The 570,646-nt window shown below is 42.3% G+C and overlaps 6 protein-coding genes and 1 long non-coding RNA gene across 22 annotated transcripts; 1 reads left to right on the top strand and 6 right to left on the bottom strand.

Annotated features, from left to right (window-relative positions):
• Positions 1-342: 342 nt before the first annotated feature.
• Positions 343-93,921, bottom strand: LOC144696660 (ADP-ribosylation factor GTPase-activating protein 3-like). 2 transcript variants are annotated; one of them, XM_078568217.1, is made up of 17 exons: positions 93,800-93,921; positions 70,149-70,267; positions 68,478-68,550; positions 67,153-67,284; positions 64,263-64,340; positions 50,547-50,637; positions 49,834-49,893; positions 48,527-48,571; positions 47,206-47,258; positions 40,659-40,804; positions 27,031-27,162; positions 24,158-24,283; positions 11,513-11,644; positions 10,973-11,093; positions 9,736-9,826; positions 6,217-6,338; positions 343-1,791 (listed from the first exon to the last, which is right to left on the bottom strand). In XM_078568217.1, exons 1-17 carry the CDS (start codon positions 93,866-93,868, stop codon positions 1,774-1,776), a joined length of 1,608 nt encoding a protein of 535 aa, XP_078424343.1. In that variant the 5' UTR covers positions 93,869-93,921; the 3' UTR covers positions 343-1,773. The 2 variants fall into 2 exon arrangements, with proteins under 2 accessions (XP_078424343.1, XP_078424345.1); XM_078568219.1 differs by lacking the exon at positions 48,527-48,571.
• Positions 93,922-112,246: 18,325 nt separating this feature from the next.
• On the bottom strand, positions 112,247-114,038 carry LOC144696661 (uncharacterized). Its single transcript, XR_013580219.1, has 2 exons — positions 113,923-114,038; positions 112,247-113,843 (listed from the first exon to the last, which is right to left on the bottom strand). It is a non-coding gene; the product is annotated as an uncharacterized LOC144696661 (long non-coding RNA).
• A 1,065-nt stretch (positions 114,039-115,103) lies between these two features.
• LOC144696662 (protein kinase C and casein kinase substrate in neurons protein 2-like) lies at positions 115,104-238,596 on the bottom strand. Of its 9 annotated transcripts, none has more exons than XM_078568228.1 (11): positions 238,502-238,596; positions 180,438-180,539; positions 163,052-163,208; positions 158,446-158,681; positions 157,408-157,563; positions 150,468-150,640; positions 141,979-142,099; positions 129,117-129,244; positions 127,430-127,537; positions 124,985-125,169; positions 115,104-116,682 (listed from the first exon to the last, which is right to left on the bottom strand). In XM_078568228.1, exons 2-11 carry the CDS (start codon positions 180,489-180,491, stop codon positions 116,570-116,572), a joined length of 1,431 nt encoding a protein of 476 aa, XP_078424354.1. In that variant the 5' UTR covers positions 180,492-180,539; positions 238,502-238,596; the 3' UTR covers positions 115,104-116,569. The 9 variants fall into 9 exon arrangements, with proteins under 9 accessions (XP_078424354.1, XP_078424353.1, XP_078424352.1 ...); XM_078568227.1 differs by having other exon boundaries at positions 124,985-125,166; positions 238,502-238,595; XM_078568226.1 differs by lacking the exon at positions 238,502-238,596 and adding an exon at positions 238,193-238,318.
• Positions 238,597-246,344: 7,748 nt separating this feature from the next.
• On the bottom strand, positions 246,345-275,559 carry snrpb2 (small nuclear ribonucleoprotein polypeptide B2). 2 transcript variants are annotated; one of them, XM_078568229.1, is made up of 7 exons: positions 275,425-275,559; positions 272,099-272,186; positions 267,027-267,199; positions 256,053-256,187; positions 255,085-255,141; positions 249,517-249,605; positions 246,345-246,762 (listed from the first exon to the last, which is right to left on the bottom strand). In XM_078568229.1, the coding sequence occupies exons 2-7, from the start codon at positions 272,160-272,162 to the stop codon at positions 246,603-246,605; spliced, it is 678 nt and encodes a 225-aa protein (XP_078424355.1). In that variant the 5' UTR covers positions 272,163-272,186; positions 275,425-275,559; the 3' UTR covers positions 246,345-246,602. The 2 variants fall into 2 exon arrangements, with proteins under 2 accessions (XP_078424355.1, XP_078424356.1); XM_078568230.1 differs by lacking the exon at positions 275,425-275,559 and adding an exon at positions 274,119-274,835.
• Positions 275,560-284,787: 9,228 nt separating this feature from the next.
• On the bottom strand, positions 284,788-350,471 carry LOC144696373 (polyglutamylase complex subunit TTLL1-like). The gene is given in 10 exon segments (XM_078567583.1): positions 284,788-284,982; positions 287,486-287,649; positions 304,943-305,029; positions 309,888-310,031; positions 312,447-312,555; positions 313,208-313,342; positions 314,776-314,956; positions 335,702-335,910; positions 350,321-350,372; positions 350,375-350,471. Coding segments are annotated over 10 exon segments (1,269 nt in total). The 5' UTR covers positions 350,433-350,471; the 3' UTR covers positions 284,788-284,852.
• A 24,492-nt stretch (positions 350,472-374,963) lies between these two features.
• Positions 374,964-420,277, top strand: LOC144696666 (bcl-2 homologous antagonist/killer-like). 2 transcript variants are annotated; one of them, XM_078568231.1, is made up of 8 exons: positions 374,964-374,996; positions 375,094-375,123; positions 388,066-388,150; positions 415,371-415,408; positions 415,500-415,639; positions 416,301-416,444; positions 417,853-418,033; positions 419,930-420,277. In XM_078568231.1, the coding sequence occupies exons 3-8, from the start codon at positions 388,078-388,080 to the stop codon at positions 420,032-420,034; spliced, it is 681 nt and encodes a 226-aa protein (XP_078424357.1). In that variant the 5' UTR covers positions 374,964-374,996; positions 375,094-375,123; positions 388,066-388,077; the 3' UTR covers positions 420,035-420,277. The 2 variants fall into 2 exon arrangements, with proteins under 2 accessions (XP_078424357.1, XP_078424359.1); XM_078568233.1 differs by lacking the exon at positions 419,930-420,277 and adding an exon at positions 418,890-419,005.
• A 14,918-nt stretch (positions 420,278-435,195) lies between these two features.
• Positions 435,196-567,866, bottom strand: LOC144696668 (uncharacterized). 5 transcript variants are annotated; one of them, XM_078568239.1, is made up of 20 exons: positions 567,741-567,866; positions 552,292-552,392; positions 550,960-551,074; positions 543,709-543,883; positions 539,341-539,452; positions 535,444-535,550; positions 534,719-534,845; positions 533,470-533,590; positions 531,867-531,952; positions 529,569-529,699; positions 527,905-527,964; positions 512,552-512,618; positions 500,933-501,027; positions 494,015-494,143; positions 493,424-493,538; positions 492,838-492,975; positions 490,841-491,007; positions 482,595-482,683; positions 436,230-436,356; positions 435,196-435,607 (listed from the first exon to the last, which is right to left on the bottom strand). In XM_078568239.1, exons 2-20 carry the CDS (start codon positions 552,371-552,373, stop codon positions 435,518-435,520), a joined length of 2,133 nt encoding a protein of 710 aa, XP_078424365.1. In that variant the 5' UTR covers positions 552,374-552,392; positions 567,741-567,866; the 3' UTR covers positions 435,196-435,517. The 5 variants fall into 5 exon arrangements, with proteins under 5 accessions (XP_078424365.1, XP_078424363.1, XP_078424362.1 ...); XM_078568237.1 differs by lacking the exons at positions 435,196-435,607; positions 436,230-436,356 and adding exons at positions 462,085-463,647; positions 554,243-554,380 and having other exon boundaries at positions 567,741-567,859; XM_078568236.1 differs by lacking the exons at positions 435,196-435,607; positions 436,230-436,356 and adding an exon at positions 462,085-463,647.
• Positions 567,867-570,646: the final 2,780 nt, after the last annotated feature.

A 570,646-nucleotide genomic window follows, 5' to 3' on the forward strand; every position in this document is an offset into this window, starting at 1 on the left:
CACAAGTCTCAATGTTCAACTTCTGGTGGAGTCATAAATCAGTAAACTGAAGAGTCATACGGACTCGAAACGTTAACTGTATTCCTCTTCGCAGATGCTGTCAGACCTGCTGAGTTTTTCCAGCTATTTTTGTTTTTGTTTCAGATTTCCAGCATTCGCAGCATTTTGCTTTTATCGGTAAACTCCAGTCACTCTTCCCCACAGTGATCAAAAAGTTCACCTCAGGGTCAATAAATGCATAATTTTCTACAGTTTTAAAACATCATTGAATACAACATCAGGAAATGCTGCATGTTAGATTCCAGAGATATGTAAAGGAAGAATCAAGTCTGGACTAGAAGATAAGGACGAACAAAATACTTTATTCTTCAGTTGATAGTCCAGAATCAGCACGATTCTGACCTCAATGCTATGATGCAACTGTTGATCTGCAGATAATAACATTTTATTGGCAAAAAGGCTACTTCTTAATGTTTTGATTCCTCCCCCAGCCCCCGATTACAGCCTTCTAACTAAAGTTAATATTTTTAACAATTTTGTTTTAACAATGGAAAACGTTTTCTCCCTTATTTTCGACAAGCAATATCCTGTTTTATAAAGTCAGCATTTTGTAACGTATCTATCGTACTGTTCAAAGATCTGGGCTCTAATCTTTGATGACGTATGCTACCTCCCCAAACAATGGACTTTAGTATAATACATATACAAGAGTCAATTTGTTGAAATCTTACCATAATCATTCATTTATTGCTTACGTTTCCTACTTAGCTCAATTTCAGCATTGACCCACTTCTGTGAAGCAAATGTGTCTTTTTTTTATTAGAAATACATATGTTTACATATCCCAGTCCAGCTTTTTGCCGCCAGAAAGTGCGCAATTTAAACATAATGATTCAAAAATTAAGATTCATTACAATATACAGCTACTGAATATTACCATTTACATTTATTTACTTGGTCCCATGAGTAGAAATAATTGGTTTCCAAAAAGCACACCTTACAGGTTTCTGCTATAAACAGAAATGATTGATGATCACCTTCCAACTGCCTGTAATTCCCAATATGGTACCTTGCAAACTTCATATTGTTTAATATCCATATTTCAATTTCCTACAGACTATATACTTCTAAATGTTAAGTGTTTTGGCATATAATCATCTGTTCAAAGTACCAATAAACAGTTCTATCTTACAATTGTTTAAGACCCAAAACGGTGATCTGTTCCAGTAAACAAACAATCCATATAATAAACTGCACACTCACCATTAAGAGTTCAGTGTAGTGTTTTAATTATACAAACACTGTTTCATTAAACAGGAAACAAAACCCAATTTATAAGAGCACTTCTTTAAAGCTGCGGATTTACCCATATTGTAATGTATATCTGTATAGCATTTTTAAAAAATTGAATATTGCACCCTTTTCCCAAACTAACTAAAGTTCTAGATATTTAATACCTTTCTGCCTGGTTTAAACGAGAATAAAAATCGCACTCTAAATGACTGAAAAATAATTTCCTTCTCCTAGATGAGTTTTTTCCCTCGTTATTTAAAGCACAGTATTACCTGAGACAGACTGACACTGGGAAAACTCAAGTAGGAACGCAGATAGATGTCAGCGGATGCAATTCAAGCACCGCACTGTGGCAAAAGACTTTCATCTTAACTGAACAATCCTTCAAAATATTTTGGTAATCAATGATGAGTCAGGCACCCAAATGTAAATCACTTCTGAAAGGTTTCACATTCATTTCGTTATAATGTTTGTATCCAGTTAGGAGCCATATCGATCCTGCAAAAGACAAGTAAATGGTCTGTTGAAGAGAGGGGTTTCTGTAACCATTATAAATTTATTGCTATCAAATATTAGAATATTTAGAAAGTTATTTCTCATGCCAAAATAGCTAGCTATGCGAAAGAATCTGTGGACAAGACACAACTTTAGCACCCAATTTCTCCCTACCATGACAGCTTGAATCCAAAATAGATTTCTCAAACTGAATGGATAAAGTGGTGATGCAGAGATCAAAGTTCACAGGAGCTAGATTTCCTGTTTTACCAAAACATCAACCGAGTAACATAACTGAACCAAAACAGAATTACCTGGAAAAACTCAGCAGGTCTGGCAGCATCGGCGGAGAAGAAAAGAGTTGACGTTTCGAGTCCTCATGACCCTTCAGCAGAACTGAGTTCTGAGTAAAGTTAGGAGAGGGGTGAAATATAAAGCTGGTTGGTGGTGGTTGTAGGGACAAGCAAGCAGTGATAGGAGCAGATAATCAAAAGATGTCACAGACAAAGGAACAAAGACGTGTAAAAGGTGGTGATATTATCTAAGATAATGTGCTAATTAAGAAAGACTGACAGGGCATTACAGTTATAGATTTAAAAATAATGGAAATAGGTGGGAAAAGAAAAATATATACAAATCATTGCAAAAAACAAAAAGCGAGGGGGAAGAAACGGAAAGGGGGTGGGGATGGGGGAGGGAGTTCAAGATCTAAAGTTGTTGAATTCAATATTCAGTCCGGAAGGCTGTAAAGTGCCTAGTCGGAAGATGAGGTGCTGTTCCTCCAGTTTGCGTTGGGCTTCACTGGAACAATGCAGCAAGCCAATGACAGACATGTGGGCAAGAGAGCAGGGTGGAGTGTTAAAATGGCAAGCGACAGGGAGGTTTGGGTCTTTCTTGCGGACAGACCGCAGGTGTTCTGCAAAGCGGTCGCCCAGTTTGCGTTTGGTCTCTCCAATGTAGAGGAGACCGCATTGGGAGCAACGAATGCAGTAGACTAAGTTAGGGGAAATGCAAGTGAAATGCTGCTTCACTTGAAAGGAGTGTTTGGGCCCTTGGACGGTGAGGAGAGAGGAAGTGAAGGGGCAGGTGTTGCATCTTCTGTGTGGGCATGGGGAGGTGCCATAGGTGGGGGTTGAGGAGTAGGGAGTGATGGAGGAGTGGACCAGGGTGTCCTGGAGGGAACAATCTACTATATGCTTTGATATACAGTATAAACAAAAAAAAAGCCATGGTAGGTTTTGCAGCACTAACAACAGCAATATTGTCAGCATTCACCCTCACTCTGTGAAACTGACAACATCTGGTGTCTGCACATACACAGTTAAATGTAGAAATCCAAACGCTGTTGCCAATGATTCCCTGCTCCTTCATGGGGTGTGCTGTTGAAGTCCTTGCAGATGGAAATTAACTAGAAATCACTGATTTTACATGAGCTCCCACTTTTTAATGCCATTATTCTCACTGTTAGGACCTTTGAAAAAGTCAAGCCTTGCTGAATGAGGTCTAACTGTGTTTGCAATGCCATACTAAGTCATAATCAATGTTCTTTCCACGACTGCATTGCCTCCAGCTTCAAAGTCACATCAGGAAAAAATAGATAAAAGATATAGCTGAGGGCATTATATCTGAATCCATGAAGCATTCGCAACAAAATAGATGAAATAAGAGCTTAGTTGCGCATTGACTATGGTTGGGAATCATATATTCCAGGTTACGTGACTTATAGAAGAGAGGAGCAAAATGAAAAAGGACTCGGGGAGTAGTCGAGATAACATAGGATGGGATAAAATACAGTAGAGAGAAAGGATCCTTGCATAGAAAATCAAGATGTAGAATCAGTTTGAGTGCAGCTAAGAAACAACAAGGGATAGAAAACGTGGGTGGGAGTAGCTGCATTGTCAACCAGAGTATAAATCAGGAAATTAGAGGTGCATGTAACAAAGTAATCTTTAATTTTTATATGGAGAAATCTGCAGTGACAATGTAAGGGACAAGTTCATGGAATGTATAAACAATGGTTTTCAAAATCAGTATGTCAAGGAACCAACAAGGGAACAGTTTATTTTAGATCTAGCTTTGGGCAATGAGAAAGGGCTCATTAATAATCATGCAGTAAAGGAGCCTCTAGGGAATAATGATTTAGTGAAGTCTAAAACTAGGGTCAGCAATCTGAATAAAGCAAACTAGTTGGTTAAGGTAAATTGGAAACTACATTAAAAGATGTGATGGTATATAACAATGACAGACATTTAAAGAATTAATTCATAATTTGCAATAAATGTACATTCCCTAAAAGAATAAACCCCACCCCCCCTTGGAAAACTGGGCAAACATAGCTCACAAGCGAATTTAATTATAGTATAAGATTAAAGGAAGAGGCTTATAATGTTGCTAAAAATAGTAAACCTGAGGAATAGGAGGATTTTAGAATACAGCAAAGGATGACCAAGAAACTAATAAAGAAACAGAATACATGAGCGGGCTAGCAAGAAATATAAGAACAGATTGCAAAAGTTACCATAGGTATGCAAGGAGGAGGAGATTTATGAACGTAGACATGGGTCCTTTACATGCAGAGACAGAATAAATTATATTGGGGAATAAGGAAATGGCAGAGGTATTGCACAAATGCTTTGTATTATCTTCACAGTAGACTCAAAAACATTCTGGAAATAGTGGGAAATTAAAGGTCTAGTAGAAGTGAGGAACTTGGGGATATTATTAATTTCTTTAGACTTCTTCACTCAAAGGGTTGCAAACCATTGGAATTTTCTAACCCAGAGGATTGTGGATGCTCATTCACTAAATATTCAAGACAGAGATCGATAAATCTTTTGGATACTAAGGGAATTATGGGATTCAGAGATAGTGTGGGAAGGTAGAGTTGAGGCAGAATATCATCCATGGCTATACTGAATGGCAGAGGAGGTCCGAAAGCCAAATTGTGTACTCCTAGTACCCTTTTGTCTTATGTTCTTAGAGTTACTTTGAAACAAACTCTCTGGCCCTGAAAAACTAATTTTATATTTATGGAATGTCAAATTTCTCCATTTCATACTAAAAAATTCCATAGATTTTTATAGTAATTTTTTAAAAAGTTTATAATGTTCAACTTCTATCTTGAACCCATGTGTATGTCCCAATCTTTATTTCGCTTTCTGTAAAGTTATAACAAATGAATAATAAAACCAGCTTGTTATTTCTTGGCTTGCTGTCTGTGAGAATTCTTCAATGTGATTAGCTGCTAAGCCAGCTTGATGACATCACTATTCCTGGACACTAGAGATTCCTATAGTTGGAGCCAGAATGAAATCAACATTGCAAAAACAAAACTAAATTTAAAATGAAACAAGATTAGATTTTTGTGGGCAGTTTTCTTCAAGGTCAGTGACATGTGCTGTGACTTTCCTGCTGACCTCAAAGTCTGGGCCACTGAATTTATATCCCACTCAGGCTGCTGGCCATGATAGTCTTACATGGAAGATTTGCTAACCTCAAAAGTCCACCTATGTGTAACTGAGAAACAGCATGTGGAGCTTGAAAGACAAATTGTACGTTCACCAGTGCCTCAAGATGTTCTGGTCATCATTGTAAAATTTACAGGAATCGTTATTTTACAAGTTATTCAAACACCTGGATAAGACTTTTAGACTTAGAGGCTCAACCATTTCCAGAAAGGGAGTGGAAAAAAGTTGGAGAAAGAGACAGAGATTGCAATTGTGTTCTAATGTGCATCAAATTATGGACATTTTGTCGTCATAGTAAACCCATGACACAACTAATTATGTTCAAACCACCCAAATTAATTTTACCCTTACCATTCACTAGTACAGATGAATAATAACACAGGTAAGATGATATGCTAAACTACAGGTTCACCGAGTCTCTCCACCATTTTTACTTTAAAGGTAATTTTAAATGTATAGCATTTCATTCAATATAATTCTTCAGCAAAATTAGTTCTCACTTTAGAGACTTAACTGAACATTTTTACAAACTCTGATATTACAAAGGAGGATTAAAAATGTTGTTCACTTTCAGTGATCGATGTTAAAGTTTGAATCATTTTGATTAAAAAATAAACCTTGATTAATACTGGTAGATCTCTTGATGACATGGGGTCTGCTTAACCTGACCTATCCCTTTGAGCACTTCCTGTTGAAGTGTGGGTATTTGTAACTGCTTGTATTTGCAGCTGAACTCATGTTGCTTGTAAACCTAAAACTCCAGAACAATGGTCTTCTGATTGAGATGTAATTGTAATGACGTACAACATTTTGTATGATGGATACATGCCTAATGCAAAACTTATCTATCTATATATACATACATACACACACATATATACATATATAAATGCGGTTTGGTCACAAGAATTTATATGATAAAAGGCACCAAAAGATTATTTGTTATATAAATTATACCAACCTGAATGGAAGTCATCACTCCATTGGCCAAAACAGATAGCTTCCCGGCCACAGATCTAACACCTTGCTTAAACTGTGCCATGTCAGGAGCTGATGGCAACACGTTGGTCAGAGACACGTTTGCTTAAGAGAACAAATCAAATCATGAACATACAATTTTGATCAGCTTTATAAATCACTTCTAAGCAAAATGCAACCCATTATAAAAGAAATTGAGGAAAATAAAACTGAACACAAAAAACACGAATTTCTTGGTCCGATCCTCAGTGTGCTTATTATGAATTTGTATAACTGGAAGTACACATGAAAGTCAAACTTTTCTTTGAAAAAAATCAGATTCAAATGTTAGCAATGCTAAGTTCAAAGCCAGTTTAATCCAGCAAGATATGAACATTATATCAAGTGCTATTCTCAGGATGATTCCTTAGCTGAAAATCTCCTCTTGTTCGTGTTCTCTGTGCCAGCTAGAGCCCAGGACAGTTTGGTGGTCTCTAACTATGCCACCAAAAGAACACAATAGTAATGTGGGAATTACATTTCATAGCTTATGTTTTTCCAATTAAAAGGACTTAAGAATTATATTCACAAATATTGTTATATGCAGTGATTAAGATGGAATTTTTATTGGGGGTTTTTAGTATCCCTCAAGTCTCTTGCAGTCATTCACACTTCCTGTGCAGAATTAGCATTGGCTGTGAGCTGCAAACCGAATGTGGCAACCAGAGGAAAAAATTAATGAACAAATTAAAATAATGCAGAGGAACATTACTTTTAAGTTGCTGTTTTTATTATAGAATTGCATCAAAAGAAACCAGGGTGACATTCAAGCCAAAGGGTTGTGACACTAAATCAAAAGAAAACACTAGGAAAAACTTTAGCTTTTCAACTTTGAATGAAAACAACTAAGAAGGGGTCTCTTGCAAGCATACAATAGTACATCAAACAGTAAAAAGTAAACCCAGAACATTAAAGTTGTGATAGTAATATGGGAAGGATCAGGTTTAAAGGAAAAAGAAAATTTAAGACACGATGATAGGAAATTCTTCATGCAAAGGGATCAACATTCGGAATGCATTTCCAGGAAAGGTAGTGAATGCAAAATTCTTAGACTCACATAAGGAACACTTAAGTGTTGTGATGTGGATATGTGGCGTAGATATGTGAAGAATAATCAAATATGTCTTCCTCAAATGTGTCACTCTCCTGTGATCGTGAAGCATCATGAGAATTAATGCTATGGAATCTGCCTCATTTACATTATAGGGTGGATCTGATTGACAAACCATTCATATACAAGCTTGCACCATTTATCAAGTCCTGAAGTGTGACTATTTATGGCCACTGGAGCTTCAAACATAAAGAGAAAGAGAACCCTTGTTTCTTAAAAAAGTAGTATTTTGAAATCCCTTAACTGCAAATGGCAGATTCTACTCCCTATGTTGGTATCTGTAGACTTTGCCATTGTGGGATTTTCTTACTAGGATCAGGAGTAGGCCATTCAGTTGCTCGAGATTGCTCCGCCATTCAATTAGATCATGGCTAATCTGCACCCCAAATCCCTTTATCCATCTTTGAACCACATCCTTTCTGAATAAAAAAATCTGTTGAACTAAGTTTTGAAAATTTTAGTTGATCCAGCATTCACAGCCTTTTGGGACAGCTAGATTTCCACTGCACTTTGTAAAAGCGTTTCAAAAATAGCTTCTTTATATCTACCCTATTGAATCCTTTTCTCATTTAAAAAAACTCAATTAGCAAGCTCAAGGGAATACAAGCACAGTTTATGCAGCTTGTCCTTAATAATGGAATTCTTGAAGCCTGTATAATTTTGGTGGATTTGTAATGTTCCCACTCTAACTACAATATATCCATTCTGATGAAGGTCATTGACCTGAAATGTTAACTCAGTTTCTCTTTCCAAAGATGCTGCCTGACCTGCTGAGCATTTTCTGTTTTTATTTTGCTTTTGTACAATAAATGCATTTTAGGATGCAATGCCCAAACCGAATTCAGTACTCCAGATGTGTGACCAAAGTTCTTGTACAACTGAGACAACAATTCTTTCCCTTTGTATAACAGTCAACTTTTAATTAGCCTTTCTGGTCACCTTTTGTACCTGTTTATTTAGAATTGTTCATTATTTTATGGGGATACCAGATTATAAATGCTAATTTTACTGCTACATTTTTCAGTTGGGAGATACGTTCAAGATGGTGACTCAAACTAATTAATTGCTGGACCAACTGAATTATTATTTCTTGCTCCTTGGCAGTTTTCAAAAGGAAAATCAAGAAATTGGTACATTTGGTTTTTTTCAGCTTATTCTATTCTATTTGTACACAGTAACTGAATTGAATATTTTAGATTAATTGACATTTAAACAACTGGATATTTGTTTGGTGATTTAATAAATGAGGCCTCTTTTGTTAGCCAATCAGTAATTTTTGCAACATCCATATATGATTTTCTTAAAAATTGTGCTGCCAAATTGTGGTGGAAGTCATGCAAGAAAGTGCAAAGCTTAGATAGATTTGTGGAACTCCTCTGGTGTTATAGTAAATTGGTTGATATGCTGCTTTATAATGGACAAAGTGTTGTAAAAATAATGATTTGTGTGGTTGTAGCAAGTGCTGTTAAGTGGGCTGCAGTGAGGTGTAGCATGTAATGGCAATGTAGTGCGAGTTCTTGTATTCAATCTGTTTGTGACTGCCAGAGACACAAAAACAATTTTTTGTGGACTTGGAGTCTTTGTTGGGCAGCATGTTTCTCTATTGTGGCCCTGCAACGCGGGGGTGCTCTAGAACGTGGATGTAGTTATGCTGGGACGTTTACATCAAATCTAGTGACAATAATAGTGTAAGTAGTTATAATGTAAATATATTGGTACATGAGCCAGTCAATTGCAAGAAATTTGCTTAGACTTTACACCTTATCAGGACATGAAATATGACTGAAGTAGTGTCACAGGAATCTGTGATCACACATACCACCTTCATATTACTACTAGCATGTCTCCCATCTTGTTGCTTCACAGTAAACAAATGGCGTGCATGTAACTCTGCTGCAAAAAAGTTAGCAAGAAGAAATTTGCCCAGAATTGAGAGATGTATGATTTGAAACAGTAAACGTGGGCACATGTAACATTTTTAATATAATGATGTTAAGACAGATAGATATGTCATTCCTTTAGTTTAAGGAGTGTCTGAAGTTGAGAGAAGCAGCAGCAATTCGGGAACTAGATGGAAGAAAATAGAAGTGTTAGTTATCAGGGACACGGAGGCAGCACATCAGGATCTCTGGTTATGAGCTGAAAAGCCATTTCCCAGCATTCTGGATCACTTTAACCACTGGTTTACAAAAAAATAAAGTGAAACTAAACAAACTTTTCATAAGAGGAGAGGAGGTCTGTAGCAGGAGAGATAGAAAATAATCACAACACATACTGTGCTCAGTTTACATGCGTACTCTGTTTTTTAAGAGGTAGTTTCTCTCTAATATTCATACATTGCTGGCCTCTTACCTGATGCTTGTTTCTTTTCACTCTCAAATAGATCAGTGGAGCTGATAGATGAACTTCCTGCAAATCGCTCCAGTCGAGTTTTGGCTTCATACTGTAGATAAAGCATCCCAAAATTTAAAAAAGGATGTTTTTGGGGCATTGAACACAATTAATTGTTAAAAAAGGGTTTAATACCTACCAGTTCTGGCCTTAAAATTGAATTGTAAAATTACAGATTATTTTGTAAATACATAATCCTAATCAAAATCTTGTGAAATATGTTATTTATTAAAATAATCGCCGTTTCTCCAAAGAAAGTCTTCTAGACAGAGTAGTATAAGAGTTTGTTTGCAACAATAAACTAACTATAAATAAAAGGTTAGGTATACACAACCCCCAACCTTGGAACGAAGACTAATGAGGGGATGGATCCACTACATAAATATTTGACAGTTTTAGTGTCAAGTATTTTCAGCACAAGACATCTGACTAGACACAAATATAAGCTCTTTTAATAAACTAGCCAAAACCTCAACCTCTGAAGAATATCTCAACTTGCTACATCAGTTCTCCTTATGGTTTCTGAGTGAGATTGACAAATTCAGTGCCAGTGAATAATGAATCAAGTGCAGTTTTTCACTATGGGGCCACACTATGAGCTCAGGCTGTTGCAGCTCATTTTCCTCAGCAGCTTTGCATATGGCACAGAGAAAATCCCAGGCTCTTCATACGAAAGGTAATGACTGTGACAATGAATTTCCAAAGATGGTGTAATTTTCTTCTCATAAGACAAATGAGAACCTATGTGGCTATACATTTACATATATATTACACATCTTGTAAATAATTGGCAAGCACAGTTTTGTTTATTAATGTTTCTACAAGCACCAATAACAATCCTCATTCGAGGTAGAGCAACCAATCACGTATTCTATTTGGTGCTAAGGTGCACCTGAAAGCTCCAGCATTTCAACAAGAATGGCTTGTATGTATACTCACTAATTGTTCATGCCAGTATATTTCCTAAAACAGTACCATGCACAGTTCACAACAGGCCTTACAACTCAATTTCATTTCTGAGAAAGTAGTTAATATTTGTTCTGCACTGCTGAAATCTGTTTTGGCAGAGCATGCATTCAGCAGAGAAATGTTACATTTTCATACTGCCGGTATTAAAGGCTGCATGCATCTGAACAGAGAGTACCCAGTTAATTCAACACACTGATCACATATATTCAGAAAATGGTGAAACACCCACCTCTGCAGAATCCTGTTTTCCGAAATACATATCTGAAGAAATGGCTTTGACATTGCCAAATTTTCTCTGTGCATCCTCAGAGACCACTACATAATCTAATTCTGGTTTACGACGTGCAGGCCTGGAAAGTTAACACCAACATTAAAACTAGTATCAATCTCATTACAGTTGCTTTTGTGCAAGTGTTTCTAGAGTTCACTTTAGCATTGAAAATGGAATGTGCATGAACTAAAATGGATTGTGTGGGGGATGGAGTGGAGAGGTGCTGAAGTTGGAAGGGGGAAGCAGAATTACAATCAAACTTTAAAGTAGCAAATAATTTACTAGCAAATGTGTTGGTCAAAATAACACAAATGTAATAAATGTAGAGGCTAAAACAAGAGTTAAAATTTAAGCCACGGCTAACATACATTTGGGTGCTAATCTTAATTTTTGCTTTACTTAAATACGTTTAAGTATTTATTTCATCTATTGAAAGCAAGCAGTTATATTCAGCAATGAGGCATAACAACAAATTGGATATTTTCATAGAAGTCATACCCATCATTTAATGATATCTTTGAAGTAAATATGTCCTTCTCTCTACTGCTGCTTTCCGTTTTCCAAAAGGAATCACTATTATCATTCCATTTTGAAAATGTACCTCCCATATCCAGTGGATCATCAAAATACCTAAAGAGTTGGAGAAGGAGGAAATAGGAGAAAGTTATAATCTCTCAAGGTATTAAATCTTCCATTGTAGACTTGAACAGAATGGGTTTTGGATGCATTAACAGATATTTCTGTTTGTGCCACCCCTATCCAACCCCCAATTATTCCTCCATGTCTGAATTTAATGTAGTCACCATCAGCAACTGCTGTAAATTAAAGACAGTCAACAAAATGACAACAAACTATCACTTTTCAAAAAATGCACTAAGGTACAAATGAAGCTAAATTTAAGAAACAGTGCCTAGCTGAAAGGTAACGTTTGTTTGCCCAGAGATTGAGTAAATTAATAATTGAAAACATATTAAACTAAGCCCACATCAATGCCAGTAATTATCAGGATTCAATATGTATAAAAGCTATGCCCTGAATTTTCTGATATGGGGAGCAGCAACTTAGTCAACTTAAACCTTTGACATGCAAGGACCCTGAGGAAGCCCCGACAAGCACATGTACATGAGAAGTTTAAACTTCTGATTGCCAATTTTGCCCTGCCCAGACGGCTGCACGATTCCCTATGAGACTGGAGCGAGTTGCCATTTCCACGCAGATTTGGGCTGTTTGCCCTATACTTACTTAAGAGCTTTTACTAGCGGGTGTAAAGCCTGCTCAGGAACGCAGCTCTCAGTAAATCAGCTGGAGCGTCAAAGCACTCCAGCACAATTGCAACTCCAACACAAGTCGGCACCCCCTCCTTATAGAGTTCAATAACCCCAAGATAACTCAATGCCTCTATCCCAAAACAGCTCAGCACCCCCCGACAATCCATACCCCAACCCCCCACCCAACTATGCTCATCCCCACCTACCAACAATACTCATCTTACTCCAAGTATGTTGCCTCCCTGGTGCCAGGGTCAAGGGTGTCACAGAGCGGCTGCAGGACATTCTTTTGGGGGAAGGGTGAACAGCCAGAGGTCGTGGGCCAAATTGGAACCGATGACATTGGTAGGAAAAGGGATGAGGCCCTGAAGGCAGGTTTTAGGGAGTTAGGAAGGGAATTAAAAAGCAGGACTTCAAGAGTAGTAATCTCAGGATTACTCCCAGTGCCATGTGCTAGTAAACATAAGAATAGATAGATTGAGCAGTTCAACACGTGGCTGGAGAAATGGAGTAGGAGGGAGAGCTTTAGATTTCTGAGGCATTGGGATCAATTCTGGCCTGTAACAGAAGGGCGGGTTATACCTTAACAAGACTGGGACTAGTGTCCTTGCGGGGAGGCTTGCTAGTGCTGCTGGGGGGTGATGGCAGCGGGATGGGAGCCTGGGGTGAAATTCAGAGTGCAGAGGAGAAAAACTGGCAGTGGGAAGTGGAGAAGTGTCAAATGATAACGAGGATATATTGGAGGGTAGTATCATGGTAGACAGAATAGTTGGAGAGTTTGATAGAATTAGAGAAAGCAACAGTAAGTTGGGGTCAGAATAAGCAGGATAGTGAAAAAAATAAAGCTTAAATCAGGACTAGTGTGCACATATGTGAATGCACAGAGTGTGGTTAATAAGATTGGTGAACTGCAGGCACAGGTTGACAAATGGAATTATGATATTATTGCTGTAACAGAGACCTGGCTCAAAGAAGGGCAGGAGTGGATGTTAAATATTCCTGGGTACATGATGTTTAGGAGAGAAAGGAAAGGCGGTGGTGGGGGGGGGTGGGGAGAGAAAGAGTGGCAATATTGGTTAAAGATTTAAAGATGGCATTATAAGACTGGAGAGAGAGGATGTTCCAGAGGGGTCAAGAACAGAATCTCTCTGGCTAGAGGTAAGGAATGGGAAAGGCGCAATAACATTGATCAGTATAGTATATAGACCACCAACTAGTGGAAAGGATGTGGAGAAACAAATTTGCAAAGAAATTATGGAGAGGTGCAAGAGTTAAAGCGTAATCATAATGAGGGACTTCAATTATCCAAATGTAGACTGGGATAGGAAATAGTACAAAAGGATAAGAGGGGCAAGAGTTCCTGGAATGTGTTCAAGATAATTTTCTACAGCAGTACATTTCCGGTCCAACGGAAGGACATGCACTTTTGGACCTGCTTCTGGGGAATGAGCTGGCCCAAGTGGATCAAATGTCAATGGGATAGCCTCGATGCGACAATGGCCATTGTATCATACAGTTTAGGTTAATCATGGAAAAGGTCAAGGAACAATCCAGAGCGGGGATTATTAATTGGGGGAAGGGAAAGCCAACTTCAATGGGATGAGAATGCACCTGAGTCAAGTGAGTTGGAATCAAATGTTGGCAGAAAGGACGGTGGCTGAACAATGGGCCACCTTCAAAGAAAAAATATTGCAGGCAATGTCAAGGTACATTCCCTTGAAGGGGAAAGGTAGGACAAATAAATCCAGAGCGCCCTGGATGGCAAGAGAGATAGAGGTAAAGATAAAAAGGAAGAAGTGTGCATATGACAGATGTCAGATAGAAAATACAATGGAGAATCAGATTGAATATAGAAGGATCAGAGGGGAAGTGAATATACTAATAAGGGGTGGAGCTGATGGCGTAGTGGTATTGTCACTGGATGAGTAATCCAGAGACCCAGGGTAATGCTCTGGGGACCCGGGTCAAATCCCGCCACGGCAGATGGTGGCATTTGAATTCAATAAAAATCTGGATGAGCATGAAACCATTGTCGATTGTTGTAAAAAAACAACCCGGTTCACTAATGTCCTTTAGGAAAAGAAATCTGTTGTCCTTACCTGGTCTGGCCTACATGTGACGCCAGACCCATGCAATGTGGTTCACTCTTAAATGTAACAAACAGCTACAAAGACACAAAAAAGGAATGAAACCGGACGGACTACCAGGCATCGACCGAGGCACCAGAAACGAGAACGGCAATCGCAGCACTGTCGACCCTGCAAAGTCCTCCTTACTAACATCTGGGGGCGAGTGCCAAAATTGGGAGAGCTGTCTCACAGACTAGTCAAGCAACAGCCTGACACAGTCATCCTCACAGAATCATACCTTACAGATAACGTCCCAGGCTCCACCAACACCCACTGGCACGACAGACCCAGCAGAGGTGGTATACAGTCCTCATCATTGACTCCGGACCCGTTTAAGTCTTATGGTATCAGGTCAAACATGGGCAAGGAAACCTCCTGCTGATTACCACCTACCGCCCTCCCTCAGCTGATGAATCAGTGCTCTTCCATGTTGAACATCACTTGGAGGAAGCACTGAGGGTGGCAAGAGCGCAGAATGTACCCTGGGTGAAGGGCTTCAATGTCCTATTCACCAAGAATGGCTCGATAGCACCACTACTGACCGAGCCGGCTGAGTCCTAAATGACATAGCTGCTAGACTGGATCTGCAGCAGGTGGTGAGGGAACCAAAAGGGAAAAACATACTTCACCTCATCCTCACCAGACTGCCTGCCGCAGATGCATCTGTTCATGACAGTATCGGTAGGAGTGACCACCGCACAGTCACTGTGGAGATGAAGTTCCGCCTTCACATTGAGGATACCCCCCCATCATGCTCTGTGGCACTATCACCGCACTAAATGGGATAGATTTCGAACAGATCTAGCAACAAGACTGGGCATCCATGAGGCGCTGTGGGCCATCAGCAGCAGAATTGTACTCAAACACAATCTGTAACCTCATGACCTGGCATATTCCCCACTCGACCATTACCATCAAGCCATGGGATCAACCCTGGTTCAAAGAAGAGTGCAGGAGGGCATGCCAGGAGCAGCACCAGACATACCTAAAATGAGGTGTCAACCTGGTGAAGCTACAACACGGGATTACTTGCATGCCAAACAGCATAAGCAGCAAGTGATAGACAGAGCTAAGCGATCCCACAACTAACGGATAAGATCTAAGCTCTGCAGTCCTGCCACATCCAGTCATGAATGGTGATGGACAACTAAACATCTCACTGGAGGAGGAGGCTCCACAAATATCTCCATCCTCAAAGATGGAGGAGCCCAGCACAGTAGTGCAAAAGATAAGGCTGAAGCATCCGCAACAACCTTCAGTCAGAAGTGCCGAGTGGATGATCCATCTCGACCTCCTCCGGAGGTTCCCAGCATCACAGATGCCAGTCTTCAGCTAATTCAATTCACTCCACATGATATCAAGAAATGGCTGAAAGCATTGATACAGCAAAGACTATGGGCCCCGACAATATTCTGGCAAGAGTACTGAAGACTTGTGCTCCAGAACTTGCCACGCCCCTAGCCAAGCTGTTCCAGTACAGCTGCAACACTGACATCTGCCCAGCTATGTGGAAAATTGCCCAGGTACGTCTTGTACACCAAAAGCAGGACAAATCCAACCCGGCCAATTACCGCCCCATCAGTCTACTCTCCATCATCAGTAAAGTAATGGAAGGGGTCACCAACAGTGCTGTCAAGCAGCACTTGCTTAGCAATAACCTGCTCACTGATGCTCAGTTTGGATTCCGCCAGGGTCACTCAGCTCTTGACCTCGTTACAGCCTTGGTTCAAATACGGACAAAAGAGCTGAACTCCCGAGGTGAGGTGAGAGTGACTGCCCTTGACATCAAGGCAACATTTGACCAAATGTGGCATCAAGGAGCCCTAGCAAAACTAGAGTCAATGGAAATCAGGGGGGGAACTCACTGTTGGTTTGAGTCATACCTAGCACAAAGGAAGATGGTTGTGATTGTTGGAGGTCAGTCATCTCAGCTCCAGGACATCACTGCAGGAGTTCCACAGGGTAGTGTCCAAGGCCCAACCATCTTCAGCTGCTTCATCAATGACTTTCCTTCCATCAAAAGGTCAGAAGTGGGGACGTTTGCTGATGATTACACAATGTTCAGCACCATTCACGGCTCCTCAGATACTGAAGCAGTCCATGTCCAAATGCAGCAAGACCTGGACAATATCCAGGCTTGGGCTGACAAGTGGCAAGTAACATTCTCGCCACACAAATTTCAGGCAATGACCATCGCCTCTTAATATTCAATGGCATTACCATCATTGAATCCCCGACCATCAACATCCTTGGGGTTACCATTGATCAGAAACTGAACTGGGCTAGCCATATAAATACTGTGGTCAGAGGCTAGGAATTGTGCGTCGAGTAACTCGCCTCCTGACTCCCCAAAGCTTGTCCACCATCTACAAGACACAAGTCAGGAGTGTGGTGGAATACTCCCCACTTGCCTGGATGAGTGCAGCTCCTACGACACTGAAGAAGCTGGACACCGTCTAGGACAAAGCAGTCCGCTTGATTGGCACCACATCCACACCCTCTACCAGTGACGCACAGTAGCAGTAATGTGTACCATCTACAAGATGCAATGCAGGAATTCACCAAGACTCCTTAGACAGCACCTTCCAAACCCACCTAGAAGGACAAGGGCAGCAGATAGATGGGAACACCACCATCTGGAAGTTCCCTTCTAAGTCACTCACCATCCTGACTTGGAAATATATTGCCGTTCCTTCACGGTCGCTGGGTCAAAATCCTGGAACTCCCTTCCTAACAGCACTGTGCGTGTACCTACACCACATGGACTGCAGCGGTTCAAGAAGGCAGCTCACCACCACCTTCTCAAGGGCAATTAGAGCTGGGCAATAAACGCTGGCCCAGCCAGCAAAGCCCATATCCTGTGAATGAATAAAAAAAACTAATAAGAAAAGCAAGGAGAAAGCATGAAAAGAGGCCGGCAGCAAACATGAAAGGAAACCCCAAGGTCTTCTATAAGCATGTAAATAATAAAAGGGTGGTAAAAGCAATAGTAGGGCCGATTAGGGACAAAAAAAAAGGGGACTTGCATGTGATGACTGGAGAAATAGAAGAGGTGTTGAACGAGTACTTTGCTCTGTCTTTACAAAGGAAGGGGATCCTACCCAGGCCGAGATGGGAGAGCAGGTAACTGGTACACTAGAAGAACTTACAATCAAGGGGAAGGCGGTGTTTCTTAAAATGGATAAGGTACCAGGACCGGATGAGGTTCATCCAAGGGTACTGAGGGAAGCGAGAGTGGAAATTGCAGAGGCGCTAGTGATAGTCTTCCAGTCTCCCTTAGACACAGGGGAGGTGCCAGAGGACTGGAGAATGTGAATGTTACATCCTTGTACAAAAAGGAGTGCAAAGATAAAGCTAGCAACCACAGGCCAGTCAGTTTGATCTCAGTGGTAGGGAAACTTCTGGAAACTATCGTACGGGATAAAATCAATAATCACTTAGACAAGCGCAGGATAATTAAGGAAAGCTAACATGGGCTCAGCAGGGGAAAATTATGTTTAACTAATTTTCTAGAGTTTTTGAGGAGGTAACAGAGAACGTTGATAAAGGAAACGTTGTTGATGTGATGTCTATAGATTTTCAAAAGGCATTTGACACAGTGCCACACAAGACTTGAGAGCAAAATTCTAGGTCATGGAATAAAAGGGAAAGTAGGCACTTGGATAAGAACAAAAACAGAATTACCTGGAAAAACTCAGCAGGTCTGGCAGCATCGGCGGAGAAGAAATCAGTCAACGTTTCGAGCCTTCATGGCCCTTCGGCAGAACTTGGATAAGAAATTGACTGAGTGACAGGAAATAGAGAGTAGTGATAAATAGATATTTTTCAGATTAGAGGAAGGTTTGTAGTGGAGTTCCCCAGGGGTCAGTGTTGGGACCCTTGCTCTTCCTGATATATATTAATGACCTAGACTGTGGTGTGCAGGGCATAATTTCAAAATTTGCAGATGATACAAAGCTTGGAAATGTTGTCAACTGTGATGGGGATAGACTTGAACTTCAAAAGGGCATAGACATGTTGGTGGATTGGGCAAACAAGTGGCAGATGAAGTTCAATGCAGAGAAGTGTGAGGTGATTTGTTTTGGCAGGAAAAATATGGTGAGACAGTGTAAAATAAAGTAAGAGCCTCTGAAGGAGGTGCAGGAACAGAGGGACCTCAGTGTATATGTACATTGGTCATTGAGGATCGCAGGTCATGTTGAGAGAGCAGTTAATAAAGCATATAGTATCTTAGGCTTTATTAATAGGGGCATTGAGTACAAGAGTAAGGAGGTCATGTTGAGCTTGTATAAGACAGTTAGGCCTCATCTGGAGTACCGTGTCCAGTTCTGGGCACCATACTTGAGAAAGGATGTGAAGGCATTGGAGAGAGTACAGAGGACACTCAGACGAATGATTCCTGGGATGAAGAACTGTTGGAGCATAGATTTGAGAGGTTGGGACTGTTTTCTTTGGAGAAAAGGCAGCTGAGAGGAGACTTGATAGAGATATTCAAGATCCTATGGGGTATGGACAGGGTAAATAGTGAGAAACTGCTCCCACTCAAGAGAACATCAAGAACTAGAGGGTAAAGATTCAAAATAATTAGCAAAAGGATGCAGGTAAAAAAATTTTCACCCATAAGGTGGTTGGAGTTTGAAACAAACTTCCTGAAAAGGGTAGCGGAGGCAGGATCGATCGAGGTATTCAAAAGGGAATTGGATTGCTACCTGAAAAAAGAGAATGTGCAAGGTTACGGGGATAAGGAAGGGGAGCAGAACTAAGTAGAGTGCAGATTTGATGGGCCGAATGATGACCTTCTGCGCTGTAAAGACACTGTGATACCCACTTAACAATTCTCACACCACCTCCAAACAATGCTCACCCACATCCCCTGACAATGCTCACCCCCACATCAACAGTACTCACCACCCACTTCAACAATGATCACCCCCGCCCCAACAAGGGGGTATTAAGCAATGTTTGGGGTGAAGATGGAGTTGTGGGGGTGGCATGGGGGGTGGGTGAGGGAGAGCTGTGTGAGCATTCTGAGAGGATATGGGGAGAGTGAATATTGTTGGGTGAGGCAGATGGGGTGCTGAGGGAGGGGCTGAACATTTTCAGCAGGGGGAGGTTGGGCAATGTCAGGGTTTGACAGGGACCTTTAAAAACTCTGCAAGTCAATGAACTGAAGATAAGCCTTAAGGGGTGTGCCTCAAGTTCATTTTTAAAAAGGGGTGTGGCTCCTCTGTAGTTATGCTTCGCTGCCTGGCCTTCCCAACCTGTTTGTCCCTGGAGCTGGGACTGGAAAATCCAAAGGCTCCAGTGCAAAAAGATAAATGGGCAATTAAATCACATTCCCTGTCTCTTTAATCTCCTGCTGCCCTTCAATCTCCTGAGTTATCGCACCCTTTGAATTCTGTCCCCGTGCGCATCCCTGATTTTAAAATCATTCATTAGTGGATGTGGTTTTGGCTGCCTCAGCCTTAAGCTCTGGAATTCCTTCCCTAAGCTCTCTGCCTCTCCACCTCGCTTTCTTCCTTTACCACAATCTTTAAACCCTAAAATGCTGGAAAAACTCAGGTCTGACAGCATCTATGGAGAGAAAGACAGAATTAACGTTTCGAGTTCGTATGACTCTTCATCCTATGGACTTGAAACATTAACCGTCTTTCTCTCCACAGATGCTTTTAGACCTGCTGAGTTTTTGCAGCATTTTCTGTTCTTGTTTCAGATTTCCAGCATCTGCAGTATTTTGCTTTTATCTTTAAAACCTACCTCTTTGACCAAGCTTTTGGTCATCTGTCCTAATATTCCACAACCAATAGGTTAGATCTAGGTTCTGCAGTCCCTGCCACAGAGTCATGAATGGTGGTGGCAATTAAACAACTAACTGGAGTAGAGCACCACAAATAACCCCGTCCTCAATGAAGGGGGAGCCCAGTACATTAGTGCAAAAGACAAGGCTGGAGCAGTTGCAGCCATCTTCAGCCAGAAGTGCTGAGTGATCCATCTCAGCCTCCTCCTGAGGTCCCCAGCATCACAGATGCCAGTCTTCAGCCAATTCAATTCATTCCACTTGATATCAAGAAATAGCTGAAGGCACTGGATGCTGCAAAGGCTATGGGCCCTGACAATATTCTGGCAATGGTACTGAAGACTTGTGCTCTAGAACTAGCTATGCCCCTAGCCAAGCTGTTCCAGTACAGCTACAACAGTGCCATCTACCTGGCAATGTGGAAAATTGTCCAGAGGCAGGACAAACCAACCCGGCCAATTACCGCCCCATCATCAGCAAAGTTGATGGAAAGTGTATTCGATAGTGCTATCAAGCAGTGCTTACTCAGCAATAACTGGCTCACTGACGCTCAGTTTCCATTCCGCCAGGGCCACTCAGTTCCTGACCTCATTACAGCCTTGGTCCAAACATGAACAAAAGAGCTGAACTCTAGAGGGGAGGTGAGTCACTGCCCTTGACATCAAGGCACCAAATGTGGCATCAAGTAATCCTAGCAAAACTGAAGTCAATGGAAATCAGGGGGAAAGCTCTCCACCAGTTGGAGTCACGCTTAGCACAAAGGATGATGGCTGTGGTGTTGGAGGTCAATCATCTCAGTCTCTCTGCAGGAGTTCCTCAGGGTAGTATCTGAGGCCTAATCATCTTCAACTGTTTCATCAATGACCTTCTCCTTCATAAGGTCAGTAGTGGGGTTGTTCGCAGATGACTGAACAATGTTCAGCACCATTCGCGACTCAGACTGCTTCAGTATCGAGGAGTCACGTGTCCATATGCAGCAAGGCCTGGGCAACGTTCAGCCTTAGGCTGGTAAGTGGCAAGTAACATTCGCGCCACAAGCGTCAGGCAGTGACCATCTCCAAGAAGGGAGAATCCAACCATCGCCCCATGACATTCATTACCATCGCTGAATCCCACACTATCAACATCCTGAGGGTTACCATTGACCAGAAACTTAACCGGACCAGCCATACAAATAGTGTGGCTACAACAACACGTCAGGAGCTTGGAATTCTGCAGAGTAACTCACCTCCTGACTCCCCAAAGCCAGTTCACCATCTGCAAGGCACAAGTCAGGAGTGTGATGGAAAGCTTTACACTTGACTGGATGAAGGTAAGTCCAACAATACTCAAGGAGCTCGAGAACATCCAAGACAAAGCAGCCCGTTTGATTGGCACCTCATCAGCCACCTTCAACATTCACTCCCTGCACTATCGACACACAGTGACAGCAGTGTGCACCATCTACACGATGCACTTGCAGCAACTCACTAAGGCTCCTTTGACAGCACCTTCCAAACCTGTGACCTCTACCACCTAGAATGACAAGGGCAACAAATGGATGGGAATACCACCATCTGCATGTTCTCCTCCAAGTCACATACCATCTTGACTTCGAATGACAATATAGTTCCTTCACTGTCACTGGGTCAAAACCCTGGAACTCCCTAACAACACTGTGTGTGTTCCTACAACACATGAGTTGCAGTGGTTCAAAAAAGCAGCTCACCACCACCTTCTCAAGGGCAATCAGGGATGGGCAATAAATGCTGGCCTAGCCAGAGACACCCACATCCCATGAACAAGTTCTTAAAAGTCTTGTGTGGCTTGGTGTCATATTTTGTTTTATAATGTTTCTGTGAAGTACCTTAGGGTGTTTTATTATGATGTAGGTGCTATATAAAAAGTTGCTGTCATAGAATTATATTTGGGCAGAATGCTAGTATATTTGTAAGTAAATTCACTTGATGTAGATTCACTCAAGTTATAGAAAACTAATGTTATATTTTCTATTCTAATATAAATTATACAACTAAGATAACCACAACTATGGAGATTACCTCTGTTCATTAACTGTATTGACATTGTCAATGAGAATATAAATAATATATTCTTGATTTCATTATTTCCCCAAGCTGTTTGCATAGTACTGATTAAGCAAATGATTTCACTCAGGTACCTTAAAATACTCTGTGCAATATTATTTCTATTGATAGTGGAGGCAATGGTGAAAACAAGGCTTACTCAGCTGGATTTCAGATCGGCAAGTCCAAGGTGGCTGACCAAAAGTATAACTTACAGAAATAACCATTAAAAAAAAAATCAAAACTTGGAAAAAAATATCAGTTCCATGCAAGGCAAGGATCAGAAAAAATTCCACTCTCCCCAAACCAAGCTCCCCTGCTATTGTAGGCAGTTAGTATGGAAGTCTACTGCAGTCTCAACACTTGGCATGCATCACTAGAAGTCTTATTATGTTAGGTTAGGAGTAATCCACCAAATTCAAAAGTCACGTTTTATTATGCACTTTACAAATTCTGCTTGTGTCCTGCTCTGTAATAACGTGGAGGGACTTGGATTTACATCAACAAGTTATACAAAATGTCATCTCACTTACACATAAAGATGCAAATTCACAATCACTGTGCACTTCTAGAATTCCCCAAGCCCAAGAGTGTGCCACTGAAGCCAATCAGGTCAAACGCATTTGGATTGTTAGAATAGAGTAGCTGCTTCTGCCGTAAATGCCACGATATGTCACAAAAACAAAAGACGACAATTTTGTTTTTCTTTACAGGTTTTGGTTTTACTCTCATGTTGCTCGTTCTTGCTTTCAGTTGGCAGGTGTTCATTCTTCTGCCATTCACACCTCCTTGACCCACCTTTTGTTTATTTGTCCCGTTACCACTCTCTTTGGCCTTGCACCATCAAATCTTGTCGTTTAATCTCTTCTGTCTTCCATCCTATCACAGGCCTTTCTTTTGGTCCTTTTCCCCACTCTTTTCCACTTGCTTAAAATGTATTCCATTTCTTACTGTTTCCAGTTCTGATAAAAGGTCATTGACATGAAACAAACTCTGATGCTCCCTGACCTGCTGGGTATTTCCAGCATTTTCTGTTTTTATTTCATTTTGTTGTTATTTTGCTTTTCAAAAGTAATTAGGGTAGTGCATCAACTGTAACCAAAATCCAGCGATAAATGATATAGCTCCAACTACCATACCAAACAGCTGTCATACCAACTTCAACAAAAGAGAAAGCAGGTAGGGGAGTTATAAGAGGGTGCAGGCTACCAGAATTGCATGAAAATAAACCCAACTGGCCAGCTGATTGAAGATAGTGTTCATGTCTTTCAATCCTTGTTTCCTGCTTGTTTCCTGAACAGCAAGGCTCTCAAGTTTTTATTTCATCCCCCTTCTCAAGTGTCCGTGCATCACAAACTACAAAGACAAGGCATGCAGACAGGCCACCTGTTTCCTAGTTTGTATCAATGCCGCTTTGAAATTGTATACTACTGAGTTAGGCAACTGAGAAATTCTCACCAGAGGGAGAACTGATCAGTGTTGAAAGGTCTCTCTCAGAATAGCATTAGCAAACATGGCACAAGGTCACTTCCCTATGTTCTCTCAACCAAATTCAATTCTGTAACACACAGAGACAATTGAGTTTTGTTGTTTATTCTGTGACTGAAATGTTCCAATGCTCAAAAGGAACAAAGTTTACAAAACTATGAATTATTCAGGAAAACCTTTTGCACCCATTCAATGATTTACATTGCTAATAGAGCTGATTAGTGCTCCTGGTTCTTGCATCCTTCAGTGTTCTTCTGAGGAAATAACCAGTAGCACTGGCAGCCCTAATACATTTTTTAAATTTAATCTTTCTGGTCACCACATGTATTTTTCCCCCCACACAATACATTGTGACACACTTTTCTTCAGGGTCAAGCATAGGAAGACACTTCAATCACCTGGAATGGGAAGTAGTAAATGTAGGTTCTTCATCTTCATCATATTTTTTCCTGGAAGATTTTGCAATAGTGGGTGTCTCTTGTTCTATAGTTTGCATATCTGATAATACAGAATGGGAAACTCCACTACAAGGAATAAAAGTGAGAAAAAGCAGAACATTATAAGATGGCACAACACAAAGCTCTATTTTATTGCATTTAGCACCTTACTGACAAGAACAGATGGGCAATTTCAAAATGTTAAGAAAAAATTAACACCTAGATTCAGGCACAAAACCTTTTGCAAACATAATTGAAATACATTGCAAAAAAAAACTCTCCCCATCATCATGTTTAATTTAGAGTATAGGATATTGGCAAAATTGCAACATTACTCAATCGCCACATAGAAAGCCAAAAACAAAGGAAGTCTTCAGCCAATCTCAGACTCTTACCTCTTCCCTTCCCTCCCTGAACTGGGTTCCTCTTGTCCTCATTTTCACCTCACTAGCTTCCACAAAGGATCATCCTCCGTCATTTCTGCCACCACCAAACACAACTTCCCCTCTCTTCCCCTGTCAGCATTCCAAAGGGACTGTTCCCTCCATGACACCCCAGTCCATTCCTATATCACTCCCAACATCTTCCCAAATAATCGCAGGCAGCGTAACATCTCTCTTCACTGCCCCAAGGCCCCAAACACTTCCAGGTGAAGCAGCAATTTACTTGTACTTTTTCCAATTTAATATACTGTATACACTGCTCATAATGCGGTTTCCTCTACATTGGAGACACCAAAGGCAGACTGGGAGACCAAAGGCAGACTGGAAACACCTCCACTCAGTCCCCAAGCATGACCCTGAGCTTCTGGATTGCTTGCCATTTTAATTCACCACCTTGCTCTCATGCTCACATTTCTGTGCTCAACTTGCTACACAGTTCCAGTGAAGCTCAACACAAGTTTGAGGAACAGCCCCTCAACTTCCACTTAGGCTTCTGTACTCAACACTGATTTCAGCAACTTCAGACCATGAACTCTATCCTTCATTTTGATTCTCTCTCACTAAATGCCAGTTTGCATCTTGTTTTCATGTTTTTGCTTTCAGACAGAGCTGTTCATTATTCTGCCATTAACACTCACTATGGACCAATGTTTTGTTTCTTTACTACATCCATTACCACTCCTTTTGCCTTTGTTCCATGACATCTTTATTGAATCTCTCCCGCCCTCTAACCATCCCAGATAACCTATCCCAGACCTTGCCTTTTGCCCCCTCCCTCTCAACAGCCTCAAACCCATCATATTTCTACCTCCCTTCAGTTTCAAAGAAGTCATATGCGGCTCAAAACGTTAACTCGGTTTCTCTCTGCACAGATGCTGCCAAGACTGCTGAGATTTTCCAGTCCTCGGTTTTAATCTTGAATGAGGGGGCCGGGGCGACTGGAGCAGAACGGCCAGATGTAATTTAGTTCTTCCTTAAAAGTCATATGTTCTGCCCTTGTTATTTCATATTTGATACTTACAGTTAAATATCAAAACTGATGGTACATTCGGGAAACAGAGAAATAAAGTTGGTTCGAGAATAGGATTTTCCCAGCACTGCAGGCCGAGGAACTTAGAGGAACAAAAGTGAGGTGCCACAAATCTCCAATAGCTGGAGAGTGTAATTACAGCATGACACATTTACATTGGCAGCTTTCACTTTTTAAAAAAAAATACTCTTTCATGGGGCGTGGGCGTTGCTGGCAAGGCCAGCATTTGTTGCCCATCCTGAATTGTCCTTAAACTGAGTGGCATGCTAGGCCATTTCAGAGGACAGTTAAAGAGTCAACCACATTGTTGTGGGTCTGGGGTCACATGTAGGTCAGGCCAAGTAAGGATGGCAGATTTCCTTCCCTAAAAGGACATTAGTGAAGGAGATGGGTTTTTACGACAAATCGATGACTCAAAACTGTGCTTCAGAAGTCCAAGTAACGAAACAATTTTATATTTAGTTTAAACTAGTAATGTAGTTATTAATATGCTATTAACCCAGTATGCCTTAGTGAAAATGGGTGCAATGTAAAAGGACATTTGAACTATATTACTAGAACTACCTGAAAAAATGAATTGTTAATTTGGAGCACCGCTGGGTAAAATAAAGCAACAATGCTGCTTTGTAAATAGACCAAATATTTCACAGGTTAGGCCTTCGATCATGTCTGAAGAAAAGTACCACACAAGTGTTTCATGTCAGTTAATAAGAATACAAGAACATAAGAAATAGAAGGAGTAGGCCATGTGGCCCCTTGAGCCTGCTCTGCCATTCAGTAAGGTCATGGCCAATTGTTGTTTTAAATCAAAACATGGTAGTGGCTTGCTTTATTTGAAATCAAATAGAAGGCATCGACTGAAGCTTAGATTTTAATAGAAACTCTGACCACAGTTTTCTTCTTTATACTTGTTATTGTGGGTATAAAGAAAACCTTCTTGTGCAAGGCCAAACAAACACTCCTTGGAAGCAAGGCAATAATTAGTTTTTCTTATTTACAAATTCTCATTGCTCCCCATTTTGTTCTTGCCCATCTCAAGCACCATTCCTACTGGCTAGGGGTAGACAAGTGATGCCATTAGGTGTCTAATGCTCTTGGATCTCACACTGCAAGATACATGCGAGTAACCCATTGTGGTGCACCTTTCAATTTCTCTTGCCCTATGACTGTCCGTCCCCATGAGAAAAGCTCTTCTCTTAGCTGAATAGCAGAAGTTCTGGGTTTTCCACGCAAGTTCACATTTTATTGTTCAGTAATTCAGTTCAAACTTACTATGTCATCTAATTTAAATGTTCTTTCCACTTTGCTACCCTTTACCTCCTTCCTCCCCAATAAGCAATGTTGTAATATAAGTTGCTTACGCTCTGCTGCTGAAGCCCATGCCCAGTCGCTCTGCTTGCTCCTTCTTTTTGCCTTCCATTTTTCTCAATTTCTCATCTTCCTTTTTTCTTTGTATTTCCAGGTCTTGGTATGCAAGCCGAAGAGATGAAACTCTGTAATAGAAAATTTGCTTACGTTTTCTACTTTGAAAACACATTTAACCAGCTCAACACTTGAGAATCAATTTCAATGCAACAAAGAAAATCCACATTACGCGAAATTCTAGAATGAGAAAATGAACACAATTAATTATACAATATATGTAAGCTAGTTAGCTTAAAAAACCCACGCAATATTCAAAATTATAATTGAACTAAGAGATGGCCTTGTTATCTCACTTCTTCAGAACAATTAACAAAATTGTCTTAGGAGGTCTCAGTCAGACACAACCTCTGATATAACACAATACTGTAAATGACAAACTCCTTGTCTGGAGACATGTTGGTCTCTTGAAGCTTTGTGGGGTTGTTTCTTTATTCATATCCCAACACCAAAGACAAATGGCCTGCAGACAGTGTGAGGATATCCAATGCTGCTTGCTGACAATCTCAATCCAATGATATGTCAAGTTTAACAGATTACTGCACAGTTTACTTTCACAATACATTAAGCTTCCCCGTTTTAAGTCGTTCTGATTCCATGTTGTATTGTTAAATGGGGCCAATATTCATGTTTTTCATTGTGGATTTGCATTCCTGTCGTTCTGTGCCAAGTTCAATGTAGGGTTGCTTGATCAGAATGGCACCATTTTGGAGTGGCTTCTTTCACTCCCCAAATCTCCTGCTCACTCTCGGCCCTTCCACTACTGGCCCATCTGTTTAGTGTTTCTCCAGCTTGCAAGTTACCACCATGACCCTGCATTTCAAAGCTGCTGTTACTCCGTGGGTTTCTTCGTGTCTCTTACTGCTCATCTGCCGAGTCCTCGCTCACAGTGAGGGTTCGGGAGAGAGAAGTGACAAGTGGGAGGGTCGGTGGTCTGCAAGAGCAGGCGAGGTGGCGGCAAGCCTCTCTCCTAAATACAAATAGTGAGAATAACTTTTATATTTTAAAATTTATTTAAAGTTATTTCGTTTACAAATATAGTAATTTAGCAATGCACAGTATTTAAACTTACAGGGTTTTAATGTTTTAATGGCCCAAATCTTCCAAGCAGTGACAATAAGAAGATTGCTGCTGAGCTCTTAAATTCCCCCAACTTGAAGCAGTTGTGCATTTCTTCTGGGGTCTTCCGATCCTAGCTGTCAAAGAATTGGGCAATGCAGTGACCCTTGGGGAACTCTGTCAGATTATAGTAGAGTCGGGGGAAGTCAGGACATGCCCCCTTTTTATGGCACTACCTGCCATATGGCAAGTTTGAAGGTCCCGTCTTTGAATATTGAATGGGCGAGTGGGTGGGTGAGTGTGTGAATGGGTAGCTGGCTGAGGTGCAGTGGATAAGTGAGTAAGTAAAATGGGTATTCGGGTCAGGAGGAAGTAGTCAGGTTGGGTCAAGTCACCATAATTTTATTACATCAATAATTATATACACCTCAATTAATTATCCCTCAGCCTCCTTTGATGCAAAGAAAACCACCACAGCCTATCCAATCTCTCCTCATAGCTAAAATTCTCCATTCATGGCAACATCCATTGTCAATCTCCTTTCTATCCTCTCTAATATGATCACACAGACTTTGGTACCCCGTGGTAACACTATAGAACCATAGAAAAGTTACAGCACAGGAGGCCATTCGGCCCATCTTGTCCATGCCAGCCCGAGGACACCCAGGTGCCCTTTCTAATCCCACCTTCCTGCACCCGGCCCATAGCCCTGCAGCTTACAGTACTTAAGGTGCAGATCCAGGTACTTTTTAAAAGAGTTTAAAGTTTCTGCCTCTACCACGAACTTGGGCAGCGAATTCCAGACACACACTATCCTCTGCGTAAAAAAGCTGTACCTCATGTCCCCCCTACACCTTCTGCCACTTAACTTGAATCTATGTCCCCTGGTTCTAGAATTCTCCATCAAGAGAAACAATTTTATCCTGCCCACTCTATCTATTCCCCTCATAATTTTGTACACCTCAATCAAGTCACCTCTCAGCCTTCTTTGTTCTAAGGAAAATAACCACAACCTATCCAATCTCTCCTCGTAGCTACATTTTTCTAACCCTGGCAACATTCTTGTAAACCTCCTCTGCACTCTCTCCAGAGCTATTACGTCCTTCCTGTAATGTTGTGACCAGAACTGCACACAATGAGTTGTGGCCTCCCCAGTGTTTTATACAATTCCAACATTATGTCCATACTTTTATATTCTATACCTCTGCCAATGAAGGAGAGCATTCCATTTGCCTTCTTTACCACCTTGCCTACTTGAACTGCTGCCTTCAGGGACCTGTGTATTTGTACGCCAAGATCTCTCACTTCATCTGCCCCTCTTTGTATATTCCCATTTATTTTGTAATCCCTGTAACTGTTTGACCTCCCTAAATGTATGACCTCACACTTCTCTATGTTAAAATCCATCTGCCACTTTATCGCCCACTCCACCAATCCATCTATATCGTTTTGCAGATTATGGCTATCCTCTACACTATCCACTACTCAGCCAATCTTTGTCATCTGCAAATTTCCCAATCGTGCCCACCACGTTCATGTCCAATTCGTTAATGTATAACACAAACAGTAAGGGTCCCAACACCGAGCCCTGTGGGACACCACTTAAGACAACTTTCCATTTGCAAGGGCATCCATCGACCATTACCCTTTGTTTCCTGTTACAAAGTCAACCTTTTATCCAGTTTGCCATATTACCCTGAATCCCATGGGCTTTTACTTTCCTGACCAATCTCTCATGTGGGACCTTGTCAAATGCCTTGCTAAAATCCATGTACACAACATCCACTGCACTACCTTCATTAACCCTTCTTGTCACTTCCTCAAAGAAATCAATCAAATTTGTGAGGCAAGACCTTCCTTTAACAAATCCATGTTGACCGTCCCTGACTAGTCCATGCCTTTCCACATGACAGTTAATCCTGTCTCTCAGGATTGATTCTACTAATTTGCTCAACACTGATGTAAGACGAAGTGGCCTATAATTGTTTGGCATTTCCTTTGATCCTTTTTAAACAATGGAACCACGTTTGCATTTCTCCAGTCCTCCGGTACCTCCCCTGTATCTAGTGAAGACTGGAAAATCATCCTCAGAGCATCTGCTATCTCCTCCCTGACTTCCTTCAGCAGCCTCGGAAACAATCCATCTGGCCCTGGTGACTTATCAACTTTCAAGGATTTCAACCCTTCGAGTACTTCCTCTTTCTTTAGGACTATCCTGTCCAATATCTCGCAGTGTTCCTCCTAGACTACTATATCTACATCCTCCCTTTCCTTTGTAAACACGGAGACAAAATATTCATTCAAAACCCTTCCCACAGCCTCTGCATCTACACACAAGTTTCCATCTTCATCTCTGATAGGTCCCACTTTTTCCTTAACTAAGTTTTTAGCATTACTGTTTTGGTAAAACATCTTTGGGTTATCTTTAACTTTACTTGCTAATCTTTTTTCATGCCCTCTCTTTGATTTCCTTATTTCCTTTTTTATTTCGTCCCGGCAATTCCTATATTCATCTAGGCTATCTGCAGTTCTTTGTGCCTATCGTGCACTTTCTTTTTCTGTTTGATCTTCCCCTGCATTCCTCTAGACAACCAGAGAGGTCTAGATTTGGCAGTACCACTCTTATTTTTGTAGGGGACATGTCTACTTTGTACAATTAGGATCTCGCTTTTTAGTGCTTCCCACTGGTTTTCCATTGTTTTATCCTCCAGCAGTGCTGTCCAGTCCACCTCAACTAAGTCCCTTCTCATTTCTGCAAAATTTGTCTTCCCTCAGTTCAAGGCTTTTACTCCTGCCTTATCTCTGTCTTTTTCCATGGTAATGCTAAATCTAACTGATTTGTGATCACTGTCCCCGATATGGTCGCCAACTGTCACTTCACCTATTTGTCCTTCTTCGTTCCCCAAGTCTAGGTCTAGAATTGCATCTCCTTTCGTTGGATTTGTCACTAATTGGTTGAAAAAATTTTCCTGGACACACTGCATGAATTTTTCTCCCTCAGTGCCCCTTGTATTGTTTGAATCCCAGTTGATATTAGGATAGTTGAAGTCTCCTACTATTATTGCCCTCTTGTTCTTACAAGCAGAAATTCGCCTACATATTTGATCTTCTATCTCCCTTTCACTATTTGGGGTTCTGTAGTATACTGCCGGTTGATGGACCTGGATGACATCACCTTGCTGAAAATCACATGCACTCCAATACATGGCCATTAGTCTTGAGAGTAGCAGTGCCAAGGTTGGTCTATGCATCAGCTGTCAGAAGACCAAGACAATGATGACTGGCCGGCAATAAAGCCCCCACATCACCATCGGGCAACAGAACATCAAGAACATTGACCACTTTCCCTATCTAGGAAGCAACATCTCCAGGGAGGATGATGCGGAGATCGATATCCACACAAGAATCAGCAAAGAAGCATCGGTCTTCCAGCATCTCCAGGTGGTCTGAGCAGCCAACACCGTCAACATCAGTAACCTACCATTTATTGTGCATTCCCTTGCCTTGTTTCCCCTCCCCAAATGCATTACCTCACACTTCTCCCTCCCCAAATGCATTACCTCACTCTTCTCCAGATTGAAGTCCATTTGCCACTTTTCTGCCCGCCTGACCAGTCCACTGATCGCTTCCTCCAATCCACAGCTTTCTTCCTTTCAACCATGTAACCTGCTTACTATAGTTTTACTTATTATAAAGCGTTTCAACATGGGGGATAAAGAAGGGCATAACCTGTGATTGCAGTGTTAGCGTAAGGGACTACTGAATGAAAATGTTTAGATAATAGCAAGGATTGAGTTCCGGGAAACTTCTTAAAGAGTGGTAGGAGCGTGGAATCTTTTGCTATATATTTTAAGGGAAAATAAATAAATCTTTGATGCTAAAAGTAGTTACAGAGCTCCAGGGAAAGAAGTCAGTGGGATTAATTTTGGGCTGTTAAAAGCCACTTCCACAGTATTCCCTTTTCTTATGATGGCTCAAATGCCACTATACACAAGAAATACCAAACTGATAAAAGCAGTGTGAAACACCACACTGCTCTGACATAAAACTAAAATACAACTGAGATAAGACATACTAGAGTGGAAGAATATTTCTTTGGAAAACTATCAGCAAATTACATTAGGACCCCTAAGTCATGTCCCCATTTCAAAAATGTCTGACTAAACTACTTCAGTTTGCTGACTTTACTGTCCTATCACACCATTCTTTCACCTATAATACAATGCAATACTGCTGCTTTTGTAAAATAGACCTTCAGTTATTTTAAGAATGTAAATACTAATAAAATAGGACTTTTTTCAGCAATTGGATATCTAAACAAGTTGTAGCACAAAGGAGTAAGATATTGACAAGAATTCTGTAATTGAATTGAGAATTCAGAATGTGAACAATGGCAAGTTCACAGACTCGAATGCTTTTTTAAATTAAAGGACTTAAATTTCCATTTAGACCTATTCACTTATTGTAAGTTCAGCCTGTTTTAAGTATATTTTACTCCATTATCAATTTTGATCATGGCCCATCTCTAACTCTTCCCTGTCCTTCCTCAACTTCTCTGTCTCCATTTGCATTCATTATAGGCTCACCATCTCCCACAGCTACCTTGACTACATTCCATTACACCCTGTGCCCTGGAAACATTCCACTCTATTCTCCCAGTTTCTCTGTCTCTGTGCATTTGTTCAACCTTTCATACCAGCGCCTCTGATATTTCTTCCTTTTCCCTCAACCAAGGATCCCAACACCCACCCACCCGACCCCCGTGGCTGACAGGGCCCTCGGCCTTGTCTGCCCTATTTCCTGCACTTCTCTCACTCCCTGCTCCTCCCACGTTCTTCTTGTTCTCACTTTCCATCCCACCAACCTCTGTATTCAATGGATCATTCTCTGCAATTCCCAACCAGGTCCAGAGTGATGCCACCACCACACATCTTCCCTTCCCCTCACCTTTAAGATGCATGCTTCAGAATCGCTGGTTCTATGTTGAACTAGGTAGGAAGCGCAGCAGGTGGCGTATTTAAAAGAATGGCCTTCCTCAGGGAAGCGTGCTTGCAGCGCTGCTGTACAACATCTACACGAATGACCAACCTATAGACGGTGTCACACGCCGTTTTATACATGCTGATGACTTGTGTGTCACTGCCCAAAGCACTGATTTTAACACTGTGGAGAAAACGCTTTCTGAGGCCTTGGAGGGACTAACATCCTACTATGAAGAAAACTACCTTCGCGCAAACCCATCAAAGATACAAGTTTGTGCATTCCACCTCAGAAACCGTGAAGCCAAACGCCAGCTTAAAGTAACCTGGTGTGGAGCAACACTGACGCATTGCGAGCAACCCTATCTACTTAGGAGTCACCCTTGACAGATGCTTCACCTTCAAGAACCACATCGAAAAGACAAAGGCAAAAGTGAGCGCACGAAACAACATCCTGAATAAGCTCACTAACACAAAATGGGGAGCAAGCTCGAAAACACTGCGAACCAGTGCACTTGCTCTTTGCTATTCCACTGCCGAATACGCCTGCCCTGCATGGGAAAGATCTACTCATGCTAAGAAGATGGATGCTGTTCTGAATGCAAGCTGCCGATTTATCACAGGTTGCTTAAAACCAACAAACACCAACAGCCTATATATCCTGGCGGGTATCGCTCCCCCTGATATAAGAAGAACAGTAGCCAGCAAGAAAGAGCAACTCCGTCAAACATCAGATGAGAGGCACCCTCTACATGGTCATACACCTACACCCAGCTGCTTAAAGTCAAGGAAGAGCTTCATGAACAGTGTTGTTCCATTACAATCAACCCCATCTGAAGCCCGCATCGCCTTGTGGAAAGACCGGCTCGCCAGTCTCGAACAACCCCCAGCGATGGAAATTCTACCGGATGAAAGCCTTCCCCCAGGAGCTAATTGCAACTGGGTAACCTGGAAGTGCCTTAACAGACTTAGGACTGGTGTAGGTCATTCAAAGGTGTCACTAAGCAAATGGGGATATACAACCAGCCCGACAACTTGTGAATGTGGAACTGAGCCACAGACTATGCAACATCTCCTGCAAAATGCCTACCGCTAGGGGAACCCTGCACTGTCGCAGATCTTGCCGAATTCAACAAGGCGCAAAAACGTGTCCAGTTCTGGCTGGGCCATGTATAGACTGTCCATGGACACGACAAGACGACCTTTAAGTATTTGAAAGGGACTATTCACTCTGCAACACCTTAGTCTATTTCTTTATCACCCCCAACACCCTGTCTCCTTCCCAAGGCAACTTTTCATTTAAGCGCAGGAGATGTAGCACCTACTCCTTTACCTCCTCTCTCCTCACCATTCAAGGTCACTCCTTCCAGGTGATCTACATATACCTCTTTTAATTCAGTCTACTGTATTTGTTGCTCACAATATCTCTACATTGGGGAGACCAACACAGATTGGGTGATCACTTTGTGGAACGCTGTTCAGTCACATGGCCCCGTGCTGCCGGTCGTTTGTCGGTTTAATTCTCCACCGTGCTCTCATACTGACGTCTCTGTCCTTGGCTTACTACACTGTTCCAATGAAGCTCAATGCAAGCTCAAGGAACAGCAGCTCATCTTTCGATTAGGCACTTTACAGCCTTCTGGAATCAAAGAGTTCAATAATTTTAGATCACAATCTCTGCCTGCACCAACCACCCCTCCCCTGCTAATTTTCTCCCCTTTTCTTTGCACGTATCTGTATTAACCTTGATTTTCTCATATTAGTTTTGGTAGCTATTCATTATTTTACCATTTACATCTACTCTGGGCCTATCTTTTGTTTCTTTACTTCTTAAGATCATTTGAAATAGGAGTAGGCCATTCAGCCCCTCAAGTCTGCTCTGCCATTTAATAAGATCATGGACAATTGGATTGTGGCCTTAACTCCACTTTCCTGCTGGCACCCATAATCCTTTACTCCCTTGTAGATCAAAAATCTGTCCAGTTTAGCCTTGAATATATTCATTGATCCAGCCTTCACTGCTCTCTGGGGAAGAGAATTCCAAAGATTAGCAGCCCTCAAAAGGTGAAATTCCTCCTGATTTCAGTCTTAGATGGGAGACCCTTATTTTTAAGCTGTTCTAGATTCTCCCACAAGGGGAAACATCCTCTCAGCATTTACCCTGTCAAGCCCCCGTCAGAATCTTATATGTTTTAATAAAGTCACCTTTCATTCTTCTAAACTCCAATGAGTATAGAACCAACCTGCTCAACCTTTCCTGATAAGACAACCCTTCATCCCAGGAACCATGAACCTTCTCAGAACGGCTTCCAATGCAAGTATATCCCTCCTTCAATAAGGAGACCAAAACTGTACACAATACTGTAGGTGCGGTCTCACCATTGCCGTACAGTTGTAGCAAGATTTCGCCACTTCCCCCTTTCAATAAAAGGCAATATTCCATTTACCTTCCTAATTTTGCCTACATGCTAACTTTTTGTGATTCGTGCACAAGGACACCTAGGTCCCTCTGTGCCACAGCATTCTACAGTCTCTCTCTATTTAAATAATATTCCGTTTTTCTATGCTTCCCACCAAAGTGGACAACGTCATTTTCCCACATTATATACCACCTAAACCTTTGCCCACTCAATTAACCTGTCTCTATCCCGTCACAGAATCTATGTGTCCTCCTCACAACTTGCTTTCATGCCTATCTTTATAAGCAAATTTGGCTACAATACACTAGGTCCCTTCACCCAAGTCATTAATATAGATTGTAAATAGCTGAGACGGCACCACTGATCCCCGCAGTACTTTACTAGTTATAGTTTGCCAACCTGAAAATGGCACATTTATCGCAACTGTTTCCTGTTAGTTAGCCAATCCTCTTTCCATGCTAATATATTACCCCAACACCACAAGTTCTTATCTTGTGCAGTAACTTTTTATGCGGCATCTTAAAAAATGGCTTTTGGAAATCCAAATATACATCTACTGGCTTCCCCTTTATCCATCTTGTGTGTTACATCCTCAAAGGACTCTAATATATTTGTCAAACACATAAAGCCATGTTGACTCTGTCTGATTATACAGGGTATTCTATTTTTCTAAATGTCCTGCTATTAGTTCCGTAATAATGGATTCTAGCATTTTCCCAATGACAGATGTTAGGTTAACTGGACCATAGCTGTCAGCTTTCTGTCTCCCTCCTTTCTTGAATAGAGGTGTTACATTTGTGGTTTTCCAATCTGCTGGGACTTTTCCAGAATAAGAGTTTTGGAAGATTACAACCAATGCATCCACTATGGTACATGAATCACGAAAAGTTAGAATGCAGGTACAGCAAGTGATTAGGAAGGCAAATGGAACGTTGGTATTTACTGCAAGGGGAATGGAATATAAAAGTAGGGAAGTTTTACTGCAGTTGTACAGGCCCTTGGTGAGACTACATCTGGAATTTCAGTCTCCAACTGAGAAAGATGATATAATTGCGTTAGCAGTTCAGAGGAGGTTCGCTCAACTCATTCCTAAGATGAAGTGCTTACCTTATGAAGGAAAGTTGAACAGGTTTGCCTATATCCATTGGAGTTAAGTATGAGAGGTGATCTTATTGAAATATAAAAGATCCTGAGGAGATTTGATAGGCTGGCTACCAGGAAGATGTTTCCTCTTGTGGGAAAGACTAGAACTAGGTATCTAGCATAAGGATCCTCCCTTTTAAGTGAAAGGAGGAATTTTTTCTCTGAGGGTTGTTAGTATGTGGAATTCTCTTCCCTAGAAAGCAGTGGAGGCTGTGTCATTAAATTTATTCAAGGCGGAGTTAAATTTTTATGGACGAAGGAGTCAATGGTTATAGTGGGAAGCAGGCAGAAAAGTAGAGTTGAGACCAATTATAGAGTTGATCTTCAGACAACTTTTCTTGGTGGAAACATTTAACTTTAATTACAAGACAGCAGCAGCAACTACACATGTACATCAAACTCCATAACTAAAGAAGAACGCCACCCTGTTGAGGTTCCCTGCTGCTAATACATTGGTTTACACAGATCATGTGATCTTACATCACAGGATCATTCTTAAAGCTACAGTCCAACATTTCCCAAAACTATAATTACTACATTCGTCCCCCTTTAAATTTTCTGTACATTTTGTATTTACAAGGATATTTATTTCATGACATTACAATATTTATAAAGGTCATGAAATTACAAGTTCAGTCTTTCATGTGGTTTCCTGATTCATATGGAATGTCACAGCTCTACTACTTCAGATTCTTCTGAAGTAAACACATTCTCTGGAATTACATTATCAGGTACCTCATTAGACACATGCAGTTCAGTGTCTTTGACTCTGACAGAGACATCGGCCATGTCTGTCCTTGGTTGAGCAACCTGGACCACTGGTTCAGCAATGGTTACAGATGGAACAATATCTTGTTGGGGTCTCCCTCTTTTTCCTGAATGATCCTCATGCTTACAGGTGATCCAGCCCTCCACTTCCACGTGGTATGACAATGGTCCAGTCACTGAATTTACTTTACCAGGTAACCACTTCAGTCCTCCACCAAAATTCTTTACATATACTGCATCTCCAACAGTGAATTGTCTCTAACAACACAAAAACAAAAATTGTTGGAAAAACGCAGCAGGTCTGTCAGCATCTGTGGAGAGAAAGACAGAGTTAACATAACACGGACTTGAAATGTTAACTCTGTCTTTCTCTCCACGGATGCTGTCAGACCTGCTGAGTTTTTCCAGCAATTTTTGTTTTTGCTTCCGATTTCCAGCATCCGCAGTATTGTGCTTTTATCTTATTGCGAATTGTCTCTCACGACTATGCAAATCATGAGTCACTTTTTGACTCCCTTGACTTCTCTCCAACTTCCCTTCCAAATTGGGAAGTATTAGGGTCAGTCTTGTCTGAAGACGGTGCCTCATCAGTAATTCTGCATCTTCTTTCTAGGCATCTTCTTCTTTTCATCCACAGAACTTAGTCTCTGCCTTTTTTTTGACTTCACCGTTGGCCAGGCGTGTCTCAGATGCAATCTCAACTTGTTTTAGTTCATTAGCTGAGCTACCCAAGACTTCATTATCTGCTCACATTTTGGAAAGTTCTACGACCTTTGCTTTCAAAGCCTCTTTAGCTTCATTCAGCTGATTCTTCAGCTCTTCTATCTCCTTCTTACATCTGTTGGCTTCCTCCTGGAAACCTGAACATTGCTGCGTCTTCTCTGCCAAATGGTTCTTCAGTTTGTTGTTTGGAAGCCTGTTTAAATCTCACTTTGCACTGTCCCATTATGTGTCCACTTATGACAAAAATAACATTATACATTTTTTAAATTGCCAATCGTTAGAAGATTGATTGTTGCCATGTCGCTGAAAGTTATTTTTCAATTTAGCTCCTAAGCGGTTTCCTCTCATTTTTCAGTTAGCGGATGCTGTTTCCTGCTTCGTGGCAGAGTCCTAGTTTTTCGTGCCACTTTTGGCTGACTGCTCCTGCCCGACTGGGTGAATGGCACCATTTTGTGCCCCTTGAATTGTTTGTGAATCCCTTACAGCGCTTTTCATCGCCAGCGCTATTTCTAACACTTTCTTAAAATTAAGATTCACTTCAGCCAGAAACCTTCGCTGAATAGTGTCTTCCTACACACCACATACTAAACAATCTCTGAGCCTGTCATTCAGGGTTTCACCAAAATCATAATATTCCGTTAGTTGTTTTAATTTTGCCACGTAGGTAGCGATTGTCTCACCCGGGGCTCTATTTCGTGAATTGAACCTGAACCACTGCATTGTGACTGAGGGCTTGAGTTGACAATATCCCTTAATGAGGTCTACTAATTCACTGAAAGTCTTTGAACCTGGGGCTTTTCTTGGTGGAAACATTTAACTTTAACTACAAGACAGCAGCAGCAACTACACGTGTACATCAAACTCCATAACTAAAGAAGAACGCCACCCTGTAGAGTGAACCTAGGGCACTGGGGGCCATCAAGCTTCGAATTAAACTGTAGGTTTTGCTCCCACAAGTACTCAGGAGGATTGCTCTCCTCGTTTCTTTCATGTGCTTGAAAGAAGAACGCAAGATGTTCTATATACTGAGACCAATCTGTGGCTGGCTCAAAGGGATCGATTCTGACGAACTGTGGCATTTTGGATGAGTATATCTTTGTTTTTTTTTAAACGAATTTAGATACTCACAATCACTGGGCAAGGTACAGCACCGAATCTGATATATCTCGTCACCAGTTTGATATAGAGTTGATCTTCAGACAACTTTTCTTAGTGGAAACATTTAACTTTATTTACCAGGCAGCAGCAGCAACTACACGCGTACATCAATCTCCATAACTCAAGAAGAACTCTCCTCTGTAGAGGTTCCCCCTATCACATTGGTTTAGAGATCGTGCGATCTTACAACGCAAGATTATTCTTAAAGCTACAGTCCAACATTTCCTAAAACTATAATTACTACAATACCACAACCAGATAGCCATGATTTTACTGATTGGTGGAACAGGCTCGAAAGACCGAGTAACCTACTCCTGCTCCTAAGTCCTATGTCCCCATGTCTGCAGCCACTTCCTTTAAAACCCTAGGATGCAGGCCATCAGGTCCAGGACACTTGTCAGTCTTAGTCCCATTAGTTTTCTAATACTTTTTCTCCAGTGATAGTGATTGTTTTAAGTTCCTTCATCCCCTTTGCCCCTTCATTTTCTATTCTTGGGATGCTTTTTGTGCCTTCTACAGTGAAGACAGATACAAAATACTTGTTCAAAGTTTCTGTCATTTCCTTGTTTCCCATTATTAATCCCCAGTCTTATCCTCTAAGAGGCCAATGCTTACATTAGCAATTACTTTTTTATATATTTGGAAACGATTTTACTGCCTATTTTGGTATTTCTTTCTAGTTTACTCTCAGTCTAATTTCTCTGCTTTATTTTTTAATCATCCTTTGTTGGTTTCCAAAATATCCGAAACTTCTGGCCTGCAGCTAATCTTTGCTGTATTGGACATCTTTTCTTTCAATTTGATACTATCCTTAACTTCTGTAGATTGCCACAGGTGTTGCATCCTTCTCACAGTCTTTCTATCTCTATGGAATATGTCTTTGTTTAGAGTTCCGAAATATCTCCTTAAACATCTGCCACTGCCTCTCTACCATCTTACCTTTTAACCTATTTTCCCAGTCCACAGGGTATTGAAGGAATGTTGCACTTTGGAGGTGCTGTCTTTTAGATAAGACATTATACCAAGGCCCCATCCACCCTCTTCGGTGGACATAAAAGATCCTATGGCACTGCTTCGAAGATGCAGGGGAACTACTCCTTGTGTCCTGGCTAATATTTGTGTCTCAATCAAAATCACTTAAAACAGATTATCTAATCATTACCACATTTGTTTTGGGAGTCTACTGTGCACAAATTAGCTATTGTGTTTCCTAAACACTTTCAGACGGCCTGTGGCCATGAGAGGCACTACATAAATGCATATTTTTAAAGCCTGTCGTGTTGTAATCACATTGATATAGAAAGAAAATTTACATACATTGATTCGTCCTTCTCAAACTTCTTCCTGTTGTTCAAATCTTCTTGTTCTTTCATCCGATCAGCAGCCTGAGCCTGTTTATCAATTTCATTGAAGCTGCGGCTAGTCACTTTCTGCGCCCCTAAACCAGCCTTCTTAGCACCTAACTGTTTAACAATGGGGAAAAAAGTACAATAAACTTATTTTACTAATTCTTTTAACAGCAGCATCTCTTAAAACTAACAGTCACAATTAACTTTTTCTTTCTTTTGGTCGAGTTGACTCACATAAAAGGTTTGAATTAGGAGTATTACGGAGAGAACAATGGGCTTATTTCACACAAGCACCATCCAAGAAATGAAAGACTCAACCACAAAGGATCGTGTCTTAACTAATTCAGCTACACTCATGGCTGCAGGCACCCAATGTAAAAATTAAAACATGCATTTAAGTTAGTAGCACCACCACAGAAAAATTATCAGAAAGCACATATATAGCTGTATATAGATCTCCCAAGATATTACTCAATGGTGTATTAAACGGTAAACTATTTATAGGAGTGTACACCATGTAATGAATTATTTTGCTATGTAGGTGCAGTTAACCAGAGTCTAATTCCTGTACATAGGCATCCTAAGGTCAATGAAAAATTCAACACTGTTTCAAGCTTTTGGTGGCTTTTGCTCTCAAGTCCAAGGATGGCATCAGAGGTCACATGGCTATGACAAGCCTATGGCCACATTGCACAAAGGCATTTCTTCAAACACCTCCCCTTTCATAAAATGAAAAAAAAACCTGTATACACTATCATTTGCAGTTGCAAGTCAGACATACGTGGTCTACAATGAAAATAGTCATGTACAGAAAACAGCTAATTTTAGTCCGACCTACTTTTGTTTGTCCTTACGCATGCATCGCACACACAATCTTTCAAGCATTCCGGTCTTCTAATGGTACACATGTGGTTTGTTATTGGCTGGTCGTCTGGTGTCTGCTCATTTTTGTGATGATGTTACCTCTCCGGGGAATTTCGCTGCTTTGGTAATTGTTGCTGCTGATCCCTTGCCTTTGTTGGGGAATGGCTGACCTCTGGGACTTATGGTAGTTCAGTTCCCTGTGCAGTTGGTGAACCTACATCTTCCTCATCAGCTGTCTGCTTTGAAAGAGCAGCTTCTCCAGTGCATGTATATGTCTGCAGTTACAACTATATCTGGTTATTCATTTTCACTGACTGAGGTGACAACTTCTCTACACAGGTTTGAAGTTGCTAAGTGGGCTGACTTTTGTTGAGTGCGCTAAATATTTGCACTCTGACCGGCTCTCCAATTCTCAGTTCTGGCAATGATTTGGCAGCTTTAACAAAGTGAAATTTCGCTGACTACCGTTTCACGTCACTCACTCATATTACTACTTCCAGCTTTCATAGTATTTTAGCTATTGGAAGAGTAGTTTGAATGTAGCATGACATTGATCACTCAGCTTGACTACTTTCCATGGTTTGTGTTTCCACTCTAGGACTGCCTTGTACACATCTGTGCTGGATCTACTTGATTTATCATTGATCCCTTTGGCAATTTTCACTGCTGCCTCAGCCTTTCCATTTGACTGAGAATAGTGCACAGATGATATGTAGTGTTGAATCACCTCGATTCATTTATGAAATGCCTGAATTCTTCACTCGTGAACTAAGGGCCATTGTCGCTCATCACAATGTCAGGAATGCCACAACGACTAAAGTGTGCTTTCAAGAATTCTATGATCTCACTGGTAGCTGTTGATGTCAGCTTGTCTGACTACTAGTCCAAATAGTATTTGATGGTGACGAGATAGTCAGTTCTAAAAGAGAGAAGAGGTCTATTCCAAGCATCATACACAGTCTGTCTGGGATGTCATGAATCATGAGCAGTTCTTTTGCTTGCTTAGCTTAATGTTCACTACAAACATTGCACTAACTGATATGTTCCTCTTATCTCATTGCCCATGTTTGGCCACTAGAACACTTCCTCAGACTAGACTCGATTGCTTGATGGCTTCAGCATCTCTTTCCTCATCTCCTTAGGGATGTTGACACCTTTGTACGAGATGCCATCTTGGGCAATCACTTCATCCCTGTATGCTCAATACTCTCATTGTAATAAGTATGTCCTTGATGGTTTCTGGCTATCTTTTCATCACGACTTCCTGCAGCACTTGGAGAGGTGCATCTGGTTGTGTAGTTTGTTTGATCTGAGCAAGACGCTGGTCTGTCAGATTCAATGTTTCTGCTGGGCTGATGGCTTCCACAGCATGTGCTGCTGTTGCTTTTCATTGAATCTGGAAGATTTCACACTCAGTGCTAGCAGCAGCAACTTTCTTCAAACGGAATGCAACTCTTGACAGCATGTCGGCGATATACATCTACTTCCCCTGCTTGCGCTTCACTTCCAAATGATATCACTGCAAACGAAGTAACATCTTTTGCACATGCTTTGGAGCAGAAAGAAGTGTTTTGAGAAAGATGTTTTGAAGTGACTTGTGATCAGACTCTACCATCACTTTGTCTCTCCCAAACAGGTACTGATTAAAATACTCAAGCAAAGACAATAGCCTGGCACTCTTTCCCAATCTGTGCGTAGCACCATTCAGTTTGCGATAACACTCTGGATGCAAACACAGCTGGTTGTCCTTGCTGCATGAGGGTTGCTCCAAGTCTGACCTCGTTGGCATCTCACTGCAGGGTGACCTCATTATTAATATCACAGTACCTCAGCACTGGCATTGCTGTCACTAAATGTTTGTTGCAAGTGAAAGCTGCCTGTTCTGTGCCCCAATACCATCAGACATCCTTTGCATTGAGCTTGCGTAGAGATTGACATTCTGATGACAAATTGGGCAAGAACCTTGCTAGGTAGTTCACAAATCCAACAAATCATTGCACCACCTTCACATCTGTTGGTTCCTGCATCTCTACTACAGCTCTCACCTTATGAGGATCAGGGCAAACTCCTTTCACCGTCAGTACATGACCTATGTACTTGACTTAGTTGTCTTCAGTTGCACTTTCTTCTAATCAGCTTCAGGTTTGCCTATCGAGCTCTCTCTAGCAGTCTCACTAGATTATGATCATGGTTTGCTACGGCTTCTTCCGTCATATTGTCATATCCACAGACTAGCAGATCATCCACAATCGTTTCCACTCCTGCAAGATCGTTGACTATCCCATGCCATCAGTGTAGATACTCTTTCCTGAGCAGTAGAAATGCCAAGCAGCACGTACAATCATCTGTACCTCCCAAATGGCATCTAAAATGTAGTCAGGAAACTGCCGCTTTCATCAAACTCACTTGCCAGTATCTATCCTTAGCATCTAGGGTTGTAAATATCTTTGCCTTGTTGAGTTGTGGCAAAATTTCTTCGATGGTTGACATGGAGCAGTGAACTCTCTTTAAAGCTTTTTGAGGTCCTTTGGATCAATGCACACACTCGCTTTACAGGTTGTTTCACTGCTATCATGCTGCTAATCCAGTCTGTAGGAGTTGTCACTTTCTTGATTAGTCCCATTTTTTCAAGCTCCTCTATCTTGTCTTTCAGGCTGAACTTGAGAGCTGCTGGAACGCTCTTCGAAAGACACCGAGCTGGTGTCACACTTTCATCTACTTCAAGATGGTATTCACCAGGAAGACACCCAAGACCAATGAAGACATTTTTATACATTTTTAGAATTCGTTCAGCGGTCAATGGTTTTGTTCCATGCAAAACGGTGCAAACCTCTTCTGGCATGTGGAGGGTTACCAGTCCAATCTTTTGATTTGTTTCAGCTAGGATGAGTGGATTTTGCTTAGTGTCTACTATTTGGAACTGCAAATCTTCTTTCTTCCAACTGCATTGGCTTCTCAGCTTAGTTTCCCCTCTAAGGGTGAGCATTGTTCAATCATGTAGCCTCAACTATATCACCAATGGCTTCATTTTTTGGTCACCATCTTGAGCAATCTTCACACAGGTCTGCAAAGCTCATAGATGTTGCACTAGCACTGGTGTCTATCTGACAGTTCATATTTACATGATGCTCTTCTTCTGCAGTTATCATTCTAATAGTCACAAATCATTTTTTCCTTGAGACTTGAAGGTGCCAATGTGTTCTAGGGTGCAGTGATTCACCAGGTTCACCGTCTGACACCTTGCCAAAACCATCTTTATAGGCTTGTTTTTCTTCTTTCCAGAGTGCAAAGTGATTCAGCTTCTTGCAGCTAGAGCACTGCTTTCACCACACTGGATATGCTTCCTTTTCTTTTGTGTGGAGTCCTCCACAATATTTACATCCAGTACTCTGGCCTTGATCTTTCTACTGGGCCTCCTGCAAATAGTTCTTCTTTCCCTCCATTATTTTGTGCTTGGAAGGTCTGAACTGCCTCTCAGCAGAGTGTAAAGCCTTGTCAGTTCTCTCATCAATGTTCTGCAACTGATGGTTGACCATTTCAGAGCTTCTGCACGTCAATAGCTCTTAAGAATAAGCTTTGCTTCTCAGCAGACGAGCTCTCATGGCCGAATCTCTTGGTTCCTAAGACAATCCTTTCTCTCTAATCAGATCTTCCTTAAGCTGCTCAAACTCAAGATTCAGCTAGGCATCTCAATGCAGTCACATACTAATCCCCTCTTCCTGAGCTCTGGTGTTGACCACGTAGCATTCATAAGTAACGTTAGTGGAGAGCTCAAAATGGGTCCTTAAGGCATTCAACATTTCATAAAACTGGCTTTTCTGCTCTTGAGGTCTAGAGTGCAATATAACTTGTAGCATTCTTTCCCCAGCGCTGATAACAAGATTGCTACTCTGTTCACAGGTTTCTTATGTAACTCTGTGGCAATTTCATAGTTTTGCCACTGAAATCAGAAGAATTTCCAATTGCTTTTCAAATGCAGATTTCATTGCCAGAAGGGCAGGTACTGGAATATTCAAAGCCTTACTGACTTACCCAGTGACCAATGTCCTGTACAAAGCTGCAGACTGAAGTATTAGTTACTCTCTGCTGTTTCTTACACAGCTATCAAAAACAGAGTAGAAATCAATGGGTTATTTTCAGGTTGGCAGGCTGTGACTGGTGGGGTGCTGCACAGATCAATGCTTGGGCCCCCAATGTGGGGATTAAAGGTAATATTTCCAAGTTTGCACACGACACAGAACTAGGTGGAAGTGAGGGTTGAGGAGGATGCAAAGGCGCTTCAAGGGGATTTGGAGGGGCTAGGTGAGTGGGCAAAAGTTTGGCAGTTGGAATACAATGTGGAGAAATGTGAGGTTAGGTAGGAAGAATAGAAAGGCAGAGTATTTCTTAAATGAGAGGCTGGGAAGTATTGAACTTCAAAGGGACTTGGGTGCCCTTGTTCACGAGTCACTGAAAGCTAACATGCAGGTGCAGCAAGCAATTAAGGCAGCAAATGTTATGTTGGCCTTTATTGCAAAAGGAGTTGAGTACAGGACTAAAGATGTCTTACTGCAATTATATAAGAGCTAGGCAAGACCTAACCATGGTGTGCAATTTTGGTCTCGTTACCCAAGGAAAGATATACTTGCCATACAAGGCTCGCTAAATTAATTCCTGGGATGGAGGGATTGTCCTGTGAGGAACAATTAGATAGGCTGGGCCTTTATTCTCTGGAGTTTACAAGAACGAGAGATGATCTTACTCAAACATACAAAATTCTTAACAGGGCTCGACAGGGTAGATGCGAGAAGGGTGTTTCCCCTGGTTGGGATGTCCAGAACCAGGTGACACAGTCTCAGAAAAAAGGGCAGGTTATTTAGGACTGAAGTGAGGAGGAATTTCTTCACTCGGAGGGTGATGGATCTTTGGAATTCTCTGTCCCAGAGGGTTGTGGAAGATCAGTCATTGAGCATGTTCAGAATGGAGATCAATAGGTTTCTACATATCAAAGCATCAACGGATATAGGGATAGTGTAGGAAAATTCTTCAAGTAGAAGATCAGCCATGATCTCATTGAATGGTAGAGCGAGCTTGAAGGGTTGAATGGCCTACGCCTGCTCCTATTTCTTATGTTCTAAAATCCATTAAATTTCAGCTGCACACTCCTGACACCATGTTCCAAGTTGTGGACAAAATGACTTCTGCTCTCAAGCCTTTATACAGCAAGGATGACATCAGAGATCACATGACTATGACAAGCCCATGGCCACATTGCACAAAGGCACTTCTCCAAACACTGTTGGCGAGAGAAACGTGAAGATTGGCAGATGGGTATAGATTATTAGATCCAAGTCAGAAGAATGCAACATAAAATGAATGAATTTCTTATTTTGTGTTATACTTTTTGACATGTCCGAAGTGTGACATTTAAATCCCAAACTGATAAGAGGGATACAGAAAATAAACCAGGGTTCTCAGTTTGTGATTTTTGTGCTTTTTGCTGTAAAGTGCATATGTGATGGGTAGTTTTACCATGTGGCTGTGAAGGAGAAAGAAAGCACAGAATTCTAAGACAGATATAATAAAGTCGCTCTATCAATCAAAGTTCCTCAAATCTAAATGAGGTTCCTAAAACCTCAAATTGTACAACAGAAATAACTCAAAATACACACCATTTTCTTTGCTGCAGTAGGCTTCTTTTTTGTTATGATAGAGGACTTGACATCTGTCAACGAATCCAAATCAGGAGTTAATATATTTCTCTACTCAGGCATTACCTCGAGTAAATAATGTATTTCGCAGGAAACAGGTTATGCCAAATGTTCTGAAATTGATGTTTGAGCTTAAGTTACACAATTCCAAAATACATTTCCATGCAATAGCAACTTTACCATATTATACATAATGCTAAAGGAGCAGCATCTGAATTATGGATTCACAGGCCTGTTTTACCACTAAATTATACTATAAAATTGACTTTACAGTAATATTTTATTTTCTGTACAAGCTTCTTGCACAAGCAATAGCAGCACAGTGTAAAAGGAACAGTACTCATAAGCCATGAAAATTAAGAGATGCAAATTACTACAGATAAAAATTAAAAGAGAAAGCATTTCGCCGGTTAGTTTTGTGGGAAAACAGAATAGACAAAGATACAAATGAATTAAATTAACTCTTTCCAGCCTCTTTGAGAAAGTAAGTTTGTAATAGGAGCAGAGATCACGTTAATATGCTATCCTGGACCTTTACTCATTATGCTATGCAAACGAATGATGCTTTGCTTCAGTAATGATCCAGAGAAGTTAATTACAAACATTAAAACATATATTGAAATGGCTATTTGAAAGTTGAGGAAACACAGGCAAACAGAGAAAAGAGTACAATTATTGTTAGTGATATCTGCAGATAAATATTACATGTTTCTGCTATTCTAGTGAGGGCATCAGCTTAAATAATACATTACATGTCAAGGAATGGTAAATGAAAGCATTTACTAATCTTGCCAAATAATTTTCCATCTTAGACAGAAAGACACAGCAAGGTGAGTGGAGGAGAAAGAGAGAGAGATTGAGCAAGATGAAGAAAGAGAGAAGAGGAAAGAAAAATAAAGGGAAGAGATGAAGAGTGAAGAAAAATGAAAGTTAATGTGAGAAAGAGAAAAAAAGAGATTCATTCACCTGAATAAATAAACTCTACAAGTGGTGGCTGAAATGATTAGGCCAAGAACAAAATACAAGCTGGAAAGTGGAAATGATTAGGACAAGAACAAAATACAAGCTGGAAAGTGTTAAAATAACCAGTTGACCCAAAAGATTTTTTTTGAAAAAATAGAACTAGTAAACACACTAAATAAATTAATTTAATGCATTAAATCTTTGTGGTGTTAAATAGTAGTTCCTCCCAATTCGTGGAATTGTGCCCAAGTCCATCTGTACACTTTGGCTCAGAAAATCGAAGCAGCCAATGGTAGATCACAAACACCTTAACAGTCACCTTTGTTAGGTGTGATTCCTGCAGAAACTAAACTCATTGAGTCAGCTAAAATAGGGAAAAACAAATGAGAATTTCTGAGTAACAGCCAAAACATTTCTTTACCTCATGTACTATGATCCATATTTTCTACATTACAGCATTTTCATAATTTTAAGTCTTTAAATTCTACATTAAAATTCAAAATGAAACAACCTGAAAAGATTCACAATAAAATTCAACATAATTAAGCATTGTCTTTAAACATGCTTTCCCAAAACCTCTAATATTCTGATGCAAAAATATTGATTGTAAACAGCCTGTCTTTTATTAGCTTCAATCCATGAGTGATGCAAAGATTTTCAGCCGTATTCAATTTTCATTAAATCCAAAGTTGTTACCTTAGTTCTGGAAGCTATCTTGGTTTTAATCCATCTTGAAATCATCTCCTGATTTTGAAATATTCTAAGAAATTTAGTCCCAATTATTGCCTAGTGATTTGTGCCATATTAGGGTAAATTTTAATCTTTAGCATATATAGCACAAAGCTTTGGACGTCCGACTGGAAAGCAAGAATTCAGCATGTGCTATCCATCATTTTCAGTCCATGGAAATGGATAGCCAAAATGTTGTGGGCAGTGCCCACTCAATTTTGTGGTGTGAAGCTCTGGTCCACATATGAAATATGGAAGCTTCTTTTGCAGTCAGAAATTTAGTCGTTTTTTCATATTTTTATTCATGCTTTCCTGGGAACCTTGCCTTCCCCCAAAATATTTTGTTAATTAATGATCTATTGAGAAGAATATAAAATGGTGGCTGAATATCAATTTCTAACAGCTGTCACAAAAATCATACTAGTCACGACTAGCATTATTGTACTTCCTGAAATAATTTTAGTTTTAGTTTTGGGCAAGGGTGCTGAAGCAGAGCCAAATTTGAGGCATGCACACAAACACACCATTCTCCAGCCCACACTAACTCAGCACATATATCTTAAGAGGCCTGGCTTATATGGAGAAAGAATTCTACGAAATCCTACAAATTGTAGAGGAATATCCTAGGTAAAGACCCTGTCATGGCACTGATGTCATTAAGGAACCTTCTCCTTTTAGTGTAATAAATAATCTATGGATATCTTTTATACGTGTACATTTTAGAATATTACACACGCTGATTTCCCATAAAAATATTTTTAAGGACTTCAAACGCATATTTAATATCAATCGTTCTGTTACTTGACAAAATACTGGTATATTGATCTATGAACCTACACAAGTTATGTACAAAAATGCACTCTTACAGTAAAACAATGTAAAGGCTAAACAACATACCTAATGCTTCCTTAGGAGAGACACTGAGGCAATCGACATTTGGCCCATGTTCAGGCTCGCCTAAAAAGGAAACATATATTCAAAAGCACAAAGCAGTTATGAATTACAATTCATAAGCCGGATAGGTGACAAGCTTTAAATGGCCATAAAACAACTTTCAGGTTAGTTGCAAATCCTGGCACACCTTCACAATGTGAAATGTAAAAAGATGAGGATAGATAATCCAGCAATTCATAAATAAATATATTAGAAGTGCAGTTCTTGCTGGGTGACACTTTGATTACCATTCCATGGTGTTGACATCCTGATCTAAAGCCATAATCTCCCAGGCAGCAAGCTCAATGTTGGTTGATTATAAGGAGAGTGAACAATCAGAGGCCAAGGAAAAAGGGGATGAAGGAGTTTTGTGTTGCAAAAATGGGTCAGTTTGAGTGCATGTGATTGGGATACATTGCGCTGCAGTGTTGGAAAAAATGACTTTCTGTACACTTGAGATTTACAACTATTGGGTGGACACATCTAAATTATTCATAATATGCAAATGTGGCTGCTGTCAATGAGTTAATGAACTGTTTTAACATATAAACGAATGCCTTTGAAATACCTCCTTGTACATCATGAGCCTTGATGACAATTTCACACTGATTCAGTACTTTCAATGAACTACAAATAATTGATTTCAATCTATAATGACAGACATCTCCAAAGCTTACCATCATTTTCTTCTTGCTGCATTTTTTCAGATGAGGACAGCTCTGGAATGGCAGAATCAAAGGTTTGATCTGCTGACTTCACATTGGCTGACTGGAATTAGACACGAAACTCTCATGACAATCCATAGCAGAAGTGCAACATGAATTCATTTTTAATGGCACATTGAAGCAATTTTGACTGCTTTGAGTAAAGAGCTTCACTTTTAACAAAATTATTAAATAGCATAAGAGTGATTTACGTTTATATAACTTGGACATACAAAAACAAACCAAGGTGCACAGAGGCATGACCAATAAAATGGATACAGAGCCAAAGTACGTGGTTTTAGGAGGAGTGGCCAGAAGCTTTGTCAAAGAGATGGGTTTTAAGGAGGGCATTAAAGAATGAGAGCATGCCAGCAGGGTTTAAGGAGGAAATTCCAGAGCATGGGGCCTAAGCAGCTGAAGGCACAACTGCCTATAGTATGGGAAGTGGGCGTGGAGGGGCGGTGGTGGTGGTGGCGAGGTGCGAGAACCCGGAAAGAAAGCAGAGTTTAAGTAGTGTTATAGGGCTGGAGGAGGTTACAGCCATAGTGAGGCGTGAGGCCATGAAGAGATTTAAACACAAGGGCGAGAAATTTATTTTTTTTAAAAAGTGTTGAGGGGCTATCATGAGCCATATAATAAACCTCGGTGAGATCTCTCCTTAAATCACCATCTTTCAAAACTGTATCTAATCTTGCCGTACAGCTCATTAAATTTACACATGGAAACAGTTTTCTTTTTTCCGACAGCCTTTCTAATGCAATTAAGCCTTTTGACTATTATCCTAACAAACAACAGTACTATTACAGGACAGACAGGCCGTATCAAAATTAAATAGGGCAGAGAGAGACTTGTAACAACATTGAGGCAGCGGTTGAGAATCATTTCAAATAGATATGGGGGAGGGGGGGGTGCAGGGTCCCAGGTGAGCAGCTGGGTGTGCATACAAAGGGCCTGAATTAAACTCTTGTGTGAGCAAATGAGTTTTGAGTGAATTAGATTCATGCCCTAAGACTCAGATGCAACCCAAAGATCAGAAAAAGGTGAACATCTGGGAAAATGGAATGAGGTAACTACATTACAGTGTATGTAGTTGAATACTAAAAGAATTAGAAATAATATGCAATGCTGGAGGCTATAGTAGCAGCAGGGATCCACAACAGGTAGGAATATTAGAACATTTGTTATTTCCAAATAATGAGATTGACCATAACCTTCAAGATTTAGAGCTTTTACAACAATAACAATTTATATTATATAATGTCTTTGAAATTGCAGTAAAACATTCCAAGGCATTTCACAGGAGCATTAAGTTAGGGCGGGGGTAGGCGGGGCGGGGGGTTGGGGGGGGGGGGGGTTTGGGATCAAAGCGGGAGGTGTTAACGAAGGAAAGAGAAAAGAACGCAGAGAGGTTTAGGGAGGGAATTTCAGAGCTTAGGGCTTCAGCAGCTGAAGCCACAGCTACCAATGGTGTAATAATTAAAATCAGGAATGCACAAGAGACTAGAATTGGAGCAGCACAGATATCTGAGAGCATTGTGGGGCTAGAGGTCGTAACAGAAATGGATAGCTTTAGAGAAAAAAATAGCGTGAACAGAAAAGGTGGCGGTGTGCACAAACGTGCGTGTTAAATGGTGTGCTTTCTAAAGTGATAGAAAGCCAAAAAATTAGCTATTCTGGTTAGACATCACAGATGAGAAGAAAGCCAAGCTAATATTAGTGGTATGCTAAAGCTTTCCAGATACGCAAAAAACGACAGTTCACTCTAAGATGAAACAGGCAGGGGTTGTGGGAATCATAAAATGGTTAAAGCACAGGAGGAGGCCATTCAGCCTGTCAAGCCCATACCAGCTCTCCGCAAGAGCAACTCACCTCATCCCATTCCCACACCTTTTCCTCATTGCCCTGCAATTCTCTTTTCCCCTCAGCTTATTATTCAATTCTCTTCCGAAGACCTTGACTGAACCTGCCTCCATCACACTCTCAGGCAGTACATTCCAAATCCTAACCATTTGCTGCATAAAAACGTTTCTAATTGGCCCTACCCCTTCTTTTACCACCTGTTCACTATTCATATGCCTATAGAAAACTTTTGTATTTTCTTTATGTTGGCTACTATCTAGAACTACAGGGCAGAAATTTCATGTGGCGGGCAGGCTCGGGCGCAAGGCCGATCACTGCCTGCAATTGGCTCCACGCCGCCATTTTACTCCCACCCAGTGTAAGACGTGACTGGTAGCGCTCAACACCACCTGTGCGGATGGAGGGAGGAGTGAGAGTCGGGGCCAACGCTCTTTCGCACGCATGTGCGCGAAAGAGCTCTTCAATCTCCAAGGCATGGAGCTGCCTCAGGGAGATTGAGTTGATATTAAAATTAAAGATTTAAAAATGTATTTAAACATGTCACATGAATTGGGATGTTTTTATATTTATGAAAATTTTAAAATGTATTCAATAAAGGCTTTAGGAGAAATCATCCAGCTCGCAGATGAGGCTTCCTAAAAAACGAAGGCCCTTGGGCTTTTCACCTGCCCGCCAACCTTAAGGCTGGACGTGCAGCGTTTGCAATAACCTTAATTAGATCCTTAATGGCTTCAACAGGCAGTTTACATTTCGGCAGGCACGCAGCCGACTCCCATGCACACCCGCCGAACAAAACATCTCAACTTGGCGTGATGTCATCGGAACACAAGCCCAACATCATCGCGCGTCATTTTGTGTGTCCGGGTGTCGGGCCCGCCCCCACACACTGACTGAAAAATTCTTCCCATAGGAAAGTTAAGAACACAGAAAGAGGCCATTGAGCCCATCGTGTTTGCACCGGCCAAAAAAGAATAAATAAAAAAACTAGCTACCTATTCTAATCCCACCTTCCAGCACCCGGTCCGTGGCCTTGCAGGTTACAGCACTTGAGGTGCAGATCCAGGTATCTTTTAAATGAGTTTCTGCATCTACCATCAAACCAGGCAGCAAATTCCAAACACCCACCACCCTCTGGGTGAAGAGGTTTTTCTTCATGCCCCCTCTAATCCTTTCACCAATCACGTTAAACCTGTGTCCCCCGGTAATTGATCTCTCTGCTAAGGGAAATAGGGCATCCTTGTCCACTCTATCTAGGCCCCTCATTAGCCTATACACCTCAATCAGGTCACCCCAGTGCCTCCTCAGTACCAAGGAAAACAACCCCAGCTGATTCAATATTTCCTCATAGCTGCAATTTTCCAGCCCCGGCAACATCCTTGTAAATCTCCCCTGTACACTCTCCAGGGCAATTATGTCCTCCATGTAATGCGGTAACCAGAATTGTACACAAAATTGCAGCTGTGGCCTAACCAATGTTTTATACATTTCCATCATTACATACCTCATGATATTCTAATGCCATCTCTTTCGTTCTCTTATTTCTTTTTTCACTCCCCTCTGAACCTTCTATATTCAGCCTGGTTCTCAATTATATTATCCACCTGACATCTCATATGCACTTTTTTCTACTTCATGTTACTCTGTATTTCTTTCAACATCTAGGGGGATCTGGCTTTATTTGCCCTACTTTTACCCTTCATGGAAAAACCTTGGCTGTACCCAAATTCTCCTCTTTGAAGTAGCCCATTGTTCAGTTATTGCTTTGTCTGTCAATCTTTGGCTGGGATTTTCTGGTCCCACCAGTGACGGGTCCCACCATGGGCAGGAAGGAAAATTCAGAGAGGCAGCCAAACGTCTATTGACTTTGGGTAGGAATTTGCAGTCCAGCCATGGGCAGGGCTGGAAAATCCTGGCCTTTGATTCCAATTTACCTGGGACAGATCCGTTCTCAACTCTTTTTTTAAAATTCATCCATGGGATGTGGGCATCACTAGCTAGGCCAGCATTTATTGCCCATCCCTAATTGCCCTTGAGAAGGCAGTGATGAGCTGCCTTCTTGAACCGCTGCAGTCCATGTGGTGTAGGTACACCCACAGTGCTACTAAGGAGGGAGCTCCAAGATTTTGACCCAGCGACAGTGAAGGAACAGCGATATATTTCCAAGTCAGGATAGTGTGTGGCTTGGAGGGGAACTGCCAGATGGTGGTGTTCCCATATGTCTGCTGCCCTTGTAATTCTAGATGGTAGTGGTCGTGGGTTTGAAAGGTGCTGTCTAAGGAGCCTTGGTGATTTCCTGCAGTGCATTTTGTAGATGGTACACACTACTGCCACTGTGTGTCAGTGGTGGAGGGAGTGAACATTTGTGGAGAGGGTGTCAATTAGATTCACTCTTGCTGGAGATGTTCACTGCATGGCACGTATGGCATGAATGTTACTTGCCACTTGTCAGCCCAAGCCTGGATATTGTCCAGGTCTTGCTGCATTTGGGCCTGGACTGTTTCAGTGTTTGGTCCTCCCCCAATTAATTATTTTTACACTGGATTGCTCCTTATCCTTATCCATAGCTAACCTAAACGTTATGATACCATAGGTCATTGTCCACTAAATGTTCCCCTATGGACACTGGATTAATTTGACCCATCTCATTCCCCAGAAGCAGATCCAGCAATGCCTCCTACTTCCTTAGACTGGAAACATACTCTAGAAACTCATGTCCCTCTGTCATTTACACTATGACTATCCCAGTCTATATTCGGATAACAAAAGTCCCCCATTATAACTACTCTATGATTCTTGCAACTTTTATAATTTTCTTGCAGATTTGTTCCTCTATATCTTTCCCACTAGTAGTGTAATGGTATCGCTATTTTGTTTTAGCTCTAACCAAATAAATTTTGTCCTTGACCCCTTTAGAACATCCTTTCTCTTGCACCTTAATGTTCTCCTTAATCAATGCTGCAGCCCCTCCTCCATTTTTTCCTTCTCTATATTTCCTGAACATCTTGTACCTAGGAATATTTAGTACTCAGTCCTGCCCTTTATTGAGATAGATCCCCATTATCACCACAACATATTTCCATGTAGACATATGCACCTTCAACTCAACTACCTTTTGGAAATCAGAAGATAAATGGTGAACTCTAATCAACTTAATATAAAATCAGGAAAATTCAACTGGTTTAGAGTCAGAGCTTGTAAATAAATGAATACCTATCTCTAGACCCAGTAGTGCTGGAGGTAATGGTCATTTGACTTTGTATTCTTAAATGACCCAGACAATACCATCGGGAAACAGCAGTCATGAATGATCTGGGTCCCAAAAAAAAATTCCAGGAGCCAGTTATCTAAAAGAGCCAATTTAAAGAAAAACTACACCTAATACTTTTGATGTAGTTCAGCTACTGAAACACCTTTAAAGGTTTAGTGTCCAGTTTCAGGATATAAGTATATATCCAAAACCAGTAGGCTCAAACTAGGCAGTTGTGAACCTCAAGTGTGGAGTACAGATTCTGCAAGGAGAAGGGGTTCACTGAGAAAAATATAAAGAGGAACCAAAACTTGTTTGGAGAGATTTCATACTAAAGCACATCAGTTTCCACAGGTACTCCGACAACATCCAGTACATCGACCTCGCTACCACCTCAATTTTCACCTCCAGCGCCCCTAAACTGTCAGATTGCTTGTCAGGCATCCAGTAGTGTTACAATCCCCGTAGAGACTGATAACTTTTTAAAAGAAATTCAAACCTCCAGTGAGTGGCTGAAAGGATCACATGATGAGATTTCAAGTTTTAAGACTTTTACTGTAACACACAAACAAAAAGCAACATTCACTAAACACTATTTCAATAGGCAAATTATACTCTACCTTAGAGAAAAGATTACTCCATTTAACATTTAAAACAACCAAAAATCTCCATCTATGGTTATACCTCACTCTGTACCTTAAATAGACAGTTCATTCTCCAAGAATCAGTCCAAAGTGATTCTCAGCTCTTTTTCACTTTTCCAGCTGATAACTTTGAATCTCCAAACTAACTGTCACAGTCTGGGCTACCCTGGAGACCCCTACCTCTAGCCAAAGCTAAGTGAATCTTACAACTTCACAATCTTGGTCCCTTCAGTCCAAGTGTGACCTCCCACCCACATTTCGCATGGTGATCAATACAGACTTGCTGCCTCTCTCTTTCTGCTCCGTCTCTCTTGGGTTCTTGCAGATTGACCACGTCTGCGAAGTTCAATGATATTTTAGCAAAACCATAATCTGATTCCTCACCTCTCAAAGCTAATCTCCATGGCAACATGAATTACATGGGCCTTGCATCCAGGTGGAAATGCTAATTAGCTATTCTCTAGACACCCAACCCCATTCTATCTTGGAATTAAATAGAGACAAATTAAATTATAACAATTTCAAAACATGGCCTTTCTAACATCTTCCTGGGACTTGGAGACTAACTCGCCACTGTTTACAAGGATGAATATTTTGCACCCTCTTCCCATTAAGAGGACCTGCCCCCCTCCCTTTTTAATCTTTAACAACCAAGCCACCCAAGCTTTTTGGCATTCCTCCATTTTATCCCAAATTAAAGACACAGTTCCAGAAACCTCATATTTGTATGTGGATGAGCAGAAATTGAGGAGACGACTGTGGCATATTGGTAATGTCACTGGGCTAGTAATCCAGAGGCCCAGGCTAACTCTCTGCGGACATGGGTACAAATCCCATCATGACAGCTGGTGGAATTTAAATTCAATTAATAAAATCTGGAATTGAAAGCTAGTCTCTGTAGTGGTGAGCATGTTGTAAAAACCCATTTGGCTCACTAATGTCCTTTGGAGAAGGAAATCTGCCATCCTTACCTGGTCTGACTTACATGCAATTCCAGGCCCACAATAATGTGGTTGACTCTTAACTGCCCTCTGCAATGGCCTAGCAAACCATTCAGTTCAAGGGCAAGTAGAGATGGGCAACAAATGCTGGCTTTCCCAGCGACACCCACATCCCATGAAAGAATAAAAGGAGAAAAAAAAATACATTTCCTCAAACTAAATATTGGGAAGACCAAAGCCATTATCTTTGGTCCCTGCAACAAATTCCATTCCCTAGCCACTGATTCAAACCTTCACCCTGGCAACATCTGAGGCTGAACCAGACTGCTACAACTGCCTAGTTTGAGCCGACTGGTTTTAGTTATATACTACCCACTGATATTTTGAGGTCCTCCAAAATTCTGTTGCCCATATCCTAACTTGCACCAAGTCTCATTCACCCATCATCCCTGTACCATGCTCGCTGAATCTACATTGGCTCCCAGTTAAGCAACCCTTCAATTTTATCCTCTAAGATAAAAGCAAAATACTGCGGATGCTGGAAATCTGAAACAAAAACAAAAATAGCTGGAAAAACTCAGCAGGTCTGACAGCATCTGCAGAGAGGAATACAGTTAACATTTCGAGTCCGTATGACTCTTCATCAGAACTAAGGAAAAATTTAAAAAAAAAATTTTTATATATATTTTTTTAAATATATATTTTTCTTTTCCCACCTATTTCTATTATTTTTAAATTTTATTTCCATCCATTGTTTTATCTCCATCTTTTAGCCTATTTTGATCCCTTCCCCCCCAACCCACACCCACTAGGGCTATCTGTACCTTGCTCGTCCTGCTTTCTACCCTTAATGTCACCTATTAGCACATTTCTTCGATAATATCACCACCGTCAACACCCCTTTGTCCTTTTGTCTATGACATCTTTGGCAATCTCTTCTTTACCTCCAGTGGCCCTCTATCCAGCTCTACCTCTCCCACCTCCCTCAACCAGTTTATATTTCACCTCATTTCTACTTTTCTTTAGTTCTGATGAAGAGTCATACGGACTTGAAACGTTAACTGTATTCCTCTCTGCAGATGCTGTCTTTGTCGTAGCTGATGTCAAGCTTCTTGAGTGCTGTTGGAGCTGCACTCACCCAGGCAAGTAGGGAGTATTCCATCACACTCCTGACTTATGCCTTGTAGATGGTGGACAGGACTTGAGGAATCGGCAGGTGAATTACTTGCCTCAAAATTCCTAGTCTCTGAGCTGTTCTTGTAACCACGATGTTTATATGGCTGGTTCAGCTCAGTTTTTGGTCAATGGTAACCCCACCAGGGTGTTGATAGCTGGGGAATCAGCGATGGTAATGCCAATAAGGGAAGATGGTTAGATTCTCTCTTGTTGGAAATAGAAGTAGTTTGCACTTGTGTGGCTTGAATGTTACATGCCACTTATCAGCCCAGGCCTGAGTGTTGTGCACATCTTGCTACAGTTGGACACAGGCTGCTTCAGTATCTCAGGAGTTGCATTGTGGAATCATTAACAAATATCCCCACTTCTGACCTTATGATGGTTATCGATGAAGCAGCTGAAGATGGTTGGGTCTAGGACGCTAACCTGAGGAGCACCTGTGGCGATGCCCTGACGATTGGTCTCCAACAAATTTTTCAAATAAATGTTCCAGTAATGTGCGTGAAAGGTCTAATGGCAGTGATTGAAGAATTAGGGTTCTCTGGACATCCCGGCCAACATTTGATTAACAGCAATATCAAAAACAGATGATTCATCCCATTATGGCTGTGGGAACATTGTGTGTACTGAAGTGGCTGCAGCATTATGTTACATAACTACAGTGATTGGCATACATCATGCAAAGCATTTTGTAACATTTCAGAAGTGTGACTGCACTATAAAAATGCAAATCATTTAATGACATGGAAATTTGTGCTTTCAGTAAATTCGACCAATTTACATTGCATCAAATCGTTTGGATCATTTATGTAGATTAGAAATTAAAGCGGTTCAAAACTAACCCTTGTTACACCATTGAACAATTCCCTTCAGTCTGACTTTACACGCCCCACTAGTACTCCCTCTGCTACAGGCTGGCTGGTTGAACAATGCTGAAAACAATTTGGTGGAGGAGAGGAGCCAGCAAACTTCGTTGTAGTTCTAATTAATATTCTTCTCAATTTGAAATGCTTGTGCAACAACTTTTATTTAAAGACTGGATCCAATTCAGTAATTGAAACAATGTGCTATGTTCCCCATTTTACCTGGTTAAAATCATGAACATACCAGTACAGCAGTGCTACACAAAAAAAGAAAATCATTCTCCAATTATGAGCATTTCCTGAACTTCAGATTCATTTGAATTAATTGTATTTGCAGAATCTTCAGGCCATGAATGTGAACTGAATTGGACTCCATACTGTACCAAAAAAATGGTCACCTCAAGGCCTAATGCCCCTTTGTGCCAAACTGATAATAATACTTTTAATTGTAAACAATATTCTGTAGAAAATTCCTGAACCTGTGCGGTATACTACAATGAACATGGGAACACTTCATGTAGGCAATGAGGCACACAAACCTACCTCTTACAATACAAAAACACCTGGAAAAACTCAGCAGGTCTGGCAGCATCTGTGGAGAGGAGCACAATTAACGTTTCGAGTCCGAATGACCCTTCAACAGAACTAAGTAAAAATAGAAGAGAGGTGAATTATAAGCTGGTTTTGGGCCGGTGGGGGGGGAGAAACACCAAGAACAGCTGGATAGAGGGCCAGTGATAGGTGGAGATAACCAAAAGATGTCACAGACAAAACGACAAAGAGGTGTTGAAGATAGTGATATTATCTGAAGGAATGTACTAATTAAGGGTAGAAAGCAGGACGAGCAAGGTACAGATAGCCCTAGTTGGGGTGGGGTGGGGGGAAGGGATCGAAATAGGCTAAAAGGTAGAGATAAAACAATGGATGGAAATACACTTAAAAATAATGGAAGTAGATGGGAAAAGATAAATCTGTATAAATTATTGGAAAAAACAAAAAGGAGGGGGAAAATCGGAAAGGGGGTGGGGATGGAAGAGAGAGTTCATGATCTAAAATTGTTGAACTCAATATTCAGTCTGGAAGGCTGTAAAGTGCCTAGTCGGAAGATGAGGTGCTGTTCCTCCAGTTTGCATTGAGCTTCACTGGAACAATGCAGCAAGCCAAGGTCGGACATGTGGGCATGAGACCAGGGTGGAGTGTTGAAATGGCAAGTGACAGGGAGGTCTGGGTAATGCTTGCGGACAGACCGAAGGTGTTCTGCAAAGCGGTCACCCAGTCTGCATTTGGTCTCTCCAACGTAGAGGAAACTGCATTGGGAGCAACGAATGCAGTAGACTAAGTTGAAGGAAGTGCAAGTGAAATGCTGCTTCACTTGAAAGGAGTGTTTGGGCTCTTGGACGGTGAGGAGAGGGGAAGTGAAGGGGCAGGTGTTGCACCTTCTGCGGTTGCATGGGAAGGTGCCGTGGGAGGGGGTTGAGGTGTAGGGGGTGATGGAGGAGTGGACCAGGGTGTCCCGGAGGGAATGATCCCTGCGGAATGCTGCCAGGGGGGGTGAAGGGAAGATGTGTTTGGTGGTGGCATCATGCTGGAGTTGGCGGAAATGGCGGAGGATGATCCTTTGAATGCGGAGGCTGGTGGGGTGATAAGTGAGGACAAGGGGGACCCTATCATGTTTCTGTGAGGGAGAAGAAGGTATGACGGCGGATGCGCGGGAGATGGGCCGGACACGGTTGAGGGTCCTGTCAACCACCGTGGGTGGAAAGCCTCGGTTATGGAAGGAGGATATGTCAGAGGAACTGTTTTTGAAAGTGGCATCATCAGAACAGATGCGACCGAGGCGAAGGAATTGAGAGAATGGGATGCAGTCCTTACAGGAAGCGGGGTGTGAGGAGCTGTAGTCGAGGTAGCTGTGGGAGTCGGTAGGCTTGTAATGGATATTGGTGGACAGTCTATCACCAGAAATTGATGGGTACCCGCATGGGCCCCAGCTATGCCTGTCTCTTTATGGGGTATGTGGAACATTCCTTGTTCCAGTCCTACTCCGGCCCCCTCCCACAACTCTTTCTCCGGTACATCGATGGTTACTTTGGTGCTGCTTCATGCTCTCGTCTGGACCTGGAAAAGTTAATTAATTTTGCTTCTAATTTCCACCCCTCCATCATTTTCACATGGTCCATCTCTGACACTTCCCTTCCCTTCCTTGACCTCTCTGTCTCAATTTCTGGTGATAGACTGTCCACCAATATCCATTACAAACCTACCGACTCCCACAGCTACCTCGACTACAGCTCCTCACACCCCGCTTCCTGTAAGGACTCCATCCCATTCTCTCAGTTCCTTCGTCTCAGTCGCATCTGTTCTGATGATGCCACTTTCAAAAACAGTTCTTCTGGCATGTCTTCCTTCTTCCCTAACCGAGGTTTTCCACCCACGGTGGTTGACAGGGCCCTCAACCGTGTCCGGCCCATCACCCGCACATCCGCCCTCACACCTTCTTCTCCCTCCCAGAAACATGATAGGGTCCCCCTTGTCCTCACTTATCACCCCACCAGCCTCCGCATTCAAAGGATCATCCTCCACCATTTCCGCCAACTCCAGCATGATGCCACCACCAAACACATCTTCCCTTCACCCCGCCCCCGGCGGTATTCCGCAGGGATCGTTCCCTCCGGGACACCCTGGTCCACTCCTCCATCACCCACTACACCTCAACCCCCTCCCACGGCACCTTCCCATGCAACCGCAGAAGGTGCAACACCTGCCCCTTCACTTCCCCTCTCCTCACCGTCCAAGGGCCCAAACACTCCTTTCAAGTGAAGCAGCATTTCACTTGCTCTTCCCTCAACTTAGTCAACTGCATTCGTTGCTCCCAATGCAGTTTCCTCTACATTGGAGAGACCAAACGCAGACTTGGTGACCGCTTTGCAGAACACCATCAGTCTGTCCGCAAGCATTACCCAGACCTCCCTGTCACTTGCCATTTCAACACTCCACCCTGGTCTCATGCCCACATGCCCGTCCTTGGCTTGCTGCATTGTTCCAGTGAAGCTCAACGCAAACTGGAGGAACAGCACCTCATCTTCCGACTAGGCACTTTACAGCCTTCCAGACTGTATATTGAGTTCAACAATTTTAGATCATGAACTTTCTCCTCCATCCCCACCCCCTTTCTGATTTTCCCCCTCCTTTTTGTTTTTTCCAATAATTTATATAGGTTTTTCTTTTCCCATCTACTTCCATTATTTTTAAGTGTATTTCCATCCATTGTTTTATCTCTACCTTTTAGCCTATTTCGATCCCTTCCCCCCACCCCACCCCCCTAGGGCTATCTGTACCTTGCTCGTCCTGCTTTCTACCCTTAATTAGCACATTCCTTTAGATAATATCACCACCTTCAACACCTCTTTGTCCTTTTGTCTGTGACATCTTTTGGTTATCTCCACCTATCACTGGCCCTCTATCCAGCTGTTCTTGTCTCACCCCCACCCCCCCTTAAACCAGCTTATATTTCACCTCACTTCTGTTTTTACTTAGTTCTGTTGAAGGGTCATTCACACTCGAAACGTTAACTGTGCTCCTCTCCGCAGATGCTGCCAGACCTGCTGAGTTTTTCCAGGTATTTTTATTTTTGTTTTGGATTTCCAGCATCCGCAGTTTTTTGCTTTTACCTCTTACAATAGTTTGGAACAGTACCCTGGCATTGCATTTGAATATACCATTTTAAATTCTACAAAGACTTTCCAAATTTTTTAAGCTGAAAGGAAGAGCACAGATACAATTTTTTTTGAAGTTTTTAACATAAAACTAAAACTTTCAATATTCAACTTAAATTAACAAAACATTTAGAAAAAAAAAATTGTATTTAATGGTGTCAATACTAAAAGTTGTTATAGGGATTCACCACTTAAAATGTGTTGGATGGTTTCAGTTAGTTGAATATATAAATTTGCCTTTCACTAATATGAACCTAAGGGGCTGGTTAGCCCAGTTGACTGGACGGCTAGCGTGTGGTTCAGAATAACATCAACAGCATGGGTTCAATTCAAGCTCTGCTGAGGTAGGCTTGGGACCTCATGAATGAATTAGTATGAACTTGTGTCCTAGAAAATTATTGTCCTATTTAGTTTGAAGTACTTTCCAGATTTACCCTCCATCATCTTGCAGACTTCTGCATGGCTATCTCCTTGCAAGGCTGAAAAGTTCAAGTCTGTGCCTTTAACACTAGGAATCAGAGTTGTAATTCTTCTCTGCACTCAACTCTCATACTTTAAATGTTTCCTGGGTGCCTCAGATACCAGAACTTGACAGAAAACTGAAGGTATGGTCTGACAGAGTACTGTGTTAAAAAAAGACTTTCTTGGACTCTACTGTTTTGGCTATGTAGTTCACTACTCTATCTGCCTTATTGACTGCTCAACATATTCAATCAGCAAGGAGTCTCCCAAGCTCTTCCTTATGCAATCAAACAGTGCATGTGTCCTCTGCATTTTTTTGTCCATTGTACACTAATGCATTTATTATCTTTTGCATATTTCGCCTGGCTCCTTTTGTAGATCCCAGGCTGATCCTTAGGTTTGGTTTACCCCTTCTTGTCATCTGAATTTGATCAATTGCATTACATTTTTGGACCCAAGTAATTAAATGTGAGTTAGACACCGTAGTAGTCTCATACAAATCCTAGGACACTCCACTCAACACTTTCTTCCATCCCAACATAATTCCACGAACAAATGCTTACTGCTTGCAGCACTTGAATCAACCTCTTACCCATTTCCAGGGTCGGCTAGTCAAATCCACTAAAATTCTTTTCATCAGCTGGCTTCTAGCTTTGTAGTAGCATCAGTGTTCATCTACTCTTGGATGCAATATTCAGCCTGAAGAATTGTAAAGATATTCTTTCCCGGGCTACCTCCACCAAAAATCGTACTGATACATTGTGAAACTAATTAAACACTTACAGTAGTATGTGAGGCAAAGAAGTCTTCATCTTTACTCTGAGGCGATAAAGGCGGATTTCCTGCATCATCGATCCACAGCTGAACCATATAAATAAGAGAGAAAAATGTAACTCATCGAATTTTGCTGCTATGTTGAAGGCAAACATTTTCCTTTAATTCATGTTTGGGGTTTCTCTTCCATTCCAGTTTCAATTGCTTAAACAATGAATCCTATCTCTTTAGAACTCTAAAATAAAAACAGAAAATGCTGGAAAAATTCAGCAGTCTGGCAGTATCTGTGGAGACAGAAACAGAGTTTAACGTTTTGAGTCTGCACTGGAGTGTCGCTCTGGGCTGCAGTAGAGTGCTTAAGTTGGAGCTTGGTGACTGAGGGAATCTGAGAGTAATTTGGGAGACCTGGCAGTAATTTGGGAGACACAGCAAAAATTCATCCCTAGGAAGAAGAAGCATACTAAAGGGAGGACGAGGCAACCATGGCTGACAAGGGAAGTCAGGGACAGCATAAAAGCTAAAGAGAAAGCATACAATGCGGCGAAGAGCAGTGGGAAACCAGGGGATTGGGAAGCCTACAAAGACCAACAGAGGACAACTAAAAAAGAAATGAGGGAGAAGATTAAATATGAGGGCAAACTAGGCAGTAATATAAAAGAAGATTGCAAGAGTTTTTTTAGATATATAAAGGGTAAGAGAGAGGCAAAAGTGGACTTTGGGCCGCTGGAAAATGACGCTGGAGAAGTAGTAGTGGGGAACAAAGAAATGGCGGAGGAACTGAATAGGTACTTTGCGTCAGTCTTCATGGTGGAAGATACGAGTAACATCCCCAAATTTCAAGAGAGTCGGGGGGCAGAGGTGAGTTTGGTGGCCATTACCAAGGAGAAGGTGCTAGGAAAACTGAAAGGTCTGAAGGTGGATAAATCACCTGGACCAGATGGATTACACCCCAGAGTTCTGAAGGAGACAGCTGAAGAGATAGTGGAGACGTTAGTGGTGATCTTTCAGGAATCACTGGAGTCAGGGAGGGTCCTGGAGGATTGGAAAATCGCTAATGTAACCTCCCTGTTTAAGAAGGGAGTGAGGCAAAAGACGGGAAATTACAGGCCGATTAGCCTGACATCGGTCGTTGGTAAGATTTTAGAGTCCATTATTAAAGATGAGATTTCAGAATACTTGGAAGTGCATGGTAAAATAGGGTAAAGTCAGCATGGTTTCATCAAGGGGAGGTCATGCCTGACAAATCTGTTAGAATTCTTTGAGGAGGTAACGAGTAGGTTAGACAAAGGAGAGCCAATGGATGTTATCTACTTGGACTTCCAGAAGGCCTTTGACAAGGTGCCGCACAGGAGGCTGCTCAGTAAGATAAGAGCCCATGGGGTTAGAGGCAAGGTACTAGCATGGATAGAAGATTGGCTGTCTGGCAGGAGGCAGAGAGTGGGTATAAGGGGGTCCTTCTCAGGACGGCGGCCGGTGACTAGTGGAGTTCCGCAGGGGTCAGTGTTGGGACCACAACTTTTCACTTTATACATTAATGATCTAGATGAAAGAACTGAGGGCATCCTGGCTAAGTTTGCAGATGATACAAAGATAGGTGGAGGGACAGGTAGTATTGAGGAGGCGGGGAGGCTGCAGAAGGATTTGGACAGGTTAGGAGAATGGGCAAGAAGTGGCCGATGGAATACAACGTGGGCAAGTGTAAGGTCATGCACTTTGGTAGGAAGAACAGAGGCATAGACTATTTTCTAAATGGGGAGAGAATTCAGAAATCTGGAGTGCAAAGGGACTTGGAAGTCCTAGTCCAAGATTCTCTTATGGTTAACTTGCAGGTTGACGCGGTAGTTAGGAAGGCAAATGCAATGTTGGCATTTATTTCGAGAGGACTAGAATATAAAAGCAGGGATGTGCTCCTGAGGCTTTATAAGGCTCTGGTCAGACCACATTTAGAATATTGTGAGCAATTTCGGGCCCCTTTTCTCAGGAAGGATGCGCTGGCCATGGAGAGGGTCCAGAGAAGGTTCAAGTGAATGATCCCAGGAATGAAAGGCTTAACATATGAGGAACGTTTGAGGACTCTGGGTCTATACTTGATGGAGTTTAGAAGGATATGGGGGGATGTGATTGAAACTTACAGAATACTGAAAGGCCTAGATAGAGTGGACATGGGGAAGATGTTTCCATTAGTAGGAGAGACTAGGACCCGAGGGCACAGCCTCAGAGTAAAGGGAAGACCTTTTAGAACAGAGATGAGGAGAAACTTCTTTAGCCAGAGAGTGGTGAACCTATGGAATTAATTGCCACAGAAGGCTTTGGAGGCCAGGTCATTGAGTGTACTTAAGACCGAGATAGATAGGTTCTTGATTGGCAAGAGGATCAAAGGTTACGGGGAGAAGGCGGGAGAATGGGGTTGAGAAACTTATCAGCCATGATTGAATGGCGGAGCAGACTCGATGGGCCGAATAGCCTAATTTCTGCTCCTATGTCTTATGATCTTAAGGGTTAATTTCTATCTAAATTCGAGTTGTTCTTTAATTTAGTAATTAACTAAAAGTTGCTGTTTGGACTGGAAGCAGCTGAGTATTAGGCCAGCTTTAAAACAGGGTTTATACAGGCTCTGCTTGCAGCTACAACTAGTTAATTAGATTACTGCGGAAGCGAGGGAGGGGGCGGGGGCGGCGAGGGAGGGGGCGGCGAGGGAGGGGGCGGCGAGGGAGAGGGCATCCTTTGAGTACTGTGAGTACGGTCGGCTAAGTTTATTTTCCAATGCATTTCGTGCTGTTCTGAAAATATTTCCAAGCTATGTACATCACCGTTGTTTGGAATTATTACCAAGGACCACATGGAAGGTTTGATAACAAAAGTGAGGTTCATGGTCACTTACACAATAGATTATGCTTACCTCAGTCCCATATTTTCTAGTTGCAGCAACTGCCAGTGATCTGAGCTTCTCTCTATAAAGCTGGGCAGCACGGCTGTTGTATTTTGCATTAGTGTCACTGGTGTTGCAGCCATGTTGACGGAAGAAAGCATTCTATTGAAAATCAAAATAAAGTTACTTTGCTACATCTTTATCTATAGTTCAAGAGCAGACAAAGTAAAGAAAAATATGGACTTTATTTTCCAGTGCATTTGGCAGATATATCACAGTTTTTCTTGCTGGACAATGGTAAAGTGCCAAGCTTGTAGAGACACAAATGGCATCAAGCTAACTAGGGGCTTACTGCATTTAGCATTGCCTGGTGGGCTTGTCAGTGACTGGTATGATTAGAATGCTCACAGATGAAAAACTATTCCATTATAAGAACTGATCATTGATAAGGTACAACACAATATTTTAACACCATAACATTGACTTTTCCATTGATTTTGCCATTTATTTGTTCATGCAACAGTCACAATTGCAGAATACACAGTGCTATCATCTGCATTTCAGTGGAGTATAATGAAGGATGGATATGCAATCTGCACACTCAAGTGTGAAAACACTTTGTAGAATAACCAAGGTTTTGTTATTTCTTATTTGTTATATCTTGGGTTGTGCCTAGAGATTATTTCCAGCTAAAGAACACTCGCGGCAAGTGCTGGTTAGAGCTCTGTTATGGGCAATAGTCGAAAGAACAGTTTCAAGTAATGAATTAGGAATATCACACAAGAACCATACAATACTAAAGCACATTGTCTGTATAATTTTATCCCTTTCTTACAGCATCCTGTATCAATAACTAAGTACAACGACAACAATGTTACTTCAGAAAGCAACTATTGGATGCAAGGAGATTGTGACTGGTTTATCTTTTTACCTTCCATATTATAATGTTTCAGCAGAAAATCTTTAGTAACCCTCACTTGCGGTGTTTTAGTTTACTTCGGTCACACTATGATCAAAGAAGCATAATTTAAGATATCTGCCATCTTCTCTATCTGGATTTAATGTCTCCAACATGATTCAGGGACTTGAGCTGATTTAATTTTAGTGACATGTAATGTTGTCGCAAGGATACCTCAGATACCTTATTTCACACAAGCTTGCTAAATATTCCTGTGCTGCTGTTACAGCCTCGCAACAGTGGAAAAATAACTAAGCTTTTTGGTGTTGCTGCTAATTTTTGTAAAACACAATCCTCCTAAAGCACAGAATACAAACATTCACAAAACAGACACCAACTGCCAGTTAACTAATTATAGCACAAGCTTTTAAAAGTGTTGACAGAAATCTTTACTTACAGCATTTGCATTTCCACCAAGTTGCATACATCTCAGCTGAAACCAGGACCAATTAGAATCCAGTTCTGTAGATCTGGAAGATCAATTAATCCAAAGGAAATAAAATAAAAATACATTAAGAAAAGCAGCCAACATTGCTGAGAAGAGGCTTTCCCATTATGGTTTGTTAAAATCAACAACCATAGTCATTGCATTTTGATATTTAGACAATGGATTGTAAACATTCTATTTGCAAGTGTATGATTATTTATCATAAAGACATCAGCACAAATGTCACTTAAAAATTATATTGGATTCAACATCCATATATAAGTCAAAACGTTACATATGAGAGAAATCAAATAAAACAGAAAATGCTGGAGACATACAGCATCTATGGGCTATGGGAAATTAATGCTTCAGGTATAATGCTTCATTCATGCAGAGTACTGGGCAGGGGGAGTTTCTGTCGTTGCTTTTTTCCTCTCTAGATCAGCAGAACCCATCTAATTTTGCCAGCTCTTCTGTTTCAATTTTGGATCCGATTTACTTCCTACTACCTCAACTATCGACACATTCTCAGTTTCTTTATTTTCTCCTACACTTCTTCACGTCATAATGTAAAGACCACCATCTCCTGCTTTTCAATTAAGCAGATTATAGACCATTGCACCAATACTTCATGTGATTCTCTTCTTAACCTTTGTTCTCATTCTATTTCAATGCTTCTTCATTTTAAACAAAATATAAAATTAATGCACATTTTAAAACACACAAGTTTATGATCTTAATGGCTTAACCTGCTTCTTAAAAAAAAAAAATCAAATTTAAATACAGACTTAATCTAGAGGTCCAGGAACCTTGGCTCATTGCTAGCCCACAAACTCTGCTTGTTCCACCACATCTGATCTGACTCCAGGACACTTTTACCTCAATATCATCCTCCTCTACCAAAACTCGAATCTACTCTGCTGCCAGCTAGTGGCTGAAGCTCTCCAGTGATCCCCATCATACACTGAGTAAAGCATGGGTTTGCAAACTTTTTGGGTTGAAGTGCCCCCTTTCACATGGATTACTAATCACTGAGCCCATCTGAACTATAATGCTATATAATACACCTTATATGAAAGTGTTGCATGTGATGTGTTTTAATAATGTCTTTAAAAAAACTGTTATTTGCTTACAGATATTACTAAGATAGATGTTTCTGCTTCTCACTGCAGAGTCTATCTTACCCTTGACAAAAGCTGGGGAGAGTGCAGAGCACACCTCCAGTTACCACTTTCTCGCTTACACTTAACCACACCATCCACCTGTGGACCAGCCCCACGTTCCAGAACCCCTGGATGGTCTCTGCAGACCCACAGGGTCCATGGACACCAGCTTGAGAACCATTGGGTAGAGTAACGAGAGCTTTACTCCAATGTATCTCCATCCCAAAATCAAAAAGGTACCTATGACTGCATAAGTATTTCCATTTTTGATAGCAGTCATCCTGGTCTCTGACTGAGAATGCCAACTTAATGCTAACTGAACATCTTCTAAAATGCATTTTTGTTTAATACCTGGTCAAGTAATTAAAATACTCATGTGAATGCAGAAAATCATCAACTTGAAGATTTCTAAAAAGGTTAAGCACATTCTTTGTATTTCAAGCAGCCTGCACAAAACTTGTCCTAGAAGGTACAGTACCTGATAAAACTTAAGTGAACACCCAGCGATCGATGTGTCCCTGAACAGTCAATACAGAGAAAGACGCCATAGGTTATACTGGCCCAGCTCGGGTTCTTGGCTGAACAGTCAAAGCAGGCCTGCAAAATTAAATTTTAAACAGTCAATAACAGTCACTGCTCATCAGATTAGTATGTGCTTTAATCCACCCTAGTAAACATTCCAATAAAACCTCAAACCAAGATTCCCATAAACAAGAACCAGGAACCAGCTCAACAGCAATCCTGGCAGAAGTCTTGAGGGCTATCTGCTACCTCCCAGATAAGGAATACCATGTGTGTGCACATAGAAGAAAATATGTTTTCTTTTGTTAGAGAGAGCATCAAAGTTATATTTGAATTTATTACCTCAAAAGAGTTTGATTGTAGCCCAATTACAACAATTGACATTTTGTGTCAATGTACATCAATTCATGGACAATTCTTGTGTACTCAAAAGCATTACAGTCATAGGAGTTTTACAGCACAGAGAGAGGCTTTTCAGCCCATTGTGTCCATACCAGCCATCAAGCCCCTGTACTTCCTAGAGTCCTACCATTCATCGTATACTCCCTTACCTTATTAGCCCTCCCAAAATGCATCTCCCCACGCTTTTCAGGATTAAATTCCATTTGCCACTGCTCTGCCCCCCTGACCAGCTCATCTATATCGTCCTATAACAGCATTGCGGTGAAACAGTCTGGGAAGAGTGTCCTGCAGTCAGCATCGCGGTGAAGCAGTCTGGGAAGAGTGTCCTGCAGTTAGCATCGCGGTGAAGCAGTCTGGGAAGAGTGTCCTGCAGTCAGCATCGTGGTGAAGCAGTCTGGGAAGAGTGTCCTGCAGTCAGTTCTTGTTGAAAATAACAAGACTAACATCACAAGACAGCGCAAGAGAGCGGCGGAGAGATCAGAACCAGCGTGAGTGCGGGAAAGCTTCAAAAAGTGGCATCAGCACAAAGGTGAGAGCTGATTGGTGAGTAGTGCGTGTGTTTTTCTCCAGTTTTTTTTCCAATTTAAAATAGATTACGCTAAGGAAAGGTAAGAGTTCTAGATTTTATTTGAAGTACATAAATAATTTAACTTTTTTTTACTCAGTTTAACTTAAAGTAAGGTGTTTTTCTTTCAACTAGAGGCTTGTCAGGGCAGCTCATTCCCGTGTTATGTACCACCTGCAACATGTGGGAAGTCCTAGCTGCTCCTTGCGCTCTGACCAACCACGTGTGCAGGAAGTGCCACCAGCTGCAGCTACATGAGCTCTGAGTTTCGGAGCTTGAGCAGCAGCTAGAGGGACTGAGGTGCATTCGCGAGGGCTGAGAGTTTTGTGGATAGTACATTTTTAGACATGGTCACCCCCACAGCTTACAGAAGTGCAGACAGAGAGGGAATGGATGACCATCAGTCAGAAGAAAGGTGTCAGGCAGGTAGTCAGGAAATCCCCAGGGTGCATCTTGCTCGAGTGTTGGAAAACAGTGAGAGTGACGGTTAATCTGAGAAGTGCAGCCACACTCACGGCACTGTGAGTGGCTCAGCTGTGCGGGGGGTGGGGGATGAAAAAGGGGAGAAGAATAATAGTGGTAGGAGACTTAATAGTAAGGAGAGCAGACATGCATTTCTGTGGCCATAGACATGACTCCAGGATGGTATGTTGTCTCCCTGGTGCCAGGGTCAAGGGTGTCACTGAATGGCTGCAGGGCATTCTAAAGGGGGAGGGCAAACAGACAGAGATCATGATACATATTGGTGCCAACAACATAGGTAGAAAGAGGAATGAGGTCCTGCAAGCAGAATTTAGGGAGCTAGGAAGCAATTAAAAAAACAGGACCTCAAAGGTAAGTAGTCTCTAGATTACTTCCGGTGCCACGCGCTAGTGAATATAGAAATAGGAGGTTAGTCCAGGTGAATCCGTGACTGCAGAGATGGTGCAGGAGGGAGGGCTTTAGATTTCTGGGACATTGGGGCTGTTTCTGGGGCGGGTGGGTCCTGTACAAGGCGGACAGGTTGCACTGGAACCGGAATGGGACCAACATCCTTGCGGGGAGGTTTGCTAGTGCTGTTGGGGAGGGTTTAAACTAACTTGGCAGGGGGATGGGATCCTGAGAGGAGGTTCAGCAGGGGAGATGCACAGCCAGAATTAGAAAAGAGAGAAAGTGAGTATGGAAGGCATAGAACTTATAGACCAGTTAAGGCATAAGGGAGTTTGGCACGGTTGGATGGTATTTATTTTAATGCAAGGAATCTGATGAATAAGGCAGATGAGTTGAGGGCACGTTACCACATGGAAGTACGATGTCATTGCTGTCACAGAGACATGGTTGAGAGAGGAGCAAAATTGGCTGCTCAATGTTCCAGGATATAGAGTCTTCAGGCAAGACAGGGAAGGAGGTAAAAGAGGACGGGGTATCACAATATTGATCAAGGAATCCATTACAGCAGTAAGGAGGGATGACATCTTAGAAGGCTCCTCAAATGAAGCCATATGGGTAGAATTTAAAAACAAAGAAGGAGCATTCACGTTGCTGGGAGTGCACTATAGGCCCACAAACAGTCAGAGAAATAGAAGAGCAGATATGTAGGCAAATTTCAGAGAAGTGTAAAAATAATGGGGTAGTAATAGTGGGGGATTTCAACTTCCCCCAACATTAACTGGATTAGTCATAGTGTGATAGGCTTAGAGGGAGCGGAATTCTTAAAATGTATCCAGGAGAGTTTTTTAAGTCAGTACGTAGACGGTCCTACAAGAGAGGGGGCGGACCTGGACTTAATTTTAGGGAATGAAGCCAGGCAAGTGGTAGAGATATCAGTGGGGGAACATTTTGCAGATGGTGACCATAACTCCATTAGATTCAAGGTTGTTATGGAAAAGGACAAGAATAGGTCAGAAATCAGAGTTCTAAATTGGGGGAAGGCCAATTTTAATAAGATCAGATATGATTTGGCCAGAGTGGACTGGGAGCAGCTACTTTTAGGTACGTCTGCGTCAGAGCAGTGGAACTCATTCAAGAAGGAAATAGGGAGAATATAGGACCAACATATTCCAGTAGAGACAGGATGGGACCAATAAATCCAGGGAACCTGAAAAAGGGAGGCTTATGGCAGATACCGAGGGCTCAAAACAGCAGAAGCCCTAGAGGAGCATAGAATGTGTAGGGGAGGACTTAAAAAGGAAATTAGGAGAGCAAAAAGGAGGCATGAAAAAGCATTGGCAGGTAAAATAAAGTTATTTTACAAGTTCATTAAGAGTAAGAGAATAACTAGGGAAAGAGTAGGACCCATTAAGGACCATAGTGGTAATTTGTACGTGGAACCAGAAGATTTGGTAGGGTTCTAAATGAATACCTTGTGTCAGTGTTCACAAGTGAGAGGGATGATGTGGGCTTGGAAATCAGGCAGGAGGACTGTGATATAATTAACGAAATTCGCATAGAAAGGGAGGAGGTTCTATGTGGTCTGGCAGGCTTAAAAGTAGATAAGTCTCCACGCCCGGATGAAATGTATCCCAGGCTGTTGAGTGAGGCAAGGGAGGAGATAGCAGGGGCGCTGGCAATCATTTTCAATACCTCTGTGGCCACAGGAGAGGTGCCAGGGGACTGGAGGACAGCCAATGTGGTACTGTTATGCAAGAAGGGAGGAAGGGATAAAGCAGGGAACTACAGGCCAGTCAGTCTAACCTCAGTGGTGGGGAAACTATTGAAAGCAATTCTGAAGGACAGAATTAATCTACAGTTGGAGAGATGAGGATTAATCAAGGACAGTCAGCATGGTTTTGTTAAGGGGAGGTCATGTCTGACCAATTTGATTGAATTTTTCAAAGAGGTGACCAGGTGTGTAGATGAGGGCAATGCATTTGACGTAGTCTACTCGGACTTTAGCAAGGCTTTTGATAAGGTCCCGCAAGTCAATTTGGCAAATTGGATCCAGAATTGGCTGAGTGGCAGGAAGCAGAGGGTGATGGTCGTGGGGTGTTTTTGTGACTGGATGCCCGTGTCCAGTGGGGTTCCATAGCGATCAGTGTTGGGTCCCTTGCTGTTTGTGGTATAAATAAAAGATTTAGACTTGAATGTAGGAGGGTTGATCAGAAAATTTGCGGATGACATGAAAATTGGTGGGGTGGTAGTGAGGAGGATAGCCTTAGATTACAGGAGGATATAGACGGGCTGGTCAGATGGGCTGATCAGTGGCAAATGGAATTTAATCCGGACAAGTGTGAGGCGATGCACTTGGGCAGGACAAACAAGGCATAGGAATACACGATGAACAGTAGGACCCTGGGAAGTACCGAGGATCAGAGGGACCTTGGTGTGCATGTGCATCAGTCCCTTAAGGTCACAGGACAGATAGATAAGGTGGCATATGGGATACTTGCCTTTATTAGCCGAGGCATAGAATATAAGAGCAGGGAGGTTATGTTGGAGCATAATCTCCCTGCTCCTTGAATAAAATGCTGGTTAAGACACAGCTAGAGTATTGCGTGCAGTTCTAGAATCTGCATTGTAGGAACAGCGTGATTGCACTAGAGAGAGTGCAGAGGAGATTTACCAGGATGTTGCCTGGGCTGGAGAGTTTTAGTTATGAGGAGAGATTGGATAGACTGGGGTTATTTTCCCATGAGCAGAGGAGATTGAGGGGGGACATGATTGAGGTATATAAAATTATGAGGGGCATACAGTAGACAGGAAGGAACTCTTCCCCTCAGTGGAGGGACCAATAGCCAGATGCATAGGTTTAAGTTAAGGGACAGGAGGTTTAGAGGAGATGTGGAGAATATTTTCACCCAGAGGGTGGTGGGAATCTGGAACACACTGCTTGAAAGGGTGGTAGAGGCAGAAACCCTCACAACATTTAAGAAGTATTTGGATGTGCCATGGCATACAAGGCTATGGATCTAGTGCTGGAAAATGGGATTAGAATAGTTAGGTACTTGTTTGACCGGCGCAGACTCAAAGGGCCGAAGGGCCTTTTTCTGTGCTGTAGACCTCTATGACTTTATAGTCTAAGGCTTTCCTTCTCGCTATTTACCACACCACCAATTTTCGTATCATCTGCGAACTTACTGATCATTACATTCTTACTCCTACATTCATGTCTAGATCATTAATGTACACTACAAACAGCAAGGGACCCATCACCAAGCCCTGCAGTATGCTTCCACAGGCTTCCAGTCACAAAAATCATCTTTGGCCAACACCCTCTGCCTCCTGCTACTAAGCCAATTTTGGATCCAATTTGCAAAATTGCCCTGGATCCCATGGACTCTTATCTTCTTGGCCAGTCTCCCATGCGAGACCTCGTCAAAAGCTTTACTGAAGTCCATGAAGACTACATAACTGCACTACCCTCATCTACACACCTAGTCATCTCAAAAAATTCAATCAAATATGTTAGACATGATCTCCCCCTGACAAAGCCATGTTGACTGTCCTTCATTAATTCTTACCTCTCCAAGTGGAGATTAATTCTGTCCCTCAGAATTTTTTCCACAAGTTTCCCTACCACTGATGTTAGACTCACTGGCCTATAGTTCCCTGGTTTATCCCTACCACCCTTCTTGAATAATGGTACCACATTAGCTGTCCTCCTGTCCTCTGGCATCTCTCCTGTCAGAGAGGATTTGAAAATTTATGTCAGGGCCTCTGCAATCTCCTCCCTTGCCTCCCGCAGCAGCTTGGCATACATCTCATTTGGGCCTGGAGATTTATCTACTTTTAAGCCTGCTAAAACAGCTAATACCACCTCCCTCTCAGCTAATTTGTTCAAGTATGTCATAGGCCCCCTCCCTGATTTTTATACTTACATCATCCTTTGCTAAAGTGAATACAGAAGCAAAGTACTCATTTAAAACTTCACCTACGTCTTCCAGCTCCTCATGCAGATTGCCACTTTGGTCCCTTATGGGCCCTACTCCTTCCCTGGTCATCTGCTTGCCCCTAATATACTTATAATACCCCTTTGGATTTTCCTTTATTTTGCCCCCGTGTTTTTTTATGCCCCCTCTTCATTCTCCTAATTTATTTTTTAATTAACTCCCTCCGGTTTCTATACTCTAGGGCTTCCGCTGTTTTGAGCCCTCCGTATCTACCATAAGCTTCCCTTTTATTCCTTATCCAATCCTGTACATTCCTTGACATCCAGGGTTCTCTGGGTTTGTTGGTCCCACCCATCACTTTTAGGGGAACATGTTGGCCCTGCACTCTTACTATTTTCTTTTTGAATGACTCTCACTGCTCTGGTGTAGATTCTCCTACAAGTAGCTGCTCCCAGTCCACTTTGGCCAGATCCTGTCTCCTCATTAAAATCAGCCTTCCCCCAATTCAGAACCTTTGTTTCCGGTCCATCTTTGTCCTTTTCCATAACTACCTTAAATCTTATTGAGTTATGGTCACTATCACCGAAATTCTCTCCCATTGACACTTCTACCGCTCGTCCTGCTTCATTCCCTAAAATTAGGTTAGCACCACCACCTTTCTTGTAGGACTTTCTACGTGCTGGCTTTAAAAGCTCTCCTGGATACATTATAAGAATTCCGCCCCCTCTAGGCCTCTAAAACTTTTTTAAAAAACCTATCCCAGTTAATATTGGGGAAGTTGAAATTCCCTATTATTACCCTATTATTTTTACACTTCTGAGGTTTGCCTATATATCTGCCCTATCTCTCCCTGACTGTTTGGGGGTCTATAGTGCACTCCCCACAATGTGATTGCCCCCTTTTTGTTTTTAAGTTCTACCCATATGGCCTCATTTGAGGAACCTTCTAAAATATCATCCCTCCTTATTGCAGTAATTGACGAATTGGCTCCTTGAGCAATATTGCAACACCACCTCCTCTTTTACACCACCCATCATCCCCCACCCCCTGTCTCACCTGAAGATTCTATACCCCGGAATATTGAGCTGTCAGTCATGCCCCTCCCTCAACCATGTCTCCGTGATAGCAATGATATCATATCCCCATGTGTTAATCAACACCCTCAACTCATCTAAAACAAAAACAGAATTACCTGGAAAAACTCAGCAGGTCTGGCAGCATCGGCGGAGAAGAAATCAGTTAACGTTTCGAGCCTTCATGGCCCTTCGGCTCAACTCATCTGCCTTACTCACAAGGCTCCTTGCATTAAAATAAATGCCATACAGCCTTGCCATGTTCCCTTGTGCCTTAGCTTGACTATATATGCTCTGCCTTCCAGACTGACTTGGTTTTTCTTCTATACTTGTCTGTAAATCGCCACCTACTACACCTCCACTCCGTATCCCATCCCCCTGCAAATTAGTTTAAACCCCAAACAACAGCACTAGCAAAACCCCCCCCAAGTTGGTCCCATTCCGGTTCAGCTGCAACCTGTCGGACTTGTACAGGTCCCACCTTCCCCAGAATTGGGCCCAGTGATCCAGTAAACTAAAGCCCTCCCTCCTGCACCAACTCTTCAGCCACACATTCCTCTGCTCTATCTGCCTATTCCTATACTTGAATGTGGCACTGGGAGTAATCCAGAGATTACAACCTTTAAGGTGCTGCTTTTCAATCTGCTACCTAGCTCCATAAATTCTTGTTGCAGGACGTCATCCCTCTTTCTACTTATGTCACTGGTACCAATGTAAACCACGATCTGACTGTTCGCCCTCCCCCTTCAGAATGCCCTGCAGCCATTCAGTGACATCCTTGTCCCTGGCCCCCGGAAGGCAATGCACCATCCTGGAGTCATGCCTGCAGCCACAGATATGCCTGTCTGAACCCCTCACTTTCATTTACATAGTACTTTTCATGATCAGATGTCTCAGAGCACTTTACAGCCAATTAAGTACTTAATTATAGCCACTATTGTTATGTAGGGAATACAGCAGCTAATTTGCATTCAGCAAACTCCCAATAGACAGCATTGTGACAACAACCAGATAATCTGTTTCATAACGCTGATTGAGGGATAAATATTGGCCAGGTTACCGGGGATAACTCCCCTGATCTTCTTCAAGATAGTGCCATTGGACCTTTTACATCCACCCAAACAGGCAGATGGAGCCTCAGTTTAACATCCATTCAAAAGACGGCACCTTCCTCAGTATTGCACTGAAGCGTCAACCTCGATTTTTGTGCTCAAGGCCTGGAATGGGGCTTCAGCCTTGAACCTTGTTTGGAGTCATTTTAAAGTTAGTTGCTCAAGTTTTGCTTTCACGATTGGCGCATAATATGAAGCCCTTGATGAGATGACTGTTTTGAAATCGCTTCTGAACTGATTATTCTGTAACCTTTACACTACAATTGGTATTTTCCTTAATTTTATTAGGAGATCCTTCACCAAATACTGACAGCAGAGCACTGTCGCACTTGCAGACTTCAGAGTCTGCTCAAATTTTAAACCTAATTCTAGTTTAAAAAGTGGAATTTACATAGGATCAGATGGGAGACACAGGCCATTTAGCCCAACCCCAATCAGTCCGCTCAAGCCTCCTCCCATCTTACCTTGTCTGAATCTATCACCATAACCCTCTATTCCCTTCTCCCTCATGTTGTCTAGCTTCTCCTCAAACACATCTATGCTATTGAGTCCAACCACTCTATGGTAGGAAGTCTCACATTTCTTTACCCAAAGACTGGTGAGAATTTCTTCTGAATTTTGTATTAGGACAGGTAGGCAAAAGGAGTCAAGTTTTAAGGAATGTCTTGAAGGACATGGTAAGAGATGAAGGCAGAGGCATTTAGGGAGTTCCAGAGCCTGGAATCTAGACAGCTGACGGCATGGCCATCAATGGTGGAGTAATGGCAGAGATGCACAAGAGCCTAGAATTGCAGAAACACAGATTGGAGGGCTGTTGGGCTCGAGGAGGTAAAAGAAATAGAAGATCTTGTAGAGATCTGAATACAAGGATGAGAATTTTAAATTTGAGGCACTGCTGGACTGGGAGGCAATGTAGGTCAGAAAGCAAAGGGTGGTGGGTGAACAGGGCTTGTGTGAGTTAGGATATGGGCAGTGGAATTTTGGATGAATTTTAGAGGGTGGAAGATGGGAGACCAGCCAGGAGAGTACCGAAACAGTGAAGGCTGGAGGTACAAAACATGGATGAATGTTTCAGCAGCAGATGTGCTGCGGCAGGGTTGAGGACAAGTGGAAGTAGGCAGCACTGGCGAACATGATGATATGGGTTTGGAAGCATAGCTCAGGTTCAAATAGAATGCCAAGTTATGGTCAGTCTGATTCAGCATCAGACAGTGGGGGGAGGGGGTGTGAAATTGGTCATGAGGGAATGGAGTTGTAGAAGAGCTGTAAACAATGGTTTTATTCTTCCCAATAATTAATTGGAGGGAGTTTCTGTCCATTCAGTAATTTACGCTGGACAAGCAGCTTAACAAACCAGAGGCAGTGAGTGGAATTACTCCAGTTTGTCAGGATTTTCATTTCCCAGTTATTGAAAACATTAACTTTAGCCACTACCTTTGACATGATTTTCTCTCACACTACAAGAGAAGGATGTTTCAAAGAAAATAGCAGTAGATATCACGTGACCAGGAACAGACCTACTATACACATCCTGTTTTACCAAGACATTCATTATTTTGTATACATAGTATTATAGAGGTTACTGAATGTTTCTAAGGGAACCAGATTATAGGATTTGAAGATACAGAGTTCTGACTGAATGTGAGTGTTTCATATCAAACCAGAGAATCCAATCATAAATCAACCCAAATTGGAATGGAGAAGGTAACTGGAGAGTGAACTGGTTAATACCCTTATTACCTCATCGCTACCTCTCTCAACTCCTCCATTGTTGCTAAATAATCAGACTGCTTATCTGACATCCAGTACTGGATGAACAGAAGTTTCCTTCAATTAAATATTGGGATTTCTTTGTTGCCTGCTCCAAACTTTGTTCCATAGCTACCAACTCTGTCCCTTTGCCTGGCAACAATGAAACTAAATCAATCTGTTCACAACCTTGGTGTCATACGGGATCTCGAGATGAGCTTCCGACCACATATTCACTAAGACCACCTATTACCACCTCCATAACATTGCCCAACTTTATCCGCCTCAGATCATCTGCTGCCGAAACCCTCATTCATGCCTGTTACCTCTAGACTTGATTATTCCAATGCACTCCTGGATCTTTAAACTGCCTCCCTAACAACAGTCTTCTCTCCTTTATACATATTTTCCTCTTTGAACACAAATTCCCATTGTTTCACTATGCCTTTTGAACTTTACCGCTCTACTAATAAAAACCTCTCATAGCACTAAGTTTTACCAGTAATCTTTGGGAAAAGTAAACACTTTCTGAACTTCTGAATCTCATATGGGTCTTACAGTAATAATTACAAATCCCACTCAATTACCTTTTCTCAACCGGTCTTCTGTACCTGTCTATTCCCATAACATATGTATCAATGGGGGTCCAAAGGGCCAGGATAGTGAAGAAAGTAAAGATCCTCTTCATCCACATAAAGTCTGATATGGTCTGCATTTCAAATAGCCTCTCCTAATCAACGTCCTACTGCCCAGCTTCACGTGCTGATCCCTGTTTAGAATTGTGGGCAGAGATATGAAGGCAAGTGTTTGGCTCCTCTAAACCAGACAGCTCCGGGTTGGTAAGGCCTGTCAGCCTTAATTGGCAGTCTACCTAGGAGAAGGTAATTGACTTCAAAAACCCCCAGCTACGGGTTAACTAGTAAGGTATCCATCAGCTGACGGTGCAGAAGATCACAAACAGTGCCAACGGCTTGGGCAGCCATGACAAGGGTGGACGTGGCTCTTCAGCCTGCTCAGCAGCTCATTTAGGAGAACAACTACTCCAAAATCAAACCTGCATCCTTTCAGCTGCTTTGCTTATGGCACCGCATTACATCAACATAGTATCAGCTGCTTTGGATGAGGAAGTGAGAGGCTCTGCACAAAACCCACCCACTTAAATATACTCAACATGCAGGTTGTTCAGCAAGTAATCAACCAAAATATCATACATACCAAGCCCTGTGGTGATAGGGGAATGACGACAGCGACAGGGAGAGGGTGCTACTGGCAGTCTTCAGCCATAAATCTGCACACAGCCAGCTTCAAGGTGACAGTCACTCTCCACATATCAGGGCAAATGTGGAGTTTGCATTTCTCCTAAGGTGGCAGAACAGATCTTTTCAGGTACAGCACTGCTCTCCCCAATCCAGGGGAGGAGAGAAAAGGAACTCTAAACACAGTCTGCTTTCCCTGCACCTGCCAGGTTACTACACCTGGCTGGTCATCATTTACCACAGATGAAATGTAAAGGAGACTACTAGTAAATCGTATAAAGCTCAGTTCATGGAATGTCAGAACACTTCTAGACAACAATACGAGACCAGAGTGCATTACAGCCCTCACAGCCAGAATGCTGGGCAGGTACAACATTGACATAGCCACTCTAAGCAAAACAAGGCTCGTTGAGGAGTCTCAGCTTGAGGAGGTTGGTGCAGACTACAAGTTCTATTGGACTTACAAGTCCAAGGGACAAGCCCCAACAGTCAGGCATGGACTTTGCCATTCAATCTGAACAGGCGCACAAGCTTGACTCACTTCCTACAGGGATCAGTGATTAACTCATGGTTCTTCGTTTAAGTCTTGCCAGTAACCAGCATGCAACACTCATTAGCACCTATGCTCCAACAATGACATATACAAATAAGGTCAAAGAAGCAATCCATAGTGAAAAAGAGGCATGCTGTCTAAGCTTTTTGTCTTGCGCTCATCAGGACAGATCACAAGATTACCATAAGCAAAGGGAACAACAATTTATACTGCATGCGAAGAGAGTGATGATTGGTTGGCAAGTGGTAAAGGTGTTGCCATGGGGAGTGCAACAAGGAACAGTTAACTGCCAAGTTTTTGTTTAAATTCAAACCAGGCAGGTCAACTCTGATTAGTCAAGGCATTGCCATGAGGAATGAACCAGGGAATGGCTGTTCCCCCAAGCTTTTGTTTAGTTGAAAAAGGTGCAATGCATGGACAAGTTCCTTCTGTCTGCAAAGGACATGGTCCTATGTGTGAATATATGTGGCTTTTAGCATGCGTAAGTACGCCATGCTGCGAGTCCCACTGATAATCTTAAATTGTGCGAAGAATTACACTGAAAACCAATTAGGATTATTTAGCAAGTGCTGTCCAATCGCGGAATCACATCTAATGTTGGACATTATGTTTGGAGTTTCGCAAGCATGGGCTGTTTGGGTACCATCAGTACTTTGCCTATTGTGAACAGCCGAAGAAGGTACATGCCGTTTGATACGATCCGCCAGTCACTGAGACATATGGCCTACAAACCTGGCATCACACCAGCACTGAAATTCACATACCACATTAGTCATTTGTGTGATAGGCAGAACATCATTTTGGCTTGATGGAAGCATCTTGTTAGAGGAGAATACCAACCTGAGGTAGGCTGGGCAGTTTTCAGGACTAAAAGTGATGACCTTAGGCCCATTCATGAGTTTGCGCTATATACGGTAAGCAATGATCTGATCAGGGCAGCCATTATCCCACAAGATGGCTTGGATATTTCAGCATCAAGTTTACATCTTGGCAGTTAACTGTTCCCTGTTGCATTCTTCATGGCAATGCCCCTATCAATCAGAGTCCACTTGCCAAAAAATCAGTGCACTCTTCCCATGCAGTATAAATTGTTGTTCCCTTTACTGTTGGTAATCTTGCGATCTATCCTGATGAGTGCAAGACGAAAAGCTTAAACAGCGTGTCTCTTTTTTCAGCAATACTCAAGCTGTGTACTGCCAAACAACTACTCCATGGTGACCACAAAGATAATCAGAGAATACCCACCAAGACAAACTCATTATTCTTGGTGCTTTCAATGCCTGAGTGCGTACAGACTGCAATACTTGGAGGAGTACCAGAGCACCACACTGTATTGGCAGAGCAAACTCCAATGGCCAGCTCCTTCTCTTTAGTTCGACCTAATCATCACAAACATAGTCTTTCAGCAAGCAAGCAAACTGAAAAGAACATGGATGCGCCCCAGATCTAAACACTGGCACATGCTGAATTGTTATTTTACGACAGAGATCTCAAGGACGTGCACTCTACCAGTTCCCTTAGAGGTAGCAGAATGCTGATCTGACCATCGGCTTGTCAGGAGTATTGTGCCTTTGAAGATACAATCTAAGGCACTTCAGCACAGAGTCAAGCCACAAAGGAAGCTTGGTGTAACTGTTATTAGAGACATGGCCAAGAGACAAAAACTGGAACACAAATTAGCCACAAGAATTGATGCCAATTGAGGACACTACTGCCATTGACGATCCTTGGAAAAAGTTACAGGATGTTACTTACAGCACAGTTTCATTAAACGGAAGCACCAAGCACAACGATCAAGACATAAGCAAGCTTCTAGACAAAGTGCACAACGCTCACAGATCTTGCATATCTGACAAGAAATCACCAGCAAGGAAAGCCAGATACTATCACGCAAAACACATGCTGCAGGCCAAACTAAGAGAGATGAAGGACCGATGGTGGGAAAGCAAGGCTGATGAGCTTCATGCAACTGATCAAAATTACCTGAAAGCTCGACATGAAGATCTGCAATCAGTCTATGGCCCCAAAACCCAACAGTGTGACACCCATCCTCTCAGCAGATGGCAATCAGCTCCCAACAAATAGACATGAGGTTCTCTCACTGGAAGGGCACTTCAGTAATCTTCTAAACCAACTATCCAATGTGCAATGATACCATGGAGTCATTTCCACAACACCACACTCTAGAACAGCTTGCTCTCAATCCTTCTCAAGCAGGAGTCATTAAGGTCATAAAGCAGCTTTCTATGAGCAAATCTTCAGGAGCTGAAGGCATCCCACCTGACGTTTTGAAGAACAAAGGGAGTCACCTGGCTAGAAACTCACTAGTCTCTTCTGCTTAGTCTGGAGCAACGCACTGTGCCCCAAGACTACACAGGTGCCTCCGTAACTCATCTCTACTAATGGAAAGGGAGCAAGTCCATCAGTGACAATCAATGCGGAGGATCACTTCTTTCAACAGCAAGAAAAATTATTACAAGGGTTATTCTTAATCGGATTGTCACTCACTTCATTGATTCTGTGTACCCAGAATCACAGTGTGGCTTCCGTGCAGGATGAAGATCTTTACAGCATGTCAAATTCAAGAAAAGTCCCAGGAACAGAATAAGGACCTCTATATGGTGCTCACTAGCCTGGCCAAGGCTTTTAATAGAGTAAATCAGGGAGGCCAGTGGAAGATTCTCTACAAATATGGCTTGCCTGAAAAGACGATCAGTGTCATTCACGCGTTTCATGATGACATGATGGCCAGCATGATGCATAGTGCTAGGTCATCAGGTGCCTTTCCTGTTACCAACGGCACCAAGCAAGGCTGTGTATTGGCTCCAGCTCTGTTTGCCATATACTTCTCAGCTATGCTCCATACTCAAAGATCTTTACACAGGAGCACACATTCAAATCAGGACAGACAGCAGCCTCCAACTTGCAAAGACTCGAGGCTTGCACAAATGTTACTGAACAGTTACTGAGTAAACTCTTGTTTATGGACGACTGTGCTCTCATTGCAAATACTTCACAGGATATTCAGCTGCTTGTTGATTGCTTCGCCCTAGCCTCAGAACACTATGGCCTGACAATAAGTCTGAAGACGACAGATCCTGTATCAACCCACCCTGGCCATGTACTCCAAGACCCCACATTCACCATCAGTAACACACCCCTCCATTCATAAGAACATAAGAAATAGGAACAGGAGTATACCATTCAGCCCCTCAGGCCTGCTCCACCATTCAATAAGATCAAGGCTAATCATCTTGTGTTTTGATGCCAACTAACCCCGATAGTCTTATTAGGCAAGAGAATCAAAAGCTTTGTACCTCTGCCTTAAAAATATTCAATGATCCTCCCCCACTTCCACCACCTTCTGCAGCAGAGAATTCCAAAGTCGCACAACCCTCAAAACACCAGTGCATCGACTACCTCATTAGCCACCTCTTTTAAGACCCTAGGGTGTAATCCACCGGGACCCGGAGATTTGCCTGCCTGCAGCAATTTGCTCTATTTCCCTAGTGATTTCAATTTCACCAAGTTCCTCTCTCCCTTTCACCTCCTGATTTGCAGCTATTACTGGAATGATTTTTGTATCCTCTATAGTGAACACAGAAGCAAAATATTTGTTCATTTCTTCCGCCATTTCCTTATTATCTACTATTTTAACTCCCCACTGACACTCTCTAGAGCACCAACACTCACTTCACTTCAGTACATAAGGTTTGCTATCTTGGGAGTATCCTCTGCAATAACACTACGCTGGGTGATTAAATCAACCATCACTTGGCAAAAGCAAACTGTGTGTTTGGCAGGTTCACTCAGACTTTGGAAAGATCATGCAGCTTGTCTCAGAACAAGGAACAAAGTCTACCCAGCAGTGGTTCTTACATCACTTCTTTATGGGTGCAAGATTTGGACAACCTACTGGCATCATGTAAAGCAACTAGAAGCATTCTGTCTTTGCTGTCTGAGATCTATTTGCAACATCAGGTGGTGGCACAAAATCCTCAACGCCAAGGTTCTTGCAAAGTACTGCATACCTTACACTAAGAACATGCTCAGTTTCACTGGGTTGGTCATGTAGTTCACATGGAGGACTCCCACAGGCCAAAGGCAGTACTCCACAGCCAGCTGAGCACAGGAACCCGCACCACAGAGCATCCCAAACTAAGATATAAAGACAATTTGAAAGGCAGCCTAAAGAGCTTGCCAGCTAGATCCCAATACAGGGAGGAAAAAATAACCTTAGACAGACCTAAATGGAGAAGTCTCTGTCATCAAGCGATTTCGACATTTGAGAAGAACAGAGTCAAGTGCCTTCAGGACAAGCGAGCCCGGTGCAAAGTCAATGTTTCCATCCACCCCTCTAACAATGACCTCAAAATGTTGTATTTGCATTCAGTTATGCAAGTCAAGACTTTTTTTTTGGCTGAACACTCATCCGTCAAGCGACGGATGAATCCACCGGAATACATCAATGCTATCAGCTGAAACTATTGTGCAAGTGGTAATAAATTTCACTCCGAAGTTATATATTTAACCTGCTTTTTTCTTATGCCCCCCTTGCCTGGACTCACCCACAAGAGGAAACAGTCCTTCAAGTTTCCCATTTTCATCCTATTGCTTAGTTTAATATATGTTAGTATCTAATAGATTCTGTTGATGGATGTTAAATACCCAGTAGTTTAAGGTAATAAGGTGAACAGGTGTTGGGTATTGATTAGTTAATTATACTCAGAGGTGTATATAAAGAAGAGTCAGCCAGCACTGGGGATCTGAAGTTAGAGTGAGAAGTAAGCTCTGTGACAAGCAATAAACAGTCTCTACTCAAAGTATCCTAGTGGGTTCACTTCTACAGTTAAACACAGAACACGATCCTGGACAATCAGTACAAGGTTTCAGAGAGACTAGTCACCTCTCAAAACAGGGTTTTTTTTTAAAAATCCAAAAAAAAATGTTGAAAATGAAGATAAACTGAAAAGTATCGTTAGCTGATATATTGCAGATGTGACTCCAATAATGCCACCAAAAATATGCCTTTTACAAAAACAAAAGCTCTAACTATTCAATATGGATTTTCAAGTTTCACTTGTTCTATGTAAAAACATTGAGATGAATGATCTTTGCGTGATGTACTCCAAGACAACGAAAAGCTTATCAATACTCATTATCAGACCCCCCCCAGAGTGGGTGAGGTATGGATTGGGCAGCAGAAAATTGTTTGGGGGGGGCCCTTATTTTCCACACTTCATTATTTATAGGAAAAATGGAAGCTGTTTGCTATTTATAAATGGCAATCATTCATTCAGGATGAACTTGGTTAGAAGATTGGGCAGATTGATATTAGATAAAATTTAATGTGGAGAAATACGAGATAGTACATTTGGGGAACAACAAAAGGACAGATAAACTACTTGATAACATTTTAAAAGGAGTAACGAAGCCAAGAGACTTAGAGGTTCAGATAGACAAACCTTTAAAAAATAAAAAATTTAAAAAGCTGTTCAAAGTGAGTGTTTGGGATCCTAGGCTTTATTAACAGGGGCAAAGGATCCAAAAGAAGGATTAGTCCTAAACCTATTCAAGCGATTGGTTACATCAGAGTTAGAATTTCCATCCACTACCATATCAGAACGAGATGAGCTTCGGAGCACATTTCTGCCAACACTAAAACCACGTATTCCCACCCTTGTAATATTGTCCGACCTCAGAGGCTGAAACCCTCATCCATTCTTTGTTATCTTTAGACTTTACCATTTTAATGCTCTCCTGGCCAGTGTTCCACATTCTACCCTCTGTAAACTTAAGGTCAAAGCTCTGGGGCCTATTACCTTACTTGCACCAAATTCCATTCACCCATCATCTCTGTTCATTGACCTACAGAGGCTTCCACTGTAAGCAACGCCTCAACTTTAAAATTTGTGTCTTGTTTTCAAATCCCTCCATGGCCTCATTCCTCCTCATCTCCTCCAGCCTCACAGCCCCCTGAGACACCTAGACTCATCAAATTCTGGCCATCCACAGTTTTAATTGTTCTACCATTCATGGCCATACCTTTGGCTGCCCAAGCCCTAAGCTCTGGAATTCCATCCTAAACCTCTCTTTCTCCCTTTAAGACTCTCCTTAAAATCTACCTCTTTGATCAAGTTTTTGTCCATCTGCCCTAGTGTAGCCTTATGTGGCTTGGTGTGAAACGTTGCTTTATAACGCTCCTGTGAAGTGTTTATTATGTTATAGGTACTATATAAATGCAAGGTGCTTTGTTAGGTGTCTTACATTGGAAAAGATACCAACTCCAAAGAGAGAACAATGAGGTACAGGGTCACTAAAATAATACCAGAGCTAAAAGATTTTAGTTACCAGGAGTGACTAGGGAAGCTGGATAAAGAGATGGGATAGAGGTGTTCAAAATTAGTTAGACTTTGGTAGCGAAAAATAGGGAAAAATTATTTCCATTGGTCAGTACATCAAGAACTGATTAGGGTTAAGATCATCACCAAAGAAAGAAAGGAAGAAGTTATGATTTTTTTTTGTGCAAAGCTTGCTAGTGTATGGAATGCCCTATTAGAAAACTTAGTGAAAGCAGAATAGCTTTTGAGAAGATAGTGGATAAATATTTGAAAAAGAAAATTGTTAACAGATATAGGGAAAAGGCAGGGAAATTGGACAGCTCTTTCAGAGAGCTGGCATGACAAGATGGGCTGAACAGTCTCCTTCTGCTGTTGTAACATTCTGTTTTAATGGCAACCATTACATATCACAAACGTGGCTGCCCGGTGTGGTTTTCAGCAGCTGCTGGTCTCTATTTCGAGCAACCGTCTTGCTGGTGTCTAAATAACATTCATCATGGTACCTTACAAAACATCACATGTAACACATGATACCTGAGAAGTGATGGCCAGTTGAGTCTAAGCTTTGACATTGTTTTATTCCCCCATGGTATTTTCTCCTTTCCATTTCTTGAATTGCCTTGTGACATGTGCCATCTCTGGCTAAGGAAGTAGTCTCTATCATTGCTCCTGTGGGACAGCACAAGGCAATACTGACCCACACCCGCTGGGCAGCACATGGTCTGATCGCTATGTGGCTACTTCAGAACATGAACGTCGTCTTTGACTCATCAGTATCCAGTTTTAAAAGAAGTTGGTCACGAAAATAAGGAGGTTGTATAATAGATGTAATAATTTTTTTAGAAACGTTATCAAATCTATGATATAACTGGTTTAGCCAGAAAGTTCTTTAAATCTGACTCAATTTGTTTGGGGAGCTAAGTCAACTCTCAGCAAAAGGCAGTTGGCTGCCATATGTATAGGCCCTGAGGTGGGAACAAGTCCAATCATAGATTATTATGGTTATTCCAAAATGAATATAGAATCCTAGCTCATTTAGTTAAATATATTGCACTGTGAATGAAGAAAAGACAAAGCTGAAAAATTATTAGTACAGTAATGCTGATCACTCTATACATTTAACACCTCAAGGAAATTGCTAGCCACATAACTAATAAGATCAGGAACTTCATCTTTCATGATGACAGAATGAATTATGGAGTTAAAGATCATCTTCCACCAATTGAAGTATACCAAATATAGAAATTTGTCTTCTCGCTAATTCTCGTGTTGTACTCCTGGCCACTTATTCTCTTGCAATGTTGATTTCTAGTTAACCTCCAATTAAGTATTGGGAAGATTGAAGCCATTGTTGATGCCTACTCCAAATTCCATTCCCTCGCCACTGACCCCATCCCTCTTCCTGCAACAATCTGAGGTTAAGACAATTTGTTCTCAACCTTGATGTCACATCTGACCCTGAGATGAGCTTCTGACCTCATATCTGTGCCATCATTAAGATCACCTATTTCCACCTCCGTAACATCACTTGACTTCACCCTGTCTCAGCTCATTTGCTGCTGAAATCCTCAAACATGCCTTTGATACTCCTAGACTTGACTATTCCAACACACTCCTGGCTGTCCCCCACATTCTACCCTGTAAAGTTGAGATCATCCAGAACTCTGCTGCCTGTGTCTTAACTTGCATCAAGTCTCATTCCCCTATCACCCCTGTGCTCACTGACCTAAATTGGCACCTGGTCAAGCAATGTCTTCATTTTGAAATTCTCATCCTGTTTTCAAATCCCTCCATGGCCTCACACCTCCCTATCTCAGTCATCTCTCCCAGTAGCACAACCCTCTGAGATATGTATACTCCTTTAATTCTAGCCTCATGAGAATCTCTGATTTTAATTGCTCCACCATTGGTGGCTGCACCTACAGCTGCCCAGGCCTCAACTTTTGAAATGCCCTCCCTACACCTCCCTGCCTCTCTACCTTGTTTACTTCCCTTAAAGCACACCTTAAAACCTAACTCTTTGACCAAGCTTTTGGTTACCTCAAGTAATGTCTTCTATGTAGCTGGGTGTCCTACTTTGCTTTAAGTGCTCCTGTGAAGTGCCTTGAGCTATTTTATACGTTAAAGGCACGACATACGTCTGAGTTGTTGCTGTTGTTGGAACCTTTAGGAGTGTGTGTGTGGAATCAATGCAATCATCAGGCTTCCTCATCTCTAACTCTGAGCAAATATAGCATAAAATACAATATATAACCAGTTAACTGCATACACCAGTGAAAACTGAATTTTATATATGAATAGAGTTTATTGCTTATGATTTAGAAATCAAGGTAATACACATGGTTTCTGTTTGGAAGGGAGAAAAATATTTAGGGTGGCATGAGACCATGGGGCAGTCCGACGTACAGCAGTGAGTGGGCAGGAGGCACCCATTCTTTCTTTCCATGTGACCTCCATCAAAATCTGGAGCTCTCACTCAAACACCCTACCACTCATAACACAGTACACTAACACACCAATTCAACCTTGATTATCTCAATAAATCAAATCTAATCCAAATTTTGTAACTGATATTCTGAGGGGTTTTAAGCAGAGGAAAACGAGGCTTGACCAATGTTAAGAAACTATATTGCAATAGTCCTCCGCTCTGTATGTGATTTTCAGTTAGGATGTCAAAACTGTAAAATGCATGAAACATATTTCAACAGTTTACATTAAATATGTGATAAATATATACCTGGTAATCAACTTCTGATTATTTCTCAATGTACTTAATAAACTCACAATCCTATAGCTGGTTCAGCGCAAAATTAAAAAGAGCATACATTGTCAACATCACCACCTTTGTTGCTCTTTCACCTAAGCCAGTTCACCTTTATCATTTTCAGCAAGATAACAGTCAAAGTTTGAAATGCATTCATTGGCATCCCAGTGACACAAGACTAAAGTGGTCAAATTCCAACTGCATACTTCTGCTGACATCTTCATTTATTAAGCCAATTGTAGCATCAAACTACCAACATAGGTACATAAAAATATGCAATATATATCCACAAAACCATCATGTACATACACAGCCTAACAGTCACATAAAAATATACACTATACACCATCCTGTACCTTGCACAGGAATTCACAGTAATAGATTTCAATTGTTATTTTAGAACAGATGCTCAAAAATGCTCCAAGTCAACAAGCATCTCTCCTTCAAAAGGAATTAAGGAATTAAGTACTTTTTTTATGATTGTCCAAACTACTTCGGCAAAATTATTCCCATGAAATTATGTTATACAAACCTCAAGCTCATTACTCTATTGGAAGAGACTATGGAATAAATCTAAATTAGTGACCAAACTGAATCCTTTCAATTTGTATTCATCTGAATAATAAAGTTTCTCTTTTTCTTCTCTCCAAGTCACATGCAATCAAGAGCCAAGCGCTCACCAGGTTGTGCCAGTACTGTTCCAAGCCTGTGGTTATAGCCCAATGACTCTCCCTCCAAATCTCCCTTCCTTCCTCAGGGAACAACTTAGCTTCTGCTCAGCAACTGGAAAAGCATTGCGCCTAAAACAAAAGCAAAATCCTGGAAATTTGAAATCAGAAAATGCTGGAAATACTCAGCAGATTGGCAGTATCTGTGGAGAGACTACACCCAAGATCATTGCACCCAAAATTCAAAAAGTGGAGAAATCAAACCTGTAGTCCCCCAAAATAAAAGCAAAATATTGTGGATGCTGAAGTATAAACAGAAAGTGCTGGAAAACCTCAGCAGGACTGGCAGCATCCGTGGAGAGAAACAGAGTTAACGTAGTCGAATATGGCTTCTTCTGAAGTATTCCCCCAACCCTGGCTCACAGCATCAAATATGGGAATGGAAATTGACTTAATTCTCACAATATGCTGATTAAATTGCAACGTGAGACTATCTTTTGGCAGGTTAAACTGTTACAGGCTACTGATTTTTTAAACAATGTTACTTTAAAACCCAGGTTGAACAAGACATAAATTTTTACTTCAGATCCAACATTCGCCGCCCCATTTCCCGAACGCTGGATTCTGAAGGAAATAACTTGCTTTCAAGCTCCTCTTGATTTCAAACCCAGGGTTGCCCTCAAAAAATTGATAATATTGTCATGTTTACACTTTGAAACATGAAAGGAGCTCAGAATTCTTTATGCTCAACAAATCATTTTTCAAACCTTATTCTCTCCACTAATTAAGAGGGGTGCCCAGCCCAAGCAGTACTTTTTGCACCTGACCTAATGCATTCAGCTGTGAATCTTCCCCTCTGTTATCTAAGTCTGTGTTTCATATGATTAATTTCCACTGGTTAAAGTTCAAGGAACACTCATTTGGCTTAAATTATAATTTAGGGAAATTTGCAATTTACTGTTGCTGAGGGGCAACTAGCTTATTATTTTAGTAATTTGTTCAATTAAATACATTAGAACATTATAGCTGATACAAGTGCATATTCACATCAATCCAATATTCACAGATTTAATTAGACTTCTTCAACCCACCCACCCCGACCCATTTCCTCTCTCATCAAGACACTGGCACATTGGCAAATGACTCCAAAGGGCTGGTAGTCTTCTATTTTGTCCAAATAAGCTATTCTTTATGTTTGTTAGTTTAGACAGTGAGTGTGTTTGCAGATATTGAATAGTGGAACGCATCACGGCCAAGCACAAGTTTATTTGTACCTATTGTCCACACTTTCCATCAGAAATCAGTGAACTGGGAGATGAACTGTGACTGCTTTTTCCCTTCCCTAACCAGTGGCCTCAGGGGTTGCCCCAACTGGGAGGGAAACTTGGTTCTCCACAGTCTTCATGGCTTTTTGGTTATACAATGGGAAACGTGCATTTTTTCAGTCCAATTCAGTTGTACCAAAAAGATGAGGAACAGGTGACCCAGCACGTAATAGAATTGTCAATGTTGCTACTACAACACACAAAATTTTTTAAAACACTTTCATCAACAGGTTTTACCACATTCACTATTCAGTTGTCCATATGGGGCCTCTCACTGCAAGAAGCATATTACTTTATCATCATTACAGCACTTGAATTAAGAACACGACAATTTTTCAGCCAAGTATTCCAATACCAGACAGCTGCTTACTATAGAGCACCAAATATATTTAAAGGATAAAATGTCAACACAGTAGAAGCAGTTCAGAAAGCATTTGCTGGGGTGTCTGCAACACATTAAACTAACGCATTTGGATGATACCTTTATAATATTTTAGATTATTTTCTAACCAATAACATACACAAGGCAAATTTTAATCCAACCGACTAGCCTTCATACACACACATTGCAACAGCAAAAACAGACGGAGTTTAGGAATAATCAGTAATGTTTATCACGGTAACTCGTGCAAGTTTTTCCTTCAATTTCACCCCCCCCCCCCCCCACCCCCATTCACAACAGCTGGGACAGCAAAGAGCATCCGACACGAAACCTTCCCGCATCCTGGATGGAAATGCCCGCGAGAGCAACCACTGCTCACTTATTGCTTCTCATTTCAGTTGATCCCAGCCACCGCCAACGTCTAACAGTGGCTGCGGCCCCCTCAGGGCCCAGGGCCCAGGGCCCAGGCCAGCCCCACTGTGCGACGTGTCACTCGGGCCCCGGTCCGGAGCCGCACAACACCCCGCAAATAGCCGCTCTCCGGCCGGGCGCCACAGCACGGCCACACGGCTCCCGTCAGCGCTTCGGCCCGCCGCTCTCGGGTCTCACCTTGTTGCTGGCGACGGATCGCAGCCGCTTGAAGATTGAGCTGATCTCCGGTTTCCCTGGTTCCGACATCTTGTAAAGAGAACAAGTGGCAGCAGCTGGAGCCGTCAGCACTTCCGGGGCAGAGGCAGCAGTGGGAGGAGCAGAGTCTCGATTACACTGAGGGACAAGCACTAAAAATAATAAATACTGCACCAGACTGAGTACTAGGGACTAAGAATAATTAATACTGAACCACACTGAGTAATAGGCACTAAAAATAATTAATACTGAACCACACAGTAATAGGCACTAAAAATAATTAATACTGAACCACACAGTAATAAGCACTAAAAATAATAAATAACGAACAACACTGAGTATTCGGCAGTAAAGATAACAAGTACTGAACTACACAGAGTAATAGGCACTAAAATAATAAATACTGAACCATACGGGGTAATAGGCACCAAATCTAATAAACACTGAACCACGCAGCCTTACCCACTAAAATAATAAATACTGAACCACACTGAGGAATAGGTACTAAAAATAATAAATACTGAACCACACTGAGGAATAGGTACTAAAAATAATAAATACTGAACCACACTGAGGAATAGATACTAAAAATAATAAACACTGAACCACACTGAATAATAAACACAAAAAATAATAAATATTGAACCACAATGAGTAATAGGCACTAAAATAATAAATAATTAACCATATTGAGTAATAAACACTAAAAATAATAAATACTGAACCGCAATGGGCACTAAATCTAATAAATATTGAACCACACAGAAATAGGCTCTAACATAATAAATACTGAACCACACTAAGCAATAGGCATAAAAATAATAAATATTAAGCCACACTGGGTAATAGGCACTAAATCTAATAAATTCTGAACCAGGCAGTAATAGGCACTGAAATAATAAATACTGAACCACACTGAGTAATAGGCACTAAAAATAATAAGCACTGAACCACACAGTAGTAGACGCTAAAAATGATAAATCTTGAATCACACTGAGTAATAGGCATTAAAAATGTTATATACTGAACCACACTGAGTACTAGGCACTAAAAAATAACAAATAAGAACCACGCTGAGAAATAGCCACTAAAAGTAGTAAATAATGACCAACACTGAGTAATGGACACTAAAAATAATAAATACTGAACCACACTACAGGTGGAATTTTCTGTACCCGCTGGTGGCGAGCATGAGTGGACAACATGGCACGATCGGTTTCATGACAGCAGGAAGGCAGGTCGCGATTATCTGCTCAGCCTGCCAACAGCAGGCTGCATTTCCTGCCATCGGTAGTCAGGAACCTCATTGCAATACATCAGCATATCATTATCAGGGCACCCCCACTGCATCGTCTGCGCATGTCGGCAGGAAAGCACGCTGATGTGTTTCACAACAACACAGAGGCAATGTGCACGTGGCGACCTGCACTTCCGGTGAACTAAAGGTGAGTGCACAGCAACATTCTGCAGAGCTCACCAGGGTTGCCTGTTGCTTTGCAGGCTTCAGGGGCGCCGGGGGGGTCGATGTTAAAACCCGCCCTTCCTCGGAGGTGACATTTGAGGGTGAGGGGGAGCAGGTGGCAAGTGCTGCCCTGCCTCAGACTTTCCAGGGTGAGGGGGAGCAGGGGGCAAGTGCAGCCTTGTTGTAGAGGTGACTTGTGCGGGGAGGGGCACAAGTGCAGCCTTGCTGTTGAGGTAACTGGTGGCGGGGCAGGGGGGGTGGGGGGTGGTGGTGGCGAAGGGCAGCCCTGCCTCTAAGGTGACTGGTGGCGGTGGAGGGAGGGAGGTGGGGGGGGTGAATATAGCGCACAAGCATTCAGGGTGGGGGAGTAGGGTGGGCGAGAGAAGTGGCCACGCACTCAGGAAACCTGTAGAAAGTGACCATTCCTCTGCAACTGAGACAGTTCAGGCGCAGTCACATTGATATAATTGGGGTCGGGCTCCTAGCTTATCTGCCCACTCAAGCAACACAGAGGCATCAAAGTGCCACCAAGTTCTCCAGAGCTCCCCCTGCCCCCCGGCACAGACTGTAAATTCATGACCACTTTAGTGAACTGCAGAGCAGTTGGACTGCACACATTGTACAATCTCCTCGCTGAAGCTGGCCTTGTAGCAGAGACCCTGGACTGAGACACCTGCCTTTTTCTTATGCAGAATGGTTTCACATCTGAGTGACAAAGACACTGCTCATCAGAACAAGGAGCTGTGGGCAGGGAGACATTCTTGGGAGTTTATTGACAATAGTGAACAGTATGTACAAGTGATAAACACCCATGCCCAGGCTGTGCGACTAATTCTTCTTAATTGTCCTAACCCTGCCGCTATGTCTTGGTGCCCCCCGGAGATGGAGGCAGCCTGCTGACTGTGATGCCCTGTCTGTGACTTTGGCGGGCATCTCCTGGAGGGCCGAAACATGGAGGCCCCAAGCCTGCTTTCGGGATCCTGCTGCATGGCAGTGGCAGCCTCCTTGGCCTGTGGAGTTAGAGCTGCTGAGCTCACAGGAAGAGGGGATGGGATGGACACTCTCTGAGTCACCTGGACGGATGGACCCAGAGTGTGTAGCTGCTGATCCTCTTCCCTATGAGTGCCCGGGGCCCATGGCTGACTCCTTGAGGAAAAGGGGTAGTTGGAGTGAGATCGAGCTGCCTGCACCCCTCTTGCGTGCACACTGTTGGAGGCCAACTATGCCATCAGCGATAGAGTTGAGCCCACGCAGCAGTGCAGGAGTGACATCCTGGACTAAGGTTTCCACGGCAGCCGCCATCCTACCAGTTGACCTCTGTGCATTGGCATGCCGGCACTATCACCTCAGACTGAAGGTGGATGGACTCCTCCATCGTGCCTTGCAATCTGAGGAGTGCCGCGGACATCTCTTCCTGATGTTCCCGAGCTTGCCTTTTGCAGATCCAGCAACTGTGACATGACCAAGACCAGATGCTCATCATCTGACTCGGACCCAGCAAACTTCTGGCCTCCAGCAGTCCTTAAAGTGCTGGACACCTGGGAAGTCCCTGCCACTGCCGGCAGTGGATCAGACAGTGCAATGTGCTCACCAGATTGTGATCCTGGGGCTACCCTAAAGCTAGGTCCCACTGAGATGTGTGTCTCTGCACTGGTGGAGGGTGTGGGTGAGCGCTGTGACAGGTCTTCAGGGAGAGTGCCTCCAGATTCCTCTTCAGAGGATTTTTCAGGACTTGATTGGAGGCCGTGGGTCATGAACCCTGTCGGCTGTTGGGCAGATGGCAGGGGAGATAATTAGTGCATGGCAGAATCTTGTGAACGAGGACACATCACTCACAGCATGGTTGTCTGATGTATGTTGCACCGCTGGATCCTCACTTGGTAGAGCAGCGCCAACCTCACCGTCAGCACAGGAACAGTCCAGATCCTCACCAATCAGCTGGATGGCTCTGTTTTCAAAGTCCGTAAGGACCTTGATTTCAGGCATTCAGCCATAGATCTGCGACCTCTCTCTCTTGTGCCAGCTTATCTTGCGTGGATAGAAATAGAGAAACAGTAAACAGGATGCCTGCCAGGCCAGATGATAAGTATGCTTGGCCTGTGTGGGTGGTGGGTGGTCCCATGGACGGAATGAGGACAATGACGGTGGGTATGAGAGAGTGAATGGTGATGTCCCTTGAACCGGCAGTGAGTGAGGGCCCTGTGGATGAGTGCTGGGTTTGTGAGTGTGTGAGTTGAGAGTGATGAGAAGCGTGACTTACCCTGGTGGAACGGATCATTCATCCTCTTGCAGCACTGGGTGGCTGTCCTCTTCTGAAGGGCGTTGACGCTGACCACCACTGCCACCGCCTCCAAATCCAGATTGGTCACATTGCTGGCCATCCTGCGGCCAGAGCGGGGGTTACAGGACATCCCGGTGGGCCTCCACGGCATTTAGCACTCGCTTGAAGGACCCATCATTAAACCGGGGGCTGCAATCTTCTTGCCTTTGAGGGCCATGTCTCCCAGGCAGCAGTGGTGAGCTGGGGGCAATGATCACTGTGCTTGCAGCTGGCCTTTAAACATGGCGCCTGGCATGATGCAACAGCAGGGTGATGGCAGGTGGGCGAATGAGAAGCCTGTCTGCCATGGAAACAGCGTGTTTCCCAGGAGTGCATAAATAATGAGGCGGACTCGGGACAATATGCTGTGAAAACCCATTATCGTCTTCACTGGGCAGCACACCGTTTTGCCCGCCTGCTACCACACAGTGCAAATTTGGATAAATTCCACCCATAAGGGAATAAGTGGGGGTTAGGAAAGAGGCATGCATTAAGTACATAGACAGCAGAGGAGTTGATGATAAGAGAGAATAGAAAGACATTAGGAGAGAAGTCAAAAAAATAGGTAGGCAAAGAGGAACTATGAAATTAAATCATCAAGGAACATAAAATAAAAAAAGTCTGTGATGGGAATAGAGTCATTAAGGGACAGACAGGATAATAACACAGGTAATGATAGAAAGATGGCAAAAGTATTAAATAACTATTTCACTTTGGCATTTACCAGGTAGGTAGAACTGGTAGACAGAACAGGCAGACATGACATTGAATGATGACAATAGCAATGAGATAAGAGGCATTGAATAAACTAATCAAACTCAAAGAGCATAAAGCACCTGGTCCAGATGGATTGATTCTACATATTTTAAAACAATCTAGGGAAGAGGCAGGGGCATTCCTTTCATCAATCTTCTTTGTTAGGTTATGGAATATGGCGCTGTAGTGGTAATGTTACTGGACTAGTAATCTAGATGTCCAAGTCAATGCTCTGGATGTTGGTTCAAATTCCACCATAGCAGCTGATAAAAATGAATTTAATAATTAAATTCTAATATAATTAATCTGGAATTGAAAACTAGTCTTAGTAATAGTGACCAATAAACTATCAATTGTCGTAAAAACCTGTCTGGTTCACTAATGTTCCTAAGGGAACAAATGGCCTACTCCTGCTCCTAGTTCCTATGTTCCTATGAAATCTGCTGTCCATACTCAGTCTGGCCTACATGCAATGTGGTTGACTCTTAAATGCCCTCTGAAATGGCCTAGCAAGCCACTAAGTTGTGCCAAACCTCTAAAGAAAAGTTGAAAAGGAACAAAACTAGACAACCACCTGGCATTGACCCAGGCACCGAAAATGACAACAGCACACCCAACCCTGTCAACCCTGCAAAGTCCTCCTTACTACTGAAAAACTGAAAGAGCTATCCCACTGATGGGTCAAGCAACAGCCTGACATAATCATACTCATGGAATCATACCTTACAGCCAATTTCCCAGATACATCCATTACCATCCCTGGTTACATCCAGTCCCACCTGCAAGACAGACCCATCAGATGTGGTGGTGACAAAGTGATATACAGTTAGAAGAGAGCTGCCCTGGGAGTCCTCAACATTGACTCCTAACCCTATGAAGTCTCATAGCATCATGTCAAACATGAGCAAGGAAAGCTCCTGTTGATTACTGTAGTGTTTTTATAAGGTATCAATCACTCATACAAAAAATGTGAGTTCATTTATGAGGTCTAGGCACATGTGAACATATTTACAAAGGTATAAAACTTGAAGGCACATCAGCAGCAGAGCTGTCTGTGCCTGCTCTGCTTAAAAGCAAAAGTGAAACTAAACTGTATCCTATGACACACTTCCTTTCTGGTGATGTAATGCTGCAATCCTTTAAAGGCATATAACAACATCCCCCTTTCTTTTTAAAGCTATTTTCCCCCTTCCAAAGAAGTATAACTATTTATAATACACTTTCATGTATAGTTACCATTATTTAAATTAATAGAACTGATGAATCCATGAGTCTGTAAAGTGTAAAGGCAAACTGCTGGTGTGCCCAGATCTTGTAATGGTAATCTTGTCTGGAGGTGTCTTTAGTTGCTCACAGTGGGATTGTCATACTTTGATGTTGTTCCTGGTTGCATTTTGGATCTTGTCCTCGAAGCAATAGGACTGCATGGTAGTTGAGGAGCTGGAATGGATCTGATTTGTCCGCCATTGTGCATAATGGCTTCATATGGTCTTGGTTCCAAACAAATCCTTATCACCTCGGCTGGTTGCCATGTGCCTTCTGTGGGATACTGGCTGTGAACTTGTTGTCCCAAATGTAAACTTGGCAATTCACTACCCACATTTTTATCGTGCATGTTGGTCATCTTCTCTTCCAGTTTTACAAGTTGTTCTCTAGTTTCTGGGAGAGTAGAATGGGTAAGAGTAGGTAGGTTGGTACACACTGGTTTGCCAAACATAAACTCTGCTGGTGATGGAATAATTGCACTTAAAGGACCGCTCTCAAATGTAATATTACAATATGTAGATCTTGGTCTGTTGAGAATTAGGGATTTCACCGTGTGAATCATTCGTTCAGCTAGGTAATGAGGAGAAATAGTAGTGTGATCAATATTGCACTTCTTACACATATCCTGAAATGGCTTACCAATAAATTGCAGACTGTTATCCGTAATGATCTCTCCAGGCGCACCAAATAAATTGAAAATAGTATGAGCATGACAGCTGTGCACTGTGCATTTGTCGAATAATGGGGTACTTGGTAAAGAAGTTAATGATGATGTTGAAGTCAGTGCCATGGACATGAATGAGGTCAGAACCAAGGATGGGTAGGAAGTCAACGCAGAATCAATGGTTCTTTTTGCTGACTTGACATATACTCTTGACACGCCTCATACTTTTTGACGATGACTTCAATGCAATTGTTCATACCCAACCAATAGACTGTCTCTCTTGTAAGTCTTCTTAGCCAACCTATGCCCATGTGTGAGTGATGAAGCTGAGGAAAGATTCCGGTATGATGACCTGCCTGCCTTTTAAAATGACTCTCTGGGAGATGCCTAGCTCATCCCAGTAAGGCCAAGTTGGTCTCACGTGTTCATGGGCATGCTGAACTGAATCAGGCCATCCATCAATGATGGTTTTCCACAGCTTCTGCTTTTGCTATTCCTTTTTGTAGCTGCTGGCATTTGCATTGCGTGAAATGCACTAGATCAATTGACAGACTTACATTCTTCTGCAAATGTAGTTTTCCAGATCCTTTGAAACTGCCAATTTTGTCAAAACATTCTGAATATTTCAATTTAGGTCATGAACAGAGGTAATAGGAGCAGTTTCTGAGGTTGATCTGCCTTGTGAGGTCTGACTAATTCCATGGATTGTCACTAGTGCACGATCATGGCGTGCCGGTAGACCTACACTCGCTTGGTCTTTAGTCTCTACATGTAGAACATCTGTGACATCCTGGAAGATTGATCGTACTTGCACTCCGAGAATACAGGTCCTGCACATGGAATTAGTGAACCGTTGTACACTGAGAGTTTGACAGCAGCAGGTTTCATCATGGCCTTCCATGTCTGTGGATACATGTCTTTTAGAATTTGCAGAGATAGTAAATTGGTACTTGCCCCTGTGTCAATCTTGGCCAATAACAAGTAGTTACCAAGTTTCTTAGGGCAGATAATTCAAATCTTGGCAAACACTTCGGACAGTGAGATGGCATCTTTGTTTTCCATGAGATTGACGGTATGATATGTGTTCACCGCTCTTTGTCTTGTTGTGCAAAGCATCGTCATTTTTTGGTTTGTCAATCGCTCAAGTTTTGATTTCTGATGGATACCAGATGGTCATTCTTATTGCTTGATGGTACCCATTGTGTACGTCCTGTATGGATCAGTGCACAGCCCTTTGTAGCTGCCTCAGCCTTTACTCCAGTACACTGCAGCTGCCAATGGTCCTTTCTACCACATGCCTTGTAGAATTGCTGGAAAGCTGGGCGTTTCTTTGGTGCATGCAGGAGGCCACACCTTCCACATATTTCTAGGTGTGGATGTCTAGTAAGTGCATCAAAAATTGGGGTTGTACTTAGGACTTGTAAGCTTTGTTGACCAGCTAGGATCACTTCATACTTACACCCATCCTTGAGTAGCTCTTTGATGGTATATGTTTTGGGCTTATCTAGCAGATCTTTCTGGAACACTTCCAGAGGTATGGATGCAATCTCCAGCTCAACAATTCTGTTTGCTAGCTCTGCATTTGAAAAATCACACTACATACTCCTTTCTCTGCATCTTCTGACAAAGTGGTCTATAGATTCTGTTGGCTGTTGTCAAAAATGACACGAATTCTAGTAGATGAATATGGGAGTTTAACCTGATTCTGAACTGGTCCTCCAATGCAGTCCACATCTTTTGGAGATCTTTTAGCTCTTCTTCTGTTAACCCTGACCTGTTCAGCCTGCATAGACCTTCATTCCCAATTGCTAGGCAAATTTTTGATAGCTTGCTTGTTGGGTTCAGACACACCTGAATCAAGAAACCATGGGGAGAACTTTCCCCCCGTCAGGGGGTTGTGCAGGGGCAGACGGGAGCGGGCATGAACCCGCTCGTCACCCCCGATCGGGTCCGCGCTGCCATTTAACGTGGGAGGGCCAATTAAAGCCTGCCCAGCGGTGATGTGCACCCAGAAGCGCTGATCGCTTCCTGTGTGGGTGGGATCGGGGGAGGGGATTCCCTGAGTCGGGGAATGCGCGCAAAAGAGCACAGAAATCTCCGAGGCACCTTTGTGCCTCAGGGAGATTAGTTTAAGTTTTAAACATCTAAATAAAGAAATTAAAAACTTTTAAAACATGTCCCCACATGTGACAGTGTAACATGAGCTGGGACATGTCAGTGAATTTTTAATTAATTTTTAAACACTCTTGGAACCTCATCCCACCCGTGGATGAGGTTCCATGAAAAATGCGAAGGCCGCCTGGACTCTTTGCCTGCCCGCCAACCTTAAGGTTGGACGGGCAGCTCATTTTATTAGTTCAATTAGTTTTTAACAGGCCTTAATAAGCCTTTGACAGCTCGGTGGGTGCGCAGCCAACTTGGCTAAGCACCCGACGAACTGAAACTCTAAATGACACACGGTGACATCAGGACACCTGCCTGATGTCACCACGTGTCATTTTACACGTCGGCAAGTGGGCCCCGCTGGCTGACCCGAAAATTCTTCCCCATAGCTCTGTATGCTGTTGAAACATTTTGAATTCAGACGGTAGGTCTGCTGCATCCCAATTCAAACTGGGAAATTTTGTGGACATTCTGACAATATCCCTTTGACCTTCCTCCTCCTATAGTACCTAGGATGAGTGTTGTTGTAGCCGCTTTCACATGCTTTTCCAAAACTCTGCCCATTATAATCGCAACCTTCTCTGGCCCAATTTTTATGATTTTTTAATTGTTGTTTTTGTTTTGTTGGCATTTGCCATCGCTTGCTATCAATCCAGCCCCCACCCTGGACACTCGCCTTTCTCGACTGAGCTAACCTGGCGCTGGTCCTCTAATGCACTGTCCTATCCACCACAAGGGATTTGTCTGCTTACCAGTTCTTTATCAGAGCACGATGTCTTCAAAGCTTTTCTGCGCAGTCAGAACACTGTGTTCTCAATATACTCCACAACTGTGGCTTCGCTGCAGGGAACTATGGGCTCCTCACGATCCTCACAATTCAAAAAAGGCAAAGGCTTGAACAAAATGGCGTGAGACCCTTGGCACTTGCCAAGTCAAATAGACATTAATGACAGAGATTAGTTTTAAATAGCCTCATTGTATTTTATGGTTGTAAGTAGTAGAAGTTGAAAAAAGCAATGCTAGCGAGATGAGTAAGCTATAGAGCCAGGCAGCCCTCATACAACATTTGCCACAAATCATAGGTGCAGGCTTTGGAACACATGCCTGGAGAAGTCTGAAGACAACTATCTCTAGGTTCTGAATAAGTAGAATCATGATAAGAGCCTGCTCCAAGATGACCTGTAGCCAACTTTCACTACAGGGTCAGCACTACCATTTGAAGTAACGTTCATTATCATCCCTAACTTTTCTGTCTCCACCCCTTACAGGACCAGCATAGGAATCATCTGCAGTATCAGCTAATATGTTGTTCATAGATGAATCAAGCAAATGACTGAATTTTGTCTCTTTTTCTACCTAATGCCAACAGCAATATGGCATGGCTGTTCAATGTCACTGCACTGTTGCAAGATGCAATGGATCTTTAACAGTAACTATCAGGTTCTCGCTCCTCCTCACCTACTGATAGTGAATCACCCAGCGCTACCTTCTCTACCTCATTGGCTTCAACCCCTGAGATGTTTATTGTGCTTAAAACTAATGGAGAGAGATGCAAGGCACTGTCTTATTCTAGGTCACTGGCAGGTTGCTCTACATGATCTACAGTGACAGGAAATAAACAAAGATTAGAATGCTAGCTCCAAGACACACCTCTAAGCAGAGCTTATAGTGTAAGATACTGTGTTATGCCTGTGTATGAGTGAGGGAGAAAAGGAACAAGGCACACGAACAGGACAGTACTGCCCACCAGTACTATTCACTGAATAGAAATGGTGGCATAGTGTACCTGGACGAGTAATCCAGGGGCCTAAACTACTGTTCTGAGACACGGGTTCAAATCCCATCATGGCAGCTGGTTGAATTTAAATTCAACTAATAAAAATCTGGAATATAATGCTAGTATCAGTAATAGTAACCATGAAACTATCAGCATTTGTTGTAAAAATCCATCTGGCTCACTAATCCCTTTTTGGGAAGGAAATCTGCCATCCTTACATGTGGCCTATATGTGGCTCCAGACCCACAACAATGTGGTTGACTCTTGAAATGGCTTAGCAAGTCACTTAGTTCAAGGACAATTAGAGATGGGCAACAATTGCTGACCTTGCCAGCGATGACCACATCATAAAAGAATAAAGGAAAAATTATATTCAAGGCTGAGTTAGACTGATTGATTGATTAATTGATAGATAAGGGAGTCAAAAGTTATGGGGGACAGGCAGGAACTCCACAGACTGTGGAGTTAAGGCCACAGTCAGATTAGCCATGATCTTATTGAATGGCAGAGTAGCCTCAATAACCTACTGTTGCCCCTATTTCTTATCATCAACTAGGGGTAAGTTTGGAGCGTCACTTAGAGTCATAAAGTCATTTATAGTACAGAAGAAGGCCATTCAGTCCATTAAGTACATGCTGGCTCCCCACAGAGCAATCCCATCAGCCCCACTCCCTTGCTCGATCCCTGTAGCCCTGCAAGTTTATTTCCAAGGGCCCATCCAATTTCCTTTTGAAATTATTGATTGCTTCCACTTCCACCACCATTGTGGGCAGCAAGTTCCAGGTCATTACCACTTGCTGAGTGAACAATTTCTTCCTCACATTCCCCCTGAATCTTCTGCCCAAAATCTTCAATCTATGTCCCATGGTCCCTGTACCATCAACTAATGGAAAGAGTCTGCCTTATCCAAGCCTGTCATAATTTTGTATAGCTCTATTAAATCTCCCTTCAATCTCCTTTGCTCCAAGGAAAACAACCCCCTGCCTTTCCAACCTGACCTTTAACTAAGCCTAATCCCCTCCCCGATCCCTGGAACAATTCTAGTAAATCTCCTCTATACCCTCTCAAGGACCTTGACATCTATCCTAAAGTATGGAAACCAAAACTCTAGTTGGAGCCTAACCAGAGCTTGATAAAGGTTCAGCATAACTTCCCTGCTTTTGTACTCAATGCCTCTATTTATGAAGCCCAAGATCCCATGTGCTTTGCTAACCACTCTCTCAATATGTCCTGCTACCTTCAAAGATCAGTGCACATACACCCCCAGGTCCTGCTGTTCCTGCACTCTTTAGAATTGTGTCATTAAGTCTATTTTGCTTCTTCCCATCCATTCTGCCAAAATGCATCACATCACACTTCTCTGTATTAAATTCCATCTGCCACTTGTCTGAAAGAAGAGTAAGACTGATACAATTTTGTCAAGAAAATGGTCTGATAGTGGCAAACACACTTTTTCAGGAACCAAAAAGAAGAATGTACACTTGAAGAAGTCCAAGCGATGTGTATTGAAATCAAATAGATTATATGATGGTGAAACAGTATAAAGAATGGTCGTATGTATCCCTGCATGGATATAAATTCAGATCATTGTCTCCTTGTGGCAAAAATTAAAATGAAACTGAAAATACAAAAAAAATGTGACCATTTAGACCTTGAAATGCTGAAGGATGAGAACATCAGAGGCAATCACTTAAGTTAATAAAACAAGTGTGAATGTCTCAGGATTGAGGAAACAGAACAAATAGAGGTCTCAGACCAAGAAACAGAAAGCCAATGGAAAAATATGAAAGAGAGTATACAACATGCTGCAAAAGGAAATATTACCAACTGGAAAAGAAAAAGAGACAAGGAGTGGATGATAGATGAGATACTGGCAATGATGATAGAAAGGGCAAGAAGAAACATGCCCCGGAGTATGATGAAATTGAAAAGAAAATAAAGAATGCATCTAGGCAGGCCAAAGAGTTATGATATAACTCTTGATATATGATATGATATCTATATGATATAATGAAATGTGTGATAAAGTATTAGAGCTGGAAAGAAATCACAAATGAGAGTTATGCACCAGGAGGTGAAATCTTTGACAGATAGGAAGAAAAGGATAACAGCAGATAGTGGGTGCATAACTGACAAAGATGGTCAAATTTGTTTGAAAGGGATGCAGTAGCAAAAAAATGGACAAAATATACAATGATCCAAACTGTGGGACCACTCAAGATATAGATACAAATGAAAGACCAAACATTAAGATATCAGAGGTAAAGAATGCTTTGAAATTGATGTGTACAGGAAAAACTCCAGGCACAGATGAAGCAAAAAATCTAAACCCTCTGGAGGAACAGAATTAAAAGTGGTAACAATAACTTTTGATCAAATATATACAAAAGGATACATTCCATGTGACTTGAGATATTCATTATTCATTATCTAAGAAATCTAAAACAATGGGGTGCAATCAATTTAGAACTATAAGTTTAATGAGTCATCTTATTAAAGTGATCTTGAAAATCATAATAAAAAGTTAGGATTTAGACCTGGAGTAGGAACAACAGAGAAAATATATAACCTAAGAACAATCTTTCATAAATATCGAGAAGTAAACAAGAATAGTTACATATTCTTCATAGACCATGAAAAAGTATTTGATCATGTTTATCACCAAATGCTAATCATACAGAATCACAGAATTGTTACAGCACAGAAGATAACCATTCGGTCTGTCATGTCTGTGCCAGCTTTCTGAATGAGCAATGTCCCTAGTGCCATCCCCCCACCTTCTCCCCATAACCCTGCACATTCTTCCTTTACTGTGTCGCTGAAAGGTGACATTGACAGTAAAGATATGAGATTTATCTAGAGCCTTTACTGGGACCAAATAGCGAGCATCTGGCTATAAGATCGTCAATTAGATATATTTATAGTGAAGAGAGGAATACATGAAGACTGTGTACTGTTGTCAACATTATTCAATCTGTACACAGAACAAATATTCAGAGAATTAGATTCCAGGGATAAAAATTGGAGGCAAGAACATAACAAACTTGTGGTATGCTAATGACAGTGCTGCTTGCAGAATCAGGAGAGGCCCTACAAAATATTGTATGTCAAGTAAAATCTAGAGGGCTAGGGTATGGATTGAGTATGAACACCAAAAAGACAAAAACAATGGTAGATAGAAGGAATGCATAAGAAGAAACTAGAAAGAAGATTGAAGTGGATGGTGTCACACTGGAACAAGTAAATATAATTTGTCCTGAATAGAGAAACTTAACAGAAGATGGTAGATGCAATGCAAGGTCAGAAAGAAAGAGATAGCCAGAAGTAATTTCATGAAGATGAAGGGTGTGTTAACAAGAAAACTCAAGCTTGTAGCAAGGAAAAAATTCATAAGATTCTACCATTTTTCTGTGTGCTTCAGAAACCTGGGCAATAAGTAAAGGTATGTAGAAGAGGTCTTTGAAATTTGGATGCTAAGATGTATGTTTAACATTTGTTATGGCATGTAGATGTGATATTACAAATTTTAGAAAAAACTTCTGGAGGTCATATCTAAAAACAAAACCTTGGTCTGATTTTAAGGACTGTTCTTAAAATGGCTCCAAGCAGCCAGACAAGAAGTATGGATTTTAGTCATCTTTCTCTTACCTCCCAGGAGACTAGGATGCATCCCTCAGACATATATATTTAAAATTCAATGAGTGTTCCAAAAGGGTAAACAGAAACTCAATGACTTGATGGCTTTTTCTCCAAACACTAAGACTGTTAAGTAACTGTAAAGTTTGAACCACCTTGACCCTTTGATCACTACAGAGGGTAAGGAGACTTTGGATAACTGTAATGTAAGTACCACTTGGAAAGAGACTTGGCATTGTTGTACAGGTCACATGATAATGGTGGCCATCTTGCCTTACCTGCAAAAAGCATTGAGAAGGGCAGGAAAAAGGCAGATCCACAGAGAACCATCGAAAAGAAAAGGCTTCAACCCAGGGAGAGACAAAGGCATCTTAAAAAGCTGCTGGTCTGCTATAAAATAACTATGCAGCTAAGAGTACCGCTCTTGCAGAACAGAAGTAGGGAACCTTCTCTCTTCCCTGTAAACCCCGATTCCATCTACTAAGCTCAACTGTTAAAACAACATCCAGAAATTCAACAGTGGAAGCAAACTCAAGACCTCCACTTCAGACAACACATCTTGACTTCAAAATATATCAGGCTTGCACTGAATATGGACTAATCTGATTCAATTTTTATAAGTATCACTTTATCTTCATTGGTAACTAATCTTTGTGTGTATGTTTTAGTCACTTTATATTTTCTTAGATAACTTCCAGAGGAATAGAGTAAAATATAATAACTTAATATTTTTAAAGTAAAAATGGCTTTGCTGCTGGCTTATTTTTAAATTGAATTACTACTCCAAGGGTAAAATAGACATACATATACAAATACATTGTTCACAGATGACTTTTAAAGGGTCCATGACATATTCCATAAACAGACCATAATTACAAGAGCAAAAAGAACTCTTAAAAAATGGCATACAAAAAAGAAAATGTTGGCATTTTGATCAGAGCTGAAAAGATACAGAGATCTCCTCTACAGCGCAAAGTGGAGGGCAGCAGACAGAGGGACCGACCTGGGTGTAGTTGGATGACGGAGGTCACAGGGCAGTTGCAGACAAGCTACAGTGGATGTGTGAAGATGTCACAATACAGGCCAGCATGACATACCATGACAGCAGATCTCCTGGTGGGAGTAGCTACAAGCAGCAGCAACTATTGAGTTAACTATACTGAGAACCTTAAAATTACTTTAAATTTGAAGACCTAAATTATGATCACTAAACAATTCATTTCAAACTATGAAATGCCACATTAGGGATAATCCATAGTTTTAACGTGAGTGCAAATAAGCACAAGGACACTGAAGTGAAATGGGGGAACATGGAGTTCATGACAATTTGTTCTTTTACCTAGTTACAGGGAAATTTAATTCAACAAGTTGACTGTAAAAAAGCTAATAAAACTTGAGATCTTGTCTCTGGAGACCAAATGAATGAAGAAGCCTGATGCATACAGTAGATTTTGGCAATTGACAATGACAATAAAAAGACTTAACAGCCCTCAAAAACAAAATCTAAGCTTTATTTCATTGATTTTCCCCCACGAGGTTTACCATTTTGCTTCAAATGCAACCCAAAAACAGACAATATCAAAATCCACATAAGCAGGTGCATAAACAATTTACATCTCCCAACTTCCTATTTGTATGGAGTGGAAGAAGATAGATCTGTTTTAGTTAAGCCATAACTCATTAATAACAGAAGGAAGGAAACTTGTCCTATGTAATCCACAATGCTTTTTGTATATGAAAAGTCGTAAGAACAGTGCCGTAAGAGTAGGGGAATAAGGTAACAAAGTCTTTGGGAAAATGATGATGCGCCTGAGGTTAATACAACAAGGACGACACCATATGGCACTCCAGGGTACTTCTCCCATTGGACAGAAATGCAGCATATCTGGAAATAGGAAAAGGCAGATAACTAATGGTGCTGTTAACCTTGACTGTCATTGACAATCTAGCCCCTTTGAACAGTTATCTGTAGATAGCACATCTCAGCACCTTCCTACCCGATCAGGAACTGCAGGAGTCAATTCTCAGTCGCTGAAGAAGGGTAGTTAAGGCAGGCCCTGCAAGTACGTTTCATGGCAGCCTCATAGCATGGCCAATTTGACCAAGTGTATCTTTACCACATAGAAGGACAAGGCCCTACAAGCCTTAAGAGATTTCTGTGCTCCCTCCAATTCTGGCTCTATCTGATTTTAATTGCTCCAACATTGGTGATTTGAGCTGTTTGGCCCTCAGCACTGGAATTTCCTCCCCAAGCCTCTCCAGCTCACTCTCTCTTTGTCTAAGATGTTCCTTAAACATACCTTTGATTAAGCTGTTGGTCAACTGGCCTGGTATTTCCTTCTGTACCTCAGTGTCAAAGATTTCTCCATTGATATCACTCAAGGCATTAAGTTGCTTCACGGCATTAAATGAACTATATAAACTTTAGTATTGTTTTAATTTCCACCGTGTCAATGTAGTGTTCATGTTATAATCTCAAGAGCAGATGATAGGAATGAGCTTTGTCAGCAGTTAACTAGGAGCTAAAAGCAAAGTAGACAAAGTATATTTGTTGACAGCATGAAGGTGCTGTAGAAAGGGCTATTAGTTAAATAAGTGGATGAGGAAATGATCTTGTCAAATGCAAGCCTGGCTGTAGTCAGCAAAGATGCTTTTACAACAGGACCTTCAAGCTTCTTCTCTTTGAACTCTTCTTGTAGTTGGTTGTCTTCCTCCTCTGCTATAATCATGCAGCACGACAGTCCAAGAGTCAAAGTGTTTGAAGTGCTCCTTTAGCATGTTATATTCGATGATTAAGGTAGCTGCTTATACCTAATTGTCCATGTGCTCAACAGGCTATATATAGCTTTCATAAAGGTGCTAACTAGGTAACGCTGCATACCGTAGTCTTTGTCTCTTAGGAATCAACATTATACTTCTGTTGTAAGGCAAATAACGAGATGAGGTGGATTTTTTTTTAAAAAAGTAAAAACATCATGACTTTTGCCAAAGGGCAGTCATTTACCTGCATGATTCTGTGCTGATGGTCAGTTCCTGAATGCAGAGTTGTTGTGTGCGCAAGAATCCAGTGGGGCATATGCTCTAACATTATTCTGAAGTCATACGGACTCGAAACGTTAACTGTCTTTCTCTCCACACATGCTGTCAGACCTGCTTTTTCCAGCACTACTTTTTTGTTTCAGATTTCCAGCACCCACAGTATTTTGCCTTGTTCTAACATTATGCTCGACTTAATCCTGGAATAATTGCACCTTCTGCTGCTGTTTTTAAAGTTGACCATGGGGAAAGCGATTACATGTCAAGCTCTGGCAGGCAAGTCACCTGCTTTTGTGTAGACTGATTAGTGTTATTGGTGCTCCCAGTAGCCTGGAATGAGCTCCACCAACCCCCGTATCCCCAATGAAACATGAAACAATGGGCTTTATTTTTATATCACTTTGAACCACAAGTCAGACTCAACACAGCACCTCGCAACCGGCTGATGTTTTATTAGTGAAATGTAGAAAAAAAATGCAGGAATGGTATAGATGCCCCATAGTGCTTTTGTCAGAAGCTTCATGCACACTTAAGCTCAGTGCATGCTATCCACACCTATAGTCCCAGTCTATTATATCAACTTACATATATCTGGGATGAAGCCATCAGGAAAATCTATATTACATAGGATACACAGCGCAGAAAGTCCATTCAGCTCATACTGGCATTTGTGCTCTACTCGAGCCTCGACTAGTCCCCTTCTTCCTCATATAATTATATAACCTCCGCTTAAGTGCATTGATTCACTTCAACCATTCCCCATGACAGTACGTCCCACATTCTCATTCTCACCATTCCTTGGCTAAAGAAGTTTCTTCTGAATTCCCTATTCGATTTTTTGGTGATTATCTTATCTTGATAACCTCTACCTTTGTTCTTTTCCTCAAGTGGAAACATTCTTTTTGTGTCTATTCTACCAAAACTTTTCATAATTTTAAAGATCTCTGCAAGGTCACCCCACAGCTCCTCTTTTCAAGAGAAAAGAGATACAGGTATATATCACTGTATTTCTGGTATCATCCTTGTAGATTTTTTTTTGCCAACTCTCCAGTGCCTCTATCTTTTTTTATAACATGGCAACCGGAACAGCACACAATACACCAAGTGTGGTCTAAATAACATTCAATACAAGTTTAGCATAACTTACTTTTCAAATCTATCTACCTAGAAATCGACCTGTGTAGTTTTCCTTCTATATGGTCTTGTTAGCCTGTGTCGTTACTTAGTGATTTGTGTCCATTATTGTATCCATGGCACATGTGTGCAATAACACATGTGCTGTGCTGAACAAACTTTGACTAACTTGACATTCACATTTAAAAATATTGACAAATATCATCTCTAATTAACAGCTTTGGAAATCATTGTTTACTCAAACAAGAATAACATTAAGTGTCTTAGCTTTAAACCAGGCATTTTAAAAAAAACTCTTCATTGGATGTGGTTGTTGTTGGCTAGGTCAGCATTTATTGCCCATCCCTAGTTGCTCTTGAGAAGGTAGTGGAGAGCTGCCTTCTTGAACCACTACAGTCCATATGTTGTAGGAATACCCACAGTGTTGTCAGGAAGTGAGTTCCAGGATTTTGACCCAGTGGCAGTGAAGGAACGGCAATATAGTTCTAAGTCAGGATGATGTGCGACTTGGAGGGGAACTTGAAGGTAGTGATATTCTCATGCATCTGCTGTCTTTGTCCTTCTAGGTTGTGGGTTTGTAAGGTGCTGCCGTAGGAGCCTTGGTGAGTTGCTGTAGTGCATCTTGTAGATGATACACACTGCTGCCAATGTGCATCATTGGGGGAGGGAGTGAATGTTTAAGGTGGTAGATGGAATGCCAATCAAGCGGGCTGCTTTGTCCTGGATGGTGTCAAACTTCTTGAGTGTTGTTGGAGTTATACTCATCCGAGCAATTGGAGAGTATTCCATCACACTCTTGACTTGTGCCTTGTAGGTGGTATATAAGATTGAATACTCATCACAAGTGGCTTCACTGTAGGGAACATGAAAGGCAAGACCTGCAATGAATTACAATAAACTCAGCTATTCAATTCAGCAGTATTGTATGAAAATGGATAAATTGAGAAACCAGATATTTCATAGCAACTTGTTTACCAATTTGCTTATCCATTATGAAGCTAAGGTGTTAAATGATAATGCCACGTTATATTCATTTCTCTTTTGCAACAAAGCTTATATTAATTTCAAATTCAAAGCAGAGAACGTAGAGGCTTACAACAGTATTTAATATTTACAGGGTGAAAAATTCAGAACTCAAGCACATCTAAGTGCATGCTGAATCACAGTACCCAATCTGATAAGAACCAGGAGTTAGAGAGAAAAGATGAAAAATATCTTGAGCTTCTAATAATTTTCTGGATTTGCCTTGCACCATGAGGGCATGCAAAGGGACCTAGTTCTAACAAAGAGTCATCAACCTGACAAATTAACCCAACCTTCATCTCTCACAGATGCTGCCTGACCTGCTGTTTTTAGCATTTTCAGCTTTCTCTTTAGTGATTCATGCTAAGGTACAATTTCACAGTCTTGGCAGCTACCAGTATATACAATGAGCGCTGGCAATCAAGCTATTTGTCTACAGCCAGCACCTACGTGCCTCTTGATCTTAGACCATCAAGCTCACCAACTGATGCACAACCTTGATATTCTGTTTGATCCTAAACTGAGTTTTCAATCTCACATTTGTCCCACCACCAAAACAACCACCGTTCACTTCTCCAATATTGCCTATTTTACACTTCTATAACTGCATGTCTTTTTATTATCCCATGATTTCTCCAAGGGGAGAATTTTCTCCCCGTCTGAGGGACTGAGCAGGAACGGGAGGGCTTGCAGCTGATCGCTGCCCGTGATCAGCTGCGTGCCGCCATTTTACGTGGGCGGGCCAATGAAGGCCCGTCCAGCGTGACGCGCACCCGGAAGCGCTGAGTGCTCCCTGTGTGGGTGGGGGTGTTGGGCCTAAATCAGGGCCTGCGCTCTTTCGCACATGCACGTGCAAAAGCGCAGAAACCTCCCTGAGGCACAAAGCTGTTAGTTTCATTATCAATAATTTAAATAAAGAAAAAAACATTTTTTGAGACATGTCCCCTCATGTGACAGTGTCAATGCTGGGACATGTCAATGAACTTCATTGAAAACTTTTATTCAATTTCTAAACCCTTCATGAACATCATCCCGGCAATGCATGAGATTTTATGATAAATCCAAAGGCCGCCTGGGCTCATCACCTGCCCGCCAATCTTAAGGTTGGATGAGCAGCTCTGTTCAGTATTTTAATTGATATTTAAATAGCTTTAATAGGCCTTTGAGAGTTCGGCGGGCGCACAGCCGACTCCGGTGCGTGCTCGCCGAACTGAAAATCAGAATGACACACGGTGACGTCGGGATGCACGTCCGACATCACCGCATGTCATTTTACGCATCGGCGAGCGGGGCCCACCCCCGCACGCCGACCCGAAGATTCTGGCCCAACATTCACCTCATCGGTCTCTCAAATTTGAGTTTAGAATTCATGTCTCTGGGTCATTAGTGCATGCCTTTGGATTATTAGTTCAGTAACATAATCACTATGCTATCATTCCCCATCAGCTATATTCAGTAATATACTGTTAGGTTGTTGCTAAAGAGAACATTTCTATGAACATGTTGCTGTGTCAAAAAAGAGGAAAATATAGCTCAGTTCAGGAGGCATTTTCCTACTAATGCCATGAATGACATGACAAAGAATTTTGACATTTTGGGTACTGTCAATACTGTGAAAATCTGAAAGATGGTATTAAATTTTTAAAAGAAGTTCGGACCTATAAAAAGTATTGAAAAATTGGCATTTAAAAAAGTAAACCAATGTATTGGAAATGTAACATGTTGAAGATAAAAGATGTTTTTACTTTCAAAGATGTTTTGACTCCATTTCTCCAACTTTTCACTGGATTAAATGGGACATATGCCAAGAATCATTTCTAAGATACTTTTTAGCATTTCATAGTCATAATTACAGATAAGGGAGAAGAATAAAACATGAATATGACATGCTTGAGTTACCAATCATTTTTGAATGTGTATGGTTCGAGTTTATTTTGATCATAATCTACTTTAGCCAAATAAAGTGAGCTACTTACCTGGCATTTTACAGTTCAGCTATGGGGATTGTCCAGTTTCGCATTTTAAATCACAAGTCAACATCACTGTTACTACATATAATTTCTAGTTTAATTCTCATTGAAGATTGATTGGAAAGTTTTACAGATCAAAAATTTACCAAAAAAACTATTATTCATTTAAAGCTGGCATACAATTCACCCATGTTTAGAGTGATTACAGCCCACTCTTATGCCCCCTCTCCATATATATATATATATATTATATATTACACAATAATTTGAATCACAGAATATTTTATGATATTGATAAAGCAAAGTATCAACAAAATTTGTCTTATTCACTTTTTTTAAACAGTCCTTAGGTTGAATACGCAAACAATGCAGCTGAAAGCACTCTTTCCCAATTATCTTTGTTCATGTTGATTTTTTAAATGTACAAATGCGTATGTAGTCTTCTCTTTAAAGAAGAATTCCAACTAGTAAATTTAGTGTGGATCTTCAAACCTTTTAAAAGCTCTCCAGTTATTTGAGGAGCTTACAGAAGGGCGTACTAGCAAATGAAATAAATGGAACACGGGTATGTATTCTCTTCAACACTCTTCATTTACAGGCAGTTCCTCTCCAACCATAAACCCCCATTATGAACATTACATCATGTCCAAAAAACATGGAACCTACTTTCTTAGTTTACATTAAAATCCACAAATTTTAGAATACAGAGCGGTTAAGTCTTACCGTTGTACTGGATATTTCAATTCAAAATGAACATTGAAGAAACAGACAACATTGTAGTATTTAACTAAATACACACCCCAGTGTTTCCCTGACATGCTAACTATATTCAGTTGGCTGTACGAAGTTTCGCTAGCACATTAAAGCAGCACACGGTCTTGCATAAAAGTGAGGGATAAGTGATTGAACAAATGTGCACTTTGGGAAGAAATTAAAGCACAGCATGACCTCATATTTCCTTATCTATATCTTATGCCCGTAAAAGAGAGACACATTTCTAATGAGCAGGAACTGCAAGAGAGCTGAATTGCTAAAAAAGCTACCCAATGGGTAAATATTGAGAGTTCCGTCATTAAAAATAAAGTACAAAACTAATCACTATATGTCATTTGTTTTAAAAATGGAAAAATAATCAGGGAAATTATTTAAATAATATACAAAGACAGAAATGAGTCAAAGACAAACATTTAAAATTAGTATTCAGCAGTCACACAAGGCAAGTTATTAAATCAGTTTTTACAATCCTTTTGTCTATGCAGCTGCCATAGCTATGGACTGTAGATAATATTTAAAACTGATGTCACAGTAAATGTGAAGCTTCAGCTAAGAACTTCAAAATACAAGACAGGAGCCTGCTAAAATGCACATTATTCACTCCAATGAAGACTAGATTCATCTCATCAAAGCATTACCAGAAGTAACCATATTGCTCAATGTAATGAATATATACATTCTGTACACCAATTCACCATTTTCATTTTAAGTTGATGTAACTGTATGTTTAAATGTGAAACTGATATAGCATTTTCTTTGGCTCATTCTGCATCACTGGATTACTTCAACATAATTGGCAGGGTACAAGCCAATTTGTCCATTCTCCAGTCGCCCCTTACACCAGCCCTGTTCATCTTCATCTTCTACCTTTGTCAGTTCATCCCCTTTAACAAAAAGACAAGTGTATTAGTCAGGATAAAGCAACACACTTCAAGCAATTTTAAAAGAAAAAAAAGCATCATTCCTAAAGCTAAAATGGTATTCATCAAGAATGCACATGTCACCCATTAAATAATGAATGCAAAGTTCAATTACATGAATAATATACTACCCATTATATTACAAATTGTTTTAAATGTTTAAAAGTAACCTGTTAGAGATACTGCACAGGGAGTTTCTTATTTTGGTAGAAGTACATAACTGTTTGTAACCATTTTAAAATGTCAAAAAAAATTACAAATCAACATTCTTTTGGTTTTCTTACTTATACTTTAATAAACTTAAAATTAGGGTATGCATTAGCCTGGAGACATTAACTAGAGTAAAAGTGGTACAAAAGTATAATAATTTTCATAATATTTTTCTGGTTTGTGGTAAAGTAGGTGTATGGGTGTGAGTGTAGATGGTTCGGTCTGTGAGATTTAATTACTTTTGGAGTCAGGTAGACTGCAAGCTTGAAATTATCAAAAGAAGCTAGGTGTAAAAATGTACTTGAAATGTTAATGAATAAACATGGATGCTGACTTAGCATATAAGGTGCGAAGGGAATTTCCATTTTTAGATAAGTAAAGGGATTGTTTAGATTTCAAAGGGATGTTAGTCTGTTTACAACTATCTAGATAAGCAAGGCTAAGAAGTGCATTTATTTTTCCCCCAAAGATTACTGACAATATTAGCAGCATGAAAGTTTTTATATTATGGGAAAGACATATGGAACAATGGAATTTACATATTAAAGAGAGAGAAACATATATAAAGGAAAATGAAAGGCTATGTTGACGGCCTGATAGGAGTGTGTGCAACAGCCTTGAAGAAGATTCTAGCCATTTGTCCACAAGTCTGTTGTGTCCAGTAACTGAAGTTGGAGAAAGCCATTCGGAATTCCACTGTCAAGTGGGTACTGTGTTAACTTGCTTTTTAAAAAAATCTAAAATCTATTTTTGACCTGTTGCGTTAAAGGGTGTGTATAACTGGGACTCAGGTTAATTAGGAATTTTAGGGGTTGTTATAGTATTATGTAATTGTAGGCTAATATTTGTGCTTGAAATCTTTCATTTTGTTAATAAATATTTTAATTTTAAAAAAATCTCTAAAGGTTATGGTGGACTCATTACTTCTGAATTCAGTGTACACATCCTCTCGTAATAAATACAAATTGCAAAACCGCTGTGACAGCATGGCCAAGGTTCCCTTGTGGATTTGGTTTGCCTGCCACACATCATCTGCCACGTCATAACAAAATCAATACAAACACCAGCCAAGGATGCTTCAGTGTTTCTGTTATTTCAAATTCACACACGCAGCTCCTTCCTATTCAAAGGACTTGGTAAATCTAATCTACTTGATTTTTAACGTAAGTACTGATTGTAAAACAACGTCCACAAAGGTCTATAGCAAATATATTTTGTTACAACAAGAATTCATCAAGGAACTTTAGTCAAAACATTGATAAAATTCAGGCAATCTGCCCTTTTATCAGAAAACAACTTAAGGCTTTTGAAGTTCTGATGAAAATTAATTGACCTGAAACATTAGCTCTGTTTCTTTGCGAAATATTTCCAGTATTTTCTGCTCTTCTTTCATGGTTTTTGTTGTGTGACTATAGTTTTCGAAAAGGATAATTAATTACTGGCTTGTGTGAAGTGGGAGAAGACCTCCTCAGGTCATTATGTATAATGATATTATAAATGCCTTCATGATTATTTCCTCTGGTCAGTACTTCTTGTGAAATCAACTCTTAAATAAAAGGCTGCTTTCTACTCAGCAAACTTAGCAATGCCATGAAGTTAGCAAATGTGATGAATACTTATTTACCTTCACCATGAGTTCACTACACATAGTGACAAAAGCAGTTCTTAAATTTCATTCTTGAATGATAAAAAAAACCTCAGCCCTTGTGAAATTAGTTGGTGGCGTGGGGGGAGGTGGTTGCAGAGAATGGGAAGAGAAGAACAATGTTAGAGGAACCCAGGGATACAACAAGCTTCTGTATGAAGATAATATTCCATTTAGGTGTTATCAAGTTGGAATGTATTTCTTCTGAAAAAGTCTACCATACAGGCAATTGCACAAATGTTGGTATCTTGTAATAAATTAGCATTGTTATAATTAAACTAAGAACAGAAAAACTGCCTGCACCCTTAGTTGCAAAAAGATGTGTCATACAGGAAAAATGTAAAAAAAAATGTGGGAGGAGGAAAGAAGATAATTTACATCAAATATACTGTGTCAGAAATGCTTTCAACTGATGGAGCCATATGTAGAATAAGTAAAGAATGCATGCTGCGGGACCACTCAATAGGGAAGTTATTTCAAAAGTGGACATAGAATGTCTTTTTCTCAAAGGGATAATTCAAGGAATACATTATAGCAAAGTTAACAATATGATAATTTTTTTTCTATCCTTCTTTCCTCCCAGTCTTTGGACCCTCATATCTTTATACATCCTCTTAGGTGTTGACTGCTGCTTTTTGAACAAAACTTGAGATAAATATTCAGCAACATAGTAGTTTTAACAAACAGAATATCTTAACTATTAATTATTCCAAGCTACCAGAAATATGCCTCCAGAGGATGAGAGTTTATTCCTTGATTAGAAAGGATCTTTTCTTTGTTTAATGAATGTGCTTAATTGTTCAAAACATGAGCAAGCATTATTTATATATTCTATTAGCTATCTCTTAAAAGGGAAAAAGGTGTGACCTATACTCTAAACTGTTTTTCTGTAACTATCTGCTTTTTATTAATTCATGAGATGTGGGCATCACTGGCAAGGCCATTATTTATTGTTCATCTTTAATTGCCCTTGAGAAGGTGATGGTGAGCCACCTTATTGAACTGCTTCAGTTTGTGTAGTGTGCATACTCCCACAGTGCTGTTAGGAAGGGAGTTCCAGGATTTTCACCAAGCAACAATGAAGATATAGTGATCTGGTTCTAATACAGAATGACATGTAATTTGCAGGGAAACCTGCAGGTGGTAGTACTTGTACGAGCCTGCTGCCCTTAGTCTCCTAGGTGCGAGAGGTCGCGGGTTTGCAAGTTGCTGTCGATGAAGCCTTAGAGAGTTGTTGCAGGGCATTTTGTGGATGGTATACACTGAAGTCACAGTGTCCCAGCAGTGGAGGGAGTGAAAGTTTAAGGTGGTGGATAGTGTGTCAACCAAACCTGGATGGTGTCGAGGTTCAAGTGTTTTTGCAGCTGCATTTATCCAGACAAGTGGAGAGTATTCTTTTACACTTCTGACACACGTTGTAGTTGGTGAAAAGGCTCTGGGGAGTTAGTTAAGTTACTCACCACAGAATTCCCAACCTCTGACTTGCTCTCGTAGCTACATTTAAGTTTCTGATCAACAGCCACCCCATGATGTTGATGATAGGCTATACAGCAGTGGTAATGCTGCTGAATGTCAAGGGGAGGTGGTCAGACTCTCTTACTGGAGATGGTCATTACCTGGCACTTCCTTGACACAAATGTTACTTGCCACTTCATCAGCCCTACAAATTACATTTTATTGCATTTGTGAATGGACTGCTTCATTATCTGAGGAATTGCAAATGGAACTAATTGCTGTAATCATCCTCATTTCTGACCTAAAATGATGAAGTGATGGTAATTGATGAAGCAGCTGAACACAGTTGAACCTTGAACTCAGCCCTGAGCAACTCGTGCAGTGACAATCTGGGGTTGAGATGATTGGCTTCACACAACCACAAATTCGTGAAGCATTCCATATTTCTTACACTGAATGTGGAGGGTGCAGTTAACGGTGTTTTGTCTTAATTAAATTAAAGATGGCAATTTAAACAAAAAAAAACACAACCGTCTTTCCTTTGTGTTAGATATGACTCCAGCCAGTGGAGTTTACTGTCCCCACAACACCCCCGCCCCCAGGATTCCCTCTGACTTCAATTTCACTAATGCTCTTTAATACCACACTTGGTCCAATTTTATGCCTTGACTTGGAGGGCAGTTTCTCTCACTTCACATTTGAAATTCAGCTCTTTACATGCTTTGATGAAGTCTGTAATGAGGTTTGGAATTGGAATTGAGTGGTCCTGGCAGAACCCAAAATGAGCAGTGATGAGCAGGTCATTGCTGTGTAAATGTCACTGAATGGAACAGTTGATGACAGCTTACATAACTTCACTGATGATTAAGTGCAGGCTGATGGTGTGCTAACTGGCCAAGTGGGAATTGCTCCTGCTTTTTGTGGACAAGACATACTGAGCAATTTTCCATTTTGTTCTAGTGTTTCAGCTGTACTTGAACAGATTGGTTAAGGACACGGCTAGTTCTGGAGCCCAAGTCTTCAGTTCCACAGCCAGATATTGTTGGGCCCACAACCTTTACTGCATCCATTGCCTTCAGCCATTTCTTGATATCATGTGGAGTGAATTAAATTAGCTGAAGTTTAGATTCTGTGATGGTGGAGACCTCAGGGTAAAGCCAAGATAGGTCATACACTTGGCACTTCTGGCTGAAGATGATTCTAAACGCTTCCGTCTTGTATTTTGCACTTGGCATATAAAAGTAGGGAAGTCTTTGTGAAGGGCGGTTCATGCCTGAAGAACATGATACATTTTTCTAAACAGATGACTAATGCGTGGACAGGGAAAGTCTATGGATCTTATTTATATGGGCTTCCAAAAGGCATTTGATAACGTCCCTCATAAGGAACTATTAACTAAAGTTGAAGCTCTTGAAATTGAAGGAAAACTATTTACCGGCTTAGGAAATTAGAGTGGCAGGAGACAGAGAATAGAAAAAATAGGCATGCACTCCAATTGGTAGGATGTAACCAGTGACGTCCAACATGGATCTGTGTTGGGGCCTTAACCATTCACTGTGTTAACAACTTAAATGATGGAAGAGATGACGCAAAAAAGGCAGCATTGTTAGCAGTGTAAATTGAAGCATAACATTACAAAAGGAAAAAAAACTGTGCTAAATGGATTTCATTCATGGAATCCTCGCTTTTATATCCAGAGGGTTAAAATACAAGGGGGTAGAAGTCATGCTTCAGCTATACATTCAATGACATTACCATCACTAAATCCCCCACTATCAACAGCCTGGGATTACCACTGACTAGAAACTGAACTGGACCAGCCACATAAATAATGTGACTACTAGAGCACATCAGAGGCTAGAAATCCTGTGGCAAGTAACTCGCCACCTGACTCCCCAAAGCCTGTCCACCATCTACAAGGTACAAGTCAAGAGTCTGATGGAACACTCTCCACTTGCCTGGATGAGTATAGCTCCAACAACACTCAAGAAGTTTGACACCATCCAGGGCAAAGCAGCCCACTTGATTGACACCCCATCCACCACCATCAACATTCACTTCCTCCATCACCGATGCACAGTGGCAGTGTGCACCATCTACAAGATGCACTGCAGCAATTCATCAAGGAACCTTCCAAACCTGTGACCTCTACCATCTAGAAGAACAAGGGAAACAGATGCATGGGAACACCACCACCTGCAAGTTCCCCTTCAAGCCACAAAACATCCTGACTTGGAAATATATCACCATTCTTTCACTGTTGCTGGGTCAAAATAATGCAATTCTCTTCCTAACAGCACTGTGGGTGTACCTATAACACTTAGACTGCAGCAGTTCAAGGTGGCTCACTACCAGTTTGTCGAGGACAATCGGGGATGTGTAGTAAATGTTGGCCTAGCCAGTGACACCCACATCCTGTGAAAGAATACATTTTTAAAAATGCTTCAGCTATACAAAATTATATATAGCGGGAGAACTGTGGTGTAGTGGTAATATCACTGGACCAGTAACCCAGAGGCCTAGGCCAATGCTCTGGGGACATGGGTTCAAATTGCACCAAGGCAGCTGGTGAAATTTAAATCCAATTAATAAATTTGGAATATAAGGCTAGTGTCATTGATTGAAACCATGATAACTATCATCAATTGTGGTAAAAACCCATGTGGTTCACTAATGCCCTTTAGGGAAAGAAATCTTCCCTCTTTACCTGGTCTGGCCGATCTGTGACTCCAGATACACAGCAATGTGATTGATTTTTAACTGCCTTCTGAAATGGCTTAGCAAGGCACTCAGTTCAAGGGGAAATCAGGGGTGGGTAACAAACATGGGCCTTGCCACGAAGTCCACATCCCACGAGCGAATGAAAAAAAAAAATCAGCCCATCAGGAGTTTAAACTTCCTGGGCAATTACAGCACTTGTCGCATGTCAGGGCTTCTGCAAGGTCCTGCCTTGCATGACAGACTTAAGTACAGATTTCGTCACTATCTCTGCAGATTCAGGCCAGTATACATGACTGAAAGAAAGCTTAGATATCTTGCATATACGAGATTGTGACACGGAGCAACACTATTTAAAAATGCTCGTTTCCATGACAAAAGTTATATATTTTTTGCTGTGTAACAGTGTAAAGTGAAGAAAAAGTAAAATTTTAGATTAAAAAAAACTTGGTTGTCTATTAGGAGTCTTGAACCATGGCCGTACATCAGGGCCTCATTGGAACTGGCTATAATCCATCTCAAGGCCATTCAACATGTTACAAATTTTAACAGTTCACATGAAAGCATCGAAAAACTTAGACGTAGGGAACATAAACTGACAAAATATCTTCAACATCCCAGGAGCAAAAGTAAAAGTGTGAAAACAGAATTGGAACAAATTTAATATTGGATCAAAGTGGAGGAAGAACAGGGTCAGTATGTAAGATCTATAGTCATACTGTTCCCCAGATTCACATAGTGAATACACCATAACTAACATTATGTTGAAATATTGAAAGCTCTAAGATTCCACATAATAAAATTATTGAAATTGCATTCCAGAAGGGCTCATTGAGTCTGCATTGACTCTTTTGAAGAGCAATTCAGTTAATCCCAGTCTCTCGCTCTTCTCCCATATCTCCGCAATTTTTTTTTCTCTTTCAAGCATTTATCCAATTCCCTTTTAAAAGCAACTATTGAATTTATTTCCACTACCCTGTCAGGCAGCACATTCCAAATCCTGACCACTCATTACATAAAAAAGATTTGCTTCATGTCACCTCTGGTTCTTTTGCCAATCACCTTAAAACTGTGCCCTCCAGTTATCAACCCTTCGGTCATTTATAAAGCCCAGGATTTCAACTTCTTTCAAATTGTTCCATTTAGCTTGTATTCTCTCTCCTCATTCTTCCTGCCAAAATATATCACCTCTCATTTTTCTACATTGAATTTCATCTGCCACCTGTCCGCCTATTCCATTTGCCCATGTCTTCTTGAAGTCAAATACCGTCTTCCTTATTGTTTATAGCACTTCCAAATTTAGTGTCTTATGCAAATTTTGAAATTGTGCCTTGTATCTCTAAGCCCAAGTCATTAATGTATATCAAAAACTGCTGTGGTCCTAGTGTTGAACGTCGGGAAACACCTCTTCCAGTCCAAAATACAGCCATTCACACAACTCTCTTTTCTACCCTTTAGCCAATTTTGTATCCCACAGGCTTCAACTTTGCTAGCAAGTGTTTTTATACGGTACTTTATTAAACACCTTTGACATTCTTCATCTTGCATTATCTTCATCCACCTTCTCTGTCACCTCATCAAAAACTCAATCAAGTTAGTCAAACACAATTTGCCCTCAACAAATCCATGCTGGCTCTCCTTTATTAGTCCATACTTCTTCAACTGGTTGTTAATTTTCTCCTAGGTTATTGTTTCTAAAAGCTTATCCACCATCAACATTAAATCTGACTGGCCTATTATGGTCAGGTTTATCCTTCTCTCTTTTTTTGAACAAGGATGTAACATTTGCAGTTCTCCAGTCCGCTGGCACTCCGCCTGCATTGAAGGAAGATTGTGGCCAGCACCTTTGCAATATCTGCTTTTCTTTCCTCAGAAACCTAGGATGCTTCCTATATAGACCAGGTGACTTACTACTTTTAGTACCTCTATTTTTATCTCATTCAATATCCTAACAACTTCCTCATTTACTGTAGCTTTTGCAAAGACATATGATCTGGACCCATTCAGAGACCCACTTGCTAAATAAGATGGGCAGGCCTTTAGATTCAACTAAACATCCCAGGCAGTCAACAAAAAATGGCAACCACCTTTCCAACCACTCATACTGAGCATTCTTCCTACCACAAACCAACTGAAAACAAGAACTACCCTAATAATGCCTGCCCATGACATGCAGTTCTATCTACTATGATCCAGGAATAAAATTAGATCCAAGTTTACAGGTCTCTGGATACTCACCTGCTTTGAAACTAAGCTCATCATGTTCTTGTCCTTCATAATCATACAATGCTCGCACTCGGACTTCTGATCCTGAATGATCCTCATCAAAAGGATTATCACCATTTGTTTCATTGCAGTTGAAGGGGTTGTTTGTTTCTTCATCTGACCATTCTGTGGTGTAGTTTTGGTTCTTTTCATAGCTGCTAACACCAAGTTCCAAAATATAAAAAGTTAGTTACTATACTTGGCAATCAAATTATTAATCATTAAAAGGATGTACACTTCTCGGGCCAACTGAAACTGACTATTTTTTTTAATGTAGTCTGCACATCAAGACACACTGATTACGAGTCAAACTAAACAGAGTATGACCAGAGTATGGGGCAATGTATTGGTGCTCTAACATCAGCAATGGAAGAGTCCAGGATGATCACTGAGCAATTCCCCACACAGTCATCCTTCTAATTTTTTCCATAGTTATGGGAAAGGGAGGTCAGAGATTATCACAGGGAGGTGAGGGGTCGACAAAGAGAAGAGTAAGAAAGTAAGGAAATCACCCTGGTCACTTTCATGTATTCCTGAGCATCTGGTTGTAAGGGCTGGCAGTAGGGTTCCTCTCCTCCCAAGCCTCCCAAGATATTTGCAAAGTGTGCAGCACATACAGAATTGCAGCAGAAAAAAATATAATTTTATAAATGCTAAAAATGAACCTATTTTTGATTTGATGATACTGAAAAAAGCAAGTATAAGTTGGATTTACTGTGAGGCGAAGAGATGAAGTTGGGTAGCACTGTTCAAAAACAGTTAGATCCATCGCTCCTTGTTCAATTTTGCTATTTAATCTAATTTTCTAATCCAGTTAAAAAAAAAGTCAGTTTTTTTAAAAAAAGAACTTTGTTGGTTCAGCAGTACAGGCTCGGGGAAAGTCCAAGATTTAATGTTCAGTCTGTGCTAAGCTAGTTGCTTTCATCCAGGTTGGTGGTGGTGCAGTCACTATATCTTGTCTCATTACTCCGCATTAAGGAAAATTACCTGCATTCCTATTTCAGTGTGCCCATGCTGTAAGTGCTATTGTATATGTTCCTGCTGAAGATAGGATCAGGCTCAATTGTAATGTCCTGCAATTAAACAGCTTGTTCACGCTCATCGTCAGATATAAAAACGAACCAAAAAGGCTAATGGAATGTCAGCCTTTATCCCACAAGGGTTGGAGTTCAAAAATTAGGAAAATATGCTTCATTTGTACAGAGGCTTCATCAGATCCAATTTGCAGTACGGACTTGAAACGTTAACTCTGTCTTCCTTTCCACAGATGCTGTCAGACCTGCTGAGCTTTTCCAGCTATTTTTGTTTTTATTGCAGTACTGCATTCAGTTTTGGGAACTGAGCCATAAGACAGATAATGGGGGGGGGGGGGGGGCGGTGCACCACAAATTCACCAGAACATAGGACATGGCGGATAAATTATGATAGTTGCATGCACTTGGCTTTTAATTCCTTGAGTTTTGAAGGTTAAGGGGTGATCTAATCAAGGCCATTAAAATGAAAAAGGGATCTGATAGAATAGACACAGGAAACTATTTCCTCTGGTGGGGGAATCCAGAACAATGAGGCTAATCTTAAAGTTAAAAACTAGGTCATTCAGGAGTAAAGTCAGGAAGTATTTTTTCACACAAAGGATAGTGGATGCGAGGACCATTTTAGCTCTCAAGCCTGGCTTGAGGGGCTGAACAGTCTACTCCTGATCCTATGTATTCATATGGAGAATAGTATTTGAATAAGGTAGTGGAAGGGTGACTATAATCTAGCTAACCATCAACTATGGAGGGAGGGGGTGAAAAATTGGCAGAAAAGGTAAAAAATAAAGAAATGGACAAAACCACATCTTTAAGTGCTCTCATTTACTCCAATATCAAGCTATGTTGGCAGTTTACTATTTTTAAATCCAAACAGAAAAATCAAGAGAAGCTATTTCTGGTAAAACATGCCAATTATGAGTATTAAAACAACATTATTCATTCTTGCACTCTTCAGCTCCAGTGATGAGCACAAATACAGCTTTAATTCTTCTCCTCTCCTCCCACCAAACTGACTGAAATTTGTAAAGAACTGAAAAATCCAAACTTCTTAAAAAAATTCAGCATGCAAACACACAGCAACTATTTAAATTCAATAACATGGTAGCACTAAATTAGAAGAGCCACAGGAATCAATAAGATAACCATTGTTAAGGTGGCAAGTAGTTCAACAATGTTAGGAAGATAAAAGCAGGTAAGTGTAAAAATGGCAACTCTGTAATTAAAGAAAAGAAGGAAGAGATATATTTAGAGCTTTTTGCAGCATAGGCCACACTGCACAAATCCATGCAATAGTCAGTACACTGACTCTGTGGAACCTAGGATAAGGAAACATTAAGCAGTAGCATGAAAGTGTGAATTTCATCAAAAACAATCTTTCACCAACTTTTTGGTTATTGTGTTCTCCTTTTCGTCGACAGGTTTGCCATTCTCCTCTTCCTCAAATGGGTTACAACTGGAATGTATCGAGTTAGTAGTACTCCGGGTAAAAAGACTGCCATTTGGGAAACAACATCATTAAGAGCAAGCTCTTTTCACCATGAAATTCAAACAATGCATTCCATAAGCTAATGTAAATGAAATTAGTTATGCCACTGACCAGCTTCATAAATTATATTTGTTAAATACCATTATTGTGATTTGTCTAAAGATAAAGAAGTTCACCTGAACAACATAGGGCATTCTATAATAACAGCAAAAAATTCTTACTGATTAATTCAAATCTTCAAATTAGGTTTGTATATACAGCCTTTTTTTTTATTCTAATATAAGCTTTGGCAGCAAAAGTTTGGTATTCTGGGTTCAAAGGTTCCCTCTGCAGCCATATCACAAATTGCAGCCACAGTTCTGCGATTATTTAATCCAGAATTTCTGCACAAAGAAACTAACTCTGATATCACTTAGCAGTGGAGCAATGTAAATTTTCTGAAACCCCACTGCAATCAGCATGGCCTTGTTCACAGCAGGAAACTTATTGGAAGTTTTTGAGTATGCTGCCTGTGATTTTCCTAGCCACATGTGAGAACCCACCGCTGGTGAAGGGTCTCCACGCTGTAAATTTGATTCAGGCACTAATGACAAGCCTGCACAAGTCACCAAAAATGAGCATTATTTGCAAATTGTTCTGATAGTATAGTCAAGCTATAGAGGGTGACTTCTGAAACTGTAGATTCCAGAAAGCCAGTGATTTTAATCATGGACAGATAGGGCAATTTGCTGCAAAATTAAACAGAACAATAAAAAAAAACCCAATTGAAATATTCAGTGCATGTCATGCAGAGGTGAATTTCGAAGTTACAAATAAAATAAACAATTAAGGGCTAAAGCATTAACTTTCTTTGGTTCATTACTAAATGAAGTAATCTGGTTCTGTATATATCTGTTGGGATGGACAGCAATAATTGTTCTAAAATGCATCCAGGCTTCAGTATAAAACTCTCAATTCATAAGCACTGCATAACTTGATACAAGAAAATTATCTGCAAGAAGCAAAAATTCATGTGTGTTTAATTACTACATGGCTGCAAAGTCTGCATTGTCAGCTCCAAGGGCTGAAGCTTCTGTTTGGTGAGCAGGGGAGGAGCGTAAAGTGACATGGGGTGACATCGGGCGTGCGTCCCGACGTCACCCCGCATCATTTAGATTTTCAGATTGGCGATCGTGCAGCCGACTCGGTTGCACACCCGCTGACCTGTCAAAGGCCTATTAAGGCCATTAGAAAACTAATTGAGATCATTAATGGACCTGCCCGTACAACCTTAAGGTTGGCGGGCAGGCCGGGAGCCCTGGCAGGCTTCTGAAAAAGTATGAAACCTCATCCACGGCAGGATGAGGCTCATGAGTGATTTAAAAATCTCAGAATCTCAAAATAAAAGTTATGGACATGTCCCAACTCATGTGACAGTGTCACATGAGGGGACAGGGCAGCAACATTTTATTCTCATCTCTATTTGAAGTTTCAAATCTGAGCCGATCTCCCTGAGGCAGCACTTTGGGGAAAATGTTGCCCCAAGTTCTTTATTATTTCTCTCCTGTGAAACTGGTAGTAAATGTAGAAATTTTGAATCTCTTACCTGCTGTATGTGGGAGGCTGGGATGTTTGATCTCCTGTCTGATTGATACTAGTCAATGTCACTCCATCCCCAGTTTTTTTAGGCTTTTCCCTCCTACTGAGTGTGCGATTGAGGTCGGCACACCATTCCTGTTAATTTACAGACAAGAGCACATGAAAAACAAAGCATTTTCTGGCCACAATGTTGTTGCATTCTGTTAAATAGTGTATACAAACAGTAAGCATTTTCAAAAAGATGAAAATTAAAGGCCATTTTTAACACTTCTATCATATCGCCCTGTAATATAGTCAAACTAGTCATAGTAATCAGAATCTAAAATAGTATACAAATGTTAAACACTATTTTGCAAAGGTATTTCTTCACCTTTAACAGTTGTACACTGACTCGTGGAGTTTTTGAGTCAAAAGTTTAAGTAATAATAAAACACATATCCTCATTGCCATCAAAGTTAAGACAGATTTGTGGTTCCTACATTGCTCACATATGCACGAAGACAAAACTTTTGATACACATTATCTACTACCAGCCCATCTCTAACCTCCTTTTCCTTTAAGGTCCTCAAAAACATTGTTGCCTTTCATTTATCTCTATTCAGAACAATTTTCACCTTGCTCATAGCACTGAGGCTGAAGTCATGAATGACACCCTCTGTGACCTTGGCACTGGTGTGTTATCCCTCCTGTCCTCTTCAACTTCTCTTGCAAATTTCAATATGGTCAATTATGCTATTCCTCTATACCCCATCTTCTCTTGTACAGCCATCATACAGTTTCACTATTACCGGTTTGAATTCAGCCAGCTTATTTCCAGCAATGACTTCTCTTCCTGCCCCTTCATTATCAAAGGTTGAATTTTGGCTCCGTCTTCTTCCTCATCCACAATATTCAGATATTCAGTAATGTCATCAGCAGGCACAGGATTAGCTTTCTGTTCACACTGAGCTCTAGCTTTCCAGCATTTTCCTTGACCCGCAATCCTCTCTGTGCCGTCAGATGTCCTGACTGATGCTATGTCATAAATAAAGATAAATTCCAATTTCAGCTGCTGCCATAAACACCACTCCCTTGCCACTGACTATTCCCTTCCTCAATCACCTGATCAGACTAAATTGTTTCAACTCTAAAGTTTCAAACCCCATATCATATCCATCAACATGACCACTTAAATACATGTCCATCCGTTCTGCTGTTGAAATTCTTATCCACACTTTTATCACGGCTAGATTCAATTTTTCAGTATAATCCTTGCCAGTTTCTCAAACCGCATCCCTCCACAAATTCTAACTCAGTTGACTGTAACCTGACTCACTCAGCCAAATCTCTTGCTTGAGCTGACATATTGGCTTCCTACCCCCTAATAAAATGAATTAATCCAAATTCTGGTCTTCAAATCATCCACAGTCTTGCTCAACCTTTCTTCTGCAACTTCCCCCAACCTTACATTCCTTATTGCACCCTTCAGCTGGTGAATTCCTACTACTATTGGTGACAGAGTCTTCAGTTACATTGGACCGAACCTTTGGAACTCTGTTCCTCAATCTATCGGCCTCTTCCTTCATGTTAAAAAAAATTTCTTAAATCGTATCTTTTCAACTAGGGTTTTGGTCCCAATTCCCAAACCATTTCTTCGTTTTGTTCCTTTTATTTTTGCCCCCTAATGCTAAGTACCTTGGGACATTTTTCTGCATATGGTCCCACCATAAACACTAGCAGGCATCACAGGCAATAATGAGTCTGAAACTCATTAGCAAGTCACCATCAGCTTAAGCAGTCTTTGCATGAACTCTATTACCAATTGCTGAAAGGTTTTCTTACAAATGTGTGCTTTTTAAAAAATAAACACAGATCTTCCCTCTTTGCTCCCCTTTAGGCCTATTGAAAGCCAAATTAGAAGCAGTATCTTCCAAAAAAGCGTACAAAGAGCAGCTAAGATGGAAGCAGGGCAATGGTGCGTTAACTCAGCTCAAATGGTAGCATTCTCACCTCTGGTTCACAAGTTCAAACTACACACTTGAACACAAGTCTCAATACAGCACTGCTGGAGCTTCCATCTTTTGGATGAGAATTAAACTAAGGGCTAATCACCCACCACCTTCTGGGACATTACAAGGTCCTATAAAATTATTGGACGAGCAAGGTGTTCGCCTGGTAACTTGAAGAGCGTTTCTGCTTCATCCCAGTGTCCATTTATTCACATGCTGTTTGCGGGAACCTTGCTGTTCAACAAATTGTCTGCATAACAAGAGTGACGACACTTCAAATTAAGCCATGATTGCAAAGCATGTTAGGATGGAATGGGGAAGTGATAAGCGCTGTATGAATGCATGTTCATTCTTTTTTTAATGGGCTCTTTTGGCTTCCGCCTTATTTTTCTCCTTCCCAGTGAAGAAACTACATCTCGAGAGGAATAGTCTCGTTCAGAGGATGCATCCTGAACACTCAGAACCATTCATTAATGAAGATCTTCCAAGGACCTATGTTGCCTGTATTCAGTAAATCAGTGAAAATGTCAACTGATTAACCACGGAGTTACTTGAAGCATTCTCTCATATTCTCTCATTTATATTATGATGAAATTTACAAACTTAACAGGTGAAAGAAAACTTACTTCATCCTGATAAATGTTAGCCAGAAAAAAAATTGGAAGAAAGGTTAAAAAATATACTATCTAATCTATTGTAAAATAACTCAAAATGTATTCAAAAAGCCAACATATGGTATGCTAAGATGCTAGAATAAAGTTTCCTAAATTAAATTTAGATAATTGCCTTTCAAATAAGATTGAAATACATGACACTTTTGAAAGAATCTAAATCCTTCAACAGCACAAAAGTTTCAAAGATGAGTTAAAATTGTTATCCTGGGTCTTGCAACAGTGACTACACTTCAAAAGTACTTAATTGGCTATAACGCACCTTAGAAAGGTACTATAGAAATGCAATTCATTTGTAGATGTAATTTATCTGGATTTTCAACAGGGTTTGATAAGGTGCCCATAACAAGTGAATGAATTAGGTGACAGAATGTAGAGTCTAGGCAGAATGGATTGCTAGCTGACTTCAAGACAGAAGGCAGAAAGTGGGAGTAAAGGGTAGTTATTCAGAGTGGCAGAAGGTGGGAAGCGGTGTTGCACAAGATAAGTGCTGGTACCACTGCTTTTCACCACTTACATTAACAATTTGGACTTTGGAATCAGAAACATAATTTCTAAATTTGCAGATGACACCAAATTGGACAGGATAGTCAATACTGAGGAAGACTGCAACAAATTACAGGAGAACATTGATAAACTTGCAGAATGGGCAAATAATTGGCAAATGAAGTTCAACGCAAATAAACGTGAGGTAGTATATTTTGCAAAAAAAAAACAGGGAGATCACTTACTAAGTGGAAGGTGCAAGTCTAGGTGGGGTAGAGGAACAAAGGGATTGCGAAGTATACATACAACAATCACTAAAAGTTGAGCCAGAGGTTGGCAAGGCTAGATAAAAACTTACAATTCCACTCAAACATCAAAGATTCCTGGGAGTGGGATAAGCAATTAACCACTCACAAAGCTGTTCTAAACCTTCAAAATCAATCACCCTCTTAAAATTACTGTTATATATTTGCTAATGCTAAAAAATATTAGAGCCTACAGTTTATTCACAGAAAATTACAGCCCCCTGTGAAAGCCCAATTCATTATACCATAAAGACCATAAGGGTTAGGTTGGCTATGGAAAAGGACAAAGAACAATCCAGAGTAAAAGTAGTTAACCGGGGGAAAGCCAACTTCAATAGTGTAAGAACGGATCTGGGCTGAATAAACTGGAGTCAAAAATTGGCAGGAGAAATGGTAGCTGAACAGTAGGCTACCTTCAAGAATGAGATAGTTCAGGCACAGTCAAAGTATACTCCCTCAACAGGGAAAGGTAGGACCAACAAGTCCAGAGTTCCCTGAATGGCAAAAGAGATAGAAATTAAGATTAGGAAGAAAAGGCATGCTTATGACAGATGTCAGGTAGAAAATACAATTGAAAACCAGGCTGAATATAGAAGGTTCAGAGAGGAGGTGAAAAAGTAAAGAAGAAAAGCAAAGGAGTATGGAAAGAGATTGGCAGATAATATAAAATGATATGCCAAAGTCTTCTATAGGCACATAAATAGTAAAAGGGTGATAAAGGAGGAGTAGGGCCGATTAGGGACCAAAAAGTGGATTTACACATTGAGGTAGAGGGCATACCTCAAGTACTAAATGAATACTTTGCATTTGTCTTTACCAAGGAAGAAGATGCTACCCAAGCCATGGTGACATAGGAGGTAACTCGGATGTTATAAGAGTTTAAAATTGATACGGTGGTGGTTTTGGACTGGCTATCTGTACTTAAAGTTGATAAGGCACCTAAACCAGATGATATGTATCTAAGGATACTGAGGAAAGAAAGAGTGAAAATTGTGGAGGCACTGGCCATAATTTTTCAGCCTTCCTTAGACTCAGAAGTGGTGCCAGAGGACAGCAGAATTGCAAACATTACAAAAACGCTGTGTAAAGATGAGCTCAACAACAACAGGCCAGTCAGTTTAACTTAAGTGGTGGGGAAACTTCTAGAAAAAATAATTAGGGACAAAATTAATAGCCACATGGATAAATGCGAGTTAATTAAGGGAAAGCCAGCATGGATTTCTTAAGGGAAAATTGTGTTTAACTAATTTGGAGTTTTTGAAGAAGTAACAGAGAGGATTGATGCTGTTGATGTGGTGTATATGGACTTCCAAAATATATTTGATACAGTGCCACACAACACACTTGTGAGCAAAGTTATAGCTCATGGAATTAAAGGAAAATTAAAAGATACAAAATTGGCTGAGTGACAGGAAACAGTGAGCAGTGGTTAATGGATGTTTTTGGGCTGGAGGAAGGTTTGTAGTAGAGTTCCCCTGTTGGGACACCTGCTTTTTCTGACATGTATTAATGATTTAGACCTTGGTGTACAGGGCACAATTTCAAAATTTTCTGATGATACGAAACTTGCAAGCATTGTGAACTGTGAGTAGCATAGTGCAGAACTTCAAAAGGACATAGACAAATTGGTGGAATGGGCAGACAGGTGGCAGATGAAGTTCAATGAGGAGAAATGTGAAGTGATTCGTTTTGGTCGAGACAATGGAGAGACAATGTAAAATAAAAGGTACAACTCTAAAGGAGGTGCAGGAGCAGAAGGCCCTAGGTGTATATGTGCATAAGTCATAGAAGGTGACAGGACAGATTGAGAATGTGGTTAATAAACCATACAGTATCCGAGACTTCATTAATAGGGGCATAGAGTTCAAGAGGAAGGAGGTTATGTTGAACTTGTATAGGACACTGGTTTGGCCTCAGCTGGAGTATTGCGTCCAGTTCTGGGCACCACTCTTTAGGAAGGATGTGAAGCCATTGGAAAGAGTGCAGAAAAGATTCACGAGTATGGTTCCAGGTGTGAAGAACTTCAGTTATGAAGTTAGATTGGAGAAGTTAGGACTGTTTTCTTTGGAGAAAAGAAGTTTCAGAGGAGATTTGATAGAGGTATTTAAAATCATGAGGGGTCTGGACAGAGTGGATGAGGAGAAACTATTCCCACTCATGAAAGGATCAAGAACGACAGGACACAGGTTCAAAATAATTAGCAAAAGTGGTATGAGAAAACAACTTTTTCACATAGCAAATGGTTAAGGTCTGGATTGCAGGTTCAACCCAGGCATTCAAAAGGGAATTAGACTGTTATTTTAAGTGGAAGAATATGCAGGGTTACGGGGAGAAGACGGGAGAATGGCATAAAGTGAATTGCTCAGAGAGCAATTGGCCTCCTTCTGCACTGGAACGATTTAGTAATTCTGTGAATTTGCAAGTTCTCTGGAAGGAAACAAGTTACATTATATAGTGTCTTTAACAATAGTAAAACATCCCAGGGCACTTCATGGGAGTATTATCAGCAAAATATGACATTGAGCCAAATAAGGAAGTATTAATCAATTGCTTGGTCAAAGAATTAGGTTTTAAGGAGTGTTTTTAAGGAGGAACAGAGAACGAGTAGTGGAATGGTTTAGGAAAGGGGGTCCAGAGGTTAGGGCCTTCTAAGCTGAAGGTGCAGCCACCAATGGTGGGGCAATTAACAGTCAGGATGCTCAAGAGCTCAGAATTAGAGGAGCAATATTTCAAAGGTTTGTGGGACTGGAAGTGGCTACAAAGAGGGAGAGGGGTGGAAAACAGAGGGATTTTAGAATAAAGATGAGAATTTTCAAAATCAAGGCTTTGCTTAACCAGGATGTAGGACAGTGAGATTTGGTGTGGGTTACAACACAAGCAGCAGAGTTTTGGGTGATCTCAAGTTTAGGGTGGATAGAACATGGATGGTCAGGCAGTAGTGGATTGGAATAGTCAAATCTAGAACTAACAAACAGATGTACGGGAGTTTCAGCAGATAAGCTGAGTCAGGGGAAATTACAGAGGTGGAAACAGGCAGTCTTAGTGATGGAGTGGGTATGTGGTCAGAAGTCATCTTGGGCTCAAATATAACACCAAGGATACAAACAGTCTGGTTCTGCCTCAGACAGTTGCCAGGGAAGGGGATAGAGTTGATGGCTAGCGAACGCAGTTTACCGGAGGATGGCAGAAGACAACGGCTTCTCAAAATTTAACTGGAGGAAATCTGGATGTTGGACAAGCAAATCTAGAGATAGTTGATGGGTTGAGAGAGATTGCGATGAGCTAGCACTGAATGTTGTCAGCATACATGTGGAAACATGCTGTGTTTTGGATGATGTTGCTAAGAAAAAGTATGCAGGTGAGAAATAGTAAGGGGCGAGGACTGGTCCTTGGGACAACACCAGAAATATGGGAGCGGGAAGGGAGGACATTGCAAATGATTTGCTAGAACCAGGCAAATACAGACCCACCCAGTGGAACAGCAGTGGAGGAACATTGGAGGACGGAGGGTGTGGTCACCCAGGTCAAAGGTTGCAGACAGGTCAAGAAGGATGAAGAGAGATGGTTTACTTTAGTCATAGTCACTAAGACGAAGTCAAATGGACTGAACAGACATCTTCATCGAAATTAATCTTTCGATCATTAAACAAACAAAAAAAAAACCTGTGCATCTGGAGGTAAACATTTGTTTACTTTGAGTTTTAAAAGGATAAAATAGGAAAGGGGATAAAAGATAGAAAGGGGGAAAGAAATTATTCAGTTATAGCTGACTATGATGGGATCAGCATGGACACATCAATGCTCTACATCATATAATGGGCAGTTCTGGGATGCAGCTTTACATAAAATGTTTGAAAGAAAACAAAATAACTTTTTTGATTTCTCCTCACGATGGTATGCCGATCCTCATTCAATCAAATCAAGTTGATAATTACTGATAGTACTAAGCAGTTTTTGGTCATCTTTCAGACTTTGCCTGTTGGGTTTTTAAGAGGCTGTAATGAGGGATTTTTAGTGTGCGCATAACAATAGGTGCTTTCCATCAAAATACCAAATAAATACAGTAAAAATAAATAGAAATGAGTTGTTTTATCTGCCTGTGCCCAAATGATTTTTGATCAGTGAGAAAAATAAACATATGAAAAGAATGAGATAATTAAAAGGTAATTATTGCACAATTCAATTTCAGAAAACTATTTAAAGTACTATCAAATTTTCCCAAGTAAAGATTTGTTGGTTGGCTAGATTTTAATTTATGAAAGTGATGGTCAGGAACATGATCTTAAACTTCAAGAAACATGTAAGGGCATTAGAAAGGGTATAGAGGTGGTTTCCCGGCTATTACCAGAGATCAGGGATTTCAGTTATGAGGAGTGATTGGAAAAGTTAGACTGTCCATCTTGAAATAGAAATGGTTACACGGAGGCCCAGTAGGGATTTCCAAGATAAGAGGTTTTGATCGAGTAGGGAATTCCTTCTGGTCAGTGGGTCAATAACTAGATGGATTCAAAATCAAACAGAAAACAATCTAGAGCCGAAGAGAATTTTTTTTCATGCAGAGAGTTGCCGACATCTGGAATGTTCTATCAGAAAAGGGTGGTGGAAGCCAATTCCATAAATAATTTTAAAAGGGAGTTAGCCAGGTAATTAAGGGTGAGGAATTTACAGGGTTCTGGACAAAAGTAAGGATGTGGGACTAAGTACGATTGTTCTTTTACAGAACCAGTACAGGCACACGTCCAGGCTGAATGACCTTCTTCTGAGTTGTGAGTTTCTAAGATTCTATGATTCTAAACAGAACGATTTTATCACCAAAAGCCTGGTGATCTTCAATATAAACTGTACAACACAGCATTTTATACAGGCTAGCAATTCAGACTTGAGAAACATGCAATTATATGCACGCATGCTTTCTAATCAGTTTGAACATGCACACCCATAACATTAATCACAGTCTTGGACTTATCAAGGCAGCATGCATTTGCAAAATAAGTTATAAAAATATACAAATCACATCTTAAAAATGCACAGAAAATGTCAAAAAGCACATGGAGCTCTTACATTCATCTCCAGCTTCGGTTGTATTCAAACTTAGCGTGTCTGCTGTACTGTAGTGACTGAGGACAGATTCAAAATTTTGTAGGATTTACATTACTGCAGGGGTCTCAACCTTTTTGCTTCTGAAGTCCCTCTCCTGTGTTACAAAGCTTTCAGAGGCCCTCTGTGACATAAGTATTTCTTCTGTAAAAATATTCTCTCAATGCTGCTTGTACTCACCATATTACAGCTGCTGCTATCCTGACAATGTAAAAAAAAATTGGTCTCTTACTCCCATCCCACTCGCTCTTACTCTTCACCTGACCCTCAGTCTCCCTCTTTCCTCCTCAAACCCCAATTCCTTCACCACCTGTTCGTGGCACATCAGCCAGTCCCAGTTCTTTGGTCAATCATCAGCCAAACAGCTCTTTTCCCCCACATCGCCAACATTTTTATAACTAACAAACAAATAAATTTTTTTAAAATGGAAAATACACTTTAAAGGCCTGTTTGATTTTACACCAAATTGCACATTTCTTCAGATTAATGTTTTATTCCTAGCAGCTCCAGAGAAATCCCGAATGGTTGAAATTCTAGCTGGGGGCCAACATTGGGAATGAACAATCAGGTCTGCTCGTGATGCTTCCCTTGGTAAATCAAGACTGCTAACACATTGAAGTGTTTTAAGCCAGGGGTCCATGGGAAAGTTCACAGGATCCACTGTAAATAACTTGCAGAATTTAAAGAAAAAAATAAAGGTGGGATCAAACAGGTGGTTCTAGTCCCAACTTAGGTCTCCCCCCACTCCAAGTCTGTTGCACGGCAGCAGCAGTTGCTGCTCGGTCCAGCCAGCACCCCCCACCACTTCCTGAGAAGGGAGAGGAATGGCAGTTGATAGTCTGAGTCCAGATCGCAGAAGAAGGAGGAGGAGTGAAGTTAGGCACTGCGGGCCAACCAGCACTCCTGTAACCACTGAATACTTTTAAGGTAGGAGAGAAAATGGGGGGAAAAGTTAGTGCAGAAGTTTTAAAATGAGTGTGCAAACAATTTTGCTGATACCAAGTGTCAATCCTAATAGCTTCCTAATGTTGTCATATTCTGCTCTTTTCCCCCCCAAGACTGCAGCTTGCTGTTTGAACCGATCAGTTCTTTCTCCCCTTGCAGTTACCACCTTGTCCATTCTTCACTGATTGACAGTCATAACTGTATGAAGAAGAATGGGGCAAAAGAGTTCAAATTTGAAACAGATCTGCCATTGACTCACTTCAGTAACTGCAGCCATGATGCTTGAACTGAATGAGTTGCAGTTGCTGCTGGTGATGTATGGCAGCGAGAGCACACAGAGTGAGGGGTGCAAATAGAAGAGCAGCTGTCCTAGTTAGTCCAGGGAAGTGGGAAGCAACTACCCATGCAGCATGGCATTAGGACAAATGTGGAGAGGGACGAAATGTGCAGCGGGACCTGGGAGAAGAGCAGGGTGCAGAGCGTTCAAGTTTGGGGATCTGGACCCAGACTATCAACTGCCATTTCTCTCCCTTCTCAGTGAGCGGCAGGGAGTGGTGGGAGGGTGGCGGGGGGGGGGGGGGGGGGGGATGCCCAGCTGGACACAGCAGCAGCTGCTGCCACCATGAAACAGACTTTTGGGAGTGGGGGAGGTCTGAGTTGGGACTGGAACCATCAGTTTGATGCCGCCTTTACATGCTGGCGTATTTTTCTTTTTTTAAAATAAAATCTGATTTTTTTTTAAAAACTCCTGGGAGGTTATTTATGGTAGATCCCTTGAACTTTCCCATGGACCCTGGCTTAAAATGCTTCAATATTTTTTGAGGCTGTACATGATCAAGTGCTCGCTACATGAAAGCAATTTACAAAGAAATGAAAAATGTGGTCAGTAAGATGAAAATAAATTAATGCAAATGACATGCAAAAGCAAGTGATGATGCACAGGTAGAAATTATACAAGCAAAAACGTCATTTAGGCATAACTGGCAAGCATTTCTAACCTCTCTATTAAAGATGCACAATACTGAAGTTTGGATCGCAATATATCACTGCACTACAAATGATGCATGACAAATCCTTCCCTAACTTCTCAAACATTAGGGAATTCATTCTAAAAAAGTCACCTTGAATTTAACGACTGCAATTTATGATATTTGATTAATCATTTTGTTTTATCCCACTGAACACCATGCAATTTAGTATTCTAATTGAATGTGTAGAGTTTGTTAGTCTATAACATCTACTGATAGAAGTCATATTGTGTATTGTGGGTCGTTTTCACAGAAGTTGTGCACATTTTATTTTGGCTTCCTTCACAGAATTGTCTTGGAAACCTTTAAAAAAAGGTTGCTTCAATTATTCTGGCATTATTCCACTCATTGGCATTGAATTTAACATAACATTCGTTCAAATAAATGTCCATTGACTTTGGAACAGATGCATATCAGAGAATATGTTCAAAGACTCAATAAACATGTCCATCTCCACTATTCTTCCCATGACCTACATTATCCACTGTCACTGATAGTAAATAAAACATACCAGAGACACAAACCTAACCAGTAAAACCTGGTGAAAGCAGAACATAGATCAAACAACAAGACCAAAACATTGGCTTCTTTTTAAATAAAGTTGCAGGCAGCCTGCACAGTATGAAAGTTGCGACAGTCTCAGCGCTTCGGTGATTGACAAAAACTCTACAATATTAACCTGTATGTAGAGAACTGCCAAAATGACTCACTTGCATTCAACAATGCCATTGCCATGCAGGGACATAATATAAATCTAACAGCATTTACTAACAGTCATAAAATAATGAAAAATTAGCCTAAGGAGCAATTTCAGTTGTATGATGCCAGACGTGAATTTGAGGATTCAGGTGAGCAACAATAACTTTGTATTTATAAAGCACCTTTAATGTAGGAATACATTCCAAGGCAATTCATAGGGGTGTAATCAGACACCAAGTTAAAGGAGGAGATTTTAGGATAGGTGATCAAAAACTTGGTTAAAGAGGTACATGTTAAGGAAGGTTTTAAAGGAGGAAGTGGTGGAAAGAATTCCAGAACTTAGGGTCTATGAAGCTGAAGACACAACCACCAAGAATGCTGCAAAGGGAGTGGAAGGTATACAAGTGCCCAAAATTGGAGGAAGGCAGAGTTCTTGGAGAGTCATAGATTGGAGGAGGTTATGGAGATAGGAAGAATTAAGGCCATCATGGGATTGTACAATAGGATGAAAACTTTAAAATCATGATATTGGAAGACCAGGAGCCAGCAATCGAGCAGAGGGGTGATGGAGGAAATGAGACCTAATGCAAGTTGGATGAGATCAAGTTTATGGAGGGTACAAAATGAGAGACAGCCTGGACAGCACTGGTATAGTTGAATCTGAAGCTAACAAAAATCAAGGGTTAGGGTTTCATCAGCCAATATGTTGAGTCAGGGCCAGAGACAAGCAATGTTACCGAGTTGGAAATAGGCAATCTTTGTGATGGAGAGGATATGGAGTTGAAAGCTCAGCTTAGGATCAAATAAGACACCGAAGTTGCAAACAGTCTGGTTCAGCTCGACAAAATGCAAGAAAACAAAGTTGGTGACCAAACACAATGACTCCTGTCTTCCTAATTTTTATTTGGAGTACACCGCAGCTATTCCAGGACTGGATATCGGGCAAGACGTTTGATAACATAGAGGCTGCAGGGGGGTCGAGAGGTGTGAAATAGAATTTGGTGTTGTCAGCATACATGTGGAACCTGATGACATTTTCAGATTGCGTCATTGAAGCAAATTAAGAGTAGAAATAGAAGGGGGCCAAGGATACAAGGAATTCCAGAGGTAATGTCAAAGAAAAATTCAATGAACTCACTAATAATGAATTATTTATTGATTCCATCTATATTTTATTTGTAATTAAGCTTTTCTTAGCACGGTTCATTCATTATTAATGAATTAAATTTTACGTTCGAACAATGACACAATGTTATTGAATTCTGACAAGTGGCCCCCATTATTGAATCATACAGTACAAATACCTTTAGGTTGTACTGAAGTGACAATCATAAGGAAAATCATAAGAAATTAGAATACATGAACAAGCATAACAGATGGAGAAATAAAAAATAAAAGAACTATTTTTTTAAATTAACCATGTTGGGGAAATAATTGCCATTAGAATGAGCATCCCTTTAAGAATGCCAAGTCACTGAAGTAGTCTGATTTCATCCTTCGCTCCAATTAACTTGCAGCAAGAAATGGAAGAAATATAGACAAATATGTACTCCGCATAGAACTATAATTAGCTATGAGATAAAAGCAAAGAAATGGAATGAATCAGATAAATTTCTAATTGTGCTACTGCATTCAATTTAGCTGTCATACCTCAAACTGTGGCCAGTTCATGGGCATTCCTGGACCATATGCACCTCTGAACCATTTAAGATCCTCCTTGGGGTCTGCTGACTTAATAGCACATTCCAGCTCTTGATATACAGCGCTATAACTTTGAAAGTAAAAAACAACAAAGCTGAAATTTGTCAAAGGAATGGACATTTATTGAGCTTAGATCAATTATTAGAAATAAAAGGTTTTATCTCTTTAGTCACACATATACATTGTACAAAAAACTACGACAATAATTGTGTGAATGTGATTCTTCCCCACACCCTGCGTACCCCCCCACCCTGCCCCCAACCCACTGTACTATTTCTAGAGCACATAATTCAAAGTACATTTGTAAAGCTACTTTTATTATCAGGACACTCAAGAATTAGCAAATGAGGGGGAGATGGCAGCGTAGTGGTAATGTCACTAGACATCCAGAGGCTCAGGCTAATGCTCTAGGGGATTGTGGGTTCAAATCCCAACATAGTAGTTGGTGGAATCTGAATCCAATTAATAAATTTGGAATAAAAAGCTAGTCGCAGTAATGGTGACCATGACAACCATTGATTGTTGTAAAAGCCCATATGGTTCACTAATGCCCCTTTAGGGAAGGAAATCTGCCATCCTGACCTGGTCTGGCCTACAATTGAGTCTAGACGCACAGCAATGTGGTTAACTCTCATCTGCCCTCTGAAGTAGCCTAGCAAGCAACTCAGTTCAAGTGCAATTAGAAACGGGCAACAAACGTTGACCTTGCCAGCGATGCCCACACCCCCTGAAAGAATTTTAAAAAAATGATTGTTTCTTTTTTAAAACCACAAGAAAGAATGGTTTCCAGTTGAAAATCATTCCGGCTTCTGCAGCTTCTGACTCCTGGCACAATCACCAAAAAGCAGAAATCATTACAGCTTCTGCAAATCCTGTCTAATGGTCCAAATTGTAAAAGAAAACAAAAGAACAAAACTGTTACAATTGCAATTCTTTTTATAGCTAGAAAGATCTTTTCATGCAGTTAAGCAATCAAAGATTTCTTTCTGCTGTCTGTAAATTTCAGATAAGAAACGAGCTTATGACCAAATCACATCTTTGTCTGGACTTGATCTAGACTCAATTGTTGTAAAGTCTTTTTTTAAAATCATCTCTGTCCCATCACTTCATGATTTTGAGCAGCTCTAGCAAACTGGCTTATTTGAATAATCCTTCATAGTTCATCATACAGCTTTAGCTTTATGCAAGGAGCCAACTTTGTGGGGAATGTGGAAAGTCTAGCTAATAGGTCAAACTTAAAAGGATGTGGACACATAAAAAATGATAAATAGCTGCCCAGTGGAGTAAATATCATTTCCACCATTATAAAGTGCCAAAATTAATCTGATCGATTTGTCAACCCTAGGCAAGGCTGGGAGCAGTGAAAAGTGGTAGACAAAAATGAAGTGAAAGGCATCTCATTGCAGAGGCATGAAGTGAATTATTTGGAAAAGTAACTTCTTAAAAAATTAATTCATTCACGGGATGTGAACTTCACTGGCTGAGCCAGTATTTATTGTCCATCTCTAGCTGCCCTTGAGAAGTTGGTGGTGAGCTGCCTTCTTGAAATGCTGCAGTCCATGTGGCGAAGGTACACTCACAGTGCCGTTAGGAAGGGAGTTCCAGGATTTTGACCCAGCGATAGTAAAGGAACAGCGATATATTTCCAAGTCAGGATGGTGCATGGCTTGGAGGGGAACTTCCAGGTGATGGTGTTCTCATCTATCTACTGCCCTTGTCGTCCTTCTAGATGGTAGTGGTTGTGGGTTTGGAAGGTGCTGTCAAAGGAGCCTTGGTGAATTCCTGCAGTGCATCTTGTAGATGGTACACACTGCTGCTACTGTGCATTGGAGGGAGTGAATGTTTGTGGATGTGGTACCAATCAAGCAGGATGCTTTGCCCTGGATGGTGTCAAGCTTCTCGAGTGTTGTGGGAGCTGCACTAATCCAGGCAAATTGGGAGTATCCCATCGTGCTCCTGATTAGTGCCTTATAGATGGTGGACAGGCTTTGGGGAGTCAAGGGGTGGGTTACCCGTCACACAATTCCTAGCCTCTGATCTGCTCTTGTAGCCACAGCATTTATAATGGCTAGTCCAGTTCAGTTTCTGGTCAATGGTAACTCCAGAGTGTTGACAGTGGGGGATTCTAGTGATGGACAGTGATGGTAATGCCATTGAATGTCAAGGGGCGATGGTTGGATTCTCTCTCGGAGATGGTCATTGCCTGGCACTTGTGTGGCGTGAATGTCAGCCCAAACCTGGATATTGTCCAGGTCTTGCTGCATTCGGACATGGACTGCTTCAGTATCTGAGGACTCGTGAATGGTGCTGAACATCATGCAATCATCAGTGAACATCCCCACTTCTGACCTCATAATGGAAGGAGGAATGAAGCAGCTGAAGATGGTTGGACCGAAGACAACCCAGAAGAATTCCTGCAGTGACGTCCTGGAGCTGAGATGACTGACCTCCAACAACCACAACTATCTTCCTTTGTGCTAGGTATGACTCCAACCAGTGGAGAATTTTCCCCGATTCCCATTCACTCCAGTTTTGTTAGGGCTCTTTGATGTCACACACTGTCAAATGCGGCCATGATGTCAAGGGCAGTCACTCTCACCTCACCTTGGAAGTTCAGCTCTTTTGCCCATGTTTGAACCAAGGCTGTAATAAGTTCAGGAGATGAGTGGCCCTGGCGGAATCCAAACTGGGCATCAGTGAGCAGGTTATTGCTAAGCAAGTACCGCTTGATAGCGCTGTTGATGACCTCTTCCACTACTTTACTGATAATCGAGAGTGGACTGACGGGGTGGTAATTGGTCAGGTTGGATTTGTGTACAGGACATACCTGGGCAATTTTCCACATAGCCAGGTGGATGCCAGTGTTGTAGCTGTACTGGAACAGCTTGGCTAGGGGCGTGGCAAGTTATGGAGCACAAGTCTTCAGTACTATTGCTGGAATATTGTCTGGGCCCACAGCCTTTGCAGTATCCAGTGCCTTCAGTCGTATCTTGATACCATGTGGAGTGAATCGAATTGGCTGAAGACTGGCATCTGTGATGGTGGGGACTTCCGTAGGAAGCAGAGATGGATCATCCACTCAGCGCTTCTGGCTGAAAATTGTGGCAAATGCTTCAGCCTCATCTTTTGCACCGATATGCTGGGCTCCTCTATCATTGAGGATGGGGATATTTGTGGAGCCTCCTCCAGTGAGTTGGTTAATTGTCCACCACCATTCATGACTGGACGTGGCAGAACTGCAGAGCTTAGATCTAATCTGTTGGTTATGGGATCCGTCTACCACTTGCTACTTATGCTGTTTGACACGCAAGTAATCCTGTGTTATAGCTTCATCAGATTGACACCTCATTTTTAGGTATGCCTGGTGCTGCTCTTGGCATGCCCTCCTGCACTCTTCATTGAACCAGGGTTGATCCCATGGCTTGATGGTAATGGTAGATGGGGGATACGCCAGGCCATGAGGTTACAGGTTATGTTCGAGTACAATTCTGCTGCTGTTAATGGCCCACAGTGCCTCATGGATGCCCAGTCTTGAGTTGCTAGATCTGTTCAAAATCTATCCCATTTAGCACGGTGGTAGTGCCACACAACACAATGGAGGGCATCCTCAATGTGAAGGCGGGGCTTCGTCTCCACAATGACTGTGTGGTGGTCACTCCTACTGATATTGTCATTGACAGATGCACCCATCCATGTATGTTTTTCCCTCTTGTTGTTCCCTCACCACCTGCTGCAGACCCAGTCTAGTAGCTATGTCATTTAGGACTCGGCCAGCTCGGTCAGTAGTGCTGCTACCGAACCACTCTTGGTGATGGACATCGAAATCCCCCAACTAGAGTACATTCTGCGCCCTTGCTGCCTCGCCTCATCAGCTGAGGGAGGGTGGTATGTGGTAATCAGCAGGAGGCTTCATAGGGTCCGGAGTTGATGTTGAGGGCTCCCAGAGCAACTCCCTCCCGACTGTATACCACTGTGCCGCCACCTCTGCTGGGTCTGTCCTGCTGCTGGTGACAGTGGTGTCTGGGACATTATCTGTAAGGTATGATTCTGCGAGGATGACTATGTCTGTGAGACAGCTCTCCCAATTTTGGCACTAGCCCCCAGATATTACTAAGGAGGACTTTGCAGGGTTGACAGGGCTGTAATTGCCTTTGTTGTTTTGGGTGCCTAGGTCGATGCTACGTGGGACGTCCGGTTTCATTCCTTTTTTGTGACTTTGTAGCGGCTTGTTACAACAGAGTAGCTTGCTAGGCCATTTCAGAGGGCATTTAAGAATCAACCACATTGCTGTAGTCACATGTAGGCCAGACCAGGTAAGGACAACAGATTTCCTTCCCTAAAGGGCATTCGTGAACCAGATGGGTTTGACAATGTTTCCATGGTCATCATTAGACTTTTAATTCCAGATTTTTTTTTATTGATTTCAAATTCCACCATCTGCTGTGGCAGGATTCAAACCTAGGTCCCCAGAGCATTACCCTGGGTCTCTAGATTACTAGTCCAGCAACAATACCACTGCGACATCGCCTCCCCAAACTTAATGGTATAGCACCTGACCCTGTTTGATGGCTGGCATAATGGATTTGCACTTGCATGTGGTAGGCCCAGTTTAATATGTTAGGGCACCCAAAGATGATAGTAATGCACCATTCCACGGAGCAAACAGTAGCCAAGTTCAACATTTTAAACTACTTGTAACAAATGCACAAGAAAAAGGCATGCTTTAAAGGAATCTGCTGCCTGGCCAATATTTAACTTTTAACCAACATTAAGTTTCAATCAATACTGCTAAAATACATTATCCGGCCATTCATCACTTGCCTTACTGTGGGATCTTGGCACGTGCAAACTGGCTGCCACATCTGCCTACTTGACAACAGTAAAGGACACTTCAAAATATATCAGCTTTGGAATGTTGAGAATGTGAAAAGCTCTACAAAATGATTTTTTTTAAAAAGCTATACAACATTATCTACTATCATGACCAAAATTTGCATTACACAGAATTAATTCTCCCACATTTATTGCTTGCTCATGCCATGCCTCATCAAACTTATATCTCTTTCCCTGCAAACTTATATTTTTTTCACTGCATCTCATGCATGCCAACACCTCAATAGGGCGCATCTCTAAATACAAGGTATAATTAAAAGCCAGTCACAGCATGAAGTCATAGTTAATAAAGTGAGCTGCATGAAACGTAGTCATGTATTGACACCTAGGTGGGAGCAGGTTGTGTACGTCTGTCATTGTAAATGCACTCCTTTAACTTGTACCATTTCTACAAATACAAAGTTTATAAGATTGTAATGTTTTGGGACTGTCTCTTTAACCTAGGGTAAAATGGAGTAGTGAAAGGGGTCATGTGACCTATTCCGAATCCTGGTTGCTATGGGGACAGTGAGGGCTAGAACGATTTACTGGAAGAAGGTTTAAGATGGGGAGGGAGAAGGAGGGAGAGAAAGAAGGGTTAGAGGTAAGAGACCAACTCCGGGAGAATTTAAACGAAGCTGGAAGATTCGCCTAGCTTTGGCTAGAGGGAAGGATGTCCAGGATAACCCTCACTGTGAAAGTCAGTTCCAGGATTATAAGTTCTCCAGCTGTAAAAGGAAAAAGGAAGCAAGCTATCAGAAACTGAGAATAACTTTGGACTGGTTCCTGGAAAATGAAGAGTTCTTAAGGGACAGAGTAAATAAAGTATAACTGTGGGGGGGGATTTTCAGTCTTTTAAAAGTTAAATGGTGAAACTGTTCTGTAGTGGTTAGTCAACGTTGCTTATAGTTTTGTTTGTTTTAATAAAGGTCTTGAAACTTGAAATCTTGTCGTGTGATCCTTTCAGTCAGTCAATGGAAGTTTGAATTTCTTTTAAGTTATCAGTCTCTACAAGGATTGTAACACAAGGTGGTCAATGTACATTTCCTGTGTCATGCCCAAGTGGAGTTAACATTGAACATGTGCAGCCCACTTCAGGTTCAGGTAGGCACCTCTGAAAATTTCTCCACATTTCCTCCTCTAGTTTCTTGAGGCTAAGATGTATTCCCAATGGACAACGTTGAAGCTATCAACAGAGGCTTTTCAATTCATTGCCGACTCATGCCGTACTAATCATGCTGGGCATGGGGGTTCCTGGATGGCTGGAACATCTGGTGCAAATACACCTGCAGAAAGTGAGGCCTGTTTAACTTTTAGCACAAAATGGGTGAAACACCTTCCGCCTGTTGCTGTTGAGGGGCATGGACTTCATTTGCATCGAATTAATAACCTGCAGGAGACAATGCTGGCACTCCAAGACAGCATGTTGGTTGACGAAGCATGGAATTTGGAGCCACTCAATGATCCAGGCCTTTGGATGGGGTGGGTGAGCAATGGGGAGGCAGGGTTGGGAAGGAACACATGCAAGGACACAAAGGTCCGCAGTAGGCTGAAGGAGCTTTCCTGTTCCTACCAGCCCCACAGAAAATAAATGGTCCTATCATGTTTTATGATTGGCCTTCAGAGGTCACTTCAAGTACCGTTGGTTATGCTGTTTAACATCTGTGCAAATGAGGTGATTATGTGTAGTGTATGCTCTGCAATTTTTACCTTAAAACTGCAGTTGGAATTCTACGTTTATCAAATGACACCAATTTATATGGCCTGAAACAGGCAGGCAAGCCAGTTGCCTATCTAAAGGTTCCTACCAAGTTGGTGGCAGTTGTAGCACTAATGTAAGCTGGTGACACAACACCATTTTGGGCTGCTACAACTGGTGATCACACTTAAGATCGATTCTAGTGTCTTGAGCTGCATTCACTCAAGCTGAAAGTCACCATGCTTGATGAACAGTGGGATACACTCTGTTACAAATGGAAAGCTAAGAGATTTCTTTAAGGTTTCCAAGAGGTGGTCACCCAAAGGCAGACACAATGATGGATGAAAAGGTTTCGAAGAGGGTAAGCATCCAATATGAGGAGTAGGAGGAAGAAATCACAGGGGTCTCCTGAAAGTATTGAATATTTGTTCCAAGGACTAGAACTTGGGGTGGAACAGCCTTGAGCAACACCATGGCATTGTGGAAAAAGTGGTTGCCCAAGAAGGAAGAACTGAGTTTATGAATCAGTACTAATGGGGATTCAATAGCAAGAGTTGTGAACCATGATTCTCTTAAGCGTGCATATCAGTCCCAAATGCCTCCCTGGTGTTAGGGTAAAGAACATCATGAAGTAAAAACAGAAAATGCTGGAAATATTCAGTTAGTCATATGGCATCTGTGAAGAAAGAAACAAAGTTAAACTTTTCAGGTTGATGATCTTTCGTCAGAATTGGAGAAAATTAGAGATGTAACAGATTTTAGCATGTACAAAAGCAGGGGGAGAGAGCAAGAGGGAAGATTTGTGATAAGGTGGGAGGCAGGAGAGATTAAATGACAAAAGAGATGATGGTGCATGGTGAAAGCAGATGGCAATGGGACAAGTAAAGAAATAATGGTTGGGTCTACAGGAAGTATAAATGAATAATTGCCAACAGCTTGCATCTGAAAAGCTGGGGACAGAGATTACAATCTAAAATTGTTGATCTCAGCGTTGAGTTTGGAAGACTGTAAAGTACCTGATTGAAAGATGTAGTCCTTTTCCTCAAGCTTACGTTGGATTTCAGTGGAATAACAAAGGAGGCCGAGGACAGAAACACTAGAGTGGGAATGGGGCAGGGAATTAAGGAACAGAATGCACTGGGTGCAGAAGCTCTTGGAAAGGAGGAGAAATCAGGTGAAAGCTATAGTCCATGTCAAACTAACCACAAACTGGATTAATGTCCTAAGAAAAATGTTCCAGGCGTTAGAAAGCAGATTAAGAAATACAACCACAAAGATAATAATGCCAGGATTACAACTTTAGCCACATACCAGACAGTGCCGAGACAGTTGGGTTAGAGAGGCAAATGCATGCATACTTTTTATAGCACATAGCTTAGGCTGACACTCCAGTTCAATTCTGAGACGGTGCTGCACTGTCAGAGATGCTGTCTCTTGAATAAGACATTAAACAAAGTGTTTACCTGTCCTCTCCAGGCAGAGATCAAGGCCCAGGGCACCACCTGAAGATTAACAGGTTGGGTGATGTCCTATTTACAACGTATCCCTCAATCAACATTGCAAAAATGTTTAATTTGTCATTTAACAGATTGGCGTATGTGGAACCTTGCTATAAACAAATTGGCCCTTGCATTTCCTTATGCTGCAACAGTGATGACACTTAGACAGTACTTAATTGGCTGTAAAGTGCTTTGGGACATCCTGGGGTTGTGTAAGACCCTACATAAATGCAAGCATTTCTTCTGTGAATGTTACAAGTCATTTAAAATGCTGAAGGTAATTTTGTTTGTGACTACTTCAAGTGGTGCAAATATTTAATGGTTCAGTTTGACATGCTTCACAATAGGCACATTATATTATTATTTACCTGGTAGTAGAAAGGTCAAGATGTTGTTTCACCTCCAATAGGACCTCTCGAAAGAATTCTAGTCGCTTGTTTTCAAACTGCTGACACTGCTCGAAGACTTGCTCCATGTTTTCGATATATTGTGGTGTGGACTTATTCAGTTCATCTAGATTTTTCTCATATTTTTCCTTCGTCTGAAAGTGAAAAAACCTTTCGTGAAATCCATATCAGAAGATGTGCCATACTCCAATTAGTATGATTCGTGAAACATATAAGCAGGACTCAAAGTGCTAGCTAACCTGCAATATTCTTACAGGCAACAATTCATTTCTATTGTAATAAACAAAACCTTTTCTTTTAAAACAGTATTTGTATGCAGCATTTAACATCGCAGATGAAAGAGAATGGCTGACAATCTTCAATTCCTAAATAGAATCAGGCAATCTTGCAGGTCTGTTTAGCAGTTACTCTTGCCAATGTTATCACAGGCAGGTATGTTTGTAACAGGGAGATTCATAAGGACAGAATTTCTAAGGAGAAAGAAGTACATTATTTCTTTTGCTACCTGATGCAGCCCAGGTTAGGACTGCTGAAACAGTCTTACGAACGTACGAATTAGGAGCAGGAGTAAGCCTGTCCCGCCATTCACAGGATCACGGCTGATCTGATTTCAACCTCAACTCCACATTCTCACCCACCCCCAATAATCTTTCACCCCCTTGCTATTAAGAATCTATCTCTGCCTCAAAAAATATTCAAGGACTCTGCTTCCACTGCCTTTTGAGGAAGAGAGTTCCAAAGACTCACGATCCTCAGAGAAAAAATTTCTCCTCATCTCTGTCCTAAATGGGCGACCCCATATTTCTAAACAGTGAACCCTAGTAAGAGATTCTCCCACAAGAGGAAACATCCTCTCCACGTTGACCCTGTCAAGACCCCTCAGGATCTTACAGGTTTCATTCAAGTCCTCTAAACTCAAGTGGATACAAGCCTAGCCTGTCCAACCTTTCCTCATAAGACAACCTGCCTATTCCAAGCATTAGGTTAGTAAAGCTCTCTGAACTGCTTCCAACGCATTTACATCCTTCCTTAAATGAGACCAATACCGTACACCGTACTCCAGATATGGCCTCATCAATGCCCTGTACAACTGAAGCATAACCTCCCTACTTTTGTATTCAATTCCCCTCGCAATAAATGATAACATTCTATTAACTTTCGTAATTACTTGCTGTACCTGCATACTAGCCTTTTGCGATTCATGCACTAGGACACCCAGATCCCTCTACATCTCAGAGTTCTGCAATCTCTCACCATTTAGATAATATGCTTCTTTTTATTTTTCCTGCCAAAATGGACAACTTCACACGTTCCCACATTATAATCCATTTGCCAGGTCTTTACCCACTCACTTAACCTATCGATATTGCTTTGTAGCCTCCTTGTGTCCTCTTCACATCTTACTATCCTACCTATCTTCCTGTCATTAGCAAATTTAGCAACCATACCTTCGGTCCCTTCATCCAAGTCACATATAAAAATTGTAAAAAGTTGGGGCCCCAGCACTGATCCCTGTGGCACAGCACTCGTTACATCTTGCCAACTAGAATAAGACCAATTTTATGCCTACCCTCTGTTTATTGTTCTATCCATGCCAATATGTTACCGCTCTACAACATGGGCTTTTATTTTTTGCAATAACCTTTGATGTAGCGCCTTATCAAATGCCTTCTGGAAATCTAAACACAGTACATTCACCGGTTCGCCTTTATCCACAGCATATGCTACTTCTTCAAAGAACTCATTAAATTGGTTAAACATGATTTCCCTTTCACAAAATCACATTGACTTTGCCTGATTACCCTGAAATTTTCCATGTGCCCTGCTTTAACATCTTTAATAATAGCTTCTAACATTTGCCCTATGACAGATGTTAAGCTAACTGGCCTGTAGCTTTCTGTCTCCCTCCCCTTTTGAATAAAGGAGTTACATTATCTATTTTCCAATCTAATGGAACCTTCCCCGAATCTAGCGAATTTTGGAAAATTAAAACCAACACATCAACTATTTCACTAGCCACTATTTTCAAAACCCTAGGATGAAGTCCATCTGGACCTGGAGACTTGTCAGCCTGCAGCTCCAACAATTTGTTCAGTACCCACTTCCCTGGTAATTGCAATTTTCCCCCGAGTTCCTCCTTTCCTTCCATTTCCTGATTTACAGCTATTTCTGGGATGTTACTTGTATCGTCTATAGTGAGGACAGATGCAAAATGCTTGTTTAATTCATCTGCCAGCTCCTTATTTTTCATTATTAATTCCCCAGAGTCACTTTCTATAGGACCAATGCTCACTTTGTTAACTATTTTTTAATAAAAAATATTTATAGAAACTCTTACTATCTGCCTTAACGTTTGTAGCTAGCTTTCTCTCTTACTCTAGTTTTTCCTTCCTTATCAATCGTTTGGTCATTCTTTGCTGCTTTTTAAATTCTGCCCAATCTTCTCACTGCCAGCTATTTTCATGCAATTACATGCTTTTTCTTTAAATTTCATACTATCTTTAACTTTAAGTTAACCACGAATGGTGGGTCCTTCCCTTAGAATTTTTCTCTCTCGTTTAAATGTTTATATTCTCTGTATTCTGAAATATCCCCTTAAATGTCCGCCACTGCAACTCTAGTGACCTATTCCATAGCCACCATGCCAGTTCTCTTTAGCCAGGTCTGTTTTCATGCCGTCATAATTGGCCTTATTTAAGTTTAAAATACTAGTCTCAGACACACTCTTCTCTCCCTCAAAATTCAATCATATTATGGTCACTGTTATCTAAAGGCGCCTTCAATATGAGTTAATTAATTAAAATGATCACGTTACACAATACCAGGTCTAGGATAACCTGCTTTTGGTTGGCACCAGAACTTGCTGTTCTAAGAAACTATCCGGAAAACATTCTAGGAATTCCTCATCTAGGCTACTTTAGATTAAAATCCCTTAAGATTATCGCCATACCTTTCTGACAAGCTCCCATTATTTCTTCCTTTATACCCCATCCTATTGTATGGTTACTGTTAGCAGGCCTGTACACCTCTCCCACAAGTGACTTGTCTTTATCATTTCTCATCCCTACCCAAAGGGCCTTTACATCCTGGTTTCCTGAACTTAGGACATCCCTCTCTATTGTGCTAATTAATTCTTTAATTAGCGGATCCAGCCCTCCACCTTTTCCTAGCTTCCTGTCCTTCTGAAATGTCATGTACTCTTCAATATTCAAATCCCATTCTATGTTATCCTGCAGCCATGTCTCTGTAATGGTTATCAGATCATACTTATTTCTATTAGCGTTATTAGTTGTGTTTTATTTCGAATGCTACGTGCATTCAGATATAGAGCCTTTAGTTTTGTCCTTTTATTATTTTTGTATTCTCTTGCCTTATCTGCTAATTTACACTTAAGATTTATACACCCTGTACTCTCTGTCCCCTTCCTGTCGTGGTCTGTTTATCATTTCCCACAGCAACGCCTTTTTCCCTTGCCTTGTCTCTACTCTTTGATTTGCCACATCTTCCAAATTTGATCCCTTGCCCCCATTATTTAGTTTAAAACCCTCTCTACTTCCCTAGTTAGGCGGCTCACTAGAATATCGGCCCCAGCACAGTTGAGGTGTAGACCATCCCAACGGTACAGCCCGCCACTTTCCCCAGTACTGGTGCCTGTACCCCATGAACCAGAACCCACTTCTCCCACACCACTTTGAGCCACGCATTCATCTCTCTAGTTTTATGTACCCTATGCCGATTTGCATGTAGCTCAGGTAATAATCCAGAGATTATTCTTTTCAGACATTCAGCTTTTTAATATAGTGCCTAGCTCCTCATACTCTCTATACAGAACCTCTTTCCTAGTTTTACCTACGTCGTTGGTACCGACATGGACCACGACAACTGGATCTTTCACCTCCTGCTGCAAGTTCCTCTCCAGCCTGAGCAGATGTCCTGAACCCTGGTGCTGGACAGGCAACACAGCCGACTGGGCTCTCACTCTTTTCTGCAGAGAACAGTGTCAATCCCCCTCACTATACTATCCTCTACTACCACTACATTTCCTTTTGTTCCTCCCACTTGAAGGCTTCCTGTACCATGATGCCATGGTCAGTTTGATCATCCAAGCTGCAGCCCCTGCTCTCATCCAAATAAAGTGAAAGAACCCCAAATCTAAAAGACAATTTTGCAAAGGCTGAGGCTCCTGCATTCCTGCCTTCTGGGTCCTCTTACCTGCCTCACATTTGCACCCTTCTGCCCCTGACTACTAACCAAATCAGAAGACCCTCTTCTAAGGGTCCGCTGGGACTGTATGTTTCTCACTGATTCAAAGTTTCTCAATTCTAATTTCTTTGCTTGCATTCATATTTACTCTCTGCACAGGTGTTGGGAGACTCAGAGATGAGAGGGTTCCAATACAGAAAATTAGTGGCCAATTAGTGACTGCCTCTTGGTACAAAGCATCCAGGTAATTTTCCCTCTCCCTGATGTTTCACAGTGTCTGCAGCTAGGCCTCCAGCTCAATGGCTATGAGCCAAAGCTCCTCAAGCCTCAAACACTTAGTGCAGACATGTTTGCTCTGGATCACACTAACATCCAGGAGCTCCCACATACTGCAGCCTTGACACATCACCTGCTCTGCCATCCTTAACATGGTTTAATTAATCACTTAATTATATTATAGATTTTTAAAAAATTAACCTTACCACCAGTTTGCATACTATTTTAAAACTTAGGACTCGAATAGACCTTAACCGCTCAACTGATACTCACCAAACAGTTAGCTTCTTTCCCTGTACTGGAGTAAGAAACTATTCCTACAGTATGAAAAAATTAGAAAAAGCGAAAGGAAAGGAACACCTCCTCACTGAACTCCCCCACTCACCAACTCCCAAGAATGCACTCAGTTCCAAAGCTACATTCATTTGTTATTAGACACTGAAATACCAGAGCCTCAATACACTCTGTACCTTTGCTTTCTCCAATGTGAAGGAGTTATGGTTCATCTGTTGGGTGGGCGGGGGTTATTAGGTAGAATAAGCAGGGGGTTTCTTGGGCCTTGCTTGACCTGAAACCATGAGGCTTCATGGGGTTTAAGATCAAGTTTGAGGATGCTCAGAGCTAAGCCTGCCTGACTGACTATATGGCCAGGGTTTTCCAGCCCAGCCTTCAGCAGGCTTCATCGCGGGCGGAATGGGAAAATATGGAGAGCCATTAAAAGTCAACAGCTGTCCAAATTTTCCCATCCCGCCTGCAACAAAGATTGTTGATGGTGGGACCGGAAATTCTCGGCCTACATTATTGTTCCCCCACTCTAGAACTGTTAGGGATGGTAGCTTTCCTTCCCCGTAGGAAATTATGAACTAGTTGAGTTTGTAAACTCTGATGGTCATTTCTCTTGGTGCTAGCCCATGAACTACTAGATTTAGTGAATTCAATTTCACAACATATGGATTAATGTCTGTGTAAGAAAAATAATGTGCACAGAATGTAGGAAGAGAATGTAAGTTCTTATTACATTCATTTGTGCACTATTTTTCAAAGGACACCAGTGCCTAGATGTTACTGAAGAGAATGTCACTGAGTTGGCTGGAGTGGGACTGTATGTTTCTCAATGATTCAATGTTTCTCAATTCTAATTTATATGCTTGTATTCATACTTACTCTCTTCACAGGTTTTGGGAGACTCGGAGATGAGAGGGCTCCAATACAGAAAGGTCTGATAATTAGTGGCCAAAAACAAAAAGGTCTGAAAATTTTTTGTAACAAGGAATCATATAATTGTAACACATTTTATGATCCGTGGTGGATGCTAATGCTTCAAGGCCACTTCAAATAGAATTACTAGACTTCGCGTGGGTAGAAACATTAGTTTTCCCTTTGTTTACCTTCTATTATCATCAAGACTGTGGACCGATGCATTTGAATCAAATCACCAAAGTGATTTCAGCATTCAATGTAATTAGTGCATGCAATTCAGGTTGAAGTCCATACTAACAACTGAACATAAACTTGCTGGATTATGTACATGTAAAGTGAAACAAAGGGCTACGACAGTGCTTCGCAAACTATTTTCCAATGTGACCCATTTTAACTCAGCAGCACCTTCTGAAGGGTAATTAGTGATGGGCAGCAAATGGGACACCCGCATCCTACGAAAGTCAATATTAAAAAATTCTTGAAAACTAACATGATCCTAGAGACCGGCAAAACAGCTATAAAGCATCTTAGTAACACTCAGTATATAATTAAAGTTTGTGTATTATAGATCAACATATATAATATGAAAATCTGTGTTTTTAAAGTACTTTGTAAAAATATTACCTTTATATACTCAAGTAGATTTCAGCCTAGTTCCTTACATTCCCTGGTGACAGAACATACAATGAACGAGACTCGGGTTCCACTGCTCCTGCCTGCTGAGACCTGGGACCCACCAAGTGGCTAGTAGCAGAGTGCGTCCGCCTGGTGGGATGAGTGGTGACATCCCCAAGCCTGCTCCCTGTCTCGTTACTTATGGTGATTTTCCAGACTTGGAGATTCTCTCCTCCTGGCTCATGTTGGGGGTGCCGGTGGCTTTTAAGGGGTGGGGGGGGGGGGGGGGGGGGGGGGCAGAAAGAAAATCAAAAGGGCAGTATTCCATTAGCCGAAAGTCAAGAATTCTGCCAAATGGTGGAAATTTCTCATCCCTGGAGACTCAGCCCAGCAGGGGTAGCATTCCTGCTTTCCCCTCAGAGGTTTACGCTATCATTTGAGTGTATGTTAAAAGCAAAAAAAATTGTTGTGCAATTCTGCATATCCATCCATTACACGAAAATATGATCTATGAAACCCAAGTGATTGTGCATTCTAATGTGTTAGCCATTTTGTCACCTTGGGATAGTTTCAGAATACATAAAATAGTACAATATAATAAAATTACCTTTTGAACATCCTGCTTAGATTTTTCTACTTTATCTTGCACTTTCTTCAATTGTTCTGGATTTACATTTGAATCAGCTTTGCTGTTTGATTCCCTGGATATTGCTATTTTCTCTTCTTTACAAGCTACATGATAGGCCTTCTTGGCAGCTTCCACCTCAAAAAATCAAAAACAAAAGTTGTTTGGTTAATTATCAATTAAACTTTCCTTTCTTAAAAAAACTGGAAAGATGCAGCTCCTGAATTGCCACGTGTAAAAGATTAGCCATAAAAGGACATATTTGGCAAAAATTAGGTCATAAATTGTAGCAAAAATTTTATGTAGCATAAAATGTCTGGCAACAAATAAAACTGTATGACAATTACTCTTAATTACTCAGATTTGTTTTTATGGAATTCTTGAACAGTTTTCCTTTAATAGCAAGTTATCAGAATTACATAGGATTTGCAGTACAGAAATAAGGGTTTCCCCTCATTCTATTTACTTCATCTCACCCTAAGACAACACATCCTTTTTCGGTTTGTGAAATGTCCCCTTTTTTCCTTCATTTTAGAATGCATCCATACTATAAACTGCAGTTTGATGCAAAGTGGTTTCTCTTTGCACTGATATTGCAGTTAAAGTGTAATTTAAAGTCAGGGCCAAATCTGACATTGGAGGTGCAGCAAGTGTCTTTCTGTTTCCTTTCAGAGTCAGTTTATACCTTGGTGTAAGCGGATTCAACTTTGTGCCAATCTCAATCTTAAACTTATAGAGCATGATTGTACAATACACCTGCACCTCTTCTGGTCAAAAGATTGGACAAAAATCTTGCTAGTAGTTCTCTGCTAGAACGTGTCATCTGGAGGTAAATCACATAATTCTTCCTCATTCTGTGGCCAAATTGGAGAAGATCGATCTTTGGTTTTCCCCTCCTTTTTTTGGCCTTCATTTAGAACCTAGAAATCCACTTCAAATGTGTTGCTCAGAATGTATTTGAAAAGATTTGTGTAATGCTAATCACAGTCTAGACCTGACAGATCATTTGTTACTCCCTACCTCCTTCAATTTCTTGGCCCAGGGTTTCTGTGCTTTACGGAATCCATCCTCTGCCTCCTTTGTTTCTTTGAAGTTTGCCATCATTTGCTTGTGGTAGGCCTCCTTCTGCCAATTCTTGACTTTTTCAAAGTCTTCATTCATCAATGCAGACTTGACCTCTAGGTGCAGCTCACTGACCTTTTCTGCCTCAGTCATTAACGATATCCATGCTTTCTCTAAAGTTCCATACTGTGGTCCTGCAAAGATCACAAGTCAACAGATATAAAAGTTCAAGCGCTTGTATGAATTATATTGGCTATTCTAAGCAATTCCCAAAGTATTACATTTTCCACATTTAGCTTAACTTCAATTTTACTGAATGCAAAACTATATTTCTATTAGTGAATGCAAAGAGTCTGGATGATTTGAACAGAAAGGACAAGAATGTAATATGGGTAAGGGTCAATTGTACTTAGGCCTCTAGTTTATCATAGGGTGACAAAAGAAGAAATGGAGTTCATGACATCGGAAGTGCAGCCCCAACATGTTATTTATTGCAAAGGATTTTTTAATAAACTATGTAAAATTGTATCTGCTTACATGAGCCTACTGGTTTAGGAATCAGGAGCTCTCATTGTATTATGCAGTTCAACCGTTATTCTCTATCCTGAGTACCAATCCTTGGCGTCAACTGTTTTAAAAGTTAGAACTGGGTAAGACTTGACCAAGAAAAGAGACAGACAACTTGCATTGTCATCTCAAGATTTGAGGCTTGGGAGCAAGTCAGATTAATTAGTACATAATTTGAAATGAAAACTGACAAATTATCTCAAATGATACTAATTCAGCTCCACAAAATTTCACCTTGCAAATGGTATCAAAATATCAATTTGACAGCTTTCATTTTTGGAACATAAATACCAATAACTACAACAAGCTATTTTCTTTACCCTCAGCAAAGTTGGTGGTGTTTAAATTACAATGTGATATTTGTCGCAAGTTTTGAGAGGGCTTTAAAAGATCCCTACTTTCATGCACATGACATGCATTGGTGATGATGTAGGTGGCCAAACTCCACAGCTTCTGTCAATGGCACTCTGAACCAGTAGTTGCATGTCAGAGGTCAGAGACAACTTTCCAAGTTTCACTTCCTATTTTAAAGGTTAAAAACTCTAATTCATGAGGAGGAAATCAAACTTACATAATACAATGCTATTGTACAGCATATGTGCTGTATTATACAGCATATGCGCCAGTGCACTGTGATACTCTATTACCCGCTTCAGTATTATATTGCTACTGTAAAAAACAAACAAGCTGTTTATCACAAAACTGATTCTATTTACACCAAACAATTAATGCTTGTGGCTGATTTCACTGAGTGAGATTCCAAGTCAGTAGTGTGGCTGAATTTACCCTAATAATATAAGGTTTCATTCATCTAAATAGTATGTCTTAATAATAGGAAATTAATGCATGTTGCGATGCAACTTTTTAAAAAAAATTGCCTTTTTCCAAGACTTATACACAAAGAAAGCTTTAACCATAACATTTTGTTAGGGACATAATTATTAATATACTTAAACACATACAGCACAGAGGTGTTTTATTGTAGAGAAAGACCACAGTAATATTTCATCATACTGTCATATGTATTAACAACTATATCTTGGTGGACGATGCAATATAACTCCCTCATTCAAACAAATATGTTTATGGTGAAATAATATATAGAAGTACAAATTGGCTTCCTTCATTTACATTTGCTTTTGGTTTAAAAAAAAGCAGTAGCTAACCCATTGGGAACCATATACTGTAATGTTCTATGTCCTAAAGGCAACGAATAGAGTTGGTACATTATCACAGATTCAGTCAGCAGTTGTAATCAATTAGTGCTGGACTGAACTGCTGGATTAATTGATAATGCACTTTACAGAGTTAAAAACTGTGAGCAGAACTCACTCAGACATTTTTAAGCTTGATCCATTTAAAACAAAAACAGAAAATACTAGAAACACCCTGGTCAGGCAGCAACCGTTGAGAGCACACAAATCAGTTGACATTTGATGTAAAATTTTTCCTCAGACACTTTTGAAGAAGGATTTATATCTCAAACATGAACTGACTTATGTTTTGTCATCAGATGCTCCAAGATTTCAGATTCCCAGCTGCAGCATTTTGTCTTTTGTTCATGGTGGCCCACTTAATTTTCCAATGAGTTTAGGTATTAAGCTTTCATTCAGTAAAGTTTTCTGCAAAGCAAAAATGATTAATGGTGAAGGGAAGCATTAATTTTGCTATTTAATTTATATTTTTTTATATTACAATTTAAAGTCTATTTGAAGATTTTTTTTTCAAAAATTTTTTTTTTTGGGATTCTATCAGTGAGAAAATTTTTAGGGCCCTTTAGAAAATTTTAAAATCAGGCTTAAAGGTGGCCAATGCTGCATAAGGGAACAGGATCTGGAAAAAAATCCCACCCCAATAACATCAATAATCACTGATAAATACCTCTAATCAATCCATTAATGACATCAATTATTTGAATATCTGATGTTTGCCATCACTAAGTACCTCAGCAATTCTGAGAAAAAGGTTTGATATTAGGATCCCAGCTCCTAAGATATTGGAAACTACTGAAATTATGGCATATTAAGACTATATTTTAATTCCCCATGGTCCTGAATGTATTCCTTCACATGTTTCTTATACTCTGTTCCAAATCTCTGTGGAAGTGATTTTAATATGAGAGACCCTCCTTCAATGACTTGTGCATGGCATGTCGGGAACTTTTTTTTTTAAAAAAGATAATTCGACAGTAACTTTGCAAGGAATTAAATAAATACTAAAGGGGAAGATTGCAGGGCTATGAGGAAAGAGAAGGGGGAAATGGAACTAACTAGATAGCTCTTTTAAGAGCTGAAAAAGACATGATTGGCCAAACAGCCTCCTTCTGAGCTATAATATTCTAAGATTCGAAGCCAGCATGCATCCTTCTCCTTGTCAAATTAATCAGTTACAGTGTACATGGATTTAAGAGTATTTATTTGCATACCACTTACATTGTGCATTACACCGAAGCATGAAAGCTTAGATTAACTTAAAAATTGGCAAAGCAAGACAACACATGACTGATACTTAATATTAACCAAAACGGAATTATCTTTCATTAAAACTGTCTGAGTTCATCAACTCCAGGCTCATCGCTGTCAACAAAAAGTACTTGGGGTTTTCCTACAAAACTGTGGATGAGAAAGATGTATACAAATGCAAGATCTTTCTTTTTAATAATTGTAAAGATTGTGAATCCTCAAATTTGCTGAAAAGTACCATTCTAACCCACTGTAGGACACTTTTATACAAATCATAGTGTATGATGATCAACAAGCCTTGAAACAGATGTATTGTGTAAAAACAAAGTTGTGATGTTACCATGCATGCAACGAACAGGAGGGGTGGACTGTGGAACATCGCGTTTGGAGAAGGCATTGGGCTAAAGAACTTACAAGAGCTATAGGCGTGGTAACGAGTTGAAACTTGCAATGACTGGGCTGATCGGATCAGTGTTGAGACAAAGATAATGGAAGGTGCAATCAGTAGAGAATGGCCTGCGATGGACAATGGAATGATTGAAAGCCAAACAGATAAGCTGAAATTGACTTTTGGGCGAATATGGTCAGAGACAGCAAGCATGCTGACATCATGGTAGCTGGAATGTAGCCAAGAATTTTAAAGGTCGGAGCAGGATATGATCTGTATTGCAGTCGGGAAGGAGTGACCTGGTCAGTCACTGGAAGATATGCAACTGGTCAGTGGATCGACCACCCAGAGTGAGCCCTAGCAGCAGGGATACCAAGCAAATAATAATTATTGTTTTCTATAACTTGAAAATAAGGTTTAGTAATGGCTCCACCAGATGTAAGTGGAAATAATACTCTCCGTGTCTGTCGTTATTCTAAGAGGTCCAACTCAAAGTATTGATTCCTAAACTATCCTTCACTAAATACTTCCATAAGCTGAGAAAGAGAACTGACAGGGAACTGAATCTGTATTACTTCATTGGGAAATTGCACAGGTTAGGTTAGAGCACAATCAGACAGCGTGATAGAAGGCAATTGTTGCTTTTTCTTCTTTCCATTAAAATAATGCATTTAAGAGTAGTAATCTGATACGGTTCTATTAGTACAGCTGAAAATGGGTTGGATCACTAAAAAAAAGAGTATCTTGAATAAAGATGTCCAGTCCTCCAACTGTGAGAAACCGGATTTTGAAGATCACTGAAAGTGACTCAAAACAATTTGAGAAGCTTTCTGACCTAGTGCAATTGGTGAAATCTGCCAATTTCAACCTTTGGCATAGCCAGTTTGTGGGCAGGATCTGATTCAGGCAAATTGAATCTTGAACCAGTGTAAAAGATTATAGAAAACAGAAAAGTTTAAAAATCTTCAATATTTTGCACTGTTTCGACTGATTCCACATGGATAACACTGAACGCAGTAACATAAGTGAGCTTCAAATAATAAATTTGACAAACCAAGAAATATGTAATATATAGCTTTAATTGACAATAAAGCCTTTTGAGAATCTTTTGATATGGATAATCATAGGGCAAAAACTCAACCTTTACCTTTCTCTATCTGCTGTTTCCACTTTTTGGCCCATTCTGTAAGTTGTTGAGCATAATTCTTCTCTATCCGAGCACGGTCATGGAGGCAAGTCATGAGCTCACTACAGAGTCTGTGGCCATCATCAAAGCGTTTTACTGTGCGCTTATAGTTTCCAACCTATACATACCAAGGAAAGACAGATTAATAGTGCTTAATGAAAATTATGTACTTGTTTGCTAGCTGCAAGGAAACGAAACAGCCAACTCCATCAAGTTAGCACAAAGTGTAAGAAGCTTTGGTTCAGTAGTAATTAGGATCATGCCTACCCCACAGCACCACCACAACACCACACAGTGCAATAAGAGTGAGTGCTGCATTGTTGCATGCACTGTCTGTTGGATGAGACATTAAACTAAGGCCCCAGTTTGCCTTCTCAAGTGGACATTATAGATTCAATGACACTATGTTGAAGAAGTGTAGGGAGGACTTCTCCCGGGTTGTCCAGCCAATATTTAACTCAATCAGCATCATTAAAATAAAACAGATTATCCAATCTTTGTCTCACTGCTGTTTATGGAACTTTGTTGTACTCAAATTAGCTGCTGTTCATTGAATAGTGCCATGGGATCTTTTATGTGAGACGGTAGCCAAGGTTCAACGGCTTATCTGAAAGGCTGATTGCCATGCTGGTTTGATTCTAAATATCTACTTCATTTTAAGATATATGCCAAAAAAGGGTTTTTAAACCAGCCAATAGTGCAATACAGTTAACTACGTGATTAGAAGAAATAAACATGGCAGAAATATTATTTATTACATAAACAATGGTCAAATTCTGCTTTTATCATTCATATTTTATATGAATGCTGTGGATTTGTATTGAACAAATACTATTTTCTAGAGTATTCTGATGCAATTTTTTGGTTTGATGGATGCTTTTAACTTAATTAAGGAGAATATTACAATGATGTACAGAGATGATGTCCTAGAGTGGTTAAAATGTATTTGTTTGGAGTCAAGAGACAGTAGAGGTACCATTACACTGCTGGGCGTATTTTATAGACCACCAACTAATGGGAAGGATATAAAAGAGCACATTTGCAGGGAAATTACAGAGAAGTGCAAAAACTATGTTATAGTGATAATGGGGGATTTATAAACTGGGATAGTAATCATGTAAAGGGCAGAGAGACAGCAGGGTTTCTGAAATGTGTTCAGGAGAATGTTCTAGAATTCTCTGGCCCAATGAGGAAACAGCATTGCTGAATCAAGCGTCTGTCAGAGAACAATAAGGTAACAGTGATCATAGAATCATAAGGTTTAGGTTAGCTGCAGAAAAGCACAAGCAGCAATCTAGAATAAAAGTACATCATTGGAAGAGGGACAATTTCAATGGGGTGAGAACAGATATAAACCAGTTAAACTGGAATCAAAGATAGGCAGGCAAACTGGAATTGAACAATGACTTTCTTTTAAAGAGAAGATAGTTCAGAAAAGACAAGGTGCATTTCTACAGGGGTGGAGGGTGGGGGGTTGGGGAATGGAAGAGTAAGGCAAGCAAAGCCAGAGCTCCCTGGAGGATGAAAGAGATAGAAAAGTAAGATAAAACAGTAAAAGTGTGCATATGACAGATGTCAGGTAGCTAATGCAAGTGAGAACCAGCTTTCATACATAAAGTCCAGAGGGAAAGTGAAATAGGAAATAAGAGAAGCAAAGAGAGTATGAGAAGAGGTTGGCGACTAACATAAAAGGGAATATAAAAGTCTTCTGTTGGCATATAAATAATGAAAAGTTGATGAGGAGTGGAGCTCAATTAGGAACTAAAAAGGGGATTTATGCATGGTGGCAAGCAGCATGGCTGAGGTACTATATGAGTATTTGCATCTGTCTATCAAGGAAGAGGATGCTACTGAAGCCATAGTAAAAAGGTAATTGAGACTCTGGAAGGGCTAAGCATTGATAATGGGAAGGTATTAGAAAGGCTGGCTGTACTTAAAGTTGATAAGTCACCAGGATCAGATGGGATGCAACTGAAGATACTGAGGGAGGTAAGGGAGAAAATTGCTGAGGTACTGGCCATAATCTCCCAAACTTCCTTAGATACAGGAGTGGTGCCAGATGATTGAAGAATTGCAGATGTTACGCCCTTGTTCGAAAAAAGGTGATAGAATTAACCTAGCAACTACAGGCCAGTCACAGTTTAACCTTGGTGGTAGGAAAGCTTTTAGAAAAAATTATCAGAGATAATATTAAGATAATATCACTTGGACAAACATGGATTAATTAAGGAAAGCCAGAATGGATTTGTTAAAGGTAAATTGTATTTAACTAACAAGATTGAATTTTTTGATGAGGTAACAGCAAGGGCTGATTAGAGTATTACGGTTGATGTGGTGCACATGGACTTACAAAAAGCATTTGATAGAGTGCCACATAATAGCCCTGCCAGCAAAGTTGAAACCCATGGAATAAAAGGGACAGTGGCAGCATGGATACAAAGTTGGATGAATAACAAGAAACAAAGATTACTGGTAAACAGTTGTTTTTCACACTGGAGGAAGGTGGGGATCTCCAGGGGTCAATAAATACTAGGACCACTGCTATTCTTGATTTACTTAATGACTAGACTGGTTGTGCAGGGAACAATTTAAAACTTGGATGTATTACGAGCTGAGGAGGATAGCAATAGACTTCAAGAGGACATAGACAGGTTGATGGAATGGGCAGACATGTAGTAGATGAAATTTAATTTTGGTGGGAAGAACGAGGAGAGATAATATAAATAAAGGGAGCAAATCTAAAGTGGAGGGGCAGGAACAGAGACACCTGGGATGTTTGTACATAAATTGTTGAAGGTGGTAGGAGAGGTTTAAAAGACATTTGGAATCCTGGATTTTATGAATAGATGCATAGGGTACAAAAGCAAGTAAGTTATGAAGAACATTTACGAAACACTGTTGGCCTCACCGCAGTACTATGCCCAATTCTGGACATCATGCTTTAAGAAGGACATGAAAGCTTTGACGAGGGTGCATAAAGAGTTACAAGAATGCTTTCAGTGATGAGGGGCTTCAGTTACTTGGGTAGGTTGGAGAAGCTTGGGTTGATCTCCTTAGAGAAGGTGGAGAGGAGATTTGTTAGAGCTAATTAAATTCATGAAGGATCTAGGCAGAGTGAATAGAGAGAAACTGCTTCCACTGACGGAAGGGCCGAGAACCAGAGGACACCAACGTATGGTGAATGGCAAAGAACCAATGGCGACAAGAGGAAACAGGTTTTGTGCAGGAAGTGGTTCGGATATAGAATGCCCTACCTGAGAGGACGGTGGAGGCAAATTCAATCACGGCTTTTAAAAGGGAATTGGATAAGCACCTGAAGTGAAAGAAATTTGTGCAGTGCTATGGGAAAATGGTGGGAGAGTGGGACTAGCTGAATTGCTCTTGCAGAGATGGCAGGCATACGCTGGGCTGAATCGACATCCAGCTTTGTAACTATTCTATGATTCTGTAAAAACGAGCTTTCAAAATATTTTGGTGCATTAAAGGTGATGAGCTATGGCAAATACGACGAACACTACTAATGCAGCCATTTCAACTTACTTTAGTCTTGCTTAACTGTCATCATGGCTGATGAATTGCTTTCTTTGCAGGATGTGAAGGAAGGATAAGATCATTTAACAAAAAATGAAGGATTAAGATGAGCAATTCACCTCAGCCAATGCAACACCTCATTGGCATTGAGTCACACAGGCTATGAGATTCCAGATTTGATCTCCATTCTATGTTGAATTAGCTAGTCCCAGCTAATGCAGCAAAATGCGCATTGCAACTATTCTCCCTATTCCTGGGAAATGAGAGGGGAAGGTAATTAGTTAGAGTAATTATTCTGGATTGCCAACCAGTGACTTGTACCGAGTACCGGCAGGCAAGGTCAGGTTTGTCTGTATTGCCCACTCCCCCCACCCCGCCCCCCCATTGTTGAATAGCACGTCAGGCTCCCAAATGAAAAATGGCCTTTAAGGTGTGGTACTAGATGGGTAGCAATAGTGGAGTTCAGTTCATTTAAAAGAGCATTCGACCATCCACACACAAAATATACAAGAGCAATGCTGGTCAGTCTATGCAATATTTAGTGAAAAAGATCTGAAAATGCTCAAAATGTGCTCCAGCTGGATTAGCATTCAAAACAGCAACAAAGGCGGACATTCTGGGTGTGACCCTTCAAAAGGACAATTCAGAGGAAGGAAATGTTAAACTTCAACAAGTTAAATGGTAAACTTTCTTCCTTTGTCAGATGTTATTTAATTGGCACAGTATTATCAGCAGTAATGACTTCTGTTTTTATCTTGAATATTTCCAATACTTTTTGTTTTGCAATTTCAGCTCTACACAGCCAAAAGCACAAGACAGACTAAAACCTTCATGAACTCATGGTATGGCCCACAAAGGAATTAAGAGCTACTAAGGAAGCAATTTTCAAGTTCCAGCTTACATTGTAAACTTCACCTGACAAGTAACTTTGCTGAAAAAAATTACCTCATTACCTTGGTTTATCGAATTTTGCAGCACAGGTGGTGGTCATTCTGCCCATTGCACCTGTGCTGACTTTCTGAAAATGTTACCTCTTGTTCTTTCCCTGTAGCTTTTAAATTAACATTTCAGTTAGAACTAGTCCTACCAAGTTTCCAAAACATAAACCTGTCTTTTCTTTTGTTTTGATGCAGATGGATTTGTTATGTATTTCTAACATTTTTCTATTCTTGTCTAGGAAGTATAGTTATGGGGGAAGGACCATAATGATCCAAGACTACAAAAAACGCACAAAGTGCAAACATAGTTTCACTTGCTTCATCTTAAATGAGGTCTTTGCTTCTTTTTCAAGGTTAATAATACCCCCCAATTGTTTAAGCTTCCCTGAAGTTGTGCCAAACAGCAATGATTTCTGTTCATTGGTGTACTACTTGCAGATGATACAAGTTGCAAGACAAATTTAGCTCTTCATAATACTGATTAAAACATGCAGGCTATGTTCTGAACCGCCTACAAGATATTTAAAAACACAATATTTTACAGTAATGTGAGTTTTGCAACACTGTTGCAAAATAATTATTGCCATAAGGTTCACTACAGTGCTTTGTACTGAAAGAATGAAGTATTCCAAAATATAATGTTGAAACTGCTCTTAGAAATATCACTGCAGCTAAATGGCACTAAACTTGTTGGTTTTTAATGAGATCCATGAACGCAGAGCAAGAGTTCAGGAAATTATGTTTTCCTGCATCCCCTCTCTACACATGCATATAATCATTTAAATATTGTATTTGATATCAAACTTAGTTGGTGACTGAGACCTTAATCAGACAGCAGTGAATGAAATATGCTCTAGCAGCAGGGATGCAAATTCTGGAAATGCATATGCTACTTAAAAAGGTCTAAGCTGTACCTCTGGCAATATCACATCATTTAAAAATTTCCATGTACCCTTCAGAATATGAACGCGTTGATGTTTTCTCCAACTGAGTGATTTCCGATCTTTTCTTCAACTCAGCCAAAAGCCAACTTTTGGCTTTTTGGCTTAAATGATACTTTCTTTGGTATGTTTCAAATTAACATTATCACGAAAGTATAATTTTCAAAATATTATTTTGATTTATTGTAAAAGTAGGTTAATAGTGGGGTTTGGATAGTTTCTCTGCGCGCACGTGTGTGTGTGTGTGGAGGAGGGGGTAAATGAATTGGAGACAGCTGGCCTGGAGGCTTTGCTTCATCAAAAGAAGCTAGGTTTGAAATGTTAAATACATAAACATGGCTGAGGTTTTAGAATGCGAGGTAAGGAGAATTTACATTTCTAGATAAATCAGGGTAGTTTGAATTTCAAAGAGATGGTAGGATGTTACACCTAGCCAGAGAAGCTAGGCCAAGCAGTGTATTTGTTTTTCCCAAAGGTTACTGATAATATTAGCACCATTAAATGATTTATATTATGAGAAAGGTAAAGTTCCAAAGACATATGGAAACAAATGGGATTTACATTAAAAAGGAGAAACATGTAAAAAGGAGAAGAGGCTGTGTGTCAGGAAGGCATTGTGAGGTCTAACACAAGTGTGAGAAGCCTCCAGTATTTGTGCATTAAGCCAGCTGGCTACAGAAACCGAAGCTGGGAAAAGTCACTTTGAATTCTAAGTATTGTGGTAACTTGTTGGCATCTGTTTAAAATCTTTTTTTTAAATCGTTGCCTTAAGAGGGTGTAACTGAAAGCCAGGTTAATTAGGGGTTTTAGGAATCATTATAGTAGTAATTTGTTGATCTATGTATGTGCTTGAAATTTTTTCTTTTGTTAATAAATATTTAATTTAGTTTTTTTTAAAGAGTCTTGGTGGGCTTATTACTTCTGAATTCAGGGCAGGCATCTCAAAATAAATTACAAATTGCAGAACTGTTGTGACCGCATGATCACGTTTCCCTAGTGGATTTGATCCGCCTGGCACACTTCATCTGCCACATCACAACAAATTGGTGGGTCTTTGTGGGATATTTGAAATTCTTGACTGGTTTGGAGTTAGTAAATCTTAAGGTTACGAGTACGAGAAGCACTTTGAATTCAGGAGATGATGTGAGGGATTATTTTTCAAGTTGTGAGACTGCAAAAATGGTTGTATCCATAGCTAAAACGTTTTTGCAAGAAGAAGATATAACACTGATTGGGTTACAAAAAGTATCTAAGGGTAAGTTAACAGAATTGTCTGATACGTTGCAGTTGAGGTTACCTGTAGGGGCAAAGAAAGCAGACATAGTTGAAGTAATAACACAGCATTTGAAGTTGAAAGTGATACACGACACTAGTGAGTCACAGCTGGAGGTAGTGAAACTTCAGTTAGAAATGAGGAAGCTTGAATTTAAACAAGCAAAGGAACTGAAAATACTTGAATTGAAGGCAAAAGAAAAAGATATTTTCAAAAAGAAATGGAAATGTGAAAACTATCTCCAGATAGAAAAGTTAGCAATGGAGGAGAGAGAGAAGGAAAGAGACAGAGAGTACCAACTTAAAAGGCTGGATTTTAAAAAGAGACATCAGATGCTGAGGAAAGTTCTGATGTGAAAAAGTTGTTAACCTAAAACCCAGTGTGGAGATGTTTAAATTTGTGCAAGCTCTTCCGAAGTTTGAAGAGATGTGGAGGCGTTCTTTATTTCATTTGAGAAGATAACTAAACAGATGAAATGGCCACAAGAAAATTGGACACTGTTGTTACAGTCTAGGTTAATGGGTCGAGCACATGAGGTTTAAATTTCACTGTCAGAAGAAATGTCAGTTTTAAGGATGTGATAAAAAAGGCTATTTTGAGTGCATATGAGTTGGTTCCTGAGGCATACAGGCAGAAATTTAGGAATATAAGAAAATAGCCCGGGGCTTATATTGAGTTTGAGAGAGTAAAACAAAGTAATTTTGAACGGTGGATACTAGCAATAAAGATAGAGGCAACATATGCAGCTCTTAGAGAAGTAATTCTTTTGGAAGAACTTAAAGATGCAATTCCTTCAGTAGTGAGAATTCTTGTGGAGGAACAGAGTTAAAATGCAAGACAAGCAGCAGAAATAGCTGATGATTATGAGTTAGTTCATAGATCTAAACCTTTTTCTCATCACCTTCTTAAATCAGAGAAGGATAGAAAGTGGGAAGTTGAAAGGAAGGTGGGTAGTCAGGGAAGAGGAGTAGGTGGAAATTCCCAGCAAGTTTTTTTCTCAGACTAAAAAGGAAGGTGCTGAGGTGCTAGGAAGTGACGCTCAAAAATTGAGGTGTTTTCATTGTAATAAAGTTGGACACACAAAGTCAGTGTGTTGGAAATTACAGGGAAAATCTGTTGGAATTATTAGGATACAGAAAAGTTCTGGAAGTAAAAATACTGTGGGTTCTAAGGTTCGGGCACAGGAAAAAACAGTGGTTTGTGTACAGGTAAAACGGGAAGAATCAATGATAAGTAAAGAAGTGGGAATGTGTTCACAATTTATCCAAGGGGGTTCTGAGAAGCGGGATGCAGAAATGCTTAAAGCTTTTGTATGTGATGGGGAAGCCTTTCCATGTGTACAGGGTGGAGTAGGTAAAGATATTAAAATTTTAAGAGACAGGGGCTAGTCAATCCTTAATGTTGTGGGACAGTGATATTTATTGTTCAGAGGGAGTATTAGAGGAACAGATGAGGTTCATGGAGTGTAAATGGGGTTCATGGAGATGCTAAACCTATTCCATTGCAGAAGGTAAATTTAAAGAGTAAGTGGGAAACAGGTGAGGTGATTGTTGGAATAGCAGAAAAATTGCCCAATGCAGGGGTTCAATTCATTTAAGGTAATGATATAGCTGGGTCTTAGATGTGGGTGATGCCTAATGTAGTTGAGCAGCCTGTAGAGGTGTTTGCAACAGACGTGTTGCAGAAAGAGCATGCGGGATTGTTTCCAGATTGTGTGGTAACAAGATCACAAGCTCACAGGCCAAAACAGGGAGAAAAAGAACTTAAAAGGCATGGAAAGGTGTTGAAGTTCAATTAGCTGACATTGTCTTTGATAAGATTGTTCAGGAAGAGAGAATGGAGGGGAATGCAGCGGGGGTATTTAACTCAAGGCAGTTGGTAGAGTTACAGAAAAGGGATCTAAAAATAAAACAGTTATATCAGACAGCTTACTCAGAAACGGAGGCAAAATGTATTAACTTAAGGGTAATGTGTTAATGAGAAAGTGGTGTCCATATCAGGTTTCAACAGATGAAAACTGGGGGAAGTACATCAGGTTGCTATGCCATTTGGATGTAGAAATGAGATCCTGAGAACAGCTCATGAAATTTCAATGGGGGAATACTTAGGAATTAGAAAGACACAGGCAAAAATACAAAAACATTTTTATTGGCCTGGATTGCATAGAGATGTAGTCAAATTCTGCAGAACATGTCACACATGTCGGATGATAGGGAAACCACAAGCAGTGATTAAGTCAGCAACTTCAATTCCAATTCCAGCATTTGAAGAACCTTTTACTAGGGTCATGATTGATTGTGTAGGACCCCTCCCTAAGACTAAAAGTGGAAATCAGTGCTTACTGATAATAATGGATGTGTTTACAAGGTTTCCTGAAGCAATACCTTTGAAAAATATTACAGTAAAGAGCGTTGTGGAAGAGTTGACTAAATTTTTTTTACAAGATAAGGCATTAAGCCGGCTGTCTACAGAAACCGAAGCTGGGAAAAGCCACTTTGAATTCTACTGTCTAAGATATTGTGGTAACTTGCTGGCATCTGTTTAAATTTTTTTTTAAACTGTTGCCTTAACTGGGTTGTATCTGAAAGCCAGATTAAATAGGGGTTTTAGGAGTCATTATAGTAGTAATTTGCTGACCTACGTATGTGCTTGAAATCTTTTCCTTTATCAATAAATGTTTAATTTAGTTTTCTAAAAATCTCTAAAGTCTTGGCGGGCTTATTACTTCTGAATTCAGGGCATGCAACACAAAATAAAATACAAATTGCAAAACTATTGAGACTGCATGATCAAGTTTCCCAAATGGATTTGATCCGCCTGGCACATATCATCTGCCACATCATAGCACATACTGAATGGAACCCAAGTAAGGTTATGCAAACATATTTAGTAATAAATTTTATTAATAATGTTAATTAAATTTCCACAAAAAAATGTACCATATATACTTAAGTAATGGTTCATATCGTGTAAAAGTCGACCCCTGATTTCTGTCTGAAAAGATCCAAACTCATTGCACTGGCCACCTGCTCACCGCTGAAGTCAAACTCACCCTGATGCATACCTACTCATTGATAGAATCATTGAACAGCACATTAAAGGCAGCTGTTCAGCTTCTCGTGTCTGTGCACGTCAACACATGATGTCAAGAGTACCATCTCACTGGTGCGCAGTGTTACCACAAATCCCACCCTCTAATATGGCAACATGGTATCAACATGGAACAGCAGACACCCAACCCAGTTCAAACTTAAAGTTGTCGAGACTGCACAGCAGACAAATAATTATGCAGTAGCTACAGAATTCAAGATATCAAAGATGAACGTTAGAGATTAGAGGAAGTTATCTCCACAGCTTAGACAGATGCCCAAGAATAAATGCGCAAACAGAGGAAAGCCTAGCATGTAGCTGCAGTTGGAAAACAAAGTTACAAAGTACATCAATGAAAATCGTCAGAATTGATTCTGTTTCTTTCCAAATCTTTGCCCTAAAACAAGCAAGAACATTAAGTGTTGCAGATTTCAAAGCCAGCCCTGGATGGTGTACCAGGTTTATGAAGAGGAACAATTTTGTATTGTAACAGAAGGTCACTATTTCACAGCGTCTCCCAGTAGAACCTGATGGCAGATTTATCACAATTCAGCAATTTATAATCAAACATCGACAAAAGAATGGATACAGATTGGCCTGTATTGGGAACATGGATGAGACTCTCACGAATATTGATATGCCAGCCAATCAAATGGTGAGATAAGTTAGAGAGAAAACAGTGTTAGTGAAGTCAACTGGCCATGAAAAGAGTAGATTCTGCTGTCATGTATAAGAACGGGACAAAGCTAAAGCCAGTGGTGGTGTTCAAGAGAAAAACCCTCCCAAAACAGCAATATCCAAAAGGAGTAGTCATGCACATTCACAATAAAGGGTGGATGGATGAAGGTAACTTGAAAATATAGCTGAGGAAAGTTTGGAGTTTCCAACCAGGAGGTTATGTGAAAAAAAGTCTTCTCACCTTGGGACACATTCAGTTCACATCTTGTCGATATGTTGTTGCTGAAGTTAGATTACAAAACAGTGATTCCTGGTGGCCTAACTAGCTTTGATCAACCATTGGGTGTCTCTCTAAACAAGCCTTTCAAGAATACCATGAGAAAAAAGTGGAATGACTAGATGATCAGAGGAGAGAAGACATTCACCAAGGGAGGCAGAAATACCAGCTCTGACCTTAGCAACCCTGTGAGAAAGGGTTGTAAAAGCTTGAGATGAAATCAGAATGGAGATTGTCATCAAATCTTGCAAGAAATATAGGATATCCAATTCATCTGACAGCACAGAAGATGATTATTTGGAACGATATGGCTAATGACGACATGATTGCTGATGAAGATGATGTTGATGATCCATATGTTGATGCCATTCAAGAAACAGATTGGGCTGCGTTATTTGGCTCTGAAGACGAGGAGGGGGGTGATTTTTATGAACTTTAATAAACACTCAGTGCATGCTCTGCTGCTAAGTAGTATTCTTTGCTGTGCCATGAAAGAAGCTTAATTAAATTGTATAAATTTGTATATATGGCTTTTGTTTTTCATGAATTTGATAAATGTGATGAATTTACTGTACACAAATTAATGTCTGACTCCATGGAGGTTATTATTTATTCATAAATGAAAATGCTAGAGTCCATTATTAAGGAAGAAATAGCAGGACATTTAGAAAAGCTTAACGCAATCAAACAGAGTCAACATGGTTTTGTAAAAGGGAAATCACATTTGACAAATTTGCTTGAGTTCTTTGAGGATATAACAAGCAGAACAAACAGAGTTGATAAAAGGAACCGGTAGATGTAGTGTATTTGGATTTTCAGAACGCATTCGATAAGGTGCCACATAAAAGGTTACTGCACAAGATAACAGCTCACGGTACTAAGGGTAATGTATTAGCATGGATTGAGGATTGGTTAACACACAGAAGACAGAGTGTCGGGATTAATGGGTCTTTTTCAGGTTGGAAAGACGTAACTAGTGGAGTGCAACAAGGATCAGTCCTAGGACCTCAATTATTTATTATCTATATTAAAGACTTGGAGGAGGGGACAGAGTGTAATGTATCCAAATTTACTAATGATACAAAAACAGGTGGGAGGGCATGTTGCGATGCGGACATAAGGAATCTGCAAGGGGATATAGATAGGTTGAGTGAGTGGGCAAAAACTTGGCAGATGGAGTTTAATGTAGGAAAGTGTGAGGTTATACACCTTGGTAGGAAAAAGCAAAAGGCAGACTATTATTTAAATGGAGAGAATCTCCAAAAAATTGCAGCACAAAGGGATCTGAGTGTTCTTGTACACGAAACACAAAACGTTAGCATGTAGGTACAGCAAGTAATTAAGAAAGCAAATGGAATTTTGGCCTGTATTGGTAGGGGGTTGGAGTTCGAAAATTGGGAAGTCAACTGTATAGGGTGTTGGTGAGGCCGCACCTGGAGTACTATGTACAGTTTTGGTCCCCGCATTTAAGAAAGGATATACTGGCATTGGAGGCAGTTCAAAAGAGATTCACTTGGCTGATTCCTAGGATGAAGGGGTTGACTTATCAAGAACGGCTAAACAGGTTAGACCTTTATTCATTAGAGTTTAGAAGAATGAAGGGCGATCTTATTGAAACGTACAAGATTCTGAGGAGGCCTGACAAGGTAATGTTGAGATGATGTTTCCACTACTGGGGGAATCTTGAACTAGGGGACATAGTTACAGAATAAGGGGCACTCATTTAAAACTGAGATGTGAAGGAATTTCTTCTCTCAGAGGGTAGTGAATGTTTGGAATTCTCTACCTCAGAGTTGTGGGGGCTAGATCACAAAGTATTTAAAGAGGAGGTAGATAGATTTTTGAAATATCAGGGAGTTGAGGGCTATGAGGAGCTGGCATGAAAGAGGAACTGAGGCCTGGGGCAGATGAGCCATGATCTTACTGAATAGTAGGGCAGGCTTGAGGGGCCAAATGGCCTACTATTTCTTATGTTCTTATGAAAATTCAATAATAAAAATACTCTTTGGCTCTTTTTATGTAACATTTGTAGGCGGGGTTGTCAGTAAGCATCTCTGACCTGGCAACTCTGTGATAGCGCAATGATGGGAGAGGGTGGATTTCAACCCGTTGAAACTATTAATCATGTAAAAGTTGATCCCCTACCTTTTGGCTAAAAATTTAGTCTTAGAAACTCGACTTTTATGTGAGTATATATGGTTGTTGTTTTTCAAATTTATTTCAAGTATTAATTACTTGTTTCCCGTCAATCCATCAGGCATTCTAGTTACTTCAAAATTGAGTTGGGGAGTGGAATACAGTGAGTGCATGTTGGAGGCTGGGATATGGCGAGCTTGACTGGTGAAGAGTGATGAAGTCCCAAAATTTATAATGGTGAATTTGTAGAAAGCAATTTCAGTATCTTATCAGAAGGCAGTGTGCTGGCAGGTGTCACTGTAGTGGTGTGCATTGATTGGATGTTACTGCAGTCTGTTCAGAACAGGGTGTGGGTGGTCAAACTGGGAGCATGAGTCTTTGCATCTTCGTGCATGCCACATTCCCATTACCAATTTAACTTCTGGTTTCATGAGGGACTTGACATTTGCACAGGTTGGTCAAGGCCTCAACAACACTCAGGCTCCTATGATGCATAAAAGACTCCAAAACAATTTTAACACATAGCTCTGCAGATTTTGCTGAATGCCAGACTTTCAGAGAAAGGTAGTGATAGTTGGATCCCCCAGGACCAGAAAAGACCCAAAAAGTTACATTTTAAAAAAAATTTATTATGGTTTTCTTGCAGGCTGAGAGGGGCAGGAGCACCAGGATCATAAATCACATCATTAACAGGATTCTTAAGATATGATTTGTCAGCCCTAAATGATAGTGACAATATTTAGTCACATTTATGGTGCAAATCCAACATTTTCATTAACACAAGAATACAACAAATAGGGAGCAGAAGTGGACCATATGGCCTGTTGAGCCTGCTCCGCCATTCAATATGATCACGGCTGATGTTGACCTTCGACTTCATTTTCCTGACTTCTCTCCATATCACTTGGTTCCCCGGGGCCAAAAATCTGACTATCCCAACCTCAAATGTATTCAATGATGAAGCATCAGCAACCCTCTGGGGTAGAGAATTCCAAAGCTTCACCATCCTCTCAGTGAAATAATTATTCCTCAGTTCATTCCTAAATGATCAGCCCCTTATCCTAAGACTCTATCCATGTTTTAGACTCCCCAGCCAGTGGAAACAATCTCTCAGCATCTACCCGATCAAGCCCCTTCAGAATTTTGTATGTTTCAATTAGATCATCTCTCCAGCTTCTAAACTCCAGAGAATATAAACCCAATTTACTCAGCTTCTCATCATGGGACAACTCCCTCATCCCAGGGACCAATTTACTGAATCTTCGCTGTATTGCCTCCAATGCAAGTGTATCCTTTCTTTAATGTGGAGACCAAAACCGCACCCAGTATTCCAGATGTGGTCTCACTAAAACCCTGTACAATTGTAGCAAGACTCCTTTACTCTTGTATTCCAATCCCCCTGCAATAAAGGCCAACATGCCATTTGCCTTCCTAATTGCTTGCTGCACCTCCATGCTAACTTTCTGCACTCCTTGTATGAGCACACCCAAGTCTCTTTTAACATCATCACTTGACAAGTTTCACGCCTTTTAAAAATATATTCTTACTACCAGAATGAATAGCTTCATATTTCCCTACTCTATACTCCACCTGCCACCTTATTGCTCACTTAACTGCCGGGATTTTCCGGCCCCGTCACGGGCAGGACCTGGCACGGGCGAAGCGGCGCCCCAGCCAGAAGTCCATTGACTTGCAGCGGGACGGAAGATCACGGTGGCGGGTGGGTGCAGAAAATCCCGCTGAATAGCTCATCCATCCACCTAGCTTGGTGTCAGCAGCAAACTTAGGTATATTACTCTCTGTCTCTTCCTCTAAGCCATTAGTATAGATTGGAAATAGCTGAGGCTCCAGCACTGATCCATGTAACACTCCACTATTCACCAACTGTAAACTTGAAAAAGCTCCATTTATGCCCACTCTCTGCCTTCTATCTGTTAACCAATCTTCTATCCATGCTATTACCCCAACTCCATGAGCCCTTATCTTGCTTATTAACCTTTTTTGAAGCACCTTATTGAATGCCTTTTGGAAATCCAGGTATACTACATCTGCTGGTTCTTCTTTACTAGTTACATCCTCAAAAATTCTAATAAATTCGTCAAACAGGGTTTCCCCTTCGTAAAACCATGTTGATTTGTTCTAATCATACTAAGTGCATTGTTAAGAATTCCTTAATAATAGATTCCAGCATTTTGCTAACAAGTGATGTCAAGCTAACTGGGCTGTAGTTCCCTGTTTCTCTCTCACTCCTTTCTTGAAAAGTATTGTAACATTTGCCACCTTCCAATCTGATGGGACCATTCCCAAAACTAGGTAATTTTGGAAAATCATAGCTAATCCACTATCTCTGCAACTATTTCTTTTAGAACTCTAGGGTGTAGGCCATTAGGTCCCAGATGTTTGTTGGATTTTAATTCCTCAAATTTCATCAATACTTTTTCTTTCCTGTTATTAATTTCCTCAGTCTTTTTAGCACCTAGGTTACTGTCTATTTCTGGCATGAAACTTGTGTCTTCTACTGGGAAGACAGACAGAAAATATTTGTTCAATGCCTCTGCCATTTCCTTATTCCCCATGATAATTTCCCCCATCTCTGCTTCTAAGGAACCAACATTTACTTTAGCTACTCTCTTCCTTTTTATATTCCAAGAAAAGCACTTACAATTTGTTTTAATATTTCTGATTAGTTTACTCTCATTTTAATTTTTCCTCTTTTAATCAACTTTCTGGTGGCCCTGTGCTGGTTTCTAAAACTTGCTAAGGTGTTTTGCAACATTGCAAGCCCCTTCTTTTAATCTAATACTATCCTTAACTTCCCGAATGAGCTACGGATAGGTTTCTTTTGCTGAGTTTTTCAATGGAATGTATTTTTGTTGAATTTTGAAATGTTTCTTTAAATGTTCCCCACTGTTCATTTTTCCTTTATTTAATCTTTCATGGGATGTGGGCATCACTGTCAAGGCCAGCATTTGTTGCCCACTTCTAACTGCCCTTAAAATGAGTGGCTTGCAGAGCCTTTTAAGAAGGCAGTTAAGAATCAACCACGTTTTTGTGGGTCTGGAGTCACATGTAGGCCAGACCAGATAAGGACATTAGTGAACAATCGATGATAGTTTCATGGAACCATTACAGAGACTTAGCCTTTTATTCCATACTTATTATGAATTGAATTTAAGTTCCCTGAGCTGCTGTAGTGGGATTTGAACCCATGCCCCCAGGGTATCAGCCTGAGCCTCTGAATACTAGTTCAGTGATATTACCATTACAACATCAACTCCAAGTGCCTTTTAGTCTATTTACACAATTAATTTTATTAAGTTCTCCCCTCATACCCATGTAATTGGCTTTAAGTTTAAGATTCTTGTTTATTATTGGAATATGTCACTTTCAACCTTAACATGGAATAAAATGGTATTATGATTAATATTTCTCAGTGGATCTTTTACTATGACAATACTAATTAACCCTGCTTCATTACACAATACTAGATCTAAGATAACTTTACCTCTAGTTATTCCACAACATATTGCTCCAAAAAACTGTAACAAAACATTCTATAAACTCATCTTCTAGACTACTCTTGCTAATTTTATTACAATTATTACATTGCCACTCCTCAGAAGAATCAGCCCACAGTTTAAACTGAGCACATCTTGAATTAAATGGTCAATCAGGGCACACATGCCTCCAAACCTACTCAAAACTGATGAGAAAAATATCAGGGTTTAAAATTACAATATTGAACGTTTGATGCCTACTGAAAAGAAAATGGCCATAAAACGGCCACAATGCTGTTTGGAAGCTCCTCTCTCAACTGTAACTTACAAATACTGCACACCCCATCCTGCTCCCACTACCCAAGAGCGCCAAATTTTATGCTTGAAGCTAAGCTGCAATGTAACAGTACCAAGATTGAACGCGATGGCCTTGTGACCTTTTTTGTCTTTTTAAACAGTGATTGACTGTGCTTTCTGTTCTCCAAACACGAGTAAACTTATGCTATATACTGCTTTACAATATTTTGGCAACAAAAAGCAACCTAATGAACCATGGAGGTGATTTGAGAAAATAATATTATTGAAAAAGGAGTACATTTTGGTTCAGCCACTACATAAATATATGAAGCGCAAAAATTTTGCTAATGTCTTCCTCCATACTAACATCCTCCATACCAATAAACTGCCGTTTGTTTTACACACATGTACCATTCCTTCACAGTTTAAGGGTGGCAATTTTCTCCAAAAAGCGTAAATCGTTTTGATTCAAATATCTTGGCATGAAATCCTTATCCAGGTCAAAGCTGGCAACTAGTAGTGCTTTTTGCTTGTCCTATCCATTATTTTCCTAAATACATTTAACCTAGTACTACAAATTGTGAAAAAAAGTGTGTATGTTTGATGAAAATTTTGAAAATTGAACCAGACTGAACAACACAGAAAAAATTGCAGGATGAAATAATAGGAAGACAGCAGTTCAACCATACCTCCCAAAAGCTATCACTGGGTGCTTCAATCACAATTGAATCATCATATGACATGATGGTGCTTAAAGTGTTCCAGAGCTGGCAGCTGGAGGTCTTCCAAAGCTAAAAAGATAGTGAAAAATAAGTATTAGTGGAAACATAACATAGAATAACACAGTAACTAATTACTTTTCAAGCATATCTAACAGGGATTTCATCATCTCCAAAGCAAAGCTTTAACTACTTGATCAGAAAGTACATTGGAAAGCTGTACCTGGTCTCTCTTCTGTATGCACAAGTGCACTGCTTCCCAGCTCAGCACATTTCTTCTGCTGGAGGGACAGCAAAGATCTATACTGTCTATGCTGGTTGACAGGAAAACTGCTGAGTACCGCAAGAAATATTTTTGATCCCTCTTCCCTTTCTTTACTACTAAACATGATCACAGAACTTACAAGTATATACCCAATGTTTAGGATTTTAAGTCTTATTGCAGGCTTAAAAAGCTGTATTTCAGTCAGCACACAGTGAAACCTATTCTAAGTTGCCCTGTACATCTATTTTTTTCACTCCCTTACCCTAGCCCCTTAACAGGAACTTTCAGTGGATGGCACCATACTTGATACCACTCTTCTTCTGATAAACCTTCCAGTATATGGGTGCAATTTCCCATCTGGGACCAAGTCCCATGGCAGGGGCGGGTGCTGGGACGGGGAGTGTTTCCAGCTGCGGAGGCCGACAGGAAATACCGTGGAATCTTGTATCCCTGGCGTCATTAATTATGTAGTCGGGGGTTTCCCAACGTCTAGTCAGGGGTTTCCCGACATCTAGCGCGTCGGGACGGGCTAGATGACGCGCACCTTGCCATCATATCTGGGCACCATATTTAAGAGGTGCCCAAACATCCAACTTACTGCCAAGACCAAAAGAGATGGCAGGAAGCGGAGAGAGAGGTCCCACACCTAAGTTCAGTGGTACATCCCTGCTCATCCTCCTCGACCAGGTGGACGTCAGGAAGAGTGTTCTTTACCCAGCTGAAGGGAGGAGGCGGCCGAGCCGGGAAACCAACCGTGCATTGGTGCAGGTCACCAATAATGTAAGTGCCCAGGCTGTCCAGCGCAGGTCAGCCATCCAATGCCAGAAAAGGATGAATGACCTCATCTGGTCCGCCAGGCTAATGAAGCTTCAGCTGTTCACACTAACCACAATGAAACTGATATGTCAGGGGACAAGGGCCTCAGTGGTAACAGCATAAGGTCTTGCCTCATAGCCTCACTGCAGTGCATCCACTTTGCGGTGGAGTGACCACTGTGCCCCCTTCCCCCTTTCACATAGAGAGGTCAATCCTGTATGCAAAGGGGTGGGGGGAGAATGGATTCAGGCGCAGAGGGCACCAACAACCTATGCAAGTGTCATGTCTCTCTGAGCCTTATCCTTGCACTGGAGGCAGCTGACCTACAGCCCTTCTGGACAACTTGCAGAGCATTAAGGTCTTGCTACGCAATCAAGTGGGTTATCTCTAAGAGTGGAAATATGAAAAATGAACATGAAAATGCCATGTACAAATGTTTGCAACATACAATTCTTTTCAAATCCATCTTTTCTGTTGTCTTTGAGCAGGCTAATTTGAGGCACAACTGTTGAGAACAGCAGAAGATGGGAGGGGGGCACCCACATCTGCAGTTTCTCACGGGATTCAAGGACAGGGCGGCCCAGCTAGCAGGTGTGGAGTGAGACCGGGCAATTGGAGATGGGGAGACTGGATTTGGGCTTCCACCCAGTAAGGATCCATGGTATAGAAGCCTGAGGCCAAGGGTGCCTCCATGCTGGAGGCAGCTCAGGCTGTCGCTCGCTCTCTCTCACTTACAGGTGCCACCAGGAAGAGGCCAAGGTCTGAGCCAGGAGAATCCCTGTCAGTCCTCAGCAGAAGCCCAAGCCCAGGTAGGAAGCAGGAGAGAAGACGAGAGATGTGCACCTGTAGAGGTATCACAGCAGACACCTGCACCCTCCACCAGCCCAGAGACACACACCTCATGGGTATGAGCTCTAGTGTAGGAAGGGTCTCGCACTCTTGGTGGTCACCGCACAGACACGCCCACAACAGGAGGAGGCAGGATCAGCTGGGGAAGAGGTATCTGTGAGGTCCAAATCCGATAAAGGGCCTCTGGAATCAGCTTTCCAACTAATGGCGGAGAGTCAGCAACAGAAGGGGGAACATCAGGCAGAGGAGTTGGAGGCCCTCAGCAGCAGTATGTCTTCCTGCTGGCTGACGAAGTGCTGTCGACCTGTGCGTGCATCGAGATCTCCACTGGGAGGCTGGCAGACTCCATGGAGATCCTAGTCCAGCAGATCCTGCCGGAAATGTGCACAGGCCTGAGCTCCACCACAGTAGCCATGGGGGAGCTTCTGCAGTTGGCACGTGAGAGGGTGACAGGGCAGCTTGACCTCTCTCCAGGTGCCCTTTCCTCTCTAGAAGTCAGGCCAGGGCTGTTGGACACCCAAAGGGAGGAGGAGTGGCAGCTGGACGCCCCTGGGACATCCACTCACGAATCTCACGAGGTTATCCGGCCCTTCTGAATACCGTCTGCCTTTGACCACTTCAACCTTATTTTCTGCACCGCAGGGGGAGCAGCTGGCTCACAGGAGGACAGTCAAAGGAAGCCGGGGTCCTACCGGCCTTGGTTCTCCAGGGGACGGCTGCCAAAGTCATCCAAGGCAACAGGGCCAGCTAATCAGCAGGCTGCCTCCGCCCCTGCTGTGGATGTCGGGGGAGCAGCTTTCAGCAATAGCGGGCCAAGGAAAATCAAGAAATTCCGATCACAATCGATTGCACGGGCAAACAATTGATTATCACAATTAGGGAACTTATGTAACTATAATCACTATCACTTCAATAATGCCTACAGTCTTGTTTCAGCGTGGTCCTTAAGGCTTACCGAATGCAAACCCACCCCACCCCCGAATGAATCTGCAGAAAGTCAAGCCTATGTGCCAGGGCCCTTGCAAGTCATGTGCAAGCACTCTCCCATGTACACCGAGCCATCATCTATTAAAGTCTCATGTATCCCAGGTCTCTAGCATTGTCAAAACTATGCATGCTGGGGTTCCCTTTCAGCTGTCTAGTTGAGATGACCTGCATCTCCGACCACCCACTGACCCTATTCCCACGCAGCATCTTGGGATCTACATCGCAAGGCTCTGCTTAGTTTTGACTAGACCAGCAATGGTTGTAGTCATATTCTTCAAGAGCTGTGGCACTGTCTCCTCTCCCCCAGTCACCTACACCCTTTCCCCCATACCACTGACACCGCCCCTCCACAGACCAGCATAACTTTCGACCTCCTCACTGTTACCCTTCAACCCTCTCCTTTCTCCTTTGACAATGTTCAAGTCAACATTCACATATAGTTCCTCGCAAAGAATCCCACCTACTGCAACCACTGACCTGCCCACCCTCCTCCTGCTCACCTACCGAGTGCGTGTGTCTCTGCGCTCCCACCAATGACCCTCGGCGCCCATTCACACACCATTGCACCCTCAACCTCCCACCTGACTGGCTCCCTCTGCCCCCTATAATCCTCAACATTTCCTCATACCACGCCTACACTCAGTTTGCTCCCCAGGAGTCTACAATTGGTTCCACTGACCCCTCCCAGATCCCTCCCTGTGAGCCCATTCACACCTGGACACCCTCCCATGCCCCTTCTCTTCTGAGCACCCCCCCACCCATGCCCCTTCACACCTGCACATAATCACCTCCACTGCACCCACCACAGCACTTCCCACCCTCCACCCTCCATTCCATCCCACCACCTTGATACACCCATGTAATACCCTTTTCAGGACCCCCACCCACCCACACCCCACTCTAGGCTTGTACCACCCCCTCCCCCACCACCTCTTCATTCCTCTCCTAACCTTCTTTAACCGCACCCCCCCACCCCCCAAACACCCAACAGACCCTCAGCACCCAACAGTATCGCCTGCTGCCTTCCACCTGCAGCTGGACAATCCATTCCATGGCACAATCCCTGGAAGAAGGTCCGATCCCATGGCAGAGTCCCTAGAAGAAGGTCCGATGCTTAACCGAGGTTAGTGAATGGAGAACTCCCACCTTCAGGAAGCTGTTTTGCGGAGATGATCCACGTGGATCAAGCTCCACCCACCCTGTGCTCCAGGGTACAGTAGCTGGAAATCTCCAACTTCTCCTCGGATCTCCACGAGCTACCCAAGGCCTTCTTAAGATTAAGTCTCGACTTTTGCACTCCATGTTGGTTCAGATGTGTTCTGGACCGGCATGTTTTCCTGCTTGCATCGTGGAGGATCAGGTGTGTGTATGTGTGTGTGGGTTCCAGTCGGGCTTTCACCTGCAGCCATTAGCAGGATGCAAATCGGTTTCACTCTAGCCTCTGGCAGGAATCATGAACCACCATGGCGGGCAGTATCGGAAGATCCCGCCATCATTTCATACCGGCGTGATACCAATTTTTGCACCTTCTGCCGAATTCTCCCCCCACCCACCCACCCGCCACTGAACCTGCTGACGGGGGCATGGGAGAATTCCACCCTATATATTTTGTAGAATAACAATGCCCAATCTACATATTCCAAATTATACTTTTAAACTAATCCTTTATATCTTAAAAATGATGATAGCATTTTATCTCAAACTACAATGAAAATCAATGGAAAAACCTATTTTGGAAATGCCAACATTTATCTGCAGTACCTGTTACGCCTATATGTGATAGTGTGACTGGTATTTACAGCATTAAAGCCTGTTACATACCTTAGAAATACGTGTGCACTTCATATAGGAAAATATATGACTCTGCAGGGGAACTTTTTTTTTAATTTGTTGTTGGAGGTTGGTGTCACTGGCCAGGCCAGCATTTATTACCCATCCCTAGTTGCCCTAGTTCAAAGGACATTTAAGAGTCAACCACATTGCTGTGGGTCTGGAGGACCAGGGAAGATTTCCTTCCCTAAAAGGACAATAGTGAACCAGATGGGGTTTTACAACAATCAATGGTTTCATGGTCATCATTAGATGATGATCTATCATCTAATCTAATCTATCATCTAATCATTATTAGACTTTTAATCCCAGATTTTTATTGAATTCAAATTCCACCATCTGTCATTGGCAGAGCATTACCCTGGGTCTCTGGATTACTAATTCAGTGACAATACCACTACGCCATCGCCTCCCCCAACATGATCTCCCTCTAATTTAGATAATGTTGTAGCATGTCAGGTTCAGGTTTTTAAGAATCTGTATACCAGATACCAAGTATAAATGTACCAAGTATAAAAATAAGTAAACAATACTTCTACATACCATAAATACTTGAACTAAATACTTATTCATAGGCCACATTCATCTTCACTAACCAATTCCTGAACCATACTGCTAATGTTTTTATGGCAAAATGGTTGTTCAATCTCTGTCTTGGTCAGAAATTTTCTGCCATAGATTGCCAAAACTATTCCCCTACCTTGCCTGCCAACAATCAAAAGCAGTACTACCATGTGATAACACCAGACTTATATTGCAGCACTTAATTCCTGACTTTGCAAGACATGTTAATAAATAGATAAACAAAACTTCAATACCAGGAATGATCCAAGTTTATAATCCCTGACAGAATGAATATACTGTTTGATATGGTGTTAATGCAAAATGATTATTTGTTTGGTGCTTTCAAAGGAGTAAACAAACTTGGAAAAAAATGGATTTACCTAATCAAAAACTTATAGAATACATTTACCGTTTGTGTGAGCCATTTTCTTCATCTACAACATTATAGTGTTATACATGAAAGTAATATCAATCTCATTTACACTGAACTATACCCTTTTTATGTATCATAGTTTGGTGACAATGTGTAATAAAATCCAATTTCCTGCCATTTGTGCAAAAAATCTTGCAGAAGTGAAACTCGATAATTTTATCACCAGGGTGCCGGGACCAGAACAATTCCTGTCAATATTTGAAGAGAAGCTGGCTGCATTGAGAAAGGCAGCGGCAAGGCCTTGGAGGGATTTGCAATCAAAGTTGAGAATTTTAAAATCAAGACACTGTTTGACCAGGAACCAAAGAAGGTCAGAAAGCACATGGGTGATAGGTGAATGGGGCATGGTGAATGTTAAGCCACAGACAGAAGAGTTTTGGGTGACCTCATGTTTACAAGGGTAGAATGTGGAAGATCAGCCAAAAGTGCACTGAAATGGTCAAGAGGTAACAAAAGCATGGGGTTACAGCAGATTAAGTTGGGTGATACTGTGGAGGTGGAATTTATGCCCGGAAGCACATTTCAGAATCAAATACGGCACCAAAGTTGTAAACAGGCTGGTTAAGTCCCAGAATGTTGCCAAGGAGAGGAGTAGAATCAGCAGCTAGTGTTACAAATGTGTACATTAAGATTATTTTTTATTTGGAAGTTGTAACTTGTAAATAAATGAAAGAACACCTGGTCTGAGGGGCTGGTAGAAAGACCTGAGGTAATTGCAGATCAAAGGGTGGCCCACGTTATGTTGGTGAAGCCATGATGTGAAGTATTAGAAGATAAACAATGGGAGCCTTATTAACTATCTCGAGCAGACGGTCTGTCTTGTAAGCACTTGAGAGAGGGTTTAAATTATTCATGTAATTTCCCCAGATCAGAGAAGGGTTTGAAGGCAACTGGTAAATAAGGGAAGGTTTGAAGTATCCACATACTTTTCAAATCAAATGAAAAGTTTAGAGTTAAAAATAAGTGATTTGCATTTCTATGTGAAAACAAATCCTATGTGTCACATTGTCAAGGAGATGGGTTGAGAGGGGAAGTTCCCTTTGATTTAATTATCTCTGCTGTTTTCAGTCTGTGAGGCAGTCAGCCTAAGTGAGAGGGCAGTCTGTGTCCTGAGCAGCTTGTGGCTCAGTCCATAGCACCCTCGCCTTTGAATCAGAAGGTTGTGGGTTCATGTCCCACTCCCGGAAACCAAGAACTGTGATTGTACTCAAAAGAGTTGCAATCTGTGACTGTTGATAACTCAAAAGCTTGAAAGAGAGAGAGAGAGAGAGAGAGAGAAAGACAGAGAGAGAGAGAGAGAGAAAGAGAGAGAGTGTGTCAGCCAACAGCCAGTACAAGGAACAGAGATTCCCCCAGGAGCCAGGGGTGCTGCTAATTTGGAACCAGTGTGCAAGGATGTGAGTAAGGCCCATGCTCAAACTGGAGAAATCCAAATTTCTGAGATGTTGAAGTAGGGCTGGAAGATTCGCCTAGCTGGATATTAGAGGGAGAATCCCCAAGAAACCTCTTACCTCAGAATATAATATTGCACCCAAGGGTATTCAGGGTGAATTCCTGGGAACTGTGACAAATCTTGATTTGGTTCCAGGAGAATTAAACAGCCGCTCATGAACCTAACATAAAAAGGGATTCTCGGTTGAAACTAAAAGCAGAACGGGGAGTGTTCTGTTCAGGGTGTTGGTTTAAAGTATAAGTGCTTATGAGATATAGTGTTATGTTAGTAGTGCTTGTTCTGACATTTGTCACATCAAAATTAAAGTTTTTGTTTAAACTGTGGAATCCTGTTACATGGTCTTTTCAGTTAATAACTGAAAATTCAAATTTCTTTTTAAAAGATACCGGCCTCTACCGAGATGGTAACAATAGGGAATGGAGCTTGCAGCGGGGACCGTGAACAATGGTTTCAGTCTTCCCAATATTTCACTGGAGAAAATTTCTGCTCACCCAGTACTGGATATCAGATGAGAAATAGAAAGGGGCCAAAGATAGAAGGTATGCAATACAGAAAAGAAGTTGAATTATCTTTGTATCCCAGGATGAGCTTGGAACAGCAAGCAGCTTTCGTAGACAGGAGCAGGATCCGACAGCGTTTAATCTGGTCCAGCCACGTCTGGCGGTGAATGACTAAACCCAGTTATCCACCATATCCTTTCAAGACTTCACCCTTGGACTTAATGGAGCAGAGATGAGGGCCGTACCAAGGACATTGGCCAGGGTAACAGAGAATAATGATTTCACTGGGGACTAAGGCATCAAAGGTGGAGGTGAGGGTGCAGCTCAGCAAATCAAAATCTGCATAAACGTTGTAGCAATTGGAGGGCCAAAGCTTAGACAGTTTGGATTTTGAAAGTGTAGTTCTAAATGAATTAGGGGTTGAATGTCTCTCAAGAATCAGCCTCACCTCAGTGTTAACATAAGACCATGAGACACAGGAGCAGAAATTAGGCCATTCGGCCCATTGAGTCTGCTCCACCATTCAATCATGGCTGATAAGTTTCTCAACCCCATTCTTCCGCCTTCTCCCCGTAACCTTTGATCCCCTTACCAATCAAGAACCTATCTATCTCGGTCTTAAATACACTCAATCACCTGGCTTCCACAGCCTTCTGTGGCAATGAATTCCATAGATTCACCACTCTCTGGCTAAAGAAGTTTCTCCTCATCTCTGTTCTAAAAGGTCTTCCCTTTACTCTGAGGCTGTGCCCTCAGGTCCTAGTCTCTCCTACTAATGGAAACATCTTTCCCCCCCATCCACTCTATCCAGGCCTTTCAGTATTCTGTATTCAGCACTCTTGCCTTCAAGTCAAAGACATTGATTCAAGCCCCACTCCAGAGACAGGGACACACAATCCTCAGTGCAGTACTGAGGGAATGCTGCAACATTGGGGATTGTTTTTTTCAGGGGCGGATAGAGGGGACAGGGTTGGGGCATGGAATGGAGGTGATACAGGGAAGTGACCTGAGAGCCTTATCCGTGATTGATAAAAATGGGGCTAGTAAGTCCACATAAAATGGCAAGATGAAGGTGGTGACAGTAAATATGGGTTGGAAAGTTTATGGGGAGGAAGAGGCTTAGGGAGGATAACAGGGCAGTGAACTCAACAGAGAATAAGAGGGTAGTGAACTTACAGCATGATGAGTTGAGACAGAGATTGAAATCAGCTGAAATACAGTTGAAATATAGCGCTGCATTCCAAGCTTGCACCTGAAGTGTATGATATACAAATGAAATTCAAGTTTCACAGATGACTACAAACTATAGCATCTTGGACAGATTTACAGAAATAACTTGCATTTATATAGCGCTTTTCTTGGCCTCAAGGCGTCACGAAGCACTTCAAAGCCAATGAGGCACTTCTGGAGTGTGTTTCTGGAGTGTAGTAATGTTTGCCCAGAGCAAGATATTTTGATGGTGTTCATTGAGGAATAAATGTCGGTCAGGACACTGGGAGAATTCCACTGGCTGACTTCAAAAATGCCATGGAATCTTATACATCCACCCAAACTGTCCAACAGGTTTAATGCTTAAACCAAAAAGACAGCGCCTCCAACATTGCAGCATTCCCTCTGTACCACACTGAAAATTGTGCGCTTATGTCCCTGGAGTGGAGCTTGAATTTATGACTTTAACTCAGAGGCAAGAGTGCTAACACGGAGGTGAAGCTGATGCTTAAGAAACATTGGTCACAGTGGAGCATTTTCTTAGATTAGATCAGGAGAATCTAGCTCATGAATAGAAGTGCCATCAAAGCACAATATCAGTGATGTAATAATCTAAGTATAAATTAAATTAATGCATTACATTAACACATTCCTTGGCAGTAAAACAAACATGAAAAACAAACGTAAGCAATGAAATCCAGGCAGGCTGATAAGGAACTTGAAAGGGCATCATTATTCATTGTACTACTGTCAGCTGCAATGTCTTCCCCTTTTTAAGGCAATTATTCAATCAGTTGCAATGTCAAACTCAAGCCGTATCTCAACATCCCTGACTACCAAATAGGCTAACGCTACATGGCCAGTATGTCAGTTATTTTTCACTATGTGCAGGGCTCTTATGCATTTTTTGGAGCTCTTAGCGGTGCAATAGTCATGATCAGCACTGTAAATAAGCAAAAGCGTGATGTTAGCGGGGAGTGAAATTCAATTTTGGCAACTGAAGATGAATCTCACCTCCAGGTGTCACAGGAACTAAAGTTGCATGGCATCACCCATTATTAATGATTCAGTTGAATTTGTGCAAATTGCAGGCATCAGCATACCAGAAGTGCAATGGATTAGCCTCAAACTGGGACAGCCATCGTCTTGATCATGGTCTTTCCCCTGCAATAGTGCTTCACCTTTCCAGCATAGTGCAGAAAATATCTTTGTATCTGTACACAATCTCTACCAAATTTCTCATTTGTAGAAACATCGCTATTTCTACAAATTAATCTCAAGAGGGGAGTGGTGCTTTTAAAGAGATCAATGCAAGAAAAGATATATTTCACTATACTGCCATTCTTCCATAATTTGTTTAAAAGTTACTAAACTCTTTCCATCTCTGCAACGTCATATTGTAAATTCAGTAAATTATTTTGGTATTCTACAGAAGGTCTACCTTTAATTCTCCTTGGACATTTGCTCATTTTAACTAGCCTGATGTGACATTTTCCCTCTCTCCCCTTTAGCTGTCACTGTATTGACCATCCATTCATATTTTCTGAAGCTATGAAAGTTGATGATGTCACAAAGAATTTGGCCCATAACTTCCTAGCTCCAGGGTGTAAAAACTAGGGGGGGGGGGGGGGGGGGAGAACCTCAAAGATGTGCTGCGAAGCAACCCCCCAACCCCTCCCCGAAGTTCCCAGGCAAGGGCTGCGTGGCAATATCCCGAGGAAGTTCAAATTTCCCGAATAGTTACCCAGGAAAAGTTAGAAGAATTAAAACCACTTCTAACCCCTGGTAACTATAGTACTGCCCCCCTCCCAACCCCTCCACTGACCATCCACCTTCAACCAACCAACCTCCACACCCAACACTGACCACCCGACCCCATTCCCCTGACCAACCAACACCCCTTCCCCCAGGCTAACTGATCCCCAACCGCCCGACTGCCCTCCCACCGACCCCCTCGACCAACCAATCCCCACCCGCCCCAACCAATCAAGCACACCCCCCAATCCTACCCACTTACTTTACAAATTTACCTTCTCCCTAGCTTCTGAAAGTGGGTGGACCTTTAAATTTACTTGCTTCAGAGCAGCTAGTGCTGTAAAAAGAGGGTGTGGTTTCCTTACATCCGACTCTCCAGCCTTCGACACAAGGCCTCAGGAACATGCTGCACTGGACAGTTCTCGCCCAGCCTGAGTTGGAAGGCCGGGCAAGAAAGGAGCAGCTGAATTTCCAGGTAAGCAACTAGGAGCAGAGTGGCAATCCGACTCTGATTAGCACTCCATGTAAGTTCAGGCCCTTTGTGTTTATTATTGCCCATGATCAAAGGTTTTTTTTGTGTGAGGTTAGTGTGTGTTCTTAACCTCACAGTGGTTTGTCCCAATTTAAATTATTTCAGCAGCAAGCTTATGTGAATTTAAAATAAAGATGATTATTTATTACACTTTTGCCCTGTAGGTTTTAACACGACTTCTCACGCTTGCTATCACACACACAAAAAATGGATACAGATAAGGAAAAGAACAATAGAATTACAAGTTGAAATGATTTTAGTCTCCTTCATAGCAGGCCTGTTTCTTAGCTGAACTACTTCTGTAGCTGGAGTGGAAGTCAGGTTAAAAATAAGATTTTCAGTAAGCTGTGAGGTTTCTTGTAATTGAGTTGCCAGGAAGTCTGCTTTCAGGTGAAGGTACAGCTGCTTTACCTTGGCTGCGCCATCTTGCAGCTGGTTAGATGGCTTTTCAGATGTCAGTTGGAATCTCTAATGGTGTTTCGCTGCTCAGAATAGCTTCTGCCGTAACTTTTAAAAGCATGCCTTAACCATGCAACCTATGCATGTCCAAAGAACATTCCCAACTAAGGTAGTGAGTTGGGCCAATACACATCATGTGCTGTGGCTTTTTACACTTGAGTGTTTGAGATGTGGGACAGTCACAATACAATGAAAGGCTGACGATACTTATTTCATATTCGTCTAACACCCATTGAGTTTCGATGTCTCAATTGCCAATGTTGAGGCAGGAAGACAAATTTGCTGGTATCATAGTCCTGGTTGTTTACAGTTCATCCTTAAAAGGATTTGTGCATTTCACAAGTGACTGGGATTGTTTATATTTTACTGAGGTATTTGTTTGAGTTTCAGGTCTTATCTGGAGCCCATATTGCTAAAGTCACATGATGTGTTGTCAGCCATATTAAAATCTGTTGTGTCCATTTTATAGAATACAGCTTTAAAATTTTTACTATCTTCATGCCTCTACTGGGCATGACAAAGCTCACTTTTAAAATATCGAACTCCACAGTTCTAACCTAACATAGCTCTTAACTTAAATGATTTTACTATTTATATTACATACCTATCACTGCAATCTTTTTGGCGTTTCAGTAAATCATGTGCAAATGCCCTGGGCTTTCACAAATTTTAACAGGATCTGGCACTATGCAGTTCTAAATAAATTGCTATCATGTGGTCTTCAACCAAAGTTGTATTTATAGATATCTGGCTAACTGCTAAATTATTAGATATGCTGTGGTTGATGGCTTTTTCAACTGATGTAAAGATAAATCTACATTACTTACCAGCAAAATTTAGCCCATGGAAGAAAGGGGAAAGTATTAGTTTCAATACAAAGTTAGCTAATGATAGGAAGCAGAGAGTAGTGGTGAATGATTGTTTTTCAAATTGGAGGAAGGTATACAGTAGAGTTCCCCTATGATCCGTACAAGGGCCACTAGTTTTCTTGATATATATTAATAAGCTAGAATTGGGTATGCAGGACACAATTTCAAAGTTTGTAGATGACACTAAACTTGGAAGTATTGTGAACTGTGAGGATGGTGATAGACTTCGAGAGGACATAGACAAGCTGGTGGAATGAGTGGACACATTACAGATGAAGTTCAATGCAGAGAGGTGTGAAAAACGAGGGGGAGCATCATAAAAGAGGCATAATTTTAAAGGAAGTGCAGGAACAGAGGCACTGGGTGGGAGGGGGGTGTGTATGTGGGTTTGTGTACAAATTGTTGAAGGTGGCAGGACAGGTTGAAAAAGTAGTTAATAACGCATAGAGCACAAAAGCAACAAACATATGATGAGCGGCTTATAAAACACAGCTTCAGCCTCAACTGGATTATAGTGTCCAATTCTGGGCACCACACTTTAGGAAAGATGTGAAGGCTTTAGAAAGGGCGCAAAAAAGATTTATGAAAATCATTTCAAGCTTGAAGGGCTTCAGTTATATGGATAGACTGAAGAAGCTGGGTTGTTCTCTTTAGAGAAAGTTAAGAGTAGATTTGATAGGGGTTCAAAATCATGAAGGGTCTAGACAGAATAGACAGAGACACACTATTCCTATTTGCAGAAGGATCGAGAAAAACAGGGTACCAAATTAAGCTGATTAGCAAAAGAATCAACAGTGACCTAAGAAAAAGCTTTTCTATGCAGACGATGGTTAGGATCTGGAATGCACCACCTGAGAGTGTTGGAGGCAGATTCAATCGGAGCTTTCAAAAGGGAATTGGCTAAGCACCTGAAGATATAACATTTCCAGGGCTATGGGGAAAGGGCAGGGGAGTGAGACTAGCTGGGTTACTCTTGCCAAGAGGCAGCACAGACATGTTGGGCCAAATGGCTTCCCTCTGTGCTGTAACCATTCTATGATTTTATTATCTACAAAAAGAATTCAAGCAATTGCATTATTACAGCACATTTAAGATGTTGCAAAGTACTTTAGGACCAACTAATTACTTCTGAAACTGTCATTTTTATATGGGTGGAAGTGGCAGGCAATTTGCACACATGGTCTCACAAACAGGAATGATATATAAGTAACCAGTTAATCTGTTCTGGTGTTGTTTGGGGGAAAATTAATTAAACACTAAGTGCCTTCAACTTCAAATTGCACCATAAGACCTTTTACCCAAGGCTGGCAGTTCTTCAGTGTAAAGTCTCATCCAAAAGACAGGATCGGTTAATGGTAAGACATGATAGAGCAGTAGAAGGAGATAAGGTTGAAACATTAAGAAAGATAACTGAATAATGTGATCGTTGAATTAACTGATATAGAGTGGTATGAATTATTCCAGGCTTTAAGGGGTTATTTTATGAACAAAGGTACAAACAACTGGACATATTTTCATTGGAGAAATGAAACTGAAGGGAGGAACAAGACAGATTTTCAAAATAATGAAAAGGTATGGATAAGGTGGAAGAAAACAACCACTCTCTTGGCTAAGAAGTTAGAGGACACAAATACAAAATTCACAAGCCATGAGCTAAACTAAGAATTAGGAGAACTCTTTCCTCCTGCTCCCCCTCCTCACCATTAAACTCGATAATGCCCACTGAGAAGTACTAAGGATTGAAAAGATATTATTAAATGCTTGATTTCCCCCTCGTATATGGGGGTGAATTAGAGTTCCTTAAAGTAGCAAATCAACAAGCGGCACATGTGGATAGAAAACCTTTGACTAAATAGTGATATATAATGCATCCAGCAGTCTTGTTGGGTTTAGCGGCCTTTTTTTTAGCTGTGTCTTTTCTTGCATTCTTCTGCAAGTCATGATCTTTTCCACAATGTTCAGGAAACAGAAGTGGGGGAGGTTGGGGGAATGGACAAAAATGTTTCTTTCAATTCTTCAAAGACTCATTTTTCTCGCTATGAAGGCCTTTTACCTTGATCGTTTGACCTCGAGTCATTCTTCATCCAATGACATTATGGTCTCAGTCATCTCTAATCTCCAGCAGAACTCAAGATCTCCTTCGTTGCTGAAGCTGTAGCCAAGAAATTGGCTTTCCTTTTTCATGCTCTGTAGAATGTAGCTCGTAGCCAGTGTTTGTTTAACCAGTGGTAAACCCTAAACTAACTTTCATGCTCATGTTTTCTTTCCTAACATAGAAACAGCAAATAAGAGGAGTAGGCCATTTGGCCCTGCGAGCCTGCTCCACCATTCATTATAATCATGGCTGATCATCCAACTCAATAGCCTGCTCCCGCTTTCTCCCCATATCCTTTGATGCCTTTCGCCCCAAGAGCTATATCTAACTCCATCCTGAAAACATACAATGTTTTGGCCTCAACTACTTTCTGTGGTAGCGAATTCCACAGGCTCACCACTCTCTGGGTGAAGACATTTCTCCTCATCTCAGTCCTAAATGGTCTATCCCGTATCCTCAGACTGTGACCCCTGGTTCTGGACTCCCTCACCATAGGGAACATCCTTCCAGCATCGACCCTGTCTAGTCCTGTTAGAATTTTATAGGTTTCTATAAGATCCCACCTCATTCTTCTGAACTCCAGCGAATATAATCCTAACCGACTCAATCTCTCCTCATATGACAGTCCCGCCATCCCAGGAATCAGTCTGGTAAGCCTTTGCTGCACTCCCTCTATAGCAAGGACACCCTTCCTCAGATAAGGAGACTCAAAACTGCACACAATATTCCAGGTGTGGTCTCACCATGGCCCTTTATAATTGCAGCAAGACATCCCTGTTCCTGTACTCGAATCCTCTCGCTATGAAGGCCAACAAACCATTTGCCTTCTTTACTGTCTGCTGCACCTGCATGCTTACCTTCAACAACTGGTGTACGAGGACACCCAGGTCTCGATGCACATCCCCCTCTCTCAATTTATAGCCATTCAAATAATAATCTTCCTCACTCAGGAACCTTTATAAAGCCCATCTCCATCCAAGTCATGAATCTCCTTCAAGTGAAAAACGAGTCATCCAGCAACCTTCTCTCAATTGCAGACCAGAAAACAAAAATAACTTTTTATCCTACAGGTGATCATTCACTCACCTCTAGCCTTCATTCCTCTCTCCCTCTGTACACCTTTTTTAATCTGTCGTTTAGCATTCCACTACAGTCAGTGCTAATTTGAAGTTTCTTCTTAGCTCTAACTATGCTGTCCTACATAGTGTATCTTCATTTGCTTGCCGCAAGTGCTAATCAAAAGCTAAATTCCATTCCAGTAAATACTTTATCTTTCAAAAACCAAAAACATTAAACACCAGCGTTCCAAACTGATTACAGATTGACTGTTTTTTTTAAAAGGAAACTCCTATTCAATAACATGGTCAAATTTCTTATCTGTCACATCCTGAATTAAGTCAGTTGCCCCCATCTGGCTTTTTCATGACATCACTAGAGAAGAGCTTCTATATTAAAAACACACCGACCAGTGTTTTATATTTCAAAATATAAACAAGTTGATTGACTTGTTACTGCACAGATTGTGCAAACAGATTGCAAAACTGCAATGCAATACTTTTCCAGTTAAGTGATTCTACATTGTTGATGTATAAGTAAGCTTCCTGTCTGTTCACTTTTAAGTTTCCCCTTTTAAAATCATTCAGTTGTTATAGAACACCTGTTGAAAATTATCTTTTTACATCTGTACAGTACTTTTACATCTCTTCTCAAAGTTTAAACTGTTGCAATTAAAATCCAAATACTCTATTGTCTTGCAGCCATTTTGACTATTCTTGTTAATTCACTTCAGGCCAGAAATTAACGTGCATGTTTTTAGAAGTTCTGATTTTTTTCTTTTTCTGATGGTGTTTGTAAAATCACCTGAATATCAACTTACTATAACCCTTCTTTTTATTAATTTGGAAAAAAATGCTATAGACTACTACTCTTGTATATAAAAAATCTCAAAAACATAGAGAAAGTTCAAAGTATTATTTTTCCAGAAGCTTTTTATCCCAGGCAGTATGACAGATGCTACCAAAATTGTGCACTCAAATAAAAATTTAAATTTTGTTTAAATACAATAGATAGAGTATAAACACTTCAAAGTCCCACCACTGTGCTTTAAGGAGTTTGCAGTATAAGTACCTTATTCCATGAGCATAACTATCATCAAACTGATGGTAAGGGCTCTATACTTCCAACTCCTACACATATTTTCATTAGCCTAATGAAAATTTGGGTTTAATATTAAAAACAACCCACAAAATACATTAGTAGGTTCTTTGTTACAGGTAACAAAGGAATGTGAGGGGGAAACAGTGCAGATGCTTATTTTTCAGAGGGTGTTGGGAACTCATCAGACACAGGCCTGGAGCTGTTCTCCCTGTAACTGGCGAAGCCAGCTTGTGGGGAAAAAGAACCTGGCTGGACTAAAACTAAGTAATAAAAGCATCACTTGATCCTTTCCAGCTTAACCTCTTTGAAGTCTTTGAAGGTGCTGGTTATGTGAAATACTACAGGAGATTGCTCAAACCAGATAGGAAATTAAACTTTCCAGCCCTGTGAGGGCTGTTGAAACTAACCCTTTAGTTTGTCATGGAGACAAATCTTCCGACATTCAAACCATCATGAAAATTGCAAACATTCCATTTAAGACGAGGAGAGTAATTTATAAAATTAAGAAGATGGGACTGTGGCTCTGGAATATTGGCATGACTCGGTGTCAAAAGTTGGTTAGGATGTATAAGCAAATCACGGTACAAGCTGCACTACTGGCTTATTGCTGCTCCACTGGCTCTATCATCTTTATCAAGAGTACATTTTACTTCTTTAGATTGACCTGCTTATCCTCAGGTACCTGAAGATATCCATTGTTAACGTGTTTTATATGCATCTTCAATTGGGTGTAACAATCAAGCATTAGGCCCCTTTTTAAAAATCAAACTTGCAAAAGGAATTTGTGTTTGCTCCAACGTACTTGAGTTTTGCTCTGCTATTAAAGCTTGATATTGGTCAAACGGTCAAGAATGGAGAGACACACCCATCCAATAAAGAAAAATGAGCCAAAAGGGTTTGCTTTCTCTTAATGGCAGCTAGCAACAGTATCACAGGAACAGAAAAGTAAATTTAAAAGTGCATCATATCAATTTAAAAGTGCCTCTTATATCTTCAAGATGGCCTTAAGCACTTCACATCTTAGGGTACTTGAAAAAGGGAAAGAGAAAGATTCAACAGAAGTTACAAGAGCAAGGTTGGCGAGGGATCAGATGGAGTAGCTGTTAGAGGGACAGGAGAATAAGAATTGAATGATTATAGACCTTACCAATTGTTTTGACTTGAACAAAGGTGATGAATGACACTCCATTACTGTAGCTTTCCACAATTTCATTTAATCACACATGTAAAAGGCGCATTCAAAGCAGAGTCACAATTTGACCTATAAAAAGCAGTCCTTTTAACATGGTGAGTACAAGTTGACTGCATCACATGAACTATTCTGTTCACACGCAACCATTATATGAACACATGGTTCAATTTTGCTCATGTGGAAAAAATTTTCCGTGTGACTAATGTTCAGCAGTTTTCTTAGGAAAACAAACTGGGTTATTTGTTGGATATGCTGATGTCCCAAATAACAGCAATAGTAGAATCCCCAGTACAACAGCTAAGAAAAGCAAGCACGCCAATATGAACTAAAAGAATGGAATTAAGTGTTATGGACAAGGCAAGGCAGTATTATTTAAAAATAACTCAATCCACAGAAGAGCAGTCACCAAGACAGAAATGTAACAATCTGGACAAGCCAATGTACGAACATAAGAAATAGGCAGAGTAGGGCATTTGGCCCACTGAACCTGCCCTGCCATTCAATCAAACTATGGCTGATTTCCTACCTCAACTCCACTTTCCTGTCCCAGCACAGGCCCCGTGCACAAGTCGGTCACTTTAAATTACCACACATGTGAGCTGCATTAAAAAAAATCTAGCGGAGTTTGACACAAAGAAATTGTTCATGCACTCAAAAAAGAGGGGGAATGTTGCCTGTGAGGCAGCCCAAAATAGGGGTGATAAGGATGGCCACTAACAAATCTAGTAAAGAATTCAGGAGAATCTTCTTTACTCAAGCTGGTTACAATGTTGAAGTTACTACCCACATAGTTGAGGCACATGGCATAAATGCATTTAAGGGAAAGCTAGATAAGTACATGAGGGAGATGGAATAGAAGTATATGTTGATGGGGTTAGCTGAACCAGGATGGGAGGAGGTTTGTATGCAGCATTAACACCAGCATAGACCAATTGGGCCAATGGACTTTTCTGTGCTGTAACTTCTATTTAATTCTATGCAACTTTGGCAAGATTGCAAACAATCCAGATTTACAATCCTGAATAGAATATTGCCTTTAAGGGCTTCAAGTGGAATTTAATAGATAAACCATTTAACCACCCCAGTCGCTGGGGTCAATTTATCAACTGTAGTTCATTTATTTTTAGATTTCCTTGTACCACTGGTATTTTATCCTCTTCTCTGTTGTGAAAATGATGCAAAGTGCTCATTTAAAAGTCAGCAATTTCATTATTGTCCACTGTAGTCTCACCTGCGTCTGTCTTTAATGGGCCCAATATTCCCCTTTACCACTATCTCAATATATTAATAAAACCTTTCTCCTCATATCCCCTCTAATAGTTTAAATCTTTCCTCACTGCTCTCAACTCTCACTGTTTCCTCCATGGATAACCACTCCAAGCAATAATGACCCTCCTCTGTGTCACCCTCACCTGCTGGTTTCCCACCTTGCCTGCTGATAGTCATCTAGTTCCCCCTTGCCAACTTAGAAGCCCTAGTAAAATTAGGAATCAGAGAAAACTCCCCACTGACTGTATTCATGCCTTGCACAAAGGAAGATAATTGTGATTGTTGGAGGCTAATCATCTCAGTCCCAGAACATTGCTGCAAGGGTTCCACAGAGTCGTGTCCTAGGCCCAACCATGTTTAGCTCCTTCAATGGTCTTCCCTCCATAAAAGGTCAGAAGTGGAGATGTTTGCAGTGAGTCCTGAGATACTGAGGCAATCCATGCTCGCATACAGCAAGACCTGGATAACATTCAGGCTTAGATTGATAAGTGGCAGGTAATATTTGTGCCACACAACTGCCAGGCTATGACCATCTCCAACAACAGAGAATCTAACCATCTCCCTTTGACGTTTAATGGGATTACAATTGTTGAATCCCCACCAACAACATCCTGGAGGTTACCATTGACCAGAAACTGAACAGGACCAGCCATATAAATACTGTGACTACAAAAGCAAGTCAGAAACTGGAATTTTTGCAGCAAGTAACTTCCCTTGGCTCCCCAAAGTCTCTCCACCATCTACAAGACACATGTCAAGGGTGTTTGGGTGACTGCAGCTCCAATACTAGTAGTTTAGCAACATCCAGGACAGAGCAGCCTGCTTGATAGGCACCCAGCCACCATCTTAATCATTCACTCCCTCCACCACTGGTGCACAGTAGCACCAGTGTGTACATTTACAAGATACACTGCAGCAACTTGCCAAGGCTCCTTCAACAGCACCTTTGAAACCTGTAACAATACCAGCTACAGCAGGCACATGTTAAGACCACCACCTGCAAGGTCCCCTTCAAGTCACACACCATCCTGACTTGGAAATATATTGTTGTTCCTTCACTGTTGCTGGGTTAAATTCCTGGAACTCCCTCTTCAGCAACATTGTGGGAGTACCTACACCAGATATTCTGCACTGTGCAACACAGCAGCTCACCATCACTTTTTCAAAGGGAACTAAGGATGGGTAATAAACATTGGCCTTACCAGTGACACCTACACCCCATGAACAAATAAAAAAACCTTTCAATTCAAAACATCCTGTAGGGTGACAATCCTTTGGATGTCTGCACCAGAAACTATTTTCACTCCCAAATATTACAGTGCACGCTCAGTTGAATCCCAAGCTGCACAACTTTCTGTTTGAGGAGCATAATCTTCATACACGTCATGCATATGGATTCACCCTGCATGGTATGTGAATACAGGAAAGTCGATATCTTTATAAATTTCTGGTTAGGTCACAAGCTTATTGCATCCAAGTTCTGGTCGCCACACTTTAGGAAGGATGCGAGAGTCCTTGAGACGATGCAGAGGAGATTTGCATCTGCTCATGACCATGTACAGACGGTACTAATGTCTCACAGTAGAGCCTGGCCCTAATCACCTTGGAAACCCCTTGCCATTGGACAAAGGCCCCACTCTTGAGATTGTGTGGTCGTTGGTGTGCAACGACCACACAATGTTAAAAAAAAAAATCACTCAACAGCATCATGCACTTGTCCAAATGAGGTTTGGGACCTGGAATGTCAGGACCCTCATAGACAATCCCAAAGGTACAGCACAGTCTGCAAATCGCTTACTGGACTCATCAGCCATCTCAGAACCTATCAAACCAGGGAAGCAAGTCATCCTCAACACTGAGGAGAGTGCCTAAGAAGAAGCAGAAAAGGGGATTTACCAGAATGGTTCCAAGGATGAGCTACAAGGTTAAGTTGGAGAAGGTGGGGTTCTTCTTGGAGCAAAGGAGATTGAGGGAGATTTGATAGAGGCATACAAGATTATCGTAGGCCTAGACAATGTAGACAAAAAAAAAAGTTGTTCCCATTAGTTGATCACACAAGGACAGAGGACACAAATTTAAGGTTCTGGGCAAGAGATGTGGCGGATGCATGGAAGAACATTTTACATAGCGCAGGTAATGGCCTGGACCTTGGTGCTTACAAGAATGAAGTGCAAATTGGCTAGACACTTAATAGAAATAAATTTGCACGGCTATGTGGTAACAGTGAGGGAATAGGACTGACTGGATTGCTCTACAGAGAGCCAGTATGGATCAATGGACTGAATGGCTTCCTTCTGTGCTGTAATGACTCAATGACCTGCATCTCCTTCAGCCATCAAATGCTGCACTCTCTCATCACTTGGCTACAGGCTCCATTTGTTGCCTCTACATTTACTTTAGTTCTCTCAGATTCCGTCAACTTCTTTTGTTCCATGCAGCTTCTGCAAAACCTGAAACAATTTATTTTCCCCACATACCTGTTACCTTTATGTTTAACTGATTTTTGGCTGCAGTCCTTCAAGGCCTCCTAAACACAAACAATTTGATGTCTTACTCCACTTCGGCAAGATCCTAGGCCTTGTTCAATATGGCCAAGCATGCATCATAAGTGCTATACTTTGTATAAAGTACAATATCGTCTGCATCGTCAAAATTGCTGAATGCTTACAAACCAACATGGTGCTCCAAGATCCAGTCTGTGGATAGCAGAAATGGATCAAGGCTGATGATGTATCCTTGTTGAATTCCACTGTAATAATAGAGAAAGTTGACAATTTTTACTACCCTTGAGAGTTCATTAGACAGCTCAGGTGTCTCTGAAGAGGAGCTGCACCAATAAATAGAGATTGCTAGAAGTGTGTTATCTTGACTTGTGGAAGTCAAGAATCAAACTAACAAGCAAATTGCAGGCATCCCAATCAAAGTTCTCTCCAGACAGGTACATAAGTCAATGATGATCAAGAAGCACTTAGACCCAAAGGACCTAAAAAATCCCAACTTAGGCTCCCACATTGCATGGAACAGCACATAACACAGGTGGCTGGAAACACTGCACATGCACTATTCCGCCCCGTTGGCGAAGTGGACAACAGTTGTACTGGTCATGTCCTCTTCACTTTCAAATCAATTGCTGTATCTCAAATATTGAGCCAATCCATATACAAAATTGCAAACAATGCTAGTTATTGAATTTTATTTGTATGGACCTTTCAATTTATTTGAATATGAGTTAACTGAATATTCTACCTTCCTTGACACACTATCATCCCAAGCCAGTTGGTTGCAAAATCTTATTCGTAAAAATATTTCAAATTACTAGAAGTACTAACATTTCCAGGAAGAATGTTCGGTAACTCTTATCTCCTTTGTGTACAAGCACACAGTAACAAAATAATCTTAGTGAAATGACCATGTCATTTGTGCATAAAATAAAGGTGATGAAAACAACGCATGGTTCTTCTCCTTGATAAACTGGCTGACATATAGCACCTCCTTGAAAAGAAAGAGCAACAGAAAATTGCACAAAAAATGCTTGAAAAGTTAATAGGATTCAGGTTTATATTCCTCATGTTTCTGGTCTATCACCAGCAATAACTGTAAGGAATACCTTATAATATAAGGAATAGTTTGTATGCTATAATACCAAAAATGGAGATGGTATTTTACTGCACTTCAGCTGGCAGTTCTGTTTTATGAAGAACATGGTTCATTTGAAACCTTGAGCAAAACCAAACACATTTACTGTGGTTTGCCTGTATATTAGGAATGCAACCTTGCTAACCCAGAAAATTACCAAATTTCAGTAGCAGTTACATCTCTTTCAGCTCATTTAATGTCATCAAAATCAATGGATAGTGCTAAAAATGATTGAGATCCCAAGATACTTTAAATAGCAAAAAAAAAACATTCAGCGTAAAGAATTTTTCTGCAGGAAACCAAAATAGTCATATCATAAATGGTGCTTGTTTTACAACTTCAGGCTTGGTACTGTCAACATCATTTAATCTCAGGAGAAAAACAGGTCTAAAGTGCTCCAAGTACAAAAAAGGGATTATCTCAGATTACTTTGCAGAATGTTAGGGTACCAATTTGGGCAGGAAAAAAGAATCACGTCCTCATCTTTGGCATTCTTTCCACACAAATGCCCGTTTCCACATCCCTAACCATGTGTTCTGCACAATCCATGACACTAACTTTTCAAGAACCAATACTCTTCCATGGACAATGGAAAGGCAAGCTTACAGAAAATGATGCATCTTTTTCCCTTTCCCATATCTCCATCCAAGGGGGAAAAAATTGAACTGGGCAGTTTTATATAAAGATAAAAAAATTGCTATATGTTTGCTAAAGACATAATTTTCAGTGTTTATTAGAAAGAAATGTTATTTTCCCTGGAGTCATTTTGATCTACCTAACTCCCTCAAGACATTCCAAAACCTTTTTAAAAAACATTCTACTCACCAAGATCAGGTATATGAAAACTGTAGAATAGAACACTTCCAACCTCATGTACCATAAGCATGATTAGATTCTGCATATTGCTTCAAACTTCGTCCCTAGTTTCAACCCTAACTTTATTTCCTTCATTTTCCACTTCAGCCACACTGAGGCTCTCTGAGATCACCAATTTAGTACTGAATGAGGAACAACTTCTGGTTCAAACAAATATCAAAAAAAAACTTCATTGGTAAATGATAATATGCAAAGTTATGTCATTCCAAAAACAACGCCACCACTATAACTTAGATCGTAAACTTTCATTTTCAGGCTAATATACAAATGCCTTCAAATGGTAAATACTCTGAAATATCGACAATGAAATCTGCAAATGGGTGAAGAAATATACTTGGCCTTACAACTGCTTACTCATTTGAATTTCATTATCATTAAAAAAAAAGAAACTTTAAAACAGAAAGACTACAGCAGTAAAAAGATGCTGGTTTTAAACTGTAGTGATGTCTTATGTTTCAGTGCTGCAATATACACATTCCACGCTCTGCAGTGCAGCAATATACACAACAAATTGTAACTTTCCTTTCAAGAGGAAAACTTTTATATCATCCTTACTTTGTAGATGGTATCTGACATGAAGCAACAACCTTTCTTTAAACCAATGCATATTATAAGGCAGTAATGCAATTCAGGAAACAAATCTAATTTGTTTATTCAAGATAATTTAAATAAAATAATTTCAGTATCTTAGGTAAAGGAGGCCTTTGGGCCCCTTGGGGTCCACTTACACTGCGGCTACCCATCTGAGCTCAGAAGCTGTCGTTCTGGTTTCAACCATGGTAATCTCTGTTTATATTGCCTGGCCCTCACCCAGCTGGAACTACCTTGTTTAGGAAACAGCTCGGCAAAGGTCCAAATAAACAAATCAGCTGAACCGCTTCCCTAAAAATTAGAAACTGAAATGTTTACACAGAGGGGGGAACTGGTACCTTTGTAGGAGATCATTTCTCAAAGAATTGACTCTGCTGAGCATTTGTCATATCAAGTTCAACACTGCAATGGATTTATACTCCCTGTAAAACTGAAGCATTGTGGAATTAGAACCAGGAAATCACTTTGTTCTAATGCTAAGCTTTCGGTCTAAATGCATTCTTAATACTACACAAAGTCCTTCAACAGAGATTATTGGTAAAGCAACATTGTACATTAGCAATGTGATTATCTGCACAAATCTTTGCTCAGTTATTTATATAAATAAATAAATCTGGCTAGCACATAAAATACAGTACATACTTCAGTTAATGCTATGGTTGCAAACAATCTGTTTCAGCCTGAGACAGTGGCCAATAGGGTTAGGTACCAAGAAACCTATAATATTCAGTACATTCGGAAAATAACAAAGATATCACAGTGGTGTTTCAAGAGTGATTCCCTGCACTTTGTCATCAACCAAAGACTCTGGATTCTAACTTTTAGAATTATTAACATGACTATAGTTACGTTCTGTAGGTAAAGACCAGCCACACCAGGCCACTGTAATCATGGTTATGTAAATACATTTGCACGTTTTATGCATTATCGGCATGTTTTAAAGGTTTCTTTAAAAAAATTAAAACTGCATTCTAACATATGATCTCAATCAATCCAGGCTGCATAATCTCCTGACAAAATATCTTCAATACAGTCTCATTCTCTTCTTACTGTCTGAAATAGGGATAGGTAGAGAGGGAATGATAAACATAGCAAGATTAAAAATCTCAATATCGATGTCTCTCCTCAGAAAATAAACAACCTTCGTGATTCAGATTTTGAAGGCATTCGATCTAGTTTTACTTCAAACATTAAATATGGGTTCACTGCATAACTATTTAATAATTTGCAAATTGCTGCTGTCACCCTAAGGAGGTGTTGTTACTTATTGTTGTCAGGTTGCTCATTTACTCAAACTGACTTAGAAAGCAAATTCTTGTTTAGTAATGGGCTCTTGCCCTGGTCCCTTTCTGTGAGGAGGTTAGATCTGTTCAACTCTGCACAAAAACTGGCTGGATTCACCTTCCGGCTGCTTTTTTTCCCATCCTGGTTAAAACATTCCTCCTTAAGGTATACCAATAGTCGTATTGTCACTGGACTAGCATTCCAGGACCCAGGGTAATGCTCTGGGGACCTGGGTTTGAACCCCACCATGTCAGATGGTGAAACTTAAATTCAATAAAAATTTGCAATTAAAAATCCGAAGACCACCACAAAACCATTGCCAAATGTCGTAAAAACCCATCTGGTTCACTAATGGGAAGGAAATCTGCCGTCCTTACCTGGTCTGGTCTGTGACTCCAGACCCACAGCAATGTGGTTGACTTTTAAAGGTCCTATGAACAAAGGCAATTAGGATGGGCCTAGTCAGTGAAGCCCACATCTCATGACTGAATAAAAAAATTACTGCATAGGGACCTTGTTCCCCAACTTTAAGCATCGGAGTTCCACAAAATGTATAGGGGTGCAGTATTTAATATGACCAATGTTAATTTTAATTTTTTTTTGTTGTAAAAGTAACCATTTTCAAAATACACTTGGGAAAACATTGCTAATTTAAACCATTGCCAATCATGCAGGAAATAATTTCAGCAAACAAAATGGCTCTGAATAGTGTCTTGTGCAATACTTTGATTAAAGAAAAAACAAACTTGCAATTATATAGTGCATTTTATTTTTTACTTTAAAAGTAAACTCATTGCATGAAAATACAGCAGCCAACTTGCACATAGCAAGGTTCTGCAAACAGCATAATATAACAACCAGATAATCTGTTTGTCTGGTCTGCTGTTCTACATAGTGGTAGAAATGAGGCTGCACCCTCAATTTCTGAGTCACATTTATACAATGAAGCTGGTGAGAAACATAGCAGAGAACTACTGATTGCAAACGTTTACATATAAACACTGTTTCATACCCTGCTTTTTGTCAATTTTGTGGCCCAAAGCAAAATTCTGAAAAAGTGAATCTTTAATTGCCTGTCAAATAATTATTAAAATGTTAGCAAAGCGACAATTTTAGTCAATTTAATTCCAAGTTTTCAGGTCCATTGGTAGAATTTTCCCCATTACTTGCTGTTTATAGTTGAAGAAAAGCTCAACTTATTACTGCTGGTCCACTGCTTTCCTGTTATTAATTTTCCGGCCAAGAAAACAGATTTGTGCAAGGGCAAAAATCTTCAGAAGGTATTGCAAACAGCAAGCCACATAGATAGTGCTATTCTGTACTTCAACCTGTATAAATATGGCACAATGCTTCACATATAGAGCTAAACCATCAAGTAATGTTCTAGGAGTGAATCGAACAACATCTGCCATTTGTTAGCTTCACCCTTGCCCGTTTGATCTCAAAAATATTTTGTGTCACAAGCTGCTGTAGGTAGGAGCTAGAAAACTTGCAACGAGGGATACTGGGCATTTGGAATCTATGTGAACATGGAAAGCAAGTTTCACCAATCAGATTGAAAGATTGCAAAATTAATAGTACAAGAACTGAGAAGGATGTGTAAATTAGAGTGGGTGAATTCAATGTTAATCAAGACAAAAGGAGAAATAAAATAAGCTAACTAAACATTGGATTAAGAAAGAGAGAAAAAAAGTGCAAGAGGTAAAGTCTTAAAAAGTTTATTTTATTTCAACAATTAAAACCTGAAGGAATGCAACAATAATTTTTTGGTGCCAAGGGGTACACTGGCAGTAATTAACATTAATTAAGTCATTAAAAGATCTGACAACTAATCCAGCCTTAATTAAATGGCTTAGAACAGGATGCTTGTGACATTTCAAAGCAGCTCTAACTTTGTGGTGTTTTGTTTGCACTTATCATGCTGTTATGATCCCAGCTGATGTTACTACTGGACAAGCCGGATCCCAGGGTGGAACCCGGTTTGATAGATCCTAACTTTTATATTTTGCTTAGAAAAGTGGGGGGTGGTTACTGAAAAGAATCACAGGAGTCAGCTGATGAACTTCTAAGAATAAAAGATTAACTATATTACAATACTCCTTCACCCACAAATATACCTATACAGATATATATAGATTCATAAGGATAACACAAATTACAAAAGCTACCTTCTACTCTCATGTTCAATAGTAAGTACACAGTCCATGTAAACCAAAAGGGGACCTGTGGTCAGGCACACCACACATTGAAACCAAGTGTCAGACGCTATGGTTCCCTCATCAACCCCCCCACCCCCACAGCCCCAGACACTTGTCACACAGTGAGCCAACTAATCTCACTGAACTTCATCTTTTACACGAGGCTTTCCAATCTCCACTCTCGAAGAACCCGCTTTGGAATCTCATCCCAAACGACGCTTTCTCTCGGACGCCTTCCACCTCCAGGGTTCGAATTCTCCTTCCGACATTCCTCTCCCCTGGATCACCGCGTGCATTCAAGCTTTGCCTTCCATGCACTCTTTCTCAAATACTCAGCCATGCCAACAGGACACCACTGTTTCACATGACCATAGTAAGGAGTCACCAACCTTTGGCTGTCTCCTTGGATCTTCTGGTTTCTCACAAGCCTATTTTTTGCTTTAAGTCTGCATCCTGCAGCTTTTTCCCTTTAAGCTTGGAGCCTTCTTCTCTGCTCCTTACTTTCACTTTCACTGAACAGGATCTTTTTCAGGTTCCTGCTCTTCTCCCTTGACTTCACTTTTTTCCTGGGACCTTTCTCCTGTCCCTCTCCCTGGTTTTGGAACTTTTTTTTTCATTCTTTGGGACCTGTTTCCTGCAGTTCCCTCTCCTGTGTCCAGCTTCTTCTGACACCTGCTTCCAACTGAACTGAAACTACTTTTCTGTTTTTCTCTCTCTGTGGGTCCCTCTCTCTGGGCCCCTGTTGATAGACAACAGCATAGATTTTTCTCCCTTACATTTGTTTTAACTTCCCTTCAAGAGTCATAAAACCTCATTAAAATGCAGACATATTTTAAAGTGAAACTAAAACTCCAGTTCCCCCCTTTCTTAACACACCAATACAGAAACACAAATCAAACTTAAACTTAAAGCTAGAACATTTAGGTGGGGCTTCCAGAGCTTAGGGCTTTGACAGCTGAGGCATAGCTGATTGTGCGGCAAAACGAAATAAGGGATGCACAGGAGGTCAGAATTGGAGGAATGTAGAGCCTTCAAAAAGGTTGTAGGATGTTACAGAGGTAAAGAGGGGAAAGTACAAGGATTTGAATACAAGGATGAGACTTTTAAATACAAGGTGCTGCATGATTGGGAATGTAGGTCAGTGAGCACAGGGGTGATGGGTGAACAGGACTGGATAGAACATGGGCAGAGTTTTGGATGAGCTGAAGTCAATGGAAGGTGGAAGGTGTGAGGCTGCCAGGAGAACATAACAATTGAGTTTGGATGCAACAATATCTTGTACTTGCTGCCATGTGCTCCTACCAGAAGCATCTTCGTGGTTATGCACACCATTCACTAAGTGGAAAAGTCACTAAGGTTGAACATCTACCTGCTTTTCAGAAGTCTCAGTTACACTGAATCACTTTTCAGCAGTGAATAGCACTATTATTTATTGTGTTTGAACTGAGCAAATGCTGAACACTATTAAATAGCAAATGATCTGGCAAACATTGGCAGATGAACATAGCAGAAACTGAAGTCAAATTAAGTCAGGCACATACATTTGAGAGATCTTTGCAGTTTCATGTCCAGATTTTTTTAAATATAAAAGGCACTGGGTAATTTAAAAAGTTGTTCGCAGACTTAGAATGAACTAAGTCCCTGAGCCTTTCAGTAGTGAGGGATGTCAGGACAGAAGGATCGACTATTCAAAAGTACTTGGTTAGTTGGTAGCTGAAAAGTCTTCTGTGGATAACTAAAATCAAATAAAAAAAGTAATAATTTTAGGTTTATGAATTACAAGCCAGAAGCAAGCACCATTAGTACTGATAATTTTATAGCGGTTGATGGCATAAGACAACCCAAAGACTTTACACTGAATACTGATGGAAATGCCAACTACTCAATAAATTGGCTCTATGCAGTAACTTAAGAATTTCTTCACATATCATGGTACAAATTCATACCTAGCAGGATGATCACAAAATCTACTGAATCATTCAAAGAGTATAAAGTTTGGATTAATGGATGAGTGAAAAGAGATGATGATCAGCAGCTGGTTCATTTTTTCATTATATTATAATTTTTCAATGTTCACACAACTTCACACAGGCAAATCCTAAGACAGCAAGTTAGAAACCAAAGTAATAGTCCAATTGCTTTATTGGGTGCTATTGACAATCCAGGTTTGAAGCACAGCTGAAAAATTGCACTCAATGGAGACGCTAACATGGATTGATCCACATCTCTACCTTCATATTCATCAAGATTATCCATCAAAGGCCTGACAACAGCTTCACTGCAGTCCATCAACAACTCTTCTGCTTTGAAAATAGATGATCCAAAACCTTGCCAATTGCAGAAGGCTGAGTGCCTGCTATACATTTTAATCATGTCCACATTTTTTAAAAAGTCCAACGACATAGTGAAACTTCTTGCCTGCGCAGGCTTAACTCAGATTGTGAAGATTGGAAAAAAATATTTCCTGTAAGCAATGGGGTTTCAATACCATCTAAATGCTTTCCGTTCAAGAGACTCTTATCAAAATCAAAAATGGCATCCTATATGACTGTGACAAAGGTAAACTATCGCTCCTCAACCTCGCTACCTGTCTGCAGCATTTGACATGGTTGACCACACTATCTTCCTCCAACATCTCTCCACTGTCTTCCAACTGAGTGGGATCACACTCGCCTGATTCCATTCTTCTCAGTCTGCACTCCAATCCCTGGCTACAGATTCCAGCCCTTGTTTGGCAAAAGTCTGAGACTGAACCGGGCTGTTTGCAACCTTAGTGTCATATTTGACACCAAGAAAAGCTTTCAATCTCATATCCGTGCCATCACTAAGGCCACCTATTACCATGCCCATAACACTGCCTGGTTTCGCCCCGCCTCACCCGCTCATCTGCTGCCGAAACCTTCAATGCCTGTGTTACCTCTAGACTTAACTATTCCAACCCATCCCTCACTTACCTCTCACATTTAACCCTCCATAAACTTGAGGTAATCCAAATCTCTGATGCTTGTGTCCTTACTTTCACCAAATGCCACTGACCTATCACCCCTATGTTCATTGACCTATATTAGTTCCTGGTCAAGCAATCCCTCGATTTTAAAATTCTCATCCTTGTTTTCAAATCCCTTCATCACCCAACTCTATCTCTGCAACAAATAAAAAGAGTGTTGGAAAAACTCAGCAGGTCTGGCAGCATCTATGGAAAGAGAAACAGTTAACGTTTCGAGTCCCTATGATTCTTCTTCTATCTCTACAATCTCCTCCAGCTGCACAATCCTCCAAAATATCTGTGCTCATCTAATTCTGGCCTCATAAAGATTACAGATTTGAATAGTTCTACTATTGGTGGTCATGCCTTCGCCTGCCTAGGCCCCAATCTCTGGAATTTCCTCTCTACATCTCTCCAATTCTCTACCTTTGTTTCTTTCTTTAAAACACTCCATAAACCTACCTCCTTGACCAAGCTTTTGGTTATTTCCACATAGTTAGGTTTCTATTTGTTTGATTATTAATTTCAATTACAAAGAACAAGTTAATAGATCTGCAACCATCAGGTGAATCCATTCTGAACATGTGAACTACATGGGAGCAGGCTATTGAGTTGGATGATCAGCCATGATCATAATGAATGGCAGAGCAGGCTCGAAGGGCCGAATGGCCTACTCCTGCTCCTAGTTTCTATGTTACATTTTACCTGTAATTAGTCCATTGGAACTTCCCCAATGTCATTGACTTGTCAAAATAATTGTTAAATTACTTTCATGGCTTCTAAAATACCTGGGGTATATTTCTTTCACCACAAATAACTTATTAGTTTTCAGCTCGAGTGTACAAGACCCACGTTTGACACTCAATGGAGTGAGTTCCTGTGTGGATTCCCCTGCACGGGCATGGGGGAGAAAAAAAAAAGGCGGCATCTGAAAGAAGCATTTAAAATTTCACATTCCTTGACTGCAGCTCTGTAGGACGGTTAAGTCACTTAATTTCCAGCCTGTAATGAAATATCTTCAGCCAACACAGACCAGCTCGAGTCCTTTAATTTTACCAGGTGGACTTTCTTTCTAGACAGAAAATCATTATAACCAGTGGCTGCACAGACTGCATTTACCAGGCCTGACCACTATCACAATGTTATCGTTGAAAATTCAATTTACATTAAGAGGATACATCCAATATACAGACAGAAAATGACATTAGGAACATTACAATGTGAGAAGATTTAAATACAGGTTTATAAGGATATGGCTGAACCATAAAGATGACCAGGGTGATTAGCAAGCCTTACATACACAAACTCAACAACTAAAATTTACATAACCAAAAGAAAAAAAAATTATCTTGATTTAATTCACTAAATCTATCCTCCAGATCCAACATAGATAGCCAATTTTTCACTGTGGAAATGACACCACACAAGTCCAATATCCAGAGCCAGCAAAAAAAAGCAAACACACTCTTAAATCCTTTGTTTCTCTTCTCAACTCCAACCCAGTCTCACTTCCTGTTTAATCAAAATCTTCCGGTGTTTAATTCTAATTCCCTGTCCTCATGGTGCTTTCTCCAAACAAACACTTCTTGTTTTGAAATAATAAGGCACTGACTCAGTTTGCAAGGATTCTACTCACTGTTCACAAGAAGCGGCCCCCAACTCATCTGACAGTGTGTCAGAAGGAAGGAGGGAGGGAAGCAAGACTGAGGGCCAGCACTTAATGGAGAGCTATGCTTAACTGTTTTTAAGATTACCGGTACAGGACATTAAATGCCTTAGTACTTCTCAGGAAAAATAAGTTATTTTGTGTTCTGGAATTGCGAGTATTTACAATATGTATCCCAACATAACCCAAGATAAGCCTCCCATTTCTGAGTACAAACATCCAGCACAAGTTTGATCGATGACCGTCCCTCTTCATCTCAGGGCTTTCATCCCAACCTCTTGCTTTACTGCCAAGGAAGAGTCTGAAGATTATGTTAAAATCCTTTCATGCTTTTTCACCAAACATTATGAGATAAAACTTCTGTTAGCTTGTGCTAGTATTCGCTCAAAATTGGGTAAACCAGCATAAAAGATCAATGAATTTAAAGTACAAGTAATCTTCGGCATATATCCAGTTTCCAGGATCTTTTGTGCTGATTTAAAAACATCACACAGGAAACCAGCCCCACCCACAAAACCAGCCAGGCCTCCAGATCAAATTAATGAACATGGCATGTGTCTGCCAATTGTGTCTGCTTGCAACTGTTCAAATATGCTCTTCAAATTAAAATGATTCTTTGGTGAAAAGTCACTAGTTTTAAAACTTAAATACTAAGAAAAAAATTACTAAAAAGAAACTGACTACTGTGCACCAGTGAAACTAGAACAATACAGTAAACCGTTTACTAAAGTTATGTTCAGTTATTTAAAATCTGGTTACTCGAACGATTGACTACACAACAACTTATATGTATACTGTACAGACACTTGAGATCCTTATTTTTTGTGATAAACCCATTTCCAGCTGTATAAATAAGACTACACCAAATACATCAAGGAATATTTTTTAATAAAGCGGCGGGGGGGGGGGTCATATTCTAAAACACTGCCCGATTGTACTAGTTCATGGAAGATTTTACATTTGTGCTTACACAAATGAGTGAGCAGAAACTTGAACCACAACTTCACTTCGGAAAACCAACACAATGGAGCACAGTGTGTTCAGATTGACAATTGTGCCCCTAGCACAATTACACCATCCATCCCCAAATACGTTTTATCAAAAAAATTATGGTATAGCATCCTGTGTACAAAAAATTCAAACTCATACACTGTGCGTCACAAAACTTAAGAAATCCAGGTTTAGGATTAAGATAAAGTTATTTTGAAGAGCCAACTATTTTAATGGACAAATTTGGCTAGTGCAGCAGACAGCTGTTTTCTCCCCATGCAACTTTACCCATTGTTGATTTCAACCAAGAAATTGCACAAGCGTAGCTTTCCAAGGCCAGAAGGGACATTTTCAAAGGGAACTGTCATGGTACACAGGATAATAGAATTTTTGCTAAAACAATGCAAAAGTTCCATAACTTTGTATCCATAACTTTGAATTTTTTTGCAGCAAAATTAGCTGCTCATTTGTCTAACTGTCCTATTTATTCTCTACTAAAATATGATTAACAATACAAAAAGCATTAAATTTTCTAAAAAATGTCAATTAATTTATTTAAATAGTTCTTTACCATATTTAAAGATGTATAGGAATAGATTTTATAAATTAACAGTTCTAATGGATAGCTACACATGGTGGAAGCACATATCACAAGGTGCAGAGGTCAATTTATCCTGTAAAATGTTACACCATTCTATTTTAATGCCACATGTTGCAAAACCAAATGCCAAGCTAGGCACCAACAAAGGTTGTTGACAGTAGCAAGATATAAATGTGAATAGATAATTTGTACCTTGATTCCAGTATCTGTATAAACCACTCAAATTTCAACCTCATTAGAACTATTGTGTTATAGCCTTTTGTTACATCATTGCAACATTTACAATTATTTATTTCATATTCTGGAATTTCCAGTATGTTCCACAAAACAAAGCTGTGACGCTTGTATGGCAGACGTATTTTATTGTTAACAGACTTTCAAATGGATGGAGTGAAAAGTATTATAATGCAAAGGTAACATTGCTGCTGTCTGTGTCCTGCACAGAGACTGGAAATAACAGAGCTCTGAACTACGTAGAAATGCCACCTTCCTTGGCTGGTTCCTTTTATTTTAAACTAGGAAAGAGCCATCAGGAATGAGGTCTATCTCCTCGTATTAAAATGGCTCAGAAGTACATTTATAAAATGTTAGCTTTGTAATGGACTGGAATTATATATACTCAATGCAAAAAGAGATCTCACACTTCTTTACTTTAGTGCATTTGGGAGCTATATCCAAGTCCTGAGTTAATCCATTTATTTGTGTCCACATGCTTCTGAAACTGCTTCACATTCTCAGAATGTGGGCTACAGCATTATTGTTAGAGAATTAGGTGTGGTAAACAACTGTTATTGTAATTTGTAACATGAAGTATCGTGTTTTAAAGAAATTGCCCAGAGTAATATATAATGACATTGAAAACATAGCAGCTTTTTAAAGTAAGGTCCGAAGTTCTGGAATACTCTTCTTACAGCTCTCTACTTCACTCTCCTCTTTTAAGAGGCTCCTTAAAATTTGCCTTTTTGGCCAAGGTTTTGGTCATTTGACCTAATATCTCTTATGTGGCTCAATGTCATATTTTGTTTTATAATGCTCTTGTGAAGTGCCTTCAGATGTTTTACATTAAAGGTGCTGCTGTTGTAAGAAAACTGTATTTGGTAATAATTAAATAATAACATTGCAGTCAGCTGTGACAAAATCGAGTGCATCATAATTCTGCTGCAATAAAATCTTGTGCCCCAAATGTTTATCAAAAAAATTCATCTTAAAAATGCATACACAGCTCTTGATTTATTTCTCTGGTCTAGCATCCACGGCATTCATTTGTTACACCTCAAAATCCAATCCAATCAGACAGATATTGCAGTGGTTAGATGATTTATGGAATTTTTGAAACTTTCTGCACCAGTCAGCATAGTTCAGACACGAGTCATCCTCTGCTAGAATGTAAAACTGATGAGACTCAACTTATTTCTGCATTCAAGAATAAAACCTTAAATATATTTTGGTTAAACATCTTCAGACCTATGTACTGAAGAAGTGGTAAACCAAATTTCTACATCACTTCAACGATACCATCATTAGAATGCCAGCACATTGGCAGCTAGATAACAGTGTTTCTGACCACCTGGATGCCGCATTCCCAATTTCAATCCTACTAGCTTGAGGAGCAGAACTACTTATATACTGGTGATTGGGTGCGGTGATAAGAGTGACATTTTACTATTGTTAAGCACCTCCCAATAGCTAGTTTGAAGTTAAGGTCTGGGAGAACACAGCTTGTCCATTCAGCCAGGAATGGTATATGGAGCAAGAAAATATGGAAGAGGGAGAGATCTTAAAAGGACTTACTTTTTACACAAATGAGTGAGCACAATACACTTGTGAAAAAAAATTGAACTGTTAATGCCACAATCACACAAGAATGGAAATTTGAAAGCTTGACTCACCTGTATAGCATGAAAAACTTGATGACCTGACAAGTACTAAAAAATTAATGTCAATGATTTTTTATCTATGAATTAAAATGAAAATTGAACTCCAACTGTATTTTTGAATAAAGGAGTCAAGGGCTTGTTAACCCTTATAACAAACAAGCATGCTACTTTTACAGAATTATAACCATTTAAACTACCAAATCAAACAAAAAATTTAGCTAGATTCTGTCCTGTGAATGCCACATGATACATGTACCAACAACCTTTACCAGATTATTCTTAATGGACTCAGTACTGCATTGCAACCATGTTACCATTAGCAACATTCCTGAGTTTTATTTTTCTTGGTTACCAATGCATAAGCCTCATCAAGAATAAATTAGATAGATACATGGATGGGAGAGGTCTGGAGGGTTATGGACTAGGTGCCGGTCAATGGGACTAGTGGAATAATATTTCGGCACAGACTAGAAGCCTGTTTTCTGTGGTGTAGTGTTCTATGGTTCTAAATACTGTTGATCAATTCTACCTCCCATAACAATTAGATATTCTCTACTGGCTGTCAACCATCACTTTGTCTTGCAAAGTAATTTAAAATACATAGGGAACAGAGCAGGTCAAATAGTCCCTCAAGAATTCACTTGCCGTTTTATGCTCTGCAACATTGGTAGCAGTGACACAAACTTCAAAAACTTCTTTGCAGAGCTGTCCTAATGCAAGTAACATGAATTACCTCATTAAGCTTCCCTTCATGAAGCTATTGATGTATATATTATTCTTTTAAAATAGAGGTTTAGTCTGTGGGTGTGTCTTAATTGGATTAAAGACAGCTAGTCTGGGTGCTTTGATGTGTACTAGTTTTGTGATGTAAGAGAGGTAGAGTGCATTTGCATTTTTTGAATAAAGCATTCAAGAAGTGGGGTGAAATCTGGCACCTAGCTAGCAGAGACCAAGCAATATTTTTATATTACTAATAAAATTGGTACTATGAAAGGGGCTTTATTGTGAAAGAGGTGGAGTTCAAAGGGGCTGGTGATACAATGAGAGTTTACATTCAATGAGATGTGCTGGATATAACCAATAGCAGTGTTCGTGTGTGCAGGGCAGAGGCAATGTAAGATCAAAGCAGCTGTAAGCCTACAGCTGTCTCCACAGGAACCAAAGTGAAAGAACCTCATTTTGAATTTGTACAGTGAAAATGCTTTGCCTGGTGTCTCGTTAAGTCTATGGGTGCTGTTGACTTAATGGAGATTAGTTTGGGAATTTGTTAAAAGTCATGATAGTAGTAATTTGTAGCCATGTGTATATATTTAACTTGTGTAAACTAATAAAATGTTTCATTTAGTTTAGTATAAAACCTTTCGATAACTGGTGGTCTGATTCCTGAATTTAGAGTTGCATCTCAAACATACCACTTAAAAATATAGGTTATGACTGTTGTTTAAAGTATCCCTCTGGGATTTTTAAATAACTCAGCTTTACCAACTCTAGGGTCATAACACTCCCCCAAAAATCTGAGGGTCACTTGCTCACTGAGTTTGGGATTCAATCCACAACTCCTCAGAGGGCCACATGTCTCGGCTTTGCTGCTTATTGAGGTCAGGTGATTCCTCATGAGTAAAATATAAGAGATAACCGCCCGAGGATTACTTCGGTGCTGCTTCATGCTCTCATCGGGACCTGGAAAAATTTATTAATTTTGCTTCCAATTTCCACCCCTCCATCATTTTCACATGGTCCATCTCTGACACTTCCCTTCCCTTCCTTGACCTCTCTGTCTCAATTTCTGGTGATAGACTGTCCACCAATATCCATTACAAACCTACCGACTCCCACAGCTACCTCGACTACAGCTCCTCACACCCTGCTTCCTGTAAGGACTCCATCCCATTCTCTCAGTTCCTTTGTCTCCGTCGCATCTGTTCTGATGATGCCACTTTCAAAAACAGTTCCTCTGACATGTCCTCCTTCTTCCTTAACCGAGGTTTTCCACCCACGGTGGTTGACAGGGCCCTCAACCGTGTCCGGCCCATCTCCCGCACATCCGCCCTCACACCTTCTCCTCCCTCCCAGAAACATGATAGGGTCCCCCTTGTCCTCACTTATCAACCCACCAGACTCTGCATTCAAAGGATCATCCTCCGCCATTTCCGCCAACTCCAGCATGATACCACCACCAAACACAGCTTCCCTTCACCCCACCGGCGGCATTCCGTAGGGATCGTTCCCTCCATGACTCCCTGGTCCACTGCTCCATCACCCCCTACTCCTCAACCCCCTCCCACGGCACCTTCCCATGCAACCTCAGAAGATGCAACACCTGCCCCTTCACTTCCCCTCTCCTCACTGTCCAAGGGCCCAAACACTCCTTTCAAGTGAAGCAGCATTTCACTTGCACTTCCCTCAACTTAGTCTACTGCATTCGTTGCTCCCAATGCGATTTCCTCCACATTGGAGAGACCGAACGCAGACTTGGTGACCGCTTTGCAGAACACCTTCGGTCTGTCCGCAAGCATTACCCAAACCTCCCTGTCGCTTGCCATTTCAACACTCCACCCTGCTCTCATGCCCACATGTCCGTCCTTGGCTTGCTGCATTGTTCCAGTGAAGCTCAACACAAACTGGAGGAACAGCACCTCATCTTCCGACTAGGCACTTTACAGCCTTCCGGACTGAATATTGAATTCAACAATTTTAGATCATGAACTCTCTCCTCCATCCCCACCCCCTTTCCGTTTTTTCCCAATAATTTATATAGATTTTTCTTTTCCCATCTATTTCCATTATTTTTAAATGTATTTCCACCCATTGTTTTATCTCTACCTTTTAGCCTTTTTAGTATTCCTTCACCCCACCCCACCCCCACTAGAGCTATCTGTACCTTGTTTGTCCTGCTTTCTACCCTTAATTAGCACATTCCTCTAGGTAATATCACCACCTTCAACACCTGTTTGTCCTTTTGTCTGTGACATCTTTTGGTTATCTCCACCTATCACTGGCCCTTTAGCTCTTCTTGTCCCAACACCCCCCCCCCAAAACCAGCTTATATTTCACCCCTTTCCTATTTTTACTTAATTCTGTTGAAGGATCATGAGGACTCGAAACGTCAACTATGCTCTTCTCCACCGATGCTGCCGGACCTGTCGAGTTTTTCCAGGTATTTCTGTTTTTGTGATGCTGGGAGGATGTTTCTTGTGGCTGGGGAGTCTAGAACCTGGGGTTACAAATTCAGTTTAGGACTGAAATGATGAGAAATTTCTTCACTCAAAGGTTGGGAATCTTTGGAATTCTCTACTTCAGGAAGCTGTGGATGCTCAGTAGCTGAGTATATTTAACACAGATCAACTGATTCCCTTAGTATCCAATAATCTAAAAATAAGGGCATAGCACAAGGTGGAGTTGTGATACAAAACCATTCTTACTGAATGGCTTAACGGATTCAAAGGATCGAATGGTCTACCCTTGTTCCCTTTTTATGTTATTCTTTCTTACAATCTTATTAAGAGGCTGAGTTGACGAAACAGACAGCACAGTGAAGCAAGACACATTAAACCTTTTCCTGCTGTGGTACAAAAACAGCACAATATGACTGAGTAACATTTGAAGAGCTTTGACAAGAATAGGTAGTGCAAAATCCACAGCAAAAAAGGACTAAAGGAGGATTCACAGTCTTGGTCTTAGATCAGAGGGGAAGGAGCAATAGAATAAAAAGGACTATGGAGAAAATTAAACTAACTTTGTAAATGTATGATACAAAACAATATATTTTGCTCAGGCATAACCTGTCATTTCTCCACCTTTCAATTAAAATTGGCATTTTTTTTCGATAATGAACCTTGCCACCTCTTAACCCAACCCAAATCAGGATCTGGTTACAGAAAACTTAAACCTATGGCGTTAAAGTCACTGTCAAGAAACTAATCAAAGCACAACTTTTCCAGGTGGCTATTTGAAAAACCGCCAATTATTTCTGACCCAATTATATCATTTTAAGTTTTTATTTTTCATTTGGCTTTCACTCTGGATTTCTTTGCAATTTCTTCTAAGCATGTAATCATTCAATATTGCACGTTAATTTTGACTAAATTTTCCTTTTCCTTCTGTACCAGCTTGAATATTTACAGATCCTTACAACGTTGTAACCCTGATCTGTCAACATGCTCCTTTTGAAAAGCTCCCCATTAGGAGCACTAGACTTACTTTAGGTTCTACCAGACCAGGCCGAGATACAGCTTTCAAAGCATTATTTTTGAGCTTGATTTTACTGTGTAATTAACACCACTGTACACAGCGAACTACCCCCTTCCTCACAGAAATATCCGAAGGTTGCAAGTGGGTAGGCAGAAGTTATGTTTCAGCTATAAGCCGTGGAACACACTGAGCATTTTTGGATGCCACATCTTCGGAAAGATACTCCCGTTATTCTACTTGTGTGCCTGCATGAGTATACATGTTTCTTCTTTTGAGATTTATTTTTTCATATCAGTTCTTCTGGGGTTTTTTTTTGGTTTCTCGCTCGAGTTGCTTTAGTGGTGAGAAGAATGTTAAGAGGCTTCAAGGTGATTTAGATAGGTTGAGGGCAAATACATGGCAGACGCAGTATAATGTGGGTAAGTGTGAAGTTATCCACTTCGGTAAGAAAAACAGAATGGCAGAGTATTATTTAAATGGATAGACTGGGAAACGTTGATGTACAAAGAGACCTGGGTGTCCTTGTATACCAATAACTGAAAGCAAGCAAGCAGGTGCAGCAAGCAGTTAAGGTAAATGTTACAGTGGCCTTCATTGCGAAAGGACTCGAGTACAGGAGCAAGGATGTCTTACTGCAGCTGTACAGGGCCTTGGTGAGTACTGTGTGCAGTTTTGATCTCCTTACCTAAGAAAGGATATACTTTCCATAGAGGGAGTGCAGCAAAGATTCACCAGACTGGTTCCTGGGATGGCAGGATTATCGTGAGGATAGATTGGGTCGAGTAGGCCTACATTCAGTGAAGTTTAGAAGAATGAGAGGCGATCTCATTGAAACATATAAAATTCTGAAAGGGCTGGTCAGACTGGATGCAGGGATGATGTTTCCTCTGGCTGGGGGGGTCTAGAACAAGGGATCACTGTCTCAGGATACAGGGTAGGACATTTAGGACTGAGATGAGGAGAAACTTCTTCACTCAGAGGGTGGTGAACCTGTGGAATTCTCCACCATCGAAACCTGTGGAGGCCAAGTCGCTGAATATATTTAAGAAGGAAATAGATAGATTTCTGGACTTCAAAGGCATCAAGGGACATGGGGAGAGAGTGGGAGTATGGCATTGAGATAGAGGATTAGCCAATCATATTGAATGGCGGAGCAGACTCGAAGGGCCGAATGACCTACTCCCGCTCTTATTTTTTATGTTTCTAAGTTGCTGAGTTTGAGCTGCAGTTCTTAAAGAGTGGGATGTAGTTTTACTACAATAATACCTCGATTAAGGATTAGATGGTGAAGACAGACTTACACAAACTGGGGTATATTCCCTGAAATTTGGAAGTTTAAAGGGCGATTTAATCAATATTTTCAATATTAAGGGGAACAGATAATTTCTCTGCATTTACCCTATTTCCACTAGTTGGGGTGTGTAGGACTAGTGGCATAGTCCAAAAATTAAAGCAGACATTTCAGGAGTGAAATTAGGAAATGCTTCTACATACAAAGGGTGGTAGAAGTTTGGAACTTTCTCCAACAAACAGGAATTGATCCTAGATCAGGTATATGCAATTAGGTCACAGATCAGCCATGATCGAATTGAATTGCGGAACAGGTTTGAAGGGTTAAAAGGCCTATCCCTGTCCCTTTATTCACAGGTTACAATTTGAACAAGGTAATAGGGATTTAAGTGGTGAAGGGTCAGCATCAGGGAGGGGGTATGGATGATTATGATGGGGGTGGTGGGGGGAGGCAGACAAATGCTCAGGAGCATTGACAGGCAGCAAGTGGGAGTGAGGAGCAGTGGAAAAGCCAGTTTTAAGGAAGGAGGGTTGAACATGCAGTGGATGAGCTTTGAAAGGGCAGAGGATGCAGGCGGGCATCAAGGCAATTGTAAAGATAGGGAGAGCGATGCAAAGGATGGTTCTAAACATAAGGATAAGAATTTGATGCACTGGGGATACGGAGCCAATGGAGGACACCAGCAGGCAAGTTCTGGATATGTTGAACTTTGTAAAGGCTCAGGGGCCCAGCAAGGAGAGGTTAGAAAAATCAAGGCTGACAGTGGCATATGGGTGGATGAGAATTTCAGCAGTAATGGGGTGAGTTAGGGATGGATATTATTATTGAAATAGGCAGTTTTGACAATGGGCTGATGAGGGGCTTGAAGCCAACCTCAGGAAGAACAGGTATCCGTACATCATCTGGGTGAGCTTAAATGGGTATCCAGAAAAGAAGATGGATTTGGAGGTTTCGACGTGAATTTTCTGACCAGAATAACTTCAATCTTGCTGATGTTGAGCCCTAAAAAAATCTGGCCATCCCATAACATATTAGACTAAAAAGAAAAAAAAACTTGCATTTATATAACACTTTTCATGACCACCTAACGTCTCATAGTGTTTTACAGTCAATGGAGCACTTTTGAAGCATAGTCACTGTTGTGATGTAGGAAATGCAGCAGTCAATTTGCACATGGCAAACTCCCAAAAACAGAAATGTGATATTGATTAGATTTTTTGTTTTCTGTGATGTTGATTAAAGGATAAATATTGGCCAGGACACCAGGGATAATTCCCCTGCTCTTCCTCAAAATAGTGCCATGGGATCTTTTACACCCATCCAAACCACTGTCGCTGGGTCAAAATCTTGGAACTCCCTCTCTAATAGCACCGTAGGTGTACCTACACCACATGGACTGCAGCAGTTCAAGAAGGCAGCTCACCACCACCTTCACAAGGGCAATTAGGGGTGGGAAATAAATGCTGGCCTAGCCAATGACACCCACATCCCATGAATGAATTAAAAAAAAGGCAGATGAGGCTTTGGTTTAATGTCTCATAGGAAAGACTGCATCCTCCAACAGTGCAGCAATCCCTCAGTACTGCACTGAAGTATCAGCTTTAATTTTTGAGGACTCCTAGAAAATAAATCTTGTACCTCCAGTGCTCATATCACCCTTCAGAAAGTTCTAAAACAATCAGTGAGAAAACATACTTTTGTATACTTTATTTGTTTCATCTACAATATTGTAGTATCTCAAAAACAGTAATGTATCAGTTCTCTCCATAAATGATGTTTGACCAGCTCTGTTTTCCAGCATTATTTGTTTCAGATGTTTAACACATGGGTTTTTTCGCCTTTTACGGGTGGTGAAATGTTGTCTTTATATACAGTTGAACATGCAACAATATCATGTCACACTCCACTTAGTTTAACAATTGGAATCAAGACAGTATTTGAGTTGGCTACTTTTTGGGGACTGCGCCAGCTTTTGCTAAATTTCTAGGTTGTGTGTATGTTATCAAGTAACATACCAGGTCTTGTGACGAAGGACAAAGAACTGCTGATATTAAGTCAGTTCAGCGGAAAATTAATATTTGCAGGAGTCATCTGATTTTGGAAGACCTATTTTAAATGTAAAAAAAACAGTAATACAATTAAAGCGTATGAAAAAGATATTAATAGATATTAAAAGATATTAATAGGTGGATTTATCATAATCAAATTTGCAATCTCTGAAACATTATTATCTGTAACACTTCAAAATTAAAAGTTTCCCTTGAATTGAAAACAAACTGCTGCAAATGTTCAAATCAATAAAGCTGAAGGTCAACAGAAAATAGATTGCCAGTACTGATAATCCAGTGATTGTAAAGTGTGCAGTCATCTTAAAACACCTGTGTTTGTGGATTCTGATTTCTATTTAACCCAGAAACTGACTACTCCACCCTTTTTTAAATTAAGTAGAATGAAAATCACACTTCAGTCACATGGACCAGCAGCAGGGTTTAATGCTTCATTGCAGACCACACCCACCAAACAGGCTGTGTACCCATTTACAATTGAAATGGACAAGTTTTTAAAAAGTGGTTTTCCAGAGTTAAATTTAATGCGACTCAATGAAATGTGTTCAGTATATTCAATAGTCCGACGTCATACCAGATTGCTGTGCTATGTTGCAAGTACTTTTACAGTAAAATTTCAAGGAACAACCCCCAACCCACCCTCAAGGGCCTTACACAAAACTGACGCATATCCCCCATCTGACAGCTTCAAATGCATTTTTAAACAACTATCTTCGCTGCATATTTTAGGATTAAAAACTGGACTCTCTCCCAACTCCAGATGTTTTAATCTGTGTGGAATTGCACAATACACTACACTTGAAGTTTACATCATTCAGGAAACTCAAAACACTTACCCACAGCCTAAGGAGCAGAAAAAGAAATAAGAGTGATCATGCCTGTTCTTAAAATCACACAGAAATTTTAAAACCATAGGTCTCTCCCCAACGCACTCAGCATTGTTGTTCCTGCTATACAATAATGTCTATTGATTGAACCAAGTTTAAAGTAATATTCACACCACATGTACCAGACACTGACCATCTCCAACAAGAGAAAATCTAACCATCTACCTTGACATTCAATGGCATGGCCATCGCTGAATTCCCCAACCAACAACCTTGGATTACCACTGACCAGAAACTGAACTGGACCAGCCATATAAATACTGTGGCTTCGAGAGCAGGTCAGAGACTGGGAATTCTGCAGCGTGTAACTCCTTACTTCCCAAAGTCTGTCCACTATCTACAAGACACAAATCAGGAGTGTGATGGAATACTTTCCACTTGCCTGGATAAATGTGGCTCCAGCAACACTCAAGAAGCTCAACACCAGACAAAGCAGCATGCTCGATAGGCACCCATCCACCACCTTAAACATTCACTCCCTCTACCACCAACACACAGTGGCAGCAGTGTGTACAATATACTATACTCTTCCCTTCCTTGACCTCTGTCTCCATTTCTGGAGTTAGGTTATCAACTAAATTCCTGCAGACGCACAGGCTTCTAAAGCTACCCTGACTAAACTTCCTTAGACCCTGTTTCTTGTAAGGACTCCATTCCATTCTCCCAGTTTCTTTGTCTCAGTTGCATCTGTTCTGGTGATGTGATCTTTCACACCGGAACTTCTGATATGTCTTCCTTATACTTCCACCAAGGATTCCCACCCAGTGTGACTGACAGGGCCCTCCAGTGTGTCTAATCCATTTCAAGCACTTCAGCTCTCACCCCTTTCCCTTACTCCCAGAACCATGTCCTCGACCCCTTCAGCCTCCATATTCAATGGAGGCCATTTTTGCCAGCTCAAGCATGACGCCACTACCAAATACTCCTAGCACCCCTCCCTTTCCTACAGCAACTTTCCATGCAAGTGCAGGAGATGCAACACCTGTCCTTTCACCTCCTTCCTTCTCACCATTCAAGGCCCAAGCACTCCTTCGAAGTGAAACAGCGATTTACTTCTACTTTTAATTTAGTATACTGTATTTGCTATTCATGATGTGGTCTACTCTACATTGGGAAGACCATCATAGACTGGGTGACCACAAGTCGCCTGTCATTTTAATTCTCCACCTTGCTCCCATTTTGACCTTTCTGTCCATGGCATGCTACAGTATTCCAATGAAGTTCAACACAAGCACAAGAAAGAACACCTCACCTTTCGCCTACAGCCTTCCCAACTCAATATTGAGGTCAACAACTTTAGATCATAACTTCTGCTTCCATCTTACTCTGTATATTTTTCTTTTGGTTTGCTCGTTTTTTTCTTTATCCCTCCACATTACATTCTGATGGCTGCTATATAGAATCCATGGCTCAGCGGCACACAATCTTTGTTTCTTCACTATATACATTACCACTCACTTGGCTTTTGCATCATGAAATCTATTTTTATCTCCTCTCGCCTGTTCTCCAGCTTCCTTTTTGTTCTTGTTGCCCCTGCCCCCTTCTACTGACTTAAAAACTCTTTACATTTCTATATTTCTTCAGTTCTGATGAAAGATCATTGATCTGAAACATTAACTCTGCTTCTCTCCACAGATGCTACCTGGCCTGCTGAGTATTTCCAGCATTTTTTTGTTGCTTCATAGCTTTGATTTGACTGGAAGTTATGGACTTTAATACTTACAAACTGTAGACATGGAACAAAACAATATTTTGCTCCATAAAAGCAAAATACTACAAATGATGGAAATCTGAAATAAGAACAGAAAACACTGGAAATATTCATGTCAGGCAGCATCTGTGGAAAGAGAAACAGAGTTAAGATTTCAGGTCTGAGTGGCCCAAGGCCACTCCTTCCATCTGTACACCACTGCACCACCACCTCTGGCGGGTCTCACCTGCCAGTGGGACAAAGTATAACCGGGGTGGTGAAGGAGGAATATGATGTCAGGCTGTCGTTTAACTAGTCTGTGGGACAGATGTCCCGTTTTTGTACAAATCCCCCAAATGTTAGGGAGGAGAACATTGAAGGGTTGAGTGGGCTACAGGTCCAGTGCCTAGGTCAATGCCAGGTGGTCCGGTTTATTTGTTTGTCAGTTTCATGTAGCAGTTTGATACAACTGAATGGTTTGCTAGACAGTTAGTAGGCAACCACATTGCTGTTTGTCTGGAGTTACATGCAGGCAAGATCACATAAGGATGGTAAATTTCCTTCCTTAAAAAGCATATTTGTAAACCAGATGGGTTTTTATAAAAATCCAGTTGTTTCATGGCCCCCTTTACTGATACTAGCTTTTTATTTTAAATTTATTTAATTATCTGAATTTAAACTTCCTACTTGCCATGGTGGGAACAGAACTCATGTCTCTGGATTATTATTCCATTCTTCAGGATTACTAGTCCAGCAACACAACCATAATGCTACCATACCATTATATTGATTGATAGATACGAACATACATGTGAATGGGGGGCAACTCGATCCCTCAAGCCTGCTCCGCCATTCGATAAGATCATGGCTGATCTGATTTTTACCTCAACTCCACATTCCATATACCCCCGATAACCTTTCACCCCCTTAATTATTAAAAATCTATCTACTTCTGCCTTAAAGATATTCAAAGACTCTGCCTCAACCACCATTTGTGGAAGAGAATTGCAAAGTCTCAAAACTCTCAGAAAAAATTTCTCCACATCCACCCTGTCAAGTCCCCTCAGGATCTTATATGTTTCAATGAAGTTGCCTCTTACTCTTCTAAATTCCAGCAGATACAAGCCTAACCTGCCCAGCCTTTCCTCAAGACAACCCACCCATACCAGATATTAATCTAGTAAACCTTCTCTGAACTGCTTCCAACGTATTTACATCTTTCCTTAAATAAGGAGACCAATACTGTATATAGTGCTCCAAATGTGGTCTCACTAATGCCCTGTATAACTGAAGCATAATTTCCCTTCTCTTACATTCAATTCCCCTTGTAATAAATAGTAATATTCTATTAACTTTGCTAATTAATTAATAATTGCTGCACTTGCATGCTAGCCTTTTGCGATTCATGCACTGGGATACCAAGATCCCTCTGAATCTCAGAGCTCTGCAATCTATCACCATTTAGATAATATGCTTCTTTTTTTATTATTCTTGCCAAAATGGACAATTTCACATTTACCCACATTATACTCCATTTGCCAGATCTTTGCACACTCATCTAACCTATTTATATCCTTTCGTAGAGTCATGTCCTCTTCACAACTTACTTTCCTTCCTATATTTGTGTCAGCAAATTTAGCAACCATACCATCAATCCCTTCATCCAAATCATTTATATAAATTGTGAAGAGTCAAGGCCCCAGCACTGATCCCTGTGGCACACCGCTCGTTACATCTTGCCAAACAGAAAAAGACCCATTTATGTGCCTAATCTGTTTCCTGTTAGTTAGCCAATCTTCTATCCATGCCAATATGTTACCCCCTACACTTTTATTTTCTACAATAACCTTTGATGAGACGCCTTATCAAACACCTTCTGAAAATCTAAGTACAGTACATCCACTGGATCCCCTTTATCTACAGCCCCTCTTACTTCTTCAAAGAACTCCAATAAACTGGTTAAATATTATTTCTCTTTCACAAAACCATATTGACTCTGCCTGATTACTTTGAATGTATCTAAGTGTCCTGTTATAAAGTCTTTAATAATAGCTTCTAACATTTTCCCTATGATAGATGTTAAGCTAGCTGGCCTACATTTTCCTGCTTTCTGTCTCCCTCCCTTTTTGAATAAAGAGGTTATGTTAGCTATTTTCCAATCTAATGGAGCCTTCCCCAAATTTAGTGGATTTTGGAAAATTAAACCAATGCGTCAACTATCTCACTAGCCACTTCTTTTAAGGCCATAGGATGAAATCCAACAGGACCCGGGACTTTGCAAATTGTGGGAACTGCGGGTTGACAAGTACCACTTCCCTGGTGATTGTAATTTTCTTGAGTTCCTCCTTCCCTTCCATTTCCTGACTTACAGCCATTTCTGGGATATTACTTGTATCCTTTATAGTGAAGACTGATGCAAAATAACTGTTCAATTCATCTGCCATCTCCTTATTTTCCATTAACTCCCTAAACTCACTTTCTATAGGACCAACGCTCACTTTATTAACTCTTTTCTTTTTAAAATATCTATAGAAACTCTTACTATCTGTCCCATACTCTAATTTTTCCCTCCTTATTAATCTTTTAGTCATTCTTTGCTTTTTTTTTTCCTCTTCGGTCCAATCTTCTGACCTGCCGCCCAATTTGCACAATTAAATGCTTTTTCTTTAAGTTTGATACTATCTTTAACTTTTTTACTTAACCATGGATGGTGGGTCCTTCCCTTGGAATTTTTCTCTTTCTCATATTAAATAGAAGATAACATACTGTCAGCCTGTAATTTTATGGAAAAATCAACATTGCATTTAATCTCAAAAGCATATTCTGATATAAAGTAAGCTATATTTTGACAGTTCCATGATAAAGAGTTTCAGATAAACTAAGAGGCTGCGTGCATAGCAATTATTGAAAATCTATGTTTTGGAAATGATATAACAGTTACTTTACTGCATGGGACAATTGCCAGACTCAGATGTATTATTTTACAAAATCAGCACATGCTTCAAAGAATTTATAGGTTATTCAAGAATATTTAAAAGCATATCTTTCAAGGTTAATGATCATTGCAATTTGAACTATTCAACATTCTACTGAACAAATAAAGCTATAATTGCTCAGCACATCATGGTGAAAAAGTTCCTACGCACATGAAAAGAGAATAAATTCCTTGAATATGGATCACTTCACCAATGCAACCAAAGTCAAATAGCGTGAAATCATAATCATTAAGGTTTGATTCTGGCATAACAAAATCTGCAAGGCAAACACCAGATGTATTTTTAAGACAATATAACTATTTTTTGGAACCACTCACTGAATGAAAATAATCGTGAACAAATGGCATCAGGTATTTTTCTCATCCAAACAAGAAAGCTACAGTTTCTAAATAAAGCTTAGAAATGTCACTTCATTTTTCAAAATTATTGAATTTTCATTCTATCCCAATAAATTACTTAATTGTGCAACTGAAATGGTTTACAATTTGCTAAAGACCACTATAAATGGAATTTGAAGGAATGGAGATAACAGTTTACCAGATACAGAATGGCATGGAAAGAAAAAAAATCTGTTTGCAATGTTTCACTCAATTCCTCACAATATTAAAGTAGGAATGCAAAATTTGGAGTTTGAGGGGTGGTCTGGCACAGCTTGAACAGATCACCATACAAGTCATCAAACCTTACAACTGACTGAACAAATAAGAGAAGTCCCTCTCCCTTGTTGGCATCTTTTATTCTCTCTTTCATAAAATGGTAAATTCAAATCCTAGGGGGAGAAGAAAATCAAGCACAATTCTCAACTTGACAAGACTGCAATTTTAACCTGGTTCTCCTACAATAAGTAGAAGTCCCCCTTTAATCAATACTTGAACATTTACAATGTATATTACGTTACGCATTTTAAAAAAAGAATCACTACCAGCTTCATGAATATATATGAATTACAGTCCTACTAAACTTGCTAGGTAAGTCTTTATCTGGGTGAGGATCTGAAATAAGCAGAGTTGGAAAAAGAATGTGGTTATAGACGCACATCCACTTAACATCTTTAATTATGTTTAAAACACAAATATGTTGTTAGGTATTTAACAAAATTATATACTTTTTAAAAAATCAAATAGTTAAAAACTTGAAGTGCAGTTTTTTTTTTAATTGTGGGCATAGCTGCATATTAAAAATATTGCAACTTGCTCCATTAAGGGTTTTATTTGCTTTACCAATATTAGTTTGTTAACTGCTAATTAGTTATTTTTCTTTATTTGCTTTATTGTAATTTGAAGACATCATCTGACAATTTGAAATTTAATATAAACCAATTATTATAATCTAATCCAAAAGATGATCACATCATGCTTGCCATATAGGTAACCTACGAATTACATTTCTGAAACTGAGAAAGAACAGTCACTAAACCCCAAAAATATTAATAGTTTTTAAATTAATCAAGAGAAGGGACCTCCACTTCCCCCTGAAAAATAAAGGTACTCGCAGTAATGCCTGGATTACTGATATTTTAAATCTAAGAACATTGCAGATCAATGTCGACTAAAGGCTCCTTTCATTGTTTCTTCATGCTGGTGGATTTTTTTTGATACTTACTGTTGATTTTCACTCCTCCCTCAAAAAATAACATTATTGTTTAATTAAGACACAAGTTCAAATATCAGCCTGATACTCTTCCCCAAGGGTTGTGACCAGTTTCTGGTAGAGGGGTGGAGAGAAATAAAATATTTCAGCATGAAGATCAGTAGTGTAATGGAAATCTCTTCAATTAACACTTATCCTACAGGTGGCAGTTGCACCAAATGCTGGAAAGTGAGAAACATGATAGGGTGACTTCTTCCTCCATGTACAATAACACTTACATTCTGCTCAGGACCTCCGTTAGCATATGGAGAGGTGGTGGCATAGTGGTATTGTCACTGGACTAGTAATCCAAAGACCCAGAGCAAAACTCTGGGGGCCCGGGTTCGAAACCAGGATCTGGAATTAAAAGTCTAATGTAAAAACCCATCTGGTTCACAAATGTCGTTTAGAGAACGAAATCTGCTGTCCCTACTTCCAGATACATGTGGTTGACTCTTAAATGACTGCTGAAAATGGCCTAGCTGCTATCAAACCAGACAGGCTAGCCTGCATCGACCTAGACACTGGAAAGGACATTGGCAAACTCAGCCCTGTCAACCCAGCATAGTCCTCCTTACTAATATCTTGTGCCTAAATTGGAAGAGCTGTCCCTAAGACTAGTCAAGCAAACACAGAAATAAAATTTAACTCTCCCTAAAATAAGCTGCTGCACATTTCCCACAGCTCTACATAGGAAACAATTTGAAGAAAAGTAACCACCTGGTTTTGCAATTGGTCTCTTGAGATTAATACTATAGGAACAAGACACCTACAAGATTCAAATTAGTTCACTTGTTTGCTGCTCCTGCACCTTCTGTGAAGAACAGCCTTTAAGTTGTCATTTTCCTGTTTGAATGTAAAATCTGATTACAGGGGAAAAACTTCAGAAAGACATCTTCTCCCTGGCTTAGCACAGAAATCACTTTCTAGTGAAATACTGATTTTTCCGTCAGAATGACTTGTGATTCAAAGTCTAAAGGAGATGGCACCTTTCCAGGTTAACAAAGTAAAATAGGAACGTCCATGTGATGTATACCATGTGTACATGGACATACATGTTTGTATAATACCCATGGAATCATACCTCATGGAAAATGCCCCAAACACCACCATCACCACCCCTGAGATGGTGGCACAGTGGTATACAGTCAGGAGGGAATTGCCCTGGGAGTCATCAACACTGATTCCGGATCCCACGAAGGCGGGGGAACCAACAAGCAAAAAACATTCTTGACCTCATCCTCACCATCCTGCGTGCCACAGATGCATCTGTTCATGACAGTATCGGTAGGAGTGACCACTGTGCAGTCCTTGTGGAGATAAAGTCCAGTCTTCACATTGAGGATACCCTCCATCACGTTATGTGGCACTACCACCATGCTAAAAGGGATAGATTTTCAAAAGATCTAGCAGTCATGAGGCACTGTGGGACATCACCAGCAGCAAAATTGTACCCAACTACAATCTGTAACCTCATGGCCCGGCATATCCTCCACTCTACCATGACCACCAAGGCAGGGATTCAACCCTAGTTCAATGAAGAGTGCATGAGGACATGCCAGGAGCAGCACCAGACATACTTAAAAATGAGGTGTCAACCTGATGATGCTACAACACAGGACTACTTGTATGCCAAACAGCATAAGCAGCAAGCGATAGATACAGCTAAGCGATTCCACAACCAACGGATCAGATCTAAGCTCTGCAGTCCTGCCACATCCAGTTGTGAACGGCAGTGGACAATTAAACAACTCACTGGAGGAGGGGGCTCTTCAAATATCCCCATCCTCAATGGTGGGGGAGCGCAGCACGTCAGTGCAAAAGATAACGTTGAAGCATTTGCAACAATCTTCAACCAGAAGTGCCGAGTGGATGATCCATCTTGGCCTCTTCCTGAGGTCCCCAGCATCACAGGTTCCAGTCTTCAGCCAATTTGATTCACTCCACATGATATCAAGAAACAGCTGAAGGCACTGGATACTGCAAAGGCTATGGGCCCTGACAACGTTCTTGCAATAGTACTGAAGACTTGTGCTGCAGAACATGCTGTGCCCCTAGCCAAGCTGTTCCAGTGCAGCTACAACACTGCATTCTACCCAGCAATGTGGAAAATTGCCCAGGTATGTCCTGTACACAAAAAGGGCAATTACCAAGTCCAACCCTGCCAATTACTGCCCCATCAGTCTGCTTTCGATCAGTAAAGTGACAGAAGGGGGTCATCAGCTGTGCTATCAAGCGGCACTTGCTTAGCAACAACCTACTCACTGATGCTCAGTTTGGGTTCTGCCAGGGTCACTCAGCTTCTGACCTCATTACAGTCTTGATTCAAACATGAACAAAAGAGCTGAACTCCAGAGGTGAGGTGAGAGTGGCTGCCCTTGACATCAAGGCAGAATTTGATCGAGTGTGGCATCAAGGAGCCCTAGCAAAACTGGAGTCAATGGGAATCAGAGGGAAAACTCTCCTCTGGTTTGAGTCATACCTAGCACAAAAGAAGATGATTGTGCTTGTTGGAGGTCAGTCATCTCAGTTCCAGGACATCACTGCAGGAGTTCCTCAGCGTAATGTCCTAGGCCCAACCATCTTAGCTGCTTCATCAATGACCTTCCTTCCATCATAAGGTCAGAAGTGAGGATGTTCGCTGATGATTGCACAATGTTCAGCAACATTCACAACTCCTCAGGTACTGAAGCAGTCCATGTCCAAATGCAGCCAGAAAGACCTGGACAAAATCCAGGTTTGGGCTGACAAGCGGCAAGTAACATTTGTGCCACTCAAGTTCCAGTCAATGACCATCTCCAACAAGAGAGAATCTAACCATCGCCCCTTGACCTTCAATGGCATTACCATCACTGAATCCCCCACTATCAACATCCTGGGGTTTATCATTGACTAGAAACTGAAATAGACAAGCCAAATACTGTGGCTACAAGAGCAGGTCAGAGGCTAGGAACCCTGTGGCGAGTAACTCGCCTCCTGACTCCCCAAAGCCTGTCCACAATCTACAAGGCACAAGTCTGGAATGTGACAGAACATTCTCCGCTTGAATGGATGAGTGCAGCTCCAACAACACTCGAGAAGCTTCACAACATCCAGGACAAAGCAGCCCAGTTGATTGACACCCCATTAACAAACATTCACTCCCTCCACCACCAATGAACAGTAGCAGCAGTGTGTACCATTTACAAGACACACTACAAGAACTCACTAAGGCTCCTTAAACAGTACGTTCCAAACCCACGACTGCTACCATCTAGAAGGACAAGGGCAACAGATGCATGGGAACACCACCAACTGGAAGTTCCCCTCCAAGCCACTTACCATCCTGACTTGGAAATATACCGTCATTCTTTCACTGTCGCTGGGTCAAAATCCTGGAACTCCCTCCCTAACAGCACTGTGGGTGGCACATCACAGGGACTGCAGCGGTTCAAGTAGGAAGTTCACCACCACCTTCTCAAGGGCAAGCGGAGATGGGAAATAAATGCTGGCCTAGACAGCGACACCCACATCCCATGAATGAATAAAGAAAAATGACAAAAATCAGAATGCACGATGTGCACAAATTAGAATCAGATATCCACATTCAGCCTTGTTGTTGATTGCATCAATAAGTCACCTAATCTTGGTTTAGTGAGTTTAGTGAGTTTCATTAAGTGACTTATCCCCTTCTCAAGGGCAACTAAGGATGGACAATGAATGCTGACTTGCCAACGATGCATAAACTGAGGATGAATAAAAACATTGTTTTGTCCATACAACCGATACAATTTCTGCATTTCTTAGCTTGATTGAACTTTCAACATCGTGGGAGATGCTTGGTTAAAAGCAAAAATTATTATAGGAGTATAGAACGCTAATAATAAAATTAAAGAATCACAGGACTGGTAAGCCCAGTAGAGTTGAACCAAAGCTGACTTTGTGACCGACTAACCATTAAATAAACAGCTGGCCTTAAACTCCACACATGCTCTATGGCTCTCATTTTAAACAATGCCAGTGAGCAGAAAGGAGTGAGCAATTGCCAACTGTACACCATCTGTTACAGTGAGCAGCTCACAACTTCCTTCACTAGCGGCTGTATACTGGCTTTAAAATATGCTAATTAAAATTGATTGGGGGGGGGGGGGGGGGGGGAAGAGAATAGTAAAACTTGCATTTATATACCACCTTTCACAACAGAAGGGCAGCCAAAAAGGAGGGGAAAATGCTGAATGGAACTAGAAAAAAAATTCACAACAACTGCTCAAAAACGTAGCTATTATCTCCACAACCCTCTTAATATGTAGCAATTTTGCTGCAATCAAATCGCTTGCCCTATTTTTAATGGCCTGGATTTTGTCAGTGGTAAAGCAATGGCATTCGCTGTTGACCTTGAAAAAAGCTGCCCACATCTACCAATCTCTGTGACGTAAATTTCTTGAAAGATCACTATACAAAATTACCTTATTTAAGGTAATTGGCAAAAGAATCAGAGGAAAAGAGCCAAAGAACTGAGGAAAACATTATTTATGCAGCAAGTTGTTAGGATCTGGATAAATATTTGTAGCTGAAAATTTGAAGGGCAACAGAGATAGAGGAGGGGAATAGGAATGATTGGATAGCTGTTTCAATAAGCCGACACAGGCATAACGAGCTAAATAGCCTCCTCCTGTGCCAATCATTCTATGTTGCACCTTTCCCAACATTCCTTTGAACCAGAAACCATGTCAAAGGGATCTTGAGATGGCCCGTGAGTGATGTCATCAGGGTAAACAGCCAATCACATTGAAGGATTTTCTAACCGCAAACTAGGAAGTAAAATACATGGATTAAAAACAAGGAAACATTTCACATTACACAAACACCAGGGACAGAGATTTTTCAGCAATAGTTCTGACTTAGTGTAAACTTGAAGACCTAGTTATACCTCATTAACAAAGTGTCACTTTTGAGGGGTTTCAAAGCAATATTAGTGTAAAAAGGGGAAGTTCTCATCAAGCTCAGTGATTTCCACATGCAGAGATTTTAACGTTATATCTCTGGAGAAGCACAGACTGCAACTTCTGGCTTTCCAATTTTCACTGCATAAATGCAGCCTCCAGAAGTTGTAGTTTCAGAGAAGCAATGACAGTGAACACCAAGTTCCGCCATCATGACGGCCACAAAATCTGGGCCAAAGGATTTATTAATTTAAAGAGAACTACTTGATAGAGTAAACAATGGAGACCTCAAAAGAAAATTTTAATGTGTCTAATCAACAACTCCAAATGATACCCTAAACCACAAAAATAAAACTCAAGTAGTTTGTGACCATGATCTCAACACCAAAACCAGATTACAGCCTTATGTAAATATAAATGAAAACTATCAAAGTATATGTTTCAGGTACTTTCAATTTTGTGAAATTCACACTGTTACTTGCAACATTTAGACCCTGGCACAGGAGGACGCTTAGGAAAGAGAAATCAACTTGATTTTACAACCACTAGGTCTGGTGGTTATGTTGAACTCAGCTATTGAGTCTCTATGAGACTACAAAAAAATCCTCAACTTAATAAATTTGTACAAAACATGGTAAAGCAATAAAAATTAAGTTCAGTTGGATTTTAGTCATCTCATGAGTTATGGTTAGTTTCAATTTTTTTTCCTTTATTCTTTTCATGGGTTGTGGGCATCGCTGGCAAGGCTGGCATTTGTTGTCCATCCCTAATCGCCCTTAAAATGAGCGACTCTGAAGAAGGGTCATACAGACTCAGAACATTAACTCTGTTTCTCTCTCCACAGATGCCGCTAGACATGCTGAGTTTCTCCAGCATTTTCTGTTTTTGTTTCAGATTTCCAGCATCCGCTGTATTTTGCTTTTATCTTGAAATGAGTGGTTTGCATTGCTGTGATCTGGACTCACATGTAGGCCGTGCCAGGTAAGAACTGCAGATTTCCTTCCCTAAAGGACCAGATTAGTTTTTACAACAACTGATGATAGTTTCATGGTCACATATACCTGAGGCTAGCTTTATATTCCAGATTTATTCAGTTTAAATTCTACCAGCTGCCATAGTGAGATTTGAATCCATCTCCCCAGGACATTAAGATAAAGTCAAAATACTCTTCTTGAAGATGAGTCATACGGACTCGAAGCATTAACTCTGTCTTTCTCTCCACAGGTGCTGTCAGACTGCTGAGTTTTTCCAGCATTTTTTCTGTTTTTGTCCTCAGGACATTAGCCTGGGTCTCTCGATTACCAGTCAATGACATTACCACTACGCCACCATCTCCCAACAAATGTAATATGATCCCCATGGAACACACCTTGTTACAGCCATCAAAATACTTAAAACTCCCAAGAAGATCTACTTTAGAAATGAGGTGGAACACTGACGCAATCTTTAATATCAGTTAACCGGGTTACTGTTCAACAATAAATACGCCCATATATGGAATTTAATCAACAGAAGCACATTTGGGCAAAAATGATCTTGTAAAACTTCTGAAATAAAAGCCCATCCTTTTTAAAACCAATGCACAGAATCTACCCACCCTCCCCCAGAATCGCGAATGGTATGAGCCCCTCTGTGGGGGGAAAAAAAAACTGCATGTCCCACCTGAAGTTCAGCTTCATCAAGATAAGGGAGTGATTAATGAGCCAGTTAACCTTGCTGGCGGTTTTTAAACTGCACCACATTGCTGGTTTATGACATTCAGAAACACATTGCATCCAAGACCTTGAAGTGGACATGAAAACCTTGTGCCATGGGGTTTTTTTTTTTAAAAACCTGCAATCATAAGACCTGGAACAGGCGGAGAACTTCCGTTCACGTTATACAAATACTATTGTGACCGCGCAAACGGATCTGTGACCTTGGAATAAATTAGAAGCTTCCACTATTTTTTTTGGAACCCGCACAACTGGGTGAACACGGTGTCAGTTTGCAGGTTGGAACCGGACATGCACGTCGCCTGTAACACAGAACAAGGGCAAAGCCGAACCCAGAACACATACCAACACAGTTGCGTCACTGGATGCAACTAGAAAACTCCCAGAACAAACTCTCACCTTTAAACTTTTTCTCGGGTAGGGCGGGACAGTATGGGTTTGATTAAATAACAATCTACACTAGTCATTTACTGTCTCCGGCCCCTGTTCCCCAGCACGATCACCTGCTCCTATAATTCCCTCTGCAGTGACTAGTAGTTATCGAGGCCTTTTCCCTCCCTCCCTCCGTCCGGTCATCGGCAAACCCCCCCCCCCCACTCCACTCCCCCCAACAAACCAGATCAACAATCTGCAAAATGAAGCTCTTTTACAAACCGCCCAGCAGCTCGAAGCTCAGCTCCCGAATTATTAAAGTCTCCTAATTCTCACCGTCGAAGGCTGGCTTGTGTTCGCTGGGCTTCTTCCACACTGACTGACAAGCTCCACCACTCCCGACCGCTTTCCCCTCTCGCAGCGAACTCCCGCGCGCGCCCCGCCCCGCCCCCGCGTGCGTGCGTGCGCCCCCCCCCCGCCGCGCGCCACGCCACGCCACGCCACGCCACACCCAACGCGCGCGCGCGCCCTGTCATCATCGAGCTCGCTCCCTGCGCGCGCTCTTCTTTGGTTGAGGCTGGTTGTAATTGTGGTGGGAAACTCACAGTTGCTGCAGACGCTTCATTCATTCCCTTTGACTGTAAAATAGATACAACTGCAAAGGGGGTGCAGGAACAGAGAAACCTGGGTGTGCATGTACACAAATATTTGAAGAGGGCAGGGCAAGTTAAGGCCGTTAAAGAAGCATACAGGATCCTTGAATTTATAATCAGAGGCATAAAGTACAACAGCATAGAAGTTGTGCTAAACATTTATAAATCATTGGTGACCCACCCCACCCCCCCAACGCAAGCTCCCAACTTGAGAATTGCATCCAATTCTGGGCACCCCACGTTAGGAAGGTGTGGTGAAGATTTACCAGAATGGTGTCAGACAAAAAGGACTTCACTTACATGGAGGTACTGGAGTTAAATCAAGTGCATCCAATGATTTATAGGTTTTTCATTCTTCCACAGGATGTGGGTGTGGCTGGCTAGGCCAGCATTTATTGCCCATCCCTAACTGCCCTTGACAAGGTGGTGATGAGCCTCCTTAAAACGTTGCATGTGGTGTATCATACCATATGAATTGACAAAAATGATACATTTTCTTCAATTTTGGATGTAATCTGACACATCCAACAGTGTAGGAGATAAATGTGAATTGCTTAATCTGTACATTTTGCCTTTCTCGCCTATTTTCTTGCCACTCATGGGAATTAAGTTCTTGAAAAGCATGCAAAACCTTACTGATGCACTTACGGATTTTCATAGACAATTATATGATTTGACAATACAGATTTTCTCTGGCTTTTGTTCAAAATCTCTTCAGCAACAAGTGGAAATGCCAGGAATGAAAAAAAATTAAAGGAAAAATAATTTAAATTTGTTGTGCTAAGAATTTAAAAGAAAAAGGTTCAGAATTCTGCAGCAGCCTCAAGGCCAGTAAGGAAGCTAGCCTCCAGAAGTTTTATGGCTGTTAGCAGAAGAACAGTTATGTTGCAACCATTGGGAAGGAAAATAATGAAGGATAATATGGTAGTTGCTAATGCAAATATCCCACAATCAGGGAACATTAATAACACACCAGCCCCATTATTCAAAAAGATACGCTGAATTCCCTCAACCACAGAGCAAGAATTTCAACCCTCCACCCAGTAATCTGTATAAGAGCACAAGAAACAAAATGTACAGCAAAATAAACCACTCCACTGCTCTCCAACCGTAAGAAACAATCCTGCCCCCACCAACCTTGAGAAAGAATCGCGAATGTTCATGCCCATCCTCCACCTTGTCTCACAAAATTCTGATTGGAACAGCAAGCTCACTTCCCCACACTCTAGTCGGAGGTATGATAACCTGATATTCAAATCATGTGACACCTATATACCTGCCATCCTACTGCATAGTACCTGATCATGTGACATCTGCAAATATTATTGTATCTCTCTCCCTATCTCCTTGGATTCCAGTTCGGACTCATGTTCTGTGCAAAGGTGACAATTCTGAACTGGGAACCTCAAACAGAAACTACCTTACTGGGACTTTTCATGTCAAAACTACAAAAGCAAAGAAGTTAGGGTTAACCTGTGTAGAACACTGCTTCAGCTTCAACTGGAGTAATGTGTTCAATTCTGAGCACTGCACTTTACGAAGGATGTGATGGCGTTAGAGAGGGTGCAGAAAAGACTTACAAGAAAAGCCCCAGGGATGAGTGACTTCAGTTATGTGAATAGATTGGAAAGTCTGGGGCTTTCTCCTTAAAGAATACAAAATTGAGAGGAGATTTGATAGAAGTGGTCAAAATCATTAGGGGGTCTAGACAGAGTAGATAGAGAGAAAATGTGGATTAAGTAGCAGTGGGTGGCCATTATGGAGATAGTGACCATAACACAGTTAGATTTAAGAGAATTATGGAAAAGGATAAAGATAGAACAAGAACAAAAGTTCTAAATTGGGGAAAGACAAATTTTATGAAGCTGAGAGGTGATCTGGCAAAAGTCAACTGGTTACGGCTACTTGAAGGGAAATGGAAGTGACAGACCAGAGGGAGGCATTCAAAAGTGAGATTCTACAAGCACAATTTATACATGCCCTACAAAGATAAAGGGCGGTACTGCCAAATCTAAAGCCCTATGGTTATCTAGAAGTATACAAGGTAAGACAAAGCAGAAAAAGAAAACTTATGACAGTCACAAAAAACTAAATACTGTAGAAAGCCTTTCTTTCTAGAGAGGAGTATAGAAAGTACAGGGTTGGAGCAAGAAAGGTAATTAGGAAAACAAAGCCAGGATATGAAAAAATATTGGCAGGCAAAATCAAAGAAAACCCAAAGATGTTTTACAAATACATTAAGAGTAAGAGAATAACGAAGGAAAGGGTAGGGCCGATCAGGGATGTACATAGTTACTTGTGCTCTGATGCTGAAGATGTGGGCAGGGTTCTCAATGAGTACTTCGTCTCTGTCTTCACAAGGAAGAGGGTTGAAGCAGATATTCTGCTTAAAGAGGAATGTGAAATATTAGATACAATAAGCTTAGCAAGAGAGGATATCCTGGAAGGACTGACACCCTTGAAGGTGGATAAGTCACCAAGGCTGGATTGATTGTATTCTGGACTGTTAAAGGAAGCCAGAGAGGAAATAGCGGATGCTCTGAGGATCATTTTCCAATCCTCACTAGATATAGGCAAGGTACCAGAGGATTGGGGGTCTGCGAACGTTGTACCATTATTTAAAAAGGGTGCGAGGGATAGGGCAAATAATTATAGGCCGGTCAGTCTGACCGTAGGACAGGTGAATAAGGTGGTACAGAAAACTATTGAATGCTTTCCGTTCTTGGATGAGGTATAGAATACAAAAACAGGGATGTAATGATTGAACTGTATAAAACGCTGGCTAGGCCTCAGCTGGAATTTTGTGTACAGTTCTGGTCACCACATTACAGGAAGGACATAATTGCTCTGGAGAGAGTACAGAGGAGATTTACAAGAATGTTGCCAGGGCTTGAAAATTGCAGCTATGAGGAAAGACTGGATCGGCTGGGGTTATTTTCCTTGGAACTGAGGAGGCTGAGGGGTGACCTGATTGAAGTGTACAAGATTATGAGGGGCCAAGGTAGAGTAAACAGGGATGCCCTGCTTCTCCTAGCAGAGAGGTCAATTATCAGGGGGCACAGGTTTAAGGTGATTGGTAGAAGGATTAGAGGGGACATGAGGAAAAACTCTTCACCCAGAGGGTGATGAGTGTTTGGAATTCACTGCCTGGTTTGGTGGTGGAGGCAGAAACCCTCAACTCATTTAAAAGGTACCTGTATTTGCACCTAAAGTGCTGTAACCTGCAAGGCTATGGACCAGGTGCTGGAATGTGGGATTAAAATGGGTAGTGAGTTTTTTTTCTTTTTCAGCCGGCGCAGAAATGATTGGCTGAATGGCCTCTTTTCTATGGTTCTACGGTTCTGTTGGTGGAAGCGTTGTGAATGAAAGGACACAAATTTAAAGCGATTAGCACAAGAACTAAAAGCAACCTTTTATGCAGCAGTGATTAGGAACTGGAATGCACTGCCTGAGAGGGTAGTGGATGAAGATTCAATCGTGGCTTTCAAAAAGGAATTGAATAAGCACCAGACGGGAAACAAACTGTAGAGCTACGAAGGGCCATGAGTGGGACTACCTGAATTGTTCTTGCAGGGAATTGACAAGGGCTTGAAGGGCCGAATAGTTTCCTTCTGTACTGTAACCATTCTATTATTCTATGATTCTATTTGAAAACTATTCTGTTTTTCTGTTCTTCCTATCAAAGTGAATAACCTCACATTTTACCACATTATACTCCATCTGCCATTTTCTTGCCAACTTATTGAATCCATCTATGTCCCTTTGCAGAGTCTTTGGACAGAATCTTATCACCTTAGCCCCTGACACAATGGCAGGACCATTTTTGGGTTTGAAACCCGAAGCTGCACAGCACACGTGATAGTTGCTCTTTATCAGAGCAAATTAATTGTCATTCCACTTCAGGGCTCCCCGACCAAATAGAGAGAGCAGAGAGGATGACGCATCCATTCTGTCAAAGGAAGAATTTCTAATGAAAGGGATCACGGCATATGTCAGAAAAGCTCATGGCACTTGGATTTTTCAGGCTGCAACTACTACAGAAATGGAAAGATTTTTCTCTCTCATATCTGGAGGTCTGCTGTGGGATCTGAGGGGCTGCAATGGGGTGAGCCCTACCAAGGACAACCTCGCCAACTAAGCAGGTGTGGATGGAAGTGGCCGAGGAAGTCAGGAGGAGTGTGGTCCCTGCAACCTGGAGACAGTCCTGGAGAGGATCTAGAACCTCAGAAAGGAATGGTAAATGAGCAGCATAACACATTCAGTTGCCAAACCCCACACTCTGACTTACTCAGCATCCTTTTGCATAGCACACCTCAAGTCAACATACCTTGCAACTCCACTCTTGCTGCAACCTAAAGTCACACTCACTCACAGCCTATTGCCCTCTTGCACCTATGCCTCACAGTGACCCCCCACAAATGGTGTCCTTCCCTCCTCTGCACACAAGCCATTATATGAGCACTCACTTCTCGGCTTTCTCTCCTTGCAGAAAAGAGCACACAACTTGGTGAGAGGCAGAGACCAGGGGGTTGGGGGAAGGGGAGAGTTGGTGGTCCAGTCACAAGCACTTTTTCAGCCATTGGCAATGTATGACTAGTTGCTCCACTGGGAAGATCATGTTCCACAAGGTTACAATGTCAGCAGCAACCTGCTACGAGAGCTTGAACTTTCTTAGGCACTGGTGCTCAGATATGCCAAGAGAGCTGGTCCTCTGTCTGTTTGGTGTGGATTCCAGTGCTATAGCTGTACTGGAACAACTAGTTCTGGACCAGCAGGGATGTTGTCAGGGTCCATAACCGTTGCACTCAGGTGATATCATATGGATTGAATCGAATTGCCTAAAGACTGGCTTCAGTGTTGGTGGGAACCTCAGTAGGAGGCCCAGATGGCTCATTCACTCAGCGCTTCTAGCTGAAAATGATTGCAAACACTTCAGCCTTGTTTTCACACTCATATGTTGGGCTCTGCTATAATTAAGGATTTGGATGCTCAGGGAGTCTCCTCCTCTCTTATGTTAATTCTTCACAACCATTCACGATTGATGTGCAAGATTGCAGTGCTTTGATCTGACCTGTTGTGGGTTCACTTAGCTGTCTATGGTGTGCTGATTCTGTTTAGCATGCATATAGTTGATTGTAGCTTCATGAGATTGGCATCTCATTTTTGGGTATACCCGCTGCAGCTTCTGGAATGCTTTCCTACACTTCTCATTGAACCAGTCTACCCTGGCTTGATGCCAATAGTAAACTGAAATGTGGTCAGCAGCACCATTACAGATTGAGGCAGCTCAGTACTGAAGAACATAACTGCCAGACTGGGCCCAAGATGTACGGTGACAGAACCAACACAAAAGAAAAACCAACTTGGCCTCATCATCATCAATCTACCTGGCAAAGATGCATCTGCCCATTACATTATTAGTGGGAATGACCACCACCCAGTACTTACGGCAATGAAGTCTTGTCTTGACATTAAGAACACCCTCCATCATGTCGAGTTTACAAATTGTGGTGGAATGCAATTCTAAGGCAGCCGATGGCTCATAGCACCTCAATTTTGAGCTAAGAGGTCTGCCCTGAATCTATCCCATTTTTCACATTAGTAGTGCCGCATAATGTGATGGAGGGTGTCCTCAGCGTGAAGCCAGAACTTCATCTCAAGTACTATGCGGTGATCATTCCTACTAATTATGTAATGGGCATCTGTGACTGGTAGATTGATGAAGATGCAGTCAAATAGGTTTTTCCTTTGTGTTGGTTCTCTCACTATACATTTCCGGCCCAGTCTAGCAGTTATGTTCTTCAGTACTGAGTTGGCTCAATCAGTAATAGTGTTGCTGAGCCATACATTGTGATGCAAATTGATGACTGTCCAGATTTCAAATTTTCCCTTAATCATAGTACTGAGAAATGCTATGTACATCTGTGATTTATTTGTTCAACCTTTTTTTAGCCAAAGGGCATGTTATTCATGTCTTTGCTACTTGAAGGAAGTAATCCTTTAATATATCATAAACCATGTGCTCATCCTTAGTTTCAGCCCCAATTGCATGTAGTTTTCACCTCTTTTCTGACTGCTTCCTGTTATTGCTAGAATTTACATTTTACATCTCCTGCTGCTTTTTTCTTTTGCCCCTAGTTCTGTCTCGAACCCACTGATGTTTTTCTTCTGGATCTTCCTACACTCATCTAGTGAATACCTGCGCTGTTCTTCCTGTAGAGATTATTTTTCCTCCTCCTTTAGTTATTGATTCATCCATTTCAAGTCAAGCTTAGATCTTGCTGGTGACAACCAACTCTACCCCTTTTTGACCCCTTCATTGTCTAAGTTGCCAGACTGCTCATCTGGCAGCCAGTGTCTAAATCAGCAGAATTTTTCTCCAATTAAATTTTGGGAAATTGACAGTCATCAGTACGTGTCTCAAATTCTGTTCCCTAGCCGATGACTCCATCCCTTTCTCTGTAAACTATGAGGCTAATCCAGATTATTTACAATCAAGGTGTCATATTAGCCCCAAATGCTGACCACAAATTCTGGTCATCACTGAGACCACATATTTTCACCCCTGTAACATGGCTCAATTTCACCCCTGCCTCAGCTCAGCTGCTTCTGAAACCCTCATCCATGCCTTTATTGCCTGTAAAATTCCAACGCGCTCCTGGCCAGCCAAAACTTTTGCAACCCATGTCCTAATTCACACCAAGTCCTGTTCACTTAACCACTTGCACTCACTGATGTACATTGGTTCTCTGTTAAGAAACACCTTAGCTTTAAAATTCCTATGCTGGTTTCAAAATTGCTCCATTTCCTTGACCCTCCCTATTTCTAATCTCCATCTTTACAACCCTTCGAGATGCTTGCGCTTCTTCAATTCTCGACTATCCCAGAGTTTAGTCACTCCACAATGCCTTCAGCTGCCAAGGCTCAAACTCTGGGCTTCCCTCCCCAAACACCTCCACCCCTTTCTTTCCTCCTTTAAGATGCTCCTTAAAGTCATCAGCCCGAATATCTCATGTGGTTTGGTATCTTTTTTTTGATAATGCTCCTGTAAAATTTCCCAAGACAGTTCACATCACTAAATGTAATGAGTCTACACTTGCTGTTTTTTGTTTAGTATGGAGTCTGCATGCTCAGCTGATATAAGTGTTCCATCCCTCTCCCAATAGAATTTAAGTAAACATCATCGGCTTATGCAATTCCCCATATGTTTTCTGCCAAGTTAGCCAATTTAAAATTATACACTGGCGCTAGTCTTCATTCCATGTAAATGACAGATTATGTCAAACTTTATTAGGTGGTTGCTTTATAATGAAGAGCAGCATTGTTAGAGGTGTTGGATTCCATGGTTCTGGAGCAGGTTCTAACAGATCAATTTAAGAATCTGAAAATGGTATATATATTTTCTTACAACTCTTGCACAATTTTAGTCAAAGTTTATATGGCTCATTGTGAGCTACAAAGAAATCTCAAATGAAAGAACCTAATTCCAAATTTTACTCTATAAAATAACTATTATTCTGACAAAGTTACTGAAAAACCTACTTTTATTGTATAAAACATTGGAGACGGTCTTTTTGCATTCCCAGATGTCAGCAATCAATATTTGCAGAAAAATTATTTTCCATTTGTAAGCCACATTTCAATTTTTGATAGACTGCAATTGTTGAGAGAAGTCCACAAAGTAGTTAATTGCTTCATAATTTTTGTTTTTCTCCTCTGGTGATACGTAAACTGCGATCAAGGTCAAAATAAGCAAGTTGGAACAGTTTTTCACCCTGATGGAATTACTTCTTGGCATAAGTGATCTTCATGGCGTGAGATGGTGTAATTCGGAATCCCTGTAATGCATCACGTGCAGCTCCAGCCTGTCCTTCATTTTCAAATTCCACAAAAGCAATGTCATGTCGGCCAGGTACTAAACGCACCTCTTTGAAACCAGGGAACCTATGTTGTTAAAATAGAAGCAATCTGGTTTGAAAATATGCAAATATTTCAAACAGCAAAAAACACCTTTGATTTGTAGTTTACGTTGATTGTGTAGCTAATTTAGTTCAATTTTTGGCTTAAATATACTAAACAAACTGTTAAGAGAAATTTTAGCATTTACACGTACAGAACATTGAGCAAATGCAAAAACAGGAATGTAGCAAATATGAGATGCCAACTCCTGCAGGATAAAACAAACTGATATGAATGGCTTTTTGTGACCATTGATGAGCAATAGATCTTTGTTAGGAACTGAAATTCTTTCTACAAATGACAAGAACACATGAAGCAGTGGAATATTATGAAAATGTGCCGATGTTAAGAACACTGTCTTGGCTTCAAAATTTGGATTTGTTGATGTGTTAATGTACAATATTAAACATCAATTCATACAACTGGTTTAAATCTATGTTTAAATAATCTCATTTTAAGAAAGTGTCAGTGAGCAAGTTCTAAACAAGCTTGGCCTTGCAAAGCTCACTTTCAAATAACTCAAATCCACCAACTTGAAAATTATAGTAATAGTGGCACTGCTGTACGAAACCGGAGACACATGCGTTTATGTCTGCAATTCACCCAATCTGCTTAATTCCCGATCTCGGTTGTGCTTTGGAGGGGAAGTACCAAACAGAAAACTGACTTTCTACAGGATTCTCAAGAGTAAAAAAAATGCTGACCCACTGTAAGTGGGAGAGGCAGCTGCTTGACTGCAGGTCAGCACACCGTTAGGGCTACTTAGTTCTAACTCCGCCCACCCACCCCTACTCCCCAAGGGTTCTTTCATACTTTACAATGATCTTTAAGGTTCATTCACTTCTTCAGGAACCAACCCTCTGGAATTCACTTTAATGCTCAAGTGTTTCAGCTACTCGAGGTAATACTTTAAGGGAATCCTTGTATTAGCCTTTTGGCTAAGTGACCCTCCAACTTCTATTTAATACCTCACAACTGTGTATGCCTCAGCTCCCTGTTTTGTTTGCTGGCAGATATCCAAACTGCCTTCTCACAGCTTCCAAGCTAACTCTGATGCCTGCCTTCTGCCATAAGGCTGTGAGGACCCCTGTGGATTTCTTCCACTAGCTACAAGCTAGAACAAATCACCCAGCTGCTTTTCCCTCAAAATCTAAACTGAGATAGAGTGCCACCCGCATTCCATGCAGGTGAATGATGAAGTTAGTATTTTCTCTGCTTGAAGTGCAGGCCTAACTGATTAACATCTCCTGTGGGCTTCCTCAATCCGGTGCAGTCTATATCAAAGCAAAACTGCAACTGCCCTGGTCTGTTCCCAAGCTGAACTCCTGGCTTCTGTCAGCAAGCACATAGATAAACTAAACAAAAAACCTTCCGTCCTCACAGCTCATCTGAAGACATGGCATGCTGTTGGATGGTCTCAAACAGAAATATAAACAAATTATTTTACCTTCAACACAATTCTTTTTTATTCATATGGGTTACAGAATCATTTATATTGCTAATGGAGCTCATGAACCTTTCTCCAGATTCCCTGGGTCCAGAGAAACCCCATGTTGACAAAGCTGCTCTCAGCTTCCTTTCATCAGGAAACTGCACACAATTTAAAGCCTTTGTTGAAGTAAGGGGAGACCCTCTGGTTCTTACACAAGCCTAATGATAGTCCTCCATTACCCAAGTGTTCCCAGTGTCAATTCTGACCTTAATGAATGAACAAAGCTATCAAAGTGTAATAAAACCAGGCATTTAGAGTTGTGTTTACCAGTTTCAACCAGATACCTCCATTTATCTACAGTTAAAACTTTAATTCACGAAACTAAAAGTTATATTCTAAAACTGTTCAAAAATAAGGCGTCACCCATTTAAAACGGAGGTACGGTGAAATTTTTTCTCTCGGAGGGTCGTGTTTCTTTGGAACTCTCTTCCTGAAAAGTCAGTGAAGCAGTGTCTTTGAATATTTTTAAGGCAGAGGTGGATAGATTCTTGGTAAGCAAGGGGGTGATTGGTAATCGGGGATAGGTGAGATGCAGATTTGAGGTTACTATTAGATCAGCCATGACCTTATTAAATGGCAGAGCAGGCTCGAAGGGCTGAATGGCCTTCTCCTGCTCCTTGTTCGTACATATGAATTATGAACTAAATTTTTGCAACAATAGTTTCAGTAGATAGGAGCATCTGTGTGTAATCTGAAATAACACCATGTTACTTATTGGCAAAGTAGTTAATAATCAGTTAAAAAGAACGCAAGATATAAGTGGAGCATAGTTTATTGAAAATACTTCTATTTTGGAAAATAGCTTATTTTCAAACAGTCAAATTATAAATGTTAATTGTTCTTCTGCCACTACAAACAGATACACAAGTTCAAACCAGTTGGCTGAATGAAACTGCCCAAGCATGGTAAACCACCTTACAGGTGTGGAATTTGCATCCTCAGCCTGCAGCATATTTTTCCAGTGTTGGTCAGCTTCATAGTAGTCTCAGGCGGGTGTTAAGTTGCACCCCATGTGCAACAGAGTTGCTCTGAAATGCTCTATGTAATGGACATGGAGGTTATCATTTCTGGCAAATTAAACAAATTTTTTTTCTTTTATTCATAAAGTGAATAAATCCAAGATAAATTTAGTATTTCCTTCAATAAAAAGGAAGTGTGTTTTGGAGAAAAAAATCCCTGTCTTTTTGCAACATTAATACATAAAACCATCCAACTAACATTTATAGGAACTTTCAATTTCTACTTACTGATTAAACAGCATGGACAACATCATCTCATTGGTCTCTTCAGGCAAATTAGTGAGGAATAGAATATAGTTGGGTGGATTGTCTGGTACCTTTGAGGGAGAAAGACGGAATGAATGCTAAAGGCTATTATTTCCACATGGGGGAAAAATAAAATCAACTGTAATTTATGCATCAAAATAACTTGATCAATTGGGATCTCTCAAACTGCTGGTAAATGCAATTCAATTCCTATTATTACATCACAGATGAATAATGCAACTTAAATGTACACCCTGGACATTCTGTATTATACAGATTCAATTTAACCAGAAGAACTATGAAACCCAAGTTACGTGACACAATCTGGATGTTTAAAATGTGAGATTTCTTCAGAGAATAGCATCATACATCTTATGATAAAAGATGCATTAACAAACACTGGGGAAAATTTATCATATTCCTCCCTGCACTGTGGCTTTCCGGTCTACAAGGGGCTGTTTGAACTATGGGATGATAGAATTAAGTGTGGCAAAATGGCTGGGACAATTATTTGATAGAAATTATTTGAAAGCTATTCTTTGTGCTAAAAATGAAAATGGACTAGATTTGAGTAAAAACGTTTTAATTCACTGACAGCTTTTCTAAAAGAATGTGTTGATTCTATACAGTCTTTACTCTCCAGAGTTTTACACAGTCTAACTTCGATGGGCATGCCACTGCACATAGTTAAGATGTGAGGAAGGAGCAGTTATAATGTTACTATGGAACTTGAATCTAAAACAAGGACTTTGTAATGGAACAAGTTTGGGAGTTAGGAAGCTGTTTTCTTTGATGATAGATGCCAAAATTACAACAGGCAGATTTCAAGGAAATAATGATCTGAATCTTCCAATAAACGGCAACAGCAAACAACTGAACTTAAGTCGCTGATGGTCTTTGGAACCCAGAGGAAGTCCTGTAATGTGCAGATGCGAGTTACTTATGGAAAGTTTAAATTTCCAATTTCCAGTCTTACCCTGCCTGGGTTGCTACACGACTCCTTACAATTGTGGGAACAGATGGCCATAACCAGGAGACTTCGCCTGCTTGCCAAGATTTACTTGGCTCTTTTCTTATCATGTGCAAAGCCTGCTAAGGAGTGCAGCTTGAAGCAAATCAACTAGTGAAGCACTCCAGGATCCACAGCAGCCTGAATGCTCACCTGCCTCCTGACACTGCTCAGCAACCCTCCTGGTAATGTTTAATGTTCACCCCACAACCCCGACAACGCTCACCCCACAACCCCCCCGGACTCACGTTCTGGAATCCCTGGCTCCAGTCCAGCATGTCGGAAGAATGAGTATTGTTGGGGGTCTGCAGGAAGAGGGAATGAGCGTTGTTCAAGGTGAACAATGTCGGTGGCAGCGGGGAGGGGGTGTGGGCTGTGAGGGTGTGGTGAACATTGTTGTTGGGGACGGTAGGGGTGGTAGTTAGGCTATGCAATTTCAGAGGTTGGTAAGTCCATTTAAAAACAGTATGTCAATGAAGTGAATGAAGACAGACCTGAAGGGTTGTCTCCTCAGTTCATGAAGAAAAGGGGGCATAGCTTCACTGGAATAACACTCGCCATTTGGCCTCCCACTCTGTTCGTCGCTGGATTTAAACTGGAGCTGGGACCAGAAGGTACAAAGGCTCCAGCTTAAAATGGTAAGTGGGCAATTTAAAAATCGCAGTCAGCGGCAGGCGCGCCCACTCCACTGCAACTGGACGGATCTGGGCCAACTTTATTCCTCAAATGATATCACAGCATCAGATGTAAACCTATCTTCTCAGCTCAGGAGAAAACAGCTCCCAATTAGACTATGTATAAACAAGTCACAAGGCCAGACTCTTGAAAACCATTTGTATTTATATTCCTAGACCCAGGAGCAAGGAGTTTTGATCCAGTTAAAGTTTTTAATTAAAGAATAACTAGAAATCCTTTACTTATAGAACTACTGTTGCAATAAAGACACTAATTTGACCCTAAATGTCTTCCAGATCTGCTAGCCAAATAAATATATATGGTTGGAAAGACATGGCAGTGCATGTGGTGTGCAATAACTGCAGTATGGGGTAGTTTGTAGAGAACATTGTGATCCCCTACCTGTGGGGAAGGGTCTGCTGTGCAAGGAACTTCAACTTGGAGTGGTTGAGCTGGAGTCCGAGGCATTGTGGGGCATCAGGGAGGGGACAGTTACCTGGACACCTTGTTCCAGGAGTTAGTCACACTCCCTTAGGTCAAGTACCACTTTAGAATTAGTCAATGGTCAGGGACAGGAAGGCGTGACTACAAGTCAGGTATTTTTTAATTCGTTCATGGGATGTGGGCGTCACTGGCTAGGCCAGCATTTATTGCCCATCCCTAACTGCCGTTGTTTAGAGGGCATTTAAGAGTCAACCACGTTGCTGTGGGTCTGCAGTCACATGTAGGCCAGACCAGGTAAGGATGGCAAATTTCCTTCCCTAAAGGACATTAGCGAACCAGATGGGTTTTTACGACAATCAGCAATGGTTTCATGGTCATCATCAGACTTTTAATTTCAGGAAGGGAGGTATCAGGATCCAGGAGATAGTGATGGAGGAGCTTTGGCCTTCGACTTTGACCAATTTGTACAAGGTACTTTCAACCTTGCGGATGAGAATAAGACTGCAGGATGGATGGGCAAACTGACCACAGAGCTATGGTGCAGTAGACCATTCAAATGGGGGGGTGTGTGTGATGATGATCGGAAACAATATAGTCAGGGGAATAGATACTGTTCTCCTCAGCCACAACCAGGAGTTTGAAAGGGGTTTGTTGCCTGTCACGTGCCAGGATTAAAAACATCTGTTCAGGACTGGCAAAGAACTTGGAGCGCGAGGGGAGGATCTAGTCGTCATGATCCATCTAGGAATCAACAACGTGGCAGAACATCATTCCTAGTCTTACTTGAGAGAGTTTGAGGAGTTGGGGTGCATATTAAACGTAGACCCTCAAAAGGTAATAATCTGTGGATTGTTACCCAAGTCACATGCCAATTAGCACAGAGTCAAGCAAATTAGAGAATTAAACATATGGCTGAATGGTATAGGAAGAAGGGGCTTTGATTCATGGGGTACTGGCACCAGTACTCAGTGGGAGCTATTCTGTTGGGATTGTCTCCATTTGAACTGGAATTAGCATTCTGGTGAATCATATAATTAGGGCTAGGGCTTTAAGCTAAAAAGGGAGGGGGGTGGGTCAAGTGAAAGGAAAAAGGAGATTTCGAATTCTAAAGAGAAAAGATTAAGGCAATAGAGCAGAAGAGCGATTTGGGTAAAAATAAGCAGAGACAGTGTATGCATAGGTCATGATTTTCCAAAACTTCCCAGATTCTAGAAAAGGTCCCAGCAGATTGGAATTTAGAAAACGTAACACTGCTATTCAAGAAAGGAAGGAGGGAGAAAACAGGGAATTATAGGCCAGTTAGCATGACATCAGTCGCTAAGAAAATGCTGGAATGTATTGAGGATATTAAAAATCCTAGAATGATCAGTCAACATGTTTTACAAAAGGGAAATCATGTTTGACAAATTTTTTAGACATTTTTTGAGGATGTATCTAGTGGGGTAGATAAAGAGGAAAACCAGTACATGTAATCTATTTGGATTTTTAAAAACATTTCAGTAAAATGCCAAACAAAAGGTTAATACTCAATATAACGGCTCATTGGATTTAGGAGTAATATAATAGCACGGATAGTGGAATGGTCAACAAATAGGAAGCAGAGAGTAATAATAAACAGAGCACTTTCAATTTGACAAGCTGTAAATAGTGGAGGAGTGTTGCAAGAATCAGATTTGGAGCCTCAACTATTCACACTCTATATCAATGACTTAGAAGAGACTGAATGTAATGTATCCAAGCTCACGAACAATTCAAAACTAGGTGGAATGAACACAAGAATTAGCATCAGGAATAAAGCATCTGCCCCATCATTCACTAAGACCATGGCTAATCTGATTGAGGCTTTAAGTCTGCTCTCCTGCTTGCCCCCCATAACCACTTTTGACTCCCTTGTCGATCAAAAATGTACTAACTCAGTCTTGAATATATGTTCAATGACCCAGCCTCCACTGCTCTCTGGGGCAGAGAATTCCACAGACTAACAACCCAGATTTAAAAAAAATTCTCCTCATCCCCACCTTAAATGGGAGACCCCTAAATTTTTAAAACTGTGCCCCCTAGTTCTAGACTTCCTCACAAAGGGAAACATTCACTCAGTATCCAACCTGTCAAGTCCCCTCAGGATCTTTTGCGTCAATCAGGCCACCTCTCATTCTTCATACTAAATTGTTGAGAGTCATGCACCAAGATACCCAGATCCCTCTATACCTCAGAGTTCTGCAGTCTCTCTCCATTTAAATAATATACTGCTTTTCTATTCTTTTTGCCAAAGCAGACAAGTTCACATTTTGCCACATTATACTCTCCCTGCCAAATTTTTTCCCACTCACTTAACACATCTAAATCCCTTGACTTGTGTCCTCTTGACAATTTACTTTTCTGCCCTATCTATACTATCTTTGTGTCATCAGCAAATTTAATTACTATACACTCAGTCCCTTCATCCAAGTTGTTAAGACCCCAGCACTGATACGTGTGCCACTCCAATAATTACAGTTTGCCAACCCAAAAGTGACCCATTTATCCCCACTTTCTACTGCAAGCTATTTTAACAAAGTGACATGACTAAACAACTGACCTGGATGCAAGCTGTGTGGAAGAACACAGAGGTTGCAAAGAGATAGACAGGTTATAAGTGGATGACAAGGTGGCAGGTGAGTATAATGTGGGGAAGTGTAAGGTTATCTTTTAAAAGGCATGAAACTTTTAAATGTTGATGTTCAGAGAGACTTGGATGCACTCACACAAGAAACACAAAAAGTTAGCATGCAGGTACAGAAAGGAATTTGGAAGGCAAATGGCAATTTGGCCCTTATCCTTGTACTCCAATCCCCTTACAATAAGAAAATCTTGCTACAATTGTACAGCGCTTTGGTGAGATCACACCTGGAGCACCATGCACAGTTTTAATCTCCATATCTAGAGGAGGACACATTTGCATTAGAGGCAGTACAGTGAAAGGTCTCTAGATTGTTCCTGGGATGAGAGGGCTGTCCTATGATGAAAGGCTGAATAAATTAAGCCTATACTCTCTAGAATTTAAAATAAGAGGTGATCTCATTGAAACATACAAGATTATGAAAAGGTAGATATAAAGGCAGTTTTCCCTGGTTGGGCAATCTAGAACACAGGCACAGCCTCAGGATAAGGGGTCAATCATATAGAACTGAGAAGATGAAAAACTTCTTCATCCAGTATATTTGGAATTCTCTGCCCGAGTACTGTGGATGCTACATCGTTGAATATATTCAAGGCTGGGACGGATAGATTTTTAATTTCTCAGGAAATCAAGGGATAAGGGGAATGGGTGAGAAAGTGGAGTTGAGGCAGATGATCATCCACAATCATATCAAATGTTGGGACTGGCTCAAGGGGCAATATGATCTACTCTTGCTCCTAGTTCTTAAGTTCTTAAAGCATACCTGATTTGCTGAGGAGGTAGTCTGGTTAGAGTTTGAAGTTGCCATCTGTGCTGTTCCCTAAAATTAAGAAGTCATTTTAAGTTCCAGAATATGCAAAACGAGCTTCCAGACTACAAAGAAATTAAGTTTGCTTCTCATTTTAATGCAAGCTATTTTAACACAAAAAGTGGCGTGACTAAACAACCAACCAAGTCATTAGGCATAAAGCAATATTCCCCCAAACAATATATTGGTATGGTATATTATGGTTAAACAGTTTATTTACAAATTTTCCATTTCAAAACAGAATTTGCACCATAATTTGAAATATTTTAGTAAGACATTAAGTGGATGCCAAAGAGTCTTGTCAGTAGTGAGATTTATCTAAAATAGCAAGAAAGCACAAGCCCCCTTGAACATAGCAATGATTATTCATACCATCAAGGTACATTGAAATATTACATTTTATAATATAAAATAACACCCAACTAATGGCTGTTTCAAAATGTTAATTCCCTCACAATACAAAGCAAACTCCATAGCCATATCTATTATACAATTTGAGTAAATAGCAGCTCAACTCCCGGTTCTAAATCAGGAGCAGCCCAATCTGTACAGTACCATCTTTCCACCCTACCTTTCAGATAAATGTATGCAATAAAAGGGTTTTCATTTAATGAGTTTACATGCTGCATCTATTCATACGAATATAGTGTCAAACATTTTAATTCACAATTATGAAATCCTTGAAGGGTTCAAATTTAAATAACAGCCTTGCAGTAGTACTACTGGCATCTCACTAAGTATAAGATATGTTAGTACTCATCACATCATCCTACCTTAGGATGTTTTTTTGGGAAATGGGTAATTCCTGGACAATCTAAGACCATAAACTATAAAGACAACTACAGGCAGTTACGAACACAACCACTGTCAAATCATCCCATCATACGAGTCACAAAGCAACAAGAAGTGTTGAGTGTCCTCACCTGAATAGCTTTTTTATTTGCTGCAGCTTGTTCTTGGGTCTTAGCCTTTTTCTTTTCTTTTTTCTTTTCTTTATCAGCAAAGGTGCCCCTCATTTTTGAAATTATATCGGAGTCAGTTTTTGCATACTGAATGCGCTGAGGAAAGTACAAATTACTATTACATTTTTCTAGTATATGCCATCCTCCTGTCTTTGTGAACCAAGCAATTCCATATACATATCATAGTGAATGCTTTAGTGGCATAAAGTTAAAAAGTAACATGAAAAATTTCAAGTACAAGTTGGACTCTGTGTTTTAAAAAAATGTATTTGTTAAATAAGTAGTTATACAAACTGTTTTATCTTCCTCCCACCCAACTAAAACTCAATGGTTCTGCACATATCTGGAAATTAACAATGTTTTCTTTTTTTTTTAAACATGGGAGGGTGGGGGGGTGGGTAGGGGGTCAAAGGAAAGGTAAAAGTCAGATTTAACCTTTAACTCCTCTATCATGCTTAGGACCACAGCAAGACAGATTTTTAAAAAGCGAAAAGCACTTTGCTGTGTGAACATACATGAACAAAAATCTCTTCATAAAATTAAAATCATCTGTGCAAAATTTGACCAAAACCTAAACAAACCACAACTAAATTGTTAGGTTTGATAATACCTTTCCTGGTCTTATCATTCAAAAAAAAAGTGCACATTTCACCATGGTACTGAAATTATTAAACAATAGTGAGAAAATTTTACTTTGGGTTTAACTACCAAAGAATTAATATTTTTAATCAATAATAAATTTTACATTGCTGCTGCAGTATTCCTGTCAAAATTAGGAAAAATGATAAAGTTTGTTATAAAAGTTAGACATGTAATATCAAAATACTGATTAAGCATTCTACATAAATCACATCAACAGAAACGTTTAAGCATTCAGAATACTTAAGCTCTTGCAATGGCTCAGTGAGTTGACCCATTGTATAATAGTCACCAGGAAGGTTTCAGATTCATTCTCTGTTCTGTACTGATCTCAACCAAATTTCCAGCTTTTCCTCAACAATAACAGCTTGCATTTACAAAGCATTCTCTTTATATATGAGGATATATCTCAGCATGTTACACTAAATCAAGGGATATGGCAAGCCAGGAGCAAACGCTTATATCTAACAAAGTTTAAAAGAAAATTAAAAAGCAGGGAAAAACGTACACAAAAACAACAATTAGTGTGAAGTTTCTTCAAACTTTAAAAGACTTAACGGAATTGAAAGAAAATCTGCCAGACAGAACTAAATCTAGAAGTAAATAGGATTTAAATAAACAATACACTTGTTTGGGAGAAGGGTCCCATCTAAATTTTTTTCTATTCATGGGACACGGACGTTGCTGGCTAGGCCAGCATTTATTGCCAACTTTAATTGCCCTCCAGAAGGTGGTGGTGAGCTGACTTTTGAACCGATGCAGTCCACATGTAGGTACACCCACAGTGCTGTTAGGGAGGGAGTTCCAGGATTTTGACCCAGCAACAGTAAAGGAACGGCGATATATTTCTAAGTCACTGTGGTGTGGGGCTTGGAAGGGAACTTCCAGGTGGTGGTGTTCCCATGCGTCTGCTGCCCATTGTCCTTCTAAGTGGTCGTAGTCGTGGGTTTGGAAGGTGCTAAGGAGCCTTGGTGAGCTCCTGCAGTGCATCTTGTAGATGGCACACACTACTGCCATTGTGCATCAGAGGTGGAGGTAGTGAAAGTTTGTGGATGGGGTGCCAATCAAGCGGGCTGCTTTGTCCTGGGTGGTGTACAGCTTCTTGAGTGTTGTTGAAGCTGCACTCATCCAGGCTAGTGGAGAGTATTCAATCACACTCCTGACCTGTGCCTTGTAAACGGTGGATAGGCTTTGGGGAGTCAGGTGGTGAGTTACTCACTGCAACACACACACATACGTGTCTACATTAAAAGGACATCAGCATTGGGAAAATAACATTGCCCCAGGTCACCCATCTAGGTATAACTCATATTGGATGCAAAGTAAAGCTCCTTTCCCATAACATTTGGGAAGATCTTGGGTGTTAGCTGTAGCAACATGTTTGTAGAGCATATTTACAATTTTGTCACACCTAACAAATGGAGGAAATCTTTCCCTAATATTCTTAAATCTGCACACTGAGTATTTTCCCTTTCCAACATCAGCAATCCTTTCCAATTAAGTTCCATTACGGAGGTCTACTGGGTTAGAATTGTATAAATATTTCACATGATCCCGGAGTTGAGGGGCAACACTTCCAGATGTCTAACTGAATTAAAATGATGTAGTGCCTATTCCATTGTTTAAAAGGGAAGACTGGATAAAATTTATGGTTCTGGGTCTCAGAATTGAAAGTCAACAAAAGTATTTATTTCAATGCATGCAGATTCCTTTAATTAAAATGAGCTAAATCAGTACTGGAGGTTAAATCCTCTTTTAAAAACAAGAAGAAAATGAAAACGCACATGCAATTTAGCAGCTAAAAAAGGGAAAGGATAAAAGGTCCCATCCCTAACTGCCCTCAAGATGGTGATGCTGAGCTGGATTCTTGAACTGCTGCAGTTCATGTGGCTTCAGTACACCCACAGGGCTGTCAGGGAGGGAGTTCCATGATTCTGACCGAGCAAAGGAATGGCAATATATTTCCAAGTCAGGGTGCTGAGTGACTCGAAGGAGAACTTGCAAGTGATGTTGCCATGTATCTCCAGCCTTCGTCTTCCTAGGTGGTAAAAGGTCACAGGTTTGGAATATGCTGTTGAAGGAGTCTTGACAACTTGTAGATGGTACACACTGCTGCTACTGTGAAAGGAGTGAATGTTTAAAGATAGTGGATGGGGCGTTCCAAAGACAAGTATTTAAAGATCGCTGGCTCCTCTAGCATGCTTCTTTTTAATGTTTCATTTAAATATTCCATCCCATTTGCCAAGTTTTTTTTGCCTCATCTGTTATGCTGACTCCACGTTTTGCAGCATTTTCTGAAAGATCATGTTACTCCAGCCAGGGTTCCCCATAGGCCTTGGTCTATGTCATCACCCTGCCTCTGCTGGTTGCCCTCTTGCTTCCACTTTCCCTCCTACCAGCACCTGCAGTCTACACAGCATCCATATCACTTAAGTCATGATTATGCAACCAAACACACTATCACCCCCCACTTTCTGCTTTGTAAATGGCACTTGTTTACTCTTCCACCACTAACTTTCATTTGCCCTGTCCTGACCCCTTGTTATGCAACCAAGCAGGGTAGATACACCTCCTCTGATCCCATTATCAATGCAAGGCAACGGTTCACATATTTCCTTCAATCTAGTATTCTGTACTTGCTGCTCAGTCCTCTCCACATCAAGGACACCCAACAGATGGGGTGTCTTCTTTGCTGAATACTACTGATTGTCTGCAAGAATGACAGTTTCTTGCGGCTTGCAATTTCAACTGCTTCATCTATGTTCACTCTGACTTCATCATGTTTGGGACACTGTTCCAAACATGTTTAGTGTGATAAGAAATTCTGCAGAAAAAAGCTTAGCAGTTTAGGCAGCATCTGTGTAGAGAGAGAAGCAGATTTAATGTTTCGGGTCTGTGATCTTTCATCAGAACTGGGAAAAGTTAGATGCAATATGTTTTGAGCATGAGGTGGGTAGGACAAGGACAAAAGGAAGGTCTGTGATAGGGTGAATGACAGGAGAGATTGAGTGACAAGAGGACCAAACAGAATAGAAATGGGGCAAGAAAAGAAGAGAAATAAAGAAACAAAAGATGTGCCTAGAACAGGTGTGCTAAATGAAAGAGAAGAAAAATCGAAACAAGAAAAGTAAACCAATGGGGAACAGAGTTACGATTTGAAACTGTTGAACTCAATGTTGCACCCAGAAGGCCCTAAAGTGCCTAACTGAATGATGAGGTGCTGCTCCTCAAGCTTATGTCAAGTCTTACTGGAACAAGGCAGTGGGCAGAGGAGAGAAATACCAGCATAGCAGCAAGGTGGAGAATTAAAATAACAGGCCACTGGAAGCTTGGGGTCATGCTTGCAGACTGAACAGAGGTGTTCCGTAAAGTGGTCACCCAATCTGCGTTTGATCTCCCCAATGTAGAGGAGGACACATTTTGAGCAGCGAATACAGTAGACTAGGTTGAAAGTACAAGTATATTGCTGCTTCACCTGAAGGAGTGCTTGGGGCCCTGGGAACTGAGGAGAGAGGAGGCAAAGGGACAGGTGTTACATTTCTTGCGTTTGCACAGAAAGGTTCAGTGGAAGGGGATGGGATGTTGGGGGTGACTGAAGAGTAGGTGAGTGTATCAAAGAGGGAATGGTCCTTTTGGAATACTTAAAGAGGAGGGGGGGGTGGGGAAAGATGTATTTGGTGGTAGCATTACACTGGAGGAGGCAGAAATAGCAGAAAATGATCCATTGGATATGGAGATTGGCGGGGTGGAAGATGAGAGCAAGGAAACCATATTGTGGTTCTATGAGTGAGAAGAGGCGGTGAGAGAAGTAGCACGGGAAATGTGGCACTGTCGCAGGCCCTGTCAACCACAATAGGTGGGAAGAAGGGGTCCTCAGCTGAGGGAAAAAAAGACATCTGAGAATCACTTGTGGATGATAGCATTAGATGGAACAGACGTGATAGAGACAGAAGAACTGGGAGAATAGAATGGAGTACTTACAGGGTGTAGGGTGTAAGGAAGTGTAGTCAAGGTAGCTGTAAGAGTCAGTGGGCTTATAATGAACATTAGTTGATTGTCTACATTTCTGGCAATAGGCTGAGAAGTAAAAGAAGGGAAGAGCCAGAGATGGACCATGTAAAACTGAGAGAAGGGTGGAAATTGGAAGCAAAGTGGATAAAGTTTTCCTATTCAGGGTAAGAGCAGGATTTGACACTGATACAGTCATCAATGTACTGGAAAAAGTGTTGAGGGAGGCATCCTCCCAACCCCCCTCCCTCCTGAGTAGGACCAGAACAAGAAATGTTCGACACATCCTACAAAAAGGCAGACATAGCTTGGAACCATGTGGGTACCAACAGCAGCATCTTTTACTTGAAGGAAGTGAGTGGAGTTGAAGGAGAAGTCGTTCAGAGCGACAATAAGCTTAGCTGGGTGGCGGGGGGAGGTGTTGAAGGGGACTGGTTGGGCCTCAGTTTCAGGAAGAAGCAGAGAGCTCTCAGATCATCCTGTTGGGGTATGCAGGTGCAGAGACTGGACATCCATCGTGAAGAGTAGTTAGGACCACGAAATTGGAAACTATTGAGGTGACAGAGGTCATTAGAAGAGTTCGGATGTAGGCAGGAAGAGACCGGACAAGGGAGAAAATAATAAAAGAGTCAAGGTAGGAAGAAATCAATTCGGTGGGACAGGAACAGGCTGGAGTGATAGGTCTACTTAGTTAGTCCTGTTTATAGATTTTGGGAAGGACGTAGAAGAGAGCTGTACAGAGTTGGGGAATTGGGAAGCATTGGAAGGAAGGTCAACGGAGATGAGGTCAGTGACTGTTCTGGAAACAATGGCTTGATATTTGGTTGTGGTCCGGGGGGGTGGGTAGCCCCTACAAGGTAGAGGTCAGTTCATTAGACAACAATAGCACCCACCTTGTAAGCAGGTTTGATGACAATGTTCAGTGCAAGCTTCAGAAGCAGCATCTCACCTCTCTGCTGGGCATGCTGTAGCCCTCTAATTTTCACCTCAGCTTTAATTTCAGCCCCAATTTCATTTATTGCCGAGGGAGGGGGTGGTGCTGCAGAGCCTGACTGCTCTTTGTGTGTAGACTCCTTATAAAAATGTAGTTGGAATGGGGTGTATGCACCCATGCTGATAACCTCATTTTGTCTTTTTATTCCCCCATTTTCTTGGAGTGGGTGTCTCACTGTTTTAGATTTTTACTTATTTTCTTGCTTCTTTAATGTATCCCTACTTCCCCCGAGGTGATCCTTTGCATCATTGAAGAATTTTCCACTTTCCTTTTAAGCAGGCTGTAAGGTCATTTAACCTATTGACTTCTTCTGAGTGTGCTATCTGGACACACACACACACACACACACACACACACACATACACATAATATAGCCTCATTCCAATATATGAAGCTTGTATCATGCTTGTATTACAAATGAAGATGACAAACAGAAATCAAAAGAATAAATATTCCCCTTTACCATCCGCCTTTTAACAGCTCAAGTACACAAAATATGACCACTGTGGTGTCAAATTTCACTTCAAAAGCATCAATATATTTTAAATTTATTTTGTCTCTATTTGAATCACTTTGCACAATGATGCATTTCTTCTGCATTGTAGTCAAATTCACAACATTCTCAACCAAACTGATTTATGCATTTATTAAGAGCTTTAACCTGCCCAGGCTGCACCTCATTCCAAATTTAGAGTAAACATTACTTCACAATGTACTGAACAATACAAGCATTAATGTTCTACAGCAGGAAGTTTTTTTTTCCTTTAATCAATTAACTAATCTAATCATTTTCTAGCAGTTAAGGCCAAGATTACAAATTAGGTCCTCCAACTGAACAACTTTTAAAGTTTTTTTTTTAAAGAAGTTGTTCATTTACAAAGGCAATTGCCCACAGCTACATCACTGAATAAATATACCCAATCTGTGACATGACCAGATTACAAAAATAGAGTGCTGCTTTGTGTGCACTGAAGTGCTTAAGGTGGGGTTTGGTGAGTGAATGAGTGAGTTCGGGGAAGAGGCAAGGAGGTGATCCTTTCATTTTTCTACCTTTCCTCAGCCCCTGGTGGGAAGTTGTGCAGGCACAAAGTGCCCTCGATGACTACATTTGCAGGAGGTGTCACAGCTGCAGAAATGTGAGCTCTGGGTTGTGGAATTCGAGCGACGGCTAGAGTTACTGTGGTGCACCCGCAAGGCTGTGGATTACGTGGATAGCACCTTTAGAGAGGTGGTTACACCGCAGCTAAGAAGGGAAGTACACAGGCAGAGAGGAATGGATGGCCGCCACAGTATCTAGGAGTAATAGGCAGGTAGCCTAAGGGCATTCCTGAACTATCTCGCTCTCTTACTGCTTTTCTATTTTTGGATAGCAAGAGCCAAATTTGTGGCACCACAGGTGGTTCAGCTGCACAGGAGGGGAGGAAGGAGAGTGGAAGTGCTATAGTGGTAGGGATTCCAAAGTTAGGGGAGCAGATAGGTGTTTCTGCAGCCATAGACATGACTCCAGGATGGCATATTGCCTCTCTGGTGCCAGGGTCAAGGATGTCACAAAGCAGCTGCTAGACATCCTTTTGGGGTAGGGTGAACAGCCAGAGGTCATGGTCCACATTGGGACCAATGACAAAAGTAGGAAAAGGGGTGAGGTCCTGAAAGCAGATTTTAGGGAGTTAGGAAGAGAAGTAAAAAGCAGGACCTCAAGGGCAGTATTTCGGGATTACTCCGTGACACATGCTAGTGAGCATAAGAATAGGAAGATTAAGCAGTTCAACACACGGCTGGGGAAATGGAGTAGAAGGAAGGGCTTTAGATTTCTGAGGCATTGGGACTGGTTCTGACGCAGGTAGGCCTGTACAAGAAGGACGGGTCACACCTTAACAGGACTGGGATTAGTGTCCTCGTGGGGAGGTTTGCTGGTGCTATTGGGGGGTACGGTTTAAACTAGATTGGCAGTGGGGTGGGAACCCAAGGGGGAATTCAGAATGGATAGAAGAAAAACTAGCAGTGATATATAGAGAAGTATTAACTGATGAGGATATATCAGAGTAGTATCAAGGTAAACATACTTAGAGTTTGATAGAAGTAGAGTGGGCAATATTAAGTCATTAGATGGAGTCAGAGTAAGGGGGAAAAGTAAAAAAACCTAAATCAGGGTTATGTGCATGTATGTGAATGCATGGAGCGTGATTAATAAGACTGGTGAACCAGACACAGATTGACAAATGGAATTATGATATTGCTATAAAAGAGACCTGGCTCAAAGAAGGGCAGGACTGTGCGTTAAATATTCCTGGGTACAAGATATTTAGGAGAGACAGGAAATGAAAAGTTTGGGGGGAGTGGCAATATTGATTAAAGATAGCATTACAGTACTGGAGAAAGAGGATGTTCCAGAGGGGTCAAGGATGGAATCTCTCTGGCTAGAGGTAAAGAATGAAAAAGGTGCAATAACATTGATTGGTGTAGTATATAGACCACCAACTAGTCGTAGGGATGTAGAGAAACAAACTTACAAAGAAATTATGGAGAGGTGCGAGAATTATAGAGTAATTATAATGGGGAACTTCAATTATAGACTGGGATAGAAATAGTGCAGAAGGACAAGAGGAGCGTGAGTTCCTGGAATGTGCTCAAGGTAATTTTCTGCAGCAGTATGTGTCCAGTTCAACGAGAGGGCAGGCATTCTTGGACCTGGTTCTGGGGTATGAGTTGGCCCAAGTGGGTCTAAGATCAGTGGGAGAGCAATTACCGGGCAGTGACCATTGTGTCATAAGGTTTAGGTTGGCCATGAAAAAGGACAAGGAACTATCCAGAGCAGGGATAATTAATTGGGGGAAAGCCATCTTTGATGGGATGAGAATGCATCAGAGTTGAGAAAGCTGGAATTAAATGTTGGCAGAAAAGACAGTGGCTGATCGATGGGCCACCTTCAAAAGAAAAAGTATTGCAGGCAATGTCACGGTACATTCCCTTGAAGTGGAAAGGTAAGACAAATAAATCCAGAGTATCCTGGATGACGAGAGAGGTGAAGATGAAAAGGAAGAGGTGTGTACACGACAGATGCCAGGTAGAATTTACAATGGAGAATCAGGCTGATTATAGAAGGACCAGAGGGGAAGTGAAAAAACTAAGAAGGAAAGCAAGGAGAAAAGAGACTGGCTGCGAACATAAAAGGGTCTTTATTAGCATATAAATAATAAAAAAAGGGTGGTAAAAGAAAGAATAGGGCCAATTAGGGATAAAAAGGGGGACTTGCACGTGGAGGCAAGAGAAATAGTGGAGTTATTAAACGACTACTTTGCATCTGTTTTTACAAAGGAAGATGATGCTACCCAGGCAGAGGTGAGAGAGGAGGTAACCACTACACTCAAAGAATTTACAATTGAGAAGGAGGTGGTGTGAGAAAGGCTTTCTTTACTTAAAATTGTTAAGGTACCAGGACCAGATGAGATGTATCCAAGGGTACTGAGGGAATTGAGTGTAAAAATTCAAAAAGGGGTGAAAGGTTAAAGCTAGCAACTACAGGCCAGTCAGTTTGACTTCAGTGGTAGGGAAACTTCTAGAAACTATAGTTCGGGACAAAATCAATAGTCACTTAGACAAGTGCAGGATAATTAAGGAAAGCCAGCATGGATTCATTAAAGGAAAATCATTTTAACTAACCTGGAGTTTTTTTTGAAGAGGTAACAGAGAAGGCTGATAAGGGCAATGTTGTTTATGTGGTGTATATGGATTTTCTAAAAGGCATTTGATAAAGTGCCACATGACAGACTTGTAAGCAAAATTATAGCTCATGGAATAAAAGGGAAAGTAGACACTTGGATAAGAAATTGGCTGAGTGACAGGAAACAGAGTGGTGATAAATGGTTGCTTTTCAGATTGGAGAATGGCTTGTAGTGGATTTCACCAGGGGTCAGTGTTGGAACTCTTGCTCTTCTAGATATATATTGATGACCTAGACAGTGGTGTGCAGGGCATGATTTAAAATTTGCAGATGATACGAAGATTGGAAACATTGTCAACTGTGATGAGGATAGTCTTGAACTTCAAAAGGACATAGACATGTTAGTGGATGGGGCAGGCAAGTGGCAGACGAAGTTCAACACAGATAAGTGTGAGGTGATTCATTTTGGCAGGAAGACTATGGAGACAGTATGAAATAAAGGGAGAAACTCTAAAGGAGGTGCAGGAACAAAGGGACCTTGGTGTACATGTACACAAGTCATTGAAGATGACAGGGCATGTTGAGAGAGCAGTTAATAAAGCATATAGTATCTTAGGCTTTATTAATTGGGACACTGAGTACAAGAGTAAGGAGGTCATGTTGAACTTGTATAAGGCAGTAGTTCTGCCTCATCTGGAGTGCTCCATCCAGTTCTGGGTGCCATACTTGAGGAAAGATGTGAAGGCATTGGAGTACAGAGGAGAATCACAAGAATGATTTCAGGGATGAAGAACTGTAGCTATGAAGATAGATCAGAGAGGTTGGGACTGTTTTCCTTTGAGAAATGAAGGCTGAGAACATAAGTTTATGTCCTACTGATAGAGGTATTCTGTAATGAGAAATTGAGGGGCCTGGCTACATTTTAGAATTTGGATGGTTCATTAGGTATATTATCCAATGAGGATCACTCGTAATAATAAGATAATAGGTCTTCCGCTTGTCTGATCACCCACAAAGGGTCAAGAAGGAATATTTGATGGAACAGGTTTCAGGTTTCTGATGCTTTGCCTTGCCCATGAAGTGGGAGGACAGGAAAGTACGCGCATGGAGATAAAATCAACCAAAGATGGGGACAAACACCTCTGGAGGCAATATCGTGCTCTTATTTTTAAGACGTAACCAAGATAAATAGTTCAAATCTCGTCCTGAACATTGCATTGCTTGAGAAATCAATCAAAGTTCTGATCCAAAAGAATGTTAGCTTTAGTAAAAGCAAAATACTGCAGATGCTGGAAATCTGAAATAAAAACAGAAAATGCTGGAAAATCTTGGCAGGTCTGGTAGCATTTGTGGAGAGAGAAACAGAGTTAATGTTTCAAGTCCATATGACTCTTTTTCAGAGCTCTGAAGAACAGTCATGTGAACTTGAAATGTTAACGGTTTCTCTCTCCACAGATGCTGTCAGACCTGCCGAATGGTAGCTTTAGGCTTTTCAAGGGCATATAGGCATTGGCAATAAACGTTGGCCTAGTCAGTGACAGTGAGAATTAAAAAAGCAGTTATGAATAATATGGCTTACTCTTCTATACATGCTCTTTATTTCTATATCAATTTTCTGTGACTAGTTACTTACCATAGGTTTGCCATAAAATGGAAATCCTTGTAACTGCCGTAAAGCACTTGTGGCGCATGTTATCTCTTTAAAAATTACAAATGCTTGTCCTCTCATTTTCATAGTCTTCAATGCTACAATATCAATTATTTGACCAAACTGAGAAAACAGTGCATATAATGCTCTCTTCAGCTCTATAGAGAAAAATAAAAATTATTAATTTGCTACAGTCATCTCTTTTAGAACTTGATATTCCATATATTTTAATAACCATTCCATAGCCAAGAACAATGTTAAACAGCTAGGAGCTCACTATTTTGTAACTAGTGGGCATGTATCCACGTTCTACCATTTTACTGATGTAATTATGCCCTTCACCAGCATGCTCCTTTATTTTTATTTTCTTTTTAAATTGCTTTAAATCAGTAAAATATTATCTTCCCTAAATGATGTAAGTCATCAGCATAGTTCTACCACTACCATAGCATATTAACCCAGTAATATCTCTCTGCATGAAGGACATCAATTGTAAATCAATTATCTGATCAACACTCAACAAATGCCCCATCAGAAGAGACAAAAAAGCAAATTAGATTTATGTTTCAATTACTACTGACAGTCGTCAAAAACAAATTGCCTAATTTATTCATTACTCATGTACATAAAGGAATCAAGATTTTAGTAATTTATCAAGCAGGTTTGATGAAAATGAGCAGCATTAAAACACACTGCACATATTAGCACTGTAAACTTGTGTAAATATTTCCTTAATATGGGCAACAATGACAAGGGCGTGAAGAACAAACCCGCATTTACATGGCACCTTTCAAATCCTCAGGAAGCATCCTAAAGTGCTTCACAGTCAATGATTTATGATTGAAGGCAAATGTGACAGCCAACCTGCATACAGCAACATTCCACAAACAGCAAAAAGGTAAATGGCCAGTTAATCTCTTTTGATGGTGTTGATTGAGGGATGAATATTAGCCAGGGTTGATTTTCCATATATGTTTGGGATAAACAGATAAGTTCTATTCCAAAGAATAATGTAACCTCTCAGTGCTAGAACAAATCAGTGGCCTTGATTATGTGTTCAGGTTCCTGACATGAGGATTGTATTCAAATCAAAGGCAAGAATGTTACACAGGCCCTAAACGTGCCTAACACAAAAATATCCCAAAGCGTTTCAGAGGCATAAAATTAATACAGAGCCAGAGGAAAAATTAGGAACAATTAAAAAAAAATTAGCGAAAAGAGGTGGATTTTAAGCGGAAGAGGCAAGCAAGATTTGAGGAGAGAATTTTAGTGTGGAGCCTGGTGGCTGATAGAGCAAAGGGAGAGAGGGATGCATATGAGGCTGGAATCAGAGGAACAGAAAGGGGCAAATTTTGTGGCTGGAGGATACAGAAATACGAAACGGCCAACATCTTAATTTTATGCTCCCAGCTGGCAAAAATCTAATTTCACTGGCATTTCGTCATGCAAAATATAAAATCCATTCTGAGATTAGCCACTGTTTTTACCACATGTGTTAGCTGACCTACGGAATGGTCTCGGTTACCCTGAGCCACCATCACCCTCATTCCATTACAAAAACATTAATTATACAAAATGTGGGCTGATAATTTCAGGGTCGAGATGTTACTCACAAATTAAGTACAAAATCCTGATTGTCATCCGCACCCTCTGTTGTGTTTGCACAGAGACTTACAACTTTCGTGGCGATAGACACAGCTGTGCTGTCATGTGCCCTGTGGCTTTCTGGGCATGTCAGTAGTTCTCCTCAATATACCCTAGCTTGCCACAATGGAAGCAGACAGGGTGCAGCCCTGTCAGCTTGTTTTCCAGGCTCCCTTTTTAAATAAAAGCGAAAATACTGCAGATGCTAGAAATCTGAAATAAGAACAGAAAATGCTGGAAAAACTCAGCAGGTCTGACATCCATGGAGAGAGAAACAAAGTTAACGCTGTCAGGCCTGCTGAGATTTTCCAGCATTTTCTGTTTTTACCCTTTTTTAAAGTTGGAGATTGGTTTTCCCCGCTTTCTCTACTCTCCTTGGATCTACTTCTGTTCCTTCTATCTCCCTTGTTTCCTTGCTGATATGAACTACCTGACCCAGGTCTGCTGTGGTTCGGTGGTTTGAGAGTCAGTTTGTAGTCCTCAGCCATAACTGCGGCTGCCCTTGCAGAAGTAACCCACTGTTCCTCAAGATGCATTTTTATATTATGGGGGAGGCAAGTTTTAAATTCCTCTAACAGTCCCAATTCTCTTATCCCTTCGTAAGTACGCTCTACTTTTTAAAAGCCTGTTAGTCGAACAGGATCTGTTTAATTCTTTTGGATTCCAAATAAGTCTATGTGGGTTTCTTATGGGAATTCCAGCATTGCTAATGATAGTTTCTGGGGCCATTCATAAGCACTTAAGAATTGAGGCTTTGGTCTGTTTGTAATTAAATGTCATGTTAGGGGACAGCGTGGAATAGATTTCATGGGCCTTGACCCTGTATCACGAGTGTCCACAATTCTTGTGGCCAATGTAGTTGACCGGCTACCTTCTTAAAAGTGGTAAAAAAAAATGTTCTCTATATCTCCCTCTTCAAACTTGGGAACAAATTTGGAGAATTTTAGAGCCTCAAAATCTGTTTCTGGGTTTTGGAGATTTGCATTGTTACTAGGCAGAGTAAGATTTTCCCTAGCAGCCTTAAGCTCTCTTAGGTCTCTGTCTTTCTGTGCCTGCAACTCCATCTCCAATGTTCAGAGCTGGAAAACTCTTCCTTTCTGTTTTCAACATGGCCCCAACCTTTTAATTGTAAAAGACTCCAAGCTGCTTTGGTTGCATTTATCCCATTTTCTACAGTTAAACATTAATCTTCCTCTAACTAAAAATTACCACTAAAATAGTAACATGAACCATAAAATAGATAATCATAACAGGATGCATGTGTATTGATCTTTGAAGATGGAAAGGTGTAGCAAAGTATATGGGATCCTGTGATTCATAAATTGAGGCACTGAGTACAAAAGCAGGGGAGTAATGCTGAAACTTTATAAAGCTCTGATTAGTCTCAACTAAATTATTGCATCCAGTTTGGTCACCACACTTTAGGAGGGATGTGTAGGTCCTTGAGAGGATGCAGGAGAGATTTATCAGAATGGTTCCAGGATTGGGGGATTTTAGTTACAAGGTTAGGTTGGAGAAGCTGGGGTTGTCTTCCATAGGGATAAGGAGATTGAAGGGAAATTTGATAGAGGTGTAAGATTGTAACAAGTAGGTAACAAAAACAAAAAACGTTCCCATTAGTTGATGGTGCAAGGACTAGGCGACACAGATTTTAAGGTCTTCGGCAATAAATGCAGGGGAATGTGAGGAGGACCTTTTCTTTTAAAAAAATGCAGTGACCTGGAACTTGCTGCCAAAGAAGGTGGCAAAAGTGGAAACAATCAATGATTTCAAATGGAAATTAGATGGCTGTTTGAAGGAAATAAAACTTGCAGGACTACAGGAATCAAGTGTGGAGGTGGGAGTTAGTGGATTGCTCTGCGGAGAGCAAGCATGGGCTTGATGGGCCACATGGCCCCCTTCTGTTCCATAAATAACTCTACCTACACTTTAGTCATCAAAACTCCAAACTGGTTTAATGCATCATCACCCACAGGTGTTTTTCTTTCCTTTTTGAAAGGTTAAGAAGGTTCAAGAGGGGGCCTTGCGGCGCAGTGAGTAGTGTGCCTGCCTCTGAGCCAGAAGCTCCAGGTTCCACTCCAGAACTGGATGGCCAAGGAAGGTGATTCATAAAGCGGTCAAACAGGTTTGAGTGTCAATCTGCAAATCCTTCCATCATATACCAATGGCAGGTGCTAAGTGTGGGAGAGATTCCTGGTCAGTCATGTAACAGAAAGAAAATTGCAATCTCTACCATCATGATAACTCCAGTCTACAACATACATGTAAAAGTGTAATAAAAACAAAAAAATGCTGGAAAATGACAAACAGAAATCTGTAGAAATGCATGTTGCCACAATAACTTGGACTCCTTGGCGGTCCGGTTGGCTGGAAGGCCGGTATGGATCAGATTAGTGCCAACAGCACAGGGTTCAATCCCTGTTCCAACTGGTTGGAACCTGCCTCCTTGTTCTACCTATGGTGAAAATTGTGCCGCTGCAGGTCAGACCTGCCTTTGGGCAGAGAACTGAAGATGATTCAAAAATTTATCTTTTCATTATCTAGATTTATAGCTGTGTGGATCTGGCTGATAAACTTTTTGTTTGGGGGATTGGTTAAGCTGCAAATATCTAATGCCACATCAGTTAATACTCCAAACTCAAAGGAGTTTGTTTTTAATATTTAAAAATTTGTTTTATAAAAATGTTTCTTCTATCCCTTTCTCTTTCACAAATGCTACAAAACGTTTACCAATTGACCGGGGTCGGGAAGGGGATGTTGACAGAACACTTTAAACCCCACTTTTCTCCTCCATTCCTGTGACCACAACCATAGAATTACAAAGAATATATAGCACAGAAATCCATGGCTTTAATCACAAAGTGTTATCGCAACTCGAATATTTCTCTTGGGAGATTGGAATGAAGGGTCATTCTCATCATTTTGTTTCAGTTTCCATTTTTATTCCTGACAGTAAACTCCACTTCTAACCAAGGAATAAGGTAAAGGATTTATTGCAGCACATCCACTTATGTCAAATCCCATAGCTTTTATTTTATAGCATAATTTTCTTTTCAGTGCTTCCTTTCATCAGCACAAACTTTAGTCAGCTGTGTGTTTTAACACATTGGTGCTCCGTCTTACACAGCACATCTAAAAGTGAAGGAAATACTCAGGTGGTTACTATAAGAACTGATCCCTCAACTGATCAACTTCATTTTAAAATGAGACTGAACACTAGCGACAGTGAGCAGAGCGGGGCTCCTGCTGGAGAAAATAACTTGGGGGAACTGTAAAAAATCCACTGTAATTGCCCCATGATTTTCAGTCAGTCTGTTTTTTGCTCATATCACATGTCTTACAAATAATGCACCTGAATTACAGGGTCAACATATCAGTATGTTGACTGTGGAGGAAACTTCAGTGCCACTTACCTTCCTTTTTAACTTTATCATTAACGTTGTTAATATAAATTGTCTGATTAGGTCGGATATCCATTGCTTGTGTCTAGTAGATCCAAACCTTAAATTTAAAGGGAAAAAAATTACAAATAAACTACAATGTCTGATTAATTGCAACTGGAAATATACATTCAGCTGCATCAGGCCCACCTATCCCCCAACTCCACTTCAAGCCAAACTCCAACACCTCAAAGCTTAGTGTCCCCAGTTCCGAACCCACAATCTCTAGTTTCCCTGTCAACAACTAAACTTCCCATGCTAGATAATACCCCTCAGGTATTATCCCCCTCCCTTAAAAACCTCAAGCATCAGACTTCAAAGAAAAACCTCAACCTCTCTTTCCTTGTAAATTACATCATCTCCACCTTCCTTTCTTCTCTTAAGTCCTTGAACATGCTTTTGCTTCTCCACATGCATGTCCATCTTTTCAGAAACTCCATATCTGAATCTCTCAAATCAAGTTTCCATCCCTGTCTTAGCACTGAAATGACCCTAACCACAGTCACAAATGATATCCTTGGTTAATGTGGCCCTGGTGCATTATGCCTCCTTGTCTTCCTGATGCCTTTGACAGTTGACCACACCGTCTCCTCCAGTGCCTCTCCTCCATTGTCTAGTTTAGTGCGCTTCCATTCTTAGCTAATCTGATGGTTGAGCATCTCCACAAATGTTACCTCATCTTCACACCATTACCTCTGTAGTCACCCATGTACCTATCGTAGCATGTTTCCCCTCTCAATTACATGCTTCTACATGTACACTAGCAACACCCAGCTCACAACCTCTCCACTGCACATCACGTTGCTTGTCCAATATTCAGGCACGGTTGAGGCACAGCCTCTTCCAGTTAAAATGTAAAGGTTGAAGCCGTTTCCATCTTTGAAACACTTCTCATCTCCCACTGAAATCCTTGTCCACAACAAACAACTATTCCAATGTGCTCCTGTTCAGCCTCCACACCCTGTAAGCTCAAGCTCACCCAAAAGTCTGCTCCCTGTACCCCATCACACACCAAGTCCTGCTCACCTTTCACCCTGTCCTCATTACTGCGATGGTTTCTGGACCACTCCAGTTTAAAATTCCTGTGTATAAATCCCTTCATGGTCTTGTCTTTCCCCACCTCTAAACTCCTGCAGTCCAGCCCAAACTCTCTTGCTCTCTGATCTTTCGAGCATCCCTCCTCTTTTAGCCATGCCATTGGTAGATATGCTTCTGACTCCTCACACACTATTTTATTCACTATGCTCTTGCAACTCATTCTTCTAAACCATTAAAACCCATCTTTGGTCACTCCACCCAATAGTTAGCTCAGCATCTATTTTATTTCTGAACACCTCTGCAAAGTGCCATGGGACATTTCTCTGCATGAAAGAAGCTGCAACTCTGAGGGTCTGGGAGGAGGAAAGAGGTCACAACTCAGAGGTCAGAGAAAGGGAGGATCTGCAGCGACCAGGAAATGAGATGTTCAGGAAGCAGGATCAGCAGCGAGGGGGAGCTCCTAAATGGAGTTTGTGAACAGCTAGGGAGCTGAGGACGACAATCACTTGGTTAAGAACATCCAGATCCAGATGAGGAGACGGCCATCAGACCTGTTAGAAAACCAGATTGAATATGGGCAATAAATGCTGGCCTAGCCAGCAATGCCCACATCCCATGAATGAATAAAAGAAAATGTGAAGAGCTCCCATGTTTGATACCTGCTGTCAACAACAGATGGTCTAAACCTTCCCTCAGGATTATAAACCAGATTATTGCCCATATTCAATCTGGTTTTCTAACAGGTCTGATGGCCGTCTCCTCATCTGGATCTGGATGTTCTTAACCAAGTGATTGTCATCCTCAGCTCCCTGGCTGTTCACAAACTCCATTTAGGACCTCCCCCTTGCTGCTAATCCTGCTTCCTGAACATCTCATTTCCTGGTCGCTGCAGATCTTCCCTTTCCCTGACCAGAATTAGAAAGAGGAAGGCGCAGGCCATGGATTCAAGACTTACTCTGGACATCGGAGCCCATAATCCAAGCTGACATTTCAGTGCAGTACGGAGGAAGTGCTGCATTGTCAGAGGTGCTGCCTTTCAGACAGGACGCTAAACTGAGACACTAAATGTCTGCCCTCCCTGGTGGACGTAGTGGCACTATTTCAAAGAGGAGCAGTGGAGTTCTCCCCAGTGTCCTGCCCAACATTTATCCCTCAAGCACCATAAGCAAACAATAAATGATCAGTTCATTATCAAAAAAAGGAACATATAAATGTAAATTGTTGTTGGAACAAAGTCAATTCTCTCCTCCCATTGATCATTCATTTTAAACTTCCAAAATTCCACCAGAGTGCACACAAGCAAAACATCAGCTAAATCTATTTTCCTCCTTTGCTATGTTATTTTACACTCCGTTTGCTCTACATTGCCCAAAAGAACACAGGTGATGTTCATGAGCAGATTAACTACATGATAGCAGTCACAAGTGATTTTGCTCAAGAATTAATTAATTTTTGTTCACCCTATTAATTTTTCTTTCAGTAGCCTCTTTGTCAGCTCTACAATCAGTTGGACGCACCGACATCGCCCCTAGCCAACACACCACGAGATGTAACTTGGCAAATTGTTAAAATCGCTGGATTGAGCCTTAATCCTCCAGTCTACTGACGGAGAAGCAGAATTGCTGCTGGCTGGACAAATCCCGACACTAAAACCTGCAGCTTTAAACCTTCACACAACGTACGGCTGGATTGTAAAGCGGCGCAGTGTCCGGTCAAACCCGGCCACCTCTGGGAGGGTCAAACAGAGTAGGAGAGTTAAACAGGAGGCTGGAGCGAGGCCGCTCAGACTTCCCGCCGGTCAGACTGTACCTTTCCCCGAGGCCACGGCCTGAGTTAAACAAAATCCAGTCCGTCTATGACTGCAGGAAGGACACCTCTAAACCGGGTTCCCCCTCCCCACAACCCGCCACGCTCCCGAGTCCCCCGGGCTCCCCCCTCCCCGCCCGCCGCGTCCCCCCTCCCCGCCCGCCGCGTCCCCCCTCCCCGCCCGCCGCGTCCCCCGGGCTCTCGGCTCCCCCCTCCCCGCCCGCCGCGTCCCCCGGGCTCCCGTCTCCCCGCCGCGTCCTCCGGGCTCCCGTCTCCCCGCCGCGACCCCCAGGCTCTCGGCTCCCCCCTCCCCGCCCGCCGCGTCCCCCAGGCTCTCGGCTCCCCCCTCCCCGCCCGCCGCGTCCCCCGGGCTCCCGTCTCCCCGCCGCGACCCCCGGGCTCTCGGCTCCCCCACCTCCCCGCCGCATCCCCCGGGCTCTCGGCTCTGCCCTCACCGCCGTGTCCTCCAGGCTTCCTGCTTCCCACCGCCGAGTTCCGCGCTCCCGGGTTTTTCTCGATTTTTCTCGGGCTCCGGCGGCGCGCACTGATGACCTCATCGGCTGCTTCACTCACGTTGTCTCTCCAGGGGCTGCTGAGTATTTTTAACATTTTGTTTTTATTTCAGATTGCCAACATCCACAGTATTTTGTTGACATACTGAACTGTGGTTTATTTAGTGTAATCTTTTATTTTGGGTTGTTAATGGGTTACTTCTAATCGTTTAAAATGCTAATTACATACATCACCACAGCTAGTGATATAACATCACATGATTTGGTTTCTGGTATAACCTGGTGGAAGATGTGAAGCAGAGCAGTGGTTTCTGTTTCATATACCTCTGCAGACACATGAAAAATAGTGATGGAGAAGTCTCTACCATTGTCTGAAAGCCTTGATAAGGTGACAGACCTCAACTAAGCAGAAGCATAGCCAAAATGGTATTGCAAATTTGCCAGATATTGCATTATGTTAGGCCTCACTGTGAAGGCAAACAGTGAGCAGGTCAGTATGTTGTTATTATATGATGGGTGACTGTGTGGATGATATCCCTGTCATGCAGAGTATCAATGAGGAGAAAGCCACATATAATGAAGTAGTCAAAGCACTTGATACATATTCTAACCTAAGAAAGAATACCATTGTTGAGTGGGCTAAATTTAACAAACGTACCCAATATCAGGGGGAAAGTGTTGATGCATTCATAAATGACCTATATAGACTTGCAGAGGGCTGTGAGTATGGCAGTTTGAAAGATAGCTGAGACAGCATCATCATGGGAAGTGTTGGATGATACCTTGTATGACCACTTGCAGTCTAGAGATGATCTGACCTTAGCAAAGTCAATCCAACTGAGCAGACAAGTTGAAGTCAAGAAACTGAATCGATTTGAGGTGACGGGGAGAGCCCTACCTCAAAAGCAGCAATGTCAAATATAAAAAAGGAAAGCTGAAGACAACATTCCATATAACTCTGTCCAGAAACAAAGCCAGTGTACCTGTTTATACCAAGAAAATTTCCTCATTCATTCTAACCTAAGGTAAAGAAGGAAATTGACTCTATGTTGAAGCAAAGGATTACTTCACCTGAGACAGAACCAACAAGCTGGTGCTTGGGGATGATCCCAGTGTCAAACCCCAACTGATCTATCAGAATTTGAGTAGATCTTACACAGCTGAATGCAAAGTTCATCCTATGTCATCTGTGGACGAGAGCTTAGCAAGATTGGAAAAGAGTTCAATCTTCATGAAGCTAGATGCAAAAAATGGGTTTTGCAACTACCCCTCGATGAAGAGTCTAAGTTGCTCACAACCTTCATTAATCCATTTGAAAGGTTTTGTTTCAACAGATTACCCTTCAACATCACATCAGTGCCAGAAATCTTCCAGAGGACAATGTCAAGCATTCTAGAAGGACTGGATGAAGTCTTATGTCACATGGATGATGTCCTTCTCCATGGGTCCACTCAGACAGAATATGATATTAGAGTGCGAGCTGTTGTGCAATGCCTAGAGGAAGCCAGATGTACTCAATAACGAATGCAAATTCTCGCAGTCGACTGTCAAGTTCCTTGGGCATATTGTGGATGCATCTGGTTGATCCACAGAAGACATGAGCAATCAAAGAGGTTCCAGCTCTTTGTAACGTGACTGAGCTCGAGATTCATAGGTATGGTAAACCAAAGTTGGAATGTTCCTGCCCAACCTAGCTGTCGTCAATAATATACTATGTCAGCTGTTGTGACAAGACAATACATGGCGCTGGGAGGAAGCACAGCAGAGGTCTTTTGAGAAAATCAAAGATATTGATATCACCTGATATTTTAGCTCACTATCAATGTTGCAGATGCATCTTCTACAGGATTGTGAGCTGTACTTTTTCAGATACAGACATATGGAAAGTGCAGACTAGTTTAGTATGCATTTTGTTCACTGACCGAGACTGAGCGAGATATACGGTGATAGAGAAAGAAGGATTAGCTGCTACATGGGAGAAGCTCGTATATTATGTTCCCGGTCTCCACTTCAAGATAGACCACAAGTCCTTAGTGACACTCTTAAAATTTTGAGGAGTTATCAAAAATGCCTCCATTAGTACAACAATTCAAACTGAGGAATGTGAGGCTTGATGCAAAGACAGAGTATGTTCCAGGAAAGCAACAAAATGCTGTTGGTGCTTTGTCCTGCATCCCAGTGGCAAGGCCCAAACAAGATGATGTAGTCCTTGTTGAAGAGGTAGAAACCTTTGCATTGACAACAACCACAACTATACCAGCAACAACTCAGTGACTGAATGAAATCAGAGATGAAGAATGAAGAATGAGCTTAGGTCAGAGAGTACTGCATCAAAAGGATGGCTAGCATACATGCCACACAATCCCATTCTTGGACAGTACTATGAACCGAGAGGACTACATCTCAGTATAGGTGATGATTTACTCATCTGTGACGAGAGAGTGGTCAATCCTAGAGTTCTGAGACTTGATATAGTGCAATGATTGCACCAAGGACATTTGGGCATCACAAAATGTTGAGCAGGTGCAAAATATTCTGTTTGGTGGCCAGGTCTCTCAAAGTTGCTGGAAGAGATGACATCAAACTGTATTACTTGTGCTATTCATTGTCAGGAGACAAGAGAACCGTTGATGCCATCTTCCTTTCCATCAAGACGATGGAACATCTTGTGATGGACTCTTCAAACACAGAGGTTAAAATGTTCTTGATCATAGTAGACTACTACTTTAGATGGATAGAAATCAAGCAACTGTAGTGTCACACATTCCTGAAGCAATGATTACATCGCTGAAGGAGATATTTGCAACACTTGGAATCCCAGAGCTTATAATCTCAGACAATGGACTGCAGTTTACCAATGAATATTTTAAAGAATTCATGGCATTGTATGGATTTTTCCATACTACCAGCTCACCAAGATACCCTCAAGCCAATGGTGAAGCTGAAAGAGGAGTGGATACAGTAAAAGCATTGCTGAAGAATGATGACATCCAGTTTGTACTTCTGAGCTATTGTTCAACTCCACTCCAAAATGGTCTAGCACCATGTGAATTCCTAATGGGAGGAAAACTGAGAACGCTACACTCTCTCTCTCTCTCTCTCACTCACGCTCACACACTCACTCACTCACACACACGCGTCACAAGTACACGCTGTGATGACTTGGATAAAGTGAGAGAGAAAGAGGACAAATATTGTTCTAGCCAGATGTCAAACAGCACAAGACATGTAACTTGCCAGAACTGCAGCCAGGAGAGCCAGTTTGGATCCATGACCAAGCTTGCTATGGACAAGTGGTCGAAGAGACACAACATTCACAGTCCTACCTCATCTAAACAGAGCACAGAACAGTGAAACGGAACAGACATGCTCTTGTTGTCATACAGAAGAAGCCTCCCACTCTATGGAAGCAGTCATTACCCAATCAACCCAGCCAGGGATGTTACATTCATCCACCAATCCAGATAGCAACCTGACTGGTGAACCTGATTCATCAGAATTAAAGTGGTTTGTTTGATCTTCTCAATACAGAAATGAGAATCCGAGACTTGGTGGTGGGGGAGAGAGGGGAGATGTAGTGTATTGTGTTATATTAGATATTGGGTTGTTAATGGGTTAATTCTAATTGTTTAATATGTTAGTCATAAATTGTGTACATTATCACCGGAAGTGATACCTCACATGGTCTCGTACAGCTTCATGGAACATGTAAGCCAGAGAAGTAAGATGTTTCAATAAAGTTCCTGTTTCAAATACCTCTGCAGACTCGTGAAGTATTTTGTATTGGTCTAACAATACAAAGAATATTGTAATTCCCACAATCCTAAAGGTAAAACTCCGCCCTAACTCATTGTGCATCCCTCCAAATATCTTCCACCTCCTAGTGACTCACTTCCCTCTGTGCTAGTCCAGTGGTATTCAATATACATTGGCTATTAGACAATTATGCACATCTAGATTCCCTTTCTGATTAGTAAATAGAAAATAATAGACGCTGTCATTGAGATATCCTAAAGCCATCAATGAAGCTGAAAGAGGAGTGCATACAGTGAAAGCACTGATCTCAGTGCTCATATTCACATAGTGTAAGCATATGGGCTACAATTATTTGTTAAAATGGTAAGTCAAAAATCAGAATGTGATTAATATTTGATCACTGAGCATTTTCTTACCTTGACAACTTGCATTTATATAGCACCTTAAACGCAGTAAAAATCCTAATTTGCTTCACAGAGGCATTATCCAACAAAATTTTACACTTAGCTACATGATACGATATTAGAGTAGATGACCAAAAGTTTGATCAAAGCGATCAAAGTTTAAGGGGTGTCTTAAGGGTGGAAAAGAGAGGTAGAGTCACAGAAGTTTAGGGAGCGATGTTAGCTGCGGCTCAGTTGGTAGCATACTCACCTTTGAGTCAGAAGGTTTTGGATTCAATTCTGACTGGAGGACTTGAGCACAAAAATCAAGCTGATTGTACTGCGCGAGCAGGGAAGCGCTGCACTATCAGTGGTGCTGTCTTTTGGATGAGATGTTAAATAGAGGCCATATCTGCCCTCTCAGATGGATGTAAAAGAACTTATGGCACAATTTTAAATTAGGTTGCGAATAATCAACCCAAATTAGTGCCAGAGTGAGAGAAAAAAGCTGTGTGAATTGTGTGAAAATGAAATAGCTGCCGCTGCAGCAATGAGTGCACAGCTATGGCCTATAATGAATTGGGAAGCTGATGGTGTCATAGAGACATTTGAGAAGTTTAAACAAAGTGCAGACATGCATTCAATAGTTTTCTAAAAGGCATTGATGAAGAGGAAAGGGTCAACTACATCATTTTACTGGCCAAGAGAAAAAGGGTTAGATTTGTTTTAATAGCTGGGAGATGAGTGAGGATGACAGTAAAAACCCAGGCAACATTTTTTAAAAATTCAGCACACATCTCCAGCCAAAGTCAAATCATCAGCTTCATCAATATGAATTTCAAAGCCTGAGCCAGTACAGACACCTGTTTAGACCTCACCTTTGGAAGGATATATTGGTCTTGGAGGCAATGCAGCATAAATTTGCCAGAATTATACCTGGACTAAGTGTTAAGTTATAAGTAGTGACAACACAAACGGGTTGCATTCTCCGGATTATAGAAGGTTAAGGGGTGATTTGTTTTCAAATATTATGGGGAACATATAGAGTAGATAAAGAGAAATTATTTAACTAGATGTTTAGCACTGGGGGCAGAGTTTAAACCTATAGAGCCAAACTTTTCTGGAGTGAAATTAGGAAACACTTTTACACACCAAAAGTGGTAGAAATTCGGAACTATCATCTGCAAACTGTAACTAATGCTGGATTAATAATTTTTAAAACTGAGATTGATAAGATTTTTGTTAACCAAAGGTATTGATGGAAATGGGGCAAAAGCAGGTATATGAAGTTGGATGCTCTGAATCAGATATTCTGGTTTATGAGCTGACCAAATTGAAGTTTCTCAATTTAAAGAAAAGACTGGAAGCATCAGAACTCAAGCCATGATCCAACTATTTTATCTAGCCCTTGATAAAAATCAAGCCTCCTGGAGGTGTCAAGCAATCATTTGGTTTAAAAGTCTAATCTATTTTCTCATTCACAGCTCTATAATTTTAATTGATTTTCAATGTGTCATTCCTACTAATCATTGAAAATAGGAGCAGGATTAGGTCATTCGGCCCTTCGAGCCTGCTCCACCATTCAATACGATCATGGCTGATCCTCTATCTCAATGCCATACTCCCACTCTCTCCCCATACCACTTGACACCTTTAGAGTCTAAAAATTATTTATTTCCTTCTTAAACATATTCAGTGACTTGGCTTCCACAGCCTTCTGTGGTAGAGAATTCCACAGGTTCACCACCCTCTGAGTGAAGAAATTCCCTTAACTCAGTTCTAAGTGGCCTACCCTGTATCCTGAGACTGTGGCCCCTTGTTCCAGACCCCCCAGCCAGAGGAAACATCATCCATGCATCCAGTCTGTTCAGCCCTGTCAGAATTTTATACGTTTCAATGAGATCCCCTCCCATTCTTCCAAACTCCAGTGAATACAGAAACAAAAACAGAAAATGCTAGAAAAGCTCAGCAGGTCTGACAGCATTTATGGAGAGAGAAACAGAGCTGATGTTTTGAGTCTGTATGACCCTTCTTCAAACGGCAATGGTTTCATGGTCAACATCAGACTTTTAATTGCAGATTTTTATTGAATTCAAATTCCACCATCTGCCATGGTAGCAGTTGAACCCAGGTCCCCAAAGCATTACCCTGAGTCTCTGGATTACCAGTCCAGTGACAATACCACTATGCCACTACCTCCCCTTGACCATTTAAACAATACTCTGTCATTCTATTTTTCCTACTGAAGTGGATAACTTTACACTTATCCACGTTTTACTGCATCTGCCATGTATTTGCCCATTCACTCAACTTGTCTAAATCACCTTGAAGCCTCTTAACATCCTCCTCATTGCTCATATTTCCACATAGTTCTGTGTCATCAGCAAACTTGGAAATATTACATTTGGTTCCCTCATCTATATCATTGATATATATTGTGAATAGCTGGGGCCCAAACACGTCCCTGCGCTACCCCACTAGTCACCGTCTGCCACCCCAAAAAAGATCCATTTATTCCTACTCTCGGTTTCCTGTCCGTTAACCAATTCTCAATCCATGCCAATATATTACTCCAATCCCATGTACTTGAATTTTGCACACTAACCTCTTATGTGGGACTTTATCAAAGCTTTCTGAAAATCCAAATACACCACATCCACTGGTTCTCCCTTATCTATTCTGCTAGTTACGTCCTCAAAAAACTCCAGTAGTTTTGTCAAACATGATTTCCCTTTCATAAATCTATGTTGACTTTGTCTAGTTCCGTTGATATGTTCTAAGTGTCCTGTTATCACATCCTTTATAATAGACTCTAGCGTTTTCCCTACCACTGATGTTAGGCTAACCAGTCTGTAATTCCCTGTTTTCCCCACTTTTTTAAATAGTGGGGTTACATTTGCCACCCTCCAGTCTGCCGGAGCTGTTCTAGAATCTATAGGAGTTTGGAAGATGACGACCAATGTATCCACTATTTCCATGGCCACCTCCTTTAGTACCCTGGGATTTAGTGGCTTTCAGTCCCATTAATTTCTCCAGCACTACTTTTTTAGTGATACTAATTTCCTTCAATTTCTCCTTCTCACTGGACCCTTAGTTCCTTAGCATTTCCGGGATGTTATTTGTGTCTTCCTCTGTGAACTAAAGTGGTTGTTTGATTGCTCTGCCATTTCCTTGTTCTCCATTATAAGGGACCTACAATTGTCTTCACTAATATTTTTCTTTTTACATTCTCGTAGAAGTTTTTACAGTCTGCTTTTATGTTCCTTGCAAGTTTACTCTCATACTCTATTTTTCCTCTCTTAATCAATCTCTTGGTCCTCCTTTGCTGAATTCTAAACTGCTCCCAACCCTCAGGCTTGCTACTTTTTCTAGCAACTTTATATGAGTCCTCTTTGGATCTAATATTATCCATAATTTCTTTTGTTAGCTATGGTGAGGCTACTTTTCCTGTTGCTTTTCCTAATCTTAAAGGCATTATTTCATAAATATTACCAATATTGTTGGCAGCTATGCTAATTGAAGATCCATTATGTCTTCTTCACTTGGTATATATGTGAAGAATTATGTAGGAAATATATGAATTAAGCCAGCTGAAATTTATTCCAGAAAATAATGTCCCAGATCACAATGTTGATATTCTGATTTTTAAGGCAATTTTGAATATCATAGTCATATTTTTTGACTGCTGACCATTTCGTGCTGTTTTAGTTTCCATAACTTGTATTTTATAACAAAGAGCCAACTGTACAATAGTAATTCCTTGTCAGCTAAGTTATATGGGTATTAATGACTAGCTAATGACAAGGCTACAGAGAAGTAAGTTGATACTTTTCACACCAATTATGTTTGGAACATTTTAAAAAAATGTTTATTCTTTCATGTATCTCTGGAAAGGCTAGCATTTATTGCCAATCCTAACTACCTTTGAATTGAGTGGCTTGCTAGGGCTATTTCAGAAGGCAGTTAAGAGTCAACCACATTACTGTGGGTTTGGAGTCACATGTAGGCAAACCAGGTAAGGATGGCAGATTTCCTTCCCTAAAGGGCATTAGTGAATCAGATGGGCTTTTAATGACAATCGACAATAGTTTCGTGGTCACCATTACTGAGAATAGTTTTCAATTCCAGACTTTTATTAATTAATTGAATTTAAATTCAATTGGTGGAATAAGGGGAGATGGTGGTGAAGTGATAATGTCACTGGACTAGTAAGCCAGAGGTCCAGGCTAATGATCTGGGGACATGGATTTAAATATCATCATAGCAGCTAGTGGAATTTAAATTCAGTTAATAAATCTGAAATTATAAAGCTAGTCTCAGTAATGGTGACCATGAGAACTATCATTAATTGGTGTAAAAAGCCATCTGGTTCACTATAATTTCTTCAGGGAATGAAATCTGCCATCCCTACTTGGTCTGGCCTACGTGTGACTCCAGACTGTGGTTGAGTCTTAACTGCCCTTTGAAATGGCCTGGCAAGCTCCAAGTTCAAGGGCAATTAGGGATGGGCAACAAATGCTGGCCTTGACAGGGATGCCCACATCCCATGAAAGAAAACATACCAAGAGGTCAATTTTAAACCTCCCCCTAACCTCACCCAACACCTGGCTTTCTGGTTGGGGGTTTAAAATGAAAGGGGGGGCTTATACCCTCTATCTTCCCCCCCCCGCCCTCCACAACTATTGTAATTTACCAGAAAATAGGACAGGCAAGGGCTTACTTTACATTCTTCAGCACAACAGTCAATTTTAGCTGGTGAAATTAGGAAGCCTACACAAGGCCAACCCTGAAAAATACATCATGGTTGTCATACAAGAGGCTAAGTGCTCCTAATACAATATTTGCTCCTGCCCATTGGCCCTAACAACACTCATACAGGTTCTGGGAGGAAGACTGTGACGGATCATTCAAATAAGGCATGGAGTTAAGATGGCTTGGGCCTTGACTTCATGCTGAGCTCTCCCCAAGAAAAAAGCGCACAAAACAAAACATTTGAATGCTACATGTGCTAAGAGGAATTTCACCCCCACAACGTTTGTCCTATTATCTCCAAAACACAGCTAAGCATTAAAGCGAGTTGTGTGACATGCTTAAAATATGGTAACAGTAACAAGAAGCAAATTGCAAACAACAAATTACTTTTCATCATTCATTTTGCATGGTTAGGATAGCCGTGTTTATAGACAGCATAGCTGTTTAGCTGCTTCCAGAGTTTTTTTCACTTTTTAAATATTATTTCCAAATCGTGGTGATAGATCGTCCTAAATCTTTTGCTCTTCCAGCTTTTGAACCAAATGTCTGACCAAGGCGATTTTTCAAATCACAATCAGCTCCATCATTCACTGCCAATTCTTCATCACAACTGACAAAAGCAAAAAAATGAAGAATTTGATTTAAGTAGATTGTCTTTAAAGTTTAAAATAGTTATTTGTTTAGCTGAGGATTCGTCAGTCATTTTGTATTTTTCTAATGTGCATTGTGCTTTGAGTATGATGAATAATACATTGGGTATGGTAATTAATACATTGGTTGACATGTATGAGTTATCAGAGCTTGGAAAATCTGATAAAATAATTAAATCAGGGAAACCTTTGAAATGGCATTGAGCCACAGATCTTTCCCTTTAGATCTTCCGGTGCTTTTGAAGAATTTGTAGGGCTACAATCTTTTACTAAACATGTGGAGGGACCTGTTTCCAGGCACCTCTGGGTAGATGGCAACATTCTAAAGCATTCTTATGGACCAGCTGTGTCTGTGAGAGCCTAGACTGCTCTCCTTAGACAGGAACATGATTCTTAATAATGTCACCAAGTCTTGTACAGGGGGATAAATTGGTCAAGCAGAGCACTTAGTGGTTTCTTTACATTGTCACAAGTTCTGTTGAATCTTTCAACCCAGAAGGGGTTTGTGAATGGCTGAATGAGGAGACCCTCCCATGAAGATGATGTCCACACCCATGCAAGTCCCCATATGGAGGGCATAAAGTTCAAAACTAGGTTTGTTTCAAATTGCTTTCTCAGGTTATGGTTTTGGAGGCCTCCCTATATCTCTCAGATTATTATTTACTCTTTGTTTTGACTGTTCAATAGTTTGAATGGTACCAAGTGTCAACTGACACCAGGATTGCTTTGCAGTATTATCCCAATCATTGCTAAACATGCAGAACAAATATTCCCTTTCAAAGGGGAATTTTATATCATAAGATATTTCCTTTCAGTGGTATTGTCTGCAGGAAGGGAATCAGATTCCATAAAAAAGTATGCAACATCCAGCTCTATCCCTCTCACCGCTATCTCTGGTTAATAAAAACAGTGTATTGGAAATACTCAGCAGGTCTGACAGCATCAATGGAGAGAGAAACAGAGTTAACATTTCAAGTCGAACATGATTCTTCAGGACCCAATATTTGGTTCCATGGCTGCCACCTAATACTGGCCAACCAGCTGCCACCCAGCTTGGCTCCCACTAAAAATCCACATCCTGGTCCCAAACTCTGACCCTACTCTGGCTCAGGCTGAGCTTAACTACATGCAACCTCGGTGCCCTGTTTGGCACTGAAGAGTGATTTAAATCCCATGTTATCCATACCAAGATATCCATCACCTCCAATGACAGTGCCGACCTTTACCTTTCCCTCACACCTGCTAACATTGAAACCTTCATTTACGCCTTCATCACATAACTCTCAAATACTCTTCCTATCAACTTCCTAAATCCCATCCTATGTAACTACAATTAATTCAAAATTCTTCAGCCCACACTAGCTCTATTTCACCCTTTTCTCTTGGCTTCCTGGCCCCAGACTCATTGAATTCAAATTTTTGTCTTGATTTACAATTCATGGTCATCGTCCCTCCCTACCTGTGCAATCTTCTACAGCCCTGCATGTCAGCACAAGTCCTTTGTTCCAGCCTTTTATGCATTCCTCCTCCCTTCTTTCCACTTTTGACTGTTTTGGCCTCATATTCTGAAATGTTCTTACTAAGCCTTACCACTTTCCCATCCTTCAAATGCTTCCTCAAAACTCACCTTCTTTGATCATATCTTTGTTCATTCTTCCTAACTCTTCTCCCACTCCTACTTGGGATTCATTTTCTCCTCTGTGAAGTACTTTGTATATTTTACCATGTTAAAAGTACAACACAGATACAAGCTGTGCCTGTTTCCTCCTTGGATGGATCAGATTTAATATGCCTTTTGTTTTTGATTAATCTCAGTGCCTGTTAGTGCTGACATTCCTTCAGTGATGACATTCCTTCAGTGACAATCAAATGTTGATGTTCTCTCAATGCCTGTTGGTATCATTGAATTCCTAATACATAAAGGTTTAAAAACATCTTCAGCACTGCAAGTCCTAACTGGACATGGCTACATTTAGTAGTCTTACTGTCATTGCATATCTCGTTTGGAACAATACAGGAAGTAGCTGTTCATGAACTCAAGGTAAATTTGATAAGTCACAATATCATGCTTAGACCTTGTTGCAAGCTTTGTTGATTGAAGGTGCAAATAAGCTTTACCCAGGAGAAAACGAACTAGTGCACTGACAGTTTCTGGGACTTCACATGTTTTAGAAATAGGAGATTACATGTCGCATCACCTATTTGCAACATCAAGACAGCTTTTTCATGTAAAAACTTTCCCCAGAACCTATCATGCTGGGCAATATTTTTATTGTGTACAGTGGATGCAAAATAAGGAAGAAATAGCAATTCGCTTGGATTTATTTTCAAGCTATGTCTCAGGGGGTATAAAACTCAACTATTCTGTATTTTTTCTTGAAAGGTTTTGTGACAATTATAATTTCATTAACATTTTTGTATAAGAAACCCAAAGTTTTAGATTATTAATTGTGAATAACTTACAGGATGACATAATTGCCAAGAGCTTCTTTGGAAGGATTTTTGCTCAACTTGCAATCTGGTATATCGCCATTAGGTACAACAATATTCAATGTGTCATTGATGAGATTGTATTTCATGATTCGGTCATTAGCTGTGCTGGATGCCAGTGAAGGAGAAGCATTCACCTACATGGGGAAAGAAATCATTTTACAAGAATAGAAATGTCTGCAACATGTAGAGCTAAAAACGGGATAAAGCTGGTTTTCAAGCATGGGGATTGTGAACCATGATTACTCTACACTCAACTGAGGCGATGTAGGAAACACACAAACTTCATACCGCCTGCTCATCACCATTGTGACATGCAGCTCAGTCCTGCTGACTGACTACACAAGAAAGCAGGGGTACAGTTGTGTGTGTGGTTAGCACAAGTTAACACTTCTTAAAATCTTCTTCCTACACTTCTTAAAATTAGACTGCACCTCTTAAAGGTGAGGTGCAGCAGATGGTAGAACTTTCTACACAAAAGTGTACTTCTGAAGGAATAAAGTGCCAATGAAATAGCAGGCCAAAGGGATGGCTCCCAGGTTCTCTGACATGGCGCTGGAGGCCCTAATCCAGGAGGTGGAAAGGACGAGTGATGTCATCCGTCCACAGTGGCCCAGGAGCCCTGCAAGACATAAACTGTGAAAGAAACGGAAGCAGGTAGCTATGGTGGCTAATTCAAGCAATGTGGACAGAAAGACCTGGCAGCTGTGCTGCAGAAAGTTCAATGACCTCACATGATTGGTCAAGGTCAATAAATGCATCCTCAAATACCACATGCTACCAACTGCACTACCAATCTCACATGTCACTCAATGCACCACTCACCCATCAGTAATCTCTAGCAATCATGACTCATACCTAAGATTCATATGCCCCGTTTCACTCTCATACGTATGACTGCTGTAAGCCTGCCTCACACCCACATCTTACAGTTTCCACATACTGCCAGCTACACAACTAAGACAGCCACATTACCAAAGCAAGCACACAGCAACACACACTTGACATCCTTCACTCTTCCTTGAAGGATAAGGTGAAATATAACATGAGGGAGCACTAGAGAATCTGCAGAGGACAGGCACACGCTAATGTCCTGAGCCGCTTGGAGACTGTACTGCAAATTATTGAGAACATCCATGATGATAGTATTTTCCTTTCTTGTGCATCTTCTCAAGTTCCACTTCACCCTTATCCTGCTATGTGACATGAATTACAAGCTGCAGGTGGTGTGACAACTAACCTCTTCCTTTCCAGTCACGCCTCAACACTATTCGCTCACCTCAACCTTTTCTTTCTACATTTACACTTTCAGATACCCAAAGAACTGCCATGTGGTCAACCTGTGCAGCCTCACATTGAAGCAAGTGAGCAAAAGCAGCATCTGAAGAAACACCATCACTTGTTCTAACAGTCACAGTCACAAGCTCAGCTATTGGCACTATGTGTACTTTAGAGGGTGGTGTAGAGACAGTAGCAGTGCCTGGTGAGCCACGAGCACAAGTCGATTCCAGCTATGATACCACAAAAATGATACAAGAGTGGTATAACTTTACATTAAAGAATATGATCACCTATCAGTTTTTTATTAAGACCAATATTACAGCATCCTGGTACAGAACAAGATTAAAGCTGTTTTTACTGCGAACAGTATAACTCAGCCTTCACCATTTTTTAATGGTGATCACCATGTTGGATGCGTAAACAGAGCAGTGCCAAGGGAGGCTTTTGCAGGCACCAGAGGCACTATTATCAATGAAGGCAGAAAAAGGGCCTGTCCCTGCCATGTAATTGGATGGGCCCTGCACGTCATTTTCCCTAATTGCCTGGCCACTGCACCATCATGGTTGGCTGGCCCCTTCTAGACCACTCGGGCATCTTGCCGATTTCAGGTCCGCCAATGGGATAACCGCATCCTGAAATAAATTTCACCCAATGTCTGAGTGCTACAGTGGAAGCTCAGATGGAGGTCATGATATCCATCTTTGTTGCCATGCAAGCCAAGTTTAGTGTCATACGGACCCAGAATGCTGCCATTATGGCTACGGATACCAGTGCTCAAAGGGCATCAGGATCTCGAAGCATCCTGCATCCTGTGCTACAGCAGATTACTAGGGTTGCTGAAGTGCCACCTCAGAGTAGTCGCAGCTGTTCTGTGGTGCTGAACCCGGCTGTCCCCTGTTATGACAGCATTGCTGCTCCAAGCACTACCACTCCCTGCAGATGCCTCTCAGCAAGCCAACTCAGAATACTGATGCCCATGCTAAGATGGTACAGTCCAAAGCTGGGTCCTCAAGGCCCAGAGTTGCTCGAGGTCATCCTACAAGGTCATCCGTAGTCTCCCCCAGTGAAAATCAGCAGCCCATTCCATCAGCCATGCTGCAATCACTGGGATAGCACTGTGTGGGAGCACTAGGCTAGACAATGGCAACCACAAGACAGGAACTAAGATCATAAAATCATAAGAAATAGGAGCAGCAGTAGATCATTCAAGTGCCAGGCAATGAGCCAACTCCAACAAGAGAGAATCTAACCATCGCCCTTTAACATTCAACGGTACTACCATTCCTGAATCCCCCACTATCAACATCTTGGGGGTTACCATTGGCCTGAAACTGAACTGGACTAGCCATATAAATACTGTGGCTACAAGAGCAGGTCAGAGGCTAGGGCTCCTAACTCAGCTCCAGACTCCCCAAAGCCTGTCCACCATCTACAAGGCACAAGTCAGAAGTGTGATGGAATACTCCCCATTTGCCTGGATGAGTGCAGCTCCCACAACACTCAAGAAGCTTGACACCATCCAGGACAAAGCAGCCTGCTTGATTGGCACCACATCCACAAACATTCACTCCCTCCACCACCGATGCACAGTAGCAGCAGTGTGTACCATCTACAAGATGCACTGCAGAAATTCACCAAGGCTCCATCAACAGCATCTTCCAAACCCATGACCACTACCATCTATAAGGACAAGGGCAGCAGATATATGGAAACACCACCTGCAAGTTCCCCTCCAAGTCACTCACCATCCTGACTTGTAAATACATCGCTGTTCCTTCACTGTCGCTGAGTCAAAATCCTGGAATTCCCTCCCTGACAGCACTGTGGGTGTACCTACACCACATGGACTGCAGTGGTCCAAGAAGGCAGCTCACCACCACCTTCTCAAGGGCAATTAGGAATAAGCAATAAATGCTGGCCCTGCCAGCAAGAAGACCACATCCCGTGAATGAATATAAAAAAAAGAATCCCCCTCAATCAACATCCTGGGGTTTCCATTGACCAGGACCTGAACTGAACTAGCCATATAAATACTGTGGCTACAAGAGCAGGTCAGAGGTTAGGAATCCGGCGGTGAGTAACTCAGCTCCTGACTCCCCAAAGCCTGTCCACCATCTACAAGGCACAAGTCAGGAGTCAGATGGAATACTCCCCACTTGCCTGGATGCATGCAGCTCCAACAACACTCAAGAAGCTTGACACTGTCGAGGACAAAGCAACCCGCTTAATTTGGATCTAATCCACAAACATTCACTCCCTCCACCACCAAAGCACAGTCGCAGCAGTGTATACCATCTACATTTTTACTTCTCTTTAGCTCTGAAGAAGAGTCATACGGACTCGAAATGTTAACTTTGTTTCCCTCTCCACAGTCAGACCTGCTGAGTTTTTCCAGCATTTTCTGTTTTTATGTACCATCTACAAGATGCACTGCAGTAACTCACCAAGCCTCCTTAGGTAGCACCTTCCAAACCCACGACCACTACCATCTAGAAGGACATGGGCAGCACACACATGGGAACACCAGCACTTGCAAGTTCCCCTCCAAACCACTCATAAACCTGACTTGGAAATATATCGCCGTTTCTTCACTGTCACTGGGTCAAAATCCTGGAACTCGCTCCATAACAGCAACGTGGGTGTACCCACTTCACATGGACTGCAGCGGCTTAAGAATGCAGCTCAGCACTACCTTCTCAAGGGCAATCAGGGACGGACAATAAACGCTGGCCTAAACAGTGACGCCCATGTCTCATGAATGAATTTAAAAAATCGTCTTGTAAAGCCTGCTCTGCCATTCAATAAGATAATGCTTGATCTGATTGTGGCCTTAACTCCGCATTCCTGCCTGTCTCTCTAATCCTTGATTCCCTTGTCAATCAAAAATTTATCTAACTCAGCCTTGAATATATTCAATAACCCAGCCTCCACTGCTCTCTAGCAGAGAATTCCAAAGACTAACAACTTTCTGAGATCAGAAATTCCTCCTCATCCCCATCTTAAAGGAAGACCCCTTATTTTTAAACTGTGTCCCCTAGTTCTAGATTACCCCATGAAGGGAAACTTCCTCTCAACACCTACAATCCCATCAGAATCTTACTTATTTCAATAAGATCACCACTCATTCTTTGAAACTCCACTGAGTATTAGTACTAACTTGCTTAACTTTTTCACATAAGACAACCACTTCATCCCAGGAATCAGTCTACTGAATATACTTGGAATTGCTTCCAATGCAAGTATATCCTCCCTTCAATATGGCGAACAAAACTGTACACAGTATTCTAGATGCAGTCTCACCAATGACCTGTTCAGTTCTATCAATGCTGTCCCGCTTTTGTAGTCCATCTCGTTTGCAATGAAGACGAACATTCCATTTGCCTTCCTAACTTCTTGCTGTACCTCCATGCTGAATTTTGTTATTCATGTAGACTAACACCCAAATCTCTGCACCACAACATTCTGCAATCTCTCTCCATTTAAATAATATTCTGCCTTTTGATTCTTCCTGCTGTCATGCCAGTACAGGGATGAAGATACTACACTTTTTAAAAAATCTGAATTCCTTTTAAAATGGACCCGGATGATCTGTAAGGTGGCTGCTGAGAGGACGCCTGATGTTTGCAACTTCAACAGCCTAGCAAGCTTTCTGGAAAATTCCAAATTGTATTTTAATGGGGAGGGGGCTCCCTTGAATGGATACACCTCAACAGCAGTCTTCTGGGGAATTTCAGACTTGCTATTGTCAAGGCTTACTCCAAAACACAGGGACAATAAACTCCCAGATTCTCTGACTTCAGGTGTGCCAGGTAACAAAGGAAGGCTATTGAGACTGAGTATCCACAATGAAGTGTTGAAGACCACCATCTACCTCCTATTATATATCAATGGCTTTTGCCCATGTGACTGAAACTCCTTCACTATGAAAGACCATCATTTGCCTTCCATTGTGTATCAATGACCATTCATCATGTGCTCAAAACTGCCCTGTGCTTTTGAAATCCTTTCATCCAAAAACTGAGAGAGACCAGGCTGTCCGCAGAACACTAGCAACAACATCACAGACGCAAAGAAAGGCAGTCATTTTGCCTTTTTGAGACCTGTGAAACTTAAAGTCTTTTACAAGCCTCCTCTAGCCCGTTTTAAACGGCTCTGAGTTCACCTGAAAGAAATTGGATCTCTGGTTACGATAGCCATCAGGGCCTGTCTACATGACTTGCTGAACAGTCTTTACTTTGAAAGAACTCTGACGTTAATCTGAATCTGACCAACCTATAGATGGTGTCACACACCGTTTTATATATGCTGATGACTTATGTGTCACTGCCCAAAGCACTGATTTTAACACCGTGGAGAAAACGCTTTCTGAGGCCTTGGAGGGACTAACATCCTACTATGAAGAAAACTACCTTCGCGCAAACCCATCAAAGACGCAAGTTTGTGCATTCCACCTCAGAAACCGTGAAGCCAAATGCCAGCTTAAAGTAACCTGGTGTGGAGCAACACTGACGCATTGCAAGCACCCTATCTACTTAGGAGTCACTCTTGACAGATGCCTCACCTTCAAGAACCACATCGAAAAGACAAAGGCAAAAGTGAGCGCACGAAACAACATCCTGAATAAGCTCACTAACACAAAATGGGGAGCAAGCTCGAAAACACTGCGAACCAGTGCACTTGCTCTTTGCTATTCCACTGCCGAATATGCCTGCCCTGCATGGGAAAGATCTACTAATGCTAAGAAGATGGATGCTGTTCTGAATGCAAGCTGCCAACTTATCACAGGTTGTTTAAAACCAACAAACACCAACAGCCTATATACCCTGGCGGGTATCGCTCCCCCTGTTATAAGAAGAATGGTAGCCAGCAAGAAAGAGCGACTCCGTCAAACATCAGATGAGAGGCACCCTCTACATGGTCATACACCTACACCCGGCTGCCTAAAGTCAAGGAAGAGCTTCATGAACAGTGTTGTTCCATTACAATCAACCCCATCTGAAGCCCGCATCGCCTTGTGGAAAGACCGGCTCGCCAGTCTCGAACAACCCCCAGCGATGGAAATTCTACTGGATGAAAGCCTTCCCCCAGGAGCTAATTGCAACTGGGCAACCTGGAAGTGCCTTAGCAAACTTAGGACTGGTGTAGGTTGTTCAAAGGTGTCACTAAGCAAATGGGGATATACAACCAGCCCGACAACTTGTGAATGTGGAACTGAGCCACAGACTATGCAACATCTCCTGAAATGCCTATCGCTAAAGGAACCCTGCACTGTTGCAGATCTTGCCGAATTCAACAATAAGGCGCAAAAATGTGTCCAGTTCTGGCTGGGCCATGTATAGACTGTCCATGGACACGATAAGAAGAAGATCTAAATCTGACCCCAGCCATCTGAACTTACCTGAACTTCAATTCCAGAGTCTGAAAAGCTCCCTTCTTCACTGGACTCTCAAAAACATGTGAACTACTAACTATTCTGTTTGGTTTCAGTATTTGTAGAAGTGCACTACTTTCTTTAATTGTATCTTCCTTGGGTGTGTGTTGTGTGATTGATATAGCAATAGACCTTTCCGGGATCAATGTGTGAATAAATAATATTCCTTATTTAAATCTATGAAAGTCTGTTGCTAGTGACTTTTAAATTGACCACACACTTATGGCAGGGCGAGGTTGGGAACACACATCAACCTTATAAAAATTAAACTACACTGATTACAGACAGCAAGGAAAGGGCATTGGGGGTTTCAGTCTATCTCTCTCCCCTGTCCTTAACACTGCCAAAGTGAACAACCTCATATTTTCCATATTATACTCCATTTTCCAAATTTTTGCCCACTCACTTAACCTTTCTATATCCCTTTGCAGACTCTTTGTATCCTCATCACAGTATGCTTTCCTACCTATCTTTGTATCATTGTCAAAGTTGGCTACAATACAGTCAGTCCCCTCATCAAAGTCGTTCATATACAGGCCACAGCACTGATCCCTGAGGCACTCCACTAGTTATAGTTTGTCAACCTGAATCTTTATCCCAACTCTCTGTTTCCTTTTAGTTAGCCAATCCTCTTATCAATACTAATATGTCACTCTCAATACCAAGCAAGAGTTCTTATCTTGTGCAGCAACCTTTTACGTGGCACCTTGTTGAATGCCTTCTGCAAATCCAAACACACTACATCTACTCGTTCCCCTTTATACAACCTGGTTGTTTCATCCTCAAAGAATTCTATTAAATTTGTCAAACACAATTTCCCTTTTACAAAACCATGTGACTGTTTAATTGGATTATGATTTTCTAAATGTCCTGCTACCACCTCCTTAAATAATGGATTCTAGCATTTTCCCAATGACAAATGTTAGAGTAACTCGCTTATAGTTTCCTGCTTTCTGTCTTCCTTTTTATAAATAGTGGTGTTACATTTGTGGTTTTTCCAATCCGCTGGGACCTTTCCAGATTCATGGGAATTTTAGGAGATTACTGCCAATGCATCCACCATCTCTGCAGCCATTTCTTTTAAAGCCCTAGGATACAGGTCATCAGGTCCAGAGGACTTGTCATCCTTTAGCCCCGTTAGTTTTCCTAGTACTATTTCTCCAGTGACCATGATTGCTTTAAGTTCCTCCATCCCTTTTCCGCTCTGATTTTCTACTACTCTTCGGGCTGAATCTTCCAGTCGGCGTGTGGGGTGGGCCTGACACGCCGACACGTAAAATGACGTGCAATGATGTTGGGTGTGCATCCTGATGTCATCGCGCGTCATCTCAATGTTTCGTTCAGCAGGCACGTGCCAGAGCCGGCTGCAAGCCGACCGAAATGTCAACGGCCTATTAAGGCCATTAAGACTGTAATTACACTAATTAAGAATGCTGCCCATCCAACCTTAAGGTTGGCGGGCAGCCGAAAAGCCCAAGCGGCCTTCGCATTTTTCAGGAAACCTCATCTACGGGTGGGATGAGGTTTCCTGAAGCTTTTATAAATTCAATAAAGTAATTTCCCCACCTTTACAAACATGTCCCAACTCATGTGACACATGAGGGGACATGTTTAAATAAATTTTAACATAATTTATTAAAGTTTCTTTATTGTCTATTCAATCTCCCCGAGGCAGCTCCGTGTCTCAGGGAGATTGCTGCGCCCTTTCGTGCGTATGTGCAGAAGAGCGCAGGCCCTGACTCTCCCTCCTCCCCTTGCCCGCACAGGTAGCACCACGCTACCAGCCTCATGTTACGCCGGGCAAGCCTTAATTGGCCTGCCCGCGTAAAATGGAAGCGTGCAGCCGATCACGGGTGACGATCGGCTCCGCACCCGCCCAACTGCCATAGGAAAAATTCTCCCCTTGGAATACTTTTAATGCGTCTTCTGTGAAGACAGATATAAATACTTGTTCAAATTCTCTGCCCTTTTCTTGTTTCCCATTATTAATTCCCCAGTCTCACCCTTTAAGGAATCAACTCACTTCGGCTACTCTTTTCCTTTTTATATACTAGTAGATGCCTTTACTGTCTGTTTTTATATTTCTTGTTAGTTTTCCCTCATACTCCAATTTCTCCCTCTTTATTTATTTTTTGTCAGCCCTTTGTTGGTTTCTAAAATTTTCCCAATCTTCTGAGCTACCATGAATCTTTGCAGCATTGTATGCCATTTCTTTCAATTTGATACCATTTTTAACTTCTTTAGTTAACCACTGAGGGTAGGCACAAGGATGAATAGTTCAAATTTGTATGTATTACCAGGAGTGCAATGGATAAATTTGTGGAGGAATTTATTTTGGCGGTTTCTATTGCAGGATTTTGGCCAATAGGACTCTGTGATATTCAGCGGCAGAGGGATGGAAAAGTAGGGATTGTGGGGATGTTTTCAGGGGAACCAGAGTCTGATTAGTCTCTCACGTACAGCCTGTACAGAACATAGTGTTCTGGTTGTCTCCTCCCTTCCTCCTCCTCTTACTCTTCTTCCTCTTGAGATAGTCACTGAAGACCTGGTGGTAAGGGGTCCACCCTGCCAAGAGCCAGGTTATGTAGAATGCAACAGACTACCTCAAAAGTGGAGACACACTCAGGCAAAGATTGTAGGGCTCCCCACAGTGCAGCCCATGCAGAAAAATCATTTTCTTAGAATGCTGATGGCTCTTCCAAGTCTCTTGTATGCATGCTGTACACATGGAGTAAGGGGTTGATGGGAGTCATGAGCTATGCACAGAGAGGGTAGTCCTTGTTACCTAACAGCCATCCCATGGTTCATCGTGGTGACTTGAATATGGCAGGAGGGGCTGACTGGTGCAGGATAAAAGTGTCATGGCTTGCTGCCAAGATGCAGGGGTGAGAAATTTCCACCATTTGGCGGATTTCCGACATTGGCTTCTCAGAAATCCACCATTTTAAATTTCTGTTTTTGGGGCCAGTAAGCAGCTTTAAAAAAAAATCACAACTCGCTGCCAGTGAGGGGGGTTCTGACTGCAGAGTTGTGACTGGAGAAGCAGCGAGCAGGGGAGAGACAGGAGATTGCTACTCCAATCACAGATTCTGCCTCTCCCAAGCTTGCTGCTTCAGCTCCTCTAATCACAGGTTTCCTCCCTCCTGCTTTTGCTGCTCCCCCAGAGCCAGAATCTATGATTGAAAGAGCAGCAAGGGCGGGAGGGGGAGAGGGAACCTGGTAGAGAAGCTGGAGCAGTTATTCTGGCTGGTTCCTTTGCCACCAGGCTGTACCATCACCAATCATTCGGCATCCTGTGGGAGGCCGAGGAGAAGAGCAGAAAATGAAAAAAGAGAAGGGAGTCTCCACCAGTAACGTGGCCAGAACAGGCTCGGGGAGCCATTACTCAGGCTGGTGCCTGGCTTGGTTTGGCTGCTGTTCCCATCCACAGCTCGATCCACTCCTGGGAATTGAAGGGCACTAATTTAGTCCCCTTCACTTCTAGTGATACTTTGTTAAACCACTGGTGAATTATTTGTTAACTGGGTAGACTTTGTGGGGAAAGGAGGGGGGCCTGCGACTCACAAGGAAGGTAAGAAGAGGTGGGGGTGGTGTTCCCAGCTCCCAAATCCCAAACCTGGCTGTCCTCGCACCCCGGACTGGACATGGCATTCACCTGGATTCATGCTATGGTGCTCGGATTGCGATTAACGCACAGTCTCCACAGAAGATGCCCTCACAGCACACCCACAATCCTCTCCCTCTCTCTCCCCTCTCCCTCTCTTTCCCCCTCCCTCTCTGTTCCCCCAACCCTCTCTCCCCGCTTCCATCGTCCCCACCTCCATCTCTCTCGCCACCTCCCTTTCTCTCCCCCACTTCCTCCCCTCCCTTCTCTCCTCCTCCACCTCTTACCCTCTCTCCCCCTCTCCCCCCTCGTCTGTCCCCCAACCTCCCTCTGTCCGGTATCACTGATACTTGATAGGGTTTGTATTCTATTCCTTTATAATGAGCTAACTGGAAAGTCAGCATCCTGGCCAGATCAGGTGGCTGTTAGATTTAGAGTCCAAAAATCAGCCCAACTGCATTCATCACAGAGCACATTCACAATCCCACCCATTCGAAGTGGCCTAGAAGCATTTGCATTTCACCACAGATCATATAAAGTGCTATAATCTTCCAGTCTCTCATGCTGCAGTGACTTAGCTGCTTTGTGCTGTAATGTGTACATGATTCCTTCTCACAAAATATTTTCAGACCTTTTTGTCTTTGGCCACTCTCATCCCTGAAGAGGGCAAGAATTCACTGACATGATGCTCTGTGCATGGTTGTACACCAATTCACATTAAGGGAATGGAACCCTTTGTGACTCTGGTACATCTCCCTGTTGAAACACAGTGTCAGCAGAGCCATGTGCATGCATTGATGGCTCCCCACACCATTCTGAATCCCACTACACTAGCAAAGCCATGTTCCCACTTCTACTGCTTCTCTCCAATTAGAGAGAAGACAATGAAGTGCCCACTCCTTGGCTCGTAACCTCTGTGGACTGGCTATCAGAGTCGAATTGCCACTCCGCTCCTAGTTTCCTACTTTGAAATCCAGCTGCTCCTTTCTAACACGACCTTCTGACTCAGGCCAGGCAAGAACTGTGTATTGCAGCAGGTTCCCAAGGCCTTGTGTCGTGGGCAGCTGAATCAGAGATAAGGATGACACGCCCCCTTTTTTGCTAGCTGCCGTAAAGTAGATAAGTTTAAAGCTCCATCCACTTTGAGAAACCAGGGAAAAGGTACGTTTGTAAGCTAATTGGGTAGAATTGGGGGTTGGGGGGTGTCAGGGGGTCAGTTGGTCGACGGGGTGTTGGTTGGTTGGGAGAGGTCAGGTGGTCGGGGGGGTTGAATAGATTGGGTGGTCGGTGGGCGGGTCAGGTGGTCATTATGGTGGGGGTTGGGTGGCCAGTGGAGGGGTCAGATGGTCAAAGGTGAGGAGGTGGGGAGGTGCTCTGGTGGTCAGGGGTTGGGGGAGTCCCGTGGCGTGTTGGGGGCAGTAGTCAGGGAAGGGGTGTGGGTTTGTGGGGGCTGGGGGTAGTCCTGTAGAGGGTAGCAGAGGTAACCATAGTTACCCAGGATCTAGAAATGATGTTGATTCTTCTACCTTTTCCTTGGTAACTATTACTGTAGGACAGTAGGAACCACCTGAAGTTTGCAATTTATATTGTACTTTCGGATGGTTCCCATTGCAGGGCAATTGCCCAACGGAAGTTTGAACTTCCTAGTCAATTGCTGTGCAATCCTTACCTGGGGACTTCCCTGGTTGGTGGTGGGGTGTGGGGGGGGTGCGAGTTCTCTAGCACATCTGTGGGGTTCCCCCCCCCAGTTATGACACCCTGGAGCCTGGAACTTATGGGCCCTTATGTAGTGCCTCTGTCACCTCCCTCATACTGCAATGCACGGTGGAGATATCACTAGCTCCAGTCTTTCCAGTGGAAAGATCCTGAAGTGTAGAAATTGAGGGCCACTGTAATCTTGACAGCCATTGGAGGGTGGTCCCAGCCCTACTCTGCAACTGCAGGTCTGGGTGGAGGAGGTGGCACAGCTCCATAAGGACCTCTTTGGTGAACATTAGTCACCTCAGAAACAGCTCCTGGTTGAGGTGGAGGCAGAAGTGCTCTCCGAGTTTCCTTGGTGAATGTGGCCTTCTGTTGGGAGCCCTGCTCATCCTTCCTCTGTGCATAGCTTCCCCATTTCTGCTGCATGTCTGTGTTGAGCTGCAACCTATGAGTGACAGCAGGCTTTCTGCTCAGAAGCCTTCAAACTCCCCTGAATGCCTTGGAAAACTCCAGTCACACTCCTCTGCATCCAATAACTTTAGAGAACTCCTTCAAAGACACAGTACTTCCATTAACTCTGCAGCAGCAAAAGAAAGTCAAAAGCACCTCACCTGAAAGTCTCATGGTGGTACCTTTAAATAGTGCTAGTAGGAAGTCTCTTGCCTGGATGAACACATGTTCAGCTGAGAGTGTTTAAGAGTGGTTCAAAATGGCAGATCATATGATTAGCATTAGACACTGGGTGATGTCACAATCTGCGTACTGATATGTCTACTCTGCACGATTCCATGCTGTTCCACACATGGGGAGGTGGTGGACTAGTAACCAGAAATGCAGGGTAATGCTCTAGGAATCAAAGTTCAAATCCCACTATGGCATTTTGGTAGAGTTTGAACTGAATAAAAATCTGAAATTAAAAGTTGAATGATGACCATGAAAACATTGTCAATTGTTGTAAAAACCCATCTGGTTCACTAATGTCCTTTATGGAAGGAAATCTGCTGCCCTTACCTATTCTGGCCTACATGTTACTCCAGCTATGTGACTGCATGTGGTTTACTCTTAAGTGCCCGAGCAAGCCATTCAGGAAATTGGATAAGGAATGAATGCCCGACGGACCGCCTGGCATTGACCTAGGCACCGAAAACGCCTACAGCAAACTCAGCCCTGTCAACCCTGCAAAGTCCTCCTTACTAACATCTGGAGGCTTGTGCCAAAATTTGGAGAATGAATCACAGTCTAGTCAAAAAACATAGTCATACTCACGGAATCATACCTTACAGATAATATCCCAGACATCGCCATCACATCCCTGGGTATGTACTGTCCCACCAGTAGGACAGACCCAGCAGAGGAGGCGGCACAGTGGTATACAGTCGGTCGAGGGGTGGGGAGGCGGTGTGGAGTTGCATGGGAGTCCTCAGCATTGACTATGGACAACATAAAATCTCATGGCATCAGGTCAAACATGGGCAAGGAAACCTCCTGCTGATTACCATGTACCGTCCCCCACCCCGCCACCTCAGCTGATGAATCAGTGCTCCTCCATGTTGAACACCACTTGGAGGAAGCACTGAGGGTAGCAAGGGCGCAGAATGTACTCTGGGTGGGGGACTTCAATGCCCATCACCAAGAGTGGCTCCATAGTGCCACTACAGACTGTGTCCTAAAGGACATAGCTACTAGACTGGGTCTGCAGCAGGTGATGAGGGAACTAACAAGAGAAAAACATTCTTGACCTCATCCTCACCGATCTGCCTGCCAAAGTTGCATCTGTTCATGACAGTATCAGTAGGAGTGACCACCATACAGTCCTTATGGAGATGAAGCCCATCTTCACATTGAGGATACCCTCCATCATGTTGTGTGGCATGACTACCGTGCTAAATGGGATAGATTTTGCAAGCATCTCAAGACTGGGCAGTCATGAGGAACTGTGGGCAGCAGCAGAATTGTACTCAACTACAATCTGTAACCTCATGGCCCGGCATATCCTCCACTCTACCATTACCACCAAGCCATGGGATCAACCCTGGTTCAATGAGAAGTGCAGAAGGGCATGCCAGGAGCAGCACCAGGCATACCTAAAAATGAGATGTCAACCCAGTGAAGCTATAACACAGGACTACTTTAGTGCCAAACAGCATAAGCAGCAAGTGATAGAAATAGCTAAGCACAACCAACAGATCAGATTTAAACTCTGCAGTTCTGCCACACCCAGTCACGAATGGTGGTGGGCAATTAAGCAACTCACTGGAGGAGGAGGCTCCACAAATATCCCCATCCTCAATGGTGGGGGAGCCCAGCACACCAGTGCAAAAGATAAGGTTGAAGCATTTGCAACAATGTTCAGCCAGAAGTGCCGAGTGGATGATCGATCTTGGCCTCCTCTGGAGGTCCCAAGCATCACAGATGCCAGCTTTCAGTCAATTCGATTCACTCCACATGATATCAATAAACGGCTGAAGGCACTGAATACTGCAATATTGTCCCAGATAACATTATGCCCTGACAATATTCCGGCAGTGGTACTGAAGACTTGTGCTCCAGAACTTTCCATGCTCCTAGCCAAGCTGTTTCAGTACAGCTACAACACTGGCATCTACCCGGCTATGTGGAAAATTGCCCAGGTATGTCCTGCACATAAAAAGCAGGACAAATCCAAGATGGCCAATTACCAGCCCATCAATCTACTCTTGATCATCAGTAAAGTGATGGAAGGGGGTCATCAACAGTGCTATCAAGTAGCACTTGCTTAGCAATGACCTGCTCACTGATGCTCAGTTTGGGTTCCGCCAGGGTCATTCAGATCCTGACCTCATTACAACCTTGGTTGAAACATGGACAAAAGAGCTGAACTCCCGAAGTGAGGTGAGAGTGACTGCTCTTGACATCAAGGCAGCATTTGACCGAGTGTGACATCAAGGAGCCCTAGCAAAACTAGAGTCAATGGGAACTGGGGGGAAAACTCTTGTGTTTTGAATCATACCTAGCACAAAGGAAGATGATTGTGGTTGTTGAAGGTCGATCATCTCAGGTCCAGGACATCATTGCGGGAGTTCCTCAGGATATTGTTCTAGGCCTAACTATCTTTAGCTGATCCATCAACGACCTTCCTTCCATCATAAGGTCAGAAGTGGGGATGTTCATTGATGATTGCACAATGTTCAGCACCATTCATAACTCCTCAAATACTGAAACAGTCCATGTCCAAATGCAGCAAGACCTGGACAACATTCAGGCTTGGGCTGACAAGTGGCAAGTAACATTCGTGCCCCACAAGTGTCAGGCAATGACCATCTCCAGCAAGAGAGAGTCTAACCATCACCCTTGTCATTCAATGGTATTACCATCACTGAATCCCCCACTATCAATATCCTGGGGTTACCATTGACCAGGAACCAAACTAGCTATATAAATATTGTGGCTACAAGAAAAGGTCAGAGGCTAAGAATCCTGTGGCGTATAACTCACCTTCTGACTCCCCAAAGCCTATCTACCATCTACAAGGCACAAGTCAGGAATGCTTGCTTGGATGAGTGCAGCTCCAACAACACTCAAGTAGCTTGACACCATCCAGGACAATGCAGCCTACTTGATTGGCACCCTATCCACAAACATTCACTCCATCCGCCACCGACGCACATTGGCAACAGTGTGTACTTTCTACAAGATGCACTGCAGGACCTCAACAAGCATCCTTAGACAGCACCTTCCAAACACACAACTGATATCATCTAGAAGGACAAGGGTAGCAGACACATGGGAACACCACCATCTGGAAGTTCCCCTCCAACCCACTCACCATTCTGACTTGGAAATATATCGCCCTTCCTTCACTGTCACTGGGTCAAAATCCCGGAACTCCCTCCCTAACAGCACTGTGGGTGTACCCACAACACATGGACTGCAGCGGTTCAAGGCAGCAGCTCACCACCACCTTCTCAAATGCAATTAGGGATGAGCAATAAATGCTGACCTAGCCAGCGAAGCCCACATCCAATGAGTGAATAAAAAGTAAATGGTGGGCTGCACTGGAAATGGCCAGAAGACAATTGGCTGCCATTTTCAGCATCTTGGGCTCTCCTAGTACTGACACCAGTGGCACTACTGAGCCCAATTTGGTGGCCATAGACTGAAACAACTGATTGTTGATAACATTTCTCTCTCCTTTTTTGCATGCTTACAAGATATCTTTGTTCACCCTCTCCTTTGAAGTTAGTGACTCAGGGTGTGTGGTTGCATGGACAACACACACCCCATATTTTGGTTACTATTCTTTTTGTGCAATGATGTCTCATTCTTTTTCAAAACGGCCATGATGCATGTTAAATTGGGCTCCATAGCGTCGCCAGTGCAGCTGCTGTGGAAGCGCCAAAGACAAATAATGGTGGCTGAATGCTTCTCGCCACATCCTGCATGGCTACCCTGACTGACAGTGCACCCACGTGGGTGTCCCACACATGCACTGGAACTCGAAGAGTGGGCAGATTGTGGTATCAGTCAGCCTCTCAGCTGATTCAACACACACTCTGCTAATTTGGACCCCCAGGTACAGTTAACGCCCTCTTCTAACATGCCCCAAAAAGGCTCTTGACGAATTCTCCCCCAAGATCTTTTACATCCATCTGAACAGACAGAGGGAAACTCATTTAACATTTCATTGAGAAATGTCACTTCTTATATTGCTGCATTCATTAATATTTCATTAGTATTTCATGGAAGTGTCTGCCTAGATTGTGGCCCTGAATTTCCATAGCCTCAGTGTTACACTCATGGCCTAAGTCATCCAGGAGTGCAACAGAAGGGGTAAGCAGACAGCTGAGACCTGAATATGTCGAATCTCAATCCAAGGCACAAGACATTGAAGGGAGAGAACCTCTGTCTGTCCCAAACATGGCTTATGATGCCAGAGTGGATGAGATCAAGGGAGAGAATTCACTGGTCTCCCCAAGGCTGAGCAGCCTGGAGGTCAGAATGAATCCAAGATACAGAAGCAGTCGTAGGGCCACATCGAGTCCCATGTCCTGCCCTGGTCTTCCTTTAAATTCCTGGCTGCAGTATGGTTTTCAAACTCTTTGTGAAGATAGCCAATTGGAACGATCAAACAGCTAGTGTCATGGCAGCTTAAAAAATGGTTTACCAGCACCACTTTTCATATATTTTCCCTCGGTGACAGTAATGTGGGTACCGATCATTGTCTTAGTAATTAGATTATCTGGATGCTCGAAGGGTTCAAAGGTCATTGTGGTTCCAACTGTGGAGCATAAACAAGATTTTTTGGCTGCACTATGTGCACTATTATTATTCAATATTAGGATCCTTTTTCTGCAACTGAATTAAACTGTTAACAACAAGTTATAAATCGCTGAATTGTATTAATATCAATCTCCAGTTATTCAGTGCCATTTACCTCAATAAGCCAAGGCTTCAGTTTGCTATCAATGATAATGTCATAGCCATAACATTCAAAGCAGTGTTTGTCATTGATCATCACAGGCTGCAAAAACAAAAAGAATAAAATTCTCAGGTGAAATGTCATAATCTGCATGAATGTTAAAATAGGCATGAATTTTTAAATGGATGACAGCTCACAAAGAAATTATTTTTTGTCTTTTGTGCAAGGCTTAACATTAAATGGACATTGCTTCTGTGTGCAATACAATTACTATTTGACACAAAATGATAAGAAGGTGCAGACTGGAGAAATCATAATGCTGTTGTGAAAAATGATTAAAAGCACTCAGACACTGACAGGCATTTGTGTTAATCATATTTTGAGGGAATTGGGGATTCATCACTATTCAAGGGGGAAAACAATACTAGGTGAGCCTTTGATAGACATGTGTTCCCTTGCCCAATGTGACTTATGTCAGCTTCCTTATTTCTGAAGACTACCAAAATTTGCATTCAGATAACAAAATGTGGTAGAGAGTCATTCCACTGTTAACAGAATTTGGGCCCACATTTCAAGGTGGAAAAAAGGCATGTTTCAACACACCTGGAAAAACAATCAGGATAGCTATGGATGATATCCAGAGATGTTATAACAATGTCTCTAGCAGTGGCATACAGAAGCAGAGGAAAAGGACAGTGCTTCTTAAGTTCCTTGTTACCACATTGCTTTGGGCAAGAGACAGTAAAATTATCCCAATGTATGTGGGCTCCACAATTGTAATAGGGCAGACTATGTCTATGTTTTGTATCCCAGAATTTCAGCCAGCTTGGCAGTAGTGGTGCTACCGAGCTACTCTTGGTGATGGGCATTAAAGTCCCCCAACCAGAATACATTTTGTGCCCTTGCTATCCTCAGTGTTTCTTCCAAGTGGTGTTCACCAAGAGTGGCTCGGTAAAACCACAACTGACTGAACTGAAGGACATATCTGCCAGACTAGGCCTGCAGCAGGTAGTGAGGGAACCAACAAGAGGGAAAATCCTGCTTGACCTCATCCTCACAATTTGCCATTTACAAATCTGTGCTGGCTCTCCTTAATTAGCTCAAACCTCTCCAAATGTTTGTTGATTTTTTTCCCCTGATTATGGATTCCAAAACCTTACCCAGCATTGATCTTAAACAAACTGATCTGTAGTTGCTAGGACTGTCCTTACTCCCTTTCATGAATAAGGGTGTCATGTATGAATGAAAATGGACAGACCACCTGGCATCGACTTAGGCACTGGAAATTACAATGGCAAACCCAGCCTTGTCGTCCCTGCAAAACCCTCTCTGCTAACATCTAGAGGCTTGTGCCAAAATTGGGGAGCTGTCTCACAGATTAATCAAGCTACAGCCTGACACAGTCATACTCACAAAATCATACTTGACAGAAATGTCCCAGGCACCATGATCACCATATCCCTGGGTATATCCTGCCCCACTGGCAGAATGGACCCACCAGAGGTGGTGGCACAGTGGTATATAGTCAAGAGGGAGTTGCCCTGGGAGTCCTCGACATTGACTCTGGTCCCCAAGAAGTCTCATGGCATCAAGTCAAACTTGGGCAAGGGAACTTCATGCTGATTGCCACCTATTGCCCCCCCCACCTCAGCTGATGAATCAGTGCTCCTCCATGTTGAACACCACTTGGAGGAAGCACTGAGGGTGGAAAGGGTACAGAATGTACTCTGGGTGGGGGAACTTCAATATCCATCACCAAGAGTGGCTCGCTAGCACCACCGCAGACCGAGCTGGCCAAGTCCTAAAGGACATAATTGTGAGACTGGGTCTATGGCAAGTGGTGAGCAAACCGACGAAAGGGATCCTTTTTCTGCAACTGAATTAAGCTCTTAACAACAGAAATTATAAATCAATGGGCAGGATTTTATGCGTCGGCGAGCAGGAGCGGGGCCCGCTCGCCAACGTGTAAAATGACGCGCGGTGACATCGGGGGAAACTCCCGACATCACTGTGCCCCATTTAAATTTTCAGGAAGGCGGGGTTGCAGCAAAATCAGCTGCGCACCCGCCGACCTGTCAAAGGCCAATTGAGGCCATTGACAGAGGCAATTAAATAATTAAAGGACCTGCCCGACCAACCTTAAGGTTGGCGGGCAGGCCAGGAGCCCCGGCTCGAATTAGAAAAAGCACGAAACCTCATGCACGGGTGGGATGAGGTTTCATGTAGGTTTTAAAAAATTTTAATAAAGTTTTGGTAAAAATTATGGACATGTCCCAACTCATGTGACATTGTCACATGAGGGGGCATGTTCGGGAAATTTTATTTTTCTATTTTTAGGTTTTTGACATTTACAGCCAATCTCCCTGAGGTTGCACTTAGCCTCAGGGAGATGAGTGCGCTCTTTTGTGCGCATGCGCGAAAGAGCGCACTCTCGATTTTGGGAGTCCATCCCCCGTCTGCACTGGGAGCCGATCAGAAGCGGGCCTGTGCGTGCCCACCATTCAACTCTACCCCGCCCCCCCCCTCCCCCCGACAGGGGGAAAATTCAGCCCACTGAATTGTATTAATATCAATCTTCAGTTTTTCAGCGCTTGACTTGGTCCTCACCAATCTGCCTATCGCAGATACGAACATGACAGTATTGGTAGGAGTGACCACCACACAATCCTTGTGCAGACAAGGTCCTGTCTTTACACTGAGGATACCCTCCATTGTTTGTATAGCACTATCATAGTACAAAGTGGGATAGATTCAGAACAGATCTGGGAGCTCAAAACTAGGCATCCATGAAGTGCTGTGGGTCACCAACAGCAGCAGAATTGCATTCAACCAAAATCTGTTATCTCATGGCCTGGCATCTCCCTCACTTTACCATTACCATCAAGCCAGGCGGTCAACCCTGGTTCAATGAGAAGTGTAGGAGAGAATGCCAGGAGCAGCACCTGGCATACCTAAAAATGAGGTGTCAACCTGGTGAAGCTACAACACAGAATTACACCCATATTGAACAGCAGGAACAGCATGAAACAGAGCTAAGCAATCTCACAGCCAACGGATCAGATCTAAGCTCTGCAGTCCTGCCGCATCCTGTCATGAATGGTGATGGACAATTAAACAACTAACAGGAGGAGAGGGCTCCACAAACATTCCCCCTCTTCAAAGATTGGGTAGCCCAGAACAACAGTGCAAAAGACAAGGGACAAGGCTTAAGAATTTGCAACCATCTTCAGCTAGAAGTGCTAAGTGGACACCTCCTGAGATCCCCAGTATTATAAATGCCTGTCTTCAACCTATTTGATTCACTGTAATCATGACCAATATCAAGAAATGGCTAAAAGCACTGGATATAGCAAAGGCTATGGATCCTGACAACATCCCAGCAGTAGTATGGACAACTTGTGCTCCAGAACTAGCCTTGCCACTAGCTAAGCTGTTCCAGTACAGCTACAATGCTGGCATCCACCCAACATTGTGAAAAATTGCCTGCGTATGTTCTGTCCACCAAAAGCAGGACAAATCCAAAGCAGCATTAATATCTTATCGGTCTACTCTCGATCATCAGCAAAGTGATAGAAGGCGTCTTCAACAGTGCTATCTTACAGAACTTACACAGCAATAACCTGCACACCAATGCTCAGTTTGGATTCTGCCAGGGCTATTTAGCTCCAGACTCATTACAGCCTTGTTCCAAATGTGAACAAAAAGGCCGAAGTCAGAAGTTGAGGTGAGAGTGACTGCTCTTGACATCAAGGCAGCATTTGACTGAGTGTGGCATCAAAGGGCCCTAGTAAAATGGCAATCGGGGGAAATCTCTCCACTGATTGAAGTCATATCTCGCACAAGAAAGGTGGTTGTGGTTGTTGGAGGCCAATCATCTCAGTCTCAGGACATTGCTGCAGGAGTTCCTCAGTGTCCTAGGTCCAACCATCTTCATCAGCTGCTTCATCAATTACTTTCCTTCCATAAAAAGGTCAGAAGTGAGTATGTCCACTGATGATTGCACAATGTTCAACACCATCTGTAACTCCTGATATTTTGAAGCCGTCCATGTCCACATGCAGCAAGATCTGAACAACATAATCTGATAATTGGATAGTAACATTTGCATCACACAAGTGCCAGGTAGTGAACATTTCCAACAAGAGAAAATCTAACCATCTCACCTTGATGTTCAATGTTGTTTACCATCGATGAATCCTTCACCATCAACATCCTGGAGGTCACCACTGACTAGAAACTGAACTGGACTAGTCATATAAATATGGTAGGCCTCAACAGCACATGAGAGGCTGGGGATTCTGCAGAGAGTAACTCACCTCCTGACTCCCCGAAGCCTGTCTATCTACAAGTCAAGAGTGTGATGCAATACTCTCCACTTACCTGGATGACTGCAGCTCCAAGAATACTCAAAAAGCTCGACACCATCCAGGAAAAAGTAGCCTGCTTGATCTATTACCTTAAACATTCGCTCCCTCCGCCAGCAATGTGCAGCAAGATGCACTGCAACAACTTGTCAAACCTCCTTCGACAGCAGCTTACAAACTCATGAACTCTACCTTCTAGAATGACAATTAGAAGCAGATGCATTGGAACACCACTGCCTGCAATTTCCCCTCCAAGCTACAGGCACCATCCTGACTTAGAAACATATTACTGTTCCTTCACAATCGCCAGATCAAAAACCTGGCATTCCCTCCCTAACAGCAATGTGGATGTACCTACACCACATAGATTGTGGCTTGGCTGTCTTGCCTCTATTTAAATCAAAAGTTGGTGGGTTGGAGGTTGATTGGGTTCAAGTTTGACATTTTTAAAATATTCACATCCAACCTGACTCAAACCCACCCACTCTTTGGGGGTTAAGATTGTCCCCAGAATTGATTACATATCAGAGTCCTTTTCAATATTTTCACACCTCTTCCTCTTCTGGATACTCACTAAATGTTAAAGTTATACTCACAGCTACAGCTTTCAGTGATTGTACAATCATCCAGTAGATTTCATCAAACAGTTTATCAGTGACCTTCTTTCCTCGTGTGCTCTCAAGGTAGAGTTTCAAATTTGCCACACTCCACTTTCCACCATGAATAGGATTGTAGTCATCCTTTAAAAAAATAGATGAAAAGCATATTTAAAAAGCTTTTATTGTTGCACAGACTAAGGCCTGAATTTTCGATCCTGGGTTGGGACCATTGTCAGCTTCGCAAACCCAGTTCCTGAAAAACAACCCTGGAAGTTCTGATTTTTGCTTGGGGATAGTAGGGGGCAGGTGTAATGAGAGTTGTGTCGACAACCCCGGAAACAGTTTGGAAGCAGTATAGGGGCTGCAAGGTACACAGGCGGGCTGGGCAAAAGACTGGCTTCAATGATCCAGCACATTGTCCCAGCTGCAAAAAACCCCCAAAAAACAACCCTCTAGCCCTCAACCAACACACTCCCAATGCTCCATTTATGCCAACCCATGCCACCCTCTACCCCTCCACCCAACCCCCATGTTCCTTTATAGCCCCATGCAAACTTAGTGGCAACTCATGCCAACATATGCCCCCCACCCACCACCATTTTCCATTATACCCTTCATGCCAACTCATTCAGTATCCACCATGGGCAGACCTCAAGACCCATGCTTAGAGGAAATAAAGTATTGATGAATTAACTATTAAACAAAACACTCTCATTGCTAAGAACCCATTCACTACATTTAAATTCAGAAACTGAACTGGACTAGCCATATAAATACCGTGGCTACAAGAGCAGGTCAGAGCCTAGGAATCGTGTGACGAGTAACCTACCTCCTGACTCCCGCCAAAGCCTGTCCACCATCTACAAGGCACAAGTCAGGAGTGTGATGGAATACTCCCCATTTACCTGGATGAATGCAGCTCCCACAATATTCAAGAAGCTTGACACTGTCCAGGACAAAGCAGGCTGCTTGATTGGCATCACATCCACATAACCTTCACTCCCTCCACCATAGACGCAGAGTAGCAGCAGTGTGTACCAGCTACAAGATCCACTGCCGGAATTCACCGAGGCTCCTTAGACAACACCTTCCAAACCCACGACCACTACCATCTAGAAGGACAAGGGCAGCAGACACATGGGAACACCACCACTTGGACGTTCCCCTCTAAGTCACTCACCATACTGACTTGGAAATATATCACCGTTCCTTCACTGTCGCTGGGTCAAAATACTGAAACTCCCTTCCTAACAGGACTGTGGGTGTACCTACACCACATAGACTGCAGTGGGTCAAGAAGGCAGTTCACCACCACCTTCTCAAGGGCAACTAGGGATGGGCAATAAATGCTGGCCCAGCTAGCGAAGCCCACATCCCATGAATGAATAAGAAAAAATTCCTTCAACCACTTAATCTCTTATAACAACAAGCATTTGTATTTGTAGTCCTACTTCAAAGAGCTGTCAATCAAAGTGAACTGACAGGCACCCCATTGTGATAATGCTAGCTTGTGAAATCAGTCATGCAGCACTAATCCTATAATGATAGGCTTACGGGAATACTCAGAGTGAAATAGCAAGCAGTGATTTTGTTTAACCCTGCAGACAGTTTTTTCAAACTTTTAAAGGGAAGGGGGTTTGAATGCCTTGACAGCTTCCTTGCCAGTTCCCTTGATGGTTCCAATGAGCTTATCCACTTTTTAAGTCTACCTTTAACAATCCCAAAGGGCACTTGATCTCTCCCAAGAGCATCTTACCTCTCCAAAAGGGCACCTTACCCCTCCCAAAGATGTTTGAGAACATATCCTAAAGGCTTCCTTACCTCTCTAAAAGGATACCCTACCTCTCCAAAGGACTCTGCTAACTTGAAACCTTCTCCTGATAGGTCTAAAGTGCACAAGCTGTGTTCTTGACACCCCGCTAACAAAAATTGGATCTGACTGGAGACAGCTGCACTTTAACATGTGCAGTTGCCTTCGTGAACCACAGGCATGCAAAGTACAACACGCCTCTGTTATCCTCCTAAGAAAATGGTGGGGGCTGGGTTCAGGGGCATGGCTTTTGACCTCTGGCACCATTTTGGCTAAGCCGGGGACCCTCTTCGTCTGCACGAAAATTCAAGCCTACAAATTTAAAATAGCTTGCAATGAACATGAAATTCTCTCACAAAATTACCCATCATTTGCTACTGATTGACACTAAATTGGTAACTGTGTACAGAGAAGCCAATAATGGAAGAAGGAACACTCATTGGAAGCAGGGGCAGTCTTCTAAAGTTGTGGTTGAAGCACAAATTAAGAGAATTTTATGTTTCATCTCATCCATGCAGTGTCTTACATCAGAACAAAGAATGGAAACATAATCCTGTTCTTTAGCATGTATGCTTCTCACTTTCGTGAAAACAAAATTCACCAGGAAAAAAAATGATTGAACAATCTTTTCCAAAGAATTGCAGGTAGCCTACTGGAATTTTGAGGATGTGATCTCATGCACAGATGACTCAGAATTCCCTTGGAGGACTAGCATTGTGATTGATTTTATTGCAAGCAGGCCTTACCCCATGTTTCTGTATTGCAACATTTGTAAGATGCACAAACATGTTGTCCAGTTCATTGGTACCTGGAGTGTATTTGACAGTGCAGAAGCGGCAAAAGCCCAGTTTATACCTAGAAAAAAGATTTTAAAAAGATGTATTTTAAATGCACAAAATAGTGGACAAATAAAGACTTTGGTATCACACAAGAAAAAAAATTCCAGCTTACGTCCCTTAAGATTCCTCCCTTACGATCTTAGGTATCTGTAGCTTAGAAAACATGTACAAAATACCGGGCTGCAGTTTACAAATGCGAAGTTAAAGTTACATTCTGACACTGTCATCTTACTCCAACATATGGAGACACTCAAAGACATCTTGCTGGGCCCAGGAAGCATTCCTGCCCCATCTGGTTTACAAGAATCCCACATAAGTGTGACATTTTAAAATTTATCTTGGCCTCTGGTGGCCCATTCATGGACTTCTGCCATGGTCAAGTTGTTAGGCATTAGCTCTCCCACTCACCATTCCCACTAGTTGGGGAGGGGATTAAAATCAACTTCCACAGTTTCTATACCCAAGACTACTTCTACTTCGCATTGTCAGGTGTCTGTACCTTGGCATTTGCAACAGGTATTTATGAAATAAACTTCTAATGAATGTCTGTGTTCAAAAGATGTGTTCAGTATAGATGCACCCACAGATCAAATTTAATAAGTTTTAATAAATTTAATAATCATTATCTGAAAATAAAGTGGTTGAGATTTGAAATTGATTTAACTTACATGTAACATTTTAATGGACGAATTGAGGTTACTAGCACATAGAAACGAAGGTCAAACTTCTTCCCACCAATTAGTAATGGATTGTCTATGTAGAGGGAGATGACATAAGTTTCCTTGCAAGGGGTAGTAACAAAACTGCAAAAGAAATGAAAATCAATAGTGGCATCCGGGACATTGGTGGTGGGCCTTGCAACGAGGGTCCTCTTAGACTGGAGGGCGTGATGAGGTGAAGAGTAAGTAAGGTGATGAAGCCCCAAAAGATATGTCTGGATTTTCTTTACAGGAACCTAATAAACCTTTGGGCTTTGTAGCTGCTTTTCTCCAACTGCAGGCGTTTAAAGTACTTATGTTCTTGCTACCATTTCTAGGTACGAAATTCTGTACTAGAATGTGACTGAGCCATTCCAATGACCTAGCTGACTACATTGGCATTCTGCTTATCTAACACCTGGGGAAAGGAAAGGGAACAGCATCAGAGCTATTGAGTCCCATTTTGGGTACGTTAATTGAGGAAGAATGTCAAAGCCATGGGGAGAGTCTGAAAGAGATTCACTAAACTGATAGCAGGGATCAGAATCTTTAGTTATGGGGAGATAATGGAGAACATGGGCCTTTTTCACCACAATAAAGAACGTTTATTAGAGATGGTCTGATAGAGGTGTTCAAAGCTATTAGTGTTTATTAATAAGCTAAATAGGGAGGAACAATTTCCACTTGTTCGTGAGACTTTTTTAGCATGCTCCATTCTCTTCTGTTCCTCCGTCTTTTTTGTTTCTTATTTCCTTTTGGGTGGCAATGGTGCATGGTACAGTGTGATGTGGCAGGGAAAATAGCCATCAACTGCTGCAAACAGCATTTGTTTGGTAAAACATTGAAGGGCACAAGCTTTTCATATGGAGTTTGACTCCTCTTTCCCTTATGCTCTCCTGCTGTTGTTCTTTCTTCATTATAATGGCAAACAAGTCTTTGTTGATTGAGAATTCCATACCTCGTCCACTGTTCCTCTCACTTTGGGTGGGGAAGTATATCCTGAGGTCTCATAGTTCTACGCAGTTTATGAGAAGCCTAATATTGTAAATGGGGGAAATAAAACAAAACCAAATGTTTGCAAAATTCTTTCCAAGCTCTGGTAATTGGTAGACAAAGTTTCAGCACTCCAGGTTCAAATGTTCTTCGCTTCCACCAGTCTCAGCTACAACTGGCAACAGTAACAGCTGAGAAAAAAGTCATGATAAGTCACCCCAACGTATTGCAAGCAGCTCCTGAAATCGCCACACACTAACTCCACTGCATCTCATTATATTTAAATAAGCACCACACTCTGCCAAGGAATTTACAGAGTACACAGGTCCTAGGAAGACTTAGTGAGGAACTTTGAAGAGTGCTCTTCAGTAGACACAACAGAGTAACTGAACCAGCTACTACACAAAGACCTGTGTTCAGGGTTTTCTGACTGTACTGGGAAGACCGAAGTCATTTTCCTTGTGCTCTGCCTATTCAAGCCAAGTCCCTATGGAGCTGACTGACTTTCACAGAGTTAAAATCGGTCCATTTATTTCTATACTCACTTAGGAGCTTTGTTGTCACGAGACCATTTCTTGATTTGCGAGAGCTTGTTGATAAGGAATATTCCTTTTCCCTGAGCCTTTCCACAGGGTTTCATGATCCAGGTGCTGCTTGGATTTTTCCTAAATTCTTCCACAAACATGTTATAGTCTGTCGGTAGCATAAATGTAACCGGAACGAAATCTTTAAAAACACAAAATTAATCCTTGAAAAATTAAACTTATGCAATAGTGGAATCAAAACCAGACTGTGCCAGTGTAAAAATAGCACCTGCAACTTATCATAAAATGATGCACGGTGACGTCGGGTGGGCATTCCTACGTCACCGCGCATCAGTTAGATTCCCGCCGAACTGTCAAAGGCCTATTAAGGCCTGTTAAAAACTAATTAAAATTGTTAAATGAGCTGCCCGTCCAACCTTAAGGTTGGAGGGCAAGCGAAGAGCTCAGGCGGCCTTTGAATTTTTCATGAAACCTCATCCATGGGCGGGATGAGGTTTCATGAAGTGTTTAAAAATTCAATAAAAATTTTCAAAAAAATTCATTGGCATGTCCCAGCTCATGTGACACTGTCACACGAGGGGACATGTTTTAAAAGTTTTTAATTTCTTTAATTTGATGTTTAAAACTTAAACAAATCTCCCTGAGGCACACAGGTGCCTCGGGGAGGTTTCTGTGCTCTTTTGTGCGCATTGTGAGGGGAATTGAACACAAAAGTAGGGAGGTTATGCTTCAGTTATACAGAACACTAGTGAGAGCACATCTGGAGTGCTGTGTACAGTATTGGTCACCTTATTTAAGGAAGGATGTTAATGCTTTGGAAGCAGTTCAGAGAAGGTTTACCAGACTAATATCTGGAATCAGCGTGTTGTCTTATAAGGAAAGGCTGGGCAGGTTAGGCTTGTATCCGCTGGAGTTTAGAAGAGTAGGAGGCAACTTGATTGAAACATATAAAATCCTGCGGGGTCTTGGCAGGGTGGATGTGGAGAGGATGTTTCCTCTTGTGGGAGAATCTAGAACTAGGGGTCACTGCTTAAAAATAAGGGGTCGCCCATTTAAAACAGAGATGAGGCGAAATTTTTTCTCTCAGAGGATCGTGAGTCGTTGGAACTCCCATCCTAAAAAGGAGGTGGAAGCAGAGTCTTTGAATATTTTTAAGGCAGAGGTGGATAGATTCTTGGTAAACAAGGAGGTGATAGGTTATCGGGGGTAGATGGGATGCAGATTTGAGATTACTATCAGATCAGCCATGATCTTATTAAATGGCGGAACAACCTCGAGGGATCAAATGACCTACTCCTGCTCCTTGTTCGAATGTACTGCCAGCTATGACCAGCATATCACCCAAATACATAGTAACACACCCATTGATACTCTTCCCTCTCTCTTGCAGGACAAGGTGGCACATAACATGCAGAAGGAAAACAGCAGAGAATCCGTAAGAGACAAGCATGCTTATATCTCCTGAGCCCCTCAGAGGAGATAATGCTGGGAATTATTGGGCCGGCAGTGACTCATGCCGTTGCAACTGGTGTTGCAGAGAACATCCAGGATGGCAGTATGTACCCAAGGACTGCTGCCTGACCAGCCAGAGCAGCCTCTAGACAAAGATCATAAACATACATCTGATGAAGACGTGCTGCCATTCGATATGACATTTGCAGCGTCCAACTCAGATACTGGCAGGATCAGTATAATGTAAATGAATGGCCACAAGTGAGCTGAGCTAGGTAGGGGAAAGGATAGTGCAAGTGCCAGCTAACTAGAGGGCAAGGTTGCAGCTGAGTTCTGCTGCAGAGGCCTCAAATGAGGACATCAATGGAGCATTGCACAGGAAAAGGCAGATAAGCACATACACAGAGATGGTTGCTGCATTGGCAAGCTGCTGCAGTGCCGGTTTCACTGTCAAGGAATATGGATAAGTGCATCTCCAACTTAGCATAGGGCTGTGCACAGAGCTTGGAGCCTAACTTTCTAGTGTGGAAATGATGACCAATTCCATGGCAGCGCATGTGAACCAGACAAGATGAAGGATTTGGTGGCCAATGCCTCAGCTTCCATTGCAGCACAGTCAGAATCATCCATTGTGCTGCAATGGAAAATCAAATTGAGGTCATGAGATCCATCTTTGTTGCCATGCAAGCCCAGCTTGCTGCCATGCAGGCTCAGAGTGCTGCCATCGTGGCTGTAGATACCAATGCTCAAAGGGCCTTTGGGACTTTTACAGCTGTCCAGCAATTTGTGCTCCAGCAGATTGTTAGGATTGCTGAGGTGCTGCCACAGGGTGTGGCAGTGACTCCATGATGCAAGAACCTGTTGTCCTCTCTCAGGAGGAGAAAATGTGTGCTTCCACCACTGTCACTCCACCAGTGTCTTTGCTGATGCCTCTCAGCCAGCCAATCCAGGTTTGTTTTCTCCCAAGCTGAGGTGATGCCAGGTTCTCAAGCTTTGAGCTGCCTGAGGTCATTCTGCAAGGCCATTGCAGCCTCCCAACAGAAAGTCAGGAGTTCCAACAGCCATAAAAACAAAAAACTACTGCGGCGGATGCTGGAAATCCAAAACAAAAACAGAATTACCTGGAAAAACTCAGCAGGTCTGGCAGCATCAGCGGAGAAGAAAAGAGTTGACGTTTCGAGTCCTCATGACCCTTCAACAGAACTGAGTAATATTAGGAGAGGGGTGAAATATACCTTCAACACCTCTTTGTTCCTTTGTCTGTGACATCTTTTGATTATCTGCTGCTATCACTGCTTGCTTGTCCCTACAACCACCTCCCCTCCCCCCAACTTCTCTCCCCCGACCTTAAACCAGCTTATATTTCACCCCTCTCCTAATATTACTCAGTTCTGTTGAAGGGTCACGAGGACTCGAAACGTCAACTCTTTTCTTCTCCGCCGATGCTGCCAGACCTGCTGAGTTTTTCCAGGTAATTCTGTTTTTGTTCCACCAGCCATGCTGCATCCACAGGGGTAGCACTGCAAAGGCAACCACAAGACAGGAACTAAGGGAAAGCACAAGGGTGAATAGTTCAGTTTGTATCTATTATTGAGTGTGTTGTTGGATAAAGTTGTTATGAAATCATTTTTTTGTATTGCCTTTTATTTCAGGATTTTGGCCTAAAGGACACTACATAACAGGTCCATAGCAGAGGGGTGGAAAGGTGGGTAAGTGTGGAGCAATGGTGATGTGGGCATATTTTCTTGGGAGCCAGAGTCTGATTAGCCACTCATGAACAGCCAGTCGAGTGTGATGGTGCCTCCTCCCTTTCCCCTCCTCCTCCTCTTCATCTTCCTGTGGTGCGCACCAAAGGCCTGGTGGTAAGGGCTACACCCTCATGAGAGCCAGGTTGTGCAGGATACAGCAGACCACCATGAATTTGGAAACACTCTTTGGTGGGTAAATTGGGCCTGCCCCCGAGTGGTCCAGGTATTGGAGTTATTGTTTTAGAATGCTGATGGTTTTCTCCATCATGTTCCTGGTCGCAGTTGTACACACTGTCCATGAGTGGTCTAATGGCAGAGGAGAGTTATAAGCTATGTCATGTAAAGCGGGTAGCCCTTGTCACTCAGCAGCTACGCTCTGGTTTGTCGTGGTGGCTTGAACATGGCAGAAATGGCTGACTGGCACAGGTTAAAAGCATCCTGGCTGCAGCCAGGATAACAGGCATTCACTGGCATGATACTCTGTGTGCCAGCTGCATGTTAAGGGAGGGTGCACGTGTATACAGCTGCTGGCTCCTGACATCATTCCCTCTACATTGACAAAACCACATGCCTGCACTGGCTCCTTCTCTTAGCTGGTTAGAGAGAAGGAAAAGAAGTCCATCTCCTTGTGCACAGGACCTCTGTGACATCCCTGATGTAGGGATGCAAAGTGAACTGTCAATGTGGCTATGTCACCGGCTCCAGCTTGGAAAGATCCTGAGGTGTAGAAATTGAGGGCTACGGTGATCTTGACCGCCACTGGAGCGTTAGCTGGCTTTCTGCGCAGCCACCTTCAAACTCCATTGAAATCCTTGAAAAAGTCCAGTGCCACTCCCTTCTGACTCTAACAGCTTTTGAGAGCTCCTCCAACAACACAGCTTTCATGAACTGTGCAGCAGCAAAAGAGAGTCAAAGGCACCTCACCTGAAAGTCCCATGCTGACCCTTTTAAATAGCACTTGTGGAGCGGGGGCCCTCATGCAGCTGAGCACATGGTCAGCTGAGAATATTTAAGGGAGGGCATTAACAGGATCTGCGAGATTGGGTGCCAAATCAGCGTTAGTCACTGAGTGATGACACTATCTGCCCAGCCTGCAAGCATCTGGATCCCTTCCAACATGGCAAGCTGTACCGGAAGTGACAAAGTGGATTGGCTGCCATTTTCAGTGCCTCTGGACTCCTGTAGCACCAACACTAGTGACACTTTGCAGCACAATTGCACATTCACTGTATCAAGTAGCCGTAAAGTTCCAGGTTGAATCTATTGTCTCTGCTTGTTGCTGATGAGTTAGTTGACATCAGCCCAGGAAGTCGTGAGAAGCTACAATTGACTCTGGTGATCCTGCACTAGGGAGAGGGAGAAAAAAATTTGCTTCAGCTCTTGCTTGTAATCACTATTCAGTGATCTCAGTAGAAAGTGAGATTGTTTGGATGCTGGGTGGGAGTTCAGGATTGACTGTGAAAAATGGGATAGTGCACACTTGGAAAGTAGACATGTGGCCCAGGGATTAGAAAGCTCCAAGCAAATGTGCAATCAAACCTTACCTTCTGGGAAAGAGTTAAAGGAATTAAAAACGGAAAGGAATTTAACAAAATAACACACCTTAACAAAATACCTCCAGGACAGCGTTAATTTGTATTTAGATTTGATAACTGCCTTTTTCTTGGCATCAAAGAATACTGAGCAGCTGAGTTTCCTTCAATAACCAAAAAACAAAACTAACAGCTGCTGTTCTATAAATACATTAAACCCCTAGAGTGGCCAGGCATTACTCGCTTACTAAGAAAAATATCCAGTCTGTAACCAACATCATTTACTAGATGCTTATATATGGGAAGATTTAAATACAGTTTAAAGTAAACATTTTTAAATAAGCAACAACATCGTTGGATGCATGCATTTCCTATTTTAATACAAATTGGCGGGTTTCTGCTGTGAACTTGAATTTCCATCACTTGAAATGCAAATTATTTCCACCAATGCATTTACCAAACTGAAACTTTATCTTAAATTTGGATGTCTATTTTTATTGTGCTGGGTTAGGGGTTGGAAAGTGCAATGTACAAGATCTGAGAATTGCTATTTTTTGGGGGAGTGGCAGGAGCTGCCGAGGTTGGATCCATTATCAAGAAAACTAAAATCCTGTGGTACCACCTTTTAGCAGTACAGAGAACTGTGATAGTTCATTGGGACTCCTCTGGCAAATATATTACATTATGATACCACTTGTAGAACAAATGAAAGTGTGATGTTTTTGATAGAAGGTCGGACTAGTCTCTCACTTAAAACTTGTCCACCTTATGCTCATGCATGTACTTTGTCAAAATAGCAACAGTCATCACATTTCAAAAAGTAAAGTGTTTTGAGACATTTCAATTTAACATACGAACATACGAATTAGGAGCAGGAGTAGGCCACTCGGCCCCTTGAGCCTGCTCTACTATTCAATAAGTTCATGGCTGATCTGATAGTAATCTCAAATCTGCATCCCACCTATCCCTCATAACCTATCACCCACCCCCTTGCTAACCACGAATCTACCCATCTCTGCCTTAAAAATATTCAAATACTCTGCTTCCACCACTTTTTGAGGAAGAGAGTTCCAAAGACTCACGGCCCTCTGAGAGAAAAACTTTCTCCTCATCTATCTTAAATAAGTGACCCCTTTTTTTAAACAGTGACCCTTAATTCTAGATTCTCCCACAAGAGGAAACATCCTCTCCACATCCACCCTGTCAAGACCCCTCAAGATCTTAAAGGTTTCTATCAAGTTGCCTCTTATTCTTCTAGACTCCAGTGGATACAAGCCTAACCTGTCCAGCCTTTCCTCATAAGACAGCCCGCCATTCCTGCTATCAGTCTAGTAAACCTTCTAATGCATTTACATCCTTCCTTAAATATGGAGACCCATACTGTACACAGTACTCCAGATATGGTCTCACCAGTGCCCTGTACCACTGAAGCATAACCTCCCTACTTCGTAATCAATTTCCCTCACAATAAACAATAACATTCTATTAGCTTTCCTAATTACTTACTGTACCTGCATACTAGCCTTTTGTGATTCATGCACTAGGACACGCAGGCTCCTCTGAATTTCAGAGCTCTGCAATCTCTCACCATTTAGATAACAAGCTTCTTTGTATTTCTTCCTGCCAAAATGAACAATATCACATTTGCCCACATAATACTCCATTTGCCAAGTTTTTGCCCACTCAATTAACCTATGTATGTCATTTTGTAGCCTCCTCATGTCCTCTTCACAACATACTTTCCTACCTATCTTTGTGTTGTCAGCAAATTTAGTAAACATACCTTTAGTCCCTTCATCCAAGTCATTTATATAAATTGTAAAAAGTTGAGGCCCCAGCACTGATCCCTGTGGCACACCACTCGTCACATCCTGCTAACCAGAAAAAGACCCATTTATGCCAACTCTCTGCTTCCTGTTAGCTAGCCAATCTTCTATCCATTCTCCCATTATCTCTTCTTTTATACTTTAGCCTACCAAATAGTTACAATTAGGGGGCCTGTACACCATTCCCACAAGTGACTTCCTGCTTTTATCATTTATCATCAAAGCCCAAACCGCTTCTACATCCTGGTTTCCTGAACTTAGGTCATCCCTCTCTAATGTGCTAATATCATCATTAATTAACAGAGCTACCTCTCCACCGTTTTCTAATTTCCTGTCCTTCCTAAATGTCACGTACCCTTCAATATTCAAGTCCTAATCTACGTCATCCTGTAGCCATGTCTCTGTAATGGTTATCAGATCGTACTTATTTATTACTATTTGTGCAATCAGTTCATCTGTTTTGTTTTGAATGATACGTCCGTTTAGATACAGAGCCTTTAGTTTTGTCCTTTTATTATTTTTGTAGTGTCTAGTCTTATCTGCTGATTTATCCTCAGATTTATACTCTCTGTCCCTTCCTGTCACGTTCTATTTATCATTTCCCATATTACTACCTTTCTCTCTTGCCTTGTCTCTACTCTTTGGTTTACCACATCTTCCCAAATTTGATCCCTTGCCCACACTATTCAGTTTAAAACCCTCTCTACTTCCCTAGTTATGCCGCTCGTGAGGACACCAGCCCCACCACGGTTCAGGTTGTAATAAAGGACAACAAACCATTTGATTTTCTAATTGTTTGCTGTACCTGCATGCTAACTTTTTGTGTACGAATACACCCAAATCTCTCTGAATATAAACATCTACAAGTTTCACATCTTTTAAAAATATTCTGCTTTTTTATTCTAAGACCAAAGTGAATAACATCACAATTGACCACATTATACTCCATCTGCCACCTTGTTGCCTACTCATTTAACCTGTCTATATCTCTTTGCAGCCTTTTTGTGTCTGCCCATCCCAGCTTATCTTTCCACCTAGCTTTATATCAGCAACAAACTTAGATACATTACTCTCTGTCTCTTTGTCTAAGTCACTAATATAGATTGGAATTGCTGAGGGCCCAGCACTGATCCTTGTGGCACTCCTCTAGTCACAGCATGCCAACTTGAAAATGCCCTATTTATTCCTACTCTCTGCTTCCTGTCCATTAATCAATCTTCTATCCACACCAATATATCATCCCCAACTCCATGCGCCCTTATCCTGTGTATTGACCTTTTGTTTGGATTTCTAAATCTCCCTTCTTTCAAACCACCCCCCCCCACTCAGTTAGTTTAAAGTCATTTCCCAATACTCTGACCCTATTTTCTGGTGCACTCTTATTTTTGTACACTCTATTCCTTCTTGTCACACTCTGGTTACCATTACCCATATCACTACCCTGCACTATTGCCTTGTCCTTTCTCTATAACTTTCCAAATCTCCCCTCATGTGAGGCCCACCCCTCCATTTAGTTTAAAGCCCTCTCTTTTTCTTCTTCAGTTCTCTGCCTGAAGGCAGGTCTGATCCACAGTGTCACAATCGCCCAAAGGTAGGTCTCAAATCCACCCCAGCCAGACCAGGGATCAAACCCCATGCTGTTGGTGCCAACCTGATCCACATTAGCCATCCAGCCAGCTGAGTCAACCAGACCCCTGCAAGGAGTCTGATTTGCTGTGGCAACATACACTTCTCTATGTATGTTGTAGCCTGGAGCTATGGTAGAGATTCTATTTTCTTTCATCACATAGCTGACCAGGAATTTCTCCCACTCATACTGCCTGCCATTGGTGTATTGGAGGGATTTACAAGTTGACACAATCTGTTTGGCCACATTATGAACGCACCTTTCTTGGCAATCAAGTCCCGGGTGGGACTTGAACCCAGGGCTTCTGACTCAGAGGCGGGGATGCTATCACTTCACCAGAAGACCACCTAAAGTCCCTTCTACAGTCCTTTTTATACAGCTCAGCTGAAACTCTAAATTTGTGCTTTTGCTTTATACCTGCTATCTGACGAATATTTCCACTATTTTCTGTTTTTTAGAAGAAAAGAAACTATACAAAAAGTACTCTAGAATCTAGTTATGGTGTTTTCTCTAATGTTATACAAGCTGCTTATATTAATGGTTCTATACCAATGGGCAGAATTTTCCGTGCCCGCTGGTGTCGGGCGTGTTTGGCAGCTTGGAGCAGACAATATGGCAAGAAAGCCAAAAATCGGTTTCACGACGTTGTGAAACCAGTTTGCAATCGTTCGCTCTGCCCGTCAATGGTGGGCCGCGTTCCCCGCTGTTGGACGTCGGGAGCTACATTGTAATACATCTGCATGTCATTATAAGGCCAACCCGCTGGAATCATGCCCCTACGCTGGATCATCCGAGCACATCACGCCGACGTGTTTCACAACTGTATGTAAGCGACGTGCACCTGGCGAGCTGTACATCACTTGGGACTTTGAGGTTTGTTTGCCTACCTTGCTTCGTGCAGCATTCGCGATCATCAGCGCCAGGCTTCACAGACAGCACCACATCACTTTTAGGGGGGCTCACGGGCAGGTCTCTACCTATCAGTTCAGCCATATGGCAGGAGTGGCTTTTCAATGGCTGCAGGGCTAGGGCTTGCTTGGGGAAGGGGGAGAAGTAGCCTCAGGCAAGGGAACAGGCTGCAGGGCGAGAGCTGTACAGGTGAAGGGGGTTATCCCAGGGTGTGTGTGGGGGCACAAGTTGATCTGTGCAAGTGGCCTCAAGATGGTGAGGACTGAGGAGGCAGTCTCCAGAGGAGATGAGGCCAGATGGAGATGTGAGGGTGTGTGTGAGAGAGTGAGTGGTGATTTCTCTTGAGCTGGCAATGAGTGAGACACCAGTGAATGTGTGATGGGTTTGCTTGTGTGAGTTTAGAGTGATCAGCACGGGTGAGATCATTCATCCTCTTTTTGCATTGGATGGCCAACCTTTTCTGTGCAGCGTTGGCACTGATCACCACTGCCACTGCCTACCAAGTGGTGAGATTGCTGGACCTCCTGCGACCAAAGCCAGGATAGACGACATCACGGCAGGCCTCCACGGTGTCCAAAAGGCATTCCAGGGATGCGTCACTGAATCAGTGGGCTGCAGTCTTCTTGCCTTTTGGGGCCATGTCTTTTTTGCAGCAGTCCTGGGCTGGAAGCACCGAGAGATTTGCACGCAGCTGCACATTAAATATGGCGCTCGGCGTGAGGAAGCGGCGAGGTGACCATGTGGCGGGCGAATGAAAATGGGCTGGGCGTGTAACAGGCGGCCAATGCCATACCATATGTTCTGTGCTACCATCCAAGATGAATCTTTACCTCTCTATTTTTCCTTTCATGAGACAAAGCAAATATATGTAATAAACTGTGGTTAAAAATATTTATGCTTTTGAAAGTACATTAGTGGAATAAAAATATTAATTTAACAAAATATGTAAACTTTCTACAACCTTCAATCTGTCCAGTAGTTATAACTCCCAGCTAGTACGATGCAGACTGCAAATTGGAATTTGACCAGTTAGGTGCTCTAACTGAAAGATATGAAAATCATAAGTAAATCCTACTTTTCTTCAGTATGTGCAATCAGCAGTGATAAATCTTAACTGTTAGGCAAATGGTGATGTTAAGTGAAGCTTATGTGTGACAGCTGTACACATTTGGAAAAGATAGTTCCAAAGGCTTACAGCACATATAAAATGCAACACAAATAACATTTTTATCAGCTGAGTTTCATCTGTTTAAATTTGCATTCCCTAAAATATAACTTCCTAAATTTACACAATTTCAAAAGGCTTATTGTTAAGATTATAGAGTTTAAGTTTTACTTTTTCTTGAGATAGTTTATCAATTATGTTAAGACTTATCTAGATGTCAAGTACACAAGATTTGTAGATACCTGAGCAAAATGCAAAAAAATGATAGAGTGGCTTTATTTAGCCAAAGGCAGATGGAGGTAAAAGTAATGTAAGCAGTGAAGAAGGATAAGGCTTTCTAGCCTGTATCTTTGACTTTTTTCTGGATCAGTATGTTTTTAATTCAACATGGAAGGAGGCGGTGCTGGATCCAGTGATTTAAATTAAGAGAAGAAAAGAACAAAAGGAAAGATGGAAGGAAGGTCTAACTTACATTTATGTAGCGTAATTGGTGGGTTAAAAAAAAAAACCCTGAATGCTGAAGGAAGTCAGAGAGGATCTGACTCTATCTGTCAAGCATGCTAGGAGATGAAAGTTATGTCAGAAAACTGGAACATTGAGGCCATGGCACATCTGTTTAAAAGGGGAAGCCTTGTCCAGATGAACAGTTATTGTCTGGATATCTATTGCCCAGTCATCCTAATATCAGATGTGGATAAGTTTTCAGAGGCCAAATGACACAGGATAAAACTTTAAAAAGATATGAGTTAATTAAGGATAGCCAGCGTGGATTTGTAAATGACTAGTCATTTTAAACAACTTTAGTAGTGTTCTTTGAGGAGGTAACAGATCAAAGAAGGGACAAATAAGAGAATTGTGGTTAATGCATTTTCTTGGCATTGAAGGAATGTAAATAGTGTCGCATTCCAGGGGCCAGCACTGTTCTCAATGTAGATATATATGATCTGGACTCGGAAGAGACAGAGGCTAGAAATCCGTTCATGTCTAGAATTGGAAAGAAGTGAAGTGCAGCGTTGCAAAAGATCGACCATCTCTTGATCTGGCTCTTGATAGCACTTGCTCATATACTGACACCTTGTTGCTTTTAAAGGGTAGCTTAGAACAGGGTCTGCATGTAGTGACTCACAGCGAACAAATGTGCAGGAGTTAGAGTGGGGGGATAGGAGACTACAACTGTGTTTACTGGAATGCATAGTTGCATATCAATTCTGCCGCAAAAGACTCTGTTGCTGACTCTGATGACCCAACCTACCAAAAAAAATAGACTGGGAAATGTTTGGTGCACATGGTGGAATTCATCCAGATGGAGCATCTTATGACAACTCTGACAGCTTTCATAGAAGTACAAACTGTTGGCATGGAAGTTCAGACGACACTATGGCAGCAAACACACTGACAAGTGCTCCATGAATAGCCTCTGTATGGACTTGTGTTCAGTCCCCTCCCCCTCATGCTCCCTGCACGGAACTTTAAGGAGTGATTGAACACTACAGAAATGCCTAGAGGTCAACAGATAACCATAAATACTAAACCAGCAACTAACCTGCATGATCTCTTTAAATAGCAGTGGCTTGGAGGCCTTCATAATGATTAACAACATGCTCTCATAAGGCCAACATGCTCTAATAAGGCCAATACATGGCATATGAAGTACTAGGGTGCTCCAAAAATGGAAAGGGATCATCATCTCTGTACATTATTCTAACTTTGAAAACTGCCAGTGTACAATCCTTACAATGGTGTTACCTCCTATATCAATGGGCAATGCATTTCTAACCTGCCATACTGGGGACTTAATAAGCCGCTTTAAATCTGAGAAATGGGTTGTACGGAGCCCAATTTCTAGGCTATTTTGGATATGTTCAGTAAATTCTTAATTAAGCCACTAGATGGAGAGATTCACTTTAAGGACAGCAGAATTTGGAATTCGCTTCTTGTGATAAACAATCAGTGATTGAGCACAAAGACTGGCAGATGTATTTACACTGATGTACTGGAACATTATTAAAAAGCACAGAATGTTTTCCACCAAAGTGCAGTTCCACAAACTAACAGAAGCAGTACAATAATGATGAGGCAGACTGCGTTTAACTAATAACTGCCCAGTAAATCCAATCCACGCAGTTCCATCATGAACTATTCATTTGATCAAACTCAGATAGGGTGATTCCTTGTTCATTAAGGTTTGGTAGAATTCTAACTATTGTTTTCTAATGGCTCGGTGCAGAAAATGAATGGTCTAGTGTGGAACTGTGTGAGGTTCAACTACCAGTTTGTGCTATGCTAAGAATTGGGAAAATTCAGACGGTATCCCCGCTTAGAATGACAATGTAGCGTCTCCTTCCAGAAAGTGTACATGTGGGGATATCAGGTGAAGACCAGGATTTTGATGCTCTCCAAATCCAATTGCCTGCTGCCACTCAGTGCCAAAACTCACACGTAAAGGATGGCCGTGAAGGAACCATGGCCCATGGGACTATACCCCAACACCTTCAGGAAAGGAGGGAAGAAAATTTATGGGCAAAAGGTTGACAGAAGTTTTCCCCAAACCTATTCCAGTACTTTGTGTAAGTTCTTTCTCTCCTGCCTAGTCTATTTAGTTGAGGTAACTTGCATCACTTCTAATCCCTTTGGTTAATCCAGGAAACTATTCAGATTCATTCACCAGATGGGAGAAATCCAAACTTTTCATCTTCCTTTTAAACTGGGAAATTTAAGCCTACCACATCTTCAATGTTGGTGAACAATTTAATTGCTAACTGCACAACCTGCCCTTTGTGTGTTTTGCTTTTACTCCTGAGTTCTCAATGTATGCAGTTGGGAGAAACACCACGTTTGTAATGTGGAGTATAATTAGAATTATAAGCATCTTTAATAATTTTAATACAGGAGCTGGTAAGACTAAGCTTCAGGCTCATGTGACTTACAAGTGATTTTTCTGCAAAAACATGGTGCGAGAAGAAACAATTGCGGCAGGTGAATGGTATAAAAAAGATGTATTACTTTCTCTGGTACTTCTGGAGACTGCATTGAGCTGCATGGGAACGGAGCTGGAAAGAATTAATTGCACAACTATCCAAAAAGCTGCACTGGACAGCCATCCCAATTTTTCCAATGCTATAATTGATAATTTCTTTGCACAATCATTTGTTCTATACAACATTAAGCACTCAGTGCCAGGCCTGTCTGTTGCACTTGCTGGACATAGAGTAGTCATAAAAGAAGTGAAGCGTCAAGAGAGTGTAACAATTGGGAATTTGGCAAGAGTGAGAATTTGGGGCAGCTTGGAAAGGAGCTGCTGTTTTTTCCCCCCAATACTTGTAGTGGTTTCTGCCAGCTTGAAGTAAGTATTTAAAATTTTTGTCTTGTGTTTTAGTGCTTAGAGCAAGCCAGTGTCTAGAAAAAAAAACTTAACAACAAACTAAAAAGTAGATATAAATAATATAAATAATCTGGTCTATGATGTAGCAGAGCTACAGAGTTTGTGTGTCTGAACTACTGTGTGGACACTGAGACTGTCCCAGGTGAACACATCTGCAGTAGTTGTGTCTGTCTCAAATCCTTCCAGCTTAGGGCCCATGAGCTGGGGTGTGATTTGGAGACACTTTGATGCATTAGGGAGGGGAAGCAGTATCGGGAAAGTTTGCTCCAGACTTCTGGTCACACCTCCTAGAGAGATGTAGATTCAGACTGGGGTTGGTGTGATTGGTAGTGTGCTGAGTAAGGCTAAGATAAGGAATGAGGAGCTGCAGCAACTGATCCTATTAGTAGGTACAATATAATTGTTGCCTGTGAGTATAAGATTGTTGGAAGGAAAAGCCAGAATGCAGGCCATGGCACCTTAGAACAGGAGACTGTCCAAAGGTTGTGGGATGGTTGGGACGGTGGGGAGGGGTAGGGGCTGGAGGAGAAGGGGAAGCATAATGCAGTGATTGCAGGGGATTCAATAATCAGGGGACAGATAATATCCTTAGTAGGCAGCATCAGCAGTTACCTGAATCTTGAACCGGCTTGAACGAATTGTGTGGAGCATCAAATTCTGTTGAAGGGTCATTCGGACTCAAAACGTTAACTGTGCTCCTCTCCGCAGATGCTGCCAGACCTGCTGAGTTTTTCCAGGTATTTTTGTTTTTGTTTTGGATTTCCAGCATCCGCAGTTTTTTGCTTTTATCAAGTTATTGTGTTCCATGCTGGGGTCAACAACATAGGGAAGAGTAGGCAAGCCTACTCAGAAAGTACCAGGTGCTAGAACCTCAAGGTAATAATCTCTAGATTATTACCCGAAACACACGTAAATTGCCATAAGGAGAAGAGGATTAGGGAGGTGAACATGTGGCTGAAGGAGCGATATGGGGAAGAGGGGTTCCATTTCACTGGACACCAGCACCACTATTGTGACAGGAAGGAACTGTACCATTGCAACAGACTCCACCTGAACCAGGCTGGGATCAGAGACCTAGGGGAATGGGTAAATAAGGCAATCCACAGTTAAGCTAGTAAATGGGTGGGGGTAAATCAATATTAATTGCAGACATGATAAATGATGAAAAATGCATTGTAAAGATGCATTTGATGATGGATTTAATGATGATGCCCATCGCATTTTAGTAAGAAAAATAAAATCATACTGTATTCATGGTGCTTTAACTAAAACAATGGGCAGAATTTTCCCAGAATTGCATTAAGTGCGGTAGTGGGCGGGTAAAATGGAGTCCTACCTGCCGGCGAAAATGGTGGGTTTTCACGCCGTATCTTCCCGAGCCCGCCTTGTTATATATTCACTCCTGCAAAACACACCATTTCCATGGCAGGCGGGATCTCATTCGTCCACCCGCCATCACCCCACTGTTGTATCACGCCAGCCACCATCTTTAAAAGGCAGTCGCCAGCAAAGCGCTCGTCACCACCAGCTCCCCACCGCTGTCCGGGAGACATGGCCAGCAAAGGCAAAAGGACTGCAGCCCCAGCTTCAACGACGGGTCCCTCGAGTGACTGCTGGATGCCGTGGAGGCCCACCAGGATGTGCTCTACCCCCGCTCTAGTCGCAGGATGGGTAGCAATTTCACCAACCCAGCTTGGGAAGTGGTGGCAGTGGTGGTCAGTGCGAATTCCCTGCAGAGAGGACAGCCACCCAGCGCCACAAAAGGATGAATGATCCCCTCCGCTTGGCCAGGATAAGTCACTCTTTTCATCACTCCCAACACACACACTCACAAACCCATCACACATCCACAGGGCCCTCACTCACTGCCAGTGCAAGGGACATCACCATTCACTCTTTCACACACAACTTCATTGTCCTCATCCTGTCCATGGGACCACTCACCATCCATACAAGCCAGGCATACTTATCATCTGGCCCAGCAGGCATCCTGATACATTCTCCCCATCTCTATCCATGCAGGACAAACTGGCTCACAACAATAGGGAAAAGTCACAGACAGTTGGAGCGATGCCAGAATTCAAAGTTCTGACAGAATTCTAAAACAGAGCCATCCAGCTGGCCGGCAATGACCAGGACCGGGTCCTGTGCTGACGGTGAGGTTGGCGCTACTCTACCAAGGGAGGGTCCAACAGTGCAACATCCATCAGACAACCATGCTGTGAGTGATGTGTCCTGTTTCACAGGCCACTGCCATGCATTAATTATCTCTCCTTGCTTTCTCAGGCACATCTGCCAAACAGCTGACAAAGCCCATGATCCAGGGCCTCCAATCAAACTTTGAAGAAACCTCTGTAGGAGGAATCTGAAGGCACCCTCCCTGAAGACCCATCACAGCGCTCACCCACACCCTCCACCAGCGCACAGACAGACACCTCAGTGGGACCTAGCTTTAGAGTAGCCTAAGGATCACAACCTGGTGAGCACATCGCACTTTCTGATCCACAGCAGGCAGAAGCAGGGACTTCCCAGGTCCCCAGCATTCAGAGGATTGCTGGAGGCCAGAACGTTGCTGAGTCCGAGTCAGATGACGAGCCTCTGGACTCGGTCATGTCACAGTTGCTGGAGCTGCAAAGGCAAGCTCGGGAACATCAGGAAAGGATGTCCGCTGCACTCCTCAGATTGCAAGGCACAATGGAGGAGTCCGTCCGTCTTCAGGCTGAGGTGATAGTGCCGGCAAGCTAATGCACCGAGGTCAACACTGGCAGGATGGCGGCCGCCATGGAGACCTTGGTCTAGGACGTCACTCTTGCATTGATGCCATAGTTGGCCTCCAACAGTGTGTATGCGAGGGGGGTGTTGGGCAGCTGGATCTCACTCCAGCCACCCCTTCCGCTCATGGAGTCAGCCAGGGGCCCTCCGGCACTCATAGGGAGGAGGATCAGTAGGTACACACTCCGGGGCCATCCACCCAGGTGACTCTGGGAGTGACCGGCCCATATGACTCCCCTCTTCCTGTGAACTCTGCAGATCCAGCTTCACAGGCCAAGGATGGTGTCACTGCCACAGAGCAGGACCCTGAGAGCAGGCTGGGGACCTCCAAGCCTCGGCCCTCCAGAGGATGCCCACCAAAGCCATCACAGACAGGGCGTCACAGTCAGCAGGCTGCCTCCACCTCTGCTGTGGATGTCCGGGGAGCACCAAGATGTAGCGGCAGGGTTAGAAAAGTTAGGTAAAAGTATATGCACAGCCTGGCCACGGGTGTTGATCACTTGTACATACTGTTCACTATTGTCAATAAACTCCTAAGAATGTCTCCCTGCCTGTGGCACCTTGTTCTGATGAGCAGTGTTGTTGTCACTCAGATGTGAAACCTTTCTGCGCAAGATAAAGGCAGATATCTCAGTCCAGGGCCTCTTCCCTGTTCTCTGTGCAGCCTTCAGACCAAAGTGATGGTCCAGCCTCACTCCCTGGAAACATTACTGATGCCTGCACCTCGGCAGTGCTGGTCATTGCTGCCAGAACATAGTGGGCAGGCACCACAGAGTTCTCTCATTCTCTGTGTGCTCTCAGCACCTTTAAGGTGGGGCTGGCCCCCATCACACCAGCATCTGCGACCAGTGATGTTGTACACCTGAAGAGCTGAGGTGCTGAAGGTGGACACAGCATCGGATTAAAGTTTCATGGTTGCGTTTCTGAATAGCCCTGATCATGGAGCGCAAGAGAGCTGCCCTCGGCCAGACAGGAGTCAGACATTCTCAGAGGCTATTTGAAGATCTATGGAGTGTCCTCACTGCATGTCATCATCCTCCTGCGATCGAGCGACTATTAGGGCCTCCACTGCATCTTCATGACAGGAGCATTCTCACAGAGGGTATTGGCACTGCGATAAGCCAGACTGGAGTCAAAAGTTCAAAACTGCAACGTGAGGATCTATGGGGACATCTCACTGCATGTCGTCATCATCCTCCATAAATCTGGCAGTTATGAGAGCCTCCTAAGTGGGCCTGCCTCATCTAGCCAGTGCGAGAGCCTCATCCCTGTTGTCATCACCACTGAGGACCCCCTCACCCTCATCCCTGTTGGCATCCTCCTCATCGGAGGCAACGTGCTGCTCCTCCATTTCCTCCTCAGCCAGCTCCTCTCCCCATTGCAGCGCCAGGTTGTAAAGGGCAGAGCAGATGACGACGATGCGTGACACCCTCTGTGGACTGTATTGCAGGACTCCACCAGGCTTGTCCAGGAACTGGAACTACATCAACATCCCGATGGTCTGCTCCATAAGTTGTGAGCTGCTGCATGAGTTTCATTATAGTGTCACTCTGCTGCAGTCTGACGCTATCGCAAGGGTGTCATCATCCACGGCCTCTGTGGGTAGCCCTTGTCCCCAGGAAGCCAACCCTGCAGCCTCTGTGGATTCCGGAAGACTGCAGGGATCTGCGAGCAACTCAGGATGTAGGCGTCGTGCATACTTCCTGGAGACCGTGTGCACACCTGCAGGATGCGTTTCTGGTGGTTGTATACCAGCTGCATAGTTCAGTGAGCCCACTGAGTGTAGTGTTGGAGACCTGAGCGCCACATAAGTGCAGTCAACCATACCCTGCACCTGTGGGAATCCCGAGATCAGAGCGAATCCAATGGTCCTTACATCCTGGCTGTCCCGGTCCCGGGCGAAATACACAAAGTTGTGTGCCATGGAGAAGATGGCATCCGTGACCTCATGGATACATTTCTGGGTGGCGGATTGTGAAATCCCAAGGAGGTCACCTGTGGAGCCCTGAAAGGAGCCACTGGCATAGAAATTGAGCACCGCAGCCACTTTCACAGCCACTGGCAGTGGATGTCCTCCATGTTCCCTTGGTGCCAAGTCCTGCAGAAAGTGGCAGATGTGAGCCATCAAATCCCTAGACATGCGCAGTCATCAGCGACTCTGGTTCTCAGTCGTCTGCAGGAATGACAGGCGACATCTATAGATCCTGGGTGTCATTAGGCGCTGACCAGCCAAGGCTGTCTGTCGCCCCTGGGCAGTGTGTGCGGGAGCCCCTGCTGCCCCTTCTTCATGAGGTTGCTGCTCCTGCCTTTGCAGAGCCTGTAGCCTCAGTCGCTCTCTCCTCTGTCTTCTATAGTCTCTGTAGGCCATCAGTCATTCAGCTAGGTCACCAGGATCCATCATCCTGACGTGGTCCTCCTGTCACATGAAAGAGAGAGAGACATGGTTATCATGGCTGTACTTAGCACCTTTCCTGGCCCTGTGTGTTCGCCCCTTAATGCTTCCCGGAGGGTGCTGGTAACCCCTCGGATAGCCAGAGATGAGTGCACTGTATGGCTGCCCTGTCAACCTGCGACATGGGGGCCCAAACCAGGATGCTGAGATTGCAAGAGGCTGTGAGCGCCTCCAGCAGTGACTGCTACATGGCCACATGGCCAGTGTTGGCGAGGAGATTGTACAACGTGTGCAGTCCAACTGTTCCGCAGTCCAATACAGTGGTGGTGGACTTGAAGTCTGTGCCAGGGGGGTTGGAGCGCTTGGTGGTCCTTTGGTGCCTCTGTATTACTTGCATGGTCGGGCAGGCCAGGAGCCCAACCCCAATCTGCGCCTGAACTGTCTTAGTTGCTGAGGCCTGGTCATTTTATACAGGTGTCCCTAATGCGTGGCCACTTCCCTCGCTTACCCTGCCCACCACCTCGATTGCCTGTGCGCAGGATACAGCACCAGGGCAGCACTTGACACCCCCACACTCTCAGCAGTCGCCTCCGACCCCTGAGTCCTGTAAACAGCGGACGAGCTGTGGAGAACACTGCTGCTCACTCACCTCAGATCCCCCAAAGTGAAGGCCGCCAAGTGTACGTCGCCTGCGTGCTGTTGTGAAACATGTCGGGGTGCTTTCCCGCCTATGTGGACAGATGATACGGGGGGGGGGGGGGGGGGGGGGGGGGGGGGGTGGTCCAAGAGCCTGGCAGGATGGCCTTTTAATTATCTGCTAATATATTACAATTAGCTCCCCGCCGGCCGATGGCGGGAAACGCGGCCCTGGGCGGGCTGAGCGGAAGATCACGACCTGCCTTCACACCGTCAAGAAGTGGGTCCCGCCATATTTTCCGCGCACGCCACCTACCACACCTGCCACCAGCAGGCTCAGAAAATTCCACCCAATGAGTTTACTCTATTGTATCGAATTAATGCAAATCATAATGAGGAACTATGCAAGTTTCAAATTTAACGCAGAGCTCTGCAAACTAAGTTAAATGGTTGTAAACTAATCAACATCGCTGGATAACGGTCTGTTGGTAATAAAAACTTCAGTAGAGATCACATAACAGGTAAAAAGTACAGTCAAGAATCTTCAAGATAACTTTATATATTGGAATTCAGTCAGTGTATCCTGCAAAATAATAAATGCAGGAAGAGGGTGTCAAGGAAGTGGAGGTGCCAATATATCTCACCTTAGAATATAAAGTGTCTAAGGAAACATACACGACATATCCTGCATCAGAATACTATAAATGACATGCAAAACTGACAGTAGTTAAGAAATGCATATCCCTGAGCTTGTCTAAATTGGCTTAACATAAAAGGCAATTACCTTTTAGATATAAGCAAAATACTGCAGGTGCTGGAAATCAGAAACAAAAACAGAAAATGCTGGAAAAGCTTAGCAGGTCTGGCAGCATCTGTGGAGATAGAAACAGAATTAACATTTTGAGTCCGTATGACCCTTCTTCAGAGCTAGGTTTTTCCAGCATTTTCTGTTTTTGTACCTTTTAGATATATTAGCTTCAGGTTAAGATGTCAAACATAAAATGAAGTCAATTCAAAAAAATAATATGCATGATTGAGGGGGAGGGTTAAGGGTTGGGGGGGCATTGGGGCGGAGGGAGAATGGGGCAGAAGGGGAATAAGGGGCCCAGAAACAGGAGAAGCATCAGGGCCCATGCTTTCTCTCCTGGGACCTGGTTATGAGGTCTACAGGAAAGATAGGGAAAATATTATTTTTAATATGCAGTATTAATTTGTTAGAATGATGAGTGGAGTAATATTTTTGGGGATGATAGTATTATATTTTTTGTTTCTACTGATTACAGTTGTTTTGGCTAATGCGCTCCACATTATTGATGCTTTCTACATTGAAGATTGGCAATTGCAATATATATGCTGAATCCTAGAACTTTTAAGTTTTGATCATTTGAAATAAATACAGTATATTGTTTTACATATGCTGTTAATTAAGTTATAATATTTTGCCACTTTGATCCCAAATAACAATAGGATATACAACATGGGTACCTAAGTGAACATATTTGCCATTTTCATCCTTTTCTGCTAGAGGACTTCCCTCTTTTTCGAGCTCTTTGCGATAACGCTTTATGTTCTTAATCATCAAGTCCTTCCTGGTCAGCTCGGAGTGGTTGGGGAAGTGGTTTACAATCTGATCATCTGAAAGACGGTAGCCATTTTCAACACTGAAGACATTCCGGATGGTCTGTACACTCATCCTGTTTGGTAAAAATAAGACCAGAAAATTGATTGACGGAATCTCATTTCCTGTTAGGAAATATAAATATGATAGCAGGCAACATAAAATGCCCAAAATTTAGTACACTCAAGGCCATTAGGTTAGCTGCTGTGAGAAATGGAAAAATTCACCATGATAAGTTCTCATTCTCAGGATGTAAGTGACTCTGGCAAAGACAGAATTTATTGCTTATCCCCAGTTGCCCTAAGAATATGGTTCTGGGCCTTCTTCTTGAACCACTGCAGTCCTTGCGTTCCCATAAAGACTTCATTGAATCAGTTGGGTTTTACGACAATCCAACAGCTGACACAAGCCTTTTTTAAAAAAACTGATGTGTCTTAAGCTAAATTTAAATTCTCAAACTTCTAGGTGGGATTTGAATTTACGTCCTACTGGAATATTAGTCCAGGCTTCTGGAATAAATAACCACTACACTTTCAGCTTGACATTCCTGACTCCAACAAACAAACCAAAGGAAATTAGATTACATCCTTTGGAATTATAATTCGGACTATTGTTATGAAGTGTTGAGTACCCTAATTGTATAGACATTAATGGATTGAAGAACACCATTATCATGAAGTAAACCAAAACATCTAGAGGTTGTGGTTTATTTTACTGTGGTACAATTCTCAAGGGTGGGGGTTCTTGGATTTCAACCCAAAGGCTTGAATTTTACTGATTGGGCAGATGAACCTGTTGAGAGGTTAGTTTGGTAAGTCTTATTAAGGAATTCATAATCTTAGGTCATTCAAAGGTAAGTATTTATTAACTACTAGAAAATATACACATATGTCAACCATGCTACTGCCAGGTGAGCTGGGTTGCATGGCACCATCTTCATCAGCTGCCAGCTGTTGAGGCACCTCATGCCCATCCTCCTCCTCTGAAGCTGTCGCTCATTTAGTGTCTTTCTCTGGCTCCAGCTCTATTCCCCTTCTGGGGTGACAGGTTGTGCAATGCATAGCGGATGATGATGATCGAGATAACCTTGAGGTTGCACTGTTGTTGGGCTCCCCCAGATTTATCGAGGCATCTAGACTCATCTTTAGAAGGCCAATGGATTGCTCACCGATGGCCCTTGTTGGCAGCAGTTGTATATGTTTTGCCTGTATGTTGGTATTGTGTACAGGGGTAAGAAGCCATGTCTTCAGACCCTTGTCCTCCAGTATCCAGCCATGAAGGTGTTCGGATGGCCAAAACTGCTGAGGCAATTGAGACTGTCTATGAACGTACGAGTTGTGGCAGATTCTCGGAAACATCGTGCACACCTGCATAATCGCTTAAGGTAGTTGCAGATGACTTGAGCATTCAGGGAATGAAACCCCTTCCTTTTCACAAAGAGCATGATGCTAGAGAAAAATCACCCAAAATTCAAGTAGGAATGTAAGGTTAAGATTTTAAAAATTAAAACATTTTCTATAAATTCTGTCCTGCAATACCTGTTAGTTAGCATTGTTCAAATACTCCAGCTGCTTTATGGGAAGCAGGCCGAAACATAATTTTAAAATGAGGCCTTAATGAGCCTTGGACACTTACTAGCACATCAGGGTGCATCCTGGATGAATGGTTGGCCTCAGGACTCTGTGTTCAATTGTCGGGAAGCTGATCTACAATAGACATCAGCTCAGTTCACTGGCAATGCCATCAGCCATTGCATTAAGGCCCAAATTCTTTTTTCCATGTCTCTCTTTTTAAAGAGAGGGATTCATGTTGGGCTATGCTTCCTCAGAATGTGGCAGTACTCCAGGACCTTGATGAAATGAGGATGCTTTGTGATTGACCTGGAGAACTGGCAGGCTATTTAACTGAAGCAAGTGTTTAGGCGGAGGTGGTGGCATAGTGGTATTGCCACTGGACTGGTAATCCAGAGATCCAGGGTAATGCTCTGGGGACCTGGGTTTGAATTTGGCAGATGGTGGAATTTGAATTCAATAAAAATCTGGAATTAAAAGTCTGATGATGACCATGAAACCATTGCCGATTGTCATAAAAACCCATCTGGTTCACTAATGTCCTTTAGGGAAGGAGATCTGCCGTCCTTACCTGGTCTGGCCTACATGTGACTCCAGCAATGTGGTTGACTCTTAACTACCCTCTAAACAAGGGCGGTTAGGGATGGGTAATAAATACTGGCCTAGCCAGCGACACCCACATCCCATGAACAAATTAAAAAAAAGTGGAGAGCTAAGGTGATAAGTTACCCCTATAGTTTTTTGAATTGCTACCTATGTACAATCCTGGGAGCTGCTTAAAAATTACAATGAAAGAGGAACATTTTGCGTTGCATCATGTGATTAGTTCTAGGTTACTTCAGTACATTTTGCTCTTGCTGGATCTGCATTGTCCTGACCAACCCTTCCTGTATTTTATGGGATTGTCCTGTGTTTTAAACATTTGTCCTGCGGCCCTTATGAAATCTCCCCGGGACGCCATTTGTCCTGTACTCTGTAACCTCGTCAGACCAGAAACCCAAAATCCGTAAACACCAGTTGTCCAAAATTTTTTCAGCCACTCTGCAATTCCCATCCTCACCACTCATGAGGCTGCACCAGCCCTGGATCAATCGATCACTGAATCATCAGGCTGCTGCCTGCCTGTTGTGTGTGGCAGAGAGGGGACTAATTATTGTGTGTGTGGGAGAGAGGGGCTAACGACAGACCAGTTAGTATAACATTAGTGGTGAGTAAGGTTTTGGAATCCTTAATCAGATTGAAAAAAAAATCAACAGGCACTAGAAGAGGTTTGAATTAATTAAGGATAGCCAGCAAGGATTTGTAAAAGGCAGATTGTGCTTGAGGAGAGAGAGGGGGGCTAATTACTGTGTGTGGGGAGAGGAGAGAGAGGGGGGCTAATTACTGTGTGTGCGGAGAGGAGTGAGAGGGGGGCTAATTACTGTGTGTGGGGAGAGGAGAGAGAGGGGGGCTAATTACTGTGTGTGCGGAGAGGAGAGAGAGAGGCTAATTACTGTGTGTGGGGAGAGGAGAGAGAGATGGGTTAATTACTGTATGTGGGGAGAGGAGAGGGGCTAATTACTGTGTATGGGGAGAGGAGCGAGAGGGGGGCTAATTACTGTGTGTGGGGAGAGGAGAGAGAGGGGGGCTAATTACCGTGTGTGCGGAGAGGAGAGAGAGAGGCTAATTACTGTGCGTGGGGAGAGGATAGAGAGAGACTAATTACTGTGTGTGGGGGGGAGCAAGAGGAGGGGGGAGAGGGGTCTGATTAGTGCGTGATGGGGGGTGAGGGGACCAATTACTGTGTGGGGGAGGAGAGGGGGTTAATTACTGTGTGAGGGGGAGGCGGGTTAATTACTGTGTGGGGGAGGTGGGTTTCATTACTGTGTGGGGAAGATGGGGGTAATTTTGCGTGGGGTAGAGGGGGCAAATGACTGTGTGTGGGGGACAGGGGGTTAATTCCAATGTGAGGTGGATAGGGGGTAATTACTATGTGAGGCGAAAAGGGGATAATTGCTGTGTGTGGGGAAAGGGTGTTAATTACTGTATGCAGGGAAGTGGGGGTAATTACTGTGCATGGGGGAAGAGGGGGCAATTACTGTGTGTGGGATAGAGGGGGGTAATTACTGTGTTTGAACCACAATGAGTGGTTCAGGTCTGGAATGCACTACCTGGAAGTGTGGTGGAGGCAGGTTCAATCGAGGCATTCAAGAGGGCATTAGATGATTATTTGAATGGACACAATGTGCAAGGGTATGGAGAAAAGGTAGGACAATGGCACTAGGTCATAATGCTCATTTGGAGAGCTGGTGCAGACATGATGGGCTGAATAGTCTTCTTCTGTGCCGTTAAAACTCTGTGATTCTGTAATTCTGAGAGGGAGTAAATACTATGCCGTTGCCTTTGGATCTTTTTTCCTTTCACACAGGCACACTGGACCCCTGCCAGCAGCCCCAAGGAGGAGAGTAAGTGCAGGAAGAGTGGGACTGCTAGATTGACAGTATGTCTGCAAGTTATTTCCCTCAGTGAAGTGAGACCCCTCTCTCCCACCCCCACTTTCACCACCCCAGCCCCATGGTTGAAGTATCTCTTACTTTATTTCTTAAGAGTTGGTCACCCTGATATCTCTTTCCCATGCAATAACCATTCCACAAAGCATTATAGGCACCACGGCCTCTAAGGTCATCAGATATAATAAAGTATTTACAAAACTGTTGCAGAAACAAAGTGCAAACAAGGCAAACTTCAGGACCCTTCACAGCTCGAATGTGACTTGCATCTTTTGGTTTTGCTTATTTGCGTTTATTATGGTCCATTTATTCGCAAGGTTTTGAATTCTGATCTTTGCGGTTTGGGCATTGTGTTGCATCTTAAGTTTCAGGAGGTAAAGTCTGTAGAATCATAAGAGAAACTTTATTGACCATGCTTCTGAACCTGATTCTCAAGCCCCCGGCCAGCCAAGTCTCCTTCGGTAGAGCTAAGGGAAAGTAAAGAAAGCATCAAGGTATGTTTTCTGGCTGCATGGCCAGTGTCACAGGAATAGAGTAATAGGGGGCCAGATAATCAGTCACAGATCCATATCTTTTTTTATTATTCATTTACAGCATGTGGGCATTGCTGGCTAGGCCAGCATTTATTGCCCATCCCTAATAGCCCTTGAGAAGGTGGTGGTGAGCTGCCTTCTTGAACCACTGCAGTCCATGTGGTCTGGCTACACCTAAAGGGCTGTTAGGAAGGGAGTTCTAGGATTTTGACCCAGCGACATTGAAGGAACAGCGATATATTTCCAAGTCAGGGTGGTGAGTGGCTTGGAGGGGAACTTGCAGGTGGTGTTTCCATATATCTGCTGCCCTTGTCCTTATAGATGGTAGTGGTCATGGGTTTGGAAGATGCTGTCGATGGAGCCTTGGTGAATTTCTGCAGTCCATCTTGTAGATGGTACATACTGCTGCTACTGTGCATCTGTGGTGGAGGGAGTGGATGTTTATGGAAGGGGTGCTAATCAAGTGGGTTGCTTTGTCCTGGATGGTTTCAAGCTTCTTGAGTGTTGTGGGAGCTGCACTCATCCAAGCAAATGGAGAATATTCCATCACACTCCTGACTTGTGCCTTGTAGATGGTGGACAGGCTTTGGGGAGTCAGGAGGTGAGTTACTCACCACAGGATTCCTAGCCTCTGACCTGCTTTTATAGCCACACTATTTATATGGCCAGTCCAGTTCAGTTTCTGGTCACTGGTAACCCCCAGGATGTTGATAGTGGGGGATTCAGCGATGGTAATGCCGTTAAATGTCAAGTGGTGATGGTTAGATTCTCTCTTGTTGGAGATGGTCATTGCCTTCTGACCATACAATGGAAGGAAGGACATTGATGAAGCAGCTGAAGATGGTTGGGCTGCGGACACTACCCCGAGGATCTCATGCAGTGATGTCGTGGAACTGAGATGATTGACCTCCAACAACCACTACATCTTCCTTTGTGCTAGGTATTACTCCAACCAGCGGAGAGTTTTCCCCTTGATTCCCATTGATTCCAGTTTTGCTAAGACTCCTTGATGCCACATTCGGTCAAATGCTGTCCTGATGTCAAGGGCAGTCACTCTCACCTCACCTCACCTCTGGTGTTCAGCTCTTTAGTCCATGTTTGAGCCAAGGCTGTAATGAGGTCAGAAGCTGAGTGACCCTGGCGGAATCCAAGCTGAGCGTCAGTGAGCAGGTTATTGCTAAGCAAGTGCCGCTTGAAAGCTCTGTTGATGACCTTTCCCTCACTTTACTGATGATCGAGAGTAGACTGAAAGGCCGGTAATTGGCTGAGTTGGATTTGACCTGCTTTTTGTGTACAGGACAATCTCTGGGCAATTTTCCACACTGCCAGATGGAATGCAGTGTTGTAGCTGTACTGGAACAGCTTGGCTAGGGGCGTGGCAAGTTCTGCAGCACAAGTCTTCAGTACTATTGGCAGAGTATTGTCAGGGCCCATAGCCTTTGCAGTATCCACTACCTTCAGCCATTTCTTGATATCACATGGACTGAATCGAATTGGCTGAAGACTGGCATCTGTGATGCTGGGGACCTCCAGAGGAGGCCGAGAGGGATCATCCACTCGGCACTTCTGATTGAAGATTGTAGCAAATGCTTCAGCCTTATCTTTTGCACAAATGTGCTGGGCTCTTCCATCATTGAGGATAGGAATATTTGTGGAGTCTCCTCCTCCAGTGAGTTGTTTAATTGTCCACCACCATTCATGACTGGATGTGGCAAGACTGCAGAGCTTAGATTTGATCCGTTGGTTGTGGAATTGCTTAGTTCTATCTATCTTATGCTTTATGCTTTTGATGTCTAGCAGGCAAGCAGTCCTGTGTTGTACCTTCAACAGGTTGACACCTCATTTTTAGGAATACCTGGTGCTGCTCCTGGCATGCCGCCCTGCATGCTTCATTGAACCAGGGTTGATCCCCTGGCTTGGTGGTAATGGTAGAGTGGGGGATATGCAGGGCCATGAGGTTATAAATTGTTGTTGAGTACAATTCTGCTGCTGTTAATGGCCCACAGTGCCTCATGGATGCCCAGTCTTAAGTTGCTAGATCTGTTCGAAATCTATCCCACTTAGCATGGTGCCACACAACATAATAGAGGGTATCCTCAATGTGAAGGCAGGACTTCATCTCCACAAGGACTGTGCGGTGGTCACTCCTATTGATATTGTCATGGACAGCTGCATCTGCAGCAGGGAGTTTAGTGAGGATGAGATCAAGTATGTTTTTCCCTCTTGTTGGTTCCCTCACCAGCTGCTGCAGACCCAGTCTAGCAGCTATGTCCTTTAAGACTCGGCAGGCTTGGTCAGTAGTGGTGTTATCAAGCCACTCTTGGTGATGGACATTGAAGTCCCCCACCCAGAGTACATTCTGCACCTTTGCCACCTTCAGTATTCCTCCAAGTGATGTTCAACATGGAGGAGCACTGATTCATCAGCTGAGGGAGGGCTGTAGGCGGTAATCAACAGGAGGTTTCCTTGCCCATGTTTGACCTGATGCTATGAGACTTCATGGAGGCTGGAGTCGATGTTGAAGACTCCCAGGGCAACTCCCTCCCGACTGTATACCACTGTGCCGCCATCTCTGCTGGGTCTGTCCTGCTGGATCTTTGCCACTACTGCATGGAGCTTCCAGTCGAGCTTTTAAACGGATCTAAAATATGTTCACCCAAAATAGGCACAGGCTTCACTGAAATATTATAGTGCGTTCTGATTAAGTACAATGTGATTTATCACCCGTTTACAATATGCCTGCATTCTATGCTCCATTCAGCTATCATTCGGCTAAAAGAAAGTTCCGTGTAGGATGGAGCTTTTCAGGCATTGAAGCTTTTTAGCATTTATTTTAATGTCTAGTTTTACAGTAACTTTTTTAATACCAGTGTTTGCTAATTTTTTTGGCAATTTATGCAAAATATTTTCATCTTGTATTTTGTCACAGCAGCACAGAATATTTATGCGGAATTTAAAATAGCTGAATATTGTCTGCTAATTCATCTGAAGTCTAAGTGTAGTTGAAGCAATTCCACGAAGGGTAGAACAGAAGGATCTGAAAATCTAGGGATAGATGAGGCGCTTCTAAAATACAAACATCTATCGGAACTCAGGGAAAGAAGAAAGAAAATAAAGAAATGCGAAATACAATGGTTACTGAAAATCTGAAATAAAAACAGAAAGTGTTGGAAATACTCAGCAGTTCAAGCAGCACCTGTAGAGTGAGAAACAGAGTTAACCTTTCAGGTCCATGACTTTGCACATAGGAGGTTATGTGGGGGGTGGTGCAGTGGTAGTGTCCCTACCTCTGGGCCAGAAACTCTGGGTTCAAGTCTCATGCCAGGATTTGTTGGCCACAGAAGGAATGTTCATGATGCAGTTCAACGGGCTGATAATCAGCCTGTGAATCCTTCCTCAGCTGCCTGCCCCTCTGCTTGGGGAGGGGAGGTAAAAAAACTATGTGTGAAGATTATGTTTTAAAATAATGACCTTCCATCACTGCAGAAATGTGATAGGTTTTAAAGAGGGGAAATGTGGTAAACAGGATAGATTAAATCACAAATATTGATGGAAGGCCAAAGGGAATGATAATGAGAAAAGTAAAGAAACAAAAGATGTGCCTAAGCGAAGGTGTGAATAGTAGAATGATGATCAGTTGCAATCCAAAAGAGAAACTAAGAGTAAGACTGAAACATGCACAGGGAAACAAAATGGGGATAGAGATCCAGCTGGAAGGAGGTGAGACCTCCAGCAAAGAATTGGCAGGCAGGAGATCAGCTCACTAATCATGCCTGAGCACCGGTGCCTCAAGAGGCAAAGGTTTTCTTGGCAGGTTGCTGTGGAATAGGTGGGCACACTTTGCCAATGGCTGACAAGGTACCTTTCATTGGAGAGCTAACCCCCGTCCTTGGGACCCTGCCTCTTTCCAAGCTGTGCAGTCTCTCCTCCTGCAAGGAAGGAACGCAGAGATGTAAGTGCTCGTAATGACTTGTGTGCAGAGGAGGGAAGGACACCATTTGAGGAGGGTGCACGTGAGGCATGGGTACAAAAGGGCAATAGTGTGAGTGTTAGCTGCTCAGATGGAGATGTGAGTCGAGAGAGGAATGAGTGGAGTTGCAGGGTGTGTTGACCTAAAGTGTGTTGCGCAGGAGAATGCTGAAAAGGTCAGAGTGTAGGGTTTGGCAGCTGAAAGTGATATATCATTCACCTGTCATGTGTTTCTGAGGCTGGAGGGAACAGACCCCTGCTGCTGACTTCCTCAACTACTTCCATTCATGCCTGCCTGTTTGGTTGGAGAGCTTGTCTCTTCCTCCCATCCTTGGGATAGTTCACCTCACTGCAGTCCCTTAGATTCCACAGTGGGACGTCCAGGTAAGAGTGAGAGATCAGGGAGGTAGTTTTCAGAGGTAGTTTCAGAGGTAGTTCTCACAGGGAGTAGTTGTCCCCACTCTCTTCTCCATTTCAGTGGTTGCTGCAGCCTGAAAAATCCAAGTGTAACTGAGCTTTTCCTCCCCATGCCATGATCCCTTTAATTAGAAAATCCTTCCTCTGACAGAATGGATGTGGCATTCTGCCCTCCCTAATTAATCAGGGAGCCCAAAAGTGGGATGACAATTGGTTGACAACGGCAAAAAGCAACTGCCAGATGTGCTGTGTTGTGTCGTTCTTGCAGGGAGTAAAATGAGAAGATGCTGCCCTGGAACTTAAAAGAGTGCCATGGGATTTTTTACATCCACTTGAGAGCACTGATGGGTTCTTGATTTAACATTTCATCTGAAATATGGGCCAAGATTTTATGGCCCCTCCCATCCAACAGGATATTATAGTCCCACCAAACTGAATGGAGATTTAAATGGCTCACTGCATCCACTGCAGGGAGACATGATTTTATGTTGAAGGGTCTGAAGTGGGACTTGAACCCACAACTTTCCTGACTCAGAAGCAAGAGTGCTAGCACTGAGCCATACCTAATATACATGAGCAACAAGGTGGGCAAGTTACAAAGTCTCCATTCAGTAGGCAAATCAAGCTAAAATTGATTTTAAAGCACACTAAATATAGGTTAAAGTGGCACTATAGTAAGAAAGTACACCAGGAAGATCAGCAGGCATCAAAGCTGGACTACTCATACCTGTCATTATTCCACAATCCATAGCTACATATCCTGGCACAGCTGCCTGGAAATTACTGAAGGGAATTGCTCCACAGATGCTTGAGTCAACAGGCACTGGCTGAGCTGCGACATCCGCTGCAAAGAGGTCAATATTTTCCACGAAGGGTGTTTTTTTAATTCGCTCATGGGATGTGGGCATTGCTGGCTAGCCCAGCATTTATTGCCCACCCCTAATTGCCCTTGTTCAGAGGGCATTTTTAAGAGTCAACCACATTGCTGTGGGACTGGAACCCCATGTGGGCCAGACCAGGTAAGGACGGCAGATTTCCTTCCCGAAAGGACATTAGTGAACCAGATGGGTTTTTACAATAATCGACAATGGTTTCATGGTCATCATCAGACTTTTAGTTCCAGATTTTCATTGGATTCATTTTCCACCATTTGGTATGGTGGGATTCAAACCCAGGTCCCAAGAGCATTCGCTTGGGTCTCTGAAGTGTGAAACTAGAACATCATTTTAATGGGAGACTTCGTGCAACTTAATATAAACTGGGAAAATTTAAGCAGTTTAGAATAGAAACTAATAGATGTAGTGCATGAATATATTTTGATCCATTCTTCAAGGAATCCTTGAGTGGCCTATCTTAGTCTGGAATATTCATTAAAGACCAAGAATTGTACAAGAATTGGAAGACATCACACCTCTGCCATCCGCAGACTGATAAAGCTTAACGTGACCTTGGAGCCAGAAATACTTAATTGCCAAGTACGTAACTTTAAAAGGGCTACATTTAATGAAATAATGGAACAAGTAAAACAAATAAATTGGAGAAACTTGTTTGACAACACTTCAGTGGAGGATACTTTTAAAGGTGTAACATTGAGCGTGCAGGATAAATACATTCCCAAAACCAATAAGACCAGACTAAGCAAATACAACATATAGAAACATAGAAAATAGGAGCATGAGTAGGTCATTTGGCACTTCAAGCCTGCTTTGCCATTCAATAGGATCATGGCTAAACCTCTATCTCAACGCTACACTCCTACTCTCTCCCCATACCCCTTGACGCATTTAAAGTCTAGAAATCTATTTCCTTCTTATATATATTCAGTGACTTGGCCTCCACAGGGTTCTGCGGTAGAGAATTCCACAGGTTCACAACCCTATGAGTGAAGAAGTTTCTTCTCATCTCAGTCCTAAATGGCCTAGCCTGTAACCTGAGACTGTGACCCCTTGTTCTAGACCGCACCCCCCACCCACCCCACCCCCCGCCAGGGAAAACATCATCCCTGCATCCAGTCTGTCCAGCCATGTCAGAATTTTATGCGTTTCAATGAGATCCCCTCTCATTCTTCCAAACTTCAGTGAACACAGGCCTGGTCAACCCAATCTCTCCTCATTCGACAATCCTGCCATCCCAGGAATCAGTCTGGTGAACTTTCCCTGCACTCCCTCTATGGCAAGTGTATCCTTTCTTAGGTAAGGAGACCAAAACTGTACACAATACTCCAGGTGCGGTCTCACCAAGACCCTGTACAGCTGGAGTAAGACGTCCTTGCTCCTGTACTCAAGACCTCTCGCAATGAAGGCCAACATACCATTTGCCTTCTTAACTGCTTGCTGCACCTGCATGCTTACTTTCAGGGATTGGTGTACAAGGACACCCAGGTCCCTTTGTGCATCAACATTTCCTGATCTATCACCATTTAAATAATACTCTGCCATTCTGTTTTTCCTACCGAAGCGGATAACTTCACACTTATCCACATTATACCGCACCTGCCATGTATTTTCCCACTCATTCAACTTGTCTAAATAGTCTTGAAACCTTTAACATCCTCCTCATCACTCACATTGTCACCAAGTTTCATGTCATCAACAGACTTGGAAATATTACATTTTGTTCCATCATCCAAATCATTGATATATATTGTGAATAGCTGGGGCCCAAGCACTGATCCCCATGGTACCCACTAGTCACTGCCTGCCACTCCAAAAAAGACCTATTTAGTTCTACTCTCTGTTTCCTGTCTACTAGCCAATTCTCAACCAAACTGACAAATTACACAGTAACAATGTGAAGTCCATGAATTGTATTCAAATAGCTAAGATGAAGCTGAAAGAAATCTTAAGATTCTTAGTAGAATCATCATTAAACATGTTCAACCATTGCAAAGCAATATTCATAAAAGCTAATAGGATATTGAACTACAAAATCAAAACAATAGAATATAAGTCAGGAAATATGACTAAATGGAGTGGCGTGTTGGCTGATGTTATTGACAAGAGTCTGAGTTACAAGAAAAGACTAAAGAGACGTGGGCTTTCAAACCCAGAAAAGTGGTGCCTGAGAGTGGAATATAAGATTGTTAAGTGTGTAGAGTTAACTCACAATATTACTTTAAATTAAACTCAAGAATAGAACTGGGGACACAAGTTCAAACTAGTAAAAGGCAGCTTAAGGGCTGATATCAGGAAATTCCTTACAGCAAGAATGATCAATGTCTGGAATAAACTTCTCTATAGTCCAGGGGAGTTGGGAACTCAAGAATCATTTAAGATCCTACAGTTGGATGCTACAGTGGGAGGACATTAGGATCTCTCTGGATGGATGAATTAATATGGGTGGAAAGCTTCCTTGTCTGTAATTGTCTTTTGTATGTCACTGTGCTTTTGCTTACTAACATTGGTGTCTTTGCTCTTGGTCATTGCAAGTTCTGTCAGACCATTTGCCCTTATGTATAATGACAAAAAGCAGCTTTATGTTAGAATGTTGCCTCCAAAATGCATCAGAAGTTACTCCTCTACATGATGTTTGTGTGTTTCCTGTTTCCCTAAGTGGCTGTGAGTGAGAAGTGAATAAGATTTAATAATTGAATGATATTAACCTTGATCTTGGGGAAGATCTCTAGATTCATTCTTCCCTACTTACTCCATCTTCTTAAATGCAAAGACGTCCAGGGCTTGTAATTTATTAGGCCCTCCCACGCTCCAGTTCAAACCAACTCCCTTGTTTGTTTTGTCATTGAAGCAGAGCAGTAGTCTTCACTTCAAAAACAGAATTACCTGGAAAAACTCAGCAGGTCTGGCAGCATCGGCGGAGAAGAATAAAGTTGACATTTCGAGTCCTCATGACCCTTCAACAGAACTGAGTAAAATTAGGAGAGGGGTGAAATATAAGCTGGTTTAAGGTGGTTTGGGGGGGGGGGGGGGGGGGGGGGGGGGGGGAGAGAAGTTGGGGGGGGTGGGGTGGTTGTGGAGATAAGCAAGCAGTGTTAGGAGCAGATAATCAAAAGATGTCACAGACAAAAGAACAAAGAGGTGTTGAAGGTGGTGATATTATCTAAGAGAAGGTGCTAATTAAGAATGGATGGCAGGACACACAAGGTACAGCTCTAATGGGGGTGGGGTGAAATAAGACTAACAGGGCATAAAAAGGTATAAATTTAAAAATAATGGAAATAGGTGGGAAAAGAAAAATCTATATAAATTATTGGAAAAAAACAAAAGGGAGGGGGAAGAAACGGAAAGGGGGTGGGGATGGAGGAGGGAGTTCAAGATCTAAAGTTGTTGAATTCAATATTCAGTCCGGAAGGCTGTAAAGTGCCTAGTCGGAAGATGAGGCTTAAACCAGCTAATATTTCACCCCTCTCCTAATTTTACTCAGTTCTGTTGAAGGGTCATGAGGACTCGAAACGTCAACTTTATTCTTCTCCGCCGATGCTGCCAGACCTGCTGAGTTTTTCCAGGTAATTCTGTTTTTGTTTTGGATTTCCAGCATCCGCGGTTTTTTGTTTTTATCTCTGTAGTCTTCACTTGCCAGTTGAAGGAGCACAAATACAATAAGAGGTATGTGCTGAACCTGCAGCTCATAATGTGTCATGCTGCTAGGTTACATAATAACAAAGTAAAGTAGTGGAAAAGTCTATGAAGTTCATTGGCCAGTTGTATTACACTAATTTTATTTATGAAACCTTTGAAAAGATCAATACGCTGAGATTTTCAATAGTAAGTTGCATCTAGAATGAGTGTTGTACTGGAGCATGTCTATATATGACAAGCAATGAAAGATCTGTAAGGTTGTGTGAGCAGTGAGTGTGGGACAAACTGAAAGGTAACACCTTGCAGCACACATACTTGGGGCATCTACAGAGAGGGTAGTTCGCATGCTGAGACTTACTGCCACTTTCCATCAGCATTGTTGTATTGCTGTTCTTTTCAGGATATTGTTCTAGAGTTCCAGGCACGCTTTCCTTCACCCATCTCAAGCAACAATACTGTATCTTCACTTCACCAACCATCAGAGGCTTTGGATTCTGTGCCATTCCATCACTTACTCTCAAACTCTGTTTGTTGCCCTCATATTCCCCCCCCACCCCTCCAATACCTTGGCTTTTGTCAAACATTTCTTCCTCCTTCTGATGCAGCTTACTTGCAGCCTTTAGAAAAGTTGAACTAGGTTTTTTTTCCTTTACAGACTACTTATGTGCACAATTCCCTTTCATCTCCCAACTTGGTGGAGCCCCAGTGCCAGGAAATATGTAGTCTCGCAATTTATGGCAGATTTCAGAACATCCTGAAAAGCTGGACAAATGACCCAATTTTGCTCCAGTTACACTGCTTCGCCGTCTGATCCTAGAAACCTTGCAGGGATGGACACTGTAAAATGTCATTGCATAGGGAAGTTGCTTTCAACAAATTATTCCATGAATGGTTTTGATCCACAATTCCAAAGACTGCACCCTCAGTAATCAAATCAGAACCAATGCATTTACTATTAAACAATGTACTCACCAATAAAAATTCCAGTCTTCACAAGCTGATACCTCGATCCAGCCTCTTTTTCAAAGTTATTTGCAAGGACAGACTTGTCAATGTCCGTTACCCATTTCACTTTCCCTGTCATGATTTTTCTGAAGCATGTGAACGGCCACAAATTCAGTTAACACTGTCAAAGAAAGACACAATACTGTATTCGCAAAACAACCCTAAGATCTGTAGGAATCTGTACAAACCTTATATACTCTGGCCAAAATTTTCATCCTAAATTCATGGATTTTTGTTATTTCTTGAGGGAAAACTCTTAACATTGTTATGCCACAGTGGATGGTAAATGCTGAAATGCTCAAATCCCAGAGGGAAACTTGAAACAGCTGCCATAACTGTTTTGCAATTTGTATTTTTATTTTGAGATGTGTGCCTTGAATTCAGTGGTAATAAGTCCACTGACTCTTAGAGGATTTTTTACAAAACTAAATTAAACATTTATTAATAAAATAAATGTTTCTAAGCACATATATAGGTCTATAAATTACTACTATGATAACTTCTAAATCCCTAATTAATCTACCTCCCAGTTACACCTCCCTTAAGGCAACAGTAAAACAACATAGATTTCACCAGACCCAAGCAAAGCACAGAATACCCTGGACAGTGATATTTAAAACTAATTCTCTTAGCTTCGGTTCCTGTAGACAGCAGCTTGGTACATCGAGGCTAGAGGCTTTTCACAATTGTTAGATCTTAGAAATCCTTCTTCTTACACATAACCTCATCTCCTTTACACAGGTTCTCCTTTTTTAATGTAAATTCCATTGTCCCAATATATCTTTGCAACTTTACTTTTTCCATAACATAAATCTTTCATACTACTCATATTATCAGTAATCTTTGGGAAAAATAAACACACTGTTTGACTTAGCCTCTGTTGGCTAAGTGTAACACCTTACCATGTCTTTGAAATTCACAACTCTGGTTTATCTAAAAACGCAAATGTTCTTCACACATCCCATTCTAAAACTTCAACCATGTTTACGTATTTAGCATTTCAAACCTAGTTTCCCTTTTGATACATGAAAGCACCCAGACCAGCTGTCTGTAATTCAATTAAAACCCACACACACACACACCTACACAGAGAGAAACTAATCCAAACTCCACAATTAGCCTACTTTTACAATAAATTACAATAATATTATGAAAATTATTATATTTTCATGACAATGTTCTATTGTACTGGTATTTTTGTAATTCAAAGATATGAATGTGTTCAAAACCCATCATGGTAGTTTGTGAATTTTAATTCCTTTTTGAAATTCTGGAAATAAAGCTTGTCTGAATCAGTTGTGACTCCAGTTTCATGTTAACATGGTTGACTCTTAACTGCCCTCTGAAGTGGCCCAACAAGCTACTCAGTTGTATTGAATTGCTCAATGAGCCACCACTTTCTCAGGGGCAAATAGGGAAAAGGAATAAATGTCAGTCTTGCCAGTGATGTGCATATTGGGAGGATGAATAATTGAAATCAGTTAGAAATACATTTGTTGCTAGCAAATCGGACTGCCCATGTAATTTTGGTTATCAGCCATCCAACCATTTTATAATATCCAGTTCAGTAGTAGCATTCTTGTTGTTGTGTCAGAGGGTTCAAGTCCTATTCCAGAAAATTGAGCATATAATGCAGGCTGACACTCCAGTGTAGTACTGAGGGTGGGAGTGATGTTCCGCCTTTTAGATGAGATGTTAAACCAAGGCCCTGCTTGAGTCCTCAGGTGGATATGAACGATCACTACTTCAAATAAGAGCAAGGCAATACTCCCCATTGTCCTGGCCAAATTTATCCCTCAATCAAATTCAATAAAACAGGTTTGCTCTGGATTTTGTGATAAAAATAATACTGAGGCTGTAAGCACTTACAATTATTAAGAGCAACTTGGGTAACAACTTCAGTAATCTCATGTGTAGTTAAATGTGGAAATACGGAAGTTGGTATCTGATTTGCTCTCCTCCTCCTCAAGCTTCACTACACCAGTACCTTTGCTGATAGAGTCAGCGTTAAAACAAATGAAGGGTGTGAAGTTGTGGTAGTTAGCCACTAAACACACCAGAAAATGTTAGGGCTGGTGCATTCAGGTGTAAGTGAATTTTTAATGGTGTTTTAAGTTTTAATTGCTCCCAAACAACCTCTCTGGCACTGAAAATTTAATGTTACAAGTGTGGAGTTCCATCTTTTCATAATTTAGTTATTATTGGAGATTTTTTTTTAATTAAACTTTTCTTTGTCACTTTTCTCTCTCTCCCTTAGTCCCATCTTTCTTCTGCTCACTTTTGTTTTCTGCACATGATTTTACATTGACTTAAACATTCTGATTTATACTTCCTGGTTTAGACACTGCATGCCTCAATGTGGACTCCGCGGCCTGATTTTTGAAAATCCACACTGTTGCTTGCTCTGCTTGCATATTGCACTGATTCCCTGTAGCGGGCACGCAACACTGAAAAGGATCTCAATACTATAAGAAGGCAGCTCACCACCACCTTCCCAAGGGCAATTTGGGGTGGGAAATAAATGTTGACCTTGTCAGCATTGCCCACATCTCATGAGTAGGTTTGCTGCCGACTGCAAAATCCAGGCCAATATCTGGTCATTATCACATTGTTGATGTGGGATTGTGCTGTGTGCAAATTGGCTGCTGCATTTCCCACATTACAACAGTGACTGCAGCTCAAAAGCACTTAACTGACTGTAGAATGCTTTGGGATGTCCTGAGGTTGTGAAAGGCGCTATAGAAATGGACGTAAAACAGAAAGTGCTGAAAAAACTCAGCAGGTTTGGAGCCATCTGTGGAGAAAGAAGCAGAGTGAATGTTTTGAGATCCTCATTTGACTCTTCTTCGGAACTTTGCTTTTATTTTATAGAAATGGACATCTTTGTTCCTGTTTTATAACAGGCTGTCTGTCACCCAATGCAGCTTCCCAACAGCAGAGCTTGCCACTACTAGTTTCATTGATTCCCACCTTGCAGTGGCACCTAACACTATCACTGGTTCACATAGTTACACGGTCTGTTGCTCAGACCCATCAATAGTTTTGATGCAGTCAGTAAATGCATTTCTAGACATGTTCTCTGCATCCTACGAAATCGGTTCGACGGATCCCACTGGTCGAAAATAGTCGCACGAAAATATTCACCAAATCATTTTTTTTGTAATCACATTCATTTGTCTGTCTTTCCTTTTTCTCTCCTTGCTCCTTTTTGACGCAGATCAGTTCCAGTGAAACCAACTATGTATTACTTTTTGAAAGGGAAAAGTTGTTTTCTATACAACCTCCAGTTCTAAGAAGACGCGTGTATCTCATTGATAATCGGCTGCACCCACCGCTCGACCAAAACTTACCTGGGCGAGGACACCAGAAAACTTTTCAACTTAATTTATCCGAGTCCTCTGTTTCTTTTGCATATTAGGCTGTTCCTTAGCAACCGTTAAGGCTGAGCCCGGTAGAGGTTGAGAGCGCATGAGCTGTAGGATTGCCAAGATTTCAGGTCCTGAAATAGAGGAAAGAATAAATTGCGAAGCCATTTAGGAGTGTGCCCAGCTTGTTTACATGTTACATTTGTGTTGTTTGGCTATTTGTTGTCAGCATTTTGACCTCATTGCAATGTTTCTTTTTTTGAGACCTGAAATCTAAAGTAATGCTCGAATATTTGTATTCTTCTTGTAATCTAGACTTCTACATATATTATGGTTATGACTGAATACGTAGAAACATTATGACTGACAGAATAGCCCGAGGAATATACATTTTGTAGTGAAATACGTAGAAGATTACATTACTTCCCAAAAACAATTGTGCCTGTCAGTGAAAAATCCCGAAACTCTCGGATTGCACTACTAACTGCTTCATTGTTTGCTTAGCTTTCAGGACCAGAAAACAGCATAAAAATGGACAAAATTGTAGACCACAATTCCCAAAATATGGCTCCAATATTCCATAAACCTCTACCATAATCATCAGAAAACAGAAGCTGTGACCATTCAAATCCTGCTTCCCATCATGTGCCAAACTCAGATTTCCTTTTACAACAGCAACAACTTGTATTTCTATAGCACCTTTAACATAATAAACAGTCCCAAGGCATTAAAAACAAAATATCACACTAAGCACATAAGATGATATTAGGGCAAATGACCAAAACCTCAGTCAAAGAGGTAGATTTTAAGAATTGTCTATGGTGGAGCAATTAAAATTGTGGATCCTCAAAAGGCGGTTAGAGGAGTACAGATACCTTGAAAGGTTGTAGGGTTGGAGGAGATTGCAGAGTTGGTGAGGGATTTAAAAACAAGGATGAGAATTTTAAAATTTAGGCATTGTTTAACCAGGAGCCGATGTAGGTCAGCAAGCACAAGGGTGAGCCTTGGAATGAGTTAGAACATCAATTGATTATTCCATTGTGCTGCATCTGAAGTGTGCCACTCATATTGGGCCGGACTGCTCAGTAGAAACTGGAAGCAGTTAAAAGCTATAGTTAGCAAGAACCCTACAAGAGCACTATTTAAAGGGCTCATCCACTACCTACATGTTAGTTACTAGTTTGTCCTGTTAACTACTGAGTTTTTTGGTTATTTCCTGTGTTTCACAAGTTAACCTTGACTTCAGGGAACAACTTTGTGCTGGTGCTGAATTGTTTTTGTCTGCTTTGCAAACAGTTCTTTCAAGTGGTGTAGTAGCAAATTTTGAGATGCAGGGGCTCCAAGAAAATATGTTAGCCACATCATTTCTAAATCTACTATCATGTTGTTTTCCGATGTATTAATCATTTGAGTCCCCCAAAATCAGTAAACAATGCTTTTTAAATGAAAAATATTAGTGCCGGTAGGCGGTAGGCATTTTATTTTGAACCGAGTGGCATTTTGAATCATTAATTTTTAGCGTAGCTAGAATTTCATTATGCAACATTTTACAGATTGAAAATCTGTGATCCAAAATCCTCAGGACGCAGTGCGTTTTGGATTTCAGATAATTTTGGTTTTCGGATACCACACATAGGACTAGCCCTACTTAAATTTCAATAGCCTAAGCCTAGGCTGGCCATAGTCTAAAGTGAATAAATGGCTCGAAAAGTAAGATGTATCCAAATGTAAACTCACCCTTCCATTCCATAAGCCTCAAATTTTGTTAAGCAGCCTTTTATGTGACACCTTGTAAAATGTTTTCTTACTCTGGACCCCGTTAAGTGTCATAGCATCAAGTCAAACATGGGCAAGGAAACCGCCTGCTGATTACCACCTATTGCACTCCACCCACCCCCACCAGCTGATGAATCAGTGCTGCTCCATGTTGAACACCACTAAGATGAATCACTGAGAGTGGCAAGGACACAGAATATACTCTGGGTGGGGGACTTCAATGTCCATCACCAAGAGTGGCTCAGAAGCACCATTATTGACCGAGCTGGCCGAGTCCTAAAGGTCATAGCTGCTAGGCAGCATCAACGGCAGGTGGGGCGAGAACCAACAAGAGGTAAAACCTACCTGACTTTGTCCTCACCAACCTACCTGTTGCAGATGCATCTGTCCATGACAGTATTGGTAAGAGTGACCATTGCACAGTCCCTGTGGAGACACAGTCCTGTCTTCACAATAAAGATACTGTCCATTGGGTTGTCTACCAGCATGCTAAATGGGATAGATTGTGAACAGATCTAGAAGCTCAAAACTAGACATCCATGAGATACTGTGGGCCATTAGCAGCAGTAGAATTGTATTAAACCACAATCTGTCACCTCATGGTCCAGATTATCCCCCACTCTATCATTACTATCAGGTGGACCAGGAACCAGGGGGATCAACCCTGGTTCAATGAAGATTGCAGGAGGGCATGCCAGGAGTAGCACCAGGCATACCTAAAAATCAGGTGTCAACTTGCTGAAGTTATAACACGGGATTACTTGCATGTCAAACAGCGAAACAGCATGCAATGGACAGAGCTAAGTGATCCCACAACTAACAGATCAGATCTAAGCTCTGCAGTCCTGCCACATCCAGCCGTGAATGGTGGTGAACAATTAAACAACTCACTGGAGGAGGAGGCTCCACAAATATCCCCATCCTCAATGATGGAGGAGCCCAGCACATCAGTGCAAAAGACAAGGCTGAAACATTTGCTACAATCTTCAGCCAGAAGTGCCGAGTGGATGATCTATTTTGGCCTTCTCTGGAGGTCCCCAGCATCACAGATGCCAGTCTTCAGCCAATTCAATTTACTCCACATGATATCAAGAAATGGCTGAAGGCACTAGATCCTGCAAAGGCTATGGGGCCTGACAATATTCCAGCGATAGTACTGAAGGTTTGTACACCAGAACTTCAAGTGCCCCTAGCCAAGCTGTTCCAGTACAGCTACAACACTGGCATCTACCTGGCTATGTGGCAAATTGCTGAGGTATGTCTGTCCACAAAAAGCAGGACATCCAATCCAGCCAATTACCTTCCCATCAGTCTACTCTTGATCATCAGTAAAGTGATGGAAGGTGTCATGAACAGTGCTATCAAGCAGCACTTACTCAGCAATAACCTTCACTGACGTTCAGTTTGGGTTCCGCCAGGGCCACTCAGCTCCTGACCTCATTATAGCCATGGACAAAGGAGCTGAACTCAAGAGATGCAGTGAGAGTGACTGCCCTTGATATCGAGGCTGCATTTGACAGAGTGTGGCATCAAGGAGCCCCAGCAAAACTCGAGTCAATGGGATTCGGGGGAAAATTCTCAACTGGTTGGAATCATACCTAGTACAAAGGAAGATGGTTGTGTTTATTCAAGGTCAGTCATCTCAGTCCCAGGACATTGCTGCAGGAGTTCTTTAGGGTAGTGTCCTCGGTTCAACCATCTTCAGCTGCTTCATCAATGACCTTCTCTCCATCATAAGGTCAGAAGTGGGGATGTTCGCTGATGATTGCAAAAAATTCAGCACTGTTCATGACTTCTCAGATACTGATGCAGTTTATGTCCATATGCAGCAAGACCTGGACAATATCCAGGTTTGGGCTGATAAATGGCAAGTAACATTCACGCCATACAAGTGTCAGGCAATGACCATCTCCAACAAGGGAGAATCTAATCATCGTCCTTTGACATTCAGTGGCATTACCATCGCTGAATCCCCCACTATCAACACCCTGGGGGTTACCTCCTAAACCTGTGATCTCTACCACCTATAAGGGCAGCAGGTGCATGGGACACCACCACCTGCAAGTTCCCCTCCGAGCCACAGCCATCCTGACTTGGAAATATATCAGCATTCCTTCACTCTCACTGGGTCAAAATCCTGGAACTCCCTCCCTAACAGCACTGTGGGAGTACCTACACAACATGGACTGCAGCGGTTCAATAAGGCAGCTCACCACCACCTTCTCAAGGGCAATTAGGGATGGGCAATAAATGCTGGCCTAGCCAGCGACGCTCACATCCTGTGAATGAATAAATAAAAAATTTGCTACTCACCAATCCTCTGGCATCTCCTGTATATTTAAGGAAGATTGGAAGAATAAGGAAAGCCCTTCTGCTATCTCCATCCCTACATCCTTTAGCAATCTAGGATGCAAGTCATCAGCACCAGGTGACTTATCTACTTTAAGCATTGCCAGCTTTTCCAGTTCTGAAGGAGAGTCATACAGACTCAAAATATTAATTCTGTTTCTCTCTCCACAAATGCTGCCAGACCTGCTGAGTCTTCCCAGCACTTTCTGTTTTTATTTCAGATCTCAAGAAACTGCAGTATTTTGCTTTTCTTTCCAGTATCTTCTCCCTTTCAATTTTCACACGATCCATTGCCTCCACTATCTCTACAGCTCTATAAGGAGGGGGGGGGTGGGAACCTAGAGAAAGTGACTATTCCTTTGCAACTGAGACAGTTCAGGCGCAGTCACATTGATATGATTGGGGTCGGACTCCTAGTTTATCTGCCCACTCAAGCAACGCAGACGCATCAAAGTGCCACCAAGCTCTCCAGTGCTCCCCCAACCCTGCACCCCCACCCCAGGCTACAAATTCATGTGAATTTTAATGGACTGCAGAGTTATACAATCTCCTCGCTAAAGCTGGCCATGTAGCAGTCACTGCTGGAGGTGCTCACAGCCCCTTGCAATGTCAGCATCCCAGTTTGGACCAGTCTCCCCCATGGTTCAAGCTAACAGGGCAGCCATGCAACGCACTATTCTCTGCCCATCCAAGTGGTGGCCAGCACTCTCCAGGGAGTTAAGGGGCGTCACACCAGGACAGGTTCTTAGTACACCCATGATAACCACGTGTCTCTCTCATTCTGCAGGAGGAGTACGTAAGGATCATGGAGCCTGGTGAAAGCTGTATGCCTGATGGCCTACAGGGCGCAAAGAAGACGGAGGAGAGAGCAACTGTTATGACCGATGCAGTTGGTAAAGTGGAGTTATTTTTTAAAAATCCCAGATGGAAACTTTAAACAACTGTCATAACCAATAATTTTAAGTGTTATGTCTGAGATGCGACTCTGAACTCAGGAATCAGACCACGAGTTCTCGAAGTTTTACATTAAACTAAATGAAACATTTTATTAATTTACACAGGTTAAAATATATGTACACATGACTACAAATTACAACTGCCATAACTTTTAACAAATTCCCAAACTAATCTCCATTAAGGCAACAGCAATCCCATAGACTTAACAAAACACCAGGCAAAGCATTTTCACCTTACGAATTCAAAATGAGGTTCCTTTCACTGTGGAGCCAGTTGGAGGCTTGCAGCTGCCTTTGATCTTCCATTGCCTCCACCTGCACACCCAAAAACTACTGAATTTAAACCTACCAGCCCCATTGAAATTCTCATTGTATCAACAACCTCTTTGAACCTCACCGTAGTCCAGGAAAGTAGTTTCTGAATTTTGACCCACCAATTTCTCATGAATAAATCTCAGTGGTCCCCTTACCTCATGACCATAAACTAGTTCAAAAAAGCTAAAACCAGTCGGTGCATTAGAAGCATCTCTAATAGCAAATAACACAAATGGAATTCCCGTATCCCAATCCTGTGCATAATCAAGACAGTATGCTCTTATCTTAGTTTTTAAAGTTTGATGCCATCTTTCCAAAGCTCCTCGTGACTCTGGATGATAAGCTGTTGACTTAAACTGTTTTATCCCCAAACTGTTCATTACCTCCTTAAACAGCTGTGACATGAAATTTGACCCCTGATCTGATTGTATTTTTTTAGGTAAACCATATCTTGTGAAAATTTTAATTAACTCCACCACAATCTTCTTAGTTGTAATATTTCTTAAAGGTATTGCTTCAGGAAACCTAGTAGACACATCCATTATTGTTAATAAATACTGATTTCCACTTTTAGTCTTAGGGAAGGGTCCTACACAATCAATCATGACCCTGGTAAAAGGGTCTTCAAATGTTGGTATTGGAATTAAAGGCACAGGCTTAATCGCTGCTTGTGGTTTTCCTGTTACTTGACATATATGACAGGTTCTACAGAATTTGACTACATCCCTATGCAATCCTGGCCAAAAAAAAAACCTCTGTATCTTTTCCTGTGTTTTCCTAATTCCTAAATGTCCCCCCATTGGAATTTCATGAACAATCCTCAGAATCTGATTTCTATACTCTAATTGGATAACAATTTGATGCCTCCCTCCACATTTCATTTACTGAGACATGATCCGATTGCCACTTTCTCATTAATATATTCTCTCGAAGATAAAAACACACTGGAATACATTTTGCTTCGGTTTCTGAATAAGCTTTCTAGTATAACTGTTTTAATTGCAAATCATGTTTCAGTAACTCCACTAACCTCTGAGTTAAACACTTCAACTGAACTGTCCTGCATTCCTTCCTCCCGAACAATGCTATCAAATACAGTTCCAGCTAATTGGATTTCGACACCTTCTTCTTGCCTTTGAACTGCCTGCTTATCTTGTGTATTTTGTTCTTCCCTATGGGCTTTTGATCTCGTTATAACACAATCAGGAAACTATCCAGGATGTTCCTTCTGTAGCGCTTCTGTTGAAAACACTTCTACAGGCTGCTCAACTACCATAGGCATCACCTACTTTTGTGATCCAGCTCTATCATTACTCAGAATAAATTGAACCCCTGCAATGGGCAATTTTTCCTCCACTCCAACTATAACCTCACCTGTTTTCCATCTGCTCTTTAAATTTACCTTCCATAATGAAATAGATTTAGCATCTCCATGAACCCCACTTATTATCACCTGCCCCTGCAATACTCCCTCTGAACAACAAATATCACTATCCCACAACATTAAGGATTGACTAGCCCCTGTGTTTCTTAATATTTAACATCTTTACCTACTCCACCCTGTACACATGGAAAGACTTTTCCTTCATGTACAAAGTCTTTAAACATTTCTGCGACCAGCTTCTCAGAATTCTCTTGAGTAAACTGTGAACACCTTCTCACTTCTTTACCTTTCACTGATTCTCCCTGTTTCACCTGTACACAAACCACTGGTTTCTCCTGTGCCTGAACCTCAGAACCCATAGTACTTATACTTCCAGAGCTTTTCTGTAACCCAACAATTCCTATAGATTTTTCCTGCAACCTCCAACACACTGACTTTGTGTGCCCCACTTTATTATAATGAAAATGCTGCAATTTTCGAATGTCATTTCTACCTTCAGCATCTTCCTTTTTGTCCTGAGAAAAAAACTTCCTGGGAACTTCCAGCTACTCCTCTTCCCTGACCACCTGCCTTCCTTTCACCTTCCCACTTTTTATCCTTTTCCAATTTGAAAGGGTGATGGAAGAAGTTTTAGCTCTATGAACTAACTCATAATCATCAGCTATCCCTGCTGCTTGTCTTACAGAATCAACCCTCTGTTCCTCCACATGAGTTCTCACTACCAAACGGATTGAATCTTTAAATTCTTCCAAAGGAATTACTTCCCTAAGAGCTGCATATGTTGTCTCTATTTTTAACGTCCGTAACCACCGTTCAAAATTACTTTGTTTTACTCTTTCAAACTCAATATAAGTTTGCCCAGGCTGTTTTCTCATATTCCTAAATTTCTGCCTGTATGCTTCAGGAACCAACTCATATGCACTCAAAATAGCTTTTTTCACCAAATCATAATTCACTGACATTTCTTCTGAAAGCGAAGCATGTACCTGAAGCTCCCTACCTAATAGCTTAGACTGTAATAATAATGTCCAGTTTTCCTGGGGCCATTTCATCTGTTTAGCTAGATTCTCAAATGAAATAAAGATTGCTTCAATATCTGTTTCCTCAAACTTTGGAAGAGCTTGTACAAACTTAAACATATCCCCACTGGTTTCTACTCCAGAGTTAAATCCTTCCTCACCTACTGACATCTCTTTTCTAACTGCCAACATTTTCAGTTGGAATTCTCTCTCTCTACTCCTTCTCCATTTTCACAATTTTTAATTCCCTTTTAAAAACCATTTCTCTGACCTTTGCTTCTAATTCAAGCTTTTTCATTTGCAACTGAAGTCTCACTACCTCCAGCTGTGATTCACTGGTGTCAGGTTTCACTTCCGACTGTAGGTGCTGTGCTAAACTTTTAACTATATCAGATTTCCTAGCTCCTGCAGGTAGCCCCAATTGTAATTTATCTGCCAACTCTGTTAACTTGCTTTTGGTCTTTTTCTCCAACCCAATCAGAGTTATCTCTTCTACATCCAGACAAGTCTTAGCAATTGCCAAAGCCATCTTGCAGTCTCACCACTTCTAAAATACCTCACCAACTCCTGAATTCAAAGTGCCTCTTGTACTCGTAAGCTTAAGATTCACCAATTCCTAACCAAACAAGGAATTAGAAATATAATCTATCCCGGCATAGCCCCCAATTGTTATGAGCAATGCAGTTGGTTAAGTGGAGTTATTTTTTAAAAATCCCAGAGGGAAACTTTAAACAACTGTCATAACCTATTATTTTAAGTGTTATGTTTGAGATGTGACTCTAAACTCAAGAATCAGACCACGAGTTCTCGAAGTTTTACATTAAACTAAATGAAACATTTTATTAAATTACACAGGTTAAAATATATGTACACATGGCTACAAATTACTACTATCATAACTTTTAACAAGTTCCCAAACTAATCTCCATGAAGGCAACAGCAATCCCATAGACTTAACCAAACACCAGGCAAAGCATTTTCACCTTACAGGTTCAAAATGAGGTTCCTTTCACTGTGGAGCCAGTTGGAGGCTTGCAGCTGCCTTTGATCTTCCATTGCCTCTGCCTGCACACCCGAAAACTACTGAATTTAAACCTACCAGCCCCATTGAATGTTAATTCTCATTGTATCAACAACCTCTTTGAACATCGCCTTTTAACAATGAAACCCCTTTCATTGAACCATTTTATTAGTAATATAAACATATTGCTTGGTATCTGGTAAATAGGCGTCATGTTTTCACCCCACTTCTTGAATGCTCTATTCAAAAGATGCAAATACAAGCTATCTCTCTTACATATCAAAACTAGTCCATACCAAAGCACCCAGACTAGCTGGCTTTATTCCAATTAAGACAGACGTGCAGACTAAACCTCTATTTCAAAAGAAAAATGTTTTCCAAAATATTATATACATTAATAGCTTCATGACAGCGACTGAGGTTCCTGGCTGCGCAGAGGCAGGAGCAGCAACCTCAGGAAGAAGGGGCGGCTGGGGCTCCCGTACACGCTGCCCAAGAGCCACAGTGAACCATCACTGGTCAGCGCCTAGTGACACCCAGGGTCTTAAGATACCGCCTTTCATTCCTGCAGATGACTGAGAACCAGTGTTGCCAAAGACTGCAAATGCCTAGGCGACTGGTCGCTCACATCTGCCAGTTACTGCAGGATTTGGTGCCATGGGGAAATGGAGGGCATCCACTGCCAGCGGCCATGAAAGTGACCACGCGCTCAATTTCTATGCCAGTGGCTCCTTTCAGGGTTGCACAGGTGACCTCTGTGGGACCTCTCAAGCCTCCACTCACAAATGCATCCATAAGGTCACAGATGCCATCTTTGCAAGGGCACACCAACTTTGTGCATTTCAGGTGGGACCAGGACAGCCAGGATGCAAGACCGATTGGATTTGCCCAGATCTTGGGTTTCCCACAGGTGCAGGGTGCGATTGACTGTACTCATGTGGCGCTCAGATCTCCATTGCAACATGCAGTGAACTATATCAACCACAATGCCTTCCATTCACTGAATGTGCAGCTGGCGTGCGACCACCAGAAATGCATCCTGCAGGCGTGCGCACGGTTTCCAGAGAGTGTGCATGATGCCTACATCCTCAGTTGGTCACAGATCCCTGGAGTCTTCCACAGAGGTCCAAAGAGGCTGCAGGGATGGCTCCTCAGGGACAAGGGCTAGCCGCAGAGGCCATGGCTAATGACACTCATGTGACGGCCTCAGACTGCAGTAGAGCGACGCTACAATGAGGCTCATGCTGCAGATTGCAACTTGGTGGAGCAGACCATCGGAATGCTGAAGATGAGATTCTGGCACCTGGACCAGTCTGGTGGAGCCCTGCAATACAGTCCACAGAGGGTGTCATGCATCGTCGTCTGCTGCACCCAATGGGGAGGCAAGCTGGCTGACTAGGAGATGGGGGAGCTGCATGTCTCCTCCGATGAGGAGGATGCCGATGGGGATGAGACAGAGGAGGTCCTCGGAGGCGATGATGACGGGGATGAGGAACTTGCACTGGCCAGACGAGGCAGGTGCGCTCGGGAGGCCCTCATAGCTGCTAGGTTTGTGGAGGATGATGACAACATGCACTGAGGTGACCCTATAGTTCCTCACATCGCATTTGGAAATGTTTGATCACAGTCTGGCTTATGGCAGTGCGAATATCCTCTGTGAGAATGCTTCTGTCATGGAGATGCTGGAGGGCGCTAATAGTCGCTTGATGGCAGGAGGATGATGATGACATGCAGTGAGACACTCCATAAATCTTCTCATAGCCTTCTCATAGTCTGACTCCTGTCTGGCCGAGGGCAGCTCACTTACGCTCTGTGATCAGGGTCATATCATAGAGACGGAGCCATGAAACTTTAGAAGCATCTGATGCTGTGTCCGCCTTCAGCACCTGAGCCCTCCAGGAGCTGGAGCACAGCATCAGTGGTCACAGATGCTGAAGTGATGGGGGCCAGCCCCTCGTTAAACATGCTGAGAGCACACAGAGAGAATGAGAGAACTCTGTGGCACCTGCCCACTACATTCTGGCAGCAATGACCAGCACCTCTGAGGAGCAGGCATCAGTAATGTTTCCAGGGAGTGTGAGGCTGGACCATCACTGTGGTCTGAAGGCTGCACAGAGCACAGGGAAGAGGCCCTGGACTGAGACACCTGCCTTTATCTTGTGTAGAAAGGTTTCACATCTGAGTGACAAGAATATTGCTCATCAGAACAAGGAGCCATAGGCAAGGAGACATTCTTGGGAGTTTATTGACAATAGTGAACAGTATGTACAAGTGATAAACGCCCATGCCCAGGCTGTGCAACTAATTCTCTTTAACTGTCCTAACCCCGCCGCTACATCTTGGTGCTCCCCGGACATCCACAGCGGAGGTGGAGGCAGCCTGCTGACTGTGACGCCCTCTCTGTGATGATTTTGGCAGGTGTCCTCTGGAGGGCCAAGACTTGGAGAGCCCTGGCCTGCTCTCAGGGTCCTGCTGTGTGGTAGTGGTACCTTCCTTGGCCTGTGAAGCTGGATCTGCAGAGGTCACAGGAAGCTAGGACTCGGATGCGCCGGTCACTCCTGGAGTCACCTGGGTGGATGGGCCCGGATTGTGCACCTACAGATCCTCCTCCCTATGGGTGCCTGGGGCCCCCAGGCTAACTCCTTGAGGGGAAGGGGTAGCTGGAGTGAGATCGAGCTGCCTGGCACTCCTCTCGCGTTCACACTGTTGGAGGCCAAATATGGCATCAGCGATGGAGTTGAGCCCACGCAGCAGTGCAGGAGCGAAGTCCTGGACCAAGGTCTCTATTGCAGCTGCCATCCTACGAGTGTTGACCTTGGTGCATTGGCATGCCGGCACTATCACCTCAGAATGAAGGCAGACGGACTCCTCCATCGTGCCTTGCAATCTGAGGAGTGCAGTGGACGTCCCTTCCTGATGTTCCTGAGCTTGCCTTTGCAGCTCCAGCAACTGTGACATGACCGAGTCCAGAGGCTCGTCATCTGACTCGGACTCAGCAAATTTCTGGCCTCCAGCAGTCCTTCAAGTGCTGGACACCTGGGAAGTTCCTGCCCCCTCCTGCTATGGATCAGTCAGCGCAATTGCTCATCAGATTGCGATCCTGAGGCTACTCTAAAGCTAGGCCCCCACAGAGGCGTGTGTCTCTGCGCTGGTGGAGGGTGTGGGTGAGCACTGTGATGGGCCTTCAGGGAGGGTGCCTCCAGATTCCTCTTCAGATGTTTCTTCAGAGCTTGATTGGAGGCCCTGGGTCATGGACTCTGTTGGCTGTTTGGCATTTGTACCCGTGAATGCAAGGAGATATAATTAGTGCATGGCACTGGCCTGTGAAAGAGGACACATCACTCACAACATGGTTGTCTGATGGATGTTGCATTGCTGGATCCTCACTTGGTAGAGCAATGCCAACCTCACCGTCTGCACAGGAATGGTCCAGATCCTTGCCGGTCAGCTGGATGGCTGTTTTCAAAGTCTGTGAGGACCTTGATTTCAGGCATTCCTCCACCAGTCTGCAATCTCTCCCTTTTGTTATGTGCCAGCTTGTCCTGCATGAATAGAGATGGAGAAAGCGTCAGCAGGACCTCTGCTGGGCCAGATGATAAATGTGCCTGGCCTGTGCAAATGGCGAGTGGTCCCTTAGACAGTCTGTGGACAATGAAGTTGTGTGTGAGAGAGTGAATGGTGATGTCCCTTGAACTGGCAGTGAGTGAAGGCCCTGTGGATGTGTGCTGGGTTTGTGAGTGTGTGAGTTGAGAGTGATGAAAAGAGTGATGAAAAGAGTGACTTACCCTGGTGGAACGGAGGAGATCATTCATCTTCTTTCAGCACTGGGTGGCTGTCCTCTTCTGAAGGGAATTGGTGCTGATCACCACTGCCACCATCTCCCAAGCCGGATTGGTCAAGTTGCTGCCCATCCTGCGGAAAAACCGGGGGTAGAGAACATCCCAGCTGGCCTCCACGGCATCCAGCAGTCACTTGAGGGATCTGTCATTAAACCGGGGGGCTGCAGTCTTCTTGCCTTTAAGGGCCATGTCTCCCAGGCAGCAGTGGTGAGCTGGAAGCAATGAGCATTGTGCTTGCAGCTGGCCTTTAAACATGGTACCCAGCGTGATGCAGCGGTGGGGTGATTGCAGGTAAGCGAATGAGAGCCCCCCCTGCCATGGTAACGACGTATATCCCAGGAGTGCATGAATAATGAGGCAGGATCGGGATGATATGCTGTGAAAACCCGCCATCGCGGCCGGCGGGTAAAACATTGTTTTACTCACCTGCTACCGCACTTAGTGCAAATCTGGGAAAATTCTGTCCTTGGACAACCTACTGGCATCACGTAAAGCAACTAGAAGGATTCCGTCTTCGCTGTCTGATATCTATTTGCAACATCAGGTGGTGGCACAAAATCCCCAACATCAAGGTTCTTGCAGAGAGCTGCATACCTGGTGTTGAGAACAGATACTCTTGCACCCATAAAGAAGTGATGTACTCTATAGCCAGCTGAGCACGAAAACCCACACCACAGAATGTCCAGAATTTAGATATAAAGACAACTGTCTTTGGTATGCGGGAATCCTCCATGTAAACCACATGACCAACCCAGCAAACCTGAGCTCTAAAGCCTCTTGGCGGAGTCTCGCTTTTTTGCACCTCTTTCGGCTAAGGTTGCCTGCCCGATGTGGAGGATGGCGCCATTTTGCGCACCCTGTATTGCTTTTGAATATCTTACTGCGCTTTCTATGGCCAGCGTATCTCTAGCACCTTCTTAAAATTCAGATTCACTTTGACAATAATCTTTTCTGAATAGTATCCTCTTTCACACCACACATTAAACGATCTCTGAGCATGTAGTTCAGAGTCGTACTGAACTCACAATGTTTCGTTAGCTGCTTCAAATTTTCCACATAGCATGCAATTGTCTCATCCAGGGCTCTATTTCGTGAATTAAACCTGAACCTCTGCATCGTGACTGAGGGCTTTGGTTGAAAGTGACCATTCACAAGGTCCATCAATTCATCGAAATTCTTCAAATCTGGGGCACTGGGTGCCATCAAACTTTGAATCAGACTGTAGGTTTTGCTCCCACAAGTACTCAAGAGGATTGCTCGCCTCTTCACTTCCCCCATAATCTCGTTTGTTTGAAAAAAGAACATGAGGTGTTCTATGTATTGAGACAAATCGTCTGTGGCTGGTTCAAAGGGATCAATTCTCTGAAATTGTGGCATTTTGAGGGGGGATAGCTTCTTCAATTATAATGGAGTTTGCTACATACAATCACTGGGTGAGGTACAGTGTCAATTTCTTTCTAACTTGATTTCTTCTGTTCAATCCTGTTTTATCCTCATCACCAGTTTGTTGTAGAGTGGTCGAGTTGTGCAATTAATGATAGAGTTGATCTGCAGACACTTCTTGGGTGGAAACTTTAAGTTTATTTACAATATACTCAGCAGCAACTGCACATGTGCTTTCAATTCTAACTTCATCTCTACACTGACTGCTGAGGTAGCCCGTGCTATGCTCCTATTGATTACTACAGATCATGTGATCTTACCTAACAAGTATTATTCTTAAAGGTACATATACACTAAATAAAACCATAATTACTACACTGGGACTTTTCTTGAATTTGACATGCTGGAAAGGCCATGTCCACTGTTCTCCGTCCTGCACGGAAGCCACACTGTGATTCTGGGTACACAGGATCAATGAAGTTAGTGACAATCCGATTAAGAATAACCTTTGCAAGAATTTATCCTGCTGTTGAAAGAAGTGATCTTCCACAATTATTGTCACAGATGGACTTGCTCCCTTTCCATTAATAGAGATGAGTTATAGAGGTTTCCTTGTAGTTTTGGGGCACAGCGTCCTGGTTCCAGGTTATGCAGAAGAGACTAATGAGTTTCCTAACCAGGTGACTCCCTCTGTACTTCAAAACTTCAGGTGGGATGCCTTCAGCTCCTGAAGACTTGTCCATAGAAAGCTGCTTTATGACCTTCATGACTTCTGCTTGAGAAGGATTGAGAGCAAGCTGTTCTAGAGTGTGATGTTGTGGAAGTGACTCAATGGTATCATTGCACACTGGATTGTTGGTTTAAGAGATTACTGAAGTGCTCTGTCCAGCGAGAGAGAATCTCATGTCTATTTGTTAGGAGCTGATTGCATCTGCTGAGAGGATGGGTGACACATTGTTGGGTTTTGGGGCCATAGACTGATTGCAGATCTTCATTTTGAGCCTTCGGCTCATTTTGATCAGCAGCTGCTTAAAGTTCATCAGCCTTGCTTTCCCACCGTTGGTTCTTCATCTCTCTTAGTTTGGCCTGCAGCATGTGTTTTGCACGATGGTATCTGGCTTTCCTTGCTAACATTAACATTATCCCAATCACTATTTGGCTAATTAAAGTCCCCCTGTATCATCACCCTATAGTTCCTGCACATCTGTGATTTCCCTGCAGATTTGTTCCTCTATCCCTCTGTCACTATTTAGACACCTATAGAATACCCCAAGCAACATGATCTTACCTTTTTGGCTTCGAACCAAATAGACTCTGTCCTTGTCCCTCTAAAGGACTTCCCTTCTTTCCAACACAGCAATGCCTTTCCTAATCAGTACTGCCACCCCACCTCCCTTTTTACCTTCTCTATCTTTTCTGAACACTTCATATCCTTGTACATTAAGCATCCAGTCCTCACCATTTTTAAGTCACGTTTCCATTATCACTTCTACATCATATTCCCACATTGCTATTTGTGCTTGTAAGTCACCAACTTTATTCACCACACTTTGTGTTTTTGTGTACACGTATTGTAAACATGTCTTAGCATTCCTTGTAGTACTTCTTAGTCTGCCATTTCTAATATGGCACTACTTTCTTCTCTAATCCAGTCCAACACTCTCACTTTATGCACCTTATTCCTCTAGGGTCTTAAATCTAAACAAAGCAAATTATGTAGGTATGGGGAAATTTAGCTGAGGTAGATTGGGGAATTACATTAAATGTATGTGGGAAGACAAGCAATGGCTAGCATTTAAAGAATTAATACATAATTTGCAATGAATATACATTCCTTTAAGAGTCTAGCAAGAATGAGAAATTTAAGGAAATCAATATAAGTAAAGAAACAGTATTGGAGAAATTAATGGGACTAATGGCAACAAATTCCCTGGGCTTGATGACCTACATCCCAGGGTTTTAAACCAGGTAGCTGCAGGGATTGTGGATACATTGGTTTTGATCTTCCAGGATTCCTTAGATCCTATAACAGTTCCCAAGGATTGGAAGGTAGTAAACATAACCCTGCTATTGAGAAAAGAGGATGGGAGAAAACAGGGAACTAAAGACCAATTAGCCTAACATCAGTAGTGAGAAAAGTGCTAGAATCTATTATTAGAGACATGGTAACAGATCATTTAGAAAATCATGATAATTATGATTAAGCAGTCAACTTGATTTATGAAAGGTAAATAGTTTTTGACAAATCTGTCAAGAGTTTTTTGAGGATGTAACTCGTAGGATGGATAAGGGGGGGAAGTGAATGTAATGTATTGAGATTTTCCAAAAGCATTCAATAAGTTGCCACCCAAGATGTTATTACACAAAAATAGGACTCATGGGATTGGGGAAAATATCCCCATGAGTTAGTTAATGGACAGAAAACAGAGTGGAACATTTGCTGAGTTGGTAGGCTGGAACTAGCAGTGCACCACAAAGATCAGTACTTGGAAGTCAACTATTTATAATCTATTGATAGGTGAACTGAGTGTAACATATCCAAGTTTGTTGATGATACTAAGTTAGGAAAGTAATCAGTGAGGAGGCCACAAAGAGGCTTCAAATGGATTTAGATAAGTTGAGTGAGTGACAAGAACATGGTAAATGAAACATTATGTGGTGAAGTGTGAAGTTATCTACTTTGATTGGAAAAATAAAAGAAGTGGAATAATTTTTGAATGGTAAGAGACTGGGAAATGTTTGCATTCGGAGGATCCTGAGTGTCCTAGTACATGGATCATGGAAAGTTACATGCAAGCAATTCAGAAGGCAAATTATATGTTTGCTCTTGTTTCAAAGGGATTGAAATATAAGAGTAAACAAGTCTTGCAGTCCATTAGTGAGGCTAAACCTGGAGTATTATGTGCAGTTTCCTTCTCTAAGAAAGGAAATACTTGGTCTTGAGGAAGTGCAACAGAGGTTCACTAAACTGATTCCTGGGATTGTCCTACGAGGAGAGATTGAGCAGACTAGACCTATATTCCCTGAAGTTTAGAAGAATGAGAGGTGGTTTAATGGAAATATATAAAATTCTTAAGGGTCTTGACAGGATAGATGTTGGGAAAATGTTTCCCCTAACTGCAGAGCCTGTGCAACCACTAGGCGTCTCTTAGGGTGGCAAAATTTAGGACTGTGGGAGGGGGTCGTCAAAAAACTGCCGGCATTTTGAAAAAGATCGGAATTGAAATCGGCCAGATTTGCGTCGATGGAGCAAAATTTGTTTACAGCAGATTCGGTTATTCATACTGAAAGGAAAAGATTGTGTCCAGTGCTTCAGCAGAACTTTCCTTTTAGAATAGTGGTAAAATGTTATCTTGGTCACTGAATACAAAGTAGCATGAGAAATTTGAATTGAACTAATATCACTGCTATGCTTTATTGATGGACAATTGGTTTACATCCTTTATTTCTATTTGATGGTATTTGTACCATGTACTATTCATTTCTGTAACTGAATGGTGTGCATGTTTTACTAGTCTTTTCAAATGAGTTGTGGGCCACCCTAGCATGGTCATTGTGACACTGTATGAGTGCACCCACCTTCTTTTGGATTCTTGCCAAGTCTAACACATTCAGCCGCGTCTTCTCCTTGTTAAGTAGAAGCATGGTTATCTTCGGCATAGAACTGTCCCCAGGTATTTAATCTATGTGGTATCACATGTTCTACAATTTACCTGCTCCTCAATTAGGTGCGATTTGAGGCATCTTCTAGTTACAGTCAATGCGTTATTGAAAAGCAGTTAACGTAATGTGGATTACAATAGTTTTACAAGACTGATAAAGATTTAAATTACACTGAATTGGCTTTTTAAATGTCTCTGCTGTTAAACTCAATGGAGTGTTTGTGCTTTATTTCTGTTCCAAAATGTAGTCTGGAAGAAATTAGCACAATAGAGGCAAACGCTACTGGATTTTGTAACACATATGGAAATGAAATGCAAACATTTTAAATTAAGTTTTTGATAAGAATACAAAGTCTAGCAACTGATCAACAATATTTTAAAAATTATAACATGAAAGGTAGCTTTTCAATTTTGTGTGGTTAATGTCTTAGTGCAATGCTGATGGAACTTGGCAAGATTTATAAAACATTTTAAGGTCTCCTATTAAATGGCAATAAACCCTCTGTGCCATAATCTGGCTTAACCACTGCATTAAAATTTGCATAGCTGCCAGTATATATTTATTTGCTGGATAATGATGCAGTGTAACATTTATCTTTAAGGATATTCTAGCTCCAAGCTTCTTTGTTATCACAATTTTTGCACCAGCAATCTAGTTAGGTGGAAGTACTTTGGAATTTACAAATATTTTGGGTTTTTTAAAAAAAAACTTATTACTTGTACTAAAATAATTGTTGATTTTCCATGTGGACCTTATGTTCCATATGATCACAAAGGGGTTTGGGAATCCTGGCACAATGTCATATTGGTGAGATTAAGGTATAAATATGAAAAGGAGAAACAGCTAGGATTCTTTACTAGGAGTAAGGGAAACAGAATTGTTCGCATTCTAAACCACAAAATCGATAGCTTCGAATTACGATTTGGAATTCATGACAGTGAAAGAAATCAACTTTTAAGGGTTGCAAATATTTTGAAGCAGCAGTACACAGCTACATAATGCTCAATATACTGAGGCTGCAGAAAAGAACAACCACAAGTGAATGTATTGGGGTAGTTTCAGATATTATAAATGTATTAGCCATTTCATGTTTAACAGCAATGATTGGGAGTCCTTGGGGGATCGATGCATTTAGCAACACAATTTCATTAGGATTGTAAAGGAAAAGAAGACAATGCACAAGAAATCGTTGCTGGAGCAATTTGAATTATGTCTCAAAGCACTGGTTTAAATCGATCAGACATTTTCTATTTCATCAGCTCTAACTTGACCTGTTAAATAATAATACAGGTGTTTGTTAATTGTATATCTGAATGTCTCACATGAATTATAAAGATTGTAAATGCTGTCATTGCTTAGTACATCAGTGTCTCTCCCAAAGTCTGAATTTCTAGTAATTAAGTCGTCATGTGGTATGAATGCAAAAAAAGTTAATTTAAAAGATTTTCTTTATGGCTTAAAAGTTGTCTATTGAGCATGCATGGGAATGGGTGATGCTAGTTAATCAAAAATGCAAGTTCCTCGATTTCACCAACCAGAAAGTTCCTGGTTGATCTTATGGTGATGCGGGTGTTGAGGTCTCTTGAGAGTTGCGGGAGCGGAGAGCGGGAATCTAGACAGTGGGGCGGAAGGAACATGGTGCAGAACAGTAGCAGGCTGAGACTGGAGTGAGGGCAGGCCGTGGATAACAACTGCCTGAGAGTAATTCATTTTTGAAAGTTAATGGGGGTGGGTGGGGCAGTGCCAGACTGAAGGTTTGCCTAGGTCAGCAAATACCTTTGCACTGGCCTTGCCTGGCTGGTGAATCTAGAATATGGGGTCACAGCCTCAGCCTTAGCGGTTGGCTATTTAAGATTGAGAAAAGGAGAAATTTCTTCACCCAAGGTATTGTGAATCTTTGGAATTCGCTGCAGATACTCAGTCGTTGAGTCTATTCAACTCAGAAGTTGATAGAATTTTGGATACTAAGGGAATTAAGGGATAGTGCCATGACATAGAGTTGAGGTATAAGGTCACCCATGATCTTGTGAAATAACAGAGCATAGAAGGACAGAACATGGCCTACCTCTGCTTCTATTTCTTATGATTGCACTCAGATTACCTTGCAAGATGCCTGTTACTAGCCTGGTATCTTTCACAGCAGTGAGAGATTCTACTTCCTCAATGTCCAGCTTGCCATTATCCACAGGCAGTGCATCATGCTGGTCTCTGTTTGGTTTCCTGTAAGCAGTCACAATGCATTCATCCTTATAGTCATAGTTATAGTCATAGAGGTCTACAGCACAGAAAAAGGCCCTTTGAGTCTGCGCCGGTCAAACAAGTACCTAACTATTCTGATCCCATTTTCCAGCACTAGGCCCATAGCCTTGTATGCCATGGCATTGCAAGTGCACATCCAAATACTTCATAAATGTTATGAGGATTTCTGCCTGTACCACCCTTTCAGGCAGTGAGTTCCAGATTCCCACCACCCTCTGGGTGAAAACATTCTTCTTCACATCCCCTCTAAACCTCCTGCTCCTTACCTTAAATCTATGCCCCCTAGTTATTGATCCCTCCACCAAGGGGAAAAGTTCCTTCCTGTCTACCCTATCTATGCCCCTCATAATTTTATATACCTCAATCATGTCCCCCTCAATCTCCTCTGCTCCAGGGAAAATAACCCCAGTCTATCTAATCTCTCCTCATAATTAAAACTCTCCAGCCCAGGCAACATCCTGGTAAATCTCCTCTGCACTGTCTCTAGTGCAATCACAACCTTCCTATAATGCGGATTCCAGAACTGCACGCAATACTCTAACTGTGGCCTAACCAGCGTTTTATACAGTTCCAGCATAACCTCCCTGCTCTTACATTCTATGCCTCAGTTAATAAAGGCAAGTATCCCATATGCCTTCTTAACCACCTTATCTTCCTGTCCCGCTACCTTAAGGGACCGGTGGACATGTACACCAAGGTCCCTCTGATCCTTGGTACTTCCCAGGGTCCTACCATTCATCGTGTATTCCTGTGCCTTGTTTGTCCTGCCCAAGTGCATCACCACACGCTTATCCGGATTAAATTTCATTTGCCACTGATTAGCCCATCTGACCAGCCCATCTATATCCTCCTGTAATCTAAGGCTATCCTCCTCACTATTTACCATCCCATCAATCCTGCACTAGTCTTCTGTGCTGTCTTTGTTCTAACTAGGCCGTCGGAAGCAAAGCAGAGGGAAACAGAAGTGAGAATGGTGACAGTTTAATTTCAGGAAGAATATAAGAATTTGAAGCAGGTTTAGGCCATATTGCCCCTTGAGCTCGCTCCACTATTCAATACGATTGTGGGGTGATCAACTCCGCTTTCCCTCCCTATCCCCCATAAAGCACGGCAGAGTTAATAACCATGGTCAACGAGTTCACTAGAGATATGAGAATGTTTGGGTGAGACCTGCCTGGAAGAGAAGAGCAGTGAGTTGCCTGACATGGTGTGTGGAGAGGATGGGAGGTGACATCAGTGTTTGTTCAGGTACAGCAGGTCCAGGTGCAGCCTGTAGGTGAGAAGCCAGAGCGGCTGGTTGAGAGTGACGCTGCTGTGAGTACTGCCAGCTTTCTACAGGAAAATCAAAATAAATCGTTCGATAATAACTAGCTAGAATGTAATTTGCTGTTCTTTTTAATTGTTGCCACAGGGCGGCTGTCGCTATCCCGACTTTGAAAAGGTAAGAGCTAATATTTTTGGCAGTGTGGACTGCTGGTTTGGGAAGGTGTGGCGCGCTGCTTTGATGTTGTTTTCCGCATTGCGAACAAAGAGAGCTGACCGATAAAGTTTGGGGGCATGGTTTCAGGCGGTGAGCTGGCAATTTTTTTTGGGGTGGGGGGGGGTGGGGGCGGCTGGTTGGTGGAGAGCGGCTGGACATCAGCTGACCCGTGGTCTGAACTCTCCCGCTCTCCCGCCCTTGGAGAAAGTAGATCGTCCAAAAAAATAGCCAGCACCTAAATAGTTAATTGGAGGTAATGGCCCGCGGTGGGGTGCTGGGGGATGGGCTGAAGAGGCGCTTGGGGGAACCACTCTCCTCATTTGAATATGCTGCAGATAGCTGAATGTTCTTTTATAAACATTACAGTAATTTATCACTATTTAAAGTTTACAATCATCATCATCTCTGCAGCTGCACCCCCGAAACAAAAGGAAAATGCCTAACTTTGAAATTTTCCCCATTGCACTGATTTTGCTCAGTATTAAACCGACAGCAGTACAAAAGTCAGATAGGCTCAGGTCAAAACGTTATGGGGCGAAAATTCATGCACACCTCAGGTAAAAAAAATATGGGGACTATATTTGATAGCCCCCAAAAATGGATGCTGGGATGCCTCGCATGATTAATCTGCACCTGTTTAATGTATTGCAGGCAGCACGCCAACTTGGTGCTGCCCGCAGCCAGTGCTAACTGCCCTGTTCATTGGTTGCACCCATCAGCAGGAGGCCCAAAATCATAACATGTTCGCACCAGTTAAAGCCAGTCTACACCTCTTAAAGGGGAGGTGCATTGTGGCTGAATCAAGTACTGGCAGTTATGCAGGAAGTGAATCTTGCCTGGGAAACAGTGAAGAATGCACAACATGGGAGATGGCGTACTCCCAAGTTCTTCAGACATTGCACTGGAGGCTTTGGTGGAGGAAGCAGAAAAGAGAACAGATGTCCAGTATCCACAGGGGCAGAAAGCTAAGAGGTCCTCCAGACACACACTTAAAACAAAATTGGAGTAAATAACCCTGGAGGTCAATGCCAGGTGGCAAGCCTTGAGGACCTGAATGCAGTGCTGAACAAAGTTCAATGATCTCACACAAATTATCATGGTCAGTGAATGCATCTTCAAATGCCAGATCCTACCAACTACACTGAGCTGCCCAATTCACCACACTATCAAAAATCGCTCATGCCAACTATTCATATGCTTTGCTGCACCCTTGGACCCTTAGTACTACGCAAGCCTCATACCCAAACTGCCAGCTCTACAACCACAACAGCCACGACAGCCAAAAAGATTGCACAACACTCACTGACACACCTCCCTCTGTCTTGCAGAACAAATAACACACAACCAGAGCCAACAACAACACACCAGAGGGGAACAGGTGTGCCTGATGTCCTAACTATCATGGAGGAGATGGTGCTGGCCATTATTAGAACACCCATTGCTGAGGCCAGCGGAATAGGCTGGTGGGGGTACAGAAACCATCAAGGATGGTAGTATCCTCATACCTTATTCCCCCTCTCAGAGAACAATATCACACATTCAGATGAGCACTTTGATGGGGTAGCCTACAAGAATACTGATGGGTATGCACAACAAAATGCTTGTTAAATTGGGAAGTCTGCCAGAAAGCCTGCAGTGAATGTCATGGGACTTGGAGGAGGTCACCATTATCTTGGTACAGGGCTTGGAGTCCATTCTTTGCAGCATTGAAGTTGTGGCCAAATCCGTTTGCATACTTGTCAATCCAACCATGATGCAGTGTCTGATGGCTGATGTCTCAGCTACCATAGCACAAGCAATATGCCCAATATCATAGTGCTGCAAAGTAAACTTAGACTTCTGTGATGGAAGCTCAGACTGATGCCATCACAGCTGTGGATTACAGTGTGCAGAGTTTACAGAATATTACAGTAGTTCAACAATGTTTTCCCAACAGATTACTAGGATTTCTGAGGTGTCACATGGGGGAGTGGCAGTGGATCCATGGAGAATGCCATTCTCTCTCAGGAAGGCAGCATTTGTTCTCCCACCTCTGCCACTCTGCCTGTGTCGATGCTGTTGCCTGCAAGCCAGCCAGCCCAGATTATTGCCACCCTGTCAAAATTATGCATTCTGTACCTTGGCCTTCTAAGCTCAGAGTGGCTTGAGGTCCTTCTCCAAGACCATCTATGGTCTCCTCCATTGAAAATCATCAGCCTTCCACCAACTATGTTGCAGACCCTGGGTTGGCATTGCAGAGGAGCACTAGGACAGGCAAGGGCACCAAGGGAATACACGAGGATGCTTGTTTAACTTTTGTATGCAATGTGACATGATTTCATTTTTAAAAATTGGTTCTGAATGTTTATTTTGTAGTGGCTTTTGTTTTTGCATTGTAGTCAAGCAGACACTGTGATGATCAGTGGCAGGGGGGAGGTAAGGTGTGTATCGCACTTGAATGAACTCCTCATTAACTACAAGGGTCTGTTAAGATTGCCTTCTCCCCCGTCTCCTCCACTTCAGCTGCTGGCTGAATAGTTGGTAGCAAGGACTGTTGTCTCACGATTGCAGGGTTATGCAGCATGCAACAAACTACCACGAGTCTTGACGCTCACTCTGTTGAGTATTACAAGGCTTTTGGAGCAGTCCAGCTAGCGGAAACATTTCTTCAGCAGGCGAATAGAGCACTAGGGTCATGAGCAATGTGGTCAGTGGAGAGTGTTTTGCTCAACAGCCACTCTTTGATTCACTATGGTGGTGCACATGCAGCTTGCGCAGCAGATTGAAGGCATCATGACTGCTGTCAGGACACCAGGCATCAACCTGCATGGTTTGTTGTGGATGGTCACATCAGCTGGATTTTGAGTGGGTGGAATCCCTTTCGGTTCCAGTATCAGGCAGTGTTGATGTGACGTCTGCAAAGCGGTGCACATTCAGTCACTGGTACCTTGCACCAGGATAAAGCCTGTAATCCTCGCAAAGCCCTGTGTTCATTCCACCTGCTTGTCTCTGGCAAGAGAGAAAAAATGTAGCTAGATCTTATTGAATAGAGAGCCTCAGTGTCTCTGTCCCTTACATAACAGTGGTTGGAAAACTGCAAGATGCTGCAAATTTTTCCAGCTCCAACCTGGAAGGAGCCATTCACATAAGTTCATTGCCATGGTCACCTTCACAGCACAGCCACTGACATTGCGCTCCTTGCCCTCTTTTGAGATTGCAGTTATGGCTGCAGCAGGCAGCAGATTTCCGTGAGGACTGAAGTGCAGATGTCTTACACATTGTTCTTCACTGAAATTTGGGTAGGAAAAGTGCTCTGTGAACACTGTAAGCAGATTTGGCCTCCTGCTGAGGGCCCTTCCCTCTTTCTCCCTCCACCTCCTCTTCCTCTTCCACACTTTGTACTGCTCTGTTGATTCTCCAAGTCATGTTGTATTCCAAGGGGAATGCTTGTTGATGCACCCATTCCTAGGAGCAACTGGTTTGTGCAGACGTCTTGAAGTCAACTGACCAGCTCTTCAGCAACTGCCACACCATGCCCTGTAATCTTGCAACAACATTAATAACAACTTATTACATTAAAGCTGCTTTATAAATATAAAATGTGCCAAGTAATTTCACAAAGGTGATATAAAGGAAAATTAGACATACTGAGCCAAATAAGAAAATATTAGGGTAATTGGTCATAGGAGTGAGTTTTAAGGAGCAGAGAGGTTAATTCCAGAGTTTAGGGGTTTGGCAGCTGAAGGCATATCCACCAATGGTGGAGTAATTAAAACTGGAGATGCTCAAGAGACCAGAATTAGATGAGTGCAATTATTTTGGAGGGTGAAGATGATTAGAGAGATGGGCCTTGGGGGGATTTGAAACCAAGGATGAGAATTTTAAATCAAGCTTTTCTTGACTAGGAGCAAATATAGCTCAGCTAGCACAAATGAGCCTGCAACTTGAAATAACACTGAATGCACTAAACACTTGTAGAACTATAGCAACAGCCAGAAGAAATCAACCAGCAGTTAAGTAGCTGATAATTCCTTTAAGTAGCAGCAGTGGAGTGGTGGTGGGAGTGGCATTCTTCCAGCTGCTGAACATGTGTTCAGCTGTGCAAGGGTTAAGAGTGGAGCTGGAGTGTTGAGTTTCAAAATTACAACTACTGGTGTCAAACATCATGATCCACCTGTTCCACATTCTTCTGGCAGACGTTCACTGCTTGTGTGCTAACTTTCTTACCATGTGGTACCCAGCATGATTCACCCACGTGCAAAGGTGCTGCAGATGCCATTCTGGGTCTCTGAGGGCACTTGTAGCACCCAAAAGGTGGGTGCTAAGGAACTGAATTTTTCACCCATGATGTCTCAGTTTAGGTGGTTAGTTTTTGTTTAATTATCCTCTGAAATTACAATAAGGATTTTATTTTCCTTTTCATTTCTGCCTTGGTTAATTTGTTTTTCCTTTCCCGACCGCTACATAGTCCGTCCACTTGATAGAATAATCTGGAAACCTGATCCCAACATAATCTCTGCTAATGTCATTGGGCAGCCAGCCAGGTGGATATGCTTTGAGTGTGAATCTTTCTTGGGAAGAGGTACCTGAGTTTCTCCCTGGTGCCACATGAGATCCAGATATGATTAATACATATGGTTATAGACCTCCAGCCTGACAATGAGTGGCACTTTTTAAAATTCATTCATGGGATGTGGCATTGCTGGTGAGGCCAGCATTTATTGCCCTTCTGTAGTGCCCTTGAGAAGGGTGGTAAGCTGCCGCCTTCAACCACTGTAGTTAGTGTGGTGAAGGTGAAGGTTATCATAAAGCACTGTTAGTTAGGGTGTTTCAGAATTTTGACCCAGCAGTGACGAAGGAACGGTAATATATTTCCAAGCCAGAATGGTGCATAACTGAGAGAGGAGCTTGCAGCTTGTAGGTGCATTCCAATGCACCTACAGCTCATCTATCCATTCCCATGCGCCTACTGCCCTTGTCCTCCTAGGTGATAAGATCACCGGTTTGGGTGATGCTGCTGAAGGAACCTCTGTGAGTTGCTACACTGCATCTAGAGAAGATGGTACACACTGCAGCCAGTATACGTTGGTGGTGAAGGGAGTGATCGTTTATGGTGGTGGATAGGATGCCGACCAAGAAGGATGCTTTGTCCTGGATGGTGCCAATATTCTTTAGTGTTGTTGGAGTTGCACTCATCCAGACAAGTGGAGAGTATTCCGTCACACTCCTGACTTCTGCCTTACAGAAAGTGGAAAGACTTTGGGGGGTTAGGAAGTAAGTCGCTCACTACAAAATTTCCAGTCTTTGACTTGCTTTACATGGTTGGTCCAGTTAAGTTTCTGATCAGTGGTGATTCCAGGGCATTGATGCTAGGGAATTTGACCATGATAAATAACACTGTTGAATGTCAGAGGAGGTGGATAGTCTCTCCTTTGTCGGAAATGGTAATTTTCTGGCACTTGTGTGGTGTGAATGTTACTTGTTAGCTATTAGCCCAAGCCTGAATATTGTTGAGGTTTTGCTGCATGCGACACTATCTGAGGAGTTGCAAATGGAATTGAACATTGCGCAGTCATCTGCGACCAGCCCCATTTCTGATCTTATGTTGGAGGGATGGTTATTGATGAAACAGCTGAAAATGCTGAGCCTAGGACACTGTTCTGAGAGACTCCTGCTGCAATGTCTTGGGCCTGAGATATTCGTCTCCACATCACCAACCACAACCCATCTTCCTTTGTGGTAGCTATTACTCCATACAGTGGAGAGCTTTTCCCCAAATTCCTATCGGTTTCACTTTTTGCTAGGGCACATGCATGTCACATTTGGTCAAATGCTGCCTCTATATCAAACACTGTTGCTGTCATCTCACTCTGAGAATCACAGAATCACAGAATTGTTACTTGTAGAAGGAGGTCATTCGGCTCATTGTGTCTGCACCGGCTCTCTGAGCATTTTAACTTAGTGCCAATCTCCTGCCTTTTCCCCGCAACCCTGCACATTGGATGATTATTTAAATAGAAACAATGTTCTCTTGAACACCTCAATTGAACCTGCCTCCACCACACTTCCAGGCAATTCCAAACCCTAACTACTCGTTGTGTGAAAAAGTTTTTCTCACCTCGCATTTGCTTCTTTTGCAAAACACATTAAAACTGTGCCCTCTGGTTCTTGATCCGTTTATGAGCGGGAACAGTTTCTCCCTATCTATTCTGTCCAGATCCTTCACGATTTTGAAAACTTCTATCAGCTCCCCTCTTGGCCGCCTCCTCTCCAAGGAAAACAGTCCCAACTTCTCCAATCTTTCCTCGTAACTGAAGTGTCTCATCCCTGGAAACATTCTTGTAAAACTCCTCTGCACTCTCTCCAGTGTGTTCACTTCCTTCCTATCGTGTGGCGTCCAGAACTGTACACTATACTCCAGCTGAGGTCTAATCAGTGTCTTATATAAGTTCATCATAACCTCCCTGCTCTTGTACTCTATGCCCCTATTAATGAAGCCTAGAATACTTTAGAAACAGCTCTCCACCTGTCCTGCCACCTTTTAATGAGCTATGTACACGTACACCCATGTCTCAGCTCCTGCACACCCTTTAGTATAGTATCCTTCATTTTGTACTGTCTCTCCATGTTCTTTGTACCAAAGAGTATCACCTCACACGTCTCCGTATTGAACCTCATCTGCCTCCTGTCTGCCCACTCCACCAATGTGTCAATGCTGCAGAATTCAACTCTTTGTCTCTGTTTGGACCAAGACTACAATAAGGTGTGGTTGTGGTGGAACCCAAACGGAGCTTCTATGAGCAGATCATTAGCGCGTAAGCATACTTTGATAGCACTGTCAATGACACCTCCCATCACCTTGATTGAAAGTAGATGGAGGGGGCAGCAATTGGTAAGATGGGATTTGTCCAGCTTTTTGGGAACAATTTTCCACTTTGTTGGGTAGATGCAGTGTTGTAGCTATATTGAAACAGCATGACTAAAGGCGTGACTAGTACTGCAGCGCAAGTCTGCAGCATTACAACTGGGATATTATAAGGGCCCATAGCCTTTGCTGTATCCAGTGTATCGTTCCTTGATTTAAAAAAAAAATTCATTCATGGGTTATGGGCATCGCTGGCTAGGCCAGTATTTATGACCATCCCTAATTGACCTTGAGAAGATGGTGGTGAGCTGCCTCCTTGAACAGTTGCAGTCCATGTGGTGTAAGTACACCCACAGTGCTGTTAGGGAGGGAGTTCTAGGATTTTGACCCAGTGACATTGAAGGATCAGCGATATATTTCCAAGCCAGGATGCCGAGTGACTTGGAGGGGAATTTCCAGATAGTGGGGTTCCCATCTATCTGCCGTCCTTGTCCTTCTAAATAGCAGCCGCCGTGGGTTAGAAGGGGCTGTCTAAGGAACCTTGTGGAGTTTCTGCAGTGCATCTTGTAGATGGTATACACTGCTGCCACTGTGTGCCAGTGGAGGAGGGAATGAATGTTTGTGGATGGGGTGCCAATCAAGCAGGCTGCTTTGTCCTGGTTTGTGTCAAGCATCTTGAGTTTTACTGGAACTGCACTCATCCAGGCAAGTGGAGAGCATTCCATCACACTCCTGACTTGCCCCTTGTAAATGGTGGACAGGCTTTGGGAAGCCAGAAGGTGAGTTACTTGCCGCAGGATTCCAAGCCTCTGACCTGCTCTTGTAGCTACATATTTATATGGCTAGCTGAGTTCAGTTTCTGGTCAATGGTAACCCCCAGGATATTGATAGTGGGGGGATTCAGTGATGGTAATGCCATTGAATGTCCAGGGGTGATGGTTATATTCTCTCTTATTGGAGATGGTCATTGCCTGGCATTTGTGTGGTACAAATGTTTCTTGCCATTTGTCAGTCCAAGCCTGGATATTGTCCAGATCTTGCTGCATTTGGACACGGACTGCTTCAGTATCTGAGGAGTCGCGAATGTTGCTGAACATTGTGCAATTATCAGCAAATATCCCCACTTCTGACCTTCTGATGGAAGGAAGGTCATTGATGAAGCAGCTGAAGATGGTTGGGGCTGGGCACTACCCTGAGGAACTCCTGCAGTGATGTCCTGGGGCTGAGATGATTGACCTCCAACAACCACAACCACCTTCCTTTGTGCTCAGTATGATTCCAACCAGTGGAGAATTTTTCCCCTGATTCCCATTGACTCCAGTTTTGCTAGAGCTCCTTGATGCTGCACTCAGTCAAATGCTGCCTTGATGTCAAGGGCAGTGACATTACCCTCACCTCTGGAGTTCAGCCCTTTTATCCATGTTTGAACCAAGGCTGTAATGAGGTCAGGAGCTGAGTGGCTCTGGTGGAACCCAAACTGAGCGTCAGTGAGCAGATTATTGCTAAGCAAGTGTCACTTGATAGCGCTATTGATGACCCATTCCATCACTTTCCTGATGATTGAGAGTAGACTGATAGGGTGGTAATTGGCTAGGTTGGATTTGTCCTCCATTTTGTGTACAGGGTGTACCTGGGCAATTTTCCACATAGCCAGGTAGATGCCAGTGTAGTAGCTGTACTGAAACAGCTTGGCTTGGGGTGCAGCAAGTTCTGGAGCAAAAGGCTTCAGTACTATTGCTGCTGGCTGGAGGGCCTGAGCTTTGAGGAAAGATTGGAAACGCTGGGGTTGTTTTCCTTGGAGCAGTGAAAGTTGAGAGGGGACCTGATAGAGCTGTATAAGATTGAGGGGCAAAGATAGGATGGATAGGAAGGCACTTTTTCCATTAGTAGAGAGGTTAATAACCAGGAGGCATAGATTTAAGGTGAGAGGTAGAAGGCTAAGAGGGGAGTTGAGAAATGTTTTCACCCAGAGGGTGGTGGGAGTCTGGAACTCACTGCCTGAAAGGATGGTTGTGTCAGAAACTCTTGTAACATTTAAGATGTATTTAGATATTCACTTGCATTGCCATGGCCTCTAGGGCCATGGGCCAAGTGCTGGAAAATAGGATTAGTGTAGCCAGATCTGTGTTGACCAGGGCGGACACAATGGGCTGATGGCCTCCTTCTGTGCTGTAAACATCTATGAATCTATAATATTGTTGGGGCCCATAGCCTTCGCAGTTTCCAGTGCCTTCAGCTGTTTCTTGATATCACGCGGCGTGAATTGAATGGGCTGAAGACTAGCATCTGTGATGCTGGGGACCTCCAGAGGAGGCTGAGATGGATCATCCGCTTAGCACTGCTGGCTGAAGATTATTGCAACTGTTTCAACCTTAGCTTTTGCACTGATGTACTGCTCCCCCATCACTGAGGATAGGGATATTTGTGGAGCCTCCTCCTCCAGCGAGTTCCTTAATTGTCCACTACCATTCACAACTAGATGTGGCAAGATTGCAGAGCTTAGATCTGATCCATTGGTTGTGGGATTGCTTAACTCTGTCTATCACTTGCTGCTTATGCTGTTTGGCGCGCTAGCGGTCCTGTGTTTATAGCTTCACTAGGTTGACACCTCATTTTTAGGTATGCCTGGTGCTGCTCCTGGCATGCCCTCCTGCACTCTTCATTGAATCAGGTTGACCCCCTGGCTTGATGGTAATGGTAGAGTGGAGGATATGCCAGGCTATAGGGTCACAGATTGTGGTTGAGTACAATTCTGCCGCTGCTGATGGCCCACAGAGCCTCATGTTTTCCCAGTCTTGAGTTGTTGATCTGTTCAAAATCTATCCCATTTAGCATGGTGCCAGTGCCACATATTATCCTCAGTGTGAAGATGAAACTTTGTCTCCACAAGGGCTGCATGGTTGTCATACCTACTGATACTGTCATGGACAGATGCATCTGCTGCAGGTTGATTGGTGAAGATGAGGTCAAGTATGTTTTCCCACTTGTTGGTTCCCTCAACACCTGCCACAGACCCAGTCTAGTAGCTATGACCTTGACCAGCTCGATCTATACTGGTGCTGCCGGGCCGCTGTTGGTAATGGACATTGAAGTTCCCCAGCCAGAGTCCATTCTACACCCTTGCCACCCTCTGTGTTTCCTCCAAGTGATGTTCAACATGTTGGAGTACTGATTCATCAGCTGAGGGATGTGGAGTGGGGGTGGGCGGGCAGTATGTGGTTATCAGCAGGAGGTTTCCTTGTCCAGGTTTGACCTGATGCTGTGAGACTCCATGGGTCTGGAGTTGATGTTGAGGACTCCCAGGACAACTCCCTCCCGACTGTCTACATTGTGATGCCTCCTCTGCTGGGTCTATCCTGTGCCAGTGGGACAGGACATACCCAGGGATGGTGATGTCTGGGACATTATCTGCAAGGTATAATTTTGAGTATGACTATGTCAGGCTACTGCTTGACTAGTCTATGAGACAGCTCTCTCCCAATGATAGTAACGAGGACCTTGCAGAGTCGACAAGGCTGAGGCTGTTGTTTCCAGTGTCTAGGTCAATGCTGGGTGGCCTGTCCAGTTCCATTCCATATTTAGCAGTTTGATTCAACTGAGTGGTGTGCAAGACTATTTCAGAGGCCAGCTGGAGGTCTGGAGTTACATACCAGGTAAGGACAGCAAATTTTGTTCCCTAAAGGGGCATTGGTGAACCAGCTTAGACTTTCATATCCAGATTTTTATTGAATTCAAATTCCATCTGCCGTGGTGGATTCAAACCCAGGTCCCCAGTGCATTACCCTGGGTCTCTGGGTTATTAGTCCAGTGATAATACCACTACACCACCGCCTCCCCCATTGATAGTGTGGATTGAATTGAATTGGCTAAATGTTAATTGTATATCAATTCTGTTTAATTAAATGTGGGTGGAGCAGATTAATTGGGGTTTTACTTGGGCACACATAAAGAGACACTGAAACTGTGTATGGTTGAGTTAGGAGGTATATGTTTGTAATGTTTCACTCTGTTAATAAATATAAAGCTGAATAAAGAGTGGGTACAGTATCATCCTTCAGTAACTGGCTCTCTGGACAATGAGACTGAAGGCCGGCATCTGTGGTAGTCGGCCAAGGGGAAGGCCAAGATGGATTATCCCCATGGCACATCTGGCTATGGTTGTAAATGCTTCAGCATTGTTTTTCACACTTGTGCTGGGTTCTTCCGTCATTGAGGATGGGGATGTTCATGGAGTCTCCTCCTCCTAATTGTTGTTTAATTCATGACTGGACTTGGCAGCACTGCAGAGCTTTGATCTGATCTGATTTGATTTATTGGTTTGTGAGATTTCTGAGCTTGCCTGCTGCATCCATTGTTTAGCATGCATTTAACCCTCTGCTGTAACTTCACCAGGCTGGCACCTTACTGTTTGGTATACCTGGATACCATTCAAACTAAAGTGCTGATGATTACTGTTGTATTGTTAGCTAGAGCCAACATAATGTTATATTTCACTTTTAAACCAGACTATTGAATGGGTTTCAGTGTAGTTTATATTTAGTAGTTGCTATTGATATTGGGCTCCTTGTACATGAAAATCCAGGTAAAACAAGGATATCACTCAAACTAAAGTGCTTTTGTTTATTGCATTTGCTTTCTTGCATCCTGAGGATGTTTCAAATTGCTTCTCATTCAATACATTGCCTTTGAATTACAGTCACAATTGCTATGTGGGTGAATTTGTGTATATCAATTTGGTGGAATTGACTGATGGGATAATGTTGGTCAAGACACTGGGAGAGCTCCCTGCTCTCATTTGCACAGCAGCATTGGATCTGTTACATTCTTTGAACCAGTGTAACGAGCAGATGGGGGCCGAAAACATCACCCCTGAGAATGAGGGTTCAAGCAATATTGCAGCAGCCTAGATTATATGTTCAGGTTCTTGAGTGGAGCTTAAAGAACCACAACAACTTGCATTTTTGCAGTAAAGCATTTCAAGGCACATCAATGAATTTGACACTGAGCCGAAAAGGAGATATTAGGACAGGTACAAGCATCTTAAGGTGCATCTTAAAAGAGGTAAAAGAAGCAGAGATTTAGGGAGGGAATTTCAAAGTTTAAGGCCATGGTAGCTGAAGGCACAGCCACCAATGGTGGAGTGATTAAAATAGGGGATGTGCAAGAGCCAGAATTGGGGGAGTGCAGAGACCTTAGAGGGCTGTAGGGTTAGAGGAGATTACAGAGATAGGGAGGGTGAGGAAATAGTGATGAGAATTTTAAGATTGGCTCTCAGTCTGGCAACACCTTAATGGAAATCAGTGAGCATGGGTGAAGAGTACTTGGTGGGTGTTAGGACAGTTATTGTTTAAAGAGTCAAACTTCTATCCAAGGTAAATAATGGCTATTGAGTGGAGCGGGGATTGGAACTCCCTACTTTGGGAATTCCCACTCCTTGACCTGGAAAGGGATCTGATATATAAATGGAGGCTGGTCCACTGAGTGAGTGGCCTCCATAATAGTGCATGTGTGTTCCTGGACCACTGAAGAGAGGCAGTTAAAAATCTTTTACCAGATCAGCGCCCCAGTTCAGGGAGCAAAGAGGACCAAGGTCATGTGTGGAAAGGGTCTGGCCAAATCCTGATCCCACAAGTAGTAGTGGAATTTCTAGCAACTGTGGGTAGGCAGGCACCACAACCACATTCAAGCAAGTGCATGGTCCAGTCTGGTCCATGCTAATTGGCTGCCTTTCTATGGTGGAGTCAGCACTGGAGGCCGTTGGGATTGTGACCTGTGGATTTCGGCCTATACGTCTTTACTTCCAATGAGAATATGTTGGGATGTGGAGTTTTGGGAAGGGGGACATTTTCCCTGGATGTTTAGCCAGCAGACAATGCACTTCCTAACTGCTTTAATGCAAATTGGAGTAAATTACACATATACAATGCTGTTCTAGAAATGGGGGGAAAACACTGTTCAAATTAAAAAGCTTTGGCAACCGGGTGCTTATTCAAAGCTACTCGCACTGTTTTCTAATGAAGCATCTTTATTTGAGACAATCTGTTTCTCTATTTTAACAGAACTACAACACCATGGCAACTGGAAACAGTGGTGATCCATGCAGGCCATGCTCATCACACGAAAAGATCAGTGATGTTGATGCAGGTTTGCCTCCATTTAATGTAAATGTAATAATTGGCAGGCATTTAGAAGTTAGGTCATTTGGACTGTACATCAACAATACAAGATTACAAGTTAATTACAGATGAGGAAGGTCAATCTTAATTCATTCATCTGGAGAGATCCTGATAGATCCCATGCTGTAGCTTCCAAATTGTTTCTTAAATGATTGCAGGATTTTTGCCTCCATGCTCTGGAGTTTATTCCACATGCTGATCACTCTGTGTAAAGAACAGTTTTCTGATATGAGTCCTGAAAATAACTTTTACCAATTTGGACATGTGTCCCTAGTTTAAAATAATATAACTTTTCCTATATCCTTATTGTCTTATACAATTTGCTAAAATCACCTTTCTGGTGCCGTCTTCTCGGATTAAAAATCCCAAGTTTCTCCTATCTGTTTTGATAACTCAGCCCCCTGAGATTAGGGGTACGACTCATGGCTCTCCTCTGAACTGCCTCCAGCATTTGAATGTCTGTTTTGTTTCTTGGTCACCAGAAATGGACACAACTTTTCTAGTATAGTCTGACCAGAGTATTATAATTCTTATCATTACCTACTCTATTATAGTATAATGTTTCTGTCTATATATTTCAATATGCTATTGGCTTTATTCATTGTGGCTCTGCATTTATTGGGCATGATTGGCATTGAATCTACTAAGATTCCTTGGTCTCTTTCATTCTAGCTGCACTATGAAAGATGTTAACGTTTGTGTTTATTCCCTTCATGTATGTTGCACTTTACATTTGTCCACATTAGAACAAGAAATAACTTGCATTTATCTAGTGCCTTTCATAATCTCAAGATGTCCCAGAACAATTTACAACCAGTGAAGTTCTTTTTGAAGTGTAGTCACTGTTGGCAGCCAATTTTCATGTAGCAAACTCCGACAGAAACCACAAGATAAGCAATCATTTTTTAAAAAACTGATGTCAGTGAGGACAATATCGCGAGGATATTGATCGGGACACTGGGCAAGCTCCCCAGCTCTTCTTTGAAAGTGCCATGAGGTTTCTCTCATCCACCTGAAAGGACAGATGGACTCCAGTTTAACTTCTCATTCAAAGGGAATCTCTGATAGTGCAGTATTTCCTCAGAACTGCACTTGAGTGTCACCTTGGATTACGTGCTCAAGTCTCTGAAGTACTGCGTGAACCCATGACCCACATTAAATTTCATCTATCAATATTCTGCCTTCTTGCATATTTCACCTAATTCATTCTGTAATTTCTGAGCTGTCTCCTCTGATTTTACCACCCCTACTAGTTTGGTATCTTTTACAAATTTGATCACTTTGCATTACGTTTCTGAATCCTCTTCATTTATGTAAAATAGAAACGGCCATGGTCTCAGCACTGAACCCTGCGGTACCCCATTCACTCCTCACACTAAAATAAATCCTCTGTTGAGTACTCATTCTTTCCTACCCTTCAATCAGTTTGTTATTAATTTCCAGGCTTTACTCTGAATTCCCACAGCTTTCAGTTTAATTCATAGCTTTCCATTTTAAACTTTATCAAATGCCTTTTGGAAGCCAAAGTACACACTGCTCCCCACTTGGGGTTTGTCACTTCCTCATGAATTTGAAGAGTGTGTCAAGCAACGTCGTCCCGCTCTGAAGCCATGCTGACTATTGTTCGCTAAGTTATTCTATGGATAATCTTTACATTTGCGCATCTTTTGGTCTTGTACAAGATTTTAAATCAAACTAAACTACTGGGACAGACTAATCAAAAAAAATTGTCACTAAAAAGTTCAAAGTTTTGGTATTTACTGTAAAATACATACATTTAAAACGTAAAATTGTTTTTGTGTTCATTGTGATAAGGGATGCTTGTTGAGAGGAATGAGTCATGGGCAGAATTCTGCGGTCCCCTGCTGGCAGCTTTGAAGGTGGGGGTGGGGGTGCCTGTAAAGTTCCCTGGGTGGCCTTCCCACTGCCTTTCTGCCTGCTTCCATTGTGGGGTGGGTGAGGCCTGGGGCAGCCTGTCCGCCCTTGCCTCAGTTGAGGTCCCTAAGGGCAGGATTTTTACCTTGTCGGGTAGGCCCCAGAGCAGTCACGAAGCCATCTGCTGCCCGTGATTGGGCCCCGACATTGATTTCACGCTGGCTGGCCAATTAATAAGCAGCCAGTGTCAAATGCGCACTGCAGTGCTCAGCGCTGCCGGGGCGGGAAGAGGGTGAGCATCGAATTTCGTGCATGTGTGCGCAATGACGCTCCCTGAGGCACAGAGCTACCTCAGGGATCTGAAGATTTTAAAATGCAGAAATAAAAAATTTACCTTTAATAAGCTTTTTTATTCTTCCTGCCAAATGGACAATTTCACATTAGCCCACATTATACTCCATTTGCCAGATCTTTGCCTACTCACTTAACCTATCTATGTCACTTTGTAGCCTCCTTCTGTCCTTTTCACAATTTACTTTCCTACCTATCTTTGTGTTGTCAGCAAATTCAGCAACCGTAACTTCGGTCCCTTCATCCAAGTCATTTATATGGCGTTATGGGATGTGGGTATTGCTGGCTAGGTTGGCATTTATTGCCCATCCCTAACTGCCCTTGAGAAGCCGGTGGTGAGCTGCCTTTTTGAACCGCTGTAGTCCCTGTGGTGTAGGTACACCCACAGGGCTGTTAGGAAGGGAGTTCCAGGATTTTGACCCAGTGACAGTGAAGAAACGGCGATATATTTCCAAGACAGGATGGTGACTGGCTTGGAGGGGAATTTCCCATGTATCTGCTGCCCTTGTCCTTCTAGATGGTAGCGGTCAACTCCTTATGTCTTCTTCACAACTTACTTTCCTACCTATCTGTGTGTCATCAGCAAATTTAGCAACCATGCCATTTGCCCCTACATCCAAATCATTTATACAAATTGTAAAAAGTTGAGGCCCCAGCACTGATCCCTGTGGCACACCACTCATTACATCCTGTCAACCAGAAGAAGATCTATTTATGGTTACTCTCTGTTTCCTGTTAGTTAGCCAATTTTCTATCCATGCCAGTATGTTACCCCCTACATCATAAACTTTCATTTTCTGCAATAACCTTTGATGTGGTACCTTATCGAATGCCTTATGGAAATCTAAGTACCATACATCCACTGGTTCCCCGTTAAGCACAGCAGACGTGACTCCTTCACAGAACTCCAATAAATTAGTTAAACATGATTTCCTTTTTATGAAACCGTGTTGACTCTGCCTGATTGCCTTAAACCTTTCTAAGTGCCCTGCTATGACATCATTAATAATAGCTTCTAATATTTTCCCTATGACAGATGTTAAGCTAACTGGCCTGTAGTTTCCTGCTTTCTGTCTCCCTCCCTTTTTGAATAAAGGAGTTACATTTGCTATTTTCCAATCTAATGGAACCTTCCCCAAACCTCGGGCATTTTGGAAAATTAAAACTAATGCATCAACTGTCTCACTGGGCACTTCTTTCAAGACCTCAAGGTGAAGTCCATCAGGACCCGGGGGATTTGTCAGCCAACTGCTCCGGCAGTTTGCTTAATACCACTTCCCTGGTGACTGCAATTTTCCTGAGTTCCCCCTCCGTTCCGTTTCCTGATTTACAGCTTTTTCTGGGATGTTACTCGTATCCTCAATAGTGAAGACTGATGCAAAATACCTGTTTAATTCATCTAGTATCTGCTTAATTTCCATTATTAATTACTCAGACTCACTTTCTATAGGACCAACACTCACTTTGTTAACTCTTTTCTTATCTAAATATCTATAGAAGCTCTTACTATCCGTCTTTGTATTGCTAGCTAGCTTTCTCTCATACTCTAATTTTTCCCTCCTTTTTCATCTTTTTGTCATTCTTTGCTATTCTTTATATTCTTTCCAATCTCCTGACCTGCCACCCTTCTTTGTGTAAATATATGCTTTTTCTTTAAGTTTGATAGTTAACCACTGATGGTAGGTTCTCCCATTGGAAGTTTTCTTTCTCATTGAAATGTATCAATTCTGTGCATTCTGAAATATCCCATTAAAAGTCTGCCACTGTACCTTAAACTTCACATTCTAAAACTTCGGCCATGTTTACATATTTAGCATTTCAAATCTAGCTTCTTGTTGATAACTCAAAACCTCCAGACCAGCTGTCTAAAAGTCAATTAAATCCCCCCCCCTCACACACACAGAGAAACTAATACAAACCCCACTATTAACCCACTTTTACAATAAATCACAATATTATGAAAATTATTATATTTTCATGACATTGGCCTTATCTACTCTTAGATTTGTATTCTCTGTCCCTCCTGTCACATCCTGTTTATCATTTCCCATATTAGTACCTTTCTCTCTTGCCTTGTTTCTGCTCTTTTGTTTACCACATCTTCCCAAATTTGATCCCTAGCCCTCTCTACTTCCCTAGTTATGTGGCTCATGAGGATGCCAGCCCCAGCATGGTTCAGGTGTAGGCTGTCCAATGGTACAGCTCTCACTTTCCCCAATACTGGTGCCAGTGTCCATAAACTGGAACCCACTTCTCACAGACCAGTCTTTGAGCCATGCGTTCATTTCTCTAACCTTATTTGCCCTATGCCAATTTGCATGTGGCTCAGGTAATAACCCAGGGATTATTACCTTTGAGGTTCTGCTTCTTAATTTGGTGCCTAGGTCCTCATACTGACTATGCAGAATGGCCTGCCTTCTCTTGCCTATGTCAGTGGTCCCTGCAGGGACCATGACAACTGGATCCGCCCTGTCCCACTCTCTAAGTTCCTCTCCAGCCCGAATCCTGGCACCAGGCAGGCAACACAGCCATCTGGACTCTCGCTCTTTGCTCCAGAGAACAATGTCAATTCCACTCACTATACTGTCCCCTACTATCGCCTATGTTTCTTTTTGCTCCCCCCACTTGAATGGCTTCCTGTACCACGGTGCCATGGTCAGTCATCCACCCCGTAGCCCCCACTCCCATCTCTACAAGCTGAGAGAACCTCAAACCGATGGACATTTGCAGAGGCTCACACTCATGCCCTCTGGGTCCTCTTAAGTGCTTCACTCGCAGTCACAGCCTCCTTTCCCTGGCCACCTTCCAAATCAGAATGGCACTAAAGTGACTGTAGGAATATAAGACATGGGGCAAGAGTAGACCATGTGGCCTCTCTAGCCTGCTCGGCCATTCAGTATGATCATGGCTGATCTTCTGCCTCAACTCCAGTTCCCTTGATTTCCTGAGAGATCAAACACCTGCCTTCAAGATACTCAATGATGGAGCCTCCACAACACTCTAGGGTAGAGAATACCAAAGATTCACAATCCTCTGAATGAAGAAATTTCTCTTCATCTTTGTCCTAAATGATTGACCACTTCTCCTGAGGCTAGCCCCCGCATTCTAGATTCTCCAGCCAGGCAGTGTCTACCCTTTCAAGTCCCTTCAGAATCTTGCATATTTCAACGACAGCACCCCTCATTCTTCTGAACATCAGAGAGTATAGGCCCAATTTATTAGACCTCATCGACCCAGTAGATGTAATATATTTGGATTTCCAAAAGACGTTCGATAAGGTATCGCACATAAGGCTACTTAATAAGATAAGGGCCCAAGGTGTTGGGGGTAGTATATTAGCATAGAGGATTGCCAAACTAATAGAAGACAGAGAGTTGGGATAAAGGGGGCATTTTCAGGAAGGCAACCTATAACTAGTGGAGTGCCACAGGGATCAGTGCTGGGGCCACAATTATTTACAATATATATTAATGACTTAGATGAGGGAGGTGAATGTACTATTGCCAAGTCTGCGGATGACACAAAAATAGATGGGAAGGCAAGTGGTGAGGATGACACAAAGAGTCTACAGGAGGATATAGACAGGTTAAGTGAGTGGGCAAAAACCTAGAAGATGGAATATAATGTTGGAAAATGTGGGGTTATGTATTTTGGCAGGAAGAATAGAGGAGCTAAATATTATTTACATTGAAAAAGACTGCAGAAAGCACAGGGATTTGGGAGTCCTTGTGCATGAATCCCAAAAAGTTAACATACAAGTTCAGCAGGTAACAGGGAAGGCAAATGGAACGTTGGCCTTTATTTCAAAGGGAGTGGAGTATAAAAATAAGGATGTCTTGCTAAAACTATACAAGGCACTAGTTAGACCACACCTAGAATACTGTGAACAGCTTTGGTCCCCTTATCTAAGGAAAGATATACTGGTATTGGAGGCAGTCCAGAAAAGGTTCACTAGGCTGATCCCGGATGTGGAAGGATTTTTTTATGAGGAGCGGTTGAGTAGGTTGGGCCTGTACTCATTGGAGTTTAGAAGGATGAGAAGCAACCTTATTGAAACATATAAGATTCTTAGGGGGCTTGATAGAGTAGATGCTGAGAGGTTGTTTCCCCTTGCGGGAGAGTCTAGGACCAGAGGACATAATCTCAGAGTAAGGGGTCGACATTGAAGACAGCTGAGGAGGAATTTCTTCTCTAAGGGTAGTGAATCTGTGGAACTCTCTACAGCAGAGGGCTGTATAGGCTAGCTCATTAAGTATATTCAAGGCTGAGATAGACAGATTTTTAATCAGCAAGGGAATCGAGGGTTATGGGGAAAAGGCAGGAAAGTGGAGTTGAGGATTATCAGTCAGCCATGATCTCATTGAATGGCAGACCAGACTCGATGGGCTGAATGGCCTACTTGTGCTCCTAGACTTATGGTCTTATAGGTCAACCCTTCCATCCCAGGAACCAATCTAGTGTAGCCTCGCTGAACCATCTTAAAGGCAAGTACATCCTTCCTTAGATAAGCAGACCAAAACAGCATACAGTACTTCACGTGTGGTCTCACTAAGGCCCTATATAATTGTAGCAAGATTTCCTTGCTCTTATACTCCTGTCCTCTTGCAATAAAAGCCACTGTGCCATTTGCTGTACCTGCACACTAACTTTTTATGTTGCTTGTGTGAGTACATTCAAAGCTCTCTGAACATCAACATTTAAAAGTTTCATGCCTTTTAAACCATATTCTACTTCCCTATTTTTACTGCCAAAATGAATAACCTGTCACTTGCCCACAGTATACTCCATCTACCCACTCACTAACCCTGTCCAAATTATTTTGTAGCCTCTTTGTGTCCTCCTCACAGTCTACTTTTCCATCTAGCTTTGTATCATTGGCAGACTTGGATTTGTTTCTCTCAATCTGTTTGCCTAAGTCATGAATATAGATTATAAATAGCTGAGGCCCCAACACTGATCTTTGCAGTACTCCACTAGTTACAGCCTGCCAACTTGAAACTTTCTGCTTCCTGTCTGTAAATCAATCCTCCATCCAATCTAATACATGACCACCAACTCCATGAGCTCTTATCCTGCATATTAACCTTTTATGTGGCACCTCATTGAATTTCTTTTGGAAATCCAATTATACTATATGTACTGGCTCCCCTTTATTGACCATACTAGTTACATCCTCAAAAAATTCTGTCAAACACAATTTTCCTGTCATAAAACCATGTTTACTCTGTCTGATCATACCACAGTATCTTTTTTCCAAAAGCCTTGAGGCCAATTGCATCTCAGTATTCAAATGTTCTCGAATGTGACATAGCTATAGGGTTCAGAGTGTTGATGCGCTCTGCTTCTTGAATAAGTTCTTCCAGCTTCATCTGCCTCATCAACATTGGTTTTGTTTCATATGTTTGTCTTTATTTTATATTTTAATTTGTCGGCTTCCCATGCAAAAGATCGGTGAATTTTGTGTTGGCTCACGTTAGGCTCTGTTCAAAAAAAAAAGTTCAGTTTCTGAATGTGTTTGGTTTTCAGATGTATGGGTAAAGGATATTTGACTGTATGATTTTCTAAGCGCATTGTTAAGACTTTCTTCATAATGGATTCCAGCATTTCCTGATGACTGTCAGGCTAACTGGCCAGTAGTCCCTTGTTTTTTCTCCCCCACCTTTGTTGAATAGCAGTGTTACATTTTCTAACTTCCGATCTGCAGTTTGAAGTTCTAGGGAATTTTGGAAAATCATGATCAGTGGATCCATTGTCACTGCAGTTATCTCTTTTGGAACTCTAGAATATAGGCCATCAGGTCCTGAGGATTTGGCGGCTTTTAGTCCCATAACATTTTCTAATATTTTTTCTCTGCTGATATTAATTATTTTAAGTTCTTCACTCTTATTAGGCCCTTGGCCTTCAACCAGTACCCTGGTAGTTCAACACTACCTAAGTTCTAGGCTACTAAATTTTTGAATCTAGCTAGCTATTGTTTTTCACTCTGAGATGAGGTTTGATGTTATAATAAAAATGGTTAGTTTTTGTATTGTTGAAATCTTTTCTGTTTACAGCAAAATAATTAAGTTCATTCTTGCAATGCACTTGACTTGACCAAAATTTTTTTAGCAGATTTTAAGAATATTTTTTGGGGTTGCTGGTAATACTGGTGAAAATTGTACTTATAGCCCATCTCTAGTTGTTCTGAGATATCTACTTGAACCACTGCTATCCTTGTAAAAATGGCTGAAGTGTTTTTTCTACTGTATGCAATTACACTTTTTTTATTGTAATTTTTAAAACATGATCTGGAGCCATTTTTTTTTGGAGCTTAGGAAAATAAAGCTTTCCATTTTTCCCTACTTATTCCTTTGCAGGGTTCTCCCCATCAAGTATCCTGCTATCGTAGCAGCAGAATAGGACAGTTCAGGCCAAGAGGCACAATTTGGGCAGAATCAGCCAGTGGTTCTTCTGCCCAGTATGAGGTGATGGACCTTCAATTTTGCATAGCACATCCAGGCCGGTAAAAGTCCATCTGTGTAGAGAAGGCATAAAATATATTGCTGAAACTCAAAATTTATGGTTCTCTGATTGAAAGATAACATAGTGTTTCACATTTTTGCATATCTCAACTTCTAACAAATTACCTTTTATGTGAAACCAAAGATCACATTTTGTCAGCTTTACTTTTACAATCATGCAGTTTTATCCTCTAATTTGCATGAGGAACAGGACTTTTCTCCAGGAGCAAAGCACTTTTAACTGATTCTTCATTCTGTCATAATGTGAACACAGATCATTTGCAAAAGGCTCCCTGACATATGATGGGAAACTAAGCATTCCAGATATCATGGGGAGAAAATTGATTTGCACAAATTTTTGGGTACACCCTCGATAGTTCCCACTGAGGCAGGCAACAAGCAAACTTCATGCTGCCTCCTTCTTTAAATGATTTCATCATGCAGCCCAGCATAACACAGCATATGGGGCCTTGGTGAGACCACATTACTGTGTACAGTTTTGGTCTCCTTATTTGAAAAAGGATCTAATTATGTTAGAATCAGTTCAAAGAAGGTTCACTTGACCGATTCCTGGGCTGAAGGACTTATGAAGAAAGGTTGAACAGATTGTGCCTATATGGAGTTTAGAAGAATGAGAGGTGATCTTATTGAAACATATAAGATCCTGAAGGATGAGGATGTTTCTTCTTGTGGGGGAGACTAGAACCAGGGTACACATTTTCAGAATAAGAGGCCTCCCTTTTAAGGTGAAGGTGAAGCAATTTTTTTTTTCTCTGAGGGTTGTTGGTGTGTGGAATTCTCTTCCCCAGAAAGCAGTGGAGGTTGGGTCATTGAATTTATTCAAGGCTAAGTTAGATAGGTTTTTGATAGACAAAGGAGTCAAGAGCAACGGGAGGCAGACAGGAAAGTGGAAGTTGAGACCACAACCAGATCAACCGTGATCTTATAAAATGGTGCAGCAGACTCAAAGGGCCGAATGGCCTACTCCTTGCTGCTAAGTCCTATGTTGCTATGTCCTTATGTTGTGAGGCTATCACATATTCAATCTGGCCTCCAGCTCTTAAAGGCAGCCCATCCCTCGGAAAGGGAAGTTGCACTGCTTCACAAAAGACTACTATTGAATACCACCGATGCAACTGCAACCAATGGAGATGGAACACCAGGGCAAAGAGAGGTCCCCAAAGTTCACAGATGCACTATGGGAGGCCCTCATTATGGAAGTGGACAGGAGGAGGGAGACATTATTTCTTCAGGGGGTCAGGAGGCCCTCAAGAATTGCCCTCTGAAGGGAGTGGGAGCTGGCCACGGAAATCAAATCCCAAAGTTGGCCTGAAGACCTGGCAGCAGTGTTGCAAGAAGTTTAATGACCTCACACGGATGCTCTAACTCAGTGAATGCATTAGCATATGACATCTTATACCTTGCCCTTCAGAAAGCGGTTGTGAGCCGTCACCTTGAACTCCTGCAGTTCATGTAAGTAAACCCACAGTGCTGTTAGGAAGGGTATGGGTGACTGGCACAGGATGAATGCAACCTGGCAGCTAGCATTCACTGGCATGATTTATTGGGAGTGTTCACACGCCAGCTGCATGTTTGTAGCATGGTAGCCCACACGGTACCTCTCCCTGTTGTCGAGGAAGACCTGCAGACCCACGTGCGTGCATTTGGGCATCATTTGGGAATCACATCACTCTGGCAAAATCATGTACCCTGTCATCCTACTTGTCTTTATTGAGGGAGAAGGCGATGTACTCTCCTCTCCTGAAGTAGCTGGCCTGTATGATCCCAGTGGATTGTTATACTGGGAAATGTTCAAGATGTTGCCTGCCAAGAAACCGAGTTAATGTCCTGAATTTTATTGTGGGATTTAGGCCCCTGGAATCAGGGCAAAAAGTGGTTCCTGATTCTGCAATTGATGCCAGCAGGATTACCTCAGCAATTTTACCCCAAACAGCCTCCTAATTTACCGATAGACCCACCATCCAATTAAGGAAAGCAGGTGGGCTCCTAATGCTGCCACCTGGATTGGAGAGCCGACAGATATGAAATGTCAGCAACGCTACCAGGAGCAACCTTGCTGCTAAGGCAGGCAGAGGCCTTGAGGTGCCTCTAGGTGAGTTTTCAAAAAAGATTTGTTTTCCCAAAAATATATTTTTCATAAAGTTTATAGAAGTACCTTATGTAACAGTTCAAAGTTTCATAAAGTGCAAAACAGATTAGTTTCTTTCAATGCAGATTGTGGTATTCTGAGGCACCTCACCACGCTTTCAATTGCAGGTTATATTTGTAATATTCATTTCATGCAAACATGCCAGACACTTGGTATAATATGGCAGGAGGGCCTTCAACAGTGGTGTTTACCCATTGAGCCTTTGTGACAGGTACCTCAAGCTTTAGTGTATCGATCAGAAAATAATTCTGAATCCTGGAATGTGCCTGTTTGTAACATTCAGTTATCATCAGCTCTTTGCACTGGAAGACCAGCAAGTTTTGGGCAGACAAAAGAGTTAAAAATTGAGTTAATGGTCCTGTAGCAGCAACTGATGCTCATCCCCGGTGTGCGCCCCTGAGAACAGCCTGTAAAGCACTTCTACCATATTAAGCTCAGGGTGAACTTCAACACAAACCTCTCCACCTCTTTCCAGACCTGCTTTACAATGGTATATTCCAGAAGCAGGTGTGCAATGGTCTCTTTCACACTGCAGCTGCATTAAGGGCAGCATGAGCAGACAGTGAGACTCTGGGTGTACAGGATGGATCTGACTGGGAGCACTCTTCTCACCACCAGCCAAGATATGTCTTGAGTGCTTGTTTGAAAGTTCTGGTGATGAAATGTTCTGCCAAATAACTTTGACACGTTGCACAGGGAACCATCTGACAGGATCTACCATCTCCTTTGCACGGAGTCGAGGGTCAGAAGAAAAATCCCTCTGGGGAGATTGTAGGGGCCAAGGGGACTGCCTCCCCTGCTCCCTCTTTGTGCTTGGAGCCTCTGACTCTGATGGCCTCCCAGGCTGCTGCTGGGAGGCCACCTCCATTAAGCTGGCAGCCTCTCCACACCCCCATGGGAGGCTACTCTGCATTGGCAAAATGCTTGCAACTCCAAAATATGGTCCTTAATAGGCCCTTTAATTATAAAAATTGGCTGCCCATAATCTTGGAGTGGCCAGCCAATTTACATTGCAGCCCTTCACTGGGGAAATGCCCTGGCAGCAGGATTGTGTCCTGTAGCCACCCTGACGTAGTTTCCTGCTATTTTACCAGCCCACCACCTCCCAGCACGCCACCTGGGGGCTGATAAAATACTGTCCAAGTTTCAGGTTGATGACCTTTCATCTTGTAAAGAGCAGTGTTTACTATAATACGAGATGATGTAATCTGCATTAGATAGGGAACATGTGATCCTTAGACTTGTAAAAACCTGGCTGGTGCCAGGATTTGTTTAACATTTGTTTTTCTATTTGCATTGACTAGTGCACTACTTTTAAACAAAAGCAAATCTGTGGGGCATGAAGCAAGTTCAAATATTATACTTTGTAAGCGTTCTCCTTCACACTTACTGAGATTGACCTAGGCAATAACCTTGTGCCTTCAAAAGCCATCAAAAGCATCAGCGGGGAGTTTTTCCCTGTGTTGTACAAGCAGGTAAACCTGCTTATAATGAAACTTTCTATGTTTTTTACACATAGCACAATGAGGAAATAATCTCAACCCCAGGGGGGGTGATATGTGAATGGGTTCCAGACAACCATTGTTACAAATGCAGATATTACTTGCTGAAGGTCAGCTAACTGTGGCTTGTACAAACACATTCCTATCATTAGTGGCAATGTCAGCATGAATTTCTGTTTTAGAAACTAAGTACTTATCTACAGTCAAGCACATAGTTTATAACAAAAACAACTTGTATTTCTATACTGCCTTTAACATAATAAAACATCCCGAGGTACTTCAAAGCAAGCTTTGACATTGAGCCACATAAGGAGACATTAGAGCAGGTGACCAAAAGCTTGATCAAAAGACATGTTTGAAGGAGCGCCTTAAAGATGGAAAAAGAGGTATAGGAAGGCAGAAAAGTTTAAAGGATGAATTCCAGAGCTTAGGGCCTTGGCAGGTGAAGGCATGACCGTCACTGATGGGGCTATTAAAGTTGGGGATACTGAAGAGGCCAGAATTAGAGGGTAGATCCTTGGGGGATACCAGAGGTAATGGTGTGGGAGCACGAAGAGAAGCAATTGCAGGTGATTCTGAGCTACGATTAGACAGATAAGAATGGATCTAGGTGAGGGCAGTGCCACCCAGCTGAACGATGGTGGAGATGCATTGGAGGATGGTGTGGTCAGCCATGTCAAAGGCTGCAGGCAGGACGAGAAGGATGAGGATGGACAGTTTACCATTGTCACAGTCACCAGTAGGATGTCATTTGATAAGAGTCATTTTGACAGGGGAGGAAACCCAAATGGAGTGTTTCAGTCATGGAGTTCAGGGAAAGTTGGGCAGAGGTTTGGGAGGTGACAACATGTTCCATGACTTTGGAGAGGAAAGAGGGGTTGGAGATGGGACATTAGTTTGCAAGGATGGAGGGGGTCAAAAATTGTTTTTTCAGGAGGGGGTGATGATGGCAGAGTTGATAGAGAGAGGGGCATTACCCGAGGAGAGAGAACCATTAACAATATTAGCTAACATGGAAACCAGGAAGTTCAGTGGTCAGAAATTGAATCAGATCGAGGGAGCAGGATGTGGGTCTCACGGATGAGATGAGCTCAGGAGGGCACAAGGGGAGATGGAAGAGAAACTAGAGAAAGATGCGATTTCAGGACTAGGGCAGCATTAGAGGACATTTGGCCTGATAGTCTAATGGAAGGCAGGGAAGTGGCAGCTGATCAGATGGCCCCAATCTTATTGACAAAAAAAAATGCATAAGCTGCATGCAGTTGGCTTGGAGTTGAGGGTGGAAGAAACAGGGGAGAGGGTTTAAGTAGATCCTCAGCAGTAGAGAAAAGAAGCTGGATGTTATCTTTGCATTTCAGGATGATTCTGAGATGGTGAACAGTTTTAGCAGACAAGATTGGCACCTGATTGTGCTTATGTGGTCAAGTGATATCTGGTGGTGAATGGCTAAACTGGTTATCAGTTGTATCCATTCAAGTCTGCAGCTTTGGACTTAAGGGAGTAGAGATGAGGTCTGTACCAGGGGAGCAGCCAGACTGAGAGAATAATGGCTTTAATGGAGACTGGCGGGTGTTATTGAGCACAACAATATTTGCAGGGGTGAACTGAGGGTCAAAGGCTAAACAGGGATTTTGAAAGTGCAGTTGTAAGTGAATTTAGAAAGAGTTTTTTCCCTGGGCAGAGACAGAAGGAAGTAGCGTTGGGTCGGGGAAGGGGGTTGTGGATGGAAAGCAATACAAGAAAGTGATCCAAAGTAGTGGGCGGGATTCTCTGGCCCCGCCGCCAGCAGGATCTTCCGGTCCTGCCAAAGTCAATGGACTTTTAGCTGGCTCACCGCATCTGCCATAGTGGAACCTGTTGTGCTGGGGCCAGAAAATGGCGGCCAGTCTTCCTTGTGGTTGAAATAACAGGAATGGCGTGGCCACTTGAGGTGGCCAGGTCATGTGAAATGGTAAGGTTAAGGGGTGGATATGAGTATGTGTTGGGTCAGTACATGGAGGGAGAGGAAAAGTGGGGGCTGTACCCTTGGTACGGCCTTCACCTGAACCATGCTGGGACTAGTGTCCTGGCAGGTTATATAACTAGGGTGCTGGAGAGGGCTTTAAAGTAAATGGTTGGGGGGTAGAATTATGTGAGGGGAGCTGTGGTAAATTAAAGAGAAAAGACAAGGCAATACAGCACAGTAGCAATATGGGTAATGATAACCAGAGTGTGGCCGGAAGGGACAGAGCATATAAACATGAGTGCACCAGCAGATAAGGACAGCTTGCAAGAATGGTAAAAGGTAAGAATTAAATGCCCTGTATCTGAACACATGCAGCATTTGTAACAAGATAGGTGAATTGATAACACAAATAGAAATAAATGTGTATGATCTGATAGCCATTTTAGAGACAGGGACATGGTTGCATGGAAACCAAGGTTTGGACCTAAATATCCAAGGGTATTTGACATTTTGGAAGGACAGGAAGCTAGGAAAAAATGTTGGTGTAGCTCTGTTAATTAAGGATAATGTTAGTACAGTAGTGAGAGGTGACCTTAGTTCAGAAGATCAAGAAGTAGAATCTGTTTGGGTAGAGATAAGAAATTGAAAAATAAGAAGTCACTTGTGAGAGTAGTTTAACAGCAATAGTAGCTACACTGTAGGACAGAGTATGCAGGAAGAAATGGGGGTTTATAAGAAAGGAACTGCAATAATCATAGGTGATTTTAATATTCATATGGATTGGATGAATCAGATTGACAAAGGTAGCCTGGAAGATGAGTTCAGAGAGTGTATTCTGGACAATTTCTAAGAGCAGGACATTCTAGTGCCAAACAGGGAACATGATATTTTAGACCTAGTAATGTGCAGTGAGACCGGATTAATTAATTACCTCAATAAAGGAACCTCTAGGCAGCAATGATCATAACATAGAATTTCACATTCAGTTTGAGGTTGGCAAGTGTGGGTAATGTCTTAAACTTAAATAAAGGCAATTACATGGGTATGATGACAGAGCTGGCTAGCAGTGATTGGGAAAATAGGTTAAAAGGTAAGACAGTGGAGAAGCAGTGGCTGACATTTAAGGAGATACTTCAAAACTCTCAGCAAAGATACGTTCCTTTGAGAAAGGAAGACCTTATGAGAAGGATGTACCATGAGTGGCTAACTGAGAAAGTTAAGGATGGTAACAAATAGTAACCCATCCACTCAGGGATGAGACACTTCAGTTATGAGAAAAGATTGGAGATGTTGGGACTAGTTTCCTTGGAGAGGAGAAAGATGAGAGGAGACTTGATAGAAGTTTTCAAAATCATAAGGGCCTGGACAGAGTAGATAGGGAGAAACTGTTCCCGCTCGTGTTCTCTGTAGCAAGGAGCAAGAGTCCAGACGGCTATGTTGCCTGCATGGTGCCAGGGTTCGGGACATTTGCTCAGGGCCGGAGAGGAGCTTGTAGTGGGAGGGTGTGGATCCAGTGGATGGTCCATGTAGGTACCAACAACATAGGCAGGATGAGGAAGGAGGTTCTGTATAGTTAATATGAGCAGCTAGGCACCAAATTAAGAAGCAGAACCTCGAAGGTAATAATTTCTGGATTATTATGTGAACCACGTGTAAATTGGCATAGGGCAAATAAGATTACAGAAATTACTCCTTAACTTTCAATATTTTAGGGATTACAAGCCTAGTTTACATATTAATTTGCACAGATGGGATTCTGAAATACAAGTCCATCCACTCTCACATATGACAAAACCATTAGTGCATGGTTACTGTTTGCATATTTAAGTCTTAATAAGGATTTTCTCTGAGGACTGCTGTTCTTTTGTCTGTGGTTGGGAGGGGTTAACTCAACAGGTGTTCAGGTCCATCTTTATATAGTGCAGTTGATTTTTTATTGTGTAATTTGTTTACTCTACATCTACCAATTATATGAGTGCACGAGAAACATTGTACAGGAAGTAATGGAAACTCTTAGCTTGTAAACATCAGCGCTTTTAGGATGAAATAGGAAGTGAGGAAATTTGCAGAAGTATCTGTTACTTTTATAAGAATGAAGAATTATTCACTCTTAAGAATGACATTGCTGCTACCAGCTTTGATAATGGCATTAATCTTGCTTGAGCTTGCATATGTTTTCACATGAGAAGAAAGACTATGCTAAGTTGATTGTTTTTTTGGCAAACTCTCCTGACTATTCATTTGGTAAACATGTAGCCTGGGGTAGAACTGAACAATATAGATCCAGTACCCGATGCTAAAAATATGTCGCTCAATTTCAGAGAGGGGAGGGAAATGTAAATACTGTGGATGTGTGTAATGAGATGAAGGGAGGACACCAGAGTAAGTGGGCTGCTCAGTTAATGTGTTTATTTAAAATCAGCTCTTTGCTGGATTTGTTTTCTGGGTACAGTGCCGACTTGAGTGCAGCTCCAATCACAACTCTTGTCCCGGTACAACATTGTTCTGGATGCAACTCCATCCTTTCTGGAATTCTACTTTCTTGGAGAGTTTAGATTTCCCTCCTTCGTGCCACCGCAAAGTTCCAAATGTGCTGAGAAAGTTGAGGAAGCGTCAAGAAGTAACACTATAAACATATAATTGTAAAAAATTAAACAAGTGAACATTTCTAGTAAATCCCAATTATTTAAAGGAAGATTTTCTCAGGTAATCAGTCAGCATTTAAACTATGCTAGGATTTGAAACTAACTGTCAATGGCAGACTGAAAGGTTGAGGATTTTGTCTGCCATTTCCCAACATGAGACAATGAAGATCTTGGCTCGAGTTTTACTGGCACAATGTGGGTCCCACTGCCAGGACCAAATGTGGGTTCTGAACTTGGTGGGACAGCGGAGGGGATTTTACTGGCAGTGGACAGTTAAGAGGCCACGAAGGTCGGCGGTCTGCCTCTCCGAGTTGTTTGCCCAATCAGATGTGGATGCTGCTTGAAGCTGAAGCGAGGAGGAGGGCATCTCAAAGGGCCAGTGAGAATTCTTGTCAATGTACAGGGGCCGGGCAGACAGGCGCTGGTGATTGGAGGGGTGAACCCTCCGCCAGCAGCATTGGAGCTGTGGGGGCAGCCATTGCACACTGGGGGCCTATCTGTGGGCCATTGAGCATCGATAAAAGAAGACATCCTCGGGAAATCACTGGGAGGCCACCTTGATGTAGCCGGCAGTCTCCCAATGCATCAAGGGGTCATTCTGATACTCATTGGCCAGTTAATTACCTTAAATGGCCACCTGCCCCAGGCAGTGAAGCCATTGCGTTCCCAGCACTTGAAATATCCCATGGCGGCAGGAGGATGTTGGCCACATACACCTTCCACTACCATTTTACCAGCCCTCCCACATCCCAGTGAAATCCCAGCCCTTGTTTGATAAGCCACCACCTGATAGGTTTTCCTAAAATAGGAAAACAAAAAGCAAATGCTGGAAATGTGAAATAAAAACAAATAAAAATAGAAAATGCTGGAAACTTTGAGTAGATCAAGTAGTATCTTTTTTTAAATTGTAGCATTGCGTGAAACATTAAGTGCATACTATGGCTGGGATTTTCCGTGCCTGCTGTTGTTGGGCGTGTTCGGTGGCGTGTGCAGACAATATGGTGTGGTTTCACGTTGGTGTGAAACTAGTTTGCGATCGTCCGCTCAGCCCGCTAATGGTGGGCTGCATTTCCCGCCATCAGATGTCAGGAACATCATTGTAATACACCTGCATATCAATATTAGGCCTGCCTGCCGGAATTGTTCCTTGCCCCCACCTCCCCGCTGGATCGAGCTCCTTTTCCTGCCAACATGTTTCACAACAGCATATATAAGTCAGGCACTTGGCGGGCTGCACTTTGAGGGGAACTCGGAGGTGAGTGCACAGTAACCTTGCGCAGCGCTCACCAGGGTCGCCTGTTGGATGTCAAGCTTGAGGCATGTTGTGGGTTTGGGGACTAGGGCAGCCCTGCAGTTGAGGTGACTTGGGGGGGTGGGGGCACTACGGCTGCCCTGTGGTTGAATGTAGCGCACAAGCATTCAGGGTGGGTTTTAGGGTGGGCGGGGGCAGTGGCCATGCATTAGGGACACCTTATATAAAGTGACCATTCCTTTGCAACTGAGGCAGTTCAAGCCCAGCCATTCATATGATTGGAGTTGGGCCTCTAGCTTATCTGCCCACTCAAGCAACACAGGCATCCAAGTGCTCCAGAGCTTTTCACCCCTCGGGTACAGACTGCAAAGTAATGGGCGTTTTAGTGGACTGCAGAACAGTTGGACGACTGTACACATTGTACAATCTCCTTGCAAAAGTTGGCTGTGGAGCAGTCACTGGTGGAGGTGCTCACAACCCCTTGTAAAGTCATCATCCTGGTTTGGACCAGTCTCCCCGATGGTTCAAGCTAACAGTGCTGCCTTGCAGTGCGGGTTAGGAGAACAGCTGCACCTGAGCTGACAGCACAGCATGCAGCCCAGTGGGTGAAGCTGCCGCCAATCGGTCAGGTGGAGTGGGGCGGAGGTGGGTGCGGTTTGGAACAGCCATGCAGCACACTAATCTCTGGCCATCCATGTGGTGGCCAGCACTCTCCACGATGGGTTAAGGGGCCTTCACATTTAACCAGGACAGGTTCTTAGTACACCCATGCTAACCCACGTGTCTCTTTCTTTCAACCTGCAGGAGGAGTGCATCAGGATCATGGAGCCTGGTGAACTAGCTGCATGCCTTGTGGCGTACAGAGAGTGAAGACAATGGAGGAGAGAGTGACTGAGGCGCCTGGCTGCGTAATGGGAAGAGCAGCACCCTCAGGAAGAAGGGGCGACTGGGGTTCCTGCACACGACGCTGAACAACCACAGCGAGCCATTGCAGGCCAGTGCCTGTCAACACCCAAAGTCTATAGACGCTGCCTTTCATTCCTGCAGATGGCTGAGGACCAGTTTTGCCTAAGACTGTGCATGTCTTGGGAGCTGGCCGGTCACATCTGCCACCTGCTGCAGGATTTGGTGCCACGGGGACATGGAGGACATTCATTGTCAGTGGCTGTGAAAGTGACCACGGAGCTCAATTTCTATGCCGGTGGCTCCTTTCAGGGCTCCACAGGTGACCTCTGTGGGATTTCACAATCCGCCACCCACAAATGCATCCATGAGGTCACAGATGTCATCTTTCCGAGGGCACACAACTTCCTGCATTTCATCTAGGACCAGGACAGCCAGGATGCAAGAGTGATTGGATTTGCCCAGATCTTGGGTTTACAACAAGTGCATGGTTCCATCGACTGCACTCACATGGCTCTCAGGTCTCAACGTGTCGACCTCAGTGCATTGGCATGCTGGCGCTATCACCTCAGCTTGAAAGCAGATGGACTCCTCTGTCATGCCTTGCAATCTGAGGAGTGCAGCGGACATCCCTTCCTGATGTTCCCGAGCTTGCCTTTGCAGCTCCAGCAACTGTGACATGACCAAGTCCAGAGGCTCGTCACCTGATTCAGACTCATCAAATTTCTGGCCTCCAGCAGTCCTTCAAGTGCTGGACACCTGGGAAGTCCCTGCTGCCACCTGCTGTAGATCAGACCGTGCATTGTGTTCACCACATTGTGATCACGAGGTTATTCTAAAGCTAGGTTCCACCAAGGTGTGTCTCTCTGCACTGGTGGAGGGTGTGGGGACTTCAGGGAGGGTGCCTCCAGATTCCTCTTCAGAGGTTTCTTCAGGACTTGATTGGTGGCCCTGGGTCGTGGACTCTGTCAGCTGTTTCCCAGATGTGCCTGTGAAAGCAAGGGGAGATAATTAGTGCATGGCAGATGACTGTGAAACAGGACACATCACTCACAGCATGGTTGTCCGATGGATGTTGCACTGCTGGATCCTCACCTTAGTAGAGCAGCGCCGACCTTACTGACTGCACAGGAACAGATCCTTGCCGGCCAGCTGGATGGCTCTGTTTCAAAGTCCGTGAAGACCTTGATTTTAGGCATTCCTCCACCAGCCTGTGACCTCTCCCTCTTGTTTTGTGCCAGCTTCTCCTGCATGAATAGAGATGGAGAGAGTGTAAGCAGGATACCTGCCAGGGCAGGCATATGTAGGTGATGAGTGGTCTCATGGATGGGATGAGGACAATGACGTTGTGTGTGAGAGAGTGAATGGTGATGTCCCTTGAACTGGCAGTGACAGACATCACTCTGAATGTGTGATGGGTTTGTGAGTGTATGAGTTGAGAGTGATGAAAAGAGTGACTTACCCTGGCGGAACAGAGGAGATCATTCATCCTCTTGCGGCACTGGGTGGCTGTCCTCTTTTGATGGGCTTTGGCGCTGACCACCACTCCCAAGCCTGGTTGGTCACACCGTTGCCCATCCTGTGGCCAGAGTGGGGGGTAGAGGACATCCCGGCGGGTATCCAAAGGCATCCAAAAGGCGTTCCAGTAATGTGTCGCTAAACCTGGGGGCTGCAGTCTTTTTTCCTTTCGTGGACATCTTCCCTGCAGCATTTGTGGGCTGGAAGCACTGAGATGCGTACCCGCAGCTGGACTTTAAATATGGCACCCAGTGTGAGGAAGCGGCGAGGTGATGGCATGGTGGGCGAATGAGAGCCCACCTGCCATGGAAACAGCATGTTTCCCAGGAATGCATAAATAATGTGATGGGTTTGGGATGATATGGCGTGAAAACCCGCCATCGTGGGTTTTACCTGCCCACTACCACATTTCATGCATATCTGGAACAATCCCACCCTATGTGTGGGGAGGAGCCATCATAAAGAAATGATCAGAAAAATGGCAATTAGCCTAGCAATAGGGGCAGTACTTGTTTTTGTGCAAACTTAACATGTGCCTTCGTTTGACTTTACATCTGTTGCTGTTTGCTTGTGCCTGGAGGGGAGAAGTTCGTTATGTAAACTCCAGTAAACCTTGCTCTGTTTATATTCCATTTAGCAGTTCAGTATTGGCTGGTGTGTGACCAAGTGGGATTTCAGCATACGGAGAGGAATTTTATATAATATATTTTGACTAAAACACAGTTGCCAGGTTTGTACTATGAAGAATCAAAGGTCCACTAGTCCTTTAGGAGTCATTGATTATTCTCCACAGCTCTTATACTAACCTTTATTGAATTAATAAAAAGTGGGCTATAGAGCCTGGTGACTCATGGGCTAGTGGTGTCAATACAGTTAGATGTACTTGGGACATGCTGGAGGAATGGCTAGAAAGGTTTAGTTGGTTACATGGCTGCTTGTGGCTAGGAGGTATTTCATGAGGATGCTAAAGACATAATGACTATGTGGGCCAGGTCTGTTGGGCCAGATAGTCTTTTCCTTGCCACCATTTTCATACATTAGCATACAGTTGTGTTGAAGGATGCAACTGTCGGGTCTGATGAAGATCAGTTATTTCACTAATGATTCAAAAGTGACCATTATGAGTAATGTCACAGAAGAAATAGGAGCAGGGCACAGACCATATGCCCCTAAAGCCTGCCCTACCATTCAATACGATCATGGCTGATCTGTCTCAACTCCACTTTCCCACCCACTCGCCATATCCCTTGATTCTCTGAGAGGTCAAAATCTGTCTATACCTGAGGAAAGCAAGCAGAGATATAGTGTAAAATGTTGGATGCTATGGCTGTGAATGATACAAGCAGTATAATTAGCCTGACCTAAGATCTGCCTACTTTGGGGAGGGTGGGTGGGAAGCACAGAGACTTCACTAGGATTTCTGAGAAATTGGAAATACAGATCTCTATGTTGAGTTTGTAGCAATGGCTTAGGTCTCTATTTAAGGAAGTTTTCTTCAAATTGTAGTATTAATAGTAATTAGTATTAATTACTAATCCATATAAATAGTAATTATCGCTTCTCTGATGAACAATCTGTAACCATCATTAGTTTTCTTATAGTCACTTTAAATATATAAGCTTCCACCAACCAATAGATTAGCGTTTTTCAACCGGGGTCCCCTGGAACCCAAGGGTTATGCGAGCTTCCCTGAAGGGTTCCGCGCACTTTTCAGGTTTCTCTCTCTCTCTTTCTCTCGCTCACCAGTGCAGGATTTATTTTCTCCAGGAGGATAGGAATCACCAGTAAGTGAGACACGTCCTTGGACAGTCTGAACACATCCTTCCTTCATCGCTTCACAACTTTCAGAGTTCCCAAACACTGCACCAACACTCTGGGCTCCAGCTGAACTCAGTCTCAGCTATGAGGCTGCAACTTGGAGCAAGTCCACTAAAGGGAGGGAGCTGTCAACCCACACACAACCCAATTAAAGGCACCAGCACCGCAAATAAAATCCAAAACATCCAGGAAGCGAAACGAATGTAATGAAAAATAATCATTAAAAATGTAGCAATGTTGAGGTGACCGCCATGGAGACTGTGAAGAATATCTTGTCACGTGGGGCATGGAATGACCAAATGATGGTCGTAAACTATAAGGACTCGCTGCTCATTGTATTTGTGGATGAGATGATCAGTAGGGTTGTATTTGGGCCATTCTTGGAGACTGAACTCCCACATGTAGCACCCTCAATTTTGGGTGCTTCGAACATCCCGGAGTTTTGTGGCAGGTATGGACAGGACGCTCATGATGATGGAGGAAAATGCTTCCACTTCTGACACCAATGTAGAATTGAGGACTCTGGAGAGAGCATCAGCTGTTGGTTGTGACTTGCCTGGGGCATAGACGGCTGTATATTGGTACCACATCAACTGGAGGCAAAGTTGTTGAATATGGAAAGGCATCTCAATCTCTGTCGAATTGAGGAGTGTTATGAAAGGCTTGTAGTTTGTTTCCATCTGGAAAGGTAGCCCCACCAGGTAATCAGAGAAGCGCTTAACAGCCCGTGTAACTGCCAGTGTCTCTTTCTCAATAGTGACATACGTTCATTCAGTTTCCGTGAGGGGTCTCGAAGCGAAATGGACAGGTTTACTATTACTGTCCTTTTTCAGGCATATGGGAGCACCGTTGAAATCTGTAGAGGAAGCGTCTGCAGCAACAACCTTACAACGTGGGGTTGTAGTGCACCAGCACATCCGAGGAGACTAAGTGATCTTAAATGGATTAAAAGGCCTTGATTTGTTCCACACTCCAGAATCATTGTTGGCCCTTCTGCAAGAGGTGCCTCATGGGTTCTGTGAGTGTGGCCAAGTTAGGAATACACTTTTCCAACTGGTTTACCATTGCAAGGAAACATTGAATGTCGGTGATGCACATTGGCTGGGGAAACTCAGTAATAGCCTTTGTTTTCAGTGGATCAACTATGATACCATGCTGCTGGTGATGTGTCCTAGGAATTTTATGTTGGACCTGGTGAAGTTGCACTTGTTGTTCAGCGTGACGCTGCTTCCTGGAGAGCCTTGGGGACTTCTCTTAGCCTTTGGTCATGTTCGGCTCTTGTGGAACCATGTATGAGGATATTGTCCATGGCAGATAACACCTTGTTTGCCTTTGAGGATTGTTGACATGGTACATTGGAATATCTCCGGAGCAGATGAAATGCCAAAAGGGAGGTGTTAAAGCAAAATCGACCAAAGGGCATGATAAGGTCATCAAGAGCCTCAGTTTCTTGTTGAGGGGTATTTGCCAAAACCTGCTGTTTACATTGAGCTTTGTAAGAAGGGTGCTGTTGGTGAGCTTCGCCAAGCTGTTGACTACCAACTCCATTAGGTGAGCTTCCCTCTGTACTGCTTTATTAATCTGTGTAAGATCCACACAAAGCCGGAGGTGGCCATTAGGCTTAGGGACAGCGGCCAGACCAGAACACCAGTGGGTTGGTTTGTGACCGGGAAAATGATGCCCCTGTGTAACACGCGGTCAAGTTCCTTCTTAATCTTTGTGGTGTGATGCCCTCCTAGTGGTGAACAGACACATTGGCATGACTTCTGGGAGCAGAGAAATATGACATTTGTTCTTCAGCTACCCCAGCCCTTGAAAAAGTTGTGGAAATTCCTGTTGGAAGGCGACCCTGGTGGGTGGAAGAATCTGTATGATACCTAACTGTACAAATGCATTCCTGCTAAACAGGGAAATGCTTTGGTTGTGGATGACAGAGGGTTTCCATGATTTGCCACCACTTGTGGCATAGTGTGGCGGTAATCTGACCCTTAACATGCAGGTTTGTTCGTGCTGGCCCCTGGAGTTCCATATTGGAAGGCTGAAGAGGAATTTTACAGAGTCATGCAAGATGATCAGCCAGTATGGATATCCCTGCACCTGGGTCAACTTTGAAGCGTGTTGGGAACTCTTGGATCTCTAGTGTTGGCAAAGCGGGATCATGGTTGTCTTGGAGTGTTCATCATATGGCATCAACAATGGACTAAATTGGTGCTGCCACCTCTGCTACCATGTTGTAGAATGTGCTAGACCAGGATTCTAACAAGGAAGAGTTGTAGGCATATCAGGGTATCTACTTAAACACTTGTTTACTCACACTATTTACGGTATGTACATAGTGAATCACGGGGGAGGTATACCTTCCCTCAGGACTACCTGTCTGCTCCCTACAATTCCTTGCAAATGATTGCCTGACATCAGTGCCATATTATCATGTGCATCATAGATTAACATGTCCATTCTGTTAACCCTTTATACTACAGGTCCCACCATTCCATCCTTTCTCTAATTTGTTTTTGCTCAGTGAGATTTCCCTCACTTTGGTCCCAGTTTTATTTATTTGATCGCAGCCAGAGCTTCTCCAACAATGGCTTCTCTTCCCACCCATGTTCTGCCAGCTTTCACATGTATGTTGATAGAGCTCACCCAGCTCTATACACTACTGTCACTACACCTCCACCTCCTCTATATTGCCAGCTTCCTCATCCAAGATCCAGTCTTAAATGACCTGCAATATCCTCCGCTTAGTTATGTGAAAACAGCATCATTCCACCTTGCCCTCTATTCACTGTCTCAAGCTGAGCCAAAGTGCAATCTCAGTGTCCTATTCAACCTTGAGTTGAGCTTTCCATCGCAAAGTGCCTAACTGATACTACATTGGATAAATTTTACATGTTATGAATTTTCTGACTAACTACACCACAGCTTCAAAGAGGAATGCAGTGTTCTTTTATTCATTAAACAATGTCTGGGTTCCACTGCTTGGATGCTGTAAAATGCTCCCGTAACACAAAACAACATGAATAAAAGAACAGCAGCAATCATCCCAGGATCAGTTATTCGCTTCCTTTAAAAAAATAGGGCTGTTTTCATTTAGTTTTGGGACCCATTCCAGTGAGGCCTTTCAAAGTTGCAGGTTCCGAATTAAAGTCCATATGATCACAATCAACGGTTGTCTATCAGGAGCTGGGTATTCAGGATCACTTAAAATGCACTGTAATAGTGGTGTCCAATTGATATTAAAAAAAAACCATGGTCTCAAAATATAATTCCGAATTACTTGGAATATACCGGGTACTGTATGAATGTAACAGCAAATTGCATTTTATAGGCGTAAATAGGTGAGGAATTTGAGAGGAAAAATAGTGAATCAAATATGATCCCTTTTTAAGGGATTTTTGAATCTGCACACTTGAATTCTTGCCATACATGAAGCATTTAAAGTCCAAAGGAAATAACTAGATTTGTAGACTCGTGGTTAGCTGGTTACGTTTTGCCTTCCCAGTGCCTGGTGTTGTATCCAGTGCTTTAATACCTCTGCCCACAGGTCTGTACCCACTCATGCCAGCCCATCCAATTCTGTGCGGGCGTTTGATTGATGACAGCACCACAGACTAATGGAAAGCTGAAACCGCAGATCAATCAAGCACAGCTCCCCACCCTCTCCACGGCCTCTGCTCTTCATGCCCACTTGTCACTGGCAGAAGAAATAAGTAGGGCAAGTGGTAGGAAATAAGAGTTCACTTCAGAATGATTAATAGATGATACATCTTGGACTTAGACTTTTTACACAGAAAAGGAAGCTTGAGTCTGGGCCCCCCTAGCCCCTGGGCCCTGGTGTTTAGCATTTTGTGCACCTCCTCTTCTGGGCCTTGCCATATGGGTTTGCTCCCATATGATGTTGAGTGCTGCTTTGTTCTACAAGCAGTGAACCAGTGTAAAAATGCTAGAAGTTTAAAGAACCTAGACATTAATATTCAAGCGTCTACTCAACTCTCACACAATTGTGATGCAAACAGGCATGCATCACTTTGTTAGATTTTGTAGTAAGCTTGCCTGACTCCCCTTTACAATTCCTTCTGTGACAATGGTTCAGTTTTAAATGACATGTTTCTAGTTGCAGCAATGGCAAGTGAAGCTATGAAAGAGTTTTATAATGAGTAAGCACATTGCATGCAGTTTCAATCACTATGCAACCCGTAGAGAGGAATTTTTTTGTGCTTTGTGTACTTTGCCCAATTACTTGGTGTGGGAAAATTCTGGCTAGCTTGCTCCTTGGCAGATTTCCTGAAGCTGACAAACTTCCTCTGGATATTGGAAATGCGTTGTGTCATCACCTGCTCCATGGCTGTTCTATTGGATGGATGCCCTTGTAAGCCTATCAGCACAATCCTCCTTTCGCCTACATTCTGTAGGTGCAGCTGCGTCTTGAATAGAGGTTTTCGGTATTATTCATCAACCAGGTTTTTGGACCCAAGATTTTCTGTCAGCCTAACAAAAGAAACATACTTCTAGGTACAATGGTAGCCCTTTAAAATCTGCATTTGCTTCACTTTCCCATTTCCTACATTAACTGAGCACCCATATTATCAAGCACATCCAGCCAGTAAGTTCACCATGAATAACTAATGATGTAACACCAGATGGTTAAGTGGATTTGGTTGTGTCAAAAAGCAATTGCAAAATTTACAAGGCTTTGCCTTCTGTTCTAGGACAAGAAAATAAACCTTATTACATTCTCCAAGGCAAGGTGACATTTATCAGTTGTAAATTAGTAGTTGTTTTTTGTTCCTACCTGAATTGATCACTATTCAGGTGTTTTCTTTCCACACACAGAGCAGGACAAGGTGGAAGGAGCAGAGGACCTCTTTCAGAACTATACCTACTATCAAAATCAGAGCGAGATGGAAGAGAACTCAGAGAATGGAGTGATGGTGCCTACTGTGCCAGCAACCACAGACCAGTTGCAGACAAGTCCCAGGTATATGAAATGTGATTCAATTGCTAAATACAAAGAAATATTTCACATATCATGTACAGAAAACACTACAGGTCAAGTACTTGAGCAATACTGTTTATTAATATCTGAAATCTGCATTTTACAAATGGAATGGAATGCACAATCATTTTGGATTCCTAATTAAAAAATTATTAAGCAACTGAATGAATAATACAAACAGACATTTATCTTGACAGAATTACATGAGCGCTTCCATTTTGTGAACACACAGCTGTAGAATTACTCTCCTGAGGATAGGGCACCAACTGTGGTCAAAAAGAGGGAATATAAAAGTAATTTCTAATGGGGAAATGAATTGGTAGGTGAAGAGTCCTGGTCATCACAGACACAGTTGAGGGGAGGGACCTGTAATTCAGCAGTAACTTTACCCTAGTTTGCCATCAAGAGAAAATGTTGAAAATGTCGTAAAAACCCATTTCTTGTAATTATCTGTGAAGCATAAGGACAGCAAATAGCAGCTATGAATGGAAGAGGAGAAATTGAGAGAACTAAATGGGGTTGAAGAAATTTGTCAACAATATTTGCTTGTGGTCATTAGGTTGCATGGATCCTTATTTTAGTTGACATAGTATAAAATGAAGCATTGGGCTTTTTAAAATGAGGTTTAATGTTATCATCACAGTTCCACTATGGAAATAGGACGTCAACTGGCAATTATTGGGGATGAGCTTCATCATCGAAAGAACAGGGAATGTCAAGGTATGCGGGCATACTTTCCTCTCCCGTCTGAACACGGATATGAGTCCTTCTGCAGAGTTGCTGAAAGGTAGGTTTCCAATTATGTAGTCAATAGTTGCCATAAAAACCTAACAAGTAGCAGTGGTTTATCTGGACTTTAATTACTGTAAAGCCTGGTATGATCTAGGTTATCAGCAGTGCAATACCAACATCAACCTCAAGTACTGCATGCAGCCAAGCAAGTAGTGTTTACTGTGATGAAATGGTTTCAAAGTCTGTATTTTTTGAGACTGTCCTTAACTGAAACAGAAACCCAAATCTCTAGGTTTTTGCGAGGGGGAATTGTCTATTGAATTTTCTGGCAGTGATCTCAGAGTTCTGAGAAATCAGCCTCTGGCTGGGGTTGCAGGGGAAATGGGAACCAGATAAAGGACAGAGCCATGACCTGGACTGTAACTTAGATTGTAAGGGAAACAGAAGTTGACTGGGGGTAAAAAACAGACAGAAGACTCTCGAGAATGAGTTTTCAGCAGGGGTCAGAATGATATAGAGGCTTAGATAGCTGTATGAACAGTCCAGGCACGCTGAGGAGCTGGGTGTTTTTTTTTAACCAGAGTCGACCATTTTGTGTACCTGGGTGATATTGAGTGGTTGGATGAAGGGGACTCGAGGGAAGGTACACCATCAGGACTGTCATGAAGAGAGTGCATGAAGTAGGCTGTGCAGAAATGTGTCTTTTTTGTGATAATTGTGTCCGTGGAGCTTGGACGGAGTAAAGTTGTTATCGGAGGCTATTTGATGATCAAATCCTGCGTGACGAAGAGTAGTTGAACTATACTGGAGGAAGATAGCGTTGTGAAGGACTTTGAGACTGCACGTGGTGTCACATATGCGCAAACAGGGCTACCTGAGAAATCTGTGAGATTTACCTTTGTGGTTTCAGATAGTTAAAGCATAATTTATGGTTTCTAGTGGATATAATTTGCCTGTTCATGTTTAATTTATGTTGGTTTTATTTTGATTGTCAGCTTAAAAAGTGAAAACTTGTTCATCAGGTTTTCATGTTGTTGTTGCTTAGGAAGTTCACTCCTTTCACATTATTGGCCTTTACAGGGATCATAACATTGCTTAGTCTTGCTTCCTGCTAGTCTTTCATTTGAGAACTGTTATGCAGAGAAGGTGACCAACTGAATCTAGGCATCTTCACAGAACAAATAAAGAATGGGGGGACTGAGGGAAAGACTAAAAGAATGTGGTCAGTGAAAGAAAACAAAATGAAAGATTAAAGTAAACTTTTAAAAAATACAAATAGAAATGGAATATTGTGTTAGTTTGCACCCAGTAGGTGTGACAATCTTGGAAGTGGATTACGTAGTCAGTTTTTTTAGAAAATAATATAACTATTAACTAATATTGCTATGTTGATATGATTGTCTTAAAGACTAACTGATCAAAATAACAATTTTGTTGTGATAAAGTGCACTAATTTTCTACAGATTATATGACAATGGAATAAACTGGGGCCAAACTATTGCCTTGCTGAGTTTCAGCTACAAAATGGTGACTTACGTCTATCAGAGAGGAATTATGGAATGTTTTGGCAAAGTTTCCAAATCTGTTGCAAAGTTTATTACAAAGAACCAAATTGCTCAATGGATTGTTGAGCAGGCAGGCTGGGTAAGTATACATTGTGCTGTGGGAATGTATTATTTTTAAGGTCTGTTTCTGCCTCGTTGTAAGGGTATTCTTTCAGAATGTTACAACTCATTGTCTCTCTCAGCTGTTTTATTTTAAATCAAGAAATTCAGAAAGAAAACAGACACGGATTCCATCCAGTGAGTTGTAAAGTTGTGCAGAAAAATATTAAGAGTTTAATTCAGGAGGTGTGGATTTGAAGAAGTCCTGGCAAACAAAAAAATGTTTAATCACCATTGCTGAGTGTGCAATGGTCTCAAACCTTATCAGAATATTTTTATCCATATTTGTAACTCAAGGAAGGAGCAATTACTTTGGAAAGGGAAGCAATAGAATTGGAAAGGCTACATGTTTTAAACTCCAGAAGAGTAATGGTACTTTGCTTATCTACGCACTCCAGCATTTGCCATTCCTTGCTTTCCTTCACAATGTCTATTATCTGACTCTACTCCACATTAAACTGCATCTTCTACCTGGCGCATAGTTTCATTTTAAATGGATGGGATGCTGGGTGAGCAGCAATGCACTCATATAATCCTCCCCACTAGATCTTTCTCTGTGACCTGTACCCAAGTGAACGATTACAACCAAAGGCAAGAAGAATAAAAACTGCCCCATTTGAGAATTTGAAATAGCCTCATTTTGTCAAGACAAATTTATAATTTCTACTACATTTTTGGAAATTATTTAATCAAAATGGAACCAGTGTAATTTATAACAACATTGTTGTTTTAACAACATTTGTATCTAAGTGTAATGTTAACTGCCCATTTTGTGTGCACCGATACTTGAAATTCTAGCTGCTGGATGATTAATTGTACCATTCCTTTCCCATTAGCTCACACTGAGCTGATCTGAGCTGATTATGGAAGACAGCTCCTGAAGGTTGAACTTGTTTCCACTGGTGGTTCTATTTTATGGTTGTCTTTATATGCTGTTTGCACTGAATTTTAATGACTGTAATTACTCTAAACATCCTGCAAGGTAAACAGTTTGGCCACACACACAGTACATCCAGACTTTGTGACATAAGTAGTTCCTACAATACATAGGACATTAGTACATGAAAACGATGGTAGAATACAGAGTTATAATGATCACTGAATCCAACTATAATGGTTAACCATATTAATGTAATTAACAGAGGCAAGAAATTGGAATAATTGCTGTACGATAAAAACCAGTGTTGCTAGTGTACCAGTCACATAACTATATCTCAAACCATTATCACAGAAATAAGAAATTACAATTATATTACACCTTTCATAGCCTTACGGCATCACAAAAAACTTCACAACCAATGAAGTACTTTTGAAGTTTTATCACTGTTGTCAAGACATGCAGCAAGCTGCTTGCACACAGTAAGGGCCCACAACCAGCAACTAGACAAATGATCAGCTAATGTTTCATGATGCCTTTACAGAAAGAACTTCTGCCCTTACAGTAAATGATTGCTTTCTTCATAGTCAATTCCCGCAACCTTTACAGTAAATACCAGAGCATTTCATGTCATAAATTTAATTTTTCTTTATTATTTTCCTGGGCTAGTTCCCTTTCATCTTGTTGAGATAAGCTTTCTTTTCCCCTCAAATTCTTTTGATTATTCTCTCTGCTTTTCAACATTTATATCTGTGTTCACAATTTATGTTGTGATTGCTCTTTGCTAGATGTTGCCACAATATGCACATTATCTACTTGCCCCACTTCATTTCCATGAACTAAATCAAGTACTGCCTCCTTCCCTGTTGAAATTCAAGCAGAGGAACTGCGCACCATTGTTTTATTAAATATCTGCTGTATAAGAAGCCCAACAGCAGAGGGGCTGCAACTTGTAGTAGATGGTTTGGTGACTGGAGCTTTTTTCCCTTTGCTTTACAGACCACTGCTCTTTCCATCGAGGATGCCAACCTGAAGTGGCTGTTTGGAATCTTAATGGCTGTCATGCTGGGCGTGGCGATTGCCCACAAGATTTATAAACCATGAATAGTCCCACATACAGTGCTGGATTGTCAAAGCTGGTCTTAGACCAAGCAGCATATCTGCTGGATTACTTCACCCTGGCGGTGAAGATTTTTTATTATCAAATTTGAATATTAGAAATAACGTTTTCCAAATATTTTTGTTTTGGATATTTAAGTTTTTTTGGGAAAAGTGCTGGGCCACGCTTATATTTTCTAAACTTTAATAATTTAACATTATGAAATTAAATGTATGACTATTACTGATAATTGTGGATTTTGGATTAATATCTCCAGCCAATAGGATGCGGCAGAATGCCATACAAATACATTAACCCTAATTCTAAACCCTGTACCTGACAAGAACGGGACTGGCAGGGATTTAAGATTGGGGCAGAGTATAACCTCCCTTATCATCCATGTTCCCACCCATCACCATTTTAACTCTGGGGTTTGGGAAGGGGTCAGAGGTGCTCACCACAGGCAGCCCAGCAGCTCATAAATAAGCAAAGGCGGGAACCTATGATTCTATTAGGCTGTGATTTTAACACCGGGTTGCACTTAGTGCTGGACCTACCAGTAAAACTAGCTAGGTAGCAGCAGGACCAGAAGAGGTTCAGGAAGATAAGTTGTAAGCAAAAATGCTTGATATTTTCCTTGTGTGCCAGTAGCCAAGACTCCAAGGAAACATTGGGCTTCTTCTGCCCTGGACTTCCTTCCAACCATCACTTAACTTAGCACTGAGAACTGTTCCCTCTGTCCCCGGCAGCTGCCCCCTGCTGCTCTAAACCCCACTTCCCGCCCACTATCCATCTAACGATTCCCACCAGGTTTGGCCTGTAGTCCAACTGAGGTTTGGGAATTAAAATCTCTCCGTTCCTTCCCATGCTGCGATGCTGCTTCCTGCTTGGCTAAGCCCTCACACTCATACCCCGAGTTAAAATCAGGGCTATAAAATGTTTCACATACCAATATCGCACAGTGTGATTTCACTCCAGGGAAATGCGAGACAGGCTTAAAGACATGAAGTATTAACATATTCCTTCACTGCAAATTTGAACTGTTTTAAAAGGTATGCCTGGATAGTATAATGGAGATTTCAGAAAATAAAAATGTAACTACTAAAGTCTTCTATGGGTACGTACAAAGGAAAAAACAACCAACATACAAGAAAACTAAGCAGCATTATTGCGAACATAACTTTCCATTACTAGAGAGGTGTGTTTTGGAAATGGTGTTTACTTAGAATGTGGTGGGATTGTGGTATTTTAACTGATGTTCTGAGTCCTCCTCTGTTTCTGTAAACAGAGCAGTCATTCTGCTGTAACAAAAACAAAGATAGCTGGAAAAACTCAGCAGGTCTGACAGCATCCGTGGAGAGGAAGACAGAGCCAATGTTTCGCGTCCTCTCCATGGATGCTTCATCAGAAGAGTCATATGGACTCAGCGTTGGCTCTGTCTTCCTCTCCACGGATGCTGTCAGACCTGCTGAGTTTTTCCAGCTATTTTTGTTTTTGTTTTTGTTTCTGTTTCAGATTTCCAGCATCCGCAGTATTTTGCTTTTATCTTAGTCATTCTGCTGTGATGTATTGCTTTGTTGTATTAAATTTTCTTACACCCCACCTCCCCCTCAAACTATTCCTATTGTGTCTGGTTTCATTCAGCTGGAATAAATGAGCAAGGATGTCAACTGTGTCCTGGGAGGGGAGAAGCCGGGAATGCAAGGTGCGCGCCACCCTCACATTTCTCCTCCTCTTACAATCTACAGGCTTTTAAAAGCCCAACACTGCATTCTGTCTTCTCTAGTCTAATCTCTCACTGTTTTTGACCACCATGATATCCTGTGCAAACTGCCTTTGTCTATTTTTTTAGTTAAAAGATCAAGCTGAGGTGGTGGTCATTACAATTGGTTCAAAAAACCATAGATCATTTGGTGTGATGTTTCGCTAGGTATATTAAGTTCCCATGATATTTTCTGTTAAATAATGTGTATTGAAAATGTGATAGCATTTTATCATCTATCTATCCACATATTTACATCTTAACAAAGGCTTGTTTGGCCCATCTGCAAAAACTTACTTTCTGTTCAGATTTTTCTGTCACGCTTTGGGTTAGCTTTTCCATTGTGAATTTCTGTTTTCCATAAACAGCCCAAGTGAACTTGTCACCATGTAGTTACACAATCTGACCAGCAGATAGCACTATTTTATTTCCCCATTGATCGTGATGTTTTTTGATTTAACGCAATTTAAAGGATTAAGTAGCATGTCTACTGACTCATACACCTCATTTGTCACACTTTATATTATGTCTTAACCAACACCCACATTTGTATGTGCTATTTACGCGGAGGGGGAGATATGGGGTAGAGTCTGAATATAGGCTTGAATATAGGTAAATAGTAGCTGTGCCTGATACTCAGTACAAGTAATACTGATCCAGGAGCCTTAATTTAATAGGCTGTAATTCAATGACACTTTTCTCATTCAAAATAATTATACATTTGCACACACAATTTCAGTGTAACTACCACGCCATACAGGCAGGATTCGTCACATGCCAAAATTCAATATGCAAAATGTTATGTGCAGCTGAGCTGGGGTAGAATGGCTCCGCTGTTTTCCCTCTTCAGGTTTGACCGCAACAGGGTTTTTTTGAAAAGGGTATACTTGCCAATTCAGGGAGAATTTAACTGTTTACATGCTGTGATCATAAAAGAATCAATCAGACAGATTTTCTTGAATTTAACAAAGGAAGAGGTTAGTTTTATTATACTTAAACCGATCTAAGTAAAATATTAAATATATGTTCCGATATTTTACACACACACATGCACACTCGGAGTTCACACATGCGCACTGATAGATTACAGAGTGGGGAAGGATAGATTTGACATCTTAGAGCCCAGAGAAATAAAAGGGGTATACAGTCTGTAGTTTGGTGACTCAGCTGGCTTCAGACTGAATTCAGTGGTCCTGCAACTTTCCTTCGGTAGTCCCCATGCTTCCAATTTAAAGATGTAGATGGCTGATTTGGATGTCCTCCTGGAGCTGGTAATGCTGGGTTGAATCCTTTTAAGAAGCATCTGCCTGCAGCAGGAGTGTCCCTGGGTGGCCACAGTCAGCAAACAGGGTTCGAAGCTTGCAAGGTGGGTTGGAAAGAGAGGGAGGAAAAAGGGACCCCATTTGGGTCTTCTCTCATCAGCGTCTCAGCTGCTGGTCTTCTTACTGTAGAGAAATCAGAAGTTTAAATATGCAAAAGGTGGACCTATCACATGACCCATCACCCAGTGATTCAAACATGGCCGTGACTAGTGTATTCCCCCTATAATTTAATCACTTCATGTTTGGGAATCCTCTTTCTCTGCCATTGTCCCATTGTTCAAGTGATTGGGTTTAAGCAAGGCGTTGTTTCAGAACCAAGTCCCTTCTATCCGTTTCCTTCTAAATTCCTGTTACTTATTGTCTGGGGGTCTAGGTGTTCACTATCATCTGGTGGTAGTGCTCTGGGTATGTTAATGCCAAGAGACACAGTCTTTGGTAGGTTTTGGACTTAATAGGAGGTTAAGTTCAACTCTTGTATCTTTGAAGAAGTCACATTTCACATGTTGCTGAGATTGAAGGCTTACACAGTACAAATCTCTGTAACTGCATGGCTTACCACCTGTGAAGTTCTTGACCTTTAATTGTGCTGTTCACAACCCATGGGTTTAACAGTTCTATTTCTGGTGCATTGATAAATCTTATTTCTAAGGTGACAGTGGGAGTTAAATTGCTTTTGAGCCTTTTTGGAGCATCTGAGTTCCCCTCCTGTGTTTGACTTTTAGTGGGCTCTAAAGCTGGATTGCTGGGTTTGGTGAGATTTGCAATTTGGATTTGACCATTTGATTCACCAATGGGTAATTCCATACTGATTTCACTTATATTCCTCTTGTGGTTTCCATAATTCTACTGGCTTTCCTTTTAGCCTTTTCAATCCTTATAGGCTATATCGCTCCTGTTAGACCTTTGAACCTTCCTCAGCCCTCTGCACCTGTGCAGGATTTGGCTTGTTCCCCCTATCTTCTCAGTGTCCGTGGACTGCCCTGGAATCTTTGGGGGTACTACCTTCTAACAAGCTAAGTATAATAATATGGGCAAGCTTGGGATCAAATGCACCATTACTAGCCCTGTAACTAGCTTGGTTTGCAGGTAATTTTTTTATTAAACGGACCTCTATACGGGAACCAGCACATTGGTTTTCTCTCTGCTTTTGGGCAGAAATCGCCATCTCCTGTCACAAGCAGAGTTTGTAAACAACCTGTATCACAGAGAATGCTGATGCCTTTTTAAGAACGCTAGGGGTCATTTTCTCTTTAAATACAAAATCCTGATAGGTATTTTGGCCTTCGGTCACATTTTGAACACAGGCTCACGACCTTCGTTACCATGGGCACTGCTAGACAGAAGGAAAAAACAGTAAAAACTGGGGAATAAGAATACTGGTCTGAACAGTTTTTTCCTTCTGGGTTGCCAACAGTTGCCTCTTAGGTGGCCAGTCTTTCCACACTGAAACATACCGGCTGGGCTCCTACTGGTTCACCATCTTGGTTCCTTTTTTTTAAAAGTTGGGGATTGATCCGCAATTCCTTCATTACTCCCCTTTTCTCTCAAGCCTGCTTCAGCTTCACCTGCCTCCCTCCCATCTCTCCTTGGCCTGTAAGAATTACCAGACTTTGAGTTGAGGTTCGTGGGTTAACTCATATAGTCATCTGCTATGAGGGTTATCTGTCTGCCTTTGGGGACTCGTTTTTCCATGAGGATTTTTATGGAAAGGAGAAGGGAGTTTTTGAACTTCTCAAGAAGAATTACTTCCCTGAGGCCTTCATAGATGGACTCTATCTTAAGCACCCATACCCAATGGTTGATAGCAAGTTGCTTAGCCCTTTCAAAATCAATGTAAGTTTGGTAGGGCTATTTTTGGATTGATTGGTTTAGCCTATTCCCATTGTAGCTTGATACGTTTATGTCTGGGAACCCCCTACTGATTATCCCATGTGATTGCCTTGATGCCTTGCTAATGGGCACAGGATATATGATTCACTCATATTCTCCAGAGGCCATTGTCCTTGATGACGTTTTTGCAGACGTGACATGTCCATGTCATTGGGTTGCAGTATGGAGAGTACAATGATGTAAATTGGGTAGCCATCTTGGTTGAAAGCTCAAGTCACACTTTTAGTCTATGTTTTAAAACGGCTCTGTTTTCAAAAGTTCAGTTTCCCAGCTGGTGGATTAAAAAGCATTATTTGGCATAAACCATGTTTTCATGACAAACTCTATAAATTACATTAATATGTGTAATTTATTCATGATTGTTTGAATACTGAAATAAATGTTTCCTTTCTTGAACAAAACTGTGTTGAAAGTTGTGGATTGCAGACTGTGTGAAGTCATTATGTCACTAGAATGCCAACCAGCAGACACTATGCTAAATGAAAAGAAAGTAATAGGGGCAATTTTAACCTCAAAAATGGGTGGGTTTCAGTCAGGTGAGAGGTTAAAGTGTTTAAAAGTCTGAGTTCCAACACCAACCCACCTCCAACCTAACCACTTCTGGTTTTAATTTTAATGAGGTCTGAGATGGCTGAGGTGGGTGGGGGGGGGTGGGGGGGAGGGCGTGGGTTTGGGTGGGAGCAGTGGGGGGTTCCCAGACATAAACTTATCAAGCTTCAGATGGACAAACTGCTCCAGGCAGATGAGTTGTTATTGTATCAAGGTTACTTAACATTGTGAATTTAACTGCAGAAATCCGGATTTCCAAGCTTTGGGAATTTCAGCAGCTAAATCCATGTGAGGGCTGTTGGATCTAAGAGGTAAATGCCCTGTGATTAGACAACACCCTCATACCTTCTGATATCCCCCTGAGCTTCCCCATCAGGTCTCTGAATTTCTCCTAATCCAGGCATCTGGCCTCCAACCCCCAAACCTCTGACCCACCTCCACCACCACCACCCCCTCAATCAGGCCTATGATGACCTGTCAGATTCCTGACTTCCAGGTTCCCATACTTTTTTGAACTCCCTCTTCCCCCTTTGCCCCTCACACCACTCCCCACAGGTCAGGTAAGTTAAATTCCAACCCATCGTGTGAAAAAACTGCATGGGATTTTCCACTACAATAGCCAGAGGTTTGAATTTGTGATAAATAATTGTCGTTTATCATGCTAAAGGGAGACTTCCCTTTTTAAGTGGGAGGAGTACCAACACAGCAGAGGCGTATTAGCTTGATTTAATTGGTCGGATTTATCTCTCTGGACCAGAAACATCTGGACTTAAATCTCGTTTCAGTGTTTGACCACACAATCCAGGCTGACTCTATTGCAGTACAGAGGAAGTATTCCATTGTCCAAGGCACAATCTTTTAGGTGAAATGCAAGACTGAAGTTCTGCCCATCTGTTCTGGTGAAGGTTGAAGACTCTCGAGCATTACTTGAAGAAAGTGCATGAAGATCTTCTAGATCCTGGTCCATGTGTCTCTGCCAACTAATGTAACACAAAATAGATTAACAGGCAGTTCATGTCAAACCTTTTGATGTCATCAATTGTTGTACAGTTGTAATAATAACTGGATTTCCATAAGAGACAGCATAGTGTAAACAACGTATCCCATGTGTGGTCACATTGATACAATTTCCCACAGGAAATGGTTGTGCTGGTATGTTCATAATCCAGCAGACCATGAGGCCATAAGAAGTAGGAGCAAAAGTAGGCCATTTGGCCTATCGAGACTGCTCTGCCATTCAATGAGATCATGGCTGATCTGATAATCCTTAAATCCACTTTCCTGCCTTTTCCCCATAATCATTAATTCCCTTACTGATTTAAAATCTGTCTATCTCAGTCTTGAATATACTTAATGACCCAGTCTCTACAGCCCCCTGCAGTGAAGAATTCCACAGATTCAATAGCCCCTGAGAGAAGAAATTCCTCCTCATCTCTGTCTTAAATGGGAGACCCTTTACTCTGAGATTATGTCCTCAGGCCTAGACTCTCCCACAAAGGGAAACAACCTCTCAGCATCTACCCAGTCAAGCCCCCCAAGAATCTAAACTCCAATGAAAATCCCTCCATACCCAGGATCAACCTAGTGAACCTTCTCTGGACTGCCTCCAATGCCAGTATATCTTTCCTTAGATAAGGGGACCAAAACTGTTCACAGTATTCTAGGTGTGGTCTAACTAGTGCCTAGTATAGTTTTAGCAAGACTTCCCTATTTTTATTCTCCATTCCCTTTGAAATAAAGGACCAACAATCCATTTGTCTTCCCTATTACCTGCTGAACTTGTATGCTAGCTTTTTGTGATTCATTGCCGAGGACCCCCAAATCCCCCTGTGCTACAGCTTTCTGCAGTCTTTCTCCATTTAAATAATATTCAGCTCCTCTATTCTTCCTGCCAAAGTGCGTAACCTCACATTTTCCCACATTATATTCCATTTGCCAAGTTTTTGCCAAATCACTTAACCTGTCTATCCCTCTGTAGATTTTTTGTGTCGTCCTCACCACTTGTCTTCCCACCTATTTTTGTATCATCCGCAAACTTGGCGATAGTACATTCACTTCCCTCATCTAAGTCATTAATATATATTGTAAATAATTGTGGCCCCAGCACTGATCCCTGTGGTACTCCACTAGTTACAGGTTGCCATCCTGAAAATGCCTTCCTTATCCCAACTCTCTGCCATCTATTAGTTAGCCAATCCTCTATCCATGCTAATATACTACCCCCAAAACTCATCTTATTATGTAGCCTTATGCGTGGTACCTTATTGGACACCTTTTGGAAATCCAAATATATTACATCTACTGGTTCTCCTTTATCTATCCTGCTTGTTACCTCCTCAAAGAATTTAATAAGTTTGTCAGGCATAATTTCCCCTTCATGAAGCCATGCTGACTCTGCTTGATTATATTATGCATTTCTAAATGCTCTGCCATTACATCCTTTATAATAGACTCTAACATTTTCTCAATCACAGATGTTAAGCAAACTGGCCTATAGTTACCTGCTTTTTGTCTCCCTCCTTTTTTGATTAAGTATGTTACATTGGCAGTTTTCCAATCCTTTGAGACTTTTCCAAAATCTAAGGGTTCTTGGAAGATTGCTACCAGTGCATCCACTATCTCTGTAGCTACTTCCTTTACTATCCCAGGATGCAACCCATCAGGTCCAGAGGACATATCAGCCTTTAGCTCCATTAGTTTCCCTAGTACTTTTTCTCTAGTGAAAGTTATTCTATTTATTTCCCCATCCCCTTTCGCCCCTTGATTATTTAGTATTTTTGGAATGTTATTAGTGTCTTCTGCCATGAAGACTGATGCAAAGTATTTATTCAACTCCTCTGCCATTTCCTGGTTCCTCATTATTATTTCCCCAGCCTCATTCTCTAAGGGGCCTATGTTCACTGTGGCCTCTCCTTTTTTATATATTTAAAGAAGCTCTTACTGTCTGTTTTTATATTACTTGCTAGTTTATCATCAAAGTTTATTTTCTCCTTTATTATTTATTTGGTCATCTTTTGTTGCTCTTTAAAGCTTTTCCAATCCTCTGGCTTACCACTAATCTTTGTCATATTGTATGTTTTTTCTTTCAATTTGCTATTATCCTGAACTTCCTTGGTTAACCATGGTTGGTTTATCCCCTCCCTAGAATCCTTCTTCCTCACTGGGATATATCTTTGTTGTGAGTAATAAACTATTTTCTTAAACGTCTGCCATTGTTCGTCAACCATATTTTTTGCTAAACTCCTTTCCCAGTCCACTCAACTCTACCCTCGTTCCTTTGTAATTACCCTTATTTAAGTTTAGCACAGTTGTTTCCGACCTAAGTTCCTCACTCTCAAACTGAATGCTAAATTCTACCATGTTATGGTCACTGTTTCCAAGGGGGTCCTTTACTCTGAGATAATTTATTAAACCTGCCTCATTACACATTACCAGGTCCAAAATAGCCTGATCCCTGGTTGGACCCACAACATATTGTTCTCGGAAACTGTCCGAATATACTTTACGAATTCTTGCTTGTGGCTACCTCTGCCAATTTGATTTGATCAGGTCTGTAAAGTTGCTTTTTGCGAAATACACCACATATAGTACAAAGAAACACAATTTTCTTTGGAAAAGAATGGTTCCAATGTCTTTGTTCTGCTATTGGACCCACAGATAATTATACTATTTGTGTGAAGTGCGAAGAGCTCATGGAATTCTTTGTCACTTTGTCACTAATTTGATCAACTGCCTCTGTCACTTCTTTTCCTTTCCTTAGTCCACTGGGCCAAATGTTTCTGCCCTAGAATAGGCGGCCTAAGTAATGACACAAATAGGTGATCAGAAGCTCATCTCAGGGTTAAATAAGACACCAAGGTTGCAAACCGACTATTTTGATCTTAGACTGTTGCCAGGGAGAGGGATGGGGTTGGTAGCTGGAGAACAGAGTTCCAAAACTGCAAACAGTTTGAGAAAGACAAGGAGGATAGTTTACCTTTATGACAGTCAAATAGGATGTCATATGTGACTTTGATAAGAGCCGTCTCAGTACTCTGGCAGGGCTGGAAAGGTGATTGGAGGGATTCAAACATAGTTTCAGGAAAGATGGGCACGGATTTGGGAGGCGGCAAGACGTTCCACAACTTTGGAGAGGAAAGGAATGTTGGAGATGGCATAGTAGTTTTCAAGAAAGATGGGGTCAAGCATTGGTTTTTTGAGGGGAGGAGTGATGATGGCAGATTTAAAGGAGAGAAGGCAGCAACAACTGAAAAGAAATAATCTTTAACAAAAACAGAATTACCTGGAAAAACTCAGCAGGTCTGGCAGCATCGGTGGAGAAGAAAAGAGTTGACGTTTCGAGTCCTCATGACCCTTCAACAGAAGGTTGCTGTTCTGTTGAAGGGTCATGAGGACTCGAAACGTCAACTCTTATCTTCTCCGCCGATGCTGCCAGACCTGCTGAGTTTTTCCAGGTAATTCTGTTTTTGTTTTGGATTTCCAGCATCCGCAGTTTTTTGTTTTTATCTCTGTGTTTTAATCTTTAACAATATCGGTTGACATGGGGACGAAGATCTAATTATGTTTTATAACACTCCTGTGAGGCACCTTGGGATGTTTTACTATTGCTAAAGATTCTATACAAATGCAAGTGTTGTTGTGATTAAAAACGCATTAAATCCTCTAGAAAGTGGGAGTATTCCCTATATTTTTGCACAAGCTTATCATGCCTGAGGGATTTAGATATAAAGTACAGATTTTCTTAAAAATTCCTAACACAAATTCTGTTTTTGGAAATAAATGCCGTAGACTGGTGGATGCACAGTAGAAATACTATAATCTAGCCAAGCCAATTACTATAAAATAAACCAAAATATATACAATAGTATAAAGTATCACAGAGAAGCATAAGAACATAAGAAATAGGAGCAGAAGTAGACCATTCGGCCCTCCAATTCTGCTCTGCAATCCAATATGATCATGGCTGATCTTCTGTCTCAACTCCATGTGGGAGACTACATTTCTATTGAGAGTGTGGTGTAATGTATAAACATAGCATTGGGTTTCCCACTGTATTAAGAAGTTAATAGGAAATACCTGTTCTGCAGTTTGATGTTTTAGTTATCTACTAAGTGATGTTTAGTTGATATTGATTTTAGTTTGTTACAGTTAAAGTTTTAAAACATGAAACCTTGTCATGCGATTCTGTGTTGGTCGCTGGGAAATTCTTATCGATTTTTAATAGTTATCAATCTCTCTGGGGATTGTAACATTATACATTAACAATTTAAATAAAGCACTGGATTTCAGTCTAAGATCAAACTATCTGGTATAAATCCTAATCTTGCAACTTTTTCTACAATTTTGTAAATTTTGTTGAAAAAAGTCATTGTGGTTATTTTACCAAACTAATAACCCAGAGGCCTAAAGTAATGATCCAGAGGCATGAGCTCAATTTCCACCATGGCAGCTGGAGAATTTAAATTCAGGTAACTAAAGACATTTTTAATAAAAAAGCTGGCATCAGTAATGATAACCATCAAAGTGTCAGATTGTTCTAAAAATCCAGCTGGTTGACAAATGCCCTTTTGGAATCTGCTGACCCTCCTAGTCTGACCTACACGTGACTCCAGACCAACAGAAATATCGTTCAGTCTTAAGTGCCTTCAGATATGGCTGAGCAAGCCATTCAGTTGTACCAAACTACCATGCTTGCAGCAGTTCAAGAATGTGCTGCACCATCCCCCTCCCAAGGGGTATTAGGGACGGGCAATATTTGCCCACACCCCAAGAATGAACTAAAAAAATAAGACAGTACTGTTGCACCACACATAATGTGTGACTGTTCATCCTCAGTCATCAAAATCAGGGTGATCACATTTCTAACAGCCTTAAACATGAAAGTTGATGTGGCTACATCTTTGTAATGACGTATACACCTCCACAGCTCAATCTCTGCTGACTTTAAAGACTCTGGCATGTTGGGGAGGGTGGAGAGAGGTGTGGTACCTGCATGTTTACAACTGTTACCACTGGCAAAAACAGCTATCCAATGCACCAATCACATTATGACTGTAGATGTGATGGTCATATTCTTTGAACATTTCACAAATTGCATTGATAAAAAAGGTTTTCAGGAGTTTCACCATCTTAGATACTGTCAGGTGAATAATCTTTTCACAAATAAATACATGGCACATGCCTTGACAACAGAACTGCTTTAAAACGTCACACTGCATGAACTGTCTGTTCAGCATACGATGGATCTTACCAAAACTGTTAATTTGTTTGATTATTACCGTATGGATTGTGTGTGTCTCAGTGTCAGTGTTTGTATGTGATCAGTCAAGCTAGGTGAATATCAGTCCCACCTGATATTGCATGTTTTGTATTTGTCTCAGTGCTAACTCCTATTCATATACAGTACAGCTTGTTAGAATTCAGGCATTGCGACTTATAAATAAAAGGAGTTTGCACAAACCATTCACACAATATTTGAAAAGCTGAGTTGAAGTAAATCGCTCCTGTCAGGATCATTTCCCTTATTACTCTGTAAATATGTGCATTACTTGTCTCTGTTATTCTATTACTGCCCTTTGCCAGTATGATCAATTACTATAGCCAAAACATAAAGAATAAAAAATGAGAAAAGACATTCTGTCTACCAACTTCAATCCTTCCATGTACAATACCTTGACCCATGGCATTGACCCTACTCATTTTATATCCTGAGGAAATAATCTGCATGTTTTTCCTCTGCTTTCCAGAAAGTAAATTGAGCAAAACTCAGAACATAAATTGATTCAACTTATTGGGTGAACAGGCCAGGTCTCTTTTTTTTTCTAGAAAGGGGAAAAATGATGGGTGATCTGATAGAGGTTTAAGATTATGAAAGAGTTTTGTAGGGAGATGTAGAGAAGATGTTTCTGCTTGCAGGCAAGACCAGCGCTAGGGAGCATAAATATAAGATAATAAATCCAATAAGAAATTTGAGGGAAATTTCTTTACCCAGCGAGTGGTGACAATGTGGAACTTGCTACCACAGGAATAAGTTTAGACAAATAACACAGATGCATTTAGGGGGAAGCTAGATACGCACATGAGGAAGAAAGGAATAGAAAGATATATTGCTGGGGGTTAGACAAGAAAGGGAGGGAGAGGGTTCATGTGAAATGTAAACCTTGACCAACAGGCAGAATGGCCTGTTTCTGTGAAGTAAATACATTATAACTCTGCATTTTATGTTTAATGATGTATTTCTGATTTTATTCTCTCTTTTAAAGAAAACTTTGTATATTAGGAAGTTTCAACTATCAATCAAGCCTCATATCCTGCATTATTCATTCTCCACCAGTTCATGTTCTTACCATGATATTTCCATGATCTTGGCGAGCCCTGCATCAGGGAGCATGTTGGGAATTTGCATTCACATCTGATACATGGTGCTGATTAAAATGAATAAATGGAAATCATGGAGGTTATGAATTGGACTCACCACGTGCATGTCCCGTTTACAAAGCTCTGTGTTAGAAGTGCCAAAAATGAAAATGTACCCCCTGGGTACAGGGGTTTTCAGAAGGCATCAAATAAATTTGGGCTTGCAGAGTTTGTAACCCTTATGCAATTATGGCAACTGGATTGAAAACTAGCTTGGCAATAAGAAGCAGAAAATGATCAATGGAAAGTGAGTATGCTGTGCAGGGCAGTGGGAGTGGAGTTTCACAGGACTGATCTGTATCTCAGCTCTTCACATTCGGAAATGACTTGGAGAAAAGTCCTTGTAATAATGTTACAACATTTGCTGCAATTGCCAAGCTATGTATCTGAGTGACCAGTTACAGGGATTTGGATCAGATCAATAGCCAAGCTGAGCAAAATCAGATTTCAGTGTCAATAAACAAGATGCGGGGATATAAACCTTTAAAGGTGGGAGTGCGTGTAGAAAAGTACCAACATTTTCAGCATTTTGTATATAGAGACCTTAAATACAAAAACATGGAGGCAATCTTAAATTTGTTCAAGACACTGGCCCAGAAGTAAATGTAGCTCCATCCACTCCATTATTGGAAATGATTTTAGAGTCATGGTAGAGGTCCAGCAAAAGCTTACCAAGAATGCAAGCTTATAGTTATCGAGAGCTAGAAAATCTGGAGCTTTTTCACTGCATTAGAAATTAAAAGTGAATCTAAAAGACATTTTCAAATTAGGAAAGGTTTTAAAAGGGTGTAATAGGGAAAGAATGAGCATGTTTATTCCCAGGAGTTGAGACGATTTCTGGGTCCTAACCTCACACACATCTGCATTGTGTCCTCTGGACTGATCTTCTGAGAGAAGGCCTCCTAATTGGCCTCCTCTGCATCCGCCATGCAGTTAAGGATGTTGGGAGGTTCCTGAGCTGCAGGCTGAAGCAGAGAGCCCACAGCTTTGGACAGCTGGCAGCCCTGCTGGGAGAGGTGGGCACTGTTCAGGCATTAAGGAGAGCACGAGAGCACCTCAAAATGGAGCTGCCTTTGGGAGGATGGATAAAATTGTAAAACTGAGTAGGGACAAAGCTCTTGGCCCCTCAAAGCAGAGGGTAAACCCCATTGGAGGATTTGTTTGGGCCACATATGTGGCCTATGTGTGGCCATGACACTGGGTCATGGAGCTTCTGGCTCAGATGGCCACCAGCCTGAATGTGCGAGGGGGTGGGGGCTGGGGTCACCTCCACAGAACTGCCAGGTTCAGCACTCAGCAGGAGTCTACTCTGACACTAGAAAGATCCCATGGAGTCTCCCCTACCACCCTTATTAGGCACTTAACTGAGCATTATTGGCTACCAACCTCTACCTGACAGTTAGCCAGTGCCAATGTTTACGCCCTAAAGCAAGATTGCCCAGAGGCAGGAACACGTCAGCCCACCGATCTGATACTCTAATCTCTAATTTGCATCTGGTTCATCTTCAAACTGTCCTGCACGGGACCAGGAGGACTCAGGCCATTATTTCTATAGGCTTTCAAATTGCAAATAGTGGGCGTAGATAAAGAATTATCACAGAAAGAATAAAGGGGGAGGCACAAAGATTTCTTTTCACAGAAAAGACTATTAGAATGTTTTACTGCAGGTGACTATTGAGGCAAAGAATAATAGCATTTAAAATGGAGTAGGGTAAGTATTGAAAAGAAAAAACATGAGATTATATAAGAAAAAAGGAAATCATATTGGAGGAGGTATCTCCTTGGACTGAATAGCCTCTTTTGTGCTGTAAATGCCATCATTTACTGAATGAACCAATGTCTGGTTAGAATGGAATTAAGTGCTCTGTGGATGAGCTTGAATTGAGATGATCAAATGCTTCACGAAAAATGACTGCCGTTGATATAAAGGAAATGTTAGGGTTGATCAATTGAGGTATAAATGTAGGTTGATATTAAAGCACTTTGCTCAAATATCTTTGACAGTGAGAAATTTGCAAAAATAGGCTTGTTATTTAATTAAGTAGGCAGGAGCCCAAATTGGGGGAAGATTATGCATTCCCCGGAAGGAGTAGAGTTGATGGCTCAATGACCTTTCCTCATTCCATACTTTTCGACAATATTTTCTGCTGTTCCCTTCCAGCTCTTCCTTATACTTTGTATTGAAGTACAATCATTTTTATAGGCATTCCACAATCCGATACAGAAAAATGTTTAGCATTTTTTATTTCATGCATGACTGTATTTTAAACAATCAAAAGAAATGTTTCATACTAAGTTTTAAGTCCCTCTACTTTGAAAGAAGCTAACTGTATTTTACAGTACACAGCAGTTAATAAAAATGTCCTTTTGCAGGAACATTTACTCAGACATAACTTATTACACCTAATCTCCATAACGAGTTGAATTTTTTTTGGCAGTCATTCCCATTACAAGGGTCTCTCAGTGTTAAAAGTTACAAACTTAGACTCAAAGTTTTCTGTGCAAATGTTGCAGCAATGTCTTATAAGAAACCCACTTAATCTTTTTCCCTAGAACAAATACAGTCTTAAATTGAATTGTTGAGTCTCATTCAGACATTTCGGCCATCCTGTGTTGCAGTACATTCTGAAAAAATCCACCTGGTGGAGAGAGGAAGAAAAGTCTAATTAAACTGTGCAGGGCGATGTTTGATACTGTGACCAAGTGGCTATTATAAATGAGTCTTGACAGTGAGCATCAGCAGGCTTTTTGGCAGTGGAATGTCTCACAGCGGAATTGAATTCTGCCTTCACTGGATATCCACATACTTCAAGTAGGGATCATGGTTAGGTGTGGCTACCCTTGCTGATTTTTTTCTTTCCCACAATCTAATTTGGACTCACTGTGGCCAATTGTACTCTTCACTCATATACCAGCTGAGATCAGCTAACTGACCATTACTTGACAATCAAACCTTCTCATCAAATAAATTCATTGAACAACTTGGGAGTTACTAATCTCTGAGTTCCGCTGATATTTATAATTTGTGGAAGCTTTTTATTTCTATAGATGTGCTTTTAAAATTCTTAACATAGTGGAAGAACAGACTGTTTATCATCCACATTACCTGCTTTTTTCATGTTCCTTTATAACTTTCCTCAGCTCCTTTCTCACCTTCTCGCTACACTTTCTACATTCCTCATGTTGAGGTTCGACTCTTGTTTAATGGACTCTCTTATGAAGAAGAAGAATTTCTGAAGTCTGCTTGGAAAGGTACTCTACCTGTCTTCTTCGAAACTCGTTTGAGTTCACACTTTGCCAATGGGATGTTGCATGTGTAGAGTCCAAGGCAACCTCGACACTCTGAGATTCTGTTGCAGGATCTGGATTCAATGTCTGCACAGGTGCTCTGTTGGAACATGATAAACCACAAGCAGTGGGTTGGGAGTTTTGGTGATTAGAATGACAAGATGCTTTTCAGCACCACAGTATCCCTGTGCCTGGTATAACAGATCTTTCCCCATATAAATTAATTCTGGATAGTGATTACAAGCAAGTAATCTGGTCAGCTTTCCTCCCCTTAACCCAGGATGCTGATGGTAATTATAGCATCTTGTCTGTGGCTCAAATTAGAATACAGACCACAGACTGAACCTGAGACCTTTCTAGTCTATATGATATACTGCACTCTACATGGTGTGGTATTTTTTTAAATGGTGAGGAACTTTTAAATGTTGATACTGAGAGAGATTTGGGTTTCCTTATACAAGAAACATAAAAATCACAATTAGGAAGGCAGATGACATGTTGGCTTTATAGCAAGGAGGCTGAGTGTAAGAATAAGGAAGACTTGCTACAATTGTACAGGGCTTTTGTGAGACCAGACCTGAATGCTGTGCACAGTCTTGGTCTCCTTATACAAGGAAGGATATGCTTGCCTTGGAGATGGTACAGTGAAGATTTACTAGATTGGTTCTGGGATGGGAAGGTTGCCCAATGATGAAAGGTTGTGTAGATTGGACCTATATTCTCTGGAGTTTAGAAGAATAAGAGGTATTCTCATTGAAACTTATTTCTGATTATTAGGAGACTTGACAGGATTCTGAGATTCTGAGGAGACTTGACAGGATAGACGCTGAGAGGTCGTTTCCCTTGGCTGGAGAGTCTAGAACTGGGGGTGAAGTGGTGGCAGGTGGTGGGGGCGGGCGGTGCATAGTCTCAAGGTAAGGGGCTGACCATTTAAGACAGAGATGAGGAAGAATTTCTTCATTCAAAGGGTAGTGAATCTTTGGAATTCTCTACCCCAAGGGGCTATGAAGGCTCAGTCATTGAGTATATTTAAAGCTGAGATAGATTTTTGGACTCCAGGGGAATTGAGGGATATCTGGATCAGGTGGAAAAGTGCAATTGAGGTAAAAGATCAGCCATGATTTTAATGAATGGTAGAGTACTCAAGGAGCCAAGAAGAACTCGGAGGAGGTTTGGCCCCCAGACATGCATTGTGCAGGCCCACTGGCATGCTGACACACCCTGCTCCTATTGTTATGTTCCAATGGTGAAATTTATCCACTGAGTCATAAGGTTCAACCAGAGTATAGGAAGCCCTGAACGGGAAAAGGAAAGTTACATATATATATCCATTGTTTTCTCAAAACTGTTAAATACGCAAGAGTGCTGTCATTTCTCATAACTTCGACCACAGCAAAGCATGTAACAAAGAAAAGCATTTCAGTCCATTGGCCTTCTCCTCGCAACAGAACAAGAATAACTGACAGCTTTGGACTGCTTCCCCACCACTCCCCCTGCCAATTTACTTAATCACTTGAAAAAGGTTAATAAGAAATAAATCTTTCAAGAAGGCAAAATCTCCATAAATCCAACGGACCATAAACTTCAAAATAGCAGATAATATATCTGCTATTACAGTCAACATTTTTAGCCCTGACTGATTATACTTCTTACAGTCTCAGCCAGACAGTCATATTGTTCTAGAAAGCATTCGACCATCAACATCGATATTGACTCGGAAATCTTTAATGTATTCTATAACCGGACATCACTTTCTTCAATCAGTGTAGCATTAAATACTTGCAATTGGAAGTGCAGTTTTTATTAACATAAAACAGAATACTCCTTAGGGCATGGCTTATTTCTTCCTACACCAATAGGTGGTGAGGCGAGCTAGCATGCATTCTGCCTTTGTGTGCTGATTTGCTTCTCATTTTCAGCCAACACCACTGGCTAGCAGCAATAGGAAAAAGAGAGACAAATGTGTAAGTCTCTCCCTGTCAGCCCATCCCACTGCAAGTCATCAGCTGTGCCTCCTCGTGTTGACACATGGAAACAAGGTCTCTCACAGTCCCAGGCTAAAGATTCAGAAGAACTTGGAGGAGGTTTGGCCCCCAGACATGCAGTGTGCAGGCCCACTGGCATGTTGTCACACCCTGGCACTCATGAACCAGCAATGGGTGAATAGCTCTACTATCTTGTGACTTACCCTCAGGAGATCTGAAGATTAATGGAATAAACCCTGACAAAAAATCTGGAGTGGAGCCAAAGATGCAACCAAACCAATGCCAAACATGGTGTTTTGTATTCCTCCAGACTCATCAGGGAGGTCAAGAGGGGGGACCCTGACATTTGGACAGTCCAGGGTCTCCATAAATTTTGCCCAGGCTTGTGCCCTTGAGAGGACACTCCAGTTTTGCTGCAGAGCATTAAGATAATATGGGAGACAGCAGTTATAAGTGATAATCCCAACTCGATTGGCATAGAGAACAGGCGCTACAGGTTGTCTCCGATGGTGGGAGGGACCATCGTGTTCCACTGGTCAGCCGCCTACCTCAAGTTAGGTAGCCCCCAACTAGTAAGGCCCTGAACTACCAAGGTCCATCTGCTTCAATGGGTGTGTGGAGCTTAGTGTCTCTTCTCAACCAGTGGACAGAATCCATCGCACCAGGTAAACAAATGAAACAAACAAAAAAAAGAAGATGCCAATTCTTCGATTGGCAAGCTGGAACGTCAGGACCGTGTTTACAGGACTGAAACGCAACTTCTTGTGGTCAATAATGCATGCAAGACAGCTGTGATCGACATGGAAGTTAATAGGATGAACATTTGACATAGCTTTCCTAGAACAGACCAGGCTTGCCAACAGTGGGTAACTGAAAGAAAAACGTTACATGTTCATCTGGCAGGGGAAGAGTTCAGAGGAAAACGTGAGCAAGGTGTAGACTTCACTGTAAGGAACTTGCTACTCTCGAGGTTAGAACCCCCCTACAAAAGGTTCAGAATGTGTTCTCTCCATCCACCTCTCAACTCAAACAGGGCTAGTTAACCTCATGGGTGTCTATGCTCCAAGTGCAGAAGCAAAATGGAATATACTTCGGGACACCATGTGCAATACAGTACTCTCAACATATGAGAAGCAATAGTGGAAAAATACTGACTAGCTCGAGGCTAACATCACTCTGATTGAACCGAGTCATTGAAACCAAGCAGTCTGCTTTCATTAGTTACTAGAGATATTCAAGCGAGAAACCTCTGAATGCACTAAGAGCTACTTGAAGTAAAGTCCTCCGAACTGCTCAGCGGTACACCTGTGACTACTGGTTGCATACAACTCTGAGAATATCCAGATGTTCTTCAACACAGAGAATGTCAGGTATGAAGGGATAAAAAAAGGTAACAAGTCCATCAGCAAAGAAACTGGCTCCCATGAAAACAAAGGCGAGGAGATAATCACTGACTGCAATAAAGAGCTGGAGAGATGGCTGACAGTTTTACTCTAGGGAGAGCACTGTCACTGAGGAAGTTCTGGGCACCATCGAAAGCCTGTCTGTCATGGCAGAGCTAGATATCAAATCCACAGTGCTGGAGCTTAGCAAAGCCATTGACTCGCTTGCCATGGACAAATCTCCAGGTGCTGATGCTATATCACCTGAGCTCAACAAGCACAGGAAACCAGCACTCCTGCAGCATCTGTATGAACTTCTCAGTCATGTGAAGGAAGGGGACAGTGCCCCAGGATATGCGTGATGCAAAGATTGTGACTCTGGACAAGAACAAGGGCAACCGCAGCGATTGCAACAACTATCAAGGCATCTGCCTGCTGAGCATGGTGTGAAAAATATTTGCCCATGTTGCCCTTGTCAGACGGTAGATCCTGGATGAATGTATCTACCCCAAATTCCAGTGTGACTTCAGAACTGGAAGACCCACAATTGACATGAGTTTCTCAGTCTGGCAGTTGTGAGAGAAATGCCATGAACAAAGGAGACCATTATACATTGCCTTCTTCAATCTCACCAAGGCATTCCACCTTGGGCCTGTTTAAGCTGCTGGAGGAAATTGGCTGTCCACTGAAGTTGCTCAGTGTGATCTCCTCTTTCCATGACAACATGATGAGTAAGGTCTGCTATGAAAATGCAACATCGGAACCCTTTGAGATCAGCAGTGGGGTCAAACAAGGTTGTGTACTGCCACCCAGCACTCTTTGGCATAGTCTCTTTGCTGTTGTCATGACCCTTCAGGTCATCTACAGAGGGTTTCTACTTACATTGCAGAACTGACTGAAAGCTGTTCAGCCTTGCTCACCTGAGGTCCAAGACAAAGGTGTACCAAGTCCTCATCAGGGAGTTGGTCTATGCTGACAATGCCACATGAACATTGCATACCAAGGAACACCTGCAGTGGCAAATGGACAGACTCTCTCATGCCTGTAGAGTTTGGTTTGACCATCAACACAGGAAAACAAATGTCCTGGTCTTGGATGTTGCCACACCACCATCTATCAGAATTGACAATGTGACGCTGGAGGTTGTTGATAGATTCATATGTCTAGACTCTACAATCAACAGTAATCTGTCACTTGATGCTGAAATCCACACAGGCATCACAAAAGCTGCTGCTGTTATGTCCCAGCTGATTAAGAGAGTGTGGAACAACAGCAACCTGATTGACAACACTGAATCGTGAGTCTACCAAGCCCGAGTCCTCAGCGCACTCTTCGACGGTGTTGAGACCTGGTCAACATACATGAGGCAGGAGAAAAGACTGAATAGTTTTCATCTTTGCCATTTCAGATGTATCCTCAGCATCTCTTGGCAGGACAAGATCACAAACACAGAGGTTCTGGACCTTGCCAATTCCATCAGCACACACTCATTGGTAAACCAACATTGCCTGCAGAGGCTCGGCCAAGTTCATCAGATGGCTGACGGCCATATACCTGAAGACTAGCTTCACAGTGAACTGGCTACTGGATCATGACCTCTTGTGCATCCTCTGCTACAAGGGCACCTACAAGTGAGATATGAAGATGATGGACATTAACACTAACAACTGGGGAACAGTTGCTGATGGCCATGATCTCTGGAGGCTGACTGTTTGGAAGGGCACTGGAAGAGGTGTGCAGAAACAGAAAGCTCAACTGGTTGAGAAGAGGGCCCAGAGAAAGCAGCAAGCATCCCCATTTCTGACCTTATGACGGAAGGAAGATCATTAATTAACTAGCTGAAGATGGTTGGGCCTAGGACATGACCCTGAGGGACCCCTGCAGCAATGTCCAGGAACTGAGGTGATTGGCCTCCAACAACCACAATCATCTTCCTTTGTGCTAGTTATGACTCCAACCAGCGGAGCGTTTTCCCTGATTCTCATTGACTTCAATTTTGCCAGGGCTTCTTAATGGGTCAAATGCTGCCCTGATGTCAAGGGCAGTCACTGTCACCTCTCCTCTGGAGTTCAGCTCTTCTGTCGATGTTGGACCAAGGCTGTAATGAGGCCTGTAGTTGAATGGCCCTGGCAGAACCCAAATTGAGCATCAGTGAGCAGGCCATTGCTGAGTAAGTGCCACTTGAAAGCACTGTAAGTGACACCTTCCATCGCCTCTGCTGATAGTTGAGAGGAGGCTGATGGGCAGTAATTGGCTGGATTGGATTTGTCCTGTTTTTGTGTACAGGACATACCTGGGCAATTTTCCATGTTGCTTGGTTGATGCCAGTGTTGTAGCTGTACAGGGACAGCTTGGGATGTGGCTTGTTCTGGAGCATAAATCTTCAGTACTATTGCTGGAATATTGTTAGGGACCATAGCTTTTGCAGTATCCAGTGTCTTCAGCCATTTCTTGATATCAAGTGGAATGAACTGAATTGGCTGAAGACTGGCATCTGTGATGCTGGAGACCTCCAGAGGAGGATGAGATGGACCATACACCTGGCACTTCTGGCTGAAGATGATTGCAAATGTTTCAGTCTTGACTTTCGTATGTGTTGCTAGTTAAATATCCTACTGGTATGTACAGTTCCCAACTAAACCTTCTAATGTGTTTAGTTGGCTTTCCACATATGTCATTGCTGATGTGTGAATTATTAACTTCAGTTGCCTCCATGTACACTATTAATCCTGTGATCAGTGAAATGAATCATACACAAAAAGGGAAAGTCAGGCTAAGTATATGCCAGAGATAAAGATAGCACATGGGTCAGATGGAAAGGAATGTCTGGAGAACTAGGGATGCTGAGAGAGGGACAGAAACAGCCCGAAAGAGAAACAAGATATAGACAAAGAGAAGCAAATCTTTGTACATTTCTTCATATGAATACTACAACTAGTTCTGAGGATAATAAGAATATTTTGGATTGCGTAATGAATAAGTTGCCTTTTACACAGGGACATACTGACTGCATAGGAGATAGGGAGATTGAGTGTCCTGGTGAATGGTTTCATAGCACTTCATTATCTTTCTCTGTGAGAATCCTGCATTCTTTTCAGGTGCAAGTTACACTACATTAACATGCCAAGCAGCATTGATGCCAATATCTACTTTTGGAGTGGAGTGAGCACACAGCACTCAGTTATAATACCCATTCCCAATGGGCAGAACATTACCAATCCCATGGAAGTGGCCTTGAAAGCAGGACCAGAAGCAAAATGGAAATGAGTGTGCTCGGTCAGCAGACCATCAGGGGCAGGTAGCCAAGAATTACCAACTCAAGAGACTAATGAGGGAGATGAGGAGGATTCTGTAGGGATCTTCCTGGTGTTGGAACGATCTTCCAAAGAGTGCTGAGCCCGGCAGCTCCATGGAGGCAACCTCCTGCTGACAGGCAGTTAGTGTCACATTTGACACTGAGATCAGCTCCTGACCACATATTCAAACTATCACTAAGACTGCCTATTTCCACTTCTGTAACATCGGACAACTTCACCCATGTCCAATTTATCTGCTATTGAATTCCTCACTCATACCTTTGTTAAAAAAACAACAACCTGCATTTGTAAAGCACCTTTCACCACCACAGAACTTTACATCTAATGAAGTACTATTTTGAAGTGCAGTTACTGTTGGAAATGGGGCAGCCAATTTGTGCACAGCAAGCTCCCATTAGCAGCAATGTGATAATGATCAGATATTCTGCTTATTTTCTGAGGTTGATTGAGGGAAAAACATTGCTCAGGACACTGGGGATAACTCTCCTGCTCTTCTTTGGAATAGCGCCATGGAGCCTTTTATGCCAGCCTGTGAGGGCAGATGGGGCCTCCATTTGACATTTCATCTGTTAGATGGCGCCTCCAACAGTGCAGCACTCCCTCAGTGTTGTATTGAAGTGTCAGCCTTGATTTTAGTGCTCAAGTGCTGGAGTGGAACTCAACCCGCTAACTTTGTGACTCACTTCTTTTTTTGCAAAAATATACTTTATTCATAAAATATCTTCAACCACATTCCAAACCATTTCAAAAACACATTTCAAGGGTACAATCCAGTTCAACTTTTACAAAATGTATCACCAGGTGCATCAGTACAAACAATATTACAATCATTTACAGCCTTTCATTTTGAGCTGTACAGCCCGAGGGGGTTTAAACAGTTCCCAGCCCCTCGGTGCGCTGTGGCAGAAAGACAGCGACCCTTCCCCATTGCGCCTTTGCAGCAGCTGCCCCAAGCTTTAGTGCGTCCCTCAGCACGTAGTCCTGGACTTTGGATTGTGCCAGTCCCCAACACTCGGTCGGGGACAACTCTTTGTGCTGGAAGACCAACAAGTTTCGGGCAGACCAAAGCGCGTCTTTCACCAAGTTGATGATCCTCCAGCTGCAGTTGATGTTTGTCTTGGTGTGTGTCCCTGGGAACAGCCCGTAGAGCACAGAGTCCTGTGTCACAGAACTGCTCGGGATGAACCTCGCCAGAAACCACTGCATCTCTCTCCAGACCTTCTTTGCAAAGGCACAATCCACAAAGAGGTGAACAACGGTCTCTTCCCCACCACAGCCACCTTGAGGGCAACGTGCAGAGGGGGTGAGACTCCTGGCGTGTAGGAAGGATCTGACGGGGAGGGCCTTTCTCACCACCAGCCAAGCCACGTCTTGGTGCTTGTTGGAAAGTTCTGGCAATGAGGCATTCTGCCAAATGACTTTGACAGTCTGCTTGGGGAACCATCCCACAGGATCCACCCTCTCCTTTTCCCTCAGGGCCTCTAAGACGTTACGTGCTGACCACTGCCTGATGGACTTGTGGTCAAAGGTGTTTTTCTGCATAAATTTTTCCACGAGGGACAGGTGGTACGGCACGGTCCAACTACTTGGAGCGTTCCGCGGCAGCGTGGCCAGACCCATCCTTCGCAACACCGGGGACAGGTAGAACCTCAGCACATAGTGACACTTGGTGTTTGAGGTGAGAGTGCTACCCACTGAGCCATTCACTCTGGAGGGTGTCAGTAACACTGAGGCTTAAACCTGTTTCAATTCATATCCTATGTTAGTTTGTCTCTGACTTGACATTAAGTGAAAAAATAAAATTTCATATAATTTCCAGTTGCTGATTAAAGGGGAAGGGTTAACATATGATTATGGTCACTGTTTAAAAATAAGGGGTCACCCATTTAAGACAGAGATAAGGAAACATTTTTTCCCTCAGAGGGTTTGAGATTTTGGAACTCTCTTCCTCAAACGGCAGAATCTTTGAATATCTTTACGGCAGAGGTAGATAGATCCTTGATAAGCAAAGGGGTGAAAGCTTATCAGGGGTAGGCGGGAATATGTAGTTGAGGTTAAAATTAGATCAGCCATGATCTTATTAACTGATAGAGCAGGCTCGAGGGGTCGAGTGGCCTACTACTGCCCCTAATTCATATGTTTGCATGTAAATCAACTGTGTAACAAAGAGACTTAACAACTGATTGACAAATCAAGATAAAATTGATGTCAGGTGACTGTTCTTAACACGCTACAGGTTTGGGTTCACATTCGACCCGGACATGAGGTGTCAGCTGTGGCTCAGTCCATAGCACCCTCGCCTTTGACTCAGAGGGTTGTGGGTTCATGTCTCACTCCCGGAAACCAAGAACTGTGATTGTACTCGAAAGAGTTGTAATCTGTGACTGTTGATAACTCGAAAGAGTTTCGACCCGGACATCAAGTTGCCAATACAAAATGCAAATTCCTGTCCCTTGTTAAATAGCCCAAAGTTGATGCATTATTTCACCATTGCTTCCCAAACTGCCTACTACCTTAAGTTAATCAGGCCCTAAACAGCATCAAATGCACCAAACTGAACATCTGTAAAGAGAAACATCTCTTATTTCTATAACACCAGGTTGTCCAACAGTGTATATTAAGGAAGGATTTTTTTAAGACCTCATTCACCCTGTTGGCGAGACACAAAAGTTTATTATGTTTCTTACCTCAAGTTCCCCACCTTTCTCAATGCAGCACTCGCTCAGTGCTACATTGGAGGTTATGTGATCAACTTCTAGTCACATTAAGCAAGAAAAACAAAGGTAATAATAAAAGTATGTTTAATTGTACAGCTAATTTTATATAGAAAAAATACTTGTGCTATGAGGATCTGTGGAACCTTCATAACACAGCAGCAAAAAGGTTGAGAACTTTTTGTCTAACCAAGGCTCGATATAAATTTAACATTACTTCCTTGTTATTGTATTCCATTCCTTTAGAAATAAATCTCAGTACTTAGTTTGTACACTTTATAACCTTATCGGCTTTCATCGCTACCTTACATACAGGATTTGTATTCCTAGATCTCTGCTCTGCTATTTCATCCAGTTATTTTACCTTGTAAAGAATAAGCTAGGTGCTTGTATTTGAATGCAACAGCTTTGATCCTTCTTCAAACTGCATTGCCTGACCCATGATTTTCTGTCTATTTATTTGTGTATTCTGGGCTTTGTGATTGAAGTTAGGCAGTTTTCTGCCTATGGGCCTGACGTTAAACCCGTATGACCATTTCAGAAAGAAAAAAAGTGAAAACCAACACGAGAAGTTGGCCTCTTTGTTTAAGATGTAAGTTCAGCTTCACAGCTGTTGCTGTTACATCACCTGAAGGTGATCTTGCATTACGTGCAAAATGCTGAATGCACACCAGCGAGGGCGTAGTTATTACTGATATTCTAACTCAAGGTGTGTAGGATAATTGTTGTAAACTGCCAAGACTATCTGAACCCAGAGATAATTCAGTTTACAGGAGCAAATGACACTATTAACTTGAAAATGAAGAATAAGGGTTTTTTTTTTAGACACTGCAGGGTGTCACACTCCTCCTGGGCCTCAGGGTCATATCTCTATCGTCTCCAAAACTGATGCAAACCTGAACCTCCAGAGGCCAATAAATGATGGAAAGCATCTCTGTCAGAGATGAACCCATGTCTTACCAGTTCTTGGCTAGGTCAGAAGGAAAAAGGAGAGAAATTACTTTAAACACTTCAAACGGTAAAACAAACCTCAGTGCAAGTTAATGTAGTTTGCATAAGAATACTTTTAGCAGCAAAATATCAATTATACTATTCTAATAATTGAAGTATCTTTGTTAAATTAGCAATCAAACTTAGAAGTCAACAGGAAGACCATATTGTGAACGTGGTTATTACCGTGTCCGAGTTGAACCCACCATGACCCTTCAGGTAGGCGAGAACTCTCTGCTGATGTCCTGATTGATGCTCCTGATTCCTGGTCACCCTGCTCAGCTGGGACTCCTCGCTGCTCCTTGTCGTGTTCCGCCTGCCCCGAGTGGGCTCACCAGTCACCGCCAGCTGCTCCTGGGCAGCAGGCGGGGGCGCCTGGCTCGGGTCATGGTCACCTGCAGCCGGCGGGTTGAGGCGCGAGCTCAGTGTCAGTGCCACCCGCAGGAGAACGAGCACCAGGGTGCAAGAGTGCAACTTGATGCTCTTCATCCTCAAACACAGTCAGAAATCCTATCTCAAGAAAACTTAGCGAAATCAAATTGAAAAGAGAAGTTTTTTTTGCCCCTCTTGCAGCCTTGGTCTGTAGCGATGGCTGAGGTGCTGTCCCTGATATAGGTGAAAATGCCGCTCCTCCCCATGTCAATCAGCCTCTGACAGGCCAACCTGAGCGTTACCTGCGATCTTCCACATGCAAACAAGCTGTCATATTCCTAACGGGCTCAACATAGCTGTGTATCATTAGATAATTGTTTTCCAACATGTTTTAAACTTAATCCCGTTTGACATGCCCATCTAGTACCTTTTGTGATGTAGCAATAATTTCGTGCTCATATTTTCCATTCATGAACTGGGCGTATTCCCCCTCAGAAAGGTTCCTCAGAATATGGTTAAACTCGGACCACCATGGGCACTCCTACTCTAGATTATTTGGTGTCCTTTAAATAACATTTTATGGATCGAGCCTGTTTGAAATTGCTCAGTGCAGTTATACTGATTAAATCGAATCATCCCAAAGCGGTTTGCACTTCGTACTGACGCCCGTTCAGCACCAAAGCGGTCAAACTACCCTCGGTTTGTCATCTAAAGTTTGTCTGCAGGATGTCACTGTATAAATGCTATTAGTGCAAAACGAACTTTTTAATCTTCAAAATTTACAAAGCCAATTCAGTTCATCTATCTCCAAGGCTGAAAAATATAAAAAATAATCTAGCATCCTGTTAGTCAGAGGTTCGTGAGCAGAAAGATGGAGGTATTGTGTGTGGGGCGGGGGCAGACTCCCATTGCATGGTCCTCACAGACCGGCTGAATAATGTCAAACTGCGGTAACTGGACATTAAATGTCAGCTAATTTTAAAATGTGGGTGATTTTAAGTTTAACAGCAATTCATATACGAGTTACCAGTTGGTCAGCGCTGATATGGGGCACATGGGAATTATAAATGTGATTTTGTTGTTGATGTGAGTCCCCGAAAGTCAGGACAGAAACAGCAAAACGTGCACAAGCGCTCCTGTGGCCCCTGCGCCGGCATTGGAATGTCTTCAGTATTATTCACTCATATTAAGCTTCCTGCGTAAACGTCAAAGTTGTTAGGGCCGCAAAAGAGGTTTAGAATTCTCAATATGTTCTCATTCGCTTTAGTTTTTTTTGGGTACCTGGTGCTGATACATTGTCCACCTTCGGTCTGTCCGCAGCATGACCCAGACCTTCCTGTCGCTTGCTATTTCAACACTCCATCCTGCTCTCATGCCCACATGTCCCTCCTTGGCCTGCTGCAATGTTCCAATGAAGCTCAACGCAAACTGGAGGAACAGCACCTCATCTTCCGATTAGGCACTTTACAGCCTTCCGGACTTAACATTGCGTTCAACAACTTCAGATCATGAACTCTCTCCTCCATCCTCACCCCCTTTTTGATCCCCTTTTTTTCTAATAATTATTCTATAATTTTTTAGGTATATATTTTTCTTTTCCCACCTACTTCTATTATTATTTTTAAAATTTATTTCCATCCACTGTTTTATCTCCACCTTTTAGCCTATTTCGAACACTTCCCCCTATCCACCCGTCACTTGCTCATCCTGCTTTCTACCCTTAATGTCACCATTAGCACATCGGTTAGCTAATATCACTATGACCTTTTGTTTATGACATCTTTGGCAATCTCTCCTTTGCCTCCACCTACCTCTGGTCCTCTATCCAGCTCCACCTGTCCCACCCCCCCTTAAACAGCTTATATGTCACCACATTTCTTATTCCGCTTTAGTTCTGAAGAAGAGTCATATGGACTTCCTCTCCACAGGTGCTGTCAGACCTGCCGAGTTTTTCCAGCAATTTTTGTTTTTGTTGCCTATACTTAGTGTGTGAGCCCAGACAGAGAGTAAATTGGGCATGTGACCGTGGGAAATCATTATAGCTAAACCCTGCCTTTACCCAATGGCCATGTCCTTTCTTAGTAAAGGTCATTGGTCTAGGAAGGGCTGAATTCAGCCTGGATCTGCTCCTGATATCAACGTTTCCCTACAGTTTCCCCCTTATGCCTTTAGAACTACAGGAGGTGCTGTTGCTCGTACTTAGGTAATTGCTTGGAAAATTTCCTCTGGTTTAACACTTCTCCCATGGCTGTGTAAACTCTACTGGTGAGTGATGTTCCACTTAGTGATGTTACAGCTGATTTCAGTAGGCCAGGTTATGCAGAAATTAAGCCTAGGCGAAGGTCCTTAGAGCTGAAGTATCAATATGCCTATAATTACTGTAGATGTATTGATGCGCTTAATGTATTCTCCATGCTAGGACTAATCCTTTGCTGCTCAAATCAATGTTTCCTACACAACAATTATCAAGCAGCACAGATGAGCTGAAATGTTAGCTGTTTCTTCCCACAGAGGCTGCCTGACTTACTGAGTATTTCCAGCATTTTTTGTTTTTATTACTTTAGCACAGACTAGAGGTTAAATTTCTGGTCAGCTATGTTTTATGATAAGAAAATCACTTTTATGCTGAATATTTCACATATGAATTGGACATTTTGATGAATTGTTTCTTGAACAATACATTTGTCAACTCAAGCAATGAAAACAGAACACCCTGAAATACTTTGACTTTGAGGAAGGCTGGTAGCTCAAAATGGATCCTGTTATCTCTGTGTTCAGATTCAAACCAGACAGCATTGTACAAGTCAAAGGAATCTCAGTTAGAATACTGAATCTCTACACTTGAAATAAATGTAGACACAATATTACTGGATGTCAGTGACTCATTTTAGTCAAGTTACTACTGATTCCATATATACTGGTGATGATGTTCACATTAAATGCTCTCATAGTGAGGGATTTTCCACTCCACAGGAGTCCTGATATAATCCTGACAAAACAGATGTTGTAGTCACTTTATGGTTGTGCTCTATCTTCCACCAATATTCCAGTCACGTGGCTGGCAGTATCTATGGCTGGGAGAAAAAATTCTAAATCCTCCTTTTACTCCCAGAGGAACCCTGGACACTAGAGATACACTGGCATTCCCACACTGTGATGTAAAGATAAAGGATATGGAAACAGATTGAATAGTGTATTCTGCATCTGTATATGTTTTCAACACACTGGCTTATACTAATACATGACCAGTGCCAATCCTGGCAGAAAATCTCAGTTGTGACTGGAGTTCATAGGCAGCTAGTGGAACACAGACAAGTTACACCAGGGACCTATAAATCCAGCAGAACATACCAGCTAATGTTGGCAAAACTTTATAAAAAAGAACATGTTGACTTTTAATATTGCTGAAAAAAGGGACATGTTGAAGCTTTTCATCTTGTACTCATCAGGACACTTTCAAGAATACCAATATAAGGGGAAAACAACAATTTATACTGTATGTGAAGAGAGTGCATATTGGTTGGCAAGTGGACCCTGATTGGTAGATGCATTGCCATGGAGAATTCACCAGTGATGGTGACTGATATTTGATTGCCAAGCATTGTTTGAAATTTAAACCAGGCAGCTTGACCCTGATTGGTCGAGGCATTGCCCTGAGGAAGGAGTCAGCAAATGGCTGTCACTTATTTTGTTTAGCTGAAACAGGTGCAGTGTCTACACATGTTCTTTCTGTCTGCAAAGAACAGGGCCCTGTGTATTAATATATGTAGCTTCCAGTACACACAAATACGCCACACTGTGAGCCCAACTGATAATCTTAAATTGGTTGTCAGTGTAATTTTTAGCACATGAGGATTATTTGGCAAATGTTGTCCAATCGTGGAATCACAGCTAATGTTGGATACTGTGTTTTGAATTTTGCAAACACAGACTGGTTGGGTACGGTCAGTACTCTCCATTGTGAACAGCAGCTGGGACATGCTGTTTGATACGATCCACCAGTTTTTGGGACATACGGTCTACATACATAGCAGCACACAGGCACTGAAATTCATATACCAATTGCTCATTTTTGTGATAGGTAGAATGTCTTTTTGGCTTGATAGCAGCATCCTGTTAGTGGTGAATACCACTCATGTTGCTACTGCATAGTAGCATCGTGAAACAGCTAGCTTCACCTGTTGCTCAAATTTTTGAGATACCTTGCCCTTCCAGGGTAATCTGAGGTAGGATGGGCACTTTTCAGGGCCATAAGTGACAGCTTTAGGCCCGTTCATGAGTTTGTGTGATATACAGCGTGAAATGATCTGATCAGGGTAACCATTATTCTGCAGGATGCCTTTGATGCGCACTATTTCAGCATCAAGCTTGCATGATGAGCAAATGGCTTGGGCCATTGGTTGCCAATAAGACCAATCTCATAGTGTGTGGAACTGTAAGAATCCCAACATGTATATTGACCAGTGAAAGTAGGCTTGTGGTAGGCCATTGTACAGAACCCCCTGGCAGATTACTCAACTAGTATGTCAAGGAAGGGAATTCATTAGACTGCTCCATTCAAAGGTGAATTTGAGTGCAGGATGGAGCCCATTAAGACATGTAAGGAAATTATTATATGCAGCTGCGGATTTAAATAATAGCAAACGTATCATCCACATATCGGAAATATACGAGGGGTAGGAGGTTGGGTGTCATTCCATCGAAGACACAAAGATGTTTGCAAGAGCTGGGCCTAGAGGGGATCCCATGGCAACACCATCTGTTTGAGCATACATGGTGTCACTAAAACAGAACTCAACTGCATGAGTTGCTGAGTTCATAAGTTCAATGAATACTGATTCATGCAATGGTGGTGGGTCTAGATCGCCATGATATAATGCTGCAGCACAAATACCTATGGCTTCCTTAAGTGGAACATTGGTGAATAGGGTAGCAATGTCAAATGAGCACATGGACACAGCATTGCTATCGATACGCAAACCTGTATGGCCTTTGCAAATGTGAAGGAATCCTTTATGTTATATGTGGAAAACTGTCAGTCACCATCACGAGTGCATTCTCCAGGGCAACGCCTCTACCAATCAGAGTCCACTTGCCAACCAATCACACTCTCTTCTCATATAGTATGAATTGTTGTTTTCCCCTTATATTGATGAGTGCAAGACAAAAAGCTTTAACATGTCTCTTTTTTCAGCAATACTCAAGTTCTGTACTACCAAATGACATTGGCTTTACTGGCATCAGCCTGCAATCCATACTGAAAATCATGAAAAAATGTATTGGTACTCAGTCACGGTGTGACTTATAAGATGCTGGTGCTCACAAGTCATCTCTCGTGGGGCATAAGTTACCTCCCTCTCCTTGTGTATCATCCATTTCAAATCGCATTTACAGAGTTTGCTACTGGCACTATCACTGTGCTATTTCTCTACCTTAAACATTAAAATAAACTGAAAATTCAACAGTGATGAAATGCTGCCAATGAGGGCCAAAGACATTTGAGTGATGAGTTGACACTTGAACAAATGTTATGTTTAGGAGTGAAGCAGTTTAGTTAGCAAAGAGAAGAATTCCACAAAGGCTGTATCAAGGCTGATGCATGTCTTGTCTGCTAAAATTATGAGTTCTCTGCAGAGTGAATGTGCGGGATACTGAAACTTCTTCCAATGCCAGCACTGGACCAATTACCTGGTCACTCAGCACTCCTCAGCTGACCACCAACACTGCACCATTCTTTCACTAAACTATCCATTAACTAGAAACTTTATGAAAAATTTCAAATTCTTCTCCTGAAATGTAAAACAAATAACCACTACTGTTAAAGAATCATAGAATGATATAGCACAGAAGGATTCCATTCAGCCCATTGTGTCTGTGCTAGCTCTTTGGTAGAGCTATCCAATTAGTCCCACTCCCTTGTTCTTTCTTACAGCCCTGTAAATTTTCTCCCTTCGAGAATTTATCCAGTTTTCTTTTGAACATTGCTATTGAATTTGCTTTCATATTCTTTCAATCAATGTATTCCAGATCACAATAATTCATGTAAAAAAAATGTTTTCTCATATCACCTCTTGTTGTTTTACCGATCACCTTATATCTGTGTCTCCTGGTTACCAACCCTTGGGCCACTGGAAACAGTTTCTTATTATGTATCCCTTAAAACCATTCATGATTTTGAACACCTCTATCAAATCTATTAACCTTCTTTGCCCTAAGGAGATCAACCTCAGCATTTTCAGTCTCTTGCCATAACTGCAGTCCCTCATCCCTGATACAATTCCAGTAAATCTTTTTGCACCCTTCTAAGGCCTCGACATTTTTCCTAAGCTTATGGTGCCAAGAATTGGGCACAATACTCCAGATGAAGCCTAACCTGTGTTTTATAAAAGATTAGCATAACTACTTTCCTTTTGTACTCTATTCCTCTATTAATAAAATCAAGGGTCTCATGTGCTTTTAAATAATATTCCTCGTCCTATGAACTTCAAAGATTTATATACATACATCTGTTGTTGTGCCCTTCAAAATTGTACCATTTATTTGTATTACCTCTCTGCATCCTTCCTATCAAAGTGCATCATATCACACTACTCTGGGTTAAATTTCATCTGCTATGTGACTGCCCATTTCACCAGTCTGTCAATGTTCTCATGAAGTCTTTTATTATTTTCCTCATTGTTTACTACATTCCCAAGTATTATATCACCTGCAAACTTTGAAATTATGTTCTCTATTCCTAATTCCAGGCCATTAATAAATACATAGTTAATATATAATAAAAAATAGCAGTGGTCCTGATACCAACTTCTGGGGAACAGCACTGTATAGCCCTCCCCATTCTGAAAACAACAGTTCACCAGTGTTCTCTACTTTCTGTCCCTTAGACAATTTTGTATCCATGTTACCACTACCCCTTTTATCCCAATGGCTTCAATTTTGCCAACAAATCTATTATGTGGTACTTTGACCAACACCTTTTGAAAGTCTATATGCATAACATCAACTGTACTGCTCTCATCAACCCTTTCCATTACTTTATTGAAGAAGTTGCTCAAGTTAGTCACACACAATTTGCATTAACAAATCTGTGTTGACTTTATTTATTAGACTATAATTTTCCAAATACTAATTAATTTTGTCCTGGGTTATTGTCTCTAAACCTTTCCCCACCACCAACATTAAGATGACTGACCTATAGTAGTTGGGTTTATCACTTTCTTCTTTTTTTAAACAAGGGTGTAATATTTACAATTCTACAGTCCTGACTCCCCAAAGGCTGTCCACTATTTACAAGACACAAGTCAGGAGTGTGATGGAATACTCTCCACTTGCCTGGATGAATGCAGCTTCAACAACACTCAAGAAACTCGATATCACCCAGGACAAAGCAGCCAACTTGACTGGCACTGCATCCAACAACTTAAACATCACTTCCTTCACCACCACCATACAGTGGCAGCTATATGTACCATCTACAAGGTACACTGCAGCAACTTGCCAGGGCTCCTTTGCCAGCGCCTCTACTACCTAGAAGGACAAGGGCATTAGACACATAGGAACACTACCACCTGCAAGGCCTCTCCAAGTTTCACATTATCCTGACGTGGAACTATATTGCTGTTTCTTCTCTGTCACTGGGTCAAAAACCTGGAACTCCCTTCCTAATAGCACTGAGAGTGTACCAACACCGCATAGACTGCAGCCTTTCAAGAAACCAGCTCATCACCATCTTCTCAAGGACAATTAGGGCTGGGCAATACATACTCATCTAGCCAGTGACACTCACATCCCATGAATTAATATATTAAAAAAATCTTCTCAAAGGAAATTAGGGATGGGCAACAAATGCAGACCATACCAATGATTGCCTCTCCACATGAAAGAATAAAAGAAATGCCCTCTACCCTCATTTCCAAGGAGAATTGGAACATTATGGCCAAAGGCTCCATAATTTGTACCAGTTGTCATTGTAACCGTCATACTTCCCTCGGTAAACTGGGTTACATTCCATCAGCACCTGGTGACTTTCCTACTTTGAGTACTGCCAACATTTCCAAACTCCTTTTTATCTATTTGTATCTTATCCAGTATCATGACTGCTTCTTCCTTTACTGCTATATTAGTGGTATCGTCTTCTGTAATGAAGACACATACAAAGTACTCATTTAGTACCTCAGCCATGCCCTCTGCCTGCAGAAGAATATCTCATTTTTGGTCCCTTAATCAGCCCCACTCTTCCTTTTACTATTTATGTGTTCTTAAAAGACCTTTTGATTCCCTTTCTTGTTAGCTGTTAAACTATTCTCATACTCTCTGCCTCCCTTATTCCCTTTTATAGATCTCCCCTGTACTTTCTATATTCAACTTGGCTCTCTACTGTATTATGGACCTGACATTTACCTTTTTCTACCTAATTTTAATCTCTCTTCAGTCTAGCTTTGGATGCCCTTCCTTTCCCCCTCATGCATGTGTGTCTACTCTGTAGTTGTACTCAAGGCCTCCCATTGTTCAATTACTTCTTGAACACCGTTTCCTTCCTTGTTGGGTTGGCAACACAATAAATCAACAAAGTTCCCTTGTATACATTTCAGGAATTCCTTCACACCTTTTTCTTTAAAAATATCATCATCATGATCAATATTAGAATAATTATCACTCTAATTCTTGCATCTTTCCGACATTGAATCAATCTACACACCTACCTATGGTGATCCCCAAGGTGGGAATTTCAGCTCAAAGGAGGGAGGATTTCCTCCTGGTGTCGGCTTCAGCGAGACCCAGCAGCGCCATGTAGCTCAGGTGAAAATGGCAGGCAGTTGTGAGCATGGCTTGCAATCACTGCACCACAAAATCTGCATAAACCAGGCAGCTTCAATGAAAAGGCATTGGAACAAAAGATGAAATCGGATTTATCTGACTTGATCCATTTTACAAAATTAAAAATGTAAACATATTTTTAAAACATGAAATAATTTTAATCGGAACCATTTTTATACGTATTTTGAGGAATTCAGATAAATCATGTGAAAAGCAATGTACATAGACACATTTAGAAAGTCTGATAAATCATTGTAAAAAGACATCGATTTTGCTGTTAGCAAGATTTATCAGACTTTTTTAAGGTTTCAATTGACTGGAAATGTGCAGCTCCAACAATGCTCAAGAAGCTGGACACCATTCAGGACAAAGCAGCCCACTTGATTGGCACTTCATCCACCATCTTAAACATTCACTCCCTACATCATTGAGGGAGAGGCTAAGAATAGTACAATGTGTAACCCACCTCCTGACTCCCCAAAGCCTGTCCACCATCTACAAGTCACAAGTCAGGAGTGTGATGGAATACTCCCCACTTGCCTTGATGAGTGCAGCTCCCACAACACTCAAGAAGCTTGACACTGTTCAGGACAAAGAAGCCCACTTGATTGGCACCACATCCACAAACGTTCATTCCCTCCACCACCGACGCACAGTAGCAGCAGTATGTATCATCTACAAGATGCACTGCTGGAATTCACAAAGGCTCCTTCAACAGCACCTTCCAAACCCACGACCACTACCATCCAGAAGGACAAGGGCAGCAGATAGATGGGAATACCACCACCTGGAAGTTCCCCTCCAAGTCACTCACCATCCTGACTTGGAAATATATCGCCGTTCCTTCACGGTCCCTGGGTCAAAATCCTGGAACTCCCTTCCTAACAGCACTGTGGGTGTACCTACATCGCATGGACTGCAGCGGTTCAAGAAGGCAGCTCACCACCACCTTCTCAAGGGCAGCTGGGGATGGGCAATAAATGCTGGCCCAGCCAGTGAAGCCCACACCCCATGAATGAATAAAAAAAAGCGTGGCGTGCAGTGGTTCAGGAAGGCAGCTCATCACCACCTTTTCAAGGGCAATTAGGATGGGCAATAAATGCTGGTCTAGACCACATCCCATGAAAGAGTAAATATAAAAAGTTGACCTTGCAACAAGATTTATCTGATTTGTTTAAAAAGGGGTTTACATTAAAACACTCGAAAAGTCTATTAAATCTTATTTTAAAAGTATTAATATTAAAACAATGAAAAAGTACAATAAATCTTCTGAAAACATTTAAAAAGTAATTAGCGGGTAATTAGCTCAAATTCACACTGGTTCTACACTAGCTTTTTAAAGCTGCAGCTTGGTGATAGAAGTAGCAAACACTTGTGTTGGTTGACCCATCGTAGTTACCAGATTGAAGTGCTACAGTGTGTTTGGGTTTTGAAATGACTAAGTGTCCTCCCTGGCTTGCTATAGTCATGTGACCTCTGCCATGAAGGAATGTCTGGAGACAGTCATGATACATTCAGTTCAATAAAGACATTACACTAGAAAGACTGTAGTCTTTGAGCTCATAACATGGTGTCAGAAGTGAAGCTGATATTCGGTTTTGAAAAGTTGGAAGAGAAGCCACAGCTACTGACAGAGGAACACAGAAATGTTGAAACCTGCTAAAAACCGCTCTTAAAAAAACACAGACAAGGAAAAGCTAACACAAGCTGAAGCCTACATATAAAGTACTGGGTGAGTCAAAAGTGGGTGTAAATTTTCCACTTCCAGCTCCTGTCGAAATGAAAGGAGATATGTGGAAAAACTGGCAATTTTTCCATTTGCAATGGCAAAGCTACGAGGTTGCAACAGATTTAATTAACAATCCAGAGTCAAAATGAGTAGCAACACTTTTAACAATGCTGGGGAGAGACTGCTACAAATTGTATTCCACCCTAAACCTGTGCAAAGAACAGAAAAAACAGACGACAGAGATTTTGAAAGCCTTGAAGGAACACTTTGAACCTCAAGTGATCATAACTTACGATCAGTATGTGTTCAACACTGGGGCTCAAGGTGAAAAAGAGACCATTGATTAGTACGTGACTGCAATAAGACAGCTTGCAGAATCATGTAAATTCAGCAAGTAAAAGATGATCTAATTAAAAATAGGCATAAGAGATCTGACAGTGAGAGCAAGTCTCTTGAGAGAAGAGAAACTTACTCTCAAGAAAGTTTTAGACATGTGCAGAAACACAAAGGTTGTAAAACGTTAACTCGAGCTCATGTATGGCAGAATAGACCAAGAGATATACTATGCTGAGAGACATTCCTGGCCAAAAGAGCAGAACAATCACGGATAAAGGATGCAAGTACTGTAGGGGACATCATACAAAGGAAAAGAAGGATTGTCCAGTGTGGGGAAAGCAGTGATTTAACTGCAAGAAGCTGAATCATTTAGCACAAAAGTGTTTGGCTAGAAAGAAGCAAAACAAGCCTATACAGATGGCTACTGGAGAGATATCAGCAGAAGAGTCTGATGAAGCACTATACACGATACAACAGGTTAGTTCGTTCAAGTCTATAGGTTTGAGATTGTTAGAATGATGACTGCAGAAGGAGAGCATCAAGTGAACAAGAAGTGTCAGATAGACACTGGTACATTATGCAACATCATGACCTTCACAAACTTGTGTAAAGTGGCTCAACATGGCAATCCAAAAAATGAAGCCCTCGAAAGTAAGTTGGAGCCTATATGATAGCACAATTCTCATACTGAGGGAACAAATTAGACTGAGAGCAATGGCAAGAATGAAGATTTGGAGTTCCGATCATAGATGGGACGCTCCTCATCTCAGCTGGAGCAAGTCTAATGCTTGGACTGATAACCCTAAATGTGCCAACAGAGGTTTATAATGTGTAGCAGCACACAAAACCATTGACTGCCAAACAGATCCTAGAGGAGTACAAAGGTGTGTTTGCAGGGTTTGGATGTTTACCTGGTGAATATCATCTCGAAGTAGATGAGAGTGTAAGACCAATTCATCATCTGCTGAGAAAAGTTCTGCTGCCCTCTAGTCAAGCCTAAAAAAAAGATAGAAGAGCTGGAAAAGAAGGGAGTAATCAAGAAAGTGACAACTCCTACAGACTGGATTAGCAGCATGGTAGCAGTGAAACACCCTGGAAAACTGACAGTATGCTTAGATCCAAAGGATCTAAATAAAGCGCTGAAGAGATCTCACTATCCCATGCCAACCATCGAAGGAATTTTGCCACAACTTGCCAAGGCAAAGTTCTTTACTACCCTTGGATGCAAAGGATGGTTACTGACAAGTGAAGCTGGATGAAAGCAGTAGCTTCCTAACTACATCCTGAATACCGTTCAGGAGATACAGATGGCTGTACATGCTGTTTGGCATTTTCATGGCCCCAGAAGATTATCAACACAGACAGCATGAGATAGTCAGTGATCTCCCCAGAGTGAAGTCCATAGTGGATGACCTACTCATCTATAGATGTGGAAACACAATGGAGGAAGCCATGGCTGACCATGATCAGAATTTAACACGACTGTTAGAGAGAGCTCACCAGATGAATCTGAAGCAATTGAAGATGGCTGAAGTCAAGTACATAGGTCATATACTGACAGCAAAAGGTCTTTGCCTGGATCCTGACAAGGTGAGAGTTGTAGCAGTGATGTAGCAACCAATAGACATGAAAGCAATGCAATGATTTGTTGGATTTGTGAATTATTTAGCAAAACTTTTGCCTAATTTGTTGTCGGAGTGTGAACCATTATGCAAGCTCATCGCCAAGGATGTACAGTGGTATTGGGGCACAGAACAAGAAGCAGCATTCACTAAAATCAAATAACTAATGACGACAACATCAGTGCTGAAGTATTATGACATCAATGATGGAGTGATCTTGCAGTGTGATGCCAGGGAGACAGGTCTTGGAGCAACCCTAATGCAGCAAGGACAAACAGTCACATTTGTATCCGGGGCGTTAATGCAAACTGAACAATGCCATGCTCAGATCGAGAAACAGTGCCTGGCCATTGATTTTGTTTGTGAGCATTTTCATCAATACCTGCTTGGGGGACACAAAAGTAACAGTGGAATCTGATCACAAGCCACTTCAAAGTATTTATCTCAATCTGCTAATAGCTGCTCCAAAGTGTCTGCAAAGAATGTTTCTTCGTTTACAGAGATATCATCTGGACATGACATACAAGCAAGGGAAACAGATATACATCGCTGATGTGCTGTCGAGAGCAGCACTCCCCATGAAGAATGTTGAGGATGCTATGACAGAATGTGAAATCTTCCAGATTTAACACTAGACAGCAGTCCGACATGCTCCAGAAGTCATCAACCCAGCAGAGACATTGAATCTGACAGACAAGTACCTTGCCCAAATCAAGCAAACTACCCAACAAATGCAACTCTCCAGGTGCTGCATAAAGTAGTGATGAAAGGATGGCCTGAGAGCATCAAGGACACACCTGTGGTCACAAGAGCCTATTGGGTATACTGAGATGAATTGACAGCCCAAGATGGCATCTTGTACAAAGGAAATAGAATCACCAACCTGGAGATCAGAGGACAGATGCTGAAGCGCATTGATGCAAGCCATCAAGGAATTGAATTGAGTCTGAGGAAGGCAAGAGAAGTGCCCCACTGGCCAAACATGAGCAATGGAACTATGGACCACATCAGCCAGAGCGGTGCTTGTAGCAAATATCAAGCTAAACAAGCTAGAGAGCTGTTGATGACACAAGGTATATTGCAGAAAAAGACCAAGAACCATCGTTTTAACTCTGAGGTGTGTGACTACATTAAACATATTGTTTTATTGTATGGAATAGTTATATAATAATGAGCTGTTTACAGCTGTGGGGGAACAGTTTTAGTTTGCTCTTTTTTTCTGTAACTGAGACCTGTTCTGTAGATGGCAACTGATCCAATTGCTTGAGCTGTCCAGAAATGATGATGACCTCTCAGGTTCTAACTACAACTTCTGGAAGGCATCACCATATAAAAAGAGCTACTTGTCTCTAAAGATTTAGTGTTCATTACGATTGGGTAACAGAAGGGAAAGCTGCTGAGGTTCTGAATGTCCAACTGGTGGAACAATCTCCTGACGGTTTGGAGTGTTAAGAACAACTTGAAGAAAATCTTCTATGCATAGCACATGGTTAGGATCCAGAATACATTGAGTGTGTGTTAGATGCTAATTCAATTGAGGCCTTCAAAAGCAAATTGGACAATTATCTAAAGAGAATAATTTGCAGGGCTATGGAGAAAAGGAAGGGGATAAGGGCTAGCTGAGTTGCTCTTGCAGAGGGCTGACATGGGCACGACAGGGTAAGTGGCCTCCTGTGGTGTAACCATTCTATGATTCTATGAGAGCTGAGTGTTTCAGTTGACATGATGTTTTCAGATCACGTCACTGGGAGGCAGCACATAGATGAGAAATAGGAGGCAAGAAAGAATAAATTCTTGGTGGGAGACCAGAGGAAACTGTGCAGGAGCTGGAAGAGAATCTATTGCAGGCTATTCTCTGGCTATGATAGATAGAATTAGAATAAAGCAAGTGCAGTCCCACCCAGCAGAATGACAGTGGAGAGGCGTTGGAGGAGGACAGTGTGATCAACCAAGTCAAAAGCTGCAGACTGGTTGAGACCTTTATCAGTCATTAGTGACTTTGATAAAAGTCATTTCAATACTGTGGCATGGGCGGATCCCTGATTGGAGGGATTGAGAAATGGAGTTTGGGAAAGACAGGCACAAAATTTGGGAGGCTACAGCATGTCTAAGGACTTCAAGGCCACCAGGATTGATGCCAAAAGAGGCTGAAAGAAAGTAAGTTTATTTTTAAATGGTTTATTTGAGCCAGCACTGCTCCTCTGAGTTTCACATGGGAATCTTAAGTATTCCCTACCCAGGCTGTGATCAACCTCCGGACCAGCCCTGACCCACTTGCCTGACTGCAGGTTATTTTGCAGCAGAAACCTGGTCACCAAAACCCTTCTCCCGTCCTCTGGCCAGGTGGTGATTCTGTCTGGGAGTCTCACATCAAACACAGAAATGAAGAGTTAAAATGGCTCAGACCCCACACTGGCAGACCAAATGAGCTTTCCCTCCGCAGTGAACTCATGCCCTGAGTTAAAATCAGGTTAAGTGCAAAGCTTCAAAGACCAGAGGTGATAGCTATTGGTTGGTCATGTGATAGATATAAAATGAGACATTTCCTTAAAAAAATTGTAACAAATAACATTTTTATTAATCCATAAAAGTTTAGGTAAGACATGAAGGGTTACTAATTTATTTAAAACAAAGTTCTTCACATTGAAGTGCTGTAGTCTGAAAAAAGCGGATGGACTTGGATAGGAGTCATGGTCAAAGAGTGGGTGGGATTGAATAATGAGAACTTCTGAACTGATGGGAAGTCAATGGATGTACTATTAAATGTCGCACAATTGAAACGTATTCTATAGGTAGGGACAAAGTATTATAATACACTGTGTTACTTGATATAACACTCCTGTATAACACATGATGTCCAATACCTGACAGGGCCAAAGGAGCACTGAAAGCTCAGAAATTCTACATGATAATCATATTTATTAACAAGTTATATTAAAAATTAATTGCAACTTGCTTAAATTTCTGCTTCACAAATGATGAATCAGTATTCAGCCAGCTTTGTGGTACCAACACCCAATAACTTGTCTCATTGTCAGTAACAGAGCAAGTGTCTGTACTACTTTTCAATTGTTGAGTTATTTGCTAAGTTTCATGAGCAATATTATTTACCCTACCTCACTGGTGGCTATGACATTTTCCATTTATTAATTATGGTGATGCTCTCCCTGAACAAACAAAAAGATTCAAATGAGGTCAAGTAAAGCAGGTAACACTGTGTTCTGAAGTAATATTTTTGTGTTCATTAATATTAAAGATTTCAATGTTGGGAAAAGAAACTTTTCCAGATATTACTCCTAGAGTCAACACTAAGTTTCTCTAACTTAGCCATAGCATGAAACAGCATAAAATAACAATTCTGCAATTGTGCCTGTACAATGGGGTTATTTTCAAATTTTCAATTTAATCACTTCAGGGCTGATGACACGGGTTTGGAGAGGGGGAGTGGAGGGAGGGGTTTGGGGGGGCGGTGGTGGAGAGTTGGGGGGGAATGGGGGTTGCAGGAGACCTGACAGAATGGAGCCGATTGTCCACCTGTTGTACAACCAATTTGATTTTCAAACTATTGATTTAAGTGGAACAAAATGGGTTTTATAATAGATGAATGGTTGCTCTGGTAGGTACTGCCCAGCTAGTTGAAAAAGACCCCAATGTACCTTGGCGTCAATCATTAAGAGTGGTATAACGGTGCTCCATACGGGGTGCACCACTATTCCTGATGCAGTTAGCAATTAGGGTTGATTTGTGTTAAATTCTGGGCAGTTTAATGGTGTGGATTAGTAGGAATTGGAATAATAATTGTTCGTAATTAGTTCACCAAGGATTCTTTGAGCCAACATCATATCTGGCTATTTTTCATCAATCCCAAATAAGCAGGTTGCCATCTGATCAAATATCTGGGGAGTTATTGTTTGCTGTTGGTGGTTGGTGGCTTGTTCTCACAATGGTATGTCGGTTGCTGCCACACTCTGTCGATGACCTGCTGTGGGTTCACACTGTCTGTGCTGATTAATGTGGAGATGGCTTCTTGTGACCTGAGTGAGTAGCTGGCAGCCAACAACCCCATCCTGATGCAGGTGTGGGTTTCCTGTCCTGTCAGAATGCCCGCTATAATTCCAGCAGCAAGGCTGTAAATAAAACAATGACATTATTCAGCAAAGAAATTCAAAAAAAACCCTGGCATTCTTTTGAAAAAAATATGTTAGCTGTTTGGTTGTCACGTTGTCAGTGGGCCACGACATCCCGCTTCACGTGTTGCAGACAGGCGGGGCATCTTGCACACTTGGAGAATGATCGTCATTCGCTGAAATGTACAATGGGGTCTTTCAAACATAAACTTCTTGTGGGAATTTCGCTGAGTCTTATGTTCTAGAAATGGATTAATGCAGAAGCTTAACTGTTCACAGGGAGACCCAGGTGACTCTCAAATGAAAGGCAAAGGCTAACCCAGGACACGAGAGGCTCATAACAGATGCAATATATCCCTGAGAAAAAAGAGCCAGTGAACAAATGGAAGAAGCAGAAATTGTCAAAAACATTCAGGAATTGCCGAAATGTGTGTAATGGGCCCCGCACCCTGCTCGCCGACGGCAAAATTCTGCCCAAAGAGTTTGATATAGCTTTTCATCCTCTAACTCAGCCAGACTGAAGGCGATGGTATCCAGTCCACAACCAATGCTAAGGCTGGAGAAGGCCTGCTGATGGTACCACCAACAACTCACTCCCACACCAAAAACTATGCCAGTTAATAGATTAAAGTTTGTCAGGTGGAACATTATTTTCCAGAAGATTTAGACATAGTCGTGTATTGAACTATGATGTTATTGAACAGACAAGGTTCACTAATATCCTTTAGGGAAGGAAATCTGCCGTCCTGACCTGGTCTGGCCTACATGTGACACCAGACTCACGGCAATATGGTTGACTCTTAAATACCCTGTGAACAAGGGCAATTAGGGATGGGCAATAAACACTGACCTAGCCAGTGACACCCACATCCCATGAATGAATAACAAAAAGTATGATGGCTCAGGAAGGTGTGAGAAAAGTTTAAACTAAATCATTTTGGCCTGTGCTGTCTCAGGAATACCAATTGAGAAGAACAGGAGAGATTTATTCATCAGTTAATTTCATAAATTCAGTTAATCTTGTTGCACAGGTTCCAACTGACAAGTGACTGTCAAAACATATACACTCTGCTCCATTTTTTGAGAAGAACAGGACAGTACAGCAGTTGTGTCATGGTTTTGCTGAGATTTGCTTAATCATTGGGGTTTTTTTCATATTTGAAGGGGCAAGATTTGTAGGGTTACTGGGAAAGGGCAGAGGAGTGAGACTAATTGATAGCTTTTTCTAAGTGCCAGCAAAGGTACAATGGGCTGAATGGCCTCTTTCAGCGTTGTACCATTCTATGATTCTAGAATAAGCGTAAGCCTTGTTCTTGCTATCCCATGTAGATCGTTGCTAGTGGAATGTGTAATTATTCACAGCAGACAACTGGCCATTTGAAATATTCTAACATGTTTTTCCCCTTCATTTATTATTCAGCCGATGGTTTACCATTTCTTGCAGAGCCTGTGCAGGTGTTGGTACTGAAACGTAGCAGTGATTCCTATTGTCTTTACCACAGCCCTTGCAATAAGATTAGCTGTATCCCAAATCTCTTCTTGTAAACAGGGTGGTGAAACATACTTTTTAAATATTAAAAAGCTCCAGTACTGTTTCTTCTAAAAAGACAGTTACACAGAATCTGCATGGCCCTTGTTCACCTTTAGAAATTCTCTCTGACCTATGCACCTCTTAAAGAAATATTAGGAGTGATTCATTCTGCCAATCAAAGGATACAACAGATGCACACTGCTGGAGTAAGGAGGGATTGTGGACAAGTAGATTTTCTGAAATGCTTTAACATCAATGGTGTCATGGGACTGGCTGTAATCGTGCTTTGATTAAGCTTTTGGACATCTGGCCGAATCTTTCATATAGCTCAGTGACAAATCATGTGAGATAATGCTTGTAAATTATCTTGGGATATTTATTACATTGAAGTTGATATAGAAGTTGCTTCACCTGGGGGCATCTAGTGAATCCAGTGAAAGCCACTGCCCTATATGACTGTGAGGTCATGTTGCTCGTGAATGGAATGTGTTGTCCAGCACCAATAAATATGGCATCAGTGACCTGTGAGATGCAGTGGCATGCAGATGTTTGTGAGATGCCACCAAGGTCCACAACTGATCCTTGGAAGGAGCCAGAAACGAAGATGTTCAAGGTCACAGTGACTTTGACAGCTACTCACAGGGCATGGCAAGCAGTGCAGTGGGGGTGCAAGATCTTCGGCAACAAGGGCACAAATGCCAGTGACTACCTGCCTGGAGAGTTGCAGGCTCCTGCACCACTGGTTCTTGGTCATCTCCAGGTAGCTCCATTTTTACTGGTAGATGACCTCCTGCACTACCTGTGTGCTTCCTGCCCATTCTTGCTGTCATATGTGCTGGGACAAGGGCATTTGCTTGTCAATGACAGATCTCCCCTCTGCACTGTTCACTCCTTTATGGGGCCTAGCTAATTTCCTGGAGTGGCCATGACTGACAGCCTTCTGTGTACCCCCTCCAACAGGTCTGCGTGAAAGTCTTAACATTCCCCCATTAATGAGTTCTTAATGAGCTCCTTAACCACTTTAATTCATGTTAATCAAAGGCAACTAGGAATAGACAACAAATGCTGGCCTTGCCAGTGACACCCATATCCCGCAAGCAAATAAAAGCAAATCTACCTCTGACCTTTGTCCCCTCACCTGTAAGATAGTAGTTTACTTCCATTCAGTGCCTACTCCTGAGGATAAAGCTGATATTGAGGAGTCGCAGGGGCTACTTTGAGAAGTTAATGTGTAGGAGAGTCACAGGAGGTAAAGAACACCTATCCTTGCACTCTGTGGCACACTACACTAAGGTACAAACAAGCTTTCCACTTTCCTGAATCCATCTTCACACAACTGTGAACAGAGTTTCCTCCTGGTATCTGAGTTAGCGCTGCACCTGCACTAGCAAGAGAGATTTCTTAAACACTGCAGAAATGGAGTAACGTTGACCTTTCTCACAAACAATAGGTTAGTAATAACATTGTGGCTCATTGTGGCTTTTTGCTGTGGTTTTCATGTTGCTCTGACATCTTTTCACCTCCTAGATAATACATACTATATACAATTTTTAACTTCCTTGAGCAAGAGACTAACACCCAGGAGACTGTTTAACTGATTCAAGAGAAAGGTTCTCCTTTCTACACTATTTCTGTCTCTGCCTGAAACCATCCTTACTTCAAACAAAATGATACCTGTCTGAGAGTATAATCGAAGCAGATATTTCTACATTGTTTTAATATTATAATATGGAAATTGCAGAACCAAAGTGAAGAAATTTATTTCTTTCCACAATTTCATAATTTTTTGTCTCTACTCTTTGGGGCATGTATGATCTTTGCAAGACTGCACATGGAGCATTAATAGAGCTGAAATGTAGGAAAATATGACATCAGTGTTTGTACAGTGATTATATCAAGTATTACATGTAGTTAAGGGCATTGTGATGGGATTTTTACTTTAATATTTTGTATCTAGGTGTTTACCAATACATCATTCATTGTGGCAATAATTGGATGATTTAAGTTCCCCAAGGGCAGGCAACATTTGCTTCCACTTTCTAAGCCCATCTCCGACACAAAGGAAACCTTTACAGCAGTTAATATATTTTTAAAAACACATCTATTTCCTCAGTGAGAAGTAACAAAAGTGTATCCAATTTTAACAATATTTGTCCACCATTCTCCTGTTGTTATGGTGGCAATTCTTGGAGATATGGTCCACGGGCCCTTGACAGGCCTTCAATATCTCACTCAAGTAGCCATTCTTCACGTGTCCTGTTAGATAATGAGAACTGATGATCTATTTGACTGTAAAGAAGGGACAGGATGTGACACCAGCAACTTGTATTGAAATAGTATCTTTAACATAATAAAACATCCCAAGGCACTTCACAGGAATGGTTTAAAGCAAAATTTGACACCAAGCACCATTAGATGATATTAGGGCTGATGGCCAAAGCTTTGATCAAAAAGATAGATTTTAAGGAGAATATTAAAGGAGGGGGCTCGAGAGGAGGAGTTTATAGAGATAGGGAAGGGATTCCAGAACCTAGGGCCCAAGTAGCTGAAGGCAAGGCCACCAATGATGAAGCAATTAAAATGGGGGATGCTCAAACGCCAGAATTAGAGAAGTGCAGGTATGAGGGTTGTGGGGCTGGGGGAGGTTACAGAGATAGGAAGGGGTAACACCATGGAGAGACTTGAAAAGAAGGATGGGAATTTTAAATCAAGACACTGCTTGACTGGCGAGCGAGACTTGGTGCGATTGGTTGGAATCATGCCTTGTTCCTAGTCTGTAACCTGTTTAGATGTAGTACTATTAAACAAGTGTTAAGCAGATATCAAAGTATGTCTACAGTCTGTCTAAGAACCAAGTCCCACACCTAGAGTCCTAGGGAGAAGGACCATCTCAGAACACCAAGGATGCTGAGGTCAATTTAACACACCATCTGATAGAACTATCAGTGATACTTTAATACTAATGGAGAGAGTAGCTTAGAACTGTAAGAACCAACTGTCTCTAGCAGCACCAGCCTGTATTAGTAAATGGTTAGAAATGCATAGGATTTTATTAATAGACAAATAGGGCAAAATTCACAGGATGAGGTAATATGTGCAAATGTATGACAGAGTTACACAAGGAAGAATAGAAGATGTGACCAAACTACTCAACATGACTGATAATTGAGTTATTTGGTTGTTTGCTCCAGTTACCTGCCTCTCTTCAACGGTTATGTCCACCTGAGAGAGGGAGCATGTGGTTTCCACTGGTATTCTTGAAACTATTTCAGGTTGCCAAAGCAACATGGTGCTTGAACATTTATGGCCACAAGTTCCTAGGTACTCGATCATTTCTTGCTTCATAACCTATGCCTTTCTCCATTTTATGTTTATCTAGCTTCCCCTTAAATCCATCTGTGCTATAGCTTCATCTACTCCTTGCAGTGGTGAATTCCAATTTCTAACTACTCTCTAAATAAATAAGTTTCTCCTGAAATCCCTATTGGATTCCTTATCTATTTTATATTTATCACAGAATCACAGAATTGTTATGGTGTAGAAGGAGGCCAATCGGCCCATTTATGGCCCCAAGTTCTGGTCCCTCCACATGGAAACATCTCTATGACCATTCCATGAAACTTTTTTATAATCTTAAAGACCTCTGTCTAGTTATCTCTCGGGTCTTCTCTCCTCTACAGAAAAGAGCCCCAGCCACAGTTCAATCTCTCAGATTTTCTTTAATTCTAGTAAATCTCTTTTGCACCTACTCCAGTATCTTTATGTCCATTTTATAATATAGAGACCAGGATTGTTCATGATAGTAGTCTAACCAAGGTGTACAAGGTATTTTAAACATTTCTCAAGATGTCTTAATTCAAACCGACAAAAAGTGTGGTCTATTAATGAAAAGTGTAAAAATAGATCCTGCAGGGACCATGCACAACTTTAGTTTGAGAGTTTTCCTTGCAGAATATTTAAGAATTGTTCTCTACTGACTTAAGATCTTTGGTTTAACTTACATTATTCTATTACAGTAAATGCAGAATGAGAGAAAGTCTATGTTTTTAAAAAGTCAATTTCAATCCATATTGCATCTGCAAGGACTTGTGCCATGTCACAAAGTGAGTCAATGTTGATGCACAGTTTAGTTGCAAAGACACTCATGGCAAGAAACTGTCTCCCGGAAAGATAGGTAGTGAAGAAGTGCTAACATGTATAGGTTAAACATGGTGATGCTGTCAAGATGGACTGTTTTATGGGAAAATGTGACAGAATAGGGGGAGGAGAATGTTACTTATATTGTGTGTAGTAAGTTAAAGTGTATAGATTGTATGAGTTGCTATATTTTTGGTAGTGTTTATGAAAACTCATCAAATCATTCCTTTGGGGAGGGGGCGGTGGTAGGGTGCTACAATTATGAGGTTTATAAGATTGTTATGCTTGGGGGCTGTGTCCTTAGAATAAAATGGAGATGGTCATGTGACCTGTTCTGAAGTCTGCCTGACAGCAAGCCTGGGTAGTTTGATTGTTAGAGATTAAAGGAGTTTTACTGGGAAAAAGGTACAAGGTATTACTTGGAGACAATGGCAGCAGCCTGCATGCTAAAAGTGGATAGACTGTGAGTCTCCAAAGTCCCAGAAAAGTGTTGAGAATATCAGGTTGTAAACAGTAGTGCTTTAAACTGTACATTTACTTCATAGGTAAGAGAGTTGGGGTCTCAAGGATAGCTTATCAGCATTTCAACCTGCTTATAAGGCCCATGTGATTCATATTGTCATGGAGATAGGCTTTGGGAAGGGAAGGGTCTAAAATATTCCTGAAAACTCACAGTTAAGGTTACTCAACCAGGTTCTGGGAGAAAGATCACAGCTATGAGTAGCAAGAAGCTGTGGTTCACCACACAGAAATATGGGTGGGATCTCAGGCTTGGGCTGAAATGACTGAGGAATGAGGCTGGAATATTTGCACTACAGGAAGAATCTTCCAGAATGGGGGAGCAGGGGGGTGCAGTGGTGGGGGGGAGGGGGCGGGGGAGGAATCTCACTGTGAAAGACAGCTCTGCGATTAAAACTTCCAGGGATAAGAAAGGAAAAGGACAGATGTAAAACCCCGGAAGCTAAGAATCATCTCGAACTGGTTCCGGGAGAATTGAATATCTACTTAAAGGACAGTGTAACGTATAGCTGTGAAGTCTGTTTTCAGTTCTGAAACGGTGGACAATTCCTTGATTGAACAGTTACTTGATCTCCATGTTGAGATCTCATTATCCTTTTCCTGGAGAAAAAAATCAGAAACAATTCTAGTCTCATTTCCATGATAGACAGGATCAGGAAACTTATCAGGTTAAAAAACTGACCCGGGTAAATTTCAAGTCTGAACTGTGTCCCTTTATATGTTTATCTCAGCTATAATTTTTCTGCAAAAAGGACACACATACCCTGGGAATATAAGGAGCAATGTGCTTTTCAGATATTGATAATCAATTGAATATCAGGGTGTCAGTCACTTTGGCACATGTACTCTATTGGCTTTACGCTTAACACATTAAGTCATAATCCAGCAATTTAGGATGCTAATTAAAGACCTGTTTTTCTCTGTTATTTTTACAGAAATTTTGGTGAGGTAAAAGATATGGAGGGTGGAGGATGACAGACAGGCCAGAAGAGCATTGGAATAGTTGTGTCTGGAGCTAACAAAGCATGAATGAGGGTTTCAGTGGCATAGAGACTGAGGTCAGAGCAGATACAGGGAATGTTAAGGTGAAAGAGTAGGCAGTCTTTGTGAGATGTTGAGTTTGGAGATGGCATGGAAGGAGATGGAAGAGAAACTGGAGAGACGTGGGAATTTAGGGCTATGGCTAGAAGGAAACTAGCTGGAAGTTGGACTTGATGGGCAAGGAGAAGCAGTAGAGGAAGTTGAACAGATGGTTTCAAAGAACAAGGAGGTCACAAGCTCTTTACATTTGCTGGAGGTGAGGGTGGAGGGGACAGGGCTTTAAGGAGGCAGCAGGCTCTATAGCCAACATTCCCCCCTCACTGAGTAGGATGCTAATTTAATTTATTTTCTTGATACAGGAAAAATCGTTCTAGGGAACAGAAGCCTTTGACTCTATCAATTCTTACCAAGTCTCAGGTTAGATTTTGCAGGGTTGAAAAGAAGAAAAATATCATAACATTTCTTTACCTTATTTTGTAAAAATAATTTACTGATAACTGCAAGTCAATTTTAAAGTTTAAAGTGTGAAAACTGCTTCTGATCATCAATACAAAGGTTTGTTAAAAAATATATAGATTACACAGTGTTCTGGAGCCCTCTGATCTGAGATTATTGCCTAAGGATTTAACAAATGTATGCGTAAGTTGCTGAGTTTCACATTTTTGAAACCGCAGACATAGTAACATCCACTGAATGTGCTCAGGTGATGGAAGCGATTAACAAAAAGTGCAGGCTTAAACACAGCAAGATCCGTTGCTATTACCATGATGACAAACAGTAAAAAACATTGACCTTAGTGAGTAAGGAGGGACCAAAAATGGTGCGAGAGGGAATTGAGGAAGACAGATGTGACAGTAAGATAGGGAATAAGGAGAGGCATAGGCTAGCACAGGATTCTTACAGGAAATACTAATGTGTTACATTTTATTACCAGAGCCTAACACTGTCTATAAGGCTTTCAAATATTTAATTCCATTTAATATGAATTAAACACAAAACTCTTCATTTATCAAGAATCCAGTTATCAATTAAAATAAATTCAATGCATAAATTCTTAATGTTTCTTTACTTAAAATGCGCAATACCTCCTGGCGCGATGTTTTAATGTGGCTGCAGTTTGGTCAACTGTATATAACCAGGGGCTGTGTATGTGAGGGAATTCTGCTGGGGCAGTTCATTAATTTTCTAGAATGTTTGTTTTATTTTATGGAATCATCTCCTATTCAGTCAGTTCAGATAGATCCTGATGACACTGTTTTTGTGAGTTAGCTTAACTGTACAGCTTCCATTAATCCAGAATAAATTCACTCTGAACTGCTGCCAGGTTTTGAGCCTGTGGAGCCAGAAGGCCTGCATGGAATAAAAGAACGCATTTCCCTCAGCAAACTACTGAATACCACCCCCACCCTGCCACCCAGAGAAATGATGCCTGGTCGTTTTTAGTCAAGTTGCACTGAGGGAAACCAGGAGGCCACACAAATTCCATTCAGAGCTCCCTGAGGTTTAGTGGCAAGATTAGGAATGCTGATGAATGCTATGAATAGGCTGTCACCAATTGTAGCAATGCAAACTTTACTCCCTCAAGTCGAATAAAATTATGAACTTGTAAGGAAATGGGTGCTTAAGAATGGAACACTTTTCCTTTTTTTTTAATCCAGTTGCACCATCAAATACTTCATCTACAGTTTGAGCTAGAACCTTGGTAAAGCTCATTTACATTGCCCCAGCAAGCACTCCCTGATTAAGCATCAGATGTGCTAGACACACAGTGATTTTCATATCCCTAATGTCCTGTTTGCACTTCAAAACAAGACCGAAATAAAATGACCAGTTTAAATGCAAATTTATTGCTTTTGTGCGGCGCCCTCTCTGATTTTTGAGTGGACCTTTATATAGAAGGCCAGAGCTCACACGTGGAAATGGCAATCGATGTTAACCAGGATCAGATGAAGTTACAACCCCCAATTTGTTTCGGCCACTGGACTATCACCGACTCCTGTTCCCATCCACTGAACATGTGCGGTCGAAGTTAGGATGTAACCATTTTGAATAAATATTCGAGGGATTTTGAACTCTAGGCAAGAAAAACTGGATGGAGGTAGAACAGACTTCTTTTTATGCCAGCTGTTTATTTTGTTTAAAAGTGTAAAATCATCCTCTTTAAGTGTCCCTGCTGTGGCAGGAGTCACACAAATTTTGCTGCTGCTTAAAACTGGGGCTTCCTTTCACTCCCGAGTTTTACAGAGTGTGGAGGTCAGCCAGGAGAGCATTTGAAATAGCTAAGCTAGGAGGTAACAAAGACATGGATGAGCGCATCAGCAGCAGAAGGCGACAAGGTGGCTAATGTAACAGGGATGGAAATAGGCGGTTTTTATGATGGAGATTTATGGGGTCTCAAGCTCATTTAGAGTAAAGCAAGATGTTGATGTTACAAACCATCTGGTTTAGCCTGAATCAGTTGCTGGGAGATGGAATTGGTGGCAGGGGTTATGGTGGAGGCCGAATACAGTGGCTTTGATCTTCCCAATGTTTAAAGCGAGACTCTGTAGCTCATCTAAAACTGGATGTTAAAGAACAGCCTGCAACTCAAAGGCAGTAGAGGGTTTAAGAGAGGTGATGGAGAGGCAGAGCTGGGTGTTGTCAATGTATGTGAGGAAGGTGATGTTGCTGAGGAGCTGTATGTAGATTTGGAGGAGGAGGAAGAGCGGGCCAAGGGTAGGTGGTTGAGGATTAGAAGTAAAAGTGTGGGGGTGGGAGGAGGAGCTATTGTGGGGATAAGATTGTATAATTGAGAGGGGGACCAAATGGGAACAGTAACAGTGACCTGGACAATGGAAGGAGGGGCAATGGAGAAGGGTGGTATGGTAGACTGTCAAAGGCTGCAGAGTAATTGGGGAAAATGAGAAGAGATAAGAAAAGAGGAACATAAATGGGAGCAAAAGAATACCATATGGCCCCCGAGCCTGCTCTGCCATTCAATACGATCATGTCTGATCGTCGATCTTAACTCTACATTCCCGCTTGCTCCCCATATCCCTTGTCATTAATATAGATTGTAAATAGCTCTGGTCATTTCAGCACTCTGCTAGTTACAGCCTGCCAACTTAAAAATGCCCTGTTTATTCCTACTGTTTACTTACCATCTGTTAATCCTCTATCCGTGCTAACATATTGCCCCCAACTTCACGATCCCTTATCATGCATGTAACCTTTTGTATGGCACTTTATCAAATGCCGTTTGGAAATCCAAGTGTACTACATCTACTGGTTCCCCTTTATCTATCCTACTAGTTACACCCTCACAAAATTCTAATAAATTTGTCAAACACAACTTTCCTTTTGTAAAACCATGCTGAACTAAGTGCATTGTTAAGACTTCCTTAATTGACGGTTCCAGCATTTTCCCGATGACTATGTCAGGCTAACTGGCCTGTAGTTTCCTATTGTCTCTCTCCCTCCTTAATGCACATTGGACAAAACCAGTCACAGATGTCATTTGTGACTTTGATTAAGGCTGTGAGGAGGAAGCCTTACTGGAAGGATTTAAAGATGGAGCTGCAAGAAAGAAACAGATTTAGGAGGCAACGGTTTCAAGGAGTTTGGAGAGAAGGGCTTTTGGAGATGGGATGGTAGCTTGCAAGGATAGAGGGAGTTTCTGAAGATCTATTTTAAAAAGGGTGGGGACAGTACCTGAAGAGAAATAACCATGCATGTCAGATCCTGGCCCCCAGGATTTTCATGGAACTGGGGCTAAGGCAGTAGACAGTAGGTCTTGAGACAAGATGAGCTCATAGAAGGTGTGACAGGAAATAGCAAAAAACATAGACAAAGAAGCACGATCAGGGCTCGGGCAGCAGGTGGGTTGGCTTGGTAAGCAAGCAGAAGCAACTTGGACAGCTAGTCTCAATTTTAGTGGTGTAAGTTATTGTGTTGATTTGCTGGAGAATGAGATCCAACCACACAGTGACAGGAGCACAGCATCTTGTCCACAAACTTCACTTTTTATAGAAGTCGAGGAAGATAATGTGTCCCTGAAGATTGTGAGATAGCTATGATGTAGATCTGGGGAAGTGAAGACAATTATGTGAATCACTGTGACAACAAGTATCTTGGGAGGAAGATCAGGGGTAGAGGAATGCTTGCTCACTCCAACTGCTGGGAGTCCTGCAGATAACTCCTGATAAATATTTTGGTGCTTTTACCTAATGTTAAACTTTTAGGCTGAATCCTCAATTAGAAATCAACAAAACTAGATAAAAACATCACCAATCATTTAAAAATCTTTGTACTCCAGCTTATGATAAGCATTCATTCAGCAGCTCAGTTGAAATACTAACATCAATTTGCACTTATAGAGCACCTCAGAATCATAGAATAGTTCTGCACAAGAGGCTATTTGGCCCATTGAGTTTGTGCCAGCTCTATAGAAGAACAATCCAATTAGTTGCTCCTTCTGGCTTTTTTTTCCCCTGCAATATTGTCTTCTGCTTCAAGTATTTATCCAATTTCTTTTTGAACGCTGTGACTGAATGAACTTCCACCAACCAATTCCAATGCATTCCAAATCCAAACGACTCATTGAGTAAAGAAGTTTTTCCTCATGTTGCCTCTGCATCTTTTTCCAATCACCTTAATCTTTCAGGGAATGCTGTATTGCCTTAACATAGTAAAGTGTCCAAGGCACCGACAGGAAAGGTATCACCTGTGGACTGCACTGCATGCACTGAGCAGTGAAAAAATGGATAAATGAAAAATACTTGACCCATCAACTCGGCGACTATCCGTGTTACATGAACAACACAACTGCAGCAAAAATCAGAAGGGTTTTATCCACTTAAATTCTATATAGTGGAAATGAATCAGTAGTAGTTTGATATGCTGGATCACTTGTTGATTGTATGTATAGCTAACTTGCATTTATAGAGAACCTCTCATAGAATCATAAAGTGTCATTGATCCCTAAAACATCATTGATCCCTAAAACGTCATCGATCTCTAAACCGTCATTGATCCCTAAAACGTCATTCATCCTGAAAACGTCATTGATCCCTAAAACGTCATTGATCCCTAAAACGTCATTCATCCTGAAAACGTCATTGATCCCTAAAACGTCATTCATCCTGAAAACGTCATTGATCCCTAAACCGTCATTGATCCCTAAAACGTCATTGATCCCTAAAACGTCATTGATCCCTAAAACGTCATTCATCCTGAAAACGTCATTGATCCCTAAAACGTCATTGATCCCTAAACCGTCATTGATCCCTAAACCATCATTCATCCTGAAAACGTCATTGATCCCTAAACCGTCATTGATCCCTAAAACGTCATTGATCCCTAAACCGTCATTGATCCCTAAACCGTCATTGATCCCTAAAATGTCATTGATCCCTAAAACATCATTGATCCCTAAAATGTCATTCATCCTGAAAACGTCATTGATCCCTAAAACGTCATTGATCCCTAAAATGTCATTGATCCCTAAAACGTCATTCACCCCTAAAATGCACTGACTTTGTTGCAGACATCATTGTCCAGTTAAATTTGGGTTGAACTTTATGGAAAAAGCTTTATCATACAAAAATAAGATTTTGATTGACTTTAAAATTACAAGGTAATAGATTCAAAGAACAGTACAATACAGAAAGAGACCATTCAGTCCATCATACTTGTGCAGACTCTTTGAAAGATCTATCAATTAGTCTCACTCCTCTGATGTTTCCTATAACTCTACAATTTTTGCCCCATAGGAATATAGATGCATAGAAACTAGGAGCAGGAGTAGGCCATTCGGTCCTTCAAGCGTGCTCCGCCATTCATTATGATCATGGCTGATCATCCAACTCAATAGCCTGCTCCTGCTTTCTCCCCATATCCTTTGATCCCTTTCGCCCCAAGAGCTATATCTAACTCCTTCTTAAAAACATACCATGTTTTGGCCTCAAATACTTTCTACCTTCAAGTATCCAGAAATCCCACTGATGAAGCGGACCTCAGCAATGCCATGACCAATTTCTGCATTAACTACCTGTTCTTCAACAGTGCAGCAGGACTGGTATATATGTTTTGGCAGTCACTTATCAATTTGAACCTGTACAGTAAGACTTGAGTTATTTTCACACAATTCTTTTCAATTGGTATTCCTACAGGCCAAGATGACTTAATTCAACTCTTTCTCACACTTGACCACCTTGTCTAGATCTTCTGGGAAATAATAAGAAAAGAGAAGCTTTCGGAGTTAAGGAAGGGCTACAGAATGTTAACTGTGAACCTCCTATGAACAAAACTGGTGATCATTTTAACACTGCAACTGCAATCTTCAAACCAAACAAGAGCCTGGTCATAGAAGCAGCAAAAGTGCAGAGAATAGTTTCTAAACAGGAGAGTGAATTTATAGAGGGGGTGGGGTGCGGGGGGAAGAATACACTAAACTGAGGAGGTTTTATGTTTAAGGTATCCCCAAACAGATGGACAGGCACTCCCCAATAAATTGAGTGGGAGGAAGATTCCTTTCAAGGGTGGGTTGGCGGTCCACGATCAAAGTGGGTAGGACGCTGTGCAATTTCTTTACTGGTAAGGAGAACGCAACGAACATGAAAGAACAAGTTTGCAGCATATAGTCATCATTTCACGCACGCGAGGTCGGCTAGTTGGAATTGTTCTCCGACCATATACGGCTGCATTTTTCTTATTTCTTGATTAGTTGTTTTCAGATATGGAAAAAAAATAAACTCTGACACGTTTTTTAATATTTATGATTGCTGAGGTAAATAACTCGTTCAATGTTTTTCAGTTAATTTATTTCTGTTCAACATTATCCTTCACGTTTTCTTCCTTCACAAGTTCTATGCTAATCTGTATAATTGAAGGAAATCCCTTGTTTCTTTGAACTAATCCTTTCCAAATTGTTACAGCAGTATGGTTAGGGTGGGAAGATGATAGATGTAATTACCACAGAATAAAGTGAGATTAGAGGGCTGGTTGAAGGATTTGTCACCACCTTTGAGGTGCATTTATTTCCAATATTTCTGTGCATGCTTCTACAAATGGCAAAACCTACAAATTCTACTTCACATAGTCTGCTTACAACCAGGCTTCCTTCACAATACTCACAGAGAATCCCACAGCATCTGTCACATGACTTGATAATAGTTTCAAGTGAGCTACCTTAGTGACTGCTCCAGTCAAATTGTTTTGACTCAAAGTAAGATAAATAAAAGATATGCCACAGCCTGCAGTATGATGATACATAACTTGGCTAATGGCATGAACTGTAACCCAATCATCATTTCTAGTGTCCCAATGCAACTCGTCCTTCAAAAACCTTCCATTCTAACTATTTCTGCAGATTTCTCCATCTACTATTTGCCTGTTCCATTCGGTGTGAACGTGATCCTGAAAAGCTTGCTGAGGCACATATCCAAAGATTGAACTATCAATGTTAGAGCCCCTGGTATATTGGCAATTTGGCTGTTATTTCTTCCCAGACACCTCTTAATCTCATTGGTTGTATGGGATCTGAACATGTCCGATACTAATAAGCTGCATTCTTTGCTTAGACCATTGGATGTCTATTTCCACTTATTATTGATCCACAACTTCACTCCATCCACATCCATCCAACCCATTGTTATGGGAATGCACAAAAACCCCTGCAGGGACCTTGAATTTTGGCATGGTTTTGTGTTTCAAAATCACCATAGGCTTAAATTTCATTCCATCAGCCATGCAGGCTAATACCACCATGAATCGTGTCTTCTCATATTGTGTGGTTTTCACTAGACTTGGTTTCAAACCTTTCCACTCCACAATTTGTTTGCTGGGCATATTGAAATTCATGGACATTTCATCCATGCTGTCAATGTGATAATAGGTACTTGAGTTTTTGCTGCCACCTGATGATGAATCGCTAGAAACTGGCAATTTTAGCACTGGTCTTTTGTAGTCGTTCAGTGATCTTGGTCTTTTGCTACAACACTAGACATTTTCATTCCATAAAGTGGCTACATTAGCTAGCTAAATTCTTTTTTACTGGACTCAGAGTTTGATTTGGCCCACTTAAGTGCGTATGTATGCATTGCATTTTTGGTGATCCTTCAAGCCCTTATTGACTGCTTGATCCCTTGCACCACTGGGGATATGATGGCGTAGTGGTATTGTCGCTCGACTAGTAATCCAGAAACATAGGGTAATGTTCTGGCGACCCGGGTTCGAATCCTGCCACAGCAGATGGTGGAATAAATAAATAAATAGTGGGCAATAAAAGTCAGTAACTAAAAGTCTAATGATGACCATGAAACCATTATCGATTGTTATAAAAACCTATCTGGTTCACTAATGCCCTTTAGGGAAGGAAAAGGAAACCTGCCATCCTTAACTGGTCTGGCCTACATGTGACTCCAGACCCACAGCAAGCCACTTAGTTGTAACAAACTGCTACTAAGTCACAAAGGAATGAAACTGGACAGACCACACAGACCACCTGGCATTGACCTAGGCACTGGAAACAATAATGGCAAATCACAGCCCTGTCGACCCTGCAAAGTCCTCCTTACTAACATCTCTGGGGATTAGTGCCAAAATTGGGACAGCCTGACAGTCATTCTCATGGAATCGTACCCTACAGATAATGTCCCAGATGCCACCAATACCATCCCTGGGAGGTGGCAGCACAGTGGTATACAGTCAGGAGGGAGTTTCCCTGGGAGCCCTCTACATCGACTCTGGACCCCACGAAGTCTCATGGCATCTGGCTAAACATGAGCAAGGAAGCCTCCTGCTGATTACCATGTACTGCCCTCCCTCAGTTGATGAATCAGTGCTCCTCCACATTGAACACCACTTGGAGGAAGCACTGAGGGTGGCAAGGGTGCAGAATATTCTCTGGGCGGGGGACTTCAATGTCCAAGACTGGCTCGGCAACACAACTGCTGGCTGAATCCTAAATGACATAGCTGCTAGACTGGGTCTGCGGCAGGTGGTGAGGGAACCAACAAAAGGGAAAAACATACTTGACCGCATTCTCACCAACCTGCCTGCTGTAGATGCATCTGTCCATGACAGTATCAGTAGGAGTGACCGCTGCACAGCCGTTGTGGAGACAAAGTCCTGCCTTTGCATTGAGGATACCCTCCATCATGTTGTGTGGCACTACCACTGTGCTAAATGGGGTAGATTTCGAACAGATCTAGCAACTCAAGACTGGGTATCCATGAGGCGCAGTGGGGTCATCAGCAGCAGCAGCAGAATTGTACTCAAACATAATCTGTAACCTCATGGTCCGACAAATCCTCCACTCTACCATTACCATCAAGCCAGGGGATCAACCCTGGTTAAGTGAAGAGTGCAGGAGGGCCTGCCAGGAGCAGCACCAGGCATACCTAAAAATGAGGTGTAAACCTGATGAAGCTATAGCACAGGACTACTTGCGTGTCAAGACAGAGCTAAGCTCTGCAGTCCTGCCACATCCAGCCATGAATGGTGGTGGACAATTCAACAACTCACTGGAGGAGGAGGCTCCACAAATATCCCCATCCTCAATGATGGAGGAGCCCAGCACATCAGTGCAAAAGATAAGGCTGAAGCATTCGCAACAATCTTCAGCCAGAAGTGCCGAGTGGATGATCCATCTCGGCCTCCTCTGGAGGTCCCCAGTTTCACAGGCGCCAGTCTTCAGCCGATTCGATTCAGTCCACATGATATCAAGAAACGGCTGAAGGCACGGAATACTGCAAAGGCTATGGGCCCTGACAACATTCCAGCAATAGTACTGAAGATTTGTGCTCCAGACCTTGCTGTGCCCCTAGCCAACCTGTTCCAGTACAGCTACAACACTGGCATCTACCTGGCTATGTGTAAAATTGCCCAGTTATGTCCTGTACATAAAAAGCAGGACAAATCCAACCCGGCCAATTACTGCCCCACCAGTCTACTCTTGATCAACAGTAAAGTAATGTAAGGGGTCATCAACAGTGCTATCAAGCAGCACTTGCTTAGCAATAACCTGCTTACTGACACCCAGTTTGGGTTCCGCCAGGGCCACTCAACTCCTGACCTCATTTCAGCCTTGGTTCAAACATGGACAAAGGAGCTGAACTCCCAGAGTGAGGTGAGAGTGACTGCCCTTGACATCAAGGCAGCATTTGACCGAGTGTGGCATCAAGGAGCCCTAGCAAAACTGGAGTCAATGGGAATCATGGAGAAACTTCTCCGCTGGTTGGTGTAATACCTGGCACAAAGAAAGATGGTTGTGGCTGTTGGAAGTCATCACTGCTGGAGTTCCTTCGGGTAGTGTCCTCGGCCCAACCATCTTCAGCTGCTTCATCAATGACCTTCCTTCCATCATAAGGTCAGAAGTGTGGATGTTCGCTGATGATTGCACAATGTTCAGAATCATTCACGGCTCCTCCTACTGCAGCAGTCCATGTCCAAATGCAGCAAGATCCGGACAATATCCAGGCTTGGGCTGACAAGTGGCAAGTAACATTTGCGCCACACAAGTGCCAGGCAATGACCATCTCCAACAAGAGAGAATCCAACCTTAGCCCCTTGATGTTCAATGACATTATCATCGCTGAATCCCCCACTAACAACATCCCGGGGGTTATCATCGACCAGAAACTGTACTGGACTAGCCATATAAATACTGTGGCTACAAGAGCAGGTCGGAGGCTAGGAATCCTGCGATGAGTAACTCACCTCCTGACTCCTCAAAGCCTGTCCACCTTCTACAAGGCACAAGTTAGGAGTGTGATGGAATACATCCCACTTGCCTGGACGAGCCAGTTTCCACAACACTCAAGAAGCTTGACACTACCCAGGACAAAGAAGCCCGTTTGACTGGCACCACATCCAGAAACATTCACTCCCTCCACCACCGACGCAAAGTAGCAGCAGTGTGTACCATCTACAGGATGCACTGCAGGAATTCACCAAGGCTCCTTTGACAGCACCTTCCAAACCCAAGACAACTACCATCTAGAAGGACAAGGGCAGCAGATAGATGGAACACCACCACCATCATGTTCTCCTCCAAGTCACTCACCATCCTGACTTGGAAATATATCGCCGTTCCTTCACTGTCACTGGGTCAAAATCCTGGAACACCCTTCCTAACTGCACTGTGGGTGTACCTACACCACATGGACTGCAATGGTTCAAGAAGGCAGCTCACCACCACCTTCTCAAGGGCAACTAGGGATGGGCAATAAATGCTGGCCCAGCCAGCGAAGCCCACATTCCGTGAATGAAGAAAAAAAAACACGGTAATAAAACATGCATTTGTGGTGTGAAAAATTGAGGCTGACAACAAGTGTGAGTATAACATGTCGTGGCTGAGAAGTGGGGTCAACTTAAATGCCAAGTATATGCAAATACATGATCTTTGGGACCGGAAAAATGTGGTCTTATACGCTGGGTTGACTTATACGTTGCGATCTACGGTATTTGTCTCTGAATGGCTAAGTATGGACAGTCACAGGTAGAAAACTGAATTTGTGAACCTGTATTCCACCTCTACACATCAACATTCCAACATGGTGCATCAGCAATTCATCATATCTCGAATCACTGTTGACCAGACAAAATCCTACCAGAACAACATGAACAATTGCTGAAGTGAGGACATTTCTATTTCTGAAAAGATTTGAATCTTAGTTCACTGACAGAGTTCAATGGCTATCAGGTGCACAGGTTGGTGAAGATAGTTGAGGTGCCTTACCTGTCACCAGCTCCAGATACGTTCAGTATTTCTTCTGTTTCAACAGCAATTGCTGGGTAATGGATAGCACAAATCTTACCAGGTACAATCTTGGAGAAAACAAAAACATTTAAATGTAGGCTCACCATGTGTTAGAGCCCCAGTAGACCATGGTACTGAGTAATGGGACACACCTCCCAACTTCCACAGATTGAGTTACCAGTCTTGACCATAACAAAGTGCTGATCAGAGGGTCAGCGCTTCCTCACTTGGAGGATGAGGTAAGCTGGAGACGTTGGACCTTTCTTGGTTAAGCACATGCATGGCAATTCCCATCTCAGGTCTTTTCCCCCGTAAGTAGCTCACTGGCCAGATGTTAATTCAATGTTGTGTTATTGGGTGAACTCAAGAGTGAGAGTTTCAGAGGGAAATCACACCATACATACATACGTACATAATTACGTACAAATTAGGAGCAGGATTAGGCCATGCAGCCCCTCAAGCCTGCTCTGGCATTCAATAAGATCGTGGCTGATCTGAAAGGAACCTTAACTCCACATTCCTGCCTACCCCCAATAACCTTTCACCCTCTTATTAATCTATAATCTAACTAGCTTTACCTTAAAAATATTCAAAGGCTCTGCTTCCACCGCCTTTTGAGGAAGAGAGTTCCAAAGACTCACAACCCTCTGAGAGAAAAAAACTTCTCATCTCTGAATTAAATAAGCAACCCCTTATTTTTAAACTGTGACCCCTAATACTAGTTTCTCCCACAAGAGGAAACAACCTCTCCACATCCACCCTGTCAAGACCCCTCAGGATCTTAAAGGTTTCAATTAAGTCACATGTTACTCTTCTAAATTCCAGTGGATACAAGCCTAACCTGTCCAACCTTTCCTCATGAGACAACCTGCCCTTTCCTAGTATTCATCTAGTAAGCCTTCTCTGAACTGCATTTACATCTTTCTTTAAATAAGGAGACCAGTATTGTACACAATATTCCAAATGTGGTCTCACCAATGCCCTGTACAACTGAAGCATAACCTCCCTACTTTTGTAATCAATTCCCCTCACAATAAATGATAACATTCTATTAGTTTTCCTAACTACCTGCTGCATCTGCATACTAACCTTTTGTGATTCATGCACTAGGGCATCCAGATCTCTCTGAATCTCGGAGTTCTGCAATCTCTCACCATTTAGATAATAAGCTTTTTTATTCTTCCTGCCAAAATGAATGATTTCACATTTGCCCACATTATACTCCATTTGCCAGATCTTTGCCCACTCACTTAACCTATCTATGCCCCTTTGTATCCTCCTCATGTCCTCTTCACAATTTACTTTCCTACCTCTCTTTGTGTTGTCAGCAAATTTAGCAACCATTCCTTTGGTCCCTTCATCCAAGTCATATATATAAATTGTAAAGGTTTGAGGCCCCAGCATTGATCCCTGTGGCACACCAATCGTCATACCCTGCTAACCAGAAAAAGACCCATTTATGCCAACTCTCTGCTTCCTGGTAGCTAGCCAATCTTCTATCCATGCCAATATGTTACCCTCTACACCCTGACCTTTTATTTTCTGCAATAAGCTTTGATGTGGCACCTTAACAAATGCCTTCTGGAAATCTAAGTACAGTATATCCTCCGGTTCCCCTTTATCCACAGCACATGTGACTCCTTCAAAGAACTTCAATAAATTGGTTAAACATGATTTCCCTTTTACAAAATCGTGTTGACTCTGCCTGATTGCCTTGATTTTTTCTAAGTGCCCTGCTATAACATCTTTAATAATAGATTCTAACATTTTCCCTAACATGCAAAATCTAGGTTTTATCTCCTGATGTAGAATATCAAGATAATGATGTTATTCTAACTGGTCTGTCGTTTCCTGCTTTCTGTCTCCCTCCATTTTTGAAAAAAGGAGTTACACTTGCTATTTTCCAATCCAATGGAACCTTCCCTGAATCTGTCATCTTATGCTGTTCTTTATATTCTTTCCAATCTTCTGACCTGGCACCCATCCTTGCATAATTATATGCTTTAAGAATTAGGGAACATACCAGTGGAGGAGGAAAGATGAATGACTATCTGAGGGGTGGGGAAAGGAACAATTAGAACAGGACTGCCCAAGAAAATTTACACTATCAAACGGATTTGAAGCTCTAGTTTTCTGCAGGAAAAGTTAAGTATCTGGGCAAGGCTATCAAATAAATATCAATGGCATCAAAGAGCTCCCATTGGAGAGGTTAGTAACAAAGCTACAAACATAGTAGTGACAAAAATGAATTCAATTTATTGGCGTGGCAGACCAGACCAATGGTCTGGATGTTTTGTTGCATATCAGACTGTAGGATGTGGTGTACCTGGACTATGAGAAGATTGAGGTATGGAATGAGTAGGATATCAAACTGAATTAAAATTAGGGAGCAGGTAGAAAACCCAAGTAGAGGTTGAGGCAGTTTTCCAGAATGCTTGTAAATAGGCAGATGTGCCCCAGAGGATAAAGTTCTGAGGACATTTCCATTCATTATGTATAACCCCAGGGGGTTGGGGATGCACTGTCATTGAACATATTTAAGGCTGTGATAGTCAGATTTTTAGTCTCTCCGGGAAATCGAGGGGTATGGGGAGCAGGTGAGAAAGTGGAGTTGAAGCAGAAGATCAGCCATGATCATACTGAATGTCGGAGCAGGCTCGATGGGCCATATGGTATACTCCTGCTCCTATTTCTTATGTTTTTATGTTCTCAGCAATGATTAGGACAGAGGATTGGAGGGGGTGACATTGAAATTTGCAGATGATGTCAAAACATGCAAAATCTAGGTTTTATCTCCTGGTGTAGAATATCAAGATAGTGATGTGCTAATATAAAACCTTAAGTGGATTTCTATTAGAGTGTAGTGCAGGGATCCATGCTATTGAAAGGGTGCTAAGACTTAAGAGTGGACACAATGCAGATTCACCTGGAAGCAGCCTGGTAAAGGAAATATGAAGAAAAACATGAAAGATTGGATCAGTTTTCAGCTGACCAACACAAATCATCAAGTGGCGTGTGGTGATTGTTGCTTTAAGGCCAGCCTTACTGACTAAGGGTCACGTGGTCAGAACAGCCAATCAACACCGGGAATCTCATAAGGGGGTGGAGTTGGTCCTAGCCTGGAGGAGTGTATTGTAGCCTTACTTGAAACAGGCAACTGATCCAACAGCTCTGTAAATGAAATACATTGTTCAACTAAAGAAGCCTCTTGGTAGTACGTTTCTACATCTGGCAACCTCTCGCCCTACAACTGAGAGTACCTCATTTTGAAGAAGGAAAAAATATATACTCACCAGGAAGCCTCTCTTTGGGAGGATTGACCCATTCTACTCCTCCAAGGAGGACTGTACTCAAATACATCGAGGGCCTCGAGTTTTATTTCCAGGCCAACGAAATAGGGAAGGAGGCAAAGCACAAAACAATTCTCTTGAGCGTCTGTGGGAGTCAAACCTACAAGCTTATTCGCAGTCTCACAGGCCCAAGCACGCCTGACTCCAAATCGTTCAGTGAGCTCGTGGATTTACTGAAGGGCCATTTTCATCCCAAACCATCAGACATTATGCAAAAATTCAAATTTAATATGAGGGTGAAGGCCCCAGATGAATCGATCATGACCTATATTGCTAAGTTGAAGCAACTGTCAGAGCACTGTGATTTTGGAGCGACCTTGAATGACATGCTACAGGATCAGTTAGTTTGTGGCGTGCGCAATGATGCCATTCAGCGTCAATTGCTGGCAGAAGTTGATATAAATTTTAAGTGAACAATGGAGATAGCGCTGGCCATGGGAAGCGCTGAAAAAGATTTGCAGGATTGACAGAGCTTGCAAAATGGTGCCATTTACCAGTTAGGGTGGGAACCTGCAGCCAGGTATGGCGCCAAAACTGCAGAAGCAGCCGTAAAGCGGGAATCGTTCCCAATCATCCAGAAATTAAAAAAACATACTGGAGGCAATCAGACAGATCCTGAAGTTGAAATGAGACTGATGTGGGGGTAACCAAACTCTTGAAACATGTAGATTTAAGGAGGCCGAGTGCTATTACTGTTGCAGGAGAGAACATTTGATAAAGCAATGCAGAGCTAAGTCCATACTGCCAAGTAACCAGCCAGCAAAGGTGTTAGAAACACGGAATGTGAAAGTGCCTGAAATTGCTGATTCTGACATTCACTCTCTTTAGTCTTAAAGCAGTCAAGCCAAATCCTATTAATGTCACACTCCGTATAAACGGGAAGCCTCTAGTTATGGAGGTGAATACAGGGGCATTAGCCACAGTGATGGGCGAGCGCACATTCCATACCTGAGAGAAGGTACCCAACCCTTAAGCCTGGAGAGAACTTCTGCCCAGTTGAAGACTTACACGGGAGAAGCCATAAAAGTGAAAGGTATGGCTATTGTACCTGTACGCTATGAGCAGCAGTCAGCCCAGCTCCCAGTAATAATAGTGACAGGGGAAGGACCAAACCACCTGAGCCGTGAGTGGCTAAAAGAAATCAAGTTAAATTGGTCCGAGATTTTTCAAGTGCAAGCTGGAGGACAGATAGAATTGTTTAAAAAAAATATGACAGTGTCTTTCACAACGAATTAGGAAAAATCAAAGGCATGCAAGCCAAGATTTATGCTGATCCAGAGGCAACTCCCTGATTTTTTAAGGCAAGACCAGTACCATATGCCTTAAGAGAATAAGTGGATGCTGAGTTAAACAGGTTGGAGGAACAAGGCCTCATACAGCCAGTTCAATTTTCAGAATGGGCAGCCCTACTGAAACCGGATGAGACCATGTGCATTTGTGGAGATTATAAGCTAACAGTTAATCGGGCTGCCAAGTTGGAAAAATATCCAGTTCCAAGAATTGAAGACTTCTACGCAAAGCTGGCAGGGGGTCAATCCTACACTAAGTTGGATATGAGCCACGCGTACAAGCAACTCGAGTTAGATAACACATCCTGGGGGGTATGTCACAATAAACACACGCAAAGGCCTATTGCAGTATACATGTCTACCTTTTGGCGTGTTCTCAGCATGTACAATATTTCAAAGGATGATGGAGAGTTTGTTACATGGATTACCATGGGTTATAGTATACCTTGATGATGTCCACATGACTGGATTGACAGAGGCTGTGCATTTAGCAAATTTAAAGGAGGTATTAAAAAGATATCTGGAAGCTGCAGTCAGCCTAAAAAAGGGGAAATGCACTTTCCAAACCACCAAAGTTACCTATCTGGGGCACTGTGTAGATGCACATGGATTAAACCCTATGGAAGAAAAGGTTAAGGGAATAAAGGAGGCGTCTTCCCCGACAAATGTCACCGAATTCAAATCATTTTTAGGGATGGTAAACTACTACGGGTGATTTTTACCCAACTTATTGACTGTATTGGCCCCCCTTGCACTTATTGCTGAAGAAATGCCATCGTTGGTCCAGGAGGCAGCCTTTAGAGTGAAACACCTGCTGCACTCCTTAACCTTGTTAGTGAACTTCGACCCCTCTAAAGAGCTGATATTGACCTGCGACACTTCTCCATATGGCGTTGGTGCAGTATTGTTCCATGAAATGGACGATGGCTCTGAAAGGTTATGTATCAAGAGCAAAAGGTTATTCGCAAATCAAGAAGGAGGGATTGTCAATAGTTTTTGGAGTTAAAAAATTCCACCAGTACTTACATGGCAGGCACTTTATTATCGCCTCCGATCATAAATCACTTTTGGGCCTTTTCAAAGAAGAAAGAGTTCAGCGATGGACATTAATTCTGTCCGCCCATGAACACACTTTCAAACAGCGACCTGGGAAACACATAGCGAACGTGGATGCTCTTAGCCGCTTACCCTTGCAAGAAAGCATCTTGTGTACTCCTGTACCCCAAGAAATCGTCCTTGCATTGAGTTTTTTAAACAAAGAGCCAGACTATGCAAAGCAAATCAGGAACTGAACCAATCAAGATCCGCTTCTGTCCGAAGTGAGAATCCAGATACTTACAGGATAGTTAAATGAGCCAGTTTCCGAGGAAATGAAACAATTTTTTACCCACAAATACAAATTGAGTTGGCAGGATGGCATCATACTCTGGGGAACAAGAGTAGTCATTCCTGTACCAGGCAGGGAACTGTTCCTAACTGAATTACACAGCACTCATCCCGGTATTTCTAAAATGAAAATGCTTGCCAGGAGTTGTGTGTGATGGCCTGGCACAGATGCAGAAATTGAGAAGTTAGTCAAGCACTGTCAACTGCAACAAAAGTTGCCAGCCACAGCCCCACTCCGCCCATGGGAATGGCCTGACTGACCACGGGTGCGGATCCATATAGACTATTGCGGGTCCATTCCGAGGCACAACGTTTTTGTTCATAATTGACGCACACTCAAAATGGACGGAGATTTCTGAGGTGAAGTCACCTACATCGCATTCCACCATCGAAAAGTTATGCCAATGCTTTTCGACTCACAGATTGCCCGAAGTCACTGTATCAGACAATGGAGCTGTATTTACAAGTGCTGAATTTCAGAACTTCAATCTAAATGACATTGAACATATCTGAATTGCACCTTATCAGCCAGCATCAAACGAACTAGCTGAGAGAGTCGTCCAAACTTTCAAGTCAGGACTAAAAAAATTTTGGGAAGAACCTTGGAAACCAAAATCTCATACTTCCTCCTTAGCTACCGCACGACTCCACATGCAACAACAGGAGTTCCACCAGCAGAACTGCTAATGAAGCGTCTTCTCAAAACAAGACTGAGCCTCATATTTCCAAATTTGGCAGGGAGGGTGGAGAAGAACCAAGGTAATCAGAAAACAAGCAAGAATTTGCATAGTAGATCCCAGAAGTTTACAGTAGATGAAGCCATATATGTAAGAAACTTTGGTAGCGGTTCAAGTTGGATCGCAGGAATTATTGTCTATGAGACTCAGCATCCACTTTCATATCAAGTAGACATGGAAGGCTGGATTGTTCATAAACACATGGATCATCTGAGGAGCAGGGAGATGCTTCCACAGTCAGCGTTGCTACTAAGGAATGTTATCAAAGCCATAAGCACCAAAGTACCTGATCATCCTGTTATAGACATAACTGATGTCTCTACTGAATCAAATAGTGATGATCTGCCTGTGCCAGTTCCTGTTAGTGTTGATCCTGTGGGAGACCCTCAGGCTCTAGAATTACGCCGCTCTACCCAGAACAGAAAACCCCCTCAACGACTTGATTTGTAATTACTGGACCTAAGTGTATAATCTGAATTCATGACAAAGTGATTATTTCTAAGATTTTTGATATTGTTTTTTAATCACCTGTATAAAGTAATTTGTGTAAATAAGGAATGAAAAACAAATAATTAAAGGGGGAGGATGTGATGATTGTTGCTTTAAGACCAACTTTACAGAGTGAGGGTCACATGGTCAGAACAGGCAATCAACACCGAGCGTGGGGAATCTCATAAGGGGGTGGAGTTTTCCAATCCTGGGGAGTGTATGGTGGCCTTGCTGGAAGCAGACAGCTAATCCAGCATCTCTGTAAGTAAAGTTCATTGTTCAGCTAAAGAAACCTCTCGGTAGTACACATCTACAGGTGCAACAGAAGTGCTTATATTTATGAAATACTGTAGATAGAAGCAGAGTAGTTGAGGGGGCAAGAATGAAGGTCGATAGCTACAAGATTGAATGATGAGAAACTTCTTCACACAAAGAGTTAAGGTTGTGGAATTGAATTGCAGGGCTTGAATTTGAGGTAAAATCTGTTGATATTTAAGATTAGATTGGATAGGTGGATGCAGGAAAAGGGATTGAGGTTATAGGAACAAGGTGGATAAATGTAATTCAAGCTATTCACTGTGTTGAGGGAAATGTTAGCAGAGTGGTAGGGCTAAATGGCCTGTTTCTATGTTTTAACTTCTATGTATTTTCAAGGCAACACCCAATTCCCAATATGCCGCAATGGCCAAGGACACAGCAAAGATTGAGGAGTTACTGTGTGGGAATTATTGGCCTGTGGCAGCACACCACAATGCGATATATATTGGGTTACCTGACCTGCCTCATACCTCATAGTGATTGTTCACAAGTGACTGGTGGCCTTGCACCAGGATGCTTGTTCATCTTGTTGGCAAAACAACATGTGGAATGTTTGAGAAGGAACCAAAATTAATGTCAATATTCCGTGAATCAACAAACAGACGCTGTAGACGGGTCACTCACCAATGAGCGAACATTCCAATTTCATTGCTAACCTTAGGGGCTTTCTTTGGTTGAAGAGAAATAGTTCCTTCTTCACTTTTACCACATAGAAGCACACCTTGTTGACCCAAGGTTACAATCACACATTTCAAGTGTTTCAACAGTGGCCGTGACATGTCCAGTGCAACACCAATGACATCATCCATCACTGAGGGCAACTCTGTACAGTTGAGGAAAATTGGATGATAACTTTACAGACATTAAAGGAAAGTTCAAACTAAGAGTGGATGCTGAGCGCAGCAGCTGATAGATCCAACTAATGGCAGATAGCTATGTCCATTCATACTGGCAAGGCACCATACCCAACACTCTCTGCATCTACACTGTTTGAATAAAATAACAAGTTACATTTACTTTTGTCTCCTGTCATCAGCTCTGATAACCGTGTCCTGCATTCAAATACAACAGTTAATAAGAAGCAGACAAAGCAGCAGCCATGTTAGATTGTCCACGAGTTTAAGATTTAAAGTCCAAGAACAGGATAAAAATTTCCAGAGTGGCTGGAGCAACCCCAGAGGGGTTCTGAATGCCTGAAATGTACACTGATCTCTGTGGTTTCAGCAGCTACACGAATGGAAAGGAGACTTGGGAAGACTGTCAACCTCCCCCCAGGATTTGAGGGACTGGAGTGAGATGATGTTTGTCAAGGAGGGGAGGAAGAGGCTACTCTCTTTAACCAAGTAGGCATGGATGGAAGCAACTGAGGAAGTGAGCAACAGAGGTATAGTTCCTCCGATGGGCAAAAGTGCACCAAGGGGATCCAGGACCTCAGGAGGGTGGTTGTGGTGAGTGGCATAACACTGTCAGGTGCCAAGCCCCACACTCTAACTCTCCCAGCATTCTCCTCCCCAGCACTCCTCAGAACAATACGGCTTGCAGCTTCGCTCATTCATGTCTCTTCAGGGATCTCCCACCCCCATCCGAACAGCCAACTGACCCTCACCCTTTTGTCCTCCCACACCTTTGCCTTACACTCACCCTCCATAAATGCTGTTATTCCTTTCGATTCACACAAGCCATTGCCAACACTCATACCCTCTGTTTTCTCTCCTTTCAGAAGAGAGTGCATAACCTCAGAGAGGGAGAGACCCGGGGTGGTCCTCTAGACAGACACACTGCTGGTCACTGGCAATGTGTGTCCACCTGCTCCACTGGGAAGGAAATCTATCTCCAGGAGGCCACACATGTCAGCAACAATTTGCCATGAATTCCTAAGCCTCCTGAGACACTGGTGTTCACACATGTTGGCAGAACTGATCCTCGGTGTGCACACCCTGTGTTGGGGGTCTCTGTGGCCCTTCCCTCTGCCCTTTGGATCAGTGTGTGACTGAGAAGACAGCTGCTGCTGGTGTTGGCATTGCTCTTGTTACTTCTGATGCTGTTGGTGTTGCTGCTCTTCTTGTTCCTCATCAGAGGTGCAAACCAGAGCTGTATAAGCTGCTCCCATCCTGCAGTGAAGACTGATAGCAGGGAAGTGCAGAATCAGGGTGAGTGAAGTCCAAGATATAAGTGAACTGACTTCCAAGAAGCTGGAAAACACCTGTCAAGCAGTAGGAGCGCTTTGAGCACCAGCCTCTCACCCAGGCAGGGTTGCAGTTATTCAGTTTCAATGTTTGAAGCCTTCCCAGCCTGTCAGTTTCACTGAAGAAGCACTCCCCACTGTGTACACACCTGGTTGACTCTTACTAGTTCCACATATCTTGAGAAACCCATCCATTGGCTGTTAAAGCCAGAATGCTGGGTTAAATTCACAGTTAATTGGGGATTTAAATATTTTAATTACTTGCCCAACAGCTCCACAGTTCACCAGCAAACCTGTGCAGGTTAAATCTGGAATTGGGTGGTTTTATATCGGGTTTCTGCCTCTGCACCATTTAATCTTCTGCTCGTACCTGAACCCGCCTCCCCTTGGTAGTTAAAATTCTGCCCTTTATCTACATTGGCTCAAACCTGTTTTGAAACATGCTGCGAAATCATTGGAAATAGCCACCTGCTGGTACTGGTAATCCGAGCACTTCATTCATTGACCGTAGCTCCATCAGATTGGGTGATGTGTATGCCAGGCTTTTCCAACTATCTGACTTGAATGGTTTGCAAGCCGAGACACTGTTTGTCGGTTCGAACAACACTACAAACAAGACAATGGATAAAAAAATGTGGTGAAGTTTTCTTGAACATGCTATGGCTTTAGCAGCAAAATTCTAAATATTGCTTCTGCTGCCTATAGGACATCAGCCTTTCTGTGCAGAAGGTAAAATGAATATCATTGCTATCCCTGCTTTGATAAAACCAGCAGTGAATAAACTCTGTGCTCTCAGCACCTGGTTATGTTACACAGTAAAGAAACCAAAGGTTGGCCTTTACATGTGGGGGTCTGTTGTACTGATTCACTACAAAATAACCTGGAAGTGCAGTGGTCTTAGCTACAACTGAACAGTGGAACCACATCACATTGTATAATCATCATCAACTGGTCCACTGGGGAAGCAGAACTACTATTTTGTTTGGTTTGAAATACTGAGTTAATGATGTAAAACTTTACTTGATTCCATTATGTGCCTGTAACAGTCCATTACCCGGTATTCCGTGTTCTTCTGCAAGGCTGCAGACATAATTGATGGTTGACGTGGGGATATTTCCATCCAGACACACCAATGAGGCTGATTGGAGTTGCTCCTTGAACTTAGAAACCTACAAATAACAAGCAGTCCAGAAATACAGAGAGGATCAGAATGGGGGTGCCAGGAGAACAAACTCTGTGGGAAAGAAAGGAGATAAGAGTCGATATCTCACAAAAACTATATCAATTCTTCCTAATATTGGGTGCTTGATAAGTGATAGAGACAGTAATACATATCATTTAATCCTGATTTCAACCCAACCCAAGTGGCAGGAACGGGTGGTTTGGCTCAGACACCCATTGTACACCATGTTCTATTCAATTCCCCATTGACTTCAATGGACAGCATAGGTCAAGAGCCAAAGATGGGACCTTCAGCTTTGTATGATTCAATACCACATCATGCACTTGCCAAGAAAGCTCTTGAGGGAGAAATAAATTAGTTTGATTTCTCTATTTTTGTGTATAGTTTCTGAAACTTAAGGCCCACCACAGTCAGTTTAGTAAGTGACAGGGGACTGTGGGTGAGGAGCTTGGTCTCTCTTACATAATGCTCTGTTATTTGACAGTGAATGTCCATGTCTCCAAGGCCCAGGCTTAACTCTCCATTCGCTGCGATCACTGCACAGTACACAGCTGTGCTATGTCCTGGTAACATTACCACAGCACTGGTATCCTAGAAAGAGGGAGAACTGTTTTAGCACCATACAAAACAGTCAGTAACACATGGTATATTCTTCCACAATCACATGTAGTAGTACCATATAGGCCAACAACATCATCAGCTTGTATTTACACAGTATCTTAAATGCAAAAAAACTCAAGGTGCTTCACAGGGGCACTGTAAAACAAAATATGACTGTCAGCCACATAAGCAGTTATTAGAGCAGATAATCAAAAGCTTGATTGAAGAGGCCGGTTTTAAGGTGTGTCTTAAAGGAAGAAAGCGAGGTAGAGAGGTGGAGAGGTTTAGGGAGGGAATTCTAGAGCTTAGGGCCCAGGCAGCTAAACATATGCTCACCAATGGTGGAATAGATAAAATCGAGGATGCTCAAAAGGCCAGAAATAAATGAGTACAGATACCTTGGAAGGTTGTAAGGCTGGAGAAGATGACAGGGAGGGGCAAGGCCATGGAGGGATTTGAAAACAAGGAAAATGAAGATGGTGCATGAGGGGACATTTTCAACTTAAAGTCAGAGTGTGAAACTGATGCTGTGGGTCGGTCACCTGCAGATTGCTTTCAATGGAAAGGAAAATGAGGTGATTTTTGTAACTGCTGCCCAACATGCAACACTAGTTTTAGGCTCCATTGGTACTAGATTGGGCATATAATTGATGCAAAAACAGAAAATGCTGGAAAAACTCAGCAGGTCTAACAGCATCTATGGAGAGAAAGGCAGAGTTAACGTTTCGAGACTGACTCTTCTTCAGAGCTAAAGAGAGGTAAAAATGTGATGAAATTTATACTGTTTAAGGAGAGTGGAGCAGGTGAAGCTGGATAGACGGCCAGCGATAGGTGGGGGCAAAGGACAGATTGCCAAAGATGTCATGAACAAAAGGACAAAGGCGTGTTAATGATAGTGGTACTGGTTAAAGGAGGTGCTGATGGTAACATTAAGGCCAGAAAGCAGAATGTGATAATAGCAGGTCAAGGATAAGCATTCTGGAAAGAACAATATGAACAAATGACAGATGGCCCATCTTGGCACATCAGAGCAGACACTAAATTAGGGGATAGGGGATAACCAGCCTTATTGCACAGGTGGATGTGTACGGATAAAGTACTTCCTGATGGGACATATAAGGCTAAAGCAAGACTAGTAGCTCAGGGTTTCCAAGAGAGTCTGGGTGATCACAATGTTAGAATGGATTAGAAAAGTGATCTTGAAGATTTTCTTTGCTCTCTTAGCCACGTATTATTGGGAATGTAAGTCGATTGATATAAAAGCTGCATTTTGCAGGGTGAAAATTTTCAAAGAGAAACCACCTAAAGAAGCAGGTGATGCAAATGTGTTTATAGATTAAATGATGCATCGAGACTATGGTATTTCTCAGTTAGGTCTGGCTTGCTGAAAGCGGACCCAGCAATGTTTTATTGGTATCACAAAGAAACTGCCAAGCATCCTTGTATTGCACATTGATGATTTTCTATGGGGAGGTTCTATGGAACTTGAGCAATTTGTTATTGATAAGATAAAAGAGGAATTTAAGATTGGAAATCAGGCTTTGGGAGTCTTTAAATATATATGGTTAGACATTAATCAGACTAGTCAGGAGTAACCTTGAATCAACAATCATACCTAGAAAGTATTAATCATATCCTAATGAATTGGGCCAGGTCCTCACAGAAAGATGATCTTGCATCCAAGGAAGAAACAGACCAGCTACGAAGTTTGATTGGACAGTTAAACTGACTGTGTGCACTCAGACAAGGCCCGATGCCAGTTATGACGTATTGAAATTAAGTACTATGATGAAACGCACTACGGCTGAGCAGGTTCAGAGGGCAAATAAAACTTTTTAAAAATTAATTTTAGAGAAATGCACACTCAAGTTTCCTGCCTTGGGTGACACAAAAGATATGAAATTTGTCCTTTTTAGTGATGCTTTCCATGCCAATCTTCAGATGGATATTCGAGTATGGCTGGAATTATCATATTCCTGGTGGGGAAAAATGGAAAGTGTTGTCTGTTGGTCTGGGAAGCCGAGAATATTAAAAAGGGTAGTTAAAAGCACCCTAGCTGCAGAAACACTGGTGCTGGTAGATGGGAAAGTTACGGGATTGTATTTATTTAACATTCTGAAGGAAATCCTATACAAGGGGCACTCTCAGAAAATTTTGCCCATTTTGCTATGTAGATAGCTGTTCTCTTTGGAATAATATTCATTCAACTACCTTTTAAGGTCTTGCTTGCTAGTTTTCTCCTTAGAGCCTGGAGGACCTCAACTCTTTTCACCTATGTCGCTGGTACCAATATGGTCCACAACCGCTGGCTCTTCAGCTCCCCCACCCCTGCCTCCCCCACAGTGTGCTCTGCAGCTACTCAATGAAATCCTTGATCTTGGCACCAGGGAGGCAACAGACCATCCTGGATTTGCACCTGCGGTTAGAAAAACATCTGTCTGTTCCTTTACCTATCGAATCCCATATCGCTATTGCTTTTCCAATCTTCCTCCTGCCCCTGTGTACTGTAGACTAGGTTCTAGCTGCACACTCCAGAGGAACTCTTGCCTGTATTCAGAACGGAATACTATTTAGAGAGTGGGATGCGCTCGGGGGGGACTCCTACACTACCTGCCTGGTCCTTCTTGACTGCCTGGTGGGCACCCATTTCCTCGCTACCTGCATACCCTTAAGCTGTGGAATAACAATATGTATAAACATGCTATCCATGAAACTGTCATTCTCGTGGATGCGCTGGAGTGACACCTGCTGCTGCTGCTCAAACTCCGAAGTTTGGAGCTGGAGCTCCTCCAACAGGTGACATGTTCTTCAAATTCCAGGACAGGAGAGGTGTCCAGGATTTGCGACAAGGAACATGATGTGCACACCATGGATTTGACCTGCTCTCCCACGTCTCTCTTTATTAGACAATAAAACTTAGTACTTAAATAAAACTCACCAATCAGCTGCTTCTCCTAGGCTCACATCACTTTATTTTATAGCCAGGTTAACTGAAATATTTTTAATTCGCTGAAAAATTCAGACTTCTTTAGTTTTATTCTACCTAATTATTTAATTTTAATTTGTCTCCATGATCTGATTGATTAATTGAGCAGAGATTTTAGTTGTATGGTAAATTGTTAAATTGAATTTAGTTTTTATACTAATCAATCAAGTCGTATTTCATAGTTGATTAATTCAGATTAAACTAAAAGGTTACCACTGTACTCACCCCAAGTGACTCCTTGTTATGTGATGTCACTTCACTACTTTTCTTCACCTCTCTCTCACTGCTCTGATGCCAGTCTGGTTCACAGTTATATTGACCTGCTTCACTTTGCTCCTGGTCCCCGGCTGTTTCCAAGTCAGTGGGAATCGGGAAAACTCTCTGCTGGCTGGAGTCATACCTAGCACAAAGGAAGATGGTTGTGGTTGTTGGTGGCTGATCACCTCAGGAGATCACTGCAGGAATTCCTCAGGGTAGTATCCTAGGTCCAACTATCTTCAGCTACTTCATCAATCGTCTTTCCTCCATTATAAGGTCAGAAATGGGGATGTTTTCTGATAATTGCAGTGTTCATTCATAATTCCCCAGAGAATGAAGCAGTCCTTGCCTGCATGCAGCAAGAGCTGGACAATGTTCAGGCTTGGTGTTACAGACAGGTGAGAGAGGCAAAATTGAACTCCTTTATTCTCTCGCCGTCTGTCTGTGAGCGGAGGTGTTTTATGCTTTAAAAATAAGCTGTCGTGATTATTCCAAAAAACCCTTTGTTCATGTATTCAAATTTTTTAAAGTGACTCGCAGCAAACTCTCAGGATTAAATCAGAAGCTTCATTTACTCACACATTCAAACCTAGGGGGTGTTCGCAACCTCACACACACACCCAAATATACAGTAAGGGTGAAAGAAAAGAGAGGGTTTTACAACTATGAATAACTTAACAGTAAAGAGAACCACAGAAAAAGGTATCAGTTCACCTGATTTCCATAGTCCAGAAAGTACAAAATCCAGAGGGGATTCCCTCACGGAGAAGTTCTAACTCAAGACGGGTTCCTGGTGGAAGGCAGAAGTGCAGAATTCCTTTAAACATGATGGCAGTGCAGTGAGATGAGGCAAAGACGTGGTCTGCTTGGTAGACAGTGGCCAGTGGCTTCCAGGTAAAAACGCTTTGAAGAGGCTCCAACTTGTAGGCTGCTTTGTCAGCCAGGAGTCCCTTGACCTCTGCCACCTAGAGTGAATATTAAAAAATTCCAAAGGGGAAGGAGGTGGGGTGGCTCTGTTAATAAAGGATGGATCAGTACAGTAGTGAGAAAAGATCTTAATTCAGAAGATCAAGATGTAGAATCAGTTTGGGTGGAGATAAGAAATAGTAAAGGAAAGAAGTCACCGGTGAGAGTAGTTTATAGAACCCTTAACAGTGGTTCTACAGTAGGACAGAGACTACATCAAGAAATAATGGGGCCTTGCAAGAAAGATCCTGTGATGACTTTAACCTTCACATCGATTGGACAAATCAAATTGGCAAAAGTAGCCTGGAGGATGAGTTCATGGAGTGTATTCAGGATAGTTTCTTAGAACAATACATTTGGGAACCTAGCAGGGACCAGGCATCTTTGGACTTGGTAATATGTAATGAGACAGGATTAGTTAAAGAGCTCAGAGTAAAGGGTCTTTTAGGCAAGAGTGATCATAAAATGAAAGAGTTTCACATTCAATTTGAGAGTGAGAAATGTGGGTCCATAACTAATGTCTTAGATTTAAATAAAGGCAATTACAATGCTAAAGTTGACTGGGTAAATAGGTTAATAAGTAGAGGAGCAGTGGCAGACATTTAAGGAGATATTTCATAACTCTCAACAAAGAATCGGCTGCGGAGATATTGGATGCCTTCCAAAATTATCTAGATTCTGGGAAGGTCCCAGAAGATTGGAAAACCACAAATGTTCAAGGAAGGAGGGGGACAGAAAGTCAGAAACTATAGGCCAGTTAGCCTAATGTCTGTCATCGGGAAAATGCTAGAATCTGTTATTAAAATGGTAATGGCAGGACATTTAGAAAATCGTAATACAATCAGCTGGTATTAATATGGTTTTGAGAAAGGTAAATCATGTTTGACGAATTTATTAGAGTTCTTTGAGGATGTAACAAGTAGCTTGAGAGCTTATGGTGTTGGGGGTGATATACTGGCATGGATAGAAAATGGGCAATCTAGCAGGAAACAGAGTCAGGATAAATGGGTCCTTTTCAGGCCAGCAAACTGTAACTAGTGGAGTGCCTCAGGGAGCAGCGCCAGGGCCTCAATTATTCACAACCTATACTAATGACTTGAATGAAGGGACCGACTGTATTGTAGCCAAATTTGTTGACAATACAAAGATAGGTAGGAAAGCAGGTTGTGAGGAGGATACAAAGAGCCTGCAAAGGGATGTAGATAGGTTGAGTGGGCAGATGGATTATAATATGGGAAAATGTAAGACTGTCCACTTTGGCAGGAAGAATAGAAAAGCAGAATATTATTCAAATGGAGAGAGACTGCAGAATTCTGCATTACAGAGGGTTCTGGGTATGTATTGTACATGAATCATAAAAAGTCAGCATGCAGGTACAGCAAGTAATTAGAACAGCAAAAAGAATGTCGGCCTTTATTGCAAGGGGGATGGAGTATAAAAGTAAGTAAGTTTTGCTACAACTTTACAGGGCATTAGTGAGACTACTTAGAATACTGTGTACAGTTTTGGTCACCTTACTTAAGGAGGGACATGCTTGTAATGGAAGCAGTTCAGAGAAAGTTCACTAGGCTGATTCCTGGGATGACATGTTTGCCTTATGAGGAAAGGTTGAGCAGTTGGGCCTATACTCATTGAAGCTTAGAAGAATGAGTGCTGATCTTATTGAAACACAAGGTTTTGAGGGGCTTAACATTGTAGGTCCTGAGGATGTTTCCTCTCGTGGAAGAATCTAGAAGTAGGGAGCACAGTTTCAACATAAGGGGTTTCCCATTTAAGACAGAGATGAGGAGGAATTTCTTCTCTCAAGAGGGTTATTAGTTTTTGGAATCCTCTTCCCCAGAGAACAGTGAGGCTGGGTCTATGAATATATTCAAGGTTGAGTTAGACAGATTTTTGACTGGCAAGTGTTATGGGGGCGTAGGAAAGAAAGTGGAGTTAAGGCCACAATCGGATCAGACCTTGTCTGAACGAAGGAGTAGAATCAAGGGGCCATATGTTCTATTTCTTATATAATAAATTCACAGATATGGACAGCTGGACTGGTGCCTTAAAACATTCCTGTTTCAGGAGGCATTAAGCATGAGATGGTTCTGCTCAGTGGATTAAACCAACCTAGATGTCAATTGGCAGTTGGACCATCACAGACAAAGGCCCACTCACACAGTAAGTGGGAGGCCATGAAATGTGAGGAAAATGTATTCAGCCCACAGGAGTGCTGAGATGTAGGTTTAGCTCAGCCTCTCTCACACATTTTGTCCTATCCACTCCATTGTGAAGAGGTGTCAAGGAATGCCTGCTTATCTGCAGAGTGGGTAAAGGTAGAATTCCCTGGCTATGCTTTCATGCCATCTAGTGGAGGATTTCAGGCTGGCATTCCCAGAGGACTGGGAGTGTGCCAGTTTTCTCAGCTGAGGCATGGGCATCCCCAAGCAAAGGGTAGGTGGAGAAAAACCCCTTTACAAACGAAGCATTTTGCATCCAAAAAGCACCCCAGGCCAGTAATACACTTTTCATGGTGCATTTAGAAAAGAATATCTGCTCTGAGCTAAACACACAGCATAATGGCCTACCATATGACTGCAAAAGCGAAGTACTGCGTCTCCATTTGCATCCTTTCCGATGGCGGAGATGAAAAGTGGATTCAACCCTAGGCGACTTAGACAGTCTGAAAAAGTTATAGACATGCAAATACTGGTAACTGTGCCATAAACTCTCCCTGTTCCCAACCCTGTGGCCTAGTTGGTGAATGAGACAGGTCATAGTCTGGGTCTGCAAAAGCACTTAAAGGGACTGGTCAAGTTATGTTGAAAGTAAATGCATTGAATTGGCAGTTTCGCACGACTAATCTTGTGTGTCCTTTAAATGTTTACAAACTGTCCTCAAGGAGAAAAAGTGTCAAAAGTAGAAAAACGTTCTGACTGAAAAACTGGAGTAAACCATGAATCTAACATGCGGAGATTTTCATTATGGCGATTCCTGACAGACTACTAATATTAAAGTTGGCATAAGCTCATGTTTCTTGCAAAGAAAAAACTTAATATAAATGTAAAACGTGTTAGTTATATGGTTTTTTTTGTTGTAACGCAGGTGGCGCCGGCCAATGAACCAATCAAACCTCTTGGCCTATCAACCCTGATATCTGCCATTTCTTAATCTCAGTGTTGCTTGTGATTATTGCTGTATCAGAACAAAATAACACACTTATCAATAGAAAAATCAGGCTTTATGTATCGAACTAAGTAATTTCAAATTTCTTATTGGCTCTATCATAGAAATACAAATACTTGCCCCATTGAAACGCTAAAAACCAGGCTACTGAAGGGTAAAATGTGGGTTCATAAAGTAAATGCTCATGGGTGAACACCTGATCTCACTGTTAATACCAAGGAGTGAAGTGGAGCATTGACTGGGATTGTCAACAGAAAATAAAGGAAATCTGACGGGCCAGTCACCTCTGGGCACCTTTCACGACCTTTAATCAGTGGCTGATTAAAGTGGTAATGGGAGAATGGTGGGTATAGGTCCAGCAAATCCTCACATTGATTTAAGGCGTGTACTGCAGGGAGAAAATGGAATAAAGTAACTTATATAAAAAATACACAGAACATAAAGATAGTTACTCTATTTGAGTCATCTCAGCCCAGTCAATAGCACTCCCAAGTCTGAATCAGATTTGACCCCACTAGGAATTGGAGCACATAATCTAGGCAGACACTACAGTGCAGTACTGAGAGAGTGCTGTGTTGTCAGAGATGCTGTCTTTCAGGTACGATGTTAAACCCAGGATCTATTTGCCTGGTCAGATGCATATAAAAGGAATAGGAAGATAGTGAGGGTCAATGTGTGGCTTAAAGCATCATACAGAAGGGAGAGCTTCAGGATCCTGAGGCTTTGGGAGCAGTTTTGAGGCAGAAAGCACTTTTTCAAAAGGGACGGGTTGCACCACAACAGGACTGGCTCCGATGTCCTCACAGAGAGGTTCACAAGTGTGTTGGGGAGGATTCAAACTAAATTCATAGGGGGATGGCCACCAACATATAGAAATACAAAAGAGGAATAATGTGCATAAAGTTAGAACATTGGCAGTGCTGGAAAAGGGAATAGTTCCATATTAGATAAGAGCAGACTACAAGGAAATTGTAAGTTAGCAAATAGGGTTCAGAGTACAGAGGAAGTAATAATGTCTAAATTAGAGTTACTGTGCGTGTATATGAACATGCGGAGTGTGGTAAATAAGATGAGTTCTGTGTGTATGTGTGTTTTATTGCATTTTTATTATTTTTTCTTGAGTTTTAGTAACTAATAAACTTACTCTTTCTTTGACTCAAGAAAGCCTGGTTAAATTGGCTCCTTTTAAAACATAAATACATTTGGACTGTTAAAAGGTATCCATGGGGGAAGGGTGCCTTTTAAATTAACCTTGTTGTGACCAACCGAGGGAGTTGAAAAGAAAGGGAGCCAGCTCATTCCTCCTCACCCGGGAGCATAACAAAATCGGGGTCCTGTTTAAGAAGTTAACTAAATGGGGGTAAAAACAAAAAACGGCGGATGCTGGAAAACCAAAACAAAAACAGAAATACCTGGAAAAACTCAGCAGGTCTGGCAACATCGGCGGAGAAGAACAAAGTTGACGTTTCGAGTCCTCATGACCCTTCAACAGAACTAACTAAATGGGGGACCTCGCCCGGGGACTGGTCATAACAATTTGGCTGGAGCTCAAGAAAACAAAGGTGTAATTGCATTGCTTGATTTAGTCTATAGGTCACTCAACCAGTGGGAAAGATGCAGAGGAACAAATATGCAACAAAATTATAGAGAGGTGCAAGACCTATACAGCAGTGATAATGGAGGACTTTAATTATCTAAATATAGATTTGATAGTAGCAGTGTAAAAGACAGAGAGAGGCAAGAGTTCCTAAAGTCTGTTCAGGAAAATTCCCTACAGCTGTATATTTCCAGTCCAAGGGAGGCACTACTAGAGCTGGTTCTTGGGAATGCGGTGGGCAAGTGGATCAAGTGTCAAGAGGAGAATATTTGGGGACAGTGATCATTGTATCATAAGGTTTAAGTTGGCTATGGAAAAGGACAAAGAACAATCCAAAGTAAGAATAATTATATGGGGCAAAGCCAACTTTAATGAGGTGAGAATGATGCCACTAGGTCTGGGAGGGCATCCATTGCCAGTGGCTCTGAAAGAAACGGCCGTACTCAACTCTTACACCAGTGGTTCCTTCCACGGCTCCACTGGGGACTTCTCAAGATTCTATGCACAAATGCATGAGGTCACAAACACCCCTTTTACAAGGCCCACAATTCTGTCAACTTCGACAGAGACCCAGCATGGCAGGACGCCAGAGCACTGGGCTTTGCTGAGAATGCTGGACTCCCATAGGTGCAGGGTGCCATTGACTGCACCTGTGGCTATAGAAGCTCCCTGGAAACAGACACTCTAATCCATAAACAGGAAAGGCTACCACTCGCTCAATGTGTAGCTGGTCTGCGACCAGAAGAAACTTACCATGCGGGTTTGCGCCAGATGCCCAGGAAGCTGACGACACCCATGTGGCAGTCACAGAATCCTGCAGAGAGAAGATAAAGTGATGCTCACGCCGCTACCCGAGCATTGGTGGCACACCACAGGCATCTTAAAGGTGCAATTGCGATGGCTGGACAGATCTGGCGGAACACTACAGAACAGTCCCCAGAGGGTCTCTTGGATCATCGTGGATCGCTGCGCACTGCACAAGCTGGTGCTGCAAAGACGGGAGGACTTTCGGATGCTGATATGGAGGGGCTGCACATCCCCTCTGATAAGGAGGACATAACAGGGGATGAGGGCATTGAGTTCGAGGAAGCTGAGGCTATAGGGGAAGAGGCCATAGCACGGGCCAGGTGAGGCAGGCGTGCATGTGAGGCCCTTATTGCCACCAGATTCCATGAGGAGGATAACATGTTACTGTGAGTACTCTCTTGGATAAGTGCCCTCCATCATGGGTGAACATTAACACCAGCGTTGCTATTCCTCTCATTTCACCATTGCACTTCACTCCGAGAGTGAATAGTTGCACATCAGGCTCACACTGTCCTGATCCTTTGAAGGATGATAAAACCTCAGGAGCATGTTTCCTTGCTGAGATGAGGTGCTAACTGGAGGAGGGAGTCTCAGACATCAGAAATCGCAGCCTCTTCAAGCGTATCTCCAGCTTCCCAGTCGCAATGGCAGCCTACAAGAGCCAGGAGCTGTTCCACTATCCTCAGTGGACTCATAGCTGAATGCCTTCAATCTGACAAAGCTGCTCAAGGAGATCCATCTCCAGCAATGGGACAATGCATTCTGTGTAACCTCGATGGTGAAACTGAAAGGTGACACTTGGGCCAAGGCACTGGAGGTCATTCCGCAGGTGTGCATCTAATCAGAGATGACTCAGTCCTCTGTGTCACCATCTTCTCTATCACGTTCACTTCCAGCACTCTCAGTTAGGGACACTGGCCTGCTTTTATCCTCCCACCTTACCATGCGCGTGGAACACTTGAAGATGACGATGATCAACCACTTGCGCACCAGACATTAAAATGCCTCCTCTCTAAGACACACATGGCCAGCCCTGATCCTTGCAAACTCCAAAATGCTCAGACACCATGAGGCCCTTAAGGTGACAAGTCGTTGCTAATAAATGGCAGACTTCAGCTTCTGTGCATCCTCACTCCTATCCCATTGCTCCCCTCAACATTGTCCAAAACTACGATGTGTGCTTCCAGAGCATGTTCAAAGGCTCTATTGATCACCAAACATCACTATTTGCAATTAGTATCATACGTATCAGTAAGGGTTTAGTTGATAGGATGCACAGCGCTGCATCCCAACATTGTGATAAGAGCCTTGTGGCCACAATCTAGACATTTGCAGGTTCAGAAATGATCAAGGTTGTAGGTTCGAGCGCCAGGGCAATAATGTGGCTGAGGGGGGGCAGGGCTTCAGCACCTTGAGGTGACAAGGTCCTCCCACTTATTGGTCAGCTTAGCAGACGTACCCTCGGAAAGTTGGAAACGTGGTTGAGAGACAGAAGCACACACGAGCTCTGAGTATGGGCTCATAGCATGAAAACGCTGCTGGATGACAGAGAGCACATGGAGGTGCATGATATATGACCCTTCTCCATTTGGTAAACAGATCTCTGCTTGTATACTACACCTTCACCTTTCAAGAATGCAGACGAGATAGAAGAACACCTCTGCCTCAATCTTACACAGCCAAGAATAAACATGACATAACCCTGCAAAGCATATGGGCCAGCATTTATTGCCCTTGAGAAGGTGGTGGTGTGCTGCCTTCTTGAACCGCTGCAGTCCATGTGGTGTAGATACACCCACAGTGCTGTTAGGGAGGGAGTTCCAGGATTTTGACCCAGTGACAGTGAAGGAACGGCGATATATTTCCAAGTCAGGATGGTGAGTGACTTGGAGGAGAACTTCCAGGTGGTGGTATTCCCATCTATTTGATGCCCTTGTCCTTCTAGATGGTAGTGGTCGTGGGTTTGGAAGGTGCTGTCGAAGGAGCCTTGGTGAATTCCAGCAGTGCATCTTGCAGATGTTACACACTGCTACTACTGTGCGTCGGTGGTGGAGAGAGTGAATGTTTATTGATCTGGTGCCAATCTAGCGGGCTTCTTTGCCCTGGACGGTGTCAAGCATCTTGAGTGTTGTTGGAGCTGCACTCATCCAGCCAAGTGGGGAGTATTCCAGCACACTCCTGACTTGTGCCTTGTAGATGGTGGACAGGCTTTGGGGAGTCAGGAGGTGAAATGAGGTCAGGATCTGAGTGGCCTTGGTGGAACCCAAACTGGGCATCATGAACAGGTTATTGCTAAGCAAGTGCTGCTTGCTATCACTGTCGATGACTCCTTCCATTACTTTACTAATAATGGAGAGTAGACTGAAGGGGCAGTAATTGGCCGGGTTGGATTTGTCCTGCTTTTTGTGTGCAGGACATACCTGGGCAATTTACATAGCTGGGCTGATGCCAGTGTTGTAGCTGTACTGGAACAGCTTGGCTAGGGATGCGGCAAGTTCTGGAGCACAAGTCTTCAGTACTATTGCTGGAATATTGTTAGGGCCCATAGCCTCTGCAGTATCCAGTGCCTTCAGCCATTTCTTGATATCACATGGAGTGAATCGAATTGGCTGAAGACTGGCATCTGTCATGTTAGGGACCTCTGGAGGAGGCCGAGACGGATCATCCACTTGGCACTTCTGGCTGAAGATTGTGGCTAATGCTTCAGCCTTATCTTTTGCACTGTGCTGTGCTCCTCCATCATTGAGGATGGGGATATTCGTGGAGCCTCCTCCTCCACTGAGTTGTTTAATTGTCCACCACCATTCACGACTGGATGTGGCAGGACTGCAGAGCTTAGATCTGATCCGTTGGTTGTGGGATCACTTAACTCTATCTATCACTTGCTGCTTATGCTGTTTGGCATGCAAGTAGTCCTGTGTTATAGCTTCACCAGCTATAGTGACACCACATTTTTAGGTATGCCTGGTGCTGCACCTGGCATGCCCTCCTGCAATCTTCATTGAACCAAGATTGATCCCCTGGCTTGATGGTAATGGTAGAGTGAGGGGTATGCCAGGCCATGAGGTTACAGATTGTGTTCGAGTACAATTCTGCTGCTGCTGATGGCCCACAGCGCCTCATGGATGCCCAGTCTTGAGTTGCTAGATCTGTTTGAAATCTATCCCATTTAGCACGGTGGTAGTGCCACACAACACGATGGGGAGTATCTTCAATGAGAAGGTGGGACTTCGTTTCCACAACGACTGAGCGGTGGTCACTCCTACCGATACTGTCATGGACAGATGCATCTGCGGCAGGCAGGTTGGTGAGGATTGGGTCAAGTATCTGTTTCCCTCTTGTTGGTTCCCTCACCACCTGCTGCAGACCCAGTCTAGCAGCTATGCCCTTTAGGACTCGGCCAGCTCGGTCAGTAGTAGTGCTTCCGAGCCACTCTTTGTGATGGACATTGAAGTCCCCCAGCCAGAGTACACTCTGCGCCCTTGCCACCTTCAGTGTTTCCTCCAAGTGGAGCACTGATTCATCTGCTGAGGGAGGGTGATAAGTGGTAATCAGCAGGAGGTTTCCTTGCTCATTTTAACCTGATGCCATGAGATTTCATGGGGTCCGGAGTCGATGTTGAGGACTCCCAGGGCAACTCCATCCCGATTGCATACCACTGTGCCGCCACCTCTGCTGGGTCTGTCTTGCCGATGGAACAGGACATACCGACATCTACAGCGTAGGTGGAGGCAGCCTTCTGACGACTGCACCCTGTTGTCTGTGATGACTTTGGCAAGTGTCCTCCGGAGAGCCAAGACCTGGAAGGCCCCAGCCTGCTTTGGGTGTCCTGCTCTGGGGCAGCTGGACCCACCTTGGACTGCAGAGCTGGAGGTGATGGGGTCACAGGAAGGGGGGATTGGGATCACCCGGAGATTGCCAGAGTCACCTGGGTGGATGGCACTGGGGTGTCCATCTGCTGGTCCTCCTTCCTGTGGGTGGCTGAAGGCCCCTGGCTGATTCCTCGAGGAGAAGGAGCAGCTGGAGTGAGATCTGGGTGCTCCAGCCTCTCTCACGCAGTCACTGACGGATGCCACTAATGTCTACAGCGATGGAGTGCTGCTCCTGCAGCACCGATGTCCTGGGCCAACGTCTACATGGCGGTTGCCATCCTACCAGTGTTGACCTTGGCTGTGTTGACATGCCGGTGCTATCACCTCAGACTGAATGTAGACTCCTCCATCGTCTGTTGCAACCTGAGGAATGCAGCTGACATCCCTTCCTGATGTTCCCGTGATTGTCACTGCAGCTCCACAACTGACTTAGGACCGAGTCTAGAGACTCTCATCTGACTCGGACTACACAAATTCCTGGCCTCCAACAGTCCTCTGAGTGCTGGTGGCCTCAGATGTCCCTGCCTCTGCCTGCCGTGGACCAGAAAGTATGCTGCGCTCACCAGATTGTGACCCCGAGACTACTCTAGAACTAGGTCCCACCAAGGTGGGTGTCTGCACTGCTGGAGGATGTGGGTGAGTGTTGTGACAGGCCTTCAACACCTCATCTGAGGTGTCATTGGGGCTCAGGCTAAGGGCCTGGTTGATTGGGGGCTTTGGGCGCTTGGCAGAGGTTCCTCTGAAAGAAAGTAGAAATAATTAGCACATGGCAGGCAGCTCCAAAACAGGACAATGCACTCACAGTCGGGTTGTCTGAGGGATGAGTTGGTGCAAGATTTCCACGTGGGTGTGTGCCGCCGACCTCACCATTGCCGCAGGCATGGCCCATGTCCTCTCCAGCCAGTTCAAGGGCTTTGTTCTCGAAGGCAGTGAGGACCTTGAGTTCTGGCACTCCACCCCCCTGGTCTGGGACCTCTCCCTGCAATTGTGTGTGAGCTTGTCCTGCATAAAGACAGATGGAGAGTGAGAGCAGGATGCAGATGAGAAGGATGCCTGGCATGTGTGGGTGGTGAGGGAGCCATGGACAGGATGAGGACGTAAGCTCCGGAGATGAGCCCAGATTTAGATGTGAAGGTTTGTGTGAGAGAGTGAGTGGTGATGTCCCTTAGGCTGGCGGTGAGTGAGATGCCAGTAAACGTGTGATGGGCTTGTGAGTATGAGAGCTGAGATTGATGAGATGGTTGACTTACCTTGGCGACACGGATGAGATCATTCATCCTCTTTCTGCACTGAGTGCCTGATCTCTTCTGTGCTGCATTGGCACTGACCACCGCTGCCACCGCCTGCCAAGCTGGAGTGGTGAGGTTGGTGGACCTCGTCTGGCCATCATGGCGGTAGAGCACATGGTGGTGGGCTTCGACTGCACCCAGCAGGCATTCCAGGGGGTGTCACTAAATTTTGTGGAGCAGTCCTGGGCTGCAGACATTAAAAAAGTTGTGCACGGGTGCCATTTAGATATGGTGCCCAGAGTGAGGAAGCAGTAACAAAAACAAAAATAAAAATACCTGGAAAAACTCAGCAGGTCTGACAGCATCTGCGGAGAGGAGCACAGTTAATGTTTCGAGTCCGTATGACTCTTCAACAGAACTAAGGAAAAATAGAAGAGAGGTGAAATATAAGCTGGTTTAAGGGTGGGGGGTGGGACAGGTTGAGCTGGATAGAGAGCCAGTGATAGGTGGAGATTACCAAAAGATGTCATAGACAAAAGTACGAAGAGGTGTTGACGGTGGTGATATTAGCTAAGAAATGTGCTAATAGGTGACATTAAGGATAGAAAGCAGGACGAGCAAGGTACAGATAGCCCTAGTGGGGGTGGGGTGGGGGGGAAGGGATCGAAATAGGCTAAAAGGTAGAGATAAAACAATGGCTGAAATAAATTTAAAAATAATGGAAATAGGTGGGAAAAGAAAAATATATATAAATTATTGGAAAAAAGGGGGATTGGAAAGGGGGTGGGGATGGAGGAGAGAGGTCATGATCTAAAATTGTTGAACTCAATATTCAGTCTGGAAGGCTGTAAAGTGCCTAGTCGGAAGATGAGGTGCTGTTCCTCCAGTTTGCATTGAGCTTCACTGGAACATTGCAGCAGGCTAAGGATGGACATGTGGGCATGAGAGCAGGGTGGTGTGTTGAAATGGCAAGCGACAGGGAGGTCTGGGTCATGCTTGCGGACAGACCAAAGATGTTCCGCAAAGCAGTCACCCAGTCTGCGTTTGGTCTCTCCAATGTAGAGGAAACCGCATTGGGAGCAACGAATGCAGTAGACTAAATTGAGGAAAGTGCAAGTGAAGTGCTGCTTCACTTGAAAGGAGTGTTTGGGCCCTTGGACAGTGAGGAGGGGGGAAGTAAAGGGGCAGGTGTTGCACCTTCTGCTGTTGCATGGGAAGGTGCCGTGGGAGGGGGTTGAGGTGTAGGGGGTGATGGAGGAGTGGACCAGGGTGTCCCGGAGGGAATGATCCCTGCGGAATGCCGCCGGGGGAATGAAGGGAAGATGTGTTTGGTGGTGGCATCATGCTAGAGTTGGCGGAAATGGCGGAGGATGATCCTTTGAATGCGGAGGCTGGTGGGGTGATAAGTGAGGACAAGGGGGACCCTGTTGTGGTTCTGGGAGGGAGAGGAAGGTGTGAGGGCGGATGCGCGGAAGATGGGCTGGACACGGTTGAGGGCCCTGTCAGCCACCGTGGGTGGAAAACCTCTGTTAAGAAAGAAGGAAGACATGTCAGAGGAACTGTTTTTGAAAGTGGCATCATCAGAACAGATGCAGCGGAGACGAAGGAACTGAGAGAATGGGATGGAGTCCTTACAGGAAGCGGGGTGTGGAAGCAGTAAGCTCACAGGGGGACGGGTGAATCAGAGCCTGCCTGCCTGCGATCTGGCATGTTTCTCATGCTTGCATAATTAATGTGGTGGGAAGCGGATTAACAGCATGAAAACCTGCCATTGTGGCCAGGGGGGTTAAACACCGTTTTTCACGCCCGCCGTTGCACTTAGTGCACTAAGGAGAAAGTCCGCCCTTAGATTCAGGGGTGGTGCCAGAGGACTGAAAAATTGCAAACGTTACACCCTTGTTCAAATAAGGGTGTAATGTTAATCCCAGCAAGCACAGGCCAGTCAGTTTTACCTCGGTGATGAGGAAGCTTCTAGAAACGACAATTCAGGACAAAATTAATAGTCACTTGGGCAAATGCAGGTTAATTAAGGAATGCCAATGTGGATTTGTTAAGGGAAAATTGTGTTTAACCAACTTGCTGGAGTTTTTTGATGAGGTAACAGAGAGGGTTGATGAGGGTAATGCTATTGATGTGATGTACATAGACAAGGTATTTGATACAGTGCCACACAACAGACTTCTGAGCAAAGTTATAGCTCCTGGAATAAAAGGGAAAGTAGCAGCATGGATACAAAATTGGCTGAGTGACAGGAAACAGAGATTTGTGGTTAATGGGTGTTTATCGGGCTGGAGGAAGGTTTGTAGTGGAGTTCCACAGGGATCAGTGTTGGGACCTTTGCTTTCCCTGATATATATTAATGAACTAGACCTTGGTGTACAGGGCACAATTCTAAAATTTGCAGATGATACAAAACTTGGAAGCATTGTGAACTGCGAGAAGGATAGTGTAGAACTTCAAAAGGACATTAGACAAGTTGGTGGAATGTGCAGAAAAGTGGCACATAATGCAGAGGAGAGCGAAGTGATTCATTTTCGTACGAAGAATGCGGAGAGAGAATATAAAATAGAGGGTACAACTCTAAAGCGGGTGCAGGAGCAGAGGGACCTGGGTGTATATGTGCATAAGTCGTTGATGGTGGCAGGACAGGTTGAGAGAGCAGTTAATAAAGCACACAGTATCCTAGGCTTTATTAATAGGGACATAGAGTACAAAAGCAAGGAAGTTTTGTTAAACCTGTATAAAACACTGGTTCAGCCTCAAATGAGTATTGCATCCAGTTCTGGGTGCCACACTTTAGGAAAGATGTGAAACAATTAGAGTGCAGAAAAGATTCACGAGAATTCTTTCAGGGATGAGGATCTTCAGTTACGTAGATAGATTGGAGAGGTATTTTCCTTGGCGAAGGGAAGGTTGAGAGGAGACTTGATAGAGGTATTCTAAATCATGAGGGGTCCGACAAGAGTAAATAGAGAAAAACTATTCCCATTGGAACAGAAGGATGGAGAGAACAAGAGGGCACAGATTTAAGGTCATTGGTAAAAGTAGCAATGGTGACATGAAGAAAAACTTTTTTACGCAGCCAGTGAATTGGATTGTTATCTGAAAAGGAAGAATGTGCAGGGCTATGGGAGGGCACGGGCGAGTCGCACTGGGTAAATTGCTCCTATGGAGATCTGGCACAGACCCGATGGGCTGAATGGTCTCCTGCTGTAACCATTCTGTGATTCTGTCATGGCACCACTTGAAGTGCAGTATTATTTTTCTAGTGTCCTGGCCAACATTCCTTCCTCAACTTCAAAACCAGATGACCCATGCTCAGCTCATTTGGTGTCTGTAGGAATTTCTACATCTGATGGGTGATTTCATCAAACAGTGGCAAAAGAATTAATGTCTTTGATAACATTACTGCAGGAGCATAAAGAATTGATTTCCAGCTGATTGTTGCATTTCTTACATTTAATTGTTCCCTTATATCTCAATCCTAAAATACCAAGAAATGAGAAATCTCTGTACCTGCGAGGTTTCTGCCAACTCCCCCTGTTGACTGCTGTACAGTGCCATTGTTTGTGGATCCGTTGAACTACAATAAAGAAACAGCAAGCAGTTTACTTTGGCAGATGTCACATCAAAGCTTATAGTTTTCAGTTAAGTGTCAGATGTGGCTTGGTGGTAACGATGTAACCTCGGAGGCAAAAATGGGTGTGTTCGGGGGCCACTCCCCAAACTGAGCACATAGTATTGCACTGAAGTTTCAAACTAGACTAGGGGCGTGCTGCACTGTTTGAGATGCCATCTTTCAGATAAGTCATTCAACGGAAGGCCCCCCTGCTACTCTGTCCCATCTTTTCTCTCAGGGAGACATACAAGATCCCAAAGCAATATCCTTTTAAGAGCAGAGGAAATCTCCTAGTGAACTGAGCACTACTTATCCCTCAACAAACATCACCGTAACAGATGATCTGGTCATTTATCTCATTGTGTTTGCCTACATTCTGACAATGACACATTTCCAAGTACATCATTGGCAGGAAATGCTTTGGGACATCCTGAGGTCATGAAAGACGCTAAATGAATGCAAGTTCTGTCTCTATTTGTTGACATAAAAGTGTAAGCGGCTCATATGTAAATGACTGTCTCTATCAGTGTGAAATTTAATTCACTGTGGCAGTAATACATGACTTGTAATGGCACAGCACAGTAATACGACAATGGGCCCATTTCAGTGGCATAATCAAAATAAATAAATAAATCATAATAGGGTGAACAATTCTTCAAGGCACTGATCACCAGTAAGACAGATAGCATCTGTATACATGATGAAATAGTTGATGTTGGGGGGGCAATAGGCATCGAGTAGGGTTTGGATAATTTGCTACTGGAGAGGATAACAGAGAACACCAGACTCGGTCTTGGAAAGCAGGACAGTCTGTGTAGGAAATGAAGGAGTTGTAACCAGAGACTGGAATAGGCAAGATTGTTCGGGCAGACGGAGTAGGGAGCTAAGAAAGTGGTAAGTGAAGGCAAAAAGGGTTGTTTAGTTCATTAAGAATTTGATGTTGAACAGCAGAATGGGCTGTACTGGTGATGCAGCTACTGCTGAGCACGTCCAGCCATTTTGCCATGGTGGGATCAGCAGTACTGTTTTGCATCACATCTTTAACATGCAGCTACTGTGTAAATGGTTGATACCACCTGAAAACTTGGGCAGGTCCTCTGTCGAGAAAACTCTTTCCAAGGAGGGTTTTAAGGATTCTGACGTAGCTGGACCATAGCTGAGATATCAGAACACTGACAGTTATCTATCGACTCCTTAAACAATGTGACCAGAAGGACCTCCAACAAATGATTAAACCCAAACACAAGTAATAACCTTAGAAGACAACTGTCTCTTACTGCACAAAGACCTTTTGTCACTTTTGAAACCATTACTGTAAAGATGAAATAAGACTCTGTCCCTCTCTCAGCTCGATATCTGAGTGAGTCTGTACTCTGTCCCTTTCTCAGCTCGATATCTGAGTGAGTCTGTACTCTGTCCCTCAGCTCAGTATCTGAGTGAGACTGTACTCTGTCCCTCAGCTCAGTATCTGAGTGAGTCTGTACTCTGTCCCTCTCTCAGCTCGATATCTAAGTGAGTCTGTATTCTGTCCCTCAGCTCGATATCTGAGTGAGTCTGTACTCTGTCCCTCAGCTCGATATCTGAGTGAGTCTGTACTCTGTCCCTCAGCTCAGTATCTGAGTGAGTCTGTACTCTGTCCCTCAGCTCAGTATCTGACTGAGTCTGTACTCTGTCCCTCTCTCAGCTCAGTATCTGAGTGAGTCTGTACTCTGTCCCTCTCTCAGCTCGATATCTGAGTGAGTCTGTACTCTGTCCCTCAACTCAGTATCTGAGTGAGTCTGTACTCTGTCCCTCTCTCAGCTCGATATCTGAGTGAGTCTGTATTCTGTCCCTCAGCTCGATATCTGAGTGAGTCTGTACTCTGTCCCTCTCTCAGCTCGATATTTGAGTGAGTCTGTACTCTGTCCCTCAGCTCGATATCTGAGTGAGTCTGTACTCTGTCCCTCTCTCAGCTCGATATCTGAGTGAGTCTGTACTCTGTCCCTCAGCTTGATATCTGAGTGAGTCTGTACTCTGTCCCTCAGCTCAGTATCTGAGTGAGTCTGTATTCTGTCCCTCAGCTCAGTATCTGAGTGAGTCTGTACTCTGTCCCTGTGCTCGATATCTGAGTGAGTCTGTACTCTGTCCCTCAGCTCGATATCTGAGTGACTCTGTACTCTGTCCGTCTCTCAGCTCGATATCTGAGTGAGTCTGTACTCTGTCCCTCAGCTCAATATCTGAGTGAGTCTGTACTCTGTCCCTCAGCTCGATATCTGAGTGAGTCTGTACTCTGTCCCTCAGCTCAGTATCTGAGTGAGTCTGTACTCTGTCCCTCTCTCAGCTCGATATCTGAGTGAGTCTGTACTCTGTCCCTCAACTCGATATCTGAGTGAGTCTGTATTCTGCCCCTCTCTCAGCTCGATATCTGAGTGAGTCTGTACTCTGTCCCTCAGCTCGATATCTGAGTGAGTCTGTATTCTGCCCCTCTCTCAGCTCAGTATCTGAGTGAGTCTGTACTCTGTCTCTCAGCTCGATATCTGAGTGAGTCTGTACTCTGTCCCTCAGCTCAGTATCTGACTGAGTCTGTACTCTGTCCCTCTCTCAGCTCAGTATCTGAGTGAGTCTGTACTCTGTCCCTCTCTCAGCTCGATATCTGAGTGAGTCTGTACTCTGTCCCTCAGCTCAATATCTGAGTGAGTCTGTACTCTGTCCCTCAGCTCGATATCTGAGTGAGTCTGTACTCTGTCCCTCAGCTCAGTATCTGAGTGAGTCTGTACTCTGTCCCTCTCTCAGCTCGATATCTGAGTGAGTCTGTACTCTGTCCCTCAACTCGATATCTGAGTGAGTCTGTATTCTGCCCCTCTCTCAGCTCGATATCTGAGTGAGTGTGTACTCTGTCCCTCAGCTCGATATCTGAGTGAGTCTGTATTCTGCCCCTCTCTCAGCTCAGTATCTGAGTGAGTCTGTACTCTGTCTCTCAGCTCGATATCTGAGTGAGTCTGTACTCTGTCCCTCAGCTCAGTATCTGACTGAGTCTGTACTCTGTCCCTCTCTCAGCTCGATATCTGAGTGAGTCTGTACTCTGTCCCTCAGCTCGATATCTGAGTGAGTCTGTACTCTGTCCCTCAGCTCAGTATCTGAGTGAGTCTGTACTCTGTCCCTCTCTCAGCTCGATATCTGAGTGAGTCTGTACTCTGTCCCTCAGCTCGATATCTGAGTGAGTCTGTACTCTGTCCCTCAGCTCGATATCTGAGTGAGTCTGTATTCTGTCCCTCAGCTCAGTATCTGAGTGAGTCTGTACTCTGTCCCTCAGCTCGATATCTGAGTGAGTCTGTACTCTGTCCCTCTCTCAGCTCGATATCTGAGTGAGTCTGTACTCTGTCCCTCAGCTCGATATCTGAGTGAGTCTGTACTCTGTCCCTCTCTCAGCTCGATATCTGTGTGAGTCTGTACTCTGTCCCTCTCTCAGCTCGATATCTGAGTGAGTCTGTACTCTGTCCCTCAGCTCAGTATCTGAGTGAGTCTGTACTCTGTCCCTCAGCTCAGTATCTGAGTGAGTCTATACTCTGTCCCTCAGCTCGATATCTGAGTGAGTCTGTATTCTGTCCCTCAGCTCAGTATCTGAGTGAGTCTGTATTCTGTCCCTCAGCTCAGTATCTGAGTGAGTCTGTACTCTGTCCCTCAGCTCAGTATCTGAGTGAGTCTGTACTCTGTCCCTCAGCTCAGTATCTGAGTGAGTCTGTACTCTGTCCCTCAGCTCAGTATCTGAGTGAGTCTGTACTCTGTCCCTCAGCTCAGTATCTGAGTGAGTCTGTACTCTGTCCCTCTCTCAGCTCAGTATCTGAGTGAGTCTGTACTCTGTCCCTCTCTCAGCTCAGTATCTGAGTGAGTCCGTACTCTGTCCCTCAGCTCAGTATCTGAGTGAGTCTGTATTCTGTCCCTCAGCTCGATATCTGAGTGAGTCTGTACTCTGTCCCTCTCTCAGCTCAGTATCTGAGTGAGTCTGTATTCTGTCCCTCAGCTCAGTATCTGAGTGAGTCTGTACTCTGTCCCTCAGCTCGATATCTAAGGGAGTCTGTACTCTGTCCCTCAGCTCGATATCTGAGTGAGTCTGTATTCTGTCTCTAAGCTTGATATCTGAGTGAGTCTGTACTCTGTCCTTCAGCACAGTATCTGAGTGAGTCTGTACTCTGTCCCTCAGCTCAGTATCTGAGTGAGTCTGTACTCTGTCCCTCAGCTCAGTATCTGAGTGAGTCTGTACTCTGTCCCTCAGCTCAGTATCTGAGTGAGTCTGTACTCTGTCCCTCAGCTCGATATCTGAGTGAGTCTGTATTCTGTCCCTCAGCTCAGTATCTGAGTGAGTCTGTACTCTGTCCCTCAGCTCGATATCTGAGTGAGTCTGTACTCTGTCCCTCAGCTCGATATCTGAGTGAGTCTGTACTCTGTCTCTCAGCTCGATATCTGAGTGTGTTTGTACTCTGCCCCTCAGCTCGATATCTGAGTGAGTCTGTACTCTGTCCCTCAGCTCAGTATGAGTGAATCTGTATTCTGTCCCTCAGCTCGATATCTGAGTGAGTCTGTACTCTGTCCCTCAGCTCGATATCTGAGTGAGTCTGTATTCTGTCCCTCAGCTCGATATCTGAGTGAGTCTGTACTCTGTCCCTCAGCTCGATATCTGAGTGAGTCTGTACTCTGTCCCTCTCTCAGCTCAATATCTGTGAGTCTGTACTCTGTTCCTCAGCTCAGTATCTGAGTGAGTCTGTACTCTGTCCCTCAGCTCGATATCTGAGTGAGTCTGTACTCTGTCCCGCTCTCAGCTCGATATCTGAGTGAGTCTGTACTCTGTCCCTCTCTCAGCTCGATATCTGAGTGAGTCTGTACTCTGTCCCTCAGCTCAGTATCTGAGTGAGTCTGTACTCTGTCCCTCAGCTCGATATCTGAGTGAGTCTGTACTCTGTCCCTCTCTCAGCTCGATATCTGAGTGAGTCTGTACTCTGTCCCTCACCTCGATATCTGAGTGAGTCTGTACTCTGTCCCTCAGCTCGATATCTGAGTGAGTCTGTACTCTGTCCCTCAGCTCAGTATCTGAGTGAGTCTGTACTCTGTCCCTCAGCTCGATATCTGAGTGAGTCTGTACTCTGTCCCTCAGCTCAGTATCTGAGTGAGTCTGTACTCTGTCCCTCTCTCAGCTCGATATCTGAGTGAGTCTGTACTCTGTCCCTCCCTCAGCTCGATATCTGAGTGAGTCTGTACTCTGTCCCTCCCTCAGCTCGATATCTGAGTGAGTTTGTACTCTGTCCCTTTCTCAGCTCGATATCTGAGTGAGTCTGTATTCTGTCCCTCAGCTCAGTATCTGAGTGAGTCTGTATTCTGTCCCTCAGCTCAGTATCTGAGTGAGTCTGTACTCTGTCCCTCCCTCAGCTCGATATCTGAGTGAGTCTGTACTCTGTCCCTCTCTCAGCTCGATATCTGAGTGAGTCTGTACTCTGTCCCTCAGCTCGATATCTAAGGGAGTCTGTACTCTGTCCCTCAGCTCGATATTCGAGTGAGTCTGTATTCTGTCTCTAAGCTTGATATCTGAGTGAGTCTGTACTCTGTCTCTCTGCTCAGTATCTGAGTGAGTCTGTACTCTGTCCCTCAGCTCAGTATCTGAGTGAGTCTGTACTCTGTCCTTCAGCACAGTATCTGAGTGAGTCTGTACTCTGTCCTTCAGCTCAGTATCTGAGTGAGTCTGTACTCTGTCCCTCAGCTCAGTATCTGAGTGAGTCTGTACTCTGTCCCTCAGCTCAGTATCTGAGTGAGTCTGTACTCTGTCCCTCAGCTCAGTATCTGAGTGAGTCTGTACTCTGTCCCTCAGCTCGATATCTGAGTGAGTCTGTATTCTGTCCCTCAGCTCAGTATCTGAGTGAGTCTGTACTCTGTCCCTCAGCTCGATATCTGAGTGAGTCTGTACTCTGTCCCTCTCTCAGCTCGATATCTGAGTGAGTCTGTACTCTGTCCCTCAGCTCAGTATGAGTGAGTCTGTATTCTGTCCCTCAGCTCGATATCTGAGTGAGTCTGTACTCTGTCCCTCAGCTCGATATCTGAGTGAGTCTGTATTCTGTCCCTCAGCTCGATATCTGAGTGAGTCTGTACTCTGTCCCTCAGCTCGATATCTGAGTGAGTCTGTACTCTGTCCCTCTCTCAGCTCAATATCTGAGAGTCTGTACTCTGTTCCTCAGCTCAGTATCTGAGTGAGTCTGTACTCTGTCCCTCAGCTCGATATCTGAGTGAGTCTGTACTCTGTCCCTCTCTCAGCTCGATATCTGAGTGAGTCTGTACTCTGTCCCTCTCTCAGCTCGATATCTGAGTGAGTCTGTACTCTGTCCCTCAGCTCAGTATCTGAGTGAGTCTGTACTCTGTCCCTCAGCTCGATATCTGAGTGAGTCTGTACTCTGTCCCTCTCTCAGCTCGATATCTGAGTGAGTCTGTACTCTGTCCCTCAGCTCGATATCTGAGTGAGTCTGTACTCTGTCCCTCAGCTCGATATCTGAGTGAGTCTGTACTCTGTCCCTCAGCTCGATATCTGAGTGAGTCTGTACTCTGTCCCTCAGCTCAGTATGTGAGTGAGTCTGTACTCTGTCCCTCAGCTCGATATCTGAGTGAGTCTGTACTCTGTCCCTCAGCTCAGTATCTGAGTGAGTCTGTACTCTGTCCCTCTCTCAGCTCGTTTTCTGAGTTAGTCTGTACTCTGTCCCTCCCTCAGCTCGATATCTGAGTGAGTCTGTACTCTGTCCCTCCCTCAGCTCGATATCTGAGTGAGTTTGTACTCTGTCCCTTTCTCAGCTCGATATCTGAGTGAGTCTGTATTCTGTCCCTCAGTTCAGTATCTGAGTGAGTCTGTATTCTGTCCCTCAGCTCAGTATCTGAGTGAGTCTGTACTCTGTCCCTCCCTCAGCTCGATATCTGAGTGAGTCTGTACTCTGTCCCTCTATCAGCTCGATATCTGAGTGAGTCTGTACTCTATCCCTCTCTCAGCTCGATATCTGAGTGAGTCTGTACTCTGTCCCTCAGCTCGATATCTGAGTGAGTCTGTACTCTGCCCCTATCTCAGCTCGATATCTGAGTGAGTCTGTACTCTGCCCCTATCTCAGCTCGATATCTGAGTGAGTCTGTACTCTATCCCTCTCTCAGCTCCATATCTGAGTGAGTCTGTACTCTGTCCCTCAGCTCGATATCTGAGTGAGTCTGTACTCTGTCCCTCTCTCAGCTCGATATCTGAGTGAGTCTGTACTCTGTCCCTCAGCTCGATATCTGAGTGAGTCTGTACTCTGTCCCTCTCTCAGCTCGATATCTGAGTGAGTCTGTACTCCTCTCTCAGCTTGATATCTGTGTGAGTCTGTACTCTGTCCCTCAGCTCGATATCTGACTGAGTCTGTCAGGTTGTTCTTTAACTAGCCAACTTATCTCTGTAATTCCAGCTAATTTTTGAGTTTTCCTCCATCTCTGACGATTCCTCATGGTAGTAGTTTGGGAATTCTGTGTCCATGCTTTAAGTTAAATATTTCTCATTGTCTAATGCCTTGGCACTGGTGAACACTGCCAGCACAAGTTTGCTGCTCAATGCTTCCTCATTCGCCCACAATAACACATGACAAAATTTCATCTTCATTCCTGCTGGATGCAACTCCCTGATCAGCAATCGCAACATGTGATTCTCATCAGGGAGCAGGGCCACCAAGTGGCCAGAGTGATTAAATCAGAATGTTTGTGAGAGCTGGTTGTATTTCTGGTAAAAGTGGAACTGCATTTTAAAATGTGAATTGAGGATCACCAGCTCAACTCGTCCTCTGGTGATTACACTAGGTACTACAGAAAAATTCGGTATAGACTGCAGCAGGAGTTTTCACTACATGAGCTTCTACGGCTTTATAAAAAGAAAGAGAGTAGCTAAAGTGAGCGTTGGACCCTTGGAGGATGCGACTGGAGAATTGATAATGGGGAATAGGGAAATGGCGGATAACTTAAACATATATTTTACATCGGTCTTCACGGTAGAGGACACTATAAACATTCTAAGTGTATCAGATATGCAAGGAGCTAATGGGAGAAAAGATCTTATAACAGTCTCTATCACGAGGGACAAAGTATTTGAGAAATGAATGGGACTAAAGGCAGACAAGTTGCCAGGACCTGATGGCCCGCATCCAAGGGTTTTAAAGGAAGTAGCTGCAGAGATAGTGGAGGCATTGGTCGAAATATTCCAGAACTCACTGGATTCCGGGAGGGTCCCAGCAGATTGGAAAACTGCTAATGTGATGCCCCTGTTCAAGAAGGAAGGAAGACAAAAAGCAGGAAACTAAAGACCAGTCAGCCTAACATCTGTAAATGGGAAAATGCTAGAGTCCATTATTAAGGAAGAAATAGCAGGACATTTAGAAAAGCTTAACACAATCAAACAGAGTCAACATGGTTTTGTGAAAGGGAAATCATGTTTGAAAAACTTGCTAGAGTTCTTTGAGGATATAACAAGCAGAGTTGTTAAAGGGGAACCGATAGATGTAGTGTATTTGGATTTCCAGAAGGCATTCGATAAGGTGCCACAAAAAAGGTTACTGCACAAGATAGGAGCTCACGGTGTTGTGGGTAATGTATTAGCATGGATTGAGGATTGGTTAACACACAGACAGAGTCGGGATTAATGGGTCTTTTTCAGGTTGGAAAGACGTAACTAGTGGAGTGCCACAAGGATCAGTTTTAGGGCCTCAATTATTTACTATCTATATTAATGACTTGGAGGAGGGAGCAGAGTGTAATGCATACAAATTTACTGACGATACAAAAATAGGTGAGAGGGCATGTTGTGATGAGGAAATAAGGAATCTGCAAGGGGATATAGACAGGTTGTGTGAATGGGCAAAAACTTGGCAGATGGAATTTAATATAGGAAAGTGTGAGGTCATGCACTTTGGTAGGAAAAATCAAAAGGCAGACTATTATTTAAATGGAGAGAAACTCCAAAAAAGTGCAGCACAGAGGGATCTAGGTGTTCTTGTGCGTGAAACACAAAAGGGTGCAGGGTAGGTGCAGCAAGTAATTAAGAAGGCAAATGGAATTTTGGCCTGTATTGCTAGGGGGTTGGAGTTTAAAAATAGGGAAATCTTGTTACAACTGTACAGGGTGTTGGTGAGGCCGTAGCTGGAGTACTGTGTACAGTTTTGGTCCCCGTATTTAAGAAAGGATATACTGGCATTGCAGGCAGTTCAAAAGAGATTCACTAGGCTCATTCCTGGGATGAAGGGGTTGACTTATCAAGAACGGCTAAACAGGTTAGGCCTTTATTCATTAGAGTTCAGAAGAATGAGGGATGATCTTATTGAAACGTACAAGATTCTGAGGGGGCTTGACAGGATAATGTTGTGAAGATGTTTCCACTAGTGGGGGAATCTAGAACTCAGGGACATAGTGACAGAATAAGGGGGCACTCATTGTAAAACTGAGATGTGAAGCAATTTCTTCTCTGAGGGTAGTGAATGTCTGGAATTCTCTACCCCAGAGAGTTGTGGGGGCTAGATCACTGAAAGTATTTAAAGAGGAGGTAGATAGATTTTTGAAATATCGGGTAGTTGAGAGCTGTGAGGAGCTGGCATGAAAGAGGAGTTGAGGCCTGGAGCAGATCAGCCATGATCTTATTGAATGATGAGGCAGGCTTGAGGGGCCAAATGGCCTACTCCTGCTCCCATTTCTCATGTTTTTATGAGAAATATGGTAATTTTTCTTTTGATTTTGAATTTGAATTTCTACTCAGAGGAAACACACAATGCAATATGTCAGAATCATTTATATCTTATCCAAAATGTATTGTAGCTGGGAAAAGAGGAACTCTGAGTATCTATGGTACTGAACTGCACCATGTGACCCCAATAACATTTGGTTTATTGTAAGGGAGAGGAGAAAGATGTCAAAAAGGAGTCTCTTGACCAATTTTCGCTCAGTTCATTGGGGGTCCAGATTTGCCCTTCTTCTTTGATCAGGTTCCCAAGCCTTTGCCACTACTGAGTCAGACCTCCAGAAGCAGAAAGAAGGAGCCAAGGAATATTTCCCTCCCTCTTTGTTATGAGTTAACCTACCTCCACTCAACATAGAAGAAAGACAAGAACTTTCATTTATATTGCATCCTTCGTGACTCCAGGACATTCCAAAAAGTTGGAATGATGTACTTCTGAAGTGGTGTACTGTTATAGTGGAGAGAATGCAGCAGCCAAATTGTGCACAGCAAGGTCCCAGAAACAGCAATGAGCTAACGGCCAGGTAATCTGCTCTTAAATGTTCGTTGAGGAACATGCGTTGACTGATATTGTAAAATATATCCTGCTCTTCTTCAAATAGTGTCATGGGATATTTTACATCCACATGAGGGCACATGGGTTTAATGTTTCCTCCAAAAGCAGACAGCTCTAACAGTGTCACACTCCTTCAGTACTCACTTCATACAAGTCCATTCTGAGCCTGAGCCCACATCCCTTTTTACTTTAGCCACCTATCAAACCTACTCTCAAACGCTAGTGTGGTTTCGATCACTAATTCCTTAATGATTAAAAAAATCTCTTAAATCTCTTCATGGCTTTCTCTGCTCCAGTAAGCTCCAATGAAATATTCCTAAGCATTTCCAGTTAATTAACTTAATTAAGTTTTCCATTCTTGGCATCACCTTGGTGAATCTATGCTGTACACACTCTATGGCTGGGATTTTCTGGCCCTGCCATGGTGACACCAGCCGCAGGGTATGTGGTGGGCCAGCCAAAAGTCCTGGCGGGGCTGGAAAATCCCACCCTATGCCTCAAATTTCTTTTCTATAATGGGGCATCCAAACTGTACTATGTACTCTAATTGTGGCCTACCCAAAGTTATATTCAAATTTAGTACTTTTTTAATGGAGCTAAGACCTCACACTATATTTTTATATATATTCTCATGGCTAATTTATAAAATTTTAAAAACTGGACATGGACTTTAAAATGACTGAAGCCATGTCTGGCTGTGACTTTCAAACAAAAGGAACTTTCTGGCAGTATCAGAGAAACTGACACCTCGTTATTTCTGAAGAGACGCTAACAACTCTCTGAGCTACAGAAGCCAAATCCAAAGGGAATTATACAAAGGCCATCTACATTTCCTATGCCAGGCCTAGTCAACTGAGACTAGTAGTCTGCAACTTTCCTTTCAAATTCTTAATGCTTGGAACATTAACCATTTCAGGAACCCAGACAAAGGAATATGTACCTTTTCTCAAAGCCAAAGTGGAGAGGTGGGAATCATGTGATTTGACCCCTCCCTAGCTGGAGGAAACTGAAATATTTCCTTGTGGAGCTGCAAAGGACAGTCTGCCATTTTCCATCCAGCCAGCAGCAGCTCAGAAAATACCTGGTCTGCATCTACACTGTTTCTACTGGGACTTTGGAACTTCTATACCATCGGCTAAGAGACTAATTCATCTCTATGTCCCTATTGCATCGTGGAAGTCACGTCTATTGGAAAAGTGAATTATCCAGCATCAGTTTTCTGCGTGCCAACTTCTGTGAGTCTAGACTCTGGACTAACGTGAAACAATAATTCTTTATCCTGTGGTCTTTGCCCTGTAAATCTTTCTTTCTCTATCTGCCTTCATTTATTGTATGAGTGAAAAGGAGGCTATGTTGTGAGTCTCCTCTCGTGTGAGTGTGCACGAATAAACTAACCCTCTAAGTTTACCCTATCTCGAGTTTGCTGTGGGGTTATTAATAGGAATTGGATTACACCAAAACCGAGAGGTTGGGAAATACGCCACCACATATGAAATGGGAAATCTAAATCAAAACACCTTTCTGTTTATGGACAGGTGGTGAGAGGAGAAGTCAGGGCTGTTGAAATTAAACACCTCTCCTGTCTGTAACATACTGTAATTGGTAAAAACCAAAACTCCTTTGGCCCTTTTTATGAGCTTAATTCCTACATTTATGTTTTGAGAGAATTATCTATTTAAATTCATAGGCCTCTATTTATCCAAATATTTCAATGTGTCTCCATAGACAGCACACTCCCATTCCTGTTTTTACTTGGAAAACATATTACCTCACATTTACCCATATTAAATTGCATCTGGGCACCACAACTTAGGAAGGATATATTGGCTTTGGAGGAAGTGTCACACAGATTTATCAGAATGATACCAAAGGTTGAATTACAAGGAGAGATCACACAAACCAAGAATAAAAACAGGAAATGCTGGAACTACTCAGCAGTTCAGGTAGCATCTGTGAATAGAGAAACAGATTTAACGCGTCAGCTCTGAGACCTTTCTTTAGAACTGGAGAGAGTTAGAAATGTAATAGGATTTGATTGAGTGAAAGTTGGGGAAGAAGAAAAAAAGGGAATGTCTGTGATAGTGTGGAGGGCAGGAGAGATTCAATGACAAAAGGTTTCATGGTACAAGGACTAATGGGACAAGTAAAGAAACAAAAGATATGTCTAGAGGAGGTGTGAATGGCAGGATCCTGAACAGCTGCCATCCAAAGGCAAAGTCAAGAATATAAGAGAGAAATGAGAGAGAAAAAAGCAAACTGGCAAAGAAGCACTAGAAGGTTGAATCATCCGAATAGATGTGATGGAGATACATCTCTATTCCACTCTCCCAGATTCTCCATCTCTATCCACCCCGTGATGCAGTTGGGTCACACAACAGCCATGATCTCTCTGAATGATGGAACAGACTTGAGGGGCTGAAATACCTACTCCTGTTCCTATCTGCTACCTGTCTACCCTCTCCACCGTTTTCCAAGTCTCATCAGTAAATTTAAAAATTCCTGACGCCTAAATCCAAATATACTGAGAATAAAAGTTGTCCGAGCAGGGTCTCTTCTCCTTTTCCAACACTTGTTTGTTTCTTGCCCTTTAACCAACTTCCAAGCCACAGTGCTACATTTCCTCTTCTACCACATACCTGACAAGTCTCTTATGGGACACCTTAATTAACACATCCTGAAAATCCAAATCTACTACATCGACTGGATTTCTATTGTATATCCAATTATTCACTTTTTCACAAATAATTACATTTGTCAAACAAGCCATGTATTTAACAACGTCAGTTCATAATCAAGTCTTTGATTAATCCATTAATTTCTAAATGGTCTTAATTTCATCTAACATTGTATTCCAGATGAGGGTAAATCAGTGCTTTGCACAAGATCAATATATCCCCTGAATCTCTCTCCTGCTGTTAATTTGTTTCTACAACATTGATTACACATACAAAGCAGTCCAGTTGTTTGAGCCTTGATCACTCCACAGAAGTGGGCTGGAGCTGGGAAGCACAAATATCTTTGCATTTCTCCTTAAAAACATTAAGATTAGGTGCAGCTAACCAAGGTTTTAATCACATAAAATTCTAAAGACTGAAAATTCCCAGCTCCGACACAGGAGAAAGTGCCCCACAGAGTCAGATTTCATCCTGGGGAGGTTGTTGGGGGTAGGGGCAGATGTTAACAGGAGTGGGGTCAGAAAGAGCTTGGAGGCACCCACAGGGGCTTCCAGGTGTGGAGGCGGGCTGTGTGAAACACCTGCCTCTGTGCTCCAGCACTTTGTAGCTGTTAAAAAACCCCCAAAAAACAGCCCTTTAGCCCTCACCCCACCTCACCTCCACACACAGTCCCTATGCCAAGCAATGCCCCTCTACCCACCCCAAGACCTCTCAGACCCTGCATGCCAACCTTTGCCTCTATGCCCACATCCCATGACCCCTCATACCTTCCATGTCAATCTATGCCCCTCTACCCACCCCCAAGGCCCTTCACTGCCCCATGCCAACTTGGTGCCAACCCATGCCCAATCCTGTTCCCTTGCAACCTCAATGTCAACTCACCCAGTATCCAAATTGGTCAGACCTCAGGACCCATGCTGAGATGAAATAAAGTTCTAAGTGTATATTGATGACTTCACTATTTAAAAGAAGTCTCTCATTCATAAAAACCCATTCACTATATTTACATTACTTCAAGTGCTTAATTCCTTTTGTATTCATAGGTCCAGATCGAAGACTTTATAACCACTTTGAGCTGTCAATCGAACTGTCAACTCTTAGGCACCCCACTGTGATAATGACAGGTTATGAAAGCAGTTATGCAGCACAAATCTTATAATGATTACCCTCAGCCGTAGTCAACAGACAGACTGAAAATGCATACACTTTTAAAAAAAAATTGCAGACTGCTTTTAAAATAAAATGAAATACCAGGAGATTTAAATGCTGTGACAGCTTGACAGTTCCCTTGACAGTTTGACAGTTCAATGAGCTTGACAGTCCCAATGCGTTTATTCACTTTTTACGCACATCCATGTCTAATTTAAACAATTACAAAGAGCACCTTACCTCCCCCAAAGGCTACCCTACCTCTCCAAAAGGGTGTCTACTTCTCCAAGTAACTCTGGCAACTTCAGACCTTCCTCTGAAAAGTGCAGATCCCACTTGCGTTTTGGACATTCCACTAGCGAAAATTGGATCTTTTTGAAGTCAGCTGCACTTTAATCTGTGCAGCTGCCTCTGTGAATCACAGATGTACAACTACAACCCGCCCCCATGTCCCCTCCTCCCTCCCCCAGTGGAAATGGTGGGTGCTGGGTTTGGGGGCGGGACTCCTGGAATCAGGTCTCTGGCACCATTTTGGCTCTGCTGTATACCCTCTCCCCCTTTACGAAATTTCAGGCCTAAATGTTTAAACATTTTCATTTGATGCTGAGAAATAAAGTATTATGATGGATTTAGGGCGATTCCACTATTCTAGGTTAAGATTTTATATTAATTTGGTGACAAAGTACTTAGAATTTCGAGTTCTTAATGACTGGTGAAACTGAATATAAAATATGTAGAGGGTGAGGGTCCATTAATGGGCCTTTTGTTATTGCAATGGCCCATTGACTGTGGCATGCGGTAATTTACCACACATTGAATTAACAATTTGTGTGTCCATCATGGGAAGTTGCTGAGCAGGATGCAGGCATTTCTCTGGAGTTAAGAAAGGAATAGGGGAATTTGCCCTCGGAGCAGTTAGGCTTCACGGTGGTCTTAGGCAAACATGGTACACACAGTGGGGGAAGAGGGGAAATGATCAATTAAAAAAAAGCATCATTGGCAACAGGGTTTAAAAAGTTGAACTTCAGACAGGATCACTGGATTCAAAAGATTCTGTCAGAAACAGGAGCAGAGTATATCAGTTGCAGTTTGTTCAATGTCATGTATATTGCTGTCCTCACATACCACCAAATTGCTGCCTTTTGCCTTTGCAATGAAATCAACATTGCAGCCACCAATCACTACCTGTGGATGCAGAAAAAACAGGAATAGGCAATCAGGATTATGGATTAACACACTCAGGAACAAATGACTTGGTTAAGTATAATTGCTGTCAGGTGTCAGTTTAAAAAGAGTTGCATTTTCTCTTCCATTGTTTTTGACATTTTAACTGACATTAAATTGATTATAGCAGTGACGGTGAATAGCATCGTATCAGCAGAATTAACCATCTGAGAAACGCAACATTTTTGGGATTTTTTTTTTTTACTTCCTCTGCAAAAACAGCAAAAATATCCAACCCCCTTTCCACCACAAGTGCTTGCTTAATTAATGAGAGTGGGTCTGTGTTGCATTAGAGGCTAAATGAGAAATAGAAATGTGTTAGCAGACCGTAGTGTATTTCGGGACTTCAAATGCTGCAAGTTAGAGCATTTAACTGGTCTTTTGAATCCAGGATTTAGTGCCTTGAATAAGCTCCTAAATGTGTTCCTTCTCTAACTGTCAGTTACAAGGTCATACTACCTATCTTTTCAGAGCTGCTCTGCATGTACTCTGAGTCTATTATCATACCACCATTATGGACGTTGAGTTTTTTCTGTGCTCTTCCATAAAGAGTGTCTAATTTCACAGCTTTGAGTATAATTGGGTCGGCTGAGAGATTTTAATAATTATCTGATTTACCAGTGAATAACACTCTTACTATAGATGATTTATTATCTTAGGGTTTTACCACTTGGTATATTGGGGATATATTACAAGGGTCAGGTTTCCATCTGGGCCCTTGCATGATCCACACTTGAGAGGGTTGGGACATGTCTGGTCCTAAGCCTCTACCTTAGCCAACAGAAAAGGTAGATCCTAAAGTTACAAATGGTAGTAATTAGTAATGTTTACGCTTTAGGCTCTGAGGATATGAATAGGATTTTTTTTCTCTAATTTTTACCTCCCTCCCTGTGAATGGGTTCATGGACTATTCCGTATAGCAACATCAGGAGATCAGGAATGAGCTGAACACAACTCCTCACACAGGACATCAGGGCTCGAATGCACCACCCGGCCATGATGTGTGAGTAACCTCAATAAAGTTATAATTGGAGAGCATTTGAAGGCATCATGCTTGTCTCCTATGAATTCAAGTCATACAACAGGATTCTTTCAAAATATTTGCATCAATGTTGTTGGACAAACTGAGGTTATAACCTGTTCACCTTGGAAGTGCCTTCTCTGGCAGAATGTTCCACATAGCATGATATAACTGATGCCAATTTCTGTCTTGAGCTCTGCAGGACAATCTATGAACTGCTGATTGATTAAATGAAACCAAAGCTTTTGATTTAAAGCATACTTGCAAAGAACAAGTAGGCCACAAAGCACCATTTGTTCCAGAATACAAACACGGGAAGAAGGCACAATGTCTTCCCTTTCATTCTGGAAGGAGGCCGACTCAATGTTACAAACTGGATTTCTCCATCACACATGGGTTAGGATAACTGCAGACAATTTTAATGGATGTTAAAATAAATTTGCTTTAAGCTAGTGACACGGTGGTTTTGGCAAAATTATCATGTTTGCTGTAGTTTTACACAAGCAGAGTTAGGAGAAAATGACACAGTATGACTGTAACTTACTGGCTGTGCAAGAGCACTAAGCTTTGCCCTTGGTGCTTGTGACAGGGTGCTGAACTTACGGTAACTCTGCCTGGTGAGCGCACAGGCTATGCGGCTGCCTACTTTTGCATTGTTCTTGATGAGAGCGATGTCTGTTTCAGAGTTAAGGATTAAAAGTGAATCAAGTGCTGTTATTTGTCTAGTAATTTATTAGAAGTATGGCTCGTCAAACTTAATCCCATCAATGTTCTATCATGACACCACCCAAGTCAATGTCCGCCTGGAGGTGAGGGAATCAACGAGAAGCACCAAGTACAGTTTGTGAAATTTCTCCCCTCGCTCCATAATCAAAGAAAACTTCACAATACTGATTCAATCTCACAACCCACACTTAGAGCTCTGACCATCTACCTTCCACTGGAGGCTCAACCGATGCAGAAACCACAGATCAGCCATGATCTTATTGAATGGTGGGGCAGGCTTGAGGGGCCGAATGGCCTACTCCTGCTCCTATTTCTTATGTTCTTATGAATGGGGATGAAGGTTATAAGAGAGGACACAGAAGCTCATTAATTTATATTGATCTAATCAACACAACACAAACTGCTTTTGCGGGTAGCCCGCATTTTCACAAAGCCACCACTCTGTGAAGGGCAAACAATCTTCTATTTGAACTTGTATTCTCACTGAATAGCTTATTAGAAACGTAGAGTATTTATGGCACAGATGTGGACTATTTGGTCTATTGTGTGTGTGCCCGGCAAAAGAGCGATCCAGCCTAAACTCCAGCTCTAGGTGTGTAACCCTGTAGGTTACGGCACTTCAAGTGCATATCTAATAGTTACTTTAAATGTGATGAAGATTTCTGCCTCTACCACCCTTTTAGACAGTGAGTTCCAGGCCTTCATCACCTCTTAAGAGAAAAGATTACTCCTCAATTCTCCTTAATCCTTCTACCAATGAGTTTAAATCTATGCACCCTGATTATTGATCTCTCTGCTAATGAAAAATGCTCCTTTCTAACCACTCTATCTAGGCCCCTACTAATTTTATACACTTCAATTAAATGTCCCCTCAGCCTCCTCGGTTCCAAAGAAAACAGCCCGAACCTATCCAATCTTCCTTCATAGCTAAAACATTCCAGTTCTGGTAACATCCTTGTAATCTCCTCTATACACTCTCTGGTGCAATCACATCCTTCCTGTAATGCAGTGACCAGAGGCAAATGCAGTATTCCAGCTGTGACCTAACTAGTGTTTTATACAGTTCTAGTATAATCTCCTTGTTCTTATATTCTTTACCTTGACTAGTAAAGTTTCCAGTATGGCTATGTAACTACCTTATCTACCTATCCTGCTACCTTCAGAGATCTCAGGATGTGCACTGTAAAGTTTCTCTGTACCATTTCATTGTCTACTCTTATTTCATGTGTGTATTCCAATGTTAGTGGGAATCTAGGAAGATGCAGAAGGTGCAGTAGCTAGGCACACTCTCCTTTCATCAATGGGACCTGGTTTCAGAACCAATCTATAATGAAAGTCTCCCTCTGCTCGTTACAAGATAACATTGATGAAATCAAACTCTAAATTAAGTGACATGAGAGGGATTTATTTACTTGCAAACCTAATTCTGGATATCAGTAATTTAATCACCAAGAAAAGACAAAGGGTTTACCTTCGAGGTGATGTAATTGAAGCTTGCAATACTGAAAGAGATTGACACAGTTAATCCAGGTAAATCAATCACTTATGTGAATTGTTTAAATACTAAGGGCCATAAATTAACACTTTCGAAGTTATTGACAAAAGAAATGAACAGTCTGACTCAGTCATATAACCCCAGAGTCTCTGTATCATTTCTCCCACCAAACCCAAAACCCCGCCCCATCCAGCATAATACGCTGAGGTACCAGACCAGGCTTCATATTTAGTTATTCAGTAACTGCAAAGATGGCTATCTACCTTTAAAATTAGCTTCCGATAAGTCAACCCCATACTTCTACTGCAACTGCTGAGGCTAAAAATGCTTCTAATATGGCAGTACCATCGGGGGAGGATTCATCCTTTCACTTCACATCCATAAGAACTATTCCAAATTCACTTGTACTTTGATCAATGCAGGTGTCTTGACACCTCCTGAGTTCCTCCTAGGTGACTATCTTGACAGGGATGACCATAAAACTCTAGGGTTGCACTTAACCTTGCAAAATCTTCAATTTGTACATCTGGGGCTACCTTGTTCTTCTGTGCTCATGTTCTTGCCCATATGAAGTTAAAGACATGCTACAGGCATGAAAATGGTTCAAAATATGAAGGATACTGGTAGTCAGTGAAATTCCTTTGGTGAGCTCATAAATTCTGTTCAGAACGAAGGGAGTAACATCTTTGCCCAGGATACCTTCATCCCTGGTGGAGGAGAAACAAGAAAAGTCATGATCAGTCCCCCCTCTAGATCAGAAATCCAAACTCTTTGTTTTCATGGGTACAACAGATAGGCCCAGGGAGCCTCAGGGGCCAAATACAAAAGTTTAATTTCATGCTCCCTTAAATTAGTATATTTCTCAAGTTGCTGAGACTAACAGACATTGCTGTTCTGATTGAAGTATCATCCTTCTAGTGAGAAAAACAGCCTTTTCTAAACCTGCAAGCTGACAAAATCCATACAGAACAAGCCAATGAACAAATGTAATACTCAAATGCCCAGGTTTTGAGAGCCAGATTTCTGGCTCTAGGGGCTGTGAGTTCACATTGTCCATGTACCTCATTGTTTGTGATCAGCACACAATGAGATAAAACACCTTTCAGTTCTGCTAACAGAGCTGCTTTGTTAAGTAGGTCTGGTTGAAGGAAGGCCATTCATCCATGTCCGAAGGGTCTGGGACATGTTGATTTGGTCACTGTTTATGGTAATAATGTGATTGAATAGCTTAAGTGGAATGTATAACCATGGTAACAGAATCATTGGAGAAACTCAGATGAACATACATGCATCTTCTTGGCTTCATGTTATCTGAAGTCTACATTGTCTGTCTTTTAACATATTTCAATTTAGTACTAGTATGCATGGAATGTAGAGATCAAAGGTTGAATCGGTATAAATGTTTTGAGTAAACTAATGTTTGCTGTGGTCAGGTTGGAATTGTGAATTTTGGTAACTAAGCTCTTACTGTAAATCATGAAATCAATAATAAAGAATCATATAGTCACATGGAATTATGTTCTGTGATTTGGCTGAGCACTCATGTTGGATTATGTAACAAGAGCTCTTTCTGCAATTGTTGCAAATGATATCTGTTTTTAAAGTAATGAGACAAAATCGATCAGGAAAGCAGTCTCCAATAGGAGTCTCCAATAGATGGGTGTAGTTTGGACGTTATCTGACCTGCTGAATGTTTCTAGCAGGATCTGTTTGTGTTCCAACCTATGAACTATTTATACAAATTCAGTGACTGGAAGGTTTCCACCTTGGAACACAAGGCTGAACATACAACTTGTACTATTCATTTTATTTCTCATGAGAGAAGATGCTAAGAGATGGAGGAATTCAACATGACTTTTGGTAAGATCAGGCGGCCTCATAACTCAAGCAAACGAACCACTAACTCCCAGACAGAGGTTAAATCATGACTCCCTGTGAGGCTGGCACCCAAACATATCTGCACTCGGCTTGTTGATTATCACCGACCCAACTAGACAAAGTGCATAAAGATTAGGCTTCGGGGATGAATTTCCTGATTGTCTGCTGTAACCTTAGCCGAAAAGCTGTATAAACTATAAACGGATTAAACACTGCTTACACCAGTTTTCAGGGGTTTCCATAGTGGTTCTTTTGCAGACAAGTGGGAGAAATCCCTTGGAAATTCACCCCCAAAATATCATTGTTCACTAAATTAGTTACCGAGGTTTTGTTCTTGTATTCTTACCTTGCTTCTTCCAAGGCCTGCTGGATCGCATCATCAATAATCAGACTTGATGCCGCCTGCTCCTCTGGAATAGGGACAGCTATCAACACACTGCTGTCCTGGCCAAATTTATGGGCATTGGCTATTAAAATTAAACAACAAATATTTTCACTATATTGTCCAGTCACTTGTAGTTGGTTACAGCTGTCAGTCCTGCATTAAGCTATAGCTGGAAAGCTATTACTGGCTCTGAAAATGCTATAACATCCCTGATAAACATAAATTGGCCATTTGAACACTGAATTCAGATCAAAATGATTTCATTTGTTTGCATTACTGGCAGCTTTTGGGAGATTGTTTTCCTTTCAATGTTCTTATTTAAATGCAGATTCGATATAATTGCTATATACCACAAAAACTTGTCATCTTAAAGCAGCAATGGACAAGTCAAATTTACATGGATTTCAACAAATTCAAGTACAGTTCAAACCAAATGGTCTGTGGTATGGTCACTCCCCAACCTATGCACAGCTGGTTATTTACTCATGCCTTGCTCTATCTGAAATGGAGTTGAGATGATATCCATCCTGCTTATCACTGAACCATTTCCAATGTTTTTACACTGATTTCTCAAGACAGCCTATAGTGAAATTAGACATTTCTCCATCGATGCAGGAGAGTGGGAGCAAACACGAAACAACAAATGTTCTTTTGATAACTGCACTGACATCAATAAAGATGCTAAAGGAAGGAATTTGTCTCCCTCTCCTCCTCTCCTGAAGGCATTGGCTCAAGTTTACAGTCTTCTGCTACCTCCCCAAAGTGACCATTTTTTTATGCGTGAACTTTTCAGACTAAATGTTGGCAGGCTATTCCACCATGGCAAGAATCACATCAAAGCCCAAAACTATCTGCACAGATCAGGAGTGGAGTCCCTGGCTTTATCTTCTTTCCCTAATCCAACTGTAATGCCCTTATAACTGCTTCAGAGAGTTAACTCAACAGAAAGTGGTTGGTGGGGGGTGATTTTCCCAATTCATATAGTTCATTGTGACACAAAGCTTTGCACTTACTGGTGAGGTTAATCAACTATGATCCAAATCAACAAATTGGAACAGTTGTAATCACAGCTACAACAACATGGCAATTTCTTGATCTCTTCTACATAGAGCTCTGAAATCAGTGAATGTGGTCTAGGTTATCGTGAACAATTTACAATGTACCATATGTGGTACTGTAATCCAGGGAAAATCGAGCAATCAGAACCTACCAATAAGTTGGGCTGCTTCCTCTTCATCAGTGACATTGTAAGGGGATTGAAAACCACTTTTTGGAATAAAAAATGCTGGGAAGTCACGTGATTTTCCAAATGTCGCCACACATACCCCAAGTGTCTCCTAAAGCAACCAAAGCAGAGTGGTAATTGAGAAGATTATCCAAAATAACAGAATCTTGTTGAATCTTTATTTTCATCTTGCATCATTCATAGATGCATTTCAATGAGAGGACAGACATCTTCCAATGTTGTTCTTGTACTGGTACAAGGTAGCGTAGAAAAGAGGGGAAAATGCGTATCAGAGGGATAAAGAAAAGCAGGAAAGAGCAATAACGGGTGTGAGAGAGGGAGAAAAAAGTCTGAGGAGTGCAAGAGGGGTAAATGAGAACCAAGCTGCCACTTGCTGCCTGTCCGGATGCTAAAAAGGAACTTGGCTGAGTGGGAGTCAGAGACCTTACCAACAGTGACACAGCAGGGATCACCCATATACTGCACCAGTATAGCATTTCATTTCCAACAGCGGCCTCTCTGATTATTAATTTTGTTAAATTGCCTGCAGTTTCCACTGTAGATTTACACTTCGAACTATTACGAGATTGATTCAAACTTACTTTATAAAGAATGGAAAAGAGGTCCATCTACCAGACTAGGCCTGAATTCAAAGTCAGCTATGATGGAATACTACTTCTTTATAAATGACGACCCATGAGCCACTATACCAAGTATTCCAGTGTTCGTCCAATATCCAGGATGGATTTGACTCCTGCTGAAATCACAGTGACAGGATTGCGCCCCAGCTCGGTCAGATCTGTGCTTACATCCAATGCTGGAAAAGTAAAATAACGGCATCATTTGTTAGGCTCAGAGGAGTTACTCCGACACCAGTCCAACAGTCTTGTGGAATATTCCATGGTACAATTCCTAATAAGACATTTTAATGTAAAGTAGATGTAACATACATTGTCTGCTTAATTATGTACTGATGGTCCCAACGTGATGGCAAAATTATGCAGATTTTTAAACTTGTATTTCAGCTGTTCACATAACATTTCTAGAAGGCAGTTATATCACAAATAGTCAATTGGTAGTATATTCCCCAGAGCTTTTCAGCTCAATTCTATATCACAGTCATTACACAAAATTATCAACTACTACAGAACAAACATTCAGCTCAATAAGTCCATCTTGGTGCCTATTCCCCACATGAGCAGTGGTCATAATCCCATGTCCCAAACCCATTTCCATATACCTATATCTTCCTTTCGTTCTAGTGTATCTATACTGTAATGCTTTCCTACAGTGAGTGTATCTCCGGTCTGCACTGGAGTGCTGCTTTGTGTGCATTAGAAAGTGCTTAAGTTAGAGTTTGGTGAGTGAGGGAGTTAGGTGAAGAGGGAAGGGGGTGATCCTTTCATTTTCAACCTATCCTTTCCCTCAGCCTCCAGTAGCTGGCTTTTACTTTGCTACAGGGGAAGCCCATAAAGCAGCAGGACTTCGGAGAGAGAGAAAGAGAAAGAGCTGGGAGTTTACAGATTAAATTTAAAAGTCACATCACAGGAGTCCGTAAGTTTATTGGTTGGTAAGTGTAGGCCTTTCAGAACTCCGCACAGAGGCGGCAATTGGTGAGTGACAGGTGAGTTATTATATTATACCATTCTGGAGTGAACACTTTATATAAAGTTTAAGGTATGCCAGTGCAGCTCGGCCATACAGAATGTGCATTCTGCCAGATGTAGGAAGCTGTGCAGGCACAAAATGGCCTCAATGACTCCAACTGCAGGAAGTGTCACCAACTGCAGATACTTGAGCTCTGAGTTGCGGAGCTCGTGTGGCGGCTGGAGTCACTGTGGTGCATTCGCAAGGCTGAGGTTTAAGTGGCTAGCATTTTTAGAGAGGTGGTCACACCACAGCTAACAAGTACACAGGCAGAGAGGGAATGGGTAACTGCCAGAGTATCTAAGAGAAACAGGCAGGTAGGGCAGGAATTCCCTGAGGTTATCTCACTCTCTATTTTCCGTTCTGGATACTGGTGAGTGAGCTGGTTCCTCAGAGGGCTGCAGCAAGAGCCAAGTTCGTGGCACCACGGGTGGCTCAGCTGCGCAGGAGGGGAAGAGGAAGAGTGGAAGTGCTATAGTGGTAGGGATTCCAAAGTTAGAGGAGCAGACAGGTGTTTTTGCAGCCGTAGAGGTGACTCCAGGATGGTTTGTTGCCTCCCTGGTGCCAGGGTCAAAGATGTCATAGAGCAGCTGCAGAACATTCTTTTGGGGGAGGGTGTACAGCCAGAGGTCGTGGCCCACATTGGGACCAATGACATAGGTAAGAAAAAGGAGGAGGTCTTGAAAGCAGATTTTAGGGAGTTAGGAAGGGAATTAAAAAGCAGGACCTCAAGAGCAGTAATCTCAAGATTACCCCCAGTGCCACATGCTAGTGAGCAAAGGAATAGGAAGATTGAGCAGTTCAACACGTAGCTGGAGAAATGGCGTAGAAGGGAAGCCTTTAGATTTCTGAGGCATTGGGACCTGTACAAGGAGGTCAGGTTACACCTTAACAGGACTGGGGTTAATGTCCTTGCGGGAAGGTTTATTAGTGCTGTCGGGGAGGGTTTAAACTAGATGGGCAGGGGGATGGGAACCTGAGGGGAAATTCAGAGTGGAGAGGAAAGAAACTGGTACTGGGAAGTAGAGAAATATTAACTGATAAGGGGGATATATCAGAGAGTAGTATCAATGTTAACAGAATACTTGTAGAGTTTGTCAGAACTAGAGTAGGCAATCGTAAGTCATTAGATGGGGTCAGAATAAGGGGGAAAGTAAAAAAAAGAAACCTAAATCAGGCTTAATGTGCATGTATGTGAATACACGGAGTGTGATTAATAAGATTAGTGAACTACAGGCACAGGTTGACAAATAGAATTATAGTATTATTGCTGTTACAGAGACTGGGCTCAAAGAAGGGCGGGATTGAATGTTAAATATTTCTGGGGACAAGGTGTTTAGGAAAGACAGGGAAGAAAGAAAAGGAGTGGGTGTGGCAATATTGATTAAAGATGGCATTAGGGTACTGGAGAGAGAGGATGTTCCAGAGGGGTCAAGGATGGAATCGCTCTGGCTAGAGATAAGGGATGAAAAAGGTGCAATAACATTGATCGGTGTAGTATATAGACCACCAACCAGTGGAAGGGATGTAGAGAAACAAATTTGCAAAGAAATTACAGAGAGGTGCCAGAAATATAGAGGAATCATAATGGGGGACTTCAATTATCCAAATATAGACTGGGATAGGAATAGTGCAAAGGGACAAGAGAGGCGTGAGTTCCTGGAATGTGTTCAAGGTAATTTTCTGCAGCAGTATGTTTCCTGTCCAACGAGAGGGTATGCACTTCTGTACCTGGTCCTGGGGAATGAGTTGGCCCAAGTGGATCAAATATCATTGGGAGAGCATTTAGGGGACAGTGACCATTGTATCATAAAGTTTATGTTGGCCATGGAAAAGGACAAGAAACAATCCAGAACAGGGATAATTAAATGGGGGAAAGCCAACTTCCATAGGATGAGAATGCATCTGTGTCAAGTGAGTTTGAATCAAATGTTGGCAGAAAAGATGGTGGCTGATCAATGGGCCACCTTCAAAGAAAAGGTATTGCAAGCAACGTGAAGGTACATTCCCTTGAAGGGGAAAGGTAGGAAAATTAAATCCAGGATTTATAATTGAGAAGGCGGAGGTGTTAAAAAGGCTATCTTTACTTAAAATAGATAAGGTACCAGGACCGGATGAGATGCATCCAAGTGTATTGAGGGGAAGTGAGAGTGGAAATTGCAGAGGCACTAGTGATCATCTTCCAGTCTTCCTTAGACACAGGGGTGGTGCCAGAGGACTAGAGAATTGCAAATGTTACACCCTTGTTCAAAAGGGTAAAGCCGGCAACTACAGGCCAATCAGTTTGACTTCAGTGGTAAGGAAATTTCTGGAAACTATAGTTCTGGACAAGAACAATAATCACCTAGACAAGTGCATGATAATTAAGGAAAGCCAGCATGGATTCATAAAGGGAAAATCATGTTTAATTAACTTGCTGGAGTTTTTTGAGGAGGTAACAGAGAAGGTTGATCAGGGCACCGCTGTTGATGTGGTGTATTTGGATGTTCAAAAAAGCAGTGCCACACAACAGGTTAATGAGCAAAATGCTAGCACATGGAATAAAAGGGAAAGTAGGCACTTGGCTAAGAAATTGGCCGAGGGACAGAAAAAGAGAGTAGTGATAAATGGTTGTTTTTCAGGTTGGAGGGAGGTCTCAGATTGAATGTAACACTCTCTCCTGGAATGAATGTATTTGCAGTGTTATGTTCTCTCTGAAGCAGTGTCCGAACTGTAACATCCTCTCCCAGATTGTGTGCATCCATACTGTAATGCAATCTCTTGGATTGAGTGTGTGCGCACATAAAGTCCTCTCCCGGAGTCAGTGTATCCGCACTGTAATAGGTGAGGTCTAACTCTTCTACCCATTTAACTAAAGGCTAGATATTGTGAGGCTGTACTACTAATTAACTAAATTTGCTTTATGACGCATCCAAGATTATGCCCAAGTTTGACTCTCTAATATTTGAAGCAGATCTTACTGTTTTGTCCATCACGATGCACTCCTCCGATCCCACCAGTTACAAGCAATGGAATGCCAACTTTGTGTGCTACCATCATGGTGGCTGAAACTGTGGTACCACCAGATAAGCCCTGATACAAAACAATTAAAATCAACATTACTGTGGCTCAATGACACTTGGTTAAATTTCTCAAAGCACACAAAATAAGATACAAGACATCTGATTGTAACAAAGCTGCAATTCTGGCATCACTAAGAAAAATATTCTGGAATTTGCACTTAAGTTAATCCTATACTCACATCTGAAACAAAAGCAGAACGTAAGTCAGTTATTAGCAGGATGTGCTGAATAAGCTAAACTAATTTATAATTATCTTTTATCAGCTTATTAAAAACTGTATCATTATTGTTATTGAGCTTTTAGATCCCAGTGCCACATTAAAGCAGAAAATTCAGAAGATCCACTCAGTTCCAATTAGCTTCACAAAATATGAGCAGTTTTTCCATTTGGACTCAGGCACAACTGCCTGACAAAAAAAAAAGTCTTCAGAATGTTCCAGGGTCTTTTAATCAATCAGTGACAGTAAGACTGGAGGATAAAAATGTAAATCAAAGCAATTTAAGTTGATCAGCAGAAATTTTCTACCAGGAACTGAGGGGAGCTCTAGCCAGTAGACTGGTTGCTAATGTAGGACAATTTCATATTGGTAAATGGGCAATAGTCGGTCTAGAGTTTAGACAACTTCAAACAAGTTCATAAGCAAAAGAGCAAGTGAATGTTCAAGTGTGGTTTAGAAAGATATGTCGCTATCTTTTTATGAACAAAACCCACAAAGTTTGTAGTAGAGTTCCCCAGGAGTCAGTGTTGGGACCCTTGCTCTTCCTGATATATATTAATGACCAAGACTGTGTTGTGCAGGGCACGATTTCAAAATTTGCAGATGATACAAAGATTGGAAATATTGTCAACTGTGATGGGGATTATCTTGCTCTTCAAAAGGACATAGACATGTTGGTGGATTGGGCAGACAAGTGGCAGATGAAGTTCAATGCAGAGAAGTGAGGTGCTTCAGTATCTGAGGAGTCGCAAATGGTGCTGAATATTCTGCAGTCATCAGGAACATCCCCACTTCTGACTTTACGGTGGAAGGAAGGTCATTGATGAAGCAACTGAAGATGGTTGTGCCTAGGACACTACCGCGAGGAACGCCTGTAGTAATGTCCTGGAACTGAGATGATTGACTTCCATTGCAATGAGGTGTTTTGCTGAAAATAGTCTGTGTTCAACTAAACGCAATGTTTTATTGGTATCATGTAGGAAAACGCTCAAGCATCTTCATGATGCAGGTTGGTGATTCCTTATGGTGTGCTACTATGCAAGTTGAGAAGGGTGTTAATAAGATTAAAGTAGAATTTAAAATTGGGAGTCAAGCTTGTGAGGCTTTTAAATATATTAGTTTAGCTATTGTCAAAGTAGGTCTGGAATAACTTCAAATCAACAATCCTAGTTAGAAAGTGTTATTCCCATCCTGGTTAATCATACTCGGTCATCTTGGAAAAGCAATGTTATATCTGAAGAAGAGACAGAGCAATTGCAATGTTTGCTTGGTTAGTTGAAGTGGTTGTGCACTCAGGGATGGAGTTAAGTACTAAAATGAAACACTCTAAACTAGGGTGTACTTTTAAGGGCAAATAAAACATTAAAAAAAATTAAATGTGTATAAATGCATACTTAAGGTAGCCCAAAGAACAGAAACTAGTCATTTAGTGACACTTCACATGTTAATCTTCCTGACAGGTATTCTAGTGCAGCTGCTTTCATATTATTTCTCATGGGTGAGAATGGGAAATGTTGTCCTTTAGCTCGGAAGCTAAGGAAACATAAAGGGTTGTTAAAACTACTCTGGCTGTTAAAACACTGGCTTATGTGGGGGTAATAGATATGGGATTGTGTTTGTCAAATATCTTCTGCACAAAGGGCTTTACTGAAGGTATTAGATGTTATGTAGATAATCATTCATTGTGGGATAATACACATTCTACAAAAAGTGTGAGTGAGAAAAGATTATGGGTTGACCTTGCTGGTTTGAAGCAAATGCTAGAGAGAAAGTAAATTAAATGGTGGATGCAAGTCATCAATTGTCAAGATTGTCTTATAAAAAGAAATGCATGTATGAAAAAATTGTTAGGCATCCTAGAGGAGGTGCATTTTACAATGTAGTGCTTCATACAGAATATGGTGGTTTCTGATTTAATTTGTTTTGAAATTTTGATTGCACTGATTTTAATTTAAGGAGAGAAGAGCATCTGTTAATTGTACATTAATTGTGTGCGGGTAATGGGCATTAACTGGGGATTCACTTGAGTCCCTATAAAAAGGAACAAACTAACAGTGTGGTGAGGGAGCACATGTTTGTAAAGTATGTCTCTGTAAATAAATGCTTTGAAAGATGTGTAAAGAATAGCCCTGGTTTCATCCTTCAGCACCTGGTTTTCTGGAGTATAACAGAAAATGTGCTTGAGCTTTCAAAGGGAGAATCGGTTTGGTTAGAATTCAGGAAAAATGAGAGGAGTTGTTGTGCTGCTTGATGTATACGATAGGCCACCAAATGGGCGGGGGGGGCAGGTGCGAGGGAGGAGAGCTAGAGGAACAATTGTTCTGGAAAACTGAATAAAGATGCAAAAACTTTAATAATTAATGGGCGATGTCAATTATCCTAATACAGACTGAGTTACAGTGTAAAGGGCAAAGGAGGAAAAATTCCTGAAATACATACAAGAAAACTTTCTTGATCAGTACGTTTCAACAACTACTCATATTTGAATAGTACCTTTCATGGAATAAAACACCCCAAAGTGCTTTGCAAACAACATTAGACGCTGAGCCACATATAGCAATATTAGGGAAGATGACCAAAAGCTTCATCAAAGAGGTAGATTTTAAGCAGCACCTTAAAGGAAGAATGAGAGGTAGAGAGTCAAGAGAGATTTAGGAAAGAAATTCCAGAGCTTAGGGGCTAGTCAGCTAAAGGAACAGGCACCAATGGTGGAGCAATTAAAATGGAGGATGCTCAAGAGGCCAGGATTAGATGAGCATAGCCTTGTGGGGCTGGGGAATATTACAGAGATAGAGACCAGCAAAACCATGGAGGCATTTAAAAACAAGGATGAAAATTTTAAAATCAAGCCATTGCTTCATCAGGAACCAGTGTAGGTCAGAGAGCACAGGGGTAATAGGTGAACAAGACTTGGTGCGAATAAGGAGAAGGATAGCAGAGTTGTGGATGACTTCAAAATGACAGAGGGTAAAATGTGGGAGGCTGGTCAGGGTTGCTTTGGAATAGTCTAGAGCAGTGGTTTCCAAACTGTGGTTCACGAACCCAAAATGCTTCGAGGGGTTTGCAGGAGAAATCCTGTGATGGTGGAAGCAGAACTGTTTGTGCACCAAAATTACGGAAAAACGATCGCTGTCGGTTTGGCGCCCACCAAATGATGGGGGCCCAAGCTCTCAGTTGCTGAGTAGCCTGTTATTCAGGATGGTCAATGTCCAAACAAGCCAATCAGGTTTGCAGATCATCCTGATTGACAGGCTGCTTGGCCAATGATTGCTGTTGTTCTGACAACAGCAATCATTGGCCCAGTAGAATGCGCTTTGTCTGGCTCCTCGTGACTGGATCTGAAATTGGAGAGTTGGGTGTGCTGTGTCGGTGGTCAGGTGCGCTGTATCTTCTGCTTGGACTTTGGAGTTGTGTGCTGCCTGTGCCTATAGGAGTGGAGCTTTTAGGTAAGTACCTGCATTTTAATTTAACTCCCCAGTCGGCCGCATCTGAAACAGCCATTCCCCTCCTCCCAACCTCATCTGTAAGAGTAGTTATGGAAAAGAACAAGGGCAAACCAAATTTGAAAAAACACATTTTGAAAAGGATTGGCCCAGCTGGATGGGAATCAAAGATTGGCAAATAAAACCATAAGTGAACAATGAGAAGCCTTCAAAGAGGAGCTAGTTTATGCACAGAATAGGCACATTCCCAAGAGGGGAAAGGAAAGACATCTACAGCTAGAGCTCCATGGGTAACTAAAGAGATTAAAATGAAACAGACAAAGGAGGCTTATGATAAAAGTCTGGTTCATAATTAAGTAGAGAAACAAGCTGAATACAAAAAGTACAGAGAGAACTGAAAAACAGAATGAGAGGGCAAAGGAGTTGTATGAGGATAGATTGTGGGTAATAAAATGAAATAGTTGAAACTGACTCTGCTTCAAAGGCCACCTGTGATAATGCATTCTAAGCTCGAAAGACTTCATGGTGTGCAAACATTCTCCTAACATCTCCATTTAATATGTACAACACTATACGGAGAATATATTAAACTTCTTGAGTCCTTACCTTGCTGAGGATGTAGGGTAGATCTCTTCGAGATACTTTGAGCACTTCCTTGGTTTCTGCCAGGTACTGCAGGTCATTGTTTGACAATCCTACATGAATCTTGCCTTTCACAATGCCAACTGTTGCAGGAACCACCCCATGTTCTTTCACTATCTGTTCAACCTCTTTAGCAGTACTGGAACAAATCAGAGAAACCTTCAGACAGATTACATTGGTACTTATCTTGAGAAAAAACACCAGCACAAAGGTGCCTGGTGGTTTTTACGTTTCTCAGATGGATTTTGCGGTCTGCTGCATTGGCTGTGCAGGCAGAACGGGCTCAGGATTGGAAAACTATATGGTGGTACAGTTTGCACCTATTATCTTCTGCTGTGGTCTTTTGTGTGCCTGAATGTTTCTGCAGTTGTACCATAGCATGGATGGGGCCACTACACAGCCATATATCCAGCCCCATTTTGCTGGTTTGTTGCAAGTTCTTGGTTTCTAGTTAGTTCATTACTAAAATAAAATTACACTTCTTTAAAATTAATTTTATTTTCTCATTACACCCAGATCACTGGGAAATGTTTTATCGTTTTTATATTGAATCCAATGGAAAAAAAATGCTGAACTTTACAATCTGTTACTCTTGAAATAGCTTTGATGATTTTTTGTTCCCAGTAATGCTGCTGATACTCACCCTTTCAATGTGAATAAGCTACATAAAAATGCAAAACTCAAATGTATCATCATCAAGGCACCAGGTGCTAGTGACTGTCCTCACTCATATTCATCTTTCTCTCACACACAAGGCAGAGTTTTCCAGGCCCACTTGGAGCAGGGAGAAAGGTGGGACAGGAAACTTAATTGCCTGGGAGGCCAAAATTCAGATTCCCGATGGCGAGTTGAACTTTTGGTATTGAGATAAAAGAATGTTTTAGGCGGGTTGGCCTTCCCAAGGCTAATAGTTGAGAAATTCTTTTGCATTCATTAGCATGTCATAAATACTTATTAAAACTCCAGCCCATCAGTATTACACTCATGGTTGCAATCTTATTAGTAATAAGCAAGAAAAACGTGCCTTTTGAAATCTGACCATATATTAAAGCGGTGTGCACCAGGCGAGTTAGACTTCTCCTTGCACTTTGGAGACAGCAGTCGCTACCCCCGGCCCTCTTTCAGGAGCGATCTCCTATAGCAGGCTATGATTGAGTTTGGATGTCGTTTGTCCAAGGTGCAAGGAAGGTGAACAAGGGAGAGAAGATGGAGTCAACTGGGAAAAAGTCAAGGAAGCTGGACAAGGGAGGCAGGGTCAGCAGGGAAGGGTGGAACTCGGCCCGAGCAAAGGTACAAGGGTCAGTGGGGCAGGTTGGGAGAGTGTTCGGGGAAGGAAGCCAGACTGTCCAGGGCAGGAAAGGGGGCAGCAAGGAAATACGTGGGTGCAGAAACATGGGAGGGAGGGAAAGGCCATGCATATTAGGTGTGGAGGTCTTGTGGTTGGGTGTGGGAGGGGGTCAGGGCAGGGATGATGGGAGAGAGATGGCCCTAAAGGGGGAGTAGTTGTTGTCAACTGTGGGGCCCTGGGGGCTGAATTGAGGATGTTCGGTAGCAGAGGAAACAGTTGTAGTGAGAGGGAGGAGTGGGATGTGGTAGGGTGACAGGTCCAGGGTAATGGTGGGTAGCTGATGGTCTCATGGGAGGGGTCACGGAAATGGACGAAACAGGTGGCTCAGATAATGGAGGGCTGAGGGTCAAGGTGGGCGTGGGGATAGTAATGGGTGTAGGCTCAGGCTCAGAGGGGAGAGAAGGCATTTGGAGGGTGATGGTTATAGGGGCAAGGGTAACGCGGGAGTGGCGAGGTTCATGGGTGACAGAGGGAAGAGGAATGGTTACATTGGGTGGGTCAAGGATGATGTGGGAAAGTTTGTGGGTGTTGGGGGAAGGTTGTGGAGCACGTTTGAAATGTGACACACGTCATTTTTAAATGTTTGTCGAAACACAGTTGCTCTGAAAATGTGATCCTTCGAAGTGTGAGGAGGGTATTTTCAGGTGGGTGGAGTTCAAGGTCAGCATAATTGGCCAACTATAGGGTCACCCTAATAATCATGAGGCAACTGGATGTTCAGTTGAGTTCTCCTATTTAGGGGGAATTCCCACACTGCAGCAGGTTTGATCACTGACCCATGCGCCTCATAACTTCGGGATCCCAGCAAAGTCGGGAGCTGCAGTAATCTCACCTCATGGGGTAATTCCCCTGTCCCTGGAGTAAGTCTGGTGAACCTTGGTAGCAATCCCTCTATGCAAGGTCAATTATTTTCTTGGTAAAGGGATGAACAGGACAGACATTACTCCAGGCAAGGTGTCACCAAGGCTGTCAGACTTCTTTAATCCTACTTGCCTGTTGCCTCCTTGCTTGCCGGCTGCACCTGCATGTTAGCTTACACTTACTATTGAACAAGGACAGCCAGGTCCGTTTGGCCGTCCACACCTCTCATTATCTCACCATCTAGGAAAGACTCTCATTTGCTTTTCCTCAAATCACAGTGGCGAGCCTGGTGCTTTTGATCCTCATATTCCATCTGCCATGTTCCTGGCCACTCACTTAGCCTGCCTAACTCTCCTTGACGCCTTTATGCATCCTCCTCACATCAGGACACCAGCAATATCTGCTGAGTTGCCTGATGCGTGCCTAGGCCGCACATTCAAGAATGATGGCCAAGGCTAAAACATGCTCATGTCCGGATACTCAGTGATGACACCACTGGTGATGTGAGGCAATAAATGGTGTGTTGGTAGAACCATATCATCGGAATCTGATTGGCAACAAAGTGTAACGCCCTTAAATCCCTGTGACCATTGCAGCAACTAGCAGCATAATGAGAATACAGCAAACCCGAACACAGTGCAATTAAACGTACAATTAATGTGTGAATCATATTTACGGTGAGTAGATACCCGATGTTCCTATCGCTATGTCTAGGTGCAGCCCTGACATCCACATTTGAGGTGGAGGCAGCCTGCTAACTGCTACGCCCTATTGACTGCGATGATTTGGCAGGTATCCTCTTGTTGTCCAAGGCCTAGAGGGCTCTGGCTGCTAAGGGTCTCCTGCACAAGTACAGGTGCACTGTCCTCAGTCTGACCTGTTGGAAATGATGGGGTCACTGGTAGAGGGGATTTTGAGGGGCAGGGCACCCTTGGAGTGTCCTGGGGTGAAGACCCGGGTGCCTGGCTGGCACTCCTCCCTGAGGGTGTGTGATGACACCTCCCTGACTTCTTGAGGAAAGGGGCACCTGGAAGGTGGTCAAGGTGATTCTTCCCCCTCTTGCCTAGGCACTGCTGCCATGGATCGAGTGACAAAGTGCAGGTCCGAGCACATATCCGACAGAAACAGTGCGTTCTGCAGGACCTGGGTCTCCAAGGCAGCCGCCACCCTTTCTGTGGAGGCAGCTAAGCACTCCCATGCTGGAATCACATCATCATGGACAGCCTCCTCCAGCCTTCAGTCCAGTCTGCTCATGGCCTTTGGCATCTCTGCCTTATGTTCCCCCATCTGTCTTTGCATCTCCAAAATGTCTCTTATGGCTGAGTCCAGGGGCTCATCGTCTGCATGGGGCTCGGCAGGGGGCTGGTGTCAAGCAGTCCTCTGAGTGTCAGACACCTCGGCTGTCACTTCCTCCACCAGCTGTAGACCAGTGTCTGTGATGTGCTCACCCTTGTGACCCCCAGTCTACTCTAGATAGATTACCGACCGAGGTGAATGTCTCTGCACTGGTGGAGGGTGTGGAGGATCATCTGGACAGTGTATCCTTTGGGGGTCCTGATTCTTCCTCCTCAGAGGTGGAGCTGGAGATGGGGGATGGGGGTCTTCTCCTCTTATGCCTGCTGTGGGAGTGGGCTCCGGAGGCTGCATTGAAGAACATGAAGAATTATTAGTGTTGTGAGCCGCAAGATATATATACGGCTGCTTCATGTTCAGCTGGGGGGGGCAAACGGGAGGAATTCTCTCTAGATGATTGGTCAACTCCAATCTCCCCTTCGGCACAGGCAGGTCACCCTCTTCTCCTGCTAGCTTTGTCACCTCTTCTTCAAATGGGGTTAGGATCCTGATGTCAGGCATTCCTCCTGGTCTGTGTGTGTGTGTTAGTGTGCTTTCTTCTCCTGCAGTCACAGAAGCATTGACAGACATGAGCATGGATACATGAGTAGTTTCACAGTATTCATGGCTACGTATTCTCCTACGGCCTCCACAGCTGCCAATTTCCATGTCTGCCTTACTGGTGAGAAACGTCTGCTCTGGGACATTTAAACAGGTATAGCTGTTGAATACATGCTGTTCTTCTTTTGGCAGAGAGTTAAGTTACTTGGAAAAATGGCGAGCATTATATCAGCTGTGTAATTGGGATTTCTCTGCCCTCTTCAAAAGTTAACCCCTTTTTTTGTTTTTGGCCTTGACCCACACACCCCTTGCTCAAAGCCTATCACATCTCAAATTTTACCAACATCCGACCAAATGGTCACAGAGCTGGAATGTTAACTCCGCTTCTCTCCACAGATGGTGCCTAAGCTGCTGAGTTTTTTCCAGAATTTTCTGTCTTTATTTTAATTTATTGTAAACACAATAAACTCACAAACTGCACAATTAACTCACACACATTCAGCCCACATGATGCATCTGGTGGAGATGCCTGCCACCCAACCTCCTGTGTGACAACCCTCTGAAGTCACAAATTTACAATGCTTCATGGCCCTATGAATGTGACTTTGCATTGAGTAGACAGTGGCACTTAGCCTGGGGGCGCACAGGAGATCATTCATTTCCTTGCGGCATTGGAGCCAGGTTCTCCTGTGGGCCTCATGGCCGCTGAGCTGCGCTACTACCTCTGTCTAAGCCACCTTGGCCTGGCTAGATGGCCTCCTGCTGCCATCTGTGGGAAAGAGAACATCCCTCCTTCCCTGGATGCCTGGCAGAGAACCTGCAGTGAGGCGTTTCTATAACATGGGGCCAGTGGCAGATTTAGAGTTACTGGGGCCCCGTGCACAGCTTCATTTTTGGGAGCCAGCCAAGAAAAAGAACATTCTCTCTTATCTCCCCCCGCAACCCCCCACCCCCAGTTTTTCATTTGTAAAGAAAAATATCATTTTTTTCTAATATTACTGTGGGATATGGTGAAGCAGCCTTGTGGGGGCTGTGTGTATGGTTTGTGTGTGTGTGACTAATTGAATTAAACTGAAGACACTCAAACTGCAAGGTTTAAATCATCAAATGGTTAGGTGTAAAAGCAGGCGGGCAGGTGAAGAGCCCAAGTGGCCTTCGCATTTTTCACGGAACCTCATCCACGGGCGGGATGAGGTTTCATGAAGTGTTTATAAATTGAATAAAAAGTTTTGTAAAAATTCATTGACATGTCCCAGCTCATGTGACACTGAGGGGACGTCTTAAAATTTTTTATTTTGTTTATTAAAATTTTGGGAACTTAAACTAATTTGCCTGAGGCAGCTCTGTGCCTCATGCAGATTTCTGCGCTCAGCGCAGGCCCCGACTCAGGGAAACCACCCTGCCCGCACAGGGAGCGCTTAGCGCTTCTGGATGGGCGTCACGCTGGGCGGGCCTTAATTGGCCTGCCCATGTAAAATGGCGGCGTGGACCCAATCGGGGGCGCCGATCGGGTCCGTGCCCGCCCCCGCCCACCCCCACACAACCCCCCCAACTGGGGGAAAATTCTCCCCAGGATTTTGAACCATTACACACTAGTGACAAATCACTAGTACTTTTGTGCTTTTGTTCAATTGGATAATTGGTCAAGCAGACAGACTTTGATTGGTAAATGATGACTTCCTTTAATTGCTGTTATGCTATGCGAAAAAAATGGTAGGTCAAGATTCTTTGCGAGAATACTTCAAAAAAACTAAGTTTAGAGCATAGCTTGCAGACTAAGTTTGCATAATACAGACAGCCTGGACCGCTTTATGACTTGCAGCACTTATTAGGTTCAGCCATTTGTCAGATTTGTCCTGCGTTTTGGGCCCCCTGTCATTTGGGGGGCCCGTGCCAATGTACAGTTTGTTTCACGGTAAATCTGCCGATGCATGAGGCCACAGGCTGTCCGGTTTCAAACATCTGTCCGGGGGAGTGGCAAGCCTTCAAAAGTGATGCTCAGAGATGAAGGGAGCTGTTCTTGGGTCGCAGACAATGAATACCTGTCCGGGTGCCCTGTGAATATGGCGCCCAGACCTTCGAACCCGTGAGGTAGCAGGAACGACATCAACTTGCCGCCTGCAAGATTCACCACCTTTCACGTGCATGAATAGGTAATGAGCTGAGAGGCAGGTAATTGCAGAAATTCTTACCACTTGCCAACACCGATTTCCTGTCCCATGTCCACGCTTAAAAGTGCAAAACAGAAAATTTCACGCACAGATTCAACAGCTCCTCTAGCCCGGGATTGACTATATATTAACGATAGCTTAAAAATGCTGGTCTGCAACAAGAGTGTGCAAAAGCTTAACGCTTGTGACATTCCTCTTCAGCTATCATAATGTTAACCCTAACCCAGACAAGGTAAACTGACTAATGCTCCTATTGAAATTTCAGACAGAAGAATGCTTTAAGTGTTCATGCACTGATAAAGTAGAGTCAATTCTAGGCTAATATCATAGCTTTTATCTTATATTGTCCGAATGAGTCAAGTTGTTTTTAATTTGTTGGGATTTCTTGGTTTCTACCAATATTTTGGGAATTGCATTTTGCAGATTCCTTTGGGCTGATTTTAACTTTCAGCGGTAGTGCATCAGCTGCAGGCTACACTCACCCTGCCTGATGTCCCTCACCATTGTGAAAAGGAATGGCAGACAGGGTGTATAATAATTAGTTGATCCACCATCTCTGAAAATTAAAATCAATCCCCTTGTGTTTAGAACCAAATCTGCTGGGTTATGGTGTCTGGTTCAAACAAATAGTATTTTTCCTAACTGGGAGTCTGGAATTTTCCAAATGGTTCTTCAAGGATTACATTTTGCAAACCACAAAATAGTGGCCTTGATGCTGTTAACCCAGCTCAGTTACTCAACCTACCAGTACTTCTGACATTCACAGCACTCATTTAAACATATTTTAATAAGAGGCAAATTGATCTCTGGCAGTATTTGGTGATTGCAAATGCAAGATTTCCTCTTAATGAGAGGCAGATCGTGTTACAACTATGAGTTCCAGTGACAGTGAGATTAATCTTCCCCAGATTCTCTCAACCCTGTGCATTTAAGTCCACGTACTTCAGGTTGTGAGGGTGTGGCATGCCATGTGTGATGATCGTGCTCTCCAAAGCCACCACAGCCTTCTTGTTGGTTATTGCTTCTGAGACCTCTGGGTGAATTTTAACCAGTCCATCTGTATAAAGTGAAAATTGAGCAGTTTATTTCAATTATTTTTAATGCGCTTAATATTTTATAAGGTGTCAGTTACATCACTCCTGTGTCACACAGAAGATTCCCAAATTTGTACCTACAACAGTCAATGCCTAGGCCCAGAGAGATGGGAAAGAGTGACCCAAGATGCTTATTGCTCCCCAAATTCTATGCGACTGGCTGGGCGACATCCCTGGCCCATTGACTCAATCAATTCAGCTTCATGTGGTTGTTAACTCGGCTCAGCCAGTGTGTTCTCTGACTTAGAAGGTTGTGGGTTCAAGCCCCACTTTAGGATTTGAGCACAGAGTCTGAGGGAGTGCTGCATTATTGGAAGTGCCATATTTTCAACAGAACTTTAAACTGAGGTTACATCTGCTTGATCAATTGGATGTAAAAGATCTCATTGCACTATTTAAAAGTGAAGGAGTTATCATGTGCCCTGGCCAACATTCCTCCTCAACCAACACCACCAAATTAAGTGGTCATTTAGTTCACATGCTATTTATGAGCTCCCACATTTGCCTACATTACAGAAACTGCACTTCCAAAATCATTAACTGAATATGAAATGTTTTAGGACATCCTGCCAATGTGAGAAGATGCAATATCATGTAAGTTCTTTCTTTAAGCCTAGTAAACAGCAGCTAAAGTCTCATCTGTATGTTTGGTGTCGGTGACTATCAGTCTGCTAATTTGGCCAGGTGGTTCTTGGATTAGAAAACATGCCTTCTATCTCCAGAACCTGGTTTACATCTAGTCCAAAAAGATAATCCTCTTTCTCTCTCTGCATGCTGTAAGGATCCTACATGAGATGAGTCTGAACATGTAGCCAGAACTCACTGGCCTTTGAGATCGCTATAAGGACAGCTGGTGTAAGAATGTAATCAGCATATTGCAGTGGCCAGGATGCCCTGCTAAAGTTGGGACTGAGGTACAGAATTGGAGCAGAGTGGAAGGAGTTTAATTCTGTACCTAACCTATTCACATTCTACAGCTTGATGCTGACACTGAATACAAAAGAAGGTCCAACTTTAACAGGTTAAAAAAATGTAAAAATGTATTTTTCATTACAGCCAGAATCAGCGAATGAAGAAAAGACAGTACTGTAAACTACAAACTGCAAGAGTAAAACAAACAAGTAGCAGAGGTAAGTTAAGCAGTAAAGGAAGAATTGTGTAAAGAAGACCATTAACGAACCATGGAGAAGTCTTCGAGCAATGGCGAAACCCAGAGCCACACAAGGTGCACGGGGGAAGAGAGAAATATGCTTAAACATCATTCTCCAATGAGGACAGGCCCTGGGGAGAGGAAAAAAAAAGAGTTAAATCAGTCATCAATATCTTATTATTTCCTCCTGATCAATTTAAAGAAGACTGGTACTTTTGGGATAGGAGGGAGCATCTGTGATGTCAATGGAATAGTTCATTTAACTCCAAGGAGAATTCTTTGCCCTGGAAAAGGCAATTTAGCTTGAGGATTATACATCAGCTTTCACTATAATGGAAGGTTTTAGCCAAAGTCAATTCTGCTGACGGTGCCAAGTCTGCTCTAAAAATTCATTTCAAATTCCACCCAGCAACAGACAAGCAAAATGTATGCTTATATATTTTTATGTGTAGACATCAATATATTAGAAAAGTTTTCACTGGGTTTTCATTCTGTCATGTCATAGCTTTCTTATCAAACTTTTTAATTGGCTGGAAACAACACTGATTATCCTGCCTCACATTGAGATGCAGACTTGTGAAAACCTACTAAATCTGAAGCTCAAACAATCAAATCACTCAAAACACTTTTTGAACCAACTTGACTAAGGGTTCAAAATAAAGTTGTTAAAGTACATCATGAAAATAAAACTATTGCAATTTTCACAATGAGATTTTAACTATCACACTATCAAATTTGACTTTTGCGCATATTAAGTTCATTAAAATCTCTACCAGCTTGTATTCAACCTCACCTCCTCATTCCTCACCTCCTCAATCCTCACCTCCTCAATCCTCACCTCCCTATAGGTTCAGGTTGCTCATAGATTTTTTTTGGCATGAAGATTGAGAGCATCCATTCATTTCCTCTGCTGCTCTGCCTGCCCACTCTTCCTCTTGTCCACAATGTTTTAATGACCTTTAAGGAAGGAAATTTGCTATTCTCACCTGGTCTGGGCTACGTGTGACTCCAGACCCACAGCAATGTGGTTGACTCTTAAAATGCCCTCTGAACAAGGGCAATAAATGCTGACCTTACCAGTGATGCCCACATTCCACGAATGAATTAAAAAAATGCTACCCTGGGTCGTCTCCTGCCTTAGCCCTGATCCTATGTTCTTTAGCTTCTCTCCTATTTTCCCTTATGCCTCTCTAAGCTCATTTTATCCATAACAGCCAATACCCTTAACCCCATTTGTTGACCACACAGCTTCACTATCTGGCCTCCATGCTAGCTGATGTTTCCTCTTCTCAGGTACTGTCCTCATCCCATTTCAAAACAGTTATCAACACCTACATTCTCAAAATACCTCAAAATGTCCTCGAAAACTACCTTCCTACCTTCAACCTCCCTTCACTTTACAATATCTTGTTACCTATCAAATTCTTGCCTATTTTTCTCAGAATTCCATGTTTCAAGCTATTCCATGGGCAGAATTTTATGCCGGTTGAGGGGGCGGGGTGGTGGGGGGGAGGTCAGCAACATAATGTTGTGTTTGTGGCGTCACAGGGATGTCAGGTGTAGATGCTGTTATGCACAGGATGAGGGGAGGGTTAATTTAAACAGCCCTGATTTGTCCTCTCACCACCCATCTGCAAACAGAAAGGTTTTTTGATTTGCTTCCCCCTTTATAAGCGGTGGCGTGTTTCCCAACCCCTCAGTTTTGGTGTGATCAAAATTTCTATTAATAACCCCACAGCAAACTCGAGATTGGATGAACTCAGGGGGTTAGATTATTTGCACACACTCAAGACATGGGAGGGTGTTGCTCGTAGCCCTCTGTGCACTCACAGTAAAGGGATAGAGAAAGAAAGATTTATTGGGCAAAGACCACAGAGAAAGGAATTATTGTTTCATGTGTGTCCAGAGTCCAGAATCAAAGTCCAATGAGGAATTCCTTCACAGAGGTTGGCAGGCTGAAAACTGATGCTGGAAGATTTACTTTTTCAGTACAGTTGACTTCCACGATGAGGTAGGTACGCAGAGATGAATCAGTCTTGTAGGTGATGGTACAGAAATTCCAGTAGAAACAGTATAGATGGGGCCAGGTATTCAGCCTAGGCAGAGCCCTTTTTTTGTGCTAAAGTGAGGTAGATGGAAAAATGGCAGACTGAGATTTGTTCAGTACAGCAAGGCAACATTACTGATTACACAAGCTAGAGGATTCCATGTTACATGACTCCCACCTCTTCACAGTGTCTTTGACAAAGAGTGTGTATCCCCTGTCTGGGTTCCAGAGATGGTTAAATGTTTCAACCATTAGACTTGAAAGGAAGGTTGTGGGTCCTTTGTCCTAGTAGACGGATGGGCTCCGGTTGGACATGGCTTATATGAACATACGTACAAGAGCAGGTGTCAGCCATTAGGCCGCTGGAGCCTGCTCCACCATTTAATAAGATCATGGCTGATCTGATAGTAACTTCAAATCTGCATCACGCCTACCCCTGATAACCTATCATCCTCTTGCGTACCAAGCATCTATCCACCTTTGCCTTAAAAATATTCAAAGACTCTGCTTCCACCGCCTCTTCAGGAAGAGAGTTCCAAAGACTCATGACCCACTGAGTGAAAAAATTTCAGCTTATCTCTGTTTTAAGTGGGTGACCCCTTATTTTTAAACACTGATCCCAAGTTCTAAATTCTTCCACAGGAGGAAATATCCTCTCCACATCCACCCTGTCAAGTTCCCTCAGAATCTTTATGTTTCAATCAAGTTGCCTCTTACTCTTCTAAACTCCAGTGGATACAAGCCTGGTCTGCTTAACCTTTCCTCATAAGACAACACGCCCATTCCAAGTATTAGTCAAGTAAACCTTCTCTGAACTGCTTCCAACGCATTTACATCCTTCCTTTAATTAAGGTGACCAATACTGTACACAGTACTCCAGATGTGGTCTCACTAATGTTTTGTATAACTGAAGCATAACCTCATTACTATTGCATTCAATTCCCCTCGCAATAAATGATAACATTCTATTAGCTTTCCTAATTACTTGCTATATCTGCATACTAACCTTTTACGATTCATGCACTAAGACACCCAGATCCCTCTGCATCTCAGAGCTCTGCAAACTCTCACCATTTAGATAACACGCCTCTCTTTTATTCTTCCTTCCAAAATGGACAATTTCACATTTTCGCATGAAATGCAGATGGCCTTTGTATAGTTCCCTTTGAATTAGGTCTCTGCAGCCCACAGGGGTCATAGTGTCTCTTCAGAGATAACGAGATGTGAGTTTCTGCAATACTGCCATATTAGCTCCTATTGTGCGAGGATCACAGACAGACATAGCTTCAGTCATTTTAAAAGGGTCTTTGTCCAGTTTTTTAAAAATTAGAAATTAGCCATGAGGATATTTCTATATATTTTATAAAGATAGAGTGTAAGGTCTTAGCTCCCTGACGGTGCTCAGGGCCTTGGAGAAAAACAATGAATTCTATTTCATTTTTTTAATGTGGTCTTACGAAGGAAGAATAAGAAGTATACATATATTTGCTCATTCACACTGGCATGTCAGACACACAGTTAGCAGGGGCATCTGCAGTTCCCAGCTGCATTTTCATTTTGAAGTTCAATCTGGGTTAGTGAATTAGCAAAGATATGGTCCTGCCCTAGGATTTGGAATGTTTAGGCAGACTGGGAAGGTTCCAAAATCTGTCCCTTGGGGAAGTCTGTTCAGGACTAGGATTCTGAATTTTCTCAGTTGAGGATCAGGCATAAACAAAGTCATTGGTTTCAGAACTCTGTCTGTCCAACTCCTGATTAAGTATCCTCAAAAGGGTCTGCGGGTTTTACTGGGTGGTTAGCACTCAGGGGTGAATGATGGTAAAGCTGCTCTGGGCCATCCACAGGGGAGTGCTGGGCATCTCACTCTGTGATTGCTGGTCCTTTAGGGCTAAGCTGCTCTTGTCCAGCTTAGCTCCTCCCTGTCCACCTTGGTAACCTATGGATTCAGCTGCTCAAATCCAGGGACTGTGGTTAGGCTGAGGGTCGGGGGAAATTGGGGTGTTTTAAAGGGAGTTTGGCCTCTTTAAGGGATTGCGGCTCAGTATCTGGCTTGGGCACAAGCACAACTAAGGTGTTCCAGCTTCCATTGCTAGGTGCTTTGGGTTGGCACAGCAACAGGTGGCCAGGCTGCTCCTGAATTTGGGCCAGCCTTTCTGGGTCTGAATGATAGGAAGATGGCTTTCTGGGAGGGGCCTCTCCCACATCTATACTAGGTAGGTTTCAGTGCTGTAGCCTGTTGGGTGGTTACAGATTGTTTTAAATGCAGTGGGCAACCCTGTTAGCTTGCCCCATGATTCTACATTAAGGTGGGGGAGTATGGGATCCAGTCTGGTTGGGATCCTTCTGCTGGTCAGTTGGTTGTAGGCTCCATGTCCTTTGGAACACTACTGCCCTCTGGCGGATGGTCAGTTCTCACTGTACCTCCTGGTGGCTTTTCAACTAAGTGAGGCATCACCCTCACACTTTCTGGATCCATTTGGGAACTTTCCTTGTCTCCATTTAAATTTGCCATAAAGCTGTCAGGTAAACCAATCATTGGCTACTAGCTGGATCCTTTGTCTTTGGAGGGGGCCGCTCTCCTAACAGGTTCCATGTCCCCTGGAACACTTCAGCCCTCAACCATTTTGCTTTAAACTGGATCTTATCTTGTTCCCAGTAAAATAAGTTTCACTTTTCCTTGCAGAAATAAAAGAAATAAGATTGAGGATATGACTACACCATCAGTGTAACCCAGTTTGATTTACCACTGCGTTTCTTTGGCCTGATACTAATTACAGTCTCCACAACCCTCTATGTTCAATGGTCTCCTGGCAAATACATATAAGAACGTAAACTGCCACTTGGAAAAGCCACCAGAGATGAGGGTTATGGTGCCCTTAAATAGCATCCTAGCTAGGAGTTAATAACTTCAGGATGGGAAGTGAACAGAGTTTAAAAGATTAGTGACAGTGGTATGCTTTAAGTATATAAGGGATTCAGGAAGCATCACCTCACAAAAGTTTTGAATATTACATTTACTGCAATGTGTATTTTTCATACAAGACTTTCATGGTTCTGTTGTGGTGCACAGTTACGATATTACAAGTTTTTAGAAAAACTGGGAGGTGGTTGGAGGGTAGGGCTGATGGGCTGTGAAGGGTGAGGAGTAGAGGGCCAGAACTAAGGTAAGCCTGCCTCAGCACTCGGCCGCCTCCAATCTGCATTCAGGGGCAGGAGGTCCGACTCTTATCCTGCAACCAACCCCACTTCCCCGGAAGGAAAATCGAGTTTGATGGGGTTCTTTGACTTGAGGTGGGAGTGGCGAGCCAGGAAATCTCCTAACTCGCAATATCTGTTTCTGTAGTGAAAATCCAGCCCCTTAGGTCACATGCCGAAAAGCTTGGTCAAAGAGGTAGGTTTAAGGAGTGTCTTAAAAAGAGGAAAGCAAGCTAGAGAGGCAGAGAGGTGTAAGGAGGGTATTCCAAAGCTCGGGGCCTAAGTATCTGAAAGCACAGCTGCCAACGGACCAATTAAAATTGAGGATGTATAATAGACCAGAATTAGAGGAGTGCTGATAGGTCTTGGAGGGTTGTGAGATTGGAGATTGGAAATCACAATAGCCATTATAGGTCAGCGAGCATAGGGGTGATAGGGGAATGGGGCTTATTGTGAGTTAAGACACGGGCAGAGTTTTGGATGACCTCAAGTTTAGTCGAAAGAAGTCAAGGAAGGTAGAATGTGGGAAACCAGTTGGGAGTGCATTGGAATTGACTTGTAGGCATGAATGAGAGTTTAAGCAGCAAATGAGCGGAAACAGGGGCAGGCAGTCGATGTTACGGAGGTGGAAATAGGCAGTTTTAATGATGGTATAATTATAAGGTCTGAAGTTTAAGTTGGGATCAAATGTTGTAAACAGACTTGCTTAATTGCGGACTGTTGCCATGGAGACGGATGGAGTCGGTAGCAAGGGAACAGAGTCTGGAGCGGGGGCTGAAAACAATGGCTTCAGTCTTCCAAACATTTAATTCGGGAAAATTTCTGCTCATCCAGTACTGCATGTCAGATAAGCAGTCTGATAACTTAGCAACAGTAGAGAGGTCAAGAGAGGTGATGGTGAAGTAGAGCTGAATGTCGTCAGCGTACATTTGAAAACTAATGCTGTGCCTTTGGATGATGTTGCCAAGGTACAACATGTGGATGAGAAATAAGAGGGCGCCAAGGGTAGATCCTGGAGGGACGCCAAAAGTAGCATCAGTTCACCAGAGGTAATTCCAACCCCTCAGTTTTTCTGCTTTAGTTTTATCAATACCGACTCAATGTTTGCTTATTAAACTACGAAAGGCAGGTGGTGATGTATATAAATGTGGATATTGGAATTCGGAGTAAAATTTCAAAACTTGCTGATGACACCAAACTTGGAGGTGTGGCAAACATTGAGGATGGTACTAATCTATTTCAACAGGACATAGATAGGCTAGCAGAATGGGCAGGAAAGCAGAATTTAGTGCAAGGTGATGCATTTTGCCAAAAGGGATAGGGTGAATCAATATAGATTTAATGGCACAGTTCTAAAGAGTGTTTAGGGATAGAAGCACCTAGGGGTGCATGTGCATAGATCTCTGAAGGTGTCAGGGTGTATTGAGAGAGTAGTTAGCAAAGCATATGGGATCTTGGGCTGGAGAAGCTGGGGTTGTTCTCCTTGGAGCAAAGAAGTTTGAGGGGAGATCTGACAGAGGTATACAAGATTATGACTGGTTTGGGTAAGGTAGACAAAGAAAAACTGTTCCAATTAGCTGATGGTACAAGGACTCGGGGTACACAGATTTAAGGTTTTGGGCAGGGAGATGGTGGCGTAGTGGTAATCTCACTGGACTAATAATCTAGCGGCCCGAGGATTCAAATCCCACCATGGTAGCTGGTGTAATTAAAATTCAATTAATTAAAAAATCTGGAATTGAAAGCTAGCCTCAGTAATTGTAACCATGAAACTATCATCGATTGTCATAAAAACCCATCTGGTTCACTAGTGCCCTTTAGGAAAGGAAATCTGCTATCTCTACATGGTGTGACATACTTATGACTCCAGACCTACAGCGAGGTGATTGACAGCAATAAGGTATGAGCAACAAATGCTGGCTTTGCCAGTGACACTCACATCCCATGAACAAATAAAAAAAAGATGCAGGGGGAATGTGAGGAAGAACCTTTTTACGCAGCAAGTGGTAATGACCTGGAACCCGCTATCGGCAAGGGTGGTGGAAGCAGAGACAAATGGGCAGAATTTTACGCTTGGCGTGCGCCTGACACACGCGAACATAAAATAATGCGCGATGAGGTCGGGAGTGCCTCCCGGCGTCAACGCACACTCGCACAATATTTCGTTCGGCAGGTGGGCGCCGGAGTTGGCTGCGTGCTTGCCAATAATTAAAAGGCCTATTAAGGCCATTAACAAGCTAATTAAATTCAATTCTACGCTGCTCATCCAACCTTACCGAGCGGGATGAGGTTTCCTAAAGCAAATAAACATTAAATAAAAACTTTGTTTTGGAATTAAAATCATGTCTCATCTGATGAGACAGAGTCACATGAGGGGGACACGTTTTTAAAAGTTTTTTACTGTCTTTATTAATTTTTAAAAAAAGCACTTCAATCCCCCTGTAGCAGCTCCGTGCCTCAGGGAGATTGAAATACTCTTTCGCGCGCATGCACAAACTGTGTGCCAGGCCCACTCTCCCTCCTCCCCCCCCGCCCACACAGGTAGTGCTGAGCGCCGCTGCTCGCGATCCATGCAGGGTGGGTCTTAATTGGTCCACCCACGTAAAATCGCAGTGCGGAGCTGATCGCGGGTGGTGGTCGGCTTCCCGACTGCCCCCTGCCCGACGATGGAAAAATTCTGGCCAATGAATTTCAAAAGGAAATTGGTTGGTCACCTGAAGGAAATAAACTTGCAAGGCTACAGAGATACAGCAGGGGAATGAAACTGACTGAATTGCTCGACGGAGAGCTGACAGGGACTTGATGGGCCGGGCTTCCTTTTGTGTCATAAATGACTCTACAAAAGATCCCTCCTACACACAAACACACACACAGTGAAGGCTACTGAAATTATATTAGATATGATGGGTAGAAATTGATCCACATTGTTCCCAAGGAATACAGGTGCAAGAAAGGCCTATTTCAGGGTGCAACATCCTGTGCCCCAAGCTCGCCCTGAAAAGTCTGAACCAAAATTAGATGGGCAAATGACTTGGATGTGCACTTGCAATGCCATGGCATACAAGGCTACGGGCCTAGTGCTGGAAAATGGGATTAGAATAGTTAAGTACTTGTTTGACCGGCGCAGACTCGATGGGCCAAAGGGCCTTTTACTGTGCTGTAAACCTCTATGATTCTAGTGGAGGTGCACCTTCAACTACACTCCTTTGTGGCTTTTTGACTGAGGGAGGCATCTTACTTCCTATCTGCTCAACGGTTTGGGAATTCCCCTTGTCTCTTTTAAATTTGGAAAGAAGGTTTCTGCCAGCCATACTTCAAGCAATTCCTTAATCTTTTCCTTTCCTGGTTTAAAAGCTTGCCTTCCTTCAGGCTCTTCATGGGGCAACTCCCTCACTTTTTTTTCCCCTGCTCTGGGACTTCTCTAGTTCCTATTTAATTATGGGATACTCTGTGAATCTATTTTAGATTCTAGTGGCCTTGCCTGGACCTCTGTTAACTTTACTGCCCTGACTCTGGCCTTGCTACATTCGAGCAGCCCTCGTTCCATGATTATGGGTGCTATTTCACCTTTTTGGCCCACTGGCCCTTCCCCGGCTTTCTGCTCTCCTGCAGATTTCTGCTCGTTGGCGTTGGCCTCTTTTCTTTTGTGGGCTAACATCTGGCTGCCAGCCAAATTTCCAAGGAAGAAGTCGATTCCTGCTACTGGTAGTTTAGCGACAATCCCTGCTGTGACAGGGTCTGAAACAAGGTCACACTCTAGTTGGACCTTATGGAGGGGTGCAAACACAGATCCTCCTCCCACTTCACTGATCAGTGCTTTGGCCTTCAGGGAAGACGCGGGGGTAGGTTTAAGTTTTCCTCCAATGTTAAGGACTGAGTGACCCCTGTGTCCCGGAGCAGTACAACGCACTTGCTCATATTTTGGGACAGGTAGGGGCACTGTTTCTGAAAGGACAAAATTCGGGAAGCTCTCTAGGAGTTTGTCCAGCTCAGACACACGTAGTGCCATGCCCTGCAAGGAGTAAGTTTCTGTAGACAGAGTCTCTGTCTGCTCTGCTGCACTATCCACTAGAATGTCCTTCCGGTGACTTGTCATATGGAGTCGTATTAGACCTACGGGCTTCCCTCGCAATCTCCAGCACCCAGGTCTGAAATGGCCTATTTTATTGCATTGAGAACACACCAGTCCCCGGGGGTGGGGGTGTCCTTTCGAGCTGCAGGAGGGCTTCTCACATCCTCCTTTGTGCTTTCTTTTCTGGGTGGGGGACGTCTCCTATCTAGGTCACCCTGCTTATCTTTCCAATGTTGATGGGAATGGTTTGGAAAGGGTCTGCCTGAGTTTTTGGCCTGTGGGTGTCTGCAGTGACAGCTGCGTCCCTAGCTGTGAGGATTCTCTGCTCCTCGAGGTGTGTTCGCAGGTTGGAGGGTAAGCAATTTTTGAATTCCTCCAACAATACCAACTCACACAGCCTCTCATGGGTGCGTGGGATACTTAGGGCTCTTACCCATTGATATTTGCTTCAGCTGTTCGAACTTGATGCAGGTTTGTGAGGGCTTCTTACGAGTGTTCCGGAATTGCTGGCAGTAGGCCTCTGGGACTAACTCATAGGTACTTAGGATGGCAGCCTTGGTCTGCTCATAATTCATGGACTCATTAGGGGTCAGCATGGAGTAAAGCTCTTGGGTTCTCCCTGACAGCTGCCCTTGAATTAAAAATGTCCAGATCTCCAATGGCCATTTTAGCTGTCCTGCTACTTTCTCAAAAGTGGCAAAAATGACTCCACATCACTCTCTTTGAATTTGGGAATGAATTTAGCATACTTGAGGGCCTTGGAGGGTGGTTTGAGTTAGCAAGATAGGGGCTGCTACCAGGTAGAGAGAGATTTTCGCTGTCTGCTCTCCCTCTCTCTCCCTTTGAGCTGCTAGCTCCATTTCCAATTTTCAGAGCTGGAATTCTCTTTCCCTTTTTTGTTCCCTCTCCTGAGCCTCTCTTTCGCTCTCTTGTTCCCTCTCCTTAAATTCTAGCTGTAGTCTGAGATTTACTAGCTCAGTTTGGGCTAGGGGAAGGGATTTGGAGTCATGGTTAAGCATCTAACTGCTCTATTGGTAACGTGAGATCCAAATGTTCTACCAACAACTGGATCAGTTCACTCCTCTTCACTTTACTGGGTAATTTTAACTGTGCCTTCCTAGCTACAGCTTTCAGCTGTTCTGAGCTACGGGCCGCTAAAGTTTCACTGCTCAAATTTCCTTGTTTGACCCACATTTGGGCATCAAAAGTCATAATTTCCTTAGTGTTAAGGAAAAGGCATTTGCTGTGGTAAGTTACTTGTGTTTTAAAATTTGTTCCAGCTGCTGAATTTTCCCCTTTTGGCTTCCAATTAACTCTTTTATATCAGATTTAGCTCATGTCTAGTTGGACTCTGGTCAAATTCAAATGGCTTATCCTGGATGAGCTCCCAATTTCTGTTATGGACAGAAGGGGGGTGCTAATTTAAGTAACCCTGATTTCTCCCCTCACCATCCGTCCATAAATAGAAAGGTGTTTTGATTTGCTTCCCCCTTTATAAGTGGTGGCAGTTTTGGTGTGATCCGATTTTCTATTGATAACCCCACAGCAAACTCGAGATTGGATGAACTTAGAGGATTAGTTTATTTGCACACACTCAAGATGCAGGAGGGAGTTGCTGCATAGCCCCCTGTGCACTCATACAGTAAAAGAGGGATAGAGAAGTAAAGATTTACATGGGAAAGACCACAGAGAAAAGAATTATTGTTTCACATGTGTCCAGAGTCCAGATTCAAAATCCAATGAGGTATTCCTTCACAGAAATTAGCAACTGATGCTAGATAATTTACTTTTCCAGTAGAGTTGACTTCCACAATGAGATTGGCACACTGAGATGAATCAGTCTTGTAGGCAATGGTTCGGATTTCCAGTGGAAACAGTGTAGATAGGGCCAGGTATTCAGCTTGGGCAGAGCCCCTTTTCTGCGCTACTGCGAAGTAGATAGGAAAATGGCTGACTGAGGTTTGTTTAGTACAGCAAGGCAATATTACTGGTTACACAAGCTAGAGGATTCCATGTTACATGACTCCCATCTCTTCACAGTGACTTTGACAAAGAGTGTGTATCCCCCATCTGGGTTTCCGAGATGGCTAAATATTTCAGCCATTAAGACTTGAAAGGAAAGTTGTCAGTCGTTTGTCACAGCAGATGGATAGGCAGTGGTTGACCAGGCCTAGCTTATGAAATATAGGTGGTCTTTGTATAGTTCCCTCTGAATTTGGTCTCTGCAGCCCACAGGGGTCATTAGTGTCTCGGAGATTACAAGACGTGAGTTTCTGCGATTCTGCCATTTTAGCTCCTATTGTTTGAGGATCACAGACAGACATAGCTTCAGACAGTTTAATAGGGTCTTTGTCCAGTTTTAAAAATTTTAGTAATTGGCCATGAGGATATCTATGTATATTTTATAAAGATATAGAGTGTGAGGTCTTAGCTCCCAGATAGTGCTCAGTCACTAACCCGAGACCAGTAACAGGTTACCGTCCTCACCACCTCCTAGAGCAGAATGCCTTCCCAGGTGTTCCATGGTCTTCCCCTTGTGTCGCCTAAGAGTTTAAAGGTTGAATACTCCTTCTTGTGGCCTGTTTCTGGCAGGAATTGTGCATCAACTTCTACTGAAATAAGATAGAGTACCAGGAGAAGGCTAGCAGTTAAGTGTGTGCCACATGTCATGAGGGAGCTAAAGTAAGAGATTTGATTGCATCAGCCTGTTAAAGTGGAGGATGAAGTGTTTGGGTCCCACAAGTAATTATGAATACTGGGAGTTGGGCAGTCTCGAGTTACAGCTCAAGATCCAAGTTACTGACTTCTTCAATCCTGCATGCATTGTGAAAGCTTGGGGGTCAGCCTTGGCTCAGTGATAGCACTCACCTCTGAGTCGATAGGTCATGATCTCAAGCCCCACTCCTGCAGACTTAATTTCAAAGGAAGTGCTACAAAAACGCTCTGAAAGCTTCCCTTAGGAGTTTTGATATCAGCTACAAGTCCTGGGAGAGGCTTGCCCAGAATCGCTGCACCTGGCGTAACAGTGCAGCCTCCTTTGAAGCAAGCATGTATCAGAAACAAAGGAAAAGGCAAGGAGAGGAAATCCTGAGCCAGCAACTTGTCCAAAACTCAACTGTCTGTGGAACCCTGTCCTATTTGTAGCAGAACCTTCCGGGTGCAGATTGGCCTTAGTCACCCACGTATCCAGCAGAACCCGATCAAACACCCCAGGTGATGAACACAGTCAACATCGCCTCGAAGGACAAACAAGAAAGAAGAAGACTTGAGCACAAAGACTAGGCTAACACTTAAGTGCATCGCCAAGAACACGCCACCTTCTATTGGAAGTTTCAGCTAATTTTACTCACTTGCAAGGAGGAAGCTCCAAAGATTAAGCTGGTACTTCTGGTGCAAAGACATTAATAAGCAAGTTTTGAAACCTTTCAAATGTATTTTTTAAAAGAGTCACCAAGAAGCTGACTACTGTACTCCAATCTGACTAGCAAATGCTTCTGTATATTTTTATGAGATCTTCAGTCATTTAAAACTGAGCGTACTCCCAGGTGGTGATTTGATGGTGATTTAAAATGCTTATTTTTGTGACAAACCTGTTTTCAGCTGTATTAATCAATCTGCAACAAGTTAAATAGATCAAGGAATACTTTAAAGCTTTTTAAAAAATTGTGTTTTAAAACACTGCCCAGTTCCGCTGGATCATTGCAGGTTTGGCGTTTGGTGAATTGCAAACTAGTAGAAACATGAAGAAAAATAAAAATGCATGCAATTTTAACCCAGATCACTAACTGCGCCCAAAATAGAAACTCTGCCAACTGTGTTTTACTGTGTCTGGGTGCCATGGTCTGTTGCTTGCTTGATTCAGAGGGTAGATACTCTATAACAGCAGTTCCCGAACTTTGGTTTGCGAACCCCTATCAGGGGGTTCTTGGGAAAAATCCCGTAATAGCAGAAGCAGAAGAGTTTGCATGTCAGAATTACGGGAAAATGACAGCTGTCGGTTTGGCGCCCACCAAATGACCAGGGCCCAGGCTCTCGGCGCTCATTGGCCGAGTAGCCTGTCATTCAGGATGGCCATTGTCCAAAGGTATATAGACATGCTGCTCTGACAACAGCAATCATTGGCCCAGTAGAACGCACCTTGTCTCGCACCTCGCGACTGGACTTGAATTTGGAGAGTCATCGGGTGTGCTGTGTCTTCTGCTTGAACTTCAGAGTCGTGTGCTGCCTGTGCCTTTAGGAATGCAGCTTTTACCCAAATACCTGCATTTTAATTTAATTCCCCAGCCACCTCACTCCACCATCCTGCCCACTGCCCCCTTGCACCTGCGAAGGCCTTTCCCCTCCTCTCAACCTCATCTATAAATCCTTGCTGCTTCCTGGTGTTTTCTGTGGTCCTGGCCTGAGTCCTTCCCCTCCTGACCTCTTCTGTGGTGCCGAGCCCTTTGCCTCCCGATCTGAGTCTTGAAGCCATCCTTCAGCCCAGTTCCTTCGTGATGGGTCTGTGGCCCAAAGCCCTTACCTCTTCTCTGGGGTCTCTTTCCCGAGGCCTTCCTCCAGTCCCTCAACGCGCTGTTGAAGGACTGGGGAAGGACTTTTGTCCATCAGAACGGTTGGATGCTGCTTCTCTTGCTGGTAGAAAATTGAGGATGCCTTTATTGTACCTCTACAGACATGTACCCTCACACCCAATATTAAAGGCTCCATTTAGGGGCGGCTGGTTGACAAAATCTGGCGAGAATGGGAATGATTGGGCCATTCCCCCGCCAATCACACCTGGAGTCTAGTAATTCTGTAAGTAACTCAGTTTGATTTTGTGCATCGAATTTGTATTCAGTGGCTATCTTTCACTTATTGCATTTTGCTAAATAATGATAAATAATAATGTAATTATTAATAGTGTGCAATAGTGTCATAAGAAAAACAAATTTTATATTTCCAAGATCACTGCTTTTATAATTTATGCTCAGGTAAAGGGGAAAATCCCTGGAAAATAGTTACTTTTAGGAGGGGGTCCACAACATTTGGCATTTTCATGAAAGGGGTTCTTGGGATGTTAAAGTTTGGGAACCAGTGCGCTATATGGTTGATGAAGCTCTAATTATCTTAGAGCCAAGTTCTTTGAAGTTGCTGCTATGGCACTGCTGTACCCTAACATTACAGAGGTACAAAACTATTGTTCTCACACAACTCCCTCAGCAGCCACACGTGTCAAATAAACTAATTTGTGAGAATGAAGCATAGAGAATCAATTAACTGACCAAGAAAAGATGGGAAAGTACAAAGAAGCATTGAAATGTAAGCAAGACTGGAACTCAACGATCCAAAGTGTAACAAATGAAAAATGGATAATAAACAGCACACGGAAAGAACAAAATGTTTTAAGCAGTAGTTCAATTTAATCCAACTTGAAACACCTTTTAGAGATATGGGAAAATGTTGTTTTGTTACATTCACAGAAATGAGAAATTTGAAAGTCGCAAGTCCATTGCGAACCCAGAGGAATTTCACTATTCTACACAAACTCCCCCCTCCCCTATTTGACAAAAAACACACACACAGGGATAAGCAGGTCTGTAACTCTTCAAAATGAAATCAGGAGCGGCAACAATAAATATAAGCTGGCCTGTAACACAATGATATGGTTTTGTTTCTGTCTTATTCCATGTAGCCGCAGCTCCAGGGTTTGCCAGCTGGTAGTGTCTGCTGCAAGTTACTGATCCAGTCCCAAACACAGTGCTGCACCGTGGGGAAATTTCATAACTTGTGTTCGTATTTCTAACTGGACATGACTCTGACTCCACCACCACCCCCTTTAACCTTTGCATGGTTCAGTTCCGTTATTTACCAATGATTTTAACAGTGCACATCCCGAGTGCATCAAACACAGCAATTTGCACAAATTTGTTACAGGGCAAGGGTCTCACAAATACTGCTGTCCATTGGCTACTTTTCGCAGTGGAACTGTTTAATTGCCCTGTTAAACTTCTATAGTGTAGCAGTTAATATAAATAAGAACAGCTTCCCCACCAAACTCATCAGTTCATGTACAGACTAAACCAGTCTTGTCATATGTAATTTCCTCAGACTTGAAAATCTAATTTTCTAAATTACCTTGGTAAATAAACCTTCAAAACAACAGGTTCTTATTTGTGCTTTTTCACCTACCTTCCAATGCCCCAGGTATTAGGATTTGTACCTAGTTGTAATATTCGGGACGTTTATGACAATGAACAGTGCTTTATTGAACGTACCCAGAATACAGACACAGCAAACATGGACTCCTGCAGTGAGAAATGTGTCACACAATATCGCCCCCACACAGCAGCACTTCCAGAGGACGAAAGCTCCTATGACTAAAGTTCCTACCCAGACATGTCATTACATTACTCCCCTCTTTTGAGTAAAGAACAATGGATGTCACTAACAAGCCTATTGTGTCATAAATGAGGACTTTTAAATTAATCATTAGCTAGAAAGTAACATTAACATTTTCACTTTTTTAACATAACACATGAACTTTCTAATCAAACAGTTAACTCATACAAAGATCTAGTTTTCTCTCTAAGGCAACTAGCTACATGTTAGCTAGGTCAGGTTTCATGGTCTCTGTCGCGCACCAGTTTTCTAACAATCCGGCCTCTAGATGTGATTCTCTGTGGGCTCTGGGAATTGTCAGTTCCAGACATGTCTGCAACACCTTCAACATCTGGTGGTTCTTGTGGCGTGTCATTAGCTGGTGAAACTTCAGAGATGACATCTCCAAAGTCTTCCACATTTGAAGCCTGTCCTCCGATGGTTTTCAGATGGTGTCTATTCCGGCAGAAGATGCCTTTCTCTGATTGGATTAGATAGGATCTTGGTGTGTCAGCCGACTGCAGCACCGTAGTTTTGGTAGTCCAACCTCGCTCTTCATCCAGCTTCACTGCCGCCTCTTCACCAGGACACAGGGTGGGCAGCTCTTTAACAGAATGTCGTCTGTTGTAAAAATGTCTGTAGCGTGCTTTAACTGAGTCATCAGCTTCCCGGACTAACTTGAAGTCGGGCCATTTATGCAACAGGTTTCCTTCTGTAGCGGAAATGCTAGTTCTGAGCTGTCTGCCTAGCATGAGCTGCGCTGGGCTAAATCCGGTTGCTTGCATTGAAGTAGTTCTGTAGATCAGCAGGGCTAGAAATAGGTCGTCCTGATGCAGAATCCTCTTGGCAGCCTGCACAGCTTGTTCCGCTTCTTCATTGGCCTGTGGATAATACGGACTGGTTGTTAAATGTTGAACATTGTACACTCAGGCGAGCTCAGTGAATGCTTTGCCTGTGAACGGGGGCCCATTGTCGGTGACAAGTTTATTTGGACACCCTGAGCTAGCGAAGATATTCTTCAGCCTGGATATCACAGTGTCACTGGCCATGTTTGGTAAGTGCGTGATTTCCAGGTATCTAGAGAAGTAATTGATGAAAATTAGGTAGTATTGCTTCTGGAGCTCGCATATATCAGCTCCCACTTTCTTCCAAGGTCTTTCTAGCAGTGGTGTGGTCATCAGCGGCTCCCTATGTTGGGTGGGCTTGACTATTTGACAAACTGTACACGTTCCCATCCTAGTTTCTATGTCTTTCCTGATACCAGGCCACCATACACTCAGTTTGGCTCTTTCGTGACACTTGGTGATGCCTTGATGGCCTTCATACAACCATTCCAAAAACTTGTTATGCAAACTCCTCAGGAGGGTTATTTGGCTGCCAAGCAGCAGAAGTCCTCTTGACTCTGACAGGCAGTCTTTCTGGATAAAGTAAGACTTCACATTCTCTGGCACTTTAGCTGCATATCTTGGCCCTCCAGACCTGACATAACAGATCACAGTCTGCAGGTCAGAGTCCGTACTTGTCAGCTGCTTCACTAATTCTAGTTTAGTTTTGGACATTGGTTGTGCAGAATGTGCTGCGTCCTCATTCATGTCAATCTCTGCATTCAAGTCAGCCACCTCAAGTTGGACAGCAGGTAGAGGGTGTCTTGACAGTGTGTCTGTCACGACAAGTGCCTTCCCCGGCAGGTACTCTGCTTGTGTGTTGTATTTCATCATCTGCATTAGAAGTCATTGGCAATGCAACAGTACATAGTCTAAATCTCTGCTATTAATCAAAGGGGTGAGAGGCTTATGATCTGTGTGGACTGTGAATGTATCTAGACCATTCAAATACTTAGAAAACTTCGCACAAGCCCAAACAACTGCAAAGCACTCCTTCTCAATTTGTGCATACCACATTTCTGCATCTGTCAGAGTTCTGGGGCAATAAGTGACAGGTTTCAACTCTTCAATACTCCACGGCTTTGCTGTAGGACTCCACTGAGACCATTGCTGCTTGCATCGGCGCTGACTAGAGTAGGTTCTGTACTGTCATAGAAGGCTAACACAGGGGCCGCTGAAATAAGGTCTTTTACCTTCACAAAGGCTTGCTCTTTTGTTGGCATCCAGTTCAAGCATACATCACTCCTCAACAGTGCAGTCAAGGGTTTTGTGACATCAGGAAGGTTGGATAGAGACCTGTCAAGGTAATGTATCATGCCTAGGATCCTGCGCAATTCTGAGACATTCTCTGGAGGCCTCATCTCCACGATGGTCTGGATCTTCTGAGGGTCTGGGTGTAAGCCATGCTTGTCAATGCAGTGTCCAAGGAAGTGCAGTTGTATTTGTCAAATCTCTTTATTGAGCTTCAGGCGGCAGCATCAAGGGTCTGCAATGCTTGAGACAGTCTTCTGTCATGGTCCTCTTCAGTCATGCCATAGATCAGGATGTCATCCATGCATACAGCAATGCCCTCTTGATATCGAAACAGGTCTGTCATCTCTCTTTGAAAGATTTCTGGTACACTGATAATACCAAAAGGCAATCTGTGGAAGAAATACCTGCCAAATGGAGTTATAAATGTGGTCAGCTTAGCACAATCTTCATGTCGTGGAATTTTCCAGAATCCACTTGCAACATCCAGCAATGAAAACACTCGGGCATTGTCTAGCTTTAAGGGGATGTCATTGAGCTTTGGAAGGATTTATTTTTCTCTCAGTACTGCCCTGTTAAGTC

The sequence above is a fragment of the Cetorhinus maximus genome, chromosome 22 (genome assembly GCF_964194155.1).
Source record: "Cetorhinus maximus chromosome 22, sCetMax3.hap1.1, whole genome shotgun sequence".
NCBI lineage: Eukaryota > Metazoa > Chordata > Chondrichthyes > Lamniformes > Cetorhinidae > Cetorhinus > Cetorhinus maximus.

Bases quoted from the DNA above. Each gene is read 5' to 3' on its own strand.
- LOC144696660 (XM_078568217.1), bottom strand. From the start codon at position 93,868: ATGTCGGAACCAGGGAAACCGGAGATCAGCTCAATCTTCAAGCGGCTG. The intron at 68,551-70,148 runs GTACTGTACCTT...TTGATCTTCCAG, and splicing joins GTTCACTTAAGTTTTATCAG to ATCTACAGAACTGGATTCTA. The intron at 11,094-11,512 runs GTATGACTTCTA...TTAACTTTCCAG, and splicing joins AAGATATCATTAAATGATGG to GCCTGCACGTCGTAAACCAG.
- LOC144696662 (XM_078568222.1), bottom strand. From the start codon at position 195,065: ATGACTCGAGGTCAAACGATCAAG. The intron at 142,100-150,467 runs GTAAATAATAAT...TTACTTTCAAAG, and splicing joins CTTGACCTTTCTACTACCAG to TTATAGCGCTGTATATCAAG. The intron at 116,683-124,984 runs GTGAGTATCCAG...TTTTTGTTAAAG, and splicing joins TGAGCTTAGTTTCAAAGCAG to GGGATGAACTGACAAAGGTA.
- snrpb2 (XM_078568229.1), bottom strand. From the start codon at position 272,162: ATGGATATCCGACCTAATCAGACAATTTATATTAACAACGTTAATGAT. The intron at 255,142-256,052 runs GTGAGGACACTC...TCTTAATTTTAG, and splicing joins CAAATAAAAAAGCTATTCAG to GGAACAGCACAGATGGCAAC. The intron at 249,606-255,084 runs GTATGCTTTAAG...TCTCCCTCAAAG, and splicing joins CTACCTCCTCAGCAAATCAG to GTACCAGACAATCCACCCAA.
- LOC144696666 (XM_078568231.1), top strand. From the start codon at position 388,078: ATGGCAACTGGAAACAGTGGTGATCCATGCAGGCCATGCTCATCACAC. The intron at 415,640-416,300 runs GTATATGAAATG...TTATCATCACAG, and splicing joins CAGTTGCAGACAAGTCCCAG to TTCCACTATGGAAATAGGAC. The intron at 418,034-419,929 runs GTAAGTATACAT...TTTGCTTTACAG, and splicing joins TTGTTGAGCAGGCAGGCTGG to ACCACTGCTCTTTCCATCGA.
- LOC144696668 (XM_078568236.1), bottom strand. From the start codon at position 552,373: ATGATGTTTAAGCATATTTCTCTCTTCCCCCGTGCACCTTGTGTGGCT. The intron at 535,551-539,340 runs GTAAGATCTGCT...TTACTTTTCCAG, and splicing joins GCATCGTGATGGACAAAACA to CATTGGATGTAAGCACAGAT. The intron at 494,144-500,932 runs GTAGGCCATTAT...CCCTCTTTCTAG, and splicing joins TTCGCTTTTGCAGTCATATG to GATACCAGTGCTGTGGTAAT.